This window comes from Mustela lutreola, chromosome 9, assembly GCF_030435805.1.
Source record: "Mustela lutreola isolate mMusLut2 chromosome 9, mMusLut2.pri, whole genome shotgun sequence".
Classification (NCBI taxonomy): domain Eukaryota; kingdom Metazoa; phylum Chordata; class Mammalia; order Carnivora; family Mustelidae; genus Mustela; species Mustela lutreola.
Window position 1 is genome coordinate 34,467,329 of NC_081298.1, and position 453,248 is coordinate 34,920,576.

The 453,248-nt window shown below is 41.4% G+C and overlaps 1 protein-coding gene across 7 annotated transcripts; it reads left to right on the forward strand.

The window, feature by feature from the left end:
• The first annotated feature begins 3,337 nt into the window (after nt 1–3,337).
• On the forward strand, nt 3,338–414,636 carry PLCB4 (phospholipase C beta 4). 7 transcript variants are annotated; one of them, XM_059134005.1, is made up of 41 exons: nt 3,341–3,645; nt 8,185–8,303; nt 35,476–35,530; nt 167,147–167,206; nt 254,910–255,008; nt 285,935–286,015; nt 286,806–286,865; nt 288,981–289,124; nt 311,696–311,775; nt 313,009–313,062; nt 318,474–318,555; nt 319,735–319,835; nt 320,543–320,600; nt 327,502–327,610; nt 331,779–331,989; nt 333,021–333,114; nt 335,212–335,291; nt 335,730–335,814; nt 338,826–338,916; nt 341,517–341,612; nt 346,577–346,677; nt 349,830–349,865; nt 352,113–352,254; nt 353,862–353,946; nt 354,274–354,398; nt 356,398–356,449; nt 364,004–364,106; nt 365,449–365,613; nt 367,868–368,072; nt 381,841–381,929; nt 382,562–382,712; nt 385,495–385,544; nt 385,681–385,746; nt 396,144–396,259; nt 397,546–397,621; nt 399,419–399,594; nt 402,037–402,138; nt 407,398–407,455; nt 407,883–407,969; nt 410,963–410,999; nt 413,113–414,636. In XM_059134005.1, exons 5-41 carry the CDS (start codon nt 254,925–254,927, stop codon nt 413,199–413,201), a joined length of 3,621 nt encoding a protein of 1,206 aa, XP_058989988.1. In that variant the 5' UTR covers nt 3,341–3,645; nt 8,185–8,303; nt 35,476–35,530; nt 167,147–167,206; nt 254,910–254,924; the 3' UTR covers nt 413,202–414,636. The 7 variants fall into 7 exon arrangements, with proteins under 7 accessions (XP_058989992.1, XP_058989988.1, XP_058989986.1 ...); XM_059134003.1 differs by lacking the exon at nt 8,185–8,303; XM_059134004.1 differs by lacking the exons at nt 3,341–3,645; nt 8,185–8,303 and adding an exon at nt 3,773–3,936.
• The last annotated feature ends 38,612 nt before the right edge of the window (nt 414,637–453,248 follow it).

Here is a 453,248-nt window from a genome sequence, read left to right on the forward strand (position 1 = left end):
TCTGCTTGAGATCTCTCTCTCTCTATCTCTCTCTGTCTCCCTCTCCCTCAGCCCCTCTCCACTCCCCAAGTGTGTGCACTCTCTCTCTCTAAAAATAAATAAATAAATCTTTAAAAAAATGTCTCAAAACTGTTTGTTGGGTGAATGGCTATCTAAGATGGCATTAAAGGGGAAAGGAGAGGGAAAGGGACACGGAGCTTCAAAAGAAATGAATTAAACTTAGTACTTTGAAAAACATTTTAAACAGTTAATATTCATACCCCACTGAGCTAAGATTCCTTAATAAGTGCACTATTAGGTTGATAGTCTAACAATAAATGATTGCTATGGTTGGGCTTACCAATATGTAAAAGTTAAGGATAGGCTTAATCTATAAAACCTTGAGTGAATTCTAGGGGAAAAGCCTGATTTTATAGAAGTTGGTGTATGTGGTAGATTGGAAAAGCAAACAAACCCTATTTCAAAGTGAAGTTTATTATTTCTTTCCACGCTTTATATCTGGACTTGGCCACGCGGCTTTCTTTAGTCAATAGAGCATCGGCAAAAGGAAATACGAAATGCTATTTTATTTTTTAAAAGATTTTATTTAATTATTTGACAGATAGAGATCACAAGTAGAGAGGCAGGCAGAGAGAAAGAGAGGAGGAAGCAGGCTCCCTGCTGAGGAGAGAGTCTGATGTGTGGGGCTCCATCCCAGGACCCTGGAATCATGACCCAAGACAAAGGCAGAGGCTTTAATGCACTGAGCCACCCAGGTGCCCCTGAAATGCTATTTTATTTTTTTTTTAAATAGATCCCTCAGTGTGTACTTTTTTTTTTTTTTTTTTAAGATTTTATTTATTTATTTGACAGAGAGATGACAAGCAGGCAGAGAGGCAGGCAGAGAGAGAGGAGGAAGCAGGCTCCTTGCTGAGCAGATAGCCCGATGCGGGGCTCAATCCCAGGACCCTGAGATCATGACTGAGCCGAAGTCAGTGGCTTAGCCCACTGAGCCACCCAGGTGCCGCCTGAAATGCTATTTTATTTTTTTTTATTTATTTTTTTTTTTAAAGATTTATTTATTTATTTATTTGACAGAGAGAAATCACAAGTAGATGGAGAGGCAGGCAGAGAGAGAGAGAGAGAGAGAGAAGCAGGCTCCCCGCTGAGCAGAGAGCCCGATGCGGGACTCGATCCCAGGACCCTGAGATCATGACCTGAGCCGAAGGCAGCGGCTTAACCCACTGAGCCACCCAGGCGCCCATGAAATGCTATTTTAAATTGGAGCTTGCCCTACCTTGCTGCTGAAAACTAGAAGCTCCCTATATGAAGAAGTGATATAGAGAGAATATCCTTTAATCTCAGCCATCAGATGAGGCTCCAGGCTTTCCACATCTGCATGAGTGGACCCAGCAAATTCCCGCCCAAAGAGCTGATTCACAGAATTTTGAGTGAATAAATACTTGTTTTAAGCTACTACATTTTGGTGGGGCTTTATACAGGGGAGACTAACGGATAAAGTAGGTTTAGAGGTACTATATACTAAATTAAATTCCACTGTCGACATGGTCGACACACATAGATGAAGCTGCTGGCTCATCGTCTATGGGTGATACCTGGGGAATACAGGAACATAATCACAGGATGTCCTGGAGTACTGGGTTTGAAACTATCTACGTTATTTACTGGCTTTGTGTGAACTGGGTGAAATTGCTTTGTCTTTCTAAACCTCAGTTTTCATAAATATAAATAGAGAACAGGCCTAAAATACTGCCCTAACCTTTTGCTACTCGGAGTCTGATCTTAAACCAGCAACACTAGTATGTCCCGGGAGCTAGTTAGAAATGCAAAATCTCAGGTCCCATTCCAGGACTGCTAAATCAAAACCTGCCCCTTAAAAAGATCCCCCTGAGGATTTGTGCGCACATCACAGTCTGAGAAGGGCTGCTGGATTCCGCTGGCGTTACTCAACATCACCACATCTCGAAGACCCCTGAACAGTGAAGAGTCACCCAGCTTTTTTCTGGGATCTGTCTTTCCTTCTTTTCCAATCTGGCTGGGAAACTTGGTTTAGGCTATTTTTCTTGGCTTCTGCACAGACAGGTTCAGCTAACTTAGGAGCCTGTTTAAGGGCTAAGCTAAAATTGCAGCTTAGCAATTCAGCCGGGGAGTTGTCAGTTGGCGCTCAGCCCCCTCCCACTTAAGGATGCCCAGCTGGTAAACTTTTGATCCCCCACCCCCCAACCCCAATCCCAATCTCCTTTTAGAAGGAGATTCCTGGCCCCCTGGAAAGGGCCAGGACATGCCAGAGGAACGAGACTTTGGTATCTACAACTGCTTCTGCCCATCAAGCGCTCGGACATCCCCCCTCCAATCCCCACACTGCACAAGCGGCCACGCTCACTCTTTCCTCCTGGTCGGCCGGACCTGCTTAGGCGGCTGAGCATGCCCAGTTTAGCAGCGAGCGTGGCCCCAGTCCCCAATGCGCAGGTGCCACGTCTCCGGGTTTTGGTGGCCGCCGGCCGGGAGGAGGAGGCGGAGTGGCCTGGGGGAGGAGGAAGCCCTCCCGGGAGTTCTGGAGCGGCGCGCTGAGGGTCCACACAAAGAGTGATGCTTGAGTCCGCACCGTTAGGGTCTGAGTGCCAGAGTGACTTGGATTCACTGGGGGCCGTTGTAGAGTAGGGCCGAGGCTGGAACTGGCTGGAGCAGCGCCCCAGCGTTACAGGGACGAAAGTCGGGGGGGGGGGGTTGCGTCTCCGAGGTTGCACTTTGGGAGAGGACTTTTTGGAACCACTTAATCTCTCCGTGGCTCAGTTTAAGCCTCAGGAAAAAAAAAAAGATAATAGTAGTACTAGCTTTGGAAGATTGTTTTAAGGATTACATGAATAAAAAAGCGTTTAGAATAGTGCCTGAAGCACTGTAAGAGCTTAATGTGTTTATAAAACAAAATGTAATCAAATAAACACCTCCCCCACCTTCGCCAGTCGCTTTGGGGTGCCAGTTATCTCCAGTCCTGGACCCCTCCGCTGCCCCCGCCCTACTCCTGCCCCAGGGCCCGCGGCTGGCTACTGGTCTCCCAGCAGAGCAGGTTGCCACTCCCCCCTACCCCCAAGCTTTTGCGCCCCGCGCCACGCTGCACGCACCAGGACCCAGGACCCCAGACCCTGGGCACGTGCTGAGGCGCTAGGGCTGCGGTGGGCGGCCGGGGAGACCCCCGAGGAGCGCGCAGCGAGGCGGCTTCCCCGGACGCCCCACCCACCGCCTCCCCGTGCGGCGCGCGACCCTCTAGGGCCGCCCGCCCCCTGCCGCGAGGCTGAGCCCCTGGCCCGCCCGGCACCCCCTCCCCGCCAGCCTGCTCGCGGCAGCCGGGCGGCCGGCCCTGCCCCTGCCCACCCCCAGCCCAGCCCGGGCGCGCCGCACTGGGCATGCTCCGTAGCCTGGGCAGGTTGGGGCTGCGAGGCGACAGCTCGGGTTCTGGAGCCGGGAGGCGAACGGGGAGGGAGACTCGGGGTTGGGGCAGAGGGAGCGGCCGGCCACGAAGGGGCAGCGGGACCCGGGGCCGGGGACACGCCGAACCCCGCGGGCGGGCGGGCAGGCGGAGCGGGCCGGCGCTGCTCCGCGGCTTCGGCGAGGAGCGCCCGCGGAGACCCCCCGCCCTCCGCAGAGGTGAGGATCGCGCGCGGGGAGGCGGGGAGGCGGGGGGCGGGCGGGGGCCGGCGGGAGGGCGGGACCGGACGCGCCGGGAGGGGGCTCAGCGGCCGGCTCTCGGGGATTGGGGGGAGGGGGCTGGTGGCGCGGGGAGCAGTAAGTGAGCCGCACCGCAAACAAGATCTCACACACACACCACACACACACATACACACACACGCGCGCGCGCGCGCACACGCGCGCACACATTGGGTCTCCAGGCGGCGGCCGTGGCCGCATCCCCGGCAGCAGCTCCGGGCAAAGTGACAGGTAGGAGAAGGCATTTCGGGTCCCGCCCGAGGATGCTCCCGCCCGCCCCGGCCCGCGGGGTTTGTTTGTTCCCAGCGGGTGCGTCCCGGACGCGTGCGCGCGCACCCGGATGCCCTGCCTGGGAGCCGGTGCAGGTGCGGGGTGCTAGGCGCCGCGCGCGCGGGAGGCAGGGGTCCGCGCGCCACCCCCTCCCCTGTAATCATCGCCTACTGGGTTTCCTCCGACTCCGTCCAGACGTTAACCGCTTCTGGCTAGAAATAGCTTGGCTCGACGTGTATATGATTATTTTGGTTGGAAATAGTTGGCACCGTGCAAAGCATGTAAATGTGTATGCATGTGGATCTTCTTACCTCTTCTGGGGAGGTAATAGAAATGATTGACCATTTCCACTTAAAACAACACTGACAGGCCAGCCAGCACTCGGTGGGGGGCAGTATTTGAGCCTCCTAAAAGCTTATAAATGATGGAGATTAAAGGTTTTTTTTTTTTTTTTTTTTTTTTTTCAGAATTTTAAAGTTGTCTTTTCCTTAACTAATTAGACTCTTTCTATATAGTACAGTTCTTCTGCCTGTAGACTTTGCAGACAGTACCGAAGTATGGAAATATGGAAGTCATCAATTTCCAATTGTTTCTAAGCGTGCCTTTATCTAGAGTCATAAAACTCGCATAAACTAAGATTTTTCTAGAGAAAATACAAATGCCTATTATATTTTCAAATTTATGCATGTATTTGAGAGAGAGATAACTTCCTACTCCTTTTTTTTTTTTTTTTTTTTTAAGCTCTTGTAGCGAGTCTCTTGTTATACACAGGAATTTAAAATTTAGTTTCGGTCAAACTATTAGTGGAAGATTGCCTTTTTTAAAACCATAAATGTGATACAGGGCGATCTATAAATTAGGAGTGTGTGGGAGATAACTGTTTAATAGTTCTGTTTGGTTGGCACTAATGTCATTCAAACATAGGCAGCCCTGTAATATCTAAAATTGAATTGAGTTTCCTCTTTAAAGGGAAATCAGATTAATAAACTAAACATGACCAGGAAAAGCAACTGGTGACTTTACCTGGGCCATCGATGAGGAGGGTAAGAAAGTGTCTGAGGAACTGTGTTCCTAGGGGAAAACTGTGCCTCTGTGTGTATAAAATTTAACTTTATCCTTTTAGTTTTTTCAGGATACTTGGTTTCAAAAATATGTGGTTGAACTGAGAACCTAGGGTTGTGTACTCTTCAAACTTAAGTGGCCTAAGTTATAGAGCACAGAAATCTAGCTCGGTAGGGGCGTGTAGTTTAATCTGCCATTATTCATGTTATGTAATCTAGAATGATGTTTTTCATAGGACAGTCTTGCATAGTTTTCTGCTGGTGTTTTAATCTATTATGTCATCTTCCTTTTGAACTGTAGAAGTTTAATAAATGATTGCCATCTTGGAAGAACACCTGTTTTCATAGAAATTCACTTAAAAAAAAAAGATTATTAATTTATTTGATAGAGAGAGCGAGAGAGATCACAAGTAGGCAGAGAGGCAGGCAGAGAGAGAGGGGGAAGCAGACGCTCTGCTGAGCAGAGAGCCCCATGCAGGCTCAATCCCAGGATCCTGAGACCATGACCTGAGCCCAAGGCAGAGACTTAACCCTCTGAGCCACCCAGGCGCCCCAGAAATTTACTTCTTAAATGGAAGAGCATTTTTTTTTATTGGCATTTTTATTTCAGGAGACTTTTGCTGCCAGAGCTAGTAACCCTTTGCGTGTAACATATTATGGCATAGCTCAAGGTATCCTCTAGTAGATTAACAATTATACATTCCTCCAACTGTGATTACTCAACTATCAGAATTTCATTTTGATTTAGCTTTGATGATATCACCGCCCAGCTTTGAATTAATGGCTGTTGAAAATGCTATTCTACAAGTAACTGTCAAAACAGAATTTCTAAGACTCCATTTGATCACTGAATACACATTTCTATCTGTCGGAATAATGCTACCTTTATTTTACAAATGCACACCCACACAGAAGCGCTTTGTTCTCAAATACTGTCTTCTGAGTTTTATATTTGTGTGCCTGACAATGTGAATGATATTAAACTACTCAACCCCAGAATCTTGAGGTAGTGTGTTTTCGCCTATGAAGGAGCGAAATAGGGAAGTTTAAAAAGTGGTAAGGGTCTCTGCTTAAAAAAAAAAAAAAAAAAAAGTGGTAAGCGTTATGAAAAGCTTTTGCAGAAAATGAACTTTAAGAATCTGTATCACTTTGAGCGATTTCATATCCAGCAGAGACCTAGCCAATGCCTTTTGCCCGCTATTTTATCTTTCCCAAGAATACATCCAACTTTCTTGGCCTTATTGTGCACTGATGATTTTGACATCAGGGGCCAGTTATGTTTATTAGGAATTGAAATGTGTTTGCCTAGTAATCCCTAACCCACCCTCAAAATTAAAATTGTAGTAAAATTGCCTTTCAGTGCTGCCCTGTTGTGTTGTTTTCCTTGAACGGATCACATTGGCATGCTAATTTGTGAACGGATGTGATATAAGTTAGGCCAATTTCTGGATGTTGTGTTGCATTTCCATCCTCAAACTTTCAGATGTAGCCAGCCGCCTCCAATATCACAATTAATAACTTTTGTGGATTTTTTTTAAAAAATGACATTAGTCATTAGCTGCTGAGTTTATTTGATTTTTAAAATTTTAAAATCTTACATTGAGAATAAATTATACCTTTTTGTATCACAGGACTTAATGTAGTCATAGGAAAGAAAGCTTATGTATTTCTCCCCTTCTCCCCAAATGCCCTTAGTAGTGAATAGTGAACTCAAACATTTTGGAGGAAGCAAAAATATTCTTTGGAACTTTAAATTATTTAGCAGATTGTGGCTAAATTATCATCATTTGTAAGGACCACTTCTAAAGTAAGGATGAAACAGCCTGTTTATTAGCACTTGTGACCTAGGTTTTTAATAAACTGGCTATCGCAGTAAGTCTTGTAAAACCACGAACTTCTGCGTTTTATATGCAGAATGAGGTCAAGGACTAATGGAGCTGCTTTAATGATCACACTTGGTATTTCATGTCCAGACTGAAGTTTCTAAAATAGATGCTTTTCACCTCATAATGTGAACTTGTAGGCCATATTAGTGTCTGCCAAAAAGACTCATCTACCTCTCAAGAAATAAATACAGCTTTTCACTGCCAATGGTGGGCAGCAGCGACTTTCTGTGGTTTTGCTGGTGCAAGGACACTGCTTAGTTCTCAGTACTGTCCATTCTGTATTTTTCTACTCCCTTGCAATTGTCAAGAAATGTAATGACCTTGCATAGGTCTTTCCTCCATTCCTTAGTATTTGTTCTTCTGTGTAACTGTTTCTTTTTGGATAAAGCCTTCCCCCTTCAAGTAGAAATACTTCCTCAGGGTGTAATACTGTTTATCTAGTTATACCTTAGAAGCATATGAAGGTCTAGCACATTCAGAGGCTATGATTCTCTCACTAACCAAATAGAAAAATGGGTGGTTTACTCCACCGCAGTGGAAGCAGAGCTGGGTGCTAACGCATCAATGTGTAGATGGGTGAGAAGTCTGCACAGCCCTCATCAGAATTAAGCCTGCCTTAAAAAAAAATCACCCAGAGTCACTTTTATTCTCAAGGCCCATTGCACCCAGTTGCAAACAACCACCCTCAAGTCCCACTTTGTAAAAGAGGGTTGGAAGCTCATGCCTTTGGATGCTTTTCATATGCTCAAGGTGTAACTCAAGTTCACTGAGATAGTGTTCACAGATCTCAGTTGGGAGATCCTTCCATGAAGGAGGATGAATGGTTAGCAGGTTTTTTTTTTTTTCTCTGCATGAACTCCCTCTACTTTTTCTTTCCTTTTCTTTGAGGAATCAAAATAGTTGAAAGAGACAGAAATTAGAGGAATGTGTTTCTCTGAACACCTTTCTAGCCTCCCACCTAAAACCTTCTTTGAGAAGGTCACATACCATGTGATGGCAGGATAGTGTTATCTCACCCGTTGACTGGGAGTCTCCATCACAGCTCTTCTCCCGTGATCCTTTGGGATTCTGAGGGTTGGGAAATTCTACCTCTAGCGACCACATTACCCTTGGGGTCAGGCAAGCCATAGCTTTGAGATACATTGCCCTCAAAGTTTTCTTTTGCTCCTGAACAATTGGGTGTTTCTGGCTCCCTGACATGATTGAGCCACCTCTTCAGAACAAGGGGAAGAAAGTAACTTGATGTCATTCGTTATAAACAGGTCATCCAGAGGAAAGAGACCGCAGACCATTAGATTTATACCTGACATCTCATGCTGCCCTTTGGAGCAAGAGTCCTTCATCTCGGGTCCACCCTATAATGGTCTGAGGATGGAATTTGGTGGGTTGGTGAATTTAGCTGGCAAATGAATTACGTCTTTATTTGCATTCGCTTCCAAATGATGATTAGGCTAAGTATTATTGTCACTCTGGATCTTGGCTTTAATGAGTTGAAAAAGAAACACATGCATTACTAGGTATGCCCAGATTTTAAAAAAAAATTTTTTTTGATAAGTATATTCCAATATCAGTTGTTTTCCTTTGTTCATTTTACACATTTAAAAATATTATATTCATAGGGTCTATATCATTCCCCAGATTTGGCAGAGGGTGGGCTTTGTGACCCACTGAAGGTAAAGGACAACTGCTCTAGAAACACTTTGTCTTAGATGCAGCTGGGGTCTAAGTGGGGGGGCTGCCTCGTGGGTTTGCTTTCAGCAGGTGCAAAGTTGCTAAGACCCTTGGGTGTTGGAATCAGGCAGACCTGAGTTTGAATCTCAACGATGTCCTGTATTAACTGTGTGATCCTGGACACCTACCCACTTGCCCCATCTGTAAAATGAGGAGAATAACCCCATAGGGCAAAAGTGCACAGCACACTGTACTGTGTCTCATGCTGGGTATTGTATTTCTGTTGCTTTTGCTACAGACAAGATTAGTCTTTCTCCTCATATGCTAGTATTACCGCTCACTCTCTCCTCTGGAGGGGCAGATGCCATTGACGTAGCCATACAAAGTAGGCTGAGTCAGTTTCTATAAAACTTATAACAGAGGTTCCTTGGCTGGCTCAGTTGGTTAAGTGTCTGCCTTTGGCTCAGGTCATGATTTCCGGGTCCTGGGATCCGGCCCCAGGACAGGCTCCCTGCTCAGCAGGGAGAGTGCATCTCTCTCTCCCTTCACCTACCCCCCTCCCCAAACCTGCTCATGGTGTGTACTCTCTCTCTCTTTCAAATAAATAAAATCTTAAAAACAAACAAACAAACTCATAACAAGAGATATTTGCTGTGCCCCTCTGCAAGTACAGAAAGATCTGGTCACCTTTTTTTTTTTTTTTAAAGATTTATTTATTTATTAATTTGACAGAGATCACAAGTAGGCAGAGAGGCAGGCAGAGAGAGAGAGGAGGAAGCAGGCTCCCCACTGAGCAGAGAGCCCTATGTGGGGCTTGATCCCAGGACCCTGGGATCATGATCTGAGCCAAAGGCAGAGGCTTTAACCCACTGAGCCACCCAGTGCCCCTTCTGGTCACCTTTTAGGGCTGCCGGGAAGTTCCAGATCATCCCTCCTGGACTTGCCTAACCCTGTTAAATCAGCCCTAATTGCCTCAAATTCTGTGACAGAGGGGCTGCAAACTCTGCTCAGTGCGCCAGATGTTATCCTTAGGGCATCTGTGCCTCCAACCAGGCTTTTAAAAAAGACCACCCTAAACCACGTAGGCCTGGAAGGAGAGAGGTATTGCCTAGAATAATTTGGAGATCTCTGGTGTTTAGGAGGCTTGGTGCCTCCTGCTTTCGCATGGGTCTTCAGTGGTAGCACGTCACACAGTAATAGAAGCGGTGGACATAACCCAACAGGTATTTGTTGACCGAAGGGCGTGTACCACGTCCTTGGAGCCTTTCTTTGATGGTTACTAATAGTCTCTTCGTTTACGCTTGGGGAAATGGAGGCTGGGGAAGGTGAAGTTGCTTTAGGGAGTTAAATTTCCAGGAGGGATGCACGCCCAGGTGGACAGATGCTGGAACTCCAAGTTCTAACTGCTGCCTTGCCTTACCTGCCGCCGAGGTGCGAGCTGCCGAAAGATGTGTTGCCATAAGATGTTTGGTGACTGTTATTTTAAGTGACCAGGCTGAGGTCTGATAGAGAAGGTTCTGGCAACCCTGCTGGGAATGTGTAATTGAAATAGGAAGTTGAGCATTGAACCCCGCGTCCTCTAATCCTGCAAACTTTTGTTTCCAAAGGTGCTTGGGCCAGAAGTCTGAGAGAGGGAGATTACTAAAGGCTACTCTGGGGAAGCCTAGAAAGCAATTTTGGTGCTCTGCAGGGCCAGCTTTTACCTGGGGAGGCCGCCCAGGTGGTAGAGACATGTGGGAGTAGTGGGGGGCATGCAGGGCTGATGGATTCCCACCCCGCACCCCGACCCCGGTCAGTATCCGGCACAGGATTGCCATTGCCGCCACAATTTTCAGAGAAGCATGAAGTCAGATTTTTTTTTAAGTGTGAGATCTCATTTGAAAATGGTTTAGAAATCAATTAACATAAAAACAAACATGTCAGTCCCTGGGCTGGCCAAGCAAAACCCATGTGTGGAACCAATTTGGCCCATCAGCTCCCATTTTGAGCCTTTTGTCTACTGTGCTCAGAAAGAGTGTGTACTAAAAATTGCCAGAACTGTAGTTTCATCTTAAAAGTAAGTCCAGCATCCTTTTTTTTTTTTTTCTTTATTAAATTTCTTACCAAGGTTGCTGTGGTCATTTATTTCCAATGGACATAGATTTTAGAATCTGAATTTCCACTGTTTTTCTTTTCCTTCATTTTTCTAAGATGTTAGCAAATATACAAAGTTGAGTGAGGCAAGACATGGTTTTCTTTCCTATATCCCGGTGCTCCTTTATTTTTATTTATTTATTTATTTATTTATTTGACAGACAGAGATCACAAGCAGGCAGAGAGGCAGGCAGAGAGAGAAGCAGGGGAAGCAGGCTCTCTGTGAAGCAGAGAGAGAGAGCAGAGAGCCTGATGCGGGGCTGATCCCAGGACCCTGGGATCATGACCTGAGCCGAAGGCAGAGATTTTAACCTACTGAGCCACCCAGGCGGCCCTAGTGCTCCTTTAAATAAGAACACCCCAAGTATGGAGAAATGGGTGACTTCATTTATGGGGACATGCAGGTTCTTTTTTGTACATCACTGTCTTGAACTCTAACCAGTCACAAAATATTTTCACTGTTACGTGTAGTTGCCATATTTGTCCTGAACATGCAGACTGTAGATCTGTTTCTGCAGGTTAGTCTTTCAAGGTGTGGTTGACTGAACAGTCCTCATTTTCCTTTTGGTTTTTAAATGAGTGATCACAAGTGATCAAATGAGGGTGAAGTCTCTTTGAGGTGGGTTTCTCATATCTGCTGATGCACTGTCATTGGACAAGTCACCAAACCATCTAGAATTTCTTTCTTTCTTTTTTTTTTTTTAAGATTTTTATTTATTTATTTGACAGAGAGTGAGCGAGAGAGCACGTGTGAGAGAGCACAAGCAGGGGGAGTGGCAGGCAAAGGGAGAAGCGGGCTCCTGGTTGAGTAGGGAACCCAACATGGAACTTGATCTTAGGGTCCTAAGATCATGACCTGAGCCGAAGGCAGATGCATAACTGACTGAGACATAGGTGTCCCTAGAATTTGTGTTAACTTTTTGTTTTGATGGGTTTTTAAAATGATGTGTGTGATACATTAATATATTTCAATGCAAATGGTAATGCAGAAATATAGAAACAAAATGTAAAATACTCTTACCCAACTGTGCCCATCCCAAAATATGACTATTGGGAACAGCTTACAGTGCCTCTTTCCTCTCCCTTTACTGTGCATTTACATGTGTAAGTATATATATATATATATATATATATATATATATATATATACATGTCTTTTTCTGATTATATAAACAGGATTATTTATACATTTTTCTATGATTTACTTTTATTCGTTTAAGGTAAGTCATTGAGCCCTTTCTATGTCAGCGTGCTGGATATCTTTTTCTTTCTAACATTATAGAAACTTTGGTACTTTGGAGACATTGCACCCTGAAAGATTAGAGATTTTTTAAAAGATTATTTATTTATTTATTTGACAGACAGAGATCACAAGTAGGCAGAGAGGCAGGCAGAGAGAGAGGAAGGGAAGCAGGCTCCCTGCTGAGTAGAGAGCCTGATGCAGGGCTCTATCCCAGGGCTCTGAGAACATGACCTGAGGCGAAGGGAGAAGCTTTAACCCACTGAGCCACCCAGGAGCCCAAGATTAGAAAGTTTTGTACATAGGCCTTTGTGCACCTGTGCAGGATTTTCTTGCAGCTGAATTCCTAGAAATAGAAATAATTGGTCAAGAGGGTATGCACATTTTCCATTTTGAGAGAGCACTGCCAAATTGCCTTTAAGAAAGTCCTCCAGGGAGTTTCTATCTCGTGGAACCTCAAATTATGAACATATCCTCTAATTGAAGCATGCCCCACATTGTTACATTAGTTCACTAATTCAGTCAGATTTCAGTTGTCAGTTATATACAGTGCATGAGGAAATGATGGAGAAATAGTCTCTGTTCTTAAATTTCTTGATAATACAATACTTAGAAGGAATTTCTCAGTTAAGAGGCCAGTTTAGAAACTCTTTAGTAAAAAGATACCTTGCGGACTCAGAATTGAAAATCTGTATTCTGATCATTTTGGTTTAGCTGTGGAATTCTAGATCACTAACAGCAGGGACGTGTCATAAACACCCTTGAATATATGGTAAAAGAAGAGAGGGACTGCACAGCCAACAGGGGCTGATTTTGACTTGGGAAAATCAGTTAGTTTCAATGCTAAAAATTCTGTCCAGGTGTATTTATAGCTTTCAAATACTTAAGAATCTCATTTACTTTCTACTTAGAGAATTGTAAGCTTCAGAGGTAATGCTATTTTATTGAGTTTTATTATTTAGTAGCTACCTGAAGGTAATTTCCATAATATTTAGATCTTATATATAGACAAAGGGCTGTTATATACTTTAGAGACTCTTCTTTATTTTCATTTTGAGAGATATTGGGGAAAATACAGAAAAATCTAGGTCACTGATTCCCAAGTTTCTCCAAAAATTGCAACTTCAGTAACTGTAGTTGTTACCAATAAGATGAAGTGAATTATTAGTACTTTTTAGAATTTTGTGCCATCCTTTGAAAGACTTGAAGTCACCTTAAAGTGTCTGGTTTAATAATCTTGATGTGGATAAAGAGTAGGAAAATGAGATGTTTCTGTTTTCAAGGATGGATTTGGTTCTTTTCATGTTTCTCCGGATACCCGTTTTTGAGAAGAATTCTGGTTAGGTTTGGCAGTGACATTCAGATTCTGATTGTATGCCTTCTGCATGTTTATTTTTACAGCACGCTGAATTGTAGAAATATGGTAGGATTCAGTTCTCTTTCCTTGGCATTGAAACCTTGTTATTCAAGAAAGTGTGTACTAGGTTTTTGCTCATGGAAATGTGACAACGATTTACAGTTTACAGTTTCTTTTGATCGTGTCTGTGAAAGCCACAATGGAAGGCCTCCCCTGGTCTGTCTTTAACTCCGTGTCATTTAGGGCCTGCCAAGGAACAGATGGCATGTGTAAACTGAGTCCTCTGTGGAGGGTTTAATAAAGGGACCTTTTGGAAGGTTTGGGCAGGTGTAGGGAACACAACCAGGCGGGGGCTGCAGGAAGACTTAGTAACGATGGGGAACGCTTCTTGCCCTGAGTGGAGGGGCAAGAAGGCTGTCTGGCAAGAGCTGTATCCTTTTGTAGGGAAGACACAGTCAACCTGTCTTGTGCCTGTAGGGAGAGAGTGGGGAAATAAATATGCCTACCTCACTCTTCCCTTGCCTTCCAAACTTCTGACTGGTCTCATCCTTTAGGTGAATCCATACAGAAGCCAAGGGGCTTAGGCAAGGAGGCAAGGCTGGAGAAGCATGGCAAATGGGTAGGGGGAGGCAGATGGCCAACGCTACCCATCTGCCATCCAGAACAGAGGTTTCAGAGGTCAGGCCAGGGTGGAAAACCTGGTTTGGGGGACAGAAAAGAGAAAATATCTACAGTGGTTAAATTCAAATTGAAGGTAAGAATGTTCTAGAACACCACATGGCTGATACCAGTATGATTTGTGGTGGGCCATAGAGAAACTCCCTCACCCCCGCCCCCACAAAAAAAATTGTTGGTCCATTTGAAATGGATTGTGTTTCTTGGCATATGCCTAGAATGGGAAACTTGATGTGTTTATCTGAAGATCCCAGAGTGTAGGCCCTAGACAGCTGAGATAGAAGGGATTAATAAAGTCTGTCAATATGGAATTGGATACCTAAGATATAATTCCTTTGCTTTTAATATTTTATGAAAATGTTTTATTTAAAATGTCAGGTACCTAGGGGAAGAGACTAGGAGGAAATTAAGGTTATTAGCAGTAATTTTCCTTCAAAGAAGTCAATTTAACAGAATCATTAGCATCTCTGAATGGAAATGAACAAGCTTTATTTTCCCATTTGTTCAACATGGCAGGAAGGCTCGGAGATTTGGGGTTCATTTATTTTCTCATTTTCGTGGCCCTGTTGTTTGAAAAGATGAAAAGACTGCTCTGTTTGGTTTGTGTACTTGTTCTGAATGAACAAGCAGTGAAATTTGATTAGAATCATAAAATCATACTGCTGAAAGGAATATCAGAGTTCATCTCTTCTTACCTCCAAGTGTTATGGTGTAAGAAACTAAGTTATTAGCATTTGCTGCTGTGCAAACTCTCTGAGTTGGTGACTCTAGGGAAGTCACATCACTTTGCCAATCTGAAGGAATTGCACTAGGTAAGTTCATTTTTGCTATTCCCTTACAGACTCTGGAAGTTTGCAGTGTTTGCAGTGGCTTGCTTGTCCATCCTATACAATTTTCATATAGGAGAGGCAGAGCTGTGACATCTGGTCTACCACCCATCCCTTAAAATGGTGTTCTCTGGAGGTCTCTACCTTGCTCATGACTCATCTTACTCTATTTACTTTCTGTATAAGATTAACTCCTCGACTTCTACCATTTTTTTGCAACCTATTTACTGATGACTCCTCTGTCTCTGACCTCTTATCCGATTTCCACTCATATCCTGTTGTCTGCTGGATTCAAATTCTAGAGGATACTCTCAGATTGGTGTATCTAAAAGAGAAGTCCTCAACTTCACTCCAAATCCATGTCTCATCCTGGGTTCTAAATCTTCATGAAACAAGCCACTGATCTCGTGAGTCTACCCTATGACTCTCTTGCATTTCTGTCTGTTCCTGCCCATTCCGGCAGCTGCTGCCTAAGAGTTATTCACAACATTCTGTGCCTTGATTGTTCCTGTAATGTTTCAATCGGCTTCCCTATTGTTCTGTCTTGTTTATTCCTCATTCATGTGTTCTACTGGCCCTTGAGTGCCACATACTGTAACAGTGAGTTGTAGCTCTTGCCCTCAAGGGTTTACAGTTTACTGGAGGCGGTAGATAAACAGCTACTTTATAAATTTACATCCCAGGGCATCTTGTGACTCTTGGTTTCTGCTCTGGTCATGATCTCAGGGTCGTGGGATCAAGCCTGGATTCTGGCTCTGTACTCAGTGCAGAATCTGTTTGGGATTCTCTCTCCCTCTCTCTCAGCTGCTTCCCCTGCTCGCTTGTGCATGCACGCACACTCTAAATAAATAAAATCTTCAAAAAAATTTTTTTTGACATAGATCACAAGTAGGCTAAGAGGCAGGCAGAGAGAGAGAGAGAGAGGAGGAAAGAAAGAAAAAGAAAAGAAAAAGGAAAGAAGCAGGCTCCCTGCTGAGCAGAGAGACCAATGTGGGGCTCGATCCCAGAACCCTGGGATCATAACTTGAGCCGAAGGCAGAGGCTTTAACCCACTGAGCCACCCAGGTTCCACTTAAAAAAAAAAAAAAAAAAAATCTTAAAAAAAAAATGAATTTACATCCCTGCTGCTTTACTCCATTCTCCTTACTCAGCTAAAGTAATTTGCGCAAAACAAATCTTTCTATAGCATTACCTCTAAAATGCTTCAACAGTTCTCTATTGCTTTTAGGACTTAATTCTGTTTCCTTAATTTGCCAAATACAAGCCATTCCATGACTGGACTGCAACAGTGAAGTTTTAATGTCTTTGTTTTTGTCACCTATTTTAAGCTGTATTAAAGTTCCAAGACCATAAGGTCTGTGGCCATAGTGCCTTTGCTGACTTTGCACCCAACTCCCTTCTGCACCTGGCTGAACCCTGCAGGCCTTCACAGGACCGCCTTCCCCTAACCCCCGCCCCTCCCCAGCTGTCCTCTTCCCTGCAAATCCTGCCTAGATTTCAACTCCAGGTTGGATATCCCACCTTAGTCCTACTGTTGCATGGTTTGCAAATTTTAGCCACCGCATGCCTTCCTTGGGGGAAGGGAAGAATCTGGTGCATATGAGAAGACTAAATCATTGTGTCTTAAATGATTGAACTAAATGCCATGATCACAGAGTCTGTAGGTTGGGCAAATTAGGTAAGCAATCTGATGAATAAGCAGAAGAGGTACCATGTTAAATAAACTGAAACCATCTTCAGACTTACTACAGAAGGAAGAAGTATTCCATGATTATTTACACTGGCCTCTGAAGGGTAGCACAGTGATCAGTTTGGAAAGATGATCAGTAATCTGAAAACTCTGCATTCATTAATTCTGCTAACAGAAGTTCTGATCAATTGATAGTGTGCCAGAACCAGAGGAGACATTTCCCTGAAGATAGGTTATTGTTTACTCCTGCTGAGCACGCTCTCACATGGTTGTTCCTACTTTACGAGTTAGATTTTAATCAAGTTATGCTTATTTTTCTTACAATGTGTTAGATCTCCGAAGCAGAGACTTTTGTAAATTTCAAACTTGGTTAGAAATTCACAGGAAAAAAGCATTGATTTAATCTGATTATTTTTATGAAGTGGGACTCTTGGTAATCTAAAATGCTTTGTATTTATTTTCTTAGAGTATTTTCTTTTCAGAAATGGTTTGTGAATATTATCAGTGCCAGAGAGAGAGAGAGAGAGAGAGAGAGAGCAGGAGTGCTATTAATTAACTGAAGGAAAATATTCTGCTGAATATTGTTTTTAAGATAGTATTTTTTATAGTTTCCAAATCAGGAGTTCCCAAGTTATTCCTGATGTCAGTTTGAATCATATGAAAATAGTGGCTCTGACAGTCTTAACCATGCTGCCCTCCCCACCAAACTTGGGGTACCAGTTGCGTTGGGAGGTTTCTTCTTTCTAATTGGCATCTTTTTGATTTAGCAAATTTCTTTTAGCTTTGTGTTGAAAAGTGCTAGTTAAGTATGTTAATTATTAGATGCATCATCTTTCAAATTTGAGTGAGGACAGCAGTTAGAAGGATTGCTGTGTAGTTTACAGCTGCTGAGAAAAAATTTCACAACAGCCCTTTGAAAATATGGAGACGGAATAGTTCTTTTTATTTAGCCTTTTTGGACCTGTGAGGCCCTCCGAGAACCTTAAGACTGGCCTCATTCTGTCGATTTTTCATTCCCTTTGAAAGAGTTTCCAAGTAAGTTACAAGTTCCTCTCCCATCTGTCGTAAGTAACATACAGAGATTTCTTGCACAGCTACCAGAGGGAAAGGAGGGAATTTGAAAGTGTAGATGACTTGGGTATTAATACCTCCTGTGAAAGCAACTGAGCTTGAAGCAAGCTCTTGAATACCCTTCTGTTACATGGTAATTTTCATTTTCTCAGCTCAAATTGATAAATATGGCAGACCATCAGGTTTTTCATCAAGATTGATCACCAGGAGGAATCCACTCCTCGATGAAAAGCAACAAATGAGTTTTAAAAACCTTCTGGAAAGGTTGCACTTTTTTTTTTTTTTTTTAAAGATTTTATTTATTTATTTGACAGAGAGATCACAAGGCAGAGAGGCAGGTGGGGGGGGGGCGGGGAGCAGGCTCCCCGCTGAGCAGAGAGCCCGATGTGGGGCTCGATCCCAGGACCCTGGGATCATGACCTGAGCCGAAAGCAGAGGCTTAACCCACTGAGCCACCCAGGTGCCCCGGTTGCACTTTTTACCAAACTGGCCTCTCCTGGCTTTGTTGGGAGAGGTGAAGGCATAAGTCACCGGAATGATACACCTCACTGCTGAATAGGGACCGCGTTTGGTTGCAGAAGGGGCACAATGCAAGGAGCAGGGTACAGGGAATCAGTGCTTCCTGCTCTCATGTAAGGCGTAAGACCATCACAAAGCAGCGTGCACACGCGTGCACACACAAACACACCACACACATACACACACAGAGACTCCAGGCTCTCAGACAATGCCCTAGACCAGGATATGTCAGAAGCACCCTTGTAAAGAAATGGAGTCACTTCTTTGATAGTTTGGAGTCCTTACTGGGTGGCTCTGGGGTACTCAGAATGTTGGGATTTCCCAGGAAATCCCAGGCCCCAAAGCCATCGTCCTTTAGGCTAAGGCAGTGTGCCCCGGGCCTGACAAATGAATATAACCCTATCTAATTCTCTCAGTGATTCTGCAGATTACGTTAATTACCATCTCTGAGAACCCAGTGATTAAAGCGATCCCTCAAGGTCACATGGTGGGTCGGTGGTCCAGACAGGCCTCCACTTGAAGGCGGCCTGCACCCATCTGTGGTAGGCCAGCTGTGGGGGACGCAATTTTACGCCCGCTTCCCGTCTGATGGAACTGTGATTCTGGCTCAGGGCAGCGACGGGCCCACTTTAAAACTACTGTGCTCCTTGGCCCCTCTGTGGCCAAGACTGTGTTACCCTGTTCTGGCCAGCAGGACATGGATGCACATCCTTGGGTGGGCTCTTCCTTCCTGATTCTTCCTTTCCTTCCTGGAGCCTGGGTGTGATGCTTAGACTTGCAGATGCCATCTTGTGGTTGTGATGGTGAGAGCATACACTGAGGGTGGCGGAACGGGAAGCAGGGGGCAGCCAGTTTCTTGATGACTTACTGGAGTGGCTTTAGCAGCTCTGATCAACTTACCTGCGAGTTTCTTGTTCACGGAGAAGGAGAGGTGACTGATTTCATCGCTCTGATGGGTGTCGTAGACTGAATTGTGTCTCTCCACAATTCATACCTGGAAGCTCAAACCCCCGCTAACTCAGCATGTGACTATATTTGGAGATAAGGCCTTTAAAGAGCTAAGTTTAAAATGAGCCTATTCGGGCGCCTAGGTGGCTCAGTCCTTAAGCGTCTGTCTTCCCCTCAGGTCATGATGCCAACATCCCAGGACGGAGCCCCGCATCAGGCTCCCTGCTCAGCAGGAAGCCTGCTTCTCCCTCTCCTTACCACCGCCCCTGACCTGCCCCTCAGCCTGTGTTCCCTCTTGCTGTCTCTCACTCTCTCTCAAAAAATAAAAAAAAATCTTAAAAAATAAATAAAAATTAGGGGCGCCTGGGTGGCTCAGTGGGTTAAGCCGCTGCCTTCGGCTCAGGTCATGATCTCAGGGTCCTGGGATCGAGTCCCGCATCGGGCTCTCTGCTCAGCAGAGAGCCTGCTTCCCTCTCTCTCTCTGCCTGCCTCTCCATCTACTTGTGATTTATCTCTGTCAGATAAATAAATAAAATCTTAAAAAATAAATAAATAAATAAATAAAAATTAAATGAGGCTCTTCTGTTGGGACTCAATCCAATCTGACCAGTGTCCATATAAGAAGAGGCAAGCCTATCCGGACGCGGGCGAGAAAGCAGGGTTATATGCGCACAGAGGAAAGGCCAAGTGAGGACACACTGAGAGGGGGACATCTTCGCGCCAAGGAGACTTTCCAGAAAACATCCCCGTCGGCACCTTGATGCTGGACTCGCAGCCTGCAGAATGAGAAGGAACATACCTTCTTAGAGCCACCCAGTCTGTGGTAGTCTGTATGGCCTCCTGGCTGCCTAGGATGGGGGGTTCCCTTTACGTGTGGCTGTTTGCAGTCCGACTGACAAACAAAATAATTTCAATGATTTCTTTGTTCTACTGGTTTTTTTTGTGTGAATTCTGTCCCCATGGGCCTTGTGACACTGTGCTTTGTTTACTTTAACTTCGACTGTCCTACCCCTGTACACACACAAACACACTCCTACATACACACACACGCTTTCTCTCTCTGAGCTTCCTTAGGCTGAGGTTGCCAATTCCTGTTTCCTCCTTCATAGCACAATATTTGCACATAGCAGGCACTTTATACTGTTTGTAGAATAAATTATTGACTACAAAGTACAGTCTACCCTTTCGCAACATGGGGGTTAGAGGTGCCAATTGCCTGAGCAGTCAAAAATTTGCATATAATTTTGGCTCCCAGGAAACTTTACTAATAGCGTATTGTTGACTAGAAGCCCTACTGATACCGCTGATAGCTGATGAAGACCTATTTTTATATATTAGTATTATATACTGTATTCGTTTTTTTTTCTTTTTTTTTTTTTAAAGGTTTTATTTATTTATTTGATGGAGATCACAAGTAGGCAGAGAGGCAGGCAGAGAGAGAGGGGGAAGCAGGCTCCCCACTGAGCAGAAAGCCGGATGCAGGGCTCCATCCCAGGACCCTGAGATCATGACCTGAGCTGAAGGTAGAGACTTAACCCACTGAGCAACCCAGGTGCCCCTATATACTGTATTCTTACACTTAAGGTAAGCTAGAAGAAATATGTTATTAAGGAAATCATCAAGAGAAAATACATTTACAGTCTTGTACTGTATCGGTTGAAAAAAAATCCACACATAAATGGACCTATGCAGTTCAAACCCTTATTGTTCAAGGGTCAACTAATGGTACTTGACAATATTTAGGAAAACAGAATGGTTGATTAGAATAATGATACAAAACATGAGTGCTTTTTTATCACTGCAAATAATAATTTTGGTATTTGAGCATATATTCTTTATTCCAAAAGGTGCTTTTGTCTTAAATTGGTTAAGTGTGCTTAACCAATTTGTTTTCTCTGAATTTTCACATCAATTTGTTGACAGGGATTTAGATATACGATATAGTGCCTGCCTCTAGTCAGTTCCTTGATTTTTTTCTGTTATGAGTTTAACATTCTTCTTTAAGGAGTCTTAGAGTTGAAACATTTCATGTTAAATGAGCTTAAATCATTTCCCATAATTAGGAACTTGAATCACTGCCTAATTTACAATTTGATAAGTAATGTGTACTTATTGAATTTCACTGCTATCAATCTAGGTCCTGGGGTAAGTAGTTTTTAAAAAAACAAAATAAAAATGGTTTTGGTCTTGCTTTCTTTGCTTTTTAACTTCTAACTGACCTTTTAAGTAGTCGAAATACTTTAAATTTTTTATTTTTTTATTTTTTTTAAGTAGTTGGTGCTTTTTGTTTCTAATATTCTTTTGTGTGAAGAATAAATGGTGTGGCCTTTCATGAGGTACAGTAGAGTGTTTTCCTTGATTGGGTACTTTTTAGACAGTGTAGTGCTCTGTTAAATCACACAGAAATTTGACAGTGTAGTGCTCTGTTAAATCACACAGAAATTTGACAGCTGAGATATGATGTATTTTCCTGGGGATATTCTGCCCAGAACATGACATAAGTACAGTATTGAATGGGGTCAATGTAATAACATGTCTTGACTCCTTTTGGTATGTGCATGAAATTTCAGTGACTGTGAATTCATCTGAATGTATTTGAACACACTAATTTTGAGCCCTTTGGCTTTTTCAAGCAATCATAACTCATTCACATTTTTTTTTTTTTTTTAAATTTATTTGACAAAGAGAAGGATAGCCAGAGAGAGAACACAAGCAGGAGGAATGGGAAAGGGAGAAACAGGCTTCCCACTGAGCAGGGAGCCCAATGTCGGGCCTGATCCCATGACTCTGGGGATAATGAGTGAGCCACCCGGGTGCCCCTCATTCACACTATTTAAATTAGATTTGTGCAGTGGCTAACACACAGTAGGCCCTTAAATGTATCCTAAAATGAATTTGTAAGATGGGGACACTGACCATATGCTGTTATAATACTTCTCTTCCTTATTTCATGGTTTTGTATGTCCTATTTTGGATTTGTATGCACTCTGCTGTTTCTAAAATTGGTAGCTAAGCAATGCATTTTTTAACATTAATTATCAAGTTTCGTCTTACTCTTAAATTTCTTGTAGTTATATGAGGCAGCACAGTGAGCAGCTATCTACCTTGCAGACACCCACTTTTCTGAGTTGAAAATATATTGACCTTGATTGTAACCTTGACATTGAGGAGCACTGACTAGACTCTGAAAACATAAAGCCCTGTATGATCGTAAATGCCTGTTCCTATAATGTCCTCAATTACACAATAAGAAGAAGCCAGAAAAATGGCCAGGATACTTGAACATTTTATATAGGGATTGGCTTTGTACAGTACAGACTTACCCACAAGAAAGAGTTCATTTTCTAAAGAATCTTTCACCAAACTGAAGGTTAGGGTTACAGTCTTGAGGCTGTGACTCTTTGGTTGTTATAATCACAATGTCCCTAGGAATGTGTGTTTCTTCCTATGAACAAAATGATATGTTTACACTTTTTTTTTTTTTTTAAGGAATGTTACAAAATGTGTCTATTACATGACTCATTTTATAGTATAAGAGGTGATTTGAATTAAATTATCATTGAAATTTTTACCCTGTCTGCTTTACTCACTTAGACCATATGACTTTATGAAGAGTCAGGCAAAACCAACAGAAGAAAAACTGATTATCTGAAACTCATTTCAATCTAGATCGAAAATGATAGATTTTATTTTTTTAAAGATTTTATTTATTTATTTGACAGAGAGAGAGAGATCACAAATAGTGAGAGGCAGGCAGAGATGGGGAAGCAGGCTCTCTGCTGAACGGAGAGCCTGACACGAGGCTCGATCTCAGGACCCGGAGATCATGACCTGAGCTGAAGGCAGAGGCTTAACGCACTGAGCTACCCAGGTGCCCCAAAAAGGATAGATTTTAGAGCTGAGGATTCCACACAGAAAAATACCTTTCTAAATTATTCTCTTTACAAAGGGTAGCCATCAGTGTATGGGAGGAAAGCCAGCATTTCTCAGGTGCCCAGTAAAGTTCAGGCGTTCCACCAGGTACTTTCATTTGGGCATAACGCATTGGGGAGACAGTTTAACAACCTGATTTGTGTGTGTGTGTGTGTGTGTGTGTGTGTGTGTGTGGTGGGGCTCTAGTTATGTCACTGACTATCCCTCAGGCAAGTTACTGACCATCTTTTTCATTTTCATTTTTTTACATCAGTCCTGTGAGTTAACGTGATAATCTCCCGGTCCTATAGAGAAAGAAACTGAGGCCGATTTAAGTAAATTTGTTTAGGGCCACAGAACTAGTGAGGCGCTCTGCTTGAATCGGAACCAAATCCTGCTCATGACCCAGCTCTCTGTCTCCCATTCCATATGGTCCCCTTTCCAAGGCTGTGGTTTTTTTGTTTTTTTTGTTTTTAAAGATTTTATCTTTAAAAGATAGAGAAATCACAAATAGGCAGACAGAGGTCACAAGTAGGCAGAGAGGCGGGCAGAGAGAGAGGAGGAAGCAGGCTCCCTGCTGAGCAGAGAGCTCCATGCGGGACTCGATCCCAGGACCCCGAGATCATGACCTGAGCCGAAGGCAGAGGCTTTAACCCACTGAGCCACCCAGGCGCCCCAAGGCTGTGTTTTTGTGTTGCTATCGAGTTGATGGTTTCAACCAAGTAGGCTGGTGGTTTTCATGTTGAAGGAGATCAGATTAGAGGAACTGGCTATAAGGATCGGAAAAGGAAATTAGGAAAAGGGACTCGTAGCTGGCCATTCCCCTACCTAAGTGTCCTTGAGCAAGTCACCTGTCTCAGTTTCCTTATGTCATAAATGAAGGACTTAGGCTTCTAGAGCTTTCAGACTTTCCCTTCTTCTGACATAGGTGTGTGTTTCTCTTTAAAGTGTTTCTCTTTGTTGGGCAAGTATGGTTGATTCTTGCTTTATTACTATTATCATCATTATTATTACTATTTTTATTTTCATTCTGACAGTCTGCCATTTGACCGGAGTGTTAGTCCATTCCATTTAAAGGAACTGTCTCTATGGTTATATTCTGGAGGTAAAGTTTGTAGAGGTTTATTACATGTGCATTTTGAGTTTCTGTATCTTCTCAGTTTTCTAACTTAACCTTATGAAAAAAAATCTTGTATAGGTTGGATACTTATTAATGTAACTGGTTTGTTGAGTGGGTCACACTTATAGTGAGACACAAACAGGAAGCAGTTTTATTCTCCCCCTGCCTCGATGCTGGTTGATATTTTTGGCAGATTCCATAGCTGTTGAGTCATTGTAAAGTATTGAAACAAACTAATTTTCAAATATTAGAGAAATATGTCGCAATATGAATCAAAACTTCCATTTTCTTGTCCAGTCTAGAACTTCTCCCCTTTTCCATCCTTAGGTCCGACCAGTGGCTTAGTGTTCATCAGTGAGGAAGAAAGGTCATTTCTGTTTTAATTCTCCTCTTTGTTTTTCCTTCCACCCAGCAGGGGATGGGGGTGTATCTGTCTCCTCCAGAGTTGGCAGGGGGCAGAAAGGGCATGAAGACAGTTTTACTTGGCTGGTGCTGTTTGTTTTCACGGCCAGCTCATCCTCATACACAGCATGATGTGTTTTTTTTTTTTTTAATTTTTAATTTTTTTATTTTTTTAAAAGATTTTATTTATTTATTTGACAGAGAGAAATCACAAGTAGACGGAGAGGCAGGTAGAGAGAGAGGAAGGGAAGCAGGCTCCCTGCTGAGCAGAGAGCCCGATGCGGGACTCGATCCCAGGACCCTGAGATCATGACCCGAGCCGAAGGCAGCGGCTTAACCCACTGAGCCACCCAGGTGCCCATGATGTGTTTTTTTTGGGAGATTTCATGCAGGTGCTTTGACGCCATGCCATTACTGGATGAGGGCAGTGTGACTCCTGTATAATCACTCATGATCTTGGGCTCTTGTCTTCCAGTGGTCTATTACTGGAGTGTCCCTGAGCCCTTGTACAGGCAGCCTATTTGGGTGGAGGTCTTTTGGGATCTCTCAAACCTCACTACCCTCTGTGGTGTCCATTTGGTCTATAGAATTAACTCACACGTCTACAGCGTCCAACTCTGAAATGTAGCCCATTCCCTCTCTTGCCTTGCTCTGCCATTGAGCTGCAATGTCAGCCAGGCTCCTGTGCCCCAACCTCACACCCCCCCCACAAGGCAGGCTGTGTACTTCTGCACAGAGGCAAACATCCAGCCAGGGCATAGACTATCAGCCTCCCTCCCTACCAGTAGCCCCAGGGTGCGAGGGGTTGTTGTAGGCAGTTGGTGTGAACTGATACAAAGGGAAGGAAAGGGGAGCTCTCTTCAGTTCCTGAGAATTCTCTTTGAAGACATGTCTTCTGCAAGTTCCTCTCACTTGTAGACTTGGGGGGTGGCTGTTGACCTCAGGACCGGTTTGGCCCCCCTGTTAGCACATCCTGTGATCATATGCAGGGAACTCATCACCTATTGTCTTTAACACTGAGACTCTAGCTGAAAATTTGAAACAGTTAAGAGACTTCCTCTTCTCCTTCTGTTTAAAAGAATTTAGAAATTATTGGCTCTTTAGCAAAATGCACAGATAAGTGTTATACTTTCAGCTACATTTATAACTTGTGAACTACCATACTTTATAATCTTCTCCCTTCACAGTAATGAGAAATACTAAGTATAAAATAAATGCTTAATGAATTTACTCATGCTGATTACAGGATATTGGTCTCTGGGGAAAGTAAGGATCAATATGATAAGAGGAATGAGGTTTCTAATCTGTAACACTCTTTGCTAATTTGGGTAAACAATCAGTCACTTAGGTGGAAAAAATATAATTCAAAACTATGGTTACCTTCTGCTTTTGTTGATGGTTTCCTTCGCTGAATAAAAGCTTTTTACTTTGATGTATTTCCAAGGGTTTATTTTTGCTTTTGTTCTTCTGTTCTGAGGGGACATATCCATAAATATGTTGCTAAGGGCAATCAATGTTTAACAGATTACTGTCTATGTTTGCTTTCAGGAGTTTTATGGTTTCAGGCCTCATATTTAAATCTTTTAATCCATTTTGACTTTGTTTTTTTGTATGGTTTAAGAACATGGTCCAGTTTCATTCTTTGCTTGTAGCTGGCCAGTTTTCCCAACACCATTTATTGAAAAGACTATCTTTCCCCATTGGTTATTCTCACCTCCTTTATCGTAGATTAATTAATCACATACATGTTGGGTTTATTTCTGGGCTATTTTGTTCCATTGATCAATGTGTCTGTTTTTGTGTCAGTACCATACTGTTTTGATTACTAAGGCTTTGTACTACATCATGAAACGTGGGAGCTCTAACTTTGTTCTTTCTGAAAATTGTTTTGGCTGTTCACGGTCTTTTGTGGCTCCAAACAAATTTTAGGGTTATTCTTTTCCAGTTTTGTGAAAAATGTTATCGGTCTTTTGATAGGAGTTGCATTGACTCTGTAGATTGCTTTAAGTAGTGTGGATATTTTGATATCAATTCTTCCAGTCTATGAGCATGGTATACCTTTCCATTTGCTTTTGTCATCTCCAATTTCTTTCATCAATGTCTTAGAGTTAGTTGGGCAGGTTGACCAAGGCGGATGAAACCTGAAACTTAGTTGACAGTCACCTCTTGTGGAAATCTCTAAACAGTTTAGATCATATATATATTTATATGTTTTATATATATGATATGAATGTATTATACATATGCATGTGTAATATGTGTATATTTAATGTATATGTTTATACACACACATAGGTGTATGTATTATTTATAGTCCTGATACAGCTGTCAGAGAAAGCAGTGACATATGATGGAGTTACCTCAAGTATATTTTAAGAGTTGGTAAAGAATGAATAGCATAGATAAAGGAGAAGGGTTTGGAACAAGAAACAGGTGTTTTCCTAATTTTTGGAGCAGATACAGATGAATATAAAATGCATTTGCCAGTTTATTGATTAGCTTATCTTAAAGTAAAAAATGATCTTCAAACATTTAATATGCTTTTGTACTAGAGCCTATAGGTGATGATATGATAAGTAGTCATCATAAAGATAGAGACTTAATTTTGACTGGAGCTAATTACTCATATGTTTTCAAAATATATTAACATCTATCATTTATTATATGGTAGTAGTTTATCTGAATATCAAGGTCTAAGAAGGTAGTGTCTAATGCTTAAAAAATAACCTTAGAGCTTATAAAAATAACACACGATCATGCTAAAAATATTGGAGAATAACTGAAAAGCACAAAGAAGGCGGGAAAGTGCTCTTAATCTTATCATAAACAGATAACCACTATAAGCCAGAATGAGAAACACCAGATTGCTTTTTGTTTATTGATACATTTTTTTCCCCACAAGTTATAAAAAATCAGTCCTTTCATGGTAGAGCTTCGTTTGATCTATATTTAATCAGCTCACTTACTTTTTCTGTTAAAGACTAATAAGAATTCCCTTTCATGGCAAGACTTTATATGTGGGAAGCTATACCAAGACTGTGTCCAATATAATCAGAAATCTGCTAAATATAACTTTCAAACTTTATTTGTAGAGTAGATTTTGTAATTTTCTGAACCTTAGTCAGTTGTTAAGAATTACTTTAAGATGCAGAAAAAGAAATAAGGAAAGGGAGTTGGTGCATAAGAAAAGAGGTATTTTAAACACTTAATGTCTGTTTTTAGTTCTAACATTGGAAATGCTTACGGCAGTTAATCTAAGGTGGACCTCAATATTTCGTTTTGTAAATGGGTCAGTGTCTGATTGTGGGGTCAAATGCAAGGGGGAATATGGCCTTTGGCCTGTTTTGGGGAGAGTATACTTTGAGTAAGATAAGCATTCATGAAGAAATGCTAATTTGATAGACAGTTTGGAGTTTTAGCCAGATATTTAATAGAAGTTGTATACAGAGTTCTGCTTTAATTACTATCAGACACTGTCTTTTTTTTTTTTTTTTTTAAGATTTTTATTTATTTATTTGACAAGTGAGAGATCATAAGTAGGCCAAGAGGCAGGCTGAGAGAGAGAGGAGGAAGCAGGCTCCCTGCTGAGCAGAGAGCCTGATGCGGGGCTGGATCCCAGGACCCTGAGATGGTGACCTGAGGCAAAGGCAGAGGCTTAACCCACTGAGCCACCCAGGTGCCCCCAGACACTCACTGTCTTTGTAAAAGTACTTCATTATCCTGTTTCTTTCGTAATGAAGCTTGTCTTTAAAATCATTAGCCTTTGATAAAGAGTGAATACTTTAAAAAATAACTTTACAGAAGAAAAGTTGTGAGTGCTGCGGAGTTATTTAATTGAGAATACTGTTTTGTTTGTTTGTTTGTTTTACCCCTGTATCGGGGAAAGAATTAAAAGGTGAGTAGCTTAAAAAAAGGAGTATGTTTATTTTTTTAAAGACAGTTCAGCCAGTATTTGGAAAAAGATTCAGTGTTAAGTTGTATTTTTTTCCCCCAAAGATGTCTATTTGGAAAAAATTTAAAATATAGGTAATCTATAGTTATAGTAAGGGGAAGGAAAAAAATGGAAAGGTGGTTTAATTGCATAATAATTACCTCAATTCAAGGTTTTTTTTTTTTTTTTTTTTTTTTTTAATGGGTATTGGCTAGCTGTCCTGATAGAAATCATGACTTGCAAAATGCTCCATATTGTTTGAAAATCAGTGGAAATGTTAGACTTAAATAGCAGAACAAAGAAGTTCATGTTTAGGTTAATACACTGAGGCTCGCTTTTCCATCTAGCACGTACATCATAGACTGTGCACATATTGTGTAAAAATAATTGCCAAATGTTTCGGGGGTGGTGAGTCTATTTCTTCTCCATCAGAATTTATGAAGTTGTTAAATTGGAGTCATAACAGTTTATTTCATTAAGATGTTTACTGGATAAATATTTTCACTAAATTTTCATCAACTTCAAGGAGGAATTATTTGTTCAATGAAAAGTGTTAGGTGACTGTCACAAAAGGCACCATTTTTTTTTTTTTTTTAAGATTTTATTTATTTATTTGACAGAGAGAAATCACAAGTAGTCGGAGAGGCAGGCAGTGAGAGAGAGGGAAGCAGGCTCCCTGCTGAGCAGAGAGCCCGACGTGGGACTCGATCCCAGGATCCCGAGATCATGACCCGAGCAGAAGGCAGCAGCTCAACCTACTGAGCCACCCAGGCGCCCCACAAGGCACCATTTAAAAAAAAAAAAATTCTTTCTGCCGTAGATTTTTTTCCCCTTTTGTTTCAAGATAGTCTCTTATGTTAACTGCTTCAATGGATCTGATATGTTGTATGCATGGAAACAGTATGTTTTATTTGTAAGCCCACCTGCCAACCAGTCTCTAAGCTCTTGGGGTCACGGATCCGTAAACGGTACATGGAAAGTATGACGGACATGTGTAACCTACGTGGGTTGGGGGTGAGTAGCTGTTGATTTCTGAAACAGAAGCTGTAGACTCATGGGTTTATTTTGCATCATTTCTAGGTCATATAAGTACATAGTGGCTTGCTTTTAATATGCTGTAGGTATGTAGACATTCTCTTACTCCTTATAGCTTCTCTACAGCTAGAGAAGGTCACTGTCTGTGTCATGCCAAACCACGTCAGATTTCTGACATGGACAAAAGTCATTGTGCTTAAGGTTACAGTGAACCCTCACCCAGCAATTGTTTTTGAGGCCATAAATGAAAGGTTCTTGTGACTGTTACCTTGACTAATGTGTACACGTTATAAACAATATTTTAGTAAAGGCCAAAAGGAAGCAGCAGCACCTTCCAGCAGAAAAGTGAGAGCTGACCTTTTTGGGTTTGAATACCAGCTGTGCCTTTTACTAGATACATGACCTTATGTGAGCTCCTTAGGTCTCTTTGAACTTGTCCCCATCCAAAAGGGAAGTAACCAACTGTGTGTGTGTGTGTGTGTGTGTGTGTGTAAAGATTATGAAATACTGTATGCAAAGTGCCTAACACATCGCCTGGCTTATAATAGCTACTTCTTAAGTATAGATAGTTGACAGTTTCTCTAGAAATTTGAAATTTCTCCAGACATTTGACAAATGTGTCTTGTTGGGTCAGTCTGAACAGTACATACAATTCATTGTATGGATTTGTAGAAATGATGCTTACAGATTTTTTAAAATGAGGATTGCATACTTTTCATAAACTTGGAAAAGTAATCTCTATGTTGTTTTGCCCATTCATTCATTCATTTATTCATCCATTCAGCATTTGTCAGTACTTATTACATGCCAGCTTCCCTCAGCTCTGGGAATTTATGTTTTGTCAAGAAAGAGCAATATCTAAGAGAGAAATATCTAGAATTTTAAGTTCCACTGAAGGTACCTTGTGATGGCCGTGTGGAAGCACAAAGCAGGGGCATCTGCGCCAGGACATGGGACATCCCTTAAGCCCTAAAGGTGTATCCTCCTATTCTTGTTTTCTGTTTTTAGACTTGTTTTGTTTCTGGCATTGAATTGAGCCATACTTATAATTATTTCCTTTTCTTTGTCGAGACATACAGATTTTGAAGTTACTCTTCAGGTGGAAGATTTTCTATGTCTTTTTTTTTTTTTTTTTTTTTTTTTTTTTAAAGATTTTATTTATTTATTTGACAGAGAGAAATCACAAGTAGATAGAGAGGCAGGCAGAGAGAGAGAGAGAGAGAAGCAGGCTCCCCGCTGAGCAGAGAGCCCGATGCGGGACTCGATCCCAGGACCCTGAGATCACGACCTGAGCCGAAGGCAGCGGCCTAACCCACTGAGCCACCCAGGCGCCCAAAGATTTTCTATGTCTTGATCACTGGACTAGATTGCTCTCTCCTTTGGCATCCTTTTCTTTAGTATCCCTAACATCGGAGTGTGATGGTCCATAGGAGGACACCCTGTGACCTGGCAGAATGCCATGGCCTGTTGTTTGCTGATGGCTTTCCTCATGACTGCTCACCCTCAAGCTTGTTGACATTTTAGTGGGAGGCATGCTGTCAGTGAGGGGAGACTTGTGGATGAGACGGATATAACTATGTGACCGTGTTATCGGATAGTTACGGGGAGCATCAGTCAGTGAAAGTAGGAACAGCTTTAAGAACACAGCCAGGTCGGGGAGGTAAATCGGATCTGGTGTTAGAATATGTTCCGTTGTGAATTCTAGAAAACAGGAACTTGAACTAGCAGAGGTTTGTCCTTCCTAACATAAAATGCAAGTTTAGGAACCTAAGCAGTTTTTTTTTTTTTGGCGGCGGGGGGTGTGTTACATATAGCATCTCAGCAATGCCACTGGAGAACCAGGTTCTTTCTGTCTTTCTTTCTACACCTTTTGTTTTTGAGGTTGTGAGATGTCTCTGCACCTCCCAGTAGCTATTCCCAGAAAAGAGCGAAGGAACTATGTTCATATAATGAGAACAGACCTTCTCAGAGCCCCCTCTCTTGCATCTCATCAGTCAGAACTGCATCCCGAGGCTCACCCCTAGTTGCAAGGGCGTTTGGGGGAACACACCCTTTCAACCTGGCATATGGCCACCTACAAGCAAATCAAGGTTACGCACGTTGGTTAGACAAACAGCCATGACGGCTCTATCAGAGGATTTTATTTTTGTCATTTCTAATGACCTTAGGCTCAGATTTCATGATTTGGTAGCATTCACCACCTCATGAATGCATTTATTTGGCAAATATTTATTAAATGCATACTTGAGTGCCATCCCAAATTTAATAACATATGAAAAATATCTGAGTATGGGTGTAAGCTAATGGCAGTTTCTCTTAGCTTATGTAGTAAACTGCTGGAACTGTGTTTTTCAGATTGAAAACAAGTGAATTTTGTTTAGCTGACCTCCATAACGCAACTTGTTCATAATTATTACCCATGTACTCCCTTCTCTCACCCTTGATCCTTTTGCCGACACATTTGGAAGGCTGCCTCATAAGGCCAAGTTGTTCTGGTTTTCCCATAATACTCCCTTTTCCAGCTTTTATGTGCTTATCCATTAAGTCAGACAAATTTCCTTTTCAGAATTTGGCATTGTTTCATTATTGGAAAGGAAACAGATTGTTTTAGGCCAGGAAAACTTGAAAAAGAAAATATAAAACCATCAGCTACTTTAAAAAAAACAAAAAAAGAAAAAGAAAATCAAATCTCCTGTGAGGATTTAGTGTTGGTTTTGTGCTGTTCTGTTCGGAGGGAACCAAGGTTGGTTCTCGCCCCTGGTTTATCATTGAAGAAGGCTTGGCAAAGCTTTACACACGCTCTTTCCCCAAACCATGACATAAATCCCACTTTCTAATTTATGTCCAATGTCAGATTTCCAATAGTGGTGTCTGACAGGGTCAGTAAGTCAAATTCTGAGGCTGTGAAGATGGTTTTACTTGGTATGTGACTTTCCCAGCTTATTGTGAAAGCTGGGCATTAGCCTCGTATAACCCCTCCCAGTGTCTTTCACATTCTAGGCGAATTAGTGTTATCATCTTGAAAGTGCCCATCTTTTGCAGTCCCCCAGTGACAGATCACTCTGCTCCATACGTTAAGTGGGTTGCAGATTTGATAGTTTATACCTGCGATCCAAAGTTTGTACCAACATTCATTCATTTATTTATTTATTTATTAAGATGTTATTTATTTATTTGACAGAGATCACAAGTAGGCAGAGAGGCAGGCAGAGAAAGAGAGGGAGAAGGAGGCTCCCCACTGAGCAGAGAGCCTGATGCAGGGCTTGATCCCAGGCCCCTGAGATCATTACCTGAGTGGAAGGCAGAGGCTTAACCCACTGAGCCACTCAGGTGCCCCACCAATATTTATTTTTTAAAGAGAGTGAGAGAGAGAGAGAGTGAATGCAGGGGTGAGGAACAGAGAGAGTGGGAGAGAAAGAAATTTAAGCGGACTCTACACTGAGCGCCCCCATGTAAGGTTCAAACTCACAGACCCTGACCTGAGCTGAAACCGAGTGTGGGATGCTTAACCGTCTGAGCCACCCAGGTCCCCATCACCCTCTTTTTAAATGATCCCCTCTTTTATTTAGAAAGATTATAGTTCAGGGAATAGATCACATTGATATTAATTATAAGTCATCCATTTTCCTACTTGTAGTAATAATCAAAGGTATATTTAACAACAAACAATTTCTGACAAACATGAGAAAAGCAGTGTTTTCTGTGTTTCTATCACTTAATTTAAAGCAGATATACTTGGAATAATTTTAAAAAATGAAGTAGGTAGGTATTATTGTTATTCGGCATTTGAAGTATTGAAAATAGCTTCAAGGCCATTATCACTTCATCCATAAAACCATAACTGCAGGCTGTTCATTTTTTCTAGTGTGATGTTTAATTTTAAACTTTTTTGCTTATTTCCCTAGTTGTTTCCCCTATGTGTTGAAGGGTGTTTGGAAAACAGGAAGGCTAGGACATGTATGATCTGTGCCTTTCTCTCTCTCTGTCATATTTCCACACATAATTTTCATTGGATGACCATCTTTTAAATTTCTGTTATGGAGGGACGCCTAGGTGGCTCAGTTGGTTGGACGACTGCCTTCGGCTCAGGTCATGATCCCGGAGTCCCGGGATCGAGTCCCGCATCGGTCTCCCAGCTCCACGGGGAGTCTGCTTCTCTCTCTGACCTTCTCCTCGCTCATGTTCTCTCTCACTGTCTCTCTCTCAAATAAATAAATAAAATCTTTAAAAAAAAAAAATTTCTGTTATGGAAAATTTTAAATAGAACCAAAAAGTAGAGCAGATGCTACAATGAACTTCCATGCATCCTTCATTAAACTACGACAAACTCAGTGACCACTTGTTTTATCTGTTACCTCTCCTCATCCACAACCCTGACTGGATTGTCTCAAAGCAAATCCCAGATACCTGGTTATTTCTGGATGCCCCGTAGAAACTGAAGATCTGTGAGGCGCTCCATAACTCGTGGTGACTGGGCCATAGATTGTGATTTGGCTGAGCGTGTGCGTGTTGAACCGTGTTTCCGAATTGGTCATGCATTTGTCTTGGCAAATTTTGGTCGTTGTCATTAGCTGAATTTACCTGCACCTATAATTTCAGAAAATAGAACGCACTGCCGTTACCCTAAATGTATGCTGTTGGCAGTATGCTGGCTCTGAATGAAGAGAAGCAGGAGAGACAGGGCCCCCGATGCCGGCTGACTCTGGGGAGTCCATGCAGGGCGTTGTCTTAAAGGACAGAAGTTCTGGAGCTAAGTGTGACCAAGCAGGTTGTACTCGGGAAGGTGACATGTAAGTGTGGCTGGGGTGTTGGGTTCTCACGCCTTTCAGTAAGGTGTTGGGAGAATGTCTTCCTTTAAGTTTACTTTAGGGTTAGAGAGGGTTTTTATTGTCAGAAAAGAAGGTGGCAGCTGGAGAAAGCACAAGGTAATATAGGGCACCCCCCCGCCATGGGGGGTGTGTGTGTGTGTGTAAGAGAGAGAGAGAGAGAGAGAGAGACAATGATTCCATTTACTCAGAGTGGCATCTCCATGAATTAATGCTCTGGTAGTCATTTCAAATTCTTGGAGCTCTTTCGGGTTAGAAATTGTGGTCATTGTTTTTTTCATTCTACACATCATTATCTCCCCTGGAAGTTAAATTACTTTACACATGGAATCTAACATATCAGGGTCAGAGGCACAAATACAGTCTTGGGGACAGTGTTCCAGTGGCAGTTTCAATTAGATTTGGTAGAAACACTTTATAGGCATCGATGATTAACTTATATTAAACTATAAACAGTTTACTTCCTTATTTGGGCTTGAGTATGTAAAGTTAAAATATCAGAATAACTTCATGTATGCAGACAAGTAATTTTTGAAAAGAAAAGTCACATTTAGTGTTTATCAGGGACTAGCAGGTTTCTATGTTAATTATTTATTGAAAACAATAAATGTGAAATAAAACAGGAGACATCTTCTTTTGATTTATTTTCCTTTATATATTTTTCTTGATCCAAAAGTCTTAGCCAAAAAAACCCGAGCCATAAATATGGCTTATTAGCTAGGACAATAAAAAATAAACAACAGAAGGTAACAGTTGCTTATAGTTTTGTTACCTTCTGTTACCTACTCAGGCTATTACAACTTCTTCACCTCATTTCCCCCCCGGAAAAATAGAAACAGGAGTCGAGTTTTATTCATTTACTTCATGACAAGACAGTATCGAGTATATGTCATTGGGATAGATGTGAAGTAAATGCTTCAGTTCTCATTTCGATAAATTCCTATGTATTTTGATCTGTTTCCATTTAGTTTTGTTCATTTGCTCCTTAGAAGTCAAATCATTGGAATCAAAAATCTTCGAAATATTTCATTGAGACAGAAACGAAGAAGTACTTTAAGTCTAACTTCAGAAACGTCCATTTGTTTAATATTACACATGAAGCCATGACATGAAATTAGGGCGCTATGCTCTCAAAGCTCACCTTCACTTCTTTCTGTTACCAGTTGGATAGTCTTTCTTCTTTTCCACCCCTACAGGTCAAGACGGTTACTCTACGATCCGGAATCCCGAAACGTGGTCTTTCTTAAGAAGGTAGGTGTATATGCTTTTTAGAATTAATTTCTAACGTTTTAAAAAATTTTAGCTTGAGTAAATTACAACCCGAGACTACTTAATCAAGAAGCAATTTTTATGCTGCTAATGCAAGCCATTGTGCATTGAATTAAAACCTCAGATTCAGCTTTCTAAGTTCAATACTGAATTTCCCAGTCTTTTCAAATTGTATCTATTTTGAGCGAATTGTTGATGTCTACAGCAGTCAATGCACGTTAAGTGTAGTAAGTGAATGTCTCTCATTTTAAAAACCGAGAGAGATGAATATCCACCTACCTTGGTGAAATACATTCCTCTTTTTCAGTGGGTGATTTCGTGCTTGGAAGCACAGGGAGCTGGGAAGTATGAAATGGTCTCTGGCTCAAGTTGTGTTAGCTCGTGTTTTTTTCCGAGAGATTTCTTTTTCACAGCGTGGACCATGGTGTGCCTGATACTTTGTTAGACCTTTCTCCTCTTTGAAGCCAGAATGATAATTGTCCTTAACTGCAGCATAAATAATTTACATCGTACATCTTGATACTTTGCAGCTGTAACCAAGTTGTGGGCATTCTTAGGTTTCTAGAGCTTTCTGTAATCTGTGGAGTCTCTGAGAGATTTCTAGATTTCATGGACTGATCTCTGAGTCTAGCGGTTGCTTTTGTTTTAATCCAATACCTTTACCTCTGTAACGTGAACCAACCTCAGCCGTGCTCCTGTTCTAAAAGGTGTGCTTGGGGACTTTGATTCTGAGGAGAGCGGTGGGTCCCAACAGGTCCTTGGACCCATGAGTGTTATGGTGGGGCCTGATGAGGCTGTCACGGCAAACCACAACATCTCAGAGATTTGGGGATGTTTCAGGATCACACAGGTCACACACCTGACATTCCTCTTCTATTTTCCTTTCTGTTTCCTGCCAAATTGTAAGATTTTAGCTGTTGGGTCATTTCTGGGCAAAGAGGTTATAGTGTAGAAACATTCTTCCCCACTTTGGAATCAAGATTTTTTTTCGAAGATTTTACTTCTTTGAGAGACAGAGAGAGCGAGAGAGAGAGAGAGCGAGAGAACGCACACATGAACAGGGGGTAGGGGTAGAGGGAGAGGGAGAACAGACTCCCTGTTGTGGGACTCCATCCCACCACCCTGGGATCATGACCTGAGCTGAAGGCAGATACTTTACTGACTGAGCCACCAGGCGCCCCTATAATCAAGACTTTTAATATCAATGGGGTCTTTCCTCATTCTTCCATCTGTTTCACAAAAGTGACTTTTCACCTCGAGCTTCAAATGAACTTGTCCGGAACATGGCCAGCTCCAGCCTGGGAACCACTCCGTAAATGCTTACTTTAATTTTTTTCCTCACATGAATTCTTCTTCAGATTTTGGCTTTCAAATTGACACAGAGAAACAAGTGAATCCCAGGCAGTGAGCGTACTTTCTGACAAAGCGATGATAGGGAGAGCGCTGAACAACATCCTGTTATCTGTTGAGTAATAACAATACACTTTTAAAAAAAAATCCAGAGTGTTAGACCTTGGTCTTCTTTGATGTCAGCGTGGTAACCGGCCTTAACTAGAGCATAAATAATCTACATTATATGTCTTCTACCAGCTAGACCCTGAAAAAATTTGACTACCCAGTGTTAGGAAGGTTGCTCGTTCTCATTTCTCCAATACGAGTCCAAAGCCCCTGTTGGGAACCATGACCCTCAGGTGTGGAACACATCGTCACGGGTCTGCTGGCCGCTCAGAAGGATGCGTCTTTAGAAGTGGGCTCCTAACCTGTGTGGTTCACAAGCCCAGGAGGCTGTGGGATATTATAAGACCTGCTGGAATCCATGCTTGTATCAAGGATTGCTGACATATTAAATTGAGTCTGTCTCTGCTGTTTATATGTATTTGACCATTCGGTATAGCTGCTCCTGTTACAAGGAAATACATAGGAATATAAAGTTTTTATTGACTTCAGAGGAGCTTTTTGTTATAATGGATTTTTTTTTTCTTTCTTTTAAGATTTTATTTGTTTATTTGACAGAGAGACAGTGAGAGAGAGAGAGAACACAAGTAGGGGGAGCAGCAGAGGGAGTCTCAGGCTTCCCGCTGAGCAGAGAGCCCAATGCGGGGCTCGATTCCAGGACCCTGGGATCATGACCCGAGTCTAAGGCAGATGCTTAACGACTGAGCCACCCAGATGCCCCTGTAATGGATTTTCTTAATAGGAGTTCAAGCACCACTACTATAAATGGTTAATAACTTGTTTTGACATTAAAAATGGGATACCAGGGGCGCCTGGGTGGCTCAGTTGGTTAACCATCTGCTTTTGGCTCAGGTCATGATTCCAGGGTTCTGGGATGGAGCCCCACATTGGGCTCCCTGCTCAGCTGGAAGCCTGCTTCTCCGTCTCCCTCTGCCCCTGCTGTCTCTCATGTACTCTCTCTCTAATAAATAAATAAAATCTTTTAACAAAAATGGGTCACCATAATCAGAGACAGTGAGAACTGTTGTTTTAGGATATAGTGAAGATATCTAAATCAGGTTAGGATTGAGCCCAGGATTTAACCACAACAGAGCCAGAATGTTCTTCAATAGTTATGGGAAAGAAATACTTCTTTTTAAATATTAGATCAGTTGACTTGGGGCAATGGATTTGTTAGACTCCACAAGGCTGGCTTACACTTTCTAGCCCCATAGACAGAAGCAACGTGTTGCTGTTTAAACCTAAATTTTAATTGGGAAAATTAAAAATTGAGTTCATTCTTCACAGTAGCCATGGTTCAGGTGCTTAATGGCCACGTGCAGCAAGAGGCTATATCCTGGACAGCACATAGATAGAACATTTCCATCATCAAAGAAAGTGGTTTTTTGTTTTGTTTTGTTTTGTTGTTAATTTGACAGAGAGAGAGAGATCACAAGTAGGCAGAGAGGCAGGCAGAGAGAGAGGGGGGAAGCAGACTCCCTGCTGAGCAGAGAGCCCAATGCCCGGCTTCCATCCCAGGACCCTGAGATCATGACCTGAGCTGAAGGTAGAGGCTTAACCCACTGAGCCACCCAGACAGTTTTTTAAGACAAAGAAAGTTTTTTAGACAGTGATGGCTATGATTATCTATACTTTTAGTAGCTTTGCCCCTGGCATTGGATGGAGAAGACAGAGCCCGGTTTGCCCCATAGAATCATAGGGAACTTTATGGACACGAATTCCCTAGAGCATGAGTGAAAAAGAAAACTGTTTTCCCCATCATCTTTTTCCAGTTCTCCTTCTCATGGCAGCCCCCGTCCTGTTACAGGTGGCAGGGATCTGCATGCATTTGATTCGTTAACATTTTATTGTGTCTTTGGTAGACCTTTGTCACCATTTGGGCTGCCGACCTTCTGAATCCTTTTCCTAAATTTGGGGGAATCCATGATTGTGTGAAGCTGGGTGGGTAAGAGGACCCTGTTCCTCTTCATTTCCCAAAGAGAAACCCCCACATTTGTGTTTTTCCTGACTTGTGCCTGTGGGCAGGGGCACAGGAAGTTCTGGCAAGCATGGGACTGGGCTTGGGAGGGATAACTCAGAAGGGCAGAAGGTGCTTCAGAATTCCGCCCATCACTACTTCAGGGAGCGGCATTTTTGACTCTGTACAGAGCCCCCTGCAGTGACCGGGGCCTGTGGCTTTGGGGACAGGTGGTTTGGCTGTGGCAAACAAAGGAGAAATAACTGAGGAAAACAACTTTTCTGTATATGTAAGTATGGGAGAGTAGCTTCACCTTTTCTAACTGACATCCTCCTCCACATGGAATCATGGTAACAGGATAACAAAAGAACATCAAGAGAACCAGAAATCAGCGATTCCTTAAATTAACCAGCACCCAAGTAAGATATTCTGATATTCTTTCATGGAAAGAAATACTTTCATTATTGGTACATGGAAGACTGCATATATAGGAATTATGAACACCCTCCTTTGGATTAGTAGAGAGATAACTCTTTTTATCTATTTTAATTTTTTTTGATAGAGACTGGTATTTATAATTCTGTTTCTTACTGAGAACCTACTCAAAGCCATTGCCTGTGAAAAATTGCAACAGTTTTGGTTCTTGCCACCTGGATCGATTGGCCTGTTTAATTTGTTTTCCAGAATGAGTAGACTGTGGTGCTTGTTGTACATTGTGCTTGAGCCTGTAGTCTGTTCTTCCATGTGCTGCTTCCCCATTTTGATGCACACAGCAGCTGTGGGACCCATCTGTGTCATCACGTGTGTCTGGTTTGGGGCAAGGCTTCTAAGAAGCCCCATGCTCTATCTTCCTCTTCCTTTGCTTGGATCTAGATGACCATGAACCATAGTGGATGTTGGGGAGACAGGATTGAAGAGACTGTCTACATGGCCACGTGAAGGAGGGATCTTTCCCAACCGGGAACACCCACATATTCTTCAATAGAAAATTGTTTTGGGGTCTTTTTTTTTTTTTAAGTTTTTATATATGTAAGTGATCTGGATATCCAATGTGGGGCTCGAACTCATGATCCCGAATCATGCCCTTCCAACCGAACCAGCCAGATGTCCCTTGAATAGAACATCAATGCCAATATTTGCAGTTTTTCTCAGTAATAATTCTATGCAATAGAAGTGGGAGCGTAAGTTACATGAACATGAGAGAGAGGGAGAGAGAAAAGTTAACTTCTGTTGTGTTGAGGCTTTATGTATTTTTGAATCCATTTGTTGCAAAAGCTGATATTACTCATGTACACCCTCATTCAGCACATAAATCTCATCATTTCTTCTAATCAGTGATTGACATTCCGTTTTTAGTTACCTTTTATCTGGAACCTACCTCTCTACTGTTAGCATGGGTTCTATACGTAGTCACAATGAGGCTGTGGAAGCAGCTAGGAAGGTATTTCCCTCATCGCCTCATCCTGCTCAGAGGGAGACCCCAGAGCTAGAGGGGCATCCGATGCCTCCTTTGAGGAACAAGTTTGCCAGATTTGTAAAATGTAGATGCAGCATTTTGAGTGACTTCTTGGTCATGAAGTTTGTGGTGCCTGAGGATCTAAGTTCCGTGACTAATTTTAGATTCATAAATGTGTAGAAAATCTTTGACAGTCTTATTAGAAAGCATTTTCGGGGCTGAAGGGTTTCATGTCGGCTGTCTAGAAGGGTACAATGCAATTATCTTAGATTTAAACACTGGAAGAAAGCATGTGATATTCATTCAGAAGTCTCAAATGTGGTGGTTCAGGAGATGATCCATTTTATGTCATGCATCATGTGTGAATGGCTGATTGTTAGAGATGAGGTATTAGGGGCTTAATGTTTTGACTTTAGAGTTTACTATGTATTAGTAATAACATTTTACTCTTCTAAAATGTGGAAGTAGCAACCGTACGCTTGTGAGATTATTCATAGAGGTTTTATGCATGCTAATATGTTTGAAATGTTTTGAGTCCTTTGGGGGAAAAGTGCTCAATAAACACAAATAACTACTCATATTAGCGGTTCATTTCTTTTGACTTAGTACACGGCCATCTTTTTCTCTTAATAATGTCAGAGCATCTGAGTAATGGTATGTCATAGCTTGAACAAAATAGAAGACATTTTTAGTCTCAGCACAGTGTAACCCGTGACAGATGATTTAATCTCTCCTGCTATATTCTTTACTGTTTAAAGGTGTTATTTGGCAAGATTGTGTTGAATAAAGTAAAAAGTTTGCACAAAGAGCCAGGAGGCTGTAATTCCTACCTCAATTATGAAGGTGATAATATTTAAGTCTAAGACATTTCTTATAGGAACCCCACAAACTCAACCCTATTGCTTCTACTCTTCTTTTTTTTTTTTTTTTTTAAAGATTTTATTTATTTATTTGAAAGACAGAGATTACAAGTAGGCAGAGAGGCAGGCAGAGAGAGAGGGGGAAGCATGCTCCCAGCTGAGCAGAGAGTTCGATGTGGGGCTCGATCCCAGGACCCTGAGATCATGGTCTGAGCCGAAGGCAGAGGCTCAAACCACTGAGTCACCCATGTGCCCCGCTTCTACTCTTCTTAAAGTGTGCTTCCCCACCCACTGTATTTTCGAACACAGCAGTGCATACTTTATACCATAGTATGGAGTGTATCTCAAATTTCTTGGTCTTAGAGCCTTCTATACTCTTTTTTTTTTTTTTATGATTTTATTTATTTATTTGACAGACAGAGATCACAAGCAGGCAGAGAGGCAGGCAGAGGGAGAGGGGGAAGCAGGCTCCCCGCTGAGCAGAGAGCCAGATGCGGGACTCCATCCCAGAACCCTGAGATCATGACCTGAGCCGAAGGCAGAGGCTTAACCCACTGAGCCACCCAGGTGACCCAGAACCTTTTATACTCTTAAAAATTCAGAGTGTCTCAAATGGCTTAACATTATGTGGCTTCTGTTGTGAATATTTGCCATATGAGGAAGGAAATGGGGACACTTAAAAGTATCTAGAATTAATTCATTTCAAGTAAGTAATGAACCCATTCTATATTAACATAAAAAACTGTTTTCAAATGAAAAATGACTGTGTTTTTCTAAAAAAAGGTAAGTTTGGGAAGAAGAGTGGCACTGTTAGATTTTTTTGCACATGTCTAATTTCTAGCTTCATGGAAGATATCTGGATTCTCTTGTTTGCTCCTGCAGTCAGTCAGCTGAGATTTCAAACCTGGTAAGTCCTCTGTGAATCTCCAACTTGTGAGGGAATGACAGTGAAAAAAGGCAAATCATGTCTTAATATCCTTATGAAAATCATTTGGATCTCCTGGCCCCCCTAAAGTGGTGCTAGGCACCATACTTTGAGAAGACCTGTTCTGTGCTAGAGCCCTAAAGCCTGTCTTTTTAGAGTATCTCCAGTTTTGTCATCTATTTGTACCAGAAACATCCCCATCCAGTGAGTGTGGTTATGGTAAGAAAGCAAAGATGAGAGGAAAAATAGCATGACTTATTAAAAACACTCTTAGCCACTTTGGAGAACAGTGTGGAGATTCCTCAAGAAATTAAAAATAGAGCTTCCCTATGACCCTGCAATTTCACTACTGGGTATTTATCCCAAAGATACAGATGTAGTGAAAAGAAGGGCCATCTGTACCCCAATGTTTTTAGCAGCAATGGCCACAGTCGCCAAACTGTGGAAAGAACCAAGATGCCCTTCAACGGACAAATGGATAAGAAGATGTGGTCCGTATACACTATGGAGTATTATGCCTCCATCAGAAAGGACGAATACCCAACTGTTGTAGCAACATGGACGGGACTGGAAGAGATTATGCTGAGTGAAATAAGTCAAGCAGAGAGAGTCAGTTATCATATGGTTTCACTTATTTGTGGAGCGTAACAAAGAGCATGGAGGACAAGGGGAGATGGAGAGGAGAAGGGAGTTGGGGGAAATTGGAAGGGGAGGTGAACCATGAGAGACTGTGGACTCTGAGAAACAACCTGAGGGTTTTGAAGGGGCGGGGGGTGGGAGGTTGGGGGAACCAGGTGGTGGGTATTAGAGAGGGCATGGATTGTATGGAGCACTGGGTGTGGTGCAAAAACAAGGAATACTGTTATGCTGAAAAAAAAAGCAAAAAACAAAAAAAAACCCCTCTCTTTTGGTTCCATGTGCAGAAAGCTGCAACACCTAACAACCTGAATGGAAGTATTTGAAATGTCAGTGCGTGTCTCTACCTTTATCTTTCCAGCAGAGAGACGTGCGGAAGTACTGTTAATTAGGATTACGATCTTTTACATCTGTGATGAGATAGTGGGCTGTTCTCAAATGTTAATAAGTGGATTCATCAGACACGATGACTTCCCTTATAAGACATCAGTGCCATACCACAAGCAGTGATTGTTTAATTATTTATTGTAGTGACTTATCATTTATATTATGTTGTTTATTATAGTAAGTGTTTCTTGCCTGTGTGCCTGTAGGTTGGCTGGGATCTGAATGACCTAAGCTATGTTCCCCGGGGCTTGGTTCCAAGCTGTAGGTTGGGTTCACAGTTGCTCCTGAGCCTCCCTCCTGAGACTTGCACAAGCCACGTTCCTCTGTCATGGCGGAAGTGTAAAGACCACGCAGAAACTTGTAGTGTCTCTGAAGGCCTGTACTTGGAGGTGACCCACCATCACTTCAAACTCACATGCCATTGATAAAACAAACTGCATGGCCAAAGCTTAATATCAATGTGGCAGGAAAGCATATTCTTCCAGTGGAGAGAGGATGGGGGTAGATAGGGAGAGGAAAGAGCTAACTGTTGGCTTTAACGTATTCTGATTCACCACAATGTGCAATTCTAAAATATTAGTAAATAACCCTTTCTACCTGGCTATTTCTTTTTTTTTTTTTTTTTTAAAGATTTTATTTATTTACTTGTCAGAGATAGAGGGAGAGAGTGCAAGTGAGCACAAGCAGACAGAGGGGCAGGCAGAGGCAGAGGGAGAAGCAGGCTCCCTGCTGAGCAAGGAGCCCGATGTGGGACTTGATCCCAGGGTGCTGGGATCATGACCTGAGCCGAAGGCAGATGCCCAACCAATGAGCCACCCAGGCGTCCCTACCTGGCTATTTCTTAATCAGAAAAATAACTCAGGGAACAAATTTCAATTTTTTAAAAAAGATTTTATTTATTTATTTGACAGAGAGAGAAAGAAATCACAAGTAGGAAGAGAGGCAGGCAGTGAGAGATGGGGAAGCCGCCCCCCCCCCCCCCCTCCCCGGGCAGAAAGCCTGATGTGGGGCTCGATCCCAGACTCTGAGATCATGACCTGAGCCAAAGGCAGAGGCTTAAACCACTGAGCTACCCAGGTGCCCCACAAATTTTAATTTTAATTTTAGGCTGCCATCGTCCCATGGATTGTGTCTTCAAAGTAGCGCTGGCATCTGGCACTTGCCTTCTTCTCAATGGTCACTTCTCCAGTTCTTTGTGTTATTGATCAGAACTGTCGCAAGAGCCTCTAAATTCGTCTCTATCCTAGTTACTGTTGCTGTGCAACCAAACATCCAAAACTAAGTGCTTCAAAGGACAGCAAAAAGACTCAACCTTGAGTCTGCTGTTAGGGCAGGGTTCCGCAGAGAGAGCTTGACTCTGCTCCCTACCGCATCTGCTGGGGTATTTTGCTGGGTGCTGGGACATCCACTTTTGCCATGATTCACTCACATGCCTGGCCAGAGGAGCTAGCTGGCTGTCGACTGGGAACTAAGGACCAGGAGCCTCAGGTTATCTCCATGTGGGCTTTCCATGGATTACCTGGGCTTCCTTATAGCATCGTGGCTAAGTTGTAAGTGTGAGTGTCCCAGGAAATAGGATGTGAAAGGTGTCATTTTCCTTTTTTTGGTAAGTTTTTATTGAAGTTCTAGTTAGTTAACCTACAGTGCAATATTAATTTCAGGTTTGTCATATAGTGTGATTCAACACTTCTGTACAAAACATTCCAAGTGTACTTACCACAGGTGCCCTTTTAATCCCTATCACCTATTTCCCCCACACCCCCACCTGCCTCCCCTCTGGTAACCATCAGTTTGTTCTCTATCGTTAAGAATCAGTTTCTTGGTTTGCTTCTCTCTTTTTTACCCCCTTTGCTTATTTATTTATTTATTTATTTACTTACTTATTTTTAAAATTCCACATATGAGTGAAATCATATGGGATTTGTCTTTCTCTAACTTATTTCACATAGCATCATACTCTAGCTCCATCCATGTCATTGCAAATGGTAAGAATCCATTCTTTTTTCTGGCTGAGTAATACTCATGTGTGTGTGTGTGTGTGTGTGTATACGCATACCACATCTTTATGCATTCATCAGTTGATGGTCATCTGGGCTGTTCCCATGATTTGGCTATTGTTGATAATGCTGCTATAAACATCAGGGTGTATGTATCCCTTGGGATTAACATTTTTCTTTCCTTTGGGTAAATACCTCCTAGTGTGATTGCTGGATCATAGGGCAGTTCTATTTGTAACTTTTTGAGGAACCTCCTTGCTGTTCTCCAGGGTGGCTTCACCAGTTTGCATTCCCACCAATAGTGCATGAATAGTGCACTAGTGCAAGAGTGCACTAGAAAAGTGTCAAGTTTCTTAAGGTTTGGCCTTGAGAAGGGACCCAGCATAACCTCTGTTGGATTGTATCAGTCGAGCTGTTACAAAGTCCACTTTCAAGGGGAGGGGACATAGACCCCACCTCTCAAGGAGAGGCTTGTCAAAGACATCTGGGCCCATGTTTAAAAAAAAAAAAAAAAAATGGTGGTTTTCTCTGCCTCAGTTCTTCCCCCAGCAAATCACCCCATGTTTGCATCCTGCCTCCAGATTCGTCTTCCTAAAGCATAGCTCTGTTCATGCCGTAGCACACCAATGTCTACCAAGTAAGAAGTAAATTAATCTTGCATTCAGAATGATCCATTTATCACCCTTTAGCGTTCCCTGATGTTCCAGCCAAACTCTGGGCTTTTTCTCCTTTTGCCTTTGATCATGTACCTTTCCCCCCCTCTTTCTAGAATATTATCCCTCTGATCTTTTCACATCCTGACATTCTGTGCTTAAAATAAATGCTACCTTCTCACAAAGGTTTCCTTGAGCTCTCCATTATTCTGCAGTGTGTCCTTGCACATTCTCCCATAGTACTGTCCTTTTTTTTTTTAAGATTTTATGTATTTATTAAGTAGTAATAAATACATAAAAGTAGGCAGGACGGCTGGGAGAGAGAGGGGGCAAGTGGGCTCCCCGCTGAGCAGAGGGCCTGATGTGGGGCTCGATCCCAGGATCCTGAGAGCATGACCTGAGTGGAAGGCAGAGGCTTAACCCACTGAGCCACCCAGGTGCCCCTCTCATAGTACTTTTTAACTGTGCCTTTTTAGAGATCCTTCAATTGCTATCTTATGCAAGAATAAGTGGGTATGTGTTTTATATACTCTAACAGATTTTATGTTCCTCAGAGGGGCTTTATATTTTTATGTAATATTAATCTTCAACTGCACCAGTATTTTGAGATTTATATCACAGTGCTTGCTTTTTTTAAAATGAATGAATTGAGAGTATGAATGGAATTACAAAGTTTGCTTAGACTCTTGCGAAAACCTACTAGAAGCACTATGATTGTGGATTAAGATTGCTGGTTGGCTACAAAATAAGTAAAAATAGGTTGATGACTTCATTGTGACATGAATGCTAGGAAAAATTATTGAAAGATTTCATTTATAATTACAATGTTGCTATACGGAAGTAGGGAGAAGCTTACCTAGGCAATTGAGGGACTAAGTGAAGAAAGCTACAAAACTCAATTGTGGGACATAAGATACATTTCAAGTAAATGGAGAGGGATAGTTTATTCTTGGAAAGTAAGATTCAGTACAATTACTGAAGATTTCATACCATTACCCAATATGATTCTGAATTTGATCTGGAAGAATGAACCTATAAAACCCTCCCAGAATTATAAGAAGTATTTATCAAAGTACTTGCCATCTCAAACGTTTAAGAATAATATGAGTTAATGATGATTGAACAGAGGTATTGGTACAAGAATATACCAATGAATAAAATACATTGTATACAATGTATTTTGAGTGTATACATTTGAGTGTATTTTGAGTGTATACATAGGCATATATAGTAGGTGATAGGGTTGGCATTTCGGATTGGAAAGAAAAAGATAAGTTAGTCAGTAAAAGGTGTTGGGACACCTACCTAGTCATCTAGAAAAATGAAGCAGAATCTTTGCCAGACAGCCCATGAGAAAATAATTCTAGAGGATAAAAATTATAAGTGTAACAAAGTAAGCTGTAAATGTATGTGCATAATATATGAGTCAATATTTTTACCATCTTTTGGTGGAAAGGACATCTCTAAGTAAAAAACATGAAGGAAAGACTCAAAAGAAGAAACTAAATACAGCGTTTTAAGTCTTCATTATTTTATTTTAGTATAGTGGAGAATCATCTGAATTTGTTTGAAAGTTTGAAACTTGTTTGCATAATATGGAATCAACATGATGTTCCTAATGTACAAAGTGCTTTTACAATAAGCTTTTACAATTTCATCAATAAGATGAACGTCTTAATAGGATTGTGAGATAATTCATAAATAATGAGTACAGGGCCAGCCAACCTATGAAAAGGTGTGCAACCCTGCTAGCTATGAAAAGTGCACATTAAGTCAACAGTGGCATATCTCTGTAACTGAAACGATAAAAATAAAATGAAGCCAAGCAAAATATGTCTACAATTGGGGGTGGTATAGGGAAACAAGTACTATCATGTCATTTTTCTTAAACTGAGGTGAAGGACCATGTTCCTCATTCTGTTTCTGGCTGAAGATACATTTGTAAAAATAAATAGCCAAAAAAAGACAATGAAAAATATACAAAATAAAATCTCAAATATATTTCTCTATATCTATGAAATATTCGTCAGATAGAAAATTATTCTGTCAAATTCCTGTGAAAGTTTCCAAATGTTTACTCTCAGTTTCTGAACCAATCTCGTGGTGGACCAGTAACAGACCATTTGCAGCCTGGCACCATTTTGTGGACCACACTTTGAGAAGTGCTGCTTTCATGTACTAATGGGAACATATTTCGGTTCAAAATTTCTGAAGGGAAGATTGGCATTACGTATAAGATTTTAAATGTGCAAACTCTTCTGTTTCTAGGAATTTATTGCAAGGCCATAATCAGATAGTTGTGTAAGATTACTCTATCCTCGGGGAACTGGGTGGCTGGCTTAGTGGGTTAAGTCTCTGCCTTTGGTCAGGTCATGATCTCAGGGCCCTGGGGTCGAGCCCTGCCTTGGGCTTTCTGCTCAGCATGGAGCCTGCTTCCCCCCTCTCTCTGCCTGCCTCTCTACCTACATATGATCTCTCGCTCTGTCAAGTAAATAAATAAAATCTTTTTTTAAAAAAAAGATTATCCTTTTCTGTTACACAGAAAAAGATGGAACCCCAATATTCTTCAGTAGAGTAGGGATTAACTAGTGATGGTATAATCACACTGTGGAGTACTGTATAGTCATTATAAATAATTGGGTGAATGTTGTGTATTAAATTTTTTATGGTAGAAAATTCAAATATATGTAGGAAGAATAGTATAAAGAATCCCCATACAACCATCACATGGCTTCAGCTATTACCTACTCATGACCAAATTTGTCCCTATCCTTTGGTATTAGATGTGCATTTATTTATGTGGAAAGATGATCATTGTAAATAAAAAAAGAAAGGTTATAGAGAAGCATGTTTTCACTCTCTTAACAATTTACTGATTGCATTCTGACGTCAGAATTGGCATTATTCTAGGAGCTGGGGCTTCACGAGTGGATAAAAAAAGAAACTCAGCTAGATACTTCCATTCTCATAGGGAAGAAGGGCAATCAACCACCAAAATTATACTGTATAGTTACCTTTCACTATTACAGAGAAAGATCAAGCAGTGAAGGGGGTAGGGAGCATTGGGGGTGCTGTAGTTTCAGGAAGGATGGACAGAGAATGCCTCCCAGAGGAGGTGGTCTTTGAGTCAAGACCCTAAGTTGCTAAGATGGAAACATGCAGCAGTCTTTGGGGAGACCTCCCCAGGCTGCTGGGGGGTGGCGGTGGCCCATGTAAACACCTAAGGCAGAAGTGAGCCTTCTGTGTATGAGGAAGAGCAAGGAGGCCCCTGCGACTGGATTGAACCAGGGTGTGGAGACACCAGGACAGAAGTGGTAGGAGACACTGTGAAGGGTCTTCCGGACCCCTGTGAAGACTTGGGCTCCTACTCTGAGGGACATAGGGAGCCCCTGGAGAGATTTGAACCTAGGAGTGATATAAGATTGCTTATATTTTCAGACACTCATTTTGGCTGCTGAATTGAGAATAGACTGTAAGGGGGCAGGTGCAGATGGAGGAGGATCAGATGGAAGGTTGCCATGAGAGCCAGGGAGGACGTGGATGATCCTAATTTGGACAAGGCTGGGAAGGGTAGAAATGGTTTGAAGGGGTCAGATTTTGATCTATCTTGAAGGGAGAGTCAGGAGAATCTGCTCGGGGATCCCATGTAGGGTGTGAGAAAGGGAGAGGTATTAAGGGTGGTTCTGAGGTTTGGGGCCTGGGTACCTAGAAAGATGGAGTTGCTGTTTACTCCAAGGGGGAAGACTCCATCACCAGACGTTTGAATGGGGAAGCTCAAGAGTGGGTTTGGGAGGTGTCGAATTTGAGGGTCCATTAGACATCAAAGTGAAGATGTCCCATACACCATTGTATATAAGGGTCTGGCATTCAGAGAGAGGTCTGGGCTGAAGATGTGTAAATGTGGGAGGTGTGAGTCTGGGTGAGGTCACCAAAGATGTCAATGCATGTGGAAAGCTAAGAGGTCTGAGAACTGAGAACTTAGCCCAGGGTCATTCCCCCTTAAGAGCAGGGCGATGAGGGGAGGATCCTTAATGTTGATAAGGATCAACATTAGTAACCAGGGAGTGAGGTTTCTTCCTCCTAATGAAGTAGGAGGAAAACCAAGGGTGTGGGCGTATCTTGGAAGCCCACTGATAAGTGTTTCAAGGCGGGAAGAGTAATCAGAGGGCTGTCAAGGAAGAGGCTGTAGATTTGACGGAACTGAGAGCTCAGATGAAAGTCTGACCAACGGGATCTGCCAGCTTGGATTCCTTACTGGCGTGCGAATTGTGAAGTGTAGAGATGATGCGGAGGAAGCCAGTAATTATTGTCATTTTAAGAATTCAGAAGGAACCGTGTCGTCTTATTTCTTTGTCAGGAATGTCAAATATATACCCTGCCATTAAAATTGAATATAGCAGCCAAAAAGGAAAAGAAAGGAAGACAAAGAAACTAAAATTACTGAAAGACAATTTTCCCATGTCCTGTCAGAGAGCGTAAATTAATTATAAAGCTGGTTGATGCAGAGGCAGCTGGCCCAACTTGGGTTACGCTTTAGCGGGGAACATCCATGGGGAAAGGCCCGGTGAGAAAGTGAAGTCAACGGAGAGAGAGAGAGAGAGAGAGAGAGGGAGAGAGAGAGAGAGAGAGAGGAGGAGAGTGAAGGGGGAGAGAGAGAGAGAGTAGGGGAAACATGGAAAACCCAAGAGAATCGCTCATGCTTGAAGCAGATACTCAGATACTCTTGAGTCTCCAGTAATAAAATACCAGAAACATGGTAGCTGCTTTGAACAGTAGTTTAGCCTGGATAGACTTGAAACTGTATACATTCTTCATGGAGGAGCCGTTCTCCTGACCCTTAAAACAGCCCATCATGGTCCCACAGAGTGGGGAGTTCGGGTCTCTGAGGCCCAAATGCAGTCAGTGTTCAGGAGATGCTGTCGTCGAGTCCTGGGCGTTGTGCCAGTTTCTTCCCTAGGCGTCGACTGGATAAAACGCTATCACATTTGGGGTAACTTTTCTCTAGAAAATTTCGAAACAAATGCTAAACTAAAACTTTATAATTGTACTAGTTTCCCTAAGTAGAAAGGAAAACCTCAACTTTTTCCCTTGCGGGGAGTTCATGTGGGGTCTGAAAGCACAAGTTCAGGAAATAAAATGATTTATTTATTTTATTTTATTTATTTTATTATTATAATTATTAGTTTTTTTTTTTTTTTTTTTTTTTGCGGTAGGCTAAAATGATTGCTGCCTGAATAAACATTTTGAACACCATCCCTCCCTCTCAAACACACACACAATACACATATTCTAGTGCTTATCAAATTACGAAAGCTGAGTTCAGATAAAATAACAGGAGGTTTTTCCCTGGCATCAGCCAAGAGTTATTTGGAAACATGCAGAACGAGTTAAAGTGTAAGCCTCATATAGCGAAGGGAAAGATTTGTGGACCACACAGAGATGGAATATGTTCATTCTCACATAAATATTATTTTTTTGTTCTTGCCAGGGCCGAGATGCAGTCATTTTCTTAATTAACTCGGAGAATTTTCAGTTAGGGCTCTAAAATTTAGTCTACTGGAAACTGTCACCCGGCTAACTAGCAGGGACCTTCAGTGGGCTCCGTATCCAAATTAGGTCTTCTCAGGGATGGGTGTGGAAGGGCAGATTCACCTCTTTTCCAGTTTTTATGTTCTGGGCATCTGTTATTCCAGTTCATGGACAAGTTTCGACAGAGAAGCTTATCAGCTTTTCTATTATTCATAAATGGATATTTTACTCAGCAGAACTCATGTCCTTTTGCAGTGTGTTAATTTGTGGAACATTCTGAAACCCAGCCCGAAGATGATGCCACTGTCAAGGGTCACATATAGTCTTTCAGTAATTTTGTTTGGAACCGTGTTTTTTGTTTGTTTGTTTTTTGTTTTGTTTTGTTTTTTTTTTGATTTGCAATAAAAATTACAGTTGAAAACAGGGAAAATACACATCTGACCCCGAAGAACATTTTTACCGATTAGCATTTATTTCAACAAAACTTAGAACTTTAAAACATGGAATTTTAACATCCTTCTGTTCATACAGGCGTCATGGTCACAGAGACCTAGAAATAGCTCTCAAGTGACCATTTCTGTCCTATTTACATTGTCTTTTATGGGGGGGGGAAATGAAGAGACTGAACAGTGTTTAGATTATCTCTGCACATTTAAAATTTCTCACCAAGCTTGCATGTGGTGATTGGCATCAGAGAGAATAAGTAGGAAATTAGAGAGGCAGAGTTCCTCCTTCATCTTTTGCCAGGGCTGGGCTCCTTGCTTCATTTATTTTCATAGGAGACCCGAAATCTGAGAACAGTATTTAAGCAGACCACAGTTCCTTTATAGCCGGTCTTCACGTGGCGATGCACAGATTGCCAGTTTCTACTTTTCTCCAAGCGAGTGTGCTGACATTTGAAGTACCAAATGCACTTCTGGTCAATAAATAGTGGAGAATAAAGAAAGTTGAATAGTGGGGCACTTTCATCATCCTAAAAACTATGCCTCCCCTCCCCAATGATGAAAGTACTATGTGTGTGTTACAGAAAATTAGGAAAATTATTATAATCTGAAATCCTACCAGCCACAGAATCCCCACTATTGGTATTTTTATCGTCATTCTCTTGAGATCTACCTGTATTCCTTAAGCTATTGGTTTAACACGCTATTTCCAAGAAGGGTGGGTAAGGATGTTAATGGGTGTTCTGGGGAGGGGGGGGGAAAGCTTTCCATGATCACAGACCTTGGGTAAATGCCAGGTTGAGTAATGGTAGACTCAGGTTGGTCACAGATGCCCCCCTTCAGGGCTGGACCTCCTCAGGACCCCCCTCCACCTGGGAGGGATGTTTCTGCTCTGACCCTGGAAGTACAGACCTGCTTTGGTAGCATACCTACTAACGTTAACATTGCACGGGAGCGTCCTTGAGACAGCAATGCAGATCGCATTTCGTTTTTGTTAGTTTTGTGAAATTGAATTCTCGTGCGTTTGCGACCCGCTTTTTCCACTTAACATATTACGAACGTTTTGCACTTAAAAAAAAAAATGGGGTGCCTCGGTGGCTCAGTGGGTTAAAACCTCTGCCTTCCGCTCAGGTCATGATCCCAGGGTCCTGGGAACCAGCCTCGCATTGGGTTCTCTGCTCAGCAGGGAGCCTGCTTCCCTTCCTCTCTCTCTGCCTGCCTCTCTGCCTAATTGTGATCTCTGTCTGTGAAATAAATAAATAAAAATCTTTAAAAAAAAAAGTGTTTTCAGGACACCTGGGTGGCTCAGTCGTTAAGTGACTGCCTTTAGCTCAGGTCATGATCCCGGGGTCCTGGGATGCAGTCCTGCTTCAGGCTCCCTGCTCGGTGGGAAGCCTGCTTCTCCCTCTCCCATCCCCCCGGCTTGTGTGCCCTCTCTCACCTTCTCTCTCTGTGTCAAATAAATGAATAAAATCTTAAAAAAAAAAAAGTGTTTCCCCAAATCCCTTTCCCTCTTTGTTATTTCTCAAAGTGGTCCATGTATAAAAGTTCTGTGTATTCAGCTGGGGCCTGACCCAGGTGACAGGTGATTTCAGCCCTTGGTGACCATTGTGCATGTCTGAGGTATGACATGTTTACATTCATTTCGTTTCCGCCTTTTCCCCACCTGTTCCAACAGACCTTTAATTTTGGACAACTGCTGTTGAAGCTTGTGGATTCACCATCGCCAAAGTCACTGCTAACTGTTGGCTGTGGAAAGGCCTGAAAATAGGCTGCTTCTCAAGTAAATGGCTAATTTTCTCCTGTTGGTGGGCAATTCATTTAGGAATAGAGTGTTTTATTTATTGTGTTAAAAAATAGCCTCTTGGAGAAGAAGAGCCTGCTCTGAGGAGCTCCCACATGCTGGATTTTTTTCCATACAGCAATGATTACGTTGATCTAGACTATCTATTGCCTTCCAGAGTCTTTTTTTTTCCACTGTGAAGCAGAAATGTGCATTTAGTGTTTCTTAAAACCTGCAAATGGGAAGCGTTACTGGCATCCTTCCTTCATGCTTGATTATCTAAAATTGTTTTCTACAATTAAAGGCAGACATATATCTGCCGAAAATTTTTATCAAATTGAAAACAGTTCTTCATTTTGGATGTTCCCTTCGCCTATTTTTTATTTCCTTTATCACAAAAATATTTTTGAATCTGAGCACTCAGTAGTTAGCTTTTATGACCATCAGTTCTAGTTGGAAATTTAAGAATCTAAGGAGAAATACATTTATATTTCAAAATGTGTTTATATCATGAACAAGGGTTTAGTTAAATCTCGGAGACATGTTGAAACAGATGCCTTACTCTGTTTTTTTTTTTTGAAAGATTTTGTTTATTTATTTGACAGAGAGAGAAACAGTGAGAGCAGGAACACAAGCAGGGGGAGTGTGAGAGGGAAAGTAGGCTTCCTGCCAAGCAGGGAACCCATGTGGGGCTCGATTCTAGGACCCTGGGATCATGACCTGAGCTGAGCTGAAGGCAGACCCTTAATGACTGAGCCATCCAGGCGCCCCCAGATGCCTTACTCTTTATTGGCTGTCTCAGCCCGATTGATAACCATCAGTTTGTTCGGCATAGAGAACACGCCTTTTAAATACTATAAACTACGTCGTAAAGCTCTTCCTTTTATAAACAGCGTATCTGGGCCAGGCCTGGAACACATTCATGGACTCTTCCCCTATGCAATTCCTGGACAAGTGCATCACTTTTAAAGACTGAAGCTGAAAAGCATTATGTGTACTTTTGGCATGGGGACTCCTTATAGAGAGTATGCAAATTTCCCCAAGGAAAACTGAATTTGCATGCAAAAGCCCTTGCTATAATTATAACAATTTCCTCTTCCTTTTTTTTTTTCTTTTTTAAAATTCAGCTTCTCAACGTGTTAAATATAAGGTTTTCCCCTTCTCACCAAGACAAGCCTTGCCCATGGAATTGACTGCTGAGAACCCTCCTGCCAGGTCCCTTAGGCAGCAGCTAATGTGAGACGCTGAGTTTTGAGATGCAGCGATGTCACAGGCAGGCAGTGTGGTCCTGTGACCTTGTACATCATTTATGGGAGTGTCAAGGTGCTCTCCGAGAGCTTATGCTTAATGATGGACTCATTAAAGGGGAAAAAAGGAAAAGTTTCATGATCAAGTCATCTTCCCCCTCCCCCCCCAGGGCTGTGCTCAACAGTTTAAATTGTAATAATAGTTTAAATTGTAATAAAAATTAAAATGCCTGAAATGTGTCAGAGTTGCAGTCCTCTGCTGCTTTAGCTCATGGGCACCTCCCAAAATGTTTCCTCAGATAGCAACACAAAACACTGGCAACCCCCCAAGAGAACATTCTTTGAGGACCTCATAGCTGTGGCGAAAGGGAACTTTGCGTTCTGGTTCTGGTCGTGTGGGCAGGATGTGGTCTCCATTCTAAGGTTGCTTTTTACTCTAAAGAGTATACTTTTATTATTATTATTATTTTTTCAGATGTGTAATAGGTGGAGTGTTCAAAGAAGCAGCTTTATTTTGGCCAGGAAATAGAAGGAATGAGTTTAGTGGGATAAGGTCACCTATTACTGATGACACTTGGGTAGATTATTGGTTTTCTAATAAACCAAACTGTTAAAATACTAGATTTTGTTTACGAAGACCTCAAGCTGCTAAATTGCTTAAATAATCTTATACACCAAGTTGCTAAAATAATACCAAACCTAATTAAACTTCCATTTGATTCCAAACATTTGTTTCGGCATGCTCCGGTCATTAACGGTATTGTATTCATGTGACATTCTAGTTGTGGGGTGTCCCTGTTAAAAGAAAGGCAAATAGATTGAGTCGGATGTATATACCCAGCATCGTGTGGCCTGCATCAGGGTAGAAGGGCAGGACCAGAATCAAGTTCACAGCCTGACTTCTGCTGAAAATGTGTTGATTCATTGGGAGGCGCACACTTCTGTTGGAGGCACAGGTTTCCAGCAGGATAATTCTAGCTTGACCCAGGACCGTGTTGAAAAATGTGTTCAGATGGGTCTTGGAGAGATGAGGAGCCAAGAAGAAAAAGGAGGAGAACCTCATGGCTGAGCTTTGAGCCAGGCCGTGGTCAATTTGCGCAGCACTCGAAGACTTAGCAAGTGAAAGCAGCCGCCCAGGAGAGGGTTAGAGGTGAGGATGAGGACCGAGCGCGTCAAGGACCGTGGTGATAGCTCATCTCTGCTCACCGCACTAAGCTAAGTGCTGAATACAAAACCTGAAGCTTGTTCCCAGCTAGGAGCCTTCCCCCTTGTCCTTGTCTTCAACAAAGAAGTGAGCAATGTGACTCTTTGGAGATTGCTAGGGGAGGAGGAATATCGAGATCCGGTCGTGCATCCTGGGGAGAAGCCGTTTTGAGCAGTGGCCGGTGAGATGTTCACAGTCCTGGGTCGCCAAGGCCTCGTCTTTGCCTTAGGTCGCTAGGAGTCCTCCAGCTCGTTTTAATCGCCTGCTTCCCTCGTTAAAGGTGGCCTTCTGGAACCTTTGTGTGGCACCCAGGGAGAATTAACACAGCTTCTAAAATGCCTGAGTAAGGACATTTCTTCCTGTCCCAGAACATGGCTGTAAAGGACACGCTTCCTTCTGATGGCCTTGACCCACCCTCACAGAAGGGCCTGCACACTGAGTTCTGTTGCCTGGAGGAGGGCAGCAGTGATACCAGCCTGGGGTTGTTGGTGATCCCCATGACTCCGCCCGACGACGGAAGTTCACACAGTAACTGGCCTGCTGCCCCTCCCTTACTCTTGTGTCTCTGAGGCATATGTTCTGCAAATAGTCTCCTTTGTGGACCTGTTCTGCTTGACCAAAGGTGAAGGACTTTTTCTGTTTTTCTTCTCTAGTTACTTCCTTATTTTAAGTAGCGAACCTCATTCCCAGGGTTGGTTCCTGTTCTTGGCAGTGCATCTACAGACCGTTGTAAAATTTCTATACACCTCATTTTATCCATGTTTAAGGCCTGAAGTAACAATTTGAAACCACAGCAGTGTTGATGGCTCTTGACGAAACTGAGTGAAATTTGAACAGCGTTTTTATTGAGGTAGATAAGATATTTCCAGAGATAATACATATACGACTCTTCCGAAATTCTGTCTTATTTAATAATCAAAATACCTCTACACTCTAGGGCTCTATGAATAATAGTAGACTGAAACATTTCTTATAGAATAATTAAAATTAAATTTAGTATAATTAACCTGAATTTATTCAGTTGATTTATTGACAGGCTGGTTTCTCTTTAATGGTGGGGAATTCTTACAGGTAGCACATTGCTGTTCAGAAATGATAGAGTCGGGGCGCCTGGGTGGCTCAGTGGGTTAAAGCCTCTGCTTTCGGCTCAGGTCATGATCCCAGGGTTCTGGGATCAAGCCCCACATCGGGCTCTCTGCTCAGCAGGGAGCCTGCTTTCCTTCCTCTCTCTCTGCCTGCCTCTCTGTCTACCTGTGATCTCTGTCTGTCAAATAAATAAAAAAAAAAAAAAAAAAAAAAGAAATGATAGAGTTTATCCTAAATCACACATTGTAAGTATAATTGTGGGCCCTAAATTCAGTTTTTTTCTGTTCTGTAATATGTTTTCTTTACTAAATATTAAATACCACTCTTAAAATTATGTAACAGGAGGTTAGAGCATAATAACAAATATCCTTTGGGGGGCATTTTTGGTCCCCCATATGAGAGTTAAAAATGAGAATATTTTTAGAGTTAAAAATGAGAATATATAAACAATTTTGTATCATTCTTCCCTTATAAAATTGGCATTTCTGATGTTGTACTCCGCTTGTGTGTATTTGTGTTTCTGTATAGCTGCAGATCTTTTATGAAAGAGAATTAAAAATTGCGAGTGTATTTAGTGCCCTGATCCCCTCACTACACTGTTTCTTTCACTCCCAAGAAGTAGTTCCTCTCCTTAGGCTGCCATTTTTCTTTTCCCTTTATGTTTTATCCTCTTGCTTCACGTATGTGTCCTTTATATGTGTGTGTTTACGTACATGTGTATATATACACATACACATTCACACACGTTTATCACACGCACAAATGTGTGTATACACCCACACACACACATGCATATACATATATTTACATACACATATGCACACACACATCTGCCCACATCTGCACATGCAAACATAGTGTGGTATGCGTAATTGTAATCCTTATATACATGTGTGTACACACGTGTATGCACACAGTGTCATGTATCCTAAAACTCTGCGTGGCTGGCACCATTTTGGCGGCCCACTTCACAGCTCTTGTCTTTGTTTCATCTGACCTTAACTCAGTCCCACATTGCAAAGACTAGGGTGCAGTGGATGGGGCGCTCAGAACACAGGATTTACGGGGTGTTTGCTCCTAGGCGCTGAGAGCCTCACTTGCGTCATCCTGGTTTTAGCCCCTGGCTGTGGCCTCAGAGTAGCTGTTGGTATTTGGTAGGTCAAAATCTTGGCTCTTCTTGGTCCCTGGACTTAAGACATGAGTTTAAAGAAAAGGCCTGTCAAGTTCCATGAGAAATCCTAAAGCAATTTTGACTTGAATTACATGGAATTTGTTGGTTCAGTGGGCCTCATCTTTCCACTAGGACTTCCGTACTCTGGCCCCTTTCTTTCTGCTAACCTCCTCTGCTGCCGTTCCCCTCTGTGCCCTGGCCACACTGGCCTTCTTGCTCTTGTTCAGACTTGCATACCTCCTTTCTCTTTGGTTCACCACGTGCTCCCTGTCTGCAGCACACCTTGGATCTTTGTATGAGTACCTTTTCTTAGCATTCATGTTTCCTGCTCATATTTCACCTCCCCAGAGAAAACTTCCAAGGTCACTGTACCTAGAGTATCCCATTTGGGTTGCTCTTGTCTTCTCACCCTGCCTTATATTCTTCACACATTATTCAGCATCTGAAATGACATAACATTGCTTCCCGCTTACTCGTTTGTTTGCTTTGGGCTTCTTTTACTAAAGTGTCCAGTCCTTGAAAACAAGGCTTCATCTCAAGTCTTGGTTATCATCATCTACTAAGTTTTCTAGTAGCATCTTTAAAAAAGCAAGATGAGAAAGGTCAAATTAATATAAATAAGACTTTTTAACCCACTCTATCTAAACTAGTATGATTTTCACGTGTAATCAATATAAACATTATTGAGATATCATGCTTTTGTTTTGTTTTGTTTTCAGTAATTGCCGCATAAGCCCATGTCAGTTTGGAGCAGCCATGTTTCAGGTGCCCACGAGCCCTGTGTAGCTGTGAGCTACCGTGTGGGACAGTGGACGGCTGCAAAGATGCTTGACATAAGAAGAAGTCAATAAATAGTTGCTGAATGGATGAACCAGCGAATGAATGAATTTAACTTCTGTGTGTCTAGGCAATGAAAGACTGAGTCCAATGAAGAGTGAAATCAAGGTCCCATAAAGGGGGATTTATTGTCAGGGAGAAGCACACAGGTAGCACGGGTCCTTTCTTAAGACGCTACTGTAGTATCTGAACGGTTTCAGTGAAGTGTGCCCTTTCTCAAGGCCCTCGGGTGCCAAGCATCTGTACTGGGCCCTGAGAGCATGAGAGAAGTCAGGTAAAGTCCTCAAGATGTCTGAAGTCCGATGAGTTAGTAAGAACTTGCCGCCTCACTGTGTGTAGGTCATGCGTGTTACTGAAACAGCTCTGTGCGTTGTGGATCCCGTTTCCCCAGTCTGTTACTAATATTTAAAAACTTGGACTAATAGTTGCAGATGCAGGTGCTGTCACCATCTAGTCACTTTTGCTCGAACACATTTCTTGGGCACTTAGCATTATATGAAGGTGCTCAAACGAGTGGACAGTTTCCCTCGCACTGGTTTTAATATGTATTTCCCCAGATTAGATCCTTAACTCGCTGGAACTATCCTTTAAGCGTGATTCCTAAGCATTTCAGCTATATTTTAGGTGCGTTGAGATTCTAAATGTATATCCAGTATGGTCTTTCCTTCTTTTTCAACTTATAATTGGCAAGTTCCCATAGGAAAAAATCATTATTGGTGCTATAAAAGTGCGTCTTATCTGTCACATTTGGGAAATGAAAGTTTCGTAAAGGTCAAAAGAAAGTGTGTCCCCAATTATGATGATGACTTGTACATCACAAATAGTTTAATAGCTTGGAACCTATCTCGGTCTCCCTTACAGCAGAAAAAGAGAAAAGGAGGGAAAAAAGAGCCACAAAACCCTTTTCACCCTAGAGCTATTTTACCACTTTGCTTTAAGAAGCATGAAAAAGAGCCTATTTAAATGGTTTTATCAACGTGTATTTGTATACATTCTCTGTGATTGGGAACTACTTAAATTACATAAGCCCACAAGTTTATTAGTTCACCTTGATTAATTTGTCAAGGTTAACGTGTGCATAATGAGTTGAAGATAATTAAAGATTCGTTGGCATCCATCTGCCCGTGTTTACTCAGTGTAGTACATTTTACAGCTCAACTTGCAGTGTTTCCTAAGGAGATTTCTTTGCCACCGAACCAGTTTTTTTTTTTTTTTTGAACACAAACCATGCTGCCGCCTTGGGCGACGTAAGAATTCTTTTTCTTAATCCTTCAGCACATGACAGCCTATTAGGGAGATCAGATGATGTACCTCTAAGAAGCCCTGGGTGTGTTTGCAGATAGCAGAGAGCGCGCAGCGATGCCAGCCGGTCAGACACATGAGCCGGCAGCTCCCTTTTCCCTCAGAGCCAGGATGGCCCTGGGCTCCCCTGCTGGAGAGGCTGGTGGGCGTCTGGGAGCCAGTGGACTGACGGAGCGCCGTGCCGTCCTGAGGGCCTACTGTGTGCTGCCTTGTGATGGATCCCCCATGGAGCCAGCCACCTCAGAGTTTAAAAAAAAAAAAAAAGGGAGAGGGTTTTGGGGTGGGGGGGACTCCAAGCCCTTTCTGCATATCTTACTCACAGTTCATTTCATCTGAACTGCCTTGATCTTTCCGCTTCTAAACCTCTCTCCCAGCACCCAGTGCCGTCTCTTTCTCTTTCCCTCCTCATAGCCAGCAGTGGTCAGTTGCTCTCCATTCCAGTTCGGAGTCTCCTTCACCTCCATCCTCTTGGCTCCATTTTCAGCACTCCTTCTTTTTTTTTTTTTTTTTTTTTTAAGATTTTATTTATTTATTTGACAGAGAGATCACAAGTAGGCAGAGAGACAGGCAGAGAGAGAGGAAGGGAAACAGGCTCCCCGCTGAGCAGAGAGCCCGATGTGGGGCTCCATCCCAGGACCCTGAGATCATGACCTGAGCCAAAGACAGAGGCTTAACCCGCTGAGCCACCCAGGCTCCCCTCAATACTCCTTTTTCACCTGCGCTCACCTGTCTTCTTTTGTGGGCACTGTCTTTCCTGGGCACCGGTCCCCCAGCCCTCCCGTGATTTTCCACTGCTCACTGAGCTGTCAGTCTCCTGTGTGCTGGGCTGCCTCTACCTCCCTCATCGCCTTTGCTGCCTCCCTCAAAATAGTGTGACCCCTAATCAAAGCCAGCTGTCCTTTTACTGTGTGTACCCCACACACCTGTGCGCCCCTCCCCCCCGCCCTGCCCTGAGCAGCACTGGGCCTCCTCATCTGTGTGTCCCCATCATGCGCCCCCTTCAGTGCTGCTTCCCTGGATCCTTGCTCACACACAGCCTCAGCCCTTCTCACCTCAGCTTCTCGCCTGTCTTGATGATCTTCTGGCTCTTTGGGACACTCTGGAAATCCTCTGAGCTTTTCCCTTTGTGGTTATTCATCCATCCATCATGGGAGAGACCCTGCCCGTCAATTTCTAGAAGGCAGCGTGGCACCAACCTGCTTTTTGTGTCTCCCACAGTTTCAGCAAGCTTCAAGCACTGCCTCTCTCTCAGTGAGTGGACAGATGCTTCTTCAACTTCCACAGTTCCTGATGTGGCACATTTCCAGCGCTCTATTTTTTCCCCTTCTTTCTTTAACTGCCCTTTGCTGTTTTTTGGCGGGTTTTGTTGTTGTTATTGTTGTTTTGTTTTTTTCTCAGTAACCAACACTTGCAATGATCAGACTGTTTTCCCTGGCTTCTGGCTTCTCTGCAGGGCTCTGCGTTCCTCTAATGCATAGGTCCACCTGCTCCCTATTTTTTGCCCTACTTTCTCATCAGTTCTGTGAAAGGATTCCTCTGAGCCACTGGGTCTTTTCCCCTTAGCGTTAAACAGTGTTGGTCAGGATGCTAGTTCCCAAGCCCTGGGACCAGCTTCTGTCTGGTCTAAACATAGGAACTGGCCTGTCTGTAATTTCTTAAGACAAATAGGCCAGTTATCGAACACCCTCTTGTAAAGTGTGTTGCTAAAATATCCTTTTAGGGAGAGTCGTTGGCTCTTCTTGTGAAAGGCAAAGATCAGTTTTCAGTGGAAACGGCACTTTAAATGCGGTTTTGAATTAAACGTGTCCAAAACAGACAACCCTGTCTGACAAATATGGGTGAGGTTCCTCAGTCTTAGAAAAGCCATACTTGTGATTATGTTATTGCTGCTTTTTTCCAGTTACTTATATTAAGTTGGGAACCTTTTTTTTTTTTTTTTTAAAGATTTTATTTACTTGACAGAGACAGAGAGATCACAAGTAGTCAGAGAGGCAGGCAGAGAGAGAGGAAGAAGCAGGCTCCCCGCTGAGCAGAGCGCTCGATGCAGGGCTCGAACCCAGGACCCTGAGATCACGACCTGAGCCGAAGGCAGAGGCTTTAACCCACTGAGCCACCCAGGCACCCCAAGTTGGTCACCTTTTAAGGTTTATTTCTGACACTGGGTTTATTAGGCCTAAAACATGAAAATTGTAGTTAGAAAATATTACACTTTTCAATTTTAATTACTACCTTGTTTTTCCCAGGACTTTACATACAAATGTTATTTACTTAAATATTTCTCTCTCTCTCTCTCTCTCTTTCTTTTTTGGCAAGTGTAGGCACTTAAAGATACAATTAATCATGGAGTATGTTTTTGGGTTTCCCCAGCTGTGGAGAGACTAGTTTAACCTTTAGTCATTCATATATATATATATATATATGAATGACTAAAGGTTAAACTATATATATATATATATCATATATGTATATGCCAACAGGAATAGAGACAAAGGAACATTATCAACATTTTGTTTCTAACTGTAAAGATGATGCTTATTGTAGATAACTTGGAACATCCAAGACAGCATAAAAATGAAAATCAGTGTTGGTCCACCACCCATGCACTTACATGCATGTCACTATAATGTAATGTTATCTACATCACATAGGACATAGATTGTATTTTTTATAAAATGAGGATTATATTGGCATACAATTTTTATCCTGCTTTTTATCACTTAACATTGTATTTTGATGACTTCCTACATAATTTTGTTTTAAATGTGGCTCTTAATGGTTGCGTACTTCAAAAAATTTATTTTGGGGGGGGTGCCTGGGTGACTCAGTGGTTTAAAGCCTCTGTCTTCAGCTCAGGTCAAGATCCCAGGGTCCTGGGATTGAGCCCCACATTGGGCTCTCTGCTCCCCAGGGAGCCTGCTTCCTCCTCTCTCTCTGCCTACCTCTCTGCTTACTTGTGATCTCTGTCTCTGTCAAATAAATAAATAAAATCTTTAAAAAAATAAAATAAAATAAAAAAATTTATTTTTTTAAAAAGATTTTATTTATTTATTTATTTGACAAGAGAGAGAGAGAGAGCCTGAGCAGGAAGAGCAGCAGGCAGAGGGAGAGGGAGAAGTAGGCTCCCTGCTGAGCAAGGAGTCCAATGTGGGGCTTAATCCCAGGACCCTGAGATCATGACCCAAGCCAAAGGCCTATGCTTAACCAACTGAGCCACCCAGGTGCCCCTGGTTGCATGCTTTTAAATGATGAAGAACTATAACATCTCAGACATGTTCTATTACTGTATATTCAGGTATTCTATTTTCCCTCTGTTGCTTTAAAATCATTTCTGCCTCTCTTCAAGATGTGGATACTTAGAAATTGTCATATTACAGTGTATTTCATAAGAAAACATAAAATTAATTATGTGTGTACACTCAATTTAAATATGCAGTATTTCAGACATTAGAAATAGGAAGATTAATTTTGAATAATGTTATATCATCCAGGCGTTTAAAATCAAGTGCATTTAAGGAAAGGCCCAGTTTTGCTTGCCTTAATGTTGGCCCAAGTTTGGAGACTAAAGCATTTACAGACCATTAGCTATAATATTTCACTCTTGAGACCACTTGTCGTAATGAGCTGTCAATTATTGTGCATCTCCATGTAGTTAAAGGGGCCACTGGGCTTGCAGTTTAAAAGTATAAATGTGCAGGAATTGAATTATAAATGTGGTGGTTCACTGAGACTGTGCCACACCATGCCGCTGTCTGGATGCCCTGTCTGGTCTCTGGAAGATTCTTAGTGTCCACTTAAAAATAAGAAACAGTAAAAATGTGCACTTGAGCATATGGCTTCACAAGTTTTATGTTCCTTATGATATATTTTGGGAAAAAAATTTTTTTTTCCAACCCAGAGTTATGACCAGTGGTTTTTTATTAAGCAAAATATCATCCGATATTTTGGAGTGAGAAGGATGGAAATTGGAGATCTTAAAACGTACTTTGTCAGGGTGCCCGGGTGGCTTAGTCGGTTAAGTGTCTGCCTTTGGTTCAGGGTTATGATTCCAGGGTCCTGGGATTGAGCCCCACATGGTGCTCCTTGTTCAGAGGGGAACCTGCTTCTCCCTCTCTCTCTGCTGCTCCCCCAGCTTGTGCACACTCGTGCTCGCTCAAATGAATAAAAATCTTTAAAAAAAAAATGTACTGGAGTGCCTGGGTGGCTCAGTGGGTTAAATCTCTGCCTCTGGCTCAGGTCGTGATCTTAGGGTCCTGAGATAGAGCCCTACATTGGGCTCTCTGCTAAGCAGGGAGCCTGCTTCTCCCCTCTCTCTCTCTGCCTGCCTCTCTTCCTACTTGTGATTTCTCTGTCAAATAAATAAATAAAATCTTTAAAAAAAATGACCTTTGTCTTCATAGGTTACTCAAGCGAGCTACAATCTCTCACAATGGATAGTCTGTGTTACCTGTTTATCATTAGTTTCTGAACAAATTTTTCAAAAGCTATGTACTTTTAAAATACTTGGCTATGGCTTTTCTTTGTATTCATAAGATATAACTGGGTCCCAATTCACATTTTTTTCATGGTTAGAGATGTACTTTGAATGCAGCAATTCTAAATGATCATGCTGTTAAGAAACTCTTGCAAAACCATTTTTTTTTAAAAATTTGACATTGCAGCTGTTTAATTTTATGTTGCTCTGAGAGGTCGGTATTCGGGGTGTAAAAAGTTCTCCTTGAACTGTAATTGTTTTTAAAATTGCTGTAATGCAAAAGGAGTACCTGCTTGCAGGAGTAAAATTACATAAGAGTAAAAAGTAAATGTTTTATTTCATTTCATCCTCACTCTTTAGTCTTAAATTCTGCCTCAGAGGTAACACTGTTAGCAGTTTGGTAAGTACTCTTCTAGATCTTTCATCCTAGTCTGTACAAAACTAGGTCGGTGAGTAGGTAGGCAAGTGGATGATAATCCAGAGATGAGCTATAGATGTTCCCATGCAAATTACCTCATTTCTTTTCAAATAGGATACATAGAGCACTATAACCCAGGAATCTACAATCTGTGTTCTGTGTTGCTGTCATGTAAATTTCTCTTTTCCTGCAGGAGTTGGCAACCATTTCCTGAAACAGGCCAGAACATATTTCTGACTTTATAGCCTCTGCACTTTCTGTCGCGACCCTTCAGCATTTTAGCACCAAACACAGTTACAGGCAGAGCCTTCGTGAACGGGTTTGGCTGTGTTCCAAGAAAACTGTGTTCATGACCACCGAGATTTGAATTCATATAATTATCTTGCGTTATGAAATAGTATTCCTCTTTTGTTCTTTTAACCACTTAAATATGTAAAACCAATCTTATTAGCTCATGGGCGCTGTGAAAACAGATAGCTGGGGCCGCCTGGGTGGCTCAGTTGGTTAAGTGTCTGCCTATGACTCACGTCATGATCCCAGGGTCCTGGGATTGAGTCCTACATCAGGCTCCTTCCTCAGCTGTGAGCCTCTTCCTTCTGCCTCCCCTTACCCCTGCTTATGGTCTCTCTCTCTGACAAATAAAATCTTAAAAAATAAAAACAAAAAAAACTAAAATAAAAATGGATAGCAAGCTGGATTTAGCCCATGGGCTAGAGTTTCCTAACCTGTTAGCTGTAGTTTGCCAGCCTCTGGTCTGGAGGGGGAAAAAATTATACTTCTTTCAGTGATGAAAGAAGATATTCAGGAAGCAAGCAAAAGTAGGAGATAAAAGGCTGAGAGTGAGTTCGTGGGGGGTCTCGACTACCAAAGGGTCAGTGTCTTGACCAGTTCACAAATTCCCTTAACACTTCCGTAGGGAGAAGTATTCCTGAGCCCGTTTTGCAGACACAGCATGGATATAACATCCTGCTTCACATGGAGACCTGTATTTGCACGTATCTTCTTTTTAAAATGGGCTTCATTTTGCAGTCATTTGACAATTATCATCTTTATAATGGACAATATTTTATATGCAGGCCCTGTCTATATTTTTTATTTTTTAATTTTACATTTTACATTTTTACTTTTTTATTTTACATACCCTGGATTAGGTTTTTAAAAGTTTATTAAGTGTGAAGTTTAGTATTATTAGAATATAAAATAGAAACGTTGAAGATTGCGTAGGAAATCCGTTCATCACATGTTAAACCTCCCTTAATAGGTGCTTTATAAGGTTAAGGCTGGCCTGTTTAATTTATTTCAAGCCATGCTGCCTGAATGCTTCTGATGCTCTTGATTTTATTCATTTGCCAGGTGTGTGTCTCTTGATGGCAATTCTCCTTTCGGACCAGTGAGAACACTGTGATCCAGTTTTGCTGCCTTCTGGAGCAATTGCGAGTTTTATTCTAATAAAAATAAAACGATAGGACTCCTATTGTGAGACCTATGAAATTGTCATTTTCCACCAGACTTGCAAAAACAACAGAATTTTCTAAAACTTAAACTTATTTAAAAAAAACTTATTTTTGTTAAATAAACACTTTATTCGGGATTATTATATATGACCATATGCCTGGTATGTGACTAAATGAAAGTGTGTGCGGTAAGAAGCAAGAATGGGTTCCTGGTGTTGGTTTTTTTTAAACCACTTGTCTCATGTTTCATTTTATTCATCTGAAGTGGAGAGTTAGGGTCTCATTCTCCCCCCCCCCCATTGTATAACTTGGCAATTTGGGGAATAAAGGATATCCTTACGAGGTAACCAAGTATAAGTGTCAAAATATACACACATACAAAATATACACATATGGTACACATGCAAATAAGAGGGGATATGTGTGTGTGTGTGTGTGTGTATTTTGGAAGAAGTTTATGGCATAAAATGTAGAAACTATAGATCGACATAAAGAAGAAAATAAAGTGTGTGTCTTTTCACCACCTAGCCATAACACTGTTAATTTTGGGAATATCTTCAGTTACCTTGTGTCTGTTTCTCCGTGCCCAAGCACATATGCTTATACTCAGTCTTTCGTTTATTTCTCATTTTCACATTTGTTGCTAATCTAGTACTTGCCCAGGCACCTTGTGAGGCACTGGGGGCACAGAAATGAACAGAACAGCCCCCTTTTGTCTGAAGTTTACATTGTTATTTGGGTAATAACCAACAGGTCACTGTCTGATGGTGGTGATTGCTGTGAAGAAAATTTAGAACAGGAAAGAGGACAAAGGTCTGGGGCTGGGGTGTGTGTCTGGCCACTAAAGATATCTCTTAAAAAGCATTATTCTGAGTGGCACGCTTTACTTTTCTATGAGTGAAAGGTTTATTTAACGAGTCCAATATCATAAGCTAATTTTCTTTTTTAAAAAAATCATTGCTATCATTGGGGAACATATGTGCTATGGTGAGTGCTGTGAAGTGTAAACCTGGCAATTCACAGACCTGTACCCCTGTGGCTAATAATACATTATATGTAAATAAAAAATAAAAAAAATTACTTTGTAATAAGCAAGGTCATGGGGAATATTTTTCACTGAAGATAAGCATTTTTGCCCATCCTAGGATCCGAATTCCTGGAGCTAAGAATAATCATATGTCAAGGTTTTTGATACGTGCCTTTAAGAATCAAAATATTATAAGGCTAATTCATAGCTCAATCTGTTTTCTTTTCCCCATCCCTTTTCTCCCTTCCCTCCATATTTTCAGAGTTTCAAATACAGACAAAAGTAGATAGTATTCCCCAAATTTAAAGAATTCTACTGGGATAGCATATTACTTTAGTGGTGAATTTCATTTTTTGTTTCTGAAATCAGATTCTTTTTGTGGGTGAGAGGGCTAATGCACTTATAATTGCATCATTGCACAAGCTAACAAAGTCCTATTTGTTGCTTACAAAGAAGGAAAAAAAAAGACAGTAGGCACAACAAACCAGCAGCCTTGGAAATGCAAGAGGGTCAGTGCAAGTTTCAACACATTTCATTTACTTTTTTTTTTTTTTCAGGTCTGAAAAAAATCTAGGAATATTGAACTGTATTACAAAAGAAGCATTCAATCTGAGGAGAAAACCATTTTATTCTTTTCAGCTTGCTGTTGGATACATTTCTCTATTTGAGCAAAAGAAAATTGAATTTATTATTTTGGATGAAAAATTTCTAATTTGCTGTCACCTTTAGTGCGTTTTCTTTCAGGAGACATTATGTGCCATACTCATGCTAGCAATACTGGCCCACATTTACCTGGCATCTGCTCAGTGCCAGATCCTGGATTGCCTCATTTGAAAGCTAGATGGGGAGGTGGTTTTCTGCAAGAGAAGGTGGAAATTTTAACATCAACGCCTTAGAGGTTTATCAGCTCTGGCACTTTCCAGAAATCATAGGTGGAGGGAGAAGGTCTGTGTTAGAGCAGTGCGCACAAATCATCTGCATTTTAATCCAAAAGTGAAAATGCAGATTCCAATTCAGCACAGGTGAGGTGGGACCCCAAGACCCTGTATTCCTGATAAGCTCCTAGGGAACACAGACGCTGCTGGACCACTGACCTTGAGTAGTAAGGTGTTCAAAGACACTGGTGTGGAGTCTGTTTTTTACCAGTAGGGAGAGTGGGATCGAGAGGAGGCAGCAGCCCAGCTCTGCCAGCCGCAGGAGCCCACTGGTGGCTGAGGTTGGGGAGCTGTCTGATTTCCTGATCTGTCCTTTCTGCACATTGTTCTCCATGCTGCAAGTCCTGAGAGAGCTCTCCCATGATCAGATTACAGATGGCTTACATTTTCTTCTTTTTACCTATCTGCTAAGTTTTTTTTTTTTCCTTTAAAGATTTTATTTATTTATTTGACAGAGAGCGAGAGAGAACACAAGCAAGGGGAGTGGCAGGCAGAGGGAGAGGAAGAAGCAGCCTCCCCGCAGAGCAGGGAGCCTGACGAGGGGCTCGATCCCAGGACCCTGGGATCATGACCTGGGCCGAAGGCAGATACTTAACCGACTGAGCCACTCAGTCGGTTAATACAATACTTATCTGCTAAGTTTTAACTGTGATCATATATAATCAGAAAAAAGGTGAATACATTTGTTTTTTACCTAGGAGAGTGCCGTTCCCCAAATCTCTATCAGTGGTTGTCTTTGGGCATCATTTGCTTTATCAAATCCTTATGACAGTGGGGGGAGGGGTGGTTTGAGTACCTATCTTTGAAGTAGGTTTTTGAGTGGTTATTAGAATAGATATACTTTAGGGGTGCCTGGGTGGCTCAGTGGGTTAAAGCCTCTGCCTTCGGCTTGGGTCATGATCCCAGGGTTCTGGGATCAAGCCCCGCATTGGGCTCTCTGCTCCGTGGAGAGCCTGTTTCCTCCTCTCTTTCTCTGCCTGCCTCTCTGCCTACTTGGGATCTGTCAAATTAATAAATAAAATCTTTAAAAAAAAAAAAAGAATAGATATACTTTAGGGGCTCTATCTATATCACCCTGGGCACTTGCCTTTTCGAAAAAAAAATTATAAAATACACATCAGATGAAATTTACAATTTCACCATGTTAATGTGTGCTGTTCAGGGCATTAATTATATCCACATATGGTGCAACCTTCCCCACCACTCATTTCCAGTACTTTAAAAAAATTATTTATTTATTTGGGGGTGGGGCTAGAGGGCAAGGGGGAGAGAATTCCAACCAGACTCCTTGCCAGGCGGGGAGCCTGATGTGGAGCTCTGTCTTATGACCCTGAGATCATGACCTGAGCCGAAATCAAGAGTCAGATGCTCAACCAACTGAGTCCCCCCAGGCACCCCTCATTTCCATATATGAAACTCTACATACATTAAACCCTAACTTTCTGTTCCTCCCTCTTCCCAGTCCCCTGGCAACCACCATTCTATGTCCTGTCTTTATGAAGTCGATTACTCTAGCTTCCTTAGATAGGTGGGATCATACAGTATTTGTCCTTATATGGCTGGCTGACTTCTCTCGGCATAATGCCCTCAAGGTTCATCCGCTCTGTAGTCTGTCAGAATTTCCTTCCTTCTTAAGGCTGCATAGTATTCCAGATACCACATTTGGTCTACCCATTCATCCAGCGATGGGCATGGAGGTTGGGAATGAATCCATGTAGGAGTATACCAGCCCCCTTGCCTCTTGAATGAGAGAATTGGAGAATGTGTCTATGCCTTCTCCCAGAGTTCCCCAGTGGGGTTCGTCCTCAGTCACCCACGATGATAACTTGCTGGATGTCACACTGTACACTGGCTTTCTTGTCTCATTTCTCCACTCCAGTACTTGCTTCCTGTGATCAAACTACTTGTTCTCAACTCCTTGTCTTAGGGTATGCCTCAGAAGGAACCCAAACTAAACAGTATTGAGAAGGCATGCTGTGACGACCTCTTTATACCTAGGAATGTTCTAGAGGTGGAAAGCTACCCAGATTTGGATACTTGAGGTAAATCTTAGTTGGGTGTGGTTGCCTTTTCAACCCTTCCAGCTGGATGTTCCAGAAGAAAATCAAACCTGTTCACCTCTGCACTCGAACCTTGCTTTTGTAACATCTTAAACAGGAAACATATTTTCGGAGGGCCCTTTTTGCCTCTTTACTGTCTTAACCACAGTCCCCTAATTTAATGACCATTCATGGAGCTAGATCCCAAAGAAAGAAGAAAAACAGTTCTACAAGAAAGTAGATTTCTTGTTGGTTAAGACAGACCTTTTCTATATATAGATGCTTGTTTCTTGCTTTTGCTACCATGTTTAGCCTCTGGGACTCTCCTTAGTTGCATCTAGTTTGTTGTTTTTGGCTCATTTTGACATTCTCTGTGTATTGTATTTTTAATATAAAATTATGTATCTAGCAACAAGCTTGAAAAACAGATTCTGCTTCGTGTACCAGAAATTGCTGCTCAAAATGACAGAGCCAGGGATCTAAGTCAGAGCTTTGCCTCAGTGTCTTTAGGGAGCCTGACTTCTAGTGAGGTGTGAATATTCACTAATGTTTGGGAACTGTTAATATCGTACCTTGTTAGAGCCTTCACAGACCAACTCTACTTAAGGCAGCTGCTGCAAAACCACAGAGAGTAGGTCCTAGACTTGGGGAGACAAAGGGGGAAAAAAAAGTGTACATTTCTGAACACTGAAACTAACCAGCACCACCTCCAACCAACCATAAATCTTTAACCATCTGTGTGACAACCCAGTAGATTTGGTGGGACGAAGATGCATGTATCCTTCAGGATGTCTGTTTCCATCTTCCTATTTCCAGTTTCAAAGATAAATTGCTCTAATTGATGTGTCGTCTAGCCAGTTTACAGCAAATGAATAACTTTGAAAGTAGAAAGCAGTTTCAGCGACAGAAAATAGACGGTAATGTCACTGTAAGGGTTTCCTCCTTACAGTGGTGGAAAGAGCATCACAGCAGATGTTTTCTGCATTTGAACTGTTTTCCCATGAAACTGTGAACGATATTTGCACATGATAGTTTAGTTCCCTAGGTCAGGAGCATACTTAGCTGGTCTCAAGTGCTGGAGGTCGGAAATCTTTGTTGACTTTGCACCGTGGCAGCTCTCTGGAAAGAAATCATCTTTTTTTTAGTAGGATCAATTGCAGTTGGGAGCAGGTCCTTGAGAAATTAACATAAAACCAAGCAAAGCAAACTTAGTCCTGGTTTCTCTGGGTTAACACAGAACATCATATTCATCATGCCTATTGAAAAACAGGAAGGCTAATTTAGACTGAAAAATAAAGTCATCTCTTCTTTGTGAAAGGAATCTCTTGAGAGATTCCTGGGCAGGAAACTCACCCTTTCTAAGCTTCTTGCTTTTGCTTTGCTTGTGGGCCTCCTGACCGGCACACAGCATCGTGTAGGATTACATTGCATTACATAATTTGGGATTACAAATTAGAGGGCACTCGAGTGGTATAGTAGGAGCATGTCTTGATATTTTTTTGTGGCTCTAAGAGCAATCAGAGCCAGACCTGCTTTGTGCTGGAGATACCCGGAAGTGATTCAGTTCTTTCTATTTACCTATTTTTTTAAAAAGATTTTGTTCATTATTTGTCAGAGAGAGGGAGAGAGAGAGCGCACAAGCAGGGAGAGCAGCAGGCAGGAGAAGCAGTCTTCCCACTGAGCTAGGAGCTTGATGCAGGATGCGGAACTGGATCCCAGGACCCTGGGATCATGACCTGAGCCCAAGGCAGACACTTAACTGACTGAGCCACCCAGGCATCCCTCTGTTTACCTATTAATCTTCCTCTCTGTTTATTGACCAGTCGATAGATTTACACACCAGTCAGCTAACACTAACGTGTATGAATCTTTTTCTCTGCTCCTTCTCTTTCTGTCCTCTCTCATTCCAAACAAAAATCCAAACCAAAGTAAGAGACAGCATCCTGGAAATTGAGCTCTGATTCTAGTGTTACTTCCGGTGCTCTGTAACAAGATACTGCCTAATCTCTGTGACCTGTGACTTCCTTACCTGTTGAATGAAGGGAGTAGATGGCTCCTTATGGTGCAGTCACTGGTTAAAGGCGTATGCGAGTCTCTGCGTCAGAGGGACTCCATTTTAATCCCTGCTGTACTGCTTCCTGTCTCTGTGACCTCAGGCAACTTATTTAACCTCACTATGCTTCAGTTCCCCTGTCTGTGAAACTAGGATCATAATCGTACCTACTGGCTGTTGGGACTATCAGATGAGACAATATATATGAATTGCCTAGAAGAGTGTGTGTGGATAGTAAATGCTCAGTAAATGTTAACATCGTTATTGCTATCATCATCTATCTTATCTGCACGTACTCCATGCTTGGTCTCCTTCCCTCCCTCCCAGCCACCTTCCCTCATCCTCACAAAGCTCACTGTCTAGTATCGAGACACGGGTGATGACCTGGCAAAGACAAAGGAAGGAGATGACACGTCACTCAGTATCAAACGCCAAGAGGGGTTTGCCAGGGAGAAAAGGCAGCAGGGCCATTGTAAGCAGAGAAAACTGGGTTGGGAGGCAGGAAAGAGCTCTGCGTGTTTGGTGTACAGCAGTTACTTTGTTGTGGCCGGTGCATAGGATGCTCGTGGGGTGATGGGGAGGAAACATGATCTAGCTTCTCTGTTCTGGGCTAGCCAGCTGAATGACACATAGCTCCACCAGCGACACTGGCTCACCACCATGGTGACTGTGCTCCGTGGTGACTCTGCTCCATGTGAGCGAGGCAACGGTGATTGAATCTTGGATAGGCCAATATCCTACAATGGATAGGATGCATTGTAAAATCCTCACCATCCCTGCTAAGGCTACATGCTTCTGTGTTCATATTGATGCATAGTCTCAGGGCTCACTTCACCACTGGCTGAACTTTGAGGGATAAGGTGTTCCAGTTTCCAGTTTTTAGACTTAGGGTGTAGAGCTAAGCAGCTCAGCACAACTCATAGAGCCCCATTCAAGTTGGATGTTGTATGGTTTTAAGACTGGGTTTGCTTCTGACCAATGATGGGACCATCAAAGCTACTTTCCTTTTTTCTAGGTCATGTTTCCTTATCTGTGGAATGGAAGTAGGGCTTCAGAGTTCTTATGGAACTTTTTGGCAGTCTGGTGGATACTCTGTGGACTGCTTCTCTAAATAATTTCTTAAATGCATAAAATAAAATATACAGAACTGCAAAGGAAACCATGATGTTGAAATCAGATATAAAAATAGTTAACATTTGGCATAATAATATATGTGCATTTTATTAACATTTGATGATATAACTACTGTAATTTCAAATTATTGGTGAGTATACGTGATATTTTGCAATATCTGCAAAAATTCTAATATGATAAACTTTCTGGAATTTCCATCAAAAGCCAAGTCATATGTGCAGCCAACACTATTGTGGTTTGTAATTTATATTTTCAATTAGAGGAAATGCCACACTTTAGTTAGAGCTTAGTGAAAATTACCATGTAATTGTTTTTTCCCATCCCAATTTTTAGAACATTGGATATATCTGTGAACCTCTTTGGGTGGTCACGGAACTCAGGTTAGTAGCCCTTGGACTAGAAGACTTCTAGGATGGTTCCCTTGCTGTTCTATATTTAGCAAATTAGGGAAAAGTCCTCATAACACTAAAAGATTTCCCTCAAAATGAAATACTTCAAAATCCCCATACAGTCAGTAAAGCTCATGTCATCAGTTATGAGAAAAAATAAAAGTGTTGAAAGGGGTACCAGAGGGCACTTTCATTAGTGTATTCCCTGATGTCTGGTTCAGGAGTACTAGTGCACCGTTCTCAAGGCTCTCAGTAACAAAGAACTAAAGATGTGTAAGTTATGTATAGTTGATCTCATTGTTTCCAGTAGTTATGTCCTACAAAGTCTCCATGAGCCCTGAATTAGTGAACATTGAATCACTACTCCTAGTGGAAAGAAAAGGATAGTTTCCTGTGAGCCTCTGGTCACAACATTTTCATCAACTCATCCCTATATAACCTTGTTTCATGTGTGTTTCTGTTCTTTTTTTTTTTTTTTTTTTTTTTTTAGCAGCCTATTTAATATGTATTGTTGATTCATTCCTGTTGAACTCATGGCCAACAGCATTATGACTCATGCCTGAATGATGCTTAGCTAGCACATGCATTTTTTCTGCAAGGCGCATCCCAGCCCTGTGCTTAGGAACACTACAGTTAAGCAGACTAGCACTTCATCACTGTTGGGTAGGGGTGGGGGTGGGGGGGGCTTTTTTTTTTTTTTAAAGATTTTATTTATTTATTTATTTGTCAGATAGAGAGAGAGAGCGAGTGAGCGAGCACACAAGCAGGCAGAGTGGCAGGCAGAGGCGGGGAGAGAAGCAGGTTCTCTGCTGAGCAAGGAGCCAAATGTGGGACTCGATCCCAGGACCCTGGGATCATGACCTGAGCTGAAGGCAGCACCTTAACTGACAGAGCCACGCAGGCATCCCAGGGGGGACGCTTATTTTAAACAGTGAAAAGGATACTTGTTTACAGTGTGAAAGCTAAAACCAAAAGGTAGAGCAGAACCTTGTGTGACGTCAGCAGGGTCCTGTGCATTATTAATTCAAATTTTTTGCCTCTCTGTACATGTTCAGCGAAGACCTCCAAAGCTCTACCTTATTGATTTTGCAGTTACAGATAAGTTTTGGTGTGTAGGTAAATTTGTGAGTATTGAGGATCAACTGTATATGCCAATATTTTTCTCCAGACCTGAGTTCTGGTTGTGACACTGCCATTAGCTGTGTCTGGCCTTGGTTGCATTGTTTTCTTGTTCATAGAACAAGGATGTTGGGTTAGCTCACTAGCAGTGGATTTTTTTTTTTTTAAATAACAGAAGTACTTTTATTCATGTGAAAGCCCAAGGTACAAAGCAGTAGTCAGCTTTCCACTTCCTCTACATCTCCTGTCCTCCTCCTGTTTTACTAAGAACCAATGGAAAACCATTGAGCTAGTCTCCAAGGCCATTTTCCCAGTAGGATGTGTTTTATTCATTTGACAAATATTTATTGAACCAAATTCTAGAATTCTAGATGCTGTTCTTGTACCAGATTCACCAGAAATATTGATTAGACCCATTTGAAAATGGCTTAAAAGTACTTTTGATTTGTAATTTTTATTAAGAAGATTTTCTGCTAGTTCTGCATCTTCTGAACTCTTTTGAGATTGAGTGGCCCAAATTAATCTTGCAAATTTATTATTTCCTACATGTCGGATTCATTTAGGAGCTCACCCTGGCTGCAATCACCCTGGTCTGGGCATCCTTTATTTATGATACTGAAACCAGGAAGGACCTCCTCACTGGTCACGTCTCCAGGTACCCACGCATAAGATAAACCCATTCAGATGGATATCCGGTGTTTTCCCAGGCATCTCTGCCACTCTCTGGGTTGTGTCAACTGCTCTGCTATAGGGGTGTCATAATGGAGATAACTTTTCTTCCTAGAGAATGCATTTTCATAATTCACATGCATAAAAATAGTAAAATAACAAGTGGTATGCATTAAAACAATCTTGAAATGAACCTTTACTCATTCAGCTAAAGCAAATTATTATTTTGCATGTGAGAACGGGTGTGTGACTTTTCTTATTCTTCAGTGCATGAAAACTTAAAGCACAATTTGTTAGGATTGTACTTCGTTCTTCAAAGGCGGTTTGTTCACCAAAGAAGAAAATTGGGAAGAAGGGAGTTGATGGTAGATTTGGATCAGTTTGTTTTAATTCAGTGAGTGTCTTTTCATGATGAAATCTTCAAATGTATCCAGACAATAATATCTAACCTTCAGTGAGGGAATCTTTCATTATTGGCATTTCTGTCCTTTAGGGAAAAATAGGATTTTTTTTTCCTCTGAAATGCTTTAACCATTAGGAAATATGAGATTGAATTATTTCTATTTCTGTAGTAAGAGCCGGTCTAAGGAAGGCATAAAGGTGTCCGGTAGCTTTAGTTGTAATTGGTATGGATTGTTCCATATCTGTAATTTCTGGGTTTTAACCTGTTGATGTTTAGTTCAAAAAGTCTGGGTAAAAGGACGTGTTTTACAAGGAAACCCTGTTCCAATTGTGATACACTATTACCTTGGTGGCCCCTGTGAACATCGCCTTCCAGGACTCATACCTTTGTGTAGTCTCCTCTTCATCGATTCTAGACTTGGCCATAATTATGGACTCAAGACTGGGCCATGATCCTTTTGGTCAGTGAGATATTAGCAAGCATGTTGCAAGCAGAAGCTTGAGAAGCACATTCGGGCTTGTCCCCTGGGTTTGCTTCTTCTTAGGAGCCGATCTTTGTTCTTTATAAAAGCTTAGACTGTACTGTTAAATGATAAGCCATGTGGAGAGAAACTCAAAGGACGAAGGGCCATCTTGAATGTTCTACCCCCAGTCAAGCTTCCAGATGAATGTAGTCTATTGACTTTAACTACACTGTGTGGAACAGAACTGCCCAGCTGAGCCCAGCCAACCCAGTGAATTGTTGAGAGATAATAAATCATTATTGTTTTCATCACTAAGTTTTATAATGGCTAGTTATACAGCAATAGATAACTGAAACCATGCTCTACTTCAGAAGGTCTATGCAAAAAGGTATGTTCTGCAAAGATACCCTTGCGCATGTTTTGGTTCATGGTAAATGAAATTTTATAATGCCATAATAATTGAAAGCACAGTGAGCAAGGATGGGAGAGAGAGAGTGTGTATGTGTGTGCACACATTGTGGGATCATTGCTTCAACCTTTGCAACTGTGTGTCATGCAAGCAATGTTTTATTTTCACAGGGGAATTACCTAAGGACGGTATCTTGAAAAGTGATCGCTCTTTTATTTGTTCAGATTGTGAGAGATACTGAAAAATATCAAAAATATCAAGGGGAGAGCCGTGAACCAGAATCCCACCACCTAGAGGCCAACTTTGGGAAGTTTTTCTATTGCAAAGATAGCGTTAAAACTTTACTTGATTCTTCTTTGAAAGCCTAATGTCTAAATTAGTAAAATTTGAGCTAATTGTTAAGTGTGGACTCTCTCCTATGCTGTGCAAGTGGTTGAAGTGTGAGCACGGATATGTAGGTTCTTGTCCTGGATGGATGGTCTGTGATGTCACACCACTCCGCTGCACACCCCATGCTGCTGTCACATTCTGACTTGGTTCTGCCTGCTCAACATGGCTAGACGGCCTCCAGGACAGTAGTTCTCAGCACGGGTGACTTTTCTCCCAAGGAACATCTTGGCAATGTCTGGGGACATTACTGCCTGTATGGGGGGTGGGGGTGAGTGCTGCTGTTGTCTAGTGAAAAGAAACCAAGGATGCAGCCCAACATCCCACAAGGCACAGATGACCCCCCAACCATCAGGAATGGCCCAGCCAGAATATCAGTAAGTGCCACTGTGGGGGAACCCCACTCTGGGGTAAGGCCCCAGCTCCTAACTGTTCTGCTCTCTTCCGACCTCACTCTGAGGTCTGATCTCAGACCTCACTCTTTGAATGTATTTTCCATATGCGGTATGAGACTGCTTCCTGTTTTCATATTGTCTCATCTTTGTGGCTCCTGTGCAGGATTTCTATAACCTGGAAAACCCTTTGCTGATGCAAAATTTCCGTAGCCTGGAAAACCCTTTCCCTGCAGGTAATTATTTTGTATATTTTATCACTGTGTCTGTACCTACTTCCACTTTTCTAATTAAACTGAGTGGCAGTTACTTCTTAAGATCTGTTTTTCCTACATGCTGTGAGTTTGGGGTGAACTTAGGACAAGGCACCTGGCTAGTAAATATGTGAGTGAATAAAGGAAGGATTGAATAAGACCAGGGAAGAGGAGGCTGAGGCTGCATGTTTTGATAGCATTGCTTGGCCTACCCTCAGTGCATTTTCTCTGCCAGTGTGTGATTCTTAACTGCAAAGGCACTGTGGACACCATTTCTCCCTGCAGCAGCACACAGTTTTAAGGTCACTATACTTCCTGCTGTTCTTTGTCGCCTAAGCCTCATATCTGGCATCGATGTCCAACTCCGGGTAGGCTTGAAGGAATAGAGAGGCAGCCTGAGGCAGGTGAAGAGTGGGGAGGTGAAGCTTTGTGCCCCGGATGTCTACCTATAAGGAGCAAGTCAGGGAGGGTTTTGAGAAGTGAAGCAGAGTTCAAGACACCATCCTTTGCCTCAAGCCACATTAACATTGACTTAGCATGATGTAGGGCACTTGATCTTGAACTGTTGTGCGTGTTCACTGTCACCTGGGCACTTTCAGGACTACTGTTGTTGGCTGTCCAGACCCTGATGATGCTGATGTAATTAGCCTTGTCGGCTTCAGAAGTTTTAAAGATTTCCCAGGTAATTCTCTCTGTCTCAGCTTTGAGAACTGCCGGTGAAGACAATTAGGTCCATTATATTTACTCATGCTAACATTTCCAAAGTCATCTAATATTTTCCTTCTTGGTAATTTAGTCTTTCCTAACAATTTTGTCATTTTGGTGTAAATAATAAATGAGTATTTATATCTTTGTTGAAATTTATAACTGCTATAAGATAATTTAGCTAACTTTCTGGTGACATTGTATAACCTTGTTTTCTTCTTTCTTCCTCCCTCTTGACCTTGAAACTCAGATGAAATATCATAGAGAAGCAGTTGACCATTTTTCATGCTGGAGGAAATTGGAAGGAAACCATTTTTTTGATAGTTTGCCCACAAAGATATAAAATTAGAACTTTCCTCCTGGCTCCTGTCCTGCTTCTCTTGTTTCCAATATGTGCACACTTTGAATTCTTTGGGCCTAAGAGAAAAAGTAGCGAGAGCCACCAGAGTCCCAGAAGGTCCTTCCAAGAGGCTCAGGTTAATTTCAGATGTTTCACTTTGTTACAGATATAATAGTATATTTGTTATGAATGTGCTAGTCAAGAAAGAGAAGTGAAAGCATACCTTATCACATTCCCCTTCATGTCCTCTGCTTCCTCCCCCATTCCTTCCCCAGGCTTTTTGTTTGCCTGTCAAATGTTTTCACATAGTTCTGAGACAAGGTCTTGGTCACCTGTCTGAACAGTCTTACTCATGACCTGTGGTTGGAATGATTTTTGCCGTTCTTTTAAATATGAGGGCTAGAAACATGGGTCTCGTTGATTCCATGGCACTGCATATCCAGCATTGAATTGTGTGTGTGTGTGTGTGTGTGTGTGTGTGTGTGTGTTTTAGGAAGCATTTTATGAAAGTTCAGGATTCAGGGGCTTCTGCCCCTGAATAGGTAAGTTCTGCTCTAGGATGGCAGTGCTGGACAGAGGCAATAGCTCTCAAGAAAAGGATACAGTCATTTGGAACTGCAGAATTTAAGATCACTATACTCTTTTTCATTTCAAGAGGAAAGGTGGGTGTAGGAAGAGATTGTCAAGATGATATAGATAGCATGACCCACCACCCATTCCTCTTCTTCTGTTTAGTAAAACTAAACTCAGGGCCATTCTTCAATTTTATGGCTTGATTATTGTGTATGGAATGCCCTAGGCCCAGCTATCTTGGAGGTGCTGCTGGGTGTGCGGGACGAGGAAGTGAAATCATTTGCCCAGGGAGAAAAATGAAGTTATAGCAGAAGTGGGTCTACAAAGCCAGTCTCTATTTTCTGAGGTATTACTTTATTTACTTATTTTTTTAAAAGATTTTATTTATTGGAGAGAGAGAGAAGAGAGGGAGAGGGAGAGAGAGCATGAGCGATGGTGGAAGGGGCAGAGGGAGAGGGAGAAGCAGACTCCTGACAGAGCAGGGAGCCTGATGCAGAGCCCCACCCCAGGATCCCGGGGTCCCGGGATCATGACCTGAGCCAAAGGCAGATGCTTAACCAGATGGGTTACCCAGGTGCCCCTGAGGTATTACTTTATAAAAAATGTCCAGTCTTGATATTTTTATACATATATCCTATAATAGATTAAGGGGGCACTCAATAGATGTTTATACAAGATTTATGAATTTTGAAATAATGGATTGTATGATGCTGTCAAATCAAGGAAATTTGTTTTAAAGTAATTTCTAATAGCCATTTGGCTGATAGGTTAAATTCTTAATTTCTGAAAGTTGTTTTCTTTATGGTGATGCAAAAGTGTTTTTTTTTTTGCCTTTTGTGAATTCCCTAAGTAAGAAAGTACTCCCAAGAATGGAATTTCATGTCTGTTCAAGGACTGGACTTTAATGATTTATGTCCCTTTCACTGCTGAAAATCTTTACCAAACTTGAGAGTTAGACAAGAAACATAGAGGTCTTTATCTGAGTTCATTTGACAGATGAGGAAATGGAGGCCCAGAGAGGTCATTTCTCAGCTTCCCAGAGCAAGTTCAAAGCCAAGTTGGAGCCTTAGAAGTCACATTTTTTTATTTAAGTTTAATGTATTTTTACTTTGGTGCAGAGAAAAGCAGGGAGGGTTGGTAGCCCACACATGCCCATGCACATAACTCTTACACGTTCTTCATTCTTCGTGACAGATCTGTTCTCAGAGGTGTGGTGGGTCCATTCTCAGAGGTGTGGCTTACAACTCACACATTGTCTGAGATTGGCCTCTCCTGCCACTGGCCTGAGTTGAGGGTTGGAGTGCAAGCAGGAGGTCACCCCTGGAAGCACGGAGGTGGGGGGAGTGGGGCAGTGAGATAAGGAAGGAAATGCCACCAGGGTTCCGTGTGGTGATGGGCTGATTCCACCAAGGGCAGTGAAGGTTCCTGTCTGCTGGAGTGGTGTCTTCTGGAAACTCTAGAATGTGCTTCACATTAGTGTCTTGGAGTGGGGAGGAGCTGAGCTATTTATTTACTGACTCTTCTATCACAGTTGGGAGGGTTTTTCCTGGAGGTCTTCCTCCTAGGCATTGCCTGCAGTAAGGCCTCTTCCGTGTGGCTGGGGATGGAGCGCAGAGCAAATGTGGAGAGGCGACTCGTATGTGCTGAGAAAGAAATGGAAATGGATGCATGTGGAACGTTCCTGCACACCCTGGGATTCCATTAAATACCATGTCTTGGCTCTTTCTTTTCTCCCTCTGTGCTAATAGTGCTGTTGTAGGGGAAGGAGGGGCTTCAGAAATAAGTACCCATAATGATTCTGTGGGTGTTGGCTCTTCTCTGTTTGCTTCTCCAGATCCATCCTCCACTCTCCTCAACTTGCCCCTGTCCTTCAGGGGAGGGCTGTCACGTGCTGCCTTGGTGGGCTTCCCTGCCCTCTAGCTTCCGGTTGCATTCACGGAGCAGCGGATTGGGGGGGAGGAGGACCATGGGGTCAGCCTATTCATTCCTCTAGGTCTTTTCTTGCCACCTGGCTGACCGTGGTCTCTGTGGCTCTCCTGGAAGCCACAGTCGGTCAGGTGGCCCTCTCGTATCGCTAACTGTATTTTTTTGGGTCCCCATAGCTCTGTCCTCCTACTCCTTTAGGCTCAGGGCACTTCACATTCCCCAGTTGTCTTCCCTAAACCCCACCATGACTGATAAATAACCCCCTTATTTTTTTTTTTTTTTTTTTTTTTTTAAAGATTTTATTAATTTATTTGACAGAGAGAAAGATCACAAGTAGGTGGAGAGTCAGGCAGAGAGAGAGGAGGAAGCAGGCTCCCGCTGAGCAAAGAGCCCGATGCGGGGCTCGATCCCAGGACACTGAGATCATGACCTGAGCCGAAGGCAGCGGCCCAATCCACTGAGCCACCCAGGCGCCCCAAATAACCCCCTTATTAAACACCATCCATTGTCTCCTGTGGTGGGCCATCTGTTTCCCACTAGGACCCTGACTAAAGCACCATCTTGGAAGACTTTGTTCTCCAGATAGAATTGGATGTGATGGAACCACTAGAGATGTTATGAAGATAGAAGATAATGAACTGTAAATTGTGCTTGAGCCCTAAGGACACTCAGCATGTAGGATGCATTAACAAAAGAATGGGTATTCTTTAAAGAAGACATTTTTGGAGGGGTGCCTTAGGTTGTAATTAATCTTTTTTTTTTTTTTTTTTGTCTTTTATGGTTAGCCCTGTTTGAGTAGTGAATTGAAAATTGGAAGTTCTACCTTATTATGACCATGTATGCAGTTAATTATAATATATTTGACTCTACAAGATGGAATCCTATGTAATTCACAGTAACAGAAGGGTGAAATGGATCTATCCATCTGGAAATTTCAGAAATTTTCTCTCATGTATTCTAATTTTAGATAAGTATATCTTTTCCTCTTAATTCCTTATATTTCTCATCCCTCTAATGGGTTGTAATCCTTTTTTTTTTTTTTTTGAGAATTAAAAAAAAAAATGGTGTGAAAGGCATTTGAAGCTACTTAGAATAAGGTACCCTACCGACAGAAATCACTCACTCTGTACATATTCATAGAGGGCCCCTTGTGATCCAGGCACTTTGCTAAGCACCGTGGGATTAATAAGGAATAGTATTTGATCACTGCTTTCAAGGAATCACAATGTAGCTGGGAAAATAGAAGTTCAAACAAATTTAACTGTGATAAAAATTTCAAGTATTAGAGATATATTCGGAGTATTGTGCGACTCTAAATGAGGGTGTAGCTAAATTTGTTGAGAAAAAGGCAGAGAGGTTGGTGAAGGTCAGATAATGTTTCATAGAACAAGCAACATTGAGCAAGTTCTTGAAGGATGGTAGTGAGCTTACCAGGGAGAGAAGGGGAGGAATGATATGTAAGGAGGTGTGGAATTTCCTGGTAGGGTTGGGCAATCAGTGAGGCATGTAATTATTTGGCCAAATGCTGGTGGCCTTTGGTGAAGTGCCTGGACTTGAGACCAAGGGATAGAGTGGTCATCTAATCCTTAAAACTCATCACAACACACATACTCTCAATCATAGACAACACATACACCTTAAAAATATTAGGATTGAAGACAAAACAAAACAAAGATAATGGCTTTAAGAATCTTAACAAATTGCTAGACCTCAAAGAGCATGTATTCTAAAATCTGAGCAATACATGTTTTTAATTCACGAATATCTCAAAGTAGGGAGATGGACCCATTGGCATCTTCTCTCAGTGTGTGCCTTTACTAGATTTGCAGTTAAACCAAATTTATCACTGTGAAATCACCTTGCATCATGTTAGAGTAACCTACATTATGGAAATATGATAGGTAATTTGGAAATATGGTGGATTGCCTTTTCAGTTACTAATGATTATGTTAGCCCCTGTATTTCACAGTCACATGTTTCACAGGACATATCTGACACCTTTACCATAAGAAGTACTTGAGCCTTATTCCCTCCAATTAGTCTGGTCTGTAAAATTTTAGGGATCAGTAATCTTGATACCCAAAGGCAGGTAATTGGTAAAGACTTACCGATACTACACGAGGAATTTCTGGGTGCCGCATATTAAGTTGGACACTGATAAGCAAGAATTATTTTGGAGAGGCAGGAGCAAAATGGTGGCTGCAGTACCTGAGTATTATAGTAAAAACCTTTGTGGACAGAAAGCCTTTAAGCTGGTCCTGTTAAAGGTCATTTTATTGTCAAGAGATCTGAGGTTCGTGAATTACAGAGAGAGGAAGAGTCCTCCATTGAGATGAGAAAGTCTAGAATGGAGGTTGAACTCCTCGTCATGCAGGGACCGTATCCCTGCTTTTCTTTGTATATCTGCTGGATTCTTTCCTAATCTTATTTGCTACCTCACTCTGTTTCTGTTTCAGTTATTTCTTGCTTCGCAGCAGCTACCCCCAAAATTCTTGGCTTTGGACACCAACCACCGTTTGGTATCCCTCGGAAGCCTGGGCAGGGTAGGCTCTGCTGAGCAATTCTTCTGCTTTGCATGGTGTTGGCTGGGGCTGCAGTTATCCAGGGGCTCATACGAGCTGGAGTACTCCAGGGGCCTCTCTCACAGGGCAGGCGGGGGATGTTGGCTCCAGGATGGGAGTTCAGCCAACATTCCCACTGGAACACCTCACTTCTTTTCCATGTAGCCCCTGCCCCTGCAGCCTGGGGGCTGGCTTTCACGAGGGATCTTGGCAAATGTGCAGAAATGGAAGTTGCCAGTGCCCTTAGGGCCAGGTCTCCGAAATCCCCGACGACTGCTCCCATTGCGTTCTCTTGGTCAAAGCAGTCACAGGGCCAGCTTCCCAGAGAGGGCAAGACACTTGATCTATAAATGGGAAGGGTGACGATTTTCAATTAAAAAAAAAAAAATTTTTTTTTTCCACATGATTCCAGCATGACCAACATGTCCCTCAGCCTTCACTGTTCATGGAAACTTTTTAGTTCCATGTTCCTCACCAGCTGGCTATAGCATCATCTGTGTCTTAAGAGCTTCCAAGTTCAAAGGCTCCCAAGTTCATGAAACTCTCCTATTGGTTGCTAGCAGGGCTAGTCATCTGTGATGGGCAGGGCCACGCCTTATGCCAGTAGGAATTTTCTTTGAAGGACTGAGGTGGGATGGGTTTTCACAAAGGAACTGTGGTCAGAGTAGGCAGTGGCAGATGGGAACTCTGAAGGCCTGCCTGTTTCTCTGAGGCTAGAGGAGATTTCTTTCCATGTTCCACAAAGCTCTGCTTGACCTACCATCTGCCTTCTAACTTCTTGAGCCATTCTCCCCATGCTTTGCCTTTTTTTTTTTTTTTTTTTTTTTTTTAGGTTTTCCAGGGCACCGCTCTCTCTCCTGCCCCTGTGTCCTCCCACGTCCCCGTGACAAGAACTCTCTCTTCTCTCCTCCCATCTGTCATTTAACTTCTAGCTTACTCTTCAGATCTCAGCTCAAGTGTCACTTCCTCAGGGGAGCACGGAACCCTTTGGATTAAGTCTCATCCCCTGTTCCATCTCTGTTTCGTTCATTGCACTAATCATGGTTTATGATTTTATGCCTGTGTGACTACTTGATCACCATCTGCCTTCCACTATAGACTCCAGAAGGCAAAGGAATGTGTCTGTCTTCCTCAGGGTGGTAGTGGCTGAGCATGGCTCACGTTAGGCTCTGGCAGATATTTAAAGTTCCTGTGAATTAAAAATGGGAGGTGGTGATCTTGAAGAAGTAGAGTCTTTATCTTGGTGAGAGAAGTTGAGAGTAGCCTGTTTTGGGGAATGGAAGGACGCACCCCTGGAACCCTGGAGTGGCGATTGATGAGTCAGTCAAGTTCTATCATTAAGAACATACTGGTGGGGGCGGCATGGCCATGTCCGAGATGTAGCAGGAATTCCTGCCCAGAAATAGATCCTAAGTGCCTGATTACATGCACAAAACTTCATTTTGTTTTTGCTTCTCCCACCATGTGGCCCTAGTTCTATACCCAGAGATCTCAGCAATGGCCAGGCTTTGTGACTGGGACCAGAACTGCTCATTCCATTCGTATTTCTCTCCCATGAAGCTGGGATCTTATTTGATTATAAGTCAAAGATTGGGTATGTTACATCTTGGGGTGTGATGTGCCTGTGAACATCATAATATCCATGAGATAAGCCCAGCCATAACTTCTTGTCTAGTTCTTCTAGACACTACCCAAGAACAAGTTAGTGGGAGCATCAAAATGGCAGAAGAGAAACAGATCACATAAGAAATAATAGACTCTTATTCAGAGATTGTGTATCCTTTGAATTCTAGGGGTTTTCAATTCCTCACTTTTGGAGATTGAGACAAAGATAAGGGGAATATTATCTCAGTTCATTTATTTCACTGAAATAATTTAATTTGGTACATACCGTATTGAACACTGTGGTATCTGTGGAGGGGTAAAAACAAATACAAGGTGGTGCATGACCTTGCTGTTTACCTCTACCAAGAAGATAGGGCGTGTACCCGAGACACGAGATCCTAATGAAAAGGTTGTTATAGGACCTGGATAGGGGCTGGAGTCTTTAGGGGCATTTTTATAGAGGGAGCTGAATTTGAGCTAGTCTCCATGGATGAGAAGATTTAAGAAAGGTTGCACAGAAAAGGGGGGAGAGAGAGGGGAAATCCCCACGTGTAAAAGTGAAAGTGAGAGAGTGAGCAGGAAGGTCCTCTCATACTCCAGAGGTAGTGCCTGTGGGGTCAGAGTCTAACGATGGGCCACGGAGAGATCCATAGTCATTGGGAGAGACCCTTGGAGGCAGGCAAAGTCCCATGATAACACCTATAGTTTGAGAATGTTAGTTTGATGACAGTTGCCAAGGTGGTTTTGTTGACAGAGAGGTTGGAGCCAGCAAGGCAGCCTGGGAGATTGTAGGGGTTGGCATCAGGGAGTGGGCGATAGGAACCGTGAGGGAGGGAGGTGCGCAAAATAGGGTCGTAGGAAGCATTGGCAGAGTTTCATATGTGGACTCACAGTGGGGAAGACAACGGTGGAAGACATGAAGGGACATTGGCCTTGGGTGAGTGAACGATTGGTTTCATGATCACCAGTACCGAGGCTGGGAATAGATGGTCTTGCTAAGGGAGAGCAGACTGGAGGAATGAAGTGTCTTAGAAGCAGTGGCAGGTAACCGTGGGTCAGTGGAAAGGTAAAGGCTAGAGATGTACATTAGTGCATCATCAGAACGTTGGGAGTACCTAAACACAGTGAACATAAATTTGGGCATTTTGATTCAGAAAATAAAAACCCTTTACCTTCAAATACTGAAATTGAGTTCATCAGTAAATTCAGTTCTGGATTCAAACACCGATCCCAGATTTAAACAGTTTGTGTTCCCTTTATCGCTACCACTGGTGCCAACCCTGTCCCCCTTGCTCTGGATTGCTTATGTCCTTGCCCACCTACAGTCTGTTCTCTAGAAAGCAGCCGAGGTGATCCTCTTCTTATTTTTATTTTATTTTATTTTTTTAGAATTATTTATTTATTTTTGAAAGAAAGAGTCGGTGAGCAAATGGATGGAGGAGTAGAGGGAGAGAGAGAATCCTCAAGCAGATTCCACGCTGAGAGTGACGCCGACATGGGGCTCGATCCCAGGATCCTGAGATCATGACCTGAGCTGAAACCAAGAGTCAGATGCTTAACCGAATGAGCCACGAGGTGCCCCAAGTGATCTTTTTTTTTTTTTTTTTTAAGAATTTATTTATTTATTTGAGAGACTCAGAGTGGGAGAAAAAGAGCACAAGTAGAGGGAGAGCCAGAGGGAGAAGCAGGCTCTCCACTGAGCACGGAGCCCAATGCAGGACTCAGTCCCAGGATGCTGGGATCATGACCTGAGCTGAAGGCAGATGCTTAACCAACTGAGCCACCCAGGCACCCTCCAAGTGATCCTCTTAATGGAAGTCAGATCATGTTGCTCTACCTCTAGCCTCCACTGGCTCCCTGCCTCATGAGAAGCATAAGCTGCAGCCCTTATCAGGCCCTTCAAGGACTCTTATGATCCCATGCTTTTGATCTCTGATGTCATCTGTTACTACGCCCCCTTGGTCCCTCCATGCTGACCACCCTTGCTAGCTGCTATTCCTTACACACACACATACACACATACACACACTAGACACAGCTCACCTCCCCCAGGGCTTTTGTATGTCATCCCTTGACCTGGAAAGCTCTTTTTCTCAGTTTCTGTAGGACTTATTCCATGACCTCCTTCAAATCTTTGCCAGCTGGGGCCTTCCTTTACCCTCCTCTTTAATGTTGGCACCACCTGTGACTTACACCCCTGTCCCTTTTCCCTACTTTTGCCTCTTTTCTCTGTAACCTTCAGTATCTTCTGGTGCCCAGACGTATTGGGGGTGGTCAGTCTACCCCTGCAGAATGAAAGTTTCATGAGAGTAGGGATTTCTGTCCCATATTGTTTACTGTGGCATCCTCAGTGCCTGGAATGGTGCCAGGTACTCACTGCTCATTTGTTAAGTGAGGGCAATTCTGTTAGCAGGTTCTGTGTTTGAATAGAATTGTGACTTTCCTGAGATGGACAGTCAAGAATTTTCATCTTTATATCCAGGGATAGCACTCAGTAAAAGCTGGAAAAGTACGTAGGACTTGAAATATGAAATCCTAACATTTTGCACTATCTAGCTCCAGAAATTCCCCTTAGTAGTGGGACATTTCAAAAGCGAGAGGGGGAGGGGTGTGGAAGAATAGTTTTGCTTCATTTAGCTGAGCTTCCACTTTGGGCTTTAGAATTCACATAGCAGTTTGGCATTTCTTTCATTATTACTACAATTATTAATTGGATGCTATTTAAAAATTTGGCCCTTCAACTCTCTGCTGATGTTTTAGGAGATTATGCTATACAGGGCGCAGAAATTCCTGGGGCGGACCATACTCATGGCCAATTAAGGAACAGCACTGGCGAGCAACACAGGGCAGATTCAACTGGGCCTTGTGGGAGTCCTGGTGGCGATGGTGCATGGTCTCCGGAAGGCAGCTGCCTGGTCTCCTTTCTGTGAAAGGAATCCTGATTTGGTTACCTGGTGGGCACTTTTTATTTAAAAAAAAAAAAATAAAAAAAATAAGAGTGAGAGAGAATAAAGAGCCGTCATTGATTTAACTGTAGGGGGGTTAAAGAGAGAAAGGGAAGAACAAAGTGAAGAAATTATTCCTTATTTGGGAGACTTTGCTTGAAAACTCCCTCTGAAGTTCACTTTTTGTTTTATTTGGTATCATTCTCATCTCTTACCAGGGATGCAGATGTCTTTTGAAAGAATGCATGTAGAAAAACAGGCCGAAGGAGGCAGAAATGAATTTAAAAAAAAAAAAGATTTTATGTATTTATTTGACAGAGAGAAACACAGCAAGAGAGGGTATACAAGCAGGAGGAGTGGGAGAGGGAGAATCAGGCTTCCCGCTGAGCAGAGAGCCTGATATGGGGCTGGATCCCAGGACTCTGGGATCATGACCTGAGCCGAAGGCAGGGGCTTAACCCACTGAGCCACCCAGGTGCCCCATGAAATGAATTTTTGAAAGTTTAACAAGCTTCCAAAAGACAGAGTTGCCCCAAGAAGCTGGGCTCTTCCCACAGCTTTCAGGTCGAGATTTGGGAGAACCAAGTGTAGTGTTCCTTACTGCCACTGTTGATGTGGTGTAGGACTGAACTGAATGACCAGGTTCTTATTTACACATAAGGGACTTGAGCCAGTAGGGAAATAGAGCACCAAGGAACCTGAAAAACAGCAGTAGAGTATAGCTTTGCTTTATGCTAGGGTTAAAACAATCCGTGGAAAATTGTTTTGGATTTCTCTAGCGCGTGACAATACTATACATCCATTGTTTTCAAATATAGTGTCTATAAGGAGTCAAAAGAAAGGTCAAATAAGATTAAAGGGCAGAGAACAAGGCTGTAAAGACACACAGCCAAGAGATCATCCATGTGACATTCCCTGAGACAACGGCATGGTGTCAGTTGGCAGGAGAAATCAGTGGCGGAGCTGTTTTCCAAGCTCTGCCTGTTAAGTGCCAGAGGCATAGTGGGTGTTTGGTCTGGAGTCCAAGGCCATGTGAGAAGGAACATTGGAGACAAGGCTTTTTTGGGGGGTTTCAAAGTGTCTTATCTGTGTTTGTGCTCATTTCTGCCCCCATTCAAGAGGACAACTCATGGGGTAACAAAGATCATGCACTTGGTGTCCAACATAAACGTGAGTGAGAAACCAAGTATTTCAAGGGCATTTCATAATGGATCACAGGAAATCTGACCCCACAAATCTCTAAAGAAAGCTCTCCCCTCCGTTTTCGTTTGCTACATCGGAGAGGTCTCATTCACCATATAACACCGCTCTTGGAGTGAATCCTTTACTTTCAACGAATGAATTAAACTGTTTAGCTCCAAAAAAATAAAAGCTGTGTCTTCAGATTTTCTCTGATTAGGAAGAGGAAGACACTCTTGCCTCCTACTTTTTTTCTGATTATCTTTTATATTTTTGACAGTTGCCTTCACTTCAAAAAATGTGGGCCTGCACTGATTCTAAATTCATAATGGTCACTCTTATCCAGCTGATTAAAGGTTATCAAGGTTCTTTCTATCTTCTTTCCTCAGCCATAGCCTAGTGTTTGTACTCATCTTTCCTTGATGTTGGGCAGAGGAGAGGAACAGCAAAAATCAGTCCATTGTATTCAGTGGCCCATCCTGCTTGTTCATTTCTCCATCATCCAACCACACATGAGCTCATCTGATACTCAGTGATCATCGATGAACCAGGCATTGTATTGGGCTCTGGATCGAAGATGGAATAAGCTAGGGTCTTTCCCATGAAGAAGTCTAGACCAAATGATAGGCATTTACATAAAACCAGGTAAATTCTATTATGGGATGGCCTTGCAATCTGTTCTTGGGGGTTTCAGGCACAGTTTTCCAGGCAGAAGTATTCTCTCCACTGATGAATTGAAGTTAGCCAGATGAACTCCTGTGTGTTTGGGCTTGGATGTGATGAAGCTAAGGACAGTTTCCAGCAGAAGAAACTCCATGTTCTGGAGGTCACATTTTATGTGAGGGTTGTGTTTCTGAAGTCTTTGCAAATTCAGAACTCTAGTCTTTCAATAATAATCTGACAAAAGATGGTGGCTTTTTCCATTCACCAGCAAACGTGGCGCCACCCTATGTCCACTGTGTAAACAGAGTTTAGTGTTCCTTAGGTCCAGCCAGCTTCCAAGGGAAAGCTCTCCAAGAGTATTAATGTTATGCTTGGACTTAACATTAATCCAAATTAATGTGAGACCATGTTGTTGCTATTATATTATTTCAAAGCTGCATAGTTCAAGTTCACATCAAATAGCACCAGACTCTGGAGACTTTCAGAGCACGAGCTCATGGCCTATGAGATGGAACTGAAAGAAGTTCATGGATAGTATGTACACCTGAGGGTCGGGGTAAGGAAGGAAGATAGAGGGGAGGAAGAGTAGCAGAAGAGGAAATCAGGGCCCGGATTATGACCGGCTTGGGAACCGTGAGGGAAGGATGGCAATGGGGAGCCTCTGAAGAATGTTCAAGGGCAAGTCATCATGAAGCTTCTGTTACAGTTTTAATCATGGGAAAGTTGATCTTAGACTAAGGCTGTATATGGGTTTCAGATACTTTTGGAACATTCCTCTTCACTCATTAGACTTTGGATATAAGTAATAAAAGCTTTCTTGATTTCAGAGTACCTTGAGGTTTTTGTCTTGTTTTGTTTGTTTTTGAAATGTTCATTAACTGTCTTGGAAGAGACAAAAAAAAATACGTGGCCTAACTTGAAAGAAGGTGGGATAGAAGCTCAAAATAGATGTGGGATCTAAGACTAGGAAGATTTTTTTTTTTTTTTTTTTTTTAGTGCATCATACTTGGGGGTCTATAGTAAAATACATTGGGGGAAACATAAATTAGACAAAGTTAATTACGTTTATTAACTGTGGAACTTCTTAGAGCCTTAAAAGCATTCATAGGTGTTGTGTACACTTTTTTTTAAAGATTTTATTTATTTATTTGACAGAGAGAGAGACACAGTGAGAGAGGGAACAAGCAGCAGGAGGGGGAGAGGGAGAAGCAGGCTTCCCACTGAGCAGGGAGCCCAGAGCAGGGCTGGATCCCAGGACCCTGGGATCATGACCTGAGCTGAATGCAGATGCTTAATGACTGAGACACCCAGGCGTCCCTCTTGTGAACCTTTAATGTAAAGTTAAGGTATGCAGTGTACCCCAGACTCGTTTTACCACTGGAAATAGTTCTGGAAATAGTTGTTATGGTCTGGCTATATTATTCCAAGGAATATGCATCAGTTATCTACTGCCATTAAAAATGCTATGGGGCACCTGGGTGGCTCATTGGGTTAAGCTGCTGCCTTCGGCTCAGGTCATGATCTCAGGGTCCTGGGATTGAGTCCTGCATTGGGCTCTCTGCTCAGCAGGGAGCCTGTTCCTCCTCTCTCTCTGCCTGCCTCTCTGCCTACTTGTGATCTTCCTCTGTCAAATAAATAAATAAAATCTTAAAAAAAATTGCTATGTAACAAAGAACTGCAAAACACAAACTCTCAATGGAACATAATAAAAACATATTTAGCTTACAGGTTGGGTGTTCAGCTGATCTCACTCACATGTCTGTGGTCAGCTGTGGGTCAGGCAAGAAGCCCCTCTCATCTTAGCTGGGTTTGCTACCATGTCTGGGGCTCAGCTGGCCCTTGGATGATCTAGGATAGTCTTAGGAAGACTGGGGTGACTCATCTCTGCTATCTCTCTCTCTCTCTTATCCTCAAGCACACTTGACCTAGCGTTTTCTCCTGGCCATGACAAAGGAGCAAGAATGAAAACAAGCCCAGGAGTGTGTGCACTTTTCAAGCATTTGCTTGTATGGTATTTGTCAGTATCTCATTGACCAAAAAAAGTCACACAACTGGTCCCGGAGTGGGAGGGCACTACAAGGGTAAATGGCAGAAGGCGTAGATACAGGGAGGGAGAATAATTGGGCTCTTTTCGCAGTCAGGCTACCCGAGAACCCAACTTGAGAATTGCTGGGTGAGATCACAGTCAACTGAGAGCAAGGAATGAGGTCAGATTTGTTTCTCTATGCCATGGCCACAGATTGTATTTTTAATTTTGATAAGCAGTCTCACCAGCAGATGTCCGGGCCATGTCAAGTGAGAGAGAGTTCATCTGGTTGTGCACAGGACTTTTATTACTTTTCCATGGAATCATGTCAGGGCTGAAAGGATTGTGGACGTTAGTTCTCATAACGTCGTGTTGGAAGTGAGGCAACAGAGGCCCAAAGACATTAATTGACCAGCCTCTATCCACACACCTTCCTAGAAGCAAAGCTGAGTCTCAAACCCAGATCTTCTCTCAAGCTATTTGGGTTTTAATTATATCAAAGTAGTTTTGTTCAGAGGCAGGAGAGCGAGGCAAAATAGGGCTGGAAGGGATGAAATTTATTCACAATCTCTATACATAAATCACATTTCTTCTAGAGGGACTAGAATATAAATAATTTTTAAAATAGATGTTAGAGCCAATAGATGGCTCAGTGGGTTAAGCCTCTGCCTTTGGTTCAGGTCATGATCTCAGGGTCCTGGGATCAAGTCCCACATCGGGTTCTCTGCTCAGCGGGGAGCCTGCTTCCCCTTCTCTCTCTCTACCTGCCTCTCTGCCTACTTGTAATCTCTTTGTCAGATAAATAAATAAAGTCTTAAAAAAATAAGATAAAATAGATGTTAGAGGTCTTTGGAGTGTTCTGTAGTTTCTACAGATACATTGTTACCACAGGTATAATTTTATATTACTGTTGACTCGGTATCCTTAAATATGGCTTACCCCTAGGTCCTCAGGTCTTCCTTCCCCAGGCAAGTCAAGGCATTTAGCATCAAATAGGATAAGAAAGAAGACAGTTCAAATTTTTGCAGCACTCATTATGTAGCCATCGTGCTATAAGCCTGTCTGATCAGTTCCTCGGACAACTCTCCAGGAGGACTTGATTTCCAGCGGAGGAGCTCAGCAAGGTGAAGGCACCTGCCCTTGGCCACCCAGCCAGGAAGTGGTTGCTCAGTTCCCCCACTGGGGCTGCGACCCAGACTCATGCGAACCCACGCTTTTTTATTTTATTTATTTATTTGACACAGAGAGATTACAAGCAGGCGGAGAGGCAGGCAGAGAGAGAGAGAGAGGGACGGGAAGCAGGCTCCCTGCTGAGCAGAGAGACTGATGCAGGGCTCGATCCCAGGACCCTGAGATCATGACCTGAGCCGAAGGCAGACACCCCTGAACCCACCCAGGCGCCCCTGAACCCACGCTTTTAACTAAACGTTTCAACGATTTCAGCAGCAGTAGGGGGAACCTCCTCTGAAAATAACTCGAGCGAAGTGTAGGTGTTGTTTTGGTAGAAACATTTCAGCTGCTGCCATAAAAATCTTCTCCCAAATGGCTTTGTGAGAGCAGAACTGTGCACCCTCTGCCTGTGTTTATGATGTGAGCCTTATGGCTCAGCTGCAACACAAATGATTTGTTTTCCTGGCCTTGCTGGCGGAGCTATGTAATTTCGGGATTTTCCCGAGGAATAAGCCTAAACAAGTAATTTCTGTATAATTGGCTGCTTAAAGAGGGGCCACAAGGAAGAGTGGAGATGGGAAGCCAGGTATGTTTTCCTTCACGGAGTGATGCAGAAAGGGGGGCTCACGTGCATGGATGGGATTCATCTGGTGGCTTCACTTCCTAATATTTGGCTCCCTGCTCTTTAGTAGGAAAAGGTAAAGTATTAACAGCTAAAGCCCTAGCAGCCAAGTGGGTGTTTCGGTAAGTGGGTGTTCTTCATTGTTGGGGCATAGCAAATTAGTTCACTATTTCTTTACATCTAAATGAAAGCAATGCCTCCTTTATAAAATATAATTTTTCAAAACAGGGTAAATGGTCCTGAGAAATCCGGAAAGCTGTTCAGGGATTCCTAAATATGTGCTCCCGGGAGACTTATTTTGATGTGTCAAATTAATTATGTTTGATGTGTCAATTGCAATTAGTTTTGACTGTTTTTAGCAGGAAAATGTAAAATAGCAGTGATTTAAAGATTTTATTTATTTATTTGAGAGAGAGAGAGAGAGAAAGAACAAATGCACTAGTTAGGGCAGAGGGATAGGGAGAAGCAGACTCCCAACTGAGCAGGAAACCTGTTGTGGGGCTCGATCCCAAGACCCTGAGATCACGACCTGAGCAGCAGGCAGACGATTAACCCACGAAGCCACCCAGGTATTCCTAAAGTAGCAGTGACTTAAGATGGGAAGTTCATGGCAGAGAAATTCAGTTAGGCATGATGATTTCCTTCTGTGATCAGGAACCCAGACTCCCATCTTTCTGTCCCCATAGTCCTAGTCATGTGATTTCCCTTTGCAAGGTCACTTAGGACCAGTTTAGTGTGTCTGCTGCCCACATGTCCAGCAAAAGGGAATTAGAAGGAAGGGGCCTTCTCCGTTGAGAGGCAACCCTCTTCATTTCTGCAGCTTTCCTGGAAGTTCTAGGTGGCATGTGGTCACAGTCACACCCAGCTACAACAGAGCCTGAAACTGTACACTTCAGCTGAGGTTGTCTGACCAATGGAGCAGAGAATGGATGGGGAGTCATAACAAGCAGTCGTGTCACATTCAGGATGGTAAGACAAATGCCTTGGCCCAAACTTTAGACATGTTGTTGGCATAAAGTATGCACAGGTGAATTCTGTCGGTGATCTGTCCGTAGAATCTTCAGGAGGCTGATGGTTACTGGAATGGGAAGTTTCTGATTGTTCTTTGCTCTGGCCCCCTTTCCTAGGGGAACTGATGTTCAGATCAGCATGCTAATTTCATGTCATTCAAATATCGATCGATTGCCACGGGCCACCTACTCTCCCAGGTCTTAGCAGGACGCAGGAGCTAGAATATTTCCCACATTTATTTGAGCACCCAGACTTCTGTGAGCACTCTGCGACCTCACTTGCAGTTCTTTGGGACGGCAATAATGCTCCGTGTCCTGTGTGCTCTCTAGCTGAACTGTCAGGGAGTAAGACACATGACATAAATGGAACCCTTTTCTACAATCCTGTGAGGTAGGGTGCTCTGATCCCATTCATAGGTGATGTTTCTAAGACCCAAAAGGGTTAAGTAACATGCCAAGATTTCACAGACCTGAGGTTTGCACCCACGTACATGGCCCCGGGGTCCTGTCTCCAAGTCAGTCTGAAGAGCTGCCTCGGGGTTGTGAGTACATGATCGTTTAAAAAATGAAAGAAGGAAAGGGCGAATTTTGACAGAATGGAGAGGGATGCGAACAATGACTTTGGTTTTAAAAATTAACTGTGGACTCCTTGCACCAAGCCTGCCCTGGAAATTTACATAGCTATTTCTTGCAGGTACATTTGACATTCAGAAGCAATCAGATTGTATTATCTGTTCTTGGAGGGATTACTGGGCTCTGTGCCTCTTGAAGGTTACATTTGCAGTCATTAATTTCATTGTTAACCATTTTCCTTCACAGTAGATACAGGGTTGTTTCTTCTTTTCTAGTTGGGTTCTAGCAGAGATGATCATTTGTGGGATTCGATGGGACAATTAAAGTTTATTGTTCGGGAAGCCATATTGGGCAGAGAGTGAACTCACCTTCAGGAGCCTGGCTGAACCGTGTGGATCTCTAAGCCACTATCACCGAGCAGTATTCTCTGTCCTTCATTTCAGTCCGAAGTTCCCATTAAACTGGAGAGTGATAAAGAAAGTTTATGATGTTGACAGAGAGTGACTTCCCCTCTCCATTCTATGATTCACTCAAGGGGCTCCCACTAAACTGCGTGAACGATGGGAGGAATTCCCCTGGAGCCAAGGAGAGAGAAAAATCCTATAAAGAGAAAGATAAATAAGTGATACCTATTGGCTTTTAAGTCTTCGTCTGTTGGGGCTCTGACAAAATAGCACGGACTTACGGCTTATAAACCACAAGTGTGGCTTATCAACAGCAGGGATTTACTTCTCACAGTTCCGGACGCTCGATTCTGCCTGGTGGGGTGAGGGCCCTCTTCTGGATCGCAGACATCTGCCTGTGTCCTCCCAGGGGAGAAGAGACTAGAGCGCTTTCTGGAGCCTCTTTTATAAGACACTAATCGTATCCATGAGGGCTCTGGCCTCATGACTTAAGTACCTCCCCAAAGCCCTCCTGTCCGAATCTCATCATCTTTTGGGGGTTAGGATTTTATCAGTGTTGGGGGGACACAAACATTCAGACCATAGCAGTATTCAAGCAGATTTTTAAAAAGCCATTGCAGGTAATGTGGCCATAATTGAAACAAAAAGTCATTTACTGGGGCAGTATCAAGAAAACAGCAATTTGGGAGGTGCTTCATGATTCAGGCAGAATGTGAAGAAAATGTTGGAGGGACCCGTGCCTGGCTGTAAATACATTTTAGCTGGTGTCATAAGGAGAAGGAATGGCAGCCTCAATTTACACTCTTAGTAATAGAGTCACTGGGATTTTAAAAGTAGAGTGGAAAGGAAATTACAGTGGAATTCAGGAGAGCACACTTGGTTCTCTGGTTTCCCAAGGATCACATGAGTTTAAAACTCTTCAGTTGGTAGCATTTTTAATTCAAAACAAAACCAAACAGAGGTTTGGTTTGGTTTGGTTTTTTACCTGTACAGGAGCCCATGAAGAAGTCTCTTTACCTTGTAATTCACAGGGCCGAGGATCAAGTTTGAATATATCCTTATTTACCTAGATTTATTTATAAAATACTGTAATACCTCATTTATATGGAATTCTTGCTTTATGCCAGGTAACAAATTAGTGCTTTACCTGTAATAACCCCTTTATCCTCATGATAAACCTTTGAAGTAGGTACTAGTGTCACCTCTCTTTTACAGATGAGGAAACCAAGGCACAGAGACCTCCAGTAACTTGTACACAGTCACACAGCAAAGTTAGTTGTGAAGCCCTATTCCAGCTCAGACCATCTTAATCCATCCGCTACAGTGTTTCCCAGCTATCAGTCATTCATGCCTTGTGCCAGGATTGTGTTCCACCTCTCTTATTTCATGTTTTTTACCTTTTTGGCCACAAAAAAAGTATTAAAAAAAGAAAACATTAAATCACTGCCTTACATGGAAAACTCTGATGTGCCACAAATAGTGGAGATATCCAGTGAAAGTTAAAAAATGAAAAGCAAATAGTGTCTTTCAGTCCTGAGCAGATGCCAGTTGCCTGCCAAAACCCCTTAGTCAGAGGCCTGCCCTGGCTTTATTAGAGAGAGAGGGGGAGAGAGAGAGAGAAAGAAATCAGAGAGATGGGGGGACTGGTGCTCACTTTATTGAGAGAGAGAGGGGGAGGGAGAGGTATCCCCCTTTCCTGCTGGGGAGTTCTGTGTTATTCCACGCTCAATCTGTATATTCACCTAAAATCATCTTGTAGTTTACCACTAGCAGGGGCTCCTACATTCTGGGAATCACTTACCCCAAATCTGAAGTTGTTGGGGTGCCTGGCTGGCTCAGTCAGGACAGCATGTGACTCTTCATCTTAGGGTCCTCAGTTCTAGCTCCATGTTGGGCATAAAGCTCAGTTAAAAACAACAACAACAACATTAAGGGGCGCCTGGGTGGCTCAGTGGGTTAAGCCTCTGCCTTTGGCTCAGGTCATGATCTCAGGGTCCTGGGATCGAGCCCGGCATCAGGCTCTCTGCTCAGCGGGAAGCCTGCCCCACCCCCCCTGCTTACTTGTGATCTCTGTCAAATGAATAAATAATATCTTTTTAAAAAACATTAAAACAGAAGATTTTCTATCATCTTCAGAATTTTCTTGGGGAAAGTGAAGCCGAGGAATGCTGAAATGAGTTCAGGCCCTTATTAGTTCAGCCTGTCCAAGCAAAGCTGCTGTCTGAATTATTAACCCTCAAGTATTCACTTGTCTCTTAGACGACCTTTCATATTGCTTTGTAGAAAGGCCAATGGGTAGTTTTTACCCAAGTTGTGATCCATAGAGGAAGGTGTGGTTACCCCTGGATTTTAAAGCAGACTACTTAGAAAATGGCCCTAAATTGAGCCTTGATTCAGTCTTGACACATACTTGATTTGCAGTTTCCAAGGGCTTTGGGCCTCTTTCAAATACCTGTTGGAAGATCATTGGGAATAATATCCCCTTCTCTGTTACCAAGATGACATTCCATCTACACAGGCACTCTCCGTGCTTAATCCAGGATTAGTATATTTGATGGTGAGAAAAGTGAAAGGTGTCTTTTTGTCTCCCCGTGTAACAAATGAGGAGGCTTAGTGGGCTTACGTGGGAAGAAGCGAAATCTTTCTTTTGTTCACAGGTCTCTGTAAAAGCAATCCATAGACATAATTATGCTCATCAATGTGAACAATAAATTAATCTGCATCTGAAGGTTTTACTCATTATGTGGTCGCATAATTTCCATATATTTTGATTACATTTTTCTGATGCTCTTTACATTATATGAATTCTTAATCAAGAGGATTCCAATAACAGCACTTCCATATGTGATGAGGTTTATAATGGATAGAACTCAGCTTGACGAAAGTTTTAACAGACTTGAAGATGGGGGGGAGAAAAAAACCTGATTTCCTCTCACCCAACACCTCTGTTTTCAATTTTATCTTATAAAATAATTATAAAAAATTATTTTTTACTTTTAAAGAGTTTTTATTATTTATTTATTTATTAGAAAGAGAGAGAAGAAGGGAGAGAGTGAGCAGGGGGAGGGGCAGGGGGTGGAGAGAATCTCAAGCAGACCCCGAGCTGAGCACAGAGCCTGATGCGGGGCTTCATCTCATGACCCTGACATCATGACCTGAGCCAAAACCAAGGGTTAGAGGCTTAATCAACTGAGCCACTTAAGCACCCCCGTATTGTAAAAGAGTATAGCAAATATTAAAATTAAGCATTACAGCTGCAGATAGGCATCAAGATACTAGATGTGGCTTATGTGACTGGTGATAATGTTTCCACCGTCTGCGGTTCAGCGCGCCGGTGAATTTCGGAAAGCTTCTGAGAGCTTTCAGCCTGTTCAGGGGCTCATGGTCAGGGGGAAAAGGTGGGCTGATTATGGGAACATCTCACCTGACGTTGCAGTGGGGTCTGTGTCTCTGAGGGGGCGGCCACTCCATTCCCACCAGGACCGCATGGTGGGCAGGGTCGGCCAGTATTTAGTGGTCTAGTAGAGACCTCTTGTATTTGTGGATTTCACCTGGACAGTGCCCCGGTGCATGTTCTGAGTAGATTGTGGCCAGAGCTGAGCCCTAACAGTTTTGCTGTGGCTTATTTAGATATATCCTATAGTTGTCCTCTGCGCTGGGCTCTGGTGGTGCGGCCTGATTTTAGGAATAAGAAGAGTGAAGGTCAGGAGAGTTAAATCCTCCAGGGTGTGTGGGTCGTGACTATTATGCACCAGTATACATTTAGCACGGGACATGGTGCTAAACGCATGGCAGGTGTTCAGTAAATAATGTGGCAAATCAATGAGGGAACAGAGTCAAATTGGCCAGCTGATATTTAGGGCATCATATCATTTTCACTGGGTTACAGGAAACCACAGCAAAACTGTGGGTGGTGGTGGTGGTGGTGGTGGTGGTGTGTGTGTGTGTGTGTGTGTGTGTGTGTATGTATGTGTTTTATAGCTTCTTGAAGAAACAGGATCGATTTCAGTGTTGGGGACTAAAAGAGAATACAGAGAGTGGCTTGGAGTGAGTGGCTGGTTTCCCACAATAAGGTTCTCTGATTGAAAAAGATAGTTACAGTCTCTTTAGGGACAGAGAGAAAGATGGCCAGGACTTTTATTCCTTTCCTTTTTGTGTCTGTGCAAGAAAAAAGAGCCTGCGAGGATTTAGAATAGAGAGAAGCCATGTGGAAAACAGATAGTTTTCTTCCGGACTTGGGTCTTGAGGATTAGTAGAACATACGAAGAAATAAGGTTCTTTCTCTTGGGAAATTACGAATTTTGGCAGCTTGAAATAGCATGAAAAAGACTTTTGGTAGTGGCAGGTCTTCCGACAGTTTGCTAGAAAGGGAAAGGGCCCAAGTTGAGTGAAAGAAAGCAAGCCAGAATTATATTAGCAAGTAATTAAAAATGCATTTGGAGGCAGGAAGGCAGCCGACATGTTCTTAGCACCTACTGTGTGTCAAGCCATGAGATAGACTTATAAAGAGTAATTAGTTTTGAGACAACTTCTAATTTGAGATGTCTTCGGTTTTATAGATACTATTATCCTCATTTTACAAATCAGGAAACTGAAATAAATAAGGAGGTCTGTAAATAATCCAAAGCCACATGAACAGCTAGTATGTGCAACTAAAGCTTGAACCCAGGCCTGTCTGATTCAAAAACCCAAGTTCTTCCCCCTGGGTTAGATAGTCCCTTGCCTTTCTTTTAATAATATTCTATATTTAACAGTTATCCCGAGTGGTTCATAGCTTTTCCCATTTTTAAAGAAAGAGTTCTGTTTTTGGAGGGAAGGGGATATTGGATGGTGTATTCAGTGTTTTGCATTTTCGCTAGCTGTGCCTGGGCGTGCATGTGTGTTTCTGTGGTGTGCATAAGTGGTGGGCTAAGTATCCAGGTAGACCAAAGCCTTCATACACCAAGTGTGGTCCCCAGACCAGCTTCATCCACACCACCTGGGAGCTGGCTGACACTACAGACACTACAGAGCCTCAGGTCCCCACAGCAAACCTTCTTCATCACAGTCTGCACCTTTAAGAGAAGCCTGAAATCAAAGAGCTCTGATGCCAGCCCAGGTGTACCCACCGGCAGCCTGATGCTCTTACCCACCGTCTTGTGCTCTCCAACATGCTGTGGGTTACCAACGTCAGGTCCGCAATGGCAGGGAGGTCTGACTTGCAGCGTAGAGCTTTGCCCGTTTACAAGTTCTGTTCCGTGAAATGAACTGTATCTTCTTGACTCTAGATAGTGAGACAAAAATGAAATTCTCTCTCTTGAATAATATCTGGCAGTGCTTATGTCATGTTTTGTGTGTATGTGTATATATATATTTTTTTCTTGGAACAGGATAAAATACATAGAACATAGGAAGTGTCTTTGTGGATTGTTCTAGCTTTAAACAAAACAACTCCACTTGTTACTTGTAATGTGATTCAGTAATACTGATGCTATTGATAGAGTGCATTGAGAGTGATAAGCAGTGATACAATGGAAGTTGTTGAGTGAAGAATTAGAGGAACGTTCGTGAGTATATAAGTTCGCATATTTTATTTCTTCAGAGAGTATTCTTTTTGGTTTTTGTCACATCTTTTTGTTTCATACATTCCTAGGTGGTTGATGTAGCCAGGACAAAACAAATCGGTAGTGTTGGTTAGAATGTCGTTACCATGCTTGAAAATAATTATGTCTGATAACTTGTCTTTTGTTCCTTGCAACAATGAGTTGACTTTACCTTGAGTGTACTGAGGCGTTGGCTTTAAATTCAATTGTTAGCAGGGCCCAAAGAATCAAGATGCTACTAAATTATTGTTTTGGTCTTTTTAATCAATACACTTTTGGGGAAAAGAAGTAAAAGGCATGATTTGTGTGTGTTTTGGGGATTTGAGGGGAGAGGATGGAGAAAGGAAAGAGGCAGATCTGCGTGAACCTGAAAGTGTTCTTATTTACCGGTCCTGGGAAATGAGTATGCTGATACATCTTAAATTCCTTTGGTAGGGAGAGTTAAAACAAACAAACAGACAAAACCCCCCAATAACCTTAATGTACAGCTTAGAGCTTCTACAGGGAAAGGTGTTGTACAAATATATTAAAGGGAATTGGAAAGGATGCCATTTGCCCTGAAAACACAGCCTTCATTCGTGTTCACTGGTTTTATAGAATTACAGTAACATTGTTCTGTCTTGCCGAGTCTCCTTATCTGGCCTTGTCAAACTGGTAAACTGTATTTATTAACTAATTAAGAAAAGCCCAGATAGAAGCCTTGTCTTGTTCTCTTTAAACATTTTTGTGTTCTTCCTTTACACACAGTTCTAAAAATGCTGTCTTTTAAAAATTCCCATGCCTTTCTGGTGGTGTGCTGGTCAACACTGAACCACCGGTCAGTGGGGGAAGGAAGCTTGGTTTGTGCAGTCTGCGGACTGGGCTTCCTGGAGTGCAGGTGCCCTCACCCAACTGGACCCAGGAGGAGAAGCCCAAGGTTGTATCTTGCTGGCAGTGTAGCCTGGCTCAATACATCACTGGTTTTTGGCAACCAAGAGATTAGAAGGGGAAGAGGTGGTTAGCTGGAGGCCATGTAGAGGCAGAAAAATGGAAGAATGGAGAAAGTTAATTAGAAACTGGGAGCAAGTTGGGAGGTGGGGGGTTTCTGGCAGAGGACGTGGAGTGAAAGTTTCTCTTTTCTTCCCTGGGACTGTGGAGACAAAACCCTCTACAGAAAAGTGGGGAAAAAATCTTCACTGAAAGTAGGAAAGGACTGACCCCCAAATGTTCAGGCTCTCTGAAGCATGTCTGCCAAATTTGGTGATGTTTGGAGCAAATTCAAGGAAAAGTCCAGGCATAGCTCTTCTAGAGCCACAGCTGGCAGAGGCTCTGTGAGGCCAAGGCAGAAAGCCTCTGAACGAGAGGTCGAAGGCACAGGCGGGCTTCTGGAGAAGCCCTGCTTGTTTGACTTTGACGTCTTCTTTGCATCTTAGGTTAGGCATTACCTTCGTATATCCTTGTTTTCTTTCTGTAACTTAGGTGTATAAAATTGTCTTTTCCTTTTTTTGTGGTAATTACTGCAATTCTGAGGAATGATATAAAATCTTATGTTCATTGATTTACTAACTTTATAGAGTACCGACTTTCAGGTATGAAAACTAAAATAAAACAAAATGAAACACTCTTCCTCTCCTCTTTTCTTCCAGTCTCTTGATTATATTACTGGTTTATATTAGAATTTGCAGTTTTCTTTTTATATAGTTGCTATACCTGTATTGATTTATTTTCCAACTTTACTGAGATCTAAGGGACGCATAAGTTTGAAGTGTACACACTTACATTCAAAGCGTACACCTTTTTCTCTCTTGAACGTTTTTGTTAGTACACTGGTTAGTTGAATGTAAAAGGGGAAAGTGGAAAGGCTGAAGGTGTTGGGGGAGGTTATTGAAACTAGAAGACCACGATCTTCTCACCCACTTCACATATGTATTTACAGTTTGGTTAATGGCTGTATTTGCTTAGTAGGGCTGTACTTACTTTCCAGCTTTATTGAGTCATAATTGACGTATACCATTGTGTAAGTTGAAGGTCCTTGTGATGATCTACGTGAGTATCTATTGCGGAATGACTACCACGATAACTGTAGTTAACACCTTCATCACCTCGCATAGTTATTATTTGTGTGAGTTTGTGTGCGTGTGTGTGTGCATGCAGTGAGATTTATAAGATTTTCATTGCATTCTGTATACCCCGATTGTTTGGCTTCTGTTTCGTATTTAAGTGACATTGCGAAAAACCAAAACAAACAAACAAAAACAAAACAAAACAAAAAAAACCCAAAGAAAACCAGCAAAAGATCCTGTCAGATCAGGAAGTTTAACAACAGGAGATAGAATTCAGATCACCTGGTTACTAGAAACCATAATTTAGATGGAATAAACTCCTCATTCATTAGAAAACTGTATTTTGAATATGAATTATCTGAAAGTGATTACAGGCAAATGTACACTAAAACTCCAAAGTGGTTGTAATTAATATGAAAGATAGAAGGAGTTTTTACTTGTAATTTTATGCCTTCTGTGGTCTGAACTTTTCCTCTGCATTACGTTCGTTCGCAATCTTTAGGACATCCCAGCCCATATCCATGTGTATAATGAGACACAGATGGGTGTTTTTTCATGGTAAACAATGTTTACTGTTTAGCTCTCGGTTTTTTGTTACAGTAGATAGTGGCTGAAGGAACATCTTGAGATACTGTAACAATATCTGTATCTTGGATGTACCCAGAGCTTTGTAGTTCTTATTTTTCTCTTGAGCCTCATGCAGCTTTGTGACAATTATTATTTTACAAGTGATTTTATTGCTTATTTTTCAAATGAAGAAAATAAGGTTCAGGGAAATCAAGCTTTTTGCTCAACATCCTCCATCCTATATCTCTTGAATAATTTTTTAAGTAAAATAAGTTTTTTCAACATGTAGTGGTCTCTTCAATAGAATGGTATGATTTTATTCAGTAGGATCTATATGAATTAAGGCAATCATATTAAGTATCTTCTTCCTGGAAGGATTGGAGGAGTGTAACTCATTTTAGGAAGTTTTGTCTTAAAATGACACGAAAGGATCGCTTGTGTGGAGTGGCTAGCTCTGGAGTAGCTGGGGTGATTTGACAAGGGTTCAGAGTTGATTTAATTATCTCGGTGGAGCAGCTGTGAACCACGGGTCTATTCTATTACAAACTCAGAGAAATCCTGCAGCATAGGATTCTGGTGATGATCATATAGGTTGACCATCCTAAAATTTAACCTGGGAACCTTGTTTTGTGAAATATTGTATGTTCTTCAGCACATTTTGGTGGCAGAAGCTTGTCTGTTTTGTTTTGTTTTCTTGTTAATTGCTATTCACGGATGGTTAAATCTTGTATGTTTAAGTATTACATATACAAGTAAGTGTAATTTAATGTAGAATTAAAATCCTCTTAATCTATTTAGAGACAAAAGTCTATGTCACTATTTATGCAAGGGAGATAATCTCCAGATCTTACTTTAGATATAAAATTTTTAAGACTTTATTTGAAAGAGTGAGAGGGCACAAGCCAGGGGAAGGGCAGAGAAGCAGACTCACCCCTGAACAAGGAGCCTGGTGCGGGACTCGATCCCACGACTCTGGAATCATGACCGGAGGGGAAGGCAGAGGCTTAACTGACTGAGCCCCTCAGGTGCCTTCACTTTAGATATTCTTACTGATTTTTTCTTTGTATTAGCATTACTAGTAACTTGAAAGTCCAAAAAGTTTTATTTCCTTTCTTGAGCCCTCAAGGGATGATAAAGAAGGTTAAATAGGTAAAAGAGACAACCGGATGGGGAAGTGGAAACATCAGGAGCATTTAACTTACCGCATCTCTGGAATTGCGGGCCTTGAGTTTTGCTTTCCTTCACGTTTATACCTTGAATTTTTTTAAAGGAAGACCTCAGGTGTACGTTTCCAGTTTTACTCTTTCTGTTGATAACCCCCAACCTCTGATCTGGTGGGACACGCTGTGTGCAGGACCTCTTACTCATTCCTGGGCAGTTAGTCGGCAAGACGCCTGTAAAAAGCATTTGCTTGTATTTATTGTTCTGCTTAGAACGGTGAAAAGAGTCTCTGCCGGCCGGCTCTGTCTGGATATTTTGTTGTGGCTGTGGGCACTGTTGGCCCAACCTCTCAGTTTGTGGCCAAGGGGAGGGGCTCTGCCTCAAGGACCAGTCTTGGTACGTTGTGGGCTGCGTGAGCTTGCTCATCCCTTCTCTTGCCCCCTCCTCCCCTTCTGGAAAGAGTGAGCTTATCCAAGAACTGTAGTTGTCCTGCAGTTCTCAGCCTGCATCAGGCATGCTCTCAAGAGCCTGCTTCTGACTGGGTGAAGTTTAAATCCTCCTCACTCCTTTTCAGGTAAGAGAACATACTTTCAGCTTTACGAGTAGCAGTTGAGATTTACAAAGGAGAGTAGTTTAAGTAAGTGTGCTTTTTTAATGGCTTGGAGAAGGGCTATCACAATTTTCTTTGTGTGGTTACTGAAGGGGTAGTGGTAGAAAAGAAAATACTTCAGCCTCTAAATTTCTTCGACCACTCAAACTTTTTTTATAAAGATTGTTTTATTCATTTTTTAAAAAAAGATTTTATTTTATTTATTTAACAGAGAGAGAGAAATCACAAGTAGGCAGAGAGGCAGGCAGGGAGAGAGGGGGAAGCAGGCTTCCTGCTGAGCAGAGAGCCTGATGTGGGGCTTGATCCGAGGACCCTGAGATCATGACCCAAGCCGAAGGCAGAGGCTTTAACCCATTGAGCCACCCAGGCGCCCCTCATTATTTTTTTTTTTTAAAGATTTTTTTTTTTAAAGATTTACTAATTTTTTTGAAATATATTTTTTTAAGATTTACTAATAAGGGAGAAACCCAAGACAAAATCAAGACAGAGTACAGTGTACACCGTTTCGTGGTAGTTCTGGCATTAGATACAGATTTAATGTCTCTTTTAAAATATCCTTAAACCTAGCTGTAACTCAAATAGATTTTTCTTTTTTTAAAAATTTTTTTTAAGATTATTTATTTGACAGACAGAGATCACAAGTAGGCAGAGAGGCAGGCAGAGAGAGAGAGAGAGAGAGAGGAGGAAGCAGGCTCCCTGCTGAGCAGAAAACCGCAGGGCACCCCCCTCCCTCCATGAGGGGCTCGATTCCAGGACCCTGGGATTATGACCCGAGCCGAAGGCAGAGGCTTTAACCCATTGAGCCACCCAGGTGCCCCTCAAATAGATTTTTCAATAGGGCATTTATCAGTATGATTTTATGGGCTGGTAGGATGTGTGTGTGTGTGTGTGTGTGTGTGTGAATTAGCACTTTGTAAATCTATTTTAAAAATGACCTATGTGGGGGCAAGGGGCATATGAGAAATCTGTACCTTTCATCTAATTTTGTTATGAATCTAAAACTAAAACTGGGAAAAACTTAACCAGTCTCTTGAATATGTTCTATGAATACCTCACTATCGTACAATACAGCACAAAGTGTTAAACATTTTTTCCATCATGCATAAATTGTTGCAAAACCAATTCATTTTAATTTTTTGTAATTAGGAATTAAAGTATGGGACCTGTTTATGTTGCTCTGGTTGCCACTTTTTTTGGTCACCTGTATTAAGATAGGCAAAATGATTTTTTAAGTCTTAAAAAGAGCATGAAAATATACTTTGTACTTATTGAAAATGTACTTATTCATGGTCTTGGACACTGTGTAAAAATTCTTCCTGAGATAATGGAATGGAAATTAATAATTTAGGATTTGGTGTGTGCATTTGGGGATGGTCTCTTTTAAAAACTGAATACATGTCATTACCTGTATTCACAGACAAAAAAGTGATGCTAGGGTATGAAACTTGAGGTTAGCGTAGAAAAATTGGCTTCAGATAGCTTTAAAAAAGATTTCATGTTTATGTACTTTATTTTGTCAGGAATTTTAGTATCTTTAAAGACCTGTCATTATAAAAAAAGTTTAAGCCTTTTAACTTTGTGTGAACTATGACTAGCCACAGACAGTTGAGCATAAAACAGTCTGTATTATGATTGAAGTGAACAAAACATTATTAAAATAGACTTATGTTAGAAAGATGTGTACCTGAATAAAATGTGACATTCCGTGGCTATTTTTAAGGGGATTGAACCTTCATAGCTGTCCCACGGTTGAAACAGGACAGTGGCCAAGAGCTCTTTTTCTCCGTTACCTGTTGGAGAAAACATTTTCTATGCTTTTTATATTAGTCAATAATTACATGCAAAATGATCCACTCTCCAAAGACACCCAGAATATTCCTAGATCTATTGAGGAAGAGGAGACTTTCCCAGATATTCAAAACCAGCTCAACTGGGAGGGAGGGGCAGCCTCTGGCTTGGGGCGGGGGTGGGGGGCGATTCTCCTGCACAGGTGGAGGGTAGGACTGAAGTAGCCACGGAGGTAATAGCAGTGGGCAGGGAGGGGATGGTGTTTACGGGAGAAGGGTCCAGGGCTTACTACTGCTCACCTGTTGGCCTGTGACTGTTCTCTGTGTCTGAAGTTAAAGCTGCTCCGGAGACAAGTTCAGTTACTGAGGCTTGGTCTGTTGGCATGTAAGATCTTTCCCTGCTCCTCACACTTTAACGTGAACATGAATCCTCTGTGACTGGGTTAAACGGTAAATGCTGATGCAGTACGTGCATCTTGTCAAATAGATGCTCAGGTGGTTATTTTTTGTTTTTGATTTTTTTAAAGATCTTATTTATTTATTTATTTATTTATTTGTGTATGTGTGTGTGTGTGAGAGAGAGAGAGAGAGTCAGAGCATGAGAGGGGAGAAGCAGACTCCCCGTGGAGCTGGGAGCCTGAGTCAGGACTGGATCCGGGGACTCCGGGGGATCATGACCAGAGCTGGGGGCAGTCGGTCAACCAACTGAGGCACCCATGTGCCCCAGTAGGTGGCTGTTTTTTAACTAATGGACACTCTCATCAGTATCAGGCGGTGAGTTTGCGAAGCAAATAACTGAGAATGTGATTGGGGTGCATTGATGAGCTGGAGACACCGGCCCCTTCCAAGGTGATGTAACTGACATGGGACCCGCTGTTTGCTCTGGAAGGAACAGGGGAGAGGGGCATCATAACCTCTGATGAGCTGCCATAGCCCCCCTTGCCCGGGACTTGTTGCCGGCAGCCCGGCCCTTGTCTCTTAGGTGCAAATCTCTGCTTTGCCACTACCACCAATCCTCATCTTTTTCTTTGGCAGCTGTGCCCACCCACTCGTCCTGAGGCTTTTATTGCATTGGGCTGGACTCATGTTTGCACCAGAGTCTTCCGACAGCGTCTCCTGCCCAACTTCAGCTCACTGATTTTTATTTTTTATTTTTTGAAGATTTTTTTGTTGTTTTTCGGTTTTGGTTTTTTGTCATCCCCACAACCATCAGGGTGGTGAACTGACCACCCTGTGATCACGAGTTGCACATTCCCCCCGCCTGAGCCAGCCCCGTGCCCTTCACTGATTTTAAATATAGAAACTCTCCGTGGGGAGCTACTTTTCTTTGACTTAACACACCACTTCCCATGTAATCAGCCAGTTTCAGGTGGGTATGTTTTCTTTGACTTAACACACCACTTCCCATGTAATCAGCCAGTTTCAGGTGGGTATGTGTACGTGTTGATTTATTTGAGATAGGGAGCACGAGTGGGGTGGGGGAAGCAGAGGGAGAGGGACAAGCAGACGCCTGAGTACAGAGTCTGAGGCGGGGCTCGATCCTGTGACTCTGAGATCATGACTCAAGCCAAAGTCAGATGGTTAACTGACTGAGCCACCCAGGTGCTGTGTGTTTGTTTTTAAAAACACCTTTGTCTCAGCTTCGAAGTTTCAACTTAACTATTCTTACTATGTCCTAGATACGATGAAGTTCTCGAAGAAAGTAGGTAGTGGGGTGGCAACGCGCTACTTTGCATTCTTCAGTGATTCATTTCCATCATATTTTCTTCTGTGTTCTTAAGGAAAATTTCACACGTTTGGTAATTTGTTTTATAATGTACAACTGTATGTACCACCACCTTTAATACTTTACATCCTTCCATATCCATCCACCTTTCCTTTTCCTATCTTTTGATGCATTTAAAAATAAACCACAGGCATCCATTTGCATATTTCAGCATGCTTATTTTAGCTAGAGTTTAATACTGAGTTTTTCATATGAAATTTATATATGATGAACCATACACATTCTTAATTATGTGTAAATTAGGCTTTGACAAATGGATACACCTGTGTAAATCAATCCCTAGCAAGATATAGAACATTATCATCACCCGAGAAAGTTCCCTCATGGCCCTTTCTCAGCTTTTATGTGCTTTTGTGAATCTTTGCCTACAAAAGAACTCATCACAAACGAGTGATTTCTTCAGACTACATGTCAATCAATTTTATTTCATACAGATTAATCTACTTTGAAATATAGATTGGACAACAAACACTTTTTAGCAAGTTAATACTTTGTTTGGATTAACTCCTGGCATTCTTATTTTTGACAAACATTGAAGTTTTAACAGTAACTTAGAATATCTGATTTCTGGTGCAGATTCCTTGCCAATGACTTGGTTGATTCTTCTGACCTTTAACAAGATGGTTGGTGAGATAAAAAGCATGGAGACGTGGAGATCTGGAGGTTAACCCTATTCTAAGGTTCTTTGGGTCAATACCACTGGCTTCTCTGGCCAGCTATTTACTGTGAAGATTTTACTTGAAAACCTATCCCTCTCCTGATTTTGCCTGATATAAATGTTGGTTCACACGTTTTGTTAAATCTGGATGCATTCTTATTTTAAGTAAGAGTATAGTTGACACAATGTTACAGTAGTTTCAGGTGTACAATATAATGATTCAACTTCTCTCTTCAATGAGTTATGCCCTCAACAAGTGTAGCTACCGTCTGTCACCATAGAACGCCATTATGGAATCACTGGCTATACTCCCTGTGCTGTACCTTTTGTCCCCATGATTTAATCCTTCCATAACTGGAAGCTTGTTTCTGAAGCAGAAAGCTCTGTTCTCGGGATCATCTTCATTCCTGACGTTTCATTTCTGCATGTGGCCGTTTGTGTTCGCCTTATTCTCAATACTTCACGAAGGGTGGGACTGATTTGGATCCCCCTTGGGTGGCAGGGGAGGGGTTGGGTGGAGGTACACAGAGCCGGGTAAAACCTCCACTATCTAGACAATAGTGTGCTGGAAATGCCAGGTTCTTAGAATGACCTGTAACCAGAAAGCAAACAATGCTCCACGATGTCTTTGGTCACAAAGAGACAGTGTTTTTTGTTTTTGTTTTTTAAAGATTTTATTTATTTGACAGACAGAGATCACAAGTAGGCAGAGAGGCAGGCAGAGAGAGAGGAGGAAGCAGGCTCCCCGCTGAGCAGAGACCCCCCCCCCCCCCATGTGGGGCTCCATCCCAGGACCCTGGGACCATGACCTGAGCCGAAGGCAGAGGCTTTAACCCACTGAGCCACCCAGGCGCCCCACAAAGAGGCAGTGTTTTAACATCTAGCAGGAAAGTAGTATAGCTGAAAGGGTCTGGTCAAAACCAGTGAGTTCATAAAGTTGTTCAGGGGCTATAAAGTACTCAAATTGAGTTTTTTTTAAAGTGCCTTAAAACTCCCAGTTCTTATCTTTTCATTCACCTTAGTCACTTTAACACCCTTGAACACATGATTTATGTTCCGAAAGGCCACGTAGCTCCTTAAGCTGTTACCTACCTTTAGGCCTATCTTGCTTTTTCAGCAAATTCTGAGCTATAAGCAGTGGTTTTATTCAGCTGCTTTCAGCAATAAATACCCAGAGTATAACTCAGAGTAATAGATATTAACTTTTCTTAAATAGACTTGCCCCTAAATACGTGGTAGAAATTTATAGTGATTTTTAAAGGTACATCATTTAATAGTTTGTTTTCTTGCTGGCGAAGGTATGCAAGAAAATATCCCAGCAGTTTTTAAAAGCACAGTGTGTGACCCTTAGAACCAAACTGAACAAATTCTCAACAGTTATCTGTTCAAAAATGTAAACCAGAGTCTGGCTGTTTATCATTAGAGAGAATGTATAAAGTTAGCTACCTGTAGGCCAGAAGAAACAATCCCTTCATGTGTGTTTTTTTTTTTTTTTAAACTCTCTTTGTTTTCTAAGTTATTTAATATATTACTTCTGAGATGAAAGGACAGGAGTAATTTTTGCAACCACTTGCTGAAGTCAGTTCTGATAAAATAACTCAGAACCACGTTTTAAGAAAAAAAAATTTCAGGTTGTAAATCTTAGCGGCTTTCTACTGGGTTACAATAGTATGAGACTTCTGTTTAGATATTTTATGATGTAATTGGAGGCACGAGAGACTTGTGTATGTATGTGGATACCCTCCACATGTATTTATACACACGTATAACAAAATAGAGAATTGTGGGAGATGGTGGGGGATATTCCTCCTTCTAATAGTACCAAGCCCCCACGGAATAGAAAGAAATCTCCATTTTCTTTCCTCCAATCATGCAGAGCTCTTGTCTTGACTGTATGTTCATCCTAGAACAGAAAACAGCCATTTGTACAAGTTATTAGTGTATTTTCAGCTTCAATTAAAAATTGAAGATTTTAGGATGGGAGAGAAGTCCTGAAACCCACTCTGTTGAGTGGGTTAGCTTACCCTTTTTCTATATGCATTTACTTCCTCTTTGACAGTCAGCACAAAGCTTTTCTCCCTCCCATCAAATGTCTGCCTGTCCCTCCTTTTCTTGAGTACCTCTCTTACTGACTTACAGACCTTCTTGGCATCATTCTTCAGGGCCCATAAAGACTGTTAATTACTCTCTATTTTATATATTAGCCTTGTCTTCCCAATGACATTATAAATTCCTCTGTGTAAGAGCCCTCTTACATTTCTTTTACACTTTCTACCTTTTCTTGTTTTATGTTTTCTACCTTTTCTTATTTTAGTGCTTTGGAGACCCTTCACTCAATAAATACTGTGGTTGATTGTCTGAATATTAAGAGAGGCCACTGGTCTCTATGAATGTGATTAACTTCATTCTTCTTCTACGAACTTAGAATTAATAGAAGGATTACTTTGAGGCAAGATACTTTGGCATTTTTTTTCTTTTTATCTTCATTTATAACTTATTACCATGGAGCTGGACGTACTTCAGTTATAGTCCAAAGAGTACCCCTTTAAAAACTCCTTTCATCTGTGAAGAACAAGTTTTTTGGAAATAGTTTTATTTTTTAGAATGACTCCTTAGAGCGGGTAGTTGGCACTGATTATCCAGAATGTAAGAAAAATCTAAACTCTGAAGTTCAGCTTCTGAATGACTTGTCAGAAGAAAAATGGACCACACTTTGCATTACATTTTCTGGTCACAGAAACTGGGGCGCCTTGGTGGCTTAGTTGGTTCAGCATCTGCCTTTGGCTCAGGCCAGGATTTCAGGGTCCTGGGATCAAGTCCCACATCGGGTTCCCTGCTCAGCTGGGAGTCTGCTTGTCCCTCTGCTCCTCTCCCCTCTTGTTTGCTCTCTCTCTTTGTCTTTCTCTCAAGTAAATAAAATCTTTAAAAAGAAGAAGAAGAAAGAAATAGCAGAGTTTTGGGGCTCCTGGGTGGCTACCTCATTTGGTTAATCATCTGACTCTTGATTTCAGCTCTGGTCATGGTCTCAGGGTCACGTGACTGAGCCCTGCATCAAGCCCCATGCTCAACTTCACATGGAGCCTGCTTAAGACTCACCCTCTCTCTTTGTCCCTGCCTTCGAACTCCGTGAACGAGCCCTCTAGAGAGGTTCCATTAACAGCTGAGCTCTTTGCCTGGGCAAGGTTTGATGTGGTCAGCGTCTGGAGTGGAGCGCTGAGCTGGAAAAGATGGTTGCAGTGGTTTAGCCATCCTTCGTTTAGCTGTGTCACATGATTGGATATATCCAATACCCCCCCCCCCCCCAGAAAAAAAGGTCAAGGTCATACTTTGTTTTGTCCTGCACAGTGTTACTAGTTGCTAACTTCTTGTGGACAGATTTTTCTACATGTCCTAACAAATGGGGGAACCTGGCAAAACTGAGAGTTGGAATTGTGTTCTCTTTGTTAGAGGAGGCATGTGCTCTCCCATTCAACCCAGCTTCCCTGAGATTTTTGTATTAGTTTTTTGTTGCTGCTGTAATAGATTGACATGCATTATTGGCTTACAACACAAATGTCTCAGAGTTGTGGAGATCAAAAGTCTAAGATAGGTCTGCAGGGCTGTGCTGTTTCTTGAGACTGGAGGTTGTGGGGTGGATCTGTTCATTACCTAACTAGCTTCTGGAGACAGCTCACATTCCTTAGCTCATGACTGGGTCACTCTGACCTCTACTTGCATTGTCCTATCTCCTTCTTTGATCCTACCACTTCCAAGTTTTACCATTTATAAGAACCCTTTTTGGCGTGCCTGGGTGACTCAGTTGGTTAAGCATTTGCTCTCAGCTAAGGTCATGATCCTGGGATCCTGGGATTGAGCCCTGCATTGGGCTCTTTGCTTAGTGGGGAGTCTCTCTTCTCCCTTTTCCTCTGCCCCTTCCCTTCATTCTCTCTTGCTCTCTCTCAAATAAATAAACAAAATCTTTAAATATGGTGAGTGCTGTGAAGTGTGTAAGCCTGATAATTCACAGACCCGTACCCATGGGACAAATAATACATTATATGTCACTAAAAATAATTAATAAAAATAAATTTAAAAACCACCTATCCAAAACTAAACAAAAACAAAAACAAAAACACAACACTTTTGATGACATTGGGTCCATCCTTCTCAAGCTCCTTAATTTAATCTTGTCTCCACAGTCCTTATTGCCATGTAAGTAAGCTATGCATGGGTTCTAGGAATTAGGATGTGGACATCTTTGGGAGGGTATCGTTCTGCCTATCACACCTGAGGTCTGCCTCCTCCCCTGAGTGACACACCTGACCTCTTCAGACTGTCACCGCCGAAGTGATGAACCATTTCAGTCAGTTTCCATTAACCTGGAGTTGGATATTTATCTGACAGATAAGATGGAAGTTTATTTTGCAAAACTGATCCTTTCCCCTCTCTCTTCACAAATCATGGTTTCTTGTATATCTTCTGTATATTTCTACTGGTATATTTTCTAAATGTTCAGTCATTTAAAAATACCACTTCCTTCGCTCTTGGCTTGAATTTTCTTCTGTGTTTATTTTCCCCGACATTGTATTTCAACTGCTTTATACACTGTGGTTTTCTTCTAACCTATAGAGTAAACTTCCTACTCATGAAACTGTTTCTCCCCTCCCTGATCCCTTGACTATGAATCTCTCAAACGCTAGTCTTTTCTCCCAGAATTTCTGGTTCTGTTGTGATTTGTGTTTTCCCTTGTTTCTCCACCTTTTCATGGAGTTTCTTATTTTCACCCTCTGGTTCCTCCCTAACAATTCTTGTATCTTTGTCTTTTTCCTCTGACAGTAGAAAATGATGTATATTTTGAACTTGCGACATTGCCATTTATCAGCAAAACCTAGTATAATATCCGCTTTTACTGATAAGAGAGTGGCAAAATTAATGTCAGAAATAAGCTGCTTAGTAACTTAAGAATTGAAGAAAAACTCATCCATATACAAAGGTATCTGGAGCAGAAACAATTTGTCCCATGTTTTCCAAGAATTTTGATATTTTCCTTTTTGACCTTTCTTACTGTTGTTAGTGCTGAGAGTGCAGCTAGTGAAATGAATTAATCAGACCTCATTCTACTGAATTCATGGATAAGGCTGTTCTAGAATTTTACAAAGGCACTGGTGCACAAGACCAGAGCATATAGCAGTGGTTCTCAAAGTGTGGTTCCCAGGCCACACTAAGTGGTTCCTAGAATCACCTAGGAACTTGTTGGAATGAAAATTACCAGGCTCTACTCCAGACCTACTGGATGAGAAGCTTCTTGGGTTGGGGCCCTATGTTCTAACAAGTTCTCCAAAGGATTCTGATACAAAATCAAGTTGAAGATCTCTTAGTATATTGTCAGCCTAGGGGTCAGGGGAGAAGGTTGAACTCTTCTTGGTATTTTTTTCCTAGATCATTTTATTCACTAATCCCAGTCACCAGGGATATCACTTCCAATAAAGTATGTTCACCAAAAATATTTACAATTCCGGTAGTCTGTCCAAAGTCCCTTTATTTCACCTGAGATTGTAATCTACGGATTGGCATCCAGAAGAAGTAGCTCTTACTTGGAGAGTCTACCCACAGGGCTTAAAGCTTAAGTTGTACCAAAGTAAACACAAATCCCATTTTTGGAGCCCACCAATTTGTTCATTTCAGGCCCACTTCCCATCTTCTAAAAGTATGGCAGTTTCCGTAAGTGTCAATATTTCAACTCTCTGGAACCTTTTTATTTTTTTTTTAAATTTATTTTTATTTTTTTAAATTTTTATTTTTTAAAAGATTTTATTTATTTATTTGACAAAGAGAGAGATCACAAGTAGGCAGAGAGGCAGGCAGAGAGAGAGGGAAGCAGGCTCCTTGCTGGGCAGAGAGCCACATGCAGGGCTCGATACCAGGACCCTGGGATCGTGATCTGAGCCAAAGGCAGAGGCTTTGACCCACTGAGCCACCCACGTGCCCCAACTCTCTGGAACCTTTAAAATGAAACACTAAGTTACTCCATGTAAGAGAAAAAAAAATCTCTATCTGTCCCTACAAAGTCATTCAAAGTAAATTTTATACCTACTACATATGGCTGTGTCCATGGCACGTCAGGTCATCCATAACACGGTCTCCAAATTTGGTGAAAAATCCATGGGACCACTTAATTTTATCAAACTATAATTTACATGCAATAACGTGCATCCATGATTAGTGTCTGCTATGCATTTCAATGAATCTTGTCACATGGGTACACCAATGTAACCATTACCCCAGTCATTATATGGAACCTACTAGTCCCCCAAAAAGCACGTTCAAGCCCTTTTGCAGTCTCTCCCTCCTACCTCCTTGGCTCCAGGCAATCACTAGTCTGCTTTCTGTCACTTTAGATTCTTCTTGCTTTTTCTAGGATTTCTTACAAAAGGAATCTTATTCTTTTCATTTAGCATTTTTTTTTTATTTTTAGCATAATGTTTTTGAGATTGTGACATGTGTACAAGTAGTTTTCATTTTTTTTAAATTGCTGGGTATTAATTGTATGGATGTATTCTAGTTTATTCACCTGTTGATGGAGATGGGTATTTTTCTAGTTTCTAGCTATTAAAGTTGCTGTGAACATTTGTGTACAAGTCTTTGTGTGGACACGTTTCTCTTTCGGGTAAATATCTAAGAATGGAATGTCTAGTCCTATGCATGTTCAGCTGCATGAAAAACTGGCTTCCCACATGGTTGGGATCCTATTTTTCATCTTGGCAATGCCTGAGAGTTTCCCTTGGGCCACTTTCACATGCTGTGATCTCAGACAAATAGAAACATAATTTTGTTACTGTCAACTGTGTATTTTTACATTTCACACACGTATATAAGTCTGTGTATGTGCACACATAGAAATACAGGTATGTTTCAGATGAACATCAATGTTGCTAGTAAATATTTTATATACAATATAAAATTCTAACTTATAAGCTTATACACACAAACCCTTAAACTACATATATAAGTGGTTGATTTCTGTTTTTTCTTAGTATTTATTTGCTTCTATCATTCGCTGGCTATTACTACTGACTGTTAAGTGGCAATCTTCAGAAAAATAATAGCAACCCTAACCCAAGAAGATGATTATTTTTTTCCCTCCAACTGTCTCAGGAGGTTGGCGTTAGCTTAAGTTGGGGTAGCGGAGCCCTCCAGGACCGCATGATGCAAGGTGCAGGGACCTATGAGATAAACAGTGGACACGGGGGTGCAGATGAAGGAACGTGAGGAAGAACGATCTTACAAGGAACAGAAGAATTGATTGGAAGCGAGGAAAGAGATTTTCAAGGAGGGGTGGTCAGGACCCAGGGATCGAGTGGGGTGGGTTTGGGACCAATGGATGTGGCCACCATGGAGATATGGAAACCAGATTTAGACATAGATCACCATAACACCAAGCAGAATGTGAGGAATAACAGAAGTAAAAGTAGCATGCTGTCAGGGAAGAGAGTGACTCACTCTGTAGCTGAGATGGGGAGAGGAAAATTGAGGAAAGGTTCCGGAAGAGCCTGTAGTAGTGGAACAGAACAATAGAATAATAAAAAGAATTCCATCTGTATATAGGAAATTCTGGAGTTGTCGAATAGTGTCCCTAGAGCACCGGAATAAAATCTGTGGTTGTTTGGACAGAATTTTATTTGACGGGTATGATGACTAGTTGAGCTGCGGCTATTAATTTATGTCCCATTGCGAGCAGAGTCTCTGGGACTGGCCTGAGCCAGGGGCAAGGTGCTGGGATAAATTTCAGTGACTCATCTCTGTGTCTAAAATAGCAGCAGACGAGGGGGCAAAGTGTAGTAGAGGAAGGAAGTCTTTTGACACATGTTCCTCTTGAAAGCAAACTTAGAACCAGTCTACGTCACTGAATTGCTCAAGCGGGTGTAGGATAAAGGTGGGCGATGGAACATGAGCCTGCATCCAGTTAGGAAAGGGGCTGTGTTCTATGCAGAGACATTTCGATTTTTCCTATAGGTCAGCCATTGTCCAAGCGACTTTAGGCATACCGTTGGCCATAAATGAAGATATTCCAGTAGGGTACATTGAAGGACTCAGAGACTTAAGGGAATAGCTATCCGGTTTTAGCTTTATACGTCTTCTTTCCTAAAATTAATCTATCAGAGAATGTGTTTGCTTTCTTTTCTCCCTTTTTACTGAAGGGAGGCATTCCTTTCATCTTCTCAGAATTTTAGTATGGTACATTATCTTGTGATCTGAAATATTCTAAGGGCTAAGCCTGAGGACACTTTTCCTATGACAGAATCAAAGACCTATTGGATCATCCGTTGATGGGTAATTAAAAATAAATTTGATGATGGATCACGGTCTTTGGCTTGAAGCTCCAGAGGAGCTCAGGGATATAATTGCTGTTAAACTCCTACATTCCTCTGCTTATTTAGGCTAATTTGTGTACAGAAATATGAAAAGTTGGAATAAGACTGATGCCAGACCTTTGTTACTTTAACATTAAGTAATATTCATGAATGTGTGGGTTAACTTTTTTAAAGCTCTATGTATCAATAGGTACATTTCAAATAGGTTTGTTCTTAATATTTTGGTCAATTATTAAATATGATATTTATGTGTGTTCTTTTTTCAGTTGTTTACTGGTAAATGTATAATTCAGATGAAATTTTTTCATCCTTAGGGGCTACATTCAAAGTAAACAGAAAGCTCTAATTGATATGCCTATTTTTGATGTGTGTACGATAGTTTAGTCAATAAAATACTTGGAATCATAAAGATCTGTTCATTAGGATAAAACCTGCAGGAGAAGTAAAATGGAAATGTGAAAAGGGAACGATAAAACATGAATGGTAAAGAAGAGGTTTTTTTTTTTTTAAGATTTGTTTATTTATTGGAGAGAGAGAGCGCGTGCACAAGTGACAGCAAGCACACAGAGAGAGAAGCAGACTCCCCACTGAGCAGGGAGCCCAACGTGGGGCTCAATCCCAGGACTCCAGGACCATAACCTGAACCAAAGTCAGACATCTGCCTAACTGACTGAGTCATCCAGGCACCCCAAGAAGAGCTTATTTTTAAATGGGAAATCATGAGTATCAATTTATTATTGGATTTAGATTCTTATGGCTTTGAGCGATATAATAGCTGTTTTACTTAAAATATCAACACTGACAGCATGCCAGAAATTACATCGTTAACAAGTCTTTTGAAAGTAGGATGAAAAAAATTAAGATATTAACTTAAAATTGATTTTTGATTACAGTTATTTCTAGATTGTTCTAGAGGGACAGAAATAGAGACTTCTGAGAACCAATGTAATGGTGGGTAATGGGACCTCCCAGAAACCTTTTGAAGAGGAGAACACCTTACAGGATTGATGGCTTTGAAGAGGAGGTGTTCTGCATCCAAGTGAAAGATGGGGAGAGTGCAGTGTGAACATTGGAAGTAATGCGAGACTAGGAGCGAGAAAACCATGAGTAGAATCTCACAGTCATTTTAATGAGTAATGTACCATTCAGAATGTTTCTAACAGTAAGTAAGAGGGAACTTCAAGGTGGCTTAAATAACAAACTAACTATGTCCCCCAGCAAGAAATCGCAAGGTAGAATGACCCGTGTGTTGATGAACTCCGTGAATTAAGGTCTGTATGTTACATTCTTGTCAGATGGCAAAGGGCTAGCAGGCTACCATGACTAGTTTAGACCAATCAAGATTTATCCCTTGAACGTGAGGCTGGAGCACACCTTGCTTGAAGCACATAGCCCTAGAAGGACAGTGTTGATAAAACTGGAAAAAAAAAAAATGAGCCTGTGGCAGAAGAAGGAAAAGAGGTAAAGAATTCAGGGAGGACCCAGTCCTGGGCCCAGAAAAGTGTAGAGAGCAGGCCCCATCACATGACATAGTTAGGATTCGGAGTCTGTGGGATTTAGCCACTAACTGGATGTGAAGTATAAACAAGTGGGGTTAACTGAGGCATGTCTCCCCAGTTTCTGACCCAGTCATCAGATAGACTGTGGGGGCATTTCATGATGTAAGAGTCGGTGAGGGCAGATGTGGTACTTAGAATAATGCCCCCCACCAAAATGTCTAAGTCTTAATTTCTAGAATTTGTGAATTTTACGTTATGTGGCAGAAAGGATGTTATGGATGTGATTAAGGTTAAGGACCTTGAGATGGCTACATTAGCCTGGGTAGTCCAGGGGGGCACAATCTAATCCACAGTCCTTAAAAGTGGAGAACCTTTGCTGTTGTCTGGGGGGTGGGTGGTAGGAGGGAGAGGGAGAGAATTGGAACATTAGAAGACCTGGCAGGAGAAATTCAAAATAGGAAAGGAACTTGGGACTTAGTGTTGCAGGCTTCCAAGATGTAGGAAGGAAGGGAGCCAGGAGCCAAGTGCCTAGTGTGCCTAGTCTCTAGGAGCTGGGTAGAGCGAAAAAAATCGGTTTTTCCCCTGGACCCTGGGGAAAGGAGCACAGCCCTGTGGGCACCTTGATTTTAGCTCCACGAGACTTGTGTGACCCTTCTGACCTATTAAAACTTTAAGATAATGAATTTGTGTTTTAAACCACTAGGGTTGCGGTTTTATTATAGGAATAAATAGGAAAGGAATACAGCTGGTTTGTCCAGGTTTTTCTTGAGGAATGCATATTTCTTCACGAGATACTGAGTTAGAGATGCCAAACGTTAGCCATCTAGGGTTGTGGGCATTCTGACCTCTTTGAGTACATGCTTGCTTTAGCAAATAAGAGAACGTAGTTAGGAAGGAGCACTTTATTTGAAGCTTACTTGTTTTCAGTTTTCTATATGTAATTGTCCTCGTCCTCAAAATTAGGGTTTGGAATAGTGGACCTCAGGTGCCCTTCAGCTTGAAAATTCTGAAGTTATTTGCCTTCCATAAAATAAAATCTATAACTACTCAGAAGAGTTTCCTGTTTGGTGAGAATGAGACAAATGGAAACATATGCAGGAATTGTTGGTGAACAAAAGAACATAGCATTTGCTGTAAAATATGAGCACAGGCTTCCAATGCCTTGTTTGGAAGTGCAGCATTCCTAAATGCTAGACATCAGTCAACATGTGCCCTGGGATTTTCGTGCTGAGATCACTCATTTCATATCAAGGTCAGTGAAATAGAAGGTTCTGAATAGAAGCATGTGTTGTCCAAACTAGGACAACAATTTTTATTAGTTTATACCCAATGAAATAAATATACCCAGTAAAAATAAATATCTCTGTATTGTGGCCTCCCTGTAGATTATTCCATAACATAATCTGGGGAGGTGTTGAAAGCATTCCTGTCATGAGCCCTGGGGCTCCTTTGTTCAGAGATTATAAATCTCACGGGGAGAATCTGCTGCCTGACGGAGAATGGTTGCGTTACAAAACGGGTGCTACCGTTTGGATTGTGCAAGGGGGCAATTTGCTAGGTGTAGGCTAGGCTATCTCTAGAGGATAGGGGTGTTCAGTCTTTGAGGGCCACATCTTGTCCTATCCCAGTTTAGCATGAGTACTGATCCAACCGAAAATCCCCTTCTGCACAGGAGAAAAAGTATGAATGTCTAAAACCTCTGCTGTCTTGAACAGACATGGGCCCTCTTGCTAAGCTGAGGGGTGGATTGCATTCATCGGTGTCATGTGGAATATACTTCAGTATTGTTTGTGGTCCTGGCTGAAGATCACCGTCATATCTGTTCTCACCCCTTCAGGGACTCCCCACTTGCAGACTCTGCAGAACAACAACAACAAAAAGACCCTAGTTAGCCCCAACTAAGAGTTATCTCCTTGATCGGGAGTTTGAAACGTGATTCCATTTGGATCATCTTTTGCTCCTTCTACCCTAGAAAACTTTAACAATTATTTAAACACTTGAGTCCTCATTGAACAAATGCCCTTGAACTTGTTGTCCAGACCTGGGCTTTGCCTTATGCTGTGGTGAGACTTGATATGGTTAAGTCCACCGTGAACGAGCCCTGTAAGCTGCAGGACCAATGTGTTGTGTCCAATTGGGTTGCTGGGCAACGTTCTTTGGAAATTATGACCTTGACCAAACTTGGAATAGCTGATCGAAATGTAGTCACGGGAGATGATGCACTCCATGTCTGCAGACAGACTGCCAGTGTACTGGGACAGCTGGTGAGGGGACTCAGTGATCAGCATTGTCTGCTCTTGCCGTATCGATCGCCATTCAAGGCGTATCTCAGAATAAGTCTCTATAACATACAACAATCACCAAGTGTTTCCTAGAGGACTATTGGGTAAGGTGTTTTTTCCCTGCACTTTCTGGATCTTTCTTTTGGTCCTTTCTGGCTGTTCTGACAAAATACTAGAGTCTGGGTGGCTTCAACAACACACATTTATTTCTCACAGTTCTGGAGGCGGGAAGTCTGAGACTCAGGTGCGGGCAGATTCCATGTCTGTTAATGCTCCTTCTTCTGGTTTGCAGGGAGACCTCTTCCGTCTGTGTCTTTATAGGGCCTTTCCTTGGTGCATGCATATGGAGAGGAACAGATCTCCTGTCTCTTCTTCACAAGGTCATTAATCACATTAAGAGGCTCCATCCTTAAGACCTAATCTAATCCTAATTGTCTCCCAAAAGTCCCACCTCCAGATACCATCAACTTGGGGATTAGAACTTCAGCTTACGAATTTTAGGAAACACAAACCTCCAGTCCATAAAAGCCTCACTAGGACAAGAAAATAAGACAAATTGTTCTGTAGACTTTTTGTTTTGTTTTGTTTTGTTTTAAGCATAATATAGTATCCCAAGAAGATACCCTTTCTTTGGGGTTGTTTTGTTTTTGTTGCTATAGGAAGGAGATGAGTATTCGTAATAGTGGGACTAGGGGATTACTTTCAGATCTTGGACTCACATCCTTGAAGTGATTTTGAGGAGAAGATAGAATAAGTAACTGATTTTCAGAACAGCCGTGAAAATGTGGGGGGTGGTGTGGAAGGGGGTGTGTGTTTTGTTGTCCTTTTTCCATGGCATCTTATAGCCCAACCCAGTATAATTGTTCAACAAATAGCTTTAAATGAATTGATCATTAGTTGGAATGGTTTACAGCAATGACTAAATTGTCGGAGAGCTATTTTTTTTTTTTTTTTTAATCTTCTTGTTTCTGCTGACGATTTTATTTGAGAGAGAGAGTATGTTTGTACACGTGGCGGGGAGAGAGAGAGAGAGAGGGAGAGAGCTCAAGCCAGGGGGAGAGGCAGAGGGAGAAGTAGACTCCCCGCTGAGCAGGGAGCCCAATTTGGGGCTCCATCCCAGGACCCTGGGATCGTGACCTGAGCCAAAGGCAGACGCTTAACTGAGCCATCCAGACACCCCTGTTTCTTGTCTTTAACTGCCATTCAGCTTTGGGCACCACTTCATGCTTGGAACCCATGCATGGAACATGCTTGGAACTTCATGCCAGTAAGGGGTTAAAGGTTTTTTCTTACCCTCACGATACCAGTCGCTTGGGACTCTTTAGAGCCGGCTGGGCGGCAAGCTACATTAGACCAGGGAGAAATACTTAAGGGAGCCTTGTCTTTTCCCTTTTTTGTCCAAAAGTGAAGGCTGATGGGCATTTACCCAGTCAACCGTGAGTCTGACCCCAGATTGTGCCTCTGCACCCCGTGGGTTATAGCAGAAGGTGCACTTACGGTTATTTAATGAGTACCTACTTGGGCAGTTTACTGGCCTGACTGAAAACCAGTGACAGGAAGCTTCTGGTAGAGGGTGAGATTAAGAGACAATGGAGCCTACCTGTCATAGCCCAAGAAGTGAGCCTGGCATGGAGAGGCCCCTGGGCCTGGGATCTTCAGTTTTCGGTGCAGGACCAGTGCTGGTCACCTAGGGCTGAAATCCCTGTTCCTCTGCTGCGGGGCCGTGAGGGGCCTGACCTGTGTAGCTCATCTGTCTCACCTGAGTCCTGTCTGTGTTCTGAGGCATCATCAGGGGGAACGGTTTGGGGGTATATGTGAAGGGAAAGTAAAATACTCACATTTAATTGCTCACCTCAAGTTGTATTTATAAGGAAGAATATGTTTACTGGGACCTGAAGCTTTCATTCAGTGGGGATGTCGGAGCCCAACACATCTTCAAGAGGCCAGGGAGTCAAAGTGCTCTCCTCACAGCAAAGCCAGGGAGAATTTGTGTGTGTCAGTTAAACTGCGGAGAGAATAAGGTTCATGGGGCTCCTGGGTGGCTCAGTTGTTAAGTGTCTGCCTTCGGCTCAGGTCTTGGTCCCGGGGTCCTGTGTTTGAGCCCTGCATTGGGCTCCCTGCTCGGCGAGAAGCCTGCTTCTCCCTCTCCCACTCTCCCTGCTTGGTTCCCTCTCTCACTGTCTCTCTCTCTCTTTCAAATGAATGAATAAAATCTCAAAAAGAGAGAGAGAGAATAAGGTTTAAAACCCCTCATGCCCCTGGAGGATATTGTCCAAACACAGGTGGTCTCTACTTTACGATCCGAGTGCGTCTTCCAGCCCAGTAGGGCTGGGGACTCCCCCATCCCATGAAAATATGCTCTCGTTTGTGCCCCTGAGTGTAACAGGGTGACCGCAGATTGGCTTACGTAGTCCATCTCTGATGATGCAGCAGCAGGGAAGAATTTTCCTTGTCTGCATTTCTCTCCTTCAATTAGTGCTGCAGGGGGCAAAATTAGGAAGGGACTGGTGGGGCTCATCCCAAAGATAAGGGGGCAGCCCTGAAATGAGGTCAGATAAGTCACAAGAACTGTGTGATACACCCGGGGAAACAGATACTCTATCCTGTGACCACAGGTGAAGGAGAAGAAAGATGTGGCGGATTTTCAGAGTTAAGCTCTGGAGCAGTATCAAAAGGGACCATCGAACTGGAGATACTTATTTAGATAAGAATGCAGGTCTAATCTATATTTTGAAGCTTTTCTTGTTTGTGATTGCAATCAAAGAGTGATGAATACTGTTTGAAGTGGGGTTTTTTTTTTTTAATGGTTTTGGGAACTATTGTATGCAGATATTTAAAGTTGAACGCAAATCAAATTAGGGAAAATGGAATCTCACTTTCTTGTTCCTGGGTGCTTTGGAGACACATCTTTATTTGGAACTGGACATTCTGACAGATCGCTCGTGAGTCTTAGGCTGAGCCACATGAAATTGATGTTTTTGTTGGTCAAAATGATGGAATAGTCTTAATTTCATATGGTTCATCCTAATATATTTATACCATCTTGGTCTTTTATCTAGACACAAGTAGATTAATCTATAAAGCTATTAACTCTGTAGTGAATATATTAATAAACTGAAGAATATACTTCTGCAAGAACTACCCTCCCTGCTCTGTCATTTTTGCAAATTCACATGTTCTTTTCTTGGGTTTCCTTTGAAGGAGGCAAAATGAATTTCAAATCTCTAAAGCATCTGGAATGTACTAGAAGATGAGCACTTTCAAAGAAGGGATGAAATTGGAGGTAGAAGGTGTTCTGTTCCATGCAATGACTGTTAGAGTCCTAACACCACTGCTGTGATTTTGAGGGCAATCCTTGGTCAAAAATGGTCATGGTGCTGATATTAGGGCTATGGGTAGGGATCAACATGCTTTATCTTCTCTCTGGACTTTATTGCAACTCAGTTTTTCCTATTTGAATACCTTGACTTATTTGGCTCAGAATGAGATCAAGACAGGTTTTTTGTGAAATGTTTTCTTCACGGTAGGAAGCACTTCCTTTGAAGCCCCTGGTGAAACACACCCATGTGGTGGATACCATGTCGTAATATCCTTGAATGTGCTCTGTTTTGTTTTTGTTTTTGTTTTAAGATTTTATATATTTATTTGACAGAGAGAGAAAGAGAGCGAGAGATCACAAGTAGAGAGACAGGCAGAGAGAGAGGGAAGCAGGCTCCCCGCTGAGCAGAGAGCCTGATACAGGACTCAATCCCAGGACCCTGAGATCATGACCTGAGCTGAAGGCAGAGGCTTAACCCACTGAGCCACCCAGGTGCCCCAAATGTGCTCTGTTTGGGAAGCCACCCATAGTTGTAGTTCTGGAAAAAATACAGATCAATAACATGACTAGGACCGTGGGTTTTATGTTGTTTTGAAATTCAAATTAGCTTAGAAAGCATTAAAAGATCATAATCCAGTATCTCCCCCCCCCCAATTTTTTTATGATTAGGAAACTTTTTTAATGCAATTAGTTGACTTTTTAATTAACATATAATGTATTATTTGTTTACTTTAAAGAAATGAAACTGCCACTCTGGACTGAATTATGGTCTGTAAGGTACTTCTATGAATGGTTACATACACATGACACATAGCTTCATGTGCCTGCCCATATTAGCTGAGCTAGTACCTTGGCAGCCGCACGTGTTAATTCATGTAATGCCTTCTCTACGACAGACTGCTCTGATGTTTCTGTTGGAACAAAATCACAGGTAAGTGCAACTTGCAGACCATAAATTGCTTTGACCCCACACTCCTGGACTGGAATCTTCTATTTAATAAATAGCAGGTGCTACATGGAAACCTGGTGTTTGAACGAGAACCTGTTCTGGAGCTCGTTGGGGTGTTTCTGCTGAGATTTAACAAGGGTGTGTTGCACAATTCCGTCCCTAGAATCGTCCTTGATGCCTTCCTTTCTGTCATCCACACACAGTCTCCTGGTGAATCCCCGCTGCCCTGCCTCCCCAGGGCGTCCGCCTTGTCTTTCACCTCTTCCACTCTGCCACTGCGGTGTAGGCCTTGCCCTCCTTCTCCGGGATGACGGGTCTCTTTTCTCTGAGGCTTGTTTCCTGCACCCCCTCTCCCATTCAGCTCTTCTCCCCTCTGTAGCCAGAGTGACCGGCTAAGCAGAAGTCCGACCCAGTCCCTCCCTTCCTAGGTCTTCCTCTCTCTCTCCCAGTACAAGTTGGAATCTTGACCGTGACCTCCTGGGCCTGCGTGATCTGACCTCTTGTTACCTCTGTCACCTCCTTCCAAGCTCCCTCAGCTCAGCCACACTGGCATTGGGCTGTTCCTTGTGCACACAGGTCTGTTGCCCTCGGAGGGTCTTTGCCTCGGCTGCTTCCTCTGTCACGAGTCCGTTTCCTTTCCCCCCTCATCTCACTGGCTGATTCCCTCCCCCCTTCAAGTCTGCGTACCTTCTACTTAACACCCATCCTGTTCTCTACCTTGGTTCTCCTTCCGTGGCACTGACCATTTTCAGCTTCTCTAACTAAGCAATCTACTGGGTTTAGTGTTGACGTTCTCTCCCTTCTCTAGCATGTGTGTGTCCCCAGGTCGCTTTGAATTTGTTTACTGACGTGGCCCAAACACCTTCATAGAGGCTGACTCCGAGTGGAGGCTTTCTATACCTCTTCCGTAAATGAAGGCTCGCTCCGGGTGATGGATGGGCCCATAGCACCCCTTGACTACAAGTCCTCCTTTTTAGAAATCAGACTTAACAAGTCTTAAAGCCATTTCCTATTGTTTTGGTTTCAGACTTCCTCTTTTACATGTCCACTAATGAGACGAGTCAAAAGAAAGTTTAAAAAGAATATTATTTGTATCGTTAGGGTAAATACCCAGTAGTGCTATTGCTGGGTCGTAGGGTAGCTCTGTTTTCAATTTTTTGAGGGACCTCCATGCTGTTTTCCAGAGTGACTGCACCAGCCTGCAGTCCCCCCAACAGTGGAGGAGGCTTCCCCTTTGATTTTTCACCAACATCTGTCATTTCCTGACATGTTTATTTTAGCCATTCTGACTGGAGTGAGGTGGTATCTCACTGTGGTCATGATTTGTATTTCCCTGATGCCGAGTGATGTGGAGCACTTTTTCATGTGTCTTTTGGCCATTGTCTTTTCAGGAATGTCTGTTCGTGTTCTCTGTCCACTTATTGATTGGATAATTTGTTCTTTAGGTATTGAGTTTGATAAGTTCTTTACAGATTTTGGATACTAGCCCTTTAATATATCGTTTGCAAATATCTTCTCCCATTCTGTTAGTTGTCTTTTGGTTTTGTTGACTGTTTCCTTTCTGTGCAAAATCTTTTGATCTTGATGAAGTCCCAAGAGTTCTTTTGCCATTGCTTCCCTTGCCTTTGGTGATGATTGGAAGGGACACGTGCACCCCAGTGTTTATAGCAGCAATGTCCATAATAGCCAAACTATGGAAAGAACCTAGATGTCCATCAACAGATGAGTGGATAAAGATGTGGTACACACACACACACACACACACACACACACACACAGGAATATCATGTAGCCATCAAAAAGACCCCAAATCTTGCTGTTAGCAATGATGTGGATGAAGCTAGAGGGTATTATGCCAAGGGAAATAAGTCGATCAGAGAAAGACAATTATCATATGATCTCACTGATATGAAGAATTAGAGAAACAAGATAGGATCCTAGGGGAAAGGAGGAAAAAATAAAACAAGATGAAACCAGAGAGGGAGACGAACCATAAGAGACTCTTAATCTCAGGAATAAACTGAGGGTTGTTGGAGGGGAGAGAATGAGAGAGAAAGGATGGTTGGGTCATGGACACTGGGGAGGGCATGTGCTATGGTGAGTGCTGTGAATTGTGTAAGACTGATGAATCACAGACCTGTACCCCTGAAACAAATAATACATTATATGTTAATACAAAATAGTATTTGTTATAACTCATTCTTGATGATTCTGTTAATGAGAGATTAGCCTCTGCCAACCCAATCTAGAAACTTCCATGTGGTCTGCAGAGGTTTCAGAGGATTGGGGTGAGGCCCTTCCCAGGAAGGGTCCATTCTAATATCTGTGGAAAATAATCCTGTACCCTTGATTCCACTTCTCTGAAACCACCTGATAAACCAAATGGAAACATTGGGCATTGTAATGTTCTAAAATGGCTTGAATAGTCCTGAGGTCATGGCGTTGCTCAAATGCCCTTTCTTGCCTTCCTGTCTATTTGTGTGCCTTGTGGGTGTGGGAAAACTTGGGCGGTTTCATAGCTGCTTCTCCCCTGCTTCCCACAGGATGGTCCCGGCCCTCTCTGCATACACCAGCTGTCTTCTTCTCCATCTAGCTAGGATTATTTCATTACCTTCTGCTTCTCTTCCCAACCTGCTTATCGACGTCCTTTCCTTCCACCCAGGAAATGAAGCCAGCCCAGCTGCCTCTGTGCTTTGTCTTCTAACCATCTGTCCCAGGTGCTCAGCCCTCTGTGCACTGGTCTCAGGGACCTTTCACTTGCTTTCCACCACTTCCTTACGGGTGGCCTGTGGTGCCAACCAAAGGGGAAGACTCGCCACTTCCAAAACACAGGCCTCCCTCCCTATGCTCACTCTCCAGGAAACCCTAGGGCTATCTCTCCCTCCCCACCTTCCCTGCCTGCCCCCCACCTGCAGAGGACCCCAGTGTTTCTCCTGTAACATGGAAACTAGTCATCCTGCTGTTGGTCATCAGTACAACCATCTTCACTTCCATGCCAGACCACAAATGCTCTAAGGCCCCGGGCCCTGTGTTCTTTATCATTTCTGGCCCCACGGGCCATACCTAGCTGTGTATGTTAAGTTTTTTTTTTTTTTTTTTAATTTGTTTTTAAAGATTTTATTTATATATTTGACAGATAGGGATCACAAGTAGGCAGAGAGGCAGGCAGAGAGAGAGAGGGGGGTAAGCAGGCTCCTTGCTGAGCAGGGAGCCCAGTGTGGGGCTCGATCCCAGGACCCTGAGATCATGACCTAAGGTGAAGGCAGAGGCCTTAACCCACTGAACCACCCAAGTGCCCCATGTGTATGTTAAGTATTTCATAGAATCATGGAGTGCTGCTGATGGGAGGTATTCTGAGCATAAAAACATTGATTACTCTGGGATTTCTGGAACTGTCCTGATCTTAAAATTTTCTATCCTTTTCTATTCCATAAATACCGTTGTATTTTTCCAACAACACACCAATGATGAGTTTGGAAAATGACAATTTGCCATAGACATCAACTAGTTTAATCCCTTATATTTGTGAATTGAGATTGAAGGAAGTTTCCAGGGTGGGCAGGCTAGGCTCCCGCTATGACCCCCCTCCCCATGCATTTGTCATGATAGCATTAGGGGGGCCATTGGAGAATTATTCTTAAAGCTCTGTTTTGATACACAACAGGTTCTGAAAATGGCCTTGGCAGTAAGTTGAAATACATACTTTTTTCCCCACTCAGACTAGAAGCCTTCTCCCAGCCACAGTGCAGTACCTCCACAGGGAAATAGCCATACACTCACTCATTCATTTTAGCAAAGATTTATTGAGTTTCTGCAATCTACCAAGTATGTAGCAAGGACACATTGGTGAAAAGTTCCCACCTTACGAAGCTTGCATTCCCGGAGGTAGAAGACGACAAAGTCCAGGGACAGGCATGCTGGATGGCCCGTGCTCTGGAGAAGAGGGGGAGGATGGTGCTAAGCAGGAGGGAGAGGAGCTGCCACTTAAAGCAAGATGACTGGTGGAGACCTGAAGGCAGCAAAAGAATGAGCAAAAGATACCCCTGAGGATATCTGTAGGAAGAACATTCTCGGCCAAGAGAGCAGTGGCTGTGTGTGGGAGTGGCTTGTCCTGTGCAGAAGCAGCAAGGTTAGGGCTCCGCAGTAGGGAGCGTGGGGGAAGAGGACTAGATGTGTTGGTGGGGGTGGAGGGAGTTCAGACCGCTTCAGTCCCTCACACAAGCATTTCTCACCACTGCAGCACTGCTGACGTCGTGGGCTGGATAATTCTTCGCTTTGGGCACTGTACCATACCTTGTAGGCTGTTTAACAGCATCCTTGGACTCTACTAAATGCCAGGAGCAGCCCTGCCCTCCAAAGGGGACAACTAAAAGTGTCTCCGGGCATCACCAAATGTCCTCCAAGGTGTGAAGTCACACTGGAGTTGAGAACCAAGGCTTTAGACCCAAGTAAGGACTTTGTTACTTGGGGTGGTTCTTTTGGTTTCACCAAGTCTTCTCTGGCTGCCATGTTGAGGATTAATTGAATAGGGCCACAGGCGGGACAAGGAAGCCCGGGAGGGATGCGGCAAAAATTCAGGAGGAATGTGAGTGCACCTAGAACCAGGACTGGGGTGGTGGGCTGGGGTTGGTGAGGAGTGATCAGATTTGGGATATTTTGAATGAAGAGCTGCCTGGATTTGTGACAGACCAGATAGTAGGTGTCAAAGCGGAGTCAAAATTAGCTACAAGGGGGACACCTGGGGCTCAGTTGGTTAAGCAGCTGCCTTCGGCTCAGGTCATGATCCCAGCATCCTGGGATCGAGTCCCACATCGGGCTCCTTGCTCAGCAGGGAGCCTGCTTCTCCCTCTGCCTCTGCCTGCCATTCTGTCTGCCTGTGCTCGCTCTCTCCCCACCCCTCTCTCTGATAAATAAATAAAATCTTAAAAAAAAAAAATTAGCTACAAGGACGTGGCCTCAAGCACAGAGCTTGCAGGTGAGATGCTGGTTTGGGGGGGCGGGGGCAGCGTCTAGAGTTCAGTTTGAACATATGGCATTTGAGAATATGGATAGTCCTCTGATTATTCCCTCACAGTCCCCCTGGGAGGGGGGTATGCTCTCCCTTTGCAGTCTAAGGACAATGAACCTCATGAAGGTTAGTGGACTGTACCAAGTCACACAGTCTCTACAGAACAGGAACGGAATTTTAATCCTGAAATATCTGTCTACTAATCCCCAGCTCCTTGCTACTCTTGAAAGTGCTTTTGGATGGTTCCAGAAGTCCCCCACATGAGGCCATTAGTATTGTGTAGTATCGTGTGCCCTATAGAAGTTCATTCAGCAATTTTTCATGAAGCGAAGTTCGACTAAAGGCTGACATTTTAAATGGAGGTGGTCATTTCTTTGCATCTTATACAAGACTGAAAACACACTTTAGAAATGACTAAGTGTGGTAAAGCCACCTGGCATATCAGGAAATGAGGTTTGTGGCTGATTGGGTCTAAGCAACCATTTCTCCAAGTCTGTCCTGTTGAGCCCTACCAGGCTCATAAAGGGTTCTGTGGTCAGTTGTGTTTGGAAGCATGTCCTGGATCCTTCTGGAAAACTACAGTGCATATTAGCAGACTGCTTCTCTTCCCTAAAATGTATTAAGCACCTCATAGTCATGGTTGCTGTTACACCATTTTCCCATGTTGAATATGTTTCTATGGGTCTGCACTAATCATGGCTGTGTCCTGATATCACTTTGACCTGCACATTCTCTCAAATATACATGTCCCTGAAGCCTAACTATGACATTAGCAGGCTGTTTCGTACCTCTTTCATTTTTCTAGTGGACCCTTCTGACCTTTTAGCTAGCTATGTGGCCATCAGCCCCTCAAGTGACGAATGGGAATGGATTTTCTTGAACTAGACCCTAAGAGCTTTTGCATCCTCTATCTAAAAACAGGTTCTCTTTCTCTTTGGTTATATGATCTGTGTGTTTAAATTGTGGGACTCAGCAGAGTCATTGCAACTCAGGACTTGTCAGCAGTTTGAACCACGGAGCAGGCAGCGGGGAGCTGTGTGCCATGACTGATTCCTTGGGTGTTGGCGAAGTCCAAAGGTGATGTGAACTGAAGTGTCCTGAAGAGCTGCCCACAGGCCTCTTTGCTCTTACAAGTCGGGTAGTCTTGCTGTAGCTTGACCTAAAACAGACGGCTGCTGTTTCTCCTTCCTCTGAGAATCATCGGTGCCAAGGGAGCAATCTTAGGAGGTCTCTGAGAGTTTATCCTTGATGAGTTCTTGGCAGGGCCAGTTTCATGGGTGTGTGGCCTGTGCAGTTACACAGAGCCCAGACTCAGAAGGGCTCTGTGTTTGGTTTAATGCTCTGTTGTCACTGTCTTGAAATTTGTAATAACAAAGGGCCCATGTTTTCCTTTGGCAGTGGATCCTGCAAATTATGTAGCTAGTCCTGATCCTAAGAGCTGGCTCCTGTCCTTGACTTCCTAGCTTCCAGGGGGAGGCCACAAAGGAGGAAGGATTTGCATCTGGAGGACATTTAAGAACAACCTACAATACTAATCTCATGTTTCTTTACATGCTGCAGTTTAGGATTCGAGAATTGAAGTATCCATTGACTTTAGAGAAAGAGCATATTGCTAGATGGTAGACCCATTCAGTAGAGGAATGGCTGTTATAAACAGCACTGAGTTGTTCAAAAGGAAGTGATGTGGGATCCTAGGCCCTTCTCAGAGTCTTTGTTCTAACTGAAACAAGGACTCACCATCCATTTATAAGGTAAGTTTTAGATGGGACACAGGATTCTTCTTGATCACCAAGGTGAAGATTAACTGTGGCAGTTCATTCATTCAACAGATACATATTAAGCACCTACTCTGTGTTGGGTACTGTGCTAGGGAGAGGGCATGGGTGAGCTCTTGAACTTGTGTTCCCCCAAAGTTGGTCCTGAGACAAAAAGATTGGAATGCAAGTGATCCCTGGAAATACTGGCAGGAGAGTAAGGAAGGGAAGCAAAGAAATGAAAGAATCCAATTTAGGATTGATTATCTCGGTTGGCAACCAGCTCGCAATCCCACGGGGACCCCTGGAAGACAGCATAGAACAAGCGTTGGATTTGCCCCATAGAAGGACTTGGAGGCTGGTTATTTACCCACTAACCATCACCCATCTTTGGCTAAGCACCACCCATTGGGCTTTTTTGGCCCCTCTGTGAAAGGATGAACACAGCTCTTGGCCAAAGAAGGATTTTAGGCACAGAATCAAAAACACTGGGAGGAGGAGCCTGTGGGTGAGTGTAAGATGGGTGGGTGCCAGGGGTGAGGAGATGAAGCATGACAGAGGTGAGGCTGCCATCTTTGGATGGGTTTGTAGAGGGAGGGCCTTCCTGAAGAGGTGACGTTTGAGCAGAGACCTGGATGCAGTTAGAGAGTCATGTGGATATCCCAGGTGGAGGGGGTTTGTGGAAAAGCATGGAGGCTCTTTTGGATGGAGTGGAATAATCAAAGGAAAGAAGGGTTAGGATGTGAGATAAATAAGGTACCCAGGGATAAAATCAGGATAAGGAATTTAGGTGGTGTTCAGAGTGTTTCAGGAATCTATTAGAGAATTCTGAGCAGAGGAATGACACAATCAGATTTAAATTCTAAAAAGAATAGTTTTGCCTTCCGGGTGGACAACAGATGATGACCAAGAGTGATAGGGAGAAGCAGAGAGATCATTCTGCTTGATCAGAAATCAGAGTTCAAGGGGCTAGAGTTTCTGGAAAGGACAAGCTGGCTGTGCTGCGTTAGGACAACAGTGTATGCACTCAGCCCAAGCCGCTGCCTACAGGCTTGCTGCCACGTTCTTGCTTTAGCCTCAGCTCTTGATTTTTTTTGGCTCTGAGGGTCCCTGCTTCTCAGCCCTCTTCTCTACCCTGCGACCACTTCTCCCTTCTTAGGGCCACCTGGCCTTAGTTCTTCCCATCACCACTGCCCTTCAGTGCTTCCCTGACACCCACTCTGGCCCTGACACACAGTTACTGCAGGATCCAAAGATTTCACTGGAACATTTACTTATGCGCTGCTTTTCTCACTTTTTTCTTTCTGTGTATTGTAGCTGAACTTTCGAGGTTTTTGTGTTTGTAGCAAAAGGATTCACACAACCAAATGTCTTATTCTCTTCTCACCTAAGATTGGCTCCATTGGCTTGCTGCATCATAGGCTATGGAAGGTGTGAGTCACTCACATCTGACATAGAAGCAACATCGGACAAAGACACGGCCATGGCTTTCCCAGTCCACCAGGCTTGTCCACTCTTGAGCACTTGGACTGGGAAGGAGGTAGAGCAGTGTTCCTGCCGAGGCTGCAGAGGAGCCAGTGGGCCATGGTAGAGTGGAAATGTAAGAGAGGCCACCAGGGGAAGGCCTAGGATGTTCCTTAAACAAATAGGCCATGAGTTGTCACGTCAGGCACTGGGATTCCATGAGTGTGGTCCCTGTCTTTCTGGAGTTCACACTCTGGACACCCTTCTTTGCTGAGGCTCACAGAGCCAGCTTTTAGATCTAATGACTCTACAGATCCATCATTCTGTTTCCTCTGTCTGTGGAGAGCGACAGGAAGGGCCAGGGGCCAGATGACCTGCTCAGAGCAGTCATAACATGAGGCACTTTCCACTCTGTTGCTTATCCAGTAAGAAAAAAATGACGGCTGCTGGAAACGAGATGGTGTCTTTCAACTGGAAACTCGAGAGACCAAAGAAAGTAGAATCAGAGTATGTTTGGGATTTTTAGCTTTGTGCAATTTTTTTTTTCTTTTTTGAAAGAAAAAAGGAAGGGAGAATTTTTTTTTTCTTCTTCCTTTTTCAATAATGAGAGGCATCCATCAAGAACAATAGAATTCTAAGATAATAAAGAATACATAATAGACAAAAGGTGAAAATATATTATGATCTTTGGCAGTTTGGTTTTCTGAAAACTTTGTATCTTTGAGATAGTATTTGCTCATTTGATTGTTGGGCTTCTTGATTTCTTCTTAAAATACTGTGGCATCTTTTCATCTATATTCAAGGTTTTCTCAGTCATAGACCATTAATCAGAAAATTAAAATTTTCAAAAACAAAATAATTTTTTCATTAAAATGTGGGAAAATTTCCTTAAACAAGAATTACTTTTAACAAGGGAGCTTTATATTACTATTACGTTCCTTGTTGATTTTGTATTTCTTTGTGTTTTTAAACAGATAATAAGCAAAAAATATAACTGCCACAACTGTAGGATTGTGAAGTAAAATGTAAATTTTCACATTAGAAAAAAATGATTCTTACTCATTTGTTGGAACAATATGATGAAGAGCATTGTACATGGTCAAACAAGATAAAATGGCTCCAAAATTGCTTAGTTTGCCTGATACCATATAGACTATCATTAAAATAAATTTTATAATTGTACTTCTACTGCAAAAACACTTGGAAGGTGAACTCAGGAAGGTTTAGCTACATTTTTCTGTAAAGCATAGTTTCATGTAGCTTAAAATCCAACATATTTTCTCATTTCTTCCCACTCACATTGATAGCTACTTAATAAAACTGTCTCTCTCCTAAATCCTAATAGAATTTGCAGTGTTCACAAAAGGAAATGTGTAGGGCTAGTTAGTGATGAGACCGTGTTTGCTTGTTTATTTGACACTTATTTTATGCCTTGTCCTTAAGTTCATTTGCACAAATCTTTTAGTCCTTAGTGTCTCTCTGGGCATATCTAGGGTCACAGAGTATGAACTTTCACCTCAATAAAGGAAGAGATGGCAGGATTCTAGGACCACATGAAGAAAATTGGTTTTTCTCTGGGAACTCTTTTATTTTCAGTCCAGGTTTAGGTTAGAAAAATAGGCTAAAAACAAAACCCAACAATTACTAGCATAATGGGACTTAAGTGAACAATTGCCATTTTTATCAACTGTCTAGTTGTTCATAAAATCATAAGTCACATTCTTTTCAGCTGTGTCTTGGACCAGGCTTCTCACACTTTAATGTAGATATGTATCACCTGGCACTATTAAGATGCAGATTCTGCATTTCTAAGAAGCTTCCAGATGGTGCTGATTCTCCTGGTCCATGGGCATCTTGTAGAGGAGCAGAGCCTTAGATAACTTGTTTGGGGACCCATCTTGCTTGACCTTGGGGCCAGGCTATACCTGGGGGAGGGCCTGATTGCTTTGGAAAAGAGACTGTAGAGGTAAGTCAGCCTGAAAATTTTTCTGATGCAGAAAACCCGTTTTATGCATATGGCATGGTCGAGCACCTATCTTCCCAGGAGCAGGTGAAATGGAGAGATGTGATAAAGGGGAGCGTGCTTGCCTTTTTAATTTTTTTTTTAAGTCTGGTTTGAGAACATCTAAACTGCTGTTCGTCTGCCCAAACCCACAGTTTTCCAGGGAGGGAGGGTTCCTTAATGCTTGGAGGCCCCTGAAGTAACTGATTTGCATTTATAGTAGAGGGCGTCCATTGTTTAATGACCTCAAATGAAGCTGCTGGGCTTTGCCCAGGGACACAAAAAGCAGAGGTTACACTTTTGAGCAGTATGGGGCCTTTGATGTTAAGGAAAGGACTGGTGGAGATTACAGAGGAATTTCCGGTGGTAATTACAAAGGCAGAGCTCTCTTCTCCTTAGCAACCACCCAAGCAAAGGGAGCAGGAGCTTGGAATAGCAGCGGTCCCTACAGAGAAATGTGTGTGCAGACAGAATCAAAAGCAATTGCAGTAAGTTTGCAATAATGACTTTGGGGACCAGAGTGCCCTGAGAATGGAAGAGGAGGGCCTTATTATCAGGGGTGACCTCCAATTTGCAATTAAAATGACTGTCGGGCATATAAATGGACACCTGGGTGGGAGGATTGTGTGGTGTAGGTGGTACTCAGTGCATTTCTTTATCTTCGACTTTGGATGGAGAAAAGTTTTTCCTCTGCTTCTTGTAAGCTCAGTAATGACAGATGGTTCTTATTTTCTGCTGGTTTCTGTTCCCAGAGGAATAAAGTAGGAATTGTGTTCAGAATTCAAACCTATACAAAGATGCTTGCATTGGGGTGGGGAATTTAGGAATACAAGGACATTGGCTGTGATTATTAAGGCAGAGAAGGGCTGTAGAAAGTTATGGACTTGAGGACTAGACAGAACTGGTCCTGTGACCTTGTTGTTATCCTTCTAGTGTTGGTTTACTGTAGTGAGGGTAATCATATCTCCCTTCAGTGGGTAGGAGACCACGTTCATGAAGTGTCTAGGAGAATATATGGTATATAGCTTTTCAGTAGGTGGGAGAATTATCTTAGAAAGGTTTCTCGAGCTATAGCTCATGATTACATTTCAAGATGAGAGCTGGAGTTATGAATTGAATGTAAATTAGAATTTCACCAAGTGAGTATAGCAACAAAAATAACAGGTCGTGGAGAATATACGATGTCAAGAAAGCAAGACGTGCAGAGTAGGGGGACAACAATAAATTAGTAGTTTTTGCAAATGTGAAGGATTAATATTTGAGCCTTTTGCACATTGAGGTAACCAGTGAAATGCCTGGGGCTATAAGGATCAAAGGAGAGTTCCATTCTGATGATTCTAAGAACTTACAGAATTCCCAAGTGCTTCTGGACCAAGGACCATGTGACCCAGTTCTTTGTCTTCCAGTCACCTCGTAACAGAGTGACTGTGATTGCCGCTCAAAACCCATGGACTCCCCAGTACTCAAGTCCAGATTCTCTCTAACGTTTGTGCCCTCTAATACAGGAGCCCCCAGTTCAGGCCAAGATGTGCTTGCAAGTGCCACACACTGGATTTCAAAAATTTCGTATAAAAAATGTCAAGTACATCGTTAATAATATTTGTATGTGAACTACTTGTTAAAATGACATTTGGGGGTACATTGGCTTAAAATACTAAAATTAATTTGACCTGTTTTTTACCTTTTTAACATGACAACACGTCCATTTAAAATTACCCAGTTGGCTCATGTTTTATTTCTTTTGGGGAGTGCTGGTCTAGACGGCCCTGAGAGACCCACCTAGGCATTTACTGGAGAGGTTTAAATCCTCAAACTTCCCTGTCTCAAAACAAGAACAAAACAAAACTTTGTGGTGGCTTCGGGGAGCTTCCTGTTCTCAATTCTGTTGTCCTCTCAGTGCAAAGAGCACTCTGTGCAAGTTAATCCTATTTTTAAGGCAAACACATTAAGTCTTTCCAGAACAGTCTCAAAGTATTTACATCATTTACATTCAAGTTTTTCTTCACATTGTTCTAAGTCAGCGTTTGACAACTATTATCTAAAAGGCAACGTTCCGTTGAAGGGTGTCTGTTTCTGAAACACACAGCAACAAATCCGGTAAGAGAATATGGAAACCAAAGAAAAGTTACAAGGTACATTTTTGCTCAAGATTGATCTTACTGTAAAGATGGAAGAAAGAAGAGGTAGTTTTGCATCAGTTAAATGGGTATCACAGGGGCGCCTGGGTGGCTCAGTGGGTTGAGCCGCTGCCTTCGGCTCAGGTCATGATCTCAGGGTCCTGGGATCGAGTCCCGCATCGGGCTGTCTGTTCAGCGGGGAGCCTACTTACCCCCCTCTCTCTCTGCCTGCCTCTCTGCCTACTTGTGATCTCTGTCTGTCAAATAAATAAATAAAATCTTTAAAAAAAAATGGGTATCACAATTATTGGTTCTCTTTCCTCATGGAATACAGGGAATCAGCAAAAGTAAATTGATTCTTGGGGCGCCTGGGTGGCTCAGTGGATTAAGCCGCTGCCTTCAGCTCAGGTCATGATCTCACAGTCCTGGGATTGAGCCCTGCATCGGGCTCTCTGCTCAGCAGGGAGTTTGCTTCTCTCTCTCTCTCCGCCTGCCTCTCTGTCTACTTGTGATCTCTCTCTGTCAAATAAATAAATAAAATCTTAAAAAAAAAAAAAAGTTTAAAAAAAAAAGTAAATTGATTCTTTCCGGTTCTAAGTTGTCAGGGAGTTCTTGAAAGCAAACCGCAATCCTATTTCTGCAGCTGAATTGAGGTGAGGAGAGGGGGCGAGACGAGTTAGCCAGCTGCTTCAGCCTCCTGACTGACCCTTCATAAGATGCAGATGAATGTAGGGGTTTGTGCTATTAAATAGAGTTAGGGTTCTTAACTTGAAATGAATACTGTGATGTGGCTTGAGTAGTCCTATGAATCGAGTATCTTTGGTCACACATTTGTCCTCAGATTAGCTCTGCTCCAGTGACAGGAATGATGAACATTGCTCATCGTGGGGAGAAGGAGGGATGGCGTGTCGATAAATTGGGATTGAAGAATGGCCCATGAATTCTTTCACCAGCGTATCCCCGTGTCCCTGAATTTTGATTTAACACCATTTCTCTTTCTTGAAGGCCATCTATGAAAATAGTACAAGGATTTTTTTCAACCTCGTTCAACTTCCGGTGAATCCTCAAAGCTGACAGGGACATTCTGGGGCTGGTAATTCCATGGGAGAGCTTTTAGCATTTCCAAGGCGCTTACGTGTAGTTGGGCTATGCTGTTTGTGGTGTGGGCGGCAAGAACATGAATTACCAGTGGGACTTTACTCATAAGTGGGACTAAATGTTTTTTCCTCTTAAAAAAAAATATGTGTATATATGTGTGTGTGTGTGTGTGTGTGTGTGTGTGTGTGTGTGTGTGTATAAATTCCTGTTGTTTTAACACACAGTATAATATTCGTTTCAGGTATACAATTTAGTGATTCAAGTTCACTAAATGTTGATGTACTTTCACTATCTGAAGAAATTTCAAAATAGTTTCTATTATTTTTTCCCCCCCTTTCAATGCTGTAGGTTTCTGGATTATAACAACTCGCTTTGACAAATACCCATAACCCTAACTAGGGAAGTACATTGGGCCTGCCTTGATGAAGGATTATAAAATGAGGGGTTTGCTTTCCTACTCTGCCTGATGTATTTGTCACCATCCTAAGGCTTTCTTCCTGGGTAACGGTAGTGGAAAGTTTCGTTCCTGCCGTAAGCATTTATTGAACACCATAAGGTGTGGAAACACTGTAAAGGAAGGGGAATAACCCTAGAGGCCAGTATGAGGAGTACTTGGCTCCACATTGGCTTTTTCAATGTCCCCTACCTCTGGTGGGGTCCTGAGGACCGTGTTAGTGCAGCACTGAAATGTGCTTCTCACTTGTGGATCTCAGGTGGTGGGGAGTGAAATCTCTGGGAAAGTTGTCCAATGCTATTTATAATTTCAGCCTCTTCTTTAAAACCATCTTGGGTTCTTTAAAATCATTACTCTCAGTTTTAAAGCATTAGGTTATCTTCATCTCAAGTGGTTTTAATCTCCTTTTTTAAAAGATTTTATTTTAGAGAGCATGTGTGGAGAGGGGCTGAGGGGGAGGAAGAGTATCTTTAAGCAGGCTCCCTGTGGAGCATGGAGACGGGGCTTAATCTCTGGACCCTAAGACCATGACCTGAGTGGAAGCCCGGAGTCAGGTGCTTAACTGACAGAACCCTAACAAATGATTTGAATCTTAACAGTATCTTTCACTTCCTGAGAGAAATGGAAAAAAAAAGTGTATTCTAAACTCCAGGCTGTTCAGATTTCTGTGAATTCAGGTAGTTGATCGAGTGTATGAAACTTCTAGAATTATAATTCACCATTTTGAATTTTATCTCTTCCTGCATGATGGTTTATGCCCTCCACTACATTAATCTCCGTCTATTTACATTTCAATCATCTTGTTGATCTGTTGTGAATCTGTTCATCTGCACAGTTCCTTCCAGACCCAGCTACCCTAGCTGATATGAACATTTTCCACAAGAGTCGTTGAGGGCAAAAGAGACAGAATGATATTCTGATTTTGAGCTTTGCTTGGAATTCTCAGTGACTCTCCTGCAGTGACTGATGACAACAGGTGTTCCACAAGTTAGCTATTGGAAGTGACAGTTTTTCATCTTCACTCCTGGCTCTCAAAAATTAGATGCCAGCTAGTCTGTACAGTTACTGTGCTTGTTTCTTAAAGATCCCACTTGAAATGAAACTACACACTGTTTTCAGACTAAATGATTTTGTTTAACATTTTTTTTTACAGATTTATTTATTTTTAGAGAGAGAGGGAGCGTGTGCATGTGCACAAATGGGTGAGCACAAGACGGGCGAAGGGTAGAGGGAGAGCGAGAGACTCCTCAAGCAGACTCCCCTCAGAGCGTAGAGCCCAACACAGGGCTGAGTCCTAGGATCCTGAGATCCTGACCTGAGCTGAAATCAAGAGCTGGATGCTCAACTGACTGAGCCACCCAGGCACCCTTCATTTAACATTTCAATGCTAGTTTTGAACTTCCAAGTCATGTCCTTTTTTTGTATTCCACATGTTGTAACCCATCAGCCAATCCTATTGACTCTACGTTCAAAGTATTACCTCATTGAGCACTTTTCTCAACGTCAGCTGTCATCAGCATTGACCAAGCCAGTGTCCTCACCCCTCTGGGCTCTCGTAGCAGCCTGTTAATTGGTTCTCTGCTTCACCCTTGGCCTACTGTAGTCCTCCAAGTAGCAAAACACGCATCCTTTAAAACCATAGTTCAGACTACCTAATTTTGCTGCTTAAAATGCTCTTATAATTTCCATTTGACTGAGTATCCGATTTGGCTAATGTCTTTGCATGATCTGGCTCCCTTTTTCCAGTTTCATCTCCTTGTAATGTCCCCTTGCTCACTCTGCTATGCTCCAGCTGCATGGATCTCATCAACCTTGTGAAACACTCCCTTCAGGGCCTTTGCACCTGCTATCTTTTCTTTCTGGAATCCTCTTCTTTCACATCTGTGCAAGGCTTACTCTGTCATTTCTTTCAGGTCTTTGCTTATATTGCCACTTCATTAGAGTTCCTCCTGAAGTTCCCATCTAAAATAGAACCTGCTCCCACCCCTGACTTGCTAGGAAGGCAATAAATAGTTGTTGAATGGGTGAAGTAACTATTTTTCATGGAAGACATTTAATTTCCTGTTCCATCTATGGGAATAGATAAGGAATGCATAATATGATCCTTAGCAGAAGATGACACATAAATATTACAATAAAGTGGTAAAAATAAGACATGGTAAAAATTCTAAACCATATATTTAATTAATTTAAAGTGCAAACAGTGATAGGACAAAGACTCATTTTAAAAAAATAGAGATCTTCCTTGGGACAGCTAACATTTGTAATGAGATCACTAATTTATGCAATAGTGTTGTTGATATCCTTTTTCTAAACCCTTAAATACTCCTTTTGTGATCAAATTTGAATTATCAATGTACTTGATAGACTTCCCTTTGTAATAAAACATATCTGTGTATATGTTATATTTGTAATTATATATAACACACATTTAATTGTTAATAATTCATGATTTTTACACTAATAAAAGTTTTGGATTAGAGAGTTATTTCCTATTGTTAACTGGCACACTTATTTTAATTTTTACATTTTAAGGAATCTTTACAGCCCAGTGTGGGGCTCGAACTCATAACCCCAAGATCAAGAATTATGTGTTCTACCAATTGAGCTAGCCAGTACCCTGGGAATCTGTTATTATTGATGTATTGTTATTATTTGTAGGTATCAGATAGATGGTTGCACACTTGCAGAAGGAACATTTCTTTTATCAGGAGAAATTCCTCTTCATGTTGTAACTCTGAATTCACTTCATTGTTTTGGGGTTGTTGTTTTATCTGCAAAAGGAATATAATAACACATTATTGACTTAAAGGTAGAAATATATGGTACTGTGAAATCTGATCTTGAAGATTCACAATTTTAAAATCACAATAAGATAGCATTACACCCTTGTTATAGCTGAAGTAATAAGAAAAAAAAAAAAAGATAGTACCAAGTGGGTGAGGCTTCAGAACAACTGGAATTCTCGTACATTCAGTGATGGTGAGAACACAGAATCAATCATTCAGCCACTTCAGGAGAAAAATTGTCAGTTTCTTATTCTGTTAACCTATGCTTAAATATGACCCAGCTCTCCCACTCATGGATATTTATCCAAGTGAAATGAAGACTTTGTCTACACCAAAATCTGTATGCTAAAATTTATGGTAGCTTTATTTATAATTGTCAAAAACTAGAAACAGCCCAGATGTCCTTCAGCTGGAATGAAAAATAAGGCTGGTACATCCATACAATGAAATATGACTCAGCAGTTAAAAGGAACAAACTATTGATGAAAACATTGACATTGATGATCCAAGAATGCATCATGCTAAGTGAAAGGAGTCAGACTCAAAAGGCTACAGAATGCATGATTCTGTACACTAAGGGTGATGTTATAAGAACAAATGACAGATCAGTGGTTTGGGTGTGATTGGGAAGAGGGGCAGACTACAAGGGGGCAGCAGGAGAGAGTTTTGGGGGGATAATGGAGCAGTTTTATATCTGGATTATAAGGTGGTTTACATGACTATGTGCATTTGTCAAAACTCACGGAACTATATACCAGAATGAATTTTAATGTATGTGAATAAAGAATTTTTTAAAGGTTTTTCTTGAGGCATAATTAACATACAACATTAGTTCCAAGTGTACAATGTAATTGATATTTGTATACATTGCAAAACGATCATAATAAGTCAACCTGTTCCATGTTTTTCCTTGTGATGAGAACTTAGATTTACTCTCTTTGTAGCTTTCCAGTATGCAATACAGTGTTAACTATGGTCTCCCTGCCGTACATTATATTCTGATGGCTTATTTATTTTATAATGGGGAGTTTGTGCCTTTTGATTTCCTATACCCATTTTGTGTATCCTTCACCCCACCTCTGGCAACCACCCATCTGTATTCACAAACTTACTGTTTCTTTATTTTTAGATTCCACATATAAGTGAAATCATAAGGTATTCATCTTTCTCTGACTTATTTCATGTAGCATAATGCCTTCAGGGTCCATCCGTGTTGTTGCAAATGGCAAGATTTCTTTCTCTGTTATGGCTGAATATTTTATATGCATACCACATTACAACATTTTCTTTATCCATTTGTCCCACTGGGGACACTTAAATTGTTTCTATAGTTTGGCTATTAAAAATAATGCTGCTGTGAACATGGCAGTGCATATATCTCTTCAGCTTAATGTCATTATTTTCTTCAGATAAATACCAAGCAGTAGAATTGCTAGATCATATGGTAGTTCTATTTTTAATTTTTTGAGGAGCCTCCGTACTGCTTTCCAGAGTGCCTCTGCTAATTTACATTCCCACCAACAGAGAATGTAGTCTTAGAGTTAGTAGGATGTTAGCTGTGGGCCTGTCATATATGGCCTTTATTTTGCTGGGGTCTGTTTCCTCTATACGTACTTTGTGGAGTTTTTATCCTAAATGAAGTTGTTTTTAGTCAAATGCTTTTTCTGCATCGATTTGAGATTATCATATGATCTTCAGTCTACATTCTGTTAATGTGGAGAATCACTTTGATTGAATTGTGGATGCTGAACCATCCTTGCATACTTGGAACAAGCCCTACTTGATCATGGCATATGATCCTTTCAATTTACTGCTGAGTTCAGTTTGCTAATATTTTGTTGAGGATTTTGGATCCTTGTTCATCAGGGATACTGGCTGGTCATTGAACTTTCTTACCGTGTCTGTGTGTTGTAACACTAGGCTCATAAGAAGAGTTTGGAAGTGTTCCCTCGCCTTTTATTTTTTTGGAAGACATTGAGAAAGATTGGTACTTTTCTTTGAATGTTAGGTAAATTCATCAGTGAAGTTGTCTGGTCCTGGATATTTGTTTGTAGGGAGTTTTAAAATGATTAATTCGGGGCGCCTGGGTGGCTCAGTGGGTTAAGCCGCTGCCTTCGGCTCAGGTCATGATCTCAGGGTCCTGGGATCGAGTCCCGCATCGGGCTCTCTGCTCAGCGGGGAGCCTGCTTCCCTCTCTCTCTCTCTCTGCCTGCCTCTCCATCTACTTGTGATTTCTCTCTGTCAAATAAATAAATAAAATCTTTAAAAAAAAAAATAAAATGATTAATTCAGTCTCCTTACTAGTAAATGGGTCTGTTCAGATTTTCTATTCCATCCCGATTCAGTCTTGGTAGGTTGAATGCTTCTAGGAATGTATCCATTTCATCTAGGTTGTCCAGTTTGTTGGCAAGTAATTGTTTGTAGTAGTCTTTTCTGATCCATTGTATTTCTGTGGTATTGGTTGTGGTGTCTCCACTTTCATTTCTTATTTTACTTATTTGAGCATGCTGTTTTTTTCTTGGAAATTCTCGCTATAGGTTTATCAGTTTTGTTTATCTTTTCAAAGAACCAGCTCTTGGCTTTTTTGATCTTTTCTATTGTCCTTTTAGTTTCTGTTTCATTTAATCCTGTGTTGATTTTTTAAATTTCCTTTTAATTTTAAGTTTTCTTGTTTTTCTAGTTCCCTCACATATACAGTAAGGCTGTTTGAGATTTTCTGTGCTTCCTGAGGAGGGCTTTAATTGCTATGAATTTCCTCTTAGGACTGCTTTTGCTGTACCCCAGCAAAAGGTTTATGCTTTGGTATATTGTACTTCAATCTTTTTTTAGTCTCGATGTATTTTTTTTATTTTACTTTGACTTCTTTGTTGACCCATTGGTTGTCTATTAGCATGTTGTCTCCGTCTTCTCATAGTTGTGAATTTTTCAGTTTTCTTGTAGTGGATTTCTAATTTCATACTATTGTGGTGAGGAAAGATGCTTGATGTGATTTCAGTCTTTTTAAATTTCTTATTACCTGTTTTGTAGTCTAAGAAATGATCTGGGTTGGAGAATATTCCATGTACATGTGAGAAGAATATGGATTCTGTTGCTTTTGGATGGAATATCCTGTGTATATTTGTTAAGGCCATCTGATCTGACAGGTTATGTAAAACTGATGTTTCTGTATTGATTTTCCATTTGGATGATTTGTCCATTGATATGGGTGAGGTATTAATGTCTCCTTCTGTTATTTTTGTGCTGTCTTTTTCCTTCTTTATGTCAGTTAGTATTTGCTTTGTATATTTAGTGCTTCTGTGTTGAGTACATAAATATTTACAAATGTTATATCCTCTTGTTGTATTGACCTCTTTATCATTATGTAATGCCCTTCCTTGTCTCTTATTACAATATTTGTTTTAAAGTCAATTTTGTCTACTGATAAATAGGGTTATTCCCCAACTTTCTTTTGGTTTCCATTTACATGGAATACCTTCATTTTCACTCTGTGTGTGTCCTTATATCTAAAGTGACTCTCTTGTAGGCAGAATATAGATGGGTCTTTTTTTTTTTTTTGGTAAGACTTTATATTTACTTGAGAGGGAGAGAAAGAGGGAGGGAGAGCATGTGAGGGGGGAGGGTCAGAGAGAGAAGCAGACTCCCTCCTGAGCAGGGAGTCCAATGTGGGGCTCAATCCTGGGACTCCAGGACCGTGACCCGAGCTGAAGGCAGTTGCTTAACCACTGAGCCACCCAGGTGCCCTGAAGGGTCTTGTTTTTCATCCATTCAGTTACTCTGCCTTTTGATTGAAGAATTTAGTCCATTTATGTTTAAGGTAATTATTGATAGGTGTATACTTATTACAATTTTGTTAATTGTTTTCTGGCTTTTTGTAGTTTCTCTGTTCCATTTTTCTTCTTTTGCTCTCTTCTTCATGATTTGTTGGTTTTTTAGTGGTGTGCATAGAATCCTTTCTCATTATTTTTTGTGTATCTACTATAGGTTTTGCTTGGTGGTTACCTTGAGGCTTATATGTGACAATTTATATTTTTAAGTTGATAACACATTTTAAAACTCTATACTTTTAAAAAATTAACATATACTATATTATTTGCCCCAGGGGTACAGATCTGTGAATCATAAGGCTTACACATTTCACAGTAATCACCATAGCACATACCCTTCCCAATGTCCATAACCCAGCCACTCTATCCCTAGCCCCCTCACCCCCAGCAACCCTCAGTTTATTTCATGAGATTAAGAGTCTCTTATGGTTTGTCTCCCTCCCTGGTCCCATCTTGTTTCATTTTTTCCCTCCCTTCCCCCCACAACCCACTGCCCTGCCTCTCAAATTCCTCATCAGAGAGATTATATAATAGTTGTCTTGCTCTGATTAACTTATTTCGCTTAACATAATACCCTCTAGTCCCATCCACATCATTGCAAATGGCAAGATTTCAGTTTTTTGATGGCTGCATAGTATTCCTGTGTGTGTGTGTGTGTGTGTGTGTGTGTGTGTGTGTAAACATATACATACCACATCTTCTTTATCCATTCATCTGTTGATGGACATCTAGGTTCTTTTCAGAGTTTGGCTATTGTGGACTTAGCTGCTGTAAACATTCGGGTGCATATGCTCCTTCGGATCATTTTATTTGTATCTTTAGGGGAAATACCCAGTAGTGTGATTGCTTGGTCTTAGGGTAGCTCTATTTTCAACTTTTTGAGGAATCTCTGTACTGTTTTCCAGAATGGCTACACCAGCCTGCATTCCCACCAACAGTGTAGGAAGGTCCCCCTTTCTCTGCAGCCTCGCCAGCATCTCTCGTTTCCTGACTTGTTAATTTTAGCCTTTCTGACTAGTGTGAGGTGGTATCTCACTGTGGTTATGATTTGTATTTCCCTGATGCCAAATGATGTTAAGCACTTTTTTTTCTTTTCTCTTCTTTTTGTTGTTGTTGAGCACTTTTTTCATGTGTCTATTGGCCATTTGGGTGTCTTCTTTGCAGAAATGTCTGTTCGTGTCTTCTGCTCATTTCTTTTTTTTTTTTTAAGATTTTATTTATTTATTTTACAGAGAGAGATCACAAGTAGGCAGAGAGGCAGGCAGAGAGAGGAGGAAGCAGGCTCCCCGCTGAGCAGAGAGCCCGATGCGGGACTCGATCCCAGGACCCTGAGATCATGACCTGAGCCGAAGGCAGCGGCTTAACCCACTGAGCCACCCAGGCGCCCCTTCTGCTCATTTCTTTATTGGATTCTTTGTTCTTTGGCTGTTGTAAAACTCTATGTTTTTACTCTCCCCCAGTCATGTTTGTTTTTGATATCACATTTTACATTTTTTATCTTGGGTATCCCTCAGCTCATTATTGTAGTTATAATTATTTTTACTGTTTTTGTCTTTTGACCTTCACACTACGTTTGTAAGTATAAATCCACTACCTTTACTATATACTTGCCTGTTAAGACTATTAATCTTTCTTTCAACTTGAAGAATTCTACCAACAACATTTTCTTGTAATGCTGATTTAGTGGTGAAGAACTCCTTTAACTTCTGCTTATCTGGAAAACTGTATGTATCCTTCGATTCTAAATGATAACTTTGCTGGGTAGAGTATGCTTGGTGGAAATTTTTTTCTTTTAGCACTTTGATTATATCACCACTCTCTTCTATCCTGCAACATTTCTACAGTAGAATTTGCTGATAAACTTACGGGATTTCCCTTGTACATAACAACTTGTTTTCTTCTTGCTATTTTTAATATTCTTTTTTTTGCCTTTGATGTTTTCATTATAATATGTCTTGGTATTCTCCTTGGCTTTCTCATATTTTGAATCTGTGGGCTTCCTGTATCTGGATATCGGTTTGCTTACCAGAGTTGGGAAGTTTTTAGTCATTATTCCTTCACATAGGTTTTCTGCCCCTTTATATCTCTCTTCTCTTTCTGAGACCCCTTTAATGTGAATGTTGGCCCATTTGATGTTGTCCTATAAGTCCCTTAAATTATAAGTCAGTTTTTTTCTTTTTTTTTCCTGTTCATGTTTGGTGAGTTCCTCTGCTTTGTTTTACTGATCCTTTCTTCTGCTTTATCTGCTCTGCTTTTGAACTCCTCTAGTGTATTTTCAGTTTAATTTTTGTATTTTTCAGTTCTGTGGCTTGTACTTAGAATTTTCTCATATTTTCTATCTTTTTATGATGCTATCAGTGTGTTCATCTCTTTTTCCTCTCCAGCTTGGTGATCATCTTTAAGATTGTTACTTCGAACTCTTTATCAAGTCAACTACTTATCTCCATTTAATTAAGGTTTTTTCCCTGAGGTTTTACATTCTTTTATTTGGAGCATAGTCCCTTTCTTCCTCATTTTGCTTGACTCTCTGTTGGTTTCTGTATAGTAGATGATACAGTCACCTCTTCCAATCCTGGAGGATTAGTTGGCCTTGTGTAGGAGATGAAACTTACTGTTCAATTGTGCTTTAGTTCTTGGTTGTCTCTCAAACATTTGTGATTGTCCAAGGAGCCTATTTTATTTTCAAGAGCTCTCAGTAGTTGAATGTATGCCAAGGTAAGTCAGTGTTTCAAAGGAGAGAATGTCAGCCAGCACCTGAAGCCAGACCCTCAGGCCACGGTTTTTAAAGAATACAAATGTATATAGTCCTGTGAGACTGTCAGCATAGGTCCTATTGGCCCCCAAGCAGACAATATGAAGGTGTACCCTGGGCATCAGTTGTCAAAAATCAGGGTTCCAGATGCATGTGTGAGCTCCTTCTGGGAAGTACCAGGAAGCTGTAATGAGGTGGAGGAAGAGCAGAAGGGTCTAAGTTCCCTAGCCTGTGTTACCTGAGAGCAACCCTGCAGTCTCTAGATATATGCCAAACCTGAATCTTGCCCCTAAGGTTGGAGCTCCAAGACTAGCAAGTAGGCCCCTTTCACAGAAAGGATATTCAGTCTGTTTTCTATGTGGTGCTTTGGGGCTGGTAACCTTCCAGGAACTGTCTCTTATTACAGTCCTGTGAGACCTAGGAACCTAAGCTCCTCCAGAGCTAGGTGACCAAAGGGGTATCCCCAGGGCACCTGCTGTACAAACTGGGGTACCAGATATATAATGTACAAAAGCTCCCTTCCTGGAGATGCTTGTGCTCTGGAGTGTGGTGGAGGGAGAGTGCAAAGGTAGTGCCTGCCCTCCAAAACCTCAGGTAGGATTTCAGTCAGTCTTTAGATTCATGTTTAAGTAGAAGTCTATCTGGCAGGCTGTAGCTAAGATGGTAAACTAATAGTCCTCCTTCACAGACAGAGCTCCTTGATCTCTTGTCCCTTGCTGGGCTCTGGGTGTGGTAGCTGCTAAAGAACTCATTCTTTTGTAGGTGACTGTCCTCTGGGACCTGTGAATAGAAACCTATTTGTCACCAGAGTCAGGTGATCCAGAGGTGTTCCCTGGTAGCAGCTGCAAAAATCGGGACACCAGACAAGGATATAAGCTTTTTTTTTTTTTTTTTAGAAGATACCAGTGAACTGGAAGCAAGGTAGAGAGAAACTTCAGAGGTGGCATCCATCCACCAGCCTGTGTTCCCTGGGAGCTCACCTGAGTGTATCAAACCAGAAGCCTGGCCCTCGAGCCTGAGCTCTAAGACGAGCACATAGGCCTCTTTCCTGGAAAGGCTGGGCATGTTTCAATCTACTGTCTGTGCAGTGCCCTAGGAGGTGCAGTCTGCCAAAAACTGTTTTTCTGATTGTTACATTCCCATGGGACCCATAAATTTGAGCCCCTCCCCCACTGGCCTCCAGAGCCAGGCAATCAAGGGGTGTCCCTGGGGCAGCAGCTGCAAAAACCAGGTCACCAGACGTAGAAACCGGGGCACCAGACATGTGTAGAAGCTTCCCCTCTGGGTGCTACTGGCACTCTGGTGTGCAGCAGAGGGAGAGTGTGAAGATGACACGGGCTGGAGTGAGGCCAAGGGAGATCGCAAAAAGATGGCATCTGACAAAAAGGGGGGAAAGAATCAAGGAAAAATGGAGAAAAAACAAGGAAAAAGGGACCCTCCCCCGATCTCCTTCTTGTAGAGAGAGAGCTTATACATGGTACCTGTTTGCTGGAGCCAAAAAAATGACACCTTCTGGAAAGGAAACAAAACCAAACATGATGGTGCCTGTTGGCTTTAGCAGAGCAGGAGAGTAGAAAGATGGCTCCCACTGACCTTTGACCATGGAAATCATTTCAGTGCAGGCCCCTACCCCTCAGACCAATGCTGTCAACTTAGGAAATGAGTCTCTTTCACACGAAGTTTTCTGCACACTTTTCCACAGGCTGCTTCTGTGCTGGGCTCCACTGGGTAAGTTGGGTGTCTGACCACAGACCCTTTAAGAGTGTTCCTTGGTTTACCGTCCTCTTGGGGTTCTTATGAGTGTGAGCCCTCTTAATCTCAAAGCCGATGTTTGGGGAGCTCACTTCTCAGGTGCTGGTCTTTTTTTTTTTTTTTTTTTTAAGATTTTATTTATTTATTTATTTGACAGACAGAGATCACAAGTAGGCAGAGAGGCAGGCAGAGAGAGAGGAGGAAGCAGGCTACCTGCTGAACGGAGAGCCCGATGCGGGGCTCGATCCTAGGACCCCAGGATCATGACCTGAGCAGAAGGCAGAGGCTTTAACCCACTGAGCCACCCAGGCGCCCCTCAGGTGCTGATCTTAAACACTGGGTTGACTGATATGGGGTATGAACCCCTTGCTCCTCCAAAACTCCAGATTTTGAGTTTCCGCCTGATTGTGGGTTGCCACATCGCGTGTGGGATGTATGGTGAGATGGTATTTCAGCGTGTTATACCCACTTCAGGATGATTTTCCCCTCATTTGTCCAATATGAAGGGATCTTTGCCTTCATTAGGGTTTTTTGGGGGGGTGGAATTGTTCCATATATAGCTGTAGATTTAGTGCATCTGGGGGAGGAAGTGAGTTCAGGATTTTTCTGTGTCCACATCTTGAACTTGGAGCTGGGAATATTTTTCATTATTAAAACCAGTTATGCCTACCCAGGCGTTGATGACGCCCAAATGTCTCAGATGGGTGAGCACATCTAAGGTTTCGTTTCTCGTTTCATTTTACTTCAATTGCTGTGTTTTTCTAGAGAGACTCCGTCCTGCTTTACATGGTATCTGCAGCATGGTGGACTTTGACTCTAATGTCAGAAGGATCAATGGCAGAAAACAGCCCCATATTTTCTTAGAAGCTGTTTCATATCTTCAGAGGGGCCCTCTTAGCAGTAATGACAATGCTGATAAAATCTGAGATCTTGTCCCACATATTCAAGTTGTGGATAAGTTGCCTGTTTTAGTTCCTTCCTAAAACCAAAGAGACATGAACAAGAAACAGAATTACAGCAACAGGCTCTTGTCCATACAAATCACCCCCAAGCTGTGCATTTTGAGCCCTTCTCTTCAATATTGTACCCATCCAGGGGCTCTGATATTGGTAGCTGTGTTCTGGGTCTTAAAGAGTTAGCAGAGTTTAGTTGTATCTATAAAAACTGAGTTACTGTTGCAACCCTATATTCTGGGACCAGTGGACCAGCTCACAATGGGATTTCTCCTGGAACAGATGGACAGTCAATTGTCTGTGGCCAAAAACTATCTGACAAACATAAATACTCATCTCAAAGTTCTATAATTTGTAGCAAGAGAACTTCAGACAATGAGTGGTTCTTCTAAGCCGTATCATAGTCTTTTTTTCCACTCTCACTTGCTGACTAGAAGATACGTTGTATGTTTATAAAGAACATGAATATATAAAAGTTTTTGAGGTCTTGATTCTCTGGTGAAACCAGTACAGTTTCCATTTTTTTAAAATTATTTTGGGGCTTCTGCCTTAGGCATACTTGCTTTTGTACCACTGTCTCAGGAGGGCTATATCCCTAGCTTGATTGCGAAACCAGCTTCCTACTAACAGATTAGAAGTGAATCACAATAGATTAAAATGACATTTTTCTCCTTGGTATTATTCTAGAACGATAGTTCTTGAGTTTCAAATGTTACTATTGTTGGTTTCCCATGCACAGATCATTTTCTCTTGATGGGTAGTTCCTTGAGTATAGAAAAGAGTGGGAAAGGACAGTAATTGAACACCCACTCAGGATTGCAGGAATGTGATAGGCACTTTTCATGTATTATTCCATTTAACTACACAACAATGACCGAGATAGATAATTTTGCTGCTTTAGAAACCAGGAAAGTAGGTCCAAGAGAGATTAATGGTCTTGTATTCTCAACGGTCAGTCTCTCCCATTCTGTAACCTATTCTTGAAGGTTCCATTTGGGAATAGTGATTTCTCACTGCTTTCCCACTTTCTTTGGTGGATGGGGTTGGCACAGGTCTTTTGAGATTGAGCCCTGAGCTTTTTGTCAGACCTGGTCTGAGAACCCGGTCTGCTTGTTGTTTTACTTATCAGCGTCCCAAGAGATTTAGCCTAATTTAATGTATTTTTTCAAAGCTGCCATTACACACTTATTTCTTTCTCCTCCGTGATTACCATTAGAGGAAGATGGGGTCTTACAGTTTCATAGCTTTAAAGAATAAACCTACAAGACCTTCTCACTTTAAGAAGCTTAATCACCAAGGAGAAGTAGGAAAGCAGAGAGACAACAGAAAAAAACAAAACAAAACCCACAAAGGTTCAAAAATAATTAAAAATCTTAATTCTTGAAGGGCGCCTGGGGGGCTCAGTTAGTTAAGCATCTGACTCTTGATCTCACCTCTGGTTTTGATCTCAGGGTCGTGTAATATAGCTCTTAAAACTCTTCTTAGGCATTATTTCATAGAAGCTACTAGAGGTCTCTTTTATAGGGATTAGTTATTTTTGTCATGAAACTGTGGTCCAAAAGAGATTGAGGTTGGTACCACTGATGAAATTTTCTCTCCCAGTCAGATCATATTTTTCAGTGATTGTTTAAGCTCTGAGGGTTTCATTATGAACCTGCTCTGTGAGAGACTTCCAGAAAGCAACAATGATTCATGTTAGAATGTGCCACTTGATAGGACTGGGAAATGGATATTAGGCTTAGTTTAAGGTCTTTTTGGTGCCCGGTACTAGAACTCGCAGCCCACACATGGCCATCAAACACTGGAAATGTGGCTAGTTCAATGTGTTGTTGAGGTAAACTATGCACTAGATTCCAGAGACTTAGAATTTAAACAACAACAACAAAAAAAGTAAAATATCTCAATTTTTATATTGGTTGCATGTACATCAATTATGGTAGAAAATTCTGTAATGTAGGGTTAAATATATTATTAAAATTCAGGTTTTCTTAACTTTTAATTTTGATCTTATTGTAGATTCATATGCAGTTGTAAAATAATAATACAGAGTGATCCACCAGGCCATTGGTATTTTCTTTTTTTCCCCACTGGTATCCTCTTCGAAAACTATGGTATATCATAACCGTGAAATTGACATTGATCCAATCCACTGACCTTATTCAGATTTTATCAGTTTCATGCACATGTGCATGTACGTGTGTCTGTGTAAATCTGTGTAATCACCAGTATAGATGCATATGATCAGCACCACAGTCAAAATACAGAATTCCATCACAAGGATTCCCTCTGCTAAGCTTCCATAGCTATAGCCACCTGCTTCCTTCCCTTCCTTCCTCCCTTTCCCCTAACTCCTGGGAATAACTAATCTGTTCTCCATCTGTATACCTGTGTCATTTCATGAGGGCCATATAAAGGGAGTCTCCTGTAGTTTGTAACTTTTGAGGTGAGCTTTTTTCACTGAGCAAAATTCTCTTGAGATCCATTCAAGCTGTTGTCAGATCTTTACTTTTACTGTTGAGTAGTAGTCTTTTGTTTTTTCACACTTTTTTTTTTAAAGTATTTTATTTATTAGCATACAACAATGGGAACAGGAGTGGGAGGGGAAAGGGCAGAGGGAGAGAGAGAGAGGCACATCCCGCACTGAGCAGAGAACCCAAGATAGGGTATATCCCAGGACCCTGGGATCATGACCTGAGCCCAAGGCAGGCTCTTAAACCAACTTGAGCCATGCAGGGGCCCCCTGTATCTTAGTTTTTAAACATTGTTACGAGAAAGTTTAAAATTACAAGTGTAACTCACCTCTATGGCTTTCATTGTATATAATGTTGGAGAGCCCTGGCATAATTCATGTTTGTTGGAAGTAATCAGAAAGCACATTTCTGTTGTGTTTTCATTGAGTTTCAGGCATTCCTATGTCAGGTGTTATATTTTGTTCTACTGACTCTAAATCAGCTTATTTGGAAATGAACAATGGAACAGTGCCTTTTAAAATGATTTCAAGAAGAGTGAAATCCTCTCAGATCTTTCATATTTGCCTCCTCTCTCTTTTTTTTTGGGGGGGGGGTGGTCAGTTTTTCAGTAAGACACCCTTTGTATTTCTATCTGTAAAAGAGACTGTTCATAAGGGTAGGCAGTCGGGGGTGGGGGGGTGTCTTACCACTGCTGCCAACACTATTCAGTACACTGGTTTGCGACTAATTAAGTGGCTCATATTTATCTGATATTTTCCCCCTAGAGAGATTCCGAAACACTTTTTTCAACTTAAGCTTCAAAAAGAAACCAGCTCAGCTAGCTTATAATGGAGGGAAGAAGCAGGACACAGGGACACTTCAGAGCAGATGAGAACTGAGGTGACGGATAATACCATTTTCAGTTAAATTGCCTGGGGAAATTAGGTAGGCTGAGAATAATTACCTGGGCTGGCACACATCCAGGTTTCTGAAACTGAGACCCTGCTCAAATGTACCGAGGCTCACTGATGACCACAGGCAGCCAGAGCCCGTAAGGGTTTTGTTCCATCTGGAACATACTTAAACTTTTTCTGGCTTCAGTGCCTGGCAAGTTTCAGGCAAATTATGTAGTGTGAGAAATTCTAGCAAATAAAACTGTGTAAAGACCAAGACCTACAACAAGCAACACCGCCAAGCATCATACTGAAGGGAGGCGTCTCTGACAAAATTTGTCTTTATACATAATATAAAGAATACATAGGTAAAAATATTAAATATATTACAAATACAGACAACAAAAAACATGTCGTTGTCATTAAGTTGATGATTCGATGATTTCTGCTATGTGACTGCCCGTAGGACTCTGAAGTTGAGATGGGGATCAGAGGTGAGCCATAGAGAGGACTGAGGGAGGTCTAGTTCCAGCCTCTCGCTCCTTGCACAGAGGGTCCTGGCAGTGGAACCAGTCCTCGGTCATGCCTTGCAAGTACCAGGAAGGAACCCTAGGGAATGCCACCCAGCTTGTGGGTTCATCCAACCTAGGTGTGGAAATGAATCTTGAATGCAAATGTATGTTCCATGCAAAAGTCAACATGTGGTATTGTGTTCCCCATCCCACCTCCCCTTCTAGTGACTTATTACTACAACTGCTAAGTGTGGGTTTCTTGCCATCTGTGCTACTGGTAGCTTAGAGGAAGTTAGTGGGAAAGGTATAAGGTGTAAGGTGGTTCAACTATAGATTTCTCTCTCTCTCTCTCTGTCTTTTTAAAAGATTTTATTTATTTATTTGACAGAGATCACAAGTAGGCAGAGAGGCAGGTGGGGGAGGGGGGTAGGATGTAGGCTCCCTGCTGAGCAGAGACCCTGATGTGGGGCTCGACCCAAAGACCCTCAGATCATGACCTGAGCCAAAGGCCGAGGCTTAACCTACTGAGCCACCCAGGCGCCAACCCCCCCCCCCCCCCCCGCTTTCCTTCTTTTTTTTTCTTCCTTTCTCATGACCTAGAGGAAAGCTCACTTTGGTTTCAACAGAAGGAAAGGGAGCCCGTGGTTTTTCTTCTTTGCTTCTAGTGTTAGCTTTTGCTTTGTTCCTATCTTTTCATAATCTCTGAATTTCAGAAGGCAGAGTAGTGGAAAAGGGTGGGTTTGTAAGGAGTATAAAAGGGATCAGTTATACTTTTCCTCTCCTTGCCCACACCCCCCACCTTTCCAATAAAGATCTTGGGGGTAGCAGCATGTTTGAGTTATTTCATAACTTTCCTTGGATAAGGCTGCTGCTGGTACAGAGGGCGTCTTTATGCAAATGATAGAAACACCTCTTGGCAGGGTGGCGGAGACATTTGTCCCTTGGCTATGGCCGTGAGCCAGATCTATCTGAATATAGTGCATAAGCACTCAGCCACCACCTGTGCTGTATAGAAGGTGCAGAAAGCGCCCCTGTCTCCCAGCACTGGAAGCCCAGGTGGGTGAGTCAGATGCAGGGCTTACAAGGAAGTGGGCTGGTGCCAGATCATCAGGGTTTAAAGCCCTGCTGCTTTGCTCACTTACCATGTGCCTCTGGGTAAGTGATGTAACTGCCGGGTGTCTTCATGTCCTCTTCAGGAAAAAGTTTCCATCTACAGAGTTTGGTGAGACTTGATGGGTTCATACACATAAACCAATGAGCGATACCTGGACATAGTAATTTCTCATTAATTGGTAATTATTACTATTATTTGTTCCTGATCTGTCCATTTTTGCTCTCTGACCTAATGTGTTTCCAAAGAGAGATCTAAAAGTTTCTTTTTCTTAAAAAAAAAAAAAAAAGTCTTGTGCTTGTAGATGTATGAAGCATGCTTTTTTAATTATCTTTATCCTTTCCTTTAAATATCAGCAAGGTTTTGTATATGTTGTCTCTGTAACTTACAAATAAGTCAGTTAGGTGAAAAAGCAGTTGAATTGATTGATGCCATGTAGAAAACATAATTTAATTTTAAAAATTTCAGCCCATGGCTTTTTTTTTTTGGTTCCTGTCTTAAAAACTTTTTTTTGTCCTTCGAGGTACTAGTCTGTGCTTGTTTTTCATCTTTGTTTCTTCCTCTTCCTCTTTTTAGAATGTCAGTATTCTAGAGATTTAGTTTTAAAACGGTTCAGTTTAAGTGAAAGGGGAGAAACCTCTGCTGTAGATTTGGAATTTGGCTAGTATGTGCAGTCTTGAGGTAAGATAGTGGAATCCTAAGAACATGAACGCTTCTAATGATGAACACAAGAGTTGTTAAAAATATACTCTTTGGGAGCGCCTGGGTGGCTCAGTGAGTTAAAGCCTCTGCCTTCAGTCAGCTCAGGTCATGATCCCAGGGTCCTGGGATCGAGCCCCGCATCGTGCTCTCTGCTCAGCAGGGAGCCTGCTTCCTCCTCCTCTGTCTCTCTCTCTCTCTGCCTGCCTCTCTGCCTGCTTGTGATCTCTTGTCTGTCAAATAAATAAATAAATAAAATCTTTAAAAAAATATATATATATATATATACTCTTTGGTTTTAATTTTCATAGCTTCCCTCTGTTGGTCAGTTAGCTTCTCTTGTGACATGACTTCAGCTCCTAGCCTGAGAAGAAGACCACAGGCAGAGAGACAAAGACATGCTTGCGATTAGTAGGTGTAGTAAGCAGAATTCCAAGATGGCCCCACGGCACCCACCCACTGGTGTGTGCACCCTGTTTATCCCCAGGGTTGGGGCTGTGTCACTCCTGTGGTTAGCTTATGATGCATAGCACAGTTAGCTTGGACAGTGAGAGCTTATCCTTGGTGAACTTGCCCTCATCATCTAAGCCCCTGTAAAGGCATGAAGGAAGATTCAAAGGGAGAGAGAAGGATTCCACACATGGAAAATGCTCTACCTCTGGTTTGGAAGATGGTGGGGGCCAGATGGCCAGGAGTGGAGGTGGCATCTAGGACCTGGCAGCGGCCCCCAGCTGATAGCCAGCAAGCAAAGGAGTCCACAGTGCTGCGATTACAAGTAAATAAAATCAGCCAATAGCCCGACTGAGCTTGGAAGCCAGTTACTTGTCAGCATCGGGAAAGGAAGCCTCAAAGGCATCTTGATTTTTGCCTTGTGAGATGTTGAACAGGGAACCCAGCCACCGTGCCCAACCAACGTCAGGCCGGCAGGGCTAAGAGCTAATGGATATGTGTTGTTTTAAGGTGCAGAGTTTGTGGCAGCCCTGGAAAACCGGTGCATGCGGGAAATCAGGCAAAAAAAAAAAAAAAAAAAAAATGTAGGTAGGTAATTGCAAACTGTTATTATTTAGGGAAAAAAAGTCCCAAAATAACTCAGAATACGCTCCTATTAAGAGCCCCCCGTTATAGCTTGTAAAGCTGATTAGCCACAGTTAATGACAGCTACGGGAGCTGTTCACTTTTCTGGGCAGAGTTTAGAGTGGTTTCTCAAACCGGGGCTTGGTGCTAAATTGCTCTCTTGCAGGACATTGATTGTATGATGGTAAAGGAGAATATGCAGAACAGGGAGGAGGAAGCCCCTTCCTTCATGCTTATAAATGTTCTGACAGTGCCTTTTTATTTTAGATTTTATTTCTTTATTTATTTGAAAGACAGATTTTATTTATTTATTTGACAGACACACGTAGGCAGAGAGGCAGGCAGAGGGTGGGGGGAAGCAGGGTCCCTGTTGAGCAGAGAGCCTGACTCGGGCTTGATCCCAGGACCCCAAGATCATGACCCAAGCTGAAGGCAGAGGACCAACCCACTGAGGTACTCAGGCACCCCTGACAGTGCTTTTAATTTAGGGCTCATGAACTCGGGGGAGAAGGGGGAGCAGGAGAACATAGGTGAGGGAGTTGTCTGGGTGGAAGAGATGGGGCTGGGGTAGGGAGAGAAGCTGTGGGGAACGAGAACCCAGGCCTTCTTAGAAGGGACAGATGCCCTCAGCAGCAGCTGCCTTACCCACAGCACTCTGGGTCTGTGATGCCAAATCTTCCAGATTTCCAAGAGAAGCTGGCGCTCCAGAGATGTATATGGAATCACCCATTTTTAATGTTGGCAACCAGCTCAAACTTCACAGGTTCCCAAGGTGATTGTTGAAACATGTATATAGTCAGACCATGATGGTTAGCAGCCTCCCCAGTATGGCCCAGGGGAGAGAGGATGCGTTGGGGAGACAGAGAATGGGAGGGTGTGAGCTTAGTGAGGACCTGGAGTTTCTTTTCTTTTAAAGATTTCTTATTTATTTATTTGACAGATAGAGATCACAAGTAGGCAAAGAGGCAGGCAGAGAGAGAGAGAGGAGGAAGCAGGCTCCCTGCTGAGCAGAGAGCCCGATGCCGGGCTCGATACCAGGACCCTGGGATCATGACCCAGGCTGAAGGCAGAAGCTTTAACCCACTGAGCCACCCAGGTGCCCCCTGGACTTTGGTTTTTGTTCACCGTCCTGTCCTCAGAGCCAGGAGCAGGGTCTGGCACCCAGTGGGTGCTCAATAAATGCCAATTTGCAAAAAATATCAAATGTGATTGCTTTGGCAATAGATGCTTCTAAAATCCATTTACTCTTACTGTCGTGACAGGGTGCCACTCTGGGCTAATGCCGGGTCCTTCTGGCCTGCCCACTTACTTTCTTAACCTAGAGTTCCGCTCAAGGACCGTGTGGGAAGTCATTAACTACAAAAGAAGACAAGCCAGTATTGGGCCCTTCTGCCTGGCTGGCGCCCTCCTAGTCCCTGGTGTGCATCTCAACTCCTTTTACCCTGACCCAGATTTCTAAATGGGTCCTCATATGACCTGCGTCTCAAAGAGGAGGAGATGGTCTCAGAGAGGTGAGGTCAGCTGCTGGAGACCACACAGCTAGTAAAGGATGCCCTCTGCTTGATTTGATGGTCAGGCCTCTGCCCTTCTACCTGCCTGCTCCTCTGAGCGTGTTTGCACACTGCCAACCTCACCTTGCTAAAGTTACAGAATCTCTGGTCCCACCTCAGACCTATCCCGAACAGAATCTTTGTTTCAGGCACATAATCTTGGTGATTTGTACACATTTCAAAGTTTGAGAAGCATTGTCCTACCTGGCAGGGTTCTAAACTTTGGGTTTTCATGAGCCACTTGTATGGATTTGGCCAAATCGGACAGCTGAATGTATTACTCATCTTTTCCATTTCCATATATTTGCTTAAAAAGAAAATGCACCGGGTAAAAACAGACAAACAGAAAACAAGCAAAAACACACAGACAGCAACTGTGTGGCAGTATGGTAACATGATTCTGGTAAATAGCTATGAAACTCTATTCATAGTGCTATGCTTCAATAGAAGAATGAGACTGTTTTCCGTGAAGAGAAGACAGGCGTTAGTAACCATCTGTGCATGTAAGTTACCCGTACCTTACATGTAAGCTGCACCATTAATAATAAACTGTAATGAGATTGTAAGACATTTCTCCATGGATCATTAAGGCAGTGTTCCAAGTTGGGTCACGATGCTGTGGCAGATTGCAAAAATGGCCATGACGTCTTCCCGTCCCTGCACCCATGCCCTAGAAGGGTGCGCTGGCCCAGCAAGGGGTGGGCCTGTTTCCACATCCTTTAAGTGTGGGCTTGACAATTTGACTAGCTTTGCCCAAAGCTGTGCTAACCCATCAGACCCTGCAGAGACTTGGAAAGTGCCTGTGTGTGGGGTCCTGACCTCTTGCCCTTCTTGCAAACTTGAGACCACAAGCGGAACCAAAAGAGTTACTGATTTAAGCAACAAAGGTTTCAGATGGTTTGTCAGGCTGCTTGAACTCACCAACGTGACTCTTCTCAAACATGGTTTACAAAGCAATCATTTCCACATTCAGAAGCAGATCAGAGTGAACTGACGCTGTTTTGATTCAGTCTTGCCCAGTCATTCTTCCTTTGAAAACCGAAACCTCAATACTGAGTATCTGGGGGAGGGTGTTAAATGCCAGTCCTTTTGTGTTCAGTAGGGAGATGTACCAAAACCGACCTGACAGTGTCCCCCTCAATGATTTGTAGATTTCTTCTCCCTCTACTGGGAAATCTTCACCCTGGGCTACAGCTCCCCTGTTGCTTTGAAATAAGACCATACCGCAAACACCACGATGTCTATCATTACTGGTGGTTTGCAGTGAGATGTTGGTCCTTGGTTATGGCTTGGAAGCAGTGCCGTGCGTGTGCTCCTCTTTAGTGAGGGTGAGATACGATAATACGTGTTTCCCATCACAAGGAATCCCATGGAGAATTATGACAGCAGGTCTTTTAGAAGTGTAAATATGCACCACTTACTGGGTTTCCTTGAAGAGTTTGAATAAGTGCTTTGTCATTTTTTTAAAAAGCCAACTAACATCCACGGGCAGACTCCCCGAAAGGCAGCCTTAAAAAAAAAAAAAAAAAAAGCTTTAATGAAATATAGTTTACCTACCATAAAGATCACACATTTAAAATGCACGTTTTCAGTGAGTTTTGGTGCAACCGTTACCACGGTTTAATCTTCGAACACTTCCATGACTCCCACCCACGAGCTGTCCTTCCCTGTCTTCCCTGCCCATCCATTCCTACATACCTGCTAACCTGCTCTGTATCTCTGTGGGTTTGCCTAGAAGAGGACATTTCATGTACTCAGAATCCTAGCACATGTGGTCTTTTGTGACTGCTTTCATTTAGTAGAATGCTTCCTAAGGTTTATCTATGATGTCCCACATCTACGCGTTGCGTTCTTTTACTGCTGAGTTAAAGGCCGTCTTCTTCTGTCTGCATTTTGTGTATCCATTCATCATTTGTTGGAAACTGGGATTGTTCCTACTTTCTGGCTATTATGAATAATGCTGCTATGAAAAAGCATGTAGTTTATTTTATATGGACATATGCTTTTATTACTCTTGGGTGCATGCCGAGGAGTGGAGTTAGTTAGCCGTATGGCAATTTTATGTTTAACCATTTGAGGAACTGCTAGACTGCTTCAAAAGTGGCTGCACCATTTTATTTCCACAAGCAATGTATGAGCGTTCTGATGTCTCTGAATTCTCACTAATGCTTGTTATAATCGGTCTTCTGATTATAATTATCCTAGTGGGTGTGAAGTAACAGCTTATTATGATTTTAACTTGCATTTCTCTGATGATTGAGCATCTCTCCGTGTATTTGTGTATCTTTTTTTTTTTTTGAGAAATACCTATTTAGATAATTTATCCATTTTTAAATTGGGTTGTCTTTTTGTTGTTGAGCTGCAGTAGTTCTTAACATACTCAGGATACAAGTTCCTTATTAGAGAAATGATTTGCAAAAAATTTTTCTCATGGTGTGGGTTATTTTTCTCCTTTTTTATAGTGACCTTTGAAACATAAAAGTTTTTAATTTGATGAAGTCAAATAATTTCTTTCATTGTTTGTGCTTTTGGTGCCACATCTATGAAACCATTGCCTAACTCAAGGTCACAAAGATTTACTTATGTTATTTTACTCCTATGAGTTTTATAGTATTAGCTCTTATATTTACATGTGTGATCCATTTTGAGCTAATTTTTCTGTCTGGTGTGAGGTAGGAGTCCACCTTCATTCCTTTGCATGTGGCTATCCCGTTGTCCCAACACATTTCCTGAGTAGATTCTCTCCACATTGATTAATCTTGACACCCTGCTGAATTAAAGCAGCCTTTTGTTTATCAGCACCAGTCGGATTCTAGAATTTGAGTTTTTGTCTATTTATTGGCTTTCTGTGTTATAGAGAAATATTCCACTTTTGAAAGACCAAAAGCACACACAAAGATACACATAAACACAGACATTCAGAGACTTACACACAACTCACTTGCACGCACAGTCTCTGCTTTACCAAGGACCCATTTGTACCCTTTAACACATAGAGTAATAATATTAGAAGAAGACAGTAGGTTGATGCCTTGATTCATCTATGACTGCAGCATTAAGTTATAGTAGCTCCTCTGCCATATGCCAATAGCTAAATAGTTTACGACAAACTGTTTATACCATTTCACTTTTTGGTAGATAAGTATGTCATCCTTGGCTTCCTGAAATGTTGCAGTATCCGAGCTGTGCACAGAATTAGGAAGGTTTATGGAATGATGCATCAGTTTTATGCAGAGTAGTTACCAGGGGATTAGAGAAGGAAAAGGAAACCATGTACAGTCTTTAAATATTTTATTACAAGGAGGATTGGGTGGCAAATTGTTTCTCAAAATGAGGAGCATGGAATGGTAGGATCATTAATCAAGGAGTGTCTCTAGAAGTCAGCTTGTTTCCTAGGCCCAGGAGGCATAAAGTAGTTACATAGTTTAATTTTCCAGCTGTAGGCAGGCTACCTAATTATTCACCTGTTCAGTGAAGACATACTGAGCACAGTATATGCTAGGCACTGTGCTAGGCACTGTGCTAGGCGCTGGGGGTATCCATGATGGTTTTCAGTACTTTCTTATGAGACTTCATTACAAATATAAATGTAATATGAAAATAGGATAAGTGCTGTACAGGAGGCAATATCATGGACACTAAACGTGGATCAAGGTTCCTGGGTTTGAATGCCAGTTTTGTGTGGTTCCTGAAGGGTCATGTCTCAGTTTTCTATATAAAGATGGGAATAATCACAATATATATGTTTTAGAGTTCTTATGTGGATTTAATATGATAATGTAATCCATGCTTAGAACCTGGGTCATAGTCAATATTCATTCAATCAGTAAGTAAGCTTACATGATACTGGATATTCTGTAATTCTGTATATTTAAAATGGATTTTTTTTTTCTAGAGAGGGATGAATTGGATTCTTTCTCTTTCAGTTTCAATTATAAAAGCAATAAGTTTCATGGTAAAAGATTACATAATGGTGAAATGTTAGATTACAAAGCAAAGGCCCTTTTATTTATTTTTAAGATTTTATTTGAGAGACAGTGCACTAGTGTGCAAGGGGTCGGGGAAGGGGACGAGCAGAAGGGAAGAGAGAGGGACAAGCAGACTCAGATGTGGGACTCAGAGGTGGCCTGATGTGGGACTCAGAGGACCTTGAGATAATGACCTGAGCCTAAACCAAGAGTCTGAGGCGTAACTGTCTGAGCCACCCAGGTGCCCTCTTTTTTTTCTTTTTTACTCCCTTCAGTACCAATTCTCTAGAGGCAGCCAAACTCAAGTTTGTTATCCCTCCAGATACATGCTGTGCATCTAACAATGTTTATACATAGACTGTGAGGTTTGTTTTAACATGGTGGGGTCATGGTACATATATTACACTTCTATAGTGTTTTTAAAAAAATTAATACCACGACCTGATTTTTTTTTCTATATCTGTCTACATAAATACATGTTCGCTTCTTTCTTTTCTTTATTTTTTTTTTTAAAAGATTTTATTTATTTATTTGACAGAGATCACAACTAGGCAGAGAAAGAGGAGGAAGCAGGCTCCCTGCCAAGCAGAGAATCCGATGCGGGACTCCATCCCAGGACCCTGGGATCATGACCTGAGCCGAAGGCAGAGGCTTTAATCCACTGTGCCACCCAGGCGCCCCTGCTTCTTTCTTTTTATTGGCCTAGTCTTTCATTGTGGGTGTATCATCCTACCTAGGACCCTACTGTAGAAATCTATATACATCGGTGATGATGTTCGTGATAACCCAATTTAACTTGTACAGACATCATTTTCCCATTTCTCAGTTGCCAAATTTTCTGCTGCTGCCCTTCTTCCCAAGTGCAAATGGTCTTCCTCTTAACTTTTGTGTACTGCTGATACCACCTGGGACCCTCCCCCCCCCCCCCCCCCGACACACACACTGAATGCCAAACCCATCTTGGAAGGATCTCAAAATCTGAATTTTCAGCAAACCAAAAGTTCAGTGTCAAATCTAGAATCTACATAAGCAACATGTTAACAAAGACAACAAAAAACGCACAGCAGAAATACTTTCTCTGTAGAAATATTATCTCTGTAGATAGCTGCAAATCTTTTGTGTTCAGCCCTGCTCTTTGCTGAAAGGGCAAACTTTTTTCTTAAAATTATGGTTCATCTAAGGACATTTTACTGTTAATCAGGAGAAGATCATTATATTCTAAAAGATTTTAGATGGCCTTGTTCAGTTGCTCCTTAATTATCTTAGTAAGAGGTTGCGTAGAGGAGCAGCTTGGTAAAAAACGTGTATAAATTCTGTAGGCTGGCCCAGCAGTCATATTTCTGATTTGATAACTGTGTATCTTTGTTGTTCATTTGGAAATTAATGTCACTATTATATTAATGTGACTTTCTAATGCCTTTTTTTAAAATATCATAGGTAGTGATTTGGAAGTGCAAAAAGCTGTTTCTTTACACGAAAATCCTGAAGGGCCTTCACATTGATTTTTCTCTGGTCTGTGTCTCCTTGCTTCACAGAGGACGACGCTGTGGGTTTAACTAAGTGGACGTCACTCGCAGCCCATCCAGACCTGCCTGGTGAGTATTCTGCCCACCGCGGTAGAGTTTCTAGTTGTGGCATTCTAGAACTTTCTACACAGTGAATTTCCCCTTGATTTATACTGAAGTACTGAAATGCCTCTCAAAACTGATTCACAGACACTTTCCTTCATGCAGTGGAGCATTAATGCCCCAGCACTTTCCAGATTCTAGCTCATTCATTCCACTTCATTCTTTACTAGATTTTCTACTTGCTGTCTGTGGTAATATGGCCTGCATTTAATGAGCAGTCTGGTATTATTTAAGTAACTATCCTTTGCAGTTCTTTCTGAGGAGAAATGCATGACTTGCGTTCAGTCCTATGTAGATGTTGTTTCAGAAGATTCCCACAGATGTGCAAAAAAAAATCACAATTGCGCTTACGGTCAGACACTGTCCGTTTTGTGGGAAACTATCTGTGGAGATGATATAAATAAATTCTCTCCCAGTGCCCCTCTAGAGTTCCATTTTACAAATCTTTAAAGAAATTCTGAAGTGGGAACCAGAAGTATCTTTATATGGCCAATTCTTTTTATTTACAAACTATAACTTGCCAGTGCTTCATTCTAGAGCTGGGATCCTGGTGAATATGAGAGATTGTTCTTTCCTGACCCCTTAATCAGATTCCTGTTTCCTAATTGCTGTCCAAGGGCAACACTTGGACTCTATATTGTTTCTTACTTCAACAGACAAGAAGTCATTTTATAGTGAACACCTGAAAAAGAAAACCAACTTTATTCTTTATCTTGGTACGTGAACTTCAGGTTCCAGGCATTTGAAGTTAGTGTTACTTTTTCCCCTCCACACTGCAAGTCCTGTCACACACTCCTTCCAGCAGGGTCTGTAGCTGATTTTCTTCCAGCCTTTCTGGGAGGGGAGAGAAGAATCACACTTCTCTAAGAGATCGGCTATTTAATGCTGACATGAGGATATCAGGAAAGTAGATTTATTATTGAATGTCCCTACCTATTTTTAGTCAAGGCACTGTTATTTACTGCTTCACGATGACTCATAAACCATATCCTAGCAGGCAAACCAGTGCTGGGGTAGGGGGTTGCTACATAATTCTCCAGAGACTTTAAATCAGTGTAGACATGACATCTGCTTTTTAGCCTTTATTGCATTTTTCTGGACTGCTCACTGTCTCTGCATAATAGTTGTTATCCTTAAGAAATAGATCATTTTCATCAGCTGATTATACATGAAGAATTATGTGCTTAGCAAAAATAAGCACTTGATAAAAAAGTTTTAAAAAGACAGAAGTTTTTTGTGAAATATTCTAAGTTCCAAGAAGAAGCTTCTCTATATGAAGTGCTGTAAATGCCATGTGCTTTATTTTACAAAGGCTCTGAATGGTTTGGGGGCCTAAGACAGCTAACCTAGTATGTGGGCTCCTTTTCTTTTCCCACCTTAAAATAGGATCGGATTGGAATCGGGGCCCCACATGTCACCAGGAGGTGGTCGTCCTTACCTTAGTCTTGCCCTCCTCCCAAAGAAAGAATTTCTTCTTTTACTTCCCTCTGTCCTTTATTTAAAAATTCTGCAAGTTCAACTCTAGGAACATTTGATTGTTGGGTATCTTGTATTAAGAGACAGGTTTTTCTTGGCATTGAATTGAAATTGTATTCTTTTATAATCTCTTCCCATGTTCAGAATTGGGAACTTCTAGAGCTGGGAGCTGGAACTCTTCTGGTTTTATCTTGAACACCTGCTTTATTTCTCCCTGATTCCCATCATCAGTACCTCTGTGCATTACTTCAAAACATTAGTTTTAGGCCTGCTGTGTGCACAGTAGGCATTCAGAATGTGTTTTAATTCCTGTAATGGCACAAGGTGAATATATTCTTATTCATGTCTCATTCAGCTTGGCTTTTTATCAGTATTAGGCATCTGCTCCTAAAATAGAAAATATTTATATATAGACCAAAAGGACTACTCTTGGATTAATTACCCTCACCTTTATAATTCTAGCTTCAGGGTGTCTTTTGGTGAAGAGGAATCTGTATGTGTAGTCAAACCAAAGGTGGTCTTCAGATTTCATGGAAAGAAAGAGAACAACCTGTGATTCCTTCTTTCCTGCGGTATTGCAGTTTGGAAGATTTACTTAAATTTAGGGATGCTTGCTTTCTGAATGATTTTAAATTGTTTGTAGTAAATATTGATTATGCGCAGAATTTATAACATCAGGTAGGGAGCTTACTAAACTTTAATGTTGAATTCTCTTTTCTTTTTACCTCTACTCTGGAGCCTTACATGCTGTTCTAATTTCTCTCACACCTGGAGATATAGACATAGATATATAGTGATGTGTGTGTGTGTGTATGTGAAGCCAGCTATTAGCATCTTTTTTTAGACCTAAGACCTGTGTTCTAGCATTGCTGCAATGCTCTTTAGTAAAAAAGATGATTCTTATTAAGATGTAGATAGTGCAGTTATTTTAAACTCCTAAGTATTATATATAGATGCCCTTGTTCCTGGTACAACAGGAATCTGGTTTCATGTTTTCTTACAGCGCCTTCATGCATGACAAGAGTCTTGAGCTGAGCTCTCTAGAAACCAGACTCGAGAGGAGGGATTTTTGTGCAAGTGTCTTATTAAGGCAGTGCTCCCAGGAGAAACAAATGAGTTGGAGAGAGAGGGAAGAAGCAAGCAGGGAAATACTTCAAGCAGAGTCCCTGCGTCAGCCTTGATCCTGGAGGAAAGCTCTGGAACATGATGGCTCCTGAAAACCTCTTCCTTTTGCCTCAGGGTGGGGGGCTGGTGTTTTCTATCCCTGCCTCAGCCTTCAGCAGTGGACTAGTGGGAGAGGGGTTGTGAACTTGGGAGCATTTTGGTTCTTTGCACCTGCGGGCGAAGCATCTCCAATAGTTAAGGGACATTCCTCTGAAGAAATAGGCAAGTGCCATTCCCTAGAAGCAAAACACATATAAGCTGTGAGATGGGCACACAGGACAGTGGAAAGGGACCCAGTGCTATCTGGCCGGGACCCTGGATTGTCTGCTTTCCCTAGCAGCATGCCAGGTTATTCCCTCACCCCTGCACACCCATTTTTTCATCCCTGAGGCTTTTAGCCATTTCCTGGGACAAGTCTTCTGTACTCTCAGGAGCACTTTAAATGCACTTTCTTCCCTAGAGAAGGTAGTAAGCTACTGCTTCAAATATCCAAGTCCTAAAGAGATCGCAGTGTGGAGATACCAGTGAATTAGTCGTTGTCAGTGAATAAAATGTCTATATATATTAGAGTTAAAAAAAATAAAGTCTGAGACTTCAAAGGCTTTCCTGAGATGAGCATCATCTTGAATAATGATTTTAGTGCCCTAAGAAAAGGAGGCAAGGATATTGTGTGATTGTACGATTGGCAGTTACTCCGCTAGTGGCATTTTTGAGCATACATACTAAATGTTATTTTTCTTTCTCTTTTAACCTTCCTTTTTATGCCCTAATATTTGACCTTTGCCCTTAAGAGTATTTTCTCCCACAAACTTTTTAGGGAGATATAGATGGTGTTTCCTTGGCCACCTTCAATTCAGTAGAGCACAAAAGTACAATCCAGTGGAAATTTCAGGTGAGCCCCATATGAAATTCCAGTTTTTCCTATAGCCTCATTAAAAAAGTAAAAAAAGAATTGGTTGTTATAGCAGCCTGAGCTGGAGGCTGGGAAGTCCAAGATCACAGCTGAAACTAATTTTAATAATCTCTTTAGCCTAGCACATCCTAATTATTATTTGAACATTTAATTAATAAAAACATTATTAATGAGATTTTTACGTATCTTTCATCTGGTGAATATCTTATACTTAAATCTCAGTTTAGACCCGCTATATTTCATGTCCTCAGAAGCCACATTTAGCTAATGGCAATGTGCAACTTCAGAATGTGAGAGAAAAACCTGGGTAAGAGGCTTCCTTCCTCTGAGATAAGACTTTGTTAGCGCGCCTGAATCTCTCAGCTTGTTAACTTTTCATTAAAAACAGGAGGCAGCACTGTTTTCCAAAGAAAGTGAACTGATGTGTCTTGGAGGAACCTGTGCTATTTGCGTTTGTTAACTTAATGCGCTATAGTCACAGATTATGACTACACTGATTAGGTTTGGGGGTGCCTGGGTGGCTCAGTGGGTTAAGCATCAGACTCTTGATTTCGGCTTGGGGCATGATCTCAGGATGGTGAGATCTCTCTCCTCAATCTCTTTCTGTCTCTAAAATAAGTAAAATGATTGGGTTTGGCTGCTGAGATGTCACTGCTAACCTTCAAAAGTGCAGAATCCTAGGGTCACTTTTTGGGGGAAAATGGATCCTGAATGAAGGTTAGTATACAGAAAGATTGGCAAGAGGAAGAGGAGAGCAATGGAGGTAATGGAAAAGTGGGTGTGTTTATGAATATAATGTGTGTTGGAAGGTTCTAAAAAAAAGTTGGGGTACTTGTGTGTAAACTGACGAGGCCATTCCTTCCTGGGCATGCTGCTGCCCAGCGGCTCCCTCTCCTTCCCTTTCCTGGTCAGTTGGACTGGGCCAGAGTTAGGAAAAATCTAAAGTCTTCTGCTTGGTCAATGAATGGTCAGCCCTGACCTTCCATTCATTTTTCATTACCTTCACTTAGTCTTTACTGACAGAGGCATTCCAGGCGGTGGGCATACCCCAGCCCCAAATGTTTCCTGCCCTTTTCTGATTTGTGGGGGAATTAAAAAAAGAGAGAAAAGAGCAAAAACAAAGGAAAGGAAGAATTTTCTAACCCTTTACTTCTCTTACCAAGAAGGCACACCTTTTCTACCCATGGTTGTCCTCCTCAGGAGAGAGAATTCTCCACCCTGGCCAATAACAGGGTTTTTCTCACCATCTTTCTATTTCTGGGATGGCTATCTGTTGCCTGCTTCTTGGGTCTTCATGGCCAACTGGGCTTCTTTTCACAAGGTGATTGGAAGGAGGGAAGTTGGGTGTGGGGCCAGCACCATGACTTTGGGAAGATAACTTACCCAACAGTTGTGGAGGTCAGCATTCTGTACTTCCTGGTGCTCCCTGGGTTCCGCAGGAAGATCTCTATCCCTTGTTACAATCTCAAATTTATCTCAGCTTGGACCCTGAAACTAGGTACAATGAAATTTGACTTCCTTTCCCTCCTTCCTCTTGTGAAGTCACAACCTTCAACTAGAAAAGATTAAAATGCCAGCAGCAAGAGTTTAGAGGTGAAGTGTATTGAATTCTGCAACTTACTGTGAAATACATCTTTTAAAAAGCTGGATGGATAAAAAGCCAGCTATTCGGAAAAGCTAGGTGGTGGGAATACATTTGTTCACTGTAAAAAAAAAAAACAAACAGCTCACATTTGGTCTTTATTTTTAAAATCTTAGAGTCAACTATACTTTAGTAGAAATATGGTAGAGAAGAAAAGTATTAACCATAAAATTATAGTGGGGTACATTTGACAAAAAAGGTCAGTTTTCTACTCTAGTAACTACTTAAGGTTTGTCCTGTTCTTCAAACCCTCCAAAGAAGTTAGTTGCAGGCATCTAAAAGTTTGTGGTATTAGCCAAGTTGTTTGTTCCAGGTCATTTCCTAAAAGACTGGAAGAAACTAGAAAATGCCTCACAGTCCTGGATAGAAAATTTTAGCTTTTTGCCTATTTCTCAGTCTCTTTGGGCTTTTCACACGTAGCTTGTGAGATGCTACCCTTGAAGTCATTATGCTAATACAGTTGCTTCTGTGTGTCATTTCCCAGGGGCCCCTGTGTGGGCACCACACCAAGGACTTCTCCCCTCACTGTTCCAGACTCCCCATTTGAGTTGAGTGTCAGAGTCTTTTCCAGGCCTAAAATACAGACTCCCCACTGCCAAATGGGATTATTCGCTTTGTTGGGTCTGTTTCTATAAAAGAGAGGAGAAAAAAAAACAAAAACAAAAACAAAACCCCTGGCTCTGCTCTTTGTAAATTTTGTGTGCTATAAAAACAAAATGGCGAAAGCCCAGTGGAAATGGTCGCATTTGAAAAGTCCTTACCTACTTTTCCGAAATGAAAAGAGGAGCAGGCAGCCTGGCAGCTGTCCTCAGGTGGCAAAGGGCAACCGACAGAGGCCTCAGGACTAAAATAAACCCTCCCGGGAGAGGAACCAGCCTGGGACCTTGGGCTGTAGCCACCTCCCTGATCAGCTGCCTCCTTTCTTGCCATATTTTGAGGCCCCTGGGGGGAATCCGTGTCACAAAGGCAGGAGGGAGGGCAGTTTGAGTTTCCCGTCTGTGTAGCCAGAGGACGGACAGTCTCACCGGGAGCCTTCTGGTTTGCTGGGAGAAGGCAGTGTTCCGAAGAAAAAGAAAATATGCAACAAGAAGCTCATGTGATGATCATGTTTTTTATACTTCTTAAGTAATAATTACAGCGGTCTCGAATTTGGGGAGGTGCAGTATATCCTCTCACCAGAGATCTGTCACAGGGTCTCAGTGGATCTGATAGGGAAATAGAAGTCAACCCCAAGTCCCCTAGCAATTAGAGGTTTCCTTTCAAACTGGATGGTGCTCCTGGGGACTTCTCTAATTTCTCACCTGGCTAGGGTGCCTTACAGGTGTGGGAGTCAGAATGGGGGCTCGGGAGCCCGGGGCCTTAGTTTCCCCATCTGGAAAATGCGCGAGATGGTTCTGTAAGCTGTTCCTGAGAACAAGGCGGTGCATACATGGGACCCGTCTTACTATACCCGCTACGTTCCTTCTTGTTTTCCTTTCCCGTGAATGTTGCTGAGGCTCCAGACTAATTGCTATGTAAACAACTGGCCACCTTCTGCTCCTCTGTAGCCCAATGCTCTTTCTTCTGTAAAAAAGTGAAGGCATAAACGGTCTGTAAAGGACCAGCCTGGAAGAACTCCAGGGACCATGTTGTCCCCACGTGAAGGACCTTCTCCTGCCCCCTGGGACTCTACAAAGTGACGTTTCTGTGGATTCCAGACTGTGTACAGATACGCTGCGCTTCGGTTAGGAAGACCATCTCTGTGCATTGACCGTTTTCTTTTCATGGTGTTATGGTATTTCAACTTCTTCCCTCCACCCACGTTTCCCGGCACCACTGCCTCAGCTGCTGCTCATTTCTGCCGTCCTCCGGGGCTTCAGTCTTAACGACCAGGGCTGCCTTGCCTGCCTCGTCTTGTCTTCTTTTGGCTTGCTTTCTTTAATTGAAATGAAATTTTCATAAACCAAAGTAAGCATTTTATTTTTTGTTTTTTTTTTTATGGTTTTAATTAATTTTTGGAGTGGGGAGAGGGAGAGTAAGAATCCTAGAGCAGGTTCCTCACTCAGCACGGAATGAAATGTGGGGCTTGACCTCACAATACTGAGATCATGACCTGAGCTGAAATTAAGAGTCGGACGGTTAACTGACTGGGCTATCCCGGTTCCCTACAACTGTTTTATTTATTTATTTATTTATGTTGAAGATTTTATTTATTTATTTGACAGATAGAGATCACAAGTAGGCAGAGAGGCAGGCAGAGAGAGAGGGGGAAGCAGGCTCCCTGCTGAGCAGAGAGCCCAATGCGGGACTCGATCCCAGGACCCTGAGACCATGACCTGAGCCGAAGGCAGAGGCTTTAACCCACTGAGCCACCCTGGCGCCCCCCTACAACCATTTTAAAGGGAACAATCCAGTGTCATTTAGTGCATTCACAATCTTGTACAACTACCACCTTTCTCTAGTTCCAAAATATTTTCATCACCCCAAAGAAAATTTCGTTATACGGTTTCTCCTCACTTTCTCCTTCCTCAGCCCCTGCCAACCCCCAATCTGCTTTCCGTCTCTGGATATTTCATATAAATGGAATGATACAATACAGGGCCTTTTGTGTCTGGCTTTTTTTCAGTAGGCACAATGTTTTTCAGATTCATCTATGCTATATTGCACGTATCTGTACTCGATTCCTTGTTATAGCTGAGTAAACTAATGTCTGTTGTATGTATATACCACAATTTGTTCACTACCCATTAATGGGCATTTGGGCTGCTTCCGTCCCTGGCTATTATGAATAGTGCTGCTTTGAACTGTGCATATATGTGTTTGAGTCCTTTTCAACTGCTTTGGGTATATACCTAAGAATGAAATTTCTGGATCCCCTTGTAATTCTGTGCTTAACTTTCTGAAGATTTGCAACCCTCTTCTCTATTCTAGTTGCACCATTTTGCATTCCCACCAGCAATGTATGAGAGTTCCAATTTTTCCACATGCTTACCAACACTTATTTTCCTTTTCTTTTTATCATAGCCGTCTTCACAGGTATGAACTTGTACCACATGTGGTTTTGATTTTCCATCTCTGATAACTAATGGTGTTGTGCATCTTTTCATGTGGTTGTTGACCATTTGTATACCTTCTTTGGGGATATGTCTGTTCAACTCCTTTACCTGTTTTTTTAAGCAGGTCGATTGCCTTTTGATAAAAGTTTTTTATTCTGAATACTTGATCTGTATCAGATATATGGCTTGCAGAAACTTTCTCCCATTCTGTAGGGCTTTTTTTTTTTTTTTTTTTTTTTAAGATTTTATTTATTTATTTGAGAGAGAGAGAGAATGAGAGGGGAGAAGGTCAGAGGGAGAAGCCGACTCCCTGTAGAGCTGGGAGCCTGATGCGGGACAGGATCTAGGATCATGACCTGAGCCGAAGGCAATCATTTAACCAACTGAGCCACCCAGGTGCCCTTGTAGGTTGTCTTTTTACCTTCTTGATAATGTCTTTTGGTGCATAAAATTTTTTAAAATTTTGATGAAGTTGAATTAACCTTTGTTGTTCTTGCTCTCATTGTCTTATATGAGAATCCATTGCCAAAGCCAAGGTTATGAAGATTTACCTTTATGTTTTCTTCAAAGAGTTTTGTGGTTTAAAGCTTTGATGCATTTTGAGTTAAAATTTTTAATATATTAGGCTGGGGTTCAATTTTGTTCTTTTAATATAGATATCTGGTTGTCCCAGCACAGCTTATTGAAGAAACTGTTCTTTCTCCAATGAAAGATCTTGGCATTCTTTATTTTTTATTTATTTTTAAAATTTTTAACTCCAGCATAGTTAACACATAGTGTTATGAGTTTCAGGTGTTCAATATAGTGATTCATCAATTCTCTACAATACTCCATGCTCTTCATAACCGTACTGTTTTTAAAGAATTTTCTTTAAGAGGAGAGTGAGCGAGTGCCTGAGCGAGAGTGTGGGGAGAGGCATAGGAAGAGGAAGAAGCGGACTCCCAGGTGAGCAGAGAGCCCAATGCAGATGCAAACTGAGCCACCCAGGTGCCCCATGATTAGTGAACTCTTAATCCCCATCACCTAGGTCACCCCTCCCCCTACCCACCTCCCCTCTGGTAACTGTCTGTTTGTTCTCTGTAGTTAAGTGTCTGCTTTTTGCTTTGTCACTTGTTTTTTTTTTTTTCTTCATTTGTTTTGTTTCTTAAATTCCACATGTGAGTGAAATCATGTGCCATTCCTGACAGTCTGTTGGCCTTGATGAAGGAGTTTATTTCTTGAGCCTCAGTTCTAGCCTGTTGTTCGATATGCCCATCCTTATGCCAGTGCCACACTGGTCGGATTTCTGTGTCTTTGTAGTAAGTTTTGAAATCATGAAGAATGAGTCTTTCAGCCTTGTGGTTTTTTTTTTTTTTCCCCCAATATTGTTTTGCCTATTCAGGGCTTGGCGTCCTCTTTTTAATTTTTTTTTACTTTTTTACAGATTTGTATTTATTTATTTGACAGAGAGAGATCACAAGTAGGCAGAGAGAGAGAGGGAAACAGGCTCCCTGCCGAGCAGAGATCCTGATGCAGGACTCGGTCCCAGGACCAGGACCTTGAGATCATGACCTGAGCCGAAGGCAGAGGCTTTAACCCACTGAGCCACCCAGGCGCCTTTTGTCCTCCTCTTTTATTATTGTTTTGTCCTGCAGTGATTCTTTTTTTTTTTTTTTTTAATATTTTATTCATTCATTTGACAGAGAGAGAGAGAGATCACAAGTAGGCAGAGGCAGGCAGAGAGAGAGGGAAGCAGGCTCACTGCCCAGCAGAGAGCCTGATGCGGGGCTCGATCCCAGGACCCCGAGATCATGACCTGAGCTGAAAGCAGAGAATTAACCCACTGAGCCACCCAGGTGCCCCTGTCCTGCAGTGATTCTTGAATTGTGTTACTGCACCTCCGGACAAAGCAGCAACCCAGTGAATAGTCCTAGAGCTGCATGTGGGTTTATTGCAGGTGTGGTAGAACCCAAAGGCTTTTCTTGCTTAAGGTCATTCCCTAGGAACCTTGACAAGAGCCACATTGATGGTATTAAAAGCAAACCCAGTGCACAGGCTGTTGGCTTGAAGCTGCTCATTAGAATTCCAGGGCAACTTTTTGGGAAAAAAACAAAAACCAAATATACAGTCTCCTCTTTGCTATGATAACTAGATATTGTTTTCTGGTTTGTGCATATGTTCAGTTGTATTAATCATGATCTTCAATTATATAAACAACTTTTTAATAACCCTCTCCTATAAAGGAAAGCTCTGACCTAGGCATCAAAATCAGAAAATCAGAAGATGGAAAAATCAGAAGATGGAAAGACAGAGCCAGGGGGAGAAGGGGTGATTTTGCCAGGATCGGTTGCTGGGATGACTCACATTTGTTTCCAGCATGTTTGACCTCTGGTCCATTCCTTTGAGAATATGTGGGATTTTCCTTTTGGAAATAACTCTTATCTGTGAATCCTCGGCAAATGCTTTTTAAGCATTTCCAGATGGCCCCTAAAGTCCTCATCTAATAGAAGCTGAGAGATTGCTCCGGGGGGGGCGGTGGTGCAGGAGAAGGCTGCTTTAACCCCTAGACACTCCACAATGGGAAGGTAAGAAATACAGGCATGTGTTTTCTGCTTGACCCTCATTAGGGTAACAGTTAGAAGAGTTACATGTGTGTTTTTGTGTATACATGTGTATGTACTAATGAACTCTCATTTAGAGCACTGAGTGAAAAACCCAAGTAACTATGAAGGGACATGTATTAGACAAATGAAACAAGGTAGCAAGAAATGGATTTTGGGAGAAAGTGGCAGGGCTCTCCAGGAGTATGTCCGAGTTAGCTTCCTTTTCCCAAAAAGTGAGCTTATTTTTTGTACTTTATGTGGTAGCTTTAGTAAAAACATTTTTTGCAACAAATATGGATTCTTTGTGTTTAGAATGATCTTTGAAGAAGCTTAAGAAAGGAATTATCAGAGTGATCGTAAGGGGAAAATACAGGAAAACTTCGTTATTTCCCCCTTGCATGCTATATATACACACTATTGTCATTTAGAGTGGCCATTGCAAAATGTTACCAACGGGGTGGCTTTAAGAACAGCAATTTATTTTCTCACCATTCTAAAAGCTAGAATGGTGAGAAAGTGTCATCAGGAGTGGTTTCTCCCAAGACTTTTGTCCTTGGCTTACAGATGGCCACTTTCTTGGTGTATCTTCATGTAGACTTGTCTCTGTATATGCACAGCCCTGGTGTCTGCGTGTCTAAATTTCCCCTTCTTTATAAGGGCGCCAGCGGATTGGATTAGTGCTTATCCTCATGACCTCATTCTAATTTAATCACCTCCTTAAAGGCCCTGTCTCAAATACAATCACATTCTTAGGTAACTGGGAGTTAGAGCTTCAGCGTAAGAATTTTTGGGGATACACAGTTTAGCCCATAATAGGCAGTGTTAGGTGTGCTGAGGAAGGCATTGATCAAGTAGGACGTTAGAACCAGGGAAGCAGATAAAAGCTCAGGGCCATCAGGGACCAGGAAAGTTGTGGGAGGGGACTCTGTGCACTACTAATGGGGAAGAAGGTGTTCTCCTTGTGATCGATATGTCACTTAGCTTTTGCTGTATAACAGACCACCACCCCCCCCACCATGTTTTGGTTTAAATCAAGGACCATTTATTTAGCCCATAATTCAGTGGGTTAGCAATGTGGACTTGGCTTTGGCTGGAAAGTTCTCCTACTCTTTGCTGGGCTCACTGAAGTATCTGTGGTCAGCTTCTGGGTATATTGAGGATGGTCTAGGTTAGCCCCAGCTGGAATGGCTCATTTCTCCTCTTGTCTCTTGCCTTCTAGCAGGCTGACTTGGGTGTGCTCATAGGGCAGGAGCCAAGTACAGGAAAGGCGAGAGCAAGGGGGAGAGAGCGAGTATGTACAAAAGCACACCCATCATTTCTGCTACATTCTATTCATCAAGGCAAGTCATAGGATAGCCCAGATTCAAGAGATGGGGAAGTGTAGACCCTCTCAGGTAAATGGCTTTGAGATGAAGATTATTTGACTGTCAAAGTTCCATTGCCTATTTTATTTTATATTCAAAATAGACTTTGCTTCTATGCATGAATCAGAAAACAACATTCTGGAAGGGAATTGCAAGTGCATTAATTTATGAGTGAGTGATGGTTCTTTATTCCCAAATTGGGATGAATAATATAATTAGAACATTTATGTAAGCCATGGGTGTCTGTCAGTCCTGCGGGGCTTGGTCTAGACAAATCACTGGGACAGATCCTTGTTGGGAGAATGCTGAGGGAGAGCTCAGTTTTCTTCCCTTATGCTACTTAGAATACTAAGTACCCTGGAAATAAGAGTCTAGTGGAAACCTTCAACTCTCATGTCATGGCGATAGACTTCATAAAACTGAAGCAGGAGAAACAGGATCTCTGAGGTATTCTTTAGGGAGGATATTGAGCAAATTCAATTCTGACACCTTATATGGGAAAATATGCTTCATAACCCTCTTAGAAGAGAGTTACCTCCATACCAGATTTACTAGTCGTACCTACATGGGGGTCCTTTAAGGGACTCTTTCCTCTCATTAGTTCAGTATCTCATATTAAAAAACAAAAACAAAATGCAGTGTATACCAGCTGCTTCTTAGCCCCATGTTGGAGGACTCCAGTCCACTGAGTTTCCATAGAGATTGAAAAGAACTTTTCTGTACCTCTTCACCTTTTGGGGCAGAGAAAGGCAACTGGTATGTAGGGTTTGAAAATTCCATTAAAGTTGCATATCTGGAAAGCAACAATAAACTATTTTTAGAGCATTTCCATAAAAGAATCATTTGGCAGATTCTTTTTTTTTTTTTTTTAATTTTATTTATTTGCTTGACAGAGATGACAAGTAGGCAGAGAGGCAGTCTGAGAGAGGAAGGGAAGCAGGCTCCCTGCTGAACAGAAAGCCCGATGTGGGGCTCGATCCCAGGACCCTGGGATCATGACCTGAGCCAAAGGCAGAGGCTTCAACCCACTGAGCCACCCAGGTGCCCCTCATTTGGCAGATTCTTAGAAAGTTATACATACACTTACAGTATGACTCCAGCAACTTCACTCCAAAGTTTTCTCCCTAAGAGAATGAAAACTTATGTCCTTACAAAGACTTGTCAATGAATGTTCATAGCAGCTTTTGTCTTCATAGCAAAAAATGAAAACAAGTATCCACCGATGAGTGACGGATAAAGAGATTACGATGTGTGCAGGCAGTGGAGTACTGGTTAGCCATGAAAAAGAAGCAAATTACTGGTAAGATAACAACTGGGGTGAACCTCAAAAACACCCTGTTGAGTGAAAGTAAATGATACATAAAAGGGTGCATGCAGTGTTATTTATAGAATTTTCTAGAATAGGAAAAATCTAATCTGTAGTGACAGAAAGCAGATCAGTGTTAGCTTGTGGTTGGTGTGTGTATAGGGTAGGGTGTGGGGGTGAGGATGGCAAGGGTGCCTCAAGAAAGTTTTGGGTTGATGGAAAAAGCTTCCAGTGTCTTGGTTGTGGTACTAGTTGATTACCCGGGTCCATTTTATTTTATATAACACACACCTCAATAAATTTAGCTCTTTGGGACAAATTGTTCATAAAATAGACATACATTAGGGCAATGTAAGATTTTTAGGATCATTAAGAGGGGACATTTGGCAAGATTAAAGGTGTCTAGACACTTCTAGAAGCTATCATCAGATGAAGCTTATTGGTTAGACTTATTTATCTCTCAGTTGCCCATGGTTGAAGACAGTGCGTAAGAACAAGCAAGTAAATGTTTATATAGTCTCATCGTGTTGTGGATCTGACTCAAGTGACTAAGCCACCATCTTTTTAATTAAAACCAAATTTGGGACATTCTTTAACAGAATTGGGGCCCCATCACTTCTATGGCTGGACTGTGGGAATGACAGCTGGGTAGAGTTAACAGACCATTCATTGTCCATATGTGATGCAGGGCAAAGGAGAGAAAGCTCGAGCTTATGGTTCATAGATTATATATTCGTGTCAATCAACTCCTATTCTTTGAAAACCAGAGTATTTTAAAAGTGGGTAAATGTTCTATATATATGGTTCTGGAAGGGACAAAAGTCCCTTAAAATTATTTGGAAGTGTCCAATCTAGTCATGTAGAACCTGCTGCTAAGAGCCTCTTTTGGTCTGTTTGCTCTCTGATTGTTGAAGAGGTAGAGCTGTGAGAAAAATGTTTGTCCTGTGTTTATTTAGATTCAGTATTTGCATATAACTTAGTAAGAACAACTTGTTTTCTTTTAGCGTGAAAGGGTTTATTAATTCGCAGATGTCATTCATGCCCCAGAGTGCTGGAGACAGTGATTTATGTTGTCAAAGGCTGGTGATGCTAAAAAGAGAGCAGATTTTGTTTTGCTTCTTAGCCAAATTACAGTCTGCTCAGAGTGACTAAAATGTATCTCATTTTAGTTTTGTTTGGGTAATTGAGAAATGACTTTCAGATTTCATCTTTCTAATGTTTTAATATTAAATGATAATGATGCTGACTCAGAAACTTTATAGTTTCTTTTTCATTAGTGTTTTCTAAATGGTCTTTTTTTTTTTTTTCTATTTTATGTTTGACTTATTCATTCAGCAAATATTTATCTGGTATCCACAGTGTACCAGCCCTAAGAACTTAAAGAAAACAGTGAGACCTGTCCCTGATCTTCTAGAGGGTGGCTTTCTAGTAGAGGGAAATAGATAATAAGGAAGTAAACAAATGGAAAGACAAGAGAATTTCATATAGTGATAAGCATTAAGAAAATAAAGTGAGACTAAATGATAGAAGTTGATGAGGATGAGGTAGATGATCCAGTTGGATTCATAGATGAACATTTATTTGGGTGTATGATTTGAAATTTACTGATATGGAAAAGATGAGAGAAAAAATACGGATTTTATTTTGAAAAATCAAGTGTTCTGCTTTAAACTTTAATATGCTTTGTATTCGGGTAGAAATGTCAAAGAAGTAATCAGATATAAGAGTCTGGAGCACTTGGAGGTATGAGGGCCTGAGATAGATTGTGAGCAATGGAAAGAAGTTTAGAGCATCGGGAACCTATGAGATCACCTAGGAAGAGAGCATATAGAGAGAAGAGCCTGGGGTCACTGACATGTGTGAAGGTTAATAAGCAAAACATAAAAAGGTCGTGATTGAGGACAAATGGCTGGTGAGAGCAAGAATAACTAGGAGAGTCTGGAATTGCTGTCACCAGGAGAAGAGAACGTTTCAAGGAGAGAGTGGTTAATTGGATCAAAGCTGGTGAGATAGTTGATGGGGCCAGAAAGACAAATCATTGACTTTCACAATAGAGAGATCACTGAGGATGTTGACAGAAGGGGAGAATTCTCAGTGGAGCTGTCTGAGGAGAGAGAGAGAGGTGAGGAACTGAAGTCTGTTTATGTTGACACATTTAAGAAGTTGGGTTTGAGTCAGCATTATTGGAAAGGGCCACAGGGAGGGGAGACTGGAGGTTTTAAGGAGAGCATATTTTAAGAGAGTGGAAGAGTAAACATACTGAAGAAGGACTATCAGATGATCTTGGAGTGTTTCTTTGAGAGTTGTGGTCTTCAGTTGAAAGGGAAGGCTGGTCAGTCTGGCTGCGGAGTTTTCCTCAGCCTCATTCACCTCCATGACCACAGCTGCTTAGCAGACCAAGAAGGAGTTGTAGCCACGGTGGGGAATTGGCCAAAGGAGTATGAGGGAGGGAGAAGCTGGAGGTGGGGAGGGCGGGTGGAGAATGGCTATAAGGCATGGTGGTCAGTGGGCCTGGGATGGCTAAGAGGGGAGGGAGGCCTGAGGGCTATGATGGGTGACAAAAGAGTGATACAGTCCTTGAGTCACAGGTCTCCATGAAATTGGGAATTAGAACCATGGGAGTTAAAACCATAGAGAAGATAATCAGTTACTGGGCAGGGAAGGGATGCTTGCCCAAGGATTTTAAATTCATAATATCAAGGTCAAACAAAAGCCCATGAGCATGTGTGACTGAAGTTGGGTGGATGAAGATATCATTGGAGGTTAACAGGTCAAGCATCTTTGCTTCTCTTAGGCCATGACTGTTTAAATGTATTGATCCCAGTTTTATAGAAAAATATATAATCATGTCTCGGACCCCCTTGGCTGCAAATGATGTAAAGGTGCTCTACTTATATAGACCGAACTTCTCCCTTTAGTGGAAAACGTGACTTCCGACAGCCAACAAACTCAACGTATCCTAGCCTCAGGCATCCAGAAAGACAAACCACTTTTTCAATCCTGTTTTCAGAAATCCCTGGGAAGATGATGAATGGCCTAACACTGATCCCCAGCCTTTTGCAGAACCAGCCATCCAGAGCTGGCCAAATGCCCAGCTGTAGATGCGGGTTGTTGGGCGGATAATCCCATAAAGGCCTCCTCCAATTACCAGTGGTTTTATATCGTTTGGTGGGGAAGAAAGTCTCAAGCTAGACACACTTCACGGACAAACTCTTACTGAAGAGTGAATATAACTTAGGCCCCACGGTCACTGTTCCTGGCATCTTTCACGAGGAGTCTGGATCTTGTTATTAGCTTACCTTTCCAGTTTAACTCAGCAGGAAACATCACAGGCTGTGATTGCCTTTATCTAGTCCAGGCCGGATCTCTCCATTGTCTAGATGCCTTGGTTTTTCTGTTCCTTATTTAGTTATACAGTCTCTTTATTGAAGTGTGACTAACACACAATTAGGAAGGTGCACAAATCTAAGTGTACAACCCACTGGATTCTTTTTTTTAAAGATTATTTATGTTAGAGAAAGCATGTATGGGAGGGACAGAGGGAGAGGGGGAGAGAGCCTGGAGCAGACTCTGCACTGAGTGTGGAGCCCAACGTGGGTCTGGATCTCATGACCCCGAGTTCAGGATCTGAGCCCAATCCGAGAGTGGGACACTTACAGCACCATGCAGGTGCCCTAATTCGTTGGATTTGAATGAAATGAATGCACCCAGGTAACCTCCTACAGAAATAAGATATTCCAATACCCCAGGAGGCCCCCCTTCATGACCTTCTAGTCACTATCCGTTTCGGAAGAGTAACGTCTTTTCTGACTTCTTATGTGGCAAATTAATTTTCTGTCTTGATGTTTGCATCAGAGAACCTGGTTATCTGAGCAGGTGTGCTGGAGAAAACGAAGAAGGTTTAAATGACGCTCCTTCTAAGCCCTAAAAGTCTTGCCTCCCCTCCCCTTCTCTCCCCACAGCAAGAAAGAACAATCTTCCAGCATAAAGACATTACCCTCAAAGTCTGTCGGTAATTATGTAATGATATAAATTGATAGGACACAGGGCTCCTTTTGTAGTATCCTGGCTTTTTCCTTTGGGTTTGGCTTTTTGTTTATTTATTTATTTATTTATTTATTTATTCAAATATGAACCTCAGAACATTTTTTACGAGACTCTTGCAGGGAACAACCTATTTAGACCAAGGCTAATTGGACAAGGCCGTGTTTAATCTTCCATTTTGTGTGTCTGTAATGGAGACCGCTCTTCTGATAAGGATAGCAGATGCTGACTTAAGTGCTCTTCTGTTCTTCTGCAACAGAGCAGGGCTGGGCGATGGCAGGCGCCAAGGCAGGGCTTTCCTGGACTCATTTTGAATTGATGGGAGAGGCACTTAGTCCCGACAAGCAGGAACATTCTCCAGGAGTTTCTATGGAAACCAGCAATGTCTGATGAGATCAACTGCTAAATGCCATTTCCTCCAAAGGTGGCTTAGGTGATAGGATTTTGGATAAAACTTGGCCTGGAAGAAACAATAAGTTCTTTCATGGGAAAGGACAGCTGAGAAACTTTTATTTACCCTCCAGCATGCAGGTTGCTCTTCTTGTATATTACTCCCCATATGCCCTCATGATACCTGTGAGATAGGTTTACCTCTAGTTATTTCCCTAAGTGATGCCTTGCTGATGTTATTACCGTGTCACAAAAACACAGAATGTGGAACAATGGGTCACTCTTTCCCAGGTCTTGAGAGAATGGATGAAGAAAGACAAAATAAGAACTCTGAGACATGGTCTTTTCTGCCTTCTATATTTTTCCTCACTTTTCTTCACTATGTTTTATTTATTGGAGTATAATTTTACATTCTGGGAGATGTATGTCTTAGTTCATGGACTTATATGGGTATATACACCCATATGACTGCTTCATATGTGTGTGTGTGTGTGTATACTTTTTAAAGATTTTATTTATTTATTTTATTTGTTTATTTATTTTATTTATTTATTTGACAGAGAGACAAAATGAGAGAGGGAACACAAGCAGAGGGAGTGGGAGAGAGAGAAGCAGGCTTCCTGCTGAGTAGAGAGCCCAACTAGGGCTTGATCCCAGGACTCTGGAACAACAACCTGAGTTGAAAGCAGACACCTAATGACTGAACCACCCACATGCCCCAAGATGTGTGTGTATATTTGATTGACCTGTGTACACACACACACACACACACACTCCATAGTCTCTATTATCTCAGTGTGTTTTGGAATCATTTTCTCATATTTCTAACCTGGGCCTCCATGTGCAGCTGCCCCTATTGTGCATTAAACAACCTACAAAACCATTGTGGCAGCCAAATTTCTAAGCCCTAATTTCTAAGAGGTGCTTAGTGGATTTTCACTGAATTTAGCAGAATTCATTTCACCAGAGTGGGTTTGCCCACCCATCTTGCTGTTTGGGGCTAATAAGGGTTTCCCCTAATTCAGATCAGCTGCTTTGCCAGCCATGCATTCATTTACTTACGAAGTGCTTTTCGAGCCCTTACAGTCTACAAAGCATTCTGCCAGATAATCTCTGTAAACATAAATCAGACAGAGAATATGCCTTCCTAAGGTTCTAGACTACGGTGGAAGTTAAGCAATGCAAATAAGCAATGACAAATCAGGATAGGAAGTTCTAAACTCTGTAAGGTCAAGCCAAGCCCACCACACATCTGTTTGTTCCGGACCTTGAAGACAGAAGCATTTGAGCAGAGGGAGATCATGGAGGCCAGTGAGGACGATTAGGATAGAGGATAAAGAAGTTCTCTGGGCGACAGCATATGATAAGGAGAGCAAAGCAATGGGAGAGAAGGAAGGTGAAGAGGGTCTTGATTAAAATAAGGAGGAACTTGAACATTGTGCTACGGAGTTTGGGTTTTTTTTCTGGAGAAATTTGTCCCTTGTATTGGTAAGGGGCCAGGAGCATCATACTGAATCGGTGGCCTCTACTGGTTTATGTGCCTCAGAATCTTTGGGGTAAACCTCAACAATCCGGGTTTCTTCACAAGCCTTCCCGGTGGTCCTTCCGCATGCTCAGGTTTGAGAAGCACCACCACACACCCGTAGTTCCTGAGACCACAGACCCCTAGTGCTGCCAAAGTTTGCCCAACAAAAGAGGAATTTCAAGTGGTGTTAATAATTGTTTTGTGCAGAAGAGAAATGTTGAACTGAACAAAGTGAGATCCTTTTCTTTACATGGGATTCCCAGAACCCAACATAGTCTACTGTCAATTGTGAATCTCCCCCGGAGAGTGATGGGATGTAAGTGTTCTGCAAATTGTTTTTCCATGGAATCCTTTTCTTCTTTTTCTTAGCATTTTTTAGAAGAATGCATAGGGGGATTAGTACTGCTCCTTACACTCTTGGGGGACATTCCACAGCATGCAATTATGAGCCAAAGAAAGTTTATCATCAGGAAAGGAAATGGAATAGCCTGAAGGGAGCAAGACTCTGTGAATAATCATGTGTCTGTTGTGGGTTCAGACAGTTGGGTTGGTTGGGGGCTGTGGGTTTGGGAAGAAGGAAATAATGGTCTTGACCTGCCATGAGGAGGCTCCTGGAGTGGTCCAGTTGGGAACTGCTAGTACTGGAATCACGGTGGTGTGGGGTTGGGCAGGGCAGGGAGGTAGTCAGGATTTTGCAGGATGGGCTTAGAGCCTGTGGATACGGCACCAGCCCAAACTGTTTTCACATTTGATTCTAGAGATGTTCTCCTGTTACTTCACCACAAGCAAAACCCCTCATGGCCCATAAAGGTGGTTTCTGAAAATGGCTATAGTTCATCCTGAGAGACTGCTGCGCGTGCGCTGTGGAGGAGCAGGTGGGCTGGTCCCCCCAGGCTGTCATTCAATCCTGTGTAGGCATAGTTGTCTGTCACCCCAGAGCAGGAGAGCTGGGAAGCAGCCCGGCCTTTGATTTCCAAATCTGATCTTACCATTCCAGGCCTTTCTACAGTGACACCATGTTTCTGGGTGGGTGCTACCTCAACTTTGATACCATAATACCTGTCCCTGTGATTTTCCGGGGCATAAAAGGAAAATGCAGTTGTCAGCAGTTCTTTGTGACTGAGGAGCCTCGTGGTAGCGTTTTCCTTGCTGTCATGATGGTGCTCAGAGACAGGTCGTATTTAAGGGACTTCCTGACTCACCACAGTAAACGCCCTCCTTGTGCCTCTGGATGAACAATTGGGCCATCTATGTTGAATTTTTCAGTAGGGAGAGCAAAACCTTTTAAATTTCATTTTTTGTAAGAGCAATATATCACTATGTTTAAAAAAAAAAAGAAAGGAAAAAAAGAAAGAAAGATATAAAGAAAGAAAAAAAACTTAGTGAAGAAATTAAAAATGGATTGATTCCTGCACTGCACACACTCCCCCTCCCCCACCAGTGCTTTGCAAGCAATCACTGGAACCATCTGCTTTTAAATCTTCTTTTGGTTAGAGCTATAACCTAAATTATATTCTCATCCTCCAGCATTTAGTCAGTTTTGAACATTAGCTGTTAATTTAGTCAATAAGGATTTAACTCCTATAAATGACAACCTTGATTTTTGTTTAGTTTTGTTTTTGTTTGTTTGTTGTTTTGATAATTACATTACTGCATGTCCTCCTTCAGTTACTGGCCTGTGTTAGTTTTTTTTGTTTGTTTGTTTGTTTTTAAGATTTTATTTATTTATTTGATAGAGTGATCACAAGTAGACAGAGAAGCATGTAGAGAGAGAGGGGGAAGCAGGCTCCCCGCTGACCAGAGAGCCCAATGTGGGGCTCGATCCCAGAACCCTGAGATCATGACCCGAACGAAGGCAGAGGCTTAACCCATTGAGCCACCCAGGTGCCCCTGGCCTGTGTTAGTTTAGTAGCCTTTTTCAACCTCTGTTTCTTTTTCCTCCAACAATTCAGTCTCTCAACTTGCCCATCAGGTAAAGTGATGGTGTTTGATTCCACTCTCCTTTTCCTGGAACTTTCTGTCATTTCCACTTGTCTGAATAGGTCCTCTTACTTATACATTGTCAAATATTAAAGCATTTCCTTTGTTCTTTTTTCGCACCTTAGACCATGATTATTTTCCCATGTCATTATAGATCCACTACAAACTTGATTTTAATGGAGGCATAGTATGGAGTATTAAGGATGTCTCTTCATTTCCTTAACCATGTTGTTTCCCTCTGTTCTCCTTCTTTCTCTTTCCTTCTCTCTACAATACCAGTTTGTTGTAAATAACTTTGGGTCCTCAGCCTTTTGGCATTTGCTTTAAATGTAACCATTTTTAAGTCTTCTTTGCTACATCTAAGGTTGATTCTTCCTCTTAGCCTCTCCTCCAGCCAACCCCAAGCCATGCCTACTGTGACTCCCTCCCACCATAGTCTGGGCTGGAACTTTCCCTACTCTGATCCAAGCACACATTTGCTTTTTGTTTTTTTTGTCTCTACCTTCTAGTCTTGTTTAATCTGGGCTCCTTCTCCTCTTTGGCTTTCAGTCCATGATGTTCTTTATTCCTTTGCTCTCACTGGGGGACTCGGGAGACTCTCTAGGGGAAAGAAGAGAGGGAGGAAGGGAGGGGAGACAAGCATGTGAGTTCAGTCCAATAGCCCTAGCCACGTGCTTGTCTCCCCTCCCTTCCTCCCAGGGCTCCATTGGAAATGGGAGGCTTTTAAGCCAAGGGCATAACCTGACGGGGCCAAAATAAGGACAGCTCCTTCCCTAGAGGCAAGTCTTAGTAGGAACACCAGGCAGGGAGACATCTTAACAAAATCCTCAGAATCAAGGTTGAGCTGAGGCATGACGATTCTATCAGACACTTTACCAATTACCCATGGCCATGATAATGAGGCATCATCCTCACTCTGGAACCTTGGTCTGTAACAATAACAAACTTATTAACTTGTTGTTAATAATAATAAATTCCTATTGGTCACAAATTCATGGGCCAGCTGAGCATTTTAGCCAGTCTGGGCTAGGCTCACTGGGGATTTCTCTCGCATTTGTGTTCAGCTAGTGGGTCAGTTAGGGGCTGGCTCATCTTACATGACTTCCGCTGGGATGCCTTAGCTCTGTTTACTGTGGTATCTCAGGTTCTGTCTGGTTAGCTGGCCTGTTCATTGTGGCTGAGCCAGGTTCCAGGAGAAGAAGCAAAAGCATGCACGGCCTCTTCAAGGGATGGACTCAGAATCGGCTCGTCATCTCTGCTTCATTCTGTTGGCCAGAAAAAGTTGTCAGTCCAAATTCAGAGTCAGAATTCAGAGACTTCTGAGCTACAGGAAAACGGGAAAGGAGACAGACTATTAATTGAAGGCATCGGAATAGTTTGCCTCAGACTCTTGTACCAGATATTGTCCCTGGGGGACTGGACCATTACATGGTCAGATTCCTAGGTCCTAGACGTTCACTGGGCTCCTAGGTTGGAGAAAGGTCAGAGACTAAAGCAAATAGTCATTACGAAGTGATCTGCTTCTAAGAAGGGAAATTAGGCTGGAGCCCTCTCCAGGCTCCTTCTTGGGGGCTAGAAACGGGTTCTCTTAGGGGCAGATGAAAACAAAGGGTTGGCTCCATAGGTTCCTTGACAAGCTTGCTTCGGGACCGTAAGTCATGTGAGCCTTAAAGTGGTTCTTTCCCTCCACAGCAATCTAATCCAAGGTGAACAGTGGCTGGATATTCTTTAGTCTGGCATTTTCTGGTTTCCTAGGAACATTGAGGGAAGGGGACTTGAATGCTCATAGTGCATAGATGAGGCTCCTGTGTTCTTCTCTGGGCTTGTGCAGTCTAGCTGGGGCTTTTATAGACTTGGGGGTGCTCTGTTGCCATATTCTACCTAACTCAGGGTATTAAGAGATTGGTTCTCCAAGTGTGGACCTTAGTCCAGCAGTATTTTACCTGCCTTACGTTTTCTCTGGCAGCCCTGAAAAGAGGCCTAGAAAAATTTAGAGGCTTCAAAGAAGAGCAATCAAGATCATGAGCAGGAAAGAAATTCTAGAAAGATAGGTTAAAGCAACTGACTTCATGAACCCAGAGAGCAGGACACTGGTGGGGTTATGAATTTGGAGGATTTTACTTAAAGGGAATGCTGCTGAGCTGTTCTGTATGGCTGCTCAAATTAACCCAGAAGAAGTTTCTAGGAAGAGGCAAGACTTCCTGTCAAGGAATGACTCCAGTGGGGGTTCTTGAGTGTTTTTGTGATTCTCAGTGGAACTCAGATGCATTTGGAAATTTCACATCATTGTAATGCAGCCTTTTCTCTGACCTGTGTTTGTGAAGGAACAGGTTAGAGAAGCATTTGACAACAGGGGCCTGGAGCACATTACTTCCTAGGGGCCTCCGCGACTGCTCTTAAAATTGTTTGAATTTGGGGCGCGTGGGTGGCTCAGTGGGTTACAGCCTCTGCCTTCGGCTCCCGTCATGATCCCAGGGTCCTGGGATCAAGCCCCGCATCGGGCTCTCTGTTCAGCAGGGAGCCTGCTTCCTCCTCTCTCTCTGCCTGCCTCTCTGCCTGTTTGTGATCTCTCTCTGTCTGTCAAATACATAAATAAATAAAATCTTTTAAAAAAAAAGATTGAATTTGTAATTTTGCATTATTTAAAAAAAAATTATCGTGTCTTCATCGTTTTTGCTTTTCAGACCCTTAGAGTTTATCTGGAAGTTCGGTTTTTCAGAACATGGACATGAAGGAAAGGTAGTAAGACAGTTGTTAAGAGGATGCCTTAGAAACAGACTACGTGGGTTCGAATCCCAGCTCTGCCACTTTCTTAGCTGTGTGGATTTATGGTATCTACTTTGTGCCTCAGCTTTCTTACCTGTAAAATGGGAACGATTAATGATTAGTTAATGTCTTGTGGGTTGTTGTGCAGCTTAGTTGATCTTATGTAAAACATAGGAGTTGTGTGTGGAACATAGTGAGCCCTCATTCAATATTACTTTACGTGATTAAGGACTTGAATGTCTCTGTGCTGGGTATTCAGAGGCTGTTTTAGCCAAATGCTGGCATTGAATAGTCAATTCATTGTTGTGTATGAGAGAGGAGCTGTCCCTTGTGAGCAGTGATGTTTGCCCCTCTCTGTGACCCCTGATTTTGAAGTGTCGACTTCAACTCCCAGGGATGATATTCTGCAGCGTCCCTGCCCCTAAGTCCTAAATCATTTCTCCTTCTTTCCCACATCTTCCAGAAACCCCTCAAGAGAGGTTTCATTTCCCATTACAAATGGAATTCAATTAAACAGCTGTAAAAGAATGCCATATAATGTCACAGAGAGCATAATGACATTTCCAAATATTTTTGAGAAACTTGAACTCTAAATCAATTCAGTTCTGCCTAGTGAGGACACAGATTTAGTCATGGAAAAATTTTAACCTGACAACTAGCTTGTACCAGAATTATGGGTCCAACTGAGATTAGTTGTGTTTGGCAACTGAATTTTGAAGGTGAAAATCAACTGATCTTCTTCCTGAACTTCTAAAGAGAAACAAACAAACCTGTAATATGGGCTGCATACCTGCTGTGATTTCAGTTTGCACATGACTGAAGCCTCTCATGGCCTTGTTAGAAAGAGTCTATTCAGGATTTATCAGTCTATTCAGGATTCAGCTGTATTTCCTCGGTCAGGAAAATGAGTGTTTAGGACAAGTTAAACTCTTGTGTTGTTATTTTGGTGAAAAGTTTAAATGTGTTCTTTATTTAAAAAAAATTTTTTTTTCCCAAAGATTTTATTTATTTGACAGACAGAGATCACAAGTAGTCAGACAGGCAGGCAGAGAGAGGAGGAAGCAGGCTCCCCGCTGAGGAGAGAGCCCAATGCGGGACTCGATCCCAGGGCCCTGGGATCATGACCTGAGCTGAAGGCGGAGGCTTAACCCACTGAGCCACCCAGGTACCCCATTTCATTTAAATGTGTTCTTTAAATGAAGATCCCTTTTGGATTTACCAAATAACAAGCACTTAGTGTTCCAGGGCTCAAATTCTGACAGAAAGTGGTCGTGGTTCTCTTTCTTTCAATACAGAAAATGTGCTGTGGTGTCTACATCAGTAGATTCAAAAATTAAGCATTTATTATTTTTTGAGTTTTGGTGCACTTGGCCGTTCTGAGTAAGTGGATGTGGTTTGATTGATCTTCGCCAGCCTTGCTCTTGTGTCTGCCTCCTCTGATGTGTTTGTTATCCGGTAGCTGTCTGGTCAAGGATGGCCTCCCTCAGACCTCTGGGTGTTTGCCAGCTAGAGGCTGAGGATGCACTGGCTAGGCCACATGCCTCTCATCATCCAGAGGGCTAGTCTGGGTTTGTTCACACGTGAGGCAAGTTTTCTGGCCTGCTGATACATAGTGCTAATTAAGTCTAGCTAAACATTTCTTTGTTATTGGCAGAGAGACTGGAAATGGGTAAGGTCTCTGGAGACCTAGGCTAGGAATCGGCACAAGGTCATTTCTGCGGTGTTCTCATGGCCAAAGTGAGTCCCAAGGTCAGTTCAGATTTAGGGATGAAACAACTGACTCCCACCTCCTGGTGGGAGGGGCCGCTGAATCACGTGACAGAGAGCCTCGTGTTCAGCTGCAAAACAACCCCGGAAGTCCATGTTAAATCTCTGAAACCTGTGAATGTTGTTAACCACGTGTAGCAGAATGCAAAATGTATGATTAAATTAAGGATTTTTTGAGAGGAAGTATTTCTCTGGTAGTATTTTTATTCAGGTGGGCTCTGAATGCTGTCACATGCATCTTTATAAGAGAGAAGCACAGTTTGCCAGAGAAATCTGCAACCCCCCCTCCCCCACCAGAACAGGAGGTGATATAAAGAGAAGCAGAGATTGGGGTGCTTAGGGGTGATAGGGCCTCAAGCTAAGGAAGGCCTCAACCAAGAGAGGTGGGAAATTGACAAGAAATGAAGTCTTTCCTAGAGCCTCTTCAGGAAATACGGCCCTGCCCACACCTTGATTTCAGACTCCTGACCTCCAAAACTGAGAGAGAATAAATTTCTGCTGTGTTAAGTTACCTGGTTTTGTTAATTTGTCATGACACACACAGGGAACAACGCAGACATGGGTATAGGAAGGAAGAGAGAATGGAAGACATTATTGCCATCATCCACATATACTCCTAAATTAATATAATTTTGTATAGTTCTTTTTCACTTAACATGACAGAACATTTTCCCATGTTGCAGAGTTGTTGAAAACACTATTTTAAATAGCATTATCCAATATGCAGATATATATGCATAATACAATACATAAGGAATTGCATGATAATATATAACGTATATTAAGTTAGTCTGGCTAAACATTTCCTTGGTATTGGCAATTCAGTTCCTTGGGCTTTTCAGAGGAAGCCATTCGCACGAGGCAGCGCAGATAGCTGTGTGCCCTGAATCACCATTCCGGTTTCTCTCTTGTCACTTCACTCCATCAGGCCCTGGTATCTCTTGTTGGAGTTCTGATAGTCCTCTTCTGGATCATCTCAACCTCCCTACAGACTGCTCCTCCAGATTAGTTTTCTAAAGAAAAACGTCCACTCAAGTCACTTCTGGCTAAACACTCTCCACGATGTTCAATTGCAAATGTTTTTTAATCCAACCTCGCTACCCTTGTACAAAAGCGTACAGTTATCTGTGTTGTTCCTTTCTGAGTGCCTTGAAGACAGTGTTACCTTCCCTGTCTTTGTATCTGCCGCTTCACCTGCCATAGGATTTTGAAGGTATCTAGTATCTGCTGCATGAGTGAATACATGGGTTAAAAGGAAAATACTTCTCATTGCCATGTCTTTTCATATAGGGTCCCATTCAGTTTGTCTGACTTTGAAACCAACTGGGTGAATTGATGGGTTTTTCTAGCTCAGGGACATCTTACTGTGTTTGTGTCATGAATCCATTTGGCACTTGGGGAAGCCTGTGGATCCTTGGCAGAATAATGCTTATGGTTAAGGCAGAAAATAAAATAAATTAGGGTTACCCAAAAAATCAGTTGTATTGCACTTAGATGTGTATTGTAATAGATCTTCATCTTTCATGTGTAAAATAATGCTTGATTGTAGGCCTATTAACTACTCTAAGTTCAAGGTAGTGATGGAAGTACACAGAATTTCAAGATACTTCAACAACCATAATGTGATACTCACATATCTGTGGTTCTATTGATGACAGAATCCCAAAGCCTGCTAAGGCATTGGTGGTTTGTTGCCTAAGTCCATCATTGAAGAAAACTCCAGATTTTAATGAGAAGCCAGTGTAAATAAAGGTGAGACTTTGTTCCTATCTTAGTTGATGGGAACAGCCCTCGCTCCTTGAATTCTCTAGGTCCAGGTCAAGGACCTGCAAAGCTTGTTCTAGAAATAGCTCTAATACCAGTCTCTGTGTAGCTTAATTGTTATGTCATTCAGAGCCTCCGCTAAATGTTTTGAAGTACTTTGTGGGGTTAGAGGTCAGCAAGAAATTTCAGAACATTGGCCCATATACCAGGGCACCTAAGATCTTATAGGCACGGTGTAAAATTTTTTTTGAATGATAACACAGCCTTCTTCAAGGGCAGATGGAAAGTAACTGTTGCCTTCCACAGCATAGGAACTGAGGCCTTTCAAACAGCTGTAGCTTGTGGCCCATGCCCCAGCTTGGACACATTTCTGTTTCTAAATCTCCTGGGCAGTTATTTAGTTGAATTGAGTTGTTCAGTTGGCTTCTCCCTAATGGTACTGGATTAGCCCGTTGCTTGCATTTAAGGTGACCTAAGCACAAGTAACTTTGATACTTAGGAAAACTGGCTTTCCTACTTCCAAAGGGGCTTGGGGCAGCTTGTCATCTGACACAGACCGAAGAGTAGAAAGATTATGGCTCTGCAGGAGGCCCAGTCAGTTGCCAGGGATGCTGATGCTCCGGGCCCCTTGTGATCTGTTTGCGCCTCCCAGACGTTGCCCTGCGGTCTGGGTCCTGCGTCAAGGGATCATGTTGTGTATGCGGCTTCCATTCCCTCTGGATAGAAATTCCATGAAAACATTTTTTATTCATTTCCTAAAAGAAGCCTGTTTCAAAAAAACTCCTATTTCTTCATTGTCCGAGGCACTGGTTTCCAGCATCCCGGAGTTTGTAAAATCAAATAGGATCAGTGCAGGGATTCTTTTAACACTGAAACTGCAGTGTTGTGGATGGTGTTTCTAATTGTATCGTTCACCTGTTAGCTGTGTTAATTAAGAATCTAAGATGAATGCCTATATTATATATATTACATATCTCTGTCTATCCATTACGGTGTCTGTGTATAGTATATACATATGTATATACACACATATACACACAATATATGTTTCGTATAATCACATACACAGAATATCTGCACGTAGGTATGTATACACACACACACGATGATTAGAACTCACCTAGGGGCACCTGGGTGGCTCAGTCGTTAAGCATCTGCCTTCAGCTCAGGTCATGATCTCAGGGTCCTGGAATCGAGCCCCATGTCAGGCTCCCTGCTCTGCGGGGAGTCTGCTTCTCCCTCTCCCTCTGCCCCTACCCCTGCTTATGTTCCCTCTCTTACTGTGTTTCTCTCTGTCAAATAAGTAAATAAAGTTAAAAAAAAAAAAAAAAGAAAACAACTATTCTTAGAAAATAAAAAATAAAACAAATAAAACTCACCTAGAATGGTGTTTACCTGAACACTGACCATTCTTTTGGGGATGGACATTTACATTTTTCTCTCAAGCCATCTAAATCCTCTTGACTTTGAGACTAATACGGAATTTGGGAATCTTTTAATACGGCACATTAACTTGAATAGTTTGTTGGTATGGGTGGGAGAAAGAGATCATTCGTAAGATTAAGTATAAAGGTAGTAATCCCTTGAAGTTCTCAGAGCAGTACTTAGTTCTTTGTTAATGCGGACATCTCTTGTACATTTCACTAGCGTGTAAGAGGGGCTACCTTTTGCATGAGATTGAGTAAAAATGGCACAAAGAGTGTGTGTTATTTTTGATTTTTGTCTCATTGAATGAAAACTTAAATCTGACCCAGTGAATTCTTCTGCACATTAAGAAGATAAATAAATACATAAAGAAGATAAATAAATAAATAAATAAATAAATAAATATTTATTTTAAATTTTAATAACTACAGCTATGTCTTCACATTTCTTAAGGTGGCTCATCTGGTTAAGCGTCTGACTCTTGATTTCCGCCCAGGTCATGATCTCAGGGTCCCGGGATCAAGCCCCGTTTTGGGCTGCACGCTCAGCAAGGAGTCGCTTGAGGGTCCTCCCTCTCCCGTTGCCCCTCCCCCTGCTTGCATTTTCTCTCTCTCTTCCTCTCAAAGAAATCAATCTTAAAAAAATTCCTTAAGGCCCAACTTAAGGCTGCTTCCTTCATAATTTATTCTGATCCCCTATATCAGTTTCTCATTTCTGCTGTTAGGAAAGTACTACAAAGTATAGTGGCTTAAAACAACACTCATCTATTATAGGTGTCTAGAGGTCAGAAATCCTAAATGAGTTTCACTGGGCTAAAACCAAGGTGTTGACAGGGCTGCGGTCCTATCAGAAGGCTCTAGAGGACGATCTGTTTCCTTGTTGCCTTTTGCAGTTTCTAGAGGCTGCCCTGGTTTGTGGTCCCTTCTGCCTTCAAAACCATCAGTGGCCTATGGTGTATTTCTTGCAATGTCCTTTCCTGCATCTTTTTTTTTTTTAAATTAAAAGATTTTATTTATTTATTTGACAGAGAGAGATCACAAGTAGGCAGAGAGGCAGGCAGAGAGAGAGAGGAGGAAGCAGGCTCCCTGCTGAGCAGAGAGCCTAATGCGGGACTCCATCCCAGGACCCTGAGATCATGACCTGAGCCGAAGTCAGCAGCTGAACCCACTGAGCCACCCAGGCGCCCCCTTTCCTGCATCTTACTCTTCTACCTCTTTCTTCCCCCTTTGAAGGACCTTTGTGTTGACACTGGGTCCCTCTAAAGGATCCAGGATCACCTTTGTTTTAAAGTCAGCAGATTAGCAGGTTTTCTTTTTTCTTTTTCTTTTTCTTTTCTTTTTCTTCTTCTTCTTCTTCTTTTTTTTTTTTTTTTAAGATTTTATTTATTTGTCAGAGCACAAGCAGGGGGAGCAGCAGGCAGAGGAGGAGGAAGCAGGCTCCTCACTGAGCAAAGGAGCTTGATGTGGGGCTTGGTCCCAGGACCCCAGGATCATGACCTGAGCCAAAGACAGACACTTAACTGACTGAGCCGCACAGGGGTCCCAGCAGATAAACAATCTTAATACCATCAGCAATTTTAATTCTCCTTTGCTGTGTAGCACAACATATTCACAGGTCTGGGCACTAGGAAGGTCGTCTTTAGGGAGCTATTAGTCTGCCTAATGTGGCTGATAAACCAGAAATGATTTGTTTACTTTTCAAATGGTTTTAGTGACAGCTGTTTCAACTTGCTATTATTCACATACATCCTTTCTACACATATATTTTTTGTGTCTTTTAACCTGTGGACAGGATGTGACCATTTCTATATCATGTCTGTGCTCTCTATAGTATAATAGGGACACTGAAAGAACCAGGAATATATTTAGAACAAATGCTGATTCCATATAAAGTTTATCCAAAGACACAGGAGTTAGAAGGAAGGAAGTTCAACTACAGTAGTATAGAAAATGGAAGCAGGGAACAATGGTCAGATAACCATCAGCATTAACGCCCAGGAGAATAGTTTCATGCGTGTGGGGGTCTAAGCAAATAATGTCACTGGTGAAAGCCTATCATCCACTTGATAGATTTATTATAATTTTTCTCACTCTGTGTTAATATTTTGGCATTAAACATCCTTCTATGTCTTGGCTTTCTTTTATTTATTTATTATTATTATATTATTTTTTACCATGAATCAGTTCTTTGAAGCCTTCTGAACCCTGGGCAGCCTACCCTCTCATGCCTGAATCTACAAAGTTTGGAAAGTGATGGCCACCTGAGGGGGTAGATGCCCTGTGGGTAGACCAGCTGAGTAGCTCACCCACTCTTGCCAAGTGGTACCCACAAGCTGTCCTCAAACTCAGAGCTTTTTGGTTTTAAAGCATGTCTAACTACATGTAGCTTTTCTGTAAGTATGCTTAAGAGCAGAAGGAAATGAATGGTTTCCCCAAGAAGTTCAGAAAGCCAAGAGTTTCTCCCAGGTGTTATCTTTAGACTGTATATGAGTTATTCTCCTCCCCAATGTATTTGTGTAGTTCTAAATAGAGCTTGAAAAAGTTTCAACTCCGTTCCAAATACAAGCACTGTCATTTTGAGAAGTGTGAACACATATTATCTTTACCATAGTTTGATGATGTGGGTAGGTGTTCTTTTTTCTCTCTTAGGGTGAGAAATTCAGCTCCCAGAGTGTTAAGTGACTTGTCCATCACACAGTTATATGATATGTGCAACACAGTGAGTAATTAGAATCTAGATCACTTCACCCCAAGCTCTGTGGTTCTTAAGCAGTTGAATACCGCACAAACTGCATTTTGTTGGCCTCGGCGTTTTCTAATTCATAATCTAAATAACACAACACAACTCAGAAAATGTGTTCCATGCCACATTAATCCAGTGATATTCCGTGTGAAAAGGAAGTATTTTGTTGTCAAGTCTGTAATTAAAAATACTTAAAAAATTAAGACATGTACTAGCTTAGTGGTGATGATGCATGCAAAATCAGGTGGTAGAGAAATGTTTCAGGTTTTTACCCCAGCATCTTCCAAATTCCTAAGACCCTGGAACCCTTGCCTTCTGCCCTCTGGTTCCCGTAATAGCTAGTATCTTTTGGGAAGGGACAGATTCTAGGTCCTGGGTTCCCAGTTGGTCAATCATGATCATGCTGCCAGCCACGGATCCAAATAGAGGAGCTAATGGGCAGAGGTTGGCTTTGCCTTCCATGTCCACTAGGAATGCTTTCAGTAGCAGGAACCTAAAGAATCTGAGTGATTTGGGTTGAAACCCTTGAGAATGAAAGTATGGTACTTATGTCGGCTACATAAGTAGCACCTGGGAACTTGTTAGATGTTCAGAATTTCAGGCCCCACCCTAGATTAGCTGAAAGGGAATTTGCTCTGTAACAAGATCCCCAGGTAATTCATATGCATAGTAACACTTAAGAAGCATTGATTTGAATCATTAAGACATTAATTTTTTAATCAAACAAGAAATTCAGAGATAGAGAATCCGTTTTTTTGATTGAAACTCTAAGGGGCATCTAGAACTTGGGGTCTCATTTCTTCCTGGTAGCAAAATGGCTGCCAAAGCTCTCTGTATTCTATCTTCTTCTAACTGCATTTAAATATAGCCGGAAGAAGGCAGACATAAAGAGCTTTTTTCTTTTGTGCTTTCTCTTTTTATTAAGTGATATTTTCCTTCTCAGAAGGCTTCTTGCAGGGGCGCCTGGGTGGCTCAGTGGGTTAAAGCCTCTGCTTTTGGCTTGGGTCATGATCCCAGAGTCCTGGGATGGAGCCCCGCATCGGGCTCTCTGCTCAGTAGGGAGCCTGCTTCCTCCTCTCTCTCTGCCTGCCTCTCTGCCTACTTGTGATATCTATCTGTCAAATAAATAAATTAAAAAAAATAAATCTTTAAAAAAAAAAAAAGAAGGCTTCTTGCAGACTTCCTCATCAGGAAGTGTGGGTCACATAGACCAGTTAACCACTTAGACCACCCATTAGGCCAATATTGGCAACACATAATAGGAAAGCCTCACTTGCTTTTAGTCTTGACCAGTACTGTCTAAAAGAAATATACTTGCCTCATATACAATTTAAAATTTTCTGGTAGCCACATATTAAAAATGAAACAACAAATGAAGTTAACTTTAATAGTGTATTTTATGTAATCCAATCTCTCTAGGCTATTATCGTTTTAACATGTAACCAACATTCAAAAATTACCAGTGAGATATTTTATATTCTTGGTTTCAAACTAAGTCCTTGGAGTCAAGTCTTCATGCTTATATCACATCTCAAATCGGATGCTAAATTTTTATCAGAGATACTTGATCTATATTTGGTTCTCACAAAAATCACAAATTTTTAAAGGCTCTGTTTATTTGAAAGAGAGAAGAGATAGTGAGTGAGAAAGAGAGAGTGGAGGGGGAAGACGTAGAAGAAACAGACCCCCTGAGGAACAGGGGGCCTGTCCTGGGGCTCATGGCATCATGACCTGAGTCGAAGGCAGACACGTAACAGAATGAGCCATGCAGGCGTCCTACAAAAGTCACAATTGAAAAGTATTCACATGCCCAAATTGCTTCATGTATCCTTATTTCCCAATAATCTGGTTTGAGATTTTAAATTTAAAGTAAAAATGTTCCTCAGTCCTAACAGTCACATTTCAAGGGCTCAGCAGTTGCACGTGGTGAGTTGCCATCACAACTGGACAGTGCAGGACGGGCCTTGCTATTCAGAGCGTGGCCCACGGACCAGCAGTAACAGCACCATCTGAGAACCTGTTAGCACCACTGAACTTGGGTTTCCACCCTAGATCTAGTCAATTAATACCTATATTTTAACTTTAATGCACATAGAGTTTGAACAGCATGAGTCTGTGATGTTTCCAAGTTTGGCTGTGGTTTTGAATGAATGTGGGGACTTTAGGAAACACTGATGCTTACACCCAGCCCCAGAACCTTGGAGTCAGACTGTCTGTGGTGGGGTCCAGGCATCAGTACTCCTTATTCCAGTATGCAGTCAAGTTCGAGATGTGCTGGTCTAGACCAGTCCTGATTCTTCCCCAAAGATTCAGATGCACAGCAACCTAGATGATATCGTAGTAGAAGTGCTAGAATCCATCACCAACAATGGTTCCATACTTGATTCCCTCTGTTTTGTGGATATTTCCAGCCGGGAGAAGACCCTGGCTGGGATCTGCTATACCTGCTAGGGTTACGCATTCCTAGTTTCCTTTCTGAATTCGGTCACTGACTAACTCTTTGCCTCTGTTTCCCTGTCAACACTGTCACCATTGATTATCTTCTTTTCTTCCGGGTAGGGCTTTAGGGTTCTTGCCTGGTGCTAATTCATACCCAGAGCCAGTCTGGAAGGCCGTTGGTGACTACCGTGTTGTTCTGCCACCTCGCTGCTCTCTTGTCTTGTTATCCATTAACTCCACATCCATGTTTCATAGACAATGGCCTTTTCTTAGTTCTTAGATGTCCCTGATGCCATTTCCAGAATTAGCTTCCTTCAGGTGTTCATAATTCTGCCTTTGTTTTGCATATTGTGTTCTACCTCTTCTCTGATGAGACGGTCAGGTGAGGTAGGCAGTGAAGTCGGCTCACTCAGAACAATCAATGCGTGAGCTCTGACTGAGATGTGAGTTTTACGATCGTTTTGGGGTGCTTTGGAAGCGGCCCACATGCACTCCTCTGGGCTCCTGGAGATTCAGAAAGTGCCCATACCTCAGAGCATGGCCTTGTACGTTTTCATGCCAGTGCTGCAAAGTTTCTCTTCCAAGGAGGGGACTTTAACAGGACATACTTTGGAAGAAATAGGTGCTACCTTACTAGGAATCTTTACCTGGGAGGTTCTCACCAGTGCAAACAAAGCCATGTTGAAATGAAAGTGCTGAGTTTGCCCAGCTCTAAAAGATGCTGTCTGTGGTCCCTTGGACTTGAGAACAAAGAGACTGTTCTGGCAGCCTTTGGAACCTCACCTGTTCCTTGGTAGAATGGTTTCTGGGAAGGATGCAATTCTGTGATAAGTAATTGCTGTCAAATCTAATAAAAAGACTTCTCTAACATTTAGGCTATAAGACACGTAGGCTGTGTAATAAATAAAACAATTGCATATTAGTTTGTATTCACTAGAAGAGAACTAGATTTTAGGTGAAGCCTATCAGCTTCTAGAAATCCTTAAAATATAAATGTTTTTAGTCTACGTTGTATAATCAAGTGTGTGAAGACTGAGCATTTAGAAAGTGATAGGAGCCAACAAAATCCATTTTTTTACTTTACCTCAAAAAATTAAGTCAGTGTTTTAATGGTATAGCATATGATTAAAAAAAAAAAAAGCCTTCGATTAGAAAAGTCTTATTTTTGACATTTAAAGTTGTAGTGTGGTATGGGGGAGGGTGTTTGCCTGGCTTATTTGATAGAACATGTAACTCTTGATGGGGTTGTAAGTTTGAGCCCCACACTGGGTGTTGAAATGACTTAAAAAGAAAATCTTTAAAAAAAAAAGTTGTAGGATTAAAAATGTCTCATTTTAAAATCTATCACATTTACATAAACTTTGTCTCATACTTGTATTGCCATAAAAATGAATATGGTAAAGTCCCCATGACATTTTTAGGTATTTATGGAGGTGGTCCAATGGCTATTCAGTGAAGCTCCCTAAAAAATATGGGCCACGTGACTCAAACTATGTGTAGAATAGCAGAATATTAAAAGTCTAATGTCAGCGACCTAGAATTTAGAATTAAGAAATAGGAGGAACCACCTAGCACTGTGGAGAGCCAGAGAAATTTTGACTCATCCACAATCGAACGCCACCCAGTATAAGGGGAAAAGCTAATAATTAAAGGCACATTATATCTAGTGAAATATGTGTTTATGCCTGCCTATAGAATGACGTAGATCTCATTTATGCGACAATCTACCTAACAGATGGTGTGTTGTGCCTTGCCATATTCATAGCACTGTCAGAAATAATCCCGCCATCTTTTCTGCCTGGGGTAGAGTTGGTAACATTTTGGTCCCATTTGACAGATTTGAAAACCAAGACCCAGAAAGGAACACGTATACCCCAAGTCAGCAGAATGTAGAATTAGAAATCATTCTTCTTACTCATCATCTGGTATTTTCTTCACTGCAGTATGCTGTCTCTTTATTTCTTAGAGCCCTCAGGCACCATCCTGGGCTTTTAGACATAAACAGACCAGCCACTGAATTGGAAAAGCCTCCCCCTGCCCACCCCACTACCCTGTGGGTTAGACCAATCTGGTCCTCTCTCCTCTGGAGTATCGAAATGTGGTCCCTTTCTCTATAATTCTAAAAATATTATAGCTTGAAAACTTAGTTTTCCTGTAAATTTGGCAGAAACTTCGTGGCAAGATTATGCCTGAATCAACAGGATTTATGTCATCTTTATTTATCCCACTTAGAGGGACTAGCCATAGCTTTTACTGCATAGATACGGATGTGTTGGGGATCAGCAAACTTCTTCTCTTTTCCTGGACCCCTACTGTCTTTGCAGTAATGACTCAACTCCACCATTGTGGCTAGCACAAAAGCAGCCAGAGACAATATGTATTTGAAGGAATCACAGTCTTCCAATAAAACTTTATTTACAGATATAAATAGCAGGCAGACTTGGCCCTCTGGCCATCGTTTGTTAGCCGCTGGACTAAATGCGTAGATCTGTCAAGGCTCATGCATAATGTATGATATATGCACCACATTACCTTTCTAAATCTGAAACATATCAGACCCCAAGTGTTTTTTTTTGTTTGTTTGTTTGTTTTGTTTTGTTTTTTTTTGGTAAGGAATCATGGGGCTGTATCTAAAATTTTAAAGTTTTTTTTAGAAGAGAAAGTTCTCTCCATTTTAGTGAAGGGTTAAGACCTTGTATACAGATGACTGGAGAATTAAGATTCACATATTGCCAGTGCATTCATCAGGAATGAGTTCTGTGATTCAGAAGTATTTAAACACAGAGGTTCATGTTTTTTTCTACATAACAAGAATTTCAGAGGTAGTTGGTTCAGGGCTGGTTCAGAAGCTAAGTCATTCCCTCAGGGATCCTGCCTCGGTCCAGATTCAGTCTCCACCATCCTTAGTTGATAAGCTTTCTTCTGGAAGCTCATTACCTCATGGTTGCAAGATGTTTGCTGTGCCTCCAGGTGTCACATGCATACCCTCAGCAGAAAGCAAGAGAAGCAAGCAGGGAGCAACTGTATCTATGTTAGAAAACCAGAAACCTACCACCTGCAAATCTCAACATACCTTTTCATTGGATTTAACTAGGTCGTAAGGCTACCACCCATTTTAAGGAAGCCTTGATAAGCAGGTATTTTTAACTAGGTTCATTTTCATCACCCATGGAAATCAGGAGAAAGGATGTTGGGAGGTCAAGTTGGACCATCTGCTGAGGCATCTGGTCTTTTTGGTGGCTGTTATATTTCATTCCAGATATTTAACATTGTATAGTCTTCTCCCCTGGGCAGCTTATCTTTTTAAGTATCCTCTGTGTTAGCAGTACTTTCCATCTGAATTGGAAAATTAAATCTCATTATTCACATTCTTATGTAAATGTTACATAACATGCATATGTAATCACTTCAGAAAAGACCTCTTCAGAAAGATCTTTTACTGATTTTAGTGTTGGAGGACTCCATTTAGATGCGACCCTTGGCGAATGGGTTAGCAAGGTTGAGGGAAGGGTGAAGGAAAAATCAGTGGAAGGCAACTCGCGTTCAGCTTTGTAAATGCGTCTTTGTTCTGATGGGGAATGAGCGCACGTTAGAGCAAAGTTTCATGGCAGGGGGCTGGTTAGCTCAGAGCACCCGAACAGAGAAAAGTTAGTTACACAGCAACTTTCTTGGGAAATGACTCTGATGCAAGTTTGAGAGCAAAGCAATTAAATAAGCTCCCAGAGACCATTTTAATTTTTACTTGTGTATCTTGGGATTCTTTTCTTCCCCTCTGAAGTGGTATTTATTTTCTTCCCCATCAGGCACTTACTTATTCTTTATTTGGCATAGACTACTGTAATAATAATAATAATAATAATAATGATAGAGGTACATATACAATTTTAATGTCTTTTTGCTTTAGTAGGATATCCTCAAATGGTGTACATGAGAATAGTATTAAATGCATAGATTCATTTATTGATTTGTTTAGACTTGAAGTGAAATTATTTTTTTCTTCAACTAAGTTCTGTGATACTGAATTAATTCTAGAATCTGTTTGAATGTAGTTATTGTGGCTAAGTATAACCATGGGCCTTCATTTGTCAAAAGCTTAACCCCCAAATAATGGCCATGACATCCTCACCTTGCATATTCTTTTTTTTTTTTTAAAGATTTTATTTATTTATTTGACAGACAGAAATTACAAGTAGGCAGAGAGGCAGGCAGAGAGAGGAAGGGAAGCAGGCTCCCTGCTGAGCAGAGAGCCCAATGCAAGACTCAGGATCCCAGGACCCTGGGATCCCTGGGATCCCTGGGATCATGAACCGAGCCAAAGGCAGAGGCTTTAACCCACTGAGACACCCAGGTGCCCGCCTCACCTTGTGTATTCTTAAAAATTGCAATGAGAAAACCCAGTTTTTAATCCAAATGGTTCATGGTATGTGATCCTGTGTGCCAGGATAAAAGGATCCCCCAAAACTGTTTCACAGGTGACCAGAAATGGAGTGGTCACATTTTGGTGACTGTGTAATTGTTGGGGGAAAATCAGGAACTAGAAAAGAGAGCAGAAGGGAACTAGAAGGACCCTAATCTCTCATTTTATAGAGGCAGGGGAGAGAAGACTATCTCATTTGGTGAATTAAGAAAAAGAGGGGTTTTTTGGTTTTGTTTTTGTTGATTTTTAAAAAATTTTTATTTAAACTTATTTTTTAGTGTTCCAAGATTCATTGTTTGTGTATCACACAAGAAAGAAGGATTTAAAATCATTTTAAAATAAATGATCTGTTTTCTACTTCCAGCCATAATGGAGTTAAAGAAGCTAGTTTACTCTTCTCTAAATAGAAAACCAGATGGGGGCAGGGGGAAGCAAGGGGTGTAAATACAGGGCTCTAAACGACAATTGAGAAATGAACTACTGAAACAATGGTAGTGATGATGGAATGCAAGAAAAAGGGAAAGCATACCATGGAATCAAATGGTCAGTTTTAGGTTGACAAAAAGATAAGGGTTGGAGTGTATCATCTAAATGTGCATTCTCCAATTCGGTAGTTAGTGGCCAAGTGGGGTTAGTGAGCCCCTGGTTTGTGCAAATTGATATGTGCTGTAAGTGTAAATATATAGACATAAGATTCCAAACACTTAGTGTAAAATAAAAAAGAATATAAAATACCTCCATAATTTTTGTACTAATTATATGTCAAACTGATAATTTTGGATATCATTGGGGAAATCTATATTGCTAAAATTAATTTGACCATTTTTTTAAAAAAGATTTTATTTATTTGACAGAGATCACAGGTAGGCGGAGAGGCAGGCAGAGAGGGGGCAGGGGAAGCAGGCTCCCACCAAACAGAGAGCCCGATGTGGGGCTCGATCCCAGGATGCTGGGATCATGACCTGAGCTGAAGGCAGAGGTCTTAACCCACTGAGCCACCCAGGCGCCCCAGACCATTATTTTTTAATGATCTATTTTAAGTGGCTCCATGCCCAATATGGGGCTTGAACTCAGGACCCTGAGACGGGGTTGCACACACCACCTTCTTAGCCAGCCAGGCATCCCTAATTTTACTTTTTTTTTTTTTTTCCTCATTAGTGTGATTACTAGGACATTTTAAGTTACAAATGTGGCTTACACTCTACTTCTGTTGAACAGCCCCTGTTTTGGAGAGATAGAGGTACACTAGAGAAACTGAAATCAGAAATGATCAATTCATTTATACACCCTGCAGGAATGGACTGGGTGTATTGGGAAAGGAAGGCTTTTGTTGTACTTGTTATGTATTTTAGAAAATCATTTTTACTATATATTGAGAAGTTTCAAAAGGATATTTGTAAGACATGAAAAGCATGAGCAGTAGATAACCTTCCTGATCACCAACCAGTTAAAGGAAAAAACTGAAACAGCTCCCCATCGACTTGGAAGGCACTTTTCCCTCCCCCCTCAAAGCTATTGTTTTAATTTTAATTTGTATTACTTCATACTATTAAAAATAATCACAGTCATTTTTAAAGAGAGGGTTTTTTAAAAAGATTTTATTTATTTATTTATTTGACAGAGATCATAAGCAGGCAGAGAGAAAGGAGGAAGCAGGCTCCCTGCTGAGCAGAGAGCCTGATGTGGGGCTCCATCCCAGGACTCTGGGACCATGACCTGAGCCGAAGACAGAGGCTTTAACCCACTGAGCCACCCAGGCGCCCCCCCCCCCAAAGAGAGTTTTTAAGTGGAAGCTACCTTCTATCATTTTTTGTTTGTTTACATAATCTGGCAGCATTAAGTTTTAAAATGTGTCTGACATTCAATTCAGTGGGTCCCTTTATGATATGTGTTCTGTGTGTTTTTAAAAAGGCACAGTGCAAAGAACTATCTAAAGCTGATGCCAGGTTTTTAAAAGCAGATATTATTGTGTATCTATTTTATAATTATGCATGTACATGCTGTCATAGATATACACATGTTTGTACGCATAGGAACAGGTCCATATACAGCTACTGATAACATCACTTATTTCAGAAGTCTGCCTGCCAGACAAAAGAAGGGGGTTTCATATTCTGGTTTGATAAATTTTCAGAGAAAGATGATAGTGGAATGGTATTATTTACTTAGCTTTAATCATTTTCTGTATTTTCCAAATGAAAATAGTAAAGAATTAATGAAAATAGTAAAGAATTAAAGAATTTAAAATAAATATTTAAATACATTCTAATAGGGCTTTCTTAAAGCAGAACACATTGCCTTGGCAGCTAGAAAGCAGTGTACTTAGAAATCTTAAAAAGAAGGGGGTAAGTTGCACAAAAAGTATTAAAGCCATTGTTTTCCTCCTCTCCCATTCCAAATAGATGAGTCCAAGAGGCGAGGGTTACCACTTCCAGACCAACCCTGAAATTGATTCCTTTCCTCATCCCCACTTGGGCTCAGGCATTTGGGAAGCACCAAGTCTTCTGCCAGTGCTCATTTGTTTACTTTCAACACATAAAGGAGCATCTGAGCAAATCGTATTACAGTAATTGGCTGTATTTTCAGTAGGACAATCGAAACAAAGGAGTTACATGGATCATTTTAATTTGCTGAATGTAGACCATAGATCTATAGGTAATGTTTATTTTTTCCCTAATTATGAATGTCCATGTGCTTGGAAAAGATTTCTTAAAATTCCTAACATTAAAAAGAACAAATGAAATATTTATTATGAGCCTAATATCCAGACATAAACGGTAACCTTTTATTGTGTTTATTTCTAGTATTTCCAGGCATAAACATTATTTTAAAGCTTCAGATGTATACCATGTATATGCTGTTTATTTTTTTCTGAAGAACATGCTATTGTGAGTGCTTTTCATGGTGTTGAATATTCTTCATAAGCATAGTTTTAATAACTTTGAAATAGAGAACTTTGAGAAATCAATTAAAGTATGCTAAAAATTGGGATTGAATGTATTTATTCCTTTACTTGAGTCTAAGTGTATAATTGATAGCATCAGTGAAAAGGTGATGAGATTTCTGTCTTCTCATAATAGTGATTTTCTAAGCTATTAATATTAGGCGAATGGAAATCTTCCCTGTGGATGTGGAAGACATGTCCAAGGACACATCTTTTAATGCAGACCATCTGGTTATGCCCTTCTGTACCCACCAATAGTTGAAAAAGCAGAGACCTCATTAATGCAATGTGGCGTGAAGCTATACCCTTGCATCTTAGGACAAAAATGAATCTAGATTCTGTTCTTGCCTCAAGGAGGTAAAGGTTGTAGGTTCATCTTTGCCTGGTTGTTTATCTTTAACTAATCACTCGTTTGGCCTAAAGTATCATTATATAGGTGAAGTCCACCTCTGCCAGGTCTAATACCTGTCACGAAAGATGGGACATGGTGGTGGTTATGCAAACAATGGGGGAGGGTATAGAATTATGTCTCTTTTGAGGTGAAGCAGATGAATGGGGTTCAGGGGGTAGTGGTTGGGGAGGGAATGGTCTTTATGTTTTAGGGGTCCAGGAGCTGGTGTCACCGGAGGAGAACCACTAAATTGTTTTTAAAGTGGAAGAGCCGAGATATTTACAAGGATTGTAGTAAGAGTGTGGTAAGACAAGAGGGGAGGCTCGAAGAGGTCATTAGATTAATGGGAGAGTGGAGAGCTCCCACCTCTTGATGCCTTCTGTGGGCCAGTCGCTTGTCTCCCATGGGGTGGGATGAGAGTCACCTGCATAGGGAGGGAGTGATGGAAGACTGGGCAGAGTTTCTCTTCACTTGGCCCATAAAGCGTAACAAGATTGAAGGACCTGGGAAGGAAGTAGATTGAAGGGAACAGAATCTTAATTTTTAGAGGAGTGTGAAGAGCTGACACTGTCTGACATTCATGAGGAAATAAAGGCTCTTTTTAAAAAAATTTTTTTTAAGATTTTATTTATTTATTCGACACAGAGTGATTACAAGTAGGCAGAGGGCAGGCGTGGGTTGGTGAGGAGCAGGTCCCCTGCTGAGCAGAGAGCCCGACTCTGTCCCAGGACCTGAGATCATGACCTGAGCTCAAGGCAGAGGCTTAACACACTGAGTCACCCCGGTGGCCCTGAAGGCTCCTTTTAAATAACCTGCAGAAGGTCACAGATTATTCACAGGGAATCCCAGGAAGCTGCCAGCCACTGTTGGAGATGGACCTTTGGAAGATGATTCTCCTAGAAATTCAGGGTCCTGGATGAGAATGGAGAGAGATGCCTGTGTTTGATGTAGGAACCATAATGCCTCCTGTTGTGGGTCGGCACCCAGGGCTGATGGATGGGATGATGAAAAGCAATCAAGATGTTAATATCATTGCCAAAACAGAAGTATCCCTGAACTTGCTTTTAATTAGGTAGTCATTTTTTTGAGGCTAGTAAATGTCACATATATTAAATCACTCTATTTCTTGTTTTTATGTCCAGCTCTTCAAGTCTTTAAAGTCTTTGGAAAGGCATCTTTTTAGAAAGCTTGAGCTCTTTGTGAGCTAAGATCACTAGATTATTGGTTTAGAACACAGACACCCTCAAGAAACTCACCTTTTGTGTTTTGGACTTTGAAATCTAGGAAGATACATTTCAGACACTATAGTTTGCGGGAGTTCTGTCTTCCTGCAGTTTCTCTTATTTACTCCTTAAAGAGCCCTGAGAACTAATAGGGTCCTATACCCTGCCATTACTATGAACTCAATCTGCTTGTGTTGGGGGGAACATTTATTACTTAGCAGCTTGACCAGAAAATCCAAAGGAATTATTTTCTTATAAAAATTCTTAGTTGGTAATGGCTAGAAATGACCAGATGGAAATAATAAGAATTTATATTTTTCTGGACAACCAGAAGGCGCAACCACAGCAAGACCGTCTGCCATGAATTCAGATCTCTCATCAGTGCATATTTTGTTGGAATAAAAATGTGTTGACTGGATCAGATCGGACTTGCTAAAGCCAAGTACTCTAATACCTTTGATATTCTAGGCAACCACGGTTCTCTATTTGTTAAAACAAGGCATCATTTTGTCTAGACGTTTAGCCTCTTGTCTCTGGATAGAAATTAAGAAGTACTTGGAATCTTTGACGGACTTTGCACCATCCTTGGTTGCGCATACAATTGCTGGGAACTTCTGACAGTTGCTGAGGCTTGAAGACCACCTCCAGAGTTTCCATTGTAATTGTTTGTGTGCAGCACAGTTGTGGGGAGTTAAACCTCCTCCTCCCCTCAGGTTTCTACTATATGACCCAGCTTGAGAACTGTCATCTTATTGACCTGTTTGTCAAACAATCCCATAAGGTGGGTGTTGGTAGGGTTGCCTGTCAAAATGCAGATTCTGGGGTACTAGCCAGAGAATCAAATATAGTCATATGAGGGCAGCCGAAGGAATGAAAATCGGTAAGCAGGCCCAAGCCCCACTGTAATGCCAATAGAGGACACCATTGTGCCATATTCAGAATTGCTTTCTAAGGCTCTTTCTAAATGGAAAATGATAAGTAGTTCTAAAAATAATCCTTGGAAAAAATATGGAAAAATATTCTCTTTATCTAACACAGTGAAGAGAAGTTGCCTCGATGAGTATGAACTTTTAACTGTTTAAAAATAAGAAATATTCTGTATGTTGACAAGCTGATTCGAATTGAAGGGGAATGTGCCAAAAGTACCAAAATGTGGAGACTTGCTACACAAAGTAGGGTCTCCTCACCATCAGTTATCTTATCACGTGAGAATTTATGAGACTTGGAGAATCTGGGTCCCACCCTTTTATTGGATCAGAATCTGCATATTTTACTTATTTTTTTGCATAAGATCTCCTGGTACTTCATTTGCAGGTTAAAGTCTGAGGAGCACTGTTTTGGATAAAGATGATAAGACCATAACATCAACTTTCTCTTACCTTCATAATATTAATTACATACCTTTCAGTAGTCTTTCCACCCATATATCCGTAGTCAAACCCAGGAAAAAAATGTTAAGCTTGCTCTTATTTAAATTGAATAGTTGGTAGCTATTGTTGTCGTTGTATTTTTACCTATTTGAGGCTTTTCAGCCCTTCTCCTTCTTTGTTGAGGGAAATTACACTTTGACTTTCTCCTTCCCCTTTTTGTCTCGTTTAAAACTACAATCTCAGCCTGAATTTCCTATATTGCTTGAAAATAATTAACTTATGTCTTCTGGTATCTGGACTAATTCTTTTAAAATAGGTGAGAAAAAGTGGATAGGCGTAGTGTATTGGTGGGTTGTTTTTCATTTCGTTTTGATTCATTGGTATGTCTGTATGTCAGGATCAGTCTCAATAAAAGGCTAACGTAGAAGATTAATATCGCAGAATTTCCTTTTAAAAGGGAAAAGTTCCTTAAAGGAACCATTCATTCCAACAGTGGAACTTTCTACACTAACCGCTGAGAAGAACCAGTCCTGTGCAGTGGCCTTTTCAGAGTAGGTATGAGCAATTTAAGATTTCACAATTGGAACAAGGCAAATTTACCATGGAATACATGGAGACAGAACACAGCACACTGTGTCCCATATTCTTATGTAGCAACTTAAAAAACTAATTTTGGGGGGCACCTGGGCGGCTCAGTGGGTTAAAGCCTCTGCCTTCGGCTCAGATCATGATCCAGGTTCCTGGGATCGAGCCCTGCATCGAGCCCCGCATCAGGCTCTCTGCTCAGGGGGGAGCCTGCTTCCCCCTCTCTCCCTCCCTCTGCCTCTCCCTCTGCCTCTCTGCCTACTTGTGATCTCTGTCTGTCAAATAAATAAATAGAATCTTTAAAAAAAATAATTTTTGTAATCATTTCAACCATTAGGTACTCTGGTCCTAGTTCCTAGGTTCCCAAGACCTATTTTCAGCTTTCTCAAAAGACATGTGAGTTCTGAAAAAATTTTACTGTCTCCAGAACAAGATGAAAATAAGATATTAAAATGATGAAGTGTTTCATTAAACATCTTCCAAATAAGGTAGTTCATGAACTCTTTAATCAACTATGATATTGTAGCGACTCGTAACTTAAATCATCCTCATGTACCTCTATATAACTGCATAAACTACACTTGCTATGGGTCTCTGTTTAGTATGTTTGATAGGATTTGGAAGGGTCACTTTGGGCGGGGGGAGGTATTCCTAGAATTATAAAGACCTTAAAACCCTGGCCTTCCATGGTTAACTTTTTCCCCCTTTTTTTCTCTTCTCTGGTTAGTCCGTATCTACCTTTTCTATTTATAAGTAGAAACTGGTCAAGTTTTTCTTTTTGCTTGTAAAAATAAGCGTGTGCCACAAAAGGGCAATTTTTCATCAAATTTTGAAGTATTCTCTATAGGAAAGAGGTTCTTGAGGTTTTGAGGGGTTACAACTCATTGGGTCATCTCATGAATGCCAAAGGACCTCTATTCTGGACACATGAAAATATAAAAAGATATACATTTTGGGCTGAAGAATAATGTTTCAGTAAAGATTCTTAGGATAGTTTATTTTGTTGGTTTATTTTTGTTAACTAGTATGTTGACTTTAGGAGTGTTAGTTAAAAAAGGCTAACTTTCTTATTCACATAGCTTGAAAAGTTTCCAGAGTCTCTCTTGGCATGATTATACTTGAGTTCTGTCTCTGTGACATGCCTTCTGCTCTGTTTGGATGCTTCTCTGGCTTCACAGGTCCATCACTGACCACTCTGGACTGATATCCTGTAGCATCGAACCTTGGAGAAGACAGACTCTACTATCCAGGTATCTCAAATAAAGGCTCAGAATTGAGCTTGTTAATTCTGGCTGGTCAGATCCAAGTACTCTGTCTGTCCCTGAACTAAGGCCCTTCTGTCTCTAGTTATGAGAGGTCATATCCCCGGTCACAGACTTTCCTCCTGGAGTCCATATTACTGGAACCTCAGGAACTGAGAGGAGGAGGCACCACCAGGCAAGCTTATCAATAGAAAGGGGGGAGGTGTTAAAGGGCAAAGAACCAAAATCCACTGCCCTCGAGGAACCTCTGATCTAGAAATGCATCTAATTAGTTCAAAACAAACTTCTTTATTCCCATGGAGCCCAAAATACATATCTGAATTCATTCCTTTGATAACAATGCCCTGTGTACCTTCTGTGCAAGGCCCTTCAACCATGCATCCATGATGCTTGTGCTCACTGAGAACATTCCTCTTTTGAACCTTGTCACATACCTTGTCTGTCCAAAGTGCTTTGCTTGTTTTAACATTTGAGCAAGACAGGTGGGTGTATTGAATTTGCTTGAATATCTTCCCTAGAGTGCACAGTGCAGATAGCTCAGTCCCTAGGCATCTAAAAATGAAGCTTATTCCTAATGCTTCAGGCTACATTTGCCAAGTCTCCTGGGGAGTTTTTCCTTAAACAAGTCTGTAGCACTGACTTTAAGCTTAACTAATGTGTTTAGTTGTTAACAGAGAAGGAAAGGTGCATTTAAACTCCCCAAGTAATGAACAATAGAAGACCAATGAGAAACAGGCTAACAGTTGATCGGTAGATGAAAGGTTAATATTTTGGGTTCTTTTGTCAATAATGGTAGTGACCTGGGTTAGGACCTTCCAAAGCTAGGGGTGGAATGGGTCAGGAATGGACAGGCTACCTGGATCTGACCAACCAGAATTAACAAACTCAATTTAAGACTTCGAGTTACCTGGAAAGTGGTCTTTTTTCTGCTGGGTTTGATATTGTGGATTATCAGCCTGGAGATGTTGCCAATAAGAGGTCGTTTGCTAAACTAACATATGTCATCATTCCAACATAGTCAGCAAGCACTGAGTGGTACTGAAAGATCTAAAAGACAGAAGGTGGTTGCACTTTGGCCATGGATTGCTGCATTTAGATGGAATTTTTCTGGAACTTCCAAATAATCCTATTTTTAGGGAGCATGACATGGGGCCATTTTATAGCCAAATTTATATCAATAGAGACCATGGCAGGATAAAAAACAACACATGCTTGGTGTTTCAAGCAGGAAAAGATTTCGGGCAGGGGATTAGGTCCTTAAAGAATGGCTTCCACTGCTAGAGGCTGAGGAATGGTGTGGCCACCACTGGACTTTTGAGCGCAAGGGCATGCCTCTCTAAAACTTCTTTCAAACCTTGCTCGCCAAGAGCGCCAGAGGGGCTCTTCACATATTTAAGTGCTACGAATTGGTTCCAATTCTAATTGGAACCTCGCTGCAAAAGAGTCCTGGACATTTAGCTGACATCCCCAACTAAGGAATTGTAGAATGGAAGTATACAGAGACCATCCACAGTATATATACTATAATTTTAAGAAATGGATTCTCGGGGCACCTGGGTGGCTCAGTGGTTTAAAGCCTCTGCCTTCGGCTCAGGTCATGATCCCAGGGTCCTGAGATCGAGCCCCACATCCAGCTCTCTGCTCAGCGGGGAGCCTGCTTCCCTCTCTCTCTCTCTGCCTGCCTCTCTGCATACTTGTGATCTGTCTCTCTGTCAAATAAATAAATAAAATCTTTAAAAAAAAAAAAAAAAGAAATGGATTCTCCTTCTTCCTCAAAAAATTAAAAATTAAATTAAATTAAAAATAGACCTGTATGATTCCACAAACATACTTCTGGGTATATACCCAAAGTAAATAAAATCCACATCTGCATTATCTGCATGCCTATGTTCATTGCAGTCTTATTCATGATGGCCAAGACGCGGGAAAAACCTGTGTCTCTCAGTGGATGAATGGATAAAGAAAACATGGCATATGCATATGTATTTGTGTACACACATGGGCATGCACGCACATACACACAAATATTATTCAGCCTTAAAAAAGGAAGAAATCCTGCCATTTGTGACAACATGGAAAGGTACACTACATGACGTCACTTTTATGTGGAATCCCAAAAAGCCAAACTCATAAAAGCAGGGAGTAGAATGGTGGTTGCCAGGGGCTAGAGAAGATGGAGGGATACTATGTATCCTACATAGCAGAATGAATAAATTTTGGTGATTTAATGTACTGCAGGGCAAATATCGTTAATAACACTATCATATACTTGAAAGTTGCCAAGAGTAGATCTTAAACGTTCTCGCCACACATGAGAAATGTTAACTATGTGATATGATAATGTTAATTAGCTTGATTGTAATAATCATTTCCCAGTATAGACCTATATCCAAACATCCTGTTGTAGCCCTTAAATTTATACAATTTTTATTAGTACCTGATAAAAAATTTTATTTTTACCCATGAAAGGTGAAGGAAGAAGTAGGTTCTCCTGGGATTTTATGAATGAGGCCCCTTTTTAATCAGGAGAAACCCACCTCTCTACTAAGTTTAAATAGTGTTAAGATTAAGCCTCCGTAAAAAAGCGTATTTTCTTTTTGAAAAATTATGTTTACATTTACAGATAGTAAAATTTATATTTTCGGTATAAGTTATATGAGTTTTGACAAATGCATGGAGTCCTTAACCACTGACCTAATAAGGGTGAACACCAGTTCTGCCACTCCAGAAAAACTCTGCTGCCTGTTGGTAGTCCAGCCCTTTCCCAAATCCCTGGCAACCACTGCTCTTTTCTCCATTATTAATAGCTTTGCCTTTTCCAGAATGATCTAGAATAAAACCATGCAGTATGTATTGAATTTGACATTTGGGCAATGCATGTGAGTTTCATCTATTTTGTCCCTTGTATAGATAATCCCTTTCTTTTTATTGCTGAGTCGTATTCCGTTGTATACATAAGCTATTCACGACTTTTGAGAGTATCACATATTTCCCTTTATTCAGAATCTCTATTTTTAAAAATAGCATGGGTTGGGGCACTTGGGTGGCTCAGAGCGTTAAGCCTCTGCCTTCGGCTCAGGTCATGATCTCAGGGTCCTGGGATCGAGCCCCGCATCGGGCTCTCTGCTCAGCGGGGAGCCTGCTTCCTCCTCTTTCTCTCTGTCTGCCTCTCTGCCTACCTGTGATTTCTGTCAAATAAATAAATAAAAAATCTTTAAAAAAATAAAATAAAAATAGCATGGGTATTATGAATCCCCTTTTGCCTCTTACTCACATTAAAGAAAGGAAGAAGGCAAATGCCTTCCCCTCCTGGGTGATCTCAAACTAAGTGTTCTTTATTGACAATCAGGTTATGCAGTCTAATCATGATTCCTGAGTAGGAGCAGGATAATTAGACAAATCTCAAGAAATGGGATTCTTTCTATTCTAATATTTAGAACAAGTACCTATAGTGTATCAAGTGCCTATTCATATCACCTCAATGAGTTTCCCAAAAGATGAAATACTTTCCAAATGAATTATCTCTTGATTGGTGCCAGATTAGAATGGAAAGGCCAGCAAGGCCACCTTAATCCCCATCTCAAAAAAGGGGAAATATTTTTTGGCTCTATTCAAGAGAGCCTTTCCTCTAGGCCGATATTCAGCATGTTTTGATGATTCATTGTAGAAATTGGTTTATCATTTGCCTTAGGAGAAAGCACTGTTAGCCAACAGCTCAGTAAAAGAGAAAAAAGGTTGCATCATCGGTATCAGGTTCCCAATGGACTTAGTGGGCAGAATGCAATAAATGAGTTTTGGATTCTCCTCTTTTGAGCTCTTATCCCCCATCTCCTTTCTGAAGGGTTCAATGATCATTCGTTATGTCACGTCTCTTGGTCGTCCATTTCATATTTTATTTGAACCCTAACAGCACTGTACTTTCTTGGGCTCAGCTGAGCCGTCAGGGGTGAAGAAACCAAGAAGTGTGCTTATGCTTACTATACCCCAGACATCGTGTGTATTCTATTCACTGTCTCATAACCTTATCAGGGAGGTAGTAGTTCGATCAACATTTAACAGGTAAAAAAGCTGAAGTTGAAAGAAGTTAGGTACTTCCCCAAAATTCATATAGCTCATCAAGTACTTGAACCCAGGGCTGCCTGGTAACAAAGCTCATGCTTTTCACCTCTGAGTTTTGGCTTTTTCTTTGCATGTGAGCTTGATGTCATTTAGAAGACTTTGACATTGTCAGCACTATTTTGTATACATCAAATTATATGTATCTATAATTAAGATGATACCTGCTTATCCAGATGATTTCCACAAATCATTTCTGAACAAGGTGAGGTGTGAGTGAATAATACATCCTGCATAAAATGGTTGTGGACCAGTGAGATGGCTAATTAGGAACTGAGCTTCTTCCAAAGGGTTGTCCCAATGCAAACATAATGGAGTTCTTAACAGCACCTGTGCCTGGAATCAGAAGATGAACTTAATGTCCAGGCTTTCTCCATCAGTTGAGGCTTTTAGAGTGTGTGCTTATTAGATTTAAGAGGGACATGTTTTGACCTTATGATAAAATAAAAATTTTCTAAACAGAACTTGGTTGCAATCAGGTTCTGCTATATCATTTGAAAGTAATTTGATGGAACTGAAGTCAGGGCCTTCTATCCCAAACTTTGCAGATGCTTTAGTACATTAAAAAAAAAAAAAAATGCTCTGCTAATGAGGATGCTGATTGGCGGTCAGAAATCCAAGATAGAGCCTTACTGACACTTTATACGCTGCTGTAATTATTACAGTAAAGTGATGACAAGGTGCTAAGTCGCCAACCTAGGCTATCCATCCCATGCACTCCCTTCCTGCCCCCACATTAAATGTTATTCTGGACAACATTGTTTCAGCACTTTCTAAGTATGTTTCATTGTGACAAGTTGTATATTTGTTACATGGCTCTTTGCATAGCAAATAAGCTACAGGAGCTCTGTTCTGGGGACTGTTGACAACACTGTTTTGGTATACTGTGGTCCAGAGGGTGAGTAGTTGTGACACATCTTATGGTGAGCACACCCTTAAAATCCCAAGATGGTCTTGGTTGATGTTAGGCAAGGTCAACTTGCTTTTTGTTCTAATGAAAAGGTAGGGCATCCCAGCTTCTGGTTACAAGAATCATTTTTCTCTTTTCCTTCTGCCTCTCTTGGCGCCTAGTACAGTGTCTGATACACAGCAGATTTTTTTTTTTTTTTTAAGATTTATTTACCTGAGAGAGAGTGTGTGTGAGTGGGGCACAAGTGGGTGGAGGGGCAGAGGGAGAGAATCTTCCCATAGACACTGAGCTAAGCATGGAACCTGACTCGATCTCACAACCCCAAGATCATAACCTGAGCTGAAACCAAGAGTCATATGCTTAACTGACTGAGCCCCCCAGGCTCCCCAACAGCAGGTACTTCTTCATTTTTTTTTTCTTTTTTCATGGAAAAGATTTTAGAGTTGCATGGGAAGAAATCTACACATGTAACTCAGAGGAGGCTGAAAGCTCTTCCAGAAGATGGAAAATCTTTGATTGGTTTGAATCTTTAGTTAGTGAATATTTATTAAAGAATAATCTATTATGGGGCAGCTGGGTGGCTCAGGTCATGATCCCAGGGTCCTGAGATCGAGCCCCATATCAGGCTCCCTGCTCTGCGGGAAGCCTGCTTCTTCCTCTCCCACTTCTCCCTGCTGCGTTCCCTCTCTCCCTGTCTCTCTCGCTCTGTCAAATAAATAAATAAAATCTTTAAAAAAAAAAAAAGCATAATGTATTAAATGTTTGACATGGGTCAGGTACCATGGAGGAGGGATGATGATAGATCTATTTTTACAAAGCATCTAATAAACAGTGAAAGACCTATAGGTGGAGAATAGGATGATTCTGCTACCACTTTTATGATTACTTATGCCTACCATTTATTGAGAAATATGTCAGGCCTCTTCTAAGCCATTTCTATATGACCTCATTTAATCCTCAAAATGGCCCTATTGAAGTAGGCACCATGATTGTGTCCATTTGACAAATGAGGAAACTGAGGCACAGAGAGGTTAAGTAACCTCCTGACGATCACACAGTTGTAAAAGATGTAGCTGGGATTTGAATCAAGGCAGTCTGACTCCAGCGTCCATAATTGTAAAGCTGAATGAAGTCTTTTGGTAAGATGGGGGAAATAGGAGTGGGGAGGGTTGCCAAGGGGTCTTCTCCCTGAGTTGTGGGTTAAAGTAGGCTTCCCAGAGTTAGTGGTATCGGTGTTTAGTCTTAGATGATGGGAAGAGCTAGCCAAGTGAAGGAGGAGGTAGTGGAGGCTGTAAGAGTATTCTGTTCGGATGGTACACCGTATACAGCATTGGTCGTTGTAGTTGGGGGATGTGTGTGTGTGTGAGTTTGGGGTGGATGATGCAGGTACGTTGTGAGAGACAGATATATAAGTCTTTGTTAAGCCATGCTATTAAATGAATTTCCATTTTATAAATGGTGGGGAGCCACTGAAGGGTCTTAATCAGGTGATAGGATGAAACTGGAATTTTTAGAATACTGAGTCAGGCTCCTGTGTAGAGACAAGTGGGAAGGGCAGGTTAGAAGACTGTGTGCAGAGAACAACAAGGAGACCTTGCTGCAGCCCACGGAAGGAGTGAAGGAGACTCGGACTGGGGCGTGAAAAGGGGGCAGTTTTGAGGGAGCTCCGAGGGAGAGGATCAGCGGCAGGGACTGGACGGACAACAGAAATGACTGAGAGGACGGAGTCACATTTTAAAGCTTCAAGTGTGAATTTCACAGTTTCCGTTCCAGCCCAGCATTTGCTTGTTCTCACAGTTCATTTCCCTGTAGAAAGAAAAAGGCAAGTTCCATGTCAGAGGAACAGAGTGTATCGTTCTCCATGCCCTCCTGGCCCCTGTGGCTTTCTTTTAGAACGCTGCAGTTTCTTGAGTTCACATTACTCTTGGCACACTCTTTCAGTAGACTTTGTATGTGTGCAGTCTTTAAAGGACAGCAGTGCTGATCCCTCTAACTTGCCATCTAATTTGCCATCAGAAGGGCATCAGCAGGGTGAAAGGGATTCTGTGACTCTTCTCCAGCATCATGGGTGCTGCATGCTCCCTTCGTGTTAAGACTGAATGTGTCTTTACCTCCAAATAATCAGATTTAGACTTTATTTTGATACACGTTTGGAATTGTGTGCAATGTAAACCTTCACATGTATGTTTGGGAACAACAAAGTTATTTCCAGCAACCTTGGGCAGTGCATTTCCATGATGGAAAATTCTATCCTTAAACATACCATAGTGTTAAAGAGAAATGTATCATTTGTCCTATGAAAGCTCTGCCTTGCACTTTTGCTCTGTGCTTTGTTTCTGGAATACCCAGACAACAGAAGCTATTTCTGTGAAGGGTTTCTCTGCTGGCTGATAGGTTTTTATCTGTTGTTCCAGTATGAAAATAAATGTATCATATAAATGTCCCTCATTAGCTGACAGTCTTGGTTTTTATGTACAATCCAGGTTTGCAAATGGTAAATTCCGTGTCTGTGTAAAATTTTAAAAATCTGTACTAATTACCTAGTACTTTCCCTCCTCCCCGTTAGCTTTGCAATGTTTGTTCATTAAAGTGTGAGAAAGATAGAACCATGCTCACTATGCTTGAAAAATTTTTCTAGCTTGGAACTCTTTGAATGTAGTGGAGACTCTTTTAGAATTGTACCATATCAAGGTTAAACTGACGTCACCACATGGGCAATGACTTACCGTGTTCTTTATGACACAGCATTGCCTAGGCAGGGGGGAGGAAGCAGACGGCATATTATAAAATGGGACTCTATTCGTATGAGAATAAAAAAAGAAAGAAGGAAGAATAGAAGAACAGAAGATAGACCGCTGTTTCTGGAGTGAGCACTAGCTGCTTTATTCATATTCTTTTATGTGACCTTCCCAAGAGGTGAGCAATGGGGTGATTATTGCAAGGTTGATGAAAATGAACTTGGGAAATTAATCTAGCTGTTCTTGTCCAATTCTGTTACAAGAAAAGGATGGAAATGATTTTGGTCTAATGTTTCTTTTCCAAAGTTGATGCTTTTACCCTGTACACGTAATTGAGGATACGTGTGGGACTAGTTGAGGAGAAAGCACAGGAGGGAGGCAGGGAAGAGGAAGAAGGAAGGAAAAAGATGGGAAAGATACAGCACAGGAAGGCTAGCTGCTTTGAACCAGGAGGGCCACAAATATATGATCGCTTGTGTGTGTGGCTCATCTAGCAATACGAGGCAGGTGAGGAGATTGGCAGGGCTGCTGTGTGTTTTCAGTTATTCAGGGATGGAAGCTGATGAGAGCTCTGACATCTTTAATATCTACCTTCCAAGTTCCCCCAGGGGATAATGGCCACCTAGAAGAGGCAAATTGCATAGAGAAACGGATGCGTGTGGGAGAATGTTGTGAGCATGCCTAGGTGTGATGCCCGTCACTGCCACTCTCCTTTCCCAGACCAGACCCACCCCACAGCTCTGTCTAACTGCGAGGGTGGCAGGTAAATGGGCTGTGTATGGGCCCCAAAAGATGAGGAATGCATGGATTTTGCGGATCTATCAGCCGTAGGTCACAAGCCCCTATTAGAATCACGCCTCCGTGTAATTATTTGTATCTTTCATTCTCTCTGCTTTGTGAGAGAAGGATAATTTCTCTTGTATTACAAAACAAAGAATTGAGATTTGGGGAGTAGCCCAAGGTCATGTGACTTTTAATTGGTAGAGCCAAAACTCCAGCATGGCTCGGTTTCATTCCTGAGCCTCGTTCTTTTTTCCCATCTTACCACATACATTATTACCAGGAGCTCATTGGCCACAGTCTAAGTCCTAGGATAAGGATCAACCCCAGAGAGTAAGATCAAAATCCCAATCCTGGGCTACTCAAAATACGGTCCCTGGACCTATAGCATGGAAAGTACCAGGAAGCTTGTTAGAAATGTGCATTTTAGTCCTCACCCCAGACCTGTTGAGCAGGACTGGTCACTTTAACAGGCTCGTGATCCGGACTTAGGGCAAAGCCTGAGAAGCCTTGGACCTGGGTCCTATAATCCAACTTCTCAACTGGATCCTATTGTGTGACTGTCCCCTTTCTCCTACACATGAGAAGAGGTAGATTCACTGTGTTAGTCACCGGCTATAAGCAGTTGAGCAAAATTTCAGCCTTTATGCAGCATAAACATGTTTAACATAAAAAGGACTACTTAGCAACATAATATTGAATGACTGCTCAGCCCAGTTTTTGAAAAGCCTGAGCTGTTTCCATAGATAAGCCAAACAGGCCTGAACAAAACAGAAGAGAACTTCACTGTTTGGGTTTGTGAACAACAATTTGATTTTTCTAAAAAGAGCAACTTTGTTCCTTTTCCGGAGAACCTAAGAGTCCTGGGTTCAGAGTCTCAGCCCGAGCAGTTTCCCTGCTACAGTTTATCGTTAGGGCAAAAACAGATGAAAGACGTGCACTATGAAACCATCTGCCCTCCGATTCCAAATTTCCCACAGTGATCCAATTACTAAGGCTTCGACTGTTAACCTTGAGCCACAGTTACAAAAAGGCCACTGTGGGTTAGATTGTTAATAGCTGAGGTGCTTCAGGGAAAGTCTTTCCTGCGGTGAGACCGGTTCCCTTAGGAGTCTTACGGTACTCACTTCCTTTAAGAGGGACCATTCATTGGAGAGGATGAAGGCCGGGGGGATGTCCCCTGTCGAGGGCCCCAAGTGCCATGACAGATGACTGTGGACAGCCTGCCTGAAGGAGCCTGAAGTCCATGCTTCGAAGGTGCACAAACTAGGCACTACTGTTTTGAAACAATAATATAAAACTATTTTCCAACCGTTCTTTTCTCTTGATAATGTTCCTCCGTGTCTGTGCTTTCTTCCTTAAAAGAAACAGATCAGGAACAGTACCACAGTTCTAGCCCAGGACCACACGATTGCCTTAGAAGGTAACCTTATGCTATTTTTATTCAATTAAGTCTCACAAGCCACTCAGCGAATGTTTCCATCGTATTTTCTTGGAGATCTGGACACCGAGAACAGAAACTTGCTTAAGGTCAGGGCGAGCAGCATTCCAGTGGTGTGGAATCTCCTGGTCATATCTGTACTTAGACAGCTCTTGGTGGGTGGGAGGGGTGGCTTGCAAACCGAAGACTTGACCACGTGGCAGTGCCCTTCTCCCACCGACTGAAATGTTCTGTAACTCAGGGAAGGTGTTTGCCATGCCCAAGCCAGTCTACTTCGTTGCAGTCAAATTGAAAACGAGTTGGTATTGATGTTCCATTGGCAAGGCTTTCAGGCAGGATTGAATGTCTAAGAACAGCGTGGTGCGGGAGGGTGTGCACTGTTTACACAGGACACCCAGAAACTGAGTTATTCTAAGTTTACAAGTACTTTTACTCAAGACATGCACAGTAACTCTATTGATGAAGTTCTAAAATGGCATGCTAGGTGTTTGCTTACTAATTCATCCATGGTTCTATCCAGCAGGTGCTCCCAATAACAGTGAGAGCTACCTTTCGTGTCATGCTTTGCTTGTTCCTGGGCACTGTGCTCAGTCCTCTGCATGCACTGACATAATACCACAGTAATAGGAACTTAGGTAGATAACTGTTGTCCATAGCCTGCTGCTTAAAGGGGTTACATAGGATCTCGCAGCTAGCAGAGATGAGAGCAGGTCTTCCACGGTCGTCCAACACAGTCCTTCCTATGGGTTTTTCATTGACAACAGACATGAAAATAAACGTCATCCCTATGTGCGTGACTGTCGTGGGGCATCTCAGGCAAGGACTGCTCATTCCCTCATCCATTTCATCTGTTTAACAATGTTAGCATATGTTAAGAATTTACCAGATTCCAGGAGAACATAAAAAATGAGAAAGATTCATGGGCCCTGCCCTTTGGAGTTTCCCATCTAGTTATAAGTTTTACTGTATTTCCTTCCTTCGGTGGTTGCATGTTAACGAAGATAGGTTGTACACTGGACAGCTTCCGTTAAGCAACATGGCTGATAACTCTGTGAAAGTGTGGGCACCAAGATTTGGGGTTTGGCACCTCGTTAGAGAATGAGAAGATCTCTAAGGGCAGATTATAAAATCAAACCCAAAACGAAATGCTTTGCTTACTGACTTGTTCTTTTTCCTGTTTATTTCATCTCTAGTCCTTTATTGGCAAGTATTGAGTTCTTCCTATGTGTGAGGTGTTGTATGGGGTATATACAAAGATGAATTCAGTTTCCTGTGTGTCTAAAATTTCTTTCAGGCTTTGACATGAACTTGAAATGGTTCTAGCAGGGTGCATGGGTGGCTCAGTGGGGTAAGCCTCTGCCTTCAGCTCGGATCATGATCTCAGGGTCCTGGGATCAAGTCCCGCGTTGGGCTCTCTGCTCAGCAGGGAGCCTGGTTCGCCTCCTCTCTCTCTACCTGCCTCTCTGCCTACTTGTGGTCTCTCTCTCTCTCTCTCTCTCTGTGTGTCAAATAAATAAAGTCTTTTTAAAAATATTATTTATTTATTTATTTGAGAGAGATAGTGTGATCACAAGTAGGCAGAGAGGCAGGCACAGAGAGGCGGGTAGCAGGCTCCCTGTTGAGCAGAGAGCCTGATGCAGGGCTCGATCCCAGGACCCTGAGATCATGACCTGAGCTGAAGGCAGAGGCTTTAATCCACTGAGCCACCCAGGCACAGCCCCCCACCCCTTTTTTAAAGAAATGATTCTAGTGCTAAATGGAAAGGTTCATCGCCTGGGAGGGGTACGTATAAATGGCTGTGGGTTTAAGGGAAGAGAGAATGTGAGAGCAGCTAGAGGAGGAAAGGACATTTGAATCAGACTTCAAAGGACAGGCAGGAAACTTAGGTGAATGGGGATTCACTTTAGGCAGAGAGAACAATGGGGAAGAAAAGTCCAGAGAAGAGTGAGCAGCAAGAAATTAAGCTGAACTGTAGCTCTGATAGTTACATCAGGGGTACCAAGAGTTGTCTTAGCTAGCAGCTTCCAAGAGCTCGTCATCATGTTGATAATCTCTTGTGGAGCTAGGAATATTTTTCAGAAATCTAAATAAGACGTGATCATTTAAAAATTTAATGCACAAAATTATAAAAAGAAAACAAAAACTTGGCAAGAAACTTTCACCTGGATGAAACCCCCGGCTAACACTTGAGTATTTTCCTTCAGATCTTTTGCATTTTGTTGGTGTGCATCTTTTTGAATAGTTGACATCATGGATTACGTTCTATTGTTTAAAATACCAGTAGGGAACTGTGTTATGAAAAGCCCTTCGGAACCGTCACCTTTAATGGCCTTGTCCTGTTCCGTCCGGTGGCTTTGTCGCAGTTGACTTTACTCACCCCATTGTTGGAGGCTTAGGGTGTTTCATGTTTTCCACTGTAAACAGACTGGCTGTTGGCCAGCTAGCCTTTTTGTATTGTGCAGATGGTAAAGCCAAGATACCGAGGCTGAGATGGGGACTGGCTTGTTTGACTGCTAGGCACCAAAAGGAACTGAGAGACTCATGTACACAAAAAAATCAGCCCTCTGACTAGAGAAGGGAGCTGTGGAGTTTCTGGGGGTAAAGATTAATTCACTATTGGGACATGTTCCCTGAGATGTTTGATCTGAGTTGGACCCCAAGAAGGAGATTTATTGACTTTCAGACCCAGGGTCATTTGGTTATTCCCATTTCCCAGGGGAGTTTGGGCCAAAACACTGGCTCTTCACATTGGATTCCCAAGTTGAGATGAGGAGACATGGAGACCCTTCAGAGGGCAAGTATGTTCTGCGCCCTTCTTTGACCTGAAAGGTGGAATGTACCGGTGTGATGGGGAGGGGAGGGAGGAGAGGTGCTATCCTTGTGTCAGTGGATTTCTGTTTCCATTAGTTGGAGCCAACAGCTAGGAAAGTGTTCTCCTCAGGAAGAAAAATGCCAGCAGCTAGGAAAGTGTTCTCCTCAGGAAGAAAAATGCCTGCCTTACTTGGGTTTTCAGGGTCACTGAATACCTGTGTTTCTGACTTGTTTGTTGTATGCTGTGAGTCTGACCTGTTCTTCATTGGTTCTTCTTTGCTTTGGCTCCAACTTTCCTTCATGAAAGTTCACTCTAAGAGAAGGTCATTGAAATAGGGGGAGACACAAGTCCTCACTGAGTATGTTCCAGTAGTAAATCCAGTCAGTCCCAGCAGATGGGTATATCAGAAATGTGGCTCAGTATTCTGTATGTTCATGATAACAGTGCCTGAAGATCTGCTCGTGTTACGGCTCAGCAAAGGAAGGAGACAGAAAGGAGACTATTAGCTTAAGGGGAAGACATATCTGTTCCATGAGGACTCCCCACCCCACCCCCGCCCCCTGCCAAAGAAAGGTATACCACATTTTATATAATAGATGCTGCTTTGAACCTTTCTTTGAAATTTCCAATGTTAAATCATGTTCCAAACTTTCTTAGAAACTTCACTTTTTAAAAGAACCAGTCTACTAATTTTTTTTGAGAGAAAGTGGAATTCTCCACTCTGAGGTGAGGCGGGCTTCATTCAGATATTGGCCCCATAATTTAATAGCTTTGTGACTTTTTGGACAAATGACTTAATTGCCCCAGACCTTAGTTTCTCTATGTATAAAACAGACACAAAAATAGCGCCCATCACACAGAGTACTGATACAGATTAGATGTGAGAAAACAGTTTAGAACCCAATGGGAAATAAAGCTAAGTACTTGAAAATGCGACTAATAATCTGTGAATGATCCAAGTGATATTCTGCATGCAAAAGAAAAATTTGCAACCATACTTATCTGGCTATGAGTCAGGTCTGTAAGCTAGGCACTTGAGCACATTCATAACAATTCCTGATATATTAGGTTAAAATGATAGAACAAAAACACTCCAGCCTGGGGAAGTCAAAAATCCGTCAACTGAGCTGTGAAGCTTGAGAGATCTCTAAACTGAATTCTAAAATGTTGATGTTTATCACATAATAATCATATTACTTAAACTTGCTCACAAAGTGTAGGTTCTTATATTTAAAAGTGATAATCTGTGTTTAGTTGGAAATGTGGAGCTGAATGATTTTGTGAAGTTAAATTGAGAATGAGTTAAATTTAGAGTCCCTGGGAAAACTCTATCATTAGAGGGCTAATATTCCTTATTTAGCTTAATTGGGAAAAAGAAATATTGAAGCGTTAAACACACTCAAAAATGTCAATAAATACTACATAACTACATTATTTATATGGGTACCAGTTTACAAATATCAGCTACGTGGGCGAAACAAAGTAAAACATCCAGAAGTAAAAAGTGCAGCTTTTTTACAGTTCCCGTTATAAAGTGCTGTTCTAACACCCAGATGCCCTAATGCGGAGCCTTCATGATTGTTATTTATCACCTAATCTTTGCCCTACTTATTCCTGTGAATAGAATGGGAGCCATAAACAAGAACCATTTGGGAGAATGCAGAGCCTGACATCAAAGGGATGTGGAGTACAGTGTAGACTTACGTTTTGTTACCACATTGCATAACGGAGTCATTTCTTTCCTCTTGCAAATATGCCCTCTTCCTCTAAGCATCTCTAATTACCTCATAAAATACTAGTCACTCTGCTAAGTACAGAGTTTGGAGAAGCAGGTGGGGGAGATTCAAAGACAGGTAAGGTACAAACCTCGCTACGTCAAATTGTTCACAGTCAAGTGGACAGATTTGTGCTCCTAATAATTTACGGTCTTCCAGAAAACTGATGTTGCTGTTTTAAGTCCTGGCTTGAAAGAGTCACAGGTAACTGACTGTGATTTTATTATCCTCCCTACTCACACTCGGATTGCTTTGCTGGTTTCTCACTGCTCCTTTATTTATTTGTTTGTTTGTTTATTTTTCTGGACTTCATTCTTCCCTGGATCTTTTGCATCCTTTTTAAGAGCAGTGTTTACATAACATAACTTGCACACTTCCTTCTAGAGTCCTGTAGAGAACTCTCAGCCCACCCACCCTTGTTCAGGAGGTGTAGCGGTTCGCATTTGTCATGTAACAAATCACCCCAGAATTTAGTGGATTTAAATAATACAACTGTTAATAATACAAATGTAACTGTTACAACTGTTACAGTTCTGAGTGTTCATGTGGAGGTTTGATTAGTCTGGACTGGCTCAGCTAGGACCACATGATCTAGGATGGCCTTGACTCTTATATTCTGGCTCTCAGCCAAGATAACTGGTTTGTTGGAGCCTTCTCTCCATGTGGCCTGTCTTCTTCCAGTGGGCTTCCTCAGTCTTTTAAAAGAGTAGTCTGAGAATTCCAAAGAGAAACAAGAAAAAAAGTCCAATGCACAAGTGTTTGTACATGCTTTTCATGTGTGTCTGATTTGCAACAAAGCCAAGTGTCATGCCAAACCTAGATCCAAGACCCATGTGGAGAAATCATCCCCACATCTTGGTGGGAGAAGCTGTAAGATCACATTGCCAAGGGGCATGATACTGGGGCAGGAGAAGAATTTGTGGCCATTTTTGCAAGCTGTTGATATTGGCTGGAGAAGGAGCAGTATATGCTTTAGCCCAAAAGGGTCCCACCTCGTCTTTGGTCAGAACCCCTTGGCTGGACCTAGTCACGTGGCACCTTACTGAGGTTGGAGGCCAAGGAGGATGGAAAGTAAAGCCTGTTGTGCAATTACGTGTTACACTGTCTCAAATGATATTTACAACTGGCTTCTTTACTCAACAAAAATCCATTTAGGCTTTTGAGAGTCAGATTCTGAGACACCAAGAGTTTCTGTCTTCAGGCTTTCAGAGGTTGGAGATGAGTCTTTTAATGATAAGGTTTTGAGAGAGGGCAGAGAGTTGTATGAAGTGGTTTGTGGTTTTAGAAGCAAAATAATGGTAGAGTTCACCTCTCTTCTCTCTAAATTCTGTAAAATATTTTACTGCTTGTGTCGAATTATCTACCTACCTCTTCTTCCCTACTGGATTAGGTTTCTAAGTGTGGGGCCCATGACTTCCCTGCTATCACATTCTAGATAGTGTCCTAGTCGAGCAGGGACACCGTGACAGATAATCCCCTTGGGGAAGAGGCAGAAGGCTATATTTAACCCTAGTGCCCTCATTTATTCCTTTTGCATTGGAAACGTTAATGTCCCATTTAATTGTTTACTGTCCCCGAGTCACCAACGTAGAGTCACCAGCAGATCAGGCCACTGAAGGTTTGGATCCCTCTGTTAATTCCTTCACTGCAAAAAAGAGGGAGGCATTTATTCGTTCTATACAAGTATATATGAAACACCAACTTGGTGTCACGCATGTTTTATATGACAGAAATGCAGCAGAAAAGAAGATTGGTGAAGTTTCTACTCTGTTGGAAGGATATAGACTACAAAATATATAAAATAATAGATACTAGATGTTGATGGGTCTTATGTAGCAAAATAGAACAGGCAAGGGGAGAACTGCTGGTGGTGGGAGGCTTGCGGTACGATTTGGTAAATGAGTGACCAGGAGGGGCCTCTCAGGTGTGGTGACATGGGGACAGTGATCTGCCTACAGAGAGCCATGCAGTTAGTCATGCAGGGAAGAGCTGTGTATGCAAAGGATAGAGAACCAAAGGTTTTGAGAATTACATGGGCTTGGGGAGATAGAGGGAGGTAGGGGACATTGTGCGTTTCTATCCTAGGGCCTTTTTTCTCCCTTTCCTCCAATAGTAAACAGGTTTTTCACCTTGATCCCTCTGCGAAAAATCTACTTTCAAGATTGACTCGGTGCTAGCAAATCATCAAAACCTACAAAAATAAATACCATATTCAAACATGTATAGAAACACTTCCTTCTACCAGAAATAGTTCAAGGATGGATAGACTGTATCTTTTGCTTTTAATTCTAGTCATGTTATGAGATCCAATCCTTTTAAAAATGAATCCCATATTTATGTATTGCTTTTATTATAATTTAGGTTCTCAAAGAGATAGGTTTCTTTGACCAAGTAGAGATAGCTCTACTTCGGTAGTTTTAGTAGTAAAATCCAACTAACTGTATGTTATAAGTAAAAATAAGCAATTATTGGCCTTAAAATGACCTTCCTATCATATGGCTGCACATGGGACAATGCAGAGGAATGAACATTGACTTTCTGTGTGAAAAAACAACTGACATGAAGATATTTTTTCCTTTTCTTAAAAGATTTTATTTATTCATGAGAGAGAGAGAGAGAGGCGGAGGGAAAAGCGGGCTCCCACAGAGTTAGGATCCCTATGCTTGGATCCTTGGACCCTGAGATCCCAGGACCCCTAGAGTATGACCTGCGCTGAAGGCAGAGGCTTAACTGCTTAACTAACTGAGCAACCCAGGCATCCCAGTATTTTCTTTTTCACAAACTCATTTTTTTAATAAAGAAAATCATCAAGCACAAAGAGCTATCTGTAGAAGTATGGTAGAAATATACTTTTCAATTTGTTACAAAAGTAACAATAAATACAGACAATGTAGACATTTTTAGGATATTTTAGAAATATAGTTAATTCCTACTATTTTGCCAATGCCAATTTGCCAATGCCAAACAAGCCTTGTTGTGAACATATTAATTTCTTTCCAGAGTAATTTGGTTATAACTGAGTTATTGTTTTCATGTGACCAATTTGGGCATTTTCAGTCAAAGAAAACATTGAATTATCATTTTTACTTGCAGTGGCCCTCAGCACATAAAACCCTCATTCCTTTTGCATAACCTAGTCTTCCTAGTCTTGGAATTCATAGAAAACCTGGAGATTGGGGCACCTGGGTGACTCAGTGGGTTAAAGCCTCTGCCTTTGGCTCAGGTCATGATCCCGGGGTCCTGGGATCGAGCCCCGCATCGGGCTCTCTGCTCAGTGGGGAGCCTGCTTCCCCCATTCTCTCTGCCTGCCTCTCTGCCTGTGATCTCTGTCTGTCAAATAAATAAATAAATAAAACCTTTTAGAAAAAAAAAAGTAAAAAAAGAAAACCTGGGGATTAGCGGAGGCTACAATGCTGTGTGGCTGCTACAGAATCGGTATCTATTAAGAAATAATTCTGTAAGTAATGTATAGAGAGCTTCATTGTTCCAAGAGCCTTCTGCGGATGTATTCTCTTCTCCCTTGGGAAACCCTTTCAAAATGAGATGATAAGCATGTCCATCTTCAGTTGGGGAAACTCCTCGAAGGGTGATTTGTGGGATTCTCCTTTGGTTTCATGGTAATTGGTTGAATCAGGTCTTAAAATTAGTCCTTTCCACTCAGTGTATCTTGTCCACTAGATTGAGCTCCTGTGCCTCATGTAATTGTGAGCTGTCCTGTGTAGGTATGTGTATTGATGCAAATTTGAAAATAGGCTAGAGTTTAGGGTTTGGGGTCTCTCCGTCACTTATTGTGTGTTTCTTGGATGCAGATGTCTTCAACTGGACTTAATAATCAAGTAGGCTGAAAATATAACTAACCTATAAAACTATGTGTTGTGTGCCTTCCTCACACTTAAAAAAAAAAAAAAATTGCAGAGGTGAGTGCTTACTTAGCATATCAGGAAGCTGTTATGGTTATGATGGAAGAGGCTGGAGGTAGCATTTAGGGAAGATTCTTTGGCTTCTGGTTTTGCATCCTTAGCATCCATTTCCGCAGGCTTTTAAAGCCTCTGTCTTCATTGCGTAAGAATAGTTGAGACCCAACATTTCATTCTTCTGACCAAGAAAGGAAATGTCAGGTTTGCTGCCAATCACGTAAGCCTTTGAACTTGATACACTACCTTGCAGAGAACTGAGAAGGTACCATGAGGTACTACATCTTCTTTAAAATAGTCACGAAATGCAGTGGGAGTCCATCTTTACGACCCACTCCAAGGAGGTCATCATGAGTCATGACCTTAGAGGGAGAGGATTTGAATCAACTGTTAAAATCTGCAGGAAACAAAATAACTGATGGGAGGGTCTGAGGTCCACTGAGAGGGCATTTTCATGAGCCATCAGCGTCTGTGTTAGACCCTCCATCCCTAGAATCTTTACAGTTATGTAATCAGCAATGTTTCCAGGGCCGTCTTCCTGGGCACAGAGCTGCAGGCCAAGGGATGTCTTCAATCTTTTGCCTGTGAGTCAAAGAATGACTCTACTTATGGGGTGTCTGGTGAAGGGTGTCTGTAAATTTCAGATGATGCTTTTCTCTCATCAGGGAGCATCGTCATTTTCCGACGTGTTTGTTGTCAATGAAGATTTTATTTTTTAAAGAAACCCTGACATTAATTTCCCACACTGCCAAAGACCAGGCTTCCATGGTCCGATTATGTCAGATCAACCTTACGACTTCTCTGAAATACAAGAGTCTGAGAACTTAGGAGTGCAGACTCACCTGACTCAGGTATAGGCACACAAGACTTATCTCTGTTTAATCATCATGCATTCATAGGTGATGCTATCAGGGCATGGAAAGGGTTGCATGGATAACTCAAGTTATTATTGGCACTTGAGTTTGTGTTTGTCTTAAGAATACCAGTTGACTTCAGTCAGTGCCAACATAGACCTTACCTGGGCTGGTGGCTGATTCCTTTGTGAAATGCATGGGCCATGGCACAAAGAACTGTTTCTGATAAGCTGCTTCACAGTTTCAGAGTATATTTAAAGTTAATCTTTAAGAACTGATATGGAGGGGCTGCTGGGTGGCTCAGTGAGTTAAGCCTCTGCCTTCGGCTCGGGTCATGATCTCAGGGTCCTGGGATCGAGCCCAGCATCAGACTCTCTGCTCAGTGGGGAGCCTGCTTCCCCCTCTCTTTCTGCCTACTTGTGATCTCTCTGTCTGTCAAATAAATAAATAAAATCTTCAAAAAAATTAAAAAAAACCTAACATAGAATAATGTTATTTTATTTTATTTTTATGAACCACAGTTTTATATCACTCTGTTCATCTGAATCGAAATGGTTGTAATGTTTGGAGAATGTTAATATTGAGCCATGCCAAAACCTTAATAAACTTAGTCATGAACTAATATTGCAGGCTCATGTGGGATTTCTGTATGCTAAAATAGTTTTTAATATTACAGAAATGCAACAGCGACCTTTCCATAAAACCTTAATAAAATCACTTTGTGATATAAACTGCAGAAGAGACGGGAACTTTCTGGAATGAGAGTATGCATGACTTCTCTGCATTTCCTGGTTTATCTTATATCTCCCATCTTCCGATCCCTTGTGTTTTTCTTTCCCTCAAGACAAACAGTAATTTGAATAATTTAAACTAGAGAGCAGACGCAGAATTTTCAAAGACCTAGTTTCCCTTTACACCGGTATCATTTCAGTGCCGCTGATGTACCATTTGTCTTGATAATTCTAACAGTCTCCATGCTGTTTGAAACAAGTTAACAGATAGAAAATCTCACCGCTAAGTTTCAATATTTGAGATTGAAAATACAGTTCAGGGATGACACGTAGCAGCTGCTTAGAAGCAAAGCCACCTACAATGGCTTAGGAGAAGTGTTAAGTAAGATTACCATATCCAATTTATAAAATTAAAGTGATGAATGTTTGGCAAACAAATTGCAACTTTCCAAAATTTATATGTGGGCTGCTATCCTGAAATTGAAATTCTTTGTTTCCCAGAGACTGGCATATGAATGGCCCAAAATGACCAAAATCTGAAGCTCATGACTTTGAGCTTATAATACGTTTTACTCTAGTTTAGGGTGGAAAAAATCTTAATAAGTATAGTTAGCATGAATCATTGTTTTCTAAACTGCTTTCTGTGGTCTTTTTGATGGCTTGACTCTTGGAAGACTCAAGTTCACAGATCAAAGGCAATGGATGTTTAAGGAGTAGAAAGTTGTGCCTTTTATTAAGTTGCAAGACTGTTTGTAAATACAAAGCTGGACAAGTGTTTCAGAACCAATCAATCATTCTGCATCTGTTTATCACTTGAATTTATTTTCAAGATTTTATTTTTAAGTAGTCTCTACACCCAATGTGGGAAGAGCTTAAACTAACCCTGAGATAGTCATACGCTTAAAAAAAAAAAAAAAAGTCATATGCTCCACCAACTAAGCCAACCAGGAACCCCAAATTTTAATTGATATTCTCATACAGAATAAACATCAAAAAGCATTTCATTGCATACTTGCAGTTGAGAGCATGTTTAGACTACTTTGGGTCAGAGGAATCTGGAAAGAGGCTGATAAGACCTAGAGATGGACTAGCCCTACTTTATTTTCTCAAAGGTTCTCACCCAGTGCACCGATCCATTTATAACTTCCGAGAACAGAGGAGCATCTCTGACCTTAAGTGATGAGAAGCATCTACTTTGAAATCTGAAAATTCATAGTTGTCATTTTTCAATAATTTTCTTGTTGATTTAAGGTCTACATTCCAAAGACCGCTAATCTTTGGTACATGGCTTTTCCCTTGAATGAATGCAACATGTCTATATTACTCCCTCTTCCATATGAGTGAGTTTCAGTACGTGCTGTCTGTCAGAATGGGGATAGCATGGGAATTGGTCCAGCAGTTCAATGATATGGTTCTTTGCAAGTTCCACCAGTAGGGCTGCAGAGCAGCCAGTTCGCCAGTTCTTGCCTTCTCTTCCCACCCAGTTATAGGAAGAGCTCCGATTAACTCTGACATCCCCAGAAACTACTTTTATTAAGTGTTGCTTAAATGGTGTGACTTCTTTCACCAGCTCTCTGTTTTGTTGATATGGTTCTTAAAAGTGTGGCACAGGGTTTACAAAATACTGTAAAGCAGTGGTGGGATCTGAGAGAGTTTGCTGAGATGGTTCTATCTCTTCTTTGAGCTCTTGTCTTTCCAAGACTGCCCTGGGATATAAACAATGACCTCTTTACCATTAGCTCATGAAGGTTGTAGTTCACTGAAAGTTCAGATGGTTTTCATATAAAAAGCCAGTTTTCAAAAGTTTTTATCTTAATTCCAGTTATTTAACATCAGTTTTATGTTAGTTTCATGGATATGATATATGACTCAATAATTCCCCCTTATCACTCACGAGGAGTGCCCTCCTTCATCCCCATCACCTATTTCATCCATCCCACCACGCCCCCTCCCCTCTGGTAACCATCGGTTTGTTCTCTATAATTAAGCGTCTGTTTCTTGGTTTGTCTTTTTCCCATTGCTCATTTGTTTTGTTTCTTAAATTCCACAGATGAGTGAAAGCATATGGTATTTGTCTTTCTCTGACTTATTTCGCTTAACATTATACTCCAGCTTCATCCTTATCATTGCAAAAGGCAAGATTCCATTCTTTTACTGGCTGAATAGTATTCCATTCTGTATATACACCACATCTTCTTTATGTACTCATCAATGGACAGATACTGCTTCCCTATCTTGGCTATTTTAAATAATGCTGTCATAAGCATAGGGGTGCATGTGTCCTTTTGAATTAGTGTTTTTATAGTCTTTGGGTAAATACCCACTGGATTGTGGGGCAGTTCTATTTTTAACTGTTTTCCACAGGGGCTGGGCCAGTTTGCATTCCCACCAACCGTGCATGAGGGTTCCTTTTTCTCCACATCCTCACCAATGCCTGTTGTTTCTTAAGCCAATATATATTTTTAATTTGGTCTTATAGTTCCTTTTTTTTTTTTTTTTAATCTCCATGAAGATCTTTGTGTTGGTTACTTTTACATGGATCTGGATAGTTTGACCAATTTTTCCAACCAATTGTTTTGTAGCAATGAGCTGAGCTGGGACATACCAAGACATCCGAAGTGCTGGGAGCAGAGGTGGAGATGCTTAGAAGGCAATTGAACATGAGGAGTGCAATTCAGGAGAGGAGAAATGAATGGTGATACCACAGATCACCACAGGAGGGAGAATGAGAGCAAACAAAGATGGAGGACAGAAAGGGGAATAGGCACATGGGGAAAAAGGAACAGTTGGGTATAGGGTGAAGAGAGAATTTAAATGCTGGAGAGGCTTAGAAGCCAACCTCTAGAAGGACCAAGAGGAGGGTATTGAGTTTAAAGACTTAAAGGCCCACCTTCTCAAAAAGTCATTTTGAACAGTGAATTTGAGATAGATTTCATATTTTTAAAAAATTATGGGAAAGTAGTACTTAGGATATGGTGACATGGAGCACAGCTTATTTTTATTATTTAAGGAAAATTGGCCATGGAAGCATGTAATGTAGATGGCCAAAATATCCCTTAATGATAGATTCCTGTCTTTAAAACTTCAGTAGACGTTTTGTCTGCAAAACCTGATTTAACTCATTCATGCAATAGCTGTAATTGGATTCTGTCTCCTTTCTTGTTTTATCACAAGGGTTGATTTCAGGTAGGGCAGAAGAAAAATAAAAATATATATCAGGGCTTACTCACCCTTGTGATTTCATCGAAGTTAAATATAAGCAACCACACTAATTTTGTTAAAATGCCCACCACAGATATTCTAAAATAGCATCATAGGCCAATGAATGTCATGGTCTAACTGGTTTGATCCTGATGTTTTGATAAAACCGAATTTTCTGTTACATTTAGAAGACTCTAAGAACAGAAGTAAGAATTAAAGATACATTGATTCTTTTAAAATGAAAATTACAAAAGCATTTAAAAATAAATAAAAGGAACTTTAATTGAGTTTTCTTTTGAACAATATAAAATACCTCCTGATTTGGAAACTGGGGTAACCAGGATCCCTGTCGGGTGAGTCTGAAGTGAGAAAGTGGTTATTGATACTAATGTAGGCGTCTCCTTATGAAGGCAGCCCTTATTTGTGGATGAACTACCTTTTATTAAAACAGCTTGAATACAACCCCAAGAAAAGACCGATTTCTCTCGTTGACGACAGAGGCCATATCTTCAAAACCGCTTTACTGAATTTAAAGAACTTTTTTCACGAGGACCAGCGCCAGACAGTGAGAGAAAAAAATCAAAAGGTTTTAAGTGCTAGTTCTTACTGTAATTTGAGGGAGTCTAAGCTTTCTGAGCCCTGCTTTCCACATTTGTCAGCTGAGTTATGGTTTCCAACTTGAAACGAGTTTGTGAAAATACTGGGTAAAATATAACTATCACATAAATGTCAGGAGCCCTTACTGGGGGAGCTGTGTGATCAGCGGCATTAGTCCCCAGCACCTGCGTTCAGGGCTGAGTGGTGACGGGAGCCACATCCATTCCTCATTACTTCAGGAAGTTCCCTTCTCTCGCCTAATGAGAATATCATTCTCCTAGTCCCAGGGTCAGGCCATTGACTTCTTCCTGGTGTCTTTAAAACTTGCCTGCAATCTTGTAGCATTTTAAAATATACCAGGTCAAACTTTACCTCTGAAGAAACAAAATAATTGATTGCAGACACAAGAGCCCAAGCGATTTTCAGCCATTTTTCTTGTTAGTGCTGACCCTGGAGGGTGTGGGGGGGGGGGCGGGGGATCCAAGGGTTTGTCTAACAAAGGGGTAGGGAATTTCATTCAAGAAGCTCTGTTTTTTGCTCTTTTTCCCAGCCTGCTGATATGGCTTGAATTAGAAGCTGGAGACATTTGCGAAAATAAAATACGACATGAACCCTTGGGAATTGCTTCCCATCCGACTTCTCTGACCTCTGATATCCTTCCCATTGCCTCCAGGCTTTGTGAGAGGGAGGGATGTTTTTCAGTTTCTATATAAGCAGTGGAAGCAAACACATTTTAAAATAATCCAGTAGAAGCACACATCATATGAAAGGAACAATTATTTGGAGGCTGTTGACCTTACCAGAATTGGGCAAGTGTTTGGCATCCTGAAAGTCTGCTTTGCTACTGAAGAGCTGTTCTAGAAATGTCACCGTGTCATTATCTTGTCAGCTGCTCTTCAATACACAATAGTACTGCATTGTTTTTAATCTTCCTTGGAGCCATCCGAATGTGGCTTTAATTTTAGGAAATAAAACCTATTTCGAGAAGGGCATATACTGTTTTTAAATAATATCTACATTTATTTGAAGCCCACATAATATTTAATCAAACCGATTAGAGCTGGAAGAGATTAAAAAAAAAAAAAAAAAAAGACTGTTTCAGCCTCTGATTTTTCCAGACAAGGAAACTAAGGCTCCAAAAGCTTAAGGGTCTTTCTCAAGGACACCACAGCTCGCTGGGACAAAGCTGGGACCGGAAACCAGGTCATCCATCTCCGACTGCCCCCCCTCCATTCCAGCAGGCTGTACAGGTCCTATTAGTTTAATATTAATTGAGGAAGCAATGCAATATATAATTAAAGTCAGACCTACTTTTTAGGGGTGGCCAAATTAACGATAAAATTTGGATCGTCGTATTTCACTTTTCTAATGTCCATTGTAAGACCTATTTCAAAGGGTGTGAACACTGGTGCTGGTATTTCTTAGGCAAATGACAATGATAAAACATGAAATGTTCAGTCTCCTGCTGGTCTATCAGACAAAGTCAAAGACAGTGTATATTCTAATATGTATATCTAGTTCTTTTTTTAGTAAGCTCTACACTCATCGTAGGACTTGAACTCACGCCCCTGAAATCAAGGGTGCATGCTGTACTGACTGAGCCAGCCAGGGGCCCCATAGTATGTCCACCTAGTGTTTATGTGTTCTCTTGCTTCCGTAAACCAACGCCCAGTAAATTCTCTGCCTCATTGGAAATCATGATTCAGTATGATGCCACATCTGGAAAAAAATTTAAAAACCTGAAAAGATAACATATCTTCCACAAATGAACTGAAGTTAAAGATTTTGCTTCTTTTTCCTTTCGGACGAATTGTATAAAAATTGCATAAAAAAACAAAGAAGAAAGGTTTGTGGATTTTTTTAAAGCACAGGCACAAATAGGAGAAAAAAAAAATCAAACCTTGTAAAACCTCAAATTCCAAGTCATTTTTTGTCTCATTATCTCTATGAGTTCCATCTCTATCCTTAGTTAAGGCATTTCAAGAATGGAGGTGGAACAATTCTGAGCATATAAGGAGATCATTAAATTTGTGTGAAATTTGAGTTTATTGAGATTACATCTGTTTGACCACCGATTATTTTCGGGTCCTATGGTACCTCTGTGTGTATGAACAGAGAAAACTGTTAAATTTGGATACCTTTTAGCTCAAAACCTAAGGAAAAATATTTTCTCCTTTTATGGTCTGGACTCCATTCCAATACACCGCCTTATTCTTTATCCTCTTCTTATGATTCCTGTGCAATAATAGCAAAGGCCTATTTATAAATTTGCTTGGAGAACACTTAAATATCAGGAATCTTGATTAAATTTAAGAGCCCGTTGTCTGCGTGTGTTTATTTTAATAAGAAAATAGTTTTTAAAATAAAGGATTTCTCAAGCCCTTGAATTTGTGCCTGTTCCTAGGACCAAGCAGTTTCCCTGTTTTTGTGAAGTCCTGTCTTGAAGTCATCAAACTTACCCCAAGCACATGCCTGAGGCAACATTCAGATAGATTATTCAAGCAAAGATAAAATAAAAATCTTTCCTTTGAAATATTCAGATAATTAAAGCTAAATCAAGCCTCTAAAGAAGTATGACATTCATGTTGGTGACGCTTTGCCTAATTGTGGTAGAGATAGTCCAAGGGCAAATGAAGGTCAAAGTGTGGAGGGCTGAGCACAAGAGAGGAGGACCTTAGGAGCAGTCTGCTGCTGTCCTCTGAAGAGGACTTCTATGGAAAAGAAAACCACATACCCCATGAAGGCTTGTCTAGGGTATGTTCCTATCTTTGAGGACCCAGGTGCCCATCTGAGTCATCCTCAAGGAGGTTCAGGGGTCAGAGGTCCAAGCTCCGTGGGGGGGACACAGCAGAGATAGGGGTTGGGATGTACAGTCAGCCAAGAAGTGAGTCATGGGACCAACCAGCTGCAGAACCAGGTGAGGAGTGCAAAGTCATTCCACAGCTGAGTTCTAGCCAGGCACCAAGGGGGGCCCAGGGGACAGGAGGGTATGAGTTGGGAGCAAGAGTCTGGGAACAGCATTTCAGGATCTTGGAGGGAAGGGCCGGTGTCCACAAACATGGGACTGACATGTGCATTTGGGTAACAGGGGAAGAGCTTATTGTCTTTGGCTGCTCTTAGTCTTGGTTGGGAGTTCTTCCATAGAACAGTCTTTCATTCCTCCTATATTTACTGAGTGCCCTCACCTTATACAGATGGTCCCCAACTTAGGATCGTTCAACTTATGATTTTTCTACTTTACAGTGGTGTGAAAATGAAACACTTTTAGTAGAAACTGCACTACACATTTTGAATTTTGCTCTTTTCCCAGGGTTGGGGCTGTGCAGTATAGTGCTCTCTTGTGCTTCTGGGCCACGGTGTGAGCCACAGCTCCCAGGCAACCACGCCACCCCAGGGGTAAACAACTGATACACTCGGAACCATTCTGTACTCGTACAACCACTCTGGTTTTCACTTTTAGTGAAATAATCCACATAACAAATCACAGGAGATAGTCAATGCTTTATTATCAGAGAGGTTTATGTTAGCTGACTTTGCCCAAATGCAGCTAATGTTAAGTGTTCTGAGCAGGTTTAAAGTAGGCTAGACTAAGCTGACATTTAGTAGATGGCTAATATTAAATGCATTTTCCACTTAAGATGTTTTCAACTTAGGGTGGGTTTATGGGGATGTAACCCCATCATGATAATGGAGGATCTGTAATAGCAAACACAACTGGTCTTCCCAGAGTTCCTCCTCCAGTGAAGGCAGAGACACCCAGCAACTGCTTACAACATAGCAGGGTGAGCTCTACAAAGAGGGAAGTTCAGAGTGTTTAAGTGAAAATACAGGAGTGGTACCTAAAGTTTCTTCAGATCCCTAGAGGACAAGCAGAATTAACCAAGCTAAAAAGAGAAGTTTGAAAACGGAAAGGTAAGAGAAAAATGCAAAAGGCTCAGTATATTTGGGGCAGTGAGTCAAGTCTGATAAACCCAAAGAAGAATGTAAATGGCAAAGGGATCCTTTTTGAGCGTCTTTTGGGATGCTGCTGCTTTTCATGGCTGCCCAGGGCACGTTTCTTATAGAACCCTCATGTTTTAATGTGGTCTTTCTCCTCAGCAGTTTGGTTTAATTGCAGCTTCTTAAAGATTGAGTTTGCTGGGTGAATCTTGAGTCCCCCGCCCCCCTTTTTTTTTTTTTTTTTTTGGTTTGTTTTTTGAGTTCTAAGGACAAATATTAGCATTCATAGTTTATCGTTCTCAGGGACCCTAAAGGTCTGGGCCAGAAGAAGGAAGTGCTTAAAATTGCTTGGTAAGTGACTACACTGTCTGCATTGTAGATTAAAGAGCTGGTGTGTTGGGTTTTTGGTTATGTCACCCTTTGTTTGCTTTCTTCGAGTCATCTGTCACCCTTGGCTGGCTTCTTTAGCCTTAACCCTAAAAGATGAAGCTTCAAAGAACTGGTGAAGGAAATTACCCATTTACTTGGGGGCCATCTTGGTATCTACTCTTGATCTTGATGGGGAAGTAAGTACCAGGACCCAGAATTTCCATGTCTTTGATTTTCCATGGCCTTCCTGAGACAGCTGTGCATTCTAGACAAATGAATTGTCCTTATTTCTCACCTGAGCTTTAATCCCAAATCCCAGCAGGTCTCTCTCTCCATAGATGAAGATTGAAAGATCCCTTTCCCTTCCCTTTTTTTGCCCCCCTTCACCTTTTTCTTTGTGATGAAGACTGGATACAGGGCAGTTGTTCTCAGACTTTACCTGATGTCAGAATCACCGGGCCTGCTGGACACACCATGGGCTTTTGGGCCATACCCCCAGAGTTTCTGATTCAGAAGGTCTGGGTGTGAGGCCCGAGATTTTGCATTTGTAATCAATCCCCAGATGATGTTTACTGTCTGGGTACCACACTTTGAGAACCACTAGTCTAGGCAAGCCCACGAGACTTAAGCCTTCTCTGGTTTTTCCCCTGTGCTCCTGCCTTGTGTCCCCACCTGGGCTATCCAGATATTATCATCAGGAGATCAAAGAATGTTCTAGTTAAGAAGAAACTAAGACTGAGGGAGAGATCAGTCCAAGCTCCCATTCTCATAGTCCCCAGCCTGGAACCCTTGGGCTCTCCAAGGACAAAGCTACAGACTACTGTCTTAGCTGCACAGTCAAGAACAGCTTCGAACAAGATGGAAGAGAGACCACAGTTTGTATTATTTATGTTTGAGCTCCATCGAAATGGTACTTAAGGTACTTCCTCTGTCATCATGCAGTTTTGTTTTCTATTCCCCAGACCTTATCAGAGCCCTTATTATGGGAATGAGAAGGGAGGAACTCTCTTCAGATGTTGTGGCGTGTGACTAATTCCTGCTACTAAGGGAGGAGTTTTTGTGCTGGTGAACTATACGCACTGCCGTATATTATGTTAGTTCTGGTCTTGAAAATAGTGACAGTTCTTCCACTTATGAGAGAGGGAGAAAAAAAAAAAAAAGCCCAGTCCTTGTTTACAAGTTGCCTAATTGTTTCTCAGGACTGCTCTAATCCTCAGGGCTGATGGGTTAACTCTGTTTACCTTACATAGTCAGTAGTAATAAAACAACTTTTGCTGTTTGCTGTATCCCTTTAGTTAGTAAAAATACTTTATTTCAGAGGCACAAAACAAATAAAATGCCTTTACTGTGCAGAATTATAATATGAAAAAAAAAGGTCTTGCTGAAACAGATTTGTTGTTACATAAAGTTAATTTATATATTCCTTTCCCCAGGTTTCTACCACATACTGTGTATTTTCATAGACTAAAAGTCAATTTATCTTGCATCCCATTAAGCAGAAATTTATCTTTAGAAGTCACGTCTGTAATTCACTACTTAAAAAATCATTAATATGCAAATTATATATTTTATTTCTAGGAGATCAAAATACTGGTAAGCCAGGGACTCACGAGACATTTAGGAATCCGACACCTCAGAGGACATTGTAAGCAGATGTGCCCCCTTGTCCTCATCTTCGTTCACCAATATTGCTCCCTAAAGCCAAGGGTCTGTCAGAGCCCTTCAGTGGGAATTAACTCTGTGGGAAGAGATGAGTAGCAAGACCTCATCAGGTCGGAGAATCCCAGTCAAAGACAACGACGTTCATTCATTCATTCATTCATTTAAAGCTTTTATTCATTTATTAGAACATGAGCGGAGTAGGGGAGAGGGAGAAGCAGACTCCTCACTGAGCATGGAGCAGGCCACGGGCTCCTTCCCAGGACCCTGGGGTCATGACCTGAGCCAAAGGCAGATGGTTAACTGACTGAGCCACCCAGGCCTCCCATAGACAACTTTTTTTTTTTTAATTAACATATAATGTATTATTTGCTTCAGGGGGACAGGTCTGTGAATCATCAGTCTTACACAATTCACAGCACTCACCATAGTCCATACACACCCTCCCCAAGGTCTATAACTCAGCTACCCTATCCCTCCCCCCAACCCCCCAACCCCCCAGCAGCCCTCCGTTTGTTTCCTAAGAATCTCTTATGGTTTGTCTCCCTCCCCCATCCCATCTTGTTTCATTTTCCCCCCACAAACCCCCTCCCTGACTCTCAAATTCCTCATATCAGAGAGATCATATAGTAATTGTCTTTATCTGATTGACTGATTTTGCTTAAGCATAAGACCCTCTAGTTCCAACCATGTGGTTGCAAATGGCAAGATTTTGGTTTTTTGATGGCTACATAGTATTCCATTGTATTCCATAGTATTCCACTGTGTGTGTACACACACACACACCCATATCATATCTTCTTTATCCATTCATCTGTTCATGGACACCTAGGTTCTGTCCATAGTTTGGCTATTGTGGACATTGCTACTATAAATTTTCAGGTGCATGTACCCCTTTGGATCACTATGTTTATATCTTTAGGGTAAATACCTAGTAGTGCAGTTGCTGGTCATAGGGTAGCTCTGTTTTCAACTTTTTGAGGAAGCTCCATACTATTTTCCAGAGTGGCTGCACCAGCCTGCATTCCCTCCAACAGTGTAGGAGGGTTCGCTTTTCTCTGCATCATTGCCAACATCTGTTATTTCCTGACTTAATTTTAGCCATTCTGACTGGAGTGACGTGGTATCTCACTGTGGTTTTGATTTGTATTTCCCTGACACCGAGTGATGTGGAGCACTTTTTCATGTGTCTATAGGCCATCTGGATGTCTTCTTTGCAGATATGTCTGTTCATGTCTTCTGCCCATTTCTTGATTGGATTATTTGTTCTTTGGGTGTTGAGTTCTATAAGTTCTTTATAGATCTTAGATACTAGCCCTTTATCTGGTATGTCATTTTCAAATATCTTCTCCCATTCTGTCAGTTGTGTTTTGGTTTTGTTGACTATTTCCTTTGCTCTGAGAAAGCTTTTGATCTTGATGAAGTCCCAATAGTTCCTTTTTGCCCTTGCTTCCCTTGCCTTTGGTGTTATTAATACAGTTTCAGCCCTCACGGAATTTAAGAGGCTCTTGAAGTACTGACACATGAACTTGGATGGCCTTTTCAAGGGAATTGTCGTAGTCAAACAACCAAAATCCAAGGAACCTTCTGAAACAAACCAGTTCCTTCCTTGGAAAACTATATACTTTGTCATATTCTGATTTTTTGCAAACTGGTCATTACAGACTGAATTATATCTTCGTAATTATTCATTATATTCAAATTAAGCTGGTCCTAAATATCCCCAATTACTAAGCATCTTCTAGATGTTTTGTAAAATTCTTAAATAATGAAGCCAAATAATATGCTCATAGGTATCTCCCAATAAATTCATGAAGGTAAATTCATCATATTTTTATCCATATCTTCTATAATAAACTTTAAGAATGTTACATCTGCCTCTTATTAATGTTAAGGGGAAGATGGATACAAAGAGCAGATGTTTGCTGTTCTCATTTTATTTCTATTCAGTGCATGTGTTTTACAAATGTCAGGAAATTATTTTGAACCAGGTGGTGCTTTATTGCTAAAAAATTTATTACGTATTTATGGTTAATTTTATAGATTTATCATGGCAGAAACCTTAAGTTTCTTTGTAGTTCAGAGTTCATTAAAGCCTAAATCCAGCATGACCATAATCTGTTTTCCTTCCAAGGAGAAGTACTTAAATAGAAGCTTTAGAGTTAATACCCAAGTTTTAATCAGTATTATTAAGTAACTCTTCCTGGGAACCAGTCATAATCAGTGTGTGAAGATTCCAGTGTATAGTCAGGATTGCAAATCTTGAAAAGAACATTTTACAGTTTTATTAGTTTCTTCTTGCTCTTTGTACTTGCCAGGAGTTGTGGCAGAAAACATTATTTAAAAAGTGGTTTGTATGGAAAAAAAATATGATTTTTAATGTTTTTAGAGGACTTTTTTTCCTGATTTTATCAAAATTATAGTCACTATAAATATTTTAAAACACACAAAGTATTAAAATATTACCTAAAATTCTGCCACCAAGATATACTACTTGTTTATCTTGTGTTTTAGTGTAAGTTTTGTTACTCTTCTCTTGTTAAAAAAATGTGTGTGTAAGCAATATGTATACAATAAATAAAAATTTGGATCCTTCTTGGATACAGTTTAATAACCAACTTTTTTACTTGCTGAATAATATATTGAGGGCATTTGTTTGAGGGAGTTAAGATTATTTTTAGAAGCTCTTCTAAATTTGCTGTTGTTCAGCAAATAATCATTGAAAGCATTATTTTGGATGAGCACAGAATATTTAAATACTGTAGTATATTTAAACAGTTGCTTGACGATGATCATATAAAGAAGGTATTTTTCCATCAGGAGTAGCACCACAGTGTCTTTGTCCACAGATTTTGTGTGCATTGATGGAGGATAAATCTTACTGGTAGAATTACTAGATTGGAATATGGACACTTCAAGACTATAGAAATGCACTACAAAATTCCTTTTCACCAAACTCTGCAAGAATGCCCTTACCCCAACCCTCAGTAGCATTGCCTATTATCATTGTTGTAATCCTGCACAATTTATATGTGCTTTTGGAAAAGGCTATTTAATGGCTTGAGGAAAAGGAAGGTATTTTTAGCAAATGGGAGAAATTTTCATTAATGATGTAATATATCAGTGTCAAAGTAGGTTCTCCCTCGAAGGGCAGTCATTTATCCAAAGCTTGGGGTGATCCAATGTAGATGTCCATCTGTTTTTAGAAATATAGGGGTATCTTATTTAAAGATTGAAGAACAAGACATTGAAATGTGCTTGATAACCACCTAATTTGCGTTAAGTTTGTGGAGATTTTATCCCAGCCCTCTATTCTGGATAACAACCTTAGTTATTTTCATCATGGGGTCTGTATATATTATACTGTAGAAATATCTTTGTTTTCTCAGGCTATTAAAAAAAAAATTACCCCAAACTTGTGGCTGAAAAAACAATAGAAATTTATTCTCTCTCAGTTCTAGAGGCCAGAAGTTTGAAATGAAGATGTTTGTGGGGCCATCTCCCTCCAGGCGAGGGGGGAGATTCCATCCCTTGACTCTTTCAATGACTGTGGCTGCCAGCACTCCTTGGCTTTTGGTGGCATCACTCCAGTCTCTCCCTCTCTGGTCACGTTGCTTTGTCATCTTCTGTCTGTCGAATCTCCTCCTTCCTCCCTTTTGTGAGGATACTTAGGATGATTGCACTTAGGGCCTACTTGGATAATCCAAGATAATCTCCCCATCTCGAGATCCTTACTTTAGTCACATCTACAAAGTCCTCTTTTTCCATGTAAGGTTAAAACTCAGATTTCAGAGATTAGGATGTGGGTATCTTTTGGGGGAGCCATTATCCAGCCTACCATACCCAGGACCTTAAAAATACCTGATTTCACATACTTCTGCCCGTTCACTCTCTACCAGAATATGAGACATGGGGCCAGAAACAAAAAATTTTTACCAATGTTTTGACCCAAATGTCAGGGGTGGTGGGGGATGGGCAGAGTTGACTCCATAATTGATTCAGCGTATCCAGGGTACGTGGTCTTGTAAGTCTATAAGTCTTGAGGGTAGGTCCAGCCAGCGAGACAAGACAGCAGATTTTAAAGATGCAGGGCAGAATAGTCAACTAAAAAGCTATTCTTCCTCAGTTTCTCCTCACCCAAGCGAATGAATGGATAGAAGTCCAACTTCATGTGTAGTGTACATGTCTTACTTGAACAATTTGATATTTGGTCCCCATTAGCCGGCCTGGGCTCCTTTGTTGACATTATACTAACACTTTCAGTTTCTCATCATCTTCAGAAGGAACTTTTTGCCACTTGATATGAAGCAAGGCCTTCTAGGGAGGGCTCCCTTCCTTTCTCGTCCCCTCTCTGCCAAGCTCTGCAGTCCAGGGAGCGTTTCCTCTGCCACCAGTGCAATAGCTAATCCATTCCAGTTGCATAAGAGTTGAGGAACAATGCGACTATTTAAAAGCCCATTGGCCTCCCTCCAGTAGCTGTTCACTTCAGTGTTTACTCTGGAAAAGGGGCTGAGTTATATATCCATTCTTTGTGTAAATTCTCCTTGACTTCCTGTGTCCCCAAGGAGGAGGACCCTTTCCTGTGGACTCTGTAGGGAGAGGTGGTGCTCTATGGAGGTGAAGGAGGCAGTCAAACCTTGGGGGATCTTGTGTAAGTGAGGCCTTAGAAGGCCAACCAGAGAATTTGAGAAGAGGAGGCTTTCTCATGGTACAAGTAAAGCATTTTTTTTTTTTTTAAATCAGTTAGCTGGTAGGTGGAACTTTGAGATGATTGTAAAAGGGCATAGTCATAGAGTGACCACTACCCCCCTCCCTGCCTTTTAAAATAAGTAACTGTCTCTTTAATTTTCTCTGGAGTCAGTTGGACTGAGACATGTTCCTTCCTTTGTTCCCATTTTAAAATCAATTACCTGGATCAGACAGCTGTGAAGGCTGGGCTGACGTTTTTGAGTCTGTAGGTCACGGATGTACCATCTACATAAAATAAGCCAGCCGCTGCTCCTAATGCTGGACCCAAGAACGTATTTTGGGGGCAGTGCAAAGAATAGCCCCCACATACCAGTTCAAGGTTTAGGTGACTCAGGGTACTCCAGTGTCATTTTGTGAAAATGCCTCTTACATTGTTCAGAACCCTAGAGCTCTGAAAAAGTAAGCCATGCAATGGGCTACGCCCTCCGCTGCAGATCTCTTTAGATATTGAGGCCAAGAGTTTTCTCCTTCCATTAGCTCCCGCCAAAGTCCTTCCCATAATGAGACCATTGTGATGAAATTTGTACCCAAGGTAGAGATAAATATTTTAATGGTAAAGATAGTAGTGAAATCTAAGAAACATCCTGTACTGGGGACTATGTTGTATGTCCTTTCCCTGCAAAGATTCTGGGAGAACCAGTTCGACCAATGATAGATGATGCAAGTTGATAGAAGCTTTCTTTTCATTTTCAGTACAAACATTTCATATCAGTAGCCTGTGGTTGCTGGTTTTGTTTTGTTTTTTTTTTTTTTAAATAAAACCAAAGGGAAATATTAAAAGGTATGGTTGGCAGGAGTGAAAAGATCATAGAACACAAAGTTCTGCAAAGTAGAGGTGTTTTGCCTGCTGATTTCTGATGTCTGGTCAGCTGGAGAGGGCACCGTGTAGCTCTCTCATCTGTCTTCCGTTCTATCACTTAGCTCCCTGTAGTTGGTTATGCTCATTACAGATCACTGAATAACACATCTGTGACAGCCTGAGGGGTTCTGTGGGTCTATTTTGCTTTGCAGATCTGTTTTATGGCATAGAAAGCATGAATACACAGCACTGTACCAGAAGCTGGCTTCTAACCCACCTTGGGTGAAGGGGCTGTGTATATGTGTCTGTCTCTCCAATACAGACACCAAGAAAAAGACTTGGAAAGACACAGAAAACAATAAACCAATAAGAGTGGAGAGAATTAGGAAGAGAGACCCAATTACAGTCATTACTGGGGATACAGAGACATGGTCTGGGAGGAAGCTCCTCTTCTCGCACTGTCTGCTCCCTGGTTCATCTTGGCTTTCCATGGGAAGCCTTGGTAATGACTGACCTCAGCTGCCCTGGTTAGAATACCCTTTCTGCTCTCACCTGCTTTTAGTTTGGTCAGTAGTGAGTAATGGAGTCGTTCCTCCTTCGAAGAGCCATGACTTACTACTTTCTTCTGCTGCTGTTTTAAATTGTTTAGGACTGGGGCGCCTGGGTGGCTCAGTGGGTTAAGCCTCTGCCTTCTGCTCAGGTCATGGCCCCAGGGTCCTGGGATCCAGCCCGGCATCAGGCTCTCTGCTCAGCAGGGAGCTGCTTCCCCGTCTCTCTCTGCCTACTTGTGATCTCTCTCTGCTAAATAAATAAACTCTTAAAAAAATTTTTTTTTCTAAATTGTTTGGGACTAAAGAAGCACACATCTGCCTATGTAGGATTTCAGCTTTTTTGTTCCTCTTTGAAATTTGCATTCTTTTCTATTTACACAAGCAACACATAAATGTGAGAATATATTCCTATGATAAAAACGTGCATTGCAAAGATAACACTAAAAATACCTTGATTTTCAGCTCCAATTTTTATTTCCTTCCCAGGGGTAGATAAATTTCCTTTTTTGGGGGGGAGGGGTGAGAGAATGAGTATGATTGTGTGAGTGGAGGAGGGGCTGAGGGAGAGCAAAAATCCCAAGCAGGCTCCATGCACAGAGCCCAACATGGGGCTCCATCTCCTGACCCTGAGATCATGACCTGAGCCAAAATCACGAGTTCTAATGCTTAACCAACTGAGCCACCCAGGTAACCCACAAATTTCCAAATGTTTTAATATTTTATCTATATACACATAAATTTGCCTAGAGAAGTACATAGGTTTGTCTCATGTCTGTGTATTTACATCAGTGGTATTAGGTATTACACGGGTCTTATTCTGTAACTGTGTATTTAGGTAAATGGTATCACACCGTTCATAGAGCATATCATCCTGTGCCTTCCGGGTTTTATTTAATGGTATGTGTTAGAAACCTTTGACATTCAGGTTGAGTTCCTATTGTATGGTATGCCGGGATATGTGTGTGCTAGAATTTCTCCTTAATCCCTTTAGGTAGTGAGTCACAAGGATCTGCTTTCAGTGATGAAACATCCAGAATTCTTCTTTTAACCACTTTCTGGGATAGATTTGTTCATCTGTCAGCTAGAATTTTTGCTCTGTGAGGATTAAACTCTAGGGTCGGTTGGTGTTTTGTTGACCTACCTTATGGTGTCCTTGTCAGGACCTGATCATGGGACTTGTGGAATGAGTCAGGGAGTAACTTACTTTTTCCCGTGTCCTGGAAAAATGTTAGGTAAGTAGGATTTGCCTTTTCCTTGAACATTTGTAGAACTCACCAGTAGACCCATGCGGGTCTAATCTTTTATTATTTTTTTCAATTTCTTCCAAGGTTCAGTTTATGTATTCTCCTTCTTTGAGTTGAATTTGTTTTAACTTGAAAAACCCATTCACTTTATTTAGGTGTTCAGATATTTTGGTTAAAGTTACACGTACTATTCTGTCATGTGTTTTTCTTCTCTTTGTAATTACACCCCCTGTCATCACACATGTTGTGAATTTATACTTCTTCCTTCTCAATCTCTCTCTTTCCCCAACACTTGACAAATGTTTATCTAATATGTGAATATTCAGAAAGTAATTAACTTTTACTGATCATCTTAAAACAACTTTTGGCTCTATATTACTTACCTAGGTTTTGATATATAATGCTCCCACCTTTCATTTCTAAGAAGTTTATAATTTTTGCTTTGACTATTCTGTTTTACTGAAGAATTATTTAGAAGTCTGTGTATATTTATGTTTAATTTATATGCATATAGATTTTATTCACTCTCTCATCAATTTGTAATTTGGCCTAATTTTGGCCAATGAGCATGGCCACCTTAAACTCTGACTTTTGAAAAGACAGAGGTGTCCTCTATGGCCCAATTATGAACTGACTCTGAGATTATTATATGCATGGGGGGTAGCTTGAATACAAAGAGGGAGTGAAAAATATATACAATAATAATATATTATCTATTCAAGAGTCAATATTCTATATTTGTATATGTGTGTATATATATATACATATATATATGTATAATATGTAAAGAAAGCAGGGGCATGTTTAAATTCAGTAATATATTTAAATTAAGTCATCTAAATTGTTTTGGTTAAACTTTACAGTAAGTACGGTATTCTGTTCTTCAATATTCTTACAGTTTTGTCTCATTCCATTAATTTCTGAGACTCATTCATTGTCTCCTAATATGTTTGTGACTTTGTCAAATTTCTTTGTATTTGACCAGTTTTTCAGTATATGTTCTGATGTTATATACTCACATGCTTTAATGGTAATGACTAGTAAGTCCCTGTGATCATCTCTTTTCCTAAGATGATTTATCACTCTCTCTTGCTGTTTTCCCTGAGTCTGTTTTATCTGCTACATTACTGTGGACACCTGCTTTCTTTCCTCCTAGCATGTGCTTATTAGACTGTTTTATTCATCCCTTCATTTTTGAACTTCCTGTATCATTTTTATTTTATAAATACTTCTGGTAAACAATCACAGTGTTACCTAATGTCAAAGCCTCTGTCTTTTCTTTTTATACATGAATCTAGCCAATTTATATCTGTTATAACCGGGATATGTTGTCATTTTCTTTTGTGTTCTCCATGTATAGTGTTCTTTTTCCCCCTCCTCCCCACAGCTGTTTTCTTTTTTTTTTTTTTTAATTTTATTTATTTATTTGACAGAGAGAAATCACAAGTAGATAGAGAGGCAGGCAGAGAGAGAGGGGAGGAAGCAGGCTCCCCGCTGAGCAGAGAGCCCGATGCGGGACTCGATCCCAGGACCCTGAGATCATGACCTGAGCCGAAGGCAGCGGCTTAACCCACTGAGCCACTCAGGCGCCCAGCTGTTTTCTTTTTAAAGGACACTCGTGTTTCTTTATTCTGTTCTCTCCCTAATGATGTTCAAGTTTTACTCTCCATTTTTAATTTCCTCTAGGAAAATTCTTAAATTCTTAAACTTCTATCTTTCTGCCAGTGTCAAGAGTCTTAAATACTGATATTCCACTCCCCAAATGGTTGACCTCCCTTAAGTCCATACTTCCTTCCCTTTCATCACGTGAGCTGCCACAACCTCTGTATTGATATAACCAGCAATTTGGGAGCAAAATTATTATAATTTCTTCATCTTTTTTTGTGTGTGTATAGTAAGTAAAACTTAAGAGTAAACGTTCCTTTTTTTTTTTCTTCTGTCTTCACTGTCTTCACATTACTTCCCCTATCCCATCTCTACATTTATTTTTCTTCTTGACAGAGCATGTAATACCTTAAATCTTTCAGAGTAGGTCATTAAATCTTTCGTACCTTCCAAGTCCATAAATACCTCTATTTTCTCCTACAAATTAATCTATTAGTTGATTGGACACAATTTCAAGTCCAAAATTATTGTCCCCCAGAGTTTTGAGGTTGCAGTATTGAGAACAGTATGCCCGATTTCCATCTACCTGTCATTCACCTCTGAATTGTCTTCTCTCTGCATATCTCTTAGGAATTTCAAAACTTCTCCTCTTATCTCTTGTTCTCAGTGACACCGAAGGTATTTTTAAGTGTGTGTATCTACCCACTTCCCACATTTATGCTGCTTGCATTAGTGGATTCTTTTTTCAACCAGGGACTCAGATATTCACACTGAGGACTCAAATCTGAATATGCAAATGTTCAAATTTCAGAAATATTCTTCCACTGTTGTTTTGATTAGTCCTTCCATTGGCTCTGCTTTCTCTCCTGATGGAAGAAGCTGTTTCGTTGGGTGGTGGTTGAATCTTTGGCTTTCATTTTCCACCTCTCTAAATTTTTCCATTGTGCTTGCTTTCTGTTGTTGCATTCTCTGAGAATCCCTTGGCTCAGCATTTCAGCTGAGTTCTCTTTATAACTCTGCTCGTCTGATAAGAGTTTGATTTCAACAATCTTTTTTAAATTTCTAGATTTCTGGTTAATTATATTTTTGGAATTGAATGCACTGTTTCCCCCCACACTTATTAGCCACACTTAAACCAAAGTCAGGTTCAGTCATTCCTGTTAACTCTGTTTTCTTGGGTGTCAGTTCTACTTATTGGGTTTGGTGTCCATCTTCCATGTTCTTGGCATTGCTTAAATATTTGGTAATTCTTGGTTACCTTTTCATTGAATATTTTCCTTTTCATTTAATTCATTTTAAACCTTTTCATTGAAGATTTGCTGCTTGCAGTTACTAGAGGTAGACCATGGTGGGTTTTGCTAAGAAGTGTGGGTAGAAAGAGTGCCCGCTTTTTCCAAAGTACAGGCAACCACCTTGAAGAATGTCCATGCTCTCTTTCAGTGTAATATATGCTGCCCTGTGCTAGAAAGCAGACCTTCTGCAGTCCTCTGAGTGCCCAAGTGAGGAAGGGGTGAGAGGGCTATTGAGAGAACCAAGAGCAATAAAAATATTTCAGCTACTCCTGTTTGATTCTGCAACTCATCATCCAGTGGACTTCTCTGCCCATGCGTCCATCTTTAGGCTCATAGTGTAGGCTGTCAGAACCACCCACCCTTAGCAGTAGGACTCTTCTGTAAATAGGGTCAGGATTGTGGTTTCTCTCTTTTATCTGATGCCATCAGATTAAAATACATACCTTACTATCTTATATGATTTGGAGAAGGAGGGGAAGGTTCCCAAATGATCACCTCTGGTTGATCACCTCTTTGTGGCTATTACAGTTGACACTTGAACAACAGGGAAGTTAGGGGCTCCAACTTTCCATGTGATCACAGATTCACATATAATTTTTTACTCTGCCAGAACCTAACTACGAATAGCCTGCTGTTGACCAGAAGCCTTACCAATAACATAAACAGTTGGTTAATCATATTTTGTATATTATATGTAGGTATATACTGTATTTCTACAATAAAGTGAGCTCAAGGAAAGAGAATGTTAAGAAAATCCTAAGAAAGAGAAAATGCATTTAAGTACTGTCCTATATTTACTAAAAAAAAAAAAAAAAAAAAAAAAAATCTTGTATAAGTGGACCCATCCAGTTCAAACCTGTGTTGTTCAAGAGCAAACTGTATTTCCCCAGGTTTAGAGACAAGGTGAAGGGAAGTTGGAATCGGATGAAGAAAAGAAGAAGAAAGAGACAATTTATGGGCTTACTCTATGTATATTAAGAAGAGCTTTCGCAAATGCATAAATATAAAGTGATTAACCTTTGATCTTCACTTGTTTTTAAATTTTGCACACTAATGAGATGTTCTTTTTCATTTTTAGGTCTTGAGTGTAATCATGGCCAAACCTTATGAATTTAACTGGCAGAAGGAAGTTCCTTCCTTTTTGCAAGAAGGAGCCGTTTTTGACAGATATGAAGAGGTAAATAAGTGTTATTAATCTTTTCTCTCAAAACATTCTTATAATTATTTCATTTTAATTACAGTATTGAGTAAATAGTCTTTGACATAAGTAAGAACATCTTTGAGATTTATAAGTTGAAATAGTTGGAAAGAGGCAAGTTATGAGATATAATAATAATGAAAATGATACTGTAATTTATTGAGCACTTACCATGTGCCAGATATAATCAGGATAATGATGCTATAAATTATTGAGTGCTCACTGTGTGCCAGACAGTCTTCTAAGCACTTGTGTGTATTATTTGTTTAATTCTTCACAACAACCTTATAAGGTTGTTGCTGTTATTACCCTATTTTTACAGATGGGTTTCATGTAGCAACAGTTTTTGCCTAACGAAGTGTTTTTGGCAGGCTTGCTACATAAAACTTTGTATTTGTTGTAAATGGAATAGTGGTTGGACTTTTTGCTAGTCACTTGCTTTGTCAGTTTCATTCCTACCGAACAGCTGGATCAAAGCTTTGCATGCCTGGGTTTCTACCATTTATCGCTTTTGCCCTTTGCAAGACAACATGGACTCCAGACTTTCTATAAAGCAGGAGTTGGGGGCCACCAATCTATTAGGGAAGTTTAGGTCTGTGAGTTGAAGCCTCATTAGCATTTGTAAATGCATTGTTTTTCTTGGACTGTACTTGAATTTGAGGTGAATTGGGGAAGGGGGGGATGAGGAGATTGTCACCTCTGAGGCAAAGTGAAATGTAAAATTGTTTAAGACTTCATCTCAAGTCAGAATTGGTTCCCCTGGAAAGCTCTGGAATGTGTGTGGTGGCTGATTGTGGTGGCCCCCTCAGAGGTTTGGATTGTCAGGCCTTTTCATGAGATCTGTGGGCTGACGTGACGCAGTACTTGTCGACTTGGTTTTTCCAAAATGTGTATCCTAACACCCTCTAGATTTATGCCATAGTTGCTTCATAAGTAAACAAAATTGAGAAAGGCTAAGGATGGGCCCCAGTGTGGTCACTATTCCTTGTAGTAAATTAAAATATTGAAGTGACAGCTGTTTATAGGACAAACTTGACTCCTTCTGCGAAGGAACAGTTGGCTGCATTTTGCTATGAGAAGACAAAATATTGCACCCCCTGGAGATAACCACTATTAATTCTTTGGCAGTTTTCTCTTAGTCTTTTGTTTGTTTGTTCTTTTTTTCTCCCTTCCAGAATTGTGATTCTGATCTTTTGAAAATCTAAATCAGAACTTGCTTTTTCTCTATTTCAGAGGCTTCCATAATTCTCTATTGTAGGATAAGATGAAATATAAGGCCTTCCTTGATTTGGTTCCTGCCTAATACCGCAGCCTCATTTCCCACCAGTTTGACACACACACACACACACACACACACACACACATTCTGCTTTCACCATAAAAATCCCCTAGCAATTCCCCCAAGACACTGTTATGTTACACGCTTTGTGCATGCTGCTCTCTTTTTCTAAAATGCCTTATTCCTCCTAGTGTGACTGGTGAACTCCTAATCATCCGTCAAAACCCAGATGAGAAATCTCTACATCATTAATCTCTTCCTTGACCCATTCAATAAGAATTGTTAACTCCTTGAGGCACCTGGGTGGCTCAGTGGGTTAAAGCCTCTGCTTTTGGCTCAGGTCATGATCCCAGGGTCCTGGGATGGAGACCCACATTGGGCTCTCTGCTCAGCAGGGATCCTGCTTCCCCCTCGCTCTCTCTGCCTGCCTCTCTGCCTACTTACAGTCTCTGTCTGTCAAATAAATAAATAAAATCTTATTGATAACACCTTTGTGCCACCACCAACCTACCTTTTGCACATTTTACACCATATTCACATTTTATTTGCTGTTTTTATGCCTCCTACTGTGTTCTGAGTTTCTTGAGGTCAAAGACCATCTTTTACTTATCTTTCTCTGGGGACTAGTAGGAGGCCTGCAACTGCCGAACTCACTGTTGTAGTAGCATTACAAAGAATTTTAGACAAAAATGTTTCCAACTCGGTCTGGTTCTATTATTGTTTATTACTGTTGTTAAGTGAAATGGTGAGAGTACTTGATAATCTTCAAGATCCGTATGGGGATCTGAACCTCAACGGACTCAAAACATTAGGGTAAACTGTATAACAGGTTTTGTCTTTTAAATAATAAATGACCAATATCAACAATTTGATATAATTCAAGCTTAGTACAAAGTAAGTTATTGCAGTGGGCTGTTTTTAATCCACTTTACCCAGTGTGGCAAAGAAGGCCAGGGACAGGTTTCATCTTTTAAATAATAAATGACCAATATCAACAATTTGATATAGTTCAAGCTTAGTACAAAGTAAGTTATTGCAGTGGGCTGTTTTTAATCCACTTTACCCAGTGTGGCAAAGAAGGCCAGGGACTGGCTTAGCACTTACAAGCAATTTTCCCAGGTAAGCCAGGTCCAAGTTGAGCACTAGAGTCACCAAGATAATGACCATTGACCCTTGGCTATGAGCTGGTGGGACATCACCCCGAGGAACTACTAGAGTATTATCCTAAAGTTTGGCCGTTTCCTTGGGCAGCATCCCAAGCACTGGAAATCTATAGGATTACTTAAAAATACTGCATGTCTTCTAATAAATCAGAGAAGGTCATTTTGAAGAGATTAAATACTATCACGGGCTGAGTATCTTGGCTACTGTTATGTAAGCAGAAACACATTAAGGGGAAAAAAGTGCTATTTTTATGCTTTATCAAGTGAACTGTGATTTGATGAGTTGGAGGTTATTATTTTTATTTCTCAGGATGATTTTCTTTAGCTATTAATCATCACGAGTCACTCATATTTAGAAAACACTGATTTACGGGGGCTCCTAAGGGCCATTGCTTTTCACCCAGGTTCCTCAGAAAATGAGGCAGAGGTCACAGTCTTGAACAAGGATTAAATACAATCCAGCACGGCTTTCAGCTTTAAGTGATATCTTATCAGGATATAAGCAAAACAAGTTTTTACTTACTAAAGTAGATGCCTCTCTTCATAACAACGTATCAAACAAGAAAGTCACAATATTAGAAACTGGACCATGGCCACTTTTTATTAGCGTTTCCCGGTCCTGTAAGATTCAGTTCTTTGGAGCCACAGCTGCTAAAATATTAAAGGCGACAAAATGCAAGTGTAAAAGGTTTGTTTCTTCGGTGTGTGTGAACAGCAGTGGGAAATGACAGCTGACGGCAAGCGAGAGGAGCAGAAGTTAGAGAGGACACAACCCGAGTATCCCAAAAGCATCATAGCAAAGGGACCATTTACGAAGGGGCAGAAATGCCTTCAGCACCCTGTGACAACTAACGTTATCATGAGGGCCCGAGGGATCAGCCAGATACTCCATTGTGTTCCATGCACGTGTTTATAGAAGGCAAGGAAGGGGGTCAGGCTGTGGGTGAGCGCGCACTAGATCAGAAAATTAGTATTGACTAGTCACTATTTTTTTTTTTTAAAGATTTTATTTATTTATTTGACAGAGAGAAATCACAAGTAAGCAGAGAGGCAGGCAGAGAGAGGAGGAAGCAGGCTCCCCGCTGAGCAGAGAGCCTGATGCGGGACTCGATCCCAGGACCCTGAGATCATGACCTGAGCCGAAGGCAGCAGCTTAACCCACTGAGCCACCCAGGCGCCCTAGTCACTATTTTTTTTATGATTTTATTTATTGAGAGAGAGATAGAGAGCGAATGCATGAGCCTGGGGGGTGGGTGAGAGAGGGAGAAGCAGACTCCCCACTGAGCAGAGAGCCTGACACGGGGCTCGATCCACAGACCCTGAAATCATGACCTGAACCGAAGGCAGACACTTAAACGACTGAGCCACCCAGGCGCCCCTTCTTGTCACTATTTTGAAAGTATATGTTATTTTGCCAATAAATGTAATCAGTGCAATTGCATCTAAGCATTACTTTATTATTTCTGTATTGCTTTTGAGGTTGGCCACATTCTTAGAGACTGTAACATAGCAGCCCGCATTGTAGCCCCTGGTTGTATTCCCATGCCACTTGTAAATCTGCTTTTTATTCAAACCTACGTGACCTAAAAGTTACTGAAATGCAAAATGTATTTTGTTTCCTTAAGTGATGCTTGTTTTTCAGTCTTTAAAGCAGAGGTTTTTCTATTGCAGAGGTGAGAAATAACAATACCTTATAAAACACTTGCAACCCAATGTCTCCAGCTTAAACGGTTTCCTGACTTTCCTTTGATAACATGTTAAAAGACCGAAGACCTTATGCCCTGGCTACACCAGGCCCTCCCCAGTCTTTCCTAGATGCCTAGCTGCAGACACTTTCTTGGTGATGTCCCGCATCCTTCGTGCCTTCTTACCTTTCTGTCCCCAGGACTTTGTATATATCATCAACTCCCCAGAGCAAGAGCATTGTATGAAATAGACTTTCACGTAAGATTTGCTGGTAGCAGAGGAGGATTGGAGCACACAACAGGACTCACTTCAAGATTAAACATCAGAGATGGCGCTCAACAAATTTCCTTCACCAGCCTGGCCAGCCTCTTCTCCAAATTAAAAAAAAAAAAAAAAAAAAAATTTTTTTCCTTCTCTCTCTTAAGCCAAGCAACCAAAACAGAAGATTTTAGTCCCTTCTCATCCTGAGCAGTTTGAAGTGAGAGTGAGGTAAAAAAGGGGCCAGACTCTCTTGAGACCTTTGGTTTTATGTAACCTTACATGATCCTTCTAGATAAGTGGTCACCTAGGGAGCTTTGCCTGATGAAGGTGGTCTGTGTCTGTGTTGCCCTTGACCATGTGTGGCTGCCCAGCACTTGAGATGTGCCTGGTGGGGTTGAGGGAACTGGGTTTTTTCACTTTAGTTGGTTTTAACCTGAACTTACCCAGCTGCACGTGGCCAGTGCCTGTTTCACTGGGCAGCACGGTTCTAGGCGACAAGCTCAAACGACAACCAGATTTCTCAACACACGGGAGGAGTTCTCAGTTCCCTTGGTTGGAATCTACAGTTTGCTTCAGCCATGCCTTCTTGGTGGCAGCTAGAGCTGAGATTTAAATGTCATACAGATGATTCACCTCAGGCTCCCATATTTCCATGTCCCAGCTCCCCAGGTGGGGGCTACTCCTTTTTCTTACTCATGAGACTTCATTGTCACTGAGGCAAGCTGCCCAGGTAGAGCCCTGTTTTCTGGAAAAGCCTTGGTCTTTGTCATAGCCTCTTTCATCCTCTACCCCCCAACCCTTCCTCCAACACACACTTTAGTGGAATCTGTAGGTGCTTCCACCTGTTACCAGGACAAGAGTAACAATTATTGCTGTCATCAGACCCAGTGAAATATCAAAGTGCAGGACCAGGACCAGCCTAAAGTAGGTCCGAGTGCAAGAGGCCAACAGTTGTCTCTTTCCAGGGCAGCTCTGACATTTGAATGGAGGACCATGTAGCAAAGCTCCGAAAGGCCCAGACAGCCTACACACCCCAGGCTGTTCATCAGGGAAGTGAAGAATTTTCTAAATATAATTTTCAAAAAAAAAAAAACAAACCCTAAAAACACAACCCTCATAGAAAGTATTTTGGCTTCAAGATTTATTTAACCCCTCTGTGAGGACACCGGCAACATGGCAAAGCTAGTTCTAAGAGCACTGGAAGAAGAGAGTTGTACAGTTGACCCTTGAACAACTCAGGGGGTGCGGCCCAGACCTCTCTGCCGTGAAAAATCCTCATACCACTTTGACCTCCGCCTTCCCCAAAAACCTTAGCTGCTAATAGCCCATTGTTGACCAGAAGTCTTACCGATAACAAAAACAGTTGAGTAACACGTATTTTGTGTGTCATATGTATTCTCTGCTGTATTCCTACCATCAAAGAAGCTACAGGAAAGAAAATGTTGTTAGGAAAATACATCTACAGCACTGTACTGTGTTTATCAAAACAAAACAGAAAACCTCCACATCTACGTCGACCCATGCTGTTTGAAGGTCAACTCTATATAGTTAGGAGAGGGAAGCTAACCCAAGTTTGGTCAGTTCACTACAAAGCTGGTTGCTGTCCTATAGGACCATGAAACTGTGAGTTCTGTGGTTGTCTTTTCTACCAGCCATGAATCCCACATGTCTCTGTGGACACAAAACAGGTGCAACATCTCTAGCTAACTGTAAAGACTCTGAGTAACTGGTTGATCAACCCAAAGTACATTCTTCTATAGAAATAAATCCTCCTCGGGTAGGCCTCATAGACAGTGTTCCCTTAGACTGTCCAGGTGATAGCTAGCCTTTTATTTATTTATTTACTTACTTACTTATTTTTTAATAGTCCCCAAGTTTTGGATCGTTTAAACTGAATTGTACCAACAGGATCAGGATATTGGGCTCAAAGAGTGGAGTGTAGAATTTTGCCTGTTACTTGTATTTGCAGGGAAATATGCTTACAGAGTCACCATGATGGTAATGATAATCATAATATTTAGTGTTTTTTCAACTTTAAAAAAATTTTTTATTTATTTGAAAGAGGGGCGGAAGCACACACTCACGAGAGAGCAAGCACAAATGGTGGGATGGGGCAGAGGGAGAGGGAGAAGCAGGCTCTCCGCGGAGCAGGGAGCCCGATATAGGGCTCGATCCCAGGCCCCTGGGATCATGACCTGAGCCGAAGGCAGATACTTAACCCACTGAGTCACCCAGGTGCCCCTGGTCTTTAAAGTAATCTAAAAGGTGGACAAAAATGTAATGATGAGTGAGAGAACTGAATGGAATGTTAATTTACCCACACACAGGAGGAACGCAGGGAGGTGTTGGAGTCCAAATGGTTAGAAAACTGGAGGAAAGACTGGAAGATTAATATTCTCCTGGGAGGTATTGCTGATGGTCAGTTGATGGTACATGGAATAGAAGCTCATGCTTCTATTATTTAAAGCCTAAAATTGCCAATCACAAAGCCAAGAATAATATAACTTCAAATTTGGAGTGGGGAAGTGGAGATAAAGTAGGGAAATGAGCTCAGCCGAGTTTAATTATGGAATTTTCAACCTAGGAACCTATTAGTACATGTGCCTGGTGGATATTAGTTCAGGAATTGCTTGTTTTGCCACAAGTCTCACGTTCTTCAAACTCCAGTCCCCACTAGAATTGGATATTTAAAGCAAAACAAAAATGTGTGGAGATCACTTCATTAGCCAACAAATTAAGTCCAGATGTCTCATTTGAAACTTAGCCCGTGGCCTAGGTGCCCCACCACCCTCACCCCTGCCCTTTCTCCCAAAGTCAAGTTGTGATGAGAACGGTGGTGGGTCATCTTCCTTGTGGTATGAGAGGACTGGAAGGGGTGTCCAGTGTGCGGGGCTGATCTGGGATGCCTAAGAGAGCAGAGTCTTTTTTTTTTTTAAAGATTTTATTTATTTATTTGTCAGAGAGGGAGAGGAGCGAGAGTGAGCACAAGCAGACAGAGTGGTAGGCAGAGGCAGAGGGAGAAGCAGGCTCCCGAGGACGCCGGGATCATGACCTGAGCCGAAGGCAGCCGCTCAACCAGCTGAGCCACCCAGGCGTCCCTGGCTGAGTTTTAATGGAAGGGCCAGCCAGTTGATCAAACCACAGCTGAGAGGTGGGTGGAGCCCACAGCTTGCTCAAGGCCATGGGTATGGGGGAGGGGAGTGGCTTGTCCAGCTAGGGCCGAGGGAAGGGTGCTGGAGAGCAAGAACCGAAGCGACAGGACAGTGTCCACACCATGGAGAGAAGTAAGGGGAGAGGCTAGGCATGAGAATGAATCAGAGGATTTTCTGACCCAGTGGGTGGAGAAGGTGAAGGAGAATAAAGACTGTAAAGTGAGGTGGGGGTTTCTGGCACCGGAAGCTTGGGTGGTCCCCAAGGGAGGCAGAGAGAAGGGTCAGATTTATGGATGCACTTAGGCTGTTCCTTTTCCTGAAATGAACAGCATTTATCATCGTATCTTCCACAGTACCTAAGAAACATTTTGCTTATAATAGAAATCGCCTAAGTTCTAGTTAAAAATAAAGTGAGCAGAAAGGGAATTGAAAAGCATAAGTAGAGGATGAACAAATGGAAGCACACTCGAGTAGGAGAACCAAGGTTGTAGAACCAGGACGAGGAGCTGGGATTTCTTTCTGGTCGTTGTGGGAAGCCATTTCAGCGAGACTGAGGTGCTCTGATAGGCATTTTGGAGACACTTTGGTGGCTGTGTTGAAAGTGGTTTGTGGTCGCTGGGGGAGGAGGCACGAGCAAAGTAGGTAGGAGATCGGAATTCATGGTTGGAGAACATGAGGAATTTAACAGAAGAAAGGCAAGCTAGAGTCTTACTCCTTCCTCCTACTGGCTGTATCGCCACAGACAATTTTCTTTCTTTCTTTCTTTCTTTATTTTTTAAAGATTTTATTTATTTATTTGACACAGAGAGAGAGAAAGAGAGAGACAGTGATCCAGGAAACACAAGCAGGGGAGTAGGAGAGGAAGGAGGCTTCCTGCTGAATAGGGAACCCCATGCAGAGCTTGATCCCAGGACTCGGATCATGACTTGAGGTGAAGGCAGTCACTTAACCAACTGAGCCACCCAGGCGCCACTCCATACACAATTTCCTTACCTTCTCTGTGCTACAGTAGAGATAATAAGGTGGGTGGGCCTAAGGATTTTGCCGTTCTATATCAGCCCGCCTTCAGGTACATTTCTTGTCATCTCAGCCATGTGACTTCTTCCTTACAAGATAAGAAAGTTGTGGCCAGGTGCCTAGGCACTTAGTTGGCCTGAACATGGAAACAACCCAAAACTGTACCACCTAACATCAGCCAAGTTTTTGCAAAAACACCCAGGCCTGTTCCTTCCTCTAGATCGGATTTAATTTTTTTTTTAATATATTTGTTCTTTTTAAGTTGGTTCCATGCACAGCATGGAGCTTGAACTTACGACCCTGAGAACCAGAGTTGTATGTTGTACTAACTGAGCCAGCCAGGTGCCCCTAGACCAGATTTTACAACAACAGTTCTGATACTATTAACTGTGCTTTTAAATTCCCAAAGCTTAGAGCTCGTGGGCATCCAACCCTGAAGAATTAAGGAAAAGTCTGTATGGTTTGGAAAATTACAGAAAATGGATATTAAGGCAGAAGACTCTGGTTTGAGCCTTGACCCAGACATTTGCAAGTTATGACCTTGAGCAAGTCCTTTTACCTGAGTGAGCATCTGTCCTGCGTGTCAGTTTATCCGTGCCAGAGCTTTCTAGTAGGAGTCTGAGTCACCCGTGTGTGTGGATGGGATGTGTCTTCAGAACAAAGGCTCTATAGTGGTTGAGACCAGGTCTGTTTTGTTGTGTCCCAGTACTTATCCAGAGTAAAAGGTTCAGCCAATAACTCAAAAGATACCAGTGCAAACTCTTGGCATAAATAATCAGACTTCTAATGTTTCTGCCATAAATGGCTTGAACCTCTCCGCCTTTCATTTTTTCTTTTTTTAACCTTAACTAAGAGTGAGGGATTGTATAACAGAAGCACAGGATAATCCCAGATTTTCACTCATTTTCACTCATCTTGGAGCATCTTGAGTGCTCCTTTATTTGTGGGTAAGGTTAGAAGAGCAATTTCAAATCACAGTTTGCGGACCTGCCCTCTGTCACTATTTGCCTCTGAGTGTGTGAGCTGCAGGAAGGAACCTCTCACTGCCCTTGGTAAAAAGGAAGTGTGCCTTGATTAAACCAGTGAAAACATGTATGTCAAATGAGAGGTTTTCCAGAGTGCTAAGTACAAACCTATCCAAGGACTTGCAGGTGAAGTAGTCTAAAAGTATTGGAACTATAAGAGACAGTTGCCCCAAGGAGAAATAACCAGAGGTCAGGCTTGACCAACCAGCAGGTAAAGTTCCAGCAAAACAAGGAGAACAAGTGTGAACCTGATTTGAAGTCCCATTAGGAGACAGGACATTAAATCTGGAAGGAGCTTTGAGGCCTGAAAGCGAAGAAAGGCACTTTTCACATTAGTAATATGAAAAGACAAGGGTATAAAAGGAACAGTGATTGGTCAATAATTGTACCAGCTTTTGTTGTGTTGTTACACACAACACAGCACACCAAAGCTTAATGACATAGCAGAGCCAAGCTTTCCTCTGTCCTCTTAGGTTCAGTGGCTGGGGCTAGCAAATTAAGATGACATAAGCCAGATGAACAGGAAGAAAGACATAAAATTGTGTTGATGTTACTATTTTTACAGGCACAGGAGCTTCACCGGAAAGTGAAAACCCAAAGAAATGGGTAGACTCAGAAGCTTGTATACCATTTTAACAAAAGATGATAAATTGTGGAGTAGTGACCAGATAAAGAGAAAGAGGATTGGGGCTTCTAGGGGCAATAAATTGTGGGAAGACAGATATATATGGGGAAACAAATGAGAGGTTATTTTAGTAAGGTTTGTTTGTGCAGACTCATCTTGGTGCCAGCTTTCTGTCTTCATGCCCATAAAACTCTCTGGAGAGGGGATTCATGGCTGCCTTCATTTCTCAAAAGTTTCTGATTTTAAGCAGATGAGGGAAGCTTTGAGAAGGCCTTTTTCTGCATCTGTTGATTCTCAGTTATTTTCAGTTCACCATAATCCATATGCCCAAGTGGCATATTTGGGAGTGATATATTCCAATCCCAAAGTTTAAGATAGCAACCACTTAAATAGCCCAAGATTCTTTGGGTCAGCCATCGAAGTGGAGCTCAGCTGGGCCCACTCAAGTGTCTGCTGAGCTGACTTGGGGCTGGCTGATTTCAGGTGGCCTTAGCAAGACCTTCTCCTTTCCAGTCCACCTGATCTGTCATCCTTCTGCCAGCAGGCGAGGCATGTTGTCTCTTGGAGTCAGCCGTATTTCTGCTGCATTCTCTAGATCAAAGCAAGTCATGAGACCATCTCAGACTCAAGGAGTAGAGACCCCTCTTGATGGGAGAAGCTATAAGTCACATTGCAAAGGGTGTGGATGCAGGGGGGCATGAAGGATTGGGCTGTCTTTGCAATCAACCACAGTTCTCTTGGGTACTCTTTATGTAGTAAAGGCTTAGAACAGCAGTCAACATACTTTTCCTATAAGGGACTAGACATTTACTAGGTTTTATAAGCCACACGCTCTCTGTTAACAAATGCTCGACTTTGTGGCACAAAAAGTCACAGAACATAGATAATCCATCATTGAATGAATGGGCTATGTTCTAATAAAATTTTATTTTCAAAAACGGGGGCACGCTGGATTTGACCCACAGGCTTGTAGCTCGCAGACACCTTGCTCAGAAGACAAATACTGTTACACAAAAATGAATAACACGTTAGTTTGGGTGGTGAGGATACTTTCAGTTCCAAGTAGTTACTTGGAGCCCATTGTTTGCCCTTACAAATGTCTTATTTTATTTTTAGGTTAGCCATTCCCCACTTCTTTTCCCTTTTCTCTAGAATTGTATCAGCTTTGCTGTGCAGTGAACCACTTGGGTCTTTCTTTTCTATAAGATGCCCCAGTTTGCTTTGGTTTTGCTTATTAATTACTCTTTTCATTTTTATGTTTTTTTCCTCCCCTCTCTATGAAGTTTCCTTGGGTTTGCTATTCTTCATTTCTTCACAAGGGTAGAAGATTACTTTATCCCCTGTTGGAATAGAAGGACCTCACCCGTGAAATAGCGTCTGAGTCAGTCTCCTGGAAAACTCTATGGCTTGAGATGTATTCTATTCAGGGGTGCAGGAAGGTCTGCTTATTGCTAGAAGACGTGAGATGCATCCACAAGGAAATCAGAGAAGGAAATCTGGGGTGGCTTAGATTTACAAAGGCATGTGGAAAAAGAACAGAACAATATACGAAGAAAGTGTGTAGATAATGAACCCATAAAATTAAAATAGAGGGGCTGAGAAGCCACTGAAGTGCTAGTTCTTTGTTGCTTCTATTCAAGCTGGAGTATATAGGAAAATGCTCAGTATTAATCCCTTCCAGCCATGTCTGTGGCCACGGGTGAGCAGGTGCACAGCGGCCAGAGAATCCTCATTCGTGGGGATGAGTGCAGCCTTTGCAGATCTCCATGCTGATGGTGAGGAAGCCCGAAGGACATCCGGGCTGCATGCGGTGGCGCATTCTCTTTGGGAGTGCCCTCTGTTAATGCTTGTGGTCTAGCCATTGAATTAATAGAATTCGTTCAAGGGTGAACAAATGAACCGTCCAGTGAAATATACTGCATGTGTTAAAATGAATACTTTTCAGGTCCCTTCTTGAGTAATACAATTCTGTTTCTTTTAACTCCACTCCATGGGAATGAGTTCCCTATTCCTAAAAATTTAGGGGGAAATGTTTGCACTGTTTTTACTGATTTTGCTTGTGTTTAAGGAGGGTGCTTTTTAGTCCTTCCACTAGAAATAGGTGCCATGGCCACCGTGAGCCTCCACAAGGTGCTCTGTAAGGGGTGTTGCTGTTTAAATGCTGAGCAAACACTGTTTCATTTAAACCACAGCAAGCGTTGGGGCACCTGGGTGGCTCAGTCTTTGGTTCAAGTCATGATCCTGGGGTCCTGGGTTCAAGCCCTGCATCGGGCTCCCTGCTCAGTGGGAAGCCTGCTTCTCCTTTTCTCACTCCCCCTGCTTGTGTTCCATCTCTAGCTCTCTCTCTCTCTGTGTCAAATAAATGAATAAAATCTTAAAAAAAAAAAAAAAAAAAAGCAGCAGCAGCCTGTTGTTGGGTAGATCTCTAACCTCCTTTTATAAACTGTAGAACCAAGGCTTATGGTGGTTAAATACCTCATCTGAGGCCACGTAGCTGCTCACAACTGAGCAGAAAGATTCCATGTGCTAGTCTGTTGTGGTTCTCAAAGTGTTGACCAGCTGCATTAGCAGCACCTGGAGTCCTTGTTAGAAATGCAAACTCTTGGGTGCCTGCGTGGCTCAGTGGGTTAAAGCCTCTGCATTCTGTCCAGGTCATGATCCCAGGGACCAGGGATCAAGCCCCGCAACATCGGGCTCTCTGCTTAGCATGGAGCCTGCTTCCTCCTCTATCTCTCTCTCTGCCTCTCTGCCTACTTGTGATCTCTGTCTGTCAAATAAATAAATAAAATCTTAAAAAAAAGAAAGAAATGCAAACTCTCAGGCCCCACCCCAGACTGACGGAATAAGAAACTCTGGGCGGGGAGCTCCAGCAGTCTTTGTTTTTATTTTTTTATTTATTTATTTATTTTTTTTTTATTTATTATTTTTTTTTTTTTTAATTTTTTATAAACATATATTTTTTATATACATATATTTTTATCCCCAGGTCTGTGAATCACCAGGTTTACACACTTCACAGCACTCACCAAATCACATACCCTCCCCAATGTCCATAATCCCACCCCCTTCTCCCCAACCCCCTCCCCCCGGCAACCCTCAGTTTGTTTTGTGAGATTAAGAGTCACTTATGGTTTGTCTCCCTCCCAATCCCATCTTGTTTCATTTATTCTTCTACCCACTTAAGCCTCCATGTTGCATCACCACTTCCTCATATCAGGGAGATCATATGATAGTTGTCTTTCTCTGCTTGACTTATTTCGCTAAGCATGATACGCTCTAGTTCCATCCATGTTGTTGCAAATGGCAAGATTTCATTTCTTTTGATGGCTGCATAGTATTCCATTGTGTATATATACCACATCTTCTTGATCCATTCATCTGTTGATGGACATCTAGGTTCTTTCCATAGTTTGGCTATTGTGGACATTGCTGCTATAAACATTCGGGTGCATGTGTCCCTTTGGATCACTACATTTGTATCTTTAGGGTAAATACCCAATAGTGCAATTGCTGGGTCATAGGGCAGTTCTATTTTCAACATTTTGAGGAACCTCCATGCTGTTTTCCAGAGTGGCTGCACCAGCTTGCATTCCCACCAACAGTGTAGGAGGGTTCCCCTTTCTCCGCATCCTCGCCAGCATCTGTCATTTCCTGACTTGTTGATTTTAGCCATTCTGACTGGTGTGAGGTGATATCTCATTGTGGTTTTGATTTGTATTTCCCTGATGCCAAGTGATATGGAGCACTTTTTCATGTGTCTGTTGGCCATCTGGATGTCTTCTTTGCAGAAATGTCTGTTCATGTCTTCTGCCCATTTCTTGATTGGATTATTTGTTCTTTGGGTGTTGAGTTTGCTAAGTTCTTTATAGATTCTGGACACTAGTCCTTTATCTGATATGTCGTTTGCAAATATCTTCTCCCATTCTGTCAGTTGTCTTTTGATTTTGTTAACTGTTTCCTTTGCTGTGCAAAAGCTTTTGATCTTGATGAAATCCCAGTAGTTCATTTTTTAAAGCTGCCAGGGTGATTCTGATGATGCAGTTCAAGTTTGAGAACCACGAGGCATAGAGCAAGTCAGGGAGTTTGGGATTTCAATAAAAGGAAAAAAAAATGCATTTAAAGTTCTTCACAGCTGATTTCCCCCAAACAGGCAATGCCGATAAAGAGGTGGGGGACTGTTCAGTAAAAGAAACTTCTTTTTCCAGAGGACGTGACTGTATTAGATTTATTTCACTCTTCAGCATGTTTTGCACCTGACATCATTCATCATCTTTCAAACCCTCAGATGGCATTAAGGATTAAATGAGATTATTTTCCACATTATACAGAAGAAAGAGAAGCCTAAATCAATTAAGGAATTGCCTACTATTCAACATGTAGTGATTGCTGGAGGCCGTCTCCAGATCTGATGTACTGACCAAGAGAACACACGTGAATCTCAGCTACCTGTACCATGACTTGGGACCTTGAAATGGCTTCCATTTGCAAATGATGAGGTTCAAAATACGGCACCTGGGTATGTTGGATATTTTAAGCAGAAGGAGTTTGAAGGTCATTCAGAAGCATCCCTCCTCCACCCCCACTCCCAAAGCAGGTCATAAAAAAACCCACATGTGAGAGGTGTCCTCCCTATACCTACAAGAAAGAAGCATCCATCTCTTCCATGACAAAGGTGCTCTGAGAAGATCTGAACAAACAGGCTTTTCTAAGACACTCCCCACCCCCAGCTGACTACACTTAACCTCATACTCCTTGACCTATGCTATTTCCAACTGTCCACACTATTCATCTTTTTCTTGTCTTCACTTTCTTATGCAGACTATCATGTCACATGTTTGAAAACAAAATTCATCCAAGTAAATGTGAAGATCAAGTTGGCTTCGTTAAACAGTTCACGAATTGAGTAACATCCCACTAATCCACCCAGCAGGTAGAAAGGCGCTCTGTTGAGCTGCATTAAAGGAGAGGTTTTTAAAAGCAAGGAGGGAATGGAAAAGGGGGGGATTATTAGCAAAGAACACATTGTTTTAGGCAAAGTTGTCTTCCCAGAGGGCTGCCTCCTAGGGCTGACCCTGAAACTCCAGGTTGGCTGGTTACAGGTCACATTACTTTTAGGGTTGAAACTGCAGTTACTTTAGGTTTTAAGTCTTGGTTTGCTGACAAGTTCCTTCACATAAGTGACCTCATTTGGGGCCCGTGGTTCTTTTTACTGTACATAAAACTTAGAGTAAATAAATTTGCATGCTTTGCTGTTGCTGATCTGTCTTTGTCAGTTTAATTTTCAGACCTAGTCAGCGACCTTGAGAGGATTAAGGAAAACTTGTGTTTTTTTTAAGATTTTATTTATTTATTAGAGAGCATGAGCAGGGGTGGGGGGTGCGGGGTGGGACAGAAGGAGAAGCAGACTCCCCACTCGGGCTTGATCCCAGCATCCTGGGATCATGATCTGAGGTGAAGGCAGATGCTTAACAGATTGAACCACGCAGGTGCCCCCAAATGTTTTCTTCCCCTCCAGTTTTTTAAAGATATGTATGATATTTTAATAATATATATGTATACACACATACACATAGTAATGGAGGCTACTTAACTTTCTTAGTAACCTATTTGCTTTATTTCAGACCATAATTATGTTACTATATCCAGGAGTTCTTGATTTGATTCTTTTAAGGAAATGAGGATGGAAAGAATTTATTTTTCATCTGTTTGTCTCACACAGCAAATAAGTGTCCCTCAGAACACTAATACCTTTACCTTATAATCAGTGAAGATCAGCCTTTAACGATAGAAAAGTATTAACCCAGACTTCGTAGTCTCTAACTTTTTTTTTGTGGGTGGGGGAAAACTAGGTGAAATGCAGTATATGGAAGGAACATAATATTTTCTTTCAATCAATGAAAATAGACATAAAATATCCTCAGTGGAGAAGCCTATCTTTTAATACTTAATATTGATAGATTAATAAATGTGTTTTTAAAGTCCTTACTCTTCACATTATAACTAGTAAGCAATTGCTCTGAAATGCTACCTTGTCAGAAACATGTAATGCGTGTGTTGGCTGAGGTCTCCAGGTCTGGAGTCTGCCTTGCTCTTTCTGCTAAGGAGTTCCCCTGGAAACAGTTTTGTTGGCACCCCTGTTGCTCTCCTGCTGTGGATTCTCTTCTCCCAGGTACCTAAAAGGACAGATGATCCTCTTAATGGTGAACTGCGAAAAGGAGCCTAGTGTTTGGATCCTCACCAAAGTCGAGCTGCCAGGATATTGTTTGCAATGAAGAAAGGGTTTGTACTAGGTGGCATTTAGGGTAAAAATCTTGGCCAGAGAGCTCTTTATTGAAGAGTTTGAAATACACACAGTTGGTTAAGGGCATGGGTTTGGAGTTAAACAGAAATAGCTTTACCTTCAGGGGCTTTCTAGCTCATTTCAAATAATTTCCAAATTCCTTCCTATGGCCTACAGTCCCTCTACATGACCTCGTCACTCTACTGTCCCACTGACGTTCCCTGAAAATTCCAGACATGCTTCAACCTGAGGGCCTTTGCACTTCCAGTCCCCTCTTTAGACTGCCCTTCCCCCATTACGTCAGTATACCCACCTCCCCCATACACACACACACACACATTACCCTTACTCTTTTAGATTTTTTTACTTCACTTTTATCAATTCCTGATATATTATTTTTTGTTCATTGTGCAAATTCCCCCTAGAATATAGGCCATGAGGGCAGATCCTTTGTTTTTATTTGCTGCTGTATTCTCAGTGGGGAAATTATTCATCACCCAACAGATACTAATAAGCACCCATCGTGATCCAACGAATCCTTAGTTACCTATCTGGGACCCCAATTTTGGGGGTATTTAAATGGCCCCTAATTTTTCAGGAATCTTAAGGGTACCAAGGAACACGAACTGGAGGTCCTTTTCGGGGAATCTGGAGAAGGGTTAGCAAGAGATCCCGTCTCTGGCAGCCATTGAGGTAGGCCACTAGCCTCTCCTCCCAGTGGATCCCACCATGAACTGTATGGTCAGTAGGCAGCCTCTAGCTGCTACAGCTTCTGCACTCTTACAGTGTTCATGCCGAGGTTCCCAGCCAGTGAGCAACCTGGCAGAGATTCTAGAGCTGGCTCTTGTCTGCCCCAGATGAGGCCAGTGGATACTCCTTGCTCTGGGAGTTCCATCCACCTGGTGGAGATGTTGTCAGAGCCATGCTGCCGTCGGGGACCCTTCCTCTTTCCTCTCCTCTCTCCCAGGTCTTCGTTCCACCTCATGGTTTGAGGCCTCTCCCTGCCTGCTTCCCTGCTTCATCTCCCCTTCCCCTGATGCTGCAGCCCCCGTTGGTGTGAACAGTCACGTGCTCAGCCTTCAGATCTGCAGTTTTCTACAGCTCTGCACTCTCTGCAGAATTCTCGAGGTGATAGCAGAGGCCTTTGTGTGCATGGTCCAGTAATTTCTGTACTTCTCTTAGACAATAAAAAGTGATAGAGCCAGGATTGGCCCCAAGATCCATTGGGATCTTTGTATCTTTGAGGCCCCAGTAGAAGCTAGTTCAGAAGACAAAGTGGAAAGGAGTGACATCTCATGCAGTGAGTGTAAAGACAGGCATTTTAAGAAGCTGAATTATTTAAGTAGGAAATGCATACATTCAGAGGGCGATTTCATGGATGTCATTTGAGATTCCTTTCAATGACTCTGTTCAGCGTGGACTGTCATCTCCACATAGCAGTAACTCAAAGCATTCTTCCCTTGACCTGCTTCTTCAGATATATGTCATCTCTGTCACTCTATTTCTTTCTGTCCTTTTTCTCAAGAGTACAAGTGAGTGTGAGCTGGGCAAAGGGGAGGTACAGAGGGAGAAGGAGAGAGAATCTTAAGAAGTCTCCATGCCCAGCACAGAGCCCTACACATGACCCTGAGAGCATAACCTTAACCGACTGAGCCACCCAGGCGCCCCCTGTGTCATGTTTTTAATCATTTGCTCAGTGCAATTTATTATTCTGGAACAAATTGTGGTTTAATGAGAAGTGCTTTACTGAAAAGGATTTTCCCGCTTGTGGGCATGCTTCAGGCCCTTCAGCAGAGCACATCTCCTGTTGTTCTTAGAGTAATTGGGTGTGGTAGGGGCCATTAAAGAAAAAGCCATTCCTGACACTCACTCGTTAAAAGAATGATCGGGCATACTGTGTTCAAGAGATGACTGCAGTGGGGGGTATGTGGTACTTGGGGAGAGGTTGAGCCCAACTCTGAACACAAGGAGGAAAGGGGGGCTTATAGCCAAAGAGCAGCAGGTGGAGGTCACCTGGAGATGATGGAGGTTGAGACGCCTGATCAGATAGCCAAGGTGCTCAGATATTGAGGGCTGGAGGGTCTGGCTAAAGCAACTTAACAGGATTCCTGCTAAAAATCGATCACTGCCAAGACAGACAGTGGAGGTCTAGTCAGGAAGAAGATTCAGAGGAGCCTAAGGTTTGTTCAAGGGAGAGAACCTTTGGGGGTAGGGGAAAGGAAATGGGAGGAAGGCACAATTTGTATTGTAATATTTGTTGTAAACAAATGCCTGGGTGGCTCAGTGGGTTAAGCCTCTGCCTTCAGCTCAGGTCATGGTCTCAGGGTCCTGGGATCAAGCCTCACATCGGGCTCTCTGCTCAGCGGGGAACCTGCTTTCCCCCCACTCTCTCTGCCTGCCTCTCTGCCTACTGTGATCTCTCTCTCGGTCAAATAAATAAATAAAATCTTAAAAAAAAAAAGTTTGTTGTAAACATTTATTACAAAACCAGTTATTTTCCTCCCTGGCCCCTGTGTAAGTTGGTCTTCTTTTAATTTCTCCTTATTTTAGTTGCTAAGGCTACTAAGTTGCTAAGTTTTGACTAACATGACAGTTTTCCTGTCCAAGTGAGTTAGTTTGAGTGACCACCCACTCCTCTTGAAAGCATGTTTCCTAGACTTTGCTCTTCCTTCTGTAAGCAGAGAAGTTGTTTGTTGAATATCCTGGGAATAATTGCTTCAGGTGTCCCATGGCAAGAATCAGGGAGCCTCTTCCACTGTCTTAAGACAACACAACACAACACGACACAACACAACAGCTCTCTTAGAGCCTGACCATCCAGATTTGGTCTCAGAATCTCCACATCAGAGATGCTTCAGGGTGGAAGAGGGGCGGAGACAGACCTGGAGCCTAGCATCGCTGAATGGCAGACCTTAAAAATTGAACCCCATGGATTTAATGTCTTTATCTGGAAGTAAAAGGGAAAGTGGGACTTCACGACTACTCATGACTATACTATAAACAGAACCAGAGTTTGACTTTTAGGTATCTCATTCATGCGTGCCCTCACTCTCTCCCTCCCAAATTCAAACCCTACTTGAGCTGACCACAGATTCTTATAGCGAAGGATGTCAGAGATCTTGTTAATAATAAGTATCGTCGGGCCACATTTCAGGGTTTTAAAAAAATCTAGAACATGAAGGAGCAGGAAAGGTGTTGTGTTTTCCCCTTGCTGCTTTTCAGTATCCTTCATCGGCTCTCCCAAGGCCAGGTTGCTTGGAAAGTTGATGATAGTCTTTTTTTCTGAGGAAAGAATAGGATGAAATGAGTGGATGAAAACTTTCCAGTTGATACCAGAAGGGTTCACTTTATCTCTATCATTGCTGAAATGAGCAGGTTATGTGCTCATGGCTGGTTATGGAGGGGGAGAACGTTTCATTTTTGTTTCTCTGGAATTCAGAAGTCATGATAGATAGTGGTTCTCTAGCACCTTGAGAAGTTTGCCAGATGATTCCCTGGGTTGCCCTCTCACCATCTGAGAGTGCGATCCACCATGTCAGGGAGGTGCGGGGTTGGAAGGGGGAACGCCCAAGTCCCACATTATCTCCTTGGGTCACTGTTCTCCATCATGGCCTGTGAAGAAGGTAGAAGCTAAAACTGTGCTCTGAGGACAGAACCTCTGGGCCTGTTATAGCCCGAGGCTAGCTCAGGCAGAGCTGACTTCTGTGGGCAAAAAATGGAATTTCACTGAGTTTAGTGCAATAGAAATTTACAAATGCTGGGCTTCCGCCAGGACTCCCACATGTGCCTCCTGGGTCGGTGGATAGCATTGCTTGGAAGAATCCACATGACAGAGATGCTCTTTCCACCACAATGTGGATAGAGCTCACTGCTTATTATCTGTGTTCTCTTGGGCAGCTTGCTAACCTCAGTTAGTATCAGTTTACTCATCCATAAGGGAGGGATGGTGGTGTTTACCTTTGTTCTTGGATGATGAATCATAATTGATACTGGCACAATATTATTATTATCATGTTATTAATAATCAGTGAAAAATTACTAGGGTTCAGATTATGCATCAAGCACTTGAATGCCCAGAGGTAACTTGTGAAATGGGCAATTATTTTTGGTTATCCCTGCTTTTGGCAATGGAGTAATGGAGCCAGCCATAGTTGGGTCTGGTCTGTCTGACCCCAAAACCAATGCAAAACACCCAGTAATGTAATTTCTGGGGTGCTTTTAAAAAAAGATTTTATTTATATATTTGATATGGCATGAGCAGGGAGGTAGGTGGCAAAGGGAGAGAGAGAAAACAGACTGGCTGCTGAGCAGGGAGCCCAATGTGGGGCTCAATCCCAGGATCCTGAGATCATGACCTGAGCTGAAGGCAGACACTTAACGGACTGAGCCATGCAGGTGCCCCTATGGTGTTCCTGAAGTGGTTTCTGTGCTTCTTTATACACGTTTCTTCCATATTCCAAAGTAAGCTGTCATGCAGAAATAGGTATCACCAGAAAAAAATGAATGGAACCGGGATTTAGGCCGAAGAGGGTGCAGGGAAAAGAACCATGCAAAACACATCAAATTAGCAGCAAAATGAATAGGCAGCCACTCTGCAGGCAGCAAGAACGTTCCAGGAAGTTGGAATAAGTGAGATGCGGAGTGGCTACTTATGATTCTGGTGGTCAAAGCGATGCAGGAAAGGCAGTTGTAGGACTCACCATGTCCACTAGATTGCAAGGGAAGCAACAGATCAGGACAAACTGTTTTCCTTGGTACTAAGATCCCAAAACACACTCTGACATGATGTGAGGCAGTGGAAAAGCCCCTTCTGTCCCACCCTGGTAATACATACCATCTGTGCAGCTGGTGGGCAGTGAGGGATGGTTTGGGGGGGGGGGTGTCAAAGGGAGGGTTCAGAAATACGGTAATTAAACCTCAAAAGCTCCCAGCGCCCTTCTAACCCTAGCGATGGCTGCAGTCATTCAGCGATAGGGAGAACAGTGGGGCCTCCAGATGGGACTGCTGAGCAGTTCCCTGGCCCCATCCCCGATAGTGCTGCTTTCACTTACCAGCCTGGGCGCAGCTGTGGTTCCGGGGTGTGCTTCGGTGGAGTGGGCAGTTCCGGCTCTGCCCTACCAGCTGTACCACACTGGGCAAGATGCTTCCTTCCTGCGTCTCAAGGGTCTTCTCTCTCAAACAGGAATAAGCGTAGTACCTCTCTTGTAGGAGTGCGGGGAGGTGAGCAGGTGAATGTGTGTGTGGGGGGGGGGGCATCCACCGGTGCTCAGTAATACCGCGCATCTCCGCTAGGGGCCGCTGGCGCCGCGGGACAGAAGCAGAACCCTGGGCAGTTGGTGCCATAGACGCATTTTGGGTTGCTTTTCGTGACACCAAGACTATATATCCTTCTTGGTTTCTGGCTGAGCCTTAGAGAGAGGAGCAAAGGTCTGTGTGAAATTTGAACAATGTAATCCAGGAGGGACATTCTGCCCGAAGAATCAAAGCTGCAAATGCTTGTGTGTTATCCGACAGACCTCTTCACAAGGTGGTAGCATGTCACAAGGGTCCGAGGTGGGGGAGCCATGACCAGGGTCCTCCTGCTGCTCTATGGCATGTGAGCTGAGAAGCCCAGAGTCCCATCGTTCTCATGAGGTCTATAAATTAGAAGGGGATTAACACATGGAATGAACATTCTGGATTCTTCCAAGGGGAAAGCAGACCCAGGAGGGTAAAAACAACTTAAGAACCCATCTGCTACAGCAGTCTATAAATCATTCTGATGATAGAATGTCATCACCAAGGACTTTAGTTCTAACTTGAAAAAGTAAAATATTTTTTTAAAAAAATTGTGATTCTATCTGAAAGAGGAAGTGTTTGCAGAATGAGAAAGGATTTGCTACTGCTAACTACAGAGCTTAGCCAATTCCTCTGGAATAAAGAACTGAAACAGATAGACAATGTGGCATCACTAGGGCTCTGGGATTCCAGGATCTGATAGAAAGCAGGAGCTTTTGGTTAACTATCCCAGACTCCACCTGTATCTCCAAACTAAGGCCCTTCCCAAGCTCATCTGTTTTTGTGGTAGGAGTTTATAACATTATCAATGTTTGATAAGAGCCCCCCCCCCCCGTGGCCTGGCCCTAACTCAGATGTCCTTTGTCTCTCTCCAATCTTAATAAAGTCATTTTTTTTTCTTCCTGTCGGTTCTTAACAAACCAGGAAACAAGGACAGTGAGCCCCATGTGTCCCCAAAGTTGGAGCCTACAAAAGCAGTGTTCATTTACTGACCATCCGGTCATCCATCGGTGACAAGCAAAGGGGGAGCTGTGTGGTCAATGCTGACAAAGTAGAACACGCACGGGCTCTGGAATCCAAGAAACCAATTTGCATCCTGTGGCTTTCAAGAACTTGGTCTTTCCGGGGCGCCTGGGTGGCTCAGTGGGTTAAGCCTCTGCCTTCGGCTCAGGTCATGATCTCAGGGTTCTGGGATCGAGTCCCATATCGGGCTCTCTGCTCGGCGGGGAGCCTGCTTACTCCTCTCTCTCTGCCTGCCTGTCTGCCTGCCTGTGGTCTCTATCTGTCAAATAAATAATAAAAAAAAAAAAAGAGAAACAAACTTGGTCTTTTCTGAAAAAATTTCCCCTTATATCTACAACTGCGTTGCTCAGTATGGTAACCACTGACCACCTATGGCTCTTCATTTATTTATTTTTATTTATTTTTTTAAAAAGATTTTATTTAGGGTGCCTGGGTGGCTCAGTGGGTTAAGCCGCTGCCTTCGGCTCAGGTCATGATCTCAGAGTCCTGGGATCGAGTCCCGCATCGGGCTCTCTGCTCAGCGGGGAGCCTGCTTCCTCCTCTCTCTCTCTGCCTGCCTCTCCATCTACTTGTGATTTCTCTCTGTCAAATAAATAAATAAAATCTTAAAAAAAAAAAAAAAAGATTTTAGTTAGTTAGTTAGTTAGTTCCTGTGTCTCTTTAAATGAAAATGAATTACAATTAAAAATTCACCTCTGTTGCACTAGCTACGTTTCAAGTGGCCCCATGTGGTTTTCATGGCTACCATGTTGGGCTGTGCCCATCGCCAACATTTGCATATGGAAAATCAATCGGGCAGGGTTGATCTAGTCTAAAACTTTGCTGAGTTGGCAGATTTAAATGAGCTCCTATTTGTGAAATGTCTTGCACCGTAGCCCCAAATTAAATAGTATGCTGTTTTCTAATAACTACTACAATTCATTCAGCGCTTGCCTTGTCCCAGGCACTCGGGCTTTCTCAATTTTGAGAGCTCTGTGAGATTGGTATCCATGTTCTCAACTTACAGATGGGAAAAGTGAAGCTTGGTGAGGTCGGGCAGCACCACTACCAAGATTCTCCAGCGGAGGCTGGCTTTGGAGCCAAGAGCCACCTCCTTTTTTCTTCTTCTTTTTTTTTTCCTTTTGAAGATTTTATTTATTTATTTGTCAGAGAGAGAGTACAAGCAGGGGGAGAGGCAGGCGAAGGGAGAAGCGGGCTTCTTGCTGAGCAAGGAGCCCAATGTGGGACTAGATCCCAGGATCTTGGAATCATGACCTGAGCCAAAGGCAAACACTTAGCTGACTGAGCCACCCAGGCCTCCCCTAGCATCACCTCTTCCTCCTCCGAAAGTAGGGGACTTCTGCTGGAATGAGATCGTCCCCACCCATCTCACTTTTCTGTGTCTCCCAATCTACCATCAATCATAAGTGACTAATGTTTAAATAAAGTGGAGTTGATACATTAATTAGCCAATCCAAAATCCCTATCCCTGGCTGGTGGTAAGACTTGACCTTTCCCTCTTTGATGATACAGACCCCACAGTAGAAAGGTATAGCATTTTGCCTGGGTAAACATGATGGTGAGCGAGAGGCAGGAGAGCAAAGGTAAGAAAAAACACAAGCAAAATAAACGCAACCACCTGCTGTCTAGAAACCCCCTGGGAATACTGCATCCTCCAGAGTACTCCTCCTATCCAGACTTCTGCCATTCCTTATAAGAAATGGGCTTAAATTTTGTTTAACCAAAAGACTTTTAAACTTGAAACAAAGGAAAAATATCTTAATCTATGTCATACTTTTTAAAGATTTATTTATTTGAGAGAGAGAGAGCACAAGTGGGCAGAAGGACAGAGGAGGAGGGAGAAGCAGACTTACTGCTGAGCCGAGAGTCTGACGTGGGGCTTGATCTCAGGACCCTGAGATCATGACCTGAGCTGAATGCAGATGCTTAACCAACTGAGTCACCCAGGCGCCCCTAATCTATGTCATTTTGAAAGTGACTTGAATCTTTGAAAGCTAGGTCGTGATACTGAATAATGCTGCAGTGGCATGTGTTAAGTGGGAAAAATAGGCTAAAAATAATGTTGAGACACACGGCTTTTAAATATACTCTATCCTTGATGAAATGAGGGAAGTGCTCGGGAAGCCCATCGCGGCACAGGCCTTTCAAAGCAGGGATCCTTGAGGCAGAGAAAGTTTCTAGCTATAGTGACTCCAGAAAAAGTGATCCTTCTTGCCTCAAACAGCGTGCCCCACCCCGGTCCCCCGCTTGTCCACAGTCTCGCCAAAGGAGCTGCTGTACCTTTCATCCTGTCTCTCCCAGTGGCTTGAGGGCAAAGAGTGAGCTTGGCTGGAGGAGTTAGCCAGTCCTTGAGCTCTAAGGTTTAACTGTGTCGAATTTTAACAGAATCCTGTGAGAACTGAAACTCTGAGCTCCCTGGAGGAAGTTCTGTTATGGTTTGTTTCCTTACTAGAGAATCCCATTCCCATTTGCTAACTGCAGAACAAACAGATTGGCAGAGGAGAAAGAAGCTGGCTTCCTTTCATGACCTCCACAGCCATGCTGCAAGTCTGGAGGCAAGTTCTTCCCGAGAAGGGGAGTGAGGGTAGAACTGCCTCTGCCAGGTCATGGGGCCACGCCCCACATTGTGGCCAGTAGGTATCCGTGTGAAATTTAACACTGCTGGTAGGGAAAAAAGACTAAGGACTGTATATTTGCTCACCCCGAGGGCCGGGTCCTTCTGTGTGTTCCTGGGAGTGGAGACAAACAAAGAGATTGTGTTTCCATTCCTTTCAGAGGATTGCTTCATGCTCCTCGGCTTTGTTTTTTGACTGTTATGGGTAGTTTGAAAACGTTTAGTCTGCAAAACTTGTGGCCAGAGTGGACAACATTACTGTGGGCTTTTTTACTGGGAACTTTGTCTGTAGCATTGGTCAGAGCTTCTTGGAGCTTCCCATAGAGAATTTCTTTTCTGGCAACTCCCTCTCCTGACCCCCAAAGTGTTTTTATCTGTGAACTCTACAGGTTCCTGTCAATAATATTTTTTGTCCTTTTTGCTTTTGTTGCTAGGGAGCCCAGAGCCAAATTGGTATCTTCTATTAACTGTTTAGGATCCTATGACAAGCCTTTCTGGACCTTTAATTTTAAGCTTATTTTACTTTACTGTCTTACTTGTCTTCTCCTTGTCCACATTCCTTGTCCTGTTTTGAAAATGATTTCTTTGAAGGGCACTCAATCAGTGCTCCTGGTCCAAGGGAGTTTCCAGGAGGTGCCTCAAAGAGACACCAAAACTCTGAGATGAGCTCGTATGAATTTAAAACAGGAGCCCCGTGCCAGGCAGACAGCCTCAACGCAGTGCCCTTGGATTTGTGCATCTGTCCATGGCAGCCTTCCAAGGACTGACCGTGATGGGTTCCGGGCTTGCTACAACCCCCTCAATTCAAGTAATTTCTTGTTTATCTCTTTTATAGACTGGCCTGCTGAAAACTATTTTATTTGAAACATGAGATCATGTGTTCACTGATTTTTTTTTTTTTTTTTTTTAGTACATGAATTTGGTTTCAGGGTGCTTTTGCTGTGCTAGGCACTTAGAATGCAGGTATGAATAAGAATCTCTCAAGGACCCTGCCCTCGTAGATGTTACACTCTGGTGTGAAAGCCAGACAATCAACCGATCACTATAATCACAGACTGTGATTGGAGCAGGCAAGGAAATAATCAAGATACTGTAATAGAAAATAAAAGATGAGATACACTTTAAGGAGGTTAGGGAAGCCCCTCTGAAGATAAGTTAAGGCAAGGTCCCTAGGATGAAGAGGAGCCAGCTATGCCCAGGGCAGAAGGAAAGGATTTCTGGGAGGGAGAAGGTACAAGCACAAAGACCCTGAGGCTGGAAAGAACTTGAGGAGTTCAAGAAAAAGAGCTCCCATGGCTATAGTGAAGAAGAAGGAGAGCAATGGAAAACGGCAGGATATACGGTCCAAAGGATCCAGTTTGTCTAGAACGTTTGGTAAGGAGTAGGTTTTACCCTAATTAATGCAGGAATCCACTGAACGGTTTTAATGAACTGATGAAAAGTTTAAAGAGTCCATCTGGCTGCTGTAGGAAGAACGAATAGAGGTGAAAAGATCAGTACTTGGGCGTAATGATGATGGTTTGGATCAAAGTGGTGGTGAGATGGAGAAAAATGTATATACATGAAATATGAAGGAGACTCGTTAATGGAAGTGAGAGGGGAAAGTCAAGGATGACTCAGTTTCCATAAATCAGTAGATACAGGGGACATTATTTGAACTTAATGTCTTAATGCTGGAAAGGCTTAGAGAGAGGCTAGGGAATAAAGCATTCTGTTATGGGCATTTAATTTGGAGATATCTGAGTGGAGATGTCAAATAGAGAGTAAAGTTTGGAACTCAGGACTGGGATGCTGTTATAAATTTGGGAGTCTTCAAGAAATAGATGGTCTTGAAACCAGGGGGTTAAAGGAGATCTAGGAACATCGTGGCCATGAGAATTCTCAGAACCAAGTCCTGGAAAGCATGTAGAAGCTGAGTATAGAAGGAAGAGAGACTAAAGGAATGGTATGCAACCAATGTGGCAGAGTGTTTCAAGAAGGAGGGAATAGTCTACCATTCAGAGATCAAATCAGATTAGAAAAAGAACATGTGGGTGGCATTTGGCTACATGAAAGCCATGGTAAACCCGGCCAAAGAAATTAGAGAGGCAGACAGGAATGGAAGGCAGATGGAAGATCAAAGATAGTATGGAGGAGAGGTAGTACAGGCAGTGAATATGGGCAAATTTTTCAAGATATACCCTAAAGGGGATCAGAGACATAGGGTAATAAGGGAAAGAAGAAGTGGGGACAGCTAGAACGTGTGTGTGCTGCCAGGAAGGAGCCAGTAGAGAAATGAAAAGCTGATGTGTGTTGGATGGTGATGAATGAAAGACAGCAGTCCTTGTGTGAGTGAAGGAGGATTGCATCTGGAGCAGAAATGGCAGAGGGTAGGTGGACCTCTCTCTGTTCAGAGAAAGTATGCTTCATGAGGAGGGAAGAAGGAGAGAGGTTCTCATTGGATGGGTTTTCTTTACTCAGTGAAGCATTGTAATTGCTGGAACTAAAGGAGTTTGAGAAGAAGCCATGAAATAGTCCTTTCATAGGGCTGGGAAACTTTTAAGAAAGAATTATTAAATCTGGAAGTCATTGCTGACTATTCATGTGACGTTTGTGATCATGAATGTCAACTCAAGCTTGTCAATCCAGTTCTGTGATTTTCTTCATCAGTTTCAGTGATAAAATATGGATAAGATGGACTTGGCTCTGTGACTAAGAAATCAGAAATGAGGTTAGGGGATTGAGGGTATCAGTGAGAGAATGACTGTGATACAGGACCATGGAAATAAGCTAGACAAGGGTGGAAATAAAAGGAGGGAGAAGTCTGGTGGACAGTGAGTGATCAGCAAGGTTAACAAATAAGAAGTTTTGAAGTCAAATGGATATAGGAGAATGGGTACTGTCGAGGTAGGGACTAGAGAGATCTGGTGATGTGGTCCAAGAGTGGGACATTAGGAATTGAAATTTCAAGGTGGTGGTGATCAGCCCTGGGGGTACTTTGTAACTGACAGAGAAAGAAAGAGAAATCATTACAGTTAAGGAGGCCAAGGAACTGAAAGTTCCACCTCGAAGTAAGTTGTAAAACCATTCTTATTTATCATGTATATTTCATGGATCATTTCAAATCCTTATTTGGAAAAGGAGAGGGTGCACATAAATACGTAATAGCGATGGTAGCTGATTCACTGTGGGTCTACTCTGCAAATGCCATATTAGGACAGAAGTTTGAATATTATGCACCAGAATTCTGTACCGCCATTAAGATACTGCTTGGGAAATCTTCTAAAATGTGTTAATTCTCATATTTTAGTTAGTAATTCTTGTGTCTCTATCAGTAATGATAACAAGACTCCCTGTGGCCTTTTGGTCAAGTTTAATACCTTTTGTGTGGCAAGCAGCACCCTTCTGATCTAGCCCTATTCATGGGTCCAGTCTTTGCTGCTCTTCCCTTGAGATGTTCTGACCACACCAATTCCTCCAAAGTTCCCAATGTCAGGTCAGGTGTACATGTCCTTGCAAAGGCTTCTCCCTCTGCTCAGCGTGTTGTTTCACCTGGATAACTACTACCCATTGTCTAAGACCCATCTAGAGTGTGAGCTTCTGGGACAAGCCTTTTCAAAAAACTTGAACCATCCAAAAGGGCCATCTTTGTGGGTCAAATACTGGCAATGTCATGTTGTTAGTAATCTGTTATCACAAATTCATATTTGAGCCATTCATTGCTGATAGTAGCTACCACTCACTGAATTGTAACTGTGTGCCAAACACTTTATATTTATCAATTCACGTAATTCCTACAAGCCTGAAACATATGTGTAAATACCTCCATTAGATAAGGATTCGGAGACTTAGAAGGGCTTTTCTAGGAGATGATAAAAAACAAATGGCAGAACTGGGTTTTGTTTCCAAAGGCAAAGGTCATACCATGCCCCCATTCTTTGTATTTTTCATTGCTCTATTTGCAATGCTTGTCATGCATCTGGTACACAGTTGAAATATGTATGATATTCTTCACCTGTCAAAAGACTCCCCAAACAAATTTGAAGGCTGTCTTTGTTCCAGGCCCCAGGGACTCTCAATCCTGACACCTTATGGTAGCCCAGCCTCTTGACATTGGTTTTACCTTGACGAATGTTGCTGTTTGCCTGAAATTTAGAAAGATATGTTTTGATGGGTGAAACTATAAGTCTGAACTACCCTTAAAGTCTTAATTACTCTTTGTTTTAAATCACTGCCCTGATCCACATGTGGTAGACAGGCTCCCTATTGTTGGCCCCCTAAGTATCAAGGAAGATGACTTCTTTACATCCTGAGAAGGAAGTGTGGATTTGTTGATGCAGGAGTGCCAAGGCTTGGTGCAATACCATCAGAGGACAGAGGGCATCCGGGTTCATTTCCTGAATACACTTTTTCTTTCACCGATGCAGAATTTACCTTGTGCTCTTAAGCACAATGGTACTTTCCTTCTAAAGACCAGAAATATCTCGGAAAGTACAGCATAGCTGTCCCAAACCTCTGCTTATGGGGCTTAACATTCCTTCTTCTTCTTCTTCTTCTTCTTTTTTAGATTTTATTTTTTTATTTGACAGAGAGAGAGAGAGAGAGAAAGCAATAATGAAAGAGGGAACACGAGAGGGAGAAGCAGGCTTCCCGCAGAGCAGGGAGCCCGATGTGGGGCTCGATCCCAAGACCCTGAGATCATGACCGGAGCTGAAGGCAGAGGCTTAACCCACTGAGCCACCCAGGTGCCCCCTAACATCCCTTCTTGATGCAAATTTTGATTCTCTAAGTTTCAACAGAGTTTCTGGTGTCCAAGACCACAGCAGTAGTTCTCAAACTTTAGCATGCCTTAGAATCACCTGGAGGGGTTGCTGGAATGCAGATTTCTGGGTCGTGCTCCCAGAGACTCTGGTTCCGTTCATCTGGGCTGGATCCCTAGATTCCACAGTTGAGTCAAGCTCCCAGATGATGTTGATGCTGTTGGTCCAAGGATTATACCTTGCTTAGCTCAAAATCCTGCTCGAGTCCTGGTTTAGAGGATACCACATGAGGTTTAATGTAAAAACAAAAATCTCGGAAATTTTCTGAGTAAATATCTGAATGCAGAAAGATGTAGACAAAATCAGTGACTTTTTAAAAATCTGATTTTTTACATTATATTAAATATAGGCAACAATTGTTCTTTTGTGGAGGGAGACCAGTTGGCTGGAATCTGGGAGTCCTTCCTTCCAGGTCTTGGAAGAACTTTCTTTTCTATGACCTACAAGACATCAGTGTGTTTTGTCCTTAAAGCTACTCTAGAGGGAAATGCTGCATAAAGTTGATCAGGCTTTCAATACAGAAGTGAATGCAAAGAGGTTTTAAGATGAAACTATTCCATACTAGGAAATGTGGTCATTAGATTTAGGATGCAAAAGGCTGATTTCTCATTTTCCCTCATTTAGAGACTTAAAAGATATTTGCATTTCTATTAGATTCAAAACGGGGCTGAGTCATACAGATCAACACATTGCTTTTTTAACAGGAATCCTTTGTGTTTGAACCCAACTGCCTCTTCAAAGTGGATGAATTTGGCTTCTTTCTGACCTGGAGGAGTGAAGGCAAGGTAGGCAAGTTGTTCTTTCCTGCCGTCTGATTTAAACCACTATATTTCTCAACGAGTAGGCAAAAGGCCTCTTAAGGGCATAGACCCCTACACTTACTTATTTATTCAAGATTTTAAAAACATGCTCCCCTATGGCAGGCATTGGAGATACTGTCCTAGACCTCATAAATACCAATCTAGGAGAAGAAAGAGGCATTCCAAAAAAAAAAAAAAAAGATACAGTCATTGAATGTTGTGAAAGAGGTTGGGTTGTTACAAGAGTTAAAACTGGCAGATCTGATTTAATCTTGGGAATTAGGAAGGTTTCCTAGAAGAAGAGAGTTTCAAGCTGAGTCTCAGAGCTGCATTAAGAGCGTGTTCATCTTGTTACACTCCGGGACTTCATTCAATACAGAGCCAGCGCACACATTAAATGGATCTTTGAACTGAGTTTAAGGAAGTAGAATTGGAATCCTACAAAAGCATGGTACTCCCTTAATATTACATGTACACGCACACATTTAATGCTGTCTTACTCTAGCCACAGTATTATATGCATAAGATAACAGCACTTTATAAACATAAATAATTATTCAGACCTGCATCCACATAGACAAGTATATCTGAAGTGGATGGACTGTGTGGGGTCACGACCATTTCTGATTATTGGGTATCTCGATGACCATCCTTTGTTTTTTTCTCCCTCTCTACCTTCCTGTCATTGGCATTGCCTTCAAAATTGCATCACCTATCTGTGCCGCAGGTCTGGCAGGATTTCAGCTCACTGCTGTATTATATTCTCTCTTTCCAGGAAGGACAAGTGCTAGAATGTTCCCTCATCAACAGTATTCGATTGGGAGCCACACCCAAGGTACCCGTGATTGGTGTTTGCTTTTCTTCTAAACACAGATTGACTTAGTTTGGAAAAGGATGCTGGGATGTTATTTAAGCTTTCACTGCCCCAAACTCATCAGACACGAATGAAGAACACACAGTTTAGAAGTCTTTTCACCTACATCCATTGGGTGGTCTGGATTGCGTTGTATTCAGTTCTATGAGAAGCGAGAAGCATTACTCACCTTTCAAAGAGAAGATGCTTGCATCAAAGAAACAGTTTCCTTAACTCAGAAATTAATGCACCAAGGGCCCCTTCCCTCTGCTGCCATTTTTTTCCTAAGCAAACTGTGAGTCACTTCTGGCCTGCGGTTGATGTGGCAATTTAAATGGCATGGTTAGTTCCATGTTTGTGCACCTGTGCACGCAGACAGTGGCTCACCTTGGAGGCTCCATTTGCCTCTGAGAGAAGAAAAAGATGACAGAGCATATAAATCTTCTTCACAGTGATTGACTTGTTTGAATAAGAAGCTGTTTGCATAGTGGTGCTGGGAGTTTAGAAGCTGGTTTTTTTCTAGAATATTAAAGCACAGTATGTATTCCCTTTTTCATAATAGCCCTGCAGGTTTTTAGATGTTGAAAAACAAAATTGCGTGCCTCATTTTGTTTCTGTGTGTTTTTTTCAAAGCTGTCCTCTTTTATGTTAGTTAAAATTTCCGTGTAACTGTTGGCATTTCCTCCTGAGTTTTTTGGAGGACAAGGATGCTATTTTATGCGCTAATTAGGGTAGACTTAAACTGTCTTCATTCCAAATAAAGATGCCATGGCTTCTAGGAGATGAACGTGCTCACTCTTTGTGTCCGGGTTGCTTGAAAGACTCAATCTTTTTTTTTTTTTTTAAAGATTTTATTTATTTATTTGACAGAGATCACAAGTAGACAGAGAGGCAGGCAGAGCGAGAGGAAAGGAAGCAGGCTCTCTGCTGAGCAGAGAGCCCAATGTGGGGCTCGATCCGAGGACCCCGGGATCATGCTCTGAGCCGAAGGCAGAGGCTTTAACCCACTGAGCCACCCAGGCACCCCTCAATCTTATTTCTTAATAACCATTGGTTGCTGGCTGTGTGGATGTCTGTGTTTATTGGCATGAGACGTCAGGGACTGTCCTCTGCTAAAATGCCCCTTTGATCTCTGTGGACGCAAGCAGGTCCTGAGGTCAGAGCCTTTCCATCTCATTATCATCTTCCATGTCCTCCTGTAACTGCAACCAAGAACCTAAAGAAAGACCCTTGCACCTAATTTTCTCAATCAGTAATATTAGAATACTTTTCTTACCAAATGAGTTCAGGTAGTGTGTAGTATTGCAGCTTTTCCCTCTATATGTTTTAGAATAATGCTACATATAAGGGCATTTTTTGACAGAAAGAAAACATTTGTCCTTCTGTGTATTGCACTCCTGGGTATTTACCCCAAAGATACAGATGGAGTGAAAAGAAGGGCCATCTGTACCCCAATGTTCATAGCAGCAATGGCCACAGTTGCCAAACTGTGGAAAGAGCCAAGATGCCCTTCAACAGACAAATGGATAAAGAAGATCTGGTCCATATATACAATGGAATATTACACAACATTCAGAAAGGTTGAATACCGAACGTTTGCATCGACATGGATGGGACTAGATGAGATCATGCTGAGTGAAATAAGTCAAGCAGAGAAAGTCAATTATATGGTTTCACTTACTTGTGAAGCATAAGGGAGAAGAAAAAGAAAACTGAATCGGGGGAAGCCAGAGGGGGAGACAAACCATGAGAGACTGTGGACTCCGAGAAACAAACGGAAGGTTTCAGAGGGGACTGGGATGAGGGGATGGGGAGCCTGGTGGTGGGTATTATGGAGGGCACGTAGTGCACGGAGCACTGGGTGTTGCACATAAACAATGAATCTTAGAACACTGCATCAAAAACCAATGATGTATTTTATGGTGATTAACATAACACAGTAAAATTTTTTTTTTAAAAAAGGATAATGCTGCATATCAGGGCATTTTTCGTTAGAAAGAAAATGTTTGTCCTTCTGTGTGTTTTTACATCAAATGAGCATGTTCCCTCCATGTTCTGTGTTCTAACAATTTTTTCCTATTTGTGTAATTTACACAGGATCCCAAAATCCTGGCCGCTCTCGAAGCTGTTGGAAAGTCAGAGAATGATCTGGAAGGGCGGATAGTTTGTGTTTGCAGCGGCACAGATCTGGTGAACATCAGTTTCACATACATGGTGGCTGAAAATCCAGAAGTAACTAAGGTAGCCTTAGTGAAAAAAACCTCCTTTCTCTTTCCCCTTCCTATATGTATATATGTGGTCTGCCTAATATGTCATGTATAATTTTGATTTATATAGTACTATTGTATTGTAATAGCTTTAATTTAAAATTTAAAAAACATATTTCCATTGCCTCGGTGGAATGTTGGTGTTGAAGATTCAGCAAGCACAGTACTCTTTGAGTGTATCACTTAAATATACCAAGAATCCAAGTAGGTCTGAGAATATATTGTAGGAGAAACTAGCGCAGCACCTGTCACACTAGAAGGTGCACAGGAATCGCGGGATTTTGTTAAAAGGGACATGGTGATTCGATAGGTCTGAGATGGCGACAGAATTCTCCCTCCCAGGCTCCTGATACTCATCCCGCTGGTCTGAGAACCACAGTTTGAATTACAAGGGACTAGATCAGCAGTGCCCAGTAGAAATATCCATCAAGCCACAGATATCATTTAAATCTTTCTAGCAGGCACATTTAAAGAGTAAGAAGGAGCAGGTGAAATTAATTTCAGTAAAATTCAATTTGTTCATGGTATACCCTAAATACTGTCATTTTAACTTAAAACCCATGTAAAATTAATTAATGACATTTTACGTTCTTTTTATAGCATGTCTCCAAGATCTGATATGTACTTTCAATTCAGCCTAGCTATATCTGAAGTGCTCAATAGCTACATGTGGCTAATGGCTACCATACTGGATAGCATAGGTCTAGATGGTGAAGATATATAAGCTCCGCCCCCCCTCACCCCTATAAGTTATTACAGTATTGGGTCATGATCTGTCTTTTAATACTGTACCCAGAGTACCATTGCCCTGGCAAGTGAGTCTCCAAGAGCTTTTGGCCAAAGTAAAAAGCCTCAAACATAAATCACTTTTCTGCAAGAAATTTGTTTTGGGGGGTGGCTCTGCACAGAGCTCTCAGTATCTTTCTGTAACAGGTGTGAGAAGGCCTGAGCCTTGATTCTCCTGTTACAGAGACCCAGGTGCGGGGGCTGTGGGAGGCATTTCATTTTCCTGTTTAATGCTACCAGAAGAAACTCCATGTAGGATTGAATGAGAAAGTCATCATTATAGGTACCGGGTTTTAGACTAGACAAGAATGTATAGATAGGCTCATTGGACAGAACCAAGCTTAGAAGACTTGACTGTTAACCAGAGCTACCCAGTGGCAGAATTGAGTTCTGCAGACTCTGAGATCCTCTAAGCTCTTTACCCCCAACTCACAAAGGATGATCCACATTCCAGTGACACAGTCTCGCCTTGGAGCTCCTTACACCTGGGAGTCTGAGGTCCACCCAGACCTACAGATCCAAAATCTTCATTTTTTTAACAAGACCCCTCCTGCTCCCTGCCGCAGATGACTCAGATGTGCAGGGAAGTACGAGCCGCTCCTGGACTCCGACTTTGGAGCCAGGAATGGATACTCCACATTACAGGGGAGGCTTTGTTTCTGTCGCATGGTGGTTTTGTTGGTTTTGTGCTCTTGTTCCAAGTTACCTCGCTTTGGGAGAATAGAGATTTCAAAGCCTTCAAGTTCTTTTATTATTTTGCTTAGATCGATGCCAGTTTGGTCCCTTGAACCCTGCTGATCTAAACGTGTATTTTTCCTGCTTTCTGTAGTTCATGCCTGCCTCTTTGCTGCAGAGGTCTTTTTTAGTGGCCGTTTACCATAGCAACATTGAATCCCAGAAGTCCATGCTGACCACTCATAAAGAAAAAGCTCCGTTAATCAGATACAGATGTTGAGCTGCCCCAAATTTTGCAAAAAGACCATTCTGTAGACCTGTGTCTTCTGGCTTTTGTCATCTCGTCATGTTACAAGCCGTATGCTTGGGCTTCGGGACCAGGTGGGCTGGGTTCAATTCCTTGCTCTTCCACTAGCAGCTGCATGACTTAGACAACGGACCTCTCAGTGCCCCATTTCCTTCATCTGTGAAATGGGAATAATACCAAAGCCTCTGCTGTTAGACATGTCATGAGTATTGCGTGAGTTACTGCCTGGGAAGTGGTTAGTTAGTGCAGGATCACTCATTGAAAGTCTTGGATGAGTGTTAGCCCTGATGATGCCAGGGTCCCAGAATATGAGAGCCAGAAATGGAGTTTAGGAAGGACTTCCTACCACATCATTTTTCAGTGAGGCCAAGGAGTTAAAAGAACTCACGTTAGACTACACAGCAGGTGGATCAGAGTCTGGCCTCACACTCGGGCTTTCTCATATCCCATGAGATACTCCTGCCTGATGTCCTGAGCAGGTACAGTCCTGGAAAGAAGGCTCAGACCAGTAAATCTCATAACCCTTTTGCTTTCCTGAGTTTAGTGCTATCAATCATAGTCCATTTCATCTAACAACCATGTTCCAAAACCTCTCTTTCTTAGGAGATAGTAGATATGTGTATCTTTGAAGTAGGGGTAAGGACAGAAAGTTAAGATTTAGGTTTCTTCTCGTAATAGCATTTCCACTGACAGAGTAGGAGATATTGAAAAAACTTGTTTTCACTTTTACTACTGAGTCAGTTCTCTAGTTCTGTGTAATTGTTTAGTATAATGATGTACATCATTATCTGGTCCTACTCTACAAGTCTCCTGGTATTCTTTCATATTATCTCAGTAATTAACTCTGTTTTAGTGTCGCCTGTAACTATAATTTTTATGGAAAATAGAAATACATTTTTTTAAAGATTTTATTTATTTATTTGACAGACCGAGATCACAAGGAGGCAGAGAGGCAGGCAGAGAGAGAGGAAGGGAAGCAGGCTCCCTGCTGAGCAGAGAGCCTGATGCGGGGCTCAATCCCAGGACTCTGGGATCATGACCTGCGCCAAAGGCAGAGGCTTAACCCACTGAGCCACCCAGGCGCCCCATTTAAATGGTTTTTATCCAAGGCATTGGGAAAACTTATTCATAGAGTATACATATATGTGGGTAATTTGGCCTGCTTCCTGATTTCAAAACTTAACTGTGCTAATTCATATCCTAATACTCCCTCCAGCACGGACGATACTTTCCCTGTCGCCTCCATTTTATTCCTGTTCCTCCGGATGTGTTCGTATCCCTACCAGAACACGCAGGCCACGGAGGCGAGAGGATTTATACAGAACACACACAGATGTAACGGCGTCAGGTCAGAATGATGGCAGAACTCACAACTCACGTCAGGTCAGGTGAGAAATGTGGAGACAGCCCAGTGTCCCTAAAATGGCACTTACGACTCTATGTACCACTTCAGCCTAAGTACGACCTACAAGCCTAGAGTCATGGTACCGTAGGGTAAGCTAACTGCTCTCATCTTCCTTCCCTGCGTTCCTGGTCAATTTATCACAAGAATCATTTAAAGAAAGTCATTATTTTTCTTAAATAACACATGCAGACCTTAAACACTTGCATATAAATGGGGTTCAGTAGTTGGCCAATCTTTTCAGGTCAGGGATGAAGTATTTTCATGAAGTATTTTTGCCTTTATCGGGCCTGTGAAGCATGGTCTCAAATGCCCGGTTTGGTTGCATTGAAGTGAGGCTTTTAAAGACAACCCGTGGAGCAATGGGACGGCAGAATCCTACAGTTGTAGGACTTCTTTCCTTAATCCTGTAGTTGTTTTGTTCGCTCAGTTTGAGGAAAAAAAAAAAAATCACATGATGTAACTTGCCTTTAAAGATATCTTTCCAAAATATCCAACTTAGAGAAACAACAACCCTCTTTCTTCCCACAAACGTATTTCATGGGTTCATATAATTTTTATTTCTTTAAGGATTTATCTCTTTATTTGAGAGGAGGAGCAAGCGCTCATGCGTGTGAGCATGAGTGGGGAGAGGGGCAGAGGCAGAGGGAGATAAACAGATTCCCGGCTGAGCAAGGAGCCTGATGTGGGGCTTAATCCCACGACCCCAAGATCATGACCTGAGCAGAAATCTGGAGTCAGTCATTTAACCAACTGAGCCACCCAGGCGTCCCAGCTCATAAAATTTTCAAATTGCAACAGACAAAACAGGTTTGGTAACAAACATGAGTAACTCGTAGTAAGCATGCAAAGTAAGAACCAAGGGTCTCAACATACCTGGACAGTACCTTGCTATGAGAGTTCAGCATCCCCCCCTGGGTGGTCAGAGAGTTTTGCTTGTTGTGTGAACATCTGACAATTACTGGTCAAACCAGTGAGAGAGAAACCGAGAGAGTTTCTAGTAGAGAAGTTGCTTGGGAGTATTTATCCTATGAGATTCCTGAACCTCTTCTTAATTCCTGGGTTCTTCTGACACTGATGACCTGCCCATTCTGGGAGAAACAAAACAAAACAAAGAAAGCAAAACACAACTTTACCAAACCTTTCATCCAGGCAAATGGGCCAACTTTCAGCTTTGTGGGCTCTCCCTGGAGAACCAGCTTTCACACAGAAGAGGAACCTTTCCTGACTTTGAGCAAGACATTTCATGTTCTTTGTTCTTCCTGTTCCCCAAGGGGGTCTCCGATATTTTTTTTTTCTTATTTCAAGTGGTATTTTTAAGAATCAATACATAGTATTTTTTATGTAGTATCTGAGTTTCTCAGAGTTGAGGTTTCAAATAAATGCAAAATATTGTCCAGTATGTATGACGTGAAAATAGGGTTGTGCTTTTCTTCCATAGAAGAGGACACAGATATAAAAAAAACATCTTTATAGCTCGGCTTGAGTTTTCTCTAGCTGCCTTCTCTGCTTTGAGTTAAGAGGTTGCCTTGCGGCTGTACCTCTTTAGAAATTTGATCTCAGTTCTGCACTTGTTCTCCCCTACAAAATAAATGTTGACTGGTATTGTAAACTTACGTCCAAATCTAGACCCTTCACCCACTGTCCACACCAGCAGCTGAGACCATGGACGCCTTCCTTGTCTCCCGGGTCAGCCCATTGTCGACACACACCCTTGTCTCAAGAATCTAGCTGCTTCTCACCATCACCATGACTATAGCATGATCCAAGCCCGTATCCTGTCTCCCTTCACTGGATTCTCTGCCTTGGCCTGGTCCCTTTGAGTCTGTTCTCAAAATAGCAGCTGGAGGGATGCTTTTAACACATACTGCTTTCTCTCTCCCATTTCTCACCTCTCTGCGGGAATATCGCCTCAGCTCCACATCTTGCCACCCCATGGTTCACCCTCACTCCTTACCCTGCTGTATTATCTTCATAGCATTGATCGCTACATAGCATTTATTCATTTAGTCCCTTCCTCTGCTGACATGAGGGCAATGTCCTGTGCCTGCTGTATTCCCAACATCTGGAATGGTTGTGCCCAACTTTTAGTAGGTGCTTAATAAATACCCGCTTCACTGAGATCTTTCTATAAACAGAATTGATAAATTCTAACCCGGGTGATCAATCGATCTATTTATATATCTATCATTCTATAGATAGATAGATAGATATGGTCCCTCTTGCTATAACCTCCAGTTTCGTACCGTTTAGCTCTAAGGAAATTTCGGAAAATGCTTTTTAGACCACAAGCCACAGAAAATGTGATGTACTGATAGTCCGAAGGTCTAGGATTCCATGATGTTATTTTTAGAGTCACTGCAGGAGACACGGGGACTGTTGTTGCGAATCAAGACTGGAGGTTTTCACCTGGTATCTTTCCTCTTTCCAGCTTGGATCATTATTTTTATGCTTGCCTAAATCCTTCCTGTCATTCTAGTTAGAAAATTTAGCTTTCTTCCCCTCTCCTTAACCCTCAGTTAAAAGGCTTGGCCAACGGATCTTGGCATTTCTTCCTCAAACATATGTGCCTTTCGGTAATAGGTGACTCAGATATGCAGCTTAACGTGCCTGGGAATAAAAGCAGTCACGTGAAGAAGATATTTTCCAATCTTTTTCTGATCTGTAATAATACTTTTTTTTTCTTTCCTGGCTCATCCTCATCTCTTTGCAAATAACATGGAACATTGTGACTGCGTTCCTTAGTTAGAAAAGCAACTCGGTTTCTCTACTGCATTTTTTTCTCTCTCAGAATGCAACCAGCTTGGAAGGATTATGTCTCTGGCTTGTTGAAGGGAGTTCAGATGTCTTTCATTAAGTTACAGCTGGCGCTGCACAGCAAACTGAAATCACAGAGTCACTGTACATAAGATGGAAATGCAGCCCTCATTTAAAATCCCCAAAAATAAGTGTGTTATTTTATACTAAGTTGAATTTTCCTTTGATTACAAAAATAAGCTGTTTTTATGAGGTTCAAAATGCAAAGATTTGGACTGAATTTAGACAATTTCCAGACTGCTTATTATACTTCGTGCAGGTTGTAAATATTTGGCAAACTCTATAAATTATGCTTTGTAACCAGGTCCTCAAATAAGCCCATGAAAAAGTACTATAGAAGTTAAATGAGAAAAATGTTACATGTTCTCTTTTGTATACAAAAAAGATAAAGTCAGGTAGTTTATTAGAGGTAATAAAATCTTATTTTAGTAGATTGGGTTGAAGGCCAAAACCACTTTGCTGAGCTTGAATTATGTTGAGTGAAAGGCTAACTGCAAAGTTTCGTGGGAAAGGCCCTGCAGAGCCTCCCTCCCCTCACCTCGGTTTTCTCTTTCTTACCAAACACAGAGCTTGGAGAGCCCTTACATAATGCAAATTTACCCAATCCCAGAAATCTGGAATTCTGGGGGCTGAGCCCCATAATCTCTTTTTAAACTAACCTGCCATGGGATTCTCAAGCAAGGTGAAGTATGAGTCCTGTTGGTTTAGTGTACAAATGGGCTTAGTCTGAAATTGACAGTGACTGTGAACTCAAATAATTATTTTGTCAAATTGACTGACCACAGCAAACAGGCTAATCTGTAGACCCGTGGATTCCACTGGCTTAGCCATTGTTCAGAATTCCCTCAGAACACCCAAAAGCACCATTAAAATGAACTCATGCCCATGACCCTAACAATAGCTTTTTTTCAGAGCACTCCCTGGCAAAATGATGTTTCTCAATACAGAGTTTTGTTTTGTTTTGTTTTTTTAAAGATTTTATTCATTCATTTGACACAAAGAGGGATCACAAGTAGGCAGAGAGGCTGGCAGAGGGAGGGGGAAGCAGGCTCCCCACTGAGCAGAGAGCCCGATGTGGGGCTCAGTCCCAGGACCCTGAGATCATGACCTGAGCCGAAGGCAGAGGCATAACTCATTGAGCACAGAGTTTTAATGGTATTGTCTATGCCAGTGGTTCTCCAAGCCTGGTCCCCAGATGAGCAGCTCCAGCAGTCTCTGGGAACTGAATCAGAGAGACGGATTCTCAGCCCTACTGAATCGGTAACCTTGTTTTCATGAGCCTTCCAGATGATTCTGGGGTACACTCACATGTGAGAAGCACTGCTCAGTAAGGAGCATTTAAATCCATCTCTGTTGGGCTCCTGGGTGGTTCAGTGGGTTAAGCCGCTGCCTTCGACTCAGGTCATGATCTCGGGGTCCCGGGACTGAGTCCCACATCAGGCTCTCTGCTCAGAAGGGAGCCTGATTCCTCCTCTCTCTCTCTCTGCCTGCCTCTCTGCCTACTTGTGATCTCTGTCTGTTAAATAAATAAATAAAATCTTAAAAAAAATAAATAAATAAATCCATCTCTTTTAAAAAACTGCCTGGGCTGTCCAGGCTCTCCTGAGCCAATGTCCGCTGAATGCTGAAGTAGCCAAATTGTAAATCTCAGCTTCTTATCACCCAAGCCCCGATACCCTGATTGATTGAATTCTTCCCCCCCACCCCCCGCATCGCTTCCGTGGGTTTTGAGGCTCTACTCTGGCATGAGACGTGTGTGTGTTTTCACGTTTCTGAAGCTGAAAGTTGGCATGTTCTTGTTTTGCTTTCACTTTAAACCATTTTGAATTCCTATGAAGTGAAGCAGAGAGGGCCAGTTAAAAGGCCTGCTTCAGGACAGAGCTGTGATCAGCAGAAGAGCGAGCAGGTGTTGTAAGCTTCAATGCCCCCATCCTACCTGGGCGCTCACTTCTTGCAAATGAAGTTAATGGGGTTCATTTGACTTATTGCTGGGTTATTGAAACCACCACTCTCTGTCTGCCTTCGGAGGGAGGGCTGAGATCATTGGTTCATCTGTGGCATGGGTGAAACTTGTCTCCGTGGGCCACCCACGACCACCTTCCATCTCTGTGGCTCCCTTGGTTCTCGTCTTGCTTTTCAAGACCATCTGTCCCAGAACTCAGTTCCTCCATGTCTCCTCGGTGGCACACTGTCAGCCCCAACTTCGTAGTTTCTCCCTGTGATACCAAAAGTAGTAGTTCCTTTAGACCGTGAGTTGCAACCCCAGGTGCCTGTGGGAGAGAGGAAGATGATTTGAATAATGAAAAAGTACCAGATGAAGACAAATAAGGGATGGTATAGACAGTAGTGAGTTGGAGTGTTCATACACCCTCTGGAGGCGGGGGGGCAACATCTACCTGTCTCCAGTCAATTTTCCAACGATATAAGAATATACGCCTTGAGATTGTTGGATGGTTGAAGATGGTGGTGTGTTTTCCATGAGATACTGGACTTCTGGATTTATTTTTACATGAAATCTCCTGATGCTAAAATTTTGACAAATATATTCATTTTTAAACACCAATGCGCCAATGGCAGACTCTCTGTGGCTCATTTAGATAGAACCTTAGCTGTAGACATCAGCCAGCATGCCACATGAAGGCACTTAGAGTAAGATAAATGCTAATATTTTACCTAAGGTGTTTACTTTGTTGGCATTTTAAATGAAGATGCTTCATTTGTTTTTATTTTCCCTTTTACCTTCTTTTATCCAGCTACTCATCCAAGAATTACTTTTTGATGAATTCTAAGCTTGGATAAATCATTTCCAGTACATGGGATTTTTTATTCTCATTGATAAAAGTAAGAAGTTAGGGCGCCTGGGTGGCTCGGGGGGTTAAGCCTCTGCCTTCGGCTCAGGTCTTGATCTCAGCATCCTGGGATCAAGGCCCACATCGGGCTCTCTGCTCAGCAGAGGGCCTGCTTCCTCCTCTCTCTCCCTGCCTCCCTGTCTACTTGTGATTTCTTTCTCTCAAATATTTAAATATAATATATATATAAATTATAAATATATATATTTATAAAATATAAAAAAATTTTCTCTCTCAAGTAAAATCTTAAAAAAAAAAAAAAGGAAGTTGTACCCAGTGACCGTGGAAGTTATTTTCTCCTCTAAGGGTTCAGGACTCTCTTTGCAAGAGAAAATATACTAGATGCCAAGGAGGATATGGCATAGTTGCTTTGGAGGACATTTGCGTATAAGTAGATATCCCTAGCTTAATACGGGTTACATCACCTGCGCCAACGCCAGTCCTCACATTGCTAAGAAAGGAGTTTCTGTGGTCAGACAGGGAGAGGGGAGAAGTATTTTCATAAAAGAGGCAGGACTTGCTGCTGGTCCCATTATGGTGAGGTCCACAGTGTGCGGTCCACCAGAAGACAGAAGGCTGTGCATGGGGGCATGTGATAAAAATTTGAAAAAACATCTCATCTTCCCCAAAAAGGAAACCCCATTCCTGACTCCCTGCAACCCCAGCCCAGCCACCCCAGTGTGCCTTTTCAATTCACACAATTTTCTTCTAAACACAGTTGGGCTTGTGCTGTTTTATAGAATTTCATGTACTGTATTTTACTTAAAATTTTATCACATGTATTTTCTTGGTCCTAACGGTGTTTTTCTTGGGCTTCGGTATAATTGTAAATCCCCGCGGTCTTGGAGGTGGATTTTCTTGGTGTTGCCCGGTCTTCCTCAGAAAACTTCCAGCCCCCTGGGGGCTTCTGGGCAGAATGCAGGGGCTTCTTGGGAGACAGGTTTTCATTGCAGCGGGGGTGGTGGGGTGGTGGGAAGGATGGGGGTTGCTCTCTCTGCTGTGTGTCATGAACTTGACAGGTTTCCTAGAAGAGACTCTGTGCTCTAGGCCTAGCCCCAAGCAGCTCATTTTGCCCTAATTGCAAGTGTTATCAAATGACTCCACCAAGGGAATGCAAAATGAGTGCTTCTGATTGTTCCAGAAGCATAATAGGAAGTTGGGATTTCACATTTTGGCCCCTGGGAGAGGAAACTGTCACTAGCTTTAAATTGCTTCTCTACTTACCACTCAGCCCCAGGTCTCCCTGCTGGCAGAGATGGGCCTCGTGAACAGAGTGTATGTGGAAGACGAGCTCACACATGCTGGTTTGTTTTCTTTAAAGAATAGGGTACGGGGACACCTGGGTGGCTCAGTTGGTTAAGCAGCTGCTTTCGGCTCAGGTCATGATCCCAGCGTGCTGGGATCGAGTCCCACATCGGGCTCCTTGCTCCGCGGGGAGCCTGCTTCTCCCTCTGATTCTGCCTGCCACTCTGCCTGTGCTCTCTCTGTCTCTCTGACAAATAAATAAATAAAATCTTAAAAAAAAACAATAAAGAATAGGGTACGTGAGGAGATGGGTCAGACACCTCACCCCCTGAGTAATATGATCTAGAACGAGTTTAATAATCATAATGGGGGGCTGGCAAAGTGCAGCCCAGAGCCAAACCCACCCCTCAGCCCAAGGTTGTATGGCCAGTGAGCTAAGAATAGCTTTGACATTTTTAAAGCGTTAATGAAACATAAAAACCGTACAACACAGAATCACCAGCAGCCTTCTTAAAACCTGAACTACATATTTTCTGGCCCTTTACAGAAATGCTGACCAGAGATCCCCCAATAATTAATAAGAGCAGCAGCCATGGGGTTTTTTAGTTTATATTGGATACCAGGTAATGTTCAAAGTGCTTGACCATATATTCTTCATATCATTCTCACATCCTGTAGGATGGGCATGGTTGTTACTATTTTACAGAGGAAGAACTAGGCCCAGAGAGGTTGAGTCACTTGCCCAAGGTCACACAGCCCATAAGCATAAGCAGCAGAGTTTTAAAGCCTGGCAGGCATTGGCCTCCCTCCAGATTCTGTATTCTGTCACCGCCCGGCGACTTCCTCCTGAACATTATAAAATTTTACACTACTTTTGAGGTAAAAGTTAATGTCTTATCTGTGGGAGCTGAAATCATACACCAGCACTTCCCAAATTGGGGGGTTCTGCAAAATAGCCTACATGTAAAGGAGGTTCCCTGGTCAACGAAGCCCAAGAGGGCCTTATTAGATTTCTTCACCGTAGTATTCCACGACGCTGTAATGTTCTGGGGTGAATCTCCACACACAGGGCGTGGTATTGAACTATTTACCAAACTTTTTTGTTTCTTTGTTTGTTTTTGCCTATTGAAGGCACACAAATGAAAACCTTCCAGAACTACTGCTTTGTTGGAGGAGAAAGTCAACAAGCAGTGTCATAGAGGCATTCTCAGTCCCATAGTTTTCCAGAAGTATGAAAGCGGTGTCATCTAGACATTCATTGTTTCACCTTTTTTTTAAAAAAAAAGATTTTATTTATTTATTTGACAGAGATCGCAAGTAGGCAGAGAGGCAGGCAGAGCGGGAGGAGGAAGCAGGCTCCTCGCCAAGCAGAGAGCCCGATGTGGGGCTGTATCCCAGGACCCTGAGATCATGACCTGAGCCGAAGGCAGCGGCTTAACCCACTGAGCCGCCCAGTTGCCCCTTATTGATTCATCTTTACATACATATGCTTTTGATTCCATTTTCCTGCTGCCACATTCCCCTCCCCCTCACACCACCTCTAGCCTCACACCTTTCTTGTTGCCTGGGAAGGTCAGGGGACTCGACCATAAAACGGAGAAAGGTAATGAAACAAAAACGCACTGATTTAGATTCTTTTTGATATCTTATATTGAAAATCCTAATTAGCTTATGGGAGTACCTCTCGATTTGATGCGCCCATGCTCTGTAGGTTGAGAGCTCTAGGCCAGAGTTCAGCAGAGGTTCCCTGATTTGATTATATTTATCACTGAGCTTCTGCAGGGTGAGATAGTGTTCATTTTGGCCTTTCTTACTTTGCCAACATCAGCTGCCAGTTCGTGTAGTAGGAGTATGACTTAGGGGTTGTAAGTACAGGTATCAGCCAGAGAAACAACTTCATGAATACCTTCTATTTTTTTTTTTTTTAAGATTTTATTTATTTTATTTGAGAGAGAGAGCAGGAGCTGAGGACGGGACGGGCAGAGGCAGAAGGAGAAGCAGACTCCCTGCTGGGCAGGAAGCCTGACATGGGGCTCGATCCCAGGACCTTGGGATCATGAACTGAGCTAAAGGCAGATGCTTAACAGACTGAGCCCCCCATGAATATCTTTTAATTCACCAGCTGTTTACGCTTTTCTTACCACCAGGACTTTGCACATTTGACCATTGAACCCCAAAGGCACTTTCACAAAACTGGCTTCTACCTGGCATAGGAGGGTATCCTGGTTTTCTTAAAATCTTGAAATTCTTCTGTTATGCTCACTGGGGTTTTGAATGTGTTTTGGCATTTGTAGGAGCGGAGGTGCTCTCTTAACCTTAGTCAGGAAAGAACATCGCGTATTACTTAAAGTCTGTAGGCACAAGTGAATGTAAGGCGCTCATGTATTCTGAGTATATAGCTGTGGTTAGATTTTCTTTGTGTTTCTTCAGCTAGGTCTCTTTACTAAATAAACTGACAAGAGACAAATTAACAGAAAAGGCACCCAAATTTATTCATTTTTCATTTTGTGTACACAAAATGAAGCCGGGGGCACCCCCTGGCTTCAGCAAGGCAGGGTGGACAGTTCATGCAGATCTTAGCCCCCGTGTCCCGGGCTCCCTGCACGTGGCCATGTGCTTTTTCTAGAGCACTGCTCAGTCCCTTTACAAGGACAGCTCTCAACCAGTGCGCCCCAGGAGTCTGGACAAGTACCCTGAGTGGTCACAGGATGGGAGCCTCACATGAGAGAGTAAATACCCAAAGGAGCGGGGATATTTGGGGGTTTGTACATCCTCTGAGGAAGGGAAAGAAAGGAAGCAAAAGGCAACTTTCAGGAGAGCAGATGATTTTTTAGGAAAGATCAATGGGCCCTTAGGAAAATAGATAGACATGAAAGTTTTGTGACAGTGTCTGAGTGTGGTGTCACCATTGCATCTTCCAGAAGGGAAGGTTAGAGCCACTCTTGGTTGGGGATTTTTGACAGTGGGGTTCTTTCGGGGAAGGCCCTGCTTGTAGTCAGATAAGGGATTTCAGGAATTCGGATGCTTTCAGCTCAAAATAATTTTTATACCAAAGTGGCATATTCTGGGTGGCTTAGCATGATTCCTTCAACAGCATATTTTTTGGAGTAGATACCTGGCATAAAATGTGATTATTTGAGACAGGGCTCTATAGATGCACTAGGACATGTTTACAGGGTATCTGTAAAAGCCGGCTTAAGTGATGCAAAAGTTGTCTCTTGGAATGGTAATGAACAGAAACCCATTTGGTAGCGGAGTTCCACTCTTGAGCTTCTGAACGATGACCTAGAACAGCACAGTGTCCTCTCATTTCTTAGGACTATTTAGAGGTTCTTTTTGACCTAACTGTTCCCAGTGTTGGCAAGATAACCAGCCAGGCTGACAGACTGTTTTGACTATCTGTGAGTGACTGAACTAATCTTGCCTAGGAAAGGACAGATACTATCCAGGCCCATCCACACTTGTCTTCTGCACGCAGCCACACAAAACCCATCTCTGGCAGCGGGGTTCCTGCCCAAATACTCCTGCCCCGTGCTCTGCAGGTGACTGGAGACTCCGATGGCACTCGGTACCTTCCTCCTTTCACCTTGATCAGCTTTCCTCTGAGGACAGAGAACAGCAGATGAAAACCTTGTGTTTGCTGGAAGACACTCAGGCCAAGAGCAACCTCTTCCCTTTTTCCTCGCTCCTGTCTTGGTTCTGAGATTTGAAAATTTTATCAGAATTATTACTGACTTCCCAAGGGCCTTTGTGATTACCATGGAGTTGTCCCTCGACTGACCTTGGGTTTTTCTCTGCAAGATCCCCATGACTCTTTGGGCACTAGCTTTGGTCGGTCGTCACTGGTCATTATAGGCTCCTTCATTTCCCCTTCCATCCGGGGCTTATCAGCTGGATTGTATCTGGGATCGCAAGTTGAGCTCCTGCATTTTGTGTGGGATTCTTCAGCCTCTCTGTTATCTTCCCCTCTTCTCTCTCTCTCTCTGGATAGCAACGGGGGTGACTTTCAGGTTTCTCTGCCCGATTTGTTCTTGCAGTCAGTGCTGTCATTGTCTGCCCGTTTGCCTGCTGTCCCCGGCCAGGAGGGAGTTTCCAGCACTGTCACAGATCTGTCCTGATGACTGACACTCTGTATGTTCTACCTGTGTTTTTCTCTCCTTAAGAGAATGCGGAGGAAGTTGTTGATATGAAAGAGAAAACAGTTGTATTTTTTTCTTCTTAATGTGATGTAGAAGTCAGTCTGTGATATCCAGACATTGGTAGATCTGCTCCCACATCATTTTAGAATGCATCTTAGATGAGCACATTTGAGGAGTAAAATGTGATTTTTGGCAACGGAGTGGGGGTGGGGTGTCAAGTCCTGCATCAGTCACCAATCTCTCTGCTCTCCTGTGTCTGCCTCTGGGGTTTGGTCATCCCGGGGCCAGGCTCTGTTTCAGCACTGGGGTGAAGACCATAGGGACCAAGACTTTAAGAACACAGGCCCTCAGCTCTTACTTAGTCCTGCTGCTGTGTTGGCTCCAGCTCTGGCGCTCAGACCTGATCGCTGGACCAGTGGGGGCATAAGTACCCTAGTTCTGGGAAACAGACATCTGTCTTGTTTCTGTACCTTTCATTCACTCATTCATTCATTTTTTAAGATTCTGTTTATTTATTTGATACAGAAAACACAAGCAGGGGGAGCAGCAGGCAGAGCGAGAGGAAGAGGCAGGGAGAGAAAGAAGCAGGCCCTCTGCTGGCCAGGGAGCTCCACACGGGACTCGATCCCAGCACCCTGGGATCATAACCTGAGCTGAAGGCAGAGGCTTAAACGACCGAGCCACCCAGGCGCTCCTATCGAAGTTATTCAATAAATGTTCTCACCAAAGCCCAGACTTTCAGATCCGACCTGTCCAGATGCTGTGCTTCCCTCTCTCACAGTCCTGGGGGGCTGTTACTTCTAAGGGCCTTCCCCGGGGCCATCTCCTGCTGCCTCCTGAGATCCTACAACATCACCAGCAACTAGATATGCTGGCCCTTGAGCCAGCCTCCTTCTGGACACCGGTTCCGCTTTCGTGGTGCTTGTAACTTTCTTTAAAATACTTGAGCACATACTGCGATTTTTGTGCGAATTTCATCCGAAACAAGGGAGTGAAGATTGAAAATTCAAAGTGTCTCCCTTGGCAGTACTCTTACCCTAAGCATGCTTAGTAGCATGTAAGAACTTTGAATCAGCAGCTCCTAGGCCATTCATCGTATATAAATTGTACCTCAATAAAATTGTTCAAAAAGCGAAACCAGACAAGTCGGTCCTCCTGTGGCCACCTCCGCACGTTCTTCGGTTATCTTTACCCGTGATCAGTACCAGGTGCTCTGACACTAGCACCACATGATTGTGGCATTAGAGGCACCTGCAGGGCCTGGTAAAATGCAGGTAACTGGGCCCCATCCCCAGTGTGGCCAAATCTGTAGATTTTTAGGTGGGGCCTGAAAGTTGTCACTTCTAATAATGCTCCTTGGGGATGTTCATGCTGCTGATCGGAGGGCCACTTGAGAAAAACCAGCATAATGGAGAGTAGGACTGCTTTCTCATCAGTGGACTTCTTAACCGTGCACAAGATAAGTGATTTTTTTCTAGAAATGACGTCCAAACGCTGCACCTCTTGTGTGAACAGGGCACAGAAGGTCATGCCAGCCCCCATGGCCTGTCTTGGAAGATTGCAAGAAATGTAGACTCTTCAGGAAAGACACTGTAGACCTATTAAATCCTAATCTGTCTTGAGAAAATTTCCCAAGTGATCCAGATGCCGGGTAAAGTCTGAAAAATACTGGCCTACACCACATGTAGTGCACGTGGTCTGGTTCCGTGGTGCTTCCATTGTAGGTTCACATTAGAATTACCTACAGTCTCTAAAAGGTAGCTTGATGGTCCGACTGGGCTCAGATTATTAATAAGAATCTCCAGGAGAGGCATCCAGGCTTCTGAAATGTCTTATAGGCTCCCCAGAGGCTTCTAAGGTACAACAAGTTCTGGGAACTACTAATCTGGTCTCTGAGTAATAGCCACACAGTATTGTTGTAACAGTGTACCAGCTGGAAATGGCTTTTGCTTGGCCTGTCTTTGAAATGGTCAGTATCGACAATTTAATGGCAACCGATACCTGACCCTGACAACTGAATTCATTTCCTTCCTTTTACATGTATAAACCCATTAGAGGAAATATGTAGAGTTCTACCTACAGTGTCTTTTCAGTCTAATAACACTCTTTAAAGCTCAAATGTCTTCCTAAAACCAAGTTTCTGCTTGAATATAAAGATAGTTACTCCACTCTGATTCTTCCTCTGGAATTTTGTGAGAAGTTGCAATTTTACATCCTAGCACATTATAAAGAGTCTTATCTTGCTGCAACATTAGACCCTGTGGAAATCTTGGAAAGCTTCATAGTTTGTCTCTAATGCATGGATTTAAGGGAGGAAAAATGAATTTCCCTCTACTTTTCTGGGCTCCTGGCTGAGACATCCACCTCTAATAAGAGAGAGATGAATAGGAGAAAAAGAAATCTAATTACGTGTGTACAGAAGCCCCTCAAGATATGAAAGGCTCTCTGATAATCAGGTAATTGAGGTGTACTTGCCATCCTGAGCTAAGGAGAAAGGGGGTACGGCTCTGGGGCTTCAGAGGTGAGGAAGACAATTCACAGGAAGATGAGAAAGGCAAATGTTTGGAAACAAATGGTTGTCCTGCCCTGTGGTGAAGACTTTCTTGTGTTTAAAAAAAGAAGAAGAAGAAAGAAAAAGAAAATAGTTATCTTTGGTAATAGCTCTCTTCCTGGTACAAGCCTCTATCTAAATTCTTTTAGGCAGTTAAGAGAGAGGTAAAAAGCTCTTCTTGAGTTTATCTGGTCTTGATTGTCTTCAGCTCAAAATAATGCAGTGCCAAAGTGGCACATTCTGGTGGCCCGCCCTGAACCCCATCCGTAAAACGAATCTTATTACCAGAAGTCACAGTACAGTGGAATCAAGGCTGTATTTCAAGTTCTATAAATTCCTGGCTCATGTTGTTTGAGCAAATAACGAGTAAGTAACTGTTTAGAGCAATTGAGCACCTTGAGAATAGCCAGCTGAGATCTGCCTTGACTTTTTCTGATCCCCAGGTACCTAAACAAAAAAACCAGAAACAGAAGCTCTCCACGGGTCAGGGTTTATGAGAAGGTCCCATATTTTAAACATCTCAGATGGCCCCGTCCATTGATTCTTTTCACAGTGCGGACATCGGGAAGGTGAAAGTCACTCCCTGCAATGTCTTGCTACCTCCTGTTTGCACATGCAAGCTAGTGAACCCAAGTAGGTCACATGCTAGCAAATGCAGATTTGTTCAGCCCAGGTAGGGAGGGATAGGACAAAAACAAGGTAAGTCGGGAACTGGAGGGGAGCTCTTTCCAGAGCCCTTACTAGAAGACCAGATATCCCAGACAAAAGCCCTGTAGGAAACCGTCGTCTCCCATAGGAAATGAAACCCGGATCGTCCTAGGTGGGCAACAGAAGTAGATACTCCAGGTGGGAGGGGCCCTCTTCTAAATCTGTGCTTCTCAAGCTGGCGTGTGCACACGCGTGTCCCCAGGATCTTATTAAAGGAGGACTCTGATCCAGTGGGTCTCGGTGGGATGAGACCTAATATTTTGTGGTTCTAACAAGCAACCTGGACATGTTGATGGTATTGGTCTAGGAGCCAACCTTTTGTCTGCGTGGCTTGGGTTCAGAACGGTGCCTTTATAGGCAAATTTGCAAAAGAGCCATTTGGAAAGCTCATTTCAACACAGATTTCTCTTCCCCAGCCCTAGGGACAGGTTTCATAGATAGGGCCTCCTGATTTGCCTTTTAACAATTCCAAGTGACGCTGTTGTCCTGGACTACACCCCTCGTAACAAGTCTGTAGTTAACTTGGAGCAGACTTAGTTAAGATTGCCTCCACCACTTCCACCAGTAGCCAACTCTTTGAGAGCGAAGAACCACCCACCAAAAGATGAAGGGTGATACCACGGAGTGTTCCCTTTGGAGAAAAAAAATCACATAGCACACTTGGAGAGTGTCACAGGGTCTGTGTTATTTTTTTACTTTGACAACATGCTGTTTTGACTAAAGACTGTAAAGGACGCTTCTGGAACAAAACCTAGAGCTAAGATGGAGTTAAAAGAACATCAACTCTACCTGACGTGGTACTGACTAGCAAGTAATGGGACTAGTTATTTTAGGATGACAAAGCTATATGTACATAAAAAAAGGCTTAGAGTTCAAATACCAAAATGTTGTCAAGTGGCTTGCTCTTGATGTCAGTAATAGAATCTGAGGTGATGTTTACTTTTTGCTATATACTTTCTTGCTTTACATTCTTTTGCAAAGGACATTTGAATACTGGTTCCCTAACCTTTAAAAAAGCAAATAAACAACAACAACAAAAAACCTACCAAATATTTTTAAAGGGAAAAAGGGAGGTATACACCCTGTGTAAATTCATAATTTTTTGGTTTTGTTTTGTTATGTCTATGCCCTTCAGCTGCTTTTTTCAGTGGGAACAGGATTGTTTTGTCCTTGACAGTCCAGTGCTCCCCCCGGGGGCTGGGGGGGGGGTGCAAAGGAGACCGCTAAGGGCGAGGCCAACACCCTTTGCCTGGAAAATGGATGCAGAACAAGGAGTCCCAGAGGGGAGGTTGTAAGTCCCTAGGAGGAAATGAAAGGCAGCTTCTCTTTCTCCCTCCTTTTCTCCTAAGCCATCCATCCAAGCCCACAAGAGTCCCTGAAAGGACCTTTCTTGCCTTTCTCCTAAGATGAGCTGAAATAAGCTTTAATTGAAGTTAGAATTAGAAAAGATCGAAGACATGAAGAGAACAACCTGGTGGGGACGGGGAGAAACTGCACTGGACATCCGAATCCAGTGGATCCTTTAGGCTGGTTTTCCTGCATGGGCCCACTCAGCATGGCCGGACCAGAGGGAAGCACCCAGCGTAGTAGGAATCCTATCTCAAGTGTGTCACCATTGAGCCAGTGAGTGTGCGCAACATCTGTCAGGGAATGATCCTTCTAGAAACATGCAGTCCTGGGCTTGAAGTTGGGGCATAGGAAATGAAAGTTGGGGCATTACACAGACTGTCAATGTCTGTGCTTATTTTCAGCAATTCAGGGAAACACACCTAAGTCATAGTTTTTTGTTTTATTTTTTTCTTCTGTTCATCTAGAAGCATTCAACAAAGTTTCTATGTATCCAGTTCACCCCGGTACAACTTTTCAGCTAAACTCTAGGGCTCTACTGACACCTGCTGGCATTTCATCTACTTTGTTAGAAACAGCAAAACAAACCATTGAACATTATTTCCTTTTTTTTTTTAAAGATTTTATTTATTTACTTGAGAGAGAGACAGTGAGAGAGAGCATGAATGAGGAGAAGGTCAGAGAGAGAAGCAGACTCCCCATGGAGCCGGGAGCCCGATGCAGGACTCGATCCCGGGATTCCAGGATCATGACCTGAGCCGAAGGCAGTCGTCCAACCAACTGAGCCACCCAGGCGTCCCTGAACATTATTTCCTAAGGCCCCTTGACCTTAATATGCTAGGTGTCCATTACCTGGGAGACGGTAGAGAAAAGGAAAGGCCTGATGGGACTTTTCCATGTCATGGAGGGAGAAGTTGTGAACACGCCCTAAGGACGGGCAGACAAAAACAGACTTCTTACTGCCCCTCAGCCTTGTGCCAGCTGCTCTGTGATCTTGGGCAAGGCCCTTGACCCTCACTTTCATCATCACAAAGAGAAGAAGCCACAGTCTCCCCCACCCCGGTGCCCTTTAGGGCCTAGGATGATTCCAGTGGCATTTCCTACTAACTAAAGCATGAGTACTGTCCCTGGAGTGGTGACCTCAAAGGTCACTCCCGGAGACCTTTCTGTCGCAATAAACAAGATTTCTTTACCAGCATTACATTTTCAAAAGATGGATGAGTTGTTTAAACCTCCTCAAAGTCTGGTATCTCTGTAATTTATTTTTAGGAACAACTAAATCAGGATGCTCAGAAAAAGCCAGTGAACAGTCTCAGAAATTGCCCAGTTCTTTGCCCTAGGAAACCATGGACTCTGTTTTGTGTTTTGGGACACGTAACAAGCCTTCAGGTTGAGAAAATGCTGCCCAGTGAATGCCAACCTAATTATTTACGTTTTTCTGTCTCCTCTTGGGAAACTGTGTGAGCCTGTGGTTTGTTAGACCAACAGCAGGATATTTGATGGTCCCCAGGGAGTTATAGTCCCATATTTAGCCTGACAGAGGAAGTAAAGCCTGATGATGAAAATAATAAGGCATTTCTTTAATTCTACTATTGCCTTTTTTCCTCCTCCCTCAGAATCCTGGTGTCACCATCATGAGGCTTTCAGTGCTATTTATGGTCCTCAGGAAATGGCCTTTTCTAGTTGTGGAAGGAAACTGACCTCTTTTGGCTCCTAAGTCCCCCTTCAGAAAACTGTTAGGTATGACTGGAGCATAAAGAGGAAAGCCAAAACTCTCCATTAGACTCCTACCCGTTAGGATGACTATTCTCATAATGGAAAAAAAAAAAAAAAAACCAGGAAAAACAAAACAAAGCAGGTGTCAATAAGGAGGTGAAGAAATCGGAACCCACATGCACTGTTGGTGGGAATAGAAAATGACACGGCTGCCGTGGGAATCAGCGTGGTGGTTCAGGAAAAAAAAAAAAAAAATTACCATAGGATCCAATAATTCTGCCTCAGAGTATATACTCCAAAATATTGAAGGCAGGCACTTGAAGAGATATTGGTACACCTGTGTTCACAGAAGCATCCATTCCAATAGCCACCATTAATCACAGTAGCAACCCAGGTGTCCATCAATAGATGAATGAAGAAGACAAAATGGTCTACACAACCAACGGAGTATTATTCAGCCTTTACAAAGAAGGAAATTCTGACACATGCTGTGAACTGACTGAGCCTTGAGGACATTATACCAGTCCACTTGGTCAAAGAGCAAATACTGTATGATTCGTTTTTATGAAGAACCTAGGAAGGGCAGATTCATAGAGACAGAAAATAGAATGGTGGTTGCCAGAGTTAGGGACGGAGAGGAAAATAGGGAGCTGTGTAATGGGGACAGAGTTTCAGTTTTGCAAGAAAAAAAAAGAGTTCTGGAGATGGATGGTGGTGAAGGTTGTACAACATTGTGAATAATGCCATGGAACTGTTCACTGAAAAATAATTCTGCTGTTCAATTTAATGTCACTTGCACTTTATCACAGTGAATTAAAACCACACACACATTACAGAACTCAGTCTTTACCTCTGGTCCTTGCAAGGACTAAATCACTAGTCCACATTAAAGTACCTGGTAATATTGGGGCGCCTGGGTGGCTCAGCGGATTAAGCCTCTGGCCCCATGTCGGCTTTCGAGCTCTTGATATGTGATGAGTGAAATGGAGACGCCGAACTGTACCTTTATTCAGTTTCAATTTAAATAGTCACATGTGCCTAGTGGACAGTGCAGGTAGGCTTTACGTCTTTACTATTCTCTATCCCCAAATATGTTCCCTTTCTCAGCACAGAGCTACAGCAGTCAGACTATAAACCAAAGAAGGTAAGATACTGGCTTTTGTGGAGGCCTCAGCTCTGTTTCCACCCCCCAGTATCAATTTGCTGCAAAACATGTTTCCAAGGGTGTGATTCTTTATTTTAGCAACTTGGTGTGGCATTCATTGGCATCAGTTATTGGACTCAGGGGCAGAGTTGGCCTTAATTCATGGGCCAACCTTTTCTAATAGAATGTCCTTACCAGACCCAAATTCCTTTACTGCCATGAACAGTCTTCCTTCACGTTTCCTTGTAAATCCATGGAGTGATGTTATGAACTAAAACTGAGGTCCAAGACCTTATACAGAAATTATGTAAGCCCTTTGCTGTTTGCGCTGGATTCCCCGGCAATCCGTGCATGCTTTCCTTTTTAAGGCTCTGCTGGAAAACACAGACAGGTAAGCTATGTACCAAATTCTTAGATTGAAATAGAATCCCACGATAAAATTGATGAACCCCAAATGCATTCATCCTCTAAAAATGGGAATAGCTAAATATGTCATCATGTGTTGTATAACGTTGCTTGGAAATAATGAAGATTGCCAGTGGCTGAGAAAGGATTTCTATTTAAACAGGCTGGAAATAGAAGGTTTAACAAGTCAATCAGTGGGCAGCATTCCTTTGTGACAACCCAGTGTTTAATGATGCTCTAGATGTTACATTTATCTTCACGGAAAGAATGAAAGCTGTTTATTAAAGAATAAAGTATGGCATGCAAAATGAAGATTGCTCTGTGGCAGGGAGGAGATAAAATAAGAATTTATATTATTCTTATACTGAGTGGATACGGGCTGTCTAATAAAAACCACCATTTTCAGTTCCTGTGGATTTTGCTCACCAGGAATGCTTTTTTCTTTCTCTTTCAGCAATGGGTAGAAGGACTGAGATCGATCATACACAACTTCAGGGCCAACAATGTCAGTCCAATGACCTGCCTCAAGAAACAGTGAGTTTTATTTACATCACTCTTTGTTCTTGGATGTTAAAAAGCAAAAGGTCGGTTTAGGACATGAAGGCTTAATAGATGTCCAGGCGACATCATCCTTGTTTTCCCTTCCATGCTCCCGACATGGAGAAAAAGTTCCCAACACACACCTGGACTCTTCATGCCACTTGGCAGGGCATGTGTGATCAACCCATGGCCCAAACTGATAAGAAAGGAGTGGTTGCTGGCAGGAAGATGCTGGAACTCCAGTGTCTTTTGGGTCCTAGGCCCCAGACTGAGTGCTGGTAAAGAGTTCTCCATGCCCCAGGCCGTAGTTGGGTGCCATTGTAGCTGGAGCCTCTGTTGTGTGAGACTGAGAATTGGGGAGTGTGGCCAAGAGAGGCACTTACTAGAGCTCCCTTTTCTAGCGTCAGAAAGGAGCACTGGCCCCAAGGACTGTTCAACACTCAGTCAGGGATCCAAACGTGCGGACCTTACCCCAGCTCACAGAATCCAAAATCCAGAGAGAGATCACTGTGGTAGATTTTTAACTCTTCCCAAGTTATTCCATCGGAGTGAAGTGAAAGTTACTCAAGGAGAAAGCCCAGCCAAAGCCCAAGTCAGCCTATTTAAAAATCAGGAATTTAGGGAGGAATCAGGCTCCCTGCCATCAAGAGGCCATGGACTGGCAGCTGTAGGTACAGAGGGAACTATGCTAAGAAATTATAGGAATAAACCTGCACTCACAAACAGGCCCAGCACCAAGGATGTGAATCCTTGGACTGTCCAGCAGGAGGAACAGAGGGCAGCCTTCTGTCTACCTTCACCCTTACTTTTGGTCCCTTTGGCAGGTGCTTTAAGAGTAGCAGTTGCAAAGAAGTACCTATAAATTGTTTTGCTCAGTGTAAGCCCCCAAATTTCTAGTTCATCTAGGGTTGCTGGGAAAAATACGGGACTCCAAGTTATATTTATATTTCCTATAAGTAACAATTTTTGAGTAAAAGCATATCGTGGGCAGTATTTGGCACATACCTGTAAAAAAAAAAATTGGTTGTTTTCTGAAATTGATTTAACCGAGGTTCCTGTATTTGCCAAACCTGATAACCATAAATTGATCTCACCGTGTATTATACTGTCTCTGGTTTTCAGAATAAATGTTGTTTGTTTGAATGAACTTTCTTTAAAAGTTCTTAGCTGAATTGAAGTGTTCCTCCTAAGAAACATTGAAACAGTGTTGTCATGGTTGTTTTCCAGCTGGATGAAATTGGCATTTATGACCAACACAAATGGTAAAATTCCAGTTAGGAGGTAAGTCAGTCATTTCTGTCTGGGTTCCATACCCTGGGCCAACCCTTGTGATACCAGACCAAAGACAGAGCCCACCACAAGTGCTTGTTAATTGCTTTCACTAAAGATGCTTCTGGAAGGTTGGTTTAAATCAGTCCATCAAATGCCGTGTTCAGTTTCTAAAAGTCATTTGTGGATGTAAATTTGCATTTTTCCTAAGAATAGGTAGCATTAACTCTACTTTGACAAAGAACATCTGAAGATGTATTCTTTTTAATCTTCAACTTTTCTTAGGATTTTAATGTCTTTCATCGACTTACCCTGAGCAACTATTAGCTAAACTGAAAGAAGTTTTTATTATAAATTGTATTGTAGTGGAAGTATGTAGACTGTGTCTCCACTGTGTGGAGACGTGATTCTTCTCTGTTGGGGCCTTGTTCTTCCTCTGGTGGGCGGCGCACATGGACACCTTTGGCTTCTTGCCATTTGGTCTCTAAGTGTACTCTCCCTGCCACCACACACTCTTCAGAGCTGTCACTTTTCCCCCTTGCTCTGCCCAAGGTAATGGAATCAAGAATGCAGAAAACAGGGGCATCTGGGTGGCTCAGTCACTTAAGCATCCAACTCTTGATTTTAGCTCAGGTCCTGATCTCAGAGAGATCAGGCCCTGTGTGGGGCTCTGTGCTGAGTGTGAAGCCTACTTAAAATTCTCTTTCCCTCTCCCTCTGCCCTTCTTCTCCCTGCCTACCCTGGCTTAAGCCCTTGATCTTAGAGATAAAATAAATAAATAAATCTTAAGGAAGGAAAGGATGGGGGTACCTGGGTGGTTCAGTCATTGAACATCTGCCTTCGGCTCAGGTCATGATCCCAGGGCCCTGGGATCGAGCCCCACACTGGGCTCCCTGCTCAGCGGGAAGCCTTCTTCTCCCTCTCCCACTCCCCCTTCTTGTGTTTTCTCTCTTGCTGTGTCTTTTTCTGTCAAATAAATAAATAAAATCTTTTTTTTAAAAAATGCCCTGCTCGCACCCTTGACTGATAATTGTTGGCAAAGATACTTTACACCAATTCTTTTTTTTTTTTTTTTTTTCAAATCCTTTGCTCTGTTGAGCAACAGCAGGACAATTATTTTCATATATCCTAGCATTCTACACCTACTGCCCAACATATAGTACCTTTTTTCTTTAAAATCTATATTGAAGTAATAAGTCCCAAACTTCGCACAGACAGCACTGTGGATAACAGAAATTTTAGGTTGGCTCTGTTTTTACATACCTTACCATCCTGCTTTTTCTTCCAAGATAAGGCTCGTGAAATGGTTCTACAAAGTAGAACACATAGACTGCAATCGAAGCACTTCTAACTAGCAATTCGGGTTTCATTTATATATATCCTTCTAATCAAGCCATTGTTAGACAAACTTGGAAGTTTTGGTATGGTTCAAAGATCTTTATGGGTATGTTCACATCCAAAATGATTACCATCCTTTTGTCATTTTCTTTAGCTCGCTTTGACATGACCCCTTTGGTGCCTGCCAGCATTAACAGGTGTTTGACACAAGACATCTGTGACTCAGGGGCCATTTGTTCAGAGTCGATGGAGAATTGACACCAAGCCAGACAAAAGCAGATGAGTCTCCTGGTGGATGAGCTGCCAAGGGCTAGGTGGAAGTTGTTCTGAATGTTTTAATGGATATGAAGAGTAAACACTTTTAAAATGTCAACTTCATCGCTTTCATTCTGGAGTTCTGAAGATGGAAACTATTAGTATAGTGTGCATATTGTTAGAAGAGATCTGGCTTCATAGTTATTCCATAGCTTGGGAATGGCCCCTGCTCTTGAATATAAGCTGAAATTTAATATCCAGGACATTGTCCGAATGATTAATGAAGAAAGTCTTACTCTTTATCTCCCTCTCTTTTTACCTCCCTGTATATGATCTTATGTAGTCTGTCTTTCTCTCAAACTCACACTCAGTATCGTCCCTCCTACCCTAAGGCTTTGAAAGTCACTCTTTTTCTTTGCCATTTTCTATTCCTTGTAACCTGGAGTTGGAACCGTGGCTAGAGAGTCGGGAAATGGTAGCCAGACGATAATTGTGGGCTCTGGCTAGAAGTAGTCTTAAAGGAGACTGTTGTATTAAAGAGGGCTGAGAGCTTCCGGTATGGTCATGGCAGCCCAGCTCCTGTGTAATCCATCTATGTCCCAAAGGCTTAGCTTGTCTATGAAGGGGACTATACTGAGGAAGGACTCTACTGAGGCTTGACTACATGAGCCCTCCCTGAATGTTTGCAAAGATGGTGTTAAAACCACTCAGTGAATTGTAGGCCCATCGAGGGCAAGGAAAGAGTGTGACTCACTTGGTTTCTAGAATCATTGCTGTCTTAGTCACCTGTAAAGTCTGCTGGAACATGGAATTGAACCAGAACTCTAATAGGACTGGGCACCACTCAAGTGTATTTGCTTTTGTAGCATTTCCTTTGGGGAAGGTGGTTTATTTTGACTCAACAAAAACTCACTGAGTACCTGTTAGCCATGAAGCCTAACTTGTACTTTGTAGGCATGGGGGTGTATAGCAAGGGTTGAATCAGTCACAGTTCTTGATAAATACTCTCCCACCAAATGCCTATGACGGTATCTAAAATGTCCATAGGCTTTGATAAAAGCATTTCTCTCAGGGAGCCTGGGTGGCTCAGTGGGTTAAAACCTCTGCCTTCAGCTCAGGTTATGATCCCAGTGTCCTGGGATGGAGCCCCGCATGGGGCTTTCTACTTAGCGGGGAGCCTGCTTCCTCCTCTCTCTCTCTGCCTCTCTGCCTACTTGTGATTTTTGTCTGTCAAATAAATAAATAAAATCTTTAAAAAAAAAAAAAAAAAGGCGTTTCTCTCAGGACCTGTTAGAGGACATTCTCCTGGGCCTCTAATGTAACTGGAAACTCAAAGAATTTGCCTTTGCGCCATAACCTGCCTTACCCCTGAGGGAATCCATTTTGAGGCCTAAGCTGTCCGATATGGCCCTTTATTAGATAGAGGGAGGGAATGGTCTTACTCTTATTCAACTTCCTTGCTCCTATTTTCCATCCTGGGTTTGGTCTCTTTTTGAATGAGGTGGGAAAATTCTTGGTGACATTGCCCCCTCAGGAAAGGGGGGGGGCCAGAGAACAAGCCCCTCTAGCCACATGGCTACTTCTTGCCCCTGGTTTTTGCACAGTTGTGTTGTTGGGCTCTGACTTTGCCCTCACTAATATATTCCTACATGGATTTTCCTCTCTCCTGGCACCGGATGCCCTGGTTTTTTTTCTTTCTCTCTCAATCTCTTGATCTGTGCCCCCACCTCTACCCCAAATACATACGCTTGTATCTCCTCCTCCTGCAAGATGTTCTTATTCTGCTTCCTATTTATTTCTTGGCATTCCAGTAAGTTCTAGCCAAAAGATTCTATTCCTGTACACTGTCCCCTTCCTCCCTGCGCTTCCCTCCCTCGACCCTGCACCCACTTCTGTTTCGCTGGAAAGGCTCAGGCCCTGTGCCAGCTACGTTCATGGCCACGTCGATCAGTTCTCATCTCATTGTTCATGCTTATCCGAACCTAACTGAGGTTCAAGTTCACCAAGATACCCCTGAGATAGCAAGGTGGACCGTTTCCTCCTGCAGGCACACCGATTGTGAAGATGCTGGCTCCTTTGGCTCTCACATTAATACATAATTAAATGAAAAAGAAAAAAGAGAGAGAGAGAGCGAGAACATTGAATAGCTAGCTACTTTCCCCTATTTTACAAAGGTCAGCTAAATTGTTTCTCAACCTAATTTAATGTATCCAAATTCCATGAACTCTAGAGAAGTGGGAAAGTGTGGACATAATACCGTCTACACTAGAAACCAGGTTACTCGATGTCAAATATGTACGCTCTACCATGTCTATAGATATGTTAAAGAGAATCCGTGGGCCTCCTTGGAGCCGAGTGCTGCTGTGTCCATTCTTAAAAATGAACTTCTCCAAGTATTCTTGGACCAAGTATGAAACAATAAAGCTTTGAATGAACACATAACAATTCCTTTACCTAAAGTTAGCTCTCCCCAGTCTATTTTGGGAAGCTGTACTGGGCACTCGGAGAGGTGCTCTCGCCTACTCATCAAGAATAATTGGCTCTCCGTGCTTACATCGGGAGCTGGCTTCCACTTAACATGGATGGAAGAGTGTGTGACAGGGTGGGGTGTGGGGAGGTGCTCTTACAAATCCCCCCTGTGCTCACAGAGGAGGCTTTCCAAAGCCACGCTTTCCACATGAAACAGCTCTACCCTCATGTCGAGGCTGAACTTGCGAAATTAGACTTTCAGGTATTAGGGTGGCAGACTCCCCAGGCTTCCAGCCACAGAATGAATGAAGACTCCGTTGGTTGGCTAAGGCACAGCTCAGCCAACAATGGATTCTAGGGTACCGGCTCCGCCCCTCAATAGGTCATTCTGAGTGTTGCAAGTGTATTTATCAGAAGAGAAACAGGCTTATTAAGGTGTTACCCATTTTATTAGCCTTGACGTACACCATACAGGTTAAAGGGCGGCATCTTTATTCAGAAATACCATGTATTAGGGCAGTACCCAGATTCTACTGAAACACTGAATGAGTGTTCCCCTGTCCCCCCCCCCCCCCGCCCGCCTTCCCACCACGCCTATCCCTTTCTCAATAAACTTCCTAATCTTTGAGGCAGCTAACATTTCAGTGTAGCTCAAGGGTGCTTACTTAGTTCAAAAAAATGTAAGGACACCTGAGTGGTTCAGTCCGTTTAAGCATCTGACTTCAGCTCAGGTCATGATCTCAGGGTCCTGGGATCGAGCCTTGTTGGGGAGTTCCTGGCTCAGCAGAGAGTCTTCTTCTCTCTCTGCTTTTGCCCCTCCCCGCCCCCACTCATGTTCTCCCCCTCTTTCTTAAATAAATAAAATGTTAAAAAAAAAATGAAAAACTCATCTGATAGTGCATCTCAGCTGAAGTAAGTATGAAAGCAAAGTATAAGGGCCATCCCAAGCAGAGGCTGAAATTCAGAGGAGACTGTTTCTCCCCCCAAGCCTGGATAGCGTCAACATGAGCTTTATTCTAGACCTATTCCATCTGCCACATTCCTTTTTCCTGAGAAAGCTATTCGGTAGGACCAACATTTGTCATTGTTTTGGTCCAACAGTATGTATGTCCAGGGCTTCTTGGGACATCCAGGGGGGACACCCTTCTGAGAATCACATTGCCTCGTGAGTGTAACCAGAGGGATATTGTGGGAGCTAGTTAGGGAAGTGAAAAATACCTAGAAATGAAAACTAAGTGTATTTCCCTTCCCCCTCTCTCCCTGCCATCCTACAGTCCTGAGTATTGCTAGATTTTTGCCTCACAGAAAACAGAATTAACAATAATTTGACTTTTTCTTCCCCCCTTTCTTTTCTGCCCTAGTATTACTAGAACCTTTGCATCGGGGAAAACAGAAAAAGTGATCTTTCAAGCACTCAAGGAATTAGGTCTTCCCAGTGGAAAGGTATTTATTCATTTAACCATGTGTTTTTAAAATGATTTTGTCTGTTTACGTTCTCATATGTAATAAGCCAGCTGATTTATGTTCAACTGACGTCGTTTAGATTCAAAACTGGTTTCAGTCACGTAAAGCACAGGTAGCTTTCGCTTCTGCCTGCCTGCCTGACTGCCTGACTGCCTTTTGTTTTCTAGACATTTTAAACTAAATGTTTTCAAATTCAAATAGTGTACTTGAAAATGTTTTAATCAGTTTTATTAAGAAAAGGAAATGACAGCCAGGCTGCTTTTTCAGACAGCTTCTGGAAAACTCATTTTTTGAGAGACAGAGCGAGGGGGGTGGCACACAGAGGGAGAGAGAATCTCAAGAAGGCTTCATGCCCAGTGCAAAACTGGATGCTGGGCTCAATCCTAAGACCCTGGGATCATGATCCAAGCAGAAGTCAAGAGTCCGGTACCCAACCGACTGAGCAACCCAGGCGCCCCTGGAAAGCTTCTTAGAGAAGCCCAACCACATTGCCTTGACTAAGCACAATGTCAGCCTGAACTGACCAGTATAACCAGTGCTTCAAGATGACTGTGGGGTATTTTATAAAGCACCCCTTCTTCCACAAACCATTTGCGTTCCTGGCCCTTTGGATTTGAATAATTGGAATTAATTTATGGACTGCAAGAAAGACTTAAGCCTGTTACTACTTTAACAAATCCAATCGGAAATACAAACTTCAGTATCGAGAAGTAAAATTTTACCTGGTTGTCCTGAGCTCCTTCATGGGGTCTTGTGAAAATTCGCAAGATAAGCCTAAGTAATCACTAGGTTGGATTTATTCAGCGTCCTTTAGGCAGGCACTTGCTTTTCCCTGTCAAGGAGAGAAAGAGGAAATATTTCTTTATGTTTGTTTTATGGAGTGTTTCCCAGAGGGAGCCCAGCTGTAGTCAGTGAGTGTTTGAGCACACAAGTCACGGCTGCCCTGTGTCACCGGAAACACCCGTTTACACACTCGGGGTGCTGACGGGATGGCCTGGTCACAGCCGGCATTGGCCTTCTGGCTTCTTTCAGTAAGACTCAAAGATAGAGGCCCTGGGATCCCAGGTGGTCATTTGCTTTGCTTCATGATCCAGTAGATTCCTTCCCTCCAGGGAGAAAGAGGTTGCATGAGTTATGACACTCTTTTGTTCTTTACAGAATGACGAAATTGAGCCTGCGGCATTTACTTATGAAAAGTTCTATGAACTGACACAAAAGATTTGTCCTCGGACAGATATAGAGGATCTTTTTAAAAAAATGTAAGTTCTCCTTCTGAGAAAATGTCATGTTCTTGTCCCTTTAGACTTTTAAAACATGTTTTTTTTTTGGTGGTAATGTTTGAATATAGTATGTTGAGAGTCTCCAGGATTATGTAGCTAGGGTTCCATTTTTCACCCCGTAGCTTATCACTGTAAAAGTTCGCTCTGAGTTTTTGAGAAACTTTTACAAAAATTAATGGCAGCACCTGGAACGATCTCCCCTCCGCCCGTTGCATTGGCTTTACTAACTACCTACAATTTTAACCTGCTCCTTTAGGTATTAACCCATGATGTGAACTAACTAGATTTGATTTGGAATGTTATTATGTTGTGGAAAAGTTCATTCATTCTAGTTATCTCAAATGGATGACTTACATGTTGTTTTTAAAGTAACGGCTTTCTATAATGGTAAAAGGAAGAAATGAAGACATTTTCCATGAGCTAGTGGGAGTGTTTTCTTTCTCTTGTTGTTGGGTTGTTGTTGGTTTTTTTGTTTTTGTTTTTGTTTTTTGGTTTTTTTTTTTTTTTTTTTTTTGGTTTTTGGTTTTTTGTTCTTACAAACAGTCTCTGGCCATTTTAAGAATGCACCACTACTTCAGGGGTAGAAGATAAGTTTAGAATTATCCTCAACAAATGTCAACATGTAAATCGTGCCTACTGTAGCATCATATACAAAAACTTACTTTTTCTAATAAATTTCTTTTCAGCAATGGAGACAAAACTGATTATTTAACGGTAGACCAATTAGTGAGCTTTCTAAATGAAGTAAGCTTTTTCATACATTAACTCCATAAAGTCTGTGTGCAGTGGCTTGCCTCCTCCAGTGTCTTCATTGCATGCCCGCTTCCATTTGCCCTGTTCGCTTTGCTTCTGACCTGCTGATCTTTCCATATGGCTTCCTTTACCAGGTGCAAAAATCAGCTGCTGCTCCTGTGTTCGTGCACTTCTTACACGTCGGCTTTGCACACTGCTTTTTTTGTTGGTTTCCTTGCTGTGATGTATAGCTCTGGTTCTGTGTGTGTGTGTGTGTGTGTGTGTGAATTTTATACTATATTCATTTAATTAAATGTGTCTATGTTTTTGCAAGATGATATTTAAGGTACTTTTTTTTTTCTCTTCCTACCTCATTAAATAGAGAATGGATTGAAATTACCCACACTGTAGCCGGATTTTCCATTGCTAACTTTTTCTCATACCTTTGCATGGACTGGAAAGCTTTATTTTTGTCTCTTAATGGATTGCATGTAAGAACGATACGTAGGTTCCAAGAGAATATTTTGACAACAAGCACAACAGTGGAGTTCCTGGGTGAAAATATAGTACATAATAGGTCAATTAGATGGTGGGTCAAATTTTTACATTTTATTTTTATAACAAGTTTAGGGATCAATTTAGAATATGATTCACGCAACAACCAGCACTGGTTGACAACATTCGCTGAAGCACAAGAGAAAAATATTTTGGAACACATAATGGTTGCAACTTTTGTGACAACTAAAATTAACTTTTTTTTTTCTTTACACGTACGAAAGATTGTTCTGTTCAGTGAAACCCGCTGAAGCTCTTACTGATCCACAATGGAAAATGTCCTTTTTTTTTTCCTAGCACATTAATGGAATGGGCAATATATTTTTGTTTCAAAACAATGTTTTTAGTATAATTTAGCCATTATACCATATAAAGGGAGAAGCTTTGAAGAGAGAGTATCACACCAGACATGAGGTCTCGCCCCAAAGAATGGGCAGCAGCCGGCAGACTGTGATTTGGCAGTTTGTGGAGACAAATCACATCTTTGCCAAAGAGCTTCTGTTTTCTTGCCCTGTTAGGGCTCAGTGACTTCCCATTGGTAGGCTCGCCCCGTCAATGCTAAAATAACCAGAGCCTATAGCCTTTGTGCTGGGAAGACTATCTATTCTGTTTATCACACAGATGCCTCTACTTTTAATAAGCCTCTCAGTACAATACAGAATTGATTTCACTTGAAGACATTTCAAGTTTTCCCACCCCACTAGTTTTGGTCACGTGACTACTATGTTCATAATCTTTACCCAGATATTATTCACATTCCTGTGCCACTGTCACTCAGAAGTTAAGTTGCCTTGCTTTGTTTCCTTTAACTCCTTCCCCCTCTTCTGCTTTATTTTTAAGGTGTATTTTTTTATTTCCTTCAGCTTCTTCATGCACTTTGGGTCACTGATCATCTTAAGTTTTGGTGAGATGGGCAGGAAAGTCTTGCTTTTTGCTAAAGAGGGAAGACTGTTGGGAGGCACAGAGAAAATCTGTATCATTGCTTTGCTCCTTCCTAGGAACAAGGTCTTTTGCCTACTCTGAGATGAAGCTGGTATGCAGGCATCTAGTAAACACGACAGAGACCTTATGATGTATGTCAGCATGAAAATAAAAATTCTGAAGTCTTGAGGACAGGCATGGCATTCGTGGGCTCTTATCTCGTGCCTTTTCTCTTATGGGTTGTTTCTGTAAGCCTACCCCGTCATCACTTGTCATTTTTGTGAGTCTAAGACGTAACATTTAATTTTTAAAAGATATGATCGATCCATGCTTCCTGGCTCTGCCATCCAAATTCTTTCTTCAAATACTTATTATTTGATAAGCTTTTATACATCAATATCACAGTGGCCAGTAGCACTCATGTGTTGTTATATTTTCTTCTGCTTGGCTTCTCACTCATGGTAGGGAAGCACCTTTCCTTTTGGGCTGGGACACATGGAATCAGTGTGATTCTTTATTTCTTTAGATCATAGAAACTATAAGTTTGTCCATAGAAACTATAAGTTTGTACAGCCTTTGTTTTTAATCTAAATGCCCAAATATCATCCTTTTCTATCCTAGCAAATGGAATTGGAAAGACGAGAGAGCAATCTGAATGTACCCTTGAAGAAGTTTGTCAAAGTTAGAAAACATTCTGCCAGCTCCTTGTACCCTCTTTTGGATCCTACAGTGGCCATTCTCCTCTTTCCAAAATCAGAAGCACGCTTTAGGCAGAATGACCTTCAAAACCCATAATGAAAGGAAATAGCATTCATTCAAGAAGGAAGCAGGCATTGCAGTGTAAGAGTCTATGGCTCCAAAAGCTTAGATCCAAATGTTTTCAAAATGCCTTAGCTACAATCATGTCAACAAGCCAAAATTCAACATTGTGTTAGAAGCACCATATTATGCAATAAGATGGGAAAAATAAATGAGTCTCGTGAATGCAAAAGGACAAGGTTCTATTCATCGTTTGAAGATGATGATTGAGTACCCTATCAAAAATTATCAACTGAAAAACTCTTTGAGTAAGAGTTCATCAGAATAACGAGATTGACAGCAAAATTCAATAGACATGTGTATACCAGCATTAACCAATTAGAATAAGTAACGGGGAAAAAGTCATGCTACCACCCACCACTTTCTAGCTTGTAAATCCCTTTATTCTCTAGATAAAATTTTATGTTCAGTGTACTCATGTGTATTTCCAGGAAGCTGGAATGAGAGAAGAGAGTACTGGCCATTTACTCTCTTGGTCACCACCTCCTCCCTTTAGACCTTCTTCTCATCTGCTTCTCAGTATCCCCTCAAAGTGTGATCCATGGACCACCAGCAGCAGCATCCTGTGGGAGCTTGTTAGAAATGCAGAATCTTGGGTCCCACCCCAGACCTACTGACTTGGAATCTGCATTTAACAACATCTCCAGGTGATTTGTCTGCATATTAAAGTTTGTGAAGCACTGCCCTAGTGAATTACCTAGGTTCCTCCTTAGAATGCTTAGTGTGGATGGGAAGAGTGTGAGCATCATATACCTTCCATTATTCTCCATGATGGATTTAGTCATGGAAATCCAGCACTCAGATCTAAAATTTTGCTACAGCTCTGCCTCTTGGTCACATCAGTGGACCCAGAGAAACTTTTCTCCTTCCTGTTTTTATGAAAATAGTAAACCAGAGCCTCAGGAAGCCTGTAGAGATATACACACTGTGAGTTGCCATGTGGTTAGATACTACTTCCAACTCAGCTATCTGTGGTGGAGCGAATTAATGTCCCTGAGCTTTAGTGAATTTCACTTCTCTTTCTACATTTCCAATAAGAAGCCAAATTGCTTTCAGTTTTACCTTTATTCTCTCACAAATGTGATAACTGATGGGGACAGCCTACAGAATCAGGAGATGCATGGAAGCCTGGAGAGAGAGATCGAGATGAGAAAAAGAAGGAAAAGGTCTGAGATGACCACAATTTTCCAGAATCGGTTTTACTTGTTGCTAGTGATCTCCCCCCTGCCTCACACACATTATATGATCATGTTAGGGCTAGACCTGTTTGTTTTATTTTGCTGTTGCATAGGAAAGGGCTTGTGATCACTTTCCATTTATAATATCTTTATTCTTTAATACATAGACACAGGAAGAAAAGGAGGTATTTAGTGTTTTGGGTAAGCCCCCTCTTGCAAATTATTCCTTTATCTTCTTTGTATCTCATCTGAATATTTTTTGGTCAACATCTGTCTCTCCCAGTGCTGCTTGGGTTAAAGCCTGATGATACTTTTTCTCAGTAAGAGTAAGGACATACTAATGGAGTGATGACCCATGTCTCCTCATGCATATGGGCACAGTTCTGTGACCTATTTTCAGAAGTTGTTTAGATCTCACTTTGCAATGCTCTGGAGGTCCAGAGGTGAATGTCGTAGGTTCAATACTCCCCCAAATTCCCACGGAAAACCAGTCAACCCTCAGAATTGTAGACCATTTGCCCCACTGTGCTTACGGCTGTGTGGGACTCTTCTGCAACCTCATTACTCTGAGTTCACCTGGGAGTGATCTTCTTCCTCTTTGCTATTTCCTATAAACATGATCGTTTTGTGACTCTAATGCAAATTTTTTTTAGCTTCTTCCTTGCCTTCGGACTATCCAGAATGCGCTATGCTTTCTTTGTGAAACACGAAAGCTTTAATGAAGCAAAGATCATGCTATCTGGTGGACAATGCAAAGACAAATACGGTTTCGTACTGTCCACTTTTAATGCTTGTTTGCTGCAAATGTACAATTAGGGGGTGATAGTATATCCATTTTAGGGCTTGGTTTTCCTGGCTTTTGCTTCTGATAGACAGGATGTTCTAGTGAATATTGTGCCCTGGGACTAAATTTCAGTGGGCTTTAATTAGGAGGACATCTCAAAGATTTAGCATTCTATCCTTGCAGGATGTAGATCTTTGGGTTGGTTGATTGGTTTTTTTGTGTTACTGATAATACAAATATGTTAAAAATGCATACTTTTACATGTTAGAGCAGTGTTTCTTAAGCTTGAATATAGCAGAATCACCTGGAAAGCTTGTTAAAAACACAGCTTCATGGGTTCCACCCCAGAGAATCAGATCTGGTAGGTCTTTGGTGGGGCCTGAGAATCTGCATTTTAACTTACAGGGCCAGGCGCTGCCACTGCTGCCATCAGCGGGTCACATTATAAGTCACACCAGGCTCGCAGGCATATATAGGCATATAAAAAGCACCTAGGAGCATCCGGGTTCCCCCTTCTTTATCTAATATAATCTCTTCTCTCCTTTGCAGCTTAATCTCTTCCCTCTCTCACTTTTTAAATTCATATGGATTTGCCCCCATCATCTCCATGAGTTTTAGAATTCTTACCAATGAGCATAACTTTGAATCAAAAAAAAAAAAAACAAAAAAACAAAAAAACAAAACCTACTTTTAATAAGAAAGCATAACATAGTGGCCAACCGTGAAAATGACTGAAGTTGGGTCTAAAAAGGTCCTTTTCCTCCCGTCTCCATCTTCTTCCGTGACAGTATTTTACAGACGGGAGAAGGAATGTGCCTAGAAAGAGTTTTCTGTTCGTTGGTGTAATTGTTGGTTTTTAAAAGCGATGCCTTCTCACCGGAGGGGTGGTGTTTGTCATGGCCTCGAATAGCGGGCTCTAGAATTGCATGATGCCCCTCTGTTTCATAAATAAGATTGTAGCATGCCTTCACGTGCCTGGCCTTCCACAGTCCACCTCACGGTTTCTCTCTGCACGCCCCACGAGTTTTGTTTTTTTATGGTTTCCAGGCCTGTTGTTAAAATAAGTTTCTGCTCTTGCACGTGCATGGACGTGAGCTGTTGTGAGCTGTAATTTCTTAGATTACAACAGAAGCATGCTTCATTGGGATAAACTGACCAAAAGATACCGATTCCTTATGAGTTAACACTCTTGGCTGGGCGAAGAGTTGGGAGGACCAGACTAGGCTAGGCCACCAGTGCTGGAGGAAATCATGTCGTGCGTGTTGCGTTGGCCAAAGGCATTCATTCTGTGTTACCCACTTTTCAGACTTTCATTTCACAACAAATGGGGAAGGGAAATCCATATGAACCTTTCACAGTTGTTTCTCAAACAACATCTCAATACTGTTTTCCAACGTCTGTGCATATATTTGGGTAAAGAAATGTTGCCAAGGTTCTACCTGTTGACCAGGTTTTGCTCACATCTGCTTATGTCCCATTATTGCCATGGAAGTTACAGATTTAATGAATGACCAGGGTCCAAGTCACGGTGAACATTAAGGAAGTTTCATGGACCCACTGCCTCCAGATATAGACACACACACACACACACACAGCACACACACACAGCACACATACACACACACACACACACACACACACAACTGAAGCTGAGTCAGTAAATTGGACTTTTTTCGCCACTGCTGTGAAGTTTGGATGACAGAACTGCAGAAATGGCATTTTTCCTGGTGTCTCCAATAGTACTCTGAGCATCCAGGTGCTGATTTGAAAAGAATGGCATCGCCAGCTTCCTAGGTGCCTTAATCATTCACGGACTTGCCTTGCCCAGAGAATTTCCTCAGGGCAAACCCAGTTCTAATTCATAGTGAAAAAGACTTTCTGAACTACTGATATTCAAATACAGATTTTCATATTGTCAATAATTGATACATATCCTTGTGCTGATTAATTGTCATCATTATTATAACTTTTTGATTTGATATTTACTCAAGAAAATGAAGTTTGCAGACTGCCCAAGAAAACTTTTCTTTATGTTTAAAAAAAAAAGAAAATGAAATGATGTTTGCCTGTTTTAATCTAGGGATTTTTGTTGTTGTTGTTGTTACTATTGTTTTTCTTTTTGGGCACTTAAGTTAGTACATTAGCAATTTGAGTTATTTGGGTTTTTGTTTTTGTTTTTTGGCTTTTGGTTTTTGGGTTTTGGGGGTTTTTTTGTGGGGTTCGTATTTTTTGTTTTTTTTTATTGTTTTTTTTTTTTGGTTTTTGCTTTTGTTTTTCCCTTTTTTTCCCCCAAAGATTTTTGACCTCATTTTTTATAGATATTTATGCTAAATCTCTCACCTGTGGTATGGGAACTAGAAGACAGTACAATTGACATGCACACCATTTTATATATCTTTGAGCTTATGAAGGAAAAAATATATATATTCTGTATTTCTTTTTAGTTCAGTGAGGGAAACCAACAAAGCATTCCCAAAGTTGGACTTTTTGAAGTATATTTTAGGGAGAAAGACAGTAGGACAGTGAGATCCTATCTTTGTAACTATAAATGTGATATTCTAAATAGACCTTATTTTAGAAATTATGTACTTTAATGATGTGTTATGACCCAAGGGTGAGAAATGTCAACCTAAATGAGGTTATTTTCTCATCATAGCATCAGCGAGACCCTCGACTGAATGAAATTTTATTCCCATTTTACGATGCTAAAAGGGCAATGCAGATCATCGAGATGTATGAGCCCGATGAAGATTTGAAGAAAAAAGGTAACAAAAGTGAAAAAAGACAATTTTCTTTATTAAAGAAAAAGTAAGACTATGCAACTTTAAACATTCTTGGATTTTTAGTTAACGACATCTTAACTGCTTTGGAGCTCCCTAGAGCCAAGAATTTTTAATGGACTGATTTTTTTTTTTCCCTGTTTTAAGTTAGTATAAATTTTACCTTACATTAGAATTTGCTCATGCTGCCTGAGGCATAATGTAAACTTACTGTATTTTAAACACATGTTAGTGATATTTTCCCCGTTGTAATCTCTCACATTTGATCTTTGGTATTGCTTAATGCTTAAACTGCAAAAATGCCCATATGGTCTCTGTTTGCCAGCTTGGGAGGAATTTTACGTCTTATAAAAGTTTATATCTTCTCTTTCTCCCTTTTGTTTTGCCAAGCCGAGTCAATTTTAATACATGATTTGATGAGCCTACCCATCACTTGACCGCTGTTATGGAATACAAATGCAACTGATAGGAAATTAAATGGTCAGGAATCAGTTATTAGGGTTTCTGAATATTTGTCTCTTTCAATGAACCATTGGAAGCATTGTGCTGTCCGTTCCAGTATTTGACAAAGAAAAGGCATGGAGAGGAAGTTGAAGATCAGTCTTGTAGCAGAGGGAGGCACCTGCAAAGGATGGGAGAGGTGATGCTACTATAATTGGACAGGAGGTCCTGAGACAAGAGCTACCTGAGCCTCAGCCTTGTGTCCCAGTGGAGGGTTGAAGGGGGATTCAGGTTCAAGTTCTATGTTTCCCATGTGTCCCTGGGTAGTATGGCCTCAGTTTCCATGTTCTTTTTTCTTTGTGTCTCAGTGAATGTGGCTAAAAGGTTTATATAATCTCTGGACCCACATGGAACCCATGTATATTCATGCTGGCCCACCACACCACATGACCCAGCCTGGTCTGTTTCCAAGTCAAATAGTCTTAGACTTACACTTCCTGCTAGGGCCTTCCAGCAAGTAACTCCTTCCAGCATGAGTGCTTCCTTATTTACCTTAATGCCAACACTCTTGAGTAGTAGTATTTATTCTGTACTGCTTGGGATTAAAGTGAAGGGAGGAGTGGCTGATAGCTCATGTAACACCTTGCAATATTTGATTTGATTCTTGTTGCTGTCCTGTCACTGTGTGACCTTGAGCAAGGGACCCTATTCCTGGGCCTCAGTTTCCCTGCTCATAACACAGTGGAGCTCATACAGTCATCCAACTAATATTCTGCTCCCCTACCTTCATTTCTTGAAGTTTACAGAGGGCTGACTGGTTGCCAAGCTCTGGACCAGATGTTGGGGATTCAAAAGTAAGAGAGTTGTTGAAGGACAAGGCTCAGTAGTTCCTTGGCAGTATGATAAATGTTATGATAGAGGTGTATCTTTCATTATTTCTAAAGTCCTTCCAGACCCTAATGTTTATGAAATTGCATTGATGCATCTAAAAATCATAGCTTCACCAAATCATAAACGACAGAAATGTTAAAGTCTACCATTATTAAGTATGGGTGAGAATGGGGTGCAAAGGCATTATAAACTTCTGGGAGAAGCTTAAACTGTTACAAAAAACCACCTTTTTGAATATTTTGGCAATGAGGGGAAGAGTAGAAAACATGCCCTTCTACAGCCCAGCCTATCCACCTCCACGTGTGTGTCCTAGATACCCTCCCTTCTTGGTCCCAGCTCTGGATGTCAGCGGAAGCACACTCACCCCAGTCAGTGGCTTTAAATTTCTTCTACACACATGACTTTCAAATTCTCCACTTCTGACCTCTAACTTCAACTGCAGACCTGCTGGAGTCTTCCATTTGGATACTGATGGGCATTTCAAATATATATGTACAACATGTTTTGATTCTCCCTGCCCTCAGACCTGTTCCCTTCTCAGCCTGGAAAATAAATGTTACCATGAATGTTACCTGAACTTTTAGGCCAAAACTCTTGGAATCTTCCTTGACTTGCTTTTGTTCTTTTGTTGTTGTTGTTGTTGTTGTTGTTCTTTCATGTCACTTCTGATCCATCAGTAAAACCTCCCAGATCTATCCTCAGAATAAGTCCTGAATAAATCACTTCTCACCATCTCTGCCTTCATTGGTCTATCCATGCCTACATCATGTCGTCCTAGATGATGGCAACTGACTTTTAACTAGTCTTCTTTCTACTTGGTGCCCTACAGTTTATGTTCCACACAACAGCCAGACTAAACCATTGAAAACTAAATCTAATCATATTATTCCACTCTTTGGAATAGCTTCCCAACACACTTAGAGTAAAACCCACAGTACTTAGCGAAGACTTCAGGCCAACTAATGTAGCTTTTGGCTTCCTCTCTAGCCTCATTTCTAACTCCCTCTCCCCTTGGTCACACACTCCTGTGTCAAGGTCTTCACACTTGCCTGTCCTACTTGGGATGATTCCCCAGACTGCATGCGGCTTGCTCCCTCTTCATCAGTGTGACCTCCTCAGAAGGGCTTTGGCTGGCCCTGTATCTAACACAGCATCTTAGGCATTCTTGATCACCTTCATTCCCTGCTTTCTATTTCTTTCTAGCACTTGCATGACATTACATTATACTTATATTTATTTGCTAATTTATTTGTTCTCTTTCCCATAGTATGTTTTGTGAAGGCTGGTTCTCCCATCACTTCTTCTGTCCCAGTGCCTTCAAAAGTACTTGCTGTTAGAATGGATGTGTGTGCCCAAGGAGAAAGGTGCACAGATTTTTATTGTAGTATGTTTAATTATAGTTAGAAATTGCCTAAATACCCATCAACAGAATCATGGACAATAAATGGATGTATTCAGACATGGACCTATTCTACATTCTACAGTCCTACGTACCACCCCCATACCTACTGCTCTACATTATTCAGGGGAAAATAAATGACCACGAGCTGTTTATATTAACTGAATCAGTTATAAGAAAATGTAACATTAGCGAATTTGCATATGCAAATAATGGACTATTTTTTTATACAATCTTTTAAATATTCACAACTACCTATGGTTTGGAGACAGGCATATGTAGAGTTACAAAGTCATTTGGAGAATGTTCAATACAAAAAGTCGGGAGTGGTTGTCTACAAGGGACTAGAAAGAGGAACTGCAGTAGAATGGAGGGTGGGAGGCCAGGGTGCTACAGAGGCATCCGTAATTATGTATTCCTCTGGAATATGTAAATAAGGGAAGATGTTATGAAGCTGTGGTCTGGGTCCATAGTTATTTATTACGCTATCACCTGTACTTCTTTATAAGCTTGAAATCCGTTCATAACTTGCAAATGCTTAAGTAAAAACAAAAGGCTAAAAAAAATAAATAAATTACCCAAAAGGCTGAGGCAGTTGGTGGTTGTTGGGGTGGGCGATGTAGAAATATTGATCACTTCTCCTGAGACCACAGGGGACCGGCCTTGTATCAGAAAGGACTAACCGAAATGAACAGTGGCTCTTAGGGCCACTGCACATTTCAGTGATGACTAAATACTCTTCTCACCAGTCCTACACCCTGTGCATAGATAAAAGAGGAGAAATGAATTGTTTAAACCCAGAGAGGTTGCTTATTCCTTCTCCAATCCAGTGAGAACAGTAGTGCCCTACAGTTGTAGGTTTTCGACCTGAGCCCAACGTAGGGTTTGAACTCACGACCCCAAGATCAAGGCCTGAGCTGAGTTCAAGAGGCAATGCTTAACCTACTGAGCCACCCCGGTGCCCCCGTCTTTTCCACTTTTTTAAGACTCCCTCTCGTATGTCTTGTCCTTTATCATTCAGGATAGTCCTGGAAAGCGGGTGTGGCCAGTATTTCTTCCCCATTTGCCAAAAGAGGAGGTTGAGACCCAAGAACGTAGGGAGTGAGTGGTAGAAGCAGAACTGAAAAAGGTCCCTTGACCCCTGGTTGCTACAACTCCTGGTGTTATGATTCTGAGCTCAAGGAATCTGTGCTTCTGTCATCCTACTTACAAAAGCAGAAAGTGCCCTGTCTTGTGGAATGGGTTAGGTTACTTGTCATGTGCAACTCTGTTACTTTGTTCAAGTTCCAAAGGATGAAGGTTCTTGGGAAAGAGAATGAGAAGAATTTATTCTAGATTAAGCTGCCTCAACTTACATGAAGAAAAATGTGAGCGGTGTATCTTCCGAGCCACATGTCTACTAGCTGTTCTTTTTTCCCCCAGGCCTCATATCAAGCGATGGGTTTTGCAGATACCTGATGTCAGATGAAAATGCCCCAGTCTTCCTGGATCGTTTAGAACTTTACCAAGAAATGGACCATCCTCTGGCCCACTACTTCATCAGTTCTTCCCATAACACCTATCTCACGGGCCGACAGTTTGGCGGGAAATCTTCAGTAGAAATGTACAGACAGGTTCTCCTGGCTGGTTGCAGGTCAGAAACTCTGGACAGTTTTTTGTTTTGTTTTGTTTTTTTTAATATAATGCCCTTCAATTTAAGATTTTGCTCTAAAAAGTAGGAAGTAGTATTCCAAATGAAAGGACATTTTTTCCTTCTCTTTAATTGATTATGCTGGTCATGTAACCTTGAAAAAGAACAGATAATCTTTGCTCCAGAAAGTTCTAGAATCCTAGGGGCCAAAAGATAGTTTTTACTATAAATTTTTTAATATCCCCCCTCAAATAAGTAAACAAATATCCCCCCCCTCAAAATTGCAAAAAAAAAATTTTCAAGAAGTCATGTTAAGTTTCTTATTGGTCTGAAGCATTTGCAAATTTAGCTCTACTTAATGTTAGAAGTCTTAAAATGTCGTTCTCTGAGAATGAAGATTATTGAAAATGGTTTTCCTTCTGTGGAAATTGGCAAATATTTGAAGTTTAAAATATGGAAAAAATGCTGAAAGTGAAAAATAAGAAATGTAGTTACATTATGATATATTTTTCTTGGTTATTAATAGCCATACCTTATTTTTAATAGCTCACTATTTTTTGTGTATGGAGAGACTCTAAGGAAATGACATCACTACTTCGTCCTCTGAATACTTGACACAATGAGAACATTTTCTTTTATGGCCAAAGTAACATCATTTCACCTAACAAAATTTTTCAAAACTGTTCCTTAACATCATCTAAAACCTGGCCTGCATTCAGATGTTCCCAACTGTCCCCAAATTGTCCTTCACTGTAGATTTGTCATGACTGGAATTTCATCTAGAACCTCACTGGTGGTTGTATCTCTAAAGTCTGACTTCATCTCTGACAGTCCCTTTTTCATGACAGCAACAAGATAAAGAATATAATGTGATTTTAACCTGTATACCCCATGAAATAATCATGTTACTTATCTCAACCCATGTTCTGCTTCTATAAGAAAACAACTTCTTTTGATGTCTCTCCTTTTAATTTGCACACACACGCAGTATTTTTTTGTAAGGGCTCAGTCTTGTAATTTCACTGTGTGCCTAGATGCGTTGAACTTGACTGTTGGGATGGAAAAGGTGAAGATCAAGAACCGATAATAACTCATGGAAAAGCAATGTGTACAGATATCCTTTTTAAGGTAAGTTTCAAAATAGCCATAGTCTCTTCTAGACTATCGTAGAGATAGATGAAGTGGAGAAAACAAAGTATTCATTTTCTCAAGTGCTTTACCTTCGTATTCCTTTCCTCCAGCTTTGAAGAAGTCAAGAAAAATGTTTTCTCCACTTCCTAGCACCTTCCTTTTCTGACTTTGCTGCTTTCAGATGGTGACAGCACCATATAATGAGGCTTCTTCCGTCAGAATCCCCGACTCCAACTACTTTTAAAAAGTATTGTTTTCTTGCTTATTTTGTGTTATTTCTGAAGAACGTCAAAATGGCATAAGAAGATAAATAGAATACAGAAAATAAAATAGATTATAAATAGTGCATATCAGAGCAAGAAGCTATTTTGACTAGGTTAGAGTTGATGAGTCCACAATATCAAATCCTATAAACGGCCAAGCCATGCCACAGGCGGGTTCCAAACTGTCTAGAATTCAAGGCGAGGAGAGAAACATGATGATTCACAAGATTTGCAAAATAGAAACCGGCCCATTGGTCCAAAGAAGTGTAGTTGCTCCCAGTCCTGATGCCAGAAAGAAGGCTTTTCTCCAAGGACCCTCAAAGAGAGGCATCTACAGTTTTACAAACAGGTATTTCAGTAATGGCCTTTTGGTGATCTCTGTGTACAGTTGGAAGGTTAGTTTCTACAATATTCTTTAGTGATAGCCTGCCAAAAGACAAGTAAAAAAAAATGCAATTCTGTGGTTGGCCACTGTTCAGGTACCTCTGTCTCTGTCAGTTGCGTGCAATTTGGGATGGTTATGGCAACATCTGGAGCAATGGTTCTTGACTCTGCCTGTATGTGGGAAATCACCAGAGGTATTTGTAAGAACAGATGCCTGGGCACTAGACCTATGACACTCCATGCATACCATTTCTCTTAGCCAGATGTTGTTGAATTTGAGCAGCAGCAAATTCAGGGTTATGTTCCCTGAGAGGGAATTGCACTGCTTGAGTAATACCAAGAATGTATTCCAGTAGGAAGCCATGAATTTGCACAGCCAACTAAACTGACAGGAAGGATTGTCCTCTTTAGAGAATTAAGGGGCCTAATAAAGAAGCTTAGCTGAAAAGAAGGCTATTTCTTTCCAGCTTGGAGGTGAGCAAAGGAGAACCCCGGGGCAGAGCCAAAATTTTCCTCAAGGAGTAATTCTTGGTCAACTCAAGTTGGCAAGCAAGGTCACAGAAGTTTTCACCTAAAGAAACTTGAAGCAAGAATAATTAAAGGACCACCTTAGGCATAAGGATGCTCCTGAAAACACTCCATGATTCTCTAACCCAAGGCATTAGATGGGTTTCAAAGGGACTAGCCTAGATTACTATTGTATAATTTTTTCCAATTTAACTGAATGGTGGGATTTTCCCTGTGGTTAGCAATAAGCCAGTAAGAATTTGGGGATTTTTACCAAGTATGATGCTGTGGTTGTGGAAATATTGGTTTGAAACCGCGCTTTATAAAGCTAAGCCGAGAGCAAGGCCAGCCGTCTGTGGGAAGGATATGCTCAGCTTGTCTAAAGGGGGTTTCAGATGACTGAGCTTCCAGTTCAGAAAGAGGCAGCCGGAACACCACCTGTCTCACCTCACACGTTGCTTGATCAAGGAGAACAGCCTCCCTCGTCACCTGCTCTCTCCCCCCACCGCCATTTTCATCAGGCTAATCAGAAACAAGGGATGTTGCGAATGTCACAGGAATCTTCATCGAATTAATGAAACGTAGCCAAAACCCCACCTGCTCTTCAGCAAGAAAGATGAGCTCTGAACCTGTCTTGCCAGATAATCGAGCAAGGAGCCAGCATGCCCTTGAGACGAAATTCCTTGTCAGTTAATAGCATCATAATTTTGGAGCAGTCAACGGTAGCTTTGAAAAAAAATTGTCATTAACCATTAGCTGTGCTTGGGTCTAACCGCAAGGGGGCTCTCCCTGTGCCGGTATCAAGATGAATGGGCTCTCCAGAGCCCATTGCCAGAACGGACTTTCTGAAAAGCCAAAACTAATAGTCTCTGAATGGGTTCAGGTGCCTTAAATTTGTTTTTTGGCTCTTCTCTCTCATTAACACTTTTTATCTTTAAAGGATGTTATTCAAGCCATCAAGGAAACCGCATTTGTCACATCCGAATATCCTGTAATTCTCTCCTTTGAAAATCACTGCAGGTATAATGAGGGGTTCTATTTGAAATATCTACCACCCGATTCCCACTGCTGCTCTACATCTTTTTAAAGAGCTGAATGGTTTGGGGGTAGTGGTAAGGACACTTGGTCTAAATGGTCTAAATGGTGAGCGATCAGGACACCTTGCTAAAAGTTCCACTGAGCTGGAAGATGTGGCAGTGGATTAGAAAGCAGACTTGATGAACTTGAAAGCCATTTTTTATTCTGTTTACCAGCTCTTATTGGGGGGTGGGTGTGGTTAGGATCTGCTTTTGAAACCATTCCAGTTAAAGTCTCTGGCATGTAACTGAGTAACAAGTATGGATTTTGCAGAGTGGGAGTTTTGAATCACCTAGGAATGGGTGTTTCTTGTTCTTGGACACATAATGGATGTTTGAATTTACGAATGCCAGTTCTCTCTCTTTCTCTCTCTCTCTCCAGCAAATATCAGCAGTACAAGATGTCCAAATATTGCGAAGATCTATTTGGGGATCTCCTGTTGAAACAAGCACTTGAATCACATCCAGTATGTATTTTTAGCAAACCATATTTCTAACCTGAATGGATTTGTTTTGAAATTCATTTCTAAAGGGTCAAGTAGTGCTACGGGACTAAAGATCTTCGTATTTATTTAAATTCATTGGTATGGAAAGCTTTCGTGCTTCAGACAGATGTGTAGAGAGGGACATAAAGTAAACATCTGGTTCAATTTAATTTTAAGGGTCTCAAGGCCTTTATGGTTTTTGAGATCTCTGTCCTAAAGTTTTACAAAATGCCCATTGGCCTAGGGTCTGTGTTCAGCATTTGTTCTCAAGTTGGTTGCCTGATAGAACCATCTAGAAGAACTATAAAAATACCTTTGCCAGGGCTCTACTCAGAGATTTTGAATTAACTGATCTGGGGTAAGGCCTGATCATGATGTTTTTTTAAAGAAAACCCTGCAGGTGAATAAAATGTGCACATAGGGTTCAACACCTGTAGGCCCCCACTGCTGTAAGAAATCCCCTAAATTGAAATCAAAGGAGTCTGACGTTCAAGCTCCCAACTCCAAAACAGATAAGCGGGCAGAGGTGGAGATGGGGAGGGGGCACCTGGGTAGTTCAGTCTGTTGAGTGTCTGACTCTTGGTTTTAGCTCAGGTCATGATCTCGGGGTCCTAAGATTGAGCCCCAGATCAGCCTCCATGCTCAGTGAAGTCTGCTGGAGAGATTTGTTTCCCGTCCCTCTCCCTTCCCCTCTGCTCCTCCCTCCACTCGTGTGTTCGCCTGCACACGTGCTCACTCACTCTCTCTCTGCGTCTCTCAAAGAAATACAATAAAATCTTAACAACAACAACAAACACTTGGAAAATGTTATACATACAACTTTTGAGCTTCAACTTTACACCTGTAACTTGCTTCATAAAACAAAGATTGGGGCACCTGGGTGGCTCAGTGGGTTAAAGCCTCTGCCTTTGGCTCAGGTCATGATCCCATGGTCCTGGGATCGAGTCCCGCATCGGGCTCTCTGCTCAGCGGGGAGCCTGCTTCCTCCTCTCTCTCTCTCTGCCTGACTCTCTGCCTACTTGTGATCTCTGTCAAATAAATAAATAAAAGCTTTAAAAAATAAATAAAACAAAGAACCTTTCACCTATGGCCCACAGATAGGCTTTGTGAGGACTGTGACCTCATTCTAATTGTATACAACTTTTTTTATTGTATAATTATTCCACAGAGCTCATCACATTTTGCAAGGATCCATAACCTCCATGTGGTGAAGATCCACTGTCCCAAGATGTAATGAATAGAATTAAGTGTAAAGTACTCTGCAGTATTTAAAAACAAACGAACAAAAAGGAAAGAAAATGCCTAGGACACGAGGATATTCGCATCCTTTGCACCCATCCCCGATTGTCCTCAGCCTGTGGACAGACGCCATGCTGCGGGCTCCCTGCCCGTGTCCGTGCAGCACTATCTTCCCTGTACACTGGCCTGCTTATGGCTGCCAGTGTCTGTGGCTTTTCAAGCCAAGGTGGGGTGCTCTGGTCACCAGAGCGGGCTCTGCCCATATGGGAAGGACAGGCCAGAAGGGCCGCAGAGCTCACACCCCTCCCCCGCAGTCCCCTCACGCAGCAGCAGGGACAGCTCCAGAGCATGGGATCTACACCAGCTGCCAGGCTTCCCAGCAGGACCACACGCCTGCCCCCTCAGTGATAACTCGCCTGATAACACCCCATTGGGGTTGGCTGCTTGCGGCCTTTTTCTCACTTTCCTACCCCCCACCCTCTGGTTGGACATTCCTGAGGCTGCCTCCCAAAGAGACGTGGGGTCTGTTCACATCCTTGTCTCAGAGACTGATTCTGAGGGAACCCAAACTAAGAAACAGCCGGGATTTTTATTCATTTTATTTCTGTTTTACCTAGACCATCTGTTTACTTTTCTGACGGGGCTAAGGTGCTTGTTCCTGTGGAAAGACCACTGTGTTCTTTGCAGAGTGATATGCACATACGTGGAAAATGTTGTGGGGAGCGTATGGGGATACACATGGGAGCGGGACCTCCCTGAAGTGAAAAGCTTTCAGTCTTGAGGGGGGCCGTGGGGGAGACACAGAACACAGGTAAAATTAGAGCTGCAGAGGAAGATGAACCTGGGTATCTCTAGTATTCAATATGAATACTATATTGAATTGAATACTAGAGATACCCAGGTTCAAGAGAGATCGCTGGGGAATGGACCAGTTACAGCAGCTTTGGAAGGAAGCAGAATTTTGGCAAAGAGCCTTGTTTGGGGCAACACAGCCATAGGAGTGCATAGTGCTTTGCATGTAATAAGTAGTATAAAGATTACTTTTGAAAAAACGAGTGGATTCATGGAAAAGACGGGTGGATGGAGGGGTGGGTGGGTGCATACGTGGATGCATGAGAGAATGGGGAGGGGGTGACTAGATAGGGTGCAGTTGTATGGGTCGGAGGTGATAGAAGAAAGGACACTGCCTTTGCAGCCATGAATCCAGGCAAATGAAATCACAGTAGAGGTCAGGTTTTGGTAACTGACCACTCCCTTCTTGATTCTCTTACTGAACCTACAAAACCATAATCCCAGGTATTGGGGTTACATCAGCCTACTGAGTAAACAGGCTTCCTAATACAACCTAACATTTAAGGGGATCAAGGGAGCCCTCGACTTCTGCCCAGGAAAGCAGCTGTGACCCCAGCCAACTCAATGACTGACCCCTTGTACTTTACCTGATACATAAAAGGAGCAAGATCGGAAGTTGAGCATGAGCCCCTCGCCCAGCAGTATTCCAGTTAAGACCTAGCTCCTGCTGGGGAAGGTGGAGTGGCTCTGCACAGCTCTGGGAGACTGTGGATGTCAAGTCTGCAATCTAAGGCAGAGTTTCCTGCAGTAGGCTGATAGATGTTGGGGAATGAAAACATAAAACTGTGCTGACTGCCATCTAGTGGATGTTGGGCTGTATAACAGGCCTCCGTGCTCACACTGGGCTGGGAATGAGACTGAAGCAGCACATCATTAATTCAGCCTTTTCTGTTTTTCTCTAGCTTGAACCAGGCAGACCCTTACCATCCCCCAATGACCTCAAAAGAAAAATACTCATCAAAAATAAGCGGCTGAAACCTGAGGTTGAAAAAAGTAAGTCAAAGACACACCAATGATAAAGCGTGCACACATTGTGTGTTTGGACAGGTCAGCTGTCTAAAATGAAATCTATTTTAAAACCACTGATTTGGGGGAGGAAGGGAGCATGACAGTGTTGCATATACTTTTCAGAGCCAAGTGGCCACACTGACATTTAAGTGTAGGGTTCCTGCGGTGGGAAAAGCATATTCATATATTCATAAGATGCAGGATTTGGAATGATCCTGAGGCAAAATGAGAAGAAAGTGAAAGAGGCATTTTAGAATTTACCAAGATAGAAGGAACTCCTTTTTTTTTTTTTTTCCAGTTAATATGCTTTAAAGTCCTCTTAAAAGCTTTCCCTTTACAGTTTGCCTCTGTGAGATACACATATCTAGGGGTCCTAGGTGAATGTGAGAATGCATGAATGTGTGTATGTGTGGCGAGAGAGAAATGATTTTATTTAGATATTTCCCCTGTATTTTCCCTAGAGATTTTCTTTGAAAATATTTTCTTTTGGCTACTCTCTTAATTCAGTGAATTGGTAACATGTAATATGGGGATGATTGCATTGTGTTTTTACCGTATTCTAAGTTTTATTTTTTTAATTTAAATTCAATTAATTAACATATAGTATATTATTAGTTTCAGAAGTAAAGTTCAGGTACACATCAGTCTTATATAACACCCAGGTGCTTATTACATCACATAACCTCTTTAAAGTCCCATCACCCAGTTACTCCACACCCCCATACTCTTCCCCTCCAGCAACCCTCAGTTTATTTCCTATGATTGTCTACTATGGTTTGTCTCCCTCTCTGGCTTCATCTTGTTTTATTTTTCCCTCCCTTCCCCTATGCTCCTCTGTTTTGTTTCTTAAATTGCACATATCAGTGAGATCATATGATAATTGCCTTTCTCTATCTGATTTCACTTAGCATAATATACTCTATTTCCATGCACATCATGCAAATGGCAAGATTTCTTTTTTTGATAGCTGAGTAGTATTCTATTGTGTGTGTGTATACACATATATATGTGTATATATACACTGTATCTATATCTAAGTTTTAAGTTATAGTAATTATTATTATAAAAGTAATACCATGGGAAAATGAAAACAACAAAGAAAAATATAAGAACATAATAAAATAGCACTGAGTTATGTATTTTACACATAGATACATATACTACAGCTACATGTTTAGAGATACATTTCTTATAAAACTGGGATCAGTCTAAATATGCTGATTCGTGGGGGGGAGCCTGGGTGACTCAATGGGTTAAAGCCTCTGCCTTTGGCTCAGGTCATGATCTCAGAGTCCTGGGATCGAAACTTACATCGGGCTCTCTGCTCTGCTTACACCCCTCTCTTACCTGCTGCTCTGCCTACTTGTGAGCTCTGTTTCTGTCAAATAAATACATAAAATCTTTCAAAAATATGCTGGTTTTTGTTTTTGTTTTTTTTTGTTTTTGTTTTTGTTTTTAATCAGAGAGAGAGGGGGAGAGAGTGAGCACAGGCAGACAGAATGGCAGGCAGAGGCAGAGGGAGAAGCAGGCTCCCTGCTGAGCAAGGAGCCCGATGCGGGACTCGATCCCAGGATGCCGGGATCACGACCTGAGCCGAAGGCAGCTGCTCAACCAACTGAGCCACCCAGGCGTCCCTATGCTGTGTTTTTTAATCTCTAATAAAACCAATTGAGTATACTTACATTCTGATGTGTGAAACACTCCACACAGAATTTGTTGTGTGGGATATGCTTCCGTTTAATCAGTCCCAAATCGATGGCTTTTCATTACTATAAAAACAACAATGATAAACCTAAGTCAGTGTTCGTTTTGTCCGATTTGCACAGCTTCTCCTTGAAATCAGTTGGTGCAATTCACGTTGGTTGGCCAAAAGATGTACTCATTTTTGTGTTGTGATGCATCTTGTTATACTTTCTTTCAGAAAAAGTGTACCAATTTACAGTCTCCCCACAATACGCGAGAATGCCTATTTCCCAGTGATACTCTTACAGCTAGCTCTTGGCCAGGTTGTACGTATGTGTGTCCGATGGGACAAAGGAGAACGAGACTCTAGTTTTTTGATAGTAATGTTCTTAGTAACTCGTTTCTTGATAATATCATTATTTATAACGTACTTCTTCATGTTTTTCCGTTTTCAAAATTCTTTGTCTTACTGACGTATAAGGGCTTTTTATATGTGAGAATAATAATCTCGGGTCTGTCGGTCACAGATATTTTTTCCCTGAAGTTGTATTACTCTCTGGTGTGCCTGTCTCTTTTCCATCACTTAATGTCATTGTTCTCGAAACTGTGGGCCTTTGGCACCAAGCCTTAAATCCTTCACAGTGATTGAGGCTTTCTCTCAATTTAGGACCAGAACTTTGGGCATTTCACCGATGTCCCGTAGTCCTTCATCAAATGTTGATGAAGGTTGCACGTCCCAAGAGAAATCTGACCAGCAGATCTGGGTGAGACAGTGGTCTTAGGAATGTAACCAAGAGGGACTTAGACTATACATTCCTTTCTTGGTGTTGATCTTAGGACTCAGGCTTTGCAAGTCATCTGGCATCTGTCACCATCTCCTTCCTATTTGTTTTGAATAACAGAACAGCTCGAGGCTTTGAAAAGCATGATGGAAGCTGGAGAATCTGCTGCCCCGGTTAGCATCCTAGAGGATGATAATGAAGAGGAAATAGAAAGTGGTGAGTCAGTTTTCTTCTAATTTTTGTGTCACAAAAATAATTTTTTTTAAGTTTATTTATTTATTTTTAAGTACTCTCTACACCCAATGTGGGCCTTGAACTCACAACCCTGAAATCAAGGGTCACATGCTCTCCAACTGAGCTAGCCAGGTGCCCACAAAAATAATTTTTAAAATAAGAAAAACATGAGTTTGTCTCCATGGGTCCTTTTACATAATGTGATGGCTTAAGTCTAATTAGTCAAGTGTGTATTCATGCACCAAACTTTCATATTTTGGTATTTTTTGGTATTTTTCCAAATGTTCCTTCCAGTTTACAGGGGCACTAGATTTTTGTGGCTTAGTCATCTCCCTTCCTGTTGTGCAATCAGCTGCTCATCCGAAATTCACAGCCAGAGAATCCTTGCTGTAGAAGACAAGGGGTTGGAATAAAAAGAACATTTTGTAATCCTTTCTATAAACAAAATATAAATATAAACTTCAGTGTTGTTAATGATGATAGTAATAAGTTAAGTAACCACGAAAGGAACACAAATAGAGACCCTCAGGGAAATGAAAGGTTTGTGTGCACACGTGAAATGAACTGGAAATTCAAAGCCAGTATTAAAATTTCCAGTTAATATTCTTTCAAATAACCAGCTCACCAGAATTACCAAGACAGGTAGGTGATTTTAGCAAAGGTAGCCTTGCTTAAAAAATCAGAATATTTGCTATTAGCCTCTACATTACTTGGGCCATATAGCCACAGCCATAATGATTGGCTTTAAATGGACCTTTGAAAGGTCTGGAATGTTTCAGAAAATTCTTTCTCCATTATGTGGTATGAAAATTGATTAGCAAAATTGTGTGTCTACTGGTTGGACTGCTGTCTTGTATTTATGTCATGATTGGGGCTACATAATGTAGAAACACTTGGAGAAACTCTCTCCACTTATTATATGAAAATCTGAAATATACGAGTAGATTTTAGGAAAGTTTGCTGCTATAGGTGAAAACCTGATGTCGTGAGAATTAACTAATCTCAGTAATAAAGAGAGCTTTATAAAGTTGGCTCACCGTGAAACAGACTTCACTGGGATAGTGTGTGTTGTGTGTCCAAACCAGGGGTTCAACCCCACTCCCAGAGAACACAAATACTGACTGACTTTCATATGTTGTATATGGCAGTGAGTGTCCAAGAAGGCAAAGATACCTGGAATTATTTAATTGGTGACTGTTATAATTTTCTATTACTAGGTAACAAACCACCCCAAAATCTAGAGGCTTTAAATAGCACATTATTACTTTCTCCCATAGTTCTGTGGGGACATCTGGGCTCACACTGATGATTTTCCCTTAAGCTTCTCATGCATTTGCAGGCAGATGACATCCAGAGCTGGAGGCATCTGACGGTTCAGTCGGGCCAGATGTCCCAAATGGCCCACTCCTGTGGCTGGCATTTGTTGTGGGGAGCTCAGCAGGGTCGAGGGCCAGAACTCCTCCCTTTGTCCTTTACATGTGGCTTGGGCTTCTCACAGCATGATGGCCAAGGTTCTAGATGGCACACCGTGAAAGCCAGTCTTCCAAGAGGCAGAATGCAGAAGCTGCTAAACTACTTTAAGAACGATGCCCAGAACTGGCCCATCATCATTGCCTGTATATTTCATTCATCAAAGCAAAATTAAGGCCTGCCCAGCTTCGAGGGGAGTGGGTGAGGGGCAAGATCACATTCTAGAAGTACACCTAGGAGAGCAGGTATTCTTGGAGCTGTGTTTAGAAAATGCTGTCAACTACGCTGCCCTATTATTTCACGTTTTGGTTGGTTGTTTGTTTTTTTCGCAAATAATAAACCTGAACATGATTTCAGAATAAAATCTTGAAAAGAATATTATTTGAAAAGGTTAATAAAATACTTCTAAAATTTGAAAAGATGAATATTATGTAAAATCAGTTCCTTAACTTAGGTTAAGTTTTACAGATGGTAGTCAAAAACATTTTAGACATTTCTAAATCCTACAATCCAGTAAAACAAACTGCAGAATACTGGACTAAATTAGCAAGGAAAATAATAGTAATATGAACCGCAACCGCTGTTGATGTACTAACTGTGAAGGAAGCCATTTACATCACCATGTAATCTTTCTATGGCCCAATGAAACAGGTATCGTTACATTCAACTTTCAAGTAAAGTGGAAGTCTGAGAGGTAAACATAGTCTGCACATGCCCCCACAGCTGATGAACAATGGCACTAAGAGTCAGTCCCAGAATTGTCTGACTCCAGGTTCAAGAGCTTTCGTGCCTTACAGTACTGCCCGTCTAATATACAGGAATACGAAGAGAACACAAATATGCAAAATTGTTGTTAAAAATATTTTTTAGAAAAAAAAATGTAACTGATGAAAGTCAAAGATGTAAAATTTCTTGAACACACACTAATCAAAGATGAGGGTCAATATGATTCCATTTATCATCCTTAAGGGTACTTCCCACCTTTTATGCGTATGCTCATTATTCCTACAAAATATTTGGCTCTGGTGGCTCCATGTTGTTCAGTGTGGACAGAAGTAATCATGTGGGATAGCATACATGAAGGAAATTAGCTGAGAGGACAAAATCATCCACTTGAATTTATGTTCAAGGATATACAAGTTTCTGCTATACCAGTTACATATTCTTAGGTTCCTTTGATGATGCCTGGCTTAATTCTGGTCGACCAGTTGGCTATAATTACCCCAGTGTCACTGTATGATCCTACTATAGCTGAATGACAAGAGTCTCTAATTTAAATACTTCAGCACAGTAGGTAAGAGGAAACCAAGCATAACTTGAAAGATTAGCCCTGCCTGGAGGCTATAGAAAACAGAAAAGGCCCTTAGACAATGAAAGCATGTGCCCGTTCCTTGGGCAGGATTTAGATCCCAGAGGACACGTGGCTTCCAGGACTGTGTGACAAGCAGTGGGGAGTGCCAAAATTATATGTGGTTGTGGGTATGTCTCTGCACCTTTGCACAATCAAGGAATGGCAGCATCCATTCATACAACTCTTCTTCTTTTTAAAAGAGTATTTATTTGAGAGGGAGCACACACTTGAGAGAGCGTGAGAGAGAGGTGGGGGAACAGAGGGAGAGGGACAAGCAGACTCCATGTTGAGTGTGGACCCCGATGCAGGGCTCGGTCTCAGGACCCCAAGATCAGGATCTGAACCCAACCCAGAGTCAGACACTTAATCGACTGAGCCACCCAGACACTCCCTTTTTTAAAGTCAAGTCTCTACTACTTGTATGGGGCACGTTCCTTGACGTCAAGTAGTTTATATCTGGCTGGCCAGGTTAGACTAAAAGATATATGAACTGGAAATATACTAGTAATGGTGGGAAGTTTCAAAATCTCGGTTACAGACTGTAACCTGTTTGCATGAGTCCATGCAAACTCAGTGTCATGTTAAGAGCATTGTGCTAAGAATCCAGGGAAATCTAGGTCCATATCTTCCTCTGTGACCTTGGATTTGTAAATCATATTTCCGGATCGATTTCCTAATCTATAAAGTAGACACACTGGGCTAGATTTTTTAAAGACCTATTCCAGCTCCTTAATTCCTTTTTTTCCTGCCAAAGGCCTATATAAGCTACTTTTTTTTTTCCTCTTTGTAATTATCTACTTCCACTCATCCACCCATCAGAATACCAGTTTCAAAACAGGAGGGTGTCTGTCTATCTTGCCTCACTTTTGTTTCCATGTCTGGAATAACACTTTGCAAAAAGCAATCCCTCAAGGAATTCCAGATCTAAGACACCATCAGTTGAAGGACAACATTATTTTATAATGACTAGGAAAGAAAACTGCTTCCAAGTAATTGTAAAACAGCATCGATTAGAAGAACACGTTACAACATCAGAAATATTACTATGTGAAAAAAATGCATCTTAGAAGTGATGAAATCTTATTCTTGAGTTGTTTACACATTTTAAATGTGCTTAAAACACACACACACTCACAACACCACTTCTTAAGGGTCTGCTTCCCACTGTCAGGAGTCCATAGTCAGAAATTATTTCACTGTTTTTTCCAGTAGGGGTCCCTCAAGCCCTGTGTTGTGACAGTGTTGATTTATGTTAGCCTTGACCGGAGGCCTGTGGGTTTCTCCTGATCCTGACAAGTTTTTAGGCAAATTCCTAACCTGGGAGTTTTTTGCAGAATACGGAATCATGGGAATCCAGATCTCACACCAACATGTGTCATTTTCTAGTGGATTTCTTTTTTCCACTGACAGCCTTGGGAGGATACCAGCCTCAGGAAGATACCACAGTTCTTGTCACTTTCTGGACTGGACTGGTGCTTCTGTACCTCCTTTCACAGCCTGGGCCATGCTCCTGGGCCATCAGCTTTATCTAGCACCCATTTCCAGCCTCTCAGTTAGCATGAGCCCTAGGAATGATTCTAGAGTCTCTGAAACCTAAGCCAGGGTTCAGAGGTGGTGTACAGGTGCAGTCTAGTCTTTCCAAGCTCTTTCTCTTTTATGTCTCACCACTCCCGGCCACAAGTCACTATACCCATAATGTTCACATACACATTAATCTCTTTTTAAAAATGATCAAGTGTATTTTCCTCTTCTCATACCTTCCTTGTGTTTTCCCTAAATCCCAGGGAAGATCATAACACCCTTTGAAAGTCACAACTGTTTCTGAGTACTTGAGGCTTTAATTTTTACAGTGAGTGTACTGGGATGGAAATCAGTACTCACTTAAGAAAAATGCATTAAGCAACATGCGCGTTCAACATCATGCTAGACGGGCAAGAAATAACAGCTAACAAGATGTGCTCCTTGAACTTGAGAGCTAGTTAGAATTTTTACTTAAAAAAAATTTGCCTGTTTAAATGTTCCCATCTTCATTTAGCTTCCTTCTTCCCCTCCACTCAAGATTCTGAAGATCTGACTGATGAGCAGTAATTGGGCTTCATGGATTTTCCTTTTGTCTTGCACACAGCTGACCAAGAGGAGGAAGCTCACCCCGAATACAAATTTGGAAACGAACTTTCTGCTGATGACTTGGGCCACAAGGAGGCTGTTGCAAATAGTGTCAAGAAGGTCAGAGTCTCAGTATTGCTTTTTTTTTTTTTTTTTTTCCCAAGACTGTCAAGAAGAGGTAGTAGCTAATAGTTATGAAATTTTAAAAATGTGACCACCACAGGAAAATAAAGTAGCCTATAATTCCCCTTCTAGGTTGGGTGGCCAGAATCAATATCTTAATGCAAGCTACGGGCAATAAGTTAGAAAGGATATTTGAATGGCTCATTAGCCATCCTCACTGTTGGCCACCACCTATTTCTCCAGTATCCTTTAAGTAATATCATTTATTGCATTATTTTAGGTGAATAGGGAGACAATAACAGCAGCCTGTTGAAGTCATTGGGAAAATGACCTACCTGATTATCCCAAGCAAGCCCTCGTTAGAAAACCAGTCCTACCGATTAGATATCTCCTCTCCCTCTTAATGTAGAATAAACATGAACATATTTCCATCCAGCCAAGAAAAATGGCTGTTATGTACCTGCTATGTGCCAGGCATAGCCTAGGCTGTAACAACCCTAAAAGGTCAAAACAGGCTTAGTTTCTGCTCTTCTGGAGCTTAGATGATGGAAGTTTATTGGAAACTGATGGAAGTTTACTGGACGAGAATAGGAAACAAGGACAAACCATCAATTATGTAATTACAATTTGTGATAAGTGCTATTATGAAAGTAAAAATGAGGGCTAAAAGGGAGAATCACGAGGTTGAAGGAATAAGGAAACCAGAACCCAAAGATAAAGAGGAATCAGCCATGCACAGAAGGAGAGGAAGGGCCCCAGTTATGGTATAACAGCAGCAGAGACACTGAATGGAGCGGGCTGAGTGAGCGGCAGAGGAATCAAGATGAGATCATACAGGCAGGTAATAGCTAGGTGATGCATGGGATTCGGAAGCGACTATGAAAGACTCAGATGTTAATGTAAGTGGAATCTGAAGCCCCTGAAAATGTTCAAAGAAGGGAGCAGGGCACTCTGATAGGGGTTATTGAAAAACCACTACGGTTGCCATATGGCGACCGGTTAGAAGGGAATAAGAGAGAATGCAGGAAAAGTGGTTAGGCCAGGCTGTTGCACTCAGCCAGACCCTGAGGCTTAAACCGGACAGTAGAAACAGGACTGAGTGGGTTCAAGGTCAACTGAGGAAACAAAAATGATCCAACTTGCTGATGGACTGAATTTGGGCAAGTGAGCGGGAGAGGGAAAGCGAGATGACTCTCTGCCTCTGAGTCTGAGGAGCTGGGTGGACAGTGGGGAAGACTGGAAGAGGAAGAACTCGGTGTCTCAAGCGGGACAGGATCTTTGAGGGCTGTGAGATACTCCGGGGCACTGCCACTAAGGCACGCATAGCCTTGACTCCTGATCCTGCTTTCATTTCCTACCTGTGTAATCTCAGGTAAGTTAACTGAAGCTCCCAGTGCCTGGGTTTTCTCTACTGCAAGGTGAAAATAGCGCTTACGTCACTGGTCCATTTTGAAGAGTCGATGGGTCTAGAATATGTAAAGAGCTTCCTCCGGTGGTACCTAGCACATGGTCATTCCCATTAAGGCCTTCATTACTGCTGCTCTGTTATCACTTTCATCTTCACCATTGTGAGCATCGTCATCACCTGTATCTAGAACTAGAAGAACTAGAAGAGAGGTGGGGCTAGAGATATAAACTGGAAGTTCAGGAGATGAGATTTAAAGCCATGGAAATACTTGAGATGACCAATGGGAAGAGGCAGCGATATGGCCAAGATATGGCCCGAGAGGTAGGATGGAAATCGATGAGATCAAGGAAGCCAAGAGAACAGGTGGAAGACAAGAAGAGAGGTGTTCTCCCCCACAGCTTAATTAAAATAAAATTGACACTTAGCATTGTGTAAGTTGAATGTGCATAAGCAATGATTTGATACCTGTATATATTCTGAATTGATTATTTCAGTAAGGTAAGTGAACATCTCCATCGCCTCATAATTACGTGTGTGTGTGTGTGTGTGTGTGTGTGTGTGTGTTTATGTGGTGAGAACATTTAAGATCTGCTCTCTGAGTAACTTTCAAGTATGCAGTAAAATGTTAACTATGAATATTCTGTTCGTTAGATCCCCAGAACGTTCTACTCTTATCCCTAGACGTGTGTCCCCCTGGACCAACACCTCCCCATTTCTCCCACCTCCTGGCCCCTGGCAAAGTGGTTGGTGTTTGACTACTGTTGATTAACTCAGTAAGAAGACTCCAGATTTCCAGGGCTGGCAACATGGAGGTCACTGGTGACCTTGAAAAGAGAAGTTGCAAGGGTATGGTGGGGGCCACGGAAACAGACAGATGTGAATGAGTAGAGACTATACTTTTGAGAAGTTTTGCTATAAAGGGAAGCAAGGAATAGGCTGGGGGGTAATGGCAATCATAGAAGTCAAGGGAGTGTTATTTTTAGAAGGAATGAATCTGGAGTGTGTTTGCAAACTTTTGGAAGTGGGGCCGTAGAGAGGGAGAGATTAGGCTTTCGAGAGGGAGAGAAGGCATAACTGCCTGTGAGTTCCTGGAGAAGGGGAAAGTGGATGGTATTCATGGTGATGTGATGGGGCAAAGATTCTTAATCATTGAAGACAGTGGCTGAAGGTGTAGGTGCATCCATTTGGTAGTAGTTGAAATTGGGAGAGTGTTGGCAGAGCAAACCCAAAGGAACACTTTGATTACACCCTCCCTCTTCTGATAGAGACTATTGCCTCTACTTTGAGACTCTTGGATGCCTACTAATAAGACTCAGTGCCTACCTTGATGCTCCCTTACCACATAAAGCCTTTATCACTACCCACACATGAGTGTTGAATCAAGTAACCATTCGTGCTTGCCTGCCCTTTATGTATCAGGAGAGGTGGCCACATCAAACGATTTCCCAAACCCCATGACGAAATAATTAATCTACTGTAAGGAAACATCTAAATAGGAAAGACTATCAAGAAAGGAGGGGAGACAGTATTAAGATTTATTTTTCTGGTACATAAGTCAGGCTGTTGTATCTTTCCTCCTTATTTCGCTGATGGCTTTATGTCATCAATAATTTTCCACCTTCACAAATAAAAAGAATAACAAGCTTACCCATATTTATTTAAACATTTACATATATATGGCTGGTAAATTTGGAATTTTGCCCTTTAGAGAAGTAAACAAATTAGTCTTTCTCTAATTTAGGCTTCAGATGACCTTGAACATGAAATCAACAAAAAGGTAAGAAATAATTTCCTTGTGTAGTTTGCTTTCATGACAGAATACCAAATGTGCCCCCGTAATATTGAACAGTTTGTACTAAATGTTAACCCTGTCTCCCTCCCACCTCAACTCGTGGAATGTCAGGCTTACTGTTCACCATATTCACATGCTTAATGCATCTCATTGCAAGAGTCTTCAAAAGAAAGAATTATTCACAGTGGTGAAATAAGCAAGTCCTGATAAAAATCACAAAATGAAGGCAGGTGAATAAGATGGTTTTCCTGAAAATAAGTGTTTAGTACAGTCAGACACTTAGTTGGCATTAGAGATTTCATTTCTGTAATAATTCTGTTACAATTCTGTAACATCGAATTTGAAAATAAAAATGACCTAATAGGTCATCAGATGTTCCAGCATACTAGGAAGGTGATCTTGTTTCCGACTATACTGGCATTTTAAAAGATCATTAATTAATTATTTAATTTAATTTTACACTGCCTGCATTCTAGGACTTCCATTTGGTGTTCTTAGATATGGACTTTATTATAAATCAAGTTCCATTTTTTATTTCTTTTGTCCTCTTTGACGTTCTTCATGGTAGCACAGTGGTTTCTCTGAGTCCATGCGAATGGTTTGTTATGGTCGGGAGATTGGTGGCAGGCGTCGACAAAAGTTTGCCTTGTGATTTGATCCCCATTCTTTGGAGTTGGAGAACATCATGTCTGGCTGTCTGTGGGGCCCTATCTTATTTGGGGTGAGACCCTATCTTCTTACTGTGTATAGAGTAAGTTTGGATAAGACCGATCTCAGTCCCCTCCCATCATGTTCATGAACTGTTCTTCTAGAATTTCAGAGGATATTGAGGTCAACACAGCAGAGGTTAGTGTTTGGTCACTGCCGTGTATTAGCTGAATAGCTGCGACCGAATCGCGTTCATCCCCAAGGCCCCGGTCTTCTCCCATGGTCAGTGGGTGGGACTCTCACCCTTACTCCACATGACTAACAGTAATGATGTCATCCATTACTAACAGTAATGATGTCGTCCAAGCAGGAATTCAGCCCACTGCCCAACACAGGGTCCTGGTGTTATTACGGAGTCACACGGCCTCTGCCCTTGTTTGGGTGGATGGGACATATAAAGAAACGACTAAACATGAAAACAAGTTACATTATTTGATTATTTATCTCAGGCTTTTATTGGTGAAATCAATTTGAGGATTTGGAATGCTCAGATTGTTAAATCATCAGATAAAATAATCTGACCACTTTTCTCACTAGTCCATTCCTGTGACTAGTCCATAGGAATGGACTAAGTAAGTAGTTCATCCGCCTGTATCAGTCGATGCAGGAAACTGTGGCACAAAGTGGAAAAACAACTTCTGAGTGTGTCAGAATCCCCTGGGGGGCATATTAGAACATGAATTCTTGGACCTCATCCTCTGAGTTTTCTGATAAAGTGAGTCTTCATCAGGTTTTCAGAGCTAGCTCTCAACAAAATGTGGATCATTTTTGAAGGAATTGTTTTTGTTGTTTATTTCTTTCCAATTTACCAAAATAATTTACCTCTATGTAAAATAATGCAATTTTGACATGTCCTCGGTAGTGGTTTATCAGACTATTTTTAGAATAAGCTTTTTTAAAAAGTACCATAGACTACTTATATATGTGGCTTAAATTCTAAACCAGTGTTAAGCAAAGTATGGTCCCCGAACCAGCCCCGTGATTACCACTTAGGAACTAGTTGAAAAGGAAATACTTGGGCCTCCCCCCCGAGACTCACTAAAAAAAAACAACACAAGTTGTTTTTCCATTTTGTGCCACAATTTTTGAGATTGTAAATGGTAATACTTGCTACATATTTCCATAGATTGCTATGAACCTCAGTATACTTTCCTTTAAAGTCCTCTGGCAATCTTAGAAAAATGTAAGAGAGAAACCTTATATTTTATTACTATCTCCTTTTATATTATTAGAGGCTATGATGACATGAACCTTTTTTTTTTTTTTTAAGTATGTTCCAGGCCCAACGTGTGGCTCAAACTTAGGACCCTGAGACCAAGAGTCTCTTGCTCTCCTGACTCCTGACTGAACCAGGCAGGCACCATAGACAGGCGCTTTTAAAATTATCCTGTAGCAAAATGGAGGAAGAAAAGGTCTTTCTCTTTCAGTTTGTGCGTGCAGGTCGTCTTTCGCGAGGACATCTGTAGCAGGTTTCTGTCTCACCTGAGTCCTCAACACGTGTATTCCTTTCATTGTGCTCCATAGGGCCTGGTGACCGTGGAAGACGAACAGGCATGGATGGCGTCTTATAAATATGTAGGTGCTACCACTAACATCCATCCGTATTTGTCTACAATGATCAACTATGCACAACCCGTAAAGTTTCAAGGTTTCCATGTGGCTGAAGGTAACACCAAAGGTTAAATTCTATTGCCTTTTTCAGTCTGCTTCTCTTCTGTCGTGCCGCTGAGCTGTGCTCTGACTCGTCGCCATTTTCTTTCCTGAGCACAGCCCCTTTCCTCCTCACTGTGTTTTGTGTCACAGACTGTGCCTGTAGCCTCCTGTCCTTGGTATGCTTCAAGATTGCTTTGCCATTCCCCACATTGTCCACAGGGTGGCTCTGAGGTACTGCAGATTTCTTAGTGTTGCCTCTTGTGTTCCATGGATCTTCCTGTGTGTAAGAAAGCAACTGATTTTTTTTTTAATAATTTTTTATTTTTTTATTAACGTATAATGTATTATTAGCCCCAGGGGTACAGGTCTGTGAATTGTCAGGTTTACACACTTCACAGCACTCACCATAGCACATACCTTCCTCAATGTCCATAACCCCACCACCTTCTCCCGACCACGCTCCCCCCAGCAACCCTCAGTTTGTTTTGTGAGAGACTAAGAGTCTCTTATGGTTTGTCTCCCTCCTGATCCCGTCTTGTTTCATTTATTCTCTTCCTACCCCCCAATCCCCCCACGTTGCCTCTCAACTTCCTCATATCAGAGAGATCATATGATAATTGTCTTTCTCTGATTGACTTATTTCGCTCAGTATAATATCCTCTATTCCATCCACATTGGAAAGCAACTGATTTCTGTGCATTGATTTTGTATCCTGCCATATTACTGAGTTCCTGAGTTCTAGTAGTTTGGGGGTGGAGTCTTTTGGGTTTTCCATATAAAGTATCATGTCATCTTCAAAGAGAGAGAGTTTGACTTCTTCTTTGCCAATTTGAATACCTTTTATTTCTTTGTATTGTCTGATTGCTGTTGCTAGCACTTCTAGTACTATGTTGAACAACAGCGGTGAGAGTGGACATCCTTGTCATGTTCCTAATCTCAAAGGGAAGACTGTCAGCTTTTCCCCATGAGGATGGTATTTGTTGTGGGTTTTTCATAGACAGATTTTATGAAATTGAGGAATGTTCCCTCTATCCCTATACTATGAATTGTTTTAATCAGGAACAGATGCTGTATCTTGTCAAATGCTTTTTCTGCATCAATTGAGAAGACCATGTGGTTCTTCTCTCTTCTCTTACTGATTTGTTCTATCACATTGATTGATTTGCGAATGTTGCACCACCCTTGCATCCCATGGATAAATCCCACCTGGTTATGGTGGATAATCTTTTTAACCTACCGTTGGATCCTGTTAGCTTGGATCTTCACGAAGACCCCTTTTGATCAAAAGCAGACCTCCAGAAATATCCACAGGATTTTTAAATTTTCATAATCTTTTTTTGGGCTGGAGAAGCCACCCTAGTCATCAAATAGACATATCTTGGGGGGTGGCTGTGAGGGCCATCTACACATAACTTGTTTCATGACTCCAGATTTAATCCATCACTATTTAAGTCAGCTGTCTCTAGCCCCAGGACATTAATGAACGTAGGCAGTACTGATAACATAATGGAACACCTGCCTCCAAAGCCTCATGATTTGAGATGAAATTACATTTATTGCTTGTCTTTCCATAAGGTTGGAAAGAAGCGTTGCTGAGTGCATCTTTATTTTTCTTTACAGAGCGCAATATTCATTATAACATGTCTTCTTTTAATGAGTCCGTCGGCCTGGGCTACTTGAAGACGCACGCCATTGAATTTGTGAAGTATCCTTACGTAGTGAATGGAGTAAATGGCCAGTACCCTTTAAGTTTGGCGGGGGTCTCTGAAACAGATAAATGGCGAAGAGATAATTGTGGTTGTCGAGCTAATAAAATAGTATGTGTGAAAGACCACAGCAACTGTGAAAACCTGCCCAAATGTGAATTGTTTACACAGTGAACTCTGGTTTTTCTCCTCAGCCTCACTCATACATGTAAAATTTCCTCTCTGTTAGCTTCGTGTTTGTCATTGTCGGTCTAGCCTTTGTTGTGTATTTATTACTTCTGGAATGCTCTTTTTTCTCCCCTCATTCTCCTTAATAAGTTACACAGTTATAACAAACGGCAAATGAGCCGCATTTACCCCAAGGGAGGCCGGGTCGATTCCAGTAATTACATGCCTCAGATTTTCTGGAATGCTGGCTGCCAGATGGTTTCGCTCAACTATCAAACCCCAGGTAGGAACCAATGTCCAGTGACCTCAAATTCCAGGAGAACACTTTGACAGGACGGTGCCAACTATTGCCATCCGTTGGCCGTGGGCATTTTTTTTTTTTTTTTTTAAAGGAATGAGACATATGGCAAAACAATGTGATGTTGGATTTATGTAATGGTGAGATACGAAACACCAAAAATAGAGCCCTGTAAAGAGTGGAAGACAAAATATTTTGATTTAAATTGAATTTCCTTTCATAAATACCACAACTAATCTGCCAAACATTGTCCCCCTTTCCAAAATATTTTTAATTTTTCTTCTTTTCGGATCAAACTTGTCTTCTTTTCCAGAGACAGAATTAAATGAAAAAAATCTGAGTATCTCTATCAGGACTATGACTCATTTCTCCTTTAGAAAGTACCCTTCTCCCTGTTAACATTCAGCAGGTATCAATAACACAGCATCTCATCATAAAAGTACAGAATATTCAAGAGTAAACTCCATTAAAACAGTGTGTAAGGATTTATATATTCTTAGAGGTACTAATCCGCAACTTGGTCCTCCAAAGTGTGTTCAAAGGCAGGCTTCCAATATATGATCTTTCCCCCTCCTTGGAAGGAGAGGAGTGAATTTTTAAAGTGCATGAACAATGTTTTTCAAGTTTTTGAAGTCTACTTAAGAGCCAAGTATGACAATTTTAAGATCAGAGGTAGAAAAATTCTGGGCTCTAGTTGTTTACCTAAAAGAGGTAAGAAATATGCCACAAAACCATTCACATGCTGTGGTTAATCCCATAGCCTGGTCCTTAAAGTTGGCAAAACAAAAAGATTTTCTTGTTCAGTCCTTTGCTATATAAGGGGGTGCCCCCCACGTTTCCTGGTTTGGGGGGGCCTTTTCCTTTTCTAGTCCATCTACCATACTTTGAGAGTTTCTATCCACCTTGTTTTCTATTATCTGGCCTGACCAAAAGTTCTCTTGACTTCCATCCCTTTGCCATAAACGTGGGCTCAATACTTCCCTGCCATTGGTGACGACTTCTCAGGGACCGGAAGCTGGGGTCAAATGTCTGCACAACATCCCCATCAGTCCTTGCTATACTGAACTACGACCAGATATCAGTACAAGCCCATAGTATTTCTAGCAGAAACCAAATAAAATAGAGCGCTGCTTTTACTTTTTAAAAAAAAGCAGGGGTGGGGGGGTAGGGGAGGTCAAGTAGTATTTTCAGTTGTCAGTCCGTTATATGGATTAAATTATCCTAAACCAGTTTATTCACAAGGTCATCATCATGTGTTTTATTCTATAACATTAGGATCAACCACAACATGCTGAAGAAGGGAAAAAATAATCTACTAGCTTGTTTGTTTTGTTTTGTTTTGCTAATGAAAAAAGTGTTTTATTCTATAACATTAGGATCAACCACAACATGCTGAAGAAGGGAAAAAATAATCTACTAGCTTGTTTGTTTTGTTTTGTTTTGCTAATGAAAAAAGGGAAGATTGTGTCCACTTGTGAGAGAAAAATCCCAAGCCATGCCCTGCCAACATAGACACCACTAGAAGAATTCTCCCTAGGTTTAAAAGTAGGTGCAAGCCACTAATTTTTCCATGATACTACCTGGATTATTTTTTATTGCTTTTAATTGAGTTTGTATTCCTATGACCTTCCTGGAATACCCGCAGCCGATCCTTCCTCTGTGACCGTAAGGCACATTCTCCCCAGTTGGACACCTATACCCTCAACACTGATTGGACAATCCTTTGACTCATATGTTGAATCCAATTTTTAATGCAATTCTAGCATGATCTTTATGAAAACACATTTTATGTTTGACTTAAGCACAGATGATTTCAACAAGGAAGAGGATTGTGTGTGCTCAACAGACCCAGACGTAACTTGAAATGTTAAAAAAAGACCTTTCAGCCTAGGATCTGTATGTGACTTCCATTGTTTAAAATCACCCATTGTGGTCTTCTTTATGCATGGAGATGAGATGCTAAATTATTTTTGTCTCTTGACAGATTTAGCGATGCAATTGAATCAGGGAAAATTTGAGTATAATGGATCATGCGGGTGAGTAATATGATTTAAACTGTTGTCACTGTGTTCCTGAACCCATACTACAGCTGTAATGAAACTGTGTCATTTTTAATTAGGGGCTGCTCAATTTAAGCTGAGTTTGAGGGATGGGATAGAAACAATTGAAATCCCTAGATAGATTGTATTTGTAAGTATACGTTTTTCATCTACCCAGTTTATTAAGCAGAATTATCCCCCTAAAAATTGAACCATAAGTTAAGCAGTTTATCATACACACTCGAGTTTAATTCCCTTGCTTTAAATTCAAGAGTGGAGGTTTTTATAGCTACGACAAATAATGATCCCTGCTCATTTGGACATTAACTGGAAACATGGATAATAAGTATGTGTATTTTCCCTAAGACACACAGAGGAATGAAGTTGATTTACTATGGAAGGAAGTTATGAAAGTCAATTTGAATGTAACACCCCTAGAAAGAAAGCTTTGTCCTGTCTTGATTCTTTTGCATGTCTTGTAAAGAGCGGTTATCAAAAAATAATGCTATGAATATTGTTCTAGTTGACTGAACGGGCATTCTTTAACGTCTGTGAACCAAGGAGTGAAATAAGAAATGTTGATTTCCTAATTTTGTAACGTGGAACACAACACAGAAAGGTTAAGTGAAAATGTGAAGTTAAATTCTGTGGAGAAAAAAAACAGTGTGGCCATTTTTTTTTTTTTTTTTTTTTTCCCCTCCATGCATCTGTCCCAGAGCCTCTAAATTAACCCCGTGGAGTGCTATCCCATCCATAATACTACTGTCAGGAAATTCTTGGCCTCCCTGGTTGAATACCTCAATTTTATCACTAAGAACAGCCAGCCAAGATAACATTCTTCAGCAGTCACACGTTCAGAGTGCACACTTGTCACTCTTCCCCCTGCCGGATGGTTCTCTACCCGTGTACCTCTACCCATGAGTGACCCCACACACACATGCATCCACTGGCACATATGTTGTGTTTTCCTCTGCTGTGTGCTTTGAGAGAAATCAAAGTCTTACACCATAAACTAATGTGTTATATGTCAATTACAGAAAGAAGTAAAAACTATGTAATTCAAAAGAAAACTGCCAAATACACATTTTTAGAATTATTTTTTCAAATATTTTATTTATTGGGGTACCTGGGTGGCTCAGTCATTAAGTGTCTGCCTTCTGCTGAGGTCATGATCCCAGAGTCCTGGGATGGAGCCCCGCATCGGGCTCCCTGCTCAGTGGGAAGCCTCTCCCACTTCCCCTGCTTATATTCCCTCTCTCACTGTCTCTCTCTCTGTCAAATAAATAAATCTTTTAAGAAAAAAGATCTTCTTTATTTATTTGAGCAAGAGGGAGAGAGAGAGGAGAGCATGAGTGAGGGGGAGGGGCAGAGAGAGAAGCCAGCTCCCCACTGAACACGGAGCCTGATGCAAGACTCGATCCTGGTACTCTGGGATCATGACGTGAGCCCAACGCAGATGCTCAGTGGACTGAACCACCCAGGTGCCCCTGCATTTTAGAATTCTTTACAGCTCTGTTGTATTTAAGGCACAGCGTTCACCACCAGGAGATGGTGCACGTAAATTGATGGAGGCAATCCATCAGCTCACACTGAAGCCCAGCCCTCATGGTTCATACCAAACACCCCGACCCCTTGCGGGGCTCCCTCCTCAGAGCCTTCTTTGTGGCCCAGTGACACTAAAGTTTGCCCTCTTGGCCGCAGCTGTCCGACAGCCAGTACTTCCACAGGGAGGGGGACTGTTGCCAGATCAAGAGGTCCCACCAGGAGCTGAATGCGTGCCCTCTGTTCCTTTCCCTTCCTGTTTGGTCTGGGTTCACACGGTCAGTGTCTCCCTTTAGGCACCACTGCTTATTCTAAAATGCCTTCCCAGACAAGCATGATGCTGCTGGAACCCAAATTCCATGCTGAAGTGTTGGAGTGATGTGACCAAAACCCGACATCCCACCAGAGGGGCTAGAAAAACAGGATTGTTCAGTGGGGCGTCCCGCCTTGAAGAGCCATTGACAGTCATGTTCTATCATGTGTCACCATCCCCCATCCTTCCCTTTCCCCTCCCGGAGGCAGAGTGTGTTACTGACAGGGAAGAGGGAAGAAGTCTTCCTCAGCTGTGTGTTTCTAGACCCCATCACTCTCTGCGATGGAGCAGTCCTAGCTGGTAGATACAGGGCTGGCCACGCAGGGGTATTTCCTTGGAGCAAGGGCATCCAGGACGCTCTGGCTTTCCCTATGTTGCCTTTGTCATTCACCCACCCACCTACAGGGACTTGTTAAACACTCCTTGTTGGCATGTCTGAGGGCTGGGTGTCTGTACAGAGGTCTTCTGAACCGTTCAGGCTTAGGGTGGCAAACGGTAGTGGTTGTATAGGGAACAGCAGTGTTGCATAGCACATGCACACCCTCTGAATCCACCAATGCTAACAAAACACTGGGAACCTGCCCGGGACTCCCCTGTCTGCTCTCCAGCCTGATCTTTTGGAAGGCTGTGCCCCTGAGCTCAGTAAGTGTGGTTTTCAGTAGGAAAGTGAGTGGTAGTTCATGACAGACTCCTTTCTAAAGGTATAAAAATGGAAGGCATTTGTATCATTCCCAAGGAAACAAGACAGAGCAAGTTAATTTCTCAAGTCCACATACTTTCAGAGGAAATTGGCATGGCTGAGACCAACATAGTAGGATGTTTTAGGATCCAAAGATGCATACTTTTTGTAGATCTTTCTCAGGGTGAAATGTGTCTTGAAATCCATGACGGTCTTATAGTTACAATCAGCCATTTTGCTTTCCTGCTGGTAGAGAAGATAGTGGAGTATTGAACAATTGGCGCCATCTTGGGTGTGATGAAATAGATTGTCCTTCCTTATGGGCCCATCCTCTGATTCTTATGGCTTCTGTCCACCCACCTGGCTGAAGGCCCTTCTTTTCTTCTTCTCTTGCCTCCCAGGACCCTACAAAGGCTCCCTTCACTTGTCATTGGCTTTGGCCTCTGCTCAAGTCCACCACACAGACCTGGGTGCTTGGAATGAATTTTATTTTCTGTACCAAAAAACACCAGGCAGGACCAGCTATGGTTGGTTTGCGGGACCCAGTGCAAAATGAAAATAAAGACCCCTTGTTCACAAATTCTTAAACATTTCGAGACAGTAGCTACAGAGCATTAAACCAGACACAGAACTCTTCTAAGTTCAGAGCACTGTGTAACGACACAGGTCCCACTGATGCCCGGTGCTCCCTGGACCTGCACGGGCACCAGTGAGTGGTGGCCTCTGCTACATGCACAGGTCCCCACAGGCCCCAAGTAGACACCGCTTCAAGATAAGCTGGCTCAGTGTCACCCCCAAGCGAGGACTTACCTCCTGGCCCTGTCAAACTTCTCCATGCTTTCTTTTATTTATTATTATTATTTAAGTATATAAGATCAATACATTAAACTGAAGGCTGCCTGCCTTGGTGAATTGGACTCCGGTTTCTTGCCCTTTTCCCCTGGCACTTCTTATTTTGTATTGGTTCACGCTCTCACAGAGGAGTTTTCTTCTAAGCAGATGTGGAAGGAAGGAACATGGAAAAATGTTTTGGGCACCCAGAAATCATCAGCATCCCAATTTTGTATTTTTAGTAAGAAAGGTCCCTTCAGAAATGGCTGTAGGGAATAGAGAGTACGGAATCTCCAGAGAGCGTCTGCCCCTGCTGTTCTCAGGAGGCAAATCCCTCATTCCATGAACTGGAATCCATGTTCCCCTTCTTGTGAAAGCCAGAACCATCCTCTCTTACATCCCCTTGAAGCTAATGGCTGATATTTTGTCAACACTGGTAACCTTCGCTTGAAGTAGTGTGTGTTAATATTGTAGTTTCTCATCTATTTTCCATTCTAAGACTTCAATTTTTGCCATATTATCATATTTTCCAGTGTCTAACACTAGCCACACAAAAAAAGGGGGGGTCCCAAATCTAAAACTGTAAATATAGGAAACCATCTGTTTTGTGCCGTTAGATTTTAAATTAATATTTAGGGTTACATTCTCTTGGAGACAATTGAAAGTTCAAAATCATCTTTAATATTTGAATGATTCTGAAAATTCTGTATGTCTTTGATTTAAAAATCAGTGCTGTCCTTGGAGGTTCTTTACTGATGATTACATCTAAGTTGAATGTGTGGCTATTTTAACACTTTTTTTGCTCAAACTTAGAAGATAACAATGAATGACAACTTTGTCAAAACCACAAAAATGGAACTTAGAGTTTGTCTTTAAGGAGAAAAGTCACGCCCCAGAATCCTTTCTGGCTGGATTTTAAAAGATAATAAATTTGACAGCATCTAGAGTTAAAATCAGTAAAAGTTACACTCCTAAAGAATAGGAAAGACTTGATCCCTCTAATTTTGATCCTTTACACTTAAAAGTAAACCCATAGTTTGGGGGAAAGTACTTTTATTGTCCTTTATCTGCTATTCAGGTTAGGATGGACTTTTCCTACCTGTGGTTATAGTCCTTTATAAAAACAAAAATTTTTTTCTTGGATGAAATCTGATACAAGTTCAGGGCAGTTATGGAATCTGGCTGAGGTCTGATATGTGACTGTAACTAAAGGAGATAAGGGACAGACATTGTGGAGTTGGGTCAATTTCCAAACATTTTCCTTGCTTCACAAAGAAAACTCATACCCTTTAGCCATCACCTCCCTGTAACCCCTACTCCCTATTCGCAGCCATAAGCAGCCACCATCTACTCTCTGTCTCTCTGGATTTGTACAGCACATTTTATAGGAATTAATTCATGCAGTATGTGGTCTTTGTGACTGTCTTCTTTCACTTAGCATTATGCTTTCAAGGTTTATGCTGTAGCACATATCAGTACTCATTTCTTTCTACCAAGTCATTTCCCATAGTGTGGGTATGGCCCATATTATATATTCACTTAAATATTGATAGAGATCTGGATTGTTTCCATCTTTTGGTTATTAGGAATTATGCTGCTCTAACATTCATTCACAAACAAGTTTTTGTGTAGATGTATTTTCATTTTTCTTGGGTATTTACTAAGAGTGGAATTGCTGGGTCACATGACACCTCTATTTAACTGTTTGGGGAACAGCCAGACTGTCTTGGTGTCATTTCACATTCCCACCAGCCATGTATGAGGGTTCCATTTGTTCCATGAACTTGATGATACTTAGTGTTATCTGACTTTTTTACTATAGCCATTCTAATATGTGTGTAGTGACAGTTCACTGTGATTTTGATTTGCATTTCTCTCAAAACTAATGATACCAGGCATTTTTTCATGTCCTTATTATTGGCCATTTGTTTCTCTTATTTGGAGAAATATGTGTTCAGATCACTTGCCCTCTTGTCTACTGGGTTGTTTTTGACATATCATAGGCACACGCCTCTTATCAGTATGTGATTTGCAAATATTTTCTCCCATCCCGTGACTTATTTTTTCATTATCTTGATATTGCCCTTTGAAGTGCAGAGGTTTTTATGATAAGGCTAATTTTATCTTTTTGTTTTCCTCGTGTTGCTTATGCTTTTGATGTTATGTCTAAGACCCATTGCCAAGTTATGAAGATTTATCTTTATTTTTCTTCTAAAAAAAGTATCATTTGGCTCTTACATTTAAGTCTTTGGTCCATCTTGAGTTAATGTTTGTATATGATGTGAGGAAAGAGACCAGTTTTCTTCTTTTGCATGTGGCCATTATAGTTGTCCTAGCAACATTTATTTAAAAGAATATTCTTTCCCTCTTTGAATAATCTTGGCATCCTTGTCAAAAACCAACTGAGCATAGATACATGAATTTATTTCTGGATTCCCAGTTCCATCTCATTGATGTATGTGTGCATTTTTATGCCAATACCACACTTCCTTGATTACTGTTGCTTTGTAGAAAGTTTTGAAATTGAGAAATATGAGAACTTCAATTTTGTTTTTCTTGTTCAAGGGTATGTTGGCTATTCTTGGTCCTTGAGTTTTAGGATCAGCTTGTCACTTTCTCAAGAAGCCAGTTGGGATCTGGATAGGGATTGAATCTGTATATCAATCTGGTGAATAGTGCCAGCTTAACCATATCAAGTCTTCTGATCCATGAACACAAGATGTCTTTCTATTTACTTAGATTTTCTTTAACATCTTTCAACAGTGTCTTGTAGCTTTCAAACTACATGCACTTATTTCGTTAAATTTATTTCTAAGTATTTTATTCTTTTTGGTGCTGTGATAAATGGAATCTTCTTAATTTCAGTTTTTGGATTGTTCATTCCTGGTATTTATAAATACAATTGATTTCTGTATATTGGTTTTTAACCCTGCAGCCTTGTTGAATTCATTTATTAGTTCTGATGGGTTTTAAAAATATATGTATATTCTTTAGATTTTAGAAGAATTTTACAAAGAAAGAGAGCATGAACTAGGGGAGGGGCAGAGGGAGAGGGTCTTCAAGCAGACTCCCCACTGAGCATGGAACCCACTGTGGGTTCGATCTCATGACCCACGAGATCATGACCTGAGCCAAAACTAATAGTCAAACACTTGACCAACTGAACCCAGGCACCCCTCTTATCATTTTTAAGTAGATTCCTTAGGTAAATTCCTTAAGTATATTCTATATACAAGATCATGTCATCTGTCAGGAGGAGTTTTACTTCTTTCTTTCCATCTAGATATCTTTTATTCCATTTTCTTGCCTAATGGCACTAGCTAGAAATAGGGAAATAATTACATCTTTGTGTTCACCTGCCTCTAACTTGAAATTACATGGTTCTTTTCACTGTGAACAGAGACAACAATCTGCAATACTATTAACAGTACCTGTGTCTCTGACACCAATGTAAATCACAGATATTTTTGTATCATTACTACATTACTACTGTTACAGATCTCACAAAATATTTTTATGCATATCAGTACTTTAAAATTATAGTTATCAACTTAGCATCATATCTCATAATTCAATGCAGTAATTAAAACACAAAGTAGAATATCATGTACTCTGATATTTTTTTTTTTTTTTTAGATTTTATTTATTTGACAGAGAAGAGAGATCACAAGTAGGCAGAGAGACAGGAAGAGAGGGGAGGGGGAAGCAGGCTCTCTGCTGAGCGGAGAACCCGATGCGGGGCTCGACCCCAGGACCCTGAGATCATGACCTGAGCCAAAGACAGAGGCTTAACCCACTGAGCCACCCAGGTGCCCCTACTCTCACATTTTAGTAACTAGGGCTCATATAATTGGTTTTTCACTGCTATTCCTTGTATTTTATTTTGTGTGCATGAGAGTAAGTATCTAAGGAGGTCCATGGCATAAAAAAGTTCAAGAGAATGTAATAGCATCAGGAATCTCGATGTCACTGAGCCTGGAATCTAAAAGCATTCCTCGTTTCCTGCCTCTCTTCAGGATTCTCCATAGGAAAGGAATAGTTTCTTCAATCTTTAGACTCCTCTACCTAAAACCCTAGCTCTTAAAGTAAAGACAGGAGAAAGGAAGGACTTAGTGTCCTGAAGCATGAGTGTGTTAGTCATTGTAAATGCAGCTCATAAACTCTTTCTTTGCTTTTGTCCCACCAGGTACCTCCTCAAACCAGATTTCATGAGACGGCCCGATCGAACATTCGATCCCTTCTCTGAAACTCCTGTCGATGGGGTTATTGCGGCCACTTGCTCAGTCCAGGTAGGCCCCCTGCTGTCTCAGAACTGTAAAAATATGTCTGCGGGTGGTCCTGGAAAAGCCTTAAGAAGCCACATTGAAATATTTAATGTCAAGTCACAAGGCCCATGTGTTGCTCTCAACTTTGTGATTGCCCCTTTTCTTCCTAAGAGATACCTTTTGTTCCCTAGTGGAACTATTAGCTACATTCAGCAGAAGACACCAGATCAAAAAAGTACCTACTGGAGGATATGGAGCAGTAAGAACTCTTAATCATTGCTGGTGAGAATGCAAAATGGGGCAGCCACTTTGGAAGCGTGCTCTTATCCTGTAATCCAGGAATCGTACTCCTTGGTATTTACCCAAATGGATAGAAAACTTGCACCCACACAAAAACCTGCACAGAGGTGTTTGTAGGAGCTTTATTCGAAATTGCCAAAAATTGGACAACTAAGATATCCTTCCATAGGTGTTGGATACATAAACTGTGGCACATCCACACCATTCAGTGCTGGCAAGAGAGGAGCTAGCAAGTCATGGAAACACATACAGGAAACTTCCGTGCTTATTCCTAAGGGAATGAAGCAAATGAAAAGACTTCGTACTGTATGGTTGCAGCTACATGACATTCTGGAAAAGTGAAAACTGTGACAGTTTCATACATGTGCACATATGTCAAAATGGACCTTCTGTGCACTTTAAAATGTATGGTTTATTGTATGTCAGATTTTACCTCGAAAAACTTTGGAAGTTATGATCTATTCAATAATACAGAAAGAAACCCTGCTACATGGCTATATAGTACTTTGGAAAGTAAATGAAAAATAGTCTGTCCATGGCTTTTTAATAAGTCTGGACTTTGCAAATATATACCTCCGACTATTGTTGATATCAGTAAAGGATAACAGGCAACAGGCATTTTAGCATTGCTTTTTTCTTTATTGCATCTCTTTCTAAGACTTATAAAAGAATTTAATAAAGTGTAATAGGGCAGAATTTCAGAGCTCTGATAGGATCCTAGGTCATATTTGAACCCATTACTTTGTGGATATTTAGGTGGAATTAAGCTGCTTGTGGACATTATTTCTTTGTATTATAGGGTTCATCATTTCTCATTTCTGTCTTCTCTTTATAGACAGTTCTCAACATCAGAACCTCTGTCTTGAGCAGGGATTTTTTTGTTTGTTTATTGTTTTGCATAAAGTAGTTGCTCAATAATGTTTTAGTAAGGAATGAATACATTACTTCCATAGGTAACTAAAATTTCTAAAGATGAACAGATGATTTCTTACTTCTGGATTATTCATTGCTCTTGATAATTACACAGACTTGACTTCTCTCTCACCCTGTTTCTGTGTTGCTGCAGGTCATATCAGGTCAGTTTTTATCAGATAAGAAAATTGGTACATACGTAGAAGTGGATATGTATGGGTTGCCCACCGACACCATACGTAAGGAATTCCGAACTCGCATGGTGATGAACAACGGACTCAATCCAGTTTACAATGAAGAATCATTTGTGTTCCGGAAGGTAGGGCACTTTCAACATGTCAGACTCGCTGTGCTAACTTAGGGGCCACATTTTAGTGCATAGGCTACATAGACACTACGTGACATGGGGCAGTTATACAACCCCAAATGTCTTCTTCTCTTCTTCCAGTGGGTAAGTTCTGTCGATGCTGTATGATTGTTACTTTTGTGTGTTCTTGTCCTTGTGGCTCTCCTTTCTCCTCCAAGGAGCCCACCTTCTGTCTGGCAATGCTCAAGTTCCAGATGGGTGGTCCTTAGAATGTGTCCTCACTGGTGGGCATCATACACACTGGAGAGTTCTTTTCTGCCCTGGAAGTGGCTGGTAACTTGCAACTGGCTCCTTTAGCCAAGAGGACAGGTAGGATGGTGAACCCAAAAGTAAGACCAATAAATGTCCTTAAATAGATCAGCTGGTATTGTCCTGTGCCTCTAGAAAGTGTGATGCCTGTTGCCACCCCTACAGTCTGTACTTCATGTGCTATTTTGGGTTTTGGGGGGGTTTCCTACCATTGTACCTTGATCCCCAGACCAATCACAGTCATACTCTATAATGATTTCATTTTTATCTTGTAATCTCGTTTGCCCTTTTTTTCTCACTTGTCGGTGTAATATGTGTTGAAAAATCCATGCATTGGTAGTGCCATCTCCAAGTAGAGCTGTTTTTCTCTCTCACTTGCTCTGTTATCCCAACCGGAGTAGCTTCTTGCTGCTGCTTCAGGCCCAGGGCTTCCAGTGTTTCTGTTCCATGTGCATGTCCTCCAACACAGATCTTTGGCTTCTTAGCTTAACAGAAATGAGGATTAGCAGTTTCAGAGTTGGCTAACTGGCTTTCAGAAACCAGATTACAGAAGATCAGTAGTTCAATGAAACAAGCCATTATGATATTTAGGCTCCCCTTGTTATGTGAGCACTGTTATTTCCATGCAACCCCCACCGTGACCTTCTCTCCTACAGGGTGTGGTGGAAATTGGATATAACTTGTCATGGGCCTTTTTTCTTCCACCAGTTTTTTTTTTTTTTTAATAGCTTTTTATAGCTGGATCTGTTGTCGGTATGACCAGTGTTCTTTGGCAGCATGAATAATCCCTAGACACATTTCTAGAAATTCAGAAAGTTGACTTCAGACATTCATGGTTTCTGATGAGTGAGGAGACATCAGACTTGGTTTTTACATATAGAATTACTGGCCCCAGAAACAAGATGCCAGTTCTGCACCCTTCACTGTTTTTCAGAAGTTAAGTTGCTTTTTGTCAGGACCAAGTACTTTCTCTTTTTGTTCTCTCTTGTTTTTAATATTTTTTGGTCTTTGCACTGATCTCACAAGGTAAGCCCCCTTTTACCCACTTGAGAAACAATAGCACAAATGACGTTGGTTGAATTTGAACTTGATTTCTCCTCTTCATCGTCTTGAAATTGGATTAAATGATAATCTCTAGCCAGAACTAGACAACCGATCCATTGTCTAGCCTTAGATACAGTACTCAAACTAGCCAAGATGTCTTCGTTGTTCTGAGCCAATGAAAAGTCATTCCTGATTTAAAACATTGGATTTTCTTGTGTCCTGTTGCTATTTTATATCTGAATTAGGATTCTGCTGGCTGAGCTCAGATTTTATGTCCTTTTATTTATTTTGAAGATAGCAAGAGTAGATGTCTTGGATATAAGTTAATGTTTCTAGCTGCCCTATCTCACTCTATTTAATATCCCAAAATATTGGGAGTGCAAGGAAAAGGGAAAATCCAAATTTCTCTGTACGCTGTCCTTTATATGTGGAACATTTCTTCAAAGATACTTTCCATATTCTCAAAAACAGGCCAAGCTAAAAAGCAGAGAAGCAGCCCAGGTAGGAGGCAGACCACAAGATTCAAAGGCAAGGGCCCCGATTCCAGGCCCAGCTGTTCTGATCTCAGAGATTGAGGAAAGTCACTTGATCTCTCAGGGCCTCCTTTTGTTTGTCCATTTTTATGCATGGGGATGGGCAAAGATGACAAGGGTTGGACTGGTAATTGTTCGCATCCCTTTCATCTAAAATTTTCAAAGAGATGATTTCCAGGAAGCCTGTTCAATTGCTTTCTCAATGGCTTGGATACCACAGCTTGGACCGTATCCTTCAGGAATCCAAATCGATCTTGGGCTTCTTTTCACTATAAAGGCAAATTTAAGGGCAGTGTGGGTATGGTTCAGATTCCTCGAGTCAGGGCTCTTGGGGGCGGCTTCCCAAAATACCTCTGAAAGGTACCATTCTTTGTTTGCAGGTAATCCTCCCTGACCTGGCAGTCTTGAGAATAGCAGTGTATGACGACAACAACAGGCTCATAGGCCAGAGGATCCTTCCTCTGGATGGCCTCCAAGCAGGCTATCGACACATTTCCCTTCGAAACGAGGGAAATAAACCATTATCACTGCCAACCATTTTCTGCAATATTGTTCTTAAAACATATGTGCCTGATGGATTTGGAGGTAAGTTAAACATTTGAGTACAGAAGTCCTAAATTAGAGGATTATAAAATAATTCACCAATCGCTTAAAAAAAAAAAAAAAATGTTTCTACCAGTGCTGCCAACTCCTATAGCCTCAAAGAATTCAAAGATCGAGAGGAGCTTCAGGTTTCCTAGGAAGAAATGAGAGCACAAGACTGAATTATCGTTAAGGTTCTTTCTTATTTTAAAATACTGTAATTTTGTATGGTCTATCAATTTTTGCAAATATATCTGTGAAGGATTTACTTACATCGTCATCCAATGGGAGAAAGGACGTAAGTAACATGGAACCATAGATATCATTTGGTATCCCTAAAAATTTTAAATTGAACTCATGTATCAACATGGATTTTCTTCCAAGTCCACCAGAGAGTTCAGTTGCCCAAAAATATCCGAGTCATCCATCCACAGGAGACCACCTTTGGTTTCACTAAGGTAATCAATGGGAGAAATAAAAACCCGGACCAAATCATAAGATTTTGCTTATATTCTAACATGCTAACTTTTTATAACCATCAATTAAGCCAAAAACATTAAAAGAAGACTAAGATCCTCTATATTCTCAGTCTCTTGAGCCCTAAAGAAACAATGATTATGTCAAATTAACCAAGGGTGCAAATTCTAACTCTCTACTCCTGGCTGGGTGACCTTGAGACAGTGACAACCTCTCAAACCCTCATTCCCTGGCCTGTAAAGTGAAGATGCTCCTACTGCCTCCCTCACAGCATTGTCGTGAAGGACTAACCCTTACAGCACGTGACCTAGGAAGGCTCAGAAATGTGTGCACACACGTATGTCGGCTATCGATACGAATATCATTTCTGTAGTATGCTGGAACACATCATGGTTTTGTTTGGGGATTTGGGGGTTATATTGTGGTGGTTTTTTTTGTTTGTTTGTTTGTTTTTTAATACTGCTTGCATCTCTGAAGAGCCAATGTTCTCTAATCCTCAGCTTTACCAACCCAATTGCAGAGTCAAGAAGGGACATGAACCGTAAGGATTTTTTCAGTTACCAAATCCGGAGTAAAGACTCCTTCCTCCTCCTCCTCCTCCTCTGCTTTTCATTTAAAAAGAAAGCCTATATTAGAAGCCAGAACATACTGTAGCGGATATAAAAGCACAAAAAGGAGTCTGGGTGGGATGCCGTGGGGCTGGGTAAGTGGATAAGAAAAGAGACAGGAAAAACCTACAGTATGCTTTTAGGAGCATCAGCAGATGAATTATGCCATCTTCCCCATACTTGAGAGTGGACAGTGTGCTATCCGTTATACATTTTCGAAATGGTTGTATAAACAAACATGGCCAAAAACTTACAAGTCCCTTTCCCTCTGCATGGGTTACTTTTCAGCTGGAACTCTCAAATTCATTCCAGAGAAATGGGCAGTTGGAATAGAAAAAGGGAAAGAAATAGTTTGTCCCGTTCCTACTTTGTGTCAAGCACTGTCCATCAAGTCCAAAAGTTGCAGAGAAGGGATGTGGGCGCCTGTAGGTCTGTGCTGAAGAAATGTCTGTATTTATAGGGCAGCTTCTTCCCAGGGTCTGCATTTGTGTACATATGGATTCAGATTAATCTCCTTAAAAATAGTCTCATATTTTTTTTCCTACCGTGTCATTGTAGTCACTTACTTTGTATCAGAAGCCTTTGAAATTTCTATACTGTGTTATCATGGGTGGGATTCCACAGTTCATGTCTTAACCTCAGTATGACATTTGAAGACTGCTTATTCAGAATTGTCAGTCATCTCTTTATGTGACGAAACTGAGGGCAGGCGCCATGAGCATTTACTTGAGGGACTTACCTGAAGAGAACAACATAAGCATATGAGAATCATCTCTTCCTCACTTTCTGATTTTCTCTATGACCTCTTGACTTACACAGTGTGTTGACCTTATTACATCTGAGTAACTAACCTCCCATATTCGGTTCTGAACATTTATGTGCTGAGCCCGCAGAGTAGGACATCTATGGAGCCCCTGTTCCCTAGAACATTGATATTCTATGTTGATTCCATAGGGGAAAGTTCAAAATGAAACTTGGCCGCCTTGCATACCAGCATTTTCTAGGAAATGAATAAAAACAAAAACAAAAACAAAACAAAACAAAACAAAAACAGTAAATTGTTGATATAGATCTCAGATTTTTATATGGCCAAAGAAAGATAATATGGATTTATTCATTCCACAAATATGTTTGGTAGGTTTTATTCTGTAAAAGTCAGAATAGGGGCACCTATATGACTCAGTCAGTTAAGCATCCAAATCTTGGTTTAGGCTCAGGTCATGATCTCAGGGTCATGGGATGGAGCCCCAGGTTGGGCTCCACACTCATCGTGGAGTTTGCTCAAGATTCTTACTCCTTCCTCTTCCTCCCCCTCTGCTTACGTGCACACACACGTGTTCTGTCAAATAAGTAAATAAAATCTTTAATTTAGAAAAGGCAAAATAGATGGTCTATGTATCAGAAAGAGATTCTTCCAGCACAAAGAATAAAAAGGTCGTCCATAAATCCACCACATGGAGAGAGCTCTGTTGCCATATTGGTCTCTTTACTTTCAATTTCATTTCTTCTATTTTAATTAAATAGTGCTTACTGCACCTAGTCATTTAGACTCATTACTTCAGAGAGTTAATTTTTTCCACTTAATAGACACTATTTTTCCATGTCATAGAAATATTTTTCTTAGATGCATGAGATTCCATTTTATGTATTATCTGTACTTCAGTTTTGATAAACATTGAAGTCATTTCCATTTTTTTCTTATAAAAAATATTGTGCCTAAGAATCTTAAATGTAAAGCCTTGGGAATACTTGTGATCACTTCCTGTAGATGAATTCTTTGAAGTGGAAAGAGCTGCGTGTGGGGGGTGTGTGTGTGTGTGTGTGTATTTTAAGATTTTATTTATTTGTCAGGAAGAGAGCACAAGCAGTGGGAAGGGGAGACGGAAAAGCAGGCTCCTGGCTGAGCAAGGAGCCTGATGTGGGACTCGATCCCAGGACTCTGGGACTAGGACCTGAGCTGAAGGTAGACGCTTTACTGACTGAGCCACCCAGGTGTCCCAAGAGTTGTATGTATACTTAAAGCTTTAGATACAGATTGCCAAATAACCCATCAACAGTGTATGTACGAGATACAACTTTTGTTAACATTTATTGGTTTAATCAGTAAAGACAATTTCTGAGTAAATTCATTTAAACTATTTTTCTCAAAGGAAAAGATATAGTCATTATTATTTAGTACCTACTCTATGTGTAAGAGATATAAAGTTGAAAACATCATCTACACTTATCCTCAAGAATTTTCCAACCCTGTACACACATACATGTACATATACATAAATGAGTGTAATTTATTATATCCGTGCCACAGGGCAGTACGCCAGAGGATGTTGGGGGCATTGAACTAAGAAGTTATTAGAGTGGGGTTGAGGGGTCCTTCAGTGGCCATGTTGAGACCATGAAAGATGAATCACAGCAGAGAGGTAAACTGATTTCTCTTCAGACAGGGAAGTGCTGGACTATTTACATATTCTGAGGAAGCTAAAACACAGGGTATATGGTACTAAAACTGAAAAGTTCTGGTCCATGTTTGACGATGTATCATGAAAAGCATCATTTACCAAGAAGAGTGTTACTCTTCTTGTTGAATAATTTTGGCACCTTAAGGGAAATAGTCACATTTCCAGGACACTAAGTAATTTGGTAAGTTATGTTTTCTTAGCTTTTGAGTGGGTCCATTTCTCCAAAATTACTTAACAAGTTTAGACTAATTATAGAAGTAAGACCTCTTACACCTGACCAAGCGAACGAAATCTCAACTTTTATAATTCACCAAATGCTTAACCTAGGAATTAGGTATTTCTTTAATCTGATAGCTAAAACCAAGCAATTATCTTAAATCCATGGTATAATTTCATGCAGCATTATTTGTATGAAAAAGATCAGAAACAACCTAAGTCCACCAGTAGAGACTGGTAAAATATGGAAGGCCATTCTGTAGAAGATCATGTAGCTATTAAAAATAATGACTTGGATCTCAGTGTTCAGAACACAAATATGACATTCATTACCAAGAGAAAAAGTGAATTGCAAAATGATCCGATTGTTAGTTACAAAGATCCTTAACTATCTGTTTGTACACGCACATGCACGCGCGTGCGCGCACCCACACACACACACACACACACATATGAAGTAGATAGAAAAAATTCTGGTAGGATATACACCCAAGTTTGAGAATAGTTATCTCTTTGAGAATAGAGGTGAGGTTAATGAATGAGGGTTAATGAAGCTGACCCACTGCATTGGACAGCTTCCAGGAACATCACAGAGAACACAGTATCCCATATGGTAGGACTCTACTTATTATTTCTGGATCATTTAAGTAAGCATATGTAACCTCTGTAAATTTCTAAAAATTGTATTTTGCCCTATTTTTCTATAACAACGGTGTAATATAAAAACAGCACAAAGAGTTTAAAATAGATATATATTTTGAATTTAGAAAAAAATAAAGCAACCTATTATGCTGCTACCTAGATAGTTCTTGGTAACATTTTTTAAATATTTTATTAATTTGTCAGAGAAAGAGAACATAAGAGGGAGAAGCAGGCTCCTTGCTGAACAAGGAGCCTGATGTGGGACTTGATCCCAGGATCCTGGGATCATGACCTGAACTGAAGGCAGACATTTAACACACTGAGCCACCCAGGTGCCCTCATTAATAACATTTTTAAATAAAAGAAAGTCAGAAATGTCTTAAAACATCAAAAGGTTATAAAACCTGAAGCCTATCTGTGCATATGTTATACATATGTATATGCATAAGTGTGCAGTCTCCGTGTATATATCACATACATATTTCTTTTTTTTTTTAAGATTTTATTTATTTATTTGATCGAGACACAGTGAGAAAGGGAATACAAGCAGAGGAAGTGGAAGAGAGAGAAGCAGGTTCCCCACCGAGCAAGGAGCCCGATGTGGGGTTCAATCCCAAAACCCTGGGATCATGACTCGAGCCAAAGGCAGACACCCAACAACTGAGCCACCCAGGCACCCCGTATATTTCTTTCTTTTTTTTTTTTTTTTTTAAGATTTTATTTATTTATTTGACAGACAGAGATTACAAGTAGGCATAGAGGCAGGCAGAGAGAGAGAGGAGGAAGCAGGCTCCCTGCTGAGCAGAAAGCCCGATGCAGGGCTCGATCCCAGGACCCGGGGATCATGACCTGAGCTGAAGGCAGAGGCTTTAACCCACTGAGCCACCCAGGCGCCCCAATATATTTCTTTCTTAATTAAACATCAAAAGATAATATAATATACCCTGTTCTGTGCTTTGCTTTCTTCACATAATATATCTTAGAGAACATCCCTGCCAATGCACATAAGACTTTTAAATTATTTTTGAAGGTTATGTACTATTCCATATGTGTATCTACTACTCTCTCTTTATCCATCCGTTTGGCTGGATCAGTACTCCCACCCAGTGCCTATGAGACTCTATTCTCATTCACCATGGCCAGTTCTGGATTCTAAAAAAAATTCTTTTTTTTTTTTCCAGTAATGGTAGTAAAAGTGATATCTCATCATTTTAACTTGTGTATTTACAATTATAAGTCAGATTGACTGTATTTCATCTGTTTCTTGGTCATTTGCTTTCCTTTTCCTGAAAAATACTCTCTAGTACCCTTGGTCGGGTTTTTTGAGTTTTGGTCTTTGGTTTTTTCGGTATGTTTATTTTGTTTTGTTTTGTTTTTTAAATTGGGTTGTTTATCTTTTTTAAGTCATTATTCAAATCAAATTTTATTTTACTTCTAAGTAACCCCCCTCACCTCATATAACTTCAAAGCGGTGTCCAATACATCATAATGTCTAGATAAACTTCTCTGAAAGTAATGGTTGTGGATTCAACCACGTCTACTTTTCCTGGCCTGCCGGGATGCTGTTTCATTGTCACAGTTGACAACACTGGTTGGAGCCCAACACCTTAGGAGTAACCCCTCACCACAGCAATCCTTCCATTAATTTTTTTTTTCATTTGTATTTATTTGTAACAAGCTCAAGAAAAATCCATTGGTTCTATTTTCTTCTCCCCAACTTTGCCATTTCCTTTGCTGCAGTAAACTCTTGTCATGAACAATTCATCATCGTAAGAAAAATCATCTAATTCCGTGCTGACTACAAAGTTTCAGAATTCTAATGCATTAGTAATTTTACCACGATTTTCTTTAAGCACCAGCAACTCAGTGTTCTACATGATTTTTAAATGAATTTTAAATCTTGGTGACATCAGGTGGGTGGCATCATTTTTATAGAAACAAGAAAAATGTTCCTAAAAGGCTCTTCCAAGTTAAGACAGTTCCTTAGGGAGGGTTTGAGCATCGGCAGGACCTTTGGCTCCCTTATTTATTGGGGTTCTGTGCTGTGAGATCATCAGAGAATGAGGAATCCCTCCTGATGGAGATAATTTCATAGATTTTTCAATTGCCCCTAACTAGTTTTACCTTCTTGCATATGGTAATCTTCAGAAGCCTTGAACTCTGGGTTGCCCCACTTCCCTCCCAACATGGGTCTAGATCCAGTATTTTCTACCCCGACCCTTCTCCTCTCCTGTCAGTTCCTTGTTTCTTTCCTTGCCCTGTAAGGAGACAGAGACAGGGAATTTAAGACAGGGAATTTAAGTTGTTGCTATAGAATAAAAACTCTCAACACACACAAGAAAACAGAGAACAAAGATGACTGCTAGCCCTTCTGAGCCGTCTCCACAGATGGTTCCGTTCCTAAGCCATGTGGTGGTAAAATATCTCTGGGCGGAAGAAGAAAGATCACGACTCTCAACTATCAAAAACTCAAGTTTCCACGTGAAAAAAAACAAATGGTGACATTTAGAGAGGGATGACTAGGAATGAATCAAAAAGACTTTGACTTCTCCAGTATTATTTTTCTGCTAAACATCAAGTAAAAGAGCCCTCTTGTTTACCCCCCCACACACTCCTCTATGAAAGGAAAATGCTGGGTTGGGTGCTAAGGTGACTTTTCCTTTGTCAAATCCACTGAGCCTCGGAGCACTGGGGTTTTCTTTGCTGCTTTATCTGTAGGTGCAAATGTGGAGGACATCTGCGCCTACCCATTGCCCAGCTCTATCACTGTGAGCCATTGCTGCTGGTGGGAATTAAATGAGCATTAGTCTTTTGTGCCACCCACTGTTACTTTTGATGGGCTTGATTGATCACTTGCATAGGTTTCATGATCACTGAGTGGTAAGGAGAATAAGAGAGTTGATGCTCTGCTACCTGAATACAGGGCACATGGGCATTACATGGAAATGTTGCTCCAAGATGGGTTGCATGAGCTGCTCGGCACTCCTTCCCTGCGCAGTGCTCATCTCCCTTCTGTAGCTGGACATTTTGTTTTCTCTTCTGCACCTAGGCTGTTTTATGCAAGCAAAGAGGAAGCGGCCCTTTTTGCCAGCTCTGCTTTCTGCCTGACTTGGGATTCAAGATACACCAGGGAGGCTGGAGGGTGGGTGTTTCTTGTTCTCTCTGCCCGGCATCTTCCCAGGGTTGCTTTCCAAACCCTCTGCAAAGAGAGTGGAATGTCCCTTACATGACATAGCCCCAGAGGAGGAACATTGTTAATTAAGATGCCATTTCAGGGCTATGATCTCAGGATTTCCTGATAGAATTTAAAGTCCTTCCATTTATTTTGTCCTCTCCTTGATGGATGACAAGATGCTTTCTTTATTCCATCAAATATTTGTTGAAAAATTGATTTGCAGTGCAGTAGTAACCATTTTGATGGCTTCCTCTGAACTACAGAATATGTTGGTAAGAACACTAAAGAAAGAAGGAAAAAAAAAAAGAACACTAAAGAAAAGTGCCCAGAATGGGGCAGGATGAATTATAACGACATTCCCTCAGGAATTGCCCAGCTAGGTGAGTTTAATCAGGCTCCTGATTGCATTCCTTGGGTTCTACTGTGGAACCCAAGAACACATAAGCAATTCCCAGTCTTATTTGACCACAGGATCCTTGCACCAACCACCCCTAATGTATCTTTTCACATTCTAGAAATGCAGTTTGAGAAATGCTTAGTCATTTGGTAGAAGCTTAAAAGACCTCATCTAAAATCATAGTTACAGGATTTGTTATCTTCATTAACATCATTTTGTAGCCATTAAGGAAACATAAACTCTTCTGCTGCCTTTACCTCTTGCTAAGATAGTAGCAGTAGAATGGAGAATACGAGGGAACCTGAACCAAGAGCAAGCACATGGAACCACACTGTCTAGGTGCTACAGTTGGTGCTCACCACCAAGACACCCAAGTTAAGTGCCTTGGAAAGCAACTGCTAAACAAGCAGACAAACCAAAGACAGAGCTCCCTTGAAAACCAGCAAGTATCTGGAAGTCTGTGCTGAGGAATTGCTATCTTCTATTCAGTTTGGGGGGATGCTTAAATTGATGCTTTCAACTCTATATGGAAATGAGGAAGGTGGGTAGGAGGGAAGGAGGAGGAAAAAACGAATATACATGGAAAGTCTTCACCAGGAGCAACCAGACTTTTGGAAATGGCACTAAACCTAGAAATAGATGGTATTTTTTTTTCAAGTACAAATAAGTCAAACTTCTGTTAGTCCAGAAGAAAGAAGCAAATGAGAAAAGGCAGACTGGTTCCTTTTTTAAAAGAAGGTTCCAAAGCCTGTGCATCCAGGAGGTTTCAGCTCACCCTGTGCGTTCTATAGAATCAAAGTGTGTGCACACGTCTCTGCCCTGTTAGTAGGTCAGTGTGGCCTCTCCTTAGACACACCTAGCACACGAGTCAATGTTGACCAGCGTCTAAACTCACTCTTGCCACAGAGGGGTGTCCCGTGGAATGCAGAGCTATGTGGGATCTACCCAGCCACAATGTTCCTCTAATCATGGGGAGGATACTTTTGAAATGTCGTATTGGCACCAAAGAAAGATAACAGGTTTACTTAAAAATGCAAATCTTTGGCCAAGATCATGCCAGATTTATTTTGGTGGAACTATCCCAGTTGCTACCCTCTGCACTGATCTGTTGCTCTGGCTACAGAATGAGCACCTGCCACCCCAGGGCAAATTCCTGTGTCCTAGAAGTACCTGATTTATTATTCAAAATTGCCAGGAATCAAGTGTTTGTTTTAAGTGGCCAGTTAACCTAAGCCTTGTTCAAGGCATTTCAGCATCTCATTTTTGTCCCATGTGATTCAGTTTGAACAAGCCTTATTTAGACTTTGTGTGTTTCTGTTATCATTTGATCAAAGACACTATTATATTGAGTTATATCGTATACTAGAAAAATATCAAAAGCCCACATAACTGTGAAAAAAGTATCTCATTTAAACTCTGAGTAACAAGGCAATATTTCAGGATCTGGGAACATAATTCTCCAATAGCTTCTAGAATTGTTAATACTGGTAATTGAAGACGGATTTAAGTAATGATATGTATCCAACTAATGCATAAATCTGTGGCATCTTTTTCTGATGTATAATTTAGGCTCTATCTACATAATCCTTCAGCAGATGGCTGACAAGGACATCTTAGCCAGTTTGTCCATGTAATACAAAACAATATATGACCTAATTACGTATTGTTTCGTGACTCTTATAAAATACAGCACTTATGTTCTCAGTCAGAATTGTGCAGAATCAGCCCTCAAGGCTGGGACCAAGACATTGCTGCAGGGAACAAGAAGAATACTCTAGGGTCCGATATATTATTTGATCAAACCATGACGGGTCCTCGAGAGGTCTCCAGGGGCTGAGGGATGCTCTTGTTAACAATGAAAAAGCCTACTTTGCTTGAAAGATATACCCAAGAATAGAAAACTCCTTCGCTGCCATAATTTCAAGCTGACAGATGATCCCTTCTACATAGGGAAATGCTTATATCTTGCCTACCTTGGACTCAGTTGCCTCTACCATTTGTAATTCCTATGTATAAATTCCCAACGGAGCAATGATGGCCAATGCATAGGGACAACTCTCCACAGCTCTTTCATCAGGAAGAAGCTACTGAAGATGATACCTCCACCCAAAAGCCAAAGATTTGTCATTGTCGATCTGTCAGGTGGGAATATAGAGACCCTTTTAGGCTGTTAGGCAACAGGCTTGAACAATGGAACCTCGAGCATGCAAACAGGCTCATTAAGCAACCTACTTCAAAATAACCATAGGCCCTAACTAACCAATGGACTACTCACAACCAGGCACAGTTATCAAAAAAGGCAAAATTCATATGTTCCCATAACCTTTACACTCTGCCCTACAACTTCGACTCCTCCCTACCCCCTTGTGGCAGACAGTCCCTCCTTTGCTGTCTGCTGCTACCTTGCAGTGTATTCAAAAACTTCTGTCTCCTTTAAAAACAACAAAAACTAAAACAATAGCAACTTTTTTCTCAGTTACCATAGGTAATCAGATTTGCCACAAACTGGAAGACTTGAGACAACAGAAATGTATTCTGTGACAGTACTGGAGCCTAGAAGTTTGAAATCCTAGATTTCAAACTCTTGGAGAAATCCTTCCTTTCCTCTTCCTAACTCCTAGTGGTTCCTGGCAGTCCTCAGTGTTCCTAGCATATAGCTATGTTATTCTATTCTCTGTCATCTCCTAGCCTTTTTCTCTTTGTCTCTGTATGACCTCTCCTCATCTTACAGTGGCACCAATCATTACATTTGGAGCCTACCCTAACCCAGTGCAATCTTAGTCTTTAATTATATATGCAAAGACCCTATTTGTAAATAAGCTGATGTCTCAAGGTCCCCCAGTAGTCATGATTTTGAGGGCAGTATTCAACTTCCTATACCCTCTTAATTCGGCTATAGTTGCCTTGTACTCATTCCTTCCATTAATTATTCTTAAATATTTTAAAGCTTATTAGGAACAAATTTTGTTAGTGATACTCATCAAGCATATAAGTATCTTATTTATCTAAACTACAAATTCTCTGATAAAAAGAAATGACCTCTTTCTATATTAACATATTTCTTGCAAAGTCATATTTCATTAAAAAAAATTGAATGTCCATCTAAATATCTAGAAGTAGAGAATAATTTGGTACATAAACTCTATGAAACATTATTCATTCAATAAAAGTTCAGCTTTAGAACTATATAGGTATAACCTAATAATGATAAAAGGAGATTATATAATTTTAAATAAACCATATAAAATATGTATTCACGTGGAAAACAATGACACAAGAGTATACAAAAAGGGAAGTAGTTTGGTTAATTTGGAATGATTATGGGTCATTTCACACGTTAAGGTCTTGCTTTCTTGGTTTTATAATCAGCTGGAAGTGATTAAGTGTTATATGCTATTCTTACTGAAAGGACTACCAGTAACCACTGAAAAATACCATATATATCCTCCAGGCCTTCAACCTAATTGCACTGAGATATTCCAGTGGGAAGCCAAGGCAAAGTGTATCCAGTGTGGGTGTGTACAGGTAGGGCCTCCCCACCACGGGCAGGGGGTTCAGTGCACACAGTCTGAGTTTCACCTTGGCCTGTAACAGTGTGGACAAGGGCAAGGAGGAGGCATCTGGGAGTCAGACACAGATGCATTAAAGGTCCTGAGCCAACTCAGTGAGTTTAGCACCAGGGCTAGTGGGGTAGTCAAGCTTTATCTGTTTATATGGGACCCATACTGAATGTCATGGTATCTCCTTTGGAGTCTTCCTACAAAAAGGGAAAGTTGAGCCTCATAACACAACAAGGAAGCATTGATACTCAGAATGTGGGACATTTTATGGGATACCTGATCTGTGTCCTCAACAAATGTATGCATTATGAAAAATAAATAGTAGCAGGGACTAATCTAGATTAAAGTCAGTTCAAGAGACTTAGTTATCAGGGACCTTGTTTGGGCTTTATAGCTTGATTCAAACAAACTGTCAATAAGGGAAATAAAAAGATGGGCCATTTATTATATTCATGGTTAGGAATCACTGCCAGCTTTGTTGAATATAGTGCTGCTTTTTCAGAAAGAAAGAAAGAAAATGCGCTTTTTTTTAGAGTTGCATAGAGAAGTAATTAGGAATGAAATGTTAGAATGTCTGGAATTGGCCTCAAAATGTGTCAGCAGAGAGAAGAGAGAAAGGAAAAAAGGGAAGGATGACTAGATAAAGGAGATGTAGTCGGCTGTTTATAACAGTTAGGGCTTCAACAGTATATGGGGGGTTATTTTAACTTTACTTCTGTGTATGCATGAAAATGTTCATAATTTGGCTTAAAGTAGGTAAATGTAGCCTTAGAACTTTAACTTCCAAAAAATGATTATCTGTCATTTTTCTTAAGCAAGATTTAAGAGCTGATTTGGTCACATCCCCCATTAGGAGACAAAAAGTTCTTAGGGACCTGAGTGATAACTAGAGTCAGACCTTCTCATATAGCCCTGGTAGGAGAAAATAAATTGATGCAACTTCTTTGGAGGGCAGCTTGGCAATGCTATGACCAAAAGGACAAATATCCTTACATATCATTCTAACCTCTAGGCATTTATGCTATGGATACTGCAAATGTCTCCTCTGAGGTTTGACATTCGAGGATCTTCCCTGCAATACCTCTTTATAATAACAAAGAACTGGAAGTAATCTAACAAGTCTGCCAATAGGGAACACTGTTAAAGAAATGGTAGTCATTCTGAAAATGGAATATTGAAGCAGTCCTTAAAAGTAATACAGTAGACCTACATTACAGATAAAGAAGTGTCTCCAAGAAATGTGAAGTTTAAAATAAAAAATAGGTACAGGAAACTGTGAGCCCATTTGGAGTTTGGTTTGTTTGTTTTGTTCTTTTTTTCAATAAGGATGCAAGAAATGGTTAACAGTATATACAAAGGGTAGGATTGGCAGGAGAGGAGATTTTTACATTTTATATGTTTGAATGTTTATCATGTACATGTATTATTTTCTATTATAAAAGGAAAAATATATATATTCAATGGAGAAAAATTATCTTAAGTCTATAATTGGGGGGGTGATTTTACTGGAAGAAATTGATGTATATAGAGTTTTTGAAAATTGTAAATTATGTACTGTTTTAAGATAATGAGCATAATATTACCTCTGTAGTATTGGTAAATAATGCAAAATTACATGAGATTCTACTGAAAAATACTTGGAACTCCTCAATGACATTATGTAAAACATGAAATTTTACCATTTTTAAGGTGTAGCTGAGACAATGCAGGAGAATACTTCATTTTAACTGCAATGGAACCAAAACTGGCTTTAAATATGTATTAGCCTTCTTACCTAAAAATAAGACTTAGATACCAGTGGTGTCTACTATGTTCCAAGCACTTTTTACAGTTATCATCTCATTGAATATTCATCAAATCCCTTCAGAGTGGGAGGTATCAGCCCTAATTTTCAGATGAAGAAACTGAGCTGGAGACATGAATCAACTTGCTTATAAGTAAATAGTCAAGAACTCAAGGCAATTCACTTAGCCTACCCTGCCACACTGTCATCTTTATTTGGGTGAAAACCGAAGAGAAAATAGGAGAAAGTCATCTGACTTTTGTCCTTGCCCTTATTTTCTTGTTTTCTATGACTACTGTACTTTCCTAATTCTGTCTTATGTCCTAGGTGAGGGTACTTAACAGAACACTTAACAGAGGTCTAGGATTATGAATTGTTCATTAGCTGAATTTTCCTGTGTGTGTACAGTAAAACAGAGAATCAGCAGCCCCTTGACTTTTTTTTTTTTTTCCAGATATCGTAGATGCTTTATCAGATCCAAAGAAATTTCTTTCCATTACGGAAAAGAGAGCAGACCAAATGAGAGCTATGGGCATTGAAACTGTAAGTAGCAATGGTTGGCTAAGGACAGCCAAGTTGGGGAAGTTCAGTGGTCAGTGATTATAAGAGCAAGACAAAGTGATAAATTCATAGACCAAACTTGAAGAGTGTTTTTGAAATTATATTTATCAATTCAACAAAATATTTTCAAGGGTCTGTAAAAGTGTAGCATATATAATAAATAAAATGGAAAACATTTACTAAATGAAATGGAAATCCATAAAGCTTTTAGTAATGTTTCAGATATAGGATGCTTTTGTGATACACTAGAATACCAGCTAGCCCAAGTCAGTAAATTGGTGAAGTTGACATGTATGTGTCTCTGTTGCTTACCAGTCCTGCATCCAACCTCCCCCATTGTTGTGCACACTAGCCTTGTTTGTGCCTTTGTTTTTTAAAGCTCCCTTTACCATACCCTGCTTGTAAAAGAGTGGCATCTTTTTTCCTTGGCTTCATCCTTTGCTTCAAGCCTGAGAAAACCAGGGAATCTTTCTCCTGCCAGGCAATGTTCCATTAAGAGAGTTGTAGGGGAGATGTTGAGTGATTCAAACTGGATTCGGTAAAAGAGAGAAAGGGCAAGACAGTTGAAAGCTAGGTGGCATTCGTGTAGGTTAACACAAACATTTCTGCTCCAGAGTGACATAGCAGATGTGCCCAGTGATACTTCTAAGAATGACAAGAAAGGAAAAGCCAACACTGCCAAAGCAAACGTGACCCCACAGAGCAGCTCTGAGCTCAGACCAACCACCACAGCGGCCCTGGGGTCTGGCGTGGAAGCGAAGAAAGGTAAAGGGGAGGGGTTAGGGCTCCTTGTCTGTTCTGGCAATATTAGACTCTTTTTGAATAGCCTTCTAGGAGGGTATTTAGAATTGCTAATTTTGCCAGTTTTCATTGCCCTGTAAAACTCAAGAGCAGATGGGCGCCTGGGTGGCTCAGTGGGTTAAGCCGCTGCCTTTGGCTCAGGTCATGATCTCAGGGTCTTGGGATCCAGTCCCGCCTCAGGCTTTCTGCTCAGCGGGGAGCCTGCTTCCCCTTCTCTCTCTGCCTGCCTCTCTGTCTACTTGTGATCTCTGTCTGTCAAATAAACAAATAAAATCTTAAGAAAAAAAAAAAACTCAAGAGCAGCATGTTTTCTTGTAGATTGGACAAACTATTTAATTTCCCTGAGTGTTTAACAGGAGGTCAACCTTTGTCTCATTTACTAGATCCCCTTCAATTTAGGGTCCTGGGTACCATATCCATAGTTTTAGAAAGGTTTTAGACTCCCTAATGAAAAGAACTTCCACATAGTGCACTTTGCTAAGTCATCCCCACACTCTCCTGGATACCCCTATGGTCACTCATCTGGACAGGCAGTGGGCTCATGAACCAACAGAATCATCATTGTTCATATATTTCTAGATTCCCTTCTTGACGGGTTGCTCCCATGAGTAGATATATAACATCCATGATTATTTGTAAAATTATCATATGGACATTTGAAGGCCAATTCTATATAGTTTCCTGTGGATGAAACAAAATATCCTAAGAGGTGTCACCGTAAGAAATGATTGGTCCCGTGTGCTAACATTCAGCTAGTAGGTAGGGCCACAACCATATTCCTCATTTAAAATTAGCTTCCATGCTGACTGACCAGGCATTGATTTTTAAGGAATTAAAACTAAACTCTGAGTTGGCCTCCAAAAGGTGGCTTGAGAGCAAATAAGTTCTTTTTGAGCTTTGTTGATCAGAACAAAAACTTGACGTAGTGAGACTTGAATTAACTACAATCTTTGGACCCCAAAGTTCTGTACTTAACCCTTCCCTTAACCAGGGAAGCTCGTAGAACTACACTGGCCAGTGGAGCAGCCACTAGCAACGTGTGGCTCTATAAATTTCAACATTAAAATGAACCTTTGAACTCTTTATTTGCACTATCCACAGTTCAGGTGCCCAGAGGCACACATAGCTCGTGGCTCTCCATTGGACAGCCCCCACATAGAACCCTGCCAAGGTTCTGTCAGACACACTTTGGTAGGCCCACAGAGGGAACTAAGCATGTACCAGTTCCTGTTCTGCATGCAGATTGTGGGTGTTTCCTAGATACATCGTTAATAGGAACTAAAATTTTTACAAGTTATTTCTATCTTTCCCCAAAAAATGTAAAACCAAGTTCATGTTTGCGTAGGTTCCCGTTAATCAAAATTTACTTTAACCAAGACCAAAAGAGAAGTCTCATTGGACTGGTTTCAGTCTTAATATTTGTTAGCTTTCTGGAGGAGGAGCACGCATCCCAATCCTCTGTTCATTTTACAGGCAAGATTCACATCTCTGCCCTATAGCGCCCCCTTGCTCTTGCGGTAAAGCAGGGAGTTGCCTTGTGACATCAGACTTAGGAGATGAAGAAGAGCCCCAGGTTCTCTGGACGCCCCTATCATAGATGGTATAGATCCCAGGACCGATTTCTCTTAGCCCTAACTCCCTTTCCCGACTTCCTACCCACACACTGGCTGTGCACCTCCTCTTAAAATGAACAAAACTAAAAACCAAGAGCCTGGGATTCAAGGCCTCTCTTTCTTGAATATCTCATCCCTCACTTTTTGGAGTCTAATGGAATTCAATTAGAGTACAAAACACACATTCCTCTCAATTTGTAAGATGAAAAGTCTGCAGTCCAACAGAAAATGTTTGGGGATTCTCCAACAACTCCAGTTGCCATGACAACACCTGGCCTAGCATCCCTCCAGTAGCAGGATAATGGAGTATGTGACTCCGGGTCCTCGTGTCAGCATCCTGTTATACCACAGTTTGAGTCCAGGATTTCCTGTGTGTTGAAGGCATGGCAGTTCTCAATAGCCTATTGCCTAAAAATTACATTTGATCAAAACAGCTGAGAAAAAAAAAAAAGTTTTGTTCTTTGATGACGATGAAGAGGGAGGTAGTTGACTGGGATGATAGACCCTGAAATACAAAGAGTAAAGGAACACTCACAGATGCTGCAGTGCCTGATCTGATATCCTTTGTGGGCTTAGCACGCCCGCCCTCCAGCTGTTCTGTGTATTGGCTGATTGCAAATCACAGCTGCCACTTTCTCAGAGGATTGCCCTCAGACTGTGGGAGTTCCCTTGCCTGGAAATGCCTGGAAGGTTTTGTAGAGTCTCTGAAGCCAGTGGCTGGCTGTTCTGGGGTGATGAAAGCCCAGTCTCTTACCTCAAGGTCCGGCATTTATGCTTAAGAGCCCCCAGCAGGATCAGGTTGGATTTTGGCCGGAAGTGCCCCCTGCCTACTTCCTCTGCCCTATTCTGCTTCTCTCGCTTCTGGGGTTTCTCCTGAGAGCCCTCCCTCAGTAAGTCACATGCACACAGAACTCCAGCTCAGGCTCTGCTTGTAAGGAACCTGCCCGAAGACAGTAAGCCTGCCAGTGAAGTGTCTAGTTAATTGCTTTGTAGTAAGAAATGAAGATGTTTATATCCATAACTTTACATGTAAAGCTGCTTCAAAATCTTTAGATGAGATTTCAAAATGGTGAATTTTGTGTTATCGGTTATTCTAATTTTTAATACACACAGTGATTTAATTTTTTTTTAAGGTATCGAACTTATCCCTCAAGTGAGGATAGAAGATTTGAAGCAGATGAAGGTAAAATGGCTCACTCATTTTGCAAGCACTCTTGTGTGACACATATTGGTGACACTGATAGACTTTTGTTTCTCACCAGATGTATTCATCGTGGTTGCAAAACACTGATTTGGTACTCTCTTTGTTGCCTCCGCAGGCTTACCTGAAGCACTTAAAGAAACAGCAGAAGGAGCTAAATTCTTTAAAGAAGAAACACGCAAAGGTAGGGTGTGTTGAATGTGTGTACCTAAGTATGTGTGTACGATTTTTCTTGCTTGTTTGTTTTCTACTCTTTGCTCTCTGATGAAAACCTCAAGTCGTTATTCTGTGGAGTGGACTCTTCACAGGCAAAACCATGGCTTAGAAACTGACCCCCGCCAATTGGACGGTAGTACCTTCATTTTCACTGATTGGCAAATGAAATTTAAAAACAGACTGCTTTGGGGATTGGCCATCACTGATTTGTAATCTGCATTTCTAACAGTTCTTTCAAAAGCATAACAAAGCTTCGCCCCTTTCAAAATCATTTAGTAGTTGGACTTTATCTAAAATAGTGGGCCATCCTCAGACTCTGGAAGACCAGCTCATAGTCTCAATTAGCCTAAAGGCACCCAGAGCTCCTGGCTTGCCAGTCGGTTGCCACACAGTGCACAGAGGGGGGTACTAGCGGGCTCTGAACCTCTCACCCACAGCTCCAGGAGAAGGGGACACTTCTCAATTTCCCCATTATGTAAACTCTGCTCAGTGGCCTACTTCTGAAATAGATTGTTTTTCCTTTTTGCCCATAAGAAGAGGGTTTTTTTGACAGTGATTGTGAGAAATGCTGAGAGTTGGTGGCAAGTTCAAGAGAACAACAGCATCTGGCCTCAGGAGTTCTCATGTGGGTTGGAAACTTCACCACACTCAGGCATCGTCTTGTTCCCCATCACTCCTTACAGGGAAAGGAGGAGAACATAATTCCTCTTTCCTTCCCAACATGGATCACAACAACCCCCTGGGGCTGGAAGGGTAACGTGTGGGTTCATCGTGTAGGGCAACGGGAGCAAGAGAAACTCAATTTCTTAAAGGACTTCAGAGTTCTTTATAAACTGATTTTGCATTCCACTTCTTTGTACTCTGACTCAGTCCTCAAACTAAGGCATGTCCTACAGAGCCAGACTTGAGTGACGTTCTCTCTGAATCACTCCAAATATTAGACTGTGGGGCTCCTGGACTCCATTTTAAGTCTGTGCTTCTTGGAGAAATTCATCCTAATCGAGGCCTCGTAATATCCCCTGTGTTACAGAACTGATAGCTCAGTGGGTTTGCTCTGCACACTCTCTGCTCCTAAATGTCATGAATAAGTCCATTTAATAGAATTCCTTTGTATTGCCCATAGGGGACTCTTGCCATAGATTTTTAGAAGTGTGGGACTATTGGGGACAGAGCTGCTTAAAGCAGAGCTTTCGATTTTGTTGGCCATTGGCAACAACCTAGAATATGGAAAGGCCACAGGAAAGAGGGAGAAAAGGCAACTTACCTGACTTTGGTGATGGGGATGGACTTGGTACCCTCATTGTAAGACAGTGTCCCCCAGATCTTCCTTCCATTCAATTTGGATCCCTGTCACTGAGGCAGGCATATCCATGGCCTGTGGGCTTCAGGGAAACTTCCAACTTTTGACCTCACCCTTGTTAAATATTTCCTTGAGGCACGACCAGGAAACGTATACTGTGACCAATGATAAAAATGAGGAGGATAGTGGCTGGAATTTTTGCATGCTCAGTGCTTTCCAGATGCTGTGCTCATCGCTTTATATATATTGTTTCGTTTAATATTCTCCACCCTAGAAGACAAATGCTACATAAGTCTCCATTTTGCATGTGTAATTAAGAAATTAATGATTAGGGAGGTTAAGCAGTTGAGCTACTCACTTCACATCGGAAAGCTGCAGAGCCAAAATTTTAACCCAAACCACCTGAGTCTGGCACCCATACATTTACTGCATTATTCTGTGAAGGACATCATATGCTTTGGTAAGTAGACAAGTTGCTCTTGTTGCATCAAATGCAGGGGTAGCCCATGGGATGTTAGGAACATCCCCATCTAGCCTGGAAGGTGTCTCCATGCACTTATTATCTGTACAGCTAATAAGAAATGGTCCTTGATTCTTGAGAACATGACCTACGTACCACAGAGCAAAGTTATCTGTTGATTTCCTCATCTGGACCTTTGAGTCCAAGCTCACTCAGGTCAACAGATAGTACCATCTGCTTTATCAGAAAAGTGGCAAATAAAGATGGTGTTGACATCAGCTTGGGCCACTGTAACAAACTGGCATGGACCAGGTGGTTTAAACAACAGATATTTATTTCTTAGAGTCTGGAGGCTGAACGTCCCAAGGTCAAGGTGCCGCAGGTTCTTTGCCACCTGAGAGCCCCCTTCCTGAACTTCAAAGAGCCTCCTTGCTATGTCCTCACATGGTGGAAAGAACTATCATTTCTCTCATGTCTCTTCTTCTAAGGGGACTGATTCCATCTCTGAGGACTCTACCCTCATCCAGTCATCCCCCAAAGACCCACCTCCAAATTCCATCACATTGGGAATGAGGGCTTTGACATAGGAATTCAGAGGGGGAATAGAAACAGTCAGTCCATTAATAGGTGGAAAATTATTATTCTGTGATACGTTCGAGCTGGCCTTGTTAGATCTTCCCCCCACCCCCAGACACCACTGTATTTCATTCAGCCAATCCCATTTCTTCACGCTTGTTGGCAGGGACATCTCCATGTTGCTTAATAACCAGTAGATCCCAGGTGGCTGAGGGAATCCATGTTGCTTTTCTTTGTAGAAAACAAACAAGCTTCTTGGAATCCCATATTATAGAGTAGAATCGATACCTAAAAGGAGATTTTAAATTTCCCTAGATCCAACTATCTGCATTTGTGTGGACTTACAGAACGGCTTTAGTGTGCATTTTTGGAGGAAGTGTTCAAAACGCCTTAGGTCGAACAACTGAGAAAATTACCCTGATAAGATATGCCATGCTTGCCTGTTGCTTTCCAGAGAGCTTTCCAGGAGCATTTCTGAGCAGGGCAATGCATTTCACAGCTTCTTTTTCAGACCTTCATGCACTGCAGAAGTTCCCATTACAACTGTGTGATTATGAGCTTCTCCCACATTAAATACACAGGGGACCTGCTTTGTTCAGATAGCTTTGGCAGTATAATTTATGAATTCTGAATTCTGTGGTGTTTTTGTAAGGTTTTTTCTTCTTTCTTTTTTTTTTTAAATTCAATTAGCATCTAGCATATTATTAGTTTCAGAGGTCAGTGATTCACCAGTTGCATACAATACCCAGTGCTCATTACGTCATGCGTCCTCCTTAATGCCTGTCGGTCAGTTACCCCATCCTCCCACTGACCTCCCCTCCAGCAGTGCCAGTTCGTTTCCTGTAGTTAAGCGTCTCATGATTTGTCTCCCTTTGTTTCTGTCTTATTTTTTCCCCTATCTTCCTCTATGATCCTGTTTTCTTTCTTAAATTCCACATGGGTGAAATCATATGACACTTGTCTGTCTCTAATTGATTTATTTTGCTTAGCATAATACCCTCTAGTTCTACCTACTTTGTTGCAAATGTAAGATTTCATGTTTTGATGGCTGAGTAATATTCCATTTTACACACACACACACACACACACACACACAGTCCACATCTTTATCCATTCATTTCTCAATGAACATCTGGGCTGTTTTTATAGCTTAGCTGTTGTGGATGTTGCCTCTGTAAACACTGGGGTGCAGGTACCCCTTTGGATCACTATCTTTGAGTAAATACCTAGTAGTGTAATTGCTGTGTCATAGGGTAGCTCTGTAGTGTTTCTATAATAAGACTACTAATAAAGCTAACATTTATTTAGTGTCAGTTTTGTGTTACACATTTTGGAGCGGTTACAGAGGAAGAGAGAGGAGAGAATCTTTTTTTTTTTTTAATTTTTTATTTTTTATAAACATATATATTTTTAAGAGGAGAGAATCTTAAGTAGGCCCCATACCCAGTGCAGAGCCCAACTAGGGGCTCTGTCCCACGGCCTTGAGATCATAACCTGAGCTGAAATCAAGAGTTAGACACTTGGGCACCTGGGTGGCTCAGTGGGTTAAGCCACTGCCTTCGGCTCAGGTCATGATCTCAGGATCCTGGGAGCAATATCCCGCATTGGGCTCTCTGCTCAGCAGGGAGCCTGCTTCCTCCTCTCTCTCTCTCTGCCTGCCTCTCTGCCTACTTGTGATCTCTCTGTGTCAAATAAATAAATAAAATCTTAAAAAAAAAAAAAAAGAGTTAGACACTTAACCAACTGAGCCACCCAGGCACCCTTGTGTTACACATTTTATGCACATTTGCAACTCCTCACACTATCCCTGAAACCTAAGTAACACTGTCCACATTCTTAAAAACAAATAAAATGAAATTCAAAGAGGTGAGTCCCTTATCTCCAGCCATATAACTAGTTAATGCTGATTATGGGCCTCATTTGCGTACATCTAACCCACACCTTTTACAACTCACCACATTATCACCATTTATTAAAAATGCATTTCATCTATTTTAACTAAGGGTTTCAAATAATTATTTGAAATTGAGCTTCCTGTATATAAACTTTCTATAATTTTTCAGTCTACAGTATCTCCCTAATACTTGTCATGGTCTCATCTGAACTATCTTCTAAGATGAAGCATTTACAGGAATGTTGGAGCCACAACATTACAAAGTAGGGGGGGATGGAGAGAGTGGATACAGAGAGAGCATGAATTGTGGCTATTTTTGTAAACATTCTACTAATCATTTGTACGGGGAGATGATTTATGCTTAAAAGAACACAGTTTGACTAAACCACCTAGCTTTTAAATGGTGGACTTAGGATGTCAATCAAAATTCTGACTCCAGAACTCAAGATTTTTTTTTTTTTTTGTATAGTTGACATATGATGTTCAGTTAGTTCCAGGTGTGCAGTGTAGGGATCTGATAAGTTTGTGCACTGTGCTGTGCTCACCACAAGTGTGGCTGCATCTGTACCATATGATGCTGTTACAATAGCATTGACTATATTCCTTATGTTGTACTTCTTATTCATGTGACCTATTCATTCCATAACTGGAAGCCTATATTTCCCACTCTCCTTTGCCCATTTTGCCCATCTCCCAACTCCCTTCTCCTCTGGCAGCCATAAGTGTGTATTTATAGGTCAGATTCTGCTTTTTGTTTGTTTCTTCATTTAGTTTTGGGTTTTTTTAGTGAAATCATTTGGTACTTGTCTTTCTCTGAGTTACTTCATTTACCATAATACCCTCTATATCCATCCAAGCTGTTGCAAATGGCATGATCTCATCCTTTTTATGGCTGCATAATATTCCATTTTAGATGTATATGTGAGTGTGTGTACACTCACATATACACTTTATCCGTGTATGGATAAAGATAAAAAAAAAAATCCATGGATTTCTTTATCCATCAGTGGACACATGCATTGCTTCTACAACCTGGCTATTGTAATTCCAAAGGTCCATATATCTTTTGGAGTTAATGTTTTCACACACCCAGTAGTGAAATTCACACTCCTAACCACTCTACTGCGTTATCTCTGAGTACTCCCACATTGATTTTTATTTCTTACATCTTCTTGATGGCCTCAGTAAAAGGTTTTTAAAACCAGTCATGATCCTCTTAGGGCACAAATATCTTGGCCTCTTTTGGGACTGTTTTTTCAACATATGATCCTTGGACCAAGAAGTGGAAACTTTGTAAAAACTGCATATTCTTGCATCTGAGACTTAGTTATAATCTCCAAGAAGAGATCTAGGAGATAAATTTCAGCACCTCTCCTGCACACATTACATTTTGAGAATTGTTTCTTTAGGAATATAACTTGGTACTCTATTATGTCCCTTGACCCCTTAGTGGAAGTCCCCCTAATTTCCAGCAAGCTGAGGATGAGGCCTCCTTACAAAAACAGATTTTGACATATTGTCAAGCACTAATGAGAATAAATACTTCCAGCCTCTCTGTGAAACAACACATTACAACCCCCTTTAACAATTTTGGAGCCCCCTAACATGGGGCTAAGATTTGCCACCCTAAGGCCTTGGGTTATAAAGTAACCTACTTTATAGGTTCCCCAGGAGGGAACCTGGCCCAGGCTGTATGCTTCCAAGCACAGCGTCCATGTATCAACCTTGGCAGCTGGCAACTAAGAGCAGAGACTCCTGCCTAGTCCATATTGGGACTGTAGGGCACTCTCAGCTCTCAGATGTCAGCCTAGCTAAGTAATGCCACTTTTTAGAACTAAAGGGAATCCAAGAGCTAAATCCCAGTGGCTTAAGACACAAATGTCATATGCAAAAGAAATCTTCTCCAACTTGAAGGTTAGCTATAGGATGGAGGAGGACTTGTGGTTATGAGGATCTGCCTTCTGCAAGAGGGACACAGAAGTAGGTGTGTGAGCTGCTTTTAGGACACCAAGCAGAAAAGTTAGGGATGATGGCCATGTGAGCCCCAAATGAGATTAGGATGCTAGTTAACATGCCTTGGGCAGTTGGCAATGGCCATTGGCCATTGCTTTTGACCCTGTGAGTGCATCTGGCAATCAGACTTCTCTGTGTTTCTCACTTTCTAGAACCAGCTCTCTAATTTGAAATGGAAACTAGGGGGAATGGTTTTCAAGTGTCCATTAGATGAGAGATAGCAAAAGCAGAACTAAATGACAGTAATCTCCCCTAATAATGCATGAGTCACTAGAGTCCAGAACTGGGGCTTCTTTCAGTAAGAAATGGGCATACTGTTCAACCGTCTGATGTGGTCAGATCCTTAGAGCAAAGTTTGGTAAGTATGCCCAGCAACATGTTAGAAGAATAATTACAACTTAAATGCCTCTAGGGACTAAGCAAGTAGATTAAGGCAGTTGGTCAGACAGAGGAAAAGAGCATTCATTCCCACCCAAAAGGCAAATTAGACTTAGCTCCCCACCATCGGTGCCTTGAGAGTCCATGGGCCAGCTTCATCTCGAAAGGGGACTACTAAAATATGAAATCTTTTCTTTTTTTTTTTAAGATTTTATTTATTTATTTGACAGGCAGAGACCACAAGTAGGCAGAGAGGCAGGCAGAGAGAGAGGAGGAGGAAGCAGGCTCCCTGACGAGTAGAGAGCCCGATGCAGGGCTCAATCCCAGGACCCTGTGATCATGACCTGAGTCAAAGGCAGAGGCTTTAACCCACTGAGCCACCCAGGTGCCCCTAAAATATGAAATCTTATATGAACTTCTAGATCTTTAAATATTAGTCCTAATTTGGTCTTCTCTCAAAAACATCATGTAGAGCGGGGAGAAATCTCACGTTTGTCGGCAGAATGCATCGCTGGGGCCACTGGTTTGCAGGATCACCAGCGGATGAGTCAAATGAAATGCCTGAGAAACCGACTAACATGTGGCATTCAGTAAATCTACTCATGGAGAATTTGTTCTTTGCTATGCAAGCAATTCAGCTGATAACATCAAGACTGCTCTTAAACTTGTCAATTGTAATTAGCGGTCAGACCGCAGTGCCAGACCCACAACTCTGTTAGGAAAAGACAGGGCAAGCACCCACAGAAGCAGCTTACTGGTGACCTCAGAATTTCATGCTGAGCAAACATGACTTAATCCAGTTTTTCAGCAATATTTGTGGTATAGTCATTCATGCCCACTGCCCCATCAGTCACAAGAATGAATTGCAGCAGAAGTCTGTCCCATAAGAAGATGAATTTACTCTTAACTCTAATAAGAAACCTGTAAATCCTGCTAAAAGCTGTATAGGTATTCTCCCCAAAAATATCCCAACTAAGATTGATTTTCCAGTCAACATTTTGGTACTCTTCACCTGAATGAATGAAAAAAAAAATTATGCCCCTTCGATGGTGTCTCGTGATTTAATTAAGGACCAAGGAATATAACCAATGATAGACTTTTTCTGAGTTAAAATGGACAGAGAGACCATTTCCTGGCTCTTCTCTTTTACACTTCAGGAAGCTGAGGCTTCACCACCGTCACATAATTAGGAGCCCGTTCCTTTGTGAAAGGAAAAGCGGGATCTGGAAACAGAAACACAGAGATGAATTTTCAAGATCAGCTTTGTTATTTGTATTAACAGTAATCATTCTGACTCAATGTGCTTCTAATTTTCCATACTTCTTTTTTAAAGATTGTATTCATTTGAGAGAGAAAGCACAAGCAGGGAGAGGGGCAAAGAGAGAAGGAAAAGCAGGCTCTTCGCTGAGCAAGGAGCCTGATGCAAGACTTGATCCCAGGACCCCAGGATCATGACCTGAGCTGAAGGCAAATGGTTAACCTACAGAGCCACCTGGGTGCCCCCTTGTTTTCCATATTACTCCTGCATACATTCGGTAACTTTGCAGCTCATAACCAACCCATGAATGAGGTGGGACAAATGGCTCTTGTTACAGTTTTCTAAGAAAGAAGGTGAGGGCTGGAAAGATTTATGTAAGTTGTACAAGGCCACTTGGCTAATTACTGACTGAACTAAGACCAGAATTACTGACTGCTGTTTTCCCTTGGCTTTTTTGTTTTCCATTTGAACAACAAATATATATATATTTTATTAATTTATTTGACACAGAGAGAGAGAGACATCACAAGTAGGCAGAGAGGCAGGCAGAGGGGGAGGGGGAAGCAGGCTCCCTGCTGAGCAGAGAGCCCAATGTGGGGCTGGATCCCAGGACCCTGGGATCAGGACCTGAGCCAAAGGCAGAGGCTTAACCAACTGAGCTACCCAGGAGCCCCATGAACAACAAATATTTAATGAGCACCTGCTATGAACCAAGTTTTTTGCCATGTATTGCTGAACAGACTTGCGCTGCCTTCACAGAGCCTGTCTTACCTACCGGAATCCATCATGAATGCCTTTTGTCACAAACAGCCTCATTGTCATCTCTAATTGGGTTAATAAGATTCACCAGAATATTTCCTTAAGAAATAATCTGTCAGTGTACTTCCAAGACAAAATCCACTCCTTTTCTTGTGCTGCACTAGGCTATTTAAAGAACGGTCCTCTCCACCCTCCCTTTGGTACTTGCAAGAAACAGGAAAGCAGAAAGATTATTCTAATCTGTTTAAATCTGCACTTGCACAGAGTTCCTTATTTATTTTCCCAGGAAAATTAACACATGTGCTGGGCAGGTGTGATGCCTTTAAATCTTAAAAGGAAGATTATTAGTAAGGCATTTTAGTAGGCTCCTTGTTGTCCACAGCAATGCAAGAGGAGTTAAATCCATTCAAGTAAGGAGACCTTAACATGTTGATTTCCTGAGGGGGCTGATTCAGTGGGGAGGGAACGTTGATTGATTTAATCATTCTACTTGTTCTCCTTTATCCCAAGTCACTCTCTGTATATTATCATAGATATTGAATAATATGAACATGTTACTATAATTTGAATAAGGTGTAACAGGCATTTGAAATATTACTATATTTACTTTCAGTCCTAACAACCTTGTGACCTAGATATCTCTATCCCAGTTATAAAGATGAACAGACCAAGAGGCTAGATGAGTTGCCCTAGGACTTAAGCCTGAAGAACCCATGTCCTTAACCCAGTCTACCACACTGCAAAAGCCCTGGCTGAAATGTGTTTATAACACAAAGCACACACATATTGGCAACGGGGCTAGATTTATGAGATATTCCAACCACAAATTAAGGAAGATACAGTTCCATACAATTCCCTGATCTCAAATCCACAGCAACCTTGGACCACTCTCTTGTCCCCATTGTCAGTTCCTGTCCTGAGGATCTCCCCCACCCAGCACCTGTCTTCTCCAAGTCTTCCCACAAAGGCATGATGGGGATTTGAAGTCAGCTGACAGTAACAACCCTACTGGCAATTCTTACTGTTGGGTGGCTCAGTGGGTTGAAGCCTCTGCCTTCGGCTCTGGTCGTGGTCTCAGGGTCCTGGGATGGAGCCCCGCCTCGGGTTCTCTGCTCAGCGGGGAGCCTGCTTCCTCCTCTCTCTCTCTCTGCCTGCCTCTCTGCCTGCTTGTGGTTTCTGTCTGTCACATAAATAATAAAATACAATCTTTAAAAAAAAAAAGAAAAAGATCTTCCAAAAATATGTTGCGTATTTAGAAGCCATATCACATGTGAATAGTTACACTTAGCATGTGAAATAGAGAAGGTATGGTAGCTAAACTTGTGTATTTGAGAACCAAGGCATGGAAGGCCCTGTAGACTAATTAATTAGTGGTCTCCAACAGAACAAAGATGAGTGGGTAGAAGTTCTGTGGAGAACATGTATGTGTAGAAGAGAGGACTTTGGGATGATTGGTCCTGCCCAGTAGTGGGCCGGGATACCTTTTGGGCATGTTCTGTAGGCATGTTCTTCAGGCTGAGGATATATACTCCTTTGTTGGGGCTGCCCCAGTACCAGAAACTCTTGTGTTGGGTGGGAGATTGGAAATCCTTCCACTTCTCAGAACTGGTTTCACCTCAAACTGATGTTCTGGGAAAGCTATTGAAAATCATGCCAGCCCCAACACAGGTAAATTCTGTCAGACCCTGCCAGAGTCCACCTTGTGACAGCAGATTCTTCTCCTTCAGGAGCACAGCACAATGCAGAAGTTGCACTGCACACAAGTTGACAAGATGGTGGCACAGTACGACAAAGAGAAGTCGACGCATGAGAAAATCCTAGAGAAAGCGATGAAGAAGAAAGGGTAATGGCTCTTTACCTTCTGGATGCTTTTTGCCTTTTTATATTTTTGTCTTTCCCTACAGTTCAGTTAACTGTTTGGGTCAAAGAAGAATGTAGTCTTGACTGTGTTTTCATCCCATTAAAAAATATTCCTGGAAAATAAGAGACTCGTCCAACTGAGGGCAGGGATTGAAGTAGAAAAGAGGAGCTTTATTCCAGTTGGACTGCCGTTCGTTGATGACCCCGTAAATATGTCTCTCATGCATTTTCCACTCAGGTATCTTTCAGGCGAATGGGGGCAGAAGGAAGGGCAAGCTAAAGTTGGGAAATTCTGAAATTACAGAAATCCTTTTGCATAGCCAGAAAATAAGTTTGATGCCCTCCTGAGGGAAAAAAAAAAATGCAGTCTTGATTTTTAATATTACAAGAATCTTCAGCGGATGCCAACAGACAAGACTGTTAAACTCTCTTACTGCATTTACTATAAAACAGTTTTGTCTAGAATTAAGCCAGGGGGATCTTTCTGTGATGGCACAAGCTCAATGAATAACAGACTAGAGGGAGAGCATCCTCTATGCCTGCCCTTGAGAAGTAATAGATTTGATCAGAGTCCTAGCATTTTTAGAATAATGCTTCTCTCAGAGACATTCTCCATAATATAATGAGGCATTCTGACTTGGGCCATAATACATCAGAGCGTTTATGCTGAAGGCAGAAGCTTGGGACCTGTTCTGATTTCAGCTACACTACAGATTTTCCAAAAGGAAAAAATTATCACTGAAATAAGCAATAATGGTTGTTGGGAAATTGCCTCGTATGTATTTCCTAGTCACAATGGAATAAAAAGCAAAAATTGCCCTAGGATGCCAAGAAATGCTATTTTCTGCCTTGCTGGCATGTGTAAAAGACAAAAATCTGGCCTTATAACCAGAAAGAATTTAAAAATTCACTTCCAGGCTGAGGACTTATTTTCTAGTTATTATCTCCAATAATATTTTATTGAATAAATGAAAAATTAGCCTTGAGAAAAGCAGGAACCAAAATGGAAACTCTGACCACAGACCCTTAACAATGAAATCATTGTTAGATGGGAAGTGTCTCTTTGTGTAGTGGTTGAATTGAGTAATCATGATATAGAGGTTTTGTAAGGTGTACATCTATTACTAGAAATACTGATGTTGCCCAATGAGCCATGGCATCCCATGTTTGATGAACAAATTGTCTTCATTAGAAAGCTTTGGAGCAAGGCCCCATGGGAATGGGAAGAAATCTAACATCTGGCACACATTTATGATTTTCCATTTTCAGGGGAAGTAATTGTCTCGAAATGAAAAAAGAAACTGAAATTAAAATTCAGACACTGACATCAGATCACAAATCTAAGGTAAGAAAATGCCTATTTTTACAGCAGGAACTTGCAGAAGATCCTTTGTAATTTTTTAGAAACCCTACCTAACCTAAATCAGAAATAACAGTAACCTGGGGCTGCTCTGAGAAGTCAAGGGGTCTCTGCGTTCACATTCATTCCAGACTCACTGGCTTTGAAAAGGTCCATTCATGGAACACCATTTCCTTCATCTATAGAGATAGGCATACCATCTGTCTACGCTGTCTGCCTCCTGCCTCCGGGGCATCAAGTGAAACAGGACAAATACTATATAAAATACAGAACATGCTTCTCTGGAGAAATAACATTAAACATAGGAAGAAAAGCCCCCAACCTGGGGATTGAGTAACTCTTTGATTCTTATCTCATTCTTTTTTTTTTTTAATTTTTTATTTTTTATAAACATATATTTTTATCCCCAGGAGTACAGGTCTGTGAATCACCAGGTTTACACACTTCACAGCATTCACCAAAGCGGATTCTTATCCCATTCTAACTTTGCTGTGGAAGTTTAGGATGGGGAAAACAAACAAGAGCTGACGTTATAGGAGATGAGTTCAATTACTCATATTTCCCCAAAAGCACAAGAAAATAAGAACTTGGGAGACTAACTAGCTTGAAGACCTTTGAGGAACTGAGCACAGTTCCAGTCAAGGACCCAAATAATTCTTCTAGCAATAATAGTTATAGAAGGGGAGAGGGTACTCTTAAAACTTCCAACTCTAGCTTTTGGTCAAACCAGCCAGCCTCTCTGTGTCTCCACACAGCTCTATCATCTTGCCAGTAGCCCTCCTGCTCACATGGGCAAGTAATGTGGTTTTAACGGAGGTTCTCCTCATGCAATGTATTTTGTGTCCCTTGTGTGAAGTTACAGAGGCAGGAAGCTCTGTGTCTCTGAGACACATGCTGTGACTTCTAGAAGCTTTGCACAGATAGGAAAGGAGGAAAGTAGAAACCTTGGCCATGATACCAGCTAGCTTTTGCTTCACAGTACACCGGTTCAAACTTCAGTGACTTCAGACACCTCCCAGTTATTACCCTATAATTGAGTGTGTCAGAATTTGGGCCATACTCTGTTGAGTAGTTCTAGGTATTTGATTAGGTTCACTCATGTGTCTGCAATCAACTGGGATGGACGGCTGTACTCAGATACCCTGGTCATTAGCTGGTGGCTGGTTGCTTTTTCCTGTATGATCTCTCATCTTCCAGCAGGCTAGCCTAGGCTCTGTCCCAAGGCCACTGTCTTGTGGATGAAGCAAGTCCCAAGGGCAGCCAGATTCAAGGAGGTGGGGAAATGGACACTAGCTCTTGACAAGGAAAGGTACAAAACCACATTGCAAAGAGCACAGATATGGGGAGGGGGAGACTTTCTACCCCAACATCTGGTAGGGTTGACACAATGAGTCATAATCCAGCCATAAGAGAACATAGGGTTTTTCCATTCAGACCTGTGGCCTTGTGGATGTGAAGCGGGAAGAGCACGAGGAAATGAGAAGCTGAAAGAATCCATAAAGGAAGTCAGAGTCCCGACAAAAGGGAACATGGACAAGTTAGGCAATGAAATCACAGGTCATGGCTGAATATTTAAAACCAAAGTGATGGATTATTTTAAGAAGCTATGACTTCCTGATTCCCATGGATTAGTCCATATTTTTTTTCAGGTTGGAGTGTCTCCTCATTCACTAGCTAAACTGGTGGGTGGGATTTGAAACACACAAAGGATCCTGTGTTTTCATTTTATACTTGATCTGTGAGAGTTCCAAATGGCACCATCCCTTCTTTCCTTCAACACAGGTCAAAGAGATAGTGGCCCAGCACACAAAGGAGTGGTCAGAAATGATCAACACCCACAGTGCTGAGGAGCAAGAAATCCGGGACCTACACCTCAGCCAGCAGTGTGAGCTCCTGAGAAAACTACTGATCAATGCCCATGAGCAGCAAACCCAGCAGCTGAAAATGTCCCATGACAGGTAGGCAAGTGCGCCTTCTCCAGAGGGAACTGCTCATTTTGTAGTAGTCCTGAGCTGTTACAAGTATCATGTCATACAGCTGAGGCAAGCAACGTGAACTATAAGCAATGGCCTCTGCCATCAAAGTGCTTACAAGTGTTAGCAAGGTCTTAACATGCACATGAAAAATTCAGTTGAATTACAAATAGTATCGGATGTGTACTTAAAAAGCAGAGCAGCCCAAAGGAGCTCGGCTGACTCCAGAACAGTCATGGAGGCTTCACAACGTGTTAGGCCCAATGCTGGGCTCTGGAAAGTAGCCTGGAGCCTCTTAGGAGAGAGGACACAGAAAGAGATGAACACCAACCAGTTAAGTTCCTTGATAAGTTCGGACCTGATCATTCAGTGGCTAAGTGTGGTGAGATCCTACTTTACATGATTAAGACTTCTAGGAATTTTAGGAAGATAGGCCTAATCAAGAAACAGTGAAGAAGTATTGGTTTATGAATTGAAGAATCCTTTTTAAATTCTGCAAATGATGAGCTAGATTCCCCACCCCCAGCAGAAGAGCGTCCATGTCAATTACATCCTTTGATCACTGCTTTGTTCCAGCTTGGCGGCTTCGCCCTTCATGCCTCCCATATGCCACTGTTAGGTCTATTGATACACACACAAGAGTAGAAAATAGAAGCATTATACGAACAAAGCAAACAAAAACATTTTTCAATGCTAACTGCAAAAATCATCTGGGCACGTTCATGAATTCCCAGCCTGGTTCTGGAGAGATCGATCCATCCATAAGAACATGGTGGCCAATTCTCATTCAAGACAACTAAAGAAGGTAGAAGGTGCTAAGTTTGCTTGAGGTCCCCTATCCGTTTTAAAGTATCCTATGAAGATGTATAGGTTAGGAATGGTCTTTTGTTTTTTTTTTTTTTTTCCCCCTGAGAGATGCTCTTGATTGAGTACACAAAAAGGTCTGCTCACCACTCTGTCTTTGACCGCTGCCATGGTACCAGACTGTAACCATCCCTCCTTCTCCAAAGATACTTTACAGGATGAGGCTACTCCTCTCTCCTCTTTCTTGTCAGTGAATGAAAAAAAAATAAAAAACAAGAATTTAGCTCTCAAAAGAAAAAGTTCACTAACTCTTGCATTGCTTCGGAAGTTATTTGAAGAAAGTATAACCTAATTACTAATTTCCTTAAAAAATAAATGCACAGCCAGGACATTTTCCCAAGTAACAGGGGCATTTGGATGTTTTCTCAAGCACTCTGTGTGATGTATGTCTTCCTTACAGTCACAGCTGTTGCTCTTGGTTAAAAAAAATCTTGCCCCCTTTAAGACTGGCCAGCCACACTGAGAAGTGCTTGTCGAATGAATTAATAAGGAAATGGTCGGTTGATAACACCAAATGAAGGAACAACTGGAGAGCCATTTGCTTGGGCCCAGGAGTTTCTGTGCGTTTTCTTGTCTCTGTGGGCCCAGTGTTGTCCATCTCTTTTGAGACAGTCCGGACACTACTTAGAACACCTGACTCCTCTTGGTCATTTGTTTCCAGGCAGGATTTCAAAGAGACCCCTATAGGTTCCAGAAAAAATTTTTTGCTAATAATACTAATTTCAATGTTCCAAAATGTATACCTTTAATGTACACATAAATAATCTATGAGTCTTTCTCATATACACACCGACATCCTAGCACATGCAGGGATCAGGGGCCTTATGTAAGCTTCCTCCCCTCCCCAGCCCTCCGATATCCCATGCTTATCTGAAACTACTCAGTCCCCTTCCTTCCCATGGGCTGTCAGAGAACATGAATGTCACTAGTGAGGTTCAGAACATCCTCTCTCTTCCAGGCCATCTGATCCCAAGAAATGTAGGGCAAAACTGGAAAATATGTTTTTAATGGAGAAACGTAATGTCTCTTTATTCCCGTTCATCACTGGCACTTCCTCAGTAGGTGACCCACTTCTACTTCTCATGTATTGGAGCTCTTTCCCTCTTTCCCACAGAATACAAAATAACTTGATGAGCTTAATACTGAAAAAAAAAAAAAAAAAAGCAAACGTAGTCCTGTTGTTATTTGTAGAATTGTTTTATTATAGTAAAATATCTATAACATAAAATTTGCCATTTTAACCATTTTTTAAGGATTTTTTTAATGTGAGACAGAGAAAAGGAACAGAGGGAAAGAGAGAACCAGACTCCTCCCTGAGCAGGGAGCCCCACGAGGAGCTCGATCCCAGGACCCTGGGATCATGACCTGAACCGGCCGAACTGACTAAGCCACCCAGGTGCCTTTTAAAAGTGTGTGGCAGTCAGTACACTCCCACTGTTGTGTAGCTGTTGCTACTGTTGGTCTCCCAGACTTTTTCACCTTCCCCAGTTGAAACTCTGTACCCACTAAACACTAACTGTCCATTTCCCCCCCAACCCCTATTTCTTTACTTTGAATACTTAGGGAAAGCAAGGAAATGCGAGCACACCAGGCTAAGATTTCTATGGAAAACAGCAAAGCCATCAGCCAAGATAAATCTATCAAGAACAAAGCTGAACGGGAAAGGTAAGCCTGAGCACACTCCCTGCAGGGATGGAACATTGGCTTGGAGACATAAAAACAACGCTTGTATGTGCACACACACACTACTCATAATCCTATGAATTCTGCTGTTAGAACTGCTATGCAGATGTATTCTGGCTGCTATAGAACACTGGTCTTCTGATTGTTCACTACCACCAGTAAAATATGTACACTCGTTCTACACACCAAATTGCATAAAATACGCAAGAAGCTCACCTGCTCAGGTATGGGTGCATTCTGGACAGGATGGTTCTGACTAGCAGCCTGTAGGAGGGCAGTTTTCTCCCTTTGATTTGCCTTGTGCTGTCCCTGAACCCAGGGAACACCTCAAAAGTCCCCACTCGAGTTTTCTGGTTCCACCTTGTCTTGGGTTGGGTTTTCTAGAAACAGAGACCTAGACAGGAACTCAGATGCAAATCATTTACTGAGGAAGGGATCTTCAGAGAAGAGGAGTAGGGGAAACAGGGAGGGTCCAAGGCAGTGACAGAGCAAGGGTATATCGGTCTCCACTACAGTCCCTCTTCAGCCTGATCTAAGCCTGATCTGGAGGATAAGCTGCACCACTGATCTGATCTCTTTGAACCAAGGGCATCTGGCTTTTGTACTTCTGTGTTGATCAGCCATTTGCCACCTGGGACTGGGGGAGGGTGTGTGTGACCTCCAGAGAAGGTTCCAGGTGCAAACTCCTTAGGCACACAGGATTTGAGAGGGTATCCGGAGTCCTGTCACCCAAGAGAGGGCATTGAGATCCCTTGATTCTCAGTGATCCCAAAATAACCGAGCCACGTGAAGATTAGCTCTTGGGACTGAGACGTGATGGTGTTGAGGGCTTCAAGACAGTCTGCTCTCCCTGAGCTAGAGGCTGAGCTGCTGGAGAACTTTGCGGCTGCAAAGGAAAGTGCCTGTGTTTCACAGTTTCCCTGTCTATGTGGTCTCTTATGAAGGCTCACTGGATACCAGATGTTGCCTCTTTGTGTTTTAGGGATTTTTTATTCTTTTCGGGTTTTTTGTGTTTAAGATTTTATTTATATGACAGAGAGGGAACACAAGTAGGGGGAGTGAGAGAGAGAAGTCAACTTCCCACTAAGTAGGGAGCCCAATGTTGGGGCTCGATCCCAGCACCCTGGCATCATGACCTGAACTGAAGTCAGACACCTAACGCGTGAGCTACCCAGGCACCCCTGCCTTTTTGTTTTGAATGTGGCCACAACTGCTGTCCAACTACCTCAATTTCACTGATTTCTTTAAAAACACAACTCAATTATAAATAATATTAACCATGAAATACGATAAAATATGAAGCATCATGCCACCCAGTGCATTTTCATGCAGAAGTGTTATTTGAATTAAGTACAATTGGGAATGGGTCATCAGTTGGGTATGGAATTCCACAGTAATTTGACTTGGAAATGAATTGCCTTTGTAAAATGTTGGCCGAGGGGCACCTGGATGGCTGAGTCAGTCATGCGTCCGCCTTCTGCTCAGGTCATGATCCCAGGGTCCTGGGATTGAGCCCCAACTTCAGGCTCCCTGCTCAGTGGGAAGCCTGGTTCTCCCTCTCCCGCTTCCCCTGCTTGTGTTCCCTCCCTTGCTGTCTCTCTCTCTGTCAAATAAATAAATAAAATAAAATGTTGGCTGAGAAATTTCTCAGTCAACATGAAGTCAACATCTAGGGAAATGATTACTCAGTTTAATCAATACTTTGCACCATCCAGTTGTGGTTCTTTTTTTATTCTCAGACAAGGAACTTTGTTTAAGGGCCTTGTATAGTAGAAATGACCTCTGCTTTAGCTCAGAAATGTAAAATATTCCAGCCATGGGAAAACCCCATCAATATGAACTATTTTAGTTTCCCTGAAAATACAGAATTCATTTGGATAAATGTGCTAATCATTAAAGAGCTCTTTATCACTTTTTTCAAGTGTGTTACAAAGTTGACTTCAACCCAGTTGAGGTCAAATTATCTTAAATTCTAAGTTACTGATAATTAATGAAATTTTTAACGTTTTTGTTTTGATGTTGTCTCCCGTGGTAGATGGTACTAAAACACCTACAAATAGCTGGTTTTAAAAATATTTCGTGTGTGCAAACACACGCATTATGTATGTGTGCCCACTTTACCAATGTACTGAGAAATAAAATCTAAGAAGCTACAATCAGATAGCTTAGAAGGACCTATAGAAGCTGACTTCTATTCCTGAGTCAACGAGGACATTTTAACAGAAACAGTGCAACACTGAAAATGGAACAACAATGCAAGTACTGTCTATCAGTGTGTAGAAGGGAGCTAAAGCACATAGCAAACGAATCAACAAAATGAAGAGGCAACCTATGGAATGGGAAAAAATATTTGTAAACCATGTCTCAGGGATTAATATCCAAATATACTTAAGGAACTCATACAACTCAACAACAAAACAATCTGATTTTTAAATGGGCAGAGAACCTGAATAGACATTTTTATGAAGAAAACATACAAATGGTCAAGGGGTACATGAAAAGTGTTCAAGGTGACTAATCATCAGGGAGATGCAAATCAAACCCACAATGAAATAAAACCTCATCCCTGTTAGAATGGCTATTTATCAAAAAGATAAGAAAGAAGTATTGGTGAAGATGTGGAGAAAAGAGGAGCTTTCTGCTTTGTTGGGGTCATGTAAATGGGTGCGTCCACTATAAAAACAATATGGAAGTTCCTTCAAAAATTAAAAATAGAAATACCATATAATCTTACAACCCCACTTCTGGGTAGCTATCTGAAGGAAATGAAGTCACTATACCAAAGCAATATCTGCACACCTGTGTTCATTGCAGCATTATTCAAGTAGCTAAGACCTGGAAATACCTCAGTGCCCATGAGTGGATGAATAGATAAAGTCAGTGTCATTGTATGTCCTCATACACGCGCGTGCGCACACACACACACACACACACACACAGAGAAATATTATCCAGCCATTTAAAAAGAAGGAAATTTTAGTATGTGTGACAACATTGAAGGACCTTGAGGCCATAATGTTCAGTGAAATAAACCAGAGAAAGACAAATAATGTATGCTTTCACTTAGAGTAAAACAATGGTTTCCAGGAGTTAAGGGAGTGGAGAAATGGGAAAATGTTAAAGGGGATAGGCTTCCAGTTATCAGATGAGTAAGTTCCAGATATATAATATTGAGTGTGGTGATTATAGTTAACAGTATTATATTCTTGAAAATTGCTTAGAGAGTAGGTCTTAAATCTTAAATGTTTCCACCTTAAAAAAAAAAGAAGGTAGCTAAAGTGATGTTTAGATTGAGAATTAATTATAGACTCACTGTATATACATTTTTTTAAGAGAGAGGGAGAGAGTGCAAGTGGGAGGCAGAGGAAGAGAAAGAATGTTAAGCCGCCTCCATGCCCAACAGGGAGCCCAGCGAGGGGTTGATCTCACAACCCTGAGATCCTGACTTTAGCTGAAATCAAGGGCCAGATGCTTCCCTGAGCCACACAGGTGCCCCTAGGTGTATATACTTTATAAAATAAATGCAAACTAGTGAGTTAAACACTCAAGAGAGTCTAAAATTAGAAATACAGGATGAACCTAAAGATCTCAGATGGGGAGAAATAAAAAAGCAGAAAGTACGAAGTAGAAAGCAAAACGCAATGCAGAATATCACCAAAAACAAAAACTTATTATTTGAAAAAAGAGAAAACCAGTGACCCTCCAGCAAGACTGCTCAAGAGGCGAAAAAGCACAAGTTAGTAATATAGAAATAAATACAGAGGGCACCTGGGTGGCTCAGTGGGTTAAGCCTCTGCCTTCAGCTCAGGTCATGATTCCAGGGTCCTGGGATCAAGCCCTGCATTGGGCTCTCTGCTCAGCAGGGAGCCTGCCTCCACCTCTCTCTCTGCCTACTTGTGATCTCTGTCTGTCAAATAAATAAATAAAATATTTAATAAATAAATAAATAAAAAGGAGAAATCACTGCAGATCTAATCAGTATTTTTGAAAATGAAGACTACTTAAAGATACTGGCAGTGAGTTTGAACACTTAAAGGGAATAGAAATTGTCTAGAAAAATACCAATAACCAAAACTGACTGAAAAAGAAGGAGAAAACCTGAAGAGATGCATAGGTTTATGGAAATTCAATCAGTTAGAGGTCTATTCAGTCAGAAAAATCATGCCAGCCTTGCTGGTAGTTATGCCATTTCACAGAACTAATTGACACAAAAGTGAATGTCTGACAATACCAAGAATGGGCAAAGACCTGAAGGAAGTGTAGCATTCAGACCCTGGTTATGAATGCCAATAAAGATAAGCACTTTGGAGTAAAGATCAAGCTGTTCATTCCCTACCAATCTGCAAATCCAGGCATATACCTTAGAGAAGTTCATGTTCATATGCACAGAAAGGTATGCCCTACATTTATTAAATCAACAGACTGTCAGCCCGCCAAGCATTGCAGGGCCCTATGCACCAGATCATTGGAGCATTGTTGAGAAATAACCTATTTGTCATTAATGGCAAACTGGAAATATTGTATTCTCTTCATAAATGGAAAAATCCATACAACGATGAAAGTAATGAAATAGTTTGCAACATGGTTATATCTCTAGAACCTCAGCTAAGTTTTAAGTTATGGGGAGAAACCCAGAGTAGGTTACCATTTATGTAAATTTGGGAAACAGAACAATGGAGACCAGCAGCATCACTTGGGAGCCTGTTAGAAATGCAGAATCTTGGGCCCCACTCCAAACCCACTGAATCAGATCCTCTGGTAGTGAGCCCAGCAATCTGTGTTTTTGACAGTATCTCCATTCGATTTGTAGGCACCCAAAAGTTTGAGAAGTGTTTGTATATATTACAAAGGGGATATAAATCCATATGGAATAAAAATGTTAAAACATGGATGGGAAGCTCCACACCAAACTCAAAATAGTGGTTATGTCTAGAGAGAAAGGAAGGAGGGAAATAGAATCTGGAAAAATACAAAAGGGACTTTAATTGTATCTGTAACACTTTGTTTCCTTTAAAAAGATGAGCCAAGGAGGGCAGAACATTAATACTAATTAGCCTGAGTGATGGGTACAAAGAGGTTTGTATTTCTCTCTCTGCATTATGTCTTTAAAAATTCCGCAAAAATTAGGAAAAGTGATAATCCCATCCAGAGAATTAAATGGAATATAACACTTTCTTATGTAATGTTATGTTAATTCTATTCAACGTCATGCCAACTGTTATTTGTACCTATTACTTTTAGGCGAGTCAGGGAGTTAAATAGCAGCAACACCAAAAAGTTTCTGGAAGAAAGAAAGAGAGTAAGTATTTTGTAATTTTTTTGGCACTCTAAACAATAACTCATGCTTAGGTATCAAACCTCTTCTGGGTAATTTGTTTAATTTGATTTTTCTGTACATTAAACATTCCAGCTTCTCTTGCCTGCTCCCTGAGAGCTAACTAATCTATCACTTAAATCTTGATAGGTATTAATCTGGCACCATTTTATATGGAAAAGAAAGCCAAGCTTTAATTGTGCATAAGTATTCTATTATGTTCTGAGAAGATTTTAGCAGAGAAGATCTTCCCGCTAATAATTATGGGTTTAAACTCTTCAGTTTTCAGACTATTTTTCTTGATTTTTTAAATAAACATCTCCCTCAGTTAAATTGTAAACTTACAGTCATACCTCATCTGTAAGTTTTCAGATTACAACCCAAAGTTTATCCGAATTTTTCTTTTTTACAGCTTGCAATGAAACAGTCCAAAGAAATGGATCAGTTGAAAAAAGTCCAGCTTGAACACCTCGAGTTCCTAGAGAAACAGAATGAGCAGGTATCTTACCTAAAAGGCATGAAAAGACAGAGCCAGCCTGCTTTGGGGGGCAGATGCCATGAGTAGTGGCGTGGAAAGGTGGCTAGTAAACATGTGACCCCTTTTTCTGTATATTCCCCATTTCATCAAATAAGACAAAGAATTCTTTTTGGAACTGGGAGAGGAATACAGCCATGGTGGGGGGCATAGCGGGGAACCCAAAGTCATCCTTTGAATAGATGGTGATGGTTCTAAGAATGATGCCTCTGAGAAGAGAAGAGGAAAGTTACAAATTATTTTTTTCATTTTCATTTACAGTTTTAGAATTTGCAACGTAGGAGTGAGCAAATTCAAACATTTGCTATGCTTAAGAGCAGATGAGAGAAACTACCTTTTTTCAATGTCAATCTAAAAGCAAAGTCCTAAAACAATCTCAGGGCTTTCAAGTGGGACCCACAGAAAGGAGCTGCCAAAACTCTACAAACCACTGAATGCAAGTGGATAATACACTCTTGGTGTTTTTCCTTAGACAAAATACTAAGAAGTCAACACCAATAGTTATCCAAAATCTACCTCTTGAATTAGCCATCAGTTGTTGTTAGAGAACAACAGCAAGATCTCTGTATGTTTACCTAAAAGGCGGTGCAGGTGGGCTCCTTCTCCAATGGGCGACGCAATCCATCGGCCATTTATTTCAGCTGATGGCCATAGCTCTAGCTTATAAGGCAAAATGACCCTACAGAGCAGTTTCAGTTTCAGTCTGTCTCAAATTTCAGTCGTAAGGTATAGCTTGTTTAGAAGTTTTTTTATCCAGATGATCTACTTCTTTCTAGAAACTGTGAAGAGGGTTTGATGAAATCGGTTCTCATACGACATTGTTCTTTCCTATTTCATCTATAAAGCACTTCTTGTTGAAGGTATATTTCTCAGAGTAAATGGCTTCTGTTGAAAAACACTTCAGTTGGAATTACACTAAAATGTATCTTTGAGAAAGTAAAACAAAACCATAAAATCTTTTTTGTATTACAGTTGGGTAACAAATCCTACTTCCGGTTTCAGATTTGTTACTTTTCAGTAGACCAAAGTTCTATTCATCAGCATACTTCTGAGTTACGTTTCACATTTCCGTTTCAGCTAAATGCTTCTATTCATAAACAGTCCACAGATCCTCAAGGGGGACAATAAACATTTATTGTCCTGTGGGTCTAATTCATGTGACCATCTCATAGATACATCACGTTCTAGTACAAGATACCTAGCTTATGTTTTTGCTCTTAAAGCACTTCCCAGAAAGTGTTCCCATTTGGCAGAATGGGAATGTGAATAAAGGTAAAGTCACCGTCTCCAAAACATTAGGATCTACTTCAGTGATTCAGGGCTGGGTGGGATAAGGGCGCCTCTCAGAAGAAGGCACATGAAGGTAAGGCACCGTTATGTTTCAGTTAACTAAATTAAGAAACTACTTAGAAATTACTGTGTTGCTTAGCAACAAGTTTGGCTAAGGAATGTAAATGTGCTAAAAATTACTCATTACTACAATAGTGGTGAATATCAGAGCTGGAAAATACACTTACCTACTGTTTTTCATTTCAGAGCCCAAGTACATAATAAAAAAAAATCACTTTGAGCTTTTATCCTAACCCAGGGAGAATTCAAACCACACCAGAGTTCTTGAATTAAAATATATGAGATTAGTGATAACTGGACTGATTGAGCGTATCGGGAGGATGTGGCTTTTTTTCCCCAAAAATACATGGAATGCCTTTTGATATGTCATAAACAATGTCTACCACCCACAGCTGACACTTCGAGTCACAGAAGCTTAGGAAAGCACAGATCACAAGGAAGCTTGAGATTTGATGAAGAGTTAAGGACATTCAATAAAAAGAAATTCACAATATCCTATCCGTGCTTCTGGCAGAGGTAGAATTTGAACTTGAATTTCCGTGCTAAGCCCTGCTTTACCAAAACATGGGCTGTTCAATAACAAATTCAGTCCCAGGCCTTTCTAGTATGGTTTTGTTTGGTTTGGAATTTAAAGGTCAGAGAGCTGTTAGTTATCCTGTCCATGTGTTACAAACTCAGGTATAGGTGCAAAAGACAAGGTCCCTCCATCTCTTCCCTCATGCTAGGCAAGGTCTGAAATCAGGTAGGAGAGCTCCCTTCATAACTAATTAAACATTTCACTGGCAGAAAATTTTCCTATTTCCAGACAATCCTAAATTTTTCCTTGTTAAACCCAAAGACTAGTCTCTGTTTCTAAGCCAAAAATAATTTGAACATTCATCCATAATATTGCTTTAAGGCTTCTTACTTGCTTCCTTGTGACCTTACTCCCAGAAGCTCACCCCATCCCCCCAAGGAGCTACTTAATTAGCTAGACCAGCGTTGGGGGACTAGCAGAAACAACTCAAGTTTTAATATAATTTATGATTTAATATAATTGGCCCCAATTCTGGATCCTAACCTCCTGTGCTCTTTTTTAAGCCACCTAATGGCCTTGCCTACTTGGTCATCCAATGCTTCAAACTCCAAAGGTCGGGGAGCAGTTTTATACTAAATTTTCCCATAGACTTTCCAGCCACGAGTATATCATCCATCCTGCCATGTACCATTTCAGACATTAACCCTCCATTACTACCATACCCAACCTTTAAAAGTTGATTTTTGTCATCAATCCTATCATTTAATAAAGAGAAGTGAAGGTTCTTGCTAACGGGACAGTTTCCCACACACTCCTGCAGGAGAGCACAGTCTGGGGTCCCAGGCATTGGTTGTTTGCTTTGGTTTTTTTGTTTGTTTGTTTGTTTGTTGTTTTATTAATTTTCTGTTGAGACCAACCTGGGAGGGGAGTTTGTCACTGATGGGCGTGTACATGTTTTATTCTTAGCTCTTTGCTTTTCTGTATATGGTTTTGCATTCATTTTTCAAGTATTCATTTATTCAGTATTCATTTATTTTCTTTGTTTTATATGTATGACTCAATTTTGACATTACTATTTTTGTACAAACAGCTATTGAAATCCTGCCATGCAGTGTCCCAAACACAAGGTAGGACCAAAACTCTGATAAGCAAGACATTGCTTTCCTTCTCAGCTCTGTTAGTATGCTCGGTGCAGTCTCTATTTATGATTCACCTCTGGTCATAACTTATTAGTATCTCAAGGGTTTGGATTTAAAAGCTTGATTATTTCATGCTTGGATTTCTGAGGTAATATTCAAATGGAAATGTTCAAAATCTTGAGAATTATTTCTGAAGGAGTCTTGGCCAATGGTTCGTTCCTACAGCAGACCTAGAAAACTCAAGTCATGCTAATGAAGATATTCCCAGGCATCAAGAACAGTGATATATGACTGTCATTTGGACTGACCACAGCTAAGACTGGGTCACAAAGTCAGCACTTTCACAGGCATTAATAGGACTGCAATTAATTGTTAAAGCACCCTACTAAAAGTTCATTGGTGCTTTTTAGTGACAGAGTTATAGTCTGCGTGCGGAAACATTCATTATACAGTGTCATTATACAGTGACTCTTGTCATGTTTTCTGCTAGATCTGGTCTGCCAAGGACCCTAATCACCTCTTATAAGTAGGGTGACCATATAATTTATTATCTGAACCAGGATAGTTTTGCAAGTGAAAGGGGATGATGTTCACACTTGTCACGACTATGGGCATAACTTGGAACTGTCCCCAACAAATAGGGATGAATGGTCACCCTGCTCATTTGAGACCCTCGCTCTGAGACTAGCCCTATAATGGCATATGTTCAATATTGTCTTTAAATGCTAAGCGGGAAGAAGAATAGGGCATCTTTTATTACTACTTATGGAACATAAAAGTATTTAATTTCCAATGCTGATACATTTTCACTGTCATCTCTTATGAATACTGTTTGTGTCATAGTTTCATGTTTGTATATTTTTCTCCATTTCTCATTTCTCTCAGTATTAGTATACTTCAGGCAGTGAAAACTCTCTAGGTAGAGGGAACCACTCGTCCCATATTTGAGCAGAAAGATTAAATTCTTTGGTATTACTATATCTATCTTTGCCAAAAGGAAATTTAAAGCCACAATCTTGAAATAAGAGAATTCATGTATGTCCATGGGTCAAACTAGTTTTGGGGACATTTAGATGCTCATAGGATGACCTACAGATTTGACCTTCTTTCTCCTTCTCCCCCACTGACCTTCCATTGAGTTGGAGTACCTAAGCAGAGATGAGGAGTAACATCAGACCACTTCAGAGTCCTCCTCTGAGTAATAGCTATATATGTCCATGTTTCCATTCCTAAATGGCCTTTATTTCAAAGTGGTAGGTCACAAAAAGATGAAAGGGACACTTTATTTTTCCTTCAAAAGATGCATGCATTGGGTTAGACCCAAACATCCAGAAACCAGTTGGAAAGTAAATGTTGAAATAAGAGAGTTCATTTTTCACCAGAATCTTCCCCACCATGTGCCACCACCCCAACTCTCTGATTCCTTTCTACCTCCAAAACCACCTGGTTGTCTAGTGACAGTCTTAAGCCATGGTGAACTCAGTCTCATGAAGCCTATAAAAAATTACCCCAAAGAAGTGAGAGCTGGTAGGGAGAATTTCTGGACAATAGGTTTCTAGGAACCCTACGTATTCATGTAATGTTTTATTTGCAAGGTACTTGAGCCAAACCAACGTGATACGATCCCACCTAAATTTCTCCCATCAGTCAGATTCTTAGGGAATTAATTAAATTTCAGGCTATTGGAGGAAAACTGTGTGCATAAGCAACACTCCTAAAATTTCAGATAACACACAGTCAAGGCAACATATCCATCTCTAGAAAGCAAACAGTTTGACATGATCTGGTCTTAAGTATTGACTAGCTTAGCCTCTTTTCAGATGATTTTCCTGGCACGCTGTAGAACTAGTCCTTCACAGCTTTTAATGTGCATAAAAAATGTCTTTGGGATCTTGTGAAAAATACACATTCTGATCCCATAGGTCTGGGGTAAAATCCAAGATTGTGCATTTCTCACAAGGTCCCAGGCAGTGCTGATGCTGATGATCCCTGGACCTCACTTTGAGTAGCAGGGATAGAGTGATAGCATCAGATTTGCAGGAGAAGAGAGTCTGGGGTGGCTTAATGTGCAGTATCCTAAGCCTCATTTCTGATGTTACAGGCGAAGGAGATGCAGCAGATGGTGAAGTTGGAAGCCGAGATGGACCGCAGGCCAGCAACAGTAGTGTGAAACTCCAAAATTCAAACTGAAGCAACACCATACAGCATCAAAAGATCACCCCCAACCTTCCCAACACAGATTTCATGCAAGACGGCTGTTGTCTTTTAGGCGCAGACGAGAGGTGACCCGAAACCATAGAGACTGACATACTTCTATGTAACGTTTTGAATATTGGGTTTCTTTGGCCAACCAAAAGTAGCTCCGAATCCACCAAAATTACTATCCCAGTAAGGCAGAGTTTTACCCTTGCTATTACAACTTAAACATGTTTGCTATAAAATACCATCACAAGTGAATGAGCTTGGTGTTAACAACTCTGCTCTGTGATGCATTTAGGACATGTTTGAGCTGCAGCAAAAATAGTGCATTAGTAATTCAATAGCAAGTGCATGCACTAGGGGGATAAAAAAAACAAAACTCTGTCTACAAATTCATCAGCAGAAGCAGCAATCTGCTAGACAAATAATTTTGCAGAATTTTTCTACATCTAAGTTACCTCATCAGTAAGTGCCATGTCTCTGCCATGCCATAAGAAGCTAATTTCCTGTAAAAGTTGTGGAAATTATTAGAGAAAAAAAAAAAAATAGAACAGTGTACCTGTGCCAAAACTCTTCAGGGCTCAAAGGAGAACTCTGTTAGGTACACATAAGACCGTTTACAGCTGACATTTGCTTTATAGGAATTGCTTCTGCCGATTCCAGACATTATAACACACTATTCCACCATAAAGATTGTGAAGTGGTTATTGGCAAACGTTTGTAAATGTGACCATGTATAAAGTATTTATACTCCTAATTCATACTGTTATAGAGCAAAATCATCTAAGTATTGCCACATGACAAGATTAGTCAACAGGAATACTAGAACTATGTTTGCATGATACACAGGCACCCATTAGGACTAATCCGTACACATCCAGTTAACCTAATGCCAAATAAACACTGGCTAAATAAATGTATGGCACAGAATATAATTTGACTATCAAGACTTTTAGCATAATGAAGAAGTCTATATATATGTGTATATGAATTATGTGGGCATTCTTGATACTTCAAGTTCTAGTTTCAAAAAAATACATAACTAATTTAATTTTACACAAAAATATTTATGCAGATTTTCAGAATTTCATATCAGGAAATAACCTTTTTACGTCTGTTCAATATTAAAACAATTTGCTACAGTGTTTATCTGCATGGTCTTTAAGCCCGCCGTAGTTGCGTTGCAGACAGTGCATGAAAAAGTATTTCGCGGGGAACTGAGCCATGCTGCCAAAGCCAGGAGGAGCGCATGGAAACAGTAGTCTAAAACTAATCAGAGGATTGATTTTAGGACACAAAGCACCAACTGAATTGTATATGCTTGTACAAATGGATTCTGTGTTCCTCTGAACAAAGCAAAGAAAATTATGTTACCGTCAAGACTGAAATTAAACTTTCAACTTCTCTAATAAAAAATTAAAACACATTTAGTGCCTGTCAGCATGTATGTTTTCCAGTAGATTTTTTGCCTTCTTCGCAAATGACCTCTTCATTATTTCCAGAGGAGGATTCTTCATGCCCCAACATATTCTTCTCCCCAACTGATGCAAAAAAGGCTCATTCTTGTTGACTCCTTAATGTATTTGTTTTCTTCTTTTTTTTTTTTTCTCATATTTATCATATGAACTGATTTCTGTGAAATTGCTCTGGTTCTCTGTATGCATTATGTAGGACGATGAGGTTAGAGCACATCTTTCAGCACCACCATCCCTTGGGAAACAATGGTTGTTAAAATAGCACCACACTGGGGCTCCAATGTGACTCAGTCAGTTAAGTGTCTTACTCTTGGAGTAAGGTCAGGTCAAGATCTCGATCAGGAGATCGAGCCCCACACCTTGGTCTCCATGCTCAGTGTTGAGTCTACTTGAGATTCTCTCTCTTCCTCTGTCCTTCCCCTGATTCTCACTCACCCACTCTCTCTCTAAAATCTTTAAAAAAATTTTTTTCTTAAACAGTACCACATTGGGATGACCCATTTTCAAGAATTCCAAATGGCTCCTCATCAAATCAAAGGACTTCTACAAGAGCTCTGTGGCACTTCAGAATTCAGCAAATGCCTCCTCTTTCCTTTGTTTCCAAGAGGCACTCCCAATTTTCCCATTTTTTTTTTATCTTCTCTGCCTTTTCATCCTTTCACACCACCATAAATATTTCTATTTTGTAGTACTACACCAAGCCTTTTTTTTTTTTTTCTTTAACCCAGACTACTTCCAGTATTTGAGATTTCCTATCACCCCTCTCCCCAAAAAAGATTCCACTGTAGTGGGGTTAAAATGTGCACACAGCTCAGATGGTCAACAAAACAATGTTTTACTTTCAATTATAAGTTCAGATTGCACTCAAATTCTGCATTCTTGCTGATGAAGGAAACAAAATCTTGCCAATTCAGTGTTTTCCAGCTTAAAAATCATTATTTCAGAGGCATTTAAAAGACTTCAAAGACCCCCATTAGAGTCGCAGCCCCATTCAGGTCTCCCTACATCTTTCCCCAGATGGTAATGGGGAAGGGCATCTGGTCTCTTCACTGTTGGACAGTCCTAACTGCCCTGTGCTGCAGCCCTGCAAAATGGGTCCTTCCACCCCAATGGCTCAAGGTCTCTGCTCAGTCAAGTATTCACCCTAGACTCAGTTAATTTTAGCATTCTTCTGGGAGATGCAGGAACTTCTGGATCTTTTTGGCCATGGGGGAAATAGAAGTGTTAACTCCAGTCCATTTATTTAAATCTCACCTTTGCCATTAGTCAGCTACTAGTGCCATGTTCCAACATCATGAGGCTTTCTCCAGAAGGCTTGCAGTTTGTTAGAGCAATGGCTGAAGAAGCAAAAAGCAAAACTGCTCTATATCGGGTCCCAAGCCTATTGGATCTCTACTATATCTTGCTTCTCCCACCCAGCAGGACTTCCGGTTCAACTTGGGAGTCAGGACACCTGAGTCTCAATTCTTTCTCTTTCTCCTCAGCCCCAAAAGTTTAGGAAACTGCTTACTCCTGAATGACTGGAATGCCCATACAAGACTGTATTCCTCCCTCTAAGCAGATTATTCTTCTCTTTGGGGAAGATAAAAAGCTTCCGGGGGGGGGGGGATCAGTGAGGGGGGAAGGTTGCCAAAATAAGGAAATCCACTAGGAAGTATTATAGTTCATCAGATCTAAGACAGCATAGATTATAACATCACTATCATTTTATATACCAAAAGGAATGAAAACATGGTGCCAATTAAATGAGGACATGCCACCCCATGATTGAAAGACACCTCAATTTCAGAGATGTTAAAATGTGAAAATATGTGTATCTTGGAATCCATTAAATAGTATTTCAAATGTATTGTACAAGCTAACCAAATCCCAAGATTTGAGGGTTGATGGGAGCTGGGGGAGGAAGACAAGTACTGAAGATAGGATGCAAGAGGAACATCATATCAGAAAACCTAAAGCAAAGAACTCTTCTGTGATTGGGATGGTTATTTAGTCATGACCTTTCTTCCAAAGCAATTCAAAAAAAGAAAAATAAAATTGGATTTCCAGAGGAGACAATAGAGTGGAAAGATCCTAAGCTTACCTCTTCCCATGGATACAACTAGATAACACACACAAGTGTAAATAAATAATCAAGAAAATGACCCATAGATTGGCAGAAGAGACTGTTCACAGCTAAATGAAGAGAAGAAGCCCCATCAAAGAGGTAGGAAGAGCAAAGCTGCAGTCAGCAGTTTAATAGACCAGTGGGACAGTCCATGGGATGGAGGGATACCACAGGTGTAGAGAGACAGACATTATTACCCAGGCACGGGAGCTCTCAAGAAGACAAATCCCCATAACACTTAACTCTTAAAACGAGAGGGGCCCAATGTCGTGAGTTCTTATAATCAGTGGGGCTTAACACCTAGAGCTTTAAAATCCAGAGGGCTCTGCTTTGGGAGAACCTGGAAGGTGAGAGGAAATTGAATTCCTACCATTAAAGAGACAGCACAGCAAATAGTCTGGCTGAGATACAGCATAGAAGCAGCAATTTGAAGAACACCTAGGATGGATGTAAGTGAAGGAGATTTGCTTACTAATCTCACAGCATGTACTGAAGGAGCAGGAATCCATAGGAGACATACCTAGGATAAAAAGAGCAGGCAGGGGGCGCCTGGGTGGCTCAGTGGATTAAGCCGCTGCCTTCGGCTCAGGTCATGATCTCAGGGTCCTGGGATCGAGTCCCACATCGGGCTCTCTGCTCAGCAGGGAGCCTGCTTCCCTCTCTCTCTCTCTCTGGCTGCCTCTCTGTCTACTTGTGATTTCTCTCTGTTAAATAAATAAATCTTTAAAAATAAATAAATAAATAAAAAGAGCAGGCAGGCACCAGTTCCCTCCCCGCTTCCCACACCCAAGGCCACCTGCAGGATTCAACACAGTACCAACTTCCATCTAGCCCGCTAACAGTGAGACTCACCCCCATCTTCTACAGACATGCCCCAGATCTCCGCCCACAGGAGACCACCAACGAAACTTGCCAGCACCATGTGCTGCACCCCCATATTCTCTTGCAGGTCCACCCCCTCCCATATACCCTTGGCCAGAGCCCATCCAAAGTGGTGTCACAAGCATAGTGGTGTGCAAGCACACACGACAGGGGTCCAGCACAACTCCAAAGTGACTTTTGTGTCAGGGAGAGGGGAAGATAACCACACATACAAGGAAGGGACTGGGAGCAGGCCTCTGGTCTGACTGGAAGCACCACCTGCCAACAAAAGCTTCTCAGGGGACAACACAAGGAAAGTGTCCAGTAATTTAGAGCTACCATCTAGCAAATGCCTGGTCTGACACAATCTGAGTCCAAAGCAGGCCCAGATGGGCCCACTACAAGCACAGAGAATAAACAGGCAATACGAGCCCCTGCAGATGACAGGACTGAAAGCAAAGGTAGTGCAGCCATCACAGTAGGGTATAATCAATACCCATAGGAGACACACCAGAAGTGCTAGGTTCTGGTAGACAGGACATTGCACTGCAGGCCACTGTGGCACCTCTTCTTCATCAGGCCACTACTTTCAAAAGCAAGAGACACAGGTGACTTTCTTAACACATGGAAAGAGACAGAGAGCTGGACAAATTGAGGACACAGAGTAAAGTTACACCAAAAGAGCTAAACAAAGCAGAGATAAGTAATATGGTTGGTAGAGAATGTAAAGTAGTGGTTATAAAGCTAATCACTGGACTTGAAAAAACAGTAGAAGACCCTAGTGAGACTCTCAACAAAGAGAAAGAAAACAGAAATGAAGAATCAATCAGAAATGAAGAACTTAATAACTGAAATTAAAAATTCACTAGGGAGAATGGATAGTAGATTAGAGGATAGAGAACGGACTATTGACTTGAGGACAGAGTAATCGAATGTAATTAAGTTGTACAGGAGAAAGGAAAAAATAATAAATGAATATAGATTAAGAGAACTCAGTGATAGCATCAAGTGTAGTAACATTTGTATTGCAAGAATTCCACAAGAAGAGAGAGAAAATGGGGCAGAAAATTTATTTGAAAATATAACACCTGAAAACTTCTTTAATCTGGGGAAGGAAACAGAAATCCAGATCCAGGAGGCACAGAAAGTCCCCAACAAAATCAACCCATGCAGGTCCACACCAAGACACAGTGTAATTAAAATGGCTAAAATTAGGGATAAAGAGAATTTTAAATACAGCAAGAGAAAAGAAAATGTTACATGCAAGAAAAGGAGGAGAAGAAGGAGGAGGTAAAGGATAGGGAAGAGGAGGAGGAGAGGAAGCTTCCAAGTTCCTTGTATGAGGCCTGCATTACCCTGACATCAAAACCAGATAAAGACCCCACCAAAAGAAAGGGAGGGAGGGAGGGAGGTAGAGAGAGAGAGAAATAAGAAATACAGGGCAGGGGCACCTGGGTGGCTCAGTGGGTTAAAGCCTCTGCCTTCAGCTCAGATCATGATCTCAGGGTCCTGGGATCAAGCCCCACATCAGGCTGTCTGCTCAGCGTGGAGCCTGCTTCCCTTCCTCTCTCTGCCTGATTCTCTGCCTGCTTGTGATCTCTCTCTCTGTGTCAAATAAATAATTAAGTAAATAAAATCTTAAAAAAAAAAAATTTACTGTCACGGCAGGCATGACAAATCGACCAGGAACGTGAGGGTAAGAGGATGAAGGAAAGAACTCGAGAAGCAGAGAGATGGGAGCAGGAGGAGCACTGAGGAGAATGTCCAACAGTGCTAAGTTTATTCAAAGCATTAAAGGCCATATATATAGTGATAATAGGAGAAGCAATACATCTGTATCTAGTTAAACAACCACAAGTTCCCATAATAAGTTTCACATTTAACTATAAGCAGACTTCGTGACACCAAATGGCTGATGCCAATACAATTGTTCTGTATTGATACAGCAAACCTGAAAGTAATTTATGGGCTGTACTAGGTCAGCAAGGACCAGCAATGAACTTATGACCCCAACTGAATTGCTCTCATTTGTTTAGCAAGCATGTGGGAAGTCACGTAGGCAAGCGCACAACACATAGCACAGACCCTTTCTCAGAACTACTCAACTTTTCCTGTCCTAAACATTTTGTTAGGTTATTCGGACTTTAAAGGAGGCACAAGCCAGGGCCTGGTTTGGTCCTCGTCTCAAGCCTTATCGTGGCCTCCCATAATTTACAAAACAAAAAAAGAAAGAAAAAGAAATACAGGGCAACATCGCTGATAAACATATATGTAAAAATTCTCAACAAAATATTAGCAAACCAAATCCAATAATACATTAAAAAAATCATTCATCACCATCAAGTGAAATTTATTCCTGTGATGCAAGGGTCATTCAATAGTCACAAGTCAATCAACATGATACATCGCAGCAATAAGAGAAAGGGTAAAAAGCATATTATCATTTCAAAAGATGCACCAAAAGCATTTGACAAAGTACATCATCTATTCATGATAAAAACCATCAACAACATGGGTTTAGAGGGAACATATCTCAACACAGTAAAAGCCATATATGAAAAAAACCCATAGCTAGCATAATATTCAATAGTTAAAACCTGGAAATTTCTGGGGCGCCTGGGTGGCTCAGTGGGTTGGGCCGCTGCCTTCGGCTCAGGTCATGGTCTCGGGGTCCTGGGATCGAGTCCCACGTGGGGCTCTCTGCTCAGCAGGGGGCCTGCTTCCCTTCCTCTCTCTCTGCCTGCCTCTCTGCCTGCTTGTGATCTCTCTCTGTCAGATAAATAGATAAAATCTTTAAAAAAAAAAAAAAAACCTGGAAATTTCCCCCTGAAGATCAGGAATAAGATGAGGATATCCATTCTCACAATTTTTATTCAACATAGTACTGGAAGTCCTAGCCACAACAGTCAGATAAGGAAGAAAAATAAAAATCATCCAAATTGGCAAGAAATAAGTAAAACTGTCACTATTTGCAGATGACATGATACCATATACAGAAAACCCCCAAGACCACCAAAAAAATCTACTAGAAATGATAAACAAATTTAGTAAGGTTGTAGAATACAAAATCTATGTGCAGAAATCTGTTGCACTTCCACACACCAATAATGAAGCTGCAGAAAGAGAAATTAAGAAAACAATCCCATTTAAAATTGCATCAATATAATAAAATACCTAGGAATAAACTCAACCAAGGAGATGAAAAAGCTTTTCTCTGAAAATCATAAAATACTGATGAAAGAAATTGCATACAACACAAACAAATGGGAAGATATTCCATGCTTATGGACTGAAGAACAAGTATTGGTAAAATGTCCATACTACCCAAAACAATCTATAGAGTTAATGTAGTCCCTATCAAAATACTAACACCTACTAACAGCACCCTGCACAGAACTAGAACAAATCATTTTAATATTTGTATAGAACTACAAAAGACCCTGAATAGCTAAAACAATCAGGAAAAAGAAAAAAATTGGAGGTGTCACAATTCCAGATTTCAAGCAACACTATGAAGTTATAGTGATCAAAACAGCATGGGACTGGCACAAAAAGAGTCACATAGACCAAAAGAAGAGTTGAAAGAAACCCCAGAAATAAACCCATGACTATACAATCTTTGACAAGAGGCAAGAACATACAGTGGAAGAAAAGGTCTCTTCAACATATTATGTTGGGAAAATGGTCACGTAAATGGGAAAGAATGAAAATGGACCGCTTTCTTACACCATACACAAAATGAACTCAAAATGGATTAAAGACCTAAATTTGAGACTTGAAACTAAAATCCTAGAAGGGAGCACAGACAGTAATTTCTCTGGCATTGGCCATAGTAACATTTTTCTAGATAAGACTTTTCTAGATGTGTCTCCTGAGGCAAGGGATACAAGCCAAAATTAAACTACCAGGAGTACATCAAAATAAAAAGCTCCTGCACAGCAAAAAAATCAATCAAAAAAACTAAAATGGGAGAAGATATTTGCAAATGACATATTCAATAAAGGGCTGGTAGCCAAAATATATGAAGAACTTATATAACTCAACACACACACACACACACACACACACACAACAATCCAATTAAAATGTGGGCAGAAGACATAAACAGACATTTCTGCAAGGACATATAGATGGTCAAATGACAAATGAAAAGATACGCAACTGCCCTCAACAATAGGGAATTACAAATCAAAACCACAATGAGATAGCACTTCACAGCTGTCAGAATGGCTGAAAACAAAAACACAAGAAACAAGAAGTGTTGGCAAGGATGTGGAGGAAAAAGGAGCCCTTGTGCACTGTTGGTAGGAATGCAAACTGGTGCACTCACTGTGAAAAACAGTATGGAGGTTCCCCAAAAATTAAAAATAGAATTACCATATGATCCAGTAATTCCTCTTCTGGGTATTTACACAAAGAATATGAGAATGTGAATTCAAAAAAATATATGCACTCCTATGTTTATTGCAGCATTATTTATAATAGCCAGATTAAGAAAGTAGTCCAAGTGTCCTCAATAGATGAATGGATAAAGAAGATGTGAGACATATATAGATGAGATGTGAGATCTCTCTGTATATATAGAGAAAGATTATACATATTATATATATTAATATATAATATTTATAATTATATATTATACATTATATATATATAAAATAGAACATGACTCAGTCATAAAAAAAAGAATGAAATCTTGCCATTTAAAACAACATGGATGGATCTAGAGGGTTTAATGCTAAATAAGATGTCAGTTAGAGAAAGACAAATGCCATACAATTTCACACATATATGGAATTTAAGAAATAAAACAAAGGCCACGGTTGCCAGACTGTGGAAAGAACCAAGATGCCCTTCAACGGACGGATGGATAAGGAAGATGTGGTCCATATACACTACGGAGTATTATGCCTCCATCAGAAAGGATGAATACCCAGCTTTTGTAGCAACATGGATGGGACTGGAAGAGATTATGCTGAGGGAAATAAGTCAAGCAGAGAGAGTCAATTATCATATGATTTCACTTATTTGTGGAGCATAACAAACAGCATGGAGGACATGGGGAGTTAGAGAGGAGAAAGGAGTTGGGGAAAATTGGAAGGGGAGGTGAACCATGAGAGTCTATGGACTCTGAAAAACAATCTGAGGGGGTTTTAAGTTGGGGGGGGGAGGCTGGGGGAACCAGGTAGTGGGTATTAGAGAGGGCACGGATTGCATGGAGCATTGGGTGTGGTACAAAAACAATGAATACTGATATGCTGAAAATAAATAAAAAATAAATTTAAAAAAAATAAAAGAAACAAAACAAAGGAAAAAGGAGACAAACCTAAAAACAGACTCTTAACTGTGGAAGACAAACTGATGGTTACCAGAGGGGAGGTGGGTGAAGGGATGGGTGAAATAAGTGAAGGGGATTAAGAGTACACTTATCGTGATGAGCGCTGAATAACGTACAGTATTTGTGGTTCACTGTATTGTACACCTTGAACTAATATAACAGCATAAAACTGTATATTAACTATACTGGAATTAATAAGACATATATTGTAATGTGTGTATATATATATATATATATATATATATATATATGGTGGATACACATACACACACACGGTGTGTATGTTTATGGTCTATATGGTGTATGTATATGGTGTCTATGTATATGGTCTATACACAGTATATGTAGTATATATATGTATGTATGTACTATATAATAGGTATGGTACAAATATGTAGTATTTATGTTACTATTGTATGGTATGTAACATATAGATATAATTAATGCTTTATGAAACAAAGTAAATTTAAAGAGGCAAGTCATTAGACAAGTTATTTCTATTGGAATAGATCCGACACTGAGAAAATATCTCCATTTAATTTTGTCAGCCTAAAATTAGAACTAAGAAAAAACTAGCCCAATAAGAATTCTCTGACATAGATATGGTTAAGGATTCCTGAAATTACTCTATAGGTGAAGTGAAATTTATTTTTTTTTGATTACACAAATGAAAATTACATACACAAATATGTAATATTATTTTATGGGTTTTGAGATATTTATATAAATGGATTTATACTATAGCTATTGTTTTACAATTTACTTTTGGACTTTACACTGTATCTTGGAAATATTTCTGTCTAAGTAGAGACATACTCCCATTCTCTTAATTATAAAGTTCATAATGTAAAATTTAATAATCTAAAAATACAGTATAGTTTCAGAAATGAAAATACATGTTAAACCAACCCATCATTGCTTCAATATTACAGTATTGCCAGCACCACCCCCAATGAAAGGGAAAGAAATCTTTCACCATCTATTGAGAGGATCTTGTCTATATGTATTTTCCCTTAGTTGTCTTATGTGATCATCATATGCCTTCAATTACTACTTCTCTGAATATAATCTCAAACTCCTAACTTTAACCTTGACCTTTCTTCTGCTAAACACTGATTCTTCCCCTTACATTTTCAGAATTTAAAAAAAATGGCCGACATGCTCATTGTGTGTAATTAATAAAAATCAACGACACTTCCTGCCCTATTTTAATAACCCGTAACAGATACTAAACTATAGGTCCATCTTGTTCTGCTCCATCTCATTTGTTCTCACATCCAATCTATTGATAAAATCTATGAATTCTACCCTATCTTGGAAGCTTCCCTCTCCTCCTTTAAAATTTCTCTTATTCCTTAATTTTACTAACTTCCTTTTGAATTTCTTTGGCCTTCAAGTCTACATATAGACTAATCTCTCCCAGTGACCACTCTGCTCAAAAATATTGAATTCCTACCCACTGCCTAAAGAACAATGTTAAAATTACTGATGTCAGCAGTTTCTTTCTAACCTACTTATTCACTGCATTTATCACTGTTCTCTGTTCATACATACATAGCACACATCTTTTCTAGCCACATAACATAATGATGTTCTATCAGTCCTTAAGATACCATCTCCAAAAACTCTCTCATTCCCCCAGGAAAGAAATAATATCCTGATTTTTTCCATTTAGACTTTAAAAGCTTCTGTATTTCTCCCTTCTGAATTTATCCATTTATGTTTTAAAAGCTACTTAACTGTATAGCATTCCCACTATCCCAGACTAATTGCTTTTCAGGTTTTGTTTATTCCCATTGTGAAAAACAGGTAGTCAGTATTTATAAAATGATTATTTAAATTATGTTCTGTGAGGCAGAATGAAGGATTTTAACTGCCTCTGTGTGGCCTCTTAGACAGCTAGTGTCTTTGAAAATCAGAATGAAGAGCTAACCTAAGCTTTCTTGTGACTTGTCTTCTCAATTTCAAGAAAATTTCCTCAAGTCTTACTGTTAACATTCTTTCAAAACAATATGACTATGGCCAACTGATACTCAAAAGCCACATCAACATTAAGTGTGATTATGGAGAGTGAAGAGGGAACAGCTCATGTTACCCTTTTCTTCCCCATCATTTCTGTATATCTGGGACAAGACCACACTTTTCTACAACTTGTTCTTGATACTTGGCATTTAACAGAATCCCAAACACAAACTTTAATAATTGCATCTTTAATGTCATAATAAATCCAGGGTAGTGCCTCTGGGATGAATTTTTATGAGCCATTTCTTTAATAATATTTCATGAAAAGCGTTCTGCTCCATAGATTAGAATAATGAAAAACTATTAGGGGAGGGAGCAGGGAGATGGTAAAAAATAGCAATTTTTTTTCCACACCAAAAGGAAAAAAATTGGTGACTATGCTCACTTTGTAAGTTATACGGTTCCTTTCACTTTCTTGGAAATATGGGGTGAGGAACAGTCCTAAAGTTATATCATTCTGGAAATATTTGAGACCCTTTGAAGTCTCCACCAAGATAAAATTTAGAAAAATTTCCCTAAGGAAGCCAATTTAATATTGTATACCTAATTACTCACACTGTGACCAAGGCTTTAGGTGAATCATAATGTATTGAAACTAAAACAGGGGTGCCTGGATGGCTCAGACAGTTAAGCATCTGTCTTCGGCTCAGGACATGGTCCCAGGTTCCTGAGTTCAAGCCCTGGATCGGGCTCCCTGCTTGGTGGAGAGCCTGCTTCTCCCTCTTCCTCTGCCTGCTGCTCTATTTGTGCTCTCTATTTCTGTGTCAAATAAGTAAATAAAACCTTAAAAAAAAAAAAAAACAGAGGTTAATATATCCTTCGTTGCTTTTGAGTTTTGGTATCTTAAAATTGGAGTGAAGAATGTTATACTGGTCCATCAAAATAATTACTATTTAACCCTTTTAAGCAATGTATGTATTTAATTTTCTCAGAATTCACACACATTTTACCTTTCAATTTTCCCTAGAAAAAACTTAGTATATGTGTTCAATGTAGTATGCATAATACAGTATATTCAGCATATTAAACTCAACAGGCTGTAACACTATATGATAAATCCATCTACAAACCTTGGCTCACCGAGGTAGTTATATTGGCCACAACTTTGGCATTGAACTAACTTTATTCATTGATAAAATATTTTTTAGAATTTGGGGGGAAATGGTGGAGTAGGAGGATCCTAGGCTCACTTCATCCCACAGATACAACTAGAAAACAACCACATCAGTATAAGTAGCCCAGTAAATGACCAAAAGACTGGCTGAACAGACTATCTACAACTAAATGAATAGAAGAAGCCACATTAAAGGGTAGCAAGAGAAGAGACAGAGTGACGAACTAACTGGACCCAGGGGACGGTCTGTGAGAGGGGAAGAGGCTGCAGACACAAAGAAGAGAGAGGAGCAAACCCTCATTCCAGGCACCTCAGGCACATGTGACCCACACAAGGAAGATGAATCCTCATAATATTTGACTTTGAAACCAAGAGGGAACTTCAAAAGTTCTTAAAGTCTGTGGGGCTTAACACCAGAAATGTTTAAAAAAATAAATAAATAAATGGGCTGGGGTCTAGGAGAGCCAGAAGAAGAGAGGAAACTGAGTCCCTGCCCTTGAAGAGAGAGCAAAACAGCCCACTAAGACACAGGATAGAAGCAGCAATTTGAAAAATGCCTAGGGTGTTTGGGAAGATAATTAATTTACTAATCTCAGAGCACGTGCTGGAGGGGCAGGGATCTTTGAAAGACTTCTCAAAGAACAAAACAGCTGGTGCATGACATTTCCCTCCCCTGCCTCAAGCCTAGGTACACAGATACCTGGGGAATGAGAGCAACAGGAACACACTCACCTAGCTTGCTAACAATTCCCATGTGTTCTTCTGGGGACCCACACCCACCATCCTGGCCTTTGCAATTTTCCCAGGGTTGCAGGTCCCTCCTGTAGCCAAACAGTGTGGACCTTGCTAACATTGCACACCCTGCCCCTTCCAACACACCTGTGGCAGTTGTGTAACCAAAGTTGTGACACAAGCATGGCAACATGCAAGCAACAACAACAGGGGCAAGCATCACCACAAAGGGACTCCTGCCCCAGGGAGAGAAGGAAACTACACATACCAGTGTGACTATAACCCCAGCAGTGGCTAAGTGCAGAAATCTGCTCTGCCTTCAGGCCCCACCCACCAACAATAGCTTCTCTGGGGAGAACACAAGGAAAATTCCCTGCATTTTGGTGCTTCCTCAGCTCTGGCAAACATCTGGTCTGACTCAACTCAAGCTACTAACACAGGGAACAAACTCTGCTCATAACAGTCAAAATGAGCCATTAGAAATGACTGAGCTGAAGGCAAACCCAGCTCAGCCACAAAACTAAGGTGCATGCAACACACAGAAGAGAACCAAGTTCTCATGAACAGGGGACATTGCACTGCAGGATCTCTTCCTCATAGGACCACAGTTTGTAAGAGCAAGAGCAAAACAGATAAACAGATGCAAAGAGTTAGATAAAATGAGGAGACACAGGAATATGCCCAAAATGAAAAAACAAACAAATAAACAAGCAAGCAAGAAAAAACAGGACAAAGTTCCACCAAGAGAGCTAAACACAATAGAGATAAGAAATATGCTTGGTAGAGAAATTGAAGTAATAGTCTAAAGATACTCACTGGACTTGGAAAAACAGTGGAGGAACTTGGGGACACTCCCAACAAAGAGAAAGAAAACATAAAAAGGAACAGACATAAAGAACTCAGTAACTGAAAGATAATACGATTGAGGGACTAAATAGTACACTAGAAAAAGTAGAAGAATGGATCAATGACTGGGAGAACAGAATAATGGAATGTGTCAAGCTGAATAAGAGAAAGAAAAACAAATAATAAAATATGAAAATAGATTAAGAGAACTCAGTGACAACATCAAGTATAGTAAGTTTGCATTATAGGGATCCCAGCAGAAGAGAGAGAAGAGATAGCAGATTTTATTTGAAGAAATATTCACTGAAAAATTCCTTAATCTGGGGAAGGAAACAGAAATCCTGATCTAGGAGGCACAGAAAGTCCCCAACAAAATCAACCCAAGCAGGTCCACACCAAGACACAGAGTAATTAAAATGGCCAAAAGTTGGGACGCCTGGGTGGCTCAGTTGGTTAAGCCGCTGCCTTCAGCTCAGGTCATGATCCCAGCGTCCTGGGATCGAGTCCCACATCGGGCTCCTTGCTCCGCAGGGAGCCTGCTTCTCCCTCTGACTCTGCCTTCCACTCTGTCTGCCTGTGCTTGCTCTCGCTCGCTCTCTCTCTGACAAATAAATAAATAAAATCTTAAAAAAAAGAAAAAGGCCAAAAGTAGTGATAAAGACAGAATTTTTAAAGCAACAAGAGACAAGAAAACATTACATTCAAGAGAAACACCTAAGGTTATCAGTGGATTTTTCAGCACAGTTTACAGATCAGAAGGAGTGGCATGATATATTCAAAGTGCTAAAAGAAAAAAAAAAGTAACCGAGAATATGCTATCCAGCAAGGTTATCATTCAGAATAGAAGGAGAAATAGAGTTTCTGAGAGAACTAAAGCAATGGAATTCATTATCAATAAACCAACCTGGCTAATAGGGACTCCTTGAGTGGAAAGCAAAGACCATAAGCATAAGTAAGAAAAGAAGGAAGCACAAAGCACTAAAATTAAGTATATCTATAAAAATCGGGCAAGAGCTTCACAAAATAATAAGATATAAAGTATAACACTATATATCTATAAGGTGGTGGTGGGATTAAGGAAAAAAATTTAGTGCTTTTTGAATGGGTTCAAATTTAAGCAACCATCTATAGATTGCTATAGGCAGAAGATGCTATATATAAACCTAATAGTATCCACAAATCAAGAACCAGTTATAGATACAGAAAAAATAGGGAGGAAGGAATTCAAGTATATCACTAAAGAAAGCCAGCAAACCATGAGAGAAGAGAGTAAGAAAGAAACAGAGAAGAACTACCAAAAGAAAAAAAAAAAAAAAAGCTTACCACATAGAAGAAAACAAAATGGCAATAAGTACATATCTATCAATAATTACTTTGAAAGTAAGTGGACTAAACACTTTAATCGAAAGACATAGGGTGAGGGAATTGACTTTTTAAAAGACCCATCTGTACGCTACCTACAAGAGACTCAGTTCAGACCTAAAGATACATGAAGACTGAAAGTGAAAGAATGGAAAAACATTTATCATGCAAATGGAAATGAATAAAAAGTAGGGGTAAAAATACTTATATGAAACAAAATAGACTTTAAAACAAAAACTGTAACAAGAAGCAAAGGACACTAGATAACCATAAAGGAAACATTCCAATGAGAAGATACAACAATTGTAAAATTTATGCACTCAACTCAGGAGAACACCAATACAAAAAGCAGCTAATAACAAACATGAAGTAAACAGTAATACAGTAATAGCAGGGGACTTTAACACCCCACTTACATCAATGGATAGTTCATCCAAACAGAAAACCAACAAGAAAACAGTGGTTTTTGAATGACACATTGACCAGGTGAATCTAACAGATATATTCAGATTATTCCATCCTAAAAGAGTAGAGCACACATTCTTTTCAAGTGCACATGGAACATCCTCCAAAATAGATCATATCTTGGGCCACAAAACAAGTCTCAGCAAATTCAGTAAGATTGATGTCATACTGGGCAAGATCCAAAGAGCCCCTCTATTTCTTCTTCCAGGAAAAGAGGCACAGGAGTAGTGTAGGAATCTGCTGGTTTGGAGGCTCCAAATGGGACTGTACTCCAGAGAAAGAAACGCTCGTTCACAGGCCGGGTGAACATGGAGTGCAGCCAGAGACCAGGGAAATGGGAGGGATTGACTGCTTTTCTCTGAAGGCATACTGAGGAGAGGGGCCCTGAGCTCTCAGCTCCTCCGGGCAAGAGGTCAGGAGGCTGCCATTTTCATTCCCATCCTCCAGAGCTCTACAGGAAGCGCTCAGGGAACAAAACCTACCGAGAGTGAACTGGAGCAGATTACTTAGCCTGGCCCCTGGCAAGGGCAGTGCAATTCCACCTCAGGCAAAGACATTTGAGAATCACTGCAGCAGGCCTGCCCCCAGAAGTTCACCAAGAGCATCCAGCCAAGAACAAGTTCACTCATCAATGAGAATTGCAGAACTCCAGACCTAGGGGAAAGCAACACTTAGACATCATGACTTTTTTCCCCATGATCCTTTAGTCTTGCAAAGTTAAATTTTTTAATTTTATTTTTTCTTTTTCTATTTTTTAAACTTTTCCTCTTTCATCTTTTAACATTTCTTCACTATTTTATCTTATCAATACCTTTTTTTTTAAAACCTTTTTAATTTTTCATTGTTATAGTCATATTTTTATCCCTTCATTGTATTTAACATTGCATTTTTGGTATACATATAGGTTGTTTTTTCCTTAAAATTTTGGGATATAATTTCTTCTAATAGATCAAAATATACCTTAAATCTAGCTCCAGCCCGATCACATTCTCTCCTCATTTTTTTCTTTTTCCAAACAACTTATCTTATTGATTCCTTTTTTAGAATCTTTTTAATTTTCATCTTTACAGTTATATTCCATCTTTTGATCGTGTTTACCCTTATTTTTGTATATATGCAGGTTTTTCTTTCTTTAAAATTTTGGGAGGTAGATTCTTCTAAGAGATTCTTCTAAGAGATATATATATATATATATATATATATATATATATATATATATTTACACACACACATATACACACATACACACACAAACACAAATATATATACATACACACACATATACACGATATATATATAGGCATGTGTATGTCTGTAAATACACATGCCTATATATATATATATCATGTATATGTGTGTGTATATGTGAGTGTGTGTATGTATATATAATTTTTTCCCCTTTTTTCCCCCAGTTTCAGGTCTTTTCTGATTTGGTTAATGTATATTTTTCTGGAGTCATTGACACCCTTTTAGTATTTTACTCTCTCATTCATATATTCTTATCTGGATAAAATGACAAAGTGGAAAAACTCACAAGAAAAAAAGAAAAAAAAACACAAGAAAAAAAGAACAAGAGGCAGTAGGGATGGCTAGGGACCTAATCAATATGGACGCTGGTTAGAACTAGAGTTATGTTAGAACTAGAGTTCAGAATGATGATTATCAAGGTGTTAGCTGGGCTTAGAAAGGCATGGAATATATTAGAAAACCCCTTTCTGGAGAAACAAAAGAACTAAAATCTAACCAAGTTGAAAGAAAAAAAGCTATTAAGGAGGTGTAATGAAAAATGCAGGCTCTTGGCACCTGGGTGGATCAGTGGGTTAAAGCCTCTGCCTTCAGCTCAGGTTGTGATCCCAGGATCCTGGAATTGAGCCTCACATTGGGCTCTCTGCTCGGTGGGGAGCCTGCTTCCCCCTCTCTCTCTGCCTGCCTCTCTGCCTACTTGTGGTCTCTGTCTATCAAGTAAATAAAATCTTTTTCTTTTTTTAATGCAGACTCTTGCTGCTAGGATAAATGAGGCAGAAGATAGAATTAGTAATATAGAAGACCAAATGACAGAGAATAAAGAAGCTGAGCAAAAGAGACACACAAAACTACTGGACCATGAGGGGAGAATTTGAGAGATAAGTGATACCATAAGATGAAACAATATTAGAATAATTGGGATCCCAGAAGAAGAAGGGGGGGCAGAAGGTATATTTGAGCAAATTATAATAGAGAATTTCCCTAATATGGCAAAGGGAGCAAGCATCAAAATCCAGGAGGCCCAGAGAACCCCCCTCAAAATCAATAGAAATAGGTCCACACCCTGTCATCTAATAGTAAAACTGAAAAGTCTTAGTGACAAAGAGAAAATCCTGAAAGAAGCTCAGGACAAGAGGTCTGTAACATACAATGGTAGAAATAGTAGTCTGACAGCATGCTTATCCACAGAGACTTTGGCAAGCCAGAAAGGATGGGTATGATATATTCAGAGCACTAAATGAGAAAAAAATGTGCAGCCAAGAATACTATATCCAGCTAGGCTGTCATTGAAAATAGAAGGAGAGATTACAAGTTTCCAGGACAAACAAAAATTAAAAGAATTTGCAGGGACGCCTGGGTGGCTCAGTTGGTTAGACGACTGCCTTCGGCTCAGGTCATGATCCTGGAGTCCCGGGATCGAGTTTCACATCAGGCTCCCAGCTCCACGGGGAGTCTGCTTCTCTCTCTGACCTTCTCCTTGCTCATGTTCTCTCTCACTGTCTCTCTCTCAAATAAATAAATAAAATCTTAAAAAAAAAAAGAATTTGCAAACACGAAGCCAGGCCTACAGGAAATATTGAAAGGGACCCTCTAAATGAAGAGAGAGCCTGAAAGTAATAGACCAGAAAGGAACAGAGACAATATACAGTAACTGTCACCTTACAGAAAATACCATGGTACTAAATTCATATCTTTCAATAGTTACCCTGAATGTAAATGGGCTAAATGCCCCAGTCAAAAGACACAGGATATCAGAATGGATTGAAAAAAAAAAAAAAAAAACAAGACCCATCGATATGTTGTCTAGAAGAAACTCATTTTAGATCCAAAGACTTCCAGATTTAAAGTGATGGGGTGGAAAACAGTTTATCATGCAAATGGACATCACAAGAAAGCTGGGATGCTTGTTCTTATATCAGATAAATTAGATTTCAAGCCAAAGACTATAGTAACAGATAAGGAAGAAAACGATATCATGCTTAAAATCATGCTTCTGTCCAACAAGAAGACCTGACAATTGTAAATATCTATGCCCCTAACATGGGAGCAGCCAATTATATAAACCAATTGATAACAAAAACAAAGAAATACATCAACAATAATACAGTAATGGTAGGGGACTTTAACAAACCCCTCGCTGAAATGAACAGATCATCTAAGCAAAAGATTAACAAGGAAATAAAAGTTTTATATGACACACTGGAACAGATGGACATGATAGATATATTCAAAACATTCCATCTCAAAGCAACAGAATACACATTCTTCTCTAGTGCACATGGAACATTCTCCAGAATAGATCACATTCTGGGTCACCAATCAGGTCTCAACCAGTACCAAAAGATTAGGATCATTCCCTGCATATTTTCAGACCACAACACTCTGAAGCTAGAACTCAACCACAAGAGGAAAGTTGGAAAGAACTCAAATACACGGAGGCTAAAGAGCATCCTCCTAAATAATAAATGGGTCAACCAGGAAATTAAAGAAGAATTGAAAAAATTCATGGAAACAAATGAAAATGAAAACACAACTGTTCAGAATCTTTGGGACACAATAAAGTCAGTACTGAGAGGAAAGTATATAGCTATACAAACCTTTCTAAAGAAACAAGAAAGATCTCAAGTACACAACCTAACCCTACACGTAAAGGAGCTGGAGAAAAAATAGCAAAGAAAGCCTAAACCCTGCAGGAGAAGAGAAATAATAAAAATCAGAACAGAAATCAATAAAATAGAAACCAAAAGAACAGTAGAACAAATCAATGAAACTAGGAGCTTGTTCTTTGAATTAATAGGACTGATAAACCTCTGGCCAGGCCTACCAAAAAGAAAAGAGAAAGGACCCAAATAAATAAAATCATGGATGAAAAAGTAGAGATCACAAACAACACCAAAGAAATACAAACAATTATAAGAACATATTATGAGCAACTATACACCAGCAAATTTGACAATCTGGGAGAAATCGATGTATTCTTAGAGACATATAAACTACCAAAATTGAACCAGAAAGAAGAGCCCAGTGTCAGATGGCTTCCCAGGGAAATTTTACCAAACATTTAAAGAAGAATTAATTCCTATTCTCCTGAAACTGTTCCAAAATATAGAAATGGAAGGAAAACTTCCAAACCCATTTTATGAAGCCAGCATTACCTTGATCCCAATACCAGGCCAAGACCCCATCAAAAAGGGAAATTACAGACCAATCTCCTAGATGAAGAGGATGCAAAAATTCTCACCAAAATACTAGCCAATAGGATCCAACAGTACATTAAAAGGATTATTCACCATGACCAATTAGGATTTGTTCCTGGGCTGCAAGGCTGGTTCAACATCCGCAAATCAATCAGTGTGATACAACACATTAATACAAGAAATTGCAAGAACCATATGATACTCTCAATAGATTCTGGAAAAGCATTTGATAAAGTACAGCATCCTTTCTTGGTCAAAACGCTTCAGAGTGTAGGGATTGAGGGTATATAATTCAATACCACCAAACCCATCTATGAAAAACCCACAGTGAATATCATTCTCAATGGGGAAAACTGAGAGCTTTCCCCTAATCAGGAACATGGCAGGGATGTCCACTATCACCACTGCTATTCAACATAGTATTAGAAGTCCTAGCTTTGGCAATCAGACAACAAAAAGAAATAAAGGGCATCTGAATAGGCAAAGAAGTCAAACTCTACTCTCTGCAGATGATAGGATACTTTATGTGGAAAACCCAAAAGACTCCACTCCAAAACTGCTAAAACTCATACAGGAATTCAGTAAAGTGTCAGGATATAAAATCAATGCTCAGAAATCAGTTGCATTTCTATACATCAATAGCAAGAGAGAAGAAAGAGAAATTAAGGAGTTGATCCCATTTACAAATGCACCCAAAACTATAAGATACCTAGGAAGGAACCTAACCAAAGAGACGAAAAACCTGTACCCAGAAACTATAAAGTACTCATGAATGAAATTGTGGAAGACACAAAGAAATGGAAAAATGTTCCATGCTCATGGACTGAAGGAACAAATATTGTGAAAATGTCTATGCTACCTAAATCACTCTACACATTTAATGCAATCCCTATCAAAATACCATCAATTTTTTTTAAAGAAATAAAACAAATAATTCTAAAATTTATATGGAACCAGAAAAGACCCCGAATAGCCAGAGGAATGTTGAAAAAGAAAACCAAAGTTGGTGGCATCACAATTCCAGACTTCAAGCTCTATTACAAAGCTGTCATCATCAAGACAGTATGGCACTGGCACAAAAATAGACACATAGATCAATGGAACAGAATAGAGAGCCCAGAAATAGAACCTTAACTCTGGTCAACTAATCTTTGACAAAGCAGGAAAGAATGTCCAATGGAAAAAAGACAGTCTCTTCAAGAAATGGTGTTGGGAAAATTGAACAACCACATGCAGAAGAATGAAACTGGACTGTTTCTTTACCTCACACACAAAAACAGACTCCAAATGGATGAAGTATCTCAGTGTGAGACATCAAAATCCTTGAGGAAACACAGGCAGCAACCTCTTCGGCCTCAGCTGCAACAACATCTTCCAAGAAATATTGCCAAAGGCAAGGGAAGCAAGGGCAAAAAGGAACTATTGGGACTTATCAAGATCAATAGATTTTACACAGCAAAGGAAACAATGAACAAAACCAGAAGACGACTGACAGAATGGGAGGAAATATTTGCAAATGACATATCAGATAAAGGGCTAGTATCCAAAATCTATAAAGAACTTAGCAAACTCAACACCTAAAGAACAATAATCCATTCAAGAAATGGACAGAAGACATGAACAGACATTTCTGCAAAGAAGACATCCAAATGGCCAACAGACACATGAAAAGATGCTCCACATCATTTGGTGTCAGCGAAATACAAATCAAAACCACAGTGAGATACCACATCACACCATTCAGAATAGCTAAAATTAACAAATCAGGAAATGACAGATGTTGGTGAGGATATAGAGAAAAGGGAACCCTACTACAAAGTTGGTTGAATGCAAGCTGGTGCAGCCAGTTTGGAAAACAGCATGGAGGTTCCTCAAAAAGTTGAAAATAGAGCTACCCAGCAATCACACTACTGGGTATTTACCCTAACGATACAAATGTAGTGATCTGAAGGGGTATGTGCACCCAAGTGTTTATAGTAGCAATGTCCATAATGGCCAAACTATGGAGAGAACCTAGATGTCCATCAACAGATGAATGGATAAAGAAGATGTGGGGGAGATTTTACACACACACACACACACAGGAATACTATGCAACCATCAAAAAATGAAATCTTGCCATTTGCAATGACGTGGATAGAACTAGAGGATATTATGCTGAGCAAAATAAGTAAATCAGAGAAAGACAATTATCATAAAGCCTCTCTGATATGAGAAGTTTGAGAGGCAGGGCAGGGGGGGTGTGGAGGGTAGGGAAGGGAAAAATGAAACAAGAGGGATTAGGAGGGAGACAAAGCATAAGAGACTCTTAATCTCACAAAATAAACTGAGGGTTGCTGGGGGGTGGTGGGTAGGGATATGGTGGCTGGGTTATGGACATTGGGGAAGGTATGGGCTATATTGAGTGCTGTGAGATGTGTAAGCCTGATGACTCACAGAGCTGTACCCCTGGGGCAAATAATACATTAAATGCTAATAAAAATAATTTCTATAAAAAGCATATGATCATTTAAATAGATGCAGAAGAAGTGTTTGACTAAGTACAACATCCAGTCATGATAAAAGCCCTCAGTAAAGTATGGTTAGTGGGAACATACCTCAACATAATTAAGACCATCCAAGAAAAATCTACAGTGAATATCATACTCAAATGGGAAAAATAAGAGCTTTACCCCTAAGGTTAGGAAGAACACAAGGATGTCCATTCCTACCATCTTTATTCTACATAGTATTCGAAGTTCTAGCCACGGCAACCAGACAAGAAAAAGAAGTAAAAGGCATCCAAATTGGTTAAGAAGTAAAACTTTCACTCTTTGCAGATGACATGATATTGCATATAAAAAAGCCTAAAGACTCCACCAAAAAACTTCTAGAACTGATGAACGAATTCAATAGTTATAGGATACAAAACCAATTTGTAGAAATCTGTTGCATTTCTGTACACAAGTAATGAAACAATAGAAAAAGAAATTAAGAAAACAATCCCTTTGCAAATGTACCAAAAGTCATAAACTACCTAGAAATACACTTAATGAAGGAGATGAAAAAAACTGTACTCTGAAAAGTGTAAGCATTGATTAAAGAAATTGAAGATGACACCAAAAATGGAATGACATTCCATGCTCGTGGATTGGAAGAAAAAATGCTATTAAAATGTCTTTACTATCCAAAGCAATTTACAGATTTAATGCAATCCCTATCAAAATACCGATGGCATTTTTCATAGAACTAAAACAAAAAATTCTTAAAATTTATTTGGAACCACAGAAGACCCCGAATAGTATCATAATTATGGAGCTCAGGTTATATTACAAACCTGTACTAATCAAAACAGCATGACATTGGCACAAAAATAGACACATAGATCCATGGGACAGAGTAGAAAACTCAGATGTAAACTCATGATTATATGGTCAATTATTCTTTGACAAAGCAGAAAAGAATATCTAATGGGAAAAAGATAGTCCCATTGACAAATGGTTTTGGGAAGACTGGACAACTATATGCAAAATAATTAAACTGGACCACTTTCTTTCATCATACACAAAAATAAATTCAAAATAGATTAAAGACCTAAATGTGAGACCTGAAGACATAAAAATCCTAGAAGAGAACACAGGCAGTAATTTCTTTGACATTGACCATAGGAATATTTTTAGAGATATGTCCCCTGAGGCAAGAAAAATAAAAGCAAAAATAATCTGTGGGGACTATATCCAAATGAAAAGTTTCTGCACAGTAAAGGAAATAAGCAACAGAACTAAAAGTCAGCCCACTGAGTTGGAGAAGATACTTGCAAATGACATATCTAATAAAGGATTATTTTTCAAAATACACAAAGAGTTTATACAACTCAACACCCAGAAAACAAATTATCCAAATAAAAATTGGCAGAAGATATGAACAGACATTTCTCTAAAGATGACATCCAGGGGTGCCTGGGTGGCTCAGTCATTAAACGTCTGCCTTTGGCTCAGGTCATGACCCCAGGGTCCTGGGATCCCAACTGGCATCAGGCTCCCTACTTAGCAGGAAGCTTCTCCCTCTCCCCCTTCCCCTGCCTCTGTTCTCTTCTCGCTGTGTTTCTCTCTGTCAAATAAATAAATAAAATCTTTTAAAAAATTAAATAAAGGGGCGCCTGGGTGGCTCAGTGGGTTAAGCCACTGCCTTCAGCTCAGGTCATGATCTCAGGGTCCTGGGATCGAGTCCCACATTGGGCTCTCTGCTCGGCAGGGGGCCTGTTTCCCTTCCTCTCTCTCTGCCTGCCTCTCTGCCTACTTGCGATCTCTCTCTATCAAATGAATAAATAAAATCTTTTAAAAAAAATTAAATAAAGATGACATCCAGGGGCAACTGGTTGGCTCAGTTGTTTAAGTGTTAGCCTTTGGCTCAGGTCATGATCCCTGAGTCCTGGGATTAAGCCCCAAGTCCAGCTCTCTGTTTAGCAGGGAGTCTCTCTCTCCCTCTACCTGCTACTCCCCCTTCTTGTGCTCTGTCAAAAAAATAAAATATTAAAAAAAAAGATGACATCTATCTGGCCAGCAGATACATGAAAAGATGCTTAACATCACTCTTTATCAGGGAAATACAAAATTATAATGAGCTATCACCACACACCTGTAAGAATGGCTAAAATCAAAAATACAAGAAAACAAGTGTTGGCAAAAATGTGGAGAAAAGGGAGCCCTCTTTCAGAGTTGGAAATGCAAACTGGGGCACCCACTGTGGAAAACAGTATGCAGGCGCCTCAAAGTTAAAAATAGAACTACTCCACAATCTAGTAATCACACCACTGAGTATTTACCCAAAAATACAAAAACACTAATTCAACGGCACACATGCACCCCTATGTTTATAGCAGCATTATTTACAATTGCCAAATTATGGAAGCCACCAAAAAAAGAATGAAATCTTGCCATGTGCAACAATGTGGATGGAGCTAAAGAGCATTATGCTAAGGGAAATAAGTCGGAGAAAGAGAAATACCATAGGAATTCAATCATATCTGCAATTTAAGAAATAAAAAATGAGCAAAGGAAAAAGGAGAGAGAGAAAAACCAAGTAATAGACTCTTAACTATAGAAAACAAACTGATGGTTACCATAAGGGAGTTGGGGTGGGGATGGGGGTAAAATAGGTAGTGATGGGACTTAAGGAGGTGCATGCAGGAACACCAGGTGATGTATGGAAGCACTGAATCACTCTATTACACACCTGAAACAATATAACCCTGTATCTCAACTATCCCTGAATTTAAAAGAAAAGAAAAAGAAATGGCTTAAAATTATAATTGATTTTGTCTGTATCGAGGTTTTCATGGAAATTATTAAGAACAAGTAGATTAAATCAATAAAAAGGTTTATAGACAAACTTTTGAATAGCTTACCAAAATCTTTAGTAACCCCAAACTTCAGTGGTTTTGCTAAGTTCAGTGATAAATTGGGTTGAACTCATCAGATATCTAACTCTTCCAAACAAGATAAAGTTCAGGTTAAAAGGTTATTATGGAATTTTTTTTTGTGGTTATTATGGAATTTGATGTACTGGACATCTCACTGTGATGGTAAATAGGTTAAAAAATTATCTATTAAAAAAAAAAAAAAGAACCAGAATAGTGGGAACGAATTAAAAATAAAAGTTGTATCTATGAAGTAGTGGTGGTTGTTCTCTTGTCATCTTTTTTTTTTCTTTTTTCCTTGGTTGGTTTTCTGGGGGAGGGGCCTGCTACAAGGGTTTTCAGTCAATGTCCCCCGAGTTAAGTCCTCCTGCACCCCTCAAGGGGATGGGCTCTGAGGAAACCGGTTTTTCAGGCTTTTGTTCTCTGGAGGATTTTAATGTTTGTTTGTTCTTTTTTCTTTTTCTTTTTTTCTCTCGCCTTGACAGCTTTTGATGGTTTTTGGAGTTTAGAGGAAAGCAAACTGCACCCTGACCTCCCTCTCAGAGAGAAGCCTCAGCCTGTTCCCCTCTAGGTGCTGCAGAGCACATAAGTTCCCCCTAGGCCTCTGGCGGAGCATGTCGTAGTCCCTGGAGACGCAGGAACTCCTGCTTGTACCCAAAACCACGGCAGCAGCGGCTGTCAGGGCAGCTCCGGACCACCAGAGAGGTTCCAAGCAGCAATCGCACACTGAGATTTTCCCGCTGGCCCAGGCTGGGAGTGTCTGGTCTTTCTGGGTCTGAGAGCGCAGGGCTGGCGCCTTAGCGCACCTCTCTCAGGGGAGAGTGTGGGGCGCGGGTGTCTCTGGCTCTGATAGCACCGCCCGGCACTTGCATGGAGAGTGCAAAAAGGCTGTACTGCCAGCTGGCAAGGCTCTCAGCCCCTCACGGGAGTTGGACCCCACACATTCTCAGGCACGCTGGCGGCTCAGGGACCCAAACCTGGTTTCTTTGCCACACTCTCTCTGGCTCAGCGCCAGGGGTGGCTATCCTGGGTCCTGGGACTTAAGCCCCTGTCCCTAACTGCCCCAATTCCCACAATTTCCCCAACGATCCTTTGCTTTTTTTGAGTGCTTTCAACCAGACTCCAAGTTAATGCTGGTCCCCAGTCACAGGGCACTCTCGAACTGGGGTATTACTTTCCAATGAGTCACCTCTGGTGGCCTACGTTCCCACTCTGCTTTACCTGCCCATTGGCATCTTCTGCCCCCATAGAGATCCAGATATGTATAATTCTGATCTCAGGCTGATTTCATGGGTGATCAGGGGTACAGGTTAAAACGGTACCTCCTCCTACTTCCCCGCCATCTTGTCTCCCTCTAATTGGACTTCTTCATTTGATATGTTAAGTTATAAGGGAAGCTCTGTCAAATGTTCTCATAGGACTTCTTTGGTTCCATTATGTGCGTAAATGCTGTAAGTGTTCCAGAAATTATATAAAACTCCTAAATTTTTATGACATTCTGGTATAACTTTTTTAGAAGATTTTTTATTTATTTGACAGAGAAACAGCAAGAGGAGGAACAGAAGCAGGGGGAGTAGGAGAGAGGGGAGGAGGCTTCCCGCTGAGCAGGGAGCCTGATGCAAGGCTCAAACCCAGGACTCTGGGATCATGACCTGAGCAGAAGGCAGAGGCTTAACGACATAGCCACCCAGGCTCCCCTACATTCTGGTGTAATGTCATTGCTTAAAATTGGTTTAATATACTGTGTGTCACAGAAACAACTGAATTTCCCTGTCAGTTGCATTATAGTGAATTCTCATCAACCACAACAATTTTTTGAGTGTTTTGTCATTTACAGTTATTGTTCTGATGCTCTTGCAAAATGAGTTTCAGCTTCAAGGAGATTCATAGAAGGGACTTTTGACAAAGGTTTCTGATACCCTTAAGATCCTAAAACTAAGAACTTCCAGAACTAGTAGGAAAACTGTATTCAACAGAATAAGAATTATTTACATAGGACTAAATAAATTAAGTAAGGTGATTATGGTTTTCCTGACTCTCATTTGAAACATGGCTGGTTCTCTAATGTTTGCTTCTCCAGATTTAAGGAAACTTTTTCTCTTAAGATATTTATGACTTAGGAAAGTATGATAAAGTAGCTCTTTGTGAACAAATTGGAACATTAATCTTTCTCCTTATCTGAACTTTCCAGAATTCAGAGACTCTCCATGAGTATTCTTCCTTACTTGGTAATTATAATTATTTGCATAGGCTCAATGAGAATCTGTACTCCTTGTAACAGGACACTATTGCAAACATGTGTTATATTGCCAAGGCTCTGACTGGAATGTCGTATTTGAGATATACATGCATAGACTCAGATAAGACCGGACAGCTTTAAATCACTAGGGTTGACTTTGTAGAGCCAATAGAGTCCTTGGTAATGGCCCGTTACTTTGCTTACCACATTCCCAGGAGCCCTACGAGGTGAGTAAAGGTTACTTCCTGGCAAGTGCAGGAACCTCAAGATGCTTTGGGGAACTTAGGAAGAGAGGAATTCACCCACCTCTACAGGTATTATAGGCAAGTCTGATGGAAAATATTTGGCTTAGCTTCTGGTCTTAAAAAGCTGTTAAAGACTCAGTCTGAAATTCCTCATAAAAAGGCTCAACAAAGCCGATTTAAAAGAATTGATCTGGTCAATCACTATTCTTGCTGTGCTTATGTAAACAAGTGACCCAGTGTATTAAAACCAGACTGATTTTACAAATAAATTACCCTTCATTTGATTTTCTTTGACAGGAAATGGGGCTGATTTTAGAGAGAAATTAAATTTCAGTAACACACGTTTTGTAGATGTTAGACTCTAGTTCTGATGGTCTTTGAGTGTTTGTTGATTGCCTGTTAAAATGTGGCTAGATCCTGAATTCTTCTCGTTTTCTCAAATATCTGGCTGTGAGTCTCCAAACTAAGGTTTCCCATCTTCTCCCACTCTCTTATCTTTAAGTCATGAAGAACTAAAACTGCCTTTTTTTTTCCCCCTGAAACCCTGCAAACTGAAGCTTGACAGCTTGAGATAAATTTCTGAGAAATTGCCACGAGAGCTTATATATAGACAGTCTGAGTGCCTGTTGCTCTAGGAGCCACTCGAAACATCACCAAAGACCTTTGAACTACAAACCAGTAATATTCATCAGATCGCTGCTACCTTCTCCCACCCCAACTGAGGATGCTTCCAGTCTGACTTCTACAAATCTTCTCACTGGGCAGCACTCAAGACTCAGACACTGGGTTTATGATCTGTTCCAAACTTTAGCCTGTATTTTTCTTTAGTTTCCATAGAAATGCCCCCTTATTAATTGCCTAATTACTTACCGAGCAAGGCAGAGTCTATACGATGGCTAAAGCTACTTGCTGTATCCATATTAACTCCTCCCGGTAATTAGAATCCATATAGATAAAGGCAGGCAGTAAGCCAGTTGGTTACAGGAAGCCCTTAACTACCCTACCTTCCTTTCCCAACTGGGACTGGTTTATTGATCTCTTCTCCAGGATACCTGTGGATATCAGATCAATGAGCAAGGGACTGATAAAGTTGCGTTTGACTCTACTGTCACTAGTCCTTCAAATACACCGGGGATAAAATTAATGATTCTGGATAGTACTCAACTATATAGGAAAATATCCAAGTTCGCAGATAAGGAACTATCTCCAATACTCCTTCCATTAGAAGAAGAGACCACAAGTCGCAGCCTGCATGATGTCAGATCCCTCTGATTCAACTTGAAGAAGTTACAGAAGATAGACCTCTACCCATGTTCCAGATAAATGACATAAAGGACTGATAATGGGAAATTATAACAGGAAAAATCTCAGCATGTCTGACTTCATATAGCTGCTATTTCCCTTGCTGCTATGACCTCAGGTTAAGAACCTCTGCTTAGCCCTGCACATAGGCATGCTACAGCTAAGATACACAAAAACTGCTCTTTACCCAAAACACACCTCGCCCAAGGAAATAAGGAAGTAGCGAGAGTGGTCGTGATCCCAAGTCTCTGAGATTCAAGTACGATCATAACTCAGAGGGGAATTAAAAGTGTGCCCCATAAGGTTAATGAAATTGAAACTAGCAAAAGAACTAAAGCTTGTTTTTCGGAGAACCATTTTCCCCAATCAGCTAGTGTGTCTTTTCAGATGCCACAGACAAACTCACCAGCTGTCTCTGTAGAAGCCTGGACTCAAGGTCAACTGATTTGGCTCCAGCCTATTAAGCAACGCCCTGAATTCCTTAATTAAGTCAACAAGCCAAAGACACCACACAAGTTAAACCAGCTCTTAAAGCATGCCCATAGTCCCTTCTTCTTGCCCTAACCTTCTGATGTCAGGGATGAAAGAATTTTGCCTTCTTCCAATATTAAGTCTCCATCCCAAAATGAGCATGTGATATATAGGGTATCTATGCTTGCTCAATGCACAGGCTTCATCTTTTCTCATGAATAATCATAAATTTCCCTATCCTTTTATCAAGATGTATGTGAAGGAGTCTTTGGATTTTTTTTTCTCCTGAGTCTATTCCAACATCACATTTTTCCTTCAAATTGTACTTACTGGAATTCATTTACTGTCCATGTGTCTTTGTTATAAATGCTTTACCAAACGCAAAAACCAAACAATCTAAGCCAAGCCCATGAACTTGCTTGCTTACCAGTTCGACTTAATAAAGAAATATATAAGCTTCCCACCATTGATGTTATAAGTTTCTCCCCAGTGAGGAACCCTAAAATGGTATAAATACTCATACTTAGCCACAAGAGATTTGGTAAATGCAGGGCAGATAAGCCAGTCATCTTTGCAGTAAGAGACATAAAAATAAAACCCAGATCATCAATGCTCTCTGAGGACAGACATTTAAAAGAATTTATTTATTTATTTATTTAGGAGAGAGAGAGAGAGAGAGAGAGAGAGAGAGCCCTTAAGCAAGCAGGGGGAGGGAGATGGACAAGCAGACTCTGGGCTGAGTGTGGACCTGGATGCTGAGCTTGATCCCACATGATGGGAGCTGAAACCAAGAGTCTGAGGCTCAACTGACTGAGCCACCCAGGGATCCCTAAGGGAAGATTACTGATCAAAATGGGGAAATTATATAGGAAGCTTTCAACTTTTAATGTTTGTGGGCCCTGCTCCTAGAGCTCCCAAGAAAACTATACTTTAACTTGTACCAAGGTCAAAATGACTTAACCAAATTTCAAAGCATGGTCTCTATTTCTGCTCCCCACCCCTGGACATATTGTCTATCTGCCTCATTAGCAAATAACCCAAAGGAAACATTTCAAACTAAAGAATAAAAAAATCTAAGTTCCCATACTTCTGAAGCCTACAACCTTATACATACTAGAACCATAAGATAAAGTTTGTAGTTTTCTGGAATGTCTTATATTATGATGATTTGTAACTATTTATGTAAAAACTTTTACAACCTTGTATCAAATGTTCCTTTCCCAAAGCACTGTGTGTGTGTGTGTGTGTGTGTGTGTGTGTGTAGACTGTGTATCCCAGGCAGCTGTCCTAACTTGGGTTCAAGTAAAATTCTTTTCCTTTCTCTTTAAAATTAAAAAAAAAAAATAGTTCATTTTGGATTGACAATGTGTAAATGGCATATCTGATGAAGGGTTATTGTCCAAAATATATAAAGAACTTATACAACTCAACACCAGAAAAACCAAATAATCCATTTTTTAAATGGGCAAAATATACATGAAAAAACATTTTTCCAAAGACATACGAATGGCCACCACACACATGAAAAGAAGCTCAATGGCACTCATCATCAGGGAAATGCAAATCAAAACCACAATGAGATATCACCTCATAGCTGTCAGAACAGTTAAAATAAAAAACACAGGAAACAAGTGTTGGTGAGGATCTGGAGAAAAAGAAACCCTAATGCACTATTGGTGGGAATGCAAACTGGTGCAGCCACTGTGAAAAATAGTATGCAGGTTCCTCAAAAAGTTAAACATATAATTACCATATGATCCAGTGATTCCTCTCCTGGGTATTTGCCCAAAGAATATGAAAACATGAATTCAAAAAAATATATGCACCGCTATGTTTATAACAGTATTATTTACAATAACCAAATTATGGTAACAGCCCAATTGTCCATCATAGATGAATGACTAAAAAGATACATATGTATATGTTTATATATATATGCACACAATGGAACAAACTGAGCCATAAAAAGGAATGAAATCTTGCCATTTGCAAAACATGAATGGATCTAGAGGGTAGGATGCTAAGTGAAATAAATCAGGGGTAGGATGCTAAGTGAAATAAATCAGTCAGAGAAAGACAAATACCATATGATTTCACTTATATATGGAATTTAAGAAACAAAAAATGAACAAAGTAAAAAAGAGACAGGGGGTGCCTGGGTGGCTCAGTGGGTTAAGCCTCTGCCATCGGTTCGGGTCATGGTCCAGGGTCCCGGGATGGAGCCCCGCACTGGGCCCTCTGCTCCGCAGGGAGCCTGCTTCCTCCTCTCCCTCTGCCTGCCTCTCTGCCTACTTGTGATCTCTGTCTGTCAAATAAAAAAATAAAAAATCTTAAAAAAAGAGACAAACCAAATAAACATACTCTGATGTACAGAGAACAAACTGATGGTTACTGGGGTTGGGGATTAAGAATACACTTTCAGTGATGAGCACTGACTAAAGTAGAATTGGTAAACCATGATATTATATACCTGAAATTATTCAACACTGTAGGTTAATTATACTGGAGTTTAAATTTAAAAAAAAAAATCAGAACTGGATGGGACCCCTGAATGGATCAGTAAGTGGCTGCCTTTGGCTCAGATCATGTCCCAGGGTCCTGGGATGGAGCCCCACATTGGGCCTCCCCACTCAGTGCGGAGCCTGCTTCTCCCTCTGCCTGCTGCTCCTCCTGTTTGTGCGCGCGCGCTCGCTCTCTCTCTCTTCCCCCTTCTTTTAAGTAAATAGATAAAATATTAGAAAAAATTGGTACATACATCTAAAAGGTTAAAATATATATATTTATTAGAAGGCTACTATTATGTTCTATACTTTCAACTAGTTCTTTTTTTAACTAGTAATATACTCCTTTAAAAAACTATCTATAATTATACTTTGAGGACATCCCAGCACAGGAGATGGATTGCACTAATGGCCCCAATGTTTCATGATCTTCTGTGTTCAAGTCTTTGTGTACCATCCTCCTGCACCTACTCTGGGCGTGGCAGTGTCCTTTGCTTTGGCTAATGGAAACAGAAGCAAACTTGACACAACCAGAGGCACAGTTTCTTTTCCTTCTCTCAGATCTCTGCCACTGCCATGAGAAAATGTACAGGTTACCTCCAATAAGTGGGAAAACTAGTGGAATGTTGTCATCTCCTCCATCCCACCAGCTGAAAGCTGCTGCATGAGCAGGCATCCAAGATCAGCCAAGCCTTTCTCAGACTGGTGGACCCACCCAGCCAATCCATAAACTCATGAGAAATGGTAAATTAATGTTATTTTGAGTCACTGAGTTTGAAGATAGTCTGTTATGTAGTGATAGCTAGCTGATCCAACCAAGCCTTGGAGCTTGGTTAATCTTAATCTTGAGATTAAGAAAAGGTGATGCTAATCTTGAAGGAGGAGATCGGAATAGTGGTCTCCTCCCTGGAAAGGAGAATGGTCTCAAAGCATACACCAAGGGCCCCTTTGTGCACCAAGCATCCTTCTTGGGGTCTTGTCCCAAGTCCATCTCTGTGGAAAGCCAGATTTTCTTTATATACTTCAATGAAAATGACATATCATAACAAACTGAAGATAAAGGTGCTAGAAATCTATGAAGTCAGACATTAAGGAGATTTGCAATGATATAAAACAATGCCACTCTTCTCACAGGTTCTTAGAAAATATAGGTATTTTTAATAAAATAGTATTGTTTTATATATATTTAATTAAAAATATTGTTTTATTTGAAATATGCTGTTTTATAATATGCTAGTAATACGCTAATGTGATGGGTTTATCATGATTACTGTCATTTTTATTGAATTGATCAACTTTTGGAAATTTGTTTCAGTTTCTAACAGCAATACAGACAGAATTAACAAAAGCAAAACTGAGTTTCTTAACAATTTAAGAGTGTGAAAGGGCTCGGAGCCCAAAGATTTTGAGAACTTCTGGTTTAAAACTATGAGCTAGGTGGTGATTACATGGGTATTTACATAGGTAAACACTTATCAGAGGTAAACACTCAACACTTGTGTACTTTGCTACATATATGTATCTCAATTAAAACCATGTGGGTTTAAAAAAAAAAGGTTTCATTCATTTATTTGACAGAGAAAGGGAGAGCACAAGGAGAGAGAGCAGAAGGCAGAGGGAGAAGCAGGCTCCCTGCTGAGTATAGAGCTCAATGTCGGGCTTGATCCCAGAACTCCAAGATCACAAACCTACTACAACCAAAGGCAGACGCTTAACTGACCGAGTCACCCAGGTTCCCCTAAAACCATGTTTTTAAAAAATGTATAAGAAAGTATATTATGCTCATGGTATAAAGCAGATTGGGAAAAATTAAAATACAAGTATGAAAAAAAAAAAACCCTCATATATATATATATTCAGAAGTTCAGAAGGCGTTCTGCCAAAATGACAAAACTTATCTCTGAAGCTTGTTGCTAAGTGGGAACCAGTGAAGTGACATCATTGTCTAAGAGAATTTTGAGTGTAAAATTAAATCAGCAGGCCTTTCTCCACACCTTTCATCGAAGAAAACAGGAAAGCCTGTGCTGAATGAGGAGAGGCAGAGTTTGAAGCAGAATATGCCCTCTTCTTCCTCCCTTCTAGCTATTTCCAGGCGAACCCTCCAAGTTAGCCACAGAAAATGATCTGAACAAATCCAAGAGTCACTAAGAGAAAAACTGACAAGGGACAAGAAAAGTCTACACCTAGGGAAAAGAATAAAAAGATACACCCACAGACAGCTGTCAAACTAAAAAGAAACTACAAGATAAATAAATTGGACTCCCAAAAATGAAGTTACAGTAAAGTCCAGTAATAGTGTTGAGCAAACTGGAAATGGGTAAAACTACACTCCGCTAAAACAGACACAATTTTCTATTGCACAGAGCAGTGTCAAGGACAGTCTGCTGTGAGATCACACTGACCAGGGGTTAAGTCCTAACTCCAGTATTTACTCACTGTGGACTTTGCGTACACCACTTAATTAACCCGCACCTCCATGTGTAGAAAGGGCATAACACCACCTACCTCAAAGGCTGCTGTCAGAATTAAAGGAGATTTTAAATGTTAAGAGTGTACAGTTTGGGGCCTATATCATAATTGTTCAATGAGTGACATTTTTAAAGTGTTTATTGCCTTCTGATCCAAAATTTTACTTCTCAGTAATACATAATATCTATAACCCCTTTTAGGAATGTTCAAATCCTATCACTTATTTTTACATGGTGTATGAAGGCATAATTTTAAATTTGGGGGAAAAATGTACTAAATTGATATACTATTAATGATTTATTAACAAAGTTTGTTTCAGTAAGATGTCTAATAGTATTCATTAGATGCCTTCAGAGAGGGAAATTGTGATTTTTTTCCAATATACCAAACTTCCAAGGAAGATACAGTATCTGTCCATTTATCAGTTGACAGACATTGGAGTTGTTTCCAATTTGAGGCTATTATGAATGTTGCTGCTATGGACATTCAGGTCCACTTTTTGTGTGGACATAGGTTTTCATTTCTCCTGGGTACATACCGCTGCGCAATAGAATAGCTGAGTCAGATGGTAACTGTGTTTAACCTTTGAGGAATTGCCACACTGTTTCCCAAAGTGGCTGTATCCATTTACATTCCAACCAGTAAAGCCCAAGGCCTCAGGTCTCTCCACATCTTTGTTAACACTTGCTTTTATCAGTCTTTTTGATTGTAGCTGTCTTTGCATGCATGTGGTGGTGTCTCATTGTGATTTTGATTTGCCTTTCCCTGATGACTGTTATTTTGTATCTTTCCATGTGTTTATTTGCCATTTGTATACCTTCTTTGAAGAAATACCTACTCAGAGGCTGTGCCCATTTTTAAATTATTTGTCTTTTTATTATTGAGTTATGAGAACTTTTATATGCTTGAAATACAAGTCCCTTATCAGATGTATGATTTGCAAAACCTCCTTCCCATTCTGAGTTATCTTTCACATTTTTGATGGTGTCCTTGAAGCGCCAAAATATTTGATTTTGATGAAACCCAGTTTCTTTCTTTTGTTGTTTGTGCTTTTGGTATCATCTCAGAAGGAACCATTACTTAACCCCAGGTCACTAAGATTTATGCCTCTTTTCTTCTAAGAGTTGTATAGTTTCAGCACTTAAGTTTTGTTCTTGATTCATCTTGAATTCATTTTTGTATGTGATGTGAAATGTGAGTCTAATTCCCTTCTTTTGTATATAGATATTCAGTAATTCCAGCACCATTTGTGGGAAAAGATGATTCTTTCTTGGTTGAAAGTGTCTTGACACTCTTGTTGACTATCAGTTCATCTTCAGTGTGAAGGTAAACTCACTTTTGAAATACTCATCAGGCACCCCCGACCTTGCTCAAAATATAGATGACCTCCACCTAGCCAAATGGTCTCTTCTACAAGCTCCTCTGAAACCTTCCGCAATGCTTGACACTGACAGTGAGGCATTGTCTCATTCTTGAAACTCTCACCTTTGTCTTTAGGGCCTCATCCTATATGGAGGAAAAAAAACCTTCATGTTCTAGTCCCACATTCTCCCAGGAAACTCCTCCCCTTCTTCCTTCCATGCAGGGCCGGCAGACCTTTGGAAACTTCTGCCTATGAAGCTCCCATCCCGCCACATTCTCCCTCAATCTGACCTTCTCCGAATGCGATACATAACCTGTAACCCAGACCACATTAGTTAGACTTTTATCTTTTACATGCTTTATCCTCATCATCCCATTTAGACAGGAAGTTCACATTAGATTAGTCTGTATTGCTGTATAACAAATTGCCACAAATTTATTGTAAACCCACTTGTTATTTCACAGTGTTATAGGTCAGAAGCAGGCAGAGTAGCTGGGTTCTCTGCTCAGGTCTAACCTGGCTGAAATCAAGGTCAAGTAGGCTATGATTTTGTCTGAAGCTCAGGACCCCCTTCCAAATTCAAGGGATCATCTGCAGAATTCAGTTCCTTGCTGTTATAGGACTGAGATCCTCATTCCTGGCTGGCTGTTCTCAGCTCCTAGAAGCTGCCTATAGTTCCTGGCCCCATGGCCCTATTTATATGTCCTCTTTTAAGATGGCAGATTACTTTTTGCAAGACCAGAAGCAGAATATCTCTGCTGTACCCTTCATCTTCCAGGAAGGGCCCAGTCCCTTTTCAGAACTCATTTGATTAGCTCAGGTAGCCTAGAATAATCTCTTTTTTGATGAACTCAAAATCAACAGTTTGGTATTTTAATTACATCTGCAAACTTCTTCCAACTGTCTAATTTAATATAACCTAACCAGGGAACTGAAGTTCATCATATGCAGCCCTGCCCACACTTAAGAGGACAGGATTATATAAAGTATATATACAAGGTGTAGGAACATTGATTGTTATCTTAGATTTCTGCCTACCCACACAGAAACATACATACCCTCCTAGCACAGACCCCAAATGTTAGAGTTAAATCTTCCATGATTATGACATTTAGCAATCTCTCTCATTTGATTCCCATATGACAAGCAGGTCAAGAACATTATCACCATTGTACAAATGGAAAAATTATTGAATTCAAGGTCACAAAACTATACTGTAGGAGATCAAAGAATAGAATCCAAATTTCTCTTCTCTACAGAACCACCACCCTATAAGACATCATCATATCTAATCCCTACAAACCATGATCAAAATACCACCTGACATTTTACAGTAACAATTGACAAAGCATCACCCCAGAAGCAATGTCATTTAATTGTCATGGCAACCCATTAGTGTGGGTTTTATCATTTCTTCTTCAAATGAGGAAACAATGAAGTCCCACAGCATAGTAAAGAACAAATAATAAGTTCCCTGCTTTTGGTGCTATTATAAATCAATTTATGTAGACTACCACACAAGGTACGAGAGGAAAAATGCAAAGGGATATTATTTTTGCCTTAGAAGAATTTATTTGTTGGTAATATGCCAGGAATTGATAGATTGAACACATTCCCAACATTAGATTTGATTTAAATAATACCAATTAAAGAAGTTCAGCAGCATAACAAAATCTAAACAGAACTTTGCTTTTGAAAGTCTAGCCTATGGATCAGCAAATGATGCCCCATTGACCAAATCCTATCTGATACCTGCTTTTGCAAGGCCTGTGAGCTAAGACTAGTTTTTACATTTCTAAGGGGTTAGAAAACAATTTTAAGGAAAACCTTTTTTTGATTCAGAAAAATTATATAAAATTCAAATTTCAGTGTCATAAATAAAGTTGTATTGGAACACATGCACACTCATCCATGTTTGCTGTCATGTTACAACCGCAAGGGTTAAATAGTTGTGACAGAGACTGGATGGCCCCCAGAGTCTAAAATCTTTACTATCTTGCCCTTTAAGGAGAACATTTGCCAGATCCTTGATCTTTTAAGCTGAGTGGAAAAGAGGGAAGGGGACGGAGATGCTCCTGGGGTTGAGAAGTAGAATGGCAAGGACCCACCTTTCCGGCTTTTGGGAGGAGAAGCCATAAAAGGTTGATTGAGCCCTCAAACAACCAGCTTTCTGAAACCCAGGACCCAGGCAGCAGCAGAACCTCAGATGGGAGGGCTACGCAACTGCTTCATAAGCCTTTATAGAAGGAAGGGGACTGCCAAGAGAGAAGTCTGCCTTGGACAAGGAGCCCAGTCCAGGCCGACTGGGACAAGGAACAGCGGCAGCAGTGGCTTCTCAGCTTCAGGAGAACCGGACTGCAGGGGAACCACGCACGTGGGAGAAAAGCGCCCAGCATGTCTGCTGCACTGGGCCTGTTCTCAGCCTTGGAGAGTTAATGGGATTGGGGAAGGGAATTATTTCAATTTAAAAAAATAAATAAAAGGTACTTCCAGTGGCCAGAGTGTGCTAGATCCCGTGTATGTGTCTTAATTTCCCCATTAGATAGCAAACTCCTCAATGTCACACAAAAAGAGGAGTCTTGACTTCAGCTTATTGGATTAGTCACTCAGGGAAAGGTATTAAGAAGGTTTTGCTCCTCTTTCCTCATGCACTGCCTGTTGGTGAGACGTTGTAAACAACAAAAGCCACGAATATTCCACAGTAAGTTACTCTTGAATGATCAATGTTGATCACTGAAACCAGTGAGAGCTAATCAGCTTCAGATCTTTATTTCTCATCATGAATAGTTTAACAGATAAGAATATTTTGACAACACACAGATGCTATAATATATTTTAATAACAAAACACTATATTTTAATAACAAAACAGTATATTTTAATAGCAAAACATCTAGAGGTATGACTAGACCATAGGATTTGGGGGATGGGTTGTTTGGTTTTAGGATTAAAAAAAAAAGAAAAAAGACAAAGAATGGTAGCATTTCCAAGTGAAATGAAATCCAGCCAGGCTTTCAGATTTCAAAGGGTTTATAATGGAAGAAACAGCCCATAAGTGGGTCACGAACAATCCTGTCCATTAATCATCCCAGGCCCAATGCATGGGCACACCAGGTGCCAAGGAAGTCATGAAACTCTGTGTCAAGGACAATGTACTTTTTAAAAAATTGACTTCCATGTATAAAAGTCTAACATTTGGTTTCAGTAATACATTATACATGTACAAGAAATTGAAGCCTGAACTGAGGACAGGGCAAAGCAACAGCCCTCCCTTGAAATAGCTCAAG

Excerpts from the sequence above, each read along its gene's own strand:
- PLCB4 (XM_059134005.1), top strand. The coding sequence starts at position 254,925 with ATGGCCAAACCTTATGAATTTAACTGGCAGAAGGAAGTTCCTTCCTTT. Across the intron at positions 335,292-335,729 it reads TCCTTTGAAAATCACTGCAG|CAAATATCAGCAGTACAAGA; the intron begins GTATAATGAGGG and ends CTCTCTCTCCAG. Across the intron at positions 335,815-338,825 it reads AAGCACTTGAATCACATCCA|CTTGAACCAGGCAGACCCTT; the intron begins GTATGTATTTTT and ends GTTTTTCTCTAG.